Raw genomic sequence first — 530,458 nt, forward strand, 5'->3', positions numbered from 1 at the left:
GGTGAAGCTCAGGACAATTACTGAGTTGCTATCGCAGCAGCTGTCCCTGTTGCATGGTGCTGATTTTCTGCATGCAAAAATGTAGACTCCAGGGAGATAGGACAGAGTGAGTTAACATTATGTCTGATTCAGGTCTTCTGGGAAGTGACATAGGTTTATTGTGTTAAAGAAAAAACAAAATATAATCTCTTTTGATTTGCCATTGTTCTTTTGGTTTTCTTTAACCACTAATACTCTGAAATGAATTATTTTTATAGAATTAGTGAAGTGTACAAGGAACTTAAGGAATTTTTCAAACCGTGTCTTCTGATGCCTGTATATAATTTAATAAACAAACAGAAAAAGATGAGAATGTCTAAAGGCTTTGCATTTTAAATGAGTGCATTGTTTTCTTAACCTAAATAGATAACATTTTTTTTTACAAATTTTATATCCTGTCTCAGGCTATAGTGGGCTAACTATTAAGATGACTTTTTCTTTTAAAGTTCCCTTTTGGTCACTTTCTTACATTGTCTGAACCACATAAACAACCGTTTTGACATTTCTGAACTTGACTGTTCACTGCCCTCAAGAGAGGATTCTACACAATTGTTTCAAAAACTCAAAATGTATGTTATCAGGGAATTAGGTACTCATTATGACTACATCCAAAGCTTGGTATCACTGGATAAATTGTTTTTTTTTTTATTTTGAAATGTCAATACTGCAATTTAGATGACCTGGCACTATTAGAAGCAGCTTGCCCTATGCCTTTGATTTCACTGTTACCCACCCTGTGAAGTACACGAGCTGCCCTGGATACTTGTTCAGATTACCTCTAGTCATGAAGTCAAAGCCAGACAGGATCAACTAAATTCTCCTTTTACTATGGGTGAAACACAGAGTACAGTGTGGTCTACTCAGCATGATTATTGATATAGGTTTAGAAAGAAGTCTTTGATATGAAAGTAAAAATCAAAGACCCTAAAGCAATATATATTTTAAAGGAGTTTGGGCCCAGGGACTGGGATTAAAACTGGGAAAGGTTTCTTATGCATAGTTAATTTATTTGTAAAAATTCAATATCTTCATGGAGGCTGTGGAGAAAGAAGAAAACAGCAAGAATCAGAGACTTTTAGGGTGACATTTTTATACTGAGTGAGGAAAATATCTAAATCTGGTGTGGTACTGTATTTTATCAAGTGCTAGATCATACAAGTGTGAATATTAACTTGACATAATAAAATTACTGTGATAAATCCCTTAAGATAATTCCCAAAGAGCAGAGGTTATTTTTATTAAAAATAGAAATCTCTCTCAAACACATCCAGATGGTGACCTCACAGTCAGTATTTTGTCACAGGAAAAAAAAAAGGGAACAAAATAAAAAATAAATTTTAAGGAAAAATTTTACAAGTAGCTGTGTGTTGGTTTGGTTTGCTTTACTTGAATGAGGGAAAGATTGAAACCCTATGGGCCAAATTTTGGCTGGGAGAATGCCTAATGAATACAGCTGGATTTTGACCACATTTATCCTTGTAAAAAAAAAAAAATGTTATAGCTATAAACTGGTTTTAAAAATGAAATGTGATCCTGTTCCAGAATCCAGCCAGTATCACAAGATGTGTTGTAACTAGTTTGTGAGATTTATTTGAAATGTTTCCAGATATCCAATGGAAAAATGGTTTCCTAATACTTGAATTTCTAGTGCTTTTCTAAGACATAAAATGTAATCAAAATATACGCGGCTCCACAAAAGTGTCTAATTATAATAAGCAACTATATTTGAACTGCTCTAGAAACTTCATGTCACTATTTATTTAAAAGAATTTAATGGATACCCAGAAAGGCATTATTTGAAAATTTAAAAGAATACATGGCATTTTACCCACTTTATCAATGAAATATGGTTTCCTATTTCATAGATAAGAAAACTTGGATTCAGAGGGATTAAGTCACCTACTGCTGTAAAGTCAAATCACTAATAAGTGTTGGAATTGGATGTGAACCTGGTCTTATTATGTCATGTCAGGGAGCTTTCTACTCCACCACCATGCCTCTCAGCCAATGACACTGGTGTTTCAACTTTCAGGGTTTGATTTGCAATTCCATACAGTTACACTCACGTTTTCAGTCTTCTTTGAGTGAAAGTTTTTTGTGGAAGCAGTTACATTTTAAGCTGTTTTCAGCAACATACACCTCGGTATAAATTAAGGATTTAAGAATTTTCCACGGAAAGTGAGGAGAAATGTTACATCACAGTTTGGCCTCTGGAGGAGCTTGCCACAAGCTAGTTGTGAGACAAGTTGTAACTGCATGAAATCAATACTATAGTAAACAAGATGCTTGACTGATAGTATCATACATTGATATAGTACAGTGACAATTTGATCAGTACAATTAGAGAATCACATTTTATATAACAGGGCTCAAAGAGAACATATCCAACAACTTGCTTACCCGGGTCACTTTTGTGCATACAGTTTCTTAAACCTGTTGACAGAGCATAGTGGTGTTAGAGAATCTTGAATATCAAAAAGAGTAATATATCTGCCAATCATTTGATAACTTATTTGTGGAGAAGGCCTAATTTCAGAAACTCTTTCATTGCTGTGAAGAACAGAACTTGATGAGATGTAGAGGACATTTCAAGCAAAGGGAATCTCCCAAAGACACCCCAGGGCAGTATTAGTGGGATAAGGCAATAAAAATTTAAAGTATGCTGAATTTCTCAAAGAAAAGAAAAATAAATCCTTGTGTATTAGTTGGGGTTCCCTAGGGAAACAGAATCAATGAGAGGTGTCTCTGACTATGAACTTCGTAAAAGTGACTCATGCAACTGTGGGTATGCATGAGTCCAAATTCTGTAGAGCAGTCAGCAGACTGTCAACTCCAAGGAAGATGTCCATTGAACTCCTCAGGAAACGAACCGGCAACTTCCACGAACTCCTCAGGAAACCTTCACCGGGCAGCCGAAGAAGTGAAAGTCCTCTATCTGTCTCGCTTATAAGTCTTCAACTGATTAATTGGATTAAATCCAGCCAATTGCATTCTCTCATTGTGGAAGACACGCCCTTTGGTGAGTCATCAGTCACAGCTGCAGTCAATTGACTGATGATTTAATAAACCATCCTGTTGATTTATTAAACAGCCACAAATGTCCTCAAAGCAATTGTTAAGTCAGTGTTTGCTTGACCAGGCAGCTGGGTACTATCACCTGGCCAAGTTGACACATGAACCTAACCACCACACCTTGAATAACAATTTTCTGAACAATATCATGTCAAAAATTGTAGAAATTAAAGTTATTAATAGAAAAAAAGAAAAGAAGTACCTGAAACTGAGAAAAAGCAAAGACAGTAAAGCAGATAACGAAACAAAAGTCTTCTCAGTGCAGCTGTGGAGTATAAAGCTGAGTGAAAATACCCCAGGGATGGGAGATTGTGATTCTGTCAGGGGAGAAGAACACTGGCACGTGGATGGAGGGACTGATATAGCCAGGACAAAGACCCTCGACTCATTCCTCGTTTATACTCTGAAATAAGCCCAGCAGAGTGCTGCAAAGAGTACCTCATTCCCACAGGAGTGTTCCTACTCTTAGCCAAGCTAAGTGTGTCAATAAAACACTACCCAGAGCTCTTCCTATAAAAAGCACATGCGGGATGAAAAGGTAGAATGAGATCATCTCCAAGGTCTCTTCAGCTTTAACATTAGAATCTGATAAGTGAAAAGCCTAATTTATCTTTAATAAATAAAAAATCGGAAATTTTCATTAAAAATCCACAGTTCAGAGAGGTGCATTTGGGGGAGAATGGGTTACTCACTATACAACCAATTTTCTATCAAGTTTGGAATGTAGTTTTTGTACTTAGATTATGGATGGGATTCCCTTAATTGATACATGTCTCGATCCATTTCTTTTTTCCATTTGCTGATTGCTCTTTTTTTCACTTGCTAGTCTAGGAATTTGCTTGGCTCTTTCCCTCTATTTAATGACTATATTTAAAAAAGGATTTGGCTAGGTGCCTGGAGGCTCTTGGGTGTTGTGTGCCATATAAACAAAATTAATTACTAATATCTGTGCCAATATCAGAACATTAGCAATGAGAGCATACTTAATAATTTTTAAAAATCAGACAGTAGTAAAAATTTCAATAGTAGGATGCTTTGTTGCATAAAATAAATGAGGAATACGACAAAATTGATTGAAATAAACCTTCATTTGTATAACACTTTATGGTTTATTCAAATTTTTTCATATGCCTTATGTCATTTGATTGTCAGACCAACCTCAGGTCTGGCTACTACACACATTACTAACGCCATTTTACAAAATTAAGGAGCCAAGTCTCAGAGATGTTGAGCTGCCATATACGTTTTTTTTTTTTCATTCATTCAACAAATATTTCCTGAAAACCTATTAAATGCCAACTGTTGCACTAGGAAATGTAGGGTAACTGACCATCCTGCTTTGCTCAGGACTGATGGGTTCCCTGGGATATAGGACTTTCAGTGCTCAAAAGGGACAGTCCCAAGCAAACTGGAATTGTTGATCATTCTGACATAATTCTGGTCACCCTAACATTACATCGCTGTTAAAGTCACAAGATAAGCTGTATGCCAGATGGGGTTCTCTCTCTCTCTCTTCCATTACCCTTTCCTCATGCAGGACTGTGTTCCCCACTCCCAGTACTGTGCTGAAATCTCTTTAATGTTTTCAGAGACCACCTCAGCACCAAAAATCGCCTTGCTACTCTCCCACCTCTCTGTGCTATTTAACATTTTGACCCCCTATTACTGATACTCCCATTGACCTTCTACTTTTCCCTTGCTTATCTCTTTCCCTTAATAATGCCCTATGTTCTCCCATCTAAACTTCCGTCATTAAGCACAGGACATCCACATTTGTGTGCATAGTTGTAATATGACTGCTTTGATCCATGGATGCGTATGGTAAAAAGATATCTCATCTCCTCTTGGCTATCCCACCAAGTATTCAAATGAGCAAGAATTCAAAACAAAACCATGCTTTCTCCACAGCTGATTCCTCCTCTTGACACTCTGGTTTCTGTTTATGGCAAAACCATTCTCATTGTCCCTAAATGAAATTTCAGTCCTCATTTTTTCTCTTTTATCTACTACATCTAATGTATCACTGATTTTTTAGCAAGTAGTCACTTAGAAAGTCTTTCACAGCTGTCTCTTCTTTTCTTTCCCTGCTGTTACCACCTGCCATAGTTTGCCAGGGCTGCTATGACACGTGCCACACAGTGGTGGGCTTCAGCACAAGAGGAATGTATTTTCTCAAGATTTTGGAGACTGGAAGTCCAAAGTCAAGTTCTTAACAAGCCAAGCTTTCTCCCAGAGTCTGTAGCCTTCTGGGTATGGCTTTCCATAAACCTTGGGGTCCCTTGGCTTGCATCTCTGCCTCTGTCACATGGTGATCTGCTTCATTCTCTGGTTTCTTCTTGTGACTTCTGGCCTCTGTTGACCTCTGGCTTCTCTGACTGTCTGCATCCAAATTTCCTCTGTCTAATAAGGACTCAGTCATATGGATTAAGGCCCACCCTGATTCAGTTTGTCCTTAACTAAATAAGTTCTTCAAAATCTTATTCACAAATGAGTCCATACCTTAATTGATAATAATAGCTCTAAAGGTCCTATTTACAAATGTGTTCACACTGATAGGAATGTTAGGAATGTGGATTAAGACTTGAATATATCTTTTATGGGGAATATGATTCAATCTCCAACACCACCTTAGCTAAATTCCTCTTTACTTCTCTCTTTTGGTCTAATCTCCTTACTGAACTGACTTCACTCTCACACCTCAACATTTATTTCTTCATTCCAATTTAGTCTACACTGCTTCCAGGTTAAAGCATATCCTGGTCTTAATTCCTGATTTTTTTTTTAATGTACCCCATTCTCCAGCCAAATTAAACCACTTCCTATACAGCCTGTTCCTTTGCTTATGTTATTCTTTATATGTGGAATATATTTGCCTGTCAAAATCTCACTCATTCTTCAAGCCAATCTTAATTTCCAACTTTCCCCTGAAATACTTTACAGTTCCAAAAAGATATGAGCACTCACACCTTTGAGCTCATTTTACTTTGTACTCTTGAAATAACTCATTTCACCTGCTTTAGTTTATAATTATTTGTATTCTTTTCTCAGTCCTCCAACTACATTGTATACTTCTAGGGACCAAGACTGTTTCTGACTCATTCTAGTATCCCCGTAGGGTCTACCAAAGTAGCTTAAACCAAGGGGCATTCATTAAATCTGTATTAAAAGTTGCATTGCTCTAACTTCTCTCCCAGTACTGGCTTTAAAACTGTATTTTGTGGATTAGCCATTTCATATCTTAAAATTTTAGTATATTAGTTAAATATATAATAAATAGATGAACATTGTAATTCTTAAAAAAAAAAAAAAAAAAAAAAAAACCAGAAAACACCTGTTTTAGTTTGCTAATGCTGCCAGAATGCAAAACACCAGAAATGGATTGGCTTTTATAAAAGGGGGGTTATTTGGTTACACAGTTACAGTCTTAAGGCCATAAAGTGTTCAAGGTAACACATCAGCAATCGGGTACCTTCACTGGAAGATGGCCAATGGCGTTCGGAGAACCTCTGTTAGCTGGGAAGGCACGTGGCTGGCGTTTGCTCCAAAGTTCTGGTTTCAAAATGGCTTTCTCCCAGGATGTTCCTCTCTAGGCTGCAGTTCCTCAAAAATGTCACTCTCAGCTGCTCTTGTGGTGTTTTTTTGTCTCTTGGCTTCTCTGGGGCAAAAGTCTGCTTTCAGTGGCCGTCTTCAAACTGTCTCTCAGCTACAGCTACTCTCTCTCAGCTCCTGGGTGTTCTTCAAAGTGTCCCTCTTGGCTGTAGCTCCTCTTCAAAATGTTGCTCTCAGCTGCACTCAGTTCCCTCTGCCCATCAGCTCATTTATATGGCTCCACTGATCAAGGCCCACCCAATGGGCGGGCCAACACTCCATGGAAATTATCCTATTAGAGTCATCACCCACAGGTGGGTGGGGCACATCTCCAAAGAAACACTCAAAGAAATCTAATCAAAACTGATAATGTCTGCCCACACAAGATTACATCAAAGATAATGGCATTTGGGGGACACAATACATTCAAACTGGCAAAACACCCAAGGATTATCCAATATCAACCTGAAGTTTCTGAGGACGGAATCATACACCAGGATCATCACTTTGGTGTGTCTGTACAAACATGTTGTCAGCCCAGCCAGCTCTTTATCAGCTCCCCTGCAGAAAAGGCTGCAGAAAAAGAGAGTTATTCCAATATAGGCAATCACTTGCATTCAGAAAATAGACTTTAATTGAGTAATTTTTCAGATGGTTGGGAGTGAATTGGTGTTGCACTGCAGGAAGAATACCTCATTTTGGCCTAAATTGTTCCCCTTTGAAGGGGGCTGCATATGAGCATGCAATTCAGACAGTTTGGGGATTATAAATATTTGGATTTTAGGACAATCTCAAAAGAAACCCATCAGTTTGGGCCCTAAAGTGTTTCACTTAATTAAGCTGGAATCAATTAAAACATTGAAACTAAACATTTTATCATAATATTTGTGTAGTCTTCTTGAGACAATTTTAAAAACAGCAAAGTTAAAGAGAAGTAGATTGTTTTCACAATGTTTTCAAAATGTTCTCCTAAAGGCATTGGGTCTGCATCTGGAGGGAAAAACGAGATGAATGGAAAGGATACATATTACAACCTCCCTTCCCTGCCACCCCTCAAGTCCCCTCAATTTCTCTCCCCATCATAAAGTATCTCCAGCCTGCCCAGACACTCCAGGGACTGCTACCTCAGGCACTGCTCTCAACTCCAGGAGAACTGCTGTCTTTGCATCTTAATTACAGCTGACTCTTTTTTCCTTGTTCTAAACTGAGTTATTTCAAGGAAAGGGGGAGATGAATGAGTGACCCATGCATCTGACATCTAATATCTACTACTTCAGATTTGGGGTTTGATTTACTGTCTCTAACAGAGAGTTTGAGGAAACAAAGTCTTTTATCTTCTTTAAATAAATTCATGCACTGATGTATGATTTACCTTCTCTGGCCGTTTTATTATTCAGAACAATGGGCTTTCTCAGTTGTGCAATATTTTGGCTTTCCCCTTTTCTCTCATGTTTATAAACAAAAACATTGAGTTTGATAATTTAAACAAGGATAAAACAGAAGTGATTCCAGCATTAAGACTACAAAACTACCATTTTGTCAATGTCATTTAATATGTATATGTAAAGGACATAGAATGGAAAGCAAAAATAGTTTTCAACTAGTATTTAAATAATCTGAATTCAGTATGTTAAAATGAACTTTACTCTGTGGATGCATCGTAGTGATTACCTCTTTACTCTTTGATGAGTGTAAAACTTGATATGAACTAGTTTATAAACCAATGGGGACTCCACTCTGCATAAAGGCCCCCAGGCAAAGCAGTGAATGGGGCCAAAGTCTCAGGTGTGCCCCACTAAGCATAGGTGCCTTGGTATGCAGGTGCCCCTGCCCCAGAGACAGACTTCCCCACACAATTGCACCATCTGCTCTTCCAAATTTTCCCAGAACTGCATTGGCCCACAAGGGTACATTTTCCTTAATTAGTCTACATAGAAGGGGCATCCTTTTCTAATTTGCTCAAAGGTAACATGTACACTTGCTGCAGCATGGCCTTGCAAATCAGATACATGCTTCTGAATGAATTGTGGAAACAGGTACAACCAGGATTTAGCAGATTTCACTAACAGAAAGAAAGAAGTCACACACAACACTTTCATTAAGCCAGGATGTATTTACGTTGAAAGTCAATTGACGGCAAGGAGGGAAGTTAAGAAGACACTTAGGCTCCTGGCAGAAGGAGCCCAGAGTGTTATGTCCCACTGGGAAAGGTGTTACCGGGTGAATATGGACTCAGGGGAAGGAGATACCAGAAACAGACTTGTGTCTTCCAGTGCAGTCATTCCCAGGAGGACAGGTCAAATGGAAGAAATCAGTGCCTGCAGTGAGGAGGAACACAACTTGGTGAGATGTGTCTCTGGGTGCAATACTCTTTCTGAGCTTGAGGCAGTACTGCAGGGTGAGGGCACATGCTGGCTGGGTGTAATAGGGAAATCCCCGAGGCCACAGACGAGAACCAAGTCCTGTCCTATCTGTAAGGTCTGTCCTTGGAAGGAGTCAACAAATCTGCTATTCTCTTCGCCCCACTGTGGGTGCTGATGGAGAAAAGCAACCACTGTCCAACAGATGCTACCAAGATTCCACAGTCTCTGCCTTCGTCACTGAAGTGCCTACCTTCAATCCTTGCATTTCCCTAAGGAGCTTTCTCTTTCTTTTCCCTACAACGATGTTTCGATGCTCCTCCACTCTGATCAATCTCTGACCCCACCACCTTTCCCTTTACTTGTAGTAGAAGGTAGCTAATATTTTACAGATAAATTAAGGGTGAGTTGCTGACAGCTTCCACCACCTTAATCACTCATCCATTTAGTGAGTATTGATTGAGGGTTTGCTGCATGCCAGGTATACTAATTGGCACTGTTTATAAAGGGATGAACAAAACAGACTTGCCCATGCTCTTCAAGCCTACTAGTTTAAACCACCTGTAGCCCACATTCATACATTCATTCTTTATTTATTTATTCCTGCCTGTTTCATTAGATCTTATTAAATCTTATTAGACTTACACTCAATTCTAGCTCCTTCTCTACCTCTCTCTCTCTCTCCCTCCCTCCCTCCATCCCTCCTTCCCTCCCTCCCTTACAGTCTTCATAAATGCAGTGTTGGCTTTTAGTCACATTTTAGGTGGGGAGTCGCTTCCTCACTTCCCATTCTAAAATTGCTGAATTTTCTCATTAAAGTTGTCAAATCCAGTGAATATATTCGTAGCCCTATATTACTGACCTCTCATGGTATACTGAATGTTAAGCAAATTTCCCTACATTAAAGATTCCCCTCTCTCCTATAGCTTCCAACACCACACAAACTCCTGGTGACCCTCTTAAATTTCTGGACACTGATTCTCCACCTCCTTGGTAAACTCTTCCCCTGGCTTTTGACCGTGTGGTGGTGTGGTGCTAGCCCCTGTGCTCTTTGTACTTTATGTACTTTCCTTGGGTGATCTCGCTGGTGAATCAGTTCCAGGTACATAAACCAGTGGATTTCAAATTTTAGTATGCATGAAAACCAACTGGAAAATCTGATTTAGTAGCTAGAGGGTGAGGCCAAGTTCAGAGTTTTAATAAACATTCCAGGCAATTCTGAAAAAAGTAGTCACTGCATTAAGATGACCTTTAAGTACTAAGCTAGACTATAAATCCTGTGAGGGCACAGATTGTGGCTGTCCTACTCATCATAGAACTTCCAGAGCCTAGCAGAGTGTCTAGCAAACAGAAGTATTTATTTCATATTTGTAGAATAAATGAATGCACATGAGGATGACTCCCACATCCATATCTCCTGCCCAGATTTCATTTTGTGTTTCTCAGTAACCCCCCCTCTCCAATCTCAGTGAAAGGCCCTTTCACCCACTGATAACAAAACAGAAACCTTTGTTCCTCCTTCACCTTGGCCCTTTCATCCAATCAATTGATAAATGTATTTATTTCAGTCTTCTGCTATCTTGCAGAACTCTCCACCACCCCACAGTCAATTGCAGAACACTGTCATAGTTGTCAGTCCTACTCAAGGCCACCATCATTTCTCAACTGGATTACTCCAATATGCTTCTAACTAGTCACATGGCTTCCATCCTTACTCCAAATTTCCCTTTTAAAAAAGTGACATTATTAAAGTCCAAACGTTAATATGGCATTCAAGGTCCATTATGAACTGACCTCTGTTAGCCTTTCCAAACCCATTTTTCAACATTGTCTGCTCCTAAATACCCCCACTTAAATGTTCTTCTTAGAATAAATTTTAGAGGGTGTTTTACTTGCTTTTCATTTTGATGGTGTTTCTTTTTAGATTTCTCAGAAGCTTTCAAACATATATTTATTTAAATGTCACTTTCAAGTAGGAAATGATATTTATGTGTTATCAATATAAGGTATTTAGTTTTTCACATTTTTGCTCCTTTATCACACTTCCCAATTCCCAGTTTTCAGCCTTTCTTAATTTAATTTGTTGTTTTGATATAGATTATTATTATCACATTAAATTATTATTGCATCATTAATTTTGTATTGCATATCTCTTTCAAGAATAACTTTTTAAAATTTAAACTGTTTCATAAATAGAAAATTAGTTCAACTTATTAGTTGAACTAATTAGTTGAAATACTTTCAACTAATTAATTTCAACTAATTAATTCAACTAAATAGTTGAAATTAGTTCAACTATTTAACTGGTCTTAGTGAAAATCATTGGGCACTTTTGTGATTCATCTCTTCTGTTGAACTGTATCACTAGAGTGTGGATAGCTGATATGTTTTCTTAGCCCTAACAAAATAAATTATCTTTCTGTTGCCTGAATGACAGGTTGACTAGACAAAATATTCTTTGGTTACAGAATTTTTTTCAGGGTTTAGGAGAGTTTAAAATATTGTTTTTATTGTGCTAACATACATATAGAACATAATTTGCCATTTTAACCAAGTGCTCAATTCAATGACATTAATCATTTTTTTTAAATATTGTCCTACCATTACTGCCTTCCACTACTAGAACTTTTTCATCACTTAAACATAAACCCTGTACCAATTAAGTAACAACTCCCCATTGCCCAACCCTCAACTTCCAGTAACCTCTAATAAACTTTTTGTCTCCACAAATTTAAGTGGAATCATAAAATATTTGTCCCTTTCTGTCTGGCTTATTTCACTTAATGTTATCAAGGTTCATCCATGTTGTAGCATGTATCAGAACTTCACTCCTTTATATGTCTGAATAATATTCCATTGTATGGATATACCACATTTTTGTTTATACATTCATCTGTTGATGCACACATGGATTATTTCTACCTTCTGTCTATTGTGAATAACACTACTGTGAACATTGGTGCACATGTATTTGTTTGAGTTCCTGTTTTCAATTCTTTGAAGTATATGCCTAAAATGGAATTGCCAATTCATATGGTAGCTCTATGTTTAACTTTTTGAGGAACTACCAAACTGTTTTTGATAGCAGCTGCACCATGTTGCATTCCCACCAGCAAAGTATGAGAGTTCAATTTCTCTACTTTATCACCAACTCTTGTTATGTAGGTCGCAAAATATATTTGTCCCTTCAGTATTGTTTTCTAACATTCATTTCCATCAAATAAACCAGAGGTCAGATTGAGTTTTCTTTCTTCAAGGTAAAATTACTTTCATCTGTTTATATACTTATAAGATGTGTCTGTCTATGCAGTTCAATATTTTAATTCTGTAACCAGGTGTGATATACTTTCATGGATTTTTCCTGGAATAGAGTGAGGCTTTTTAACCTACTATTGAATGTTGACTCCCCAAAATATCACCAAAGCAACTTGTTAATAAGACAAAGCTGAGTTTATTGTTTATTGTGGGAAGAGAGAGCGCCACCCCCATGGAGTGTTAGTAGTGTCTCCGAGGGAAAAGGGAAAAGTTAGGATATTTATGAGATTTAGAAATTCAGTTTAAGACAGGTCTTTCTGGGGTGGGGGGAGAGGGGGCTTGATTAGGATTGAATAAGTATCATTAAAGTATGGGATTGATAGACACAGAGAGGAAAGGATTTTGAGGGAAGGGGTTCAAAGTGTCTTGGAGTGAAAACTGTGGTTTGAGGCTTTCTATTAAAGGTAGATGGGTGTGCCAGTTTGGATGTGTTGTGTCCCCCCATACGCCATTATCTTTGATGTAATCTCATGTGGGCAGACTCCTATCAGTGTTAGATTGAAATTCTTTGAGTGTTTCCATGGAGATGTGCCCCACCCAGCTGTGGGTGATGACTCTGATGAGATAATTTCCAGGGAGGCGTGGCCCCACCCACTCAGGGTGGGCCTTGATTACTGGAGCAGTATATAAGCTGAGACAGAAGGAGCAAGCTTGCTACAGCCAAGAGTGACACTTTGAAGAAAGCACAGGAGCTAAAGATGAGAGACATTTTGAAGACGTCCATTGAAAGCAGACTCCTGCTTCAGAGAAGCTGAGAGAGGATAAATACCCCAAGTGCAACTACGAGTGACATTTTTAAGAGCAACTGCAGCCTAGAGAGGAATGTCCTGGGAGAAAGCCATTTTGAACCCAGAACTTTGGAGCAGATGCCAGCCACGTGCCTTACCAGCTAACAGAGGTTTTCGGAACACCATTGGCCATCCTCCAGTGAAGGTACCCGATTGCTGACACTTTATGGCCTTAAGACTGTAACTGTGTAACCAAATAAACCCCTTTTTGTAAAAGCCTATCCATCTCTGGTGTTTTGCATTCCGGCAGCATCAGCAAACTAGAACAATGGATCTTTCAGGCAGTTTCTGGAATGATGAATGAAGTTATTTGGCACTTTTATCTTCCTGCGCAATAATTTTCTATAATAATAAAGCCATGTTAATTTAGACAGTAGCTGGTTTGAGTTTTTACTGGATGCATGCCTTTCTTCAGCGTGGGAGACCATCACTTGACATTATTTTATTTTTCCCCATTTATTCTTTGGTATCATTCAGGATTAATAATTACCCACTTGTTGGCCTTCCATGCTGTGTGATGCATATCTACTATTTCTTGCTTATTATTTTGACTTCTTGGTCATTTTCACTGAATTTTGATTAACTTTTTATTCCATATGATCATCATCCTGCTTTAGCGTTAGTTCTATTCTTTAGGGTTTCCAATGTGAATGTTCTTCCTTTCCATTTTCCATTTTAAGATCCCTGCCTTATCACATTGATCTCTATTTTCATCTCCTTGTACATTGTGTTCCTGTTTCATAATGGATATAGTATTTGCACATTTTGAGATCTCTAAATAATTTTCTAAAGTTTATCCTGAATCCCATAGCAGATCATTTGCAGAGGCATGCTATTCATGTGATTCTTAATAGTCTTTTTCTTGTTCTGTAGCATTTGTCACAGCTCTGTGTTACTGTTGTTTCTCTTTCTTTCTCTTTTACTCACTATTTGTCTTGTTATTGTTTCTCTGTCACCCTCTTGTCCTTGAGTAAGGCAAGTCTGTTTATATTCAGTGTTTAACAAGAAATGAAAAGGACAGAATTTCCTGATTTCCATTTCCAACCAATGATGTGGTGGTTAAATCTTTCCTTCCAAAATCAACTCATCACAGATGAATATTTACCTTCTTTTGAAAGTTTTTCTTTCCCTGCTTTCCCCCCTACTTCGTACCTACTCTTTCACAGTCTCCTTTGCTGACTCCTCTTTAACTTCCAATTTCCAAAGTTGGAAGTTTCCTGGGCCCTGTCTTCGCATCTTTCTCTTCTTTGTCTTCTTTCTGTCCTGAAGTAGTCTTAATTATTTTCATATCTTTAAATATTTATCAGATGATCTTCAAATCTGTATCTGAACCATGACATGCATGTATTCTCCTTGGGACTCCATACTCATTTATCTAACTGCCTGTCCAATACCTCTTTTTGGTTGTCTAATAATTAATTTTTGCCTTACACATGATCCTTCCTGTATTCTCTATCTTGGTAAAGAATGCTATTTATCTATCTCTTTGCTATTTATCTATCTCTTTGTTAAGGCTCCGAATCCAGAGCAAACCTTGATTTTTGTCTTTCCTTCAACCCCACTTCCAACCCATTAACAAATTACATTTATCCTGCCACCAAAATATATTCCAAACTCTACATGATCTGGCCTCTCCACCATACACTATCTTGTCCAAGAAGTTCTGAGCACACTCCAGGATAATTTCTGTCTTTGGGTTTTTAAATAAGCTCTTTTCTGTGCTATTCATATTCAATCTTAAATTTTATCTCAGTGAGGTCTGACTAAAATACTTTTGTTCTTTGTATAGCTCCTATAACATCTGATTTTCTTTTACTTATCCATTTGATAATTCGGTTATTCCTAACTAGAATATTAGCTCTGTAAGAACAAGTACATTATATGTATTTCTAAATCCATGGTTCCTAGAATAATGGCTCACATAAATAGACACTCAATAAATATTTCTCAAATAAAATCTATGTCCTTAGGGCAGATATTAATGTGTTCAACTACCTAGGCAAATCTCAAGTTTTAGCAGACTTGAGCAAATAGGCAGGTGCTCAGAAAGAATATAATACATAAAAATATATACTCGGTTGCGTTATTTTCAAGAAACATCCTGTGACGTTCCCACCTCCTGCCTTTCATTGGTGAATGGGAGAAACCATGTCTTCCAGAAACCTCTGTTCCATGCCAATCTCCTCTCCCATTTTCTGCCCATTTGTTTTCTGAGACTTTTCATTATCTGCCTGGGTTGTGTTGGAGAAACCAACTACACTTGCTTCACAAGTATATTTCCATCACCTGAGAAAAAGAGAGGACCCTCCAGTTTATGTTTGGTTCAGACATTTGGTCTAAAGTTACCGAATGGGAATAGGAGAAGGCAGGTATAAAGTACCATAGTTCACTTTTGTTCAGTGATATTTTTGGTGACATGAAGTCAAAGCTTGAAAGGAGCAGTGGCTGTGAAGATTTCATCTCAATTCATTTCTGTTTGCCTAATAGTTATTGTGAATCCCTCCTAAATGGTTGGCACTTGTTTCTATACCAATGTTTTTTTCTTCCTTCTTTTAATATTGTTGGGGATGGAATCACATCCCCCACAAAAGGCATGGTCAGGTCCCAAACCCTGGTCATGTGGGTCCATTTGCAAATAGGACCTTCATAGATGTTATTAGTTGAGGAGTACTCAAACAGTGAGGTGGGCTTTAATCCAATATGGCTTATCAGCACAGGAAATTGAACACAGGAGAAGCCATGGGGAGCAGCCAGAAGCTGAAAGCCAGTGGAACCTGGAAGAGAAAGAAGACACTAACATGTGCATTGCTATGTGACAAAAAAGCCAGTGACCAAGGCACCGCTGGTAGCCAGCCCCAGAATGCTGCCATCTTCAAGAAGAAAGCATTGCCTTGCTAACACCTTGATTTTTGGACTTCTTCTAGCCTCAAAACTGTGAGCCAAAAAATTCTCATTGTTTAAGCCAACCCATCAAATTGTATTTGATTTAGCAGCTAAAAACCAAAACAAATACATATTTTTAAGTTTTATTTTGTAACAATTTTAGATTTGCAGAAATAGTACAAAGAGTTCCCATATACCCCTCATTTTTAACATTACATTATCATCATGCATGAAATACACAGCAGTGCATTCCAGAACACCACATTGCATTTAGAAGTCATGTCTTTTTAGCCTCTCACAGTTTCTGTCTTTCCTTATTTTCTCTCTTTCACAGTATTGAGGAGGTCCGAACAAGTATCCTGTAGAATGTCCCCAATCTGATTCGTCTATTTTCTTTGTAGCTTTTCTCATAATTGTACTGGGTGCAATGATCAGGTTTCTGCAAGAGAAACAGAACCAGTAGGAAAAAAAATATATATATGTGTGTGTGTGTGTGTGTGTGTGTGTGTGTGTGTGTGTGTGGAGAGAGAGAGAGAGAGAGAGAGAGAGAGAGAAAGAGAGAGAGAGAGAGAGAGAGAGAGAGAGAGAGAGAGAGAGGTGGAGCTTTAATTTATGGAAAGTGGTTTATGAAATTGTGGAGTGGCTAGGCAAGTCCAAAATCCATACTGCAAGCCATTAGGAAGGGGAGACTGGAAATTCTCTTGTAGGAGCTGACACTGCACTTCACAAGCAGAATTTTTTTCTTGCTCATAGAAACCTCAGTTCAGATCTTTAAGATTTTCAACTGATTGGATTAGGACTACCAAAATTATGGGGGATAAAATCCATTACTTAAAGTCAACTGATTTTAGATATTGCTCAAATCTGCAAAATATCTTCACAGCCACACTTACATTAGTGATTGATTGATATGATAGCATAGCCAAGTTCACACATAAAACTGACCATCACATTGTGGCATTGTGGTTATGTGCATCATATTGTATCATATCCAAATAACCTTCATCACTTGGTTAAGATGGCGTTTGCCACATTTTTCCAAGTAAATCTATTTTTCCTTTTCCTTTTCCTTTTCTGTTGTTTGAAAGTGAATTACAAAGTCTCCACCAACCTGGAGGGAAGAGGAAATTAAGTTCCACCTCCTGTATGGAGGAGTATCTACACATATTATTTGGAATTCTTCAGTAAGACACATTTGTCACTTCTCCCCATGTATTTATTTATTTAATCATCTATTCCTGTCAATATGGAATTAAGTACATATGTTAGATTTTAATTTAATACTATATTATTTATTTTGTTCCTCAAATTGTTCCACCTTTGGCCACTGGAAGCTCTTTAAAGTTGGTTCCCATATCCCTTTGACATGGCCCCATCCTTTTGTTTTTTGAGCACTTCCTTACTTTCTGGTACTACAGGATACGCTGAGCTCATTTTGTATTTGCCATACCCTGGTTCTAGAATCAGCCATTTATCCAAGGATCCCTGTTGCTATCATTGAAAAATGGTATTTAGAAACCAAGTTCTGGGTGTGCGATGTCCTCACTGCTACTGGAGAGCACTGTTTCTAGGTCCTCTCAGAGGACAGCACTAGGTAATGTATACACATATGCTAACACTGGTATACACACTTATCTATAATTATCTCTATATTTATCCAGCTGTATCTACATGAGTTCATACTGATGTCTCCAACTCTAATCCAGTGGTACAGGGTTCATTCTAGACTTACTTTCCTCTTTGTCTGAAACTTCTCTCTCCAATGGTGAGAAACTTGGCCCTCAGCATCCACCATGCATTTACTTACTTGTTCAACCAGAAGTGCCCTAATTGTTAAACCATGCCCCCCTCATGAGAAACAAATCTACCAACTAGATGGCAGTGTTTATATACAGTTCTTTTCCTGTAGGCTTGCAATTTTCCACAAATATATCATTTCCCAAAGTTACTTAAGTTAGTTCCTTTTTCTGTTAGGTTGTGTACATTAAACTTCATTCTCTGTAAAGTCCAGTTCAATGGATTTTGAAAAAGAGCCAGTTATTTATTATCTCAGTACCATACAGACCTGTTCCTTCCCCCTAAAATTTCCTTTGCATCCTCTTTGTGGTCTACAACTGCCACTACCCTAATTTACCTATGTTTTAAATATTATTTTTATTTTATAGTCTTTTCATATGTTTATGAAGATTTTGTTTGAAAATTGTAAGGGAAGCTCAACTAGAGTATGTTAACCACATATCTTTTCATTCATTCTATTTTGAGCTAATATTTAACAAGCTCTTCTTACCACTACGCATGGTGGTGGGTGTGAAGCATATACAGAAAAATATCTCCTTATTAAAGATTGCACTCATTCCAGATAATATATTTAAGCTTTTAAATTATTTTATTCCTTTTTAATTGACACTTTAAGATGTAGTTGGAAAAAAATGGCAAAAGCTCTATTTTTAAAAAATTAAACAATTTGACCAAAAATGCTTACTGTCATACTAATAAAGATAGAATCAAGAAGAAAGTAAGATCACCTTTATGAACAATGCTTGCTCTTAGTAATGATAATGGTATATTTAATTTAATGGTTTTAAACAATGCTATACCAAATTTAACTATTAAAAATGGATCAACCTGTAACTTTAGAATATTATAAATTTCATTAATGCCATATTCATTTTAGAGTTTAGAAATGTCAAATCAATAGGCCTGGCTTGTTAATAAGTTTTATTTCTCCTATACTTAAGAAAGCTTTGGAGACCATTTTGGCCTCTGACAAACTGATATCTCAGGCCAAGTGTGTGTGTGTGTGTGTGTGTGTGTGTGTGTGTGTGTGTGTGTTATTGGGGGAGGGAGATGAGATTAGTCCTTGAATGCTTCATAATCTTATCTGCTCTGCTATCTTCTCTCCTTCACTCTGTATAACTCAGTCTGCTTAGATGTCAAATAGTGTTGGAGAAAACACTCAGAACTCTTAACTAAAGTATAATGATCTTTAAATGAGACAGAATTCGATTATTCTTTCCATTATGATGATATTCTGTTGTTGTAAAATGGCAATTGGATGCAGTTAGAAAACTAATGGGTTAAGAAATACAATTTTTAATCTCATTTCACTATACAATTTTTAAGGGAAAGAATACCTGATTTAGCAAATCATCTGCCATAAGAATATCAGAGCCCATTTCATCAATTTGCATTCCAAATATCAACTACCAAAAGTATTGTGATTTTGCCTCATGTGCAATTTTGTGGGCAAAATGACACAGCTTCTTTAACTTGTGTGATCAGATGACACTGCTTTCAAAAATATTTTAGGAAAGACTGCTGCCTTGGCAAACATGTTCTCAACTGAATTTATATAATGTGATTTGAACAATTCCTGCAGTAGGGAAGCATTTGTTGTAACTTTGCTAAATAGAATTGAATGTCACAAAAGGTGAGAATGACAATAATTTTGTATAGACCTGGAAGAACCTTCCACTGAGTATAATCCTAGAATCTGAGACTCAGAAGGACCATAGAGGTCATGTAGATACCAGGTTTCATAATTCAATGTTGGGTTTACAGTTGAATGTCCCTTTCATTTTTGTTATCTCTTCACTAAAAATAAATGTGGCTGAAGATAATAGAATGTGATCTTTTTGGGAAACTATTCAATGGGCTGATTAATTAATTAAAAGAAAGCAAAGGTGAAATGAAAATAAGTGGTTTTTTTATTCAACCATCAAAAATGCATTTGACATTTTGTTTTAAACTATATGTTTCAAGCAGCGGTTAGGGTGATTGTCTTTCCAGTTTTTAATTGCAGATGTTAGCAGCTGGAAATTAGCTACAACTAATAGTTCCTATAGAGGATAGAATTAAATGTATGATACTATGAGATTTCATCATACTTTTCAGTCATCCTCAAAACTGCTATGAAGAGCAGAGTTTCAGAATCTCCACTAATTATTCTAAAGGTCTGATAACCTTAAACATTGAAAATATTTAAGCCTCTACTATTATAGAATGCATGTTACTTTTCATAAGTAAATTAGGTGATAAAGAAGTCTCCATGACCATAGCAAAGAAAGAAAAATAAGGATTTATTTGAATAATTAAATAAAAGAAGGCGCTTTATTGAATTATTCAGATAATTGCTTCAATTCTCCCACTTAGCCTTGCCTAGGCAGACCTAACAAAACACCCTTTTCTCCTACATTTAATCTCTAGAGCAACCTAAAAGGATGCTGACAAACTTTAATTTTGCATTACAAAATAGTAAGTTATAGCAATTTCAAGATTAGTGTTGTCCTCCTGAGAACAGATTTCAGAAAGGGAAAAGGTGCTCTTAAAACTTTACTTTGGGTCTTATGTTATCTTATTAGAGTTCTCAAGAGAAACAAAACTGATAGGATATATATATACACGCACACACACATATATATATACACACACACACATATATATATGTAAATATTATGGGATTGGTAAATCCAAATTCCATCAGGCAAGATGCAAATTGGGAACTCTGATGAAGGTTTCAGTGAATTCCCCAAGAGAAGCTGGCTGGTGAAGTACAGATAGAAATTCTTCTTTCTGACTGCTGAAATCACCAGTTCTCTTTAAGGTTCAACTGATTGGATAAAACTTCCCTCTTTGCTAAAGACAAGCTCCTTTGTTGATTGTAGATGTAATCATCCATAGATGCAATCAACTGACTGATGACTGAAATCCACAAAATACCCTCAGAGGAACAACCAGGGCAGTGCTTGCTTGACCAAACAACTGGACATCATATCCCAGCAAATTTGACACAGAACTTAACCATCACAGTCCACCCCTTGTCAGCTTGGACCCATACACATCTCCTTAAATCTCCTTAATTTCTAAATAAAAACAGTAACAGTCATATTTTCACCTAACATAAGTCAAATATCCTGTGTATGACCAAAAACACACTAACCCTTTCTGCAGAAGAGGATGAAAGCCCTTGTGTAATAGTCACTCAAAGACGATATCCTTTAACTTAAATACAATGACATAAAGTTAATACAACATATGTTATATGATAAAGGGGTGAGAGAAAAAAGATATTCACATTATTTATATATACAAACATAACAAAATGAGGAAGAAATACTCATAACCATTTTAGTCTTTGTTTCTGTAACTGGTTACATGGCTATAGCTCATATTATAGCTAATTTCTTCCACTACCAATTCCACATTCCCTTTCCCCTTGGCAAGCACCTAAGCTGATCATGGTCCTTAGCTTCGTGGGGTGACCCAAACCTTCATTCCTGAAGATTCTGAACCATTAGTAGTCCTGCCTGGATTGGGTTGCTGCAGTTTTCTATTGACTTTGATCATGTGGCATGGTAGTACTGAGAGATACCCTAAGGGATCTCCTCTATTCTAGGCAAACTCTGCTTTACCTCCATTATATAGTAGCAGTTCTATTTTCCCTTGATAATCAGGATCAAAAACCCCAGCCAGTACAGTAATTCTCTTCTTTACCTGTTGATTTAGAGACATGAAGAGTCCAAAGTAACCGGGTGGCAGTCTTAACTTCCAGTTCAATGGAATAATGATTCTGTTGTTGTATCCCCTGGTGTAAGCACTCTTCTTTTTGGAACCAAGACCTGTACTCCAGATTAGAAACCCCATTTATAGAGCTCTTGTCCCTCTAGCTCAGTCCCCAGATCTTGGGTATAGAGTCAGGGCAAAAAAAAAGCATGATTATACAGAACAAATGGCCACAGGTTATTCCAGGGAGACCAGCATAAAACTTAGAGAGGAGACACCTTGTTTTTAGGCTCTACCACTAATGAAAGTAGAGGCAAATAGTTCCTATTTTGAAATGCAAGGGTACTCTGGACTGATTTTCCCAGGAGATTTGGTACTCAGTGAATATTTGAAATCCTAATATTTTTCAATTTTTGTATTTCAACATATTTAGCTTTAAAGTGCTAAAGAGGTTTAAAGAGTTTCTAAATACTTTCCAGGAAACAGGTGAGATATTGGCCAACAGACAGACCCCTGATAAATTACCCTTCATGATTCTTAAGTCAAACAGAAGGGAAGAGATGAGTGATCTTAAACAAATCTGTGTACTTTCAGTTAACACAATCACACTTTAAAAATTTTCATTACTCCAAAAAATAAAATAAAAAAGAACACCCAAAACATCCTGTTCCCTTCCTCCCCCAATTGTTCATTTACTTTTTTTAATACAGTTTAATTGAGACATATTCACACACCCTACAGTCATCCGCAGTGTACAATCAAATACTCACAGCACCATCACACAGAATCAATTTTTGAAAATTTTCCTTGCTCCAAATTAAAAATAAAAGCAAAAAAGAATACTAGATCTTTCCATCCCCTCCATCCCACCCTATTCTTCATCTATTTCTTGCCCCCAGTTTTTCACTCATCTGTCCATACACTGGATAAAGGGAGTTCAAGCCACAAGGTTTTCACAGTCACACAGTTACACTATGCAAGCTACATAGTTATATAATCGTCTTCAAGAATCAAGGTCACTGGGTTGCAGTTTGACAGCTTCAGGTATTTCCCTCTAGCCATTCCAACACACTAAAGACTAAAAGGTGATATCTATATAGCACATAGGAATACCCTCCAGAGTGATCTCCCAACTCCATTTGAAATCTCTCAGCCACTGGAACTCTACTTTGCTTCATCTGTCTTCCCCCTTTTTTGGTCAAGAAGATCCTCTCAATCCCACAGTGCTGGGTCCACGCTCATCTCCAGGAGTCATTTCTCACGTTGCCAGGGGGATTCATACCTCTGGGTGTCACATCCCATGTAGGGAGGAGGATAGTGTGTTCCCTTTCCAAGTAGGCTTAGAGAGGGGGCCACATCTGAGCAACAAAGAGGCTCCCTGGGGGGTGGGGTGGGGCACTCCTAGGCACAATTATAAGTGGGCTTAGCCTCTCCCTTGCAGCAACTAGCCTCACAGGAGAAAGCCCCTGACCAAGGGCTCAGCCCACCAAATTGGCAGTCCTCAATGTTTGCAGGAAAAACAGCAATAGCCCAGGTAGGGAAGTCCAACACTTCCGCATTTCTCCCCAGCAACTCAGGGGGCCCCACAAATATGCTTATACTCTGCCAGTATCACTCTGGGATGTGTCAGGATTTCATCCCAGCCTGTACAATCTCACCAGATCCCACTTCCCATTCACCACTCCCTGAAACTATGGTGTTCAAACAAACTGATCGTACAAATTAGATTATCTAGTATGCTAAAGAAAATATAGACCCTGCATCAGATAAACATCTCCTCCCTTAGTCTCACACATAAGTTATAGCTTTAAAACCCAGTCAGTACCATTCCTTACCCTTGGGCCTGATTTGTTTTAGTCCCAACCATATCCTCTTCTTTCATATTGCTAATTAAAGTCTGATTTCTTTTTCAGCTATTTCAACAGTTGCCATATAGGGTAATACTGACATTCATAGTTGCCAAGTTCTAGCTCCAAGTCTCAGGTGTCACACAGATACCCAAAGTTCCAGAGACCGACCAGGTCATACACAAGGAGCTCGGCATCTCAGGATTTAGAGATAATCATTACAACTCAGGAATAGGTGTGACTGTTGTAAGAGCTTACAATCTAGAGACCATTACAATAAGCATTTCCCTGATAAGCTGTGCTCTAATATTCAGTTCTCAGAGCTTACACATTATAGTCAGTCCATGTTAATGAGGCATTACAATGTTAATCCTCTTGTTTCTGGTGTGCTTCACCAAAATGCTGTACTCAAGATCCATTCACCCAGCTCATGTCTCACAGCTTCATTTCTTCTTGTAGCCACTCAATTTTCTATTGTAAGCATACACCACAGTTCACCATTCTGTTCATCAATCAATGTACTCTTAGGCCACCTCCATCTATTGCAAACAGTAAATACTGCCACCATATATACAAGTGCAAAAATGTTCACTTGTGTCCCCACTGTCCAATCTACCAAGCATACACCCCATTCTGAGGTTGCAGGACCTTGAAACCCCCATACACCTAGCTTCCTGTGGGACCACCATACTGCCTCCAGATAGGCTATACCACTCTACTTCCCCACAAACAGTGAACACATATATCTCCCTCTCCAAGGTCTCTCTGTTTATTTTTCCCCCTGCAATTTTATAGGGATATATTCAAATAGCATACAATCATCCACAGTGTACAACCGTTTACAGTATCATCATATGGTTGTGCATTCGCCTCCACAATTAGCACTTACACATGTTCATTACTCAAAAAAACAAACAAACAAAAAATTGAAATGAAAGAATAATAAAAAGGATAAAAGGAAAAGTAAAAATAAAATAAAATACAGGAATAAGGTCGGTCAACAACACCACCACTGAGAATCCTGTACCTCTCCCCTACACCCCTCCCTCCAACATTCAGCTTTGGTACATTGCCCCCATCACATCCAATGGGAGCATACTACAATGTCACTGTTAATCCCAGACTCCAATCACATTGGCTATATTCTTTCCCCCAATACCCTCCTCTTTTCAACATCCCACAATATGTTCATTACCCAAAAAAAGAGAATTGAAACAAAGAATAATAAAAAGGATAAAAGGAGAAGTAAAAATAAAATAAAATACAGCAATAAGGTCAGTAAGAAAAAGGATAAAAGGAAAAGTAAAAATAAGATAAAATGCAGCCTCAAAGAAAGAGATGAAAAAAGTAAAAAGACAAAAGAAAAAGAAAGAAAAAAAATGGCAACTAAAAAGCCACAAAAGGTTAAAATAAAATACCATAAAAAAGTCAGACAACAACACTAATGCCAAGATCCCATACCCCTCCCTATGTCCCCATTTTATAGGCATTGAGCTTTGGTGTATTGTTCTTTTTTACAATTAAAGAAAGCTTATTGCAGTGCTACTGTTAACTATAGACTCTAGTTTGCATTGATTGTTTTCTTTCCCCCAATTCCACCCCCTTATTAACACCTTGCAAAGTTGGCATTTGTTTGTTCTTCCTCATGCAAAAACATATGTGTGCATTTTATCAAAATCATTGACTGCTCTAAGTTTCACTAAGCCACACAACCCCAGTCTTTATCTTCTATTTTTCCTTCTGGTGTTCTACATGCCCCTAACCTTTCTCTTTCATCCAAACTCACAGTCATCTTTTTTCAGTGTGCTTACATTGCTGTGCTACCATCTCCCAACACTGTGCACCAAACCTCTCACTCCTGTCTTTTCCTATCTGTCTGTAGAGCTTCCTTTAGTATTTCCTGTAGAGCAGGTATCTTGCTCACAAACTCTGTCATTGTCTGTCTGAGAATATTTTAAACTCTCCCTCATATTTAAAGGACATTTTTGCTGGATATAAAGTTCTTGACTGGTGATATTTCTCTTTCAGTATCTTAAATATATCATACCACTACCTTCTGGCCTCCATGGTTTCCACTGAGAAATCTGCACATAGTCTATTGATCTTCCCTTGTATGTGATGGATTGCTTTTCTCTTGCTGCTTCCAGAATTCTCTCTTTGTCTTTGACATTTGGTAACTTGATTATTAAGTGTGTTGGTGTGAGTCTTTTTGGATCTATTCTGTTTGGAGTTCACTGCACTTCTTAGATCTGTAATTTTATATCTTTCAAAAGGGATGGCAAATTTTCAGTGACTATTTCCTCCATTATTGCCTCTGACCCTTTTCCCTTCTCTTCACCTTCTGGGACACCCATAACATGTACATTCATGTGCTTCATGTTGTCACTCAGATCCCTGTGACGTCACTCATGTTTCTGTGAGGTCTCTAGACTCTGTGCTTTTCATACCCAGCCCAGCAGATGGCACTTGTCAGCCTGCAACTCCCCACCAGTGTAAAGAGGTGTGGCCTCTTTAATTCATAGTGGACCCTGACCTGGTGAAGGGCCAAGAGTGTCAGAACCCAAGCTTAAGTTGTTTTCAGTTTGTTTGCATGTTTTCCCTCAGGCCCTGGGGTCTGAATTCTCTGAGGGAGGGAGCCACTTGAGCTGGTCCCACCCCCCTTTTCTTAGGGAAGATATGCCCCCAAGGGAGTTATCTTCTCCATTTGAATTCCTCTTTGTCTTTCTGGCTCTGTTAACTCCACACTTGCCTGGGTCAGCATGGAATTGAAGATGCCTGAGGCTTTCTCTAATGGGCTGCTTAGAATGAGAGGGAAAAAAAGTGGAAAACAGCAAAAGCCCCTTTTCAGCGCTAGTCCCCAGCCCCTCAGTTTTCTTGGGACACAGCCGTTTCCAGTATTCTGAGTTCAGCCATATCCAAAAGTCTCTGTTTTTATTTATTTATGTATTTTTTTCCCATCAGCCCTGGATCCTCCCTGCTGGAAGGAATCTGCTTGCCTTCCTGCTCCATGCTTGTAGCTTGTATTCAGTAGTCCAAATGTGTTAATTAAAACTGCAACTGGAGCTTGGTTGAGTTACTTTCCCTGTAACTTGTTTTTTTTTTTCCCCCACACTGCAGTGTTTTAGCTCAGCCTGCCCTATCTGAGGGGGGAGGACCTTCAGCTCTGGGTTTGCAGAGCTTTATTTATGATTCTTTGCTACAATCTCAGCCACTCCACCCATTCCCGGCTGCTGTACAATGTGTTTGCATTCACGGATATCTCCCAACAGTTGTTCCATATTATTTACTAGTTGTTCCTGGTTATTTACTAGTTGCTATAGAGGACTAACTAAATTCCACACCTCTCTAAGCCACCATCTTACTCCACCTACAATATTAAATTTTAAATGGACATAATAATTCTTCTATCAAAAGCAGAACCATTGTCCTCATTGAATCTATGGAACACTAGTTTAAGTTGATGAGTGACAACTTAGGATAGGGAATTTGAGTGCTCCATGGGTTCTTTTGCTGCAACATCTGGTACATTTAAAGAAATATTGCAACCCTCTTCTATGTATTCAAAAGCTTCTTAAATGCTTCTACAAAACTCTGATTGATTGGCATCAGAATGAGTGGGATTTTTTAACCCAGTCTCTTCTTTGGATGTCCCTGTTTTCCAATGAAGAGAATAAGCCCTACTTTAAAAATTACTTCCAGATAAATTTCTCTTATTCCAGAACCTTTTGCTCCCAGACACAATACCACAACACTGGCCTCTTCTGACGTCAAGGCCATGCCATTCAGACTATCCTGCCTGCTTTCCCTTCTGTTCCATTAGGCTTTATTCTCACAACTCTACCAAACTCTTTGAATTGTTGTCACTTTGTAATGTGTTTTGATAACTAGTAATTAAAAATCACTTTATATATATACATTTTAAATAGCTTTAGCAATGTCCACTATTCGTTCTTACAGATATAATAGAATCATTTTCTCAGTCACTCCTTCCCTGCCTCCAAAAAGCTTATGAATTTGCTGGGAATTGTACTAATCTATAACTAACATAGTTACACTTTCTGTCTCCCTAGTGGGCAGTGACTATAACTTGCTTTTTCACCTAACACAGAGTTAGAACCATAGTCAACAGTAACACGTGATACATGTTTGCTAAATGAATGAATAACCATCTTCATATTTCCCTGCTGCTTCAAGAAGAAAAAATGAAACTTCCAATAAATCTCCTTTCTGTACCTGACTTTCACCTTTGGATTTGGAAATTTTCTCTTTCTCTGACTGCCTTTCATACCTTCCCAAGGACTCTCCTCCAATGCTGAGCTCTACTGTAGCTTTTGATCTTGCCTCTTTCTTCTGGGTTACTTGAATTCAAGTGCAGACAATTTCCAAACACTGATTCCAGAACCACTTGCTTCCTCTTGCAAATTCACCTTCTCTACCTCTACTAACCCAGACATCAGCCAAACATTTTAGTTTTATTTTTTAACAAATCTCTGTCAAATGATGAAAGCAATTCTTCTCTTATAGCAAAAAAAAATATAAAAGAAAATTAATTTCAAACACAAAGATGGTACAATTGTCTAATGAAATAATTAAGAAATAGAAAACTTACTTGCTTTATTCAATAAAAACTAAAAATGATCATTTATTGAGAGCTTGCTATGTGTCAGGCTTTGTACTAACCACTCTACTTAGAATATATAATTTATTCATGCAACACTATGAACTACTTCCGATTTGAATTCTCAACTTACAGGCAAGGTCACTGAGGCTTGGAGAAGTTGAGTCATTTTGCAAGGGAGAGGTAGAGTTGGCATCTTGGAACTCAGGTGAGTTTAACTGTAGAGATGGAGCTCTAAAGCACGGTGCTATACTATCCCCCCAAATTTACTTGCACTTTACATGAAGTACTTTTTACCAAGGCTGGAGATATCATTAATCAATTCTTCATACTGGGGCCACAGCCACAGCTACATTTCAACATGCTCCATCCAGGCTATTTCTTCCACAGATAATAGTTGTTATGAACAAACTCTTCAGACTCAGGGTAGAGTCAGCCCTCGATATTCTAGTGATGATATTTAAGCATATTTTAACCAAGCGAAAGGAGCAAAAGGAGAAAAAAAAAATAGTATGTAAAGCAGAGAAAGTAGATGTAATTCTAAGAGGTAATTCTTATACAGAGTATTCTGAGTTAAGGAACATTAAGGAAAAAAAATGCCAATTGTCACAAACCCAAACTGACTGGAAATCAGGGTGGTCTCTGCACAGGTGAGAGTGGTTTTAGCAGCCTGCATCTGCCATGTTTCTTCATCTACTCTGTGCATCCATAGGAGTTCCCCCTACATGCCTGTTTAATACTTAAATACTCAAAGTGCATTTTTAGTTCTTGTATCAGATTTGTCCTCTTGAAAAGCTATTAAGCTAGTTACCCTGCAGCCCAGAGGGCTCTTCTTCGGTAAAACTGATTATACAACACTATCACCATTAGAATAGCCCTGTACCACTGTCTGCATAATTCCTGAGAAAGGTCAACAGTGTTTCAACTCTGAAGGCATTTTTTTTTCTCTTACAAAAAAGGAAGAAAATGGTAAATCAGCTATTTTCAATTTTTCTGAACAAAATCTGACATAAAAGCCCAGCTGCATTTTTTTCTTCTCTTCAACATACTTATAATAACTGCATTCAATTGCAAAACCTTGGAACATGTTACCTCATTACATTATGATCTAAGCCAAAACCCATTTTAATTTCTACTCTGGTACCTAGATATTGATTCCATTCTTCAGATTTTCCATTTGTAAATATGGAATTTTCTAGTATTTGAGGACATCCAGCAGAATATGAGCATTATTTTAGGCTGATTTTTTAAATGAGAAGCCAGTCCACTCTGTAGTGGAGCAGTTAAGAAGCTCACTGCAAGGAGCCAACAGGGAAGCACGGTGAGAAATGGCTGACTGCCTGTGTGATATTAGCTGAAACATGTGTCCTCCAGCCAACCTTGAAATGGGTAAGACTGTTCTGTGATGGAGTCACACATGGTAGGCTGTAATAGGATTTCAAGTTGTATCAAAACAGTACATGAACAGATTATCAGATTATCAATTTTGTCTTCATAAATACCCTACCTTCTCACAACCAAATTATAAGTATCTTTTAAAAACTGTCCATCTTTCTCCTGTTTTCTTCAAATAGACTTACATTGAACACTATATTCAGAGGCTGAGAAAGGTCTCTTTTAATACAAGAAAAGCAAGAATGGATGGAATTGTCAGTGCAACATGGCCTTTATTATAAAAAGAAATAAGATTATTTTTAAAAAATCATTGGTGAAATACATCTCAAAGTAATTTGGGCAGAGAAAGAGGATATATTTGCAGGGACCCCTGGGGAACTGGGGAAGAATGCAGAAATGTTGGACTTCCCCACCTGGGTTGTTACTGGTGTTCTCACAAATGTTGAGGACTGACAGTTTGGTAAGATGAGCCCTCGATTTTGGGGCATGTCCTTGTGAAGCTTGTTGCTGCAAAAGAGAGGCTGAGCCTACTTATAATTGTGCCTAAGAGTCTCCCCCAGAGAACCTCTTTGTTGCTCAGATGTGGCCTCTCTCTCTCTCTAAGCCCACATGGCAGGTGAACTCACTGCCCTCCCCCCTACATGGGACTTGACTCCCAGGGGTATAAATCTCCCTAGCAATGTGGGACATGACTCTTGGGGATCAGCCTGTACATGGCATTGTGGGATTGAGAAAATCTTCTTGACCAAAAGGGGGATGTGAAATGAAACAAAGTTTCAGTGGCTGAGAGATTTCAAATGGAGTTGAGAGGTCACTCACTCTGGAGGGCATTCTTATGTACTATATAGACATCCCTTTTTAGTTTTTAGTGTATTAGAATAGCTAGAAGGAAATAACTGAAACTGTTCAGACTGCAATCCAGTAGCCTAGATTCTTGAAGACAATTGCATAACTATGTAACTTACAAAGTGTGATTATGATTGTGAAAACCTTGTGGCTCACACTCCCTTTGTCCAGTGTATGGACAGATGAGTAGAAAAATAGGGACAAAAACTAAATGAAAAATAGAGTGGGATGGGGGGGATGGAATGTTTTGGGTGTCCTTTTTTACTTTTATTTTTATTTTTATTTATTTATTTTTTGGAGTAAGAAAAATGTTCAAAAGTTCACTCTGGTCATGGTGCTATGGATAGTGGATTGTACACTGTCGATGATTGTAGGGTATGTGAATATACCTCAATAAAACTGTATTAAAAATCATTGATGAAATGTGATTTGATTAATATTATTTCTTCTGATTTCCTTTAAATGGACAACTCTTGCTATGGCTTTCCCTTGAATCATTTAAGGACAAATTTTCTATTGTTTTTGCATTAGAAATAGTTTTTTTAACAAGAGGAAACAAAGGACTAAAAAGATCCTTGTCCTGTTGTCAGGGCAATGACTTTGAAGGACAAGGCTCTAATTCTTCTCTCAATCTAAAAGAAATAGGATCAAAGAAAATTTATTTCAATGTTAGCATCTTGTCCCTAGTGGTTGAGATGAAACTGTTTCTATAAGTTACTTGGGGATGAAGTTTACCAGAATCGTACAAGATTTTACTCAGTTAATAAGAGAACAGACCCTTGGTCTGTGGGGTAAGCAGGCTATTTGGTGGTTGATGGAGGGATGAAAGAGGTAGACAGAAAAATGGAAAAGAATCACAGTAGTCAGGCAGACCTAAAATTTCAACAACATAGCTAAACATTGGTGAAATTTTCTAGCTGGATTCTTGAAATGAATAGGCCCTGTGATAGACACCATACTAATAAAGACGGCAAATTCAAGGCACAAAATGATTAAACAGTAGCATTAGATCTGGTTTAGATCCCCACAGCTCTTTTAGATCACTTTACTGACTTATTTTCTATACCATGCCACCCTCTGCTATTCTTGTTTAGAAAAAAATGAGATATTTCCTGAAATTTTAACACTTGGATAACTTCAACCTTCCTGCTCTCATCTGTATGGTTCAGTGTTTAATAGGTAAATCCTTCCATATCTTTAATTATCACTTGAAAGGATTTAGGCATTGGACTGAACAAGGGAGAGGAATGGAGAAATTGTGGCATCATCTTTCAAAATGCTGCTTTTGAGGAAGAAAGACAAAACTCACAAATATGAAAAAGCTGGACAATTATCTTAAGGCATATAGACAAGGGTATCATATCCCTATGATAACTAAAGGGCTGAAAGAATTAAATGGGAGAAAAAGTTCCTCTTGGAATAAAATTAATGAAGACTTCATTGAAGAAGTCATTGGAGTTCAATCTCAAAGTAATTATTGGACTTGATTAAGAGGAATAATAAAGTATTTTGTGAGGAGAAGGGAATATTGTGATCCAAGAAGCAGAGAAGTAATCAAGCAGGGCCTGTGTTATCTGAACAATGAAATACAGATTTTCTCCTAATCTACACCATCCTGCAAATGCTCAGAATCATCACTGAAGAAGAGAAACCTGAAATGCTGTGGGTTCTATAGGAGAATAAGGAGGGTGAACATGGTAGTCACACAATAAGTGTTTAAAAAATGAATGAATGAGGTGTTTATGAGTTTGAAATAGAAATAATATCTAAATGTGGTATGTTAACATTTAGCTGCTGTTTTACCAAAAAGGGAGGTTAGAAATGCCCTGAACTTGCTCTTTCCTCTTAGTGAGTATTCCAAACTCAGCCCTCCTGCTTCTTCACAGATCACAGTGAACAAGGAAAGGAATTGAAGAAAGCAATACAATATTTGCTTTGCGGACAACAGAGTGTGATTTGGAGGGCTTTACTCAGTCAGGGATGTCAGCTACCTGTCTTGTCTCCCAGTGCTGGCCTGAGGTTCTGTGACTTGCCCTTTCTTGCTTGCACCCGAAAGACATTCTCAGGGGTAGATTCAGATTTTGTGAAAGATGAAATTTATACAATTTGGGAAAGGGTGCTTTAAAAAAAAAATACATGCAAGCGGGGGCCACTGAAGTTTAAATGTCGGTTGCTTGAAATAAATCCCATGTGTTTTTTGTGACCGGGGGTGCATTTCTTCAACATTTTCACCTAGGCAACTGCTTTGCCTTCTCACGGATACTGAAATGTTGCCATCTTTATGCAGTATTCCCAGATACCTAATGCCCAAACAAGGAGGACAGTCCTTTTAAAGCTGGTGTGTTTTTCTATCATTTGTCACCACCTATTTAGTTGTTTTGTAATTGTTTATGTGCATCTTTGAGATCTCCTCTGGACTCTGGGCAAAAGAGTCTACACACTGAAGGCAGAGTCTATGCCTTATTAGTCCTTGTATCCACAGCAAGGGACTCTCATTAAGAGGGTAATTTCATGACTGGATGAATTATGCTTTTATTGTACAAATTGTCCACACTTAAAATGACAATTCATTACTATATTTATATAACCTTAGTAACTATTTTTTTTAACCTGATTGTTGTTGTGGATAAAAGAGCAGAGCCTAAGCAACAGATCATTTTCCCAGATTTCTACCTTATTCCAAGAAAAGAGCAATGTTAAGGAAGTGTGCAAAGCCACAAAATCTGAAATATGCAGGCAAACATGCTACACACCTCTGTAAGCAGCTGAGCAGAAGGACCTTATTCCTGGTCATTCTTATCATTTTCAAATGGAAAACGTGGATTGGAGTTTTGAAAGCAAAGCAATTAAAGGTTCAATTGGGAAATATAACCAGCAAAATCCTTGATTAACAAAATATATTGTGAAAATAACAATGAGATGTTAGAATACAGCATCTATTGAATGTACCATGATGAGGTTCAGAAAAAAAAAGAAAGAATTTTCTATTATTTGCTGGGTTGTGACTTGGTTTTGCACAGAGGGAGAATAAAAAGAAATTAGAACAATTCTGAAGTTTTGCTTCTTTAAAATTATTTGGTGTAGCAAAGCCTATAGGGGTGATTTAATTGGAAAGCAGAAAACCCACTAGCTATTTATTTTTCTATAAAATCACAAAGAGAAATATAAGCATAGAACTACAGTAAAGAAATAAGATATAAAAAAGCAAAATTTCAAAAGAAAATACCTCAGATCAATATTTTGTCCTCCCTTTTATCCTATGTTCTCCCCAAAAGTTATTTTCTGTTTCTGAGATTTGCTTGCTTTTACTTCAGTCATATGTAACTCATAAACATCACTTAAGAATTTAATTTTTTCAGTACCCAAATGTTATGAGCTATAGATATCATACCAATAAAATATATATACCTAATTTAGAGGACTAAAATATAAGCTCTTAATGACTAAAGAAGTATTGTGTTTAATCTATTAACATAGATAGTGATGATTCGAATAAACAGATGGTGCAATGGGGTTTTGGTTTCTGACTTGGTTGCAATCAGACTTTCATGTTAAAGGTCAAATGTACCATTCCTTTGAATTCATCAGCAAATATTTGCACATGGACAAGTTATAGGATTGGCAACCTTGTCATGTTACTTTTTTCTCCCCTCCTTTATGTACAATTCTCATATAACACAACTATGTGTAAGGCAAGTTCAAACAACTGTCTGGAGAATGTAGGTTTATGACTGTTTTCTCACACAAAGAACAGCCCTTTTCTAGGTTAAGAAGTAACCTATTAGGGAGCTATTAAAATTATGGTATGATCTCAAGTCCCCTTCATTAATTAATTTGATTTGTAAAGTGATATGGATTTCCAAAAAGTTATGTTTCTTCAACTGCAGCTTCCCAATCCACTTCTATTTCCCTATCAGCAAAACAAGATAAGAAGAAAAGATAAAGAGAATAGAAAACCTGAACTTTTCTTTCTCATAAAGTATATTCTCAGATTGGGCTTCTTTGTTCTTTGGCAGAAAGATCACTATTTCAAATTATGAAAAAAATACACAATGAAAAAGAAATAATTATTAGCATTACTTTGGTTTCATTAAATAAGAGAATTTGGCAATCATCGATGGAATTCGTTACCCACAACATAAACACCATTGTTGGAGGAATAACATTATTCAGGAAACGTTTTTTTTTCTGTATTTCTACTTTGAAAATGCTGTTTAAAATATGTTCTTCTTATCTACTGTGTGCACACAAAGATCCACTGTCCTATTTGCGTTTTTATTTCTCATAAAAATGAAATCGAATCTATGTTAACCAGAGGTTTTAGCATCTTTGGTTATCACTGTTATCAAATTATATTGGAATCAGCTGGAAATTTAACAGATATGCTTAAATTATTGGTCTTCAAAATATTTCAAGAAGTTGGGATAACTGAACCTTTATTTTCAAGCTGAAATCCCTTCAAAGTTTTCTTGGAAAAAAGATGAAACAAAATGTACAACTGCCAAATTATCCAATTGAAATGTAGTATGCATCATTCAGCTAAATATTTTCTTTTGAGGGAAAAAAATAGAAAGAATGGGAAGACATGGATAAAGGGATGAAGGAAGAGGGAAAAGGGAATGAGGAGAGGGAGAAGGAAGAAAGAAAGGGAGAAGAAAAACATGGAGCTTTTTTAGGTTATTTTCAAACTGAGTGGCTTGACTTGCTTCTAGCCAGAAAGTTATTCTGTATTTTCCTTTAAAATTTTGAAAATCAATTTTAATATTCAATTTTTATCAGTATTGGGTCTTGGAACTTTAAACAGATGGTAAAACTTGTAAAGAAGAAAAAATGACCCAAATGTTACCTAAATGAGTAAAGAAATAAGTGCTGCTTTAACATTGCTCAGCTGGATTGATTTTCCACTCTCTCTTAGCTTGCATCATTAGTAATGTCCTTAGAGCTCCAAAGCTTGTTTTCATTTGTGTCTACCTCCCAGGTGTGATGTTAATACAACCAGTAAGCTTAGCACATACTAATCACAAGACAAACCCAGCACACAGCCTTCTGAGGTCTATTACTGAGGTTTCCAATGGGCTAGCGATAGAACATAAATGGACTAGAGAGCCCAAGAGACTAGTGATTCGAATGTTGAGGGAAATGCAAGTGAATGGATTTGAGAATGTGTGGGCTCAGTTTCTAGATATGTAAGGAAGAGATATATAAGAGACACATATGAGAATTATACTACTTGGTAGGATGGTACTGCAATTATATTCAATGAAGAAACAAATTTTCTCTACGTAGAAAAATGAACCAAAATGTGCAATAACTGTGCAGGACAGGTTAAGCACATTAGATAGGTCATTGTCATATCATTTGCTCATTTCTAGAGTAGGCCTTGACCATTCAGTGGACTGAATATTAGAGGGGAAAAAAAGTAAGATCAAATAAAGAAAAAAGAAGTCAAGGAAGGAGGGAGGGAAAGAAGAAATATGAGGTCAAATCTTTTAAAATTACAAAGAGGTCAAAAGCTCTTACAAAGGTTTTTCAGGCAAAATTATATTTTAAATATCCTGTGATAAAGAGATTCTGTTTGAATTTCTGATACAATTGAATCAATTTGTTTTTCATCAGTGAAAAATCTACATACTTATGAGAATGTGTGTTGAATGAGCTTGCCCAAGGAACATACTACAAGTTCTTGAATATATATACTCTTTTTTTATAAACTGAAAATGACTTGTATTCTGGGTAGCCACTTACTACAGAAGAAATCCCAAATAAATTATTAGTTTCTGGAGATATTTTTAATCTCATAATATTTAAACTTTGGCTAAAGTGTTTGATTTAATTAGGGCACAAAATGAAAATTGTCCCTGGTAGTAGTGTATGGACTCTGTTCTGGATGTTTGCCTCAAACTTGAACATAAAATTGTTATATTGGAGCAGAAAAGGAGATTAAATAAATCATTTTACTAAAATATTACTTAAATTTGTACTAGTATTTAATTCAGTTTACATGACTAAGATGTATAGTCCAACTATAATTTTGAATAAAATTTGAGTTAAATACATAACAAAACTTCAATTAGTTCATTCAGTATTTATTGAGTGACTTCCATGTGCCAGTACTGATGTTCTAGGCACTTGGAGCACAGCAGAGAAAAAAACCTGACAAAACACTTGCTTCCTGGAACTTGTTTTCTCTTTAGGGGAGACAGAGTATAGATAATCAGTCTAATAAATGAAGGACCTATCTAGTAGGCTGGAGGTAGTAAGTGCTATGGAAAAATAAAAGAGCAGTGTAACTTATATTGGAATTGTGCGGGTAAGGGACTATTTAATTTACAACAGAGTAGTAGGGAGAAGTGGTTAAAGTATGGATAGATTTTGAAAGCCAAACAAACAGTCCTGATGAACTGGATATCTGTGTTATGAGACAGAATGATGAGTTAAGGATGCCCCAAGTTTTGGCTGAGCTGACAGGATGGAGATGCCATCAACTATGTGTAAGGCTGTGAACTACCTAGGTGTCAAATCCAATGAGTTTTCCCCAGTTATGATCCTTAATACTGTTCAATTCCCTAGGTTTTCTTGAAATCCCCTCCTCCTGCAGTATTTGTGACACCATACATTCCTGAATCTCTTGCTTCTCTCCCTAGGTATACCACTGATTCCACTTTCTCTACCAGTGCTTAGATATTGACGTAAGAGCTCCTTCCTCTGCCTTGTTCTCTAATCTTCCACTCTTTCTGGGAAAATTTTATCTACTCCCATCCTTCTACCATCATCCTTTGTTACTTATCTCAGATATTTGTTACTCTGTAAAGCTTTCTCTGACAAGGCCATCCCCCAATTGTTTAGCACTCCTATCAAAAAAATCTAATTCTAATTCCAGAAATTTAGCAACTTATCCTAACACACCTGTCTTCCTCCTTCATTCTTCCCATAAAAATATAGTAATTATAAAATATGCAAAAATATTTAAAATATTGTCAAACTTGAAATAAATAACAGAAGTCTTTATAAATGAAGGGGGAATCAAAGCCAGAGCATAGAACACATAAGCTAATGCTGTAGCAGGTAAAGGGTTATCAGATCTAGTTATTAGCACAAGGAGTTCTGCCACCAATATGGAAACAGGAAAATAACATTGGACTCATGCTATATTTTAGACCCTGCCTAAGCCAGGAACTGCTGGCTTTGAATGAAATGATATTGAAAATAACAGCCATGAGTCAAGGAACTCTATGAGGGAAGCTTATCTCCACAGAGTCAAGCAAGAGGGGTTGAGGGATGAGGGGTGGTATGTGGATAGAGTCTAATGGGAGAAATTCAAGCCCTAAGGCTGTACTATGCTAGGTGTGGAATTTGAGTTTATACTATCAGGGTTGTGTGGGAATTTCAAGTTGAAAATTAACATGAAAACTAGTATGAACTGAAGAAACATAGAGCTCCAAGAAACCTCTCTGTTCCAGTTTGCTAAAGCTGCTGTTATGCAAAATAGCAGAAATGGATTCACTTTTATAAAGGGGATTTATTTGGTTACAAATTTACAGTTCTAAGACCATAAAAGTGTCCAAACTAAGGCATCAACAAGAGTGTACCTTCACTGAAGGAAGGCCAATGGTGTCAAGGACACCTCTGTCAGCTGGGAAGGCATGTGTTTGGCATTTGCTGGTCCTTTGTACTGGGTTACATTCCAAAATGGCTTTCTCCAAAATGTCTGTCTAAAATCTGGAGTAGGCTGGGTCACTCCTCCATGGAAATGATCTAATCCAAAGGTCTCACCTACAGTTGTGTAGGTCACATCTCCATGGAAACATTCAATCAAAAGATTCCAACCTAATCAAAAGACTAATAAGTCTGCTCCCACAAGATTGCATTAAAGAGCATGGCTTTCATGGAGGACATAATAGATCAAACCAGCACACACTCTCTAAGGACATTACCACAACCTGGAGGTGTTGGGGAGGGGAAGACTCAAAATTAAAAAAAATTTAAAAATGGAGCATAAACACACAATTAAAAGATTGCATTGCATACCACGCCAGGAACTGACCTATAAGGAAGTGCCATAACAGAAAACAAATAGGAAGATAAGAACCTCAGTACAAGGCAGAAAAGAACTATAAAATTATTAAAGAAAAAATTTTAAATAGGCAAGAATCCTTGAAGAAAGAAGAGTACATATATTTAAAAAAGAAAAAAGGGAAAGGCAGATTTGAAAAAGAACCTCATACCATATATGCCCAAATATAAAGTAGTACAGATTATAGGGCATTTTAGACATAATTTTCTATGTAGGCATATATAATATTCAATATGAGAAAAATTCTTTCACCAAAAATGAAGCCAACTTAATTTACAAACTTTGGGGGCTGTAGAGGTAGATCAAATAATTACTTATTTTCCTTAATGTATTAATTTTATTACAACTACATTTTTAAAATAGTATTTTATAAAACAGTGTAATAATTTAGAAATACTGCTGTTTTCTACTTTCCTGTCTCATGACATTCTTGAAATTAAAAAAAAAAAAAAATAGAAAACAAAGTACCCTCCACTATGGCAGTAAATTTCATGGAGTTTCACTGCTCCCTGTTTAAGAAATGCTGCTCTTGGGCACAGCAAAGTCAAAATGCAAAGCCTCTAACAAAGAGATGTTTAAAAGGAATCTAAATATCTTTGATAATTACACAAAACTAAAATTTCTAGCATTTATTGGTTCATCCCAAAATCTAGGGAAGACATTCAGTTTTGTTTTTATATTAAAAACTGGGAAAAGTAAACCTCAAAAATTAATGAACTTTGCTTACCCTTTTCATTATAGTTTCAAAGAAATATTTTGCAATTGATAATATGCAGTAGCAGGAGTCTCTGGATCTAGAGATAATGTCTGTGATAATGAACAAGTCAACAAATCACCTTATTTGTTGACATTTTCTGTTAACTAGATAATCAATCAATAAGTATATGAAGTTAAATTTCCAATAACTTTCCAAAACCAATTCAATGTTGGCACAAGGATAATGACAATGATAGTTTATACTATATCTAGAGATAAAAAACTATTTAGGTATATTTTCTTGCACTAAAAAGTTCAATACAAGCCATACACTTTTGCCCATCTTTGACTTTGCAATTCCCGTCCTGAAACTCGCTCTTCAACATAAAACTTGTTCATAGGCCAAGAAAACCATCTTTTTCTCTCTAAATAGAGTTTATCACTTTCTTATCTGTTCTAGAAGATCCACTTTAAATTAACTTGGACTGCAGAATACATCATATTATAACCATTGGCCAACCCATCCTTTTCTTCTGGAGACCATGAAAGGCAGAGAAGACTTGAGCTCCAGTGCCTTCCAAAACACCTGACAGATCCTATTTACAAGCATTTTAGTGCTTAACCTCCTCATTTATAGCATATTGTAATTATTCAATACAGTGTATTAGAGTAAGCTGGCTATAAAATCAGTTAAAAAAAGATTTGTATACCTTCTACTAGCAGTAAATATACATGGAGACATTGAGAAGAATTTATATGTACAGATTGGGCAAATTTAATAAATGGATACATCTAGATAAATCCAGTGATTGAATAAAAATTAAAATATGTAGTATTTCTAAGACATATTCATAAATGTGACTCAACCAAGTTAATACATAAATAGATAAAATCCATTTTATTTATATTATACATTACAAATATTATTTAATCTCACAAAAATATTTTCCTGTGTGTAACAACTAAGTATGAGTATAAAAGAATTTACTTTTCCTTTAAATTACATACTTTATTAAAGTAGAATTATTGACATTACTTTTATTCTTGACCAGAAAATGTCTGAAAAATAAAGTTCACCCAAGATGTCCCCAGTAACAATGTGTTCATTGGTGAATCAGCTGAATTAATGTGCTTATTTAAAATATGATTTTACAGTGTTGGCTTCAATTTATATTTATTAGTTGTTAAGCAGAGCTTTAAAATGTATTTTCATTGGGTAGGTCCATCTAAATATATCCTAATTTAAAAATTTGCAGGACCAAAGTTAAACCATATTGTTTAACAAATGATTGCATATGATTACAAATGATTTGTTAGCTATAAAGAAAAGCTAACAAGTGATTATCAGGACAGTAGTTATCTCTGGGGAATGGAAGTAGACTATCAGAAGAAAGGGGCATGTGGAGCCTTCTAGAGATGCAGCAATATCTTATTTATTGACCTGCATGATGGATGCTTGTTTTATAATTACTTGTTAAACTATACATGCATTCTATAAATCATATGTGAGATTTACTTCATTTTCAAAAAAGAATAAGAAAGGATTTGCTTATAGCGTCTATCTCAGAAGACTTGCTAAGGAAAGTCGGAGCTATTCCTTCATTATTTAAATTATATAAAAGCTATTTTTACATCTCCATGTATTTATTCTTTCAGTAATTTGCTCAGTATTAATGGTAAACAATGTATAAGGTGTGTTAATGTGTGTCCAAGAAAAAGAGGAGGAGAAAAAAGTGAGCCATCAGAAATCAAGCGCTATCATGGTCAGACCTGAATTAAATTTGGCCATATCTGTTTATTCCATTAGTTAAATATGCAGTAAATGAGATTCACATTGTAAAACTGAGACAATGTGGGTTATGGTTGAAGACTGCCCTCCTTGTTCTTTGGGGTCTGCTTTTTCACTTCTCTGGATTTTTTATCATGTTCATCTTGCTTTTCCTTGCTTTTGCAATCATTGGTTCTCGGACTTGCAATTAAAAGTTAAGTGAAAGTTTTTGTTTATTTTGCAGCAGTGTTCTTAAATATTTATGAAGGACCTTAAGTCTGACTCGCTTTGAGGAAATACAGAAGAATTAATAATTGATGTGGCTGCTTTGCAGAAAATTAAAGGTTGGAGGCACGTTGTTCTAGTTTGCTAATGCTGCAGAATGCAAAACACCAGAGATGGATTGGCTTTTATAAAAAGGGGGTTTATTTGGCTATACAGTTACAGTCTTAAGGCCATAAAGTGTCCAAGGTAACACATCAGTAATCAGGTACCTTTACTGGAGGATGGCCAATGACGTCTGGAAAACCTGTTAGCTGGGAAGGCACATGGCTGGCGTCTGCTCCAAAGTTCTGGTTTCAAAATGGCTTTCTCCCAGGACATTCCTCTCTAGCAAGCTTGCTCCTCTTCAAAATGTCACTCACAGCCGCACTCTGTTCCATCTCTTAGTCAGCTCATTTATATGGCTCCACTGCTCAAGTCCCACCCTGAATGGGTGGGGCCACACCTCCATGGGAGTATCCCACCAGAGTCACCACCCACAGCTGGGTGGGGCACATCTCCATGCAAACAACCTAATCCAAAGTTCCAACTTAATCCCCACTATTATGTCTGCCCCACAAGATTGCATCAAAGAATATGGCTTTTTCTGGGGGAAATAATGCATTCAAACCAGCACACACATGTTAAAAAACGAAATCATCCATGGCTATGACAGAAGATGTTATCTAGTTAAAATCTTGCAAAAAAATGTAAAATTACATTCTAAGTCCAAGTCAACTGAAAACCTAATGATTCATTTCAACTTCTCAGATTCTGAGACCTGAGGCTAGTCAAAGACTAGACAGTAAAGGAGAAGGAGAAATTTCAATTCCTAGAATATTACTTATTTACACAGAAATGTAAATAAGTAAGAGGGAATAATCTATGGTGTGAAGGATGTGGGTCTCCAAGACAGGACCCACTTACTGTTTTAGTATTCACTTGTAGACATAATATTGCTTACTAGTCATTTTGACACAAAATAACTTTAAAAAGAAACTGTACTTCTTACACAAGGGCATTTATTTATGTATTTCAAGTAAAATTTAAAATGAAAAATGAAAATACTGAATGCATAGGGTTAAAAATGCTTGCCACCACTGGGTATTTCCAGCAGCTGATGAAGGAGCAATTCACAGTTTTGCACAGGATTTATGGAACTTGCAATCTTGGCCAGAAGTATCATCTAGAGGGCAACCTTTGTATAAAAGTTCAGCAATTTTATTTCTGCTGAAAGAATGAAAGAGAGTCTTACCTGAACACTCTCAGACTATTCTAGAAGCAAAAGAGTGGAAACCATAACCTCTACAAGTCCTTACCAAAACCTCATTTCTTAGCTCAGACTGAAAGAAAACATGTCATAGAGCAAGCTCAATGAGCAAAATCTGTTACTGCTGTGTCTTCCAATATCTTACTTGCTTTCTAGTCTTTCTGAAGGTGTGATTTTTAAAAAGGCATTAATTCATCTAACCAGATTTAAAGCCTCTTTTATTCCTTTGCAGTAAAATGCTCCATAACTCAATGGGACATCCTTTATAATTCCAGCCTACCCATCTCAGCTCCAGAAGGTCCCCTTAAAGCACCTATCTGCCCTGCTAAAGAATGGCTGGTGTCATCAACTTGGAAAACAAACTTTCCTGAGTTCCCACAAAAATGAAAATTTTAATATTTTTCATATGGGCAGATTTTGAAGGCCCTGCTTGTCCCTAGTATATCCAGAGATGGCTGAAATCTGAAACATTTTTCTCTAATTAAAAATTTTTCTGAAAACTTCATTTATCTTGAATTCTTATATTTCCCATTGGTCCTATCAAAGTGATCACAAAAAAAGAAAACTATGCCCTCACAGCAGAACTCACTGGAAACTCCCATGATGTGATTCCTCCCATGGTTCAAGGAAATATTCTGAGATTTGAAGTAGTGACTCCTCAATAGTTTCATGGAGGAAGGAGTCAAGAAAACACCCTTGCTTCATTTGGCTCCTATGAAGTGTCCCTCTGTCACTGGGCAGAAGTCATGGAGCTTGTGTGTCCCCTTAGAGAATGGATATACCTGCTCATGTCATTGCTTATTACACTGCCAAATAAGTTTTCTTATAATTCAAGTAAGATTAGTTATTGTATTCTCTCCTAAATATTGAGTATCTGTCTCTTCAAATTTAATATATAGCTTAAGATCTTAATATAAGTTCCCTATTCTAGTTTGCTAGGCTGCCAAAAGCAGATACCATAGAAATGTGTTGGCTTTAACTATGGGAATTTATTAGCTTACAAAAGTTATAGTTTTGAAGTTGCGAAAATGTCCAAATCAAGGCATCATCAAGATGATGCTTTCTACCTGAAGAACAGCTGCTGGTGATCCTGGAGCCCTCTGTCACATGGCAAGGCACATGGTGGGGTCTGCTGGTCTCTTTCTTCTCTTCTGGATTTCATTGCTTTCAGCTTCTTGCTTCTGCAGCTTTCCCTATATTTGTCTGAATTTCATTCTCTTATAAAGGATTCCAGTAAGAGGATTAAGAATGAGGTGGGTCACATCTTAAGATCCTACTCACCAAAAGATTCTACTCTTAATGGGTTCACACCCACAGGAATGGATTAACTTTAAGAATATACTTTTCTAGGGTACATACAGCTTCATATCACCACACTTCACCCTCTGTACTCTGAAAAAATATGTTTTTCCATATGCAAATACATTCATTTCAAAGTCTTAAGTCATTTCAGTAAGAAAACTAAGAACAAAGTCTCATCAAAATCTGTTACGGGTGGTCTGTCCTAGGGTACAATTCCCCTCAGTCTATGGGCCTGTGAAATTTAGAGAACAAGTTATCTGCTTCCAATATAGAAAGAAGGGACATAGGATAATCACTTCCATTGTCATAGGGAGAAATTGGAAGGAAAATAGAGGTCACAATTCCCAAACAATTCCTGCAGGGCATACGCCATTAGATTTCAAGATCTGCAAGTCATCTATAGAATGATGCTTTGTCCTTGGGGCCTGATGGAGTGACAGCCCCACCCTTTCCAAGTACGTGCAGAGACCATGCTCTCCCCAAACACTGGGGTGAAGGCTCCAACATCTTCAAGCATTGGGGTGATGGCCTAGCTGTTGGCTCCACCCTCATCAAACAGTGGGGTGGTGGGCAGCCTCCCCACAATCCCCCTGGTGTCTGAGTACACTGGGGTAGTAAAACTCTCCCTGAACAATAGGGTGGAAGGCACTTCCTCTGCCAGCACCCAGGCAGACTCACCCTTTCCACACACTTGGGTGGGACCAGTCTTTTTGCCTGAGAAGTTATCTTCAGTTCAGATCTCAGCTTCCAGGGTTCTGCCTTTGAATTCATTTTTCCTTCAATCTATCCCTTTTCTGTCCCTTTTAGTCCAGGCTGGCAGTGGATCTGTTCAAACAGATCTCACAAAAAATATTTCAGTTTCGCATGTAGTCCACAAGGGTCCAAACCATCAGATAGAAGAACTTTCCATAAAGCCTTTCTGGATAACTGCATTTCCAATCCTGACTTGCACTGATATGTTTGATTAGATCCATGTTCCATTAAATCATGCACATGGAGCACCATTCTTTGGAGACTCACTTTCTGGAGCTCAGAATTTTCCAAGCCATCAATTTCTGGTTTCTTTGTACCTAGGAGTTCAGTTCTCAGCTTATCCCTTTCCTCTCAGATTTTACTACAAGCTTTGAGGAGAAGCCAGGCTGCAGTTCCACTTTAGTTTGGAAATCTCAGCTAAATATCCAAGCTCATCACTTTCAAATTCTGCCTCAAGACTCAATTTTGCCAAATTCTCTGCCACATCAAAACAAGAATCACCTTTTTTCCAGTTTGCAATGACACATTCGCCATTTCTGTCTAAGGCCTTATCTTTAGCGTCCATATTTCTACCAATGTCTCTTCAGAGCAATCTAGACCTTTTCTTTCAAGGTCCTCACAATCCTTCCTGCCTTTACTTATTAACCAAGTATAAAGCCATTTTAGTGTTTTTTGGTATTTGCAATAGCAGCACCCCATTCTATTAGTACCAAAATCTGTTTTAATTTGCTAAGCTGCTCAAAGCAGATACCATAAAAAGTTTTGGCTTTAACTTTGGGAATTTATTAGCTTACAAGCCAGGAAAATGTCCAAATCAAGGCATCATCACAATGATGCTTTCTTCCTGAATGAAGACCAGCTGCCAGCAATCCTGGACTCCTCTGTCACATGGCAAAGCACACGGCAGCATCTGCTTGTCTCTTCCTTCCCTTCTGGGTTTCGTTGCTTTCAGCTTTTGCTTCTGTGGCTTTCCTGTGTTTGTCTGAATTTCATTCTCTTATAAAGGACTCCAGTAAGAGGATTCAGACCACCCTTAATGAAGTGAGTCACATCTCAATTTAAGATCCTGCTCACCAAAAGATCCTACTTACAGTGGATCCACACTTACAGGAATGGATTAACTTTAGGGACATACTTCTCTGGGGTACATACAGCTTCAAACTATCACACTCCCCAGATGTGCTTTCATGTCTCTTTGCCCACAGTTCACTATGAGATGAAAATATTGGACTACTGAATAACTGGCCTCCTCTAGGTAGCTAAAATCATAAGTGTCTGCCAACCATTGTTTTGCGGTGGGTCCTCTTCGCACAATCACTACAACACTGTTATATAAGATCAATAAATTTTATTCTAGATTTTACCAATGTATTCAAGGTAACACAAGAGAAATATTTTCAAAGCTTAGAAAAGAGTTCACTGGGATTGTTCACCTAGCTTTCAGTTACATTAGTAAAGCTGCTCTTCATTGTGATTGAAATATACAGTTTGTACGATGAAAAGCAACTGCTCAGTATTCCCAGTGAGTGTACAATGTTAAAATATCATCTTAATTCTAATAGAAGTAATTAAGGTTAGAACTTAAAATAGTCGTCCTCATTTTAATGTTCCAATGGATGCTTTGATGAGCCACCCATATCCCCTTTTGGGACTTTAGGGCTTATTCTCCCAGTTTCTAGAAGAGCTGCCGTTAGCTGTCTGCCTTCTCTAGAAATTGCCCTTGGGAAAGTGCCCTGTGGCTCCCCTCCTTCCTGGAGCAGTCATTTATGTACAAAGTATAGAATAGTATAATATATAGTGGTAACTATATATAACTACACAGTAAAACATATGTAGTGTGATATATAGTATATAGAATAAAGGATGTTAAGATGTAGCACCGCTGCTATTATTGAGACAGCATCACAGCTCACCTTCTCTCCAAATCCTGCTACATCCTCCTTTCCTCCCCATCCCACACCCTCTTCCCTGTCACTTTCCATTTGCTCTGTTCCCTTCTCTTCCATTCTCTTCCCTTCCCCGGTGATTCTGAGAGCAATCCCTAATAAGATTCTCAGTGTAATCTCAGTCTCAGAGTAATTTTCTCAGGGAATCCAAATATAACCAATGCATAAGAGAGATGGGAATTTGATCCAAATGAGTTTGTGGCTTTTTGGAAAAGACATTAAAAGTATAAAATAAGTGATTACATTTCTGGAATCATTTAGGTCTGAACCAACCTTGATTTTTTTAGATTAAAAGATGATGATTTGATTGCAAGATGTGTTGAAATAATTAAAAAATATTGGTTGTAAGTAAAATAATGATTCAACAAATCATTGCTTAATAGTTTAGAGTTATTGCTTAATAGGTGTAGAGTCTCTGGGATACTGGAAAATTTTATTAATGGATAGTGGTGATGTTACCCCAACATTGTGAATGTAATTAATACCGGTGAAGTGTATACTTAAAAATGATTAAAATGGGCAATTTTGCATTATAATTATTTTTACTAAAATTTAAAGAAAGACTCAACAGCATAGAATTAGCACAAATCCCAATTAAAATCGAAAAGTGGCTTTACCAGTGACCTGTCCTTGTATGGTTCCAACATTCTTTTACTTTTCCATTAACAGTTGTCTTTCCTTTTTAATTTTTCTCATCTTGAGATGATGCAAATACTCATCCTGACCAAAATACAAATCAATATATATGCTTTGCAACAACCTGTATTAGATTCCCTTTTGAGAAGCAAATTATAATTACTTTAATGAAGTTCTAGAAAGCCAACGACTGGCACTAATGCCAAAAGAACCACATACAATAATGAAAACATCAGCAACTCCAAAATGTGAGTTCTTACATTAACAAAGGGCCCTGGGCATCACAGCTGATAGAAAAGCACCAGGTACTGGGCCACCTGTACTGCTAACATATTTTCTTAGCTCTGTTTAAAAACTGTCACTTGGACACTTTTTTTTTTGGAAAAGTTTTCAAACTTTTTTTTTACTTTTGCATCATTCTGAATTACAAGGGGTTGGTTTGCATAAAGAAAATCTGCCATCATTTCAGAATGGATGTCTACAATGATGGCATGTATCTAAGCAGAAAAAAGTGTATTCCCTTTTACATTTTAGTATCCCAATCTCATTGCACAGGTAACATTCTCTTTCACCTTCTAATGTAGCATAATATGTCAAGTAGAATTCTAAGAAATAAATTATTTTTTCATCTTGGCAAGCTGTTTCTATTTGAAAATCTGATATCTATCTCCTTTCCCTGAGCACACCAAATAGTACCACAGCTTGAACCAACATCTGCTTGCAGGCCCTGGTTACTGAATTGATGGCTGACTTTTAAAGAATCTGAGTAGCTTGGCATAAAACATTGCACCAAAAAATTGTGACATATGATGTTTTAATTCTCCCAATTTGCTTGAAAAGAGTGTGTTTTTCTTGTGTATCATCTTTTCCTGTCTTGTTTATATATTTTACCACCTACATGGATTCACACAAAAATATCGAGTTCCTTTTCATTTCCTTAATTAATACAAACTACATCCTTCCATAAATGTCAGCGGAGAAAAATATTGCTAAGTTCTGTTCCTTGAAAGAAAAAAGCCTAGAAAAAAATGGGCTAAGACGGCTTTTGCTTACCATATGTTTTAATCTTGAAGAGAAAGCACTGCTTTGCCCCAGTTGGTGTAGTGCCCAAGAATTGTGGGATCCAAATAAATCACTCTCCCTCCAAGAGCACATATCTCAATATTTAGATCACATTTCCATGTAGTTTCACAACTTTAATGGTAAATGTTTATTATCTTTTCTGAAATTTAAAAAATTACATCAACTATTAGAGCATCAAATTTTAAAGTATTTATATTGAATCCAATTCTCTGGTCACCCACTGCTGACCTTACTATCATTGTTTACATTGCCACTATTATTAGCTCTGCTGTCATCTTTTGATTTGTACATTCAATTACTCTGAGTTAAAACAGTAGAAATTTACTATGGGGAAAGATTTTTGAAGTTTAAGACTGAGTAGCCTTTTCTAATTTAAAGATGGTACCTTTGATGGAAAGTGGGAATGGTGTTGAGGCAAAAAAAAGAATTTAAATATTTTAAAAGTCTGTCCTAACCTATTTAATTTTTATAAAGCATCAATTTTGTAACTGATAAAAGGATAGAAGTTTGAATTTCCAGCTCCTTAATAAAGGATTACTCTAGCCTTCTTTTTCTACAGCCCAAAAACTAATTTTTTTTTTACCTTTTCAGATGGTTAAATGGTTATATGAGTAACTATATAATATTCCTGTTTTGCCTCTTGAGACACACAATTTAAAATATTTACTATGTGGCCCTTTAAGCAAATGTTTTCTGGCCCCTAACTGGAGGAAAGGATCACTGTGCCCTTATTACCAGCATGTAGGTTTCTGTGTTGACTGTGGTCACTGGACTCAGAAACCACTACCCTCAAAAAACAATGAAGACTTGGAAGAGCATAGGAAGGGCATTATGGGGAAAAGCTTAGGTTTATTTCCCCACCTTTTTCTATTTTCTTTAGTTTGTTAACTTCTAGTTGTCAATACAAAACATTCTGCCTTTCTTCATTTCTTCAATATGTTTTTTCTTCCAGACAGAAGTATCATACTTCTTAGAGAATAAAAAAGCAACATATATTTTAGATTCTTGTGGACATATAGGGTCTATGACTCTACTCTACATCAGCAATATTTTTGCATCTAGATAAGCATATGACTTCCCGATGTGTCAGACTGGCTGTTTTCTGGCTTTCTAAATTATTACATAAAAATGAATTTAATAATAATGTTTCAACAGAGTTGAACACCACATTAGAACATTTCATTTGAAGATCCAGAACAAGCAAAACAGTCTGTTTCATACAGGTTTGGCTGTCCCAGCTGTCCAAAATGAAAAAATTAAATTATAAATTTTGATTCTTTGGGGACACCACTTTTAATGAAAACAAGATGCATGACATCTGAGAAATAACTTCAATCTTCTTGTTTCAGAGAAGAAAAGATCTGAGGCCCTGGGGAAGAAGTAGGTGGGCTCTATCAGTGCTTCTAGCACTCAGTTTCTGTGAATTTTATTTCTCAATGAGCAAACATAAGTTTCTAAACTTTTTCGTACTTAGAGCAGAATAAAATAGTATCTAATGCAATTCAAAACAGTTCTGGGAATTCTTCCTGCTAGAATCATAATAGTTCTTTTCTTTTTTTTCTGCTGTCTTTCTCCCAAAGGCATTTTTTTCCAGTTAGCACCAGGAAGAGTGCATTGAAGCACTCAGAAAAGAAATAAAGGGCTTATTTTTAAATAGTGTTAAGTCTACATGTGACTAAAGAATCTTTGGTATCCAAAATACCCTAGGTAAAGGAGCAAATGTTCAGTTTGAACAGTATGCAATCACAAATGTGGCAGACTTTCTATTTGCCTGAACTTTGGAAGGACAGTTGGTTAGGTTTCAGCTCTTTGCTAATGAGCACAATGCATATTCCAGAGAGTTATGGAATAAGGACTCTTCCTTCTCCCATTTGTACATACACACACTCATTCAGACACTCACACTCTTAGACACACACATACACACACACACAAATAAATATTCTCTTAAACACACTTCAGAAGTTATACCTGCCACTAATACTAGGCTCCACTCATCTAATATAGTTTTTTTTTTTTTTAAATATTGGATATTCCTCCAAAATCTTTTAGATTTGGGAAAATTAATGGCATTAGTTAAGTAATATTTGTATGTTTATCTCATATCCTACATAGAAAAAATCAGTGAACTATCCTTAATTATTATAAGCTATCAATTTTTGAGATCTTAGGTATAATCAGGTGATTTGATACTTTATTTAATTGCATACTCCCAGTAACACCACACAGTGGTTAAAATTACTATTTTCATTTAGCAGCTATAATACTAAAGCTAAGAGATGAGGTAACCTGTCCAGGGTCACATAGTCAGTGCATGGCAGATAGGAGATTGGAATCTAGTTCTGATAGCTTCTTAACCACTGCACAAGTCTAGCCTGAATGCTCATAAGCTTGTATGAGCAGACACTCTCCTGAAGTTGCTAAGTATTCAGTCAATTTGTGGATTCCATGCTAATCATAGAAAATGAAGAAAGCCTCTTTTCTTCTTCTATGTGGTGGTTCCTGATCATAGTTGCACATTAGAATCACTTGGAAGCTTTTATGAAAATGGTTGGACCCATTTGAAACCAACTAGCAGGAGATAAGACCAAGGCCTTGGCATTTTTCAAAACCTGCCCAGGAGATTTTTATATGGTGCCATAGGTTCTCAAAGTGTAGTTCTAGATCAATGGCAGCAGCATCACCTGGGAGCTTGCACATTCTCTGGCCAGATTCTGGACCCATTAAATGGAAATTTTGGAGATGAGGCCAAACAATTTATGTCTTAACAAGACTTCCAGATGATTCTCATGCACATGGAAGTTTGAAAACCAATGCTCTAGATCAAGGATTCTAGAGATGTTCATTTCAAACAAACAACATTTATAAAAATCACTAAGAGATCTTGCTAAAATACACATTCTAAATCAGGAGTTCTGGGGTGGTGCCCGAGATTTTACATTTCTAACAAGCATCCAGGTGATGCTGATGCTATCCCCAGATCTCACATTGAGTAGAGAGGGTCTCTGGTCTACATTTTTATTTGCATTGTCAATGTCAATTTTCCACTCAAGATAATATTCCAGTATTAGAAAGGGCACTCTTAGAAAATTCTCTCCCAATAGTAACAGATAAGAAAACATTAGTTTTCCTCTATAGTACATAAGATGGGGCAAATGAAAGAGAACAACTAAAGGGTTCCGAATCTAGGTCTGGACAACCTTGGACAAGTCCCATGACTTCTTCATGTCCTCTCGTCTTCCTTTTTAAAATAAAGAACTTTGAGTAGATCCTGTTGAGCTCAAAATACTTTGTGTATGTAATGAAATATGTATTACTCTCTACTTTATGTTCTCTATATTTCCATACTCTCCTTGGAATATGCTGTTGAGTACAGGGACTGGGACGTGTACATCTTTAAGCCTCTATAGCATTGGTACTGTGCTCAGCACATAGTAGGTGTTTCTAACTGCTTGCTGAAAGCACTAGAAGCAAATTATTAACTATCTTAACAGAAGACTCTTTAATTTTAAGAACAAAATGTAGATTTTCATTTTTTCCTTTGTAGAGATTATATTTCTTTGCACTAATGAGAAAGATACCTCCACTTAAAAATCTTGTTTTAAGTAACCACTAAAAGGCTTCCATGGAGCCTCTGACCTACTGGATCAATAATGGATGCACTCTTTATGCTTATTTTATCTACACATAATGGGCAGGAATTGCCACAGTATTTAAAAGTACCAAAAAGGACTATTCTATTGGAACAGCAGCATTTTGATTTTAAAGTACAATTTTCAGATATTAAAGATTGACATGTTTTGCTTTCCCTTGTTGTAATGAGAAAAAAGCAGGATAAGCAAAATTATTGACCAAAGAAGAAGAAATGGATTGTTTCAGAAGGTTCAGTATTCTTAGTAACAGTTGCCTCAAACACTAGTCCTTTATTCCTAAAATCATGAAGGTATGATAAATACCTCTTCTAAAAGACAGAAAACAAACACAAAGGATTTCCTTGAAACCTTGGGGTCAATAGACCGGGGAAATAATGAGAGCTGAGAGTCCGAGTTTACCAGCCAGGTGTGGTGGTCAGAATAAGTCCAGGGAAGACACAGAGGACAAAGTGATTGGGTTGACCATGGCCAAAGTACTCAAGAAGTTCTAACAGATGGAGCTGAGACTCATAGAGGACATGGAGACCTGTCTTGAGAGGCATTTGACTGATGACAAACTATAGCCTTGAGAACCAGATGCAAAATGAGTATAAGAAGGGAAAAAGATCAGTGTAAGCTATTCATTAGTGTTGCTCTGAAAAATTGATCTGGGTATGAAATGCAAAGTCTGAGTGAATTTAAAAAATGCATTTCCTGTCCATATAAACAAAGTACCCCTTATTCATCAGGATAACACACAGATGTATAAAAATGTAAAAGAGACAGAGATGGATGAAGGATGCTAAAGTAACAGAAGCAGAAAAACAGCATCACCAGTTAAGAATACAACATTGAAATTTAGTATAAACAAGCAGAATTCCAAATCATTTCTGCAGCCAGCTTATGTGCCAGTCTATGCTGAGTGTTGGAGGTACAACAATATTTGGTAATATCAGACATAGTGCTTATCCCTGTGAACTTATCCAGTATGCAAGATATCAATAAAATATTCACTCCAACAAACATAAAACTGCTTAGCTCTGAGAGTTTATGATGGAGGTTGACCTAAATAGGATACCACAAGGGAGCATCCTAGAGGAAATAATGATTTTACTGAGATTTGAGCAAAGATTAGGAGGTCACAGGATGTGTGTATGGTAGTGAGAAGGGGATGTTGACTAAGAAAGGATGGGATTTTCCAGGAAGTGGGAACAGCATGAGCTAAGTCCTGTATTCAGGTAACTGAAAGCAGAAAAGAAAAGTTAAGACAAAGAGGCATGTGGGATGGGGGAGCAAGATGGTGGCATAGAGAGATGTGGAATTTAGTTAGCCCTCTAGAGGAACTAGTAAAGAACCAGGAACAACTAGTAAATAATCTGGAACAACTGTTGGGAGACATCCATGAATGGACACAACATTGTACACCAGCCTGGAATGGGTGGAGAGGCTGAGATTCTAGCACAGAATCATAAGTAAAACTCTGCAAAACTGGAGCTGAAGCCCCTCCCACCTCGGGCAGAGCAGGTCAAGTTGAAACACTGCCCTATGAAAAAAAGTAACAGGTTACAGGGAAAGTAATTCAACCAAGCTAAAATTGTGGTTTTAATTAACAAATTTGGACTACTGAATACAAGCTACAAGCACAGATAATTCCATACAGAGCAGGAAGGGAAACAGGTTCCTTTCAGCAGGGAGGAGGTAGGGCTGATGGGAAAAAATACATAAATAAATAAAAACAGAGACTTTTGTAGATGCCTGTGTCCCAAGAAAACTGAGGGGCTAGGGACTGGCTCTGAAAAGGGGTTTTTGCTTTTTTCCATTTTTTTTTTCTCTCATTCTAAGCAGCCCATTAGAAGAAAGCCTCAGGCATCTTCAATTCCATGCTGATCCAGGCAAGGATGGAGTTAACAGGGCCAGAAAGACAAAGGAGGAATTCAAATGGAGAAGGTAACTCCCTGGGGGTCGTATCTTCCCTAAGAAAAGGAGGGGGTGGACCAGCTCAAGTGGCTACCTTCCTTCAGTGAACTCCATCCCCAGAGCCTGGGGGAAAACAAACAAACAAACCAGAAACAACTAAAGCTTGGTTTCTGACATTCTTGGCCCCTCACCAGGTCAGGGTCCACTGGGAATTAAAGGGACCACACCTCTTTACACTGGTGGGGAGCGGCAGGCTGACAAGCACCACCTGCTGGGCTGGATAGGGAAAGCACAGAGTCTAGAGGCCTCATAAGAAAGTCTGTCAATCTTCTAGGACCCACCCTCAAGGAAATGTAATTCTGAATACACAGTGTCCTCCTGAGACCTGAACCCTTCTGGTCTGAGAAAATCAGATCGGGGCAATCAAGAAAACCAGATGCTTAGACAACAGAAAATGAAAAATCACACTAGGGAAAATGAAGATATGGCCCATTCAAAGGAACAAACTTACACTTCAACTTAGATACAGGAATTGAAACAACTAATTATTAATCAAACAAATCTCCTAAATCAATTAAAAAATCAATCCATAAATCAATTCAATGAGTTGAGGGAAGGTATGGCAAAAGAGATGAAGGATATAAAGAAGACAATGGGTGAACACAAGGAAGAAATCAAAAGTTTGATAAAACAATTGGCGGAACTTAAGGGAATGAAAAGCACAACACAAGAGATGAAGGACAAAATGGTGACATACAGCAGCAGATTCCAAGAGGCAGAAGAAAAGATTCATGAACTGAAGAACAGGACATCTGAAACCCTACACACAAAAGAAAAGATGGGGAAAAGAATGGAGAGATATGAGCTATGTCTCAGGGAACTGAGTAACAACATGAATTACATGAATGTACATGTCATGCATGTCCTGGAAGGAGAAGAGAAGGGAAAAGGAGCAGGGGCTATAATGGAGGAAATAGTAACTAAAAATTTCCCATCCCTTATGAAAGACATAAAATTACAGATCCAAGAAGTGCAGCAAACTCCAAACAGAATAGATCTGAGTAGACTTTCGCCAAGACACTTAATCAGATTATCAAATGCCAAAGACAAAGAGAATTCTGGAAGCAGCAAGAGAAAAGCAATCCATCACATACAAGGGAAGATCAATAGACTATGTGCAGATATTTCAGTAGAAAACATGGAGGCGAGAAGGCAGTGTATGATATATTTAAGATCCTGAAAGAGAGAAATCATCAACCAAGAATTTTATATCTGGCAAAACTGTCCTTTAAATATGAGGGAGAGTTTAAAATATTCTCAGACAAACAGACAATGAGAGAGTTTGTGAACAAGATACCTGCTCTATGGGAAATACTAAAGGGAGCACTACAGACAGATAGGAAAAGACAGGAGTTTGGAACACAATGTTGGGAGATGGTAGCACAGTGTAAGTACACTGAACAAAGATGACCGTGTGTACGGTTGAAAGAGAAAGGTTAGGGGCATGTAGGATATCGGAAGGAAAGATAGAAGATAAAGACTGGTACTGTGTGGCTTAGTGAAACTTAGAGCAGTCAGTGATTGTGATAAAATGTAAAAATATGTTTTGCATGAGGGAGAATTAACAAATGTCAACTTTGCAAGGTGTTAAAAAGGGGGAGGTATTGGGGGAAAAACACAGTCAAGGCAAACTAGAGTCTATAGTTAACAATAACATTGCAATATGCTTTCTTCCATCGTAACGAAGGCAGTAAACTAAAGCTAAATGCCTATAAGAGGCAGACATAAGGGAGGGGTATGGGATTCTTGGCATTAGTGATGTTGTCTGACTTTTTTTATGGTATTTTATTTTATTTTAACTGTTCCTTTTGTGGCTTTTCAGTTGTCATTTTTTCTTTTGTTTTCTTTTTCTTTTGTCTTATTGCTTTTTTCCACCTCTTCCTCTTTCTTTGTGGCTGTATTTTATCTTATTTTTACTTTACCTTTTATCCTTTTTATTATTCTTTTGTTTCAATTCTTTCTCTGAGTAATGAATATATGTAAGTGCTAATTGTGGTGACGAATGCACAACTATGCGATGATACTATAAACGATTGTACACTGTGGATGATTGTATGTTATATGAATATATCCTTATAAAACTTCAAGGAAAAAAATAAACAGAGGAACACAAGTGCTAGAGAGAGCTTGGAGAGAGAGATGTATGTATTCTCTGTTGGTGGGGAAGTAGAATGGTGTAGCCTATCTGGAGGACAGTGTGGTATCTCCACAAGAAGCTAGGTATGTGGGTGTCACAACGTCCTGCAATCCCACTATGGGGTATATACTTGGAAGATCTGAGAGCATGGACAGGAAAGGACATTTGCACAGTGGTGTTTATTGTGGCAGTATTCACAGTTTGCAATGGAGGGAGGTCGTCTAAGGGTACATTGACTGAAGAACAGAATAGTGAACTGTGGTGTATGCATACAATAGAATATTGAGCAGCTACAAGAAGAAATGAAGCTGTGAGACACACAACTAGGTGAATGGATCTTGAGTACAGCATTTTGAGTGATGCACACCAGAAACAAGAGGACAATTTTTTATAATGCCTTACCAGTATGGACTAACGACAATGTGTAAACTCTGAGAACTGAATCTTAGGGCACAGCTTATCAGGGGACTGCTTATTGTAATGGTCCCTAGATTGTAAGCTCTTACAGTAGTCACAATTATTCCTGAGTTGTAATGGTTATCTCAAAATCCTGAGACGCTGAACTCCTCGTATATAACCTGGTCAATCTCTAGAACTTTGGGTATCTGTGTGACATCTGAGACTTGAAGCTAGAGCTTGGCAGCTATGAATGTCAATATTATCCCATAAGGCAACTGTTGAAAGAGCTGAAAAAGAGTTCAGACTTCAATTAGATATATGAACAAAGCAGATATGGTTAGGACCAAGGCAAATCAGGCCCAAGGGTAAAGGACAATACTGACTGGGTTTTGAAACCACAACTTTAGTGCGAGACCGCAGGAGGAGATGTTTATTTGGTGCAGAATCTGTATCTTCTGTAGCGTGCTAGATAATTTAACCTGTATGATCAGTTTGTTTGAACACCATAGGTGCATGGAGATGTGAAAGCAAAGTGGGACTTGATGAGCTTGTGTAGGCTGGGGTGAAATCCAGATACATACCAGAGTGATATATGGGCAGAGAATACAAAAGTGTATTTGCAGGGCCCACTGAGGAACTGGGGAGAAATGTGAAAATGTTGGACTTCCCATCCTGGGTTACTGCTGATTTTACAGAAAACATTGAGAACTGCCAATTTAGTGGGCCGAGCCCTTGATCTGGGGATGCTCCTTTGTGAGGCTAGTTGCTGCAAGGGAGAGGCTAAGCCTATTTATAACTGTACCTAGGAGTGCCCCCCCAACACACACACAGAGCCTCTGTGTTCTCAGATGTGCCCTGCCCCCCGCCTCTAAGCCCACTTGTCAGGTGAACTCACTACCCTCCCCCCTACATGGGACATGACACTAGTTGTGTAAATCCCCCTAACAACACAGGAAACAACTCCCGGGAACGAGCCTGGACCCAGCACTGTGGGACTGAGAGGCTCTTCTTGACCAAAAGGGGGAAGAGAGGTGAAACAAAATAAGGTTCCAGTGGCTGAGAGATTTCAAATGGAGTCGAGAGGTCACTCTGGAGGGTATTCTTATGTGTTATATAGATATCACCTTTTAGTTTTTGGTGTGTTGGAATGGCTAGAGGGAAATACCTGAAGCTGTCGAACTGCAACCCTTGATTCCTGAAACCCTTGATTCTTGAAAATGATTACATAACTTTGTAGTTTTCACAGTGTGACTGTGTGATTGTGAAAACCTTATGGCTCACACTCCCTTTATCTGGTGTATGGACAGATGAGTGAGAAAATGGGGACAAAAATTAGATGAAGAATAGGGTGGGATGGAGGGGATGGAAAGATTTAGGTGTTCTTTTTTGCTTTTATTTTTATTCTAGAGTAAGAAAAGTTTCAAAAATTGATTCTGGTGATGATTGCACACATGTATGATGGTGCTGTGAATAATCTATTGTACATTGTGGATGACTTAGGGTGTGTGAATGTACCTCAACAAAACTGTATTTTTTAAAAAAAGTAAACGAACAATGGGAGGGAGGAGGGGAAGGAGTTGTTTTGGATACTCTTTTTATTTTAATTTTTATTTTATTTTTTGGAATAATGAAAATGTTCAAAGACTGTGGCGATGAATGCACATCTATATGATAATACTATGAACAGTTGATTGTACAATTTGAATGACTGTATGTTATGTGACTATATCTCAATAAAATTGCAAACACACACACATGTGTGGTGGTAGGTGCCACTGGAAAGGGAAGTAGGGGGAAGACCAGGCAAAGCAGAAAGTCCAGGTTAAATGTTTTGTTGTTTATTCTAAGGTTATTGAGAAACGATTTAATTGTTTTAAATGGGGAACAAATGTGGGAAGTTATGTTTTCTATAAAGTATCTTTATAGAAGTGGCACAGTGGTATAGTGCAACCCCAATTTTAAAGCCATAAATTGGAAGGGTTTTGGAGGCTTTTTTATAGTTATCCAGGTAAAAGTTATAGCAGCTGGGATGAGGGTGGTAGCAATGAGAATAGGGAGATGCTTTTGGTTTGAGAGATGTTTAGAAAGTAAAATAAATAGGGCCTGATGTTGGATTAATTAACTACGGAATATGAATGAGAGCAAGCCTTCACAGATGACTCTTTGTTTTCTGAATTGTTTATCTGATGTCTACCTTTGAAACAGCAATGCTAGAAAAAGACCTTATTTATTTTTCTTTGTGGTGGAAAGGTGGTAATGATAACAAGTTCAGTTTGGGGCAGGTAGAATTTAAAATGGCTCTCAAATGTCCACATGGAGATACCAAATGGGCAACTGAACATACATTCTGGCATTTAGACAACAGCTCAAGACATGGAAAACATGTAGATGGTGATCAGAGCTGTGGGCCTAGGTGAGATTTACTAGAAAAAGTGTAGAAGGGGAGAAAAGAAGAGATTCTAGGACTGAGCCTAACGTGAGAGAGAATGATAAATCCACTGTGTCTCTGTCACTCTGACCAGACTTTACCCTAATCTGAAAAGGTGCTACGGGCAAAATGGAAAACAACAAACAAACAAAAACCAGAGCAGAATATACCAATTATGTTGATTTTAAAAATTCAGGGAAATGTATCAGAGAAAGACAGATTAGAGCAGTCCCTGACTTAAGTAAACTGTGTAAAAATTTCAAGTATCAAAAACATAGTTTGAGGTCTCATTTTCACCTTATTGAAGGATGTTTTCACTTGCAAAAGTATCTCATTGTGTCTATTAAAAACTTACCTCTCCCCAAGCATTTAAAATGAGATTTGCTTTGACCCTCAGGGATCCAAATGAGTTGTCCGCATCCTCACCATCATTAACAACAGTGCTGAATCTCCATGCACTTCAGACACAAAGCTCAGGCTTCTCACACACCAGGGGGAAAGACAGTAAAGCTCCAGACTCTAACAAGTATGTTTGGCTTCCAGAGATGAGAAAGGGCTCACAATTAAATAGAACAAGAGAACAGTATCTCCTCTCTGAGTACAACATATATATTCGAGTACATATCTCCAGCAAGTTCATTTCTCAGTGACAATCAGCAAATATTGATTCTGAGGGGAAAACCTGAATGTTGTTTGTGAATCACTAACCAAGAAGTTAAAGTATTAGACCAAGGTTAACCTGGAAAAATAAAGCTGACTTCAGTAAGGTATTCCTAGGAAGAAAATAACACATCTGCCTTCATTTCAACATTTCTTTTTTTTTTTTTCTTAATGGTTGATTCTATATTGTACAACCAGCCCCCTCCACACACACCAAAAATCACATGTACTAAAAGTCTATAAGCATGCTCAAAGATAAAATATCTGGAAACTCATTTTTTACATCTGAGTTTATGAAAGTGTTAAAATATTTTCAGTTTTGAAAACAATGGCTGTTAAGAGAGGCATAATGGTACACAGTGAGGCAGATGAACAAACTGGAGAATGAGTGAAATACTCTCAGTTGGTAACTTTGTCATGAGAAAGAAATATTCCCTCAGGGATCTTAAAGAGATTTTTAAATCTTGCGTTTGTATGATTTTTTTTTTCATTGTTCTGAGAAATGTTTTGGTACTCTGCAGAGTACTAATGAAAGCATAACTGATAATACATGCACCACAATTTTCAATATCTTTGTAATCTTTATTTTAAATTTTCTTTTTATGTTTCCTTTTGAAAATATGCTTTTCTTCCAGCATTATTATTCTATTATGAATTTTAATTTTCTTATTCTAGCTTTGTCTAACTTTACAGATTTAAATACTTTAAGAAACTTAAAGTGTATGGATGGAAAAAGAATCCCTGATGTGATGTCAGTGTGCCAACTGAATGGTATTTATACTTTGTAGTCAAATGTTACAATGAAATTGTCTCTGCTTATGTTCTCATATTATGGAAAGTTCTGAGGGTCTGACAACTCCTGACAATATGATATGCTCCTCTTACATGTCAAAGCAGGCAGCCAGAGCAGAGTTCTCAGCAGAACATAAGGAAAGATTTATAGACATGGCAAAAGAACACTTTGCCTGTTCCCCTCTTTAAATAATTATGATTTTCCATGAATCTCTTTCTAAATCAAATACAGAATGACAAATATCTGGGCAAAGAAAAGACCACGAAAAAATCACTTACAGTAAGCACCAGTGAGCGTTTTTGCAGCACAGTATTGAATTCTGTGTTGTACGTTCTGTCTATGATTCATTACATGGGATGCTCCCCATCTCTCCACACACTATATATTTTTCCCATTATCGTTCCAAAAGAACTTTTAAAACTCCTTTTCTGTCAAGTTCTTTCTTTTCTTAATACAAGGGGTCAAGAAGAACATATTTCAGTTTATCTTGCATTAAACGAGATCAGGGTGTAGGATTAAAAATATTTGCCTAATCAATTACATAGTAGGAGTACTCTGGAAAGATTTTCTAAGATTTTTGTTCAATGCACAAGTATATTTGGAATGTCTGTTCCATTGAACCATGAATATTTATATAAAGTAAAATTGTCAAACACTGAATTTTAAAAATGCCCAATTTGTTCTAAGAAGAGAAAGAGAACTAATATTTATGGAGTATCTATTCCACAAGGGCCTTTCTTTATACTAGATCTATCGGATCTTTAAAACAGCCCAAGGAGCAAAGGGTTATCAGCCCCATTTTACAATAAGCACATTGAATTTCAGACAGGTTAGGTGCCCAAGATCACACAGCTAATAGTAACAGATCCAGAATCAGAAGTTTTGTCCAGCTCCCAGATCCATGTGTTTTTTTTCCCCCAAGACCAGATATAACCTAGTCCTCAAGGGCATTACATACAAAAACAAATGAGCAAACAAAATGAAAACCAAAAATTCTAGTCCTCTTGCTTTGTTCCTACGATCTAGATGCACAGAGGGAAAGAGGTGAATCACTTCTTAATGTTATATTTTATATAATTTCACATATTTGAAAAACGCTAACAAGAAAGCACTTGGGGGATACAGCATTTGTAAATTTGTACATTTGTCAAGCAATAAGCTAAGTATATTGCCTGCATTATATCATTTAACTATTTTAACCCTCACAATAACAGCACAAGGTAGGCACTAGTACTATTCATTTTAAAGATGAGAAAACTGAAGCTAGGAGAGGTTAAATTATCCAGGATCACACAGCTTGTTAGTGGCAGAGCTAGACTTGAAACTATGAGTATATGATGCTAATGAGTACTCATCCACTCTGCTGACTTGCCTCCTTTAATTAGACAATTATCACATAGCCAAACTAAGGGATGCTACCAATAACTTTTATACTCCTCTATTTTTAAAGCAATGTTTATTGCATTATAAATGAAAATTTCATGGTTTTTATTTTTAATTATCCAAATAATGCATAAATACCATAAAAATCTGTAAAAATCAATACAGAAGTTAACTTTAAAGAGTAACTTGTGAAAGTAACCTGTTGCACATGCCACTAATACTAATTTCCTCCCCAAAGGTACACAGTTAACCTATATATATCCTTCAAGATTTTTCAACGTTTTATGTGCATAATTTATGTATCATACAAATATAATTTTGTCATATTATACTCTGACATCTTTCTTTGACCCAATTACATGTCTTGGAACTCTTTCCAGATTGGGACACTTAACTATTTAATGCTCTCATTCTTCACTCTCATAGTTTTCCATAATACAAATATATCACATTTTCATTTTTCATCCCATGATTGATGGACATCAGTTATTTCATGGGTTCTTTAACTTTTCTCTAAAACATTTGTCATGTGCTCTACCCAATAACTTATTGAATATATCTGTTTGGATGCTCCACAGAAGCTTCAAGCTCCCCATGTCCAAAATGAAATTTATCACCATCCTCCGCATTTCTATTCCTTATGTGTTATCTGGCTGAATGCTATTAAAAGTGTAAGGCATGGACTGTTGGTGGTTTGGGAAGTACTTGAACTGGTCGACTATGAAGTAATATGGAGACTGAGAATAAGCATTTAAAAATTTTTCACAGCAATGTGACAATGTTGCAACATCTGACTGCATGATCATGCTTCAAGCAATTCATTTTTATTCTATTTTACAAAGGCATGCAATAAATGGTGATAGGTGGCGGGCAGGGCACGACTGATCACAGATAGTCTAAGAACTGACTGTTGCAGACAGGTGAAAGGCACTACTAGTCAACCAGACACCCAGGCCAGAAATGTGAACAACATGCATTACATCTCTCTGACCAAGAATATGTGGACAGAGAGGTAAGAGGAAAATCAGGAGACTGTTTCTAGAACAAAGCAATTATTTCCAAGTGCTTGTCTTTACTGGCCCTTTTCCCATTGGTATTAAAATACTGATTTACTCTAATCTCTTAAATACCCTCCCTTAACCCCACATGAGCCTCCAACTACTGCCACACCTCTTTCCTTTCCTTCATAGCAAATCTCTATAAAAGGTTTCTCTACTCCATTTCTCCCTTCCATGATCTCCACTGGGTTTGTTAACCCCCTGCATCACGACTACCTCCAACTTCTCTGTTGAAAATCTTAACCAAGTAACTATTGATGACATTATTTCTAAATCCCCTGTTGATAACTAATGTTCTTTGACTTCTGTGCAACATTTAACAGCATTGCACAGCCACTCCTTCTTGATACTGTCTGTCTGATGGTTTCTACTTCAAATCTGTGTAGTCAGAAGTGAGACCAGCTGTCAGTTGGAGTAGGAGAAGATCTAATATTGTCCCTGCACAGATTAGAAGAGGGTAGTGTCTATAGAAATATAGGAAAATGATCCTGGATAAACATGGAGACCATCCACGTGCAGTAGTACCTTTTTCTCCTTTCTCTTATTTTCTCTAGTGAATGCAGCCTCAATGTAGACCCAGAGAAGGTGGGTGGTTGTACTGACTCAGCATTGGTCATTTAAATTTTGAATTGGTCATTTAAAATTGGCTGAATGCCAATAGAGTAGATAATCTCCCCTAAGGAAACAGAAAGAAGGAGACACAAGGAGACCAAGGATACAATTCCAAACAGTGTTAATATTTAAAGAGTTGGCATAAAACAGGTTTATTGAAGATGCTGAAGAAAAAAATAGTAGCCAGAAAAGAATAAACATGAAGAAGTAAGGACTAAAAATTAGACAAAGTTTTTAAATATAGATGTGATCAGTAGTAGTAACTATGAACAAGTCATGCAAGATGAGGCAAGAGAATATCTAATTAGATGTGGAAATTAAGATGTCATGACTGACTTTATCAAAGGCAGCTTCAGAAGCACCCAGGGAAGTTCGTGTAGTTACAGCTGTTTCTGAATCAGGAACAAACACTGCTTCTTGCAGCACTGGGAATCATGCTATTGGCCATGGTATTCCCAAAGCCATAAAATATATGACCACAATTAGTGGGCAGAAGCAAATCTCCCTGGAAAAATCCTTCTACGCACATTGCCTTCCCAAAGGCCTTGACCTAAGAGTGTTATCTGTCATCATCCACTTGCCTGCATAAATCACTCAGGCCCCTCTGTGGAAGCCATCCAAATAAGACAAAGTTTCCTTTACTTTGATAAAGAGAAAGAGTGAACTACAAACTGATAGCCCCTGCCTACTCCCACTTCAAAGTTCTATCTGAACCAACTATGCTCTCAAGCCTGATTTTCACATATTTTTTCTGTCTTCTTTCTCCAAGACTCATTCTTCCTGCCTAAAAATTGGCAGATGATACCAAAACCTTCTAAATCACCATGAAGGCAAATGGTAGAATAGACTAACATTTTCTCTTCCTCTCATTTTCCATTTATTTTTCTCATTCCAAAAGATGTTTTAAGAGCCCTCCATGTTTCATCACATGTATTGGGTAAGTCCTGGATGAGTTTTCCCACTAGGGAAGCACTGTAGGTGGGAGCACAAATTTCTCACCATCAAATTCGAGGAATAGGAATCTGGGAAATTGGGATTTTCTGATGTGTAAGTCCAAAAGAAGTTTACGAACCACTCTGAAACTTCAGGCGTCATTTAATAAAGAGGAAATATCTCCTGGACTATCAGAAAACACTGAGCAACATTTTCTATAGGCCATGATGTCAAAGATAGGATAGGAGAAATGATTCCAATGGATGCAGTGCCTGCTCTATCCTGGTTTATCAGTATTGCAAAGATAGTGCTTTCTGTCCACCAAACTCCATTTTATAACTGTCTTTCAAGAGAGTAAGGATGACTACATGCCCAGCTAGCTACCTTGAAGTTAGGTAAGGCCACGATTTTTGTTCTGGCCAATGAAATGTGAGCAGAAGCAATGTGATGTGGGATGGTGACCCTCTGCCATACTGAAGTGGGGGGGGGGTGCTTATGTAGAGATAGCAGACACACAGATACAAGCTGACACCATATGTAGGATGCTCATTGGTAAGTGTCTCCCAACTTATAATCAGACTTTTCATGAGTGACAAATCAAACCTTTGTTGTTTTAAGCCACAGAGATTTGGGGTTTAGTTTGTTACCACACAGCATAGTTTTTCCTATCGTATTTAATACAAGTATCATACAATTACAGAGCAAAAAGGCATTATTTTGTTGAATTTTTTCTTTTATAGATGAAAGTTTGGCCCAATGAGATGCATAACTTGTCCAAGATCACAAAACTATTGAGTGGCACAGTAAAGCCTCAAATCCAGGTCTCCTAACATTTGGTCCCCTACTGTCTGATAAACATGTATTTCATGTTTGATAAACATGCATTTCAGGACATTTGAGAAAAATAGGTACATTTATATACATGCGAATAATAAATATATATGCATATATATTATACATGTGTGTCTGTAAGTGAAGAAGTATATAGGTGACTAATGCAGACAGGAGAAGGCAAGCTCTTCATGAGTTTGCGGTGTCATTTGCATGGCATGTTGGAACTGGATGCCACACATTTGATAAAGACTTGTGGCATCATGTTGTTTTAACTAGAAAGTGTCTTAACTATTATGTATTATTTAGTTTGCCCTTTGTTGTTGGTAAATGAGGAAACTGAAGCTCAGGATTAAAATATAGGTCCAGGTTCATGCTACCAGTCAGTGACAGAAGCAGAACAAAGATTTTGCCCTCTCTCATCCTACCAGATTCCTTGGATTGTGTTGAAATTTTTTCACCCAGCATTTCAAATTGAGCAAATAATTGAACACTGAAGTAATATGGTTAAGCACAAAGTAGGAAAGAATGGTTTTCTTCCACAAAAGTAATAGGAAAAAGAAATTGTTCGCATTGGAAAGACGGAGTTTTAAGGAGTGAAATAAGGAGACTAGTCTGGAAAAAAAAATGAATAGATAACTACAGTGGTTAAGATCAATCAAGTAAACTGGGCCTTAAGTATTCATGAGTTCCTATGTTCTGTGGGAGGGTAATTTTTGAGAGAGGAGTAAGTTGGCTGTGTTCAGGAATGCTTTGTAATTACTATCTGCCGTGGGTTAAGATCAATGCAAAATAATGTAAAGAGAATTTCTGTCTATTACCTAAGATTCAGATAGCCTCTTGAATTCCTCCGGGGGAAAGTATGATGAAAATAAAGTAATTCTAACTCATGTTTACCTTGGGGTTGAATAAGCCATTGTAATAAATAATCTCCCACCTTTTGCACCCCCATGATGCCTCTAAACTTTCTTTACGGTGGTGTTTTAACCTCTCTCGATAAAATACTAGTGGTCTAGATTCAAATGACCCTCTGCTCTGAACTTAGACTCTATCCCATGAACAAAACCCTGAGGTCTAACCCTCTATGCTAGGGATCTATTTGATTTGTAATTGTCAAAGAGCAAGGCAATTCCTTTTGAAACATTTGCTTGAAAGATGACATTGCAAATGGCCTCATGTTTTGTGTAGTGGCTGAATGCCAATAGAATAGATAATATTCCCTAAGGAAATATAAAGCAGGAGACCTATACATATACATATACATATACATATACATATACATATACATGTTCAACAACAGTCTTCCAGAGTAAGGGGCTGAGCATGGATGAAAAACACATGACCCAACCCACAGTTCTCACAATTTCTTTCTGCTGAGCAGCTTTAACTGTAACTTCACCAGTCAACCAGTAAAGGCTTTTTAAAAAGAGTTATGCCCAATTGAAAGAAAATAAAGATACCAGTTTATTTGTCTACACCTCAATATTAACAAGTCACAATAAGATTGAAAAAAGAGGCAGTTCTGGTTACTTCTCTACTGACAAAATTATGCCTATAGTATTGCCTCCCACCAATTAGCAATAATCACTCCCTCCCTTGTTCCTCCATAGTCCTTTGTGTATTTATTCATCATAAAATATTTCTTTTTGATTTATTATGATTCATTTGTATAAATACTTCTTATTGAACTATAAACCTTTTAAGGCAAAAGATTGCTTCTTATTTGACTATACCACTAATGCTGATGCTGAAGTTAAAGTTTAAATTTTGTTTGTCTGTTCCAATAAATAAATGAAAGAATGGCTATGATGCAATGGTTTGATAGTAGGGGAAAGGATCCTACACAGATATGTACAGAAGGTAAGGAATTCTCTCAAGACTGACCCTGACTTTGCTGACCAAGAGTTTTATACCTATACGTCTATCTTTCAAGGGTGTCGGGCTCTCAAGCAGCTTGAAATACCCATTCTTGACTTTGGAGATAAGAAGTAAAAACCAGACCCTGTGTAGAAATAACAAACCAGGGAAGAGCTCTAACGCTGAAGCAGAAAATACTCTCTGACTAATGCAGCCAGTTTGGTCTCACCCATTTCCACAGGTAGAAACTTGCCAAACACGGAGAGAATGGGGCGGACCCTTCTGTGGTAAAACAGGTAGATATGTGTCTTAGTTTGCCAGGCTGCTGTAAGAAATCCTATACAAGAATTTATTGGCTCAGTTTCAGAGGCCAGCAGTACAAAATCAAGGCGTTGGCAAGATCACACTTTCTCCCTGAAGTCTGTAGCGTTCTGCTATTGGCTTGCCCAATCCTTGGTGTTCCTTGCTTGCATCTCTGCCTTCCTCATGTAGCGAAGTCTCTGACCTCCTCTTGTGTCTGCTTTTTTGGATTCTGCTGATTTCTGGCTCCTGGCCAGACTCTGAATCCAGTTGTAGGGATTAATGCCCACCCTCATTCAGTTTGGCCACATGTAAAGAGGCTCCTGGAGGATCCTGTTCACAAATGAGTCCACATCTTAACTGATGACACATCTTCAAAGGGTTCTATTTCCAAATGAAATCACACCCACAGTAATACGAATTAAGATTAAGAATATATCTTTTGAGAGGTACATAATTCAATCTACCACAGTGTGAGAAATAAAAATCAGGAAGCTAGGACAACCCTGACAACAACAATCAATGGGCTGATCTCCAGTTTAATTGCTCATGTTAAGTGTTAACGAGAAGATTGCAAGTCCTCCCAAGTACTATGGGCAAGACTTCCATGTCTACCAAGACTTTTCTGCTCTCCGTTTCCTCATCCTCAGATTGAGCAGCATCATGCCAGGCACTTCCTCACAGGGACAGTTAACAGGGTGTTTGTAATATGGTTTAAAAACCCTTAGATGAAAGCAACTTTCTAAAGACAAAGCTGTGGTGATATATCTAACTTCCTCCAACTTCCCGTAACTCGCAGGGTTTCTTAAAACTTAGTTCTCTGGGTTGACCTTGCTTAGCCTGTATTATATTTTAGATAAGCCCATCTATTAATGATTTACTCATTTCTCATTTACATTATCTTATTTTTTGTTTTCTTAAGGAAGTAAGAGTATTGATTTTAATTCCTATATCATGAAGCAAATTATTTCTGACCTCTGTATGTACAGAAGATATGCACTTAAGCTTCAACTCTTGCCAGCCATAAAATACTCTGCTGAATCATGAATATTAAAGCAAATAACTTTCCATCATGAAACCAAGAGTGTACACTTCCATGGAAAAATGTGAGGCTATTTAATTTTAAGTAATAAATAAATAAATAAATAACTGGATCATATAGGAGTTGGGGAAAGTTTCAAGAGGAAGAGAAGAGCTTAATATAAAAAAGAAAAAACTAAATATTATTGTCATAATTGTAATGCTGCAGGAGAAGACATATTCAGAGTTGTATCATTCTTCTGGAATTAAAAGAACTTTACTTTCCCTAGAAAGTGAGTTGCTTCCTTAGCAATCACCATCTAGTATCTTACCTCCCTGGGATATTAATTTTCCTTTGCATAACCTCAGAGAGCAGTTTATTACACTAGAAACCCTTTTTAAGGTATGTGAGTTACTGGTCTTGGAATGAAGCTTTACATATACCCACGAAAATAACAAATATCTATGATAAAATCAAAACTTCTTAAGGCTAATTTCTATAAAACTCTTTTATACATATATTTTACTACTATTTTCTTCCAAATCAAGTTTTTTCTCAATTTTGTAAAATTGATTCTGCCTAAAATGTTTGAGCTAGATGTGGAAGGAAGTATGGATGTGCCATTAGGAAAAGGCAAAGAAGGATGTCTTGGAGGGAGGGTTCTTGTTCCAAAGATCTCTGTGAAAGTAAAAGTTAAACAGGGACCCATTTTAAGGTTGATTTGCAGCAGAATTGAAGCCCCACAATTTCTTTGACTTGGTTCATATTGTGATGACATGTTCAAAGTTGTAGCTTTCAGGCATATATTGATTTCAGGGTGATGAAAATTCTGTTCCCTTTAGGACCATAAATCACCAACACCCTGACCACCGCTTCCCTGAATCCTGTCATTCACACTGACCTCAACCTTCTCTGGTCTCTTATTCTTTAATCCCAAGCAATTTACCATGTTGCTAATATACAATTATGTTTTCCAACTGTTTCCTTGTCTCCCCAACAATACTGTAAACTCTATGAGAACATGGTATCTATTTTAGTTTCCTTGGCTGCTCAAGCAAATACTATGCAATGGTTTGGCTTAAAGCACAGGAATTTATTGGTTCACGGTATCTAGGTTGGGAGAGGTCCAAATCAAGGCATCATGAAGGTGGTGCTTCCTTCCTGAAGACTGGCATCTTGGGGCTAGCTGCCAGTGATCCTTGGTCCTGGGCTTCTCTGTCACATGGCAATGCACATGGCCACCTCTTCTGGCCTCTCCCTTCTCTTCCAGGTTCCAATGACTTTCAGCTTCTAGCTGCTCCCACTGTGGCTTTCTCTCTCTCTGACTGGATTTCATTCTGCTTCTAAAGGTCTCCATTAATAGGATTAAGACCCATCCTGATTGAGTTGGGCCACACCTTAACTGAAGTAACTTGGTCCAAAGGTCCTATTTATAATGGGTTCACACCCACAGGAATGGAATTAAGTTTAAGAACATGTTTTTCAGGGGTACATAGCTCCAAACCACTAGTGTGTTTCTTCCTATACCAAAAAATCTAATACTAGGTCTGACCCTTTCTATGCCCAGCTGCCACAGGGTGCCTGGCACATAGCAAGTGTTCAATAAGTATTTAATAAATACCTTAAGAATGATTTATATTATTTATCTAGAACCTAAAAATAGAATTTACATTTCAATAAACAGATAGTAAAAATATAATTTTGCTCTCAGACTTCTTAAAATCTATTACAATGGCACTATGGACAGAAAAATATTTCTATTTAATGTTTTCCACAAAGGATAATCTGGACCTCTGGGATAGGTATGGGTTTACATTACTTCCTTCCTGCTCCAGTTAAAAAAACACTACTCAGCAATCGTAAAGTATACACAAACATTTTAATACTAGGATTGATGATTTCTTGGCATGATTTTCTTATGTGCAGTTTTACAAATTCATCTAGTTGGTTGTCAAGAGTTTTTATAATAGCTAATTGTTTTATCTTTATTTAGATCTTAGTTGTGCCATTTATTCTTTAAATTCTTATAGTCTTAAAAAATAGAGATAGGGCATCAGTCAATGTATTTCCAAATGCTATTGCAGTTACTATTTAAAAAAAAAAATTCATTTCATAGGTATGTGCCCTAGTTTGCTAATGCTGCAGAATGCAAAACACCAGAGATGGATAGGCTTTTATAAAATGGGGGTTTATTTCACTACACAGTTACAGTCTTAAGGCCACAAAACGTCCAAGGTAACACATCAGTAATCGGGTACCTTCACTGGAGATGGCCAATGGCGTCCGGAAAACCTCTCTTAGCTGGGAAGGCACATGGCTGGCGTCTGCTCCAAAGTTCTGGTTTCAAAATGGCTTTCTCCCGGGATGTTCCTCTCTAGCAAGCTTGCTCCTCTTAAAAACGTCACTCATAGCTGCACTCCGTCCAGTCTCTTTGAGTCAGCATGTTTTATATGGCTTCACTGATCAAGGCCCACCCTGAATGGGTGGGGTCACACCTCCATGGGAGTATCCCACCAAAGTCACCACCCACAGCTGGGTGGGGCACATTCCAAGCAAATCTAACCAGCACCAAAAGTCTGTCTCACAAGACTACATCAAAGATAATGGCATTTGGGGGACAAAATGCATTCAAACCGGCACAGTATGTAATGAAAAAACCAATCTGTACTTAAAATAAGCCATACCATTAATATCTAGATGCAACTTTTCTCAATATCAGCACTCCTGGCAGGATGGCTCATTCTACATTATCAGTATTAATTTTTTTATTTACTAGAGATAAAACTATACAAAGAATTATGTCATAATCAATCAAGTCTGAGAAGGAAAATATATTAAGTGTGGGCTGTGAAGAAAAATCTTTATGTGCTTGTGATGCACCTCCATTTAGAATTATTGATATATAATAGATATCAAGTAACTCTAAATGGTTGTCTAGTGATAATAATTACACATTGGGGCCACATTTTATCAATTTGATTCTATACATAAAGAGTTTACTACTGAACCAACAAAGTTATAAAGGACACTTATATTTTAACTGATGACATTCTATTAAATACCATGATCAAATCTTCAGCACTTTTAGAAATTAGGTTAAATACACTTCAAAATTAACATTTTACACGTAGTTAGAATTCCAGTGATACGGTTCACCCTTGAGACAAAAGGAAGTCAAGGGATACTATTTAGTAATTCTTTTTGTTTTCTATCTATCAAATTTTCTAGATAAATATAATGCAGACCTGAAGAAATAAATTTTCCCATGACTTCTATAATTTCTAATATCTCATTCTATCTGTGTATTTATTTAGGCTCTATCTCCCTATACAGGGTCAAAGTTGACAGCCAGCAGCCTCTCTCCTGTTCCCTATATTAAATTCACACCACATATATTAAATTCACCACAGGCTTCCACTAGCTTTGGTGTAATTAACTTACTAGTCTTCACACCCAAGCAGAAACCATTGAAAATGTAACAGTAACCATGGTGTGGATGAAAAAGGCCAATTTGTCACCATTCATTATGCCAATTCACCCATGATAAATTAACAGAAATGAAGCATTCTCCACATTTCTACTTCAACTCCCCCTTAAGCCACATGCTCTGAATGTTGAGAAAGGGTGGTCTGTAGGGAAATGACGTGTATAATTCCGGAATTCTTAACAGCACTTTGCAGTCTGAAGCCGAATGGCCCTGATCTGACTCATCTCCATTTCAAGCTTGCTTGGCATTTGGCTAATGTGTAATTTTGTTTTGACATGAATCACTGAAACTTAAACATGTTAAAATAAATATTTGAACTCTGCATAAAGCAATTTTTTTAATCTAAAGTGTATATAAGCAGCATTTGAAAAAGCACCTTAGCTAAATGGAAAATAATTACACATAGCAATCTCAAAGATTCAGGCTTTTCTCTTTTGGAAGGGTAGAGTTTTCTGGGCATATTGATGTTTTGCTTTCAATGAAAGGAAAATTATTTCAGCATGAACTTGTCTTAGGATGAAGTGATGTGAAAGCTCAGCATTTATCAGCTAAGCTAGAAATTTGGTTCATTGGTGAATTTAGGGGTCCATAATTACCAGAGGGCAAATATATGTGTTATCCGGGTAGAAACTATTGTCTTTGGGGGCTGTTTAAATAGAAAAATAGGTAACATAAAAGATAATGAAGTGAGATTTTTTAAAGGACTTAGTTTTCTCTTTTTTTAAAATAGTTAAACATAGTCTCCCAAGATGCTATCAACATCTTAAACGGATGAGCTGGAGAGGGAGAGAATAGTTGTTATTTTAAACTCCAGATTCTGCCTCTACAACTGTCCACTGGCAATTGAGAACAGAAACCAACTCTGAGTGGAGGCATTTGGGGTCTAGCTAAGGTACAGGTGACACCAGTGTCTCCCAATTCAGTCCAAAGTACTTCATTCAGAATTTATGCATTTTGAAGCTTCTAAGCATTATAAAAGACCACACCTTTCTTGCATTTTATGAAAGCACACTGTGGATATTAGTGAAATGAATCTCACAGTACTGAGATCAAAATGATACTCTTTATATTTGGACCCTGACTTGACTCTCCTCTAAATAGGTTTCCTGGAGATGTTTTTGGAGTCAAATTTGGGAACAGCCAAAAGATATTTTTTCATGACAAACATTGACCAAAATCTGAATAAAGCTCAAGTTACCAAATAGAACATTAAATATAAAAAGCAATATTAGAATAATTGTAAGAACAGTAGGACCCGGTCCTAAAATACTACTTTAAGTTGTAATGAAATAAAATGCTCCAAGTCTTTTCTTGGATAATGCACCACAAGCAAATATGGGAATAGTTGAATTTCTAATTTTTCACTAGTGACAATAGGAAATAATGTTACTACAAGCATAGCCACATCCCTCCTCACCACAGTTAAAGGAACCAGTTCAGCAAGTAGAATTGTGAGATGATAGCTTCCTCTGATGACTGCTCAATCCCCTCCTGCAGAGCTGATTAAAAAAAAAAAAAAAAAAAAAGCCTATTGCACTAAATTGACCTTTCTTTTCTACAAATAGGTCAGCCAGGTGCAGAGTTACCAGATGTGACTTTTAGTGGGTTCTAAGCCTCAGGAGACCATTTATCTCCTCTATTTGATAGGACTCAAGGCTAATAAGAAGTGTGGTGGAACAGTATTTTATTATTAGGGTATGTGGATTTGACAAAAGTTTATATTCTCCAATAGGAAAACACTTGAAGCATGTTGTTCCTTTTCATTATAACATGATAACATCATAAAACAGACTTCTTAGTATTTTGAAAATAGTACGGAGATGCTTATAAAGCCACTTCAGATAGTCTATCTCAAACATATTCCTATAAAATGCACTTTTCATCTACTTTGCTTTGCATAGATTTTTTAATGATTCAAAAATATGTTGAATGACTTATACAGAGACTTCAAGAAACTTGAAAGACAGTTGACAAAGTTCAAATATCTGGTTGGGTTTTAATGGATTATAGAATCTCAAAACATTGCAAAGATACTCTTCTACACTCCACTTTTCCCACGGGCTGCTTTCAGCACCCAGACTTGGGTCCTATGTGTGGCTCTTCTCCTAACAAATAACTCATGCCCCTCCTCTCTGACCAAGGGTTTGAGGATATCCCCTATAGAAAAAGTCTCCATCTTTCAGTGTCTTAGTCCCTAGGCTCACTGTGTCACTAACCTAAACTGATAAATTAATCACAACCGACATTTAAAGACCTTCCCTGAGATAACATGTATTCAGTATAACATCCTCCTAACAATTTTTCTTGTCTAGCTCAGAGGAACCTAAAACTGGCTGTCTATAGAATAATATGGGGAGCTCCTTAAAAATACAGTCTAATGAGCACTACTGAAGATTTTTATTCCTTTTTACTCTAAAGGGGCCCAGGAATCATCAAATGATTAAATATGGCAGCCAAGTTCAGGAACCATTTGGCTAAATCATTAATGACTCTTGTGGGAAAGCTGAGACCATGGTAGATGATGGGACACTATCTCAAGACTAGGAAAATCCATGATCTTTGATATCAGACAGACCTGGGTTCAAATCTCTAGTCCATCAATTAGGAGTTGGGTGACCTCTCTGAGCCTCACTTTTCTCCTTAAGAGAACAAGGAAGTGATAATACTTCCTGGGTTGTTATGTGAATTGTATGAAATAATTTTGTCAAAGATAATAATATGAGACAAGAAAAAGGAAATTGGGAGAAGGGAGGTCTTCTGGTTTGCTAATGCCAAACACCAGAAATTGATTGGCTTTTACAAAGGGGGTTTTTTCGTTACAAATTTATAGTCCTAAGGCCATTAAAGTGTTCAAACTAAGGTGTCAACAAGAGGATACCTTCACTGAAGAAAGGTCGATGGCATCCAGAACACCTCTATCTGCTGGGAAGGCATGTGGCTGGAGTCTGTGTGCCCTGGGTTGTGTTTCAGCTCCTCTCTCAGCCCCTGTGCATCCTTAGCCAAGCATCTCCAGGCATCCTTCTGTCCACAACTCCAAGTATATCTCCAAAAGTATCTCTCAGCTGCTCTTGCAGCATTTTGTCCTCTCTTAGCTTCTACAGAACAAACTCTGGGCTAGCATCTCAAAGCATCAGCCAGCATCTGGGTCTGGGCCAGCTCTTTTAAAGGACTCCAGTAAACTATTCAAGACCCACACTGAATGGGTGGGGCTACACCTCCATGGAAATAATCTAATCAAAAGTATCACCTACTGTTGGTGAGTCACATATCCATGGAAACAACCTAATCCAAATATCCCACAAGATTGGATTAAAACATGGCTTTTGGGGGCATAATACATCCAAACTGGCACAGGAGGTAAAACAAATGGCAATACAGAAATAATGGTCATAATATGCTGTCCTGAAAGAAAGTGGATGATACTACCTTTCTCATTAGGAATTCAAGTCATTACACTCTTCCTTTCTCTGGCATCAGCTTATCCTGGGTGGGAATTAAGAATTGAGGGGATTTAGAGTTGACCCCTGATCAGGACACAGAGAGCTTCCCTTGGACAACCTGATAATCCCTCCATCCACTCATTCAATGTATGTTTATTGAGTGCTTACTGTCTGCTCTTATACAAAGGATACCTCAGAGACATGTAAGCAAGATATTTCCTTGCCCTGTTGCAATATATATTCCAGTAGGAACAAGGCTGATAAGTGAACAAGAAAAATCAGATCATGATAAATACCATGGAAGACATTAAAAAGGTGATGTGATAGTAACTGGACAGATGTTTTAGATAGGGTGGAAGAGAAGGCATCTCCCAGGAGGTGACATCTAGGCTGAAATCCAAAGGACAAGAAGGAGCCAGCCATGAGAAGATTGGGGGTAAGGACATTCCAGGCAGAGGGGACAACTAGTACAAAGGTTCTAAGATGGCAAGTCAGCCAGTTCAAGAATCAAGAAGAAGGCCAGTGTGGCTAAGTCACTGTGGATGATGGCGAGAGATAGGCTGAAGGTCAAAGAGACAGGAAGGGGGTAGAATATAGGGAGCTTCGTATGCCAGAATTAGGAGATGGAATTTTTTTCTAAGTGCTATGAGAAGCCACTGGAAGATTTTAAATCAGAATAATATCATGGTATTACCAGGATCAATCTGGGCTCTAGAGGGGGGTGAGTTTGATGCGGAAAGGATAGGAAGCAAGTGGACCCTGTAGAAAGCTATTGCTGTAGTACAGTCAATAGGAAAGGTGGAGGTGGTTTGGAAGAGGATGATAATCATGAAGAAAGATAAACAGGAGGCATGACATGTATTAGAGGCGGCATCTACAGTTCTCGGTAATATAATGGATGTGGAATGTGGAGGAAAGAGAGGATCCAAGGAGGAACAAAGGCACTGGGGCTTGAACAAGTGGGTGATAACTGTAGCGTCTGGAAAAAGAAGGCAAATTCAAGAGCTCTCCTGAAGATATTTCAACTGCCATAAAAACTTTTTAAAAAAGGAGTTAGCAGCTAAACAAGTACATAAAAATATCCAGTGCTTGTTCCATTACCAGAAAACTCTGACCGGAAACACTAACAATACAGCAACTGAACTACAGTAGACATTTTATTTTAAGTAATTTTTTAAAAAGAATTTTACAATGTATTTATACAAAGAACTTGAAAGAAGTTGTTGAGATATTTTAGTTACATTTCAATACACAAAATTACTAAATGATGTAGCAGAGTGTCCGTACAGTTGAATTAAGAAGTGAAATATAATTTAAAGTAGGGCTTGATTAACTTGTTTCCATGAGGTTGAAGGTAGACAAATTAAAGCAGGACAACTAGAGTGATAGCAAAATTTATTGAGACTTAACTGTTTCTCAGGCATTCTTTTAAATGTTCATCTCTCAGTAACCTTGTAACAGAAAGTCCACAATCATCTCATCTCACAGAGAAGGGATATGAATAACTTTAACCATCACAGAGTTTGCCTGGGAGAAGCAGTTTGAATTTCTGCAGAATGACCCCAGAGTCTAGGGTCTTTAACCACCGTGGAAAACTACGACCCCCCCATGAGGGAAGTTTCTACAACCTTCAGCTTTGAAGCCTCTCTTCAGCATTGCCTCAGTGTAAGGAGTTAACAGCTCCATACTCCTAGCATTCCCTTGATAGAATTCTGTCCATATACAACTAAAGATAAACGAGACCAAAGCCCTAGGTATTTGAAATGTATGATATAAAAATAGATAACTGGATTGTTTATTTTATGAGTATATTGCTTTAACTTGCATTATACATAAAATCCCATTAATTCACACCTCACTAAATCTCATTTTATAGTTAACCAACTAAACTATATGTAATTAATATTAAGAAATATTATTTTTTCTACAAAGAATTCTTTGGAATCTTATTCATAGCTTGGGGGATTTCAGGGTTTTTTTGAAAAAGGAGTTATTTATTTCTGGCTCTAGTAATTAAATTTCTTATGTTACCAAAGTATCTTTTGCTTATGAGGCAGTATGAAACAATCAGGGCCTTTTGTGGAGTTTTTATGAACTTAGTTTTATTACTTGTTCATATCCATTTATATCTTAGTTTAAAATATTAACTTTCCTTAAGATTACTAAAACTCCATTTCTTCTCAAATATTTTCTCAGGCAGATTACTCTCTCCTTTCCTTCTGCTATTCCAAATGGATGAGGTTTTAAAGCATTTACATTTATGGGACCACATATAAAAATAATAATAAACACCAACTTTCAAAATTAAGTTCTTTTTAATTTTGTGGAGACTGTTAGAGAAATAAAAATGTAAATGATACAAATTTACAGTCCTTGATTCATGGAGCAATCCTTCCCAAGTTGACAGAAGACTGTAAATGCCAACAGCCATATAAAACTTGGTAATGCAGGAATTTCAAAGTCCACCAGATTAGGAGGGGAATTTCTGTAAATTCTGTAAATTCAGTAAAAATGAATAGCTGATTTTGAGACCTTTCTCTCTTTCCTTTTCTCTCTCTCTCTCTCGTTCCCCTTCTCTCTCTCCCTCCCTCCCTCCATTGCTCCCTCCCTTAGTTCCTTCCTTCCTTTTTTATTTTGTAATAATTGTACATCAAAGAACTCACTAATATTCATATGAGACAAATAGTGTTAATTTTTGAGAGGAAAAAGGACAGTTTTTTTAAAAGCTAGTATCTATTGAAAACTGTGAGGCAATGCCTATATTAAGTACTTTACATGAATTATCACCTCTGATATTTACAATAATTTGTGAGATGGGTCCTATGATTATGCCCAAGCAGAGGAGAAGCTGGTGCTCAGAGAGACTGAGTATCTACCAGGGGTAATAAGGGGTGACACTGGTGTTGGAACCTCCCCCAAGTTCATCTCTATGCTCTGCAGATTAGAGCTGAGAGTTTCCTGGGATGGGCCTGGGAGCGTGGTCAGCATTTGATCTTTTGTCACATCCCTGCAGCAGCATCAGGCTGTGTGGGTGGTTTTTACAGTGACTTGGTGAAGAAGAGCTGGAGTTGGCCAGTTGATGCCCGTGAGTGGTAGAGAAGAGTAGCCCACCCACCAGGGCTGAAGCCAGAGACATCTGCTCAGGGACCACGTGAAGAATTTCAGTCTGTCCCAAGCGGCCTATTCTTTTGCCAGTGGCAAAAACATCGTCTAAACTCCTGGCATATCTACTCCTTGCTAGACCTCAAAATTTTAAGAAGAAATTGGAGACAAATTTTCTACTATGTTCATATGCTAGTATGTTCTTATTTCCAAATTTTGTATCTACCAGACACATATTATATATTTTTGACTAAGATTTTCCTATTTATCTCCTACACTTTTATGCCTTCTCACTTCCCATCACCTTCTATTTTCTTCTTTTTCTTTCCTCTTTTCCCTTTTTTTCTTGTATTTCTCACTCCATCTACTTGGAGGAGGAAGAAGAAAAGGAAGGGAATAAAAAGGGAAGAGAAATTTTAGTGAAGTGATCATGGTTAGCAGTTATTTTATATGTAGAATATTTTTGTGTCCATATCATTTCCTGGGTATTTGCTTCCTGATTTTAAAATTTTATGTCATTAAATGAAATTTTTCATAACTACAAATTTATATGATGATGACTTTATTTTTTTACATTGTTGTGCCTCTAGCAGAGATCTTGTGTTCCAGTTTTTGGACTCATGACTTACTATACATATGACTTTGGACAAGAAACAGCCTCTCTGCATTTTCAACTTTGAACAGGGTGGTTGTAAATAATAAATGAAACAGCAAGGAGGACAGACTTGACCAAGGATGATTCTCATGAGGCAATTCTGGTAGCACCATAATATTTCTGCCCCTTGCTCAGACCCTTCTCCATTTTCTTTCTTCCTCTTTTTTGCCTTTCTCATCAGCCATTCTAACCATGCCTCATTCATTTGACTTATCAATGAATAAGGTGTTTTACTAGAATTTAAAGGATTTTCTACAAAACTAAACCATGGAAATTTATTTTTTAAGTTTAATCATTTTAAATATTTTTTTTAATTATACATATCCTGTTTTTTAACATAATTTATTAAACACAATTTTCTGTATCCTTGATGGTTCAGGATTATCATCACTATTAAATGGTAATGCTTCCCCAATAGTACGATGACAGCCACCCAATGCTGCCTCTAGTAATACCTCAGTTACTAGTACCTCATTCTATTGTTAAATTTTAACTCACCATCTAACTTAGGTTTTGCTTGTCTTTCTCCCCAGATAACTCTAAGGTCCTTAATTGTATGGACTGTTTTTATCTAACTCCATGTCCCAGAGTATAGCATGATGTCTATGTAGTATGAGTTCAATAAGCACTATCTGAAGTTATACAAATTTAGTGATAATCTGAGAACGTATTCATTTGTAGAGGGGAAGAAGGTAAAAGAAAACTAATTTTTAATGGGCACTTACCAGAAGCCTGCTGCTTTACATAAATTTAATCTCCACAACACTGGATAAGGAAGGTAATATTAGTATCTCCATTTTAGAAATGGAAAAACTGAGACTCTAATCACTCAAGTGCTTGCCCAAGGTCACAAAACCACCAGCAAAGAGCTGTAATTTGAACCTGGATCTGCCTTAAGCCAAAGTCCAGTCTCTTCCAACCACACCATGTACGCTCACTTCTGATAGTGAATGGGCCCACTTGCTTTTGGTTTGAGGTGAAATTCACAGGTGTTTATAACTTTTCTACCCCTCCCTCAAAGTCACTTGTCACCCCTCCTTGCTATCATTTATCACCTGTGTTCTCTCTCCTGGTATTTTGCTGCTTATGGTCTGCAATCAGCTCGGAAAGTACTAACCATGTTCATTAGATTTGTTTAAAAATATGAATAAAGCCTTCTCAGTAAATACTTAAGGAAAGGAGGAAAGCTTTCAAGCCGCTTGCTGACCCTGACAGATCAGTAGTAGCTGTCCAGAGTGGTTGGCTGCTTCTGAGGCAATATTCAGACTGCAGGAACAAGGGCCAAGAGGGAGTAGCCATGTCTGCCATGGTTAAGAGAAGGGAAACCTAGTGGCACTCTCCTGGGGCCTGGGGAGTTTTCAATGAGTAAATTGCATGAAGATTGCTATGTGGTTTTGACATCCTCTATCAAAATGTTCAGTTGTGTTTTTTGCTTATGCCTTTGTTCTTAGCTAGAGTACACACAGTTAAGGAGGCTAGATAAATGACTCCTGGATAACTAAAATATTTATTATGGACTTTTTCTTTATCTTCCCCTTTATTTTGCGTTTCTTGGCTCATGGTCTATGGTTTAGGTCTTAGGTTTGTCAGCATCAATCATAGCACCTACTGACTTTAACCTAAATCATTGAGAGCATACAAAGCCAAAAAAGTACAAACTGCTGATACGGATTAGACAACTACGAGTAAGTCAATTAGCAAACAAGCAAATGATTAGTTGGCATAAGAGATTTTTACCCATAAATATTAAGTGCATGAAGATTTAAGTGAATAGGGCACCCAAATACCCATAGATCTGGAGGTCACCCCCACTGTTCACAGTACCTGAAGATATTTCTTGGCCTCTTTGCTGCTGCTTCTGTCTTTGGTGCCACCGCTCCCATTCCACATACAATATCTTTTGCTTGCTTTCCCGTTTCCTCTGCTTTTCTTATTTCTTATCTCATTGGACTCCTGTCATGCTACCTGAGCTTCTTGGCTTCCACATGAAAAGACTGACCTTTAATATATATCACCATTAAGTCAGAGGATTTCTTCCTGCCTGTTGGAGAGGTAATCAATCACAGCTCATCTGCTGTAACCTTCATATCTTTGGCTCTTCTTAACTACTTTCATCAGTGCTCACAGTTCACAGTTTCTTTCTTTTTTTTTTTTTTTTTTACAAGGTATGCAATTTTTTTTTTCCTTTGTGTCTGACCCCATTCCTGGTGCTTGAACACTAGACTCCACAAATCTGAGGTTCTGCTGTGCTATAAAAGCCCACCTGCTGGAAGTACACTTTTCTGTCATTCCACACATGATGGTCAATATGCACGTGCATATCCCTTTCCAAGGGGATATCAGGTTTAGGTTCAGCTCCCAATTGACCAGCTCCAATAGTCCCTCCTCCTCTCTCACTCTTCAACATATATCTCAAAGTAGGCAAGATTGGTATCATCAGATGGGTGACTTTGATATTAGAAGTTGTTTTCTTAAGTCATTTGCTAAAATAATTATTTAAACAATTCCTTGTGGCAACTGATGACAAATCATAGTGGGTTTTGGTCCTGATACTAACAATTCCTGCTATCTGGGAGCACAACTTGCAAAAGGATTATTCTAAAAATATGATTGTTGATGGTTCAGCATCACCAAGAGAGCCCATATGTTATAAATTGAATCTTCTCCCCCCAAAAAGTCATATTCAAGTCCTGACCCCTGTGGCTGTGAACCCATTTGTAAATAGGATCTTTGAAGATGTTATTAGTTAGGTGAGGCCACACTGAATCAGGGTGGGCCTTAACCCAATATGACTGGAATCTTTATATGCAGAGGAAATTAGGACACAGGGAGGAGGAGACAGAAGGAAAGCAATAGCCATGTGACAGAGGCAGAGAATGAGTTATGGATTGACAGCAGCCCACCACCAGAATGCTACAGACTTCAGAGAAAGCACAGTTTTGCCAACACCTTGATTTTGGACCTTGAGCCTCCAAAACTATGAGACAATAAATCCCTGTTGTTTAAGCCCTGGCAAACTAAGATACTATGTGTCAAATTTATCATGAAGGATTCCAACCCCTCATTAGTCCAAGACTAGAGTTACCTGATACTGTAAATTCAATTAAGTAGGGTTGAGAAAAGATTTGTTAAAACAACAACAACAACAACAAAAACACCTCAGTAATGAGCCTACTCCTGACGTAGAACTGCTATACCATAAAGATCTCAAACTCAGAGCTCTCATGATGTATCCATAGCTTCAGTTACAAGGATTCAACCTCTTAGTATCCTAATAATACCCTCTAGACAACTGTTCAATTTTAATTTTGCTGATTCCTTGAAATTCTTTAAGATTTCACCCACCATGGAAGGATAGTTACTGAAACCCTTCCTCAATTTGCTTACCCTTTAGATGCTCTGCCACACCCACCACATAAGTCAGAACCCTGGAATACTCTCACTAAGTGGGTACTGTCAAAAGAATACTGAAACCAGGCTTCCCAGGCTGGCTCCAATTGATTCTGTCAACTTCATTTGACCCCTCACAGTTGGTTATCAATTCTTTTATTTCTCTGCACATAAGTGGGAATCAAACACATGGGTGTGGAAAAGGTGTCCCAATGAGAATACAAAAGTGAAAAAAGGACTGATGACATAAACCTGAATAAAACTCACATTTAAAGTGTGGATCCAAAAGAGCTCATCACAGGACTAAGAAAATCAAGAAGGATGATGCAGGGCTGGTGTGGAGTAGCATCAGAGACCAAGGAAAGTAAGAACGTAAAGAAGAAATGATCAGGCATATCTAATGCCACATACAGATCAGACAACACACTGTCAGCACAGTGTCCATCGGCTCTGGTAATTAGGGAGTCTTCAATGAGCTTAATATGAGAAGTTTCCCTTGAGAGAGGAGGGTGGGTAGAATGCTTGGACTGGAGATAATTGGGAGGGAGAAAGTAGAAAGAGCAAGCATAAACTAATGTTTAAGAAAGTTTGGCTATGAAGGAAAGAAAAGCAATAGAGTAAGACTTCAAAGGTATGAGGTGGGTAAAAATAAGAGAAAGTTTTGTTGTTACCTTGTCATTGTGTAAGACACAGAGTTTTAATTATGTTTACATATTGAAGAGAATCAGGGAGAGATAGAGAGACAGAAAATACATGGGTGAGAGGGGGGCTAGTCATGGTATAAAACTGTGCTGTCCAAATAATAGCCCCTAGCCACACGTGGCTATTGAGCACTTTAAGTGTGGCTCATGTGAATTGGGATGTGCTGTAAGGGAAAAATACACACGGGTTTTTGAAGTGTTGGTATGAAAAAAAATACGTAAACTATTGCATTACTATCTTTTCAAATTGATTACATGTTGAAAGAATAATATTGAGATATATTCATTTAAATAAAATACATTTTTAAATTTATTTCACCTGCTGCCTACCTTTTTAAAATATGGCTACTAGAAAATTAAAAATTACATATTACATATAAAATTACATATTACATATATATGATTTGACACATTACATACATGCCTCACAATTGTGGCTCATAGTACATTTAAACTTTTGGCATAAAATCTTATCTGCTGGGATTAGGTTCAACCACAAGAAACAGAAAACCCCTAAATAACACAGGATTACTGAAGGTAAATGTTTATTGATTACTTGCAGAATAGACCAAAGATAGACAGCGTCACCCATGATCATGATTTTGGGTGTCCTTTTAACCATGTATTTCACCACCCTAAACATGCTGCCTCATGGCCTAAGATGGCTGCTAAAGCTATAACCATAATATCCACATTCTAGTCAGAAGGAAAGAAAAAGAAACTCACTAAGCATTCATTCCATGTCCATCCTCCTAAAACTATCTTCTACCATCTTTCCTAATAGGTGAGAACCCATGTTGGTTAAGATATGAGCTGCTTCTGTAAAATTCGCAGGAGAAACTAACCACTGTAATCTGGTACCACTTTAGTCTAATAGTCACCCATATATACAAGGAGGCTGCACAATGCAGTCTTTATTTCCTGATAGTCAAGTGTATGGCCAAACATCAGGAAATAGTTTTAGAATGAACCATTCAGATTGCCCCAAAATCTGTTTTTGTATGTTGGCGTAATTATTAATAGTTCCCCTTTTCATTCTCTAAAGTGTCCTGGTTTAGATTATGTGGTCACCTTGTTATATTACCAAAATAAAAGAGAGATGCAGATGAGGGGCCAGGCAACTCAGTCTCTGCGAGAGGCCCTTGAGAACACCCTCTTTGACCATTGGTGGGTGGGAATCTCCTCCAGCCCACCTCACCATTATTCTAAAGCCACGCACTTGGAGTTTACTCGTGACCCCCATATTGACAATTTACAGGTCATTCCTCACTGTTCTCTTACGCATTTGCTTAACAAGTATATATGGTATGACTTTTTGTGCTAAGCACAGTGAATCTGGTATACATAAGAGTAGATAAACTATTCTTCAGGATGATTAATTCCTTCCTCCTATTACCATGAATCTCTTTCCTTGGATTCTGGGACTATTGTTTCTTCACCTAGACACTTCCCCTAAGCCTCTCTTTTCTTCTGGTTTCAGAAAATTCTAGCCCATTATTTCCTAAAATGTCTCCAATATATCAATAGTTCTTCAATAGAATTCCATAGATTAGAGATTATGTGAAGATAGCAGAAGTTCCAGGAATCATCCCTCCACCAGAACAACTATTAAACAGGTAGGAACTGTCTGAATCAACTGCTTCAAAACTCCAGAGTCTAGTACAACATTGTACAGCATCCAAGGAAGAAATTCAGGAAGGTACTGGTAAATTGTGGCAAATACCAGTAAATTACTCTCTCTGTGTAGTGGATACCATCACCCATGCTGCACTCTTGAAGCAAACGGCAGTGGGGTTTAGCCCCACACATAGCTTGCCACTAACAGAGAAGGTCATTAACATCTACTTCCCCAAGATCTGGGTTGGGTGAGGAGGGATCCAATCCACCCTGGACAAAAGGCAGCAGAGATTTAAAGACAGTATGCTCCCTCCAAGCTGCAGAGGACACTTGAAAAGCTGCATTTGCTGGGCAGGGGCAGAGTCAAGAAAGCACAGTTTTGGGGAGCCATGAAAAGAGCTATTGGCACCCTTCTTGGCCCTTCCCCATATGCTCTCTGGTGGCACTCCCTGTGTGCATTCCTGGCATTACTCCAGCTGGAGAAGACTGACTGGGGAAAAAAACCTCTCCAGAGTGCCTGGTCTCAGAATTGGCCAAGTCAGATGCAGGCTGGAACAGCAAAAGAAGAGTAAGAAATAACTGAGTCAGTGACTTGGGGCAAAGGCTTACCTGCTTTACCCCTGTATACATGAGTTTCAATGCCCCCTCTAGTTCCCAGGAAACAGAACTTCTCCTTCTCCCAGAATATACGAGGCAAATACTGACAGATTTGAAGGGAGAAATTGATGGCTGTACATTAATAGTGGGAGACTTCAATATACCACTTTCAGTAATAGATGAAAAATCTAGTCAGAAGATCAATAAGGATATACAATACTTGAACTATACTCTAAACCAACTAGACCTAACAGACATATAGAGAACACTTCACCCAACAACAACAGAATACACATTTTCTTGAGTGCACATGGACCATTTTCTAGGATAGACCATATATTAGTTCACAAAACTGATCTCAAAAATTCAAAAATATTGAATTCATACAATGTATCTTCTCCAACCACAACAAAATGAAGCTAGAAATCAATATCAGAGGGAGAAATGGAAAATTCACAAATATGTGGAAATTAAATAACATACTCTGAAACAACCAATGGGTTAAAGAGGAAATCACATGTGTATTAGTTAGGGCTCTCTAGGGAAACAGAGTCAATGTGAGATATCTATGAATATAAGATTTATAAAAGTGTCTCATGCAACTGTGGGTGTGCACAAGTCCAAATTCTGTAGGGCAGGCAGCAAACTGGCAATTCCAATGAAGATGTTTGATGAACTCCTCAGGAAACACTTTGCTGGTGAGCCGAAGAAGTGAAGGCCCTCTATCTGTATCGCTTAAAAGTCTTCAACTAATTGATTGGATTAAATCCAGCCAACTGCATTCTCTCATTGTGGAAGACACACCCTTCATTGACTCATCAGTCACAGCTGCAGCCAACTGACTGATGATTTAATAAACCGGCCTGTTGGTTTATTAACCAGCCACAAAAGTCCTCACAGCAATGGTTAGGCCAGTGCTTGCTTGACCAGACAACTGGGTACCATCAGCTGGCCAAGTTGACACATGAACCTAACCATCACATAACGGAAATGTGGAAATATCTTGAGGCAAATGACAATGAAAATACAGCATAGCAAAACTTATGGGGTACAGCAAAGGCAGTGCTAAGAGGGCAATTTATAGCTCTAAATGCTTACATTAAAAAAGAAGACAGATTAGATTTCAAATCAAACACCTAGCCTCACAACTAGAAGAACTAGTAGAAGAAGAGCAAATTGAACACAAAGCAAGCAGAAGGAAGGAAATAACAAATATTAATGGGGGAATAAATGAGATAGAGAATGTAAAAAATAGAGAAAATCAATAAAATCAAAAGGTTGATTCTTTGAAAATATTAATAAAATTGACAAACCTTTAGCTGGACAGACAAACAAAAATAGAGGGTACTCAAATAAGTAAAATCAGAAACAAAAAGGGAGACATTAGAACCAACTCCACTGAAATAAAAGGACTATAAGAGGATGCTATGGAAAACTGTATACCAATAAATTGGACAGCTTGGTTGAAATAGAAAAGTTATCAGAAACACAAACTACCTACAATGAATCAAGAAGAAATAGAAGATCTCAACAAATGAATAACTAGTAAAGAGATTGAATCAGTAATCAAAAACCTTCCCCAAAAAGAAAAACCCAAGACCAGATGGCTTCACAGGGTAATTTTATCAAACATTCCAAGAAGAATTAACATCAAACATGCTCAAACTCTTCCAAAAAATTGAAGAGGTGGGAACACTTCCTAATTATTCTATGAGGCCAATAACACCCTAATGCCAAAGCTATTAGATAAAGATACCACAAGAAAAGAAAATTAGAGATCAATATCCCTTACGAATATAGATGCAAAAACCCTCAACAACAAAATACTAGCAAATTGAAACCAATCACACATTAGAAGTATTATACACCATGATCAAGTAGAATTTACCTGGGTCTGAAAGGGTGGCTCAACATAAGAAAATCAACTAACGTAATTCACTACATTAATAGAGCAAAGAAAAAAGAAAACACACAATCATTTGGATTGATGCAGAAAAGGTATTTGACAAAAATCCAGCACCCCTTCTGATAAAAACACTTAGAAAACTATGAATAGAAGGAAACTTCCTCATCATGATAAACAGCCTCTATGAAAAACTCACTGCTAACATAATACTTAATGGTGAAAGATTGAAAGCTTTCCCTTTAAGATTGAGAACAAGAGAAGGATGCCCACTGTCACCACTGTTATTCAACATTGTACTGGAAGTTCTATCCAAAACAATTAGTCAAGGAAAATAAATAAATAAAAATCTTTCCAAATTGGAAAGATTGGAAAGGAGGAAGTAAGACCTTTCCTGTTTGCAGAAAACATGATCCTATCTATAGAAAATATAAAAGAAAGAGAAATCTACAACAAAGCTTCTAGAATTAATAAACAAATTCAGCAACATGGCCAAATAAAAGATCAACATGCAAAAATCAGTTGTGTTGCTATACACTAGTGATGAATGATATTAAGAAGAAACTATGAAAAAATTCCATTTACAAATGCAAATAAAAGAATCAAATATTTAGAAATAAATCTAACCAAGGATGTAAAGGACTTACATGCAGAAAACTACAAAACATTGCTAAAAGAAATCAAAGAAGACATAAATAAATGAAAGGACTTTCCATGCTCATGGATTGGAAGACTAAATTTTTTCAAGATGTCAGTTCTATCCAAGGCAATTTGCAGACTCAACCCAATCCCAATCAAAATTCCAACAGCCTTCTTTCCAGAAATGGAAAAGCCAATCATTAAGTTTATATTGGAGGGTAAGGGGCTTCAAATAGCAAAGCCATCTTGAGAAAATGAACAAAGTTGGAGGACTCACAATTCATGATCATAAAACTTATTATAAAACCACAGTAGTCAAAATAGCATGGCACTGGCACAAGGACAAACATACAGACAAATAGAATCAAGTTGAGAGTTTAGAAATCAACCCTTCCATTTAAGACCAACTAATTTTTGACAAGGAGGCAAAGACCACTCAATTGGGAAAGAATAGCTCCTTCAACAAATGCAAAAGAATGAAGGTGGACCCCTAGCACACACCTTATAAAAAATTAACTCAAAATCGATCAAAAACCTAAACATAAGAGTCGTAACTATAAAATTCTTAGAAGAAAACTAGGGAACGATCTACAGGACTTTGTGTTTGGCAATGGTTTCTTAGATTTTACATCCAAAGCAGAAGCAACAAGAGAAAAAATAGATAAATGGGATGTCATCAAATTTAAAAACTTTTGTGCATCGAAGAAATTTATCATGAAAGTAAAATGACAACCTACACAATGGGGGAAAATATTTGGAAACTACATATCCAATAAGGGTTTAATATACAGAATATATTAATAACAAAAAGACAAACAATCCAATTAAAAAATGGGCAAAAGATTTGAATAGATATCTCTTCAGAGACAATACACAAATTGCCAAAAGGCACATGAAAAGATGCTGAACATCATTAGCCATTAGGGAAATGCAATTCAAAATCATAATAAGATACTATTTCCCATCCACTAGAGTGACCACTATGAAAAATTTGGAAAATTAGAAGTGTTAGAGTGAATGTGGAGAAATTCATTCAAGTAAATGTAATGGAAATAGAAAATGGTGCAGCCTCTGTGGAAGACATTTTGGCAGTTCCTTAGAAAGCTAAGTATGAAATAACCATATGATCCAACAACCCCACTTCTAGGTATATATCCCCCCAAAATTGAAAGCCTTGAATTGAACAGATAATTGCACACCGATATTTCATAGTTGCATTATTTACAATGACCAAAAGAGGGAAGCAACCCAAGTGCCCACCAACCCATGAATGGATAATCAAAATGTGGTATATACACACAATGGAATATTATTCAGCCATAAAAATGAAATTCTGATCCATGTTTGTCATAGATAAAACTTGAAGACGTAATGTTGAATGAAATAAGACAGACAGACAAGGACAAATATTATATGACCTCACTGATAAGAAATAATTAAAATAAACAAACTTATAGAGTCAGAATCTAGACTATAGATTACCAGGGGATGGGAATTTCTATTTTGGACTATGGAAAATTTTTGATAATGGGTGGTGGTGATGGTGATGGTAGCACAATATTATTGTGAACTACATTATATAATTTATAGCAATGAACTGTGTATTTGAATATGGTTAAAAGGTGAAATGTTATGTTACATATATGTTACTAGAATGAAAATTAAAAAACAAAATCCAGGAAACTGCACAGCACAGACAGTGAACCCTAACATAAGCCATGAGCTGTAGTTAGTAGTACAATTATAGAAATGCTCCTTCTTCAGTTGTGGCAAGTATGTCACATTGGTGCAGGATGTTAACAATAGGGTAGTATATGGGAGTCTTGTATTTTATGCATGAATTTTCTGTAAACCCACAATTTCTCTAATAATTAAAAAAAGATGTTAAAAAGGTAGTTTCACAGTCAAATAAAATTTGGAAATGCAGCCTAATTAGAGCTTCATAATGCAAATTAACATATTAAAAGCTCTGGGAAGTCCTGCAACAGAAATTCCTATTAAACTCTTAATCTGAACTGATTTGGAGTTAATACCTGTTAATCTCTAATGCAAGACCCTTTGTCCTATACCTTTAGTTCCAGAAATCTGAAGATATTACGAGATTCTCAGTACATGTCTCCTCCCTTCACATTCTCCCTCCTGGTATTCCTATTTTTTCTCTGAGGATCTATCTTTATCTCTAAGGAGATGACACCTAAGCAACCATCTCTAACCTTTATCTCATTAACCAATCTAACTAAATGCACATTTCCACTTGAGTTAAGCATCATAATCTCAAACTTAACAATCTAAAATTGAACTGCCTTTTTGTCCAAAATCAAGTCTCTTGTAAAATCCTATTTTTGGTGTAGAAACACTTATTTATGGTGGTGCAAATATGGATATTTGTTCTTTCAGGGGGAGAAGGGGCAGGGGGTATTTTGGGGAAGGTTGAGCAGCATTGAAGCTTCTTTCGTATTTGTGAGAAATAGGCCTTTGTGTAGAAGTTGGGCATTGCGAAAAGCTACTAGTCAACCCAGGTTTGAGCATGTGGCCTGGACTCAACCTATCTGACTCCCATGAAGCATTTTGCATCTTGAGCTATTGAAACAGAGATATGGGGATGGGTATAATTAATTCATAATGTGGCAAGATAATATTAGCATTAACTCCCAATAAGTGTTCCCTTGTCACGGTCATCCCAAATGATTCTGACACAACCTAAAGTTTGGAAACCACTGTATTAGGTCTTTCTAACACATCACCTCTTCAAGGAAGATTTAGCAATTATCCCACCTGAAGTAACTCTTCCTTTACTGAAGTCCTATAACCCTTAATATCTATACCATTAACGTGTACACATCCCATCCTGCTTTGCAGTTATTTAAGTAGGTATCTTATCTCTACAACTGGTTTCTAAGCTTCCAGATGGCAGGGTGACATAAAATCAACATGACTTGCATACAGTAACAACTCATTTCTGATGGATAAATGAATACTCACCAGTCACAAATTAATTTCACCTGATATATAAACTTCCCCATTTTGTGTAAAATAAACTTTAAATTAGTTCACTTGACTTTGAGGACTTCTAGAACAGTGGTTCTCAAACTGGCTGTATGTTAGAATTACATAGAAAAACAGATAACCAAGCCAAAACTTCAGAGATTATTCCATTGATTTGGGTCGCAACGATGTGGTCATTGTGATTTTTATAATTTCCCCAGGGTTTCAATGAAGCAGGCAAGGTTGTGAATCATCATTCTGAAATTCAAGTGTGGTCCGAGGACCAGTGGCAACAGTTCACTTGGGAGCTTCTGAATCCCTGGTGTTTCCTATATACGTCAATCTGTGACACACTTGGTCTATGGTTGCACAATAGAAGCATTGAAAGTCACAAAAGTAAATCACATATGTAATTTTAAATTTTCTAGTAGCCATATTTTTTAAAGTGTGGTGGATTGAATTGCAAACCCCTTATCGGGGATGTTCTTCGTATTGGTCTGCATACTGGTAGGTAGGTGTGGACCCATTGTAAATAAGATCTCTTCAAGATGTTACTTCAGTTACGGTATGGCCCAAATGAATCATGTTGGGCTTAAATCTGGATTACTGGAATTCCTTATAAGCAGCACAAAAATCAGACACAGAGAGAGAAGGCCTAGGGAGCAGCCAGAAACTGGATATCAATTGGAAACCTGAAGAGAAAGAAAATGCCACCATGTGCATTTTCATGTGATGGAAAAGTCAAGGAACTGCCAAAATTGCTGACCAGCCAGAAGATACCAATCCTGGGAGAAAGCAAGCATTCCGGCCTCTGAAACCATGAGCTATAAATCTCTATTGTTAAGCCAACCCATTATATGGTATTTGTTTTAACAGTCAGGAAACTAACACACACAAAATGTGAAAATAATTTTAATAGTATATTTTATTTAATCCAAAGTATTCACATATGATTTTAACAATAGTTAATATAAAAATCAAGATATTTTACATTTTTCTGCACTGTCTTTTAAACAGTGTGTGTGTTATCCTTATAGCACATTTCAAATCAGACCAGCCACATTTCAAGTTCTTTATAGTCACGTGTAGCTAATGGCTACCATATTGGACAGTGTAGATCTATAGCTTCTGAACTCTCCTTCTCTAACACCAAGTACAGCTCTCCTTACAAACACTTTTAGCTATGGTCAAAAGGACCTTTGCATCAACCAATCAACTCACCATACGATTTTCTGTCTTAACATTGTTACTCCCCACTGTTCCTCAAAGCCTGAAAAGCCCTCTCTTCCTCTTCTCCCTCTAGTATAGGTTTGGTTTTCTCTTTAAACCCAGCCTGCAGCTTAGCATCTCATGAAGTCAAAATCAAGGTGTAGGCAGGGCTGCATTCTTTGTTGGAGGTTCTGGGAACAAATCTGCTTCCAGGCTCATTCAGGTTGTTGTGGTTGAGGACTGAGGTTGCCATTTCCTCCCCAGGTGTTGGCCAGGAGCCCCTCAACTCCCTAAGGCCTCCTGCTGTCCTCATCACATTCTCCCTCCGTCTTCAAACCAGCAATAACATGTTGAATCCTTCTCGTGCTTTGAATCTCACTGACTTCTGTCACATCTCTTTCACTTCTAGCCTGAGAACGTTCTCTGCTTTTAAGGACTCGTGATTAAATTGGACCTACTCAAATAATGCAGGATAATCTGCTTACTTTAAGATCTGTAACCTTAATCACATCAGTGAAGTCCCTTTTGCCATGTAATCTAAAATATTCACAGGTTCCAGGGATTAGTGTGTTGGATGTCTTTGGGGAATTATTGAACTAAAGTACAAAAAAAGTATATTTCATTAATAATTTTTATATTGATTACATGTTGAAATTTTAATATTTGAATATATTGGGTTAAATATAGTATATTAATACATTAATTTCACCTGTTACATTTAATGAGCTACTAAAATATTTAAAATTACATATACAGCTCACATTCGTGGCTTGCACTACACTTCTACTGGCTAGCACTGTCTAGACCAAGAAAGGATTAAATCCTCTTTACCATGCTCATAGTTCCTGATACCCAGTCTGTGCACCCATCTCTTCCAGGACAAGTGGTCTTGCCTTCAGGTGAGGCCATGCTTCCTTTAAAATTGGTTGTGGCCTCACATTTTTAGAACTCCACAAGTTAAATAGCGTAGCACAATACAAAAACCATTACTTTCAAACAAGAAACTCTTAAATGCAGTAATGGAACATGGAGGTGTGGGTGTGGGGCTCACTTCTTTATAAGAGAAGGACCGCTGGTCAACAAGATCTATTTGATAACCCTAGTGATTACTGACTTCCCCTAGGAGGGCAGAGGCTTGCTTCTTTTAATCACCTTTTGGTTTCCAGAGGTTGACACAAAGAGGAGTCCTTTCAAGAAATACTGGCTAAACCAATCGGTCAGAGATTGGCTGATTAAAGTAACAAAAGGATAGACTTTGTAAAATAAGTCAGCTTTCCACTATTTCCTAATAATGATGAGCATTATTGTAGCCCCAATTTGGAACTGTAAAGTGAACAATATTTAAGGATTGCATCTTTATAAGATAAGAGAGTGTAATGATATTCAGAAAAAAAAATACTCTTTACCAAATGAACACTCTCATTAGCCAAAGATTTTCATTACTGTAAAATTTATTTGGCTTTGATGACTAAACCAAGCCAATGAATCTGTAATCACATTTAAAAAAACTTTTTTGGATGTGCCGCTTTGCCTGGAGCTTAGTTTTATTTCCTTAATTTAGCACAGTTTCAACAAATTTCTATGAAAAAAATGTTAGTCTCCCAACCACCCACCTCTGCACTCTACCTAGCAGAAAGGTCATTTGTAGGAATTGAAGAGCTGCATTAAGAAGCTTGACTACCCTGATCTAATCCTTCAACCCCAGGCGAGGTAGAAACCCTTTGCAGAGCTGTACTTCAGTTTCTGGGTCTGTACCTATTCCCAGCCCCAGGTGTGATCCTGCACAAGCTAGGCAAAAAGCACTGTGACATTCTCACAGTCCATCAGCTACAGAGCTAAGGATCCTCCAAGGAGAAGTTAGGATTGCTGAGAAAGCATAGGCTGCTGAATGTTCCTCTCCTTCCAGACATAAACCTGATGCAAAACAGAATGATAAGAAACCAGACTCATCCCAAGCCCACCCTCCTTCCCATTAATCTTCCTGGTAGGAAAGAAAGAATGAATACCAATAAAAAGATAATATAAATAAACATTTTAAATAAAGTTTACTAATTGAGAGAACTGATTAATGGAGAGATGCATTCTTCACAATCTATTGCCACGCTTTTGTGGACTTTATTGCTTATCAGCATTTTTTCTCCCTCAAGAAAAACAAAACAGCAACATTTGTTCAGAAAAAAAAGCAAATTGTGTTACTTCCTTTCTTATTACTTTAATTGTTCAAGATTTCTTTTAGACGATAATGTGGCATTGTGATTTTCAGATGGGGAAAAAAAATCTCTTGTCTTTCAAACATAAGAATGTGATTGTATGCTATTGTTGCCAGCAATGAGCTAAAGAGGTTAATGGATCACATGTCTGGCAAACAGCCATCTTCCCTCCTTCTCCATATATTGCTCAATATACATTTTGTTGTCGCTGAGCTTATGATTTTGTCTGAGGTAGCTGGTAAATAAATTTACTTAGAATTGTTATCTCTTTCTAGAACTCAACAGCTTTGTCTTTCAGGCTGTACCTTAAAATTCAGAAATGCAGCTGGAGGTCTGAGTTCACGACCTTTTGAGGTGATGGTGGGAGTGGGTCTGGGGAAAGGGGTGGGGCTGGCTGGTGAATGAGAATCTAGAAATACCGTGCCTTGCAAATTGCACCCAATCTTTCATTTTCAGATTGCCTAAATTAACAGAGTGAAATTACCATAATAAAAAGGAATGGATACTGGAGGAAGCCCTGTAATTCTTTCTAGGGGTGTTGCCGGTGATTTTCTAACAGACCTCTAATTGAATGGATCAACCCTCTCCTTGGACCCCAGGTTGACTTAACTTTGTATTCTATGATTGCCTTTTAAAAGCAGACTAAGCAATAACTCTGTGATTTCCTGCCTAAAGGACTTTTCAGTGTGCTGCTTTTGTACTATGGAATGTAAGCAAGAGACTTAATAGCACCACAGTCTACAGGAGGAGGGGGGGCTATATTCCTTAGGAAACCCGAAAGGGAAAAACTTTATCGATGAGAAAGATATGAGTTTTCCGGGAAATTTTGGTTAGGTAGAGGTGAGTGTTAAGGAAAGGAACTAGGGCTGGGAAAGGCAAACAACACCATCAGTCTCCTTAGACTGGGTGAGACCCTTTCAATCAGGCAAAGGGCACAGTAAATAACACACAGATCCCCCTGGCCCGCTGGTTTGCTGCGGGCGAGAGGTAGGAGGGACAGAGACTGAATTCCCAAGGCTGGTGTGCCTCTCCGGTCTGGGATTTGAGACCTGGAGAAAGGCTGAGCCCTAAATTCCGCTTCCCAGCTAGGCGGTGATCGCCCCCTGTGACTACGGATGCACACAGCAGCCCAGAAAACCTTTGCCGTCCGACTATTCACAGCCTTCTGCTCTCCCGCCTGGCACGCTGGGGGCACATACCAGCTTCCTGGACACCTGTGTGCCCCAAGCTCAGGGTCTAGACGCCCCCCCCCCATCCCAAAGTCCAGCCTCAGCTTCTCAGAGATTGGGTCCCTCCGACATATATGTCCCCGGGTTCTGCCACCTTGGTCACCTCCGTGGGTTCCCTAAGCTCCGAACTTGGCCAGCCAGAGAGCCCTGCGCGCCTACCCCACCACCCCACCGCTGTGCTGGGCAGGACGCGCGGTGGCTCAGCCGCAAGACCTCCGCCTCCGGGTAAATCCTTCTCCTCTCCTCCGCCTCAGGCCCTGCCTTTCCCCTGCAGCAAGCTGCTCCGGCGCGTTGCGCCCATATCTCGGCTGAGGACACCTGCGCTTCCTTCCCCACCCTTCTCCTCCGCTCTTTTGCTGCGGTTTCTCCGCTGCCTTTGGGAGCTCGAGAACGGCAGCTGGAGGAGGAGCAGAGAGAGGAGGACGAGGAGGAGGAGGAGGGGCGGGGTGGGTGGGGAGAGAACCGGGAGGGTGTGGACTGGCAGCCACTCTGCAGCTGGTCGCCGGGGACCGGTCCCTCCCGCGCGCCGGAGTGATGGAGGGGAAGAGATTCGCTTAGACACACACACGCGCACACAGCTGGGCACGTCTTTGGGAGGCAGCTGCCGGCTGGGGCGCTCCGGGGGCCGGTGGCGGCCGTGACAGCGCCAGCCGCGGGGAGCAGGGCGCCGGCACAGCTTGGCACCATCGTTTTGAGGACAGAGGAAGGGAAAATCCTAGTCACACTGATTGTTGCTCTTTTGCGCGGACCGGGAGGTAACAGACTGCCTAAGGCGCCGTCGCCGCGGACGCCAGTCTCTTGCCCTCGGCGCGCAGGGTCCGGGGCCGCGCCGGGACCAGTGCTGGGCGAAGACGATGCGCACCTCCTCCCGCAGAGCGGCTGCGGGCCCAGACACTGCGCGGACTGGAGTTCCGGCGGTTGCTCGTGCCGTGCCCGCGCCGCGGGAGCGCGCCCTGCCGCACCTGGCTCCAGCCTCTCTGGGAAGTGCAAGTAGCGCGTCCTAAACTCCACCACTACTCGCCGCCTCCTCCCCTCCCTGCTCCCCGCCCGGGACCTCAACGCCGCCGCTTGCGTAGGGGGCCCACCCGCCTCTTACTCACACGCGCGCACGCACAGTCCCGCTCTCTCGCTCCTATTCACGCCGACTAGCTCTCCACCCAGCCCAAGCCCCGGCATCCGAAACAACTGGACCAGCTGCCGTCCGGACCGCAGGAGCCGCCCAGTAACCCGGCACTACCGGCCACGGGCCCCTGCGCCCTGAGCTCCTGCTGCGCCGCCGCCGCCCGGGATGATGGTGAGCAGGGCGCGCTGCCCGCCTCGCGTCGGGAGGGGCTCAGGCACACCGAGCCGAGACCTCGTAGATTTGGGGGAAAATGACAAGGGGCGGAAGGAGTAAATCACCGAGAGGAAGCATACGTGTGATGCCAGCCAAAGGCACTATGTGGGTTGCAGTTCACCCCGGCACTGCCTGGGGTCGACTTGTGGGTTTAAATAGTGCGAGATGAGAAACGGCGGGATGATTCAGTGGGAAATTTAGAGAGTCAGTCAGTCTGTCTTGTCTGTTTCTCTCGCTCTCTGCGTCCCCTAAGAGCTGGGTGCAGTTCTCCCTTGGAGAGAGGGAACACGCGTCCACTGCGCTCGGCAGTTCGGGGGCTTGCACTCGGCCGCTTCCCGGGGCTGTCGCTTTGAGCGCCGGTGGGCTCAGGGACAGTGGGGGCTCGAGGCCCAGCATAGAACTGAGTTAACAGGCGGGTGCGCTTTCCGCTGGAGCCAGTCCCCACCCTTCTCAGCCCCAATCCGCCTCCCAACAGACTGGCAGCCCTAGTTCACGCAACGCTCCACTCCCTCACCCAGACACACACACACGCACACACACACACACTCTCACACACTCGGGAGATGGATGCAATCCAGGGAGTTGTCATACTGTTACTACTAAGAGGTCTGTGAGTTCGCGATGGGTACTTACCGGAGCGCTGAGACTCCTGCTCCTGGGACTTAGGCGAACACCTTGGTTTAGACGCGCCAGGAAAGAGCGCCCAGCCTGATGTGGATACCTTTACCTGGCGCTTCCAGGTGCACAGCAAGTGCACCACCGCCACGAGTCCGGAGGCGCTTCATCGTGTTGGGCTCCGCACTACAGCTGCCCTTCTTGAGTGCTTCAGGGCACCCATCCAAGGGGGGCAGTTCCTTCGTCTCCCCAATCCTAACCCGGTGGGTCTCTCTCTCCTTTCCTCTCTCTCTCTGAATGCCAGCTTTTTCATGGAAAACATTGATCCCTCAGGGGAGGTTTAATATTTGCAAAGTGCTTTATATCATATTACTTCGTGGGCACATTTAATCGCATTGTAACTCTTCTCTGATTTATGTAAACTTAGCCAGATAAATAGCATGCAGGGTCGGGTTCGGGTGAGGAGAGAGGATGGGTGTCCTTTCTGTGATGGTGCTGATTTGCTAGAAGTAACATAAAGCTAGTGCTTCTGAAAGGTTTTGCTCAGCAGTTTCAACATGTTTGTGGGCTTTAGACCAATGTTTCCTCATTACACAGTCAAATATATTCGACTACTTTTCAAAGAAAAAGTTGAAGAGAAGGTAACAAAAGGCGGTGATAAATTTGAATATCAAAGTTATGGCTCATTTTTAAAATGTTTTATTGGTATCAGTTATACTGCAGCAGAATTTTTTTTAAAGTTACCTTCATGTTTCCTCCTAGTGGCGCTCCTTAAAGGAGAAATGAAAACAACACGGCTTACCTTCCTCCTGTATTTGTTTACAAATGTTCATTGCTCAAAGTGACCTGAATGAGCAGCAGGGCAGTCTCCTTTGCTTTAGCAATATGAGGTTATTCACCAGTGAACCCGTGAGACTCAAGAAAAGATTACAAGACACATAATGATGAAAAGGAAACTGTTGTTTAAATTTACTGCCTCCAGTTAACAGTGAAAAGAACTCCTCTGACCCCTTCCATATTTCTCTGGGCCATTTTAAAGGGTTTTCTTATGAATTGCAAAATATATAGAATCATCAGTAATCATGTAAAATAATATTTTCAAATAAATGCCTAAGCATTATTTGTGGGAAATGGGGAAATGATGAGCACAGTGGTCAATGGAGTTTCATCCCAAGTCCCGGGATCCTGATTTCTAGGTTAAGAGCTCATGCTTAAATTTTAATATTTAAAGTTACCCCCTTTTGATATCTTGTGAGGAGGTGTTGCTTGATTATGCTTGCATCACTGTCTTTACCATTCGCAGGCATACACAGATGTTTTTAATGAATAACCTTCTTACTCACTGAATTTTCACTCATTCAAAAAGTATTTATTGAGCACACACAATATGCAAAGCTGAGCTGGGGTGTTATTTTAAATAACAAGGAAGGATTTTTGGCAGAAGCTTACTCCTATAATGTGTAAAAGAACAGCAGAAGATTGACTGACTTGGGGAAACAACGTCTTGCCCAGAGTAGGTGGTCAACAAAGAGTTGTTGACTCAAAATCATTGATATGTCAACCAGCCAACTTTGCTTTCATCATACATTTCACCATTATTCTTTACCCACCATTTATTCAGATATAACTCTCTTCCTCTTTGAATGCTTTAGAGAAATGTAACTATCTGTGCACTGCCTTAGCTTTCTGTCTGTGATTTCTATGAAGTGCCAGATCTGAATATGTCATTGGTATTCATTTATAAGTAAATGCAAATATTCCTGTTGCATTGAAATAGCAAACTCGAATTCAAAGAGCACAGCAAATATTTTGCTCCTTAACTTTTCTCATCTTTTTATCTTTATCTGAGACACAGTAATATCTTTTAAAAATGCAATTATGTGTAAATGAGAAAGTTAATTCAAAAGGTGGTTTGGAATTAGTTAGGAAAGGGGGAAATGTCTTACAGGAATTTTAGTTGAGGGGAATTTTTTTTTAATTCCTGCATGTCTAGCAGGATGATGGTCTTTATTCTAGGGGTCTTTATTCTAGGGGCCTTCATTCATGAATGAAATAACTCTCAAAGAAACTTGGTAGTAAAGGGAGGTGGTGGAGGAAATGCCTGCAGAAAATGATGCTAAAACTTCTGGGAAGAGAGTGTGAGCAGCAACTCTAGTTTGTGTCTATTGGATTTATGTGACTACCTTCATATCTTACTGGTTTTCATGTGCATGATCTTTTATTTTTTTTTATTTAAAAAATACTTTATTCCAATATTTTGATATTCTGAGATTATTGCAGTTAAGTGATTAGTCACTGTTTGGTCATGGAATTATAGTTTGTGTTGTTTTAAGAAAAGGTGAATAATTTGAGAAGAGAGAACAAGCCAAGGGACTAATTATTCAGACCACAGATTTATCTCCTTTCAAGTCCTGTACTTTTGTTTTTCTCAAAACCAAAACCAAAATAACTAATTAAACTTTAATTATGAATTCAGTTCTTTCTATTTAGAAAAAGCCTGTATTTTAATTTTTCTATGAATCTATTATACATTCTTTAAAACCAACAATAATGTATCCTTAAAATTTTTTCTGGAATCTAGTTTAACTGTTGACAGATTTTGCTCACTCTAGAATCAATCTTTGTTTCTGAGAGGCATGATGTTATCTTATCCTTTGCAATTAAGGCCAGATATTAAGAACTAAATTTAAAAACCATTGATCTAAGTAAAAAACATTTCAGATTAGCAACATTTATCAAAAGCGTAAGTAAAAAGATACATGAACCTTTCTAAAGCTTGTATGCAAAGTCCATTATCCCACATTGCTATTAAATAACATTTGGTTCAATGTATTATTTTCTTTCTTCTTGAAAAGTTTTATGAGAGAAAGCTATTTCTGGATTAAGAAGTAGTTGACAACTTACTTTTAAGGGTCAGTTTGACTTTAGACCACAGACCACTTTACCTAGCTTGCATGTGTTTGGTGGGGTGGAGGGGAGGGTAAGTTTTAAATGTATACACATATATACACATACACACATATAATGTATGTATGTATTCATTTCTATTTACATATGTATGTATGTTTTATCTAATAACTTCAAACAATGGGACAAGAATCCTCTTTGTGGCAAATGATTAGTTGGTTTGTGAAGTCAACATTGTCTTGAGAATGGCACTTTTTATAACACTCAACTAGTCTGATGTTAAAAATTTGGAGTGTGCTGAACTTTTTTGAACAATTTATTTAAGAAACACTTATAGTAACCATTACTGCATGACACTGTCCCAAAAACTTAACTAATGATAGCTCATTTAACTCCAGTATCCTCCCCTTATCTCCATTTTACAGAGGGAAAATAAATAGTTGGTATTATTATTATCCTCAATTAGGGGATAGATAAGGAAAGTGAAGCTCATAAGCATTAATAAATGGTTCAAGCTAGTAACTGGCAGAGCTGGCATTTGAGCCCAGGCAGTGTACCTATGCAATGCCGTCTGTTTTTAATTGAATTTTTAAAGTTTAACTAAATGGAGGACCAAGTGGGGAGCAAGTTAAGCTGTAAAGCAAATACATTCTAGCAACTGAGATTTATGACCGTTTTCAACTTAGAGTAAATTCTTAAGGCTAAATCGTAAGGAAGGAGATTGTAATGAAGTAATGACATAACCTGAACCAAAGCAATGCTAGGACAGTACTATAACTTAATGTAGTTTTTAATGGACTCAATAATTTTCTAAGCTTCACCTATTTTTAAATTAGGCAACTTGAAGAACTGATGCCATATATAAGTAGTTTTAAAAGCTCAAAGGATCTGATACTGAATGTTTTATGCTTCCTGTAATATACTTAGAATGTGAACTTCTTGTACAGAGGCCATTGTTTCCGTGTTAATATATGATACTTGCCAAAGGGATCTGAATTTTGTATTAAGGTGTGAAATGAAGTGTATTCTGGTATCCTGACACACTGTAGGTATTCCATTAATGTTTACTTAATGAACTGAAGCAGAGTATTCTACAAGTTGCTAGGCTAGGGTAAAGAAACTTTAAATATCTTTATAATAGTATAGTTTTAAAATGTGATTAAATAGGCATTTTCCTTTGTCATGATGATCTCAGGACAGTAATATCTATGAAACCCAGTGAAATATAACCTTTATGAGACTGAGTAGCCTGAGACAGAAAGGAGGGGGCTGGATAAGTAGGGTGAAATAAAAACTGAGAAAAATGTTTAAATTTAGAAGTCAACGAAAGGAAAACTGCCTGTAATTTTACCTGTTATTTTTTAAAGGCAGATAAGATATAATTAACATTAAGTAACAGAAACTTTAAACTGCTAATGAGGTAGCACAACTGTCCTATCATAAATATTAACAATCTTACTATTTGAGTATAGTTTGGGGACCTATTTAGGAACATATTAAAATATCACTGTAATGCTCTTCGCCTTGGCTAACTAACTCAAGTCAATAAAAAAATCACAATAATTCTGAATAATTTCTGAAGTTAGCTGGGTACATTAGAATCTGTCCCTCATCACTTATTAGCTGTGGGATCTTGGGCAAATGCCGTAGCCTTTCTAATTCTTAGTAATCTTAGCTGTTATATGGTCATAAAAATAGCAGTTCATAGATTTCTTTATGATAATATATGTTAAGTGCCCAGCATAGAACATGATGCACAGTAAGGGTTGAGAAAATGGTCATGGACATTGCTGTTTCATCTTTAATGTCACCATCAAGTTCATTCTCATGAATGGTTAGACATAAAATGCACATTATATGCAAAATGTATATGTATTTGGGTTGGTGATTCTCCATTGTAAAGCATAGTTTTATGGATTCTCTTACTGGTGAGGGAGGTGTTTGAAGAAAAGAATATGTGCTGAAGACTTAAGCTTGATTAAAGTATTACTGGATTTAAAGACCTATGCCAAACAGAAAATGAGAAGATGCTGTTGGGACAACTACTTCACAATTTTTTTCTTGCAAGGCTCAGCCACACATATTCACACAAGTCTCTTTAAGATGTATTCCTCTTGTATAGAAATATTAAATGGGAAAGAACAAAAGGTTTTGCTGAAAGCACTGAAAATATTCATTTATATTTATATCTAATGTGAGTTGAAAGTTTTAGAAAACACAAAAAATTCTCATGTTTTTTCTTTACTTTGTTTTATTCGAGTAGTAGTAGGTTTACAAAAAAAGCTCATGAAGGTACAGAGTTCCCATATACCACCGCTCCACACATATGCACATAATTTCCCCTGCCATTAACATTTTGCATTTGTGTTGCAGTTGATAAACAATGTTATTATAATTCTGCCAACTACAATCCATAGTTCACATTAGGGTTCACTCTTTGTGTTGTATGGTTCTGTGGTGTTTTTTGTGACTCTTTTATTTTGATACCTGTTAGAATTCATTATATAAAGTAAAAAGGTATTTTCTAATTCTGTTTATTAAATTTGGATAAGCAATGGTAACTTGGTTGAAAAGGTTAAGTTTAATTTTCTTCTTAGATTTCTATAACTCATTCAATACTGTTAGCCACTCGGTGATTCCCATTTTACATAATTTTCAAGTTTAGAAACTGGTGTTTTTCCATGTTATTTTGCCAAATGTGTATATATATTTGTATACAAATACCTATTTGTAGACTTCTTTGTCTTTGAAAAAATGGTAAATGATAATAGCTAACTTTCAATAAACAGTTACTACATACCAAACTATTGTACAGGTCTTAACAGACTTCATCCTCTAAAACAATAAATGGGACATAATTTCGTTAGCATTTCATTTTTATAGGTGAAGAAACTGAGGCCTAGAGAGGTCCCATAAATAGAAGGGTAGAGCCAGGACCAAAACCCGGGCCGTCTAGCTCCAGAGTGTACCCTAACCCCCACACTAACCGGCTTTTCAGGAGCAATTAACCAACCACCATCTCTGGATTTCTGTGGCTGGACTTCCACGCATCTCTTTTCCCTCTGTCCTCCCTATAGCAAACAAAAGGAGACTTTTAAATAAATAAATGTTACTTTCCTTGGCTTTGTCATGCCACACTATTTTCATTTATATGTATATGCAAAGGCCACTAAAACAAATAAATCAACCCATTATTTTTTAGTAAACTGTTAGAGCTGTTTTTAAATAGACTTAACTAAGACTAAAAAGGTCCTGTAATGGTAGGGAGCTCTCTCCTGATGCTAATGGGATTTCCTCATTTGAGGAGCCAGGTCCCTGTGACCTGAAATTCCTAATTGGCTTACTTTTTCTGAGCTGAACTAAGCAGTGTAGACCAAACAACACTGTAAAGGAGCTCTTCTTCCAAGGACACAGCATGGAGAAGGGGAAAGGCTCACCACCATGGACCTCCAGCATTCCTGCAGAGCTGAAGGGTTCCTGCCTCCTACGAATACCCAGAAAAAGGCTGAGAACTGTTTCATTGCCCATCTGACCCAGAGCTTGTTAAGAGAATGGACTGTGTTCTTGTCACCCTTATTTCCGTGGTACCTGGCTCTTGAGGATTGAATCATGTCCTCCCAAAAGAGACACGTTCAAGTCTTAATCCATGTTCTTGTGGGTATAAATGCATTTGAAAATAGGACCTTTGAAGATGTTATTAATTAAGGTGTGGACTCATTGTAAACAGCATCTTGAAGATCCTATTTAGTTGATGCCAAATTGAATCAAGGTGGGCCTTAATCCATATGGCTAAATTCCTTGCAGGGAAGAGGAATCTAGACAGAGACAGAGACAGAGACAACTGAGCTGGAGAAATAGAAACCAGAAGGAGAAGGCATGTGAGGAGGCAGAGATGCAACCAAGGAACCCCAAGGATTGCAGCAAGCCAGCACCAGAATGCGATAGACTCCGGTAGAAGGCAAGGCCTGTTTAGAACTTGAGTTTGGACTTATAGCCTTCCAAATCAAGAGACAATATTCCTATTGTTTAAGTCAGCCTATTGTGTGGTATTTTTCATAGCAATCCTGGCAAACTAAGATACAGGCACGTGGTATAATGGACAGACACAGAACTTCTTCCTATGGGCATCCCAGAACCTGGCAAGTAGAAGGCTAGGCACCTCTGATACAGGAGCCAAAGGGGACAGAAGGAAGCAGAGAACAGGAAAGATAGATATGCAAGTCATGAGGGACTGATAGACCAGCAGATGATTAGTACTAGTGGGAATATTTGTTTCCACTTTATTTTTATCCAAGGATGGTTATAGTCCTCTGCTTCCAAATCTTGACTAAATGTGGGATGCTCACATAACCCTGATATCTGACTCTTTAATGTGGGGAACACTATTGCCAGTGTCCTGATGGCAGTGCCTGGTATACCATAAAATCTTAATAAATATTATCTAATATAATTATTATCTTCTAAGTTTTCTGCAGATGGAATTATTTTCTTAATCAGGAATTTATCTATTCTTGTACTCTGTTCACTCTAAAATGGACAATCTGATAGTCAAGCGTTATTACCGTAGCATTTAGATTTCGATTTTCTGAATTCCACAAATACTCTCATGCTTTAAATAAGAGACTCCTACCTCTGTCCTTTAGACAAAAAAGATCAAGGGCTTGAGACATTTTACACACCATTACTTTCTTAATGCTATCCCTTCCCAAGCACTTTCTGTTATTTTTTCCTTCTGTATTGACAATATCCTCTGTCCAGTCACCCACAAAAAGTGAGAAGCCAAGAAAAGTCGTTAGTTATAAGGATCTTAGGAACACAAGTAACTGGGGATTATCCTGTATTTCTCCTTCTTCACCTCCCATACCTAGTCTGTCACCACGACATGACAGTCCTACCTCCTGGGTGTCTTCCCTGTCATTCCAGCCTGATGCTTCTGCTTTAGTTCAGGACATCAGCACTTCTCATTAGCCTCAAGTCTCCAGCCTCTTCACTGCTTCCTGAAGATATTTTTCTGAAATGTAAACTTGATCTGGTAATTCCTCTGCTTAGTAACCTTCAATGATCCTTGCCTACAGGGTGAACTTCAAGTGAGCTCAACTTACAAAGCCCTACTGTTCGAGCGATCTGGTTTGGGATCCATCTCCTCTCACTCCTTCACCAGGGACTTGCAGTTGGGTGGTTCCAAGCAAGGAATGGACCATGGTCTTCCATGCTTCTGCGGCCTGGCACACACTGGTGCCTCTGCCTAGAGTGTTTTCTGCTTTTCCAATCTATCTTCCTCTTCCCTTCTGTCTTTCTGTGTTTTCTTATCCCTTCCGTCTTTGTAGCCCCCCACTCCAAGCCAGAATGGGCTAGCTTTCTGCTCTTCTATTATGTTACAGATCATAATTATTAATTATTGGTTTGTTTGTTAGTGCCTACCCTCTAATCACATACACTCTACCTCCAATGCTTATATCTTTAGTGTCTGGAATATAGGAAGCACTAAGTACATTTTTACTGGAGAAATATATAACCATCGTATCTCTCCTCTACACTACTAACTTTTTAAAAGCCTTTCTCTTAATTGCTGACTTAATTTAACTTAATTCAGTTCAGTTTTTGAGAAATTACTATATGCCAGGCACTGTGCTGGGCCCTGAGAGATGGTCCCTGTTCTCAAGGAATCAAATGTTAAAGATATGAGTAGTAATTAGTGAGCTAGATGATGGAGTGAGGAAGAGGGTTTAACTCTGCCTGGGAGAGGGAGATCCAAGAAAATTTGTTCTCCCCCCCCCATTTTCCCTCTTCTCCAGTTTTCCAAGGATACATAAATAAGGATATACCTATCAAATTTTTAAAAGTAGATTTAGGTCCTGTGCTGGTTTGAGGCTGTTATGTACCCCAGAAAGGCCATGTTCTTGTAATCCTTTCCTGTGGTTGCAGATCTGTTGTAGGTAGGACATTCTGTTTAGGTTATTTCAATTGAGACGTGTCCACCTCATTCAAGGTAGGTCTTAATCCTTTTACTGGAGTCCTTTATGAGATGATAAAAGACAGAAAAAGCCCAGAGAGCTCAGAGAAGCCCCACAGAAGCTCAGAGAGGACCCACAGAAGCTCAGAGAGGAGGCCACTGGAACCAGAAGCTGAAGGCCATGAAACCCAGGAGAGAAGGACTAGCAGATGCCGGCCATGTACCCTCCCATGTGCAGAGGTGTCCCAGAGGCTGGCAGCCTTTCTTCAGAGAAGGTATTGTCCTGTTGATACCTTAATTGGGACATCATCACTCTTTGACAAGGGCCTTGCAGTTGGGTGATTCCAAGCAAGGAATGGACCATGGTCTTTCACACTGTAAATTTGTAGGCTAATACATCCCCATTGTAAAAGCCAACCCATTTCTGGTATATTGCATTCTGCCAGCTTTAGCAAACCAGAACAGGTCCATATTTCACTAAAATGATATAAAGAGAACTAGATAAATTTTATCTTAATTTTTATTTCTACCTGCAAGATCAAGAAAGCTTCAGAAAGTTCCATAATATACCATGAGCTCATTTTGAGTTTTTCTTCTATTCAGATTCTTTAATTATATCTAATAATCATATTATTTATTTAAGTTCATATCACTCAATAAAGTAAGAAACTAACCTGTATTTTACCAATTATTAATACCTCCTGTTCTAGTTTGCTAATGCTGCAGAATGCAAAACACCAGAGACGGATAGGCTTTTATAAAACGGGGGTTTATTTCACTACACAGTTACAGTCTTAAGGCCACAAAGCGTCCAAGATAACACATCAGCAACCAGGCACCTTCACCGGAGGATGGCCAATGGCGTCCGGAAAACCTCTGTTAACTGGGAAGGCAGCTGGCATCTGCTCCAAAGCTCCGGCCTCAAAACGGCTTTCTCCCAGGACGTTCCTCTCTAGCAAGCTTGCTCCTCTTCAAAACATCACTCCCAGCTGCACTCCGTTCCCTCTCTTGAGTCAGCTCATTTATATAGCTCCATCGATCAAGGCCCACCCTGAATGGGCGGGGCCACACCTCCATGGGAACATCTCATCAGAATCATCTCCCACATCTGGGTGGGGCACATTCTAAGCAAATCTAACCAGCACCGACGTCTGCCCCACAAAACCACAAAGATAATGGCATTTGGGGGACACAATACACTCAAACTGGCACACCTACTTAATGTAATATAAAATTCTGATTTCTCTTTAAGATTTAATATAAATATGAAATGAAGTTGTTTTATCATAATTGAAATAAAGACCGAAAGATTTGCTAACACATATGATAATCACACTATAGATTCTTATCTCATACTAAAAAATAATATGACCTGTTGATTAATATATTTAATAGTGAACATTTGTAAGCTAGTCTCTTTTAGATGTATGTGACCATTACCTGGTAAGTAATGGGGTTTAGTCAGAAACATAACAGTAGGTCATTATCATGACATTAGCTCAAAATCATCACTCATACATTCGGCAGCTCTTCATTGAGCACCTACTGTATTCCAGTGACATCATCAGCTGATTCAGAAGACTGGGTTCAGCGGATGATAGGCTATTTAGGGATGCTGTGAAATTGTTGCAGGAACCCATAAGAGTCAAAAATTTTTAGATGTCCTACCACTATCTATGTTGATTTTCTTGGTCTTCCCTTTGAATAACCCTGCTTTATAAGGTGCTTGGTGGCTATTCAGTGTTCCCTATCTTTAGAAATATCTGGACAATTCAGATCTGTTTTTCAGTAAAGGAGTTAAGAATTTATGCCACACCCTCTCTCTCTGGCTAAGCCAACTTGAAAGGTGAAATCACTGCCCTCCCCCCTACGTGGGATCAGACACCCAGGGAAGTGAATCTCCCTGGCAACGTGGAATATGACTCCCGGGGAGGAATGTAGACCCGGCATCGTGGGATGGAGAACATCTTCTTGACCAAAAGGGGGATGTGAAAGGAAATGAAATAAGCTTCAGTGGCAGAGAGATTCCAAAATGAGCCGAGAGATCACTCTGGTGGGCACTCTTACGCACACTTTAGACAACCTTTTTTAGGTTCTAAAGAATTGGGGTAGCTGGTGGTGGATACCTGAAACTATTAAACTACAACCCAGAACCCATGAATCTCGAAGACAGTTGTATAAAAATGTAGCTTATGAGGGGTGACAGTGGGATTGGGAATGCCATAAGGACCAAACTCCACTTTGTCTAGTTTATGGATCGATGTGTAGAAAAGTAGGGGAAGCAAACAAACAGACAAAGGTACCTAGTGTTCTTTTTTACTTCAATTGCTCTTTTTCACTCTAATTATTATTCTTGTTATTTTTGTGTGTGTGCTAATGAAGGTGTCAGGGATTGATTTAGGTGATGAATGTACAACTATGTAATGGTACTGTAAACAATCGAAAGTACAATTTGTTTTGTATGACTGCGTGGTATGTGAATGTATCTCAATAAAATGATGATTAAAAAAAAAAAAAAAAAGAATACAAAAAAAAAATAAATAAATAAATTTAAAAAGAAAGGAGGGAGCTGAGTGTGGGGTGAAGGATGGCTTTCATTTTTTTTAAAAGTTTGGTTATAAGTTTGTAAAATAAAGGAGTGTTTTTAAACCTAAAAAAAAAAAAAAAAAAAAAAAGAATTTATGCCACAGAAAAAGGGAAATTGATATCATTCCCACTGGACTCGGCACCCCTCACCAAAGGAGGAGTATAAGGAAAGAGAATGCAGCTAGTATCTTTTGGCTACTGTATTTTCTTGAATTTCTTGCATTTAGATAGTTCTATGTTTCCCCATAACTTTGCATTTGAAAAACTTTACACCCCTCCTTGGAATAAACAACAAAATTATTAATTCTAATTAAATAATGTGCTATATTCAGAAGAATGGCTGTCAAATTTGTTGGATCCTGTAAGGATATAATTAATTATACAGTAATGTGAGGACTGTTGGGGTGTTGGATATAAAACAGATGGTGGGAGAGGAAGGATGAGGCACTCAGGATGCTGTGAGGGAGGTGATAAGTCTTTCGGCCCATGTGGGGTAAAGCCACTTGTGCAAGCCTCCCTCATACTCCACACTGGCTTGTTGTTTTTTCCTTTTTTTCTGTTAATCCTTCCACCACCCCATCACTTCACTCCCTGAGACTCCAGCTTCCCTTTCTCATTACCAGCACATCCATTTTAAATGTCTGAAGTCGGGGAGGTGAGGGCCAAAGGTCTGCTCTCCTTAGACCCTGGCAACAATGCCAGCATCTGTGGCCCCCCCAGTGCCTGTCCCATGGAGCGATGCAAGCTGCCATTACCCTTGTCCTGACATTGCTTTTAGCCACACAGATGTAGAACCATTATGGAGTTTTAGGTGCATTTCAGAATCTGTTAAGATAAGTTAAATATTATAAGCGAACACTGTAACTTTTTTTTTCATTTTCAGATTTCAAAGACTTAAACTGAAATCTGAACATTTTCCCAGAGAACACCTGCTTGAATGAATATCAGTTAAAAAATATATGCACAAGACAGTTTCTCTCTTTCTGTTCAAGGTGATCCTCTTCTGTGTCTAATCCAATGTGTGAGCAATTAGAACGGGCATCTGTACCAGATGAAATATTTGGTGGTACAGATGATCATGACTTCATCACTTATGTTTTCCTTAGAGATTTACTGTCTGTTACAAACTGTTACCATCATGAAGCATTTATAACACTCTGTGAAAGTCATAGTTCTTGGTATTACAAGGGGGATGACATTTATATTTCAGATGTATTTTTAAAAAACTATATGATTACAAACTTTATCACTCATGCACTAAAGAGACACAGAATAACCCCGTTAAATCTTGACAAAAAAGTTACTACTCATTCATCATAAAAAAAAAAAAAAAAAGAAGTGAGTTTCTGATCTGGGGAAATGAGCAGTCACCTTGCCTATCCCACCCTCTCAATATCAGCCCATCTTTTATCATTTAAAGTAGAGCTCCCTAAAATAGAATACACTGACAAGTAGTAATTACTGACAGCTGCATTTAATTAGCAAAGCAGATTCCTGCTCATGACAATAAAGTATTATTACATCTTTAGCATTAGCACTGGCAGTAAAAGAGGTGACTTTGCTAACACAGAACTAGAAAACCTGTTTTCTTTATTTAAAGATACACACACACACACACACACACACACACACACACACTTTGGCTGGAATTGAGCTTGTGCTACTACTGGAAGAATCTATGGTTTTACAAAAGGAAGGAAAAACAGTAGCTGCAAAAATATTGTTTTAGGAAAACAGGCAGATTGGTACAAGGAATAAGTAATCCAGTGCCAACCGTTGATTCCCATTCTGGAATTGTGTGTCAGTGTTTCTGTGTTTGTGGTCTGCGTGTGTGTGTGTGTGTGTTTGTGTATGTGTTTGGGTACCAGAGATAGAAACATATACTTAATCCATGTTAAAGTAGTAATCTCTGATTACATTAAAGACATTATTGCTATACTTATTTCTTTTCTTTTCTCTCTTTCTCTCTCTTTTTTTTTTTTGGTGGTGGGGGGAAATTGACCCTATACACAACTCTGGGTTATAGAATAATTTAAAGTATATGCAATCAATACAGTCCAAATTTTAAATCCCAATTTAACTTTACATCCTTCCACCCATTCTTTTTACAATAGTAGACTTGTCTTTTCTTACACTACCCCTGTTATTCCATTTTCACTGCCCTGTCTTGATCTTATCTGGCAGTTCTAGCTAAGCATGAACCTCTAATGGTGGATTTTGAGAACTGCAATAAGTGATCAGTATTTTGAGCAATTCCATCTTTCTGACATCTTCAGTCTCATAGTACATAGGTAGGTGCTTCTAACCTCCAGAATTGTGAAGATAGCTAAAACTAGCAATCTGTGGATTTAAATAATGTTTGCTACTTTCATTTCTTAAATGTATCACTAGAGATATATAAACAGGTCTGCTTATTGTGACATCATCAGTAGAAGCAGTCCTAGAACTTAATATATGTTCCACACTTGGAAGCCAGCTCTACAATATTTTCTGGAGATCTATAATCTAAAAAAAGAAAATACGATGTATACCTGGAACCTTTTTTTTTTATTGGGATAGCCCAGTGTGTCTGTTTTCACAGTGCTGCCTTGAATTATCTGGAAGGCATTTATTTTTCAAGTTGTAAAAATAGACTCAGTATAATATACTGCCATCTTTTAACTTGCCATTATAAATGCTGTCTTCATAAAAATCAACTTGTGTATCCATGGCAATGAGATAAAATGAATATGAATAAAGAAATCCTAAATCGATCTTCAAGTTAATTTCCATCATCAAACTGTTCAGCAGTCCTGCAAAACTTCTCCTTTTGCTTTTCTTCCTCTCGCCCACTCACCCTCTAGTGGACATAAGCTAAATAACAGTGGAGATGCTTGAAGAGCCTGCAGCGAGGGAAGCGTGGAGATTTCACAAAGGATGTGGCCAACCCACCAGCTTGATACTTTCCACAATCCATGAGTACATTATGCCTTCTCACAGTGTTCATAGCCCAAGAACACTGGGCACTAATTAAAGTAATGTATACTTTACTTTACAGTGGAGACTTTATCATTTTTGTCCTCAAATACGAATCATTCTAAAAAGAGTGTTGAGAGGGAAAAAGTCAGGAGCCTATCTGTATTCTAGGAGATTTTTACTGAAGTAAATTCTAAGAAACAGAGTTGTGTGAAGACTAAATATAAATCTCTAAATGGCCATTCATTTAAGAGCATTTTAAAGGTATTTTGAATATTAAATCATAAAGCTTCACTAACACCCTAAATTTAAAGCCCCACTGAGGCTTATATTGATGCTTAAATCCTATTAAGAATAGAGGCTTATTTTTATTTTGTGCTTTAGAAACCAACCAAAAATAGAAGATTCTTCACTGAAAACATTTAATAAGATTCAAGGACATTGAGTAAAAAGAGGTATTGTGATCATCGAAACTGGGTATGCTTGACAACTCAATGTTCAACTATAAAACTTGCTAAACTTAGATCCGTAAAATTAGAAACTCTACTACACAACTGCTCTAATTACTGTGCTGGTTCATAAATTAGTACTGAGGAATAAAGGCTCAAATAGTCCCTTTTAAGAATGTCTTTGACTTTTAAAATTGTCATTACTCAGAGTTCTGTATTCAGTCATGAGGCAAATTCTTACTGAGGGCCTACTGTGTGTTATAGAGATGAACAAATCACACCCTTTTGACTTCAAAGAGTCCAGTGAGAAAGTAACTGATATTAAATATAATTTGAGTTAATTTATTGCCTTTTCTCCCCTCTCTCCCCAAACTAGAATGTAAACGCCAAAGAGGGCAAGAATATTTGTTCACTGATATATGCTAAGTATGCTAAAATATTGTCTGACATATAGTAGGTGCTCAATAAATATTAACTGAATGAAATTATGGGAACACAGAAGATAATATGAGGAAAGGAGGTAAGAAAATGTTTCCAGGAGGAGATAGATCTTGAGTCTAGAAGCTCTAAAAAGAACACAATTTAAGCAAAGCATACTGGAGCGCACATGCCACATAACACGTAAAGCTGAGTGGTTTTGTTTTTACTTTTGGTTTTGAAAAATTTTTTTGCCTTTAAAACCTGTCTTAACATTGAGTCAAGGGAATGCTAGTTTGAACAGCCAAAAATAATTTTAAAAAGCAATTTGAATCTTATGATGCAGCAAAACTCCTTGAGACACCTTTCTCCATTGCTATGGATGTTTCACACGCACAACTGCTATCTCCAAACCCTATCTTTCTTCTCTCCAAATTCTTAATGAAACCATCCCCCATATCCAACCCACCTTAGTATATTTCTATACTACCATATTTTTAAACCAGTTACCTCATTTTAACCACAGTTAATCTAGAATACCTTTATTCCATGTTTAAACTGGGACATCCTTTGCCATGAAGCCTCAGCTACTTTTGTGATCTAAATTATTATTTTCACCCTTGATCAATTGTGCCTAGATAACCATATCCATTAAGCTGACTTACAGAAACTCCTGGTTGTCTGCCCCATGCCAAATCTACTGCATAGGGTACACTAATCTTCCCCAGATGCTAAACCCAGCAATGCATTCATTCAGAAACTGGGAGATTAGATTGATACATTCAATACTCACCTCCTACTTTAAGCCAATCCAACGGGTTTTTTATAATCTTTGTTTTAATTGTTCCATTTTCCTGATTATTAGCCTGGGGCCAACTATAAGCATCCCTACATGTTTAACCATCACTTCCTAGTTCAACAGTTCTTCACTGACAAGTCCTATGACTGAAGTTGTACTAATATCCCTTATGTTTGGTGAAAAACATTATCAGCAAATGGAATCACTAAAAATTATAGAAGTGGTGATCCCATAGACTGGCATCAGAAAGAGAAGACTACAATGGGGGTTTGTACATCCTAGTGCATCTGCTCCTAATTGGTTGGCTGAATGTTTTCTTTTTTGAATGTTACTATATGGAGAGGATACTGATAGACTTCCTGCATCAAGACTGGTTTTCTCAAAACTTGGAATAGGCTTTGCCTAGGAAGTCAGTAACTTAGAAGACACCTCAAGTGCACAAGGATGTAGTTTACCTTGAAATACAGATGGCCCCTGATTTTTTTAAGGGGATTTATTTTGACAAATAAATATCTGCAAGAAACTCTTAGAATAAATCCTAAACTACGTAATGATTAAATAATTTGGGGGAAAGGGTGTTCATATTTTAAAACATGGAGTCATAGCCATCAAACTAATGTTTCATCAGAATGCTTTAAGTTCCATGATTTTTTGTTCTATTGTACCATGATTGAATATCAAAAGCCATGTGCAAATAATGAATAAAAGTGATGAGCTGAAACCAGAAACCTGCCCATGTCAGAAAAACACTTACCTCTCCCAGGCTACGTTACAGATGAGAATTTTCATAAATGATATGAAAAGGAACACAGGAGTAACTCTCCTCCAGAATCTTAGAAGCTTTCCAGTTTTTCTTTCTCATGCATTAAATTGGATGCCTGTGAATTCTGACAGCCCTGTGGTCTGAAAAGGAACCAGAATGGGTAAGCATTTTCAAGTAGTTACCTTGTTTTATGTGTAACATGACTACAACAATGCATAACAACTCTTAAGATGTTAGGTTGAGTTTATCTCATACAAGTTCTTTTCTTTTCTTCTTCTCTTGAGTGTCACATTCTCAGGAACTAAGAAAGGACAAGAAGTCAGTGTCCCCAGCACCTTCTGATGGGCTCTTCTCAGGGTGTCTTTATTACCCAAAGGAAGCAACACTACTGCTGACCTCCTAGCTCAGCTCCATTCCAACACAGCTTTTCAGACCACTTTGAACCTAAAGTTAAAACTCTGTTCTCTTTTGAGGACCTTTGAATATGTCCTCTGTCCCAAATTAAGATGCAAAGCTTGAAACCAGAACTTCTTAACCAACCCTAGACCATGATAGTTTTATAACCTGGATAATTTTTCATATTTTGGCTTGTCATTTATTGAGGTGGAAGGAATAGATTGAATATACAGAAATAATAAGATTTGCATTTATTGAGCAGCCATTGTATGTCACATACTGTATTAGATCCTTTGCATGCCTTATCTGTTATCTTCAAAATAACCCTATGAGGTTGGTTCCATATTCAGTTTTTATAGATGAAGAAATTGCAGCTTAAATTAAATTGCCCAATGTCAGATAGTAAGTGGTAGAGACAGGAATGGAACAATGGAACTGTTGTCTTTTGATTCCACAAATTGTAACACCCCCCCCCCCACACACAATGATATTGTCCACTGTAGGTTACAATGAGAAATGCTTTGATTTCTGAGATTAAAATTTAAGTATTCTTGTACTATTGGTACTCACAAGCAGATTAACAATTTTACATGCTCCCCCATTAATAGCGATCCTAAAATGAATCATTAACCCCTTAATACTTTTACATAGCATATTACATATGTGTTGGCATTGTACATACATTATTTTTCTCTAAGCCCAATAATAATCTTGCTTTATGCTTTTTCTCCCCACAACTTCTAGGTAAAAAAGCTCTCACTCGTGTATGACTTGTCATGTATGTTAGATTCAGGAATAAGCTAGCTTATGCTGAGGTAACAAACAACCCCCAAGTCTCCATGGTTTAACATCTCAAAGGTTCGTTTCTCCCTCCTACCACGTGTCCTTTGCAAGCTGGAGGGCTCTGCTCCAGGATGTCCTCACTTAGGGACCCAGCTTGCTAGAGCAGCATTTAATGGAAACTTTGCTGATCTTGTGGCATAGGAAAAAGTATCATTGTCACACTGGATCTAAAAACTTCCCCCTTGAAGTGACACAAGTCACTCATGCTTATTTTATTAGCTAAACCAATTGCAACAGCCAACTCTGACATCAGTGGGGCAGGGAAATATAATTCTCCCTCAGAGAAAGTTTAATACTTTCTATGACATTAAGGATGAATGCTTGCCATAGCTCAGAACTGTAGTTTATCTGGTCTTGGTAGCAGGTAAGTCAAAGAATCCTGGAGAGAAATTGGGAATTAGAGATGGCAAGAAGAAGGAAAGTAAGCTTCAGGAATTTTCTCAATTCTATGTTAGCAGTTTCTATAGAAATGAACTCCAGGATTCCTGTCTGTTCCTGATCAGGTTTCTTCATGCTTATTATTTTTGCTGAAATGGGTTTTGGTCATTATCAAAAGGAAATTTATAGCCTGCACTGTTGCCATTTTGGATTTAGGGTATATATTTAGAATTTGGAATCACTTTCTCTGATGTCAGTTCTGCAGATGATTTTTTTTTAATGTGTTATGTGAGCAAATGTAGATTGTAACTATAAACACAGTATAAGGAAAAAGCAGACCCATCTGTCTCTTTCAAACTTGATTAGGGAAGGTTGTGCAGGCAATATTTTTAGTATGGTCTTAAAAGTTAAGCTTGAGATGTTTTGAAGCTAGTTGACTACTACAGATTTATTCATTTCAAGGGTTAGGATAAAACAAATCGAAAATATAAACACACTCCCAAAGAAACATTTTATCGCTACTTTAAAACCACATTTATTCTTTAGTTGCACTTGAAATATACTGAGAGCCAGGCATTAAGACCTTTTCTCCTCTGACTTTGGTGATAGGAACTCTGAAATGACTAACAGTTCTCTGATTTACAGTTAATGCTACTAACAGGAATTGAACAAGCAATCAGGAAATGTCTGTATATTATCAAGAACTATAATTATGAAAAAGTTATATTTCAGTAATCTAAATGGCATAGAGAAAAGTAAATTCAGTAGTGACTCTAAGATAAAAGTGTCTTTTCCATTTGTAGTAAGTCTGATCTTAATTATTAATCAGAAAGACTGTTCTGTCAAGTCACCAAGTTATTAAATTATTAAGTGACCAAAAGTGCAAGGCTAGCCTTATTTTACTCCACCTCCCATTACCATGGGAAACAGACAAATGCCAAATAATCAGATAAATAGTCAAATACCAGAAACAGATATACAAGTTTGTGTCTCAGTGTAAAAAGATGCATGGATATGAACATTTGGTAGGTCATTGTATATTATACCGAACCTAATGCTTTGAAGCAGGTCTTATATTATCTTACACTGGTGTTAATATGGTACTGATATTATACTGAACATTACACTGGATATATTTTGAAAGGTCTTTATAGTCACTGAAGTTGCACTATTGGCAACAACACTTGAGAGAAGGCATGGAATGGAGCCCCTAGTTTCCTCAGTTTACAGTCTTAAAGGGAATGTGAGAAACTTAGTGCAATAACCCAAGTCAGAAAGTGCTAAGCCCCAACAAAAGAATAAAGACCACCAATGAAGTTGAGAAGAACAGTTATCTCCAACTAGGAAACTCTGGGAAAAGCCTTCAATGGCAATGATGAAAAAAAAAAAGAGAAATCAAAAAGGGAAAGAGGACAGAAAATTCCAAGTGAAAGTAGCTCTAGGAAACAGTTAATAGTTTTTGATATAGAAGAAGCAATAAAGCCAAAGGTTAAAATGTTTCAGGTTCCATGCTAGCTGCTTTACATTTTTAATATCCATAGTACTTCCTGAGGTTGTTTCCACATGAGAAAAACAAGCAAGCAAACTTGTAGCCATTGAGTAACTTAACCAAAGTTTCATTCAGTACACTGATGGAGCCAAAATTAATTAAATCCATTCATGTATCTATTCTTTCAAGAAATAGCTATTTGGCACTTACTAGGCACCATTCTATGTGCTGGGGATACTAGAGGGAAGAAGAGAGAGAAATTCCCCTATCTTTATGGAACTGGTTAATGGTTCTCTGTTTTGTTTTTGGTTGTAGGAATCTTTATTCTCTCTCTCAAATAAAATATTATGCATATTCCTCACCCACACACAAAGCAGACAAAACTAGAGTTGCTCAGTTTGAGGTGAGGGTAAGGGGCTGGGAGCTCCCCCCTTTCAATACCTCCCTCGCTCTTCCTCACATCACATTTACCTGGTTAGAAAGCCCCTGCACTCTGATGTGCTGCCAATACAGGGGACGATACCACGGAGGGACAAGGAAAGTGGGTCCAGATGCTGAGGAAGGATGAGTACTGGATTGAGAGAGCGATCTAATGATGTAATTGACTCTATATTGGAGTGAGGTTATTTGGAGAGCAGTGAGCAGGAGGAATTGGAAGGGAGCCACAGAAGGCCAGAAGACCCTGTAGGAGGCCGTTTCAATACCCCACCTGAACTAGTGAGATAGTGATTCAGAAGCCATAGTGAATCGGCATATAAAGGCTGATAGCACGCAGTAGACATCAGAGATTTGAGAATAGAGTGTGGCCTTAGGAATTAGAGAAATCTCATCCACACCCTGGTCTGAGTATTTATTTTGTGACTTTGGTCAAATTCCTAATGTCTCTGTGCCTCAGTCTCCTCTTCCGAAAAATGGGCATAATCAAATCTGACTAATTGTGGCAATCAAAGATAATGCATTTAACAGACCAAGAACAGTGCAGTCACTTGTAAAGTATCCCACTACCACCACCACCACCAATTTTCATAAGATTTCCTAGGGAATGTCATGTGTGCACTCAAGAACAAATTCTACAGGCTACCTTATTATTTTTAATTAATTTTAACATTTATTCCTCCCCATTAAAAGGTTGGATATAAATAAAGAACTGACTGGACTTGATGTGCCCGTTATTAATATTCATCCATTGTAATAAAGAAAGGTGAAAGAGGTAATGAGGCTCTAAACCTGAATGAGATAATAGTGGAGCCATTAACAAAAAAATAAGAATGAGGTACCTACAGATATATTCCCACTTGTGAAAAGGAACTGAATTATATTCATTGCAATATTGTTTGTAATAGCAAAAGACTGGGGGAAACCTAAATGTCCATCAATAAAAACTAGTGAAATAAATTAAAGGTATATTTATATAATGGAATACTATTCAGCCATAAGAAAGAATGAGATGAAACTTTGAATAAAAATATTAAATGACTTCCAACATAATTAAGTGTAAAAGCAAGATGTACACTCTCTGGAAAAATAACAAAAAGCTATCTCATAAGACACTTATATTTAAGGTACCATAAAGAGTAAAAAATAGTCTAAAAAATGAGAAAGTGACATTCTTTTCTAACTAAGTCCTCTGAAGTGGCCTTCACGAGGTAGCAGCATGGTCATAACCATGAAAGGACTTTAAAAATAGCAGTGACAGCTGGAAACCAGAGGCAATACTATAGATGAGTCAAATTTACCAAAAACTTCAAGGTACAAGTCATTCTCTTAAACTATATTTGTCTGTGGAATCACTTCCAGAAGTAACATCTTTGAACCGAAGAAGAGGAGCTGATCTAAATCACAAGTGTTGCATAATGTGCATGCAAATTGGATATTCCAAAATAAATGTATTAGGCTTAAGAAAATTAAATACATTTTCTCACTTCCTCCATGAGTTTGGAATATATAACATCTTCATAAACATACAAGTAAACATGTATCACATTTACGAAAAGCCACCTCATTATATAATTAGATGCGTATTTTAAGCATATGTCTGTGGATATTTTAGGGTTTATTGCAAACAAATATAACAAAGCAAAGTAAAACAATTAAAAAAAAACCTGTCAAGATGAGAGGACTACCTCTATCTTGTTTCTGATTGGGCTGATATGAGCAGATAAAAGTCAGATTTTTAGTCCATTTTGAAGATTATGGAATTATAATAACTAATAGGTATTGAGCACTTGCTGTGTACAAGCATGGTGCTGAGGGATTTAAATATTAGTTCATCCTCATGACAACTTGATGTGGTAAAGTGCTTCCATTTCCCCCAAGGGGTTCATTTACTTGCCCAGGGTCCCACAGGTAGTAAGAGGTCAAGTGGACGTTTGAACTCAGGTTTGCTGACGCCGGAGCCCTCATTTGTAACCATGATGCTGGATGCTTTAAGCCGAGGGTGTTACCTAAAGAGGGAAATGGGGTAGGATTTGGTGAATTTTACAGAGCTAGAGGGAAAGCAACTCAAAATGGATTTGGATGTAGAAAAGAAAATAGTGGTGCACAGAGTGCCTCAGTGGGCAGAATCAAAGACCTATATTTTCTACTGTGATAATTTTGCCCAGAGCAATTTGTTTGTTGTCAGAGTTATTAAAAAAAAAAAAAAATCTTAAAGAATCTGAGATTTGATTCCTGAGAATAAGTGTGTGGAGGGCAGGGGGAGAAATAATAACAATTTGAGCAATCCAGTGATGAATAGGTAGATAAAATATAATCTGCATGATTTTGAAATCAAGTAAGAAGTTGAAGTTGGGTTAAAGCATTGTTACGAATTTTTGAAAATAATGTGCACAATGCTTTTGGCTACTGTAGACCTTTCAGTTTTTCCTAGTTGATAAACTTATATTATGGGCCAGACATGAAGTGTACAGAATATAGCTCGCTCCCCAGGATTGGGAGCCATGAAAAGTGAGGTGTTAAATGGTGGAGATTAATGAGCCCTGGCAGGTCGGGGTGGGGGAGCTTGGGTGACATCTGCTTGCCCGGTGGTGGGCTTAACCTTCGCCAGTTATATGGGTAAGCACTGATAGTTCAAACTTTCAAGTGGAGAAAAACTCACTTTCTCTAATCAGATATTCTGATTCAAACATTTAGATTAACAGAGAGGTTAATGAGGACAAGCCATTTTCTGAAAATGTCTTCTTGCTGCGTGTGTTTTAATATGTTTTGATGATATGGAAGTCAGATCAAGCACCCTACCTAAAGTAAGCCACCTTCCCCTGCCCCCCGCCTTCTCCCCAGCCCACCCACAGTCACCATCATTACGATGGCTCCTTCATAGCCCTTAGCACAGTTTGTGAATATTTTGGTTTCCCCAATGTTGGTGTGACTCTCCAGTTAAAACATAAGTCCTGCAAGGGCAGGCACCATGTCGCTTTTGTCCCCGGCTCTATAGAGCCTTACCTACCCCCATAGGTACTCAATGAATATCTGTTAAATGAACAGGTGTGGAGGCAGGAAATCCCTTTCTCTTTAAATCCGAAAAATAAAAAATATCACAATATACTACTCAAATATCATATCCATAGATATTGTCTCCAAAACCCTGAAGAAACAAGTCTTTTCTTATTGTGATTTTAAACTATTATAGAATTTTAGAATTAAATTCTAAGTTTTGGAATTTAAACTATTATGGAATTTACTTGCATTTCAGTTAACACATTCATTGTTAAGGGAGCTATATAACCAAAAAGACATGCTTCAGTTTACTCAAAATGTGTTAAAGATTACCCTTTATGGTTAATGCAAACGGTTTCTTGTGGGGAAGGGGGGCAGGGCTTTTCTACATAAAAACATGACAAATCCCAAGGGCATTTCCTCCAGGATTGACCTGTACATACCAAAAGTGAGAGTAAAATTATTTACATCTTTATGATGCCTTAACTTTTGCAGAGATGTTGGACATAAATTCTCCATTTGACATTTTTACATTTTAAAGAAACCAGGATTCAGGGAAATTAAATTACTTGCTCAAAGTCACCTCACTGAATAATTGGAAAATCTAAGATGCTAAACAGACGTTTGAATCAAAATTCAGTGATTTTTCCATTAAAACACACTGAAATCACTTCCTTGAAAAGAAAAATCTTGTTTTATTTCCAAGAGTAACTGTGAAACTGCTATTCAACAATTTCATTGCCCTAGATCTTTTCAAAAAAACAAAACAAAAAAACAAAAACAACCCACATGATTCACTGTCTTGTCTCTCTCAAATAAACTAATCTAAAACATCATTGCCATATTGGATAATCTAAAACTTTTTAAATCTAATCTAAAATATAGCAAAAATTGTTCTTGACTTCAAAGTCTTAGAAAAATTTGTGCTGCTGATTCAAAAGCAGCAAAGAAGTTGTTCATCCAGGAGAGCTCTATTTTTTTTTTTCAGTAGCATTAACTACAGAACACAAGTAAAATTTACAGTGAAATTTTGCTAACCCAATAATAGAGATATTTGGCAGGCATAATGTGAAGTATTCTTTTGAGATCATCTGCATGCATTTATTTATTTATTTTTGCCTTTCGAATCAAATTGTCACTTAAATACTTTTGGATATATCTGGAATCACCTCCCTCCTCTGCTGTCCATTTCTTGTCCCCCTGGAATTAAAAAATCATCAATTTGATTTCAGTGCTCATCTGATATGTGACAGAATAAACAATACTGGATGTGATCCAGGCACGCATTACATTTCATGCCATCCCTCCTCCAACAGATGGCCAATGTGGTGCTCGTTTATGAGTGTCCTTAGATCAGGGCTGCTTCTTGCATCGTTGGTTTATTGCAACCGGTAGTGATATGGTCGGAAGAGTTACTACCAAAGGCAGATGACATTATGGTATAATTTATACAAATGATTATCTGTACACAGGCAAACTACTAAAATTCAAACATAATTTCCATTGCCTTGAAGAAAGGTGGAGTTCTGGAGGATCCTCGTTTGCTGATGGCCTAATTCACTTTGTATTATAGTAAATTCAATAATCGTTGATAGAAAAAGTCACATGTGTGGTTCTGTTTCTCTTAATGGCACTGCAGGGGTAGATTGCAGCATGAATGAAAAGATGGTATGTTTTCGAAGCCTTGGCAGCCTGCGGTGACCTTCAGGAGAAATGAAATGCTCTGCTGGCTAGAGAAACAATTGAGCTGAAACCAGTGAGGCACGGTAAACTCAGAGATAGACTTCCCAAATTAAAAGCTGCTAGCAACAGCTCAGACAAGAAGAGAGAGAAAAGAACATCACTGTGCAAGGTGATCTTATGCAAAGATTTAAAAATGGGAGAGAAAACAAAGTTCAGATAAATCTGAGATGATTTATATTCTAGCTCCTAAAGAGCTTAGTGTACATACAGTATCTAGAGCAGAAACACACGTAAGTATATAACCTGTTGAAAAGCATGCAGAAATATAGAAGTCATAGACATTTTTTATACAGCAGAGCATGAAAGCAATAGTAGTGGCTGTAATATCTTACAAGCAGAATGTTTTCTACGTACCTCTAAGTCACAAAACTTGACTCAGTAGACCCTATTAAGGCCTCTTCCAGAAACCTTTTAACATTTTTGTTATGAAGTATGGATACTGAGTCTGTGTACTAAGTCTGCTGATGATGAATCTCTATGATTAGTTGCAAGTTTTTTTTCTGTTTAATGAAAATAATTTAATGTAACATATTTATAGTCGTTTGGTTGGAATCTAAAATGACCACCTAAATATTTGTCTAGTATATAGACCAGATAAGACAGAAGACTGAAAACACACTACTTTTATATTTGTAAGGAATAAAGAGAAATTGCATATTCTACACTGAAAATTTATATGCACATATAAAAGTGCTCTTATATCCACAAATACTCTATTGTTCATATGTTGTCCAAGCCACATAGTGTAGTTATTAATTTTACATTAATATTTGTTGTTTTAATTACATTGGAACCAGGAATAGTGGGAAAAGGTGGAAGTATTATAAAATAAAATTAAGTATATCTAACTTGAAAAAAAATTACTCTTCTAGAATATATTCCAACTCTCAGCAGCTCTTCCTTTACTTGTTACTCTTTCAATGGGGCACTTATACTCATTCCTCTTTAGTTAGTGACCTATATAATATATGTGCCAAATCTTAAATCTAAAACATCTGAGTGCTCAGCATAAACAAAATATGGAGTTTTAAGCTTTCATTTGCACCTACCGTTCAGCTATGAATAAAACACTTGTAAATGAAAATTGAAAACCTGAAGAGACATGCATAGAGTTACTTTAGTGCTTCTTAATCTTTTTTGGTCATATTCACTTGAAATTTTGATGAAAACTTGGCCTTCTCTCCAGGAAAAATAAAAGTCTGCACACACGAAAACATCGTATTCAATTTCAGAGGATTTGCCGACTCCCTCTGTGAATTTCCAGGGACTCCTTGAATCCATGAAAGCAAATAAAAAGCCCACTTTTATTTTTTCAGAAAATTACTCAAAACATTAAGCTTCATTCCCATTAAATTGATAAGCATATGTATGGATTTCAGCTTTTAAAAATTGCTTTTGTACGAAACTAGAGCAAGGCTATCTGCAGGACAATCTAATGTCTCAATTTAGGAAGCATTTCTGTCTGCCTCTAAGGCAGTGGTTTTCAAACTGAGGTACCTGGAGCAGGGACATCAGGATCTCCTGAGAACTTGTTAGACCAGCACCCAGAGTTATAAAATGGGAATCTTGGGGTGGGAGCCAGCAGTCATTTAAGCAAGCTTTCCAGGTGCTTTGGATGGAAAATTGAGAACCACTAGTCTTAAGGAATTCCCTTATTTCTAATCACCATAGCCAAGCATCTATTTTTTTAATCTTTTTAATTGTGGTAACATAGAGATAACATAAAATTTGCCATTTTAATTGTTTTTAAGTGTTCAATTTAGTAGCATTAATTACATTTCCAGTGTTGTGCTACCATCACCACCATCCATTACCAAAACTTTTTTTTATCACCCAAACAGAAACTCTGTACCAATTAAGCAATCACTACCCATCCCTCCCCCTCCAACTGTTGGTAGCCTCTAATATACTTTCTATCTCTATGAATGTGCTTCTTCTAGATATTTCATAGAAGTAGAACCATACAGTATTTGTCTTTTTATGTTTGGCTTATTTCACTTAGCATAATGTTTTTGTGGTTTGTCCATGTTATAGCGTGTAGTAGAATTTCATTCCTTTTTATGACTAATATACCATTATATGTATATACCACATTTTGTTTATCCACTCATCTGTTAATGGACATATGGATTATTTCCACCTTTTGGCTATTGTGAATAATGCTGCAGTGAACTTTGGTGTATATGTTTCTGTTTGAATTCCTGCATTCAGTTCTTTGGGGAATATATCTGAGTGGAATTGCAAGGTCAGATGGTAAGTCTATGTTTAACTTTTTGAGGACTGCCAAACTGTTTTCCATAACACTAAGCATCTATTTTTAATTATTTGATTGATGCATAATTTACGTACAACAAAACACATACATTTTCAATTGCACATTTTGGTGTGTTTTAATATACCACAATCAAGATATTGAACATTTTTTGCATCTCCCCATAAAGTTTCCCCATTAATTTTGCAGGCAATCTTCTCCACCTTATGCCAAAGTTAACTGCTGATCTGATCTTTATCACTATTGATTAGTTTTGCCTATTTTAGAACTTCATATAAATGAAATCATGCAGTATAAGCTCTACGTAATATTTCTGAAATACATCCAGATTCAGAGTGTGTCAGTAGTTCATTTGTTTTTGTTGTGGAGTAGTATTCTATTTTAAGGATATACACAATTGTTTATCCATTCACCATTGGGTGCTTTCCAGTTTAGGGTTGTTATGAATAAAGCTGCTATCAACATTCTTGTACAAATCTTTTTGTGGACATGTTTTTATTTATCTTGGGTGAATAGCTAGATCTGGAATTGCTGGATCCCATGGTCTATGGTACCTAACTTTATAAAAAACTGCCAAACTGTTTCCAACATGATTACAATCCTGCCAGAAATTTATCAGAGTTCCAGTTATTCCATATCCTCACCAACATTTGGTATTGCCAGTTTTGCTTGGGTATTATATGTGTGTGTGTGTTTTGGGGGAAGGGGGAGTTCCTTTTTTTTTTTTTTTTTTCTTTTCTTTTCTCTTCTATCTTATTTTAGTTCATCCTGCTAGTGACTGGAAAGTGGTCTCTCACTGTGAGTTTAAGTTTCATTTTCCAGATGCCAGATGTTTAGCATCTTTTCACATGTTTATTGGCCACGTGTGTATCTTCTTTGATGAAGTATCTGTTCAGTTCTTTTGGGCATTTTTATTGGGTTGATTTTCTTTTTATTATTCAGATTTTTTTCTTCTGGATACAGGTCTTTTGTCATTACATGAATTGGAAATATTTTCTCTGAGTCTATGACTTGCTTTTTGATATTCTTGATGGTATCTTTTGAAGACAAGAAATTATAATTTTGATAAAGTCTAATTTAACAGGCTTTTCTTTTAAATTCTATAGTTATTTTATCCTGGCTAAGAAATATTTGCCTACTTCAAGAATCTTCTCCTATGTTTTACTCTGGACATTTTATGATTTTAGCTTTGTATTTAGGTCTATGATCCATTTCAAAATATTTTGTGTATGGTGTGTAGTACTGGTCAAGGTTCATTTTATTGTTCAGTTTAATATCCAGTGATTCCAGCGCCATGTTTTGAAAAGACCAACATCTATTCTTAACTTCAAAAAGTTTGTACTGGTTTTCTTTCCTTTTTTTCTTTTTAATTTGAGACTATTCTCCATTGCTATTCTTAGATTTTGGCCGGAGATTCTATTAGATACTGTTAGTATGCAAATATATTCACTTCCTGGGGCTTTTAGTATTAGTCTAAATATTACTTTGGCCCAAATTCATCTAGAGGAAAGAGAAGGCAAGATTTCTCTAGGTGGAATTCTACTTCACTGAAGAGGTGGATATAAAGGTAGCAGACCATGGGCTAATGGAAGACATTACTCAGTCAGGTGGCAAAGTTGACATACTACTAAGTCTCAAAGCAGAATGCTAACCTGAAAGTAAAATGAGTTAAATCATGAAATACCTGCTAAATCATGGATTGATTCAGTTATAACCATAGAAAACAATTTTGCTTGGTTTCTTTTAAAGTGGTAGCCATTTTAAAAATAGCTTTATTTTTAAAGATTGTAATAGTAACATATGCTTGTTTACAAACAATTGAGAAATTGTAGAAAAATATAGAAAGTAATTTATATCAACCATAATCCTTCCACTCAGAAGTAACCACTCTTAACATATTGGCGTAGGTTCTTCTAGAGATATAATCACGAAGGTCATAATGGAAACATATTCTAGATATAATTTCTTTTTCTTAAAAGATCTCTTTCTTTCCTAGTAAATGAAGATCAGAATTTTATAGGCTTTTATAGTGTGAAAGTTATACATTTTGGTTAATCACTTCCCTAGTAATGACTATATAAGGGTTTTTGCTATTTTGTTTTAATTTTAATTTTTTTTCTTTATAAACTGTGCTGGGATAAACAGCCTGCTATGTAAAAATTTTGCATTCTGGTCTGATTGTTTTAAATGACAGTGTTTGTTTCAATGGATAAAATGAGTGGTTCTGTTTCATTGTTTAATGAACATATTTATTTTTGAGCCTGAACATTTAGTCTTGATGACTTTGAGTGTATCAGCATATTCAACCTAGTGGAATATTTACAGTCTGGAAGTAAACCAGGAGGTTGCCAAGCTGTATTTTTCGAGGGAATTTTGAGGCCTCAAATGGATTTATATATGCAGAAATAGACGGAAAATCTGGTTGAATTTTCCTATCATTGAAAATTGTGGGAGAATAATTACATCAATTCAACAATATATTCAACAAATACTTATTGTGCACAGGACCCTATCTAGATACAAGAAAACTGAGAAAAATAGATTTCCTGGGTGCCTTGGAACAGAACAAAATCTTCTGGTGAGTAAATAAAATTGTATCTTCCACAAAAGGCGTTTTTAAAGTTTCTGCCTTTTACAATACAAGTGAATTTGAAGGCTTAACATGTCATTTCAGGAAGAATTTCTTACTCCAAAGTCCTTCAGTATCTTAAAAATAAGCTTCATTATTTGATTTCTTATTTCACAGAAAAGAAAATCTAGGTCCCTACCTTTTCTTATAAACTACCTGTCCCTGACCATTAGTATATCTTAAAGGTGAATTTTTCATTCATTTATTGAGTAGCTCAAAAGCTGTACTGAGCACCTTCAAGGAGTTTGCCACCTACCTGGGAATTTAAAGCATCAAAGTTATTTTAGATATGAGACTTTTAGTTTTGATTTAAATCTAAGTCTTTTGTAGAGACTCTGACCTTAATTTTTTCCCGATCAGGGACTCATTATTTCCTTGACTAATGTATCACGTGAGTGGGAATAAGTTCACTGCCCTCTTCCAGTGACTCATAGTTCTGTTCTCTGCACATTACCCCTAAGACCTTGGTGAAAGACACATTCAAAAGTATAAATGAGTAGAGAGAGCTTTTTCTTTAAATATACTTTGTATTTAGGAAATAGAAATTGGAAAAGAGCCCTGGCAGGCAATATTTAATGCAAAGTTAATACCCTGCTCAAAATATGGAAACGATCTTGGACAAAAGAAAAATGTAGCCCTATATTTTTCAGTGTTTTATTTCTTGTATAAAAAAATGGAAATATTTAACACAAAAGAGTATTTTAATATTTTCAACCTGAGGTTACTACTACTTAATTCATTGCTCTGAATCATATTTTAGAAGAAGTTTATCACTGTGTTTTATTGACAAGTCACTCAAACAGTAAGGTTTTCACCTATTACTGCTTGAATCTATGTCCTGGACAGCTCTATTTGTGCTTTAAGTATATGACAATTCTCCATTATTTTAAGCATACCACTCTTTTAGGGACCTCTTCTCCCGTGGTAACTATATATACTTTGATGGAGGGTTTCTTAAAGTGTGGTCAAAGAAATCACCTTCAACACCTAGGTTACTTGTAAAATGACAACCTCTTTGACCCCTACCTCTTCTAAATCTGAATCTCTACAGGTAGGACCCTGCATCCTGTGTTACCACATCCCAGGTGAGTGGGACGTTCACTAGAGTTTGAGGGCCACTGTGTTGTAGGAGAGGCTCTCATTTGTGACTCCCAGGTGCCTGTTAACATGTTTCTAGGCTGAAAGAAAGATTGTCCATCTCTTGTCTCACACCTGCCTGACTAAGAGAACATCTGTTCGGGAAGAACAGCTGTGTCTCAGCTCCCTGGGAAAGAAGAACATTTCTATGTACATTTTAGAGTTTGTTGGCATGCAGGGAGCTGACAACAGAATCATTTAGACACCCTACTTTTTTACTTACCTGTCCTTACCTGGGCCTTGCCTCCTTCTGGGACCATGTGCTGGGCCATTTCAGAGGGTATGAGACATTGCACAGGGCTATAGCCCTAGCCAGCAGTGAGAGAGCCCTTATTCCTTGTACTTATATTTAAATGTGCAGCAAGCCATCTGGTTAGTGTTAAATTTAACTCTTTCCTGCTACGCAGGTGAATCAAACAAGGACAATAATATTAAGTTTCAGAGCCTCATGCTCCAAAGAGGATTTCAAAACATTCATTTTACTCTTAAAATATTCCTATACTAGTTAGTACCTAAATTCTCAATTTAAAAAAAATTTAATAGGCATTTACTTATGACCATTTTATCAATATCATTCTTAAAACAAAATTATTTTTCTATTGTTTCTGTTTATACTTATAATGTTTATAATATTGTAATGTAATATTTCTAATATTTCTGTAATTATAAATTCTAAAATTTTCTTTCCAAATTAGTTTTTCATCTGCTCCAAAGCAATCATTTCTAAGCATTCACTGAATGACTCAATCCATTAAAATGCTGACTATATCAATCTGCAAATTGAATAATAATTACCTTATAAATTTAAGTAAATTCAAGTAGTACTCAAGTAATAAAGTATTGTTGTATATACTGACCTAATCAAAACCAACCCTCAAATTATTTTCATCAAAACCAGTAAGAAAATGGCAAATAAGGATATCTTTTAGAATAAATTTGAATTCACCTCACATTAGTGTTAATTAAAATGGCAGTATTCCAAATTTTCTTGAATATGTTGCTATCAATATTTTATTATCTATTTAAAAGAAAGCAAATCACCTCTCACTAGTAAATGCCAATTCAACTGCTTTTTAAATTTAAATGCAAATTCTTTCCACCTTGTACTTTACATAGAGATAAATCAAAGTAGAAAATGCATATGTTCTGCATTCCTTTACACAGGCTTTTATACCAAAATTATTTTTTATCACTATTCCCTGAAAACTTTTTTTAGACCAACATCAACAAACCCAATTTTTATCCTAGTTTCTATATGAAATTTTCATACAAAAATAAGAGTCTTAGACATTTCTTATTTTTTAATTAATAGGATTATATCATAGTTCTTCAAAATCCCTATGTAATTTTCTATTGATTACTTATATCATAGTTCTTCAAAATCCCTATGTAATTTTCTATTGATTACTATGTGAAAAAAAATAAAGTTATTTATGATGTACGTATTTCCAATATGCCGTCCTGTGTTGTTCTCACAAAAGAAAGATATGTTTTTTATATTCTTCAACCACTAGAATAATGTGTTAGTGACCGAGAACAAACCTACCCTAGGTACTCTCACAGACTATAGTATTATAAGGGTTTAGGAATCAAAGTCTGGAGTTTCCTCTCAGTGCCCACAAAGTCTGGAAACTGCAATTTGACAGCATGAGGCTTTGGACCTTTTTATCAACAATATAGGAAGCCCAATCCACTTTTTGTCTAATTAGGCATCTTTGCTTGACAGAAGCATAATAAGATATTTTTGTTGCTCTTGCTACTGTAATCGTCATGCGTATTTCCCGTGAGCCTTCACCTGTTGCTGTTACCACCTGTACTATGGTGGTTAGGACAGTTTCAGGAGGAATAAGGAGGCATTGAAATGGACCCAAGAAGCAATGTTATATCTATCCTAATGTGTGTTCCTTAACTAGGGAGTAGGTATTTAGCATTTGGGGCTTCTCTTGCTGATTGAGATTTCTAGCTAAATCAGGAAAAGATAGGGTTAACCAGATTTCTCACTCAGCCTCTTAAATATATTGTATTCCTTTCATTTAACTTGGATACTCGAATGGAATCTCTGCAAAAGAACTATTTTTATCACAAGTACACCTGTAGCTGGCAGAGCATTCCATACGTGTCTCCTTTTTTTTCCCGTAACCTGTGAAATGTTGTGAATGTTTTTACTCTATTATTACATTGATAGACAACAATTCACAGCTAGAATGTAGAAACACATCGCTCATCTGAATTATTGTAAACATAAACATCAGGCACTAAAAAACTTCTGTGTTTCAGTAATGTGATAATACGAAATTGGCCCCAGATGTATTCTGGGTAGAAATTATTCACTATTTATAATGTCTTGAGAAAAGTCTGTGCTTCTGCATCATCCCCATCGTATCCTTGACAGAAGTTTTGCCTTTAAAAATCCTTGAATGAGTCAAAAGGGAAAAATGCAAAAATGCAACTTGGGTCCTTAAAGAGAACAGAGGGGTCGTTAAACATTTTCTAATAGACATAATTGTGGGAAAATGTATTCTGTTGAAGAACTCAGAATCTGAAGCACTTTCTTAGAAGCAGAATGCAGTGGGAATTGCCCAAGAACTGTGTTGTGTGGCCTTGAGCAAGTCAGTTGACCTAAGCCTAAGTGTTTATAAATTAATCCAACAAGCCAACCAGCAGTTCTCTCAGTTCCAGTATCATATAAAGCCCTAGTTTTCAAAGGGTGGTCTGTGAACCCCAGGATCCTCCAGGCACTGTCAGGGGGTGTATGAGGTCAAAACTATTTTCCTAACAATTCCAAGATGTTATTTGGTCTTTTCACTAAACTGACATTTGCACTGATGGTGCAGAAACCAGTGGTGAATAAAAGCCTTAGCTCAAATCAAGCAGTGGCACCAAAGCAATTATATTCTTCACTGCCATGTGTGCACGTTAAGAGAACAAGGGCATAGGAGACGGGGTTGAGGCAGTTTTACTAGGGAATATCCTTGATGAAGCAGTAAAAATTATTGCTTATAGTAAATTTTAGCCCTGGAGTCCAGTTTTTAAATATTCTGTGTGATGAAATGGGAAGTGCACATAAAGCACTCTGCTGCAGATCAAAGCACAAGTATTGTCTTGAGAAAAGCACAAGTGGATTCTTTGAATTGTGAACTAAATTAGCTGCTTTTTTCAAGGAACCCATTATTTACTTGAAAAAGTGATTGACAAACTACGATTATGCATACCTAGATATTTCATAAACATTTTCTCAAAAACGAACTTGTCACTTCAAGAAAAACAACTGACAATATTTGTTGCCAATGATAAAATTTGAGCTTTCAAGCAAAAGCATTGGAAAATTTGGGTCTGCAACTGGTAGTTTGACAACTTCCCAATATGTAAAGGCTTTTCTGATGAACTATGTGGTAATATTAACGATTGTAATTTTTTGATAATGAAATCTGTCAATTTTTGGATGGTCTGCATAACTCAGTGCAATATTTTCCAAATGACTAATGCATGATATTAAAAATTACACTTGGCAGAAGATCCATTCCAAAGGCAAGAGAAATCAGTGAATTTTAATGTCAGAATCCAAAAGTTCATTAATATGGTTTCAGATTGCATGTTGTAACTAACTGTTAGAAACCATTAACTTGTCAAGTTTTGGTGTAATATCAAAGTAAAAGACCCACAAATATCTGAAAAAACTATAATAATACCCCCTTCCTTTTCCAGTTTCATATCTGTGTGAGGCACAGTTTTCTTTATATACACCAACAAAGACAACGTATCACAACGGATTGAATGCAGAAGCATTTATGAAAATCCAGCCATCTTGTATAAAGTGAGACATTATAGAGATTTACAAAAATGTAAAACAATGCATATCTTCTTGCAATTTTTTTTTCATTTTGAAAAATATATTTCTTATAAAAATGTTATTTATGTTAATGTGTAATGGGCTTATTTTTGCTGTTTTTAAATGAATTAATAAAATATTTTAAAATTCTCAGCTTCAATCTCTAATATGGAAAATACTGATGGAGATAACCTACATAAACAAAAGGTTCTGAGACCAAAATTTTGAAAATTGCTGATAACAGACCGTTAGGTTTGTGTGGGAGAACCTATTCAAATATAAAATAAAGCTAAAAATGCTAGTTCTCTAGCCACTAGAGGGAGCTTTTATTTTATATAAATGTATATGTTATGGAGGCATTAAGAATTTACATGAAAAATAAAGGCAAGAGTTCTAGAATCACAGGACTTAAAATAAACATAAGCCTTCTTGAGAACCCCCAGTTTTTTGTGCTCTATTTCTGCAGTAGCCCTTTAAACATAATGGAGGATTTTTTTTTTCTTCAGCCATAATTTTGTCTGTGCCTAGTATGCTTAAGAAAATTATACTTACATTAAGTATAATTTTAAGAAAACATCACAAAGTCTTAATATGTGATACCAGATGGAAAGATGATATGATTCTTTCCCTTTTTCTAACTGTTTCCTTATAAATTGCAGGGATTGGTGTGGTTCTTTCCTCTGGCTGACCTTTGCATAATTGCTAGTAGAGTATAGGTCAGTCACAAGTATTTCTGACACCTTGTATTTCTCCCAGAGACATTTGTATCGGTTACAGGGAAATAACTGTGTGTGAAAGCAATGACGAGGTCCTGAGTGATTTATTTCTTCTCTTCTGTGAGGTTCTCATGGAATCACAGTGCTACTGCAGCCAGTCATTCCTGTGGTTTTATGAACTCTCTCTGAATGACATCCTTTTTTTAATAATAAAATTTATTATCTTTCCTTGTCTTCCTGAACTCTTCATATGGAGAACCATGACCTAATTCTTAAGAGATGGGCACAGGGTCAGTAGTTAGAGATTTGTAGAAATTTTTAAAATATCTACAGGGCACAGGGTCAATAGCTACTGTTGTAGATAATTTATATATAATTATATGCATTATTTCTATTTCATGAATAATCTTAAGCAATCATTGTTATGGTAAACCTAAAGCTAAGTACTTACAAATATGCAGCTGCTGTGCTGGTCCAAATTCTTTAGGGTGTTTGTCCCTTTGGTGAGATACAGTGCACCCTAATAAGGAACAAGGTAAGGAAGTCTCCTGCCAAAAAAAAAAAAAAAAAAAAAAAAAAAAAACTTCTTTAAGCACTTTCTTCTTCCTGCAGAGTTTCTTCTTGTATTCTTTTCTCAAATCAGTGGTTCTTATATTGAAGAAAAAAAAAAAAAAAGCCTCTTTAATGAAATGAAAGCCATGATCCCTCTGAAGATACACTTTTCTAAATTTTGCATATAATTTTGAAGGTTCCCAGCCTCTATGACATCCACATGGATCCCAGATTAAGAAACCTTGCTCTAAGTCAATAGAAAAGCCAGTTAAAAAAGAACTGTGTGTGTGTGTATTTTTTTAAGTATCTGGGATTAACATGCATTAATCATCTTATTTATATTGGAATCACTAAAAATATCCTTAGGTGTCCTGAAATGTTCCAAAATCCATTTCTGTTAAAAATGTGTAAACACTAGAGCTGAATGTTTTGGAGGAATTGAGACCAGACCTTGTAAAACCTGGTAACTTCCCAATGCAGGAAGTCAGTTCAACCTACCAGTTTTGTTTTTTTCCCCCCATGGATTTAAGAAGGGTGATGTATTTAGAGAAGTGGAATTGAATCAATTTTAGTTTAAACAAATTAAACTTTCTTGAATGATTTACAACCCTCAATTTCCAGGAGCCAAATTGGTCTCATGAATTCATCAGGAATAACCACAAGAGTTTAAATTATATAGAACAAGCTAAAAACACTTTAAATGTAGGCAAACCCAACTCACAATGTTAATATTAAGGTTGTAAACCCATATTGAGTTTCTAATATTTTCCATCTTAATTGAGAAAGGATGGCATAATATATTTAAACTATGGGTAATGAAGACACAAAATGATTTCACTAAGAGAGAAAGAATTGGAGGACTGAAGACGTCCCCTAAGAATCCTATAGGAATGAGGAAGATGAAAGAGGACAGTATAAAGACAATCTTTTATTCAGTTATCGCTGGCAGGTGTTGTTGGTTGAAGCTTACCCAATAAACGGAATATATTTTTTTCTTTAAAGATAAATATTGTGCCTTAAATCTCTGCTCCCAGAAATTTTATGGGGAATTTCCATAACCCCAAATTGCTTTCCAGATGCCTTAACTTCTTTTAACCTTACATCTATATATCTGAATTATTGTCATGGGTTTTGCTTAAGTAGTAGGTGATTGATAGTTTAATTTTGCTTATGTGCTTGGATATGTCCATGGTGAAGAAATAAAACTAGGTAAACTTTATCATTAATAAATTTAAGCATAGCCTTCCCTTAGGATTTCACACATGCTGCCATATTCCGGCAATCATGAAATATTAATTTTCTCTGGCTTTCAGCAAGCCTAGATTGGGGTTACCTTGATTCTACTTTTTGAGGGTTATGCTGATTGAAATGAGGGACTTTTATGTCTCACTCATGACCAGGCTGAGCCTAAAAAATATATTTAGGGGTATCCAGAGTCATTACACACAAAATGAATGCATACCTCCTTCAAAACTAAAGGATAGTTTGTAGGCTGCAACTTTGGCAAGAATAATTCAACACCTTCTTGAGGAACTTCAAATATTTGCAAATCTTGGAGAGAAGAACAGCAGAGCAAATAGTGAATCATCAATGATGTTGAAAGCCAACAAAGATCTGATGAATACATGTTTTAGTTTTGACCCTGGAAATGAATGTTCCATTACCCGAGAGGCTAGGTTTTAAAATGCCTTGTCCAGGCCCTTGAATGCCCTTAGTATTCTTCTAAATTTGGCAGGCATATTTAAATGGTAGTAACAAGCAGATAGTGGCTGGGCTCTGTCATGGTCCTGGGAGATCTCTTTCATTCTAAAAAGAAGCCTTTAAAGCTGAGGGTTCAGCTTTCTGTCCAGTCCCTTCGGGAGATGGATGATGAGAGCTAAGGAGGGTGTCAGTATCTCTTAAATTGAGTTTAGGTCAAAGATCCAGCCCCAGGTGGGTAAATCAGGAATCAGAGGTTTACCATATCTAGGAAAGAGTGTGGGATGGGCATTCTAGGTCTAAATAGGTGGAATAGAGAGAATATTATGGCTTTACTTGGGAGATAGGTTCCCTAAATGTACACCAGTATGTAGAATACCAAGGGTGAAACTAGACCTTACTAACTGCTGGGAGAGGGGCTTCTCAAATTGTATATGCTTTGTTTAGGATTGACTCAGGGGATCTAAGACTGCAATTTTTTGACAGTGACTCCAAAACTGAGAAATTATGGGCATCTTTACCTTAGGACAATGCTTTAATTTCCCGAGGGATGCTAGCGTGTCTTCATTTCAGTCCCATGAGGTACTGGTTGTTATTTCAAAGGTTTAGGGCATAGGAAGATCAAGAATTGTCCCAATAGTTACCATAGGTTAGATATAGATTTTCTGTTTCCATGTTCTTCTCATTTACACGAATAGCACTAAGTTCCCTGTGCATGACATTTAAAAATAAGTTATGTTTTCATGGAAAAATAACAAAGATGTCAAGTTGGTTCACATTTATGTATACCAGGCTCAGAATGAATTTACCAACATAGAGATATTTTTGCAGAAGCAACTTTTAAAGAATCTTGGTTAATATTTTTTAATAGTTTTATTGAGATAGAATTCTCATACCATAAAATTCACACATTTAGAGGGTATAGTACAATGATGTTTAGTATATTCAGAGTTGTGTGACCATCACCATGATCTAATATTAGAACATTTTCACCACTTCAAAAAGAAGAGTCACTCTTCATCCCTCTCCTCTTCTCACCTCCAGCCCTGGACAACTACTCATCTACTTTTTGTCTTTGTAGATTTGCCTATTCTGGCATTTCACATAAATGGAATCATAATAATATATGGTCTTTTGTGACTGTCTTCTTTCATTATAATGTTTCCAAGATTCATTCATGTTGTGGCATGCATCAGCACTTCATTCCTTTTCAGGGATAAATGTATTTCATTATATGGATATACCGTATTTTGTTTATCCATTTATCAGTTGATGGGTATTTGGGTTGGTTCTACTTTCTGGGTATTCTGAATGAAACTGCTATGAGCATTCTTGTATAGGTTTTTGTGTGAATATATGTTTTCACTTCTCTTTTGTATGTACCTAGAAGTGGATTTGCTGGGTCATATGAAAACTCTGTGTTCAGTATTTTGAGCAATTGCCAAACTGTTTACCAAAGTAGCTGCACCATTTTACAATCCCATCAGCAGTGTTTGAGGGTTCCAGTTTCTCCATTTCCTCACCCAACATTTATTATTGTCTGCTAGTTTTTGTTTTAGCCACGTTAGTGAGAGTAAAGCTGTATCTTGTGATTTGATTTGCAGTTCCTTAGTTACTAATGATATTGTGCATCTTTTCATATGCTTATTGGCCATTTGTATGTCTATGCAAACCCTTTGCTCATTTTAAATTTTTTTCTTTTTTTTTTACACTGTTGAATCTTAAAGTACTTGATATATTCTGGATACAAGTCCCCTATCAATATTTTCACCCATTCTGTAGGGAGATTCTTTTCACTTTCTTGATAGTGTCCTTTGAAACACAGTAGTTTTTAATTGTAATGAAGTCCAATTTATATATATTTTTTTTCTTTTGCCACGTGTGTTTTTGCTGCCATATCTAAGAAACCATTGCATGATTAACTTTTGCATTTTACATCTTAACCATCATTCTTTTAGACTTGCATTCTTTTCTTCTTTGCTGCATGATTAGTCCACCTTCACTAGCAGTAAGGATCATTTCTCTGGTGTCAGGCCATGGAGAAAGGGAACAAAATTCAAAAAAATGTGTTTTTCAGTCATCAGTTACCTCTTAACAGCCACCATCGCTGAATTTGGAGCAAGTAAGAACACAAGACTTGTGTTTCCTTCCTTGACCTCATTTAGAAATTTCACTATAATAGCATGCCTTTATAGTTATTCTCAATAGATTTTAACGAATACCAATGCTTCAAATGCCCGCAAAGGGGATTTTCCCCAGAAAATTCTGCCCTATCTCTATCACAAATCAAATTGTTGGACAGTGTTATTCAGTAGAGGACAAGAGTGTACACACCGGCATCAAACAACTGGATTGAATCCTGACACTACCACTTATTGGCTGTGTGTCTTTATGCAAGTTGCATCCTGTCTTTGTGTTCAAATTCTCATCTTTAAAATGGGAATGACAACAGCATCTACCTCCTAGAGTTGTTGTGAGGACTAAATGAGATTTAATATATAAACTAATTAGAACAGTATCGTGCAGAGTAAATGCTCTTAAGTGTTAGATGGTGATATTGTTTGTTGTTGTTAAATTACAGAACCAGTGTGTTTGTGAAAAATTGGCCAAAACAAATTCTGATGAATCTTCTTTCCTAAGTATTTCAGGCAAAATGAAATGTAACCTACAATATGAGTAGCACTGGATATGTGTATCATTCACATATTTTCTATTTTTTGAGATGTTTTCTGTTACAAGAATAAATCATACTTCTGAGTATAATTTAAATTCTTAGGAAATTGCTTCCTGTCAATCTTTGTTGTTTAATTTGTTTCAATTCCAAGCATTGAAACAACACACTAATTAATCAAAGGTTTTTCAATTACTTTCAAATGCTGCAAATATACTAATATTTTATATATGGGGAGAGGATGGGAGACACCATCAGCACAAAGAGGGAGGACAAAAAAAAAACTTTTATTAAGTCCTTTTAGAGGAAAGATAATAATTCTTGAAAACTTAATGTTGAGGGTCATAATGGCATGTTCCAATTACTGTTCCCAAATAATGTGTCACCTTCTATTGTATTTCTTATCTCTATGACTCATTCTGGCAGTTTAGCTTGTGCTGTCACTAACTGTTTAATGGACTGACATACTATCCTCTGATATAAATACTGCTGTAAACACTTTGTCTCCCCTATTAGACAGTTACTACCAGAAGGAAGACACTAGCCACCCTCATGCTCTGGTCCACACATCTAACAGAGCAATTTGCCCATGTGAAGAACTCAGATTCCTCCTTAACCATACAATTTTAAAGCTTCCGGGAGGGGCTTTCTTTAGAAATAGATGAATTCATAGAGTTTTAATATAATGTGGGGAGGAGGAATGTCCTACCTTGGCAATAAAATGTCCACAGGATAAAAGCCCTGAAAGATATGTTTCCCCATGAGCCATGCTCCTTCCCTTCTCTGCAGTTTTCATCTAGTTCCCACTCTTCTCACCCATGCTATGAACATACAGATGCCTAAAGACACATCCTCTTTGTTGCCGCAGGACCTTGAACTTCCTCATCATAGCACAAGCACTTGGCCGGTTTTGTAAATGCTTGTTTACTTGCCTTTCTCCCCCTCTAGACTGAAGCTGCGTGAGGACAAGCCATTTTTATCCAGCGCTGATCATGGAATTCTTTTTGCCCAGCACATAATGGTACCTGGTGCATAGCAATTATTCAAATATTTGCTGAATGACTGAAGTAATGTCTAGTGCTGCCTCTTTCGGCCTCTGTGCTTCTGTCTGCAAAACAAAGTGGTTGGACTTAATCAGGATTGCAAATCAGGTGATCCACTTGTTGATTCTGGCCCAGAGCACTGTTTTCATTTGGGGTTCTGTGTGCTGGAGCAGCATGCACTTCCAGTTTGCCACGGACCCCATCACTGCATTTTATCACTTCACCCTGGTGTTCATGTTATCTGACCAGCTGCTGAAGGCATTTGAAGGTGCCTCTCCTGCTATCCCTAGAAGTGATCTCTATGGTCCCTTTCAATTCTAAAATTTGTAGTGTTCAAAAAGAAAGACACAATTTCACGCTTCAGCTTCCATTTCCTTGTAACTGGGAGCTCTTATTTACATTGGTTTGTCCTCCTGAATGTCTTGTTTAGGCTCTTCTACCAGGTGACACTTAACGGATTCCAAAGCTTATGAATTCTTGCTGTTGGTTGTGTCATTTACTTTTAGCATAGGTTAAACATACAAATTTGTGGGTTAAACATACAAATTCATATATCAATGATAATGCATTTGTATCTTCTCTCTAGACACTTTTATTAGCTTCATGCCAGGGGACTATCATTATGATAAAGGTAAAATGTTATTTTATCTTTAAGAGCATATTTGAATCTTTGAGATTCCCTTCTTCATGTGACATTTGTTTATTATTTTTTCCTCTTTGTATGGGTTATACTCAGGTCTTCAGGCTGGATATAAAGATGTATAGCTCAGTTTTGATTCTGAACTTACCAGCAGTATTTATGCATGCATATATTTATATAGACATTTAAATAACTTTATGTAATTAGAGTCATACTGCAGAATATTTTTTTTCTTCAAGGTAAAAACAAATATAAAAACTGAATATAGTCCTCAATGAATCGTAAAGTCCTCAGTGAATTATTTGTGAAAAAAGAAAAACTCTTCATGTAATTTAGGATCTCATGACTTAGTTGAGTGACTCATGAATCAGCAGTATTCCATTCAGAAAGTAGAAGGGAGCTCCACTGGGGGTGTGAAAAGGAGAAGCTCATATAGTGCAAATGCAGAAGCAAGTGAGAAAATGTTCTGATTGGTTGACAAAGTGGGGAACAGGTGGTTGCTTGGGAATGAGGAAATTAGCTGGCACAGGAACTAGGATGTTAGTGGATGTTAACTGATAGACTGTATTTAAATTTGGTTTACTGGGCAACCCAGGTATTTACAGGAAATACGAACTACTTAGGTTTTCAGTTTTGCTTACATGGGGCTTAGCATGGGTGCCTCCATGTTAGGCCTACTATATTTTATTTATCAGTTGCATGATGTCTGATTACCTCCGTGAGGCCTCTGTTCTGCAGTATTGCTACTTAGTGGATTGAAGTGTGATGGACATGGACCCATATTTAGTAAAAGTTGAGTGGAGAATAGCAGGTCCCTGTTGAGTACAAATATTTATGTAGCAGAGTAGTTTATGAATAGTGAGATGAACTGTTGATAATTTTGCCCTCAAAAAAAATACAGGAAATCCAAATTTCATGAGTGTGTTTTCTGTACTGAGCACAGTGGCAGCTGTTAGGTTGAGAAGTATGTTTCTGTTGGTCCACTATTGCTGCCTATTTTAGGACATTCTGCATGGTTAGCTGCTTGGAGCATAAATTCACAATAGAACAACTTTCAAACCTAATAGAAACCCATGGGACATACACATGGGGCAGTTCAAATAATTGAACTCTTTTCCACTTATGACTATCTTATTTGCCACTTGGTGCAGCCTTGAAGATTGTACAAGTTGTGAAGGAGCCACTTGGATATGGTCTGGCAGTCCCTAAGCAATCATTTTCGCTTCTGTCACAGTAGACCTAGTTTATGAGCACTGAGGGGCACTGTCCTTAAGAATATTAGCGAAGTAATTGCTCGCAATGGGTTCTGAGTATTTCCTTCCCTTCTATATATTTTCCAAGCTCTTACATTGTTATTCTCAACATGGTTATCTCAGGTGTTAGGAAATTTGTGGTCACAGATGAAGATGATTTTATTATATAATAATTTCATGTTAGAGTGTTAGATGTTATATAATAATTTGATGTTAGAAGCTGGACATGTCAGTTTTCTGTATACAGCCTTGAATAAATGTTTCTACTTTGGTGGAAATGCTGCCTTCCTGATATGTCTATAAAGGTAGCAGAGTTAAAGATCAAAACAGTTATTCTCTGCATTTGCCCTTACTCCTCTTTTTCCAAATCAAACATTTAATCTCTTATCAGAGAAGGGAAATGGAGTTTATCAAGGATTTACTCTGTGCTTGTCACTGTGCTTGATACCTCATGTAAGAACCATTTGTTGTCATTTTATAGCGAAAATTGTTCCAACTAATAAAAATATTATTTGATTTGAATAAGGGGCATTAGAAAAGATAGTTATGATTCAGATCTGTCTTTCCATTTTCTCTTGTGTTGATACATTTTACCTTATTTTATTGAATTTGTGTGTGCATGTGTGTGTGAGAAAGAGTGAGTGAGAGAAAGAATGAAAGAATGAGAAAATGTGAGTAAGGACACACTCAAAGTAAAATCTTGTTGTTAGGTGTAACTTAGTTCTGACTATAGGCACATGAATTTGAGAAAAGAGCTTCTAGTGCCATATTAATTATGTGTCTACCCTCAGTAAGTAAATAATGATCTGTGAGAATAAGCTTATCTGTTAAATAAGAGAACTGTAATCCTCCAGTACATAGACATACTCACCTTTGGTTATTAGTTTGAAATTGAGAGAAAAAGAAAGAAAATAGAAGAATTAGACATTTGATCTTTGTAAGGATTTCCAAAAGGCTTTTTCACATATTTTAGCCAATGTTAATGCAACCTAATCAGGGACATAATATTGTTTAGTATAAAATTTTCTTAGGGTCATGAAGAAAGTGCTATCTGAATCAGAAATGTAACACTTTTAATAGATAAGACATGGTGAAAAATTTTATAATGTAGAAGATTAATTTTAGGAGTTCAACGGGACACATCTAAAACCATCTAATCCAACTTTTTGTCAAAAGCTGGTTTGTCTCCTGCATACCCTAGTCAAACACAAAGCCAAGCTCTGCTTCAATACTTCAGAGACAAGAAGTTCACAAAATACAACAATGGGTTGTTGGCAAACTCTAATTCTCTCTGTATATTTTTTCTGTATTGAGTTGCAGTTTACTTCCGTGTATAAGTTCTCTTTTTCCTGGTGCTGTCTCCTGTAGATAGACAAAACTTGTCACATTTCCAAATATCTGAAACATACCAAATTTCCTGCAGCTGCCTCTCCTTCAAGCTGTTTCTTCTTGGTGTGCTACCAAGATCTAACACCATCCTACTCCCCTTTCTGGATGAAGACTCACAGCCACCTTTTTCTGTGGTTGAAACATCTCTCCATGATTTTGTGTCAAACTTCTTAAAAGAGATATTTATCCTCACTGTTACTGTTTCCTCACTTTTAATTCACTCCAGAGAGCATCAATTCTGGCTTCTCCCTTGGCCTAAATTCCACTGAAATGTGACTTCCCAGGTTATTGATGATCTGGGTCCCAAATCCAGGATGTATTAGTCTGTCTGCTATGTTTAACTCTGTTGACTCCTTGGGGCTGTTTCCTCTTTTGGGGTTGTGAAGCCACCTTCTCCCGCATTTCTACCTGACTCTGACTGCTTTCTTCAGGCTCTGTTGTGAGCTCTTCTTAATGAGTTCACCATTTAAAGGCTGTAGTTGATGTTTTCCCAGGTAGCATCCTTCATCTTTTCATAGATTACACCCACTTATCAAGCAGTTTCACATGTTATGTGCTATTTTCTATAATCTGAAAATTCATGAATACATATCCCCAACTCAGACCTCTCTCCCAACTTTTATATTAATTTGTCCAATGAACCGCCTTAATTTAGGACCTCATTGTTCCCTTCTTGTTTTACTGCAATTGTCTCCTGAATGACTGGTCTTTATATCAATCAGTGTCTTCACTGGGGTCAGGCTAAGCTTTCTGGAATAAAAATCAATCTTTATCCTGAGTAGAAGATGTCAGTGACTCCCCTTTGCCTACAGAATACTTTCAAGTTCCTTAGTTTAGCTTATGAGGCTCTCCGTGATTTGACCCAGGTTACTTCTCAAGGCTCACCATGCTTGGGCCCAGACCAAGTTTGTGCAAAGCACAGGCTGGTGCTGCTGCAAGACCAAAAAACATGCCAGGCACAGAAGTTGACATAGATTTATTGGGACTTACGAACAGGAGAGATTTTCCGGTGGTGGCTGGTTTGGAGGGCTAGCGCTCTGCAAGGGACAGGGTGGGTGCAAAGACATTCCAGATAGTATGAAGACATCAGGTCTCTAGTATAATCTTTAATGGGGTCTAAAACCTGATGTTTTACTAAGATTAGTATTTAAGATGAAGATATAGTCAATGCCGGTTTCACATTCTTCCCCCTCTGGGGTGATTGTTTACTTTCTTGACCTTTGTCCTTGGCTGCAGCAGGTTTGTTATGGGCCATTTAGGAGGGTGCCCAGGCCCTGGGCAGCCACACACCAAAAGTCACCCTTTCCATCCTAAACTCTCAGCTGTAGTCATAGAGAACTAGCTTCTCTTTCCTAAGCACTTGTGCTCATCCTCATTGATCCCTTGCAGGGCCAGCTCTCTTACATGAAAGTCTCTTCCTTCCCTCACTGCCCTGACACAGTCCCCATGGTTCCTTCTCCCCCAGAACTCAGTTAAGTGACTCTCTCAAGTGCTCTTGGAGGACCCCTGCCCCTCTGTGTCTCAGCGCTTATCAGTCTGTACTGTGATTGTTCATTTTCTTATCTCTCCCCATCAAATGGGGCAGCTTGAGGGAAGGACTGTGTCTTCTCCTGGGTGTAAACACAGAATTTATGAAAATGACTTTTGCACCACAATTTAGATCTTAGCATCCATTCATTCATTCATTCATTGAATATTTTGAATATCTACTATATACCAGGCTCTATAATAGATTCCAGGAATTTGCTGATATGCAAGATAAAAAGGGACAAACAACAAAACAACCACTTTATCTCTGTTACTGTTGTTTATCTTATACATCCTTCCAATCCATCGGAATCTTTTAAAATCTTAATCTTGTTATAAACCATATTACTCTACAGATTTGTTTCTTAGACCATAACTAGGAGTATTAGGCCCTGTGCTTAATGCTAGCATTCATTTTCTCTGTTCATCCTCAAAGTTAACCCTTTAATTCAGTACTGCTATTCTCTTTTTACATGAGAGAAAACAGAAGCTTCAGGAATTTAAATGTTGGGCTTGTAAGTGGCAAAACAGAATTTGAAACCCAAAGCCCAAGAGCTTTACACTAAACTGATCAAGAGGCTCTTTGTGTCTTCATTTAAGTCACTGATAACAAATGTTGAATAAGAAAGAGCTGAACTCAGGGCCCTGAGGGCTGGCATTATGGATCTCCTTCCTGGTGAAACCATCCGTTAATCAGATGTTCCAATCAATCTCCAAGCAGGCAGCTCACCTTTCTTCATCCTGTCCACAAGGACATTACAAAGGGCTCACTAAATGCCTTGCAGAAATCAGTATCTACCACATCCTCAGCACTGCCTAAATCTACAAATCTGGTACTCCATTGAATGGGGAAATGGGACTCCATGACCTGAGGTTCAGTGACTGCTCAACACCAGGACTCATAAATATCTGTTGAATGAATGATTTACTTGATTTTCTTCCCCATCTGTCCATTACATCCACTGATAACTTGCAGCTGTATAAATGCTTAGTGCAATGACTTCCTTGCATGAAATGCATACAGTTCTGTATCTACTTTAATTACCCTGCTATATGTTTCCAAAGAAATGATCTCTGAAATTATGCATTCCCCAGCTAGTCGTTGGGCTGAGGGGAGCAGGTGGGACTGAACTCAACTGTGCTGGGACTTCTTTAATCTCTAGAGAAAAGGGATATGGGTCAGCCCTACCCTTGCACAGCAATAATTTTACCTAGAAAGAGGCTGAGAGGGGCCAAGCCCTCACAATAAGGCACTAAGTCCTGGGCGCCATGTTTCTGGTTGCTGTTTGACAGTACAATCAGGAGGAAAAGTGCGAAGGGTTTTGAAAACAAGGATTATTTACAACCAGTTTTTACAGATTCCCCCCATAGGGGTTAATGGCTTGTTGTCACAAAAGAATGAGTCATGCAATTCTGGTATATAAGACAATCTGTTGGGTTTTGGTTTTTTTTTTCCCCTGTGGCGGATGTGACAGTACCAACAAAAGTGGCACCTAGTAATTATTGTCATGATTTTAGAAATAAAAAATGCATTCCCAATGAGCCCATGTTTCAAAAGGAAGATTTGGCGTCTACTCTGATATACCATCTGGTATTCAGATCACTTTGGAAAAAAACTTGTTCGTAGTAGTGTGAATTCTCCTAGGACAAGACAGGTGAGGAACAGGGGACTGAATTGAACAAGCTTGAAGAAAATAAAATCCCTTTTGGTGTTACTTCTTTCAGCATGATCTCTGTGATCCTAATCAGAAGGGCATAATTTATAAAAGAAGAAATTTTAGAATGGGACTTTATCCAGTTAATATTTTTACCATGATACCTTTAAAGAAACTGTGACTCCTCCCTTTAAACCTAATTCACTACTGATTATTCTGAAGCTCCAAACAAACAAACAAACAAAACAAAACAAAACAAAACAAGCAACAACAAAGGAACAATAAATTGAATCCTTTGTCTTCAGCCTGCACTGCTGAGAGCAGTAGCCATTGCACTTGGTACAATGCACTCTTTAAAAAGCTGATTCATACTGTGTTTAGTTATGTTTTTCAAAACACTGCTTTTGGCATGTTAATGACATTCTAAAAATAAAACTACAATAAATACCCCCCAAAATCCTTGTAATTTAATCTTTCTATATGTATTTAATCATTTTGAAATAGCACACAAGCATGAAACTTATAGAAAAATGCCGTCTATAATTGTGCTGCATTTCAGTAATGAGGACAAAGATTTCTTACATAATAAGTTGATGTAAGCCTGTTTTGCTTCCCAGATCTTATATAATCATTATTATAGAAGAAATTTATCACTTTTGTTTTGCACTTGAGGTACAGTACTCAGACTCTGTTGTCCATTGGACATGTTGTGCTTCATTAAGAACTGTGGTCAAGAGAGGTACCTGAATGTAAAATATTTGACTTTGATTTCAAATTTCATATGAAAAAGTTTAGAAAATTCAAAATATATCTCGTTTAACCTCTCTGGTTTCACTTTTGTTGATCACTTAGGTAATGCTCACAAAGTACAAAATACATACTTGTAGAGCAGGTTTCTACCAGAGGCTTAGTGGGTTCTGAAAACTAGGGCTCTTCACCGTCCTCCTGAGGAGATACATAGTAAGTATTAATGTCCCCAGCTGATAAGATGAAATGGAAACACAGGTTATGATTGACTCAAGGTTTCATCATCTGCAGATTTATAAGGAAACCAGCTTCTTGGAATGGTTTCTCTGCAACCTGCCTAAGGTGGGAACGAGTGAGAGAAGTAGGGGACAATGTTAGATGAATTAACTCTGTAAGTGCTTGCTTACTGTCTGGGTCCACTTAAAAATAATGAGGCTGATAACGGATGGATGTTTTTAAATGTTATATATTCTTCAATTTTAAAAATCATTATCCAGAGTTATTTGTTCTTGTAGAGCATAAAATATTTTCCTGTTTCTTGGGCTTATTGGCTGATTTGGAAGCCGTTACAGCAACTTTTTTTTCTTAGCCAAAGAACTTATAAATAGTACTGATCAGTATCCAATGTGTGCTATTTTTTTAACTGGTGACTGAATTATCTTTAGGGAGTACATTTTTAGTGTAAAAATTACAATGCTGTGTTACAATACTGCCCACAAAATAGATTTTTAAATGTGTATTCCAGACTGAAACTTACAGGATAACATTAAGTAGAGAAAATTGGTGTGGTTAAATTTATTAATTCACCCATTCAAATACTCTGTTCATAATGTTTTGTCAAGGGCCTACCACATGTCAAACACTGTAACAGTAAGGGGTATTGAGCATATTCTCTGCCCCAGTAACTCTGTGAGGCATTTGGAATAGAAAGCTCATAAAGTACAGTCTGTGTTCTTAAGGAGCCAAGGATCTGTGCTTCTATGGGGAATAGTGATGGTTGGTTAGGGAAGTAGTTGGTTAGATAAGGAAAAAGTCTCAAAGTTGGACTGAATTAATTTTATTCAAATCCTTAGGTACAGACAACATCTCACATTCCGGTCATTTTTGGGAGTGCCATCAAGGGGCAGTAGGTGAGAGATTCCAGAAAAGAGGCTGGGTGGGGATAGCGTGCATGCTTTCTTCTCCATGAAAACTTTTCCAGTCTGTCCAAACATTCACTTTTGAACTCACAAAGCTCTTGGGCCTTGTGTCATATCTATGTATCTATATCCATATATCTCTATCTATATACACATGCATGTATGTCTCTGCTTTTTATTATAACTATTTAGATACATATGGTATTACCCATATGATATTGCATACACCTTGAGAGAAGGAATCATGATTTGTGCTTCATGACCTGGTAAAACAGCACATCACCTTTACCTAGAAATTATACCTGCATGAATTTATGCTAGAAATATAATCATGCATGTGTGCAAATACACATATAGTTTGATAACTAGAATATTTTTTAAATTTAAATAAATGTACTTCATTTTAGATTAGTTATATATTATCAGAAAAGTTGCAAATCTAGTAGAGAGAGTTCCCATGTATCCACTTTCAGTTTCCTGTATTATTAACATCTTGCCTTAAAGTATGGTACTTTATCACAGTTATTGAAGCAATACTGATCCATTATTATTGACTGAAGTCCATACTTTATTCAGATTTCCATAGTTTTTACTTGATTCTCTTTCTTGGTTGCAGGATCCCATCCAGTATACCATGCTGACATTTCATGTCTCTTTAGGCACCTCGTGACTGTGACAATTTCTCAGACTTTCCTTGTTTTTGATGACCGTGACAGTTTTGAGAAGTGCTGGTCAGGGACAGTGTATGATGCCTCTCAATTTGGGTTTGGCTGATGTTTTTCTCATAGTTAGCCTGGGGTATGGGGTTTTGGGCAGAAGACTACAGAGGTAAAGAGCCATTCTCAATGTATCATGTCAAGAGTGCATGCTATTAATATGATTATCACTAATGAGGTTAACCTTGATTACTTGTATAAGATAGTATTTTCCAAGTTTCTCAACTGTAAAGTTCCTTTTTCCCTCCTTTCTATACTGTACCCTTTGGAAGCAAATCACTAAGAGTAGCCCACATTTAAGTGATGGAGATTTGGCTCCTTCTCCTTGAAGGGGGTCATATACATAAATTACTTGGAATTCTGCTGTACAAGGGATTTGTATCTTTTCCTTCATTTATTTGTTTATTCCGTCATTTATTTAGATCAGTATGGACTCATGGATATTTGTTTTACTATTGTTACTATTTACTTTGAATTATAATTCAGTACTATATGTATTTTTTCTTTTGCTCAAATTGTTCCAGCTTTGGCCTTGGGATGTAGTAGTTTAATAGAAAAACTTGTGAATAATCTTAAATATACATCAATAGAATTCTAATGCACTGAGTTATGGTATTTCCCTAATGTGGAATAATATGGAGCCATTAATAGGATGAGGTAGATCTTCATAGGCTGACAGGAAATGACCTCCAATATATATTTCATAAAAATTTATGGGTAAAAATACTATGTAGAGTATATTCCCATTTATGTTAAAGAATAAACACATACCCCCATGGGAGGAAAGAGACTGGGAATTACCTATCACTCTGCATAAATATATGCTTCTGTATGCTTAGAAAATCTTTATAGGTTTTCAAAAATTCAAAAAGTTACCGAATTTTTATATATCTATAATATTTAATTAATAAAATCATTGTAATAAAAAGTAGATCTCTACTTCTATTCTCCTCCTCCATCTACCGGAGCCAGTGGGTAACTCTTCTCTCCTTCCTCATGCCACTCTTTCTCTGCTTTTGTCATGATCCTACATATCGTACTGAGTCTTCATATACTTATATTTTATTCCCCAAACTCTATTGGAAATACCTTGATGGCAAAATCTAACTTATGGTCTATGTTGCCTCCCATAGCTTCTGGTATAGTTTCTTAAACACAATTGTAGTCCAAGAAACCTTCAGTAACATAAAGAAATTAGATGTCTCCTGATTCAGGGTAGATTTATACTTCAAGAGACATATATGTCAAGGATAACCTTGTAGATAGGACTGGCTACATTGGAATGCAATCTGTGCTGTCCCGCAGGGCCCCATGCTGAGAAGGGGCCCAGCTCCTAGTTTAATGCTCTGCTGTCACCATATTTAAATTCTTAATAATTTTTGAACAAGGGACCCTGAAATTTCATTTCACTCTGGACCCTGCAGATTAGCCGGTCCTGCTTATAATAATAGTGTTTAAAACCTCTGTTACAACTGTTCCAGTTATCACTTGCTAAATAACAAATTACTCCAAAACAAAGTGGCTAAAAAACAACCACTTCATTCTATCTCATGATTTTAGGGATCATGAATTCCAGCAGAATTTGACTAGCCAGTCCTTTTGCTCCACTTGGTATTTACGAGGACGGCTCAGCGATATTCAGCTGATGGCACAGCTAGTCAGGAAGATGGCTTCACTCACATGCCTAGGGCCTTGGTGGAATCATCTGGAATCATCAGCTGGGCTCTTCTTCCTCTCCATGTGGTTTCAGGGTCTCTGCTTGTGGTCTCAACGGCAAGGCAGTTGGACTTACAGGACAGCTCAGGGCTCCAAGTCCAAGTGTTTCAAGAGGCAGAAAGTGAAGTGAAAACTGCCATCTACATCCTTTTTCATTAGGGAAAGGCAAGATTTCAGAAAAAAAGTCCTTCTTGTAAATGTTGGTGTCTCCCGCTACCATAGTAATATACTTAGTGATATTTTTAGAACCACATTAAATTCCAAATGTAATATAGTATCAGTGGTTGATGGGACTTTCAGTATATATGAAACAGTAAAACGCAGCAAAGCATTGATTTTCTGATTTGCAATGTGAAGAAGCGCACCCAGTGAATTTTGCCATTCTGTAGTTTCCCTTTGGTTGCCTCTCCTAGAGAGTGTATTTGACAGTATATCGTTAATGGAGGAAAGGATTATTTTATAAATGTTATTGACCTGTTGATTTCACTGCTGCTGAACATTACTTAGCAAATATTTTCTTATAATTCTAATAGGTTATTTATGTATGTGTATTCTACATCTTACGTACTTACAGTGTTATCTATAAAAAGTTCCTTTCTTAAGCTACCCAGGAACAAACCTCATTTCTTCACATTCATAGTGCATATGTGAGTGTGTATATGTGTGTTAAAATAACAGCTTCAGATGTTGCTAGTTTCAGTAGGATAAAATTTCAAGGACTATTCCCTATAAAGCTTTTAGGTGGGAGAAGATGAGAAAACTGAGCAAAGGGGAAATTTTCATCTTACTGTAGTGTATCACACAATTAGGTACTTTATGGGGGATTTTGTATCTTCTGCTAAAATAGTCAGCATTGGGCATTTTCAGAAATAGGATATTGGACTGATCAGATCATTGGTCAGTTCTGCTATGGTAATTTCTGTTTGCCTAAAGAGGGTGATGCTTATTTGATACATCTCAGAAAATAGAGAGCCTTCTTTGTTCAGGCTTCTTGAATCACGCCAGGCTGGAAACAGCCATACTACAAGATTTTGTACTTGCCAAAATGTTTTGTTTTTTTTTTTCCCAGTAGGGTAGTAGAAGAATATTGACCGATTTGAGAAGTATCATTATTGGTATGATATGAGTAGTTCATAGTACATTACATGGGGAAAAACAGGTAATAAAACAATATATAGATTAGAACTCCCTTTTTATGTTATACAAACAGGGGAATGCCTTAGGTAGTCATAGTTGTGATCAGTCTCTGGCATAGTTCAGAGGGCCCAATTTCAAACCCCAGCTTTCTGCTTACTAAAGAGGTGACCTTTGAGCTTCAGCAAGTTACTAAACATCTCTTTGCCTTAATTTTCTCATGTGTAAAATAGAGATAATAACAGTACCTCTAGGGTTTTGTACATCAACTATATATATATAATTTCAAACAGAGACTGGTACAAAGTGCTCAATGTTAAAATTTTATTATTATTAATGTATAATTTCAGTAGTACTTATTTCTGGGAAGTGGGCTTAAAATTGATTTTTACTTTTTAAAATTTTTTGTATTTTCCAACTTGTCCAAAAAACACATGAATAAAGTATAAACATGCTATTCTAAATATGGAAAAAAAAATGGCTAATACTCTAATTTATACTGAAAACCTATAAGCACAACTCCAGTCATCTTTAACGTCATCTAAACAGAAACTGTTCTATAACACTCTAGTTTTCATTTTATTTTAATCTTTCTTCTTAATTCATTACAACTGGAATGATACTAAATTAGTGAGATCTTCATAAAAGTGAGGCTAGCATACAAAAGAATGCAAGTAGTTTTTTTCTTCTCTAAACATTATTTATAATAAATATTGAGACAGACTTGTATCCTTTGTTGTAACATTTTAGGTTTCTTTCTTAAGTTAATTACTTAAACTTTCTAATTTAAAGTAAACTGCAAGAAAATGTGAAAATCAAAATCATATGCTTGAGGGGAAAGAGTTTAAAATGTCACTGTTAATTCAAGGTTAGTTCATAGAATGGAAAAATGGAAATTAACAATTATGTTATTAATTTAATTGGAAAGAAAACCCAGATTTTTCCTGGTAGAATAAAAACATGCCTATTTTCTTTCCATTTTGTTAAAAAAAACTAACAAATATGATATAATATACTTGGCTAATAATCATCATTCAAATCTTTACCAGCTGATCTATTTTACTTTGTATGAGTAGCAATTATATGAAAATGGTGTGCAAGTAGAATATTCTAACACTCTAAAGAGTGGGTCATATAATAGTTTGTATAGATTTGGAGCTGCAGAACAATTCAGAGTTTAGCTTACAGATTTCACACACACATATGTAATTATGCATGTATGTATCAGGAATCCCCTTAGGTATTTACTTTTACCTCAACAAAAAATAATTTTATTCTAGTTGTAAACTCTCATGTTGTAACTTTACTTTCCACAACTTATGGAAAGCATTACTTGTTACACTGATATTAGAGGAGCCTTTAAACTCTCCTTTCCTCTGGGTTCTGTGGTCAAATACTAGGCTTTTAGGAATCGGAAGATTCGTTGCCTGTTGGGTTTTGGTTGAAGAGATACAGCAGGGATTGGTTAAAGAGTTTTCTGGTGCCAAATTGTGACTAAGACTAGACATTCTGGCTCACACACCAGCTTCTCAGCTTTCAGAACAATTATTTGGGAATGAAGAATTTCACAGCTGGTTTCTCACCATAAAAATGACATGCTTAAAAAAAATCTTTAAAAATAGATGATTGTAACAACTCTTAAATTAGCACCAAAAATACCTACTTTGTAAAACAATGGCTCCAAATGGTTTAAAGCCTTCAGATCTGTACATTGTGAATGAGTTGTTCAATGAAGAAAACATTTTTAATGTGAAAAGTAAATGAACCCAATATAGATTTGTTATTAAACTTTAAAATACTTTAATGAGTTTAAAACATTTCTCCTACTAGGTAGGGCAAACATTTTCTAAGCAATGGACTGTGTGCACAAATTCATTTTATTATCTTCATAAAAGAAGGTTTTAGGATTGATGTTATTGTTTTCTTTTCTCCTTGATGTTAAATGTTTAAGATGAGATTCGTGATCAGTAATGAAGTACATATAAGGAACATCCAATGAGTAGATGAGAGCAGAGTTGGAAGAATCCTCCAACTGGTAGGTTTGGGTGAGTCCTCCATCAGCTTTTTCAACCCAGAGATGTATGCAATGTTATTTTCAATAAGTTCCTTCTATCTGAACTTTCTATCTGAATAGTCTACCTGCCTCTAAAAAAGATTTAGAGTTCTTTTTGTAGATACATCTTTTTTTAAATTTTACTATCCTGAAACAGTTTCTAACAGCATTTCCCAGAGCACAGGTAATAACTTTTGCAAATGCTCTTGTGCATTAATTAAAGGACTTGCACATCTCTTCAGGAATTTTCAGTGAATATGTTTTTCTTCTTTGCCTCCCTGCCCCACCAAAAAACCCCAACAGGTTCAATGTATGAGAAAGGAAGAAAATAACACTGTCTTCATTGTAAATTCATTACTACTTTTTGTAAGCAAAGAGGCAGGAGAGAGGCTTCCAAAGCATTTTTCATTTAACTGAGTGAATTGGAGTACAAAATCAAAGAGCTTTACGACAAAAAATAATAATAGTAAAAATGTCCTAATTTGTACATCACTGTAATGTCTTAAAAACTTTGCTGCATATAATCCTATCTGATTTTTATAATCTTTCTATTGTGTGTTTATTATTATTCCTATTTTATGGAGTAGCGTAGGAGGCCATGCAGTTGGTGAATGACAAACCAAGCCTAGAAACCGTTACCCTGAATCCCATAATATGACATATTATCTTGAAACTGATTTTGTTTATTAAGAAGTCACAATGAGAACTCAAAGCTAGCCTGAAAATTAGAATAAAGGAAAACTAGGACTGATATTGTAAGCAAATGCCTAAAAGTTAATTAGGTCAGAAGTAGATGGCAGCATAGAGAGGAGTGGAAGCTAGTTAGTCCCCCTGGAGCAACTAATAAACAACTAGGAACAACTAGTAAATAATCTGGAATAACTGCTGGGGTACAGACATTACTGTCCACACATCATACACCAACCTGGATTGGGAGGAATGCCTGAGATCACAGCATAAAATCTGTAAGTCAAAACTGCGGACCCAAGCAGGGAGCCCCTCCCCCATGGCAGCCCAAATGCAAAGGCTCGCTGTGCTAGAGAGCAGCACTTTCTGAACAAGTGAATATACCTGAGCCCAGCTCCAACTGAGGTTTTAATTTACAAATGTGGAGTGCTCAATTCAAGCTGTGAATCTCCAACAAGCAAACAGAGGCTTTTGGTGATGACTGATCTTGGAGAGCCAGAGGACCTCTCCAGGAGGGAGGGGGAGCCCAGAAGACCAGGTCCTATCTCTGGTCAACAGGTGAAACTGAGGGTGGCCATGGACTGGTCCTGAAGCGGGGCTTTCTGTCCCTTTTTCTGCTCAGGGAGAAAGCCTCAGCCATTTTCAGTTACCAGCAATCTGACCCAGACAAGGGTGCAGATAGCAGAGTCAGAGACTATTTGAATGCAAATGATAGATCTATCCCCAGGGGGTGTATCTTCCCTAAGAAGAAAGAGGTGGTGCCAAGCTCTACTACTCACCTTCCATTCAGAACCAGACCCCAGAGCCTGGAGGAAAATAGCCACGGGCCACACCTCCTTACACCAGTCTGGAGTGACAGGCTGACAGGCACCATCTGCTGGGCAGAAAAGCACAGTGGCTTGAGACCTCACAGGGTGTATCAATCTTCTAAGACACACCTCAAGAAGACCTGATACTATTGCCTCCTTCTGAAGCCTGAGCTTGTTCTGGTCTGGGAAAACCTAATTGAGGTAACCAAGGAAACCAGATGCCTAGACAGCAGAAAACTACAACTTACACTAAGAAAAACAAAGTTATGGCCCAGTCAAAGAAACAAACTTACATGTCAACTGAGATACAGGAATTGAACAACTAATGCTAAATCAATTAAAAAAGTTTAGGGAAAATATGGCAAAAGAGATGAAGTGTATAATGAAAACACTGGTTTTACATAAGGTAGAAATTGAAAGTTCAAGAAAACAGCTAGCAGAATCTATGGAAATGAAAGGCACAACACAAGAGATGAAAGATACACTGGAGACATAAAACTGCAGATTTCAAGAGGCAGGAGAAAACACTCAGGAGCTGGAGAGCAAGACACCTGAAAGCCTACACACAAAAGAACAGATAGAGAAAAAAATGGAAAAATATGAGCGATGTCTCTGGGAATTGAAAGACAACATGAAATGCGGGAAGGTGCATGTCATGGGTGTCCCAGAAGAAGAGAAGGGAAAAGTGGCAGAAGCAATAATAGAGGAAATAATCAATGAAAATTTCCCATCTCTTATGAAAGACATAAAATTACAGATCCAAGAAGTGCAACATATCCCAAACAGAATAGATCTGAATAGGGCTAAGCCAAGACACTTAATAATCAGATTATCAAACATCAAAGGTAAAGAAAGAATCCTGAAAGCAGCAAGAGAAAAGTAATCCATCACATACAAAGGAAGCTTGATAAGATTATGCAGATTTCTAAACAGAAACCATGGAAGCAAGAAGGAAGTGGGGTGATATATTTAAGATACTGAAGGAAAAAACCACCAATCAAGAATCCCATATCCAGCAAAACTGTCCTTCAAATATGAGGGAGAGCTTAAAATATTTTCAGACAAACAATGACAGTTTGTGAACAAGATACTTGCTCTGTAGGAAACACTAAAGGAGGCACTATAGACAGAAAGGAAAAGACAGGAGTGAGAAGTTTGGAACACAGTTTTGGGTGATAGTAGCACAGCAATGTAAATAGACTGAACAAAGATGACTGTGAGTATGGTTGAAAGAGGGAGGTTAGGGAGCATGTGGGGCACCAGAAGGAAAGAGGAAAGATAAAGGCTGGGACTGTATAACTCAGTGAAACATAGGGTGCTCAACAATTGTGATAAAAGGTACAAATATGTTTTTACATGAGGGAGAACAAATGAATGTCAGCATTGCAAGGTGTTAAAAATAGGGTGGGATTGGGGAAAAATACAATCAATACAAACTGGAGACTATAATTAACAGAAACATTGTATTATGCTTCCTTTAATGTAACAAAAGCAATATAGCAAAGCTAAATGCATATGGGGGGGCATAGAGGAGGGGTATGGGACTCTTGGCATTGGTAATGTCTGACTCTATTCTATTTTGGTTTAATGCTATCTATCCCTTTGTCGTTTCCTAGATGTCATTTTGTTGTTGTTGTAGTTCTTGTTTTCTCTTTCTTTTTTTTTCTTTTTTCTCTCTACCTTCTTTAACTCTTCCTCCTTCTTTGTGGAAGAAATGGAGATGTCCTTATATAGATAGTGGTGATGCTGGTGAGTACATAAATACATGACTATACAGGGAACCACTGATTGTTTACTTAGGATGGAATGTATGATGTGTGAAAAAAACTGTCTTAAAAAAATGGGTTGTTGAAGAAAACCTGAGGGCACTATATTGAGTAAAATAAGACAGACATATGAGGACAAATACTGCAGGGTCTCACTGATATGAACTAGTTATAATATGTAAACTCATAGACATGAAATATGTTACCAGAATATAGAACAGGGCTAAGGAATGGGGAGTGGTTGCTTATTATGAGCAGAATGTTCAACTAAGGTGAACTTAAATGTTTGGAAGTGGACAGAGGTGATGGTAGCATGTTGTGAGAATGACTAACAGTGCTGTATGGTCTGTGAATGTGATGGAAAGGGTAAAGCTCAGAGTCACATATGTCACCAAAAGGAAAGTTGGAGGTTAAAAGATAAGAATGTATAAAACAGTGAATCTTGTGGTGGGCAATGTCCGTGATTAACTGTACAGATATTAGAAATCTCTTTCATGAACTAGAAGAAATGTATGACACTAGAAGTAGAAGTTAATAAGAGAGGGGCATATAGAAAAAATATACCTATTGTAAACTATATACTACAGTTAGTAGTATTTTAATGTTCTTTCATCAACAGTAACAAATGTACTATACCAGTACTATGAATCAATAATGGAGGAGGGGTAGTTAGGGACATGGGAGTATGTGGTTTTCCTTTTTTTGTCTTTATTTCTTTTCTGAAGTAATGAACATGTTCTAAAAATTGAAAAAAAAATTAATTGTGGTGATGGATGCACAGCTCTATGATAGTACCATGGGCGACTGATTGTACACTTTGGATTTTCGTATAATTGTATGGTTTGTGAACAATCTCAATAAATAAAATAAATAAATAAATAAGACTGAAATCTAGCATTTGGTATTGGAACAGCATTCATATATATTTTTTAACTGTTTGTAGATTTAACAGGAAAGATTGATAATTCTCCTATTGATTCCAATTTAGAAGTAGAGCCAAATTTATAGCTTTGGGAGAAGTATATTTAAAAGCTCTCTGTCCTGGAACTCTGGCTACCAAAGTATATAAATCACATTATTCATGGCAAAAAGGTTTTAGAAATGAAGCTTTAAAATTGAGAAACTTTTAGTTGAAAGATTATTTTATATATGATTTGACATGAATAGTCTATAAGAAATTAGCTATACCAAATTCTGTGAGTCTCTCTGTGCTAAGTGTTGGTTCTTGCCTTTAATAATGGAAGAAAAGGGAAAGAGAAAAGATGGGAAACCAGGAAGGGAAGGAGATAGACGGGGGAAGGAAGGGAAAGTGGGAGAGAGAGGGAAAGATTGAGACAGAGAGAGAATTGGAGAGAGAGAGAAATCAAGTCTATGGAAAGAGCACAGTTCCAGTTTTACCTAGGAAGGCCAGAGCATTCAGTTCAGTGTATTTACATGAACTTGAATTATTCAAACTTTCAAACCACAGGAAGAGGCTTTCCAGTGGGAGGAAAAGTCACCATAATTAAAGCACAGGGAGGCAGCTTTATCCTCTGACAGACCAAGAAAATTGGACATGGCCTAATAGCCTAGGAGAACGGGCATGCTGTGGTGTAGCATTGTTTGAGAAGTGTTAGGTTTATTTTGGCGTTCTCCAATTATAAAGTCAATTCTCCAGATACCAGCTTCTTTTACATATTAATGGCCTAAACCTTGGCATATGGCAAGAATTCAGGATTCAGCTCTGAGACTGCTTGAAGAAGGAATAGTGAGTTCAAAGATGAGAGTGGCTGCGTATTACATTTTTGAAAGGTAGCCTTCAAAATAAACAAGAAGATGAGTTTTTTTTACATCAATATGCAATTCATTTTAGACAGAATATTTCTTCTTCTAATATCTCTGCACAAAATGCTTAGAGGTTTCAAAATACCATATGTGTGTGTATGTGCATATATCTATAAGTGTGTGTGTGTATATATATACACTCACACATACACATACTGTTACTTAAGTTTTTAAGTAGAGATTATACAGTCCTTTCCTTAGCAAATCTAAATTCCTATCTCAACTCACTCCTTTAAAGTATTCAAAACTCCCGTTTTACTTTAATTTATCCAAATGCCAAAACTCATCAGCACCTTGGTTGTTGGCTTTTTGTTGTTTGCTGTTTTGTTTTTTGTAAAAGGTGCTTATTTTTCCACTCGAAGGTACTTCTCACTTGTAATTTCCTGCCCTCTCCCAGTGTCTTCAGCGAGAATACTAATTGTCATGCCTGTTTTCTGAGGATCGAATGCAGCAGAGGGCATATCTGAAATAAACAATTCAGTGTATTCCTGGGGGCCTTGCCAGACTGAGAAAAGCTAAGACATATTGTAGTGTTCCCTTGGGGACTTCACACCAGGCCTGGGCTAAGGAAGGTGGGAAAAAAAAGAGGGTAGCAGCAATATTTTCTACTTCCTCTTTCTCTTGCTGACAGAATGAACAGCTTACCTCTTTCCTCAAGGTTTGATTTGCCAACTCCCACCCTATTCCTAAGATCAGTGCCATGGTGAATTGTTTTCCAAGTGGCCACAGAGGATTGGGAAATGGAAACGGAAAGCAAGGAATCTGAAGTCTACTGCTTAGGGAGAAAAGAAGTCCATTGTGTCAGGCTTTTTAGAAGCTGGCAAGAAAGCTTCTGTGGCCTTCAAAGGAACTCATCTCTACTTTCAGGACAACTTTTAAAACATTCTTGATAAAACTGCACTATACAGGACTATCATTAAAATAATTAAATCAAGCATTTTAGGGCTACATTGGCATACACTGTAAACTATAACTCAATTTAAATCAGATATTATACTGAAGGGATTATATTGCCGGCTTTGGTACTCCCGTAAATTTTACTCCTGATGAAAGATGCAGGTAAGGTAAAGTAAGTGAGATGCTGAGATCTATCGGGATGAAACTAGGATATGTTATTTGAGGAAATGGCCACCCATATCCTAGAATACATTTTCTTATTCCGAATTCCAATATTAAGTGATATCTAAACTCTCATTTTCATGCTAAAAATCTTCCAATGAGAACTGTGCCAAACTTATATGACTATTATCTTTTTTAAAAGGAACAGAAATGTGTGACCTCAATGAGTACCATAAGCCCTTTGTCTTAAAACTCTCACACAGGTTGCTTTGTTAATATGAAGATGATTAGACTTCTCATGATGTGGTTACTTACCAGTTTTTATGATTCCTAAAGGTTTTGTCTACACTGAAGGTGCTCTACTTTAGTTTTAATGCTGAATTGTGAATAAGCAGGTCAGATTATCTCCAAAGACATTCAAATTAAAATCAGATCTCTGAAGGCTCATCCAAAAAGGAAGAGATGGAGTGTAATATTTACTGCCTTAAAAAATATCATACTTTTGAACTTTCTGAAAATAATTGCAACAGAATAAACTTTAAATACCGCATTTGCCACAGGAAGACAGGAATATTCTATCTAATGTAGAATCTTGTAAATTTTCTTGTTTTTGTGGCATTGTGTATAGGATGGTATAACTAAGAATCCATGTGCATATACTATTTTAGTAATAAAGATTCAGCTTCCTTGACCCAAGACCTTTCCTCCTGGTCTAAAAGAGAAGACTAGATTCCAAACATGCTTTGGTTCCTGCCCCCCAATTTTTCCTCTCCCCACCCCTGAATCAAGGATTATTACCACCACACTCCCACCCCAATGAGCTTAGGCACACCCTAGCTCAGAGACCAGTCGTGTCCTCAGTAGAATTTAATAATTCAGCATTCGGGAGACTCAATAGCAATCAACTATTCCACTAGAGAGAGAGTCTGGTTTTGAGCCCAGTTTTCCTAGCGGGATCTGGATAACATCCCCTGGCCTTGGTTTCCCCTCCCTAGTAATGTCACCGAGGTCCCCTTCCCTCTGCCCAGTAGCAGGGAGACCACCTCTTGAATCCCAGACTGTGGCCAGAGCTCTCTCTAACCTTTTTTGTTAATAGACTCTAAATGCTGTCCAGAATGTCCATTTCAGGATTAGCTCACCATGCTCCTGTTAAATCTTGCTTTTTCCTCCTGGCTGCCAGCTATTGACCCAGATCATCACCTATATCCTGGAGTGTAGCATCCCATTGCCCGTAGGAACAAGTGAAGAATTCTTCGCCTGGCCTAAATAGGCCCTTCTGAAGCTGACCTCTGCTGGTGTTGCTTCATCTTTCCACACTCCGTGCACCATTTACCCTCAACAACTTTCCTTTTCCCATATTCTTCATGTTTTCTCTCCTTCCATCTGGAATACTTTTTCCCAGCATCCTCCTCCTCACTTTTTCTCTCGCTTTCTCTTTTTTTTCCCCCTCTCTCTCCCTCTGGCACATGTGCACACACACAAACACATAAACATACAAACACATGCACATATTTATCCCGGAAATCTCATGTTTTCCTTCAGGTCTCAACTAGGATGTCACTTCTCTGGGAAGTCCTCTCAGGCTGGTTTGGATGCCCGTTCTATACTCTTTTCTAGTACCGTGTACGTCTGCTTTGGTCCCATTTATCTTTCCAAATTGTAATTGCCTGTCCTTTCCTGCTCTGTTTTGGGTATACTTTTCTAGCCATTCCCCAAGCTATTGAGACTAGAGATCACGTCTTATTCACCTTGGTGCTCTTACCACCTGCCCTGGTGTCTGGCACATAGTATTTTCACACTAAATATTTGTTGAATGAATAGACAGTCTGGAGCCAGGTTATCCAAACTCTCTCCCAAATTCTGGAAGGTGGCTTGCCCACCCCCTCCCACCAGGCCACTTGCCCCACTGCAGGAGAGATACCTTATTTCTGGTTCTCCTACTGTGCTCCATCCCTCCAAGGTAAACCCTGCCAAACTGGGCCATGTTCTGACCATAATTAGGAGGTGCTCAGAAAACAGTAAATCAAAGTCAGTGTTCAGGAGCTAATAAAAATGTGGAAGCTGTCCAGAATGGAGAACACTCCTGTTTGGTGTTTTCATCATATAAATCTCACTGCAATTGCAGCAAAAATCTAGGACAGTTTTTTTGTACTTCATCACGGTATAGTCTACATTTAGAACCTTGTATAACACACAAAGCAGAGTCCGCCTATTTTTCCCTAAATAGAAAGGACAAGTTATAAAGTTGAAAATATGCTTCCATTGCAAAACCCCATAGTGTAATTTGCTGCTCCTTATTTCTCGTGTTTAGTACTAGCATGATGTATGGAGCATTTCCTGAAGCAGTACTTCCACATTTTAATATCATTGCATATACATTCTTGCTTTCAATTGTGCCAAATAGAAAAGGAATATTAATAACTTCAATACCGATAAATACAGAAGTTCCCACATATAAATATGATATAGATACTGATTTTTCTTGTAAAAGAATATAAATTTGGAATCATCTTGAAGTTTTAGTACTTAAGCAGCTGCAGATTCCTTTGTCTAACTATTAACGGAAGAGATAGACTATTTCTTGCCATTAAAATTTGACTGGTGTTGATTAGCAATCCTGTAGTGCACTGCCTAGTTATCTGAATTAAATCGATGCAGTAAAGTAGAAACAGAATGAAAATATAAGCTATTCTCCTTGCCGGGCTTGATTCCTTACTAAGCTTTGGGGTTTTTCCTGAATGTTGAATTACTTATAAACTGATCTTGTTAGTTGCATTCTGTCATTTGCTGTGGAGAACATATTTCCATCTGATTTCAAAAGGAATCTTTTGAGATCTTCCTGTATGCATGAAATTTTATGCAGAGAAGTGTGTTCTCTAGTCTTCATCTTTTGTAATGTAAATTTACCAAGAGGTTCATATCACTTCCTCTCCATTTACTCTACCTCCACAGTGTGCTTTCTCTCACCCTCTCTGCCATCAGCCTTCATTCAACCTTCTAGTTGGAATTGGAATACAGGAATCTGAATACAGCTGACCAACAGTTAAAACCATGGAGATTTATTATAAGTGCTTATGGTCCCACACTTTACTGGTTTTTAAAGAGTGTTGAAATAGCATTTTAAAAATGAATATAAAAAGGCTTCACATTCCTCTCAAATTGCTAAAGGCACCCCAACATTCATTTCATTCATCTTATTTTACTCTTTATTGGGGAGAAAATTTTCTTTTCTTTTTGACTTGAGTCTTGGAAGACTGTTGAATTTGCAAGAAAAATTATACAGAAAATCCAACCCTCATGGCAGAGAAACTAGCAATAATGACAAGAAAAAGAATAATGCTTTAAAATGCCTACATTCAAATTCAAGAAGTAGAAGAATTGAACAGCAAGGATTTCTATTGATTTTGACATATTTTTTATTACAGCATGGTGTTCATTTATGGAGCTATATAAATCTCATAAGAATTATTGAAGAGCACATGTAAACCTTCTCTCTTGCCCCTTCTGGGTCTCCTCCTTCATAACTTAACCCTAATGTCAGAAAGCAGCTGTCAGTCATGGGTGGCTGTGTTTAATCATCTTATTATTTCTTACTCCGACCTACCCACCTAGAAGCCCATCCCCAGGTGGCATTCACCAAAGGTGACAAATGAGAGCCACAGTGCTTTCTAATTAACGATAAGACTGTGTCATGTTTGCAGAATTTTTTAATATATTTTAAAACATTGGAGTAAAAAAAAATAGTCTCTCTTTTTTTTTTTTTTAATTACAACTATAACCTAGACGAGGAAACCTTTAATGAGAGCATTTTTGCTCAAGAAGGGATCTAAGAATAAACCTCTGGAACTATACATTTCAAAACATACTTTAATAATATCTGCATATGGCTTTTCCTGAAGTCAATGAGATTTCTACATGTGAACTCAAGCATGGTGCAGTTTCAAATGCATTCCCTTATCAGGAACTGGTCCCACTTCCTTATACCTATGAAATGTTTTGTGCACAAATATCATAACCCAGGAATGCATCTGTTTATTCAGCAGACAGAAATGATAAAATTACAACACCAAAAAGGAGAGGAAACCTATCATTTGTGTTAATGCGAACACAGTTTTGTTATTGTTATAATTACTACTGTTTGTGTAACTGCTATTGTAAACAGCAGTAGTATTGCCTATCATAAAGAAGTAAAAGGAGCATAATTCATTTTTCCTTCTTTCTTGTCCCATTTGCTACTCCACCACTGGCGGTCAATAGACAATGCCCTATTGATGGTGTAAACCAGGAGAGCCACCCCATTTTTTGGAAGAATTTAAAAAACAAAAACAAAAACCCTCCAATGTATTGTTCTTACTAAGGGTAGAAATGATTCTGCAAATATTTGAATCTTCAAATTGAAAAACTATGAATCTTGTGGAGCTCTTATATCTTTTCTGCTTGGTCTTATAAACAAAATAAACAAAAATACTCTGCTGTGAATTTTCCCTTGATATACAGGCAAATCAAACTGGTAAAAGGGTAAAGCTAAAAGGTCACATTGATGTTCATTCTTTTCCAAATGCACCATTCCCTTTATCTTGTAGCTTTTTTAACTGGAGATTTGTCCTAATGCAGTCAAGGGATCATAATACCTTCCAACAATACCTAAACTAACCCCATGCTGAACCCATCATTCCATTTCATTATTTCCTTCCTAGGTAAATAGAGGGATATAGAAAAGAGCAAGTACTTTATCAAAGGTGAGCTAAGTGGCTCAAGTAGGAAAAAATGAGCAAATGCATGTGCTTGGAACAGAGGTCTTTTATGTCCACTAGTTTCTATTCTTAGCTGTAGAAATTGTCCTATATTTTATGAAATTTGGACTATAGAAGAAACTTGAAAATGCAGTGCTAAGGTCATTTAAGGTATTTCATCTGGAAATTTTCACGGAAATCTGAGTTTTTTTTTCCCCTCTCTACTCTCACATCTTTTGGAGATTTAGCTGTGGCAGATTATGGGCTAATTCACCCAAATGGAATTTGTGCTAGTTCAAAAAGAGTGCTGTTTGCTCTTTAATAGCTGGTTAGAAGAGTATCCTTGTCTTGCATAAAAGTATGCATTAAAAGTGTTGATTACGATAATTCTGACTACTTAGGCTTTCACCATGCCAATACTTAAATATTAATTAATTCACTTAACCATTAAATACATACAGAACATTCTATGTGCACAGCATATGAACTATTGTAAGCACGTTAAAAGCAAAGCATTAATTATTAGTGTGTTGTGTACAACATAGTACTGATGGCCAAGGAAATGAGGACCCAGTTAGATTAAGGTTCTAATCTCTTTTGGGCTTGAGAAAGTCAATTTTTCTAATGTTTGGTTTTGTAAAAAGACTAAGATTCTGGAGTCTCCAGTTTCATCCCTTGCCTTCTGTCTTTTCTGTCTTTTCTTTTTTTTTGGTTACCTCCCTGGCCCTGTGAAATTTGGCTAGCCAATACACATGTTTAGAAAACATTTTTCTGATCCCAAGTAAGGAGCACAAAGGCAGGTTGATGACTGTTCTAGTTTGCTAATGCTGCCAGAATGCCAGAGATGGATCGGCTTTTATAAAAGGGGATTTATTTGGTTACACAGTTACAGTCTTAAGGCCATAAAGTGCCCATCAGCAATCAGGTACCTTCACTGGAGGATGGCCAATGGTGTGCGGAAAACCTCTGTTAGCTGGAAGGCATGTGGCTGGCGTCTGCTCCAAAGTTCTGGTTTCAAAATGGCTTTCTCCCAGGACGTTCCTCTCTAGGCTGCAGTTCCTCAAAAATGTCACTCTTAGTTGCACTTGGGATATTGTTCCTCTCTCAGCTTCCCTGGAGCAAGAGTCTGCTTTCAACAGCCATCTTCAAACTGTCTCTCATCTGCAGCTCCTGTGCTTTCTTCAAAGTGTCCCTCTTGGCTGTAGCTCCTCTTCAAAATGTCACTCACAGCTGCACCGAGTTCCCTCTGTCAGCTCATTTGTATGGCCCCAGTGACTCAACTTAGACCCACCCCAAATGGGTGAAGCAACACCTCCATGGAAATTATCCAATCAGAGTCATCACCCACAGCTGGGTGGGGCACATTCCCAAGAAATACTCAAGGAAGTACAATCTAATCAACACTGATAACGTCTGCCCACACAAGATTACATCAAAGGTGATGACGTTTGGGGGGACATAATACATTCAAACTGGCACAATGACCAACCTGAGTTTCCATTAATGTCGAAAATGATGCCTAAACCAAAACTGTGCTCAACTTTTCCTGTTCCAGAATTTGACAAGCTGCAGCCTATGGGCCAAAGGCTTGCCATCACTTTCTGTACACCCTGTGACTATGAACAGTTTTTATATTTCTAACTGTTTCTTAAAAAAATCAAAAGAATAGTTTTCAACGATACGTGAAAATTCTATGCAATTCAAATTGCATTGTCCATAAATAAAGTTTTTTGGAACACTGCCATGCCCATTCATTTACATATTGTCTGCAGCTGCTTTCGCACTGCAGTAGCAGTGCTGAGTCATTTCATCAGTGAACATATGGCCACAAAACTTAAAATATGTACTATCTGGCCCTTTGCAGAAAAAGTTTGCCAACTCCTACCCTACTCCGTAAAAACCCTAACCCTGCTTCTGCCAGGAGCCGCTGGTCTTCATGTACTCCCTGATCAGTTGTGGAAATCATTTTCCTTTCAGTTTCTACACCTATATTATAAGCATAAAATGTATACAGGAGGATGTTAATTTAAAGTTTATTAACATTATATAAAGCAGTTAGTAAAGTGGTAAAAAGAGACAATCAATGGTAGCTACTACTGGCATAATTATTTATATGCTTATTGACTCAATAAACATTTTATGCTTTTTTTAAGTGTATTCAGGGAATTATTTGGTGCTAAAGGACATGAAGATGACTCAGACACATTCCCAGATCTCAAGGTACTCATACTCCAAAGCATACACAAATGACAGCAACATAGAATACTGCATCATAAGAGAGTTGCAATGATAATCATGAGACTTAGGAGGCAAGAGGGGAGGAGAGGTGAAATCAGATGTTGGAGATGACCTGAGACCTGGAACCTCTTGGCTAAAACTGGGAAGTTTGGTTAAAGGAAGAAAAGTTGATGTGTTCATTAGGATACAGTGATGTTTTGTTGCTAAGAGGAAAGTCAGGGGAAATGCTGAAAAGGCAAAAATACCCAGGCCTCCGATTTGGGAGAAAAGTGATGGCTATGTGTTTCTTTTGGGGAATCATTCTCAGAGAGGGATTGTAGAATTCTTACTTCTGATTAAGATTGCCCAGACATAGATTGTGAAGGACAGGAAGTGAGCTCTCTGAGTTAGGATGCTGATAAACTGGTTGTTTAAATATGTGGAAAGAAGTGTAGAGAGTCTTCTGCTCTGGTCTATGACAGAACAGCTAGTACTGAACTAGCCTTCCAGGCATAAGCAACCATAAAATTGGGCAAAATAAATGTTTTCAGACTTTGGACAAGCATTGGCAGGCACAAGATTGCAATCCCTGAGAGAAGGGAAATTCATGAGGTAAGCCCCTAAATCACCCCTCTTTCCCAACCACCGAGGAGTGAGCTGGAGACCAAGCAGTGCTTCTGAGAATAGGCTGGAGAGATGAGAGTTAGCACAGCTGAGCAGCTGAATTTTCCCAGAGAGGAAGGAGTCTGCAGAAGGCAGCCCAGTCATCCATGTGGGGTTTGTGTGCAGATCGTTTGGCTGAGGGCTGGGCTGCACATGCTTAGGAAGAGTGACTGCTGTGAGCTTGAGAGTGGAACAGCAGTGCTGAAAGGCTTTGGTGTTTCATCCTAGCCATGTTAACAGCTTCTCCACATCTTGTTATCACTTCCAACATCCAGTGCAACACCAGAAATGCATGCCTTGGGAGAAAGGACCATGTCCTGCTCTACAGAGCTTAAAACTAGGTGTAATAAGACACACAAGGGAGAAAATGTGTCAAGGTTAAGTCTTGCTGAGTTAGCGGGGCATGGGAAACCCCTTGGGCTTTCCACAGGTGTGTCCTAACAAAGCATAAAACCAATGTGAAGGTGATTAGCTGGTAATTTAACTGTCTTCTAGAAAAAAATCAACACTCATCAGAAGGAGAAAACAGTCCAGAATTTCTACGACACGTGTACAAAATCCAGTATTCAATTCAGAATTACTGTGCCCTAATGAAACAGGAAAATGTGGCCATAGGAAAGAAAAAAAGAATCAGTAGAAATTGACCACTGGACAACCCCGATATAGGATGTAGCAGACAAAGACTTTAAAGGAGCTATGATAAATATGTTCAAAAAATTAAAGGAAAATATGCTCAAAGAAGTGTAGCATTCGTGTGTGCTTCAGATATGATTGATTCAGTGGCTCATCAATATCATCCATTATCCATCTAACACTCTGCCATTTTACTGCCTTTTTAATGGAGATGTTGAGACCATATATATGGGCTGCCAGGAAAGATGGAATATTTGAGAGAAAGAGTAAGGACTAATGGGGTGAGGTCCTTCTGCAGGCAGGTGGGAATCAGATTGAGAGCAGAAGGTATAGGACTTGTTTTGGAAAGGAGATGACAGAATTCTTCCTCCGAGTTGGGAGAGAATTAAAAAATGAATAAAGATTTATCTTAAAGATTACCCTTAAGGCAGAAAGAAGTCTAAATGGGGCCTCATGTTAAATGGATTCATTCAGCCCAGTTACATAGGATGCAAGGTTAACTGCAGAGAATGAGGTGGCAAAATTTAGCAAAATTGGAAAAGATTTAGAATTAACTGTACAGCAAGAAATAATAAGTCAGTAATAAATAAACTAGATTTTTGCCTTCATTTAGAGACCTAACTGGATTTTTCTGAGTATAAAATGAATATGTATTAAAGGTAAGCACCAACATTCATAGGACTAAATTATGTATTTTAAAAAAAGAAAAGGTGGGCTTCCTCAAACTGGATTAATTATATTTATGATTTAGATTATCTCTTCATCCAGGGCTGGGAGATAGATTATATATTTCTTAAGAGGTATTTGATTTCAGCCCTATAGCTCTTTATCATTTTTCCTATCTAATCTGTTCTCTACATACATAATCTCATTTATTTGTCTCAGGAGACTCAAAAATTGTAGGGGAAGAGGATCAAGAAATGGCTGGCAGCAGTAAGAAGAGGGAAAGAATGGAGGAAGCAGACATGAGATGGAAAAATTAGGCCTCCATGGTCAATTGAGAAATGCTGTTCTATACACCAAAACAGAGTGGGACAAATAAGTGGAAGCAACCAGGAGCCAGATTTTAATTACCATGTGTAAGTGCTTCCTAACAATTAGACCTGTCTAAGTGGACTTTCTCTTATCATGATAAATTATTAAAAATATCCAAGCAAAGGGTAGACTATCATGTCCTTGTGACATTTTGTACAAAAATATTTCTAGAAATAGTACAGTGATTTTTACTGGGTGATGGCTTCTAAACTCCCCTTCTGATTCTAAGATTCTGTAATAAACTGTTATAATAAGGTTCCTTGGAGCTTTTTTCCTTTAACTATAGATCTCAACCAAAATATAAATCTATTGATTTATTTTTTTCCAATCCCTATTTTTTTGTGATCATTGTTAATCTTTGTAACCCATTCTTGGTATTCTACCTTCAATGTGATTTATATGGCTAAAACTTTTTTTATCTTGCTGTGATGAGCTTCTTGACTTTCTATCTAGTAATAAATAGAATCATAGGCTTAAAATTTTAGAGCTGGAGTAAGTCTTTAAAAATCACACAGACTTCAGTGTTTTGCAGAAAGAAAAGCTAAGGCCCAGAGAGGTGAGGTGAGCTGCCCAAGCATACACTGTGGAGAACTTCTGTAGATCCCATTCCAGGCTTCTCCCCACTGTACGTGCTGCCTACTGTCCATTTATGTTGATTTACATGAAGCTTTCTGAAATGTTATTTTAAATACCTAATTTATTTCAGTGCTTTAGGACCATGTTGGATGACCAGCAGCAAGCATAAAATTGTACCAAAATGAAATTTTATAGTGCAAATCTAAAAATGCTGATGATTTTAGCAATTTCCTCTTATGCAGAGTCTAAAGATTAAAAAAAGTTTTGTTTTTTTTTTAAAGTTTTTTCTTACATTTTCACTGTGATGGAAATCAATAGAATCATTAGGCTTTCAAATAATGGTGTGGATAGAATGTTTTTATTTGCAATGGACTAAATTACGATCTTATTGTTGTATCTTGGCTTATATTAGCAAAATTGGAAAACTCTGCCTCATTAAGTTTCATATTAGAAGGGAATCTTTTCTTTTCTGGTTTACTAATTCTGAATACAAGAATCCTCAGCATCATATACTTTTCCTGACATTGTCCTCAGACCACTCTGGTGCCAGACGGCTGTGGTGCCACCACAGATAATCTGATTAGAGCTCAAAAGCTAAATAGCATCTAGTCATGCTCGATCAATACTAGAACTGGAAGGGTCAATTTGAGCATGAGCCCAGTGTTTTCTCCTTCCCTTGACTGACCATCGAGGCACAGATGATGGCCAAAAGTAACTGATTGCTGGTTAAATATTAAATCCATTATCAAGCCAGAGAAAGGTTGTGTGACATTGAATGAGTCACTACAGCCTTCTGGGTTTTGGTTTTGTTAGCTATAAATTGAGGGGATTGGGCTCTATGGTCCCCAAGGATCTTCCAGTCTAAAATTATATTAATGAACCTGCCATAGCCCCTGGGGTATGCTGATAACCAGAAATATATGGGCAGCAGCCAAACAGCACACATAGCTAAATGGGTTCTTGCATATTTCATTGTTATTTAATCTTTTTCTTTCTAAGGTTTCTATCCCTTGTTCCTATCATTGAAGAAGATTGAGTATGTTGGGAATAAGCTTGAGATGCCATATGGTGGGTTTGAAGAAGAATATGGCTGTTAATTTCTAAATATACTGAGGGCAGTTTTCTTTGTTTTGTCTTTATGATCTATGATTTTTTTAAAAGCACTTTTATTGAGATATATTCACATATCGTACAATCCATCTGAAGTGTGCAGTCAATGGCTTTTAGTATAATTACAGTGCTGTATACTCATCACTGCAATCAATTTTAGAATATTTTTGTTACTCCCAAAAAGAAAAACCCCATACCTCTCAGCAGTCACCACTCAATCCCTCTATGTTTCCCCATCACTGCATAACCACTAATCTAATTCTATAAATTTATTTACATTTACATTTTATATAAATGGAATCATACCAAATGCAGTACTTTGTGTCTGGTTTTTTTCACTTAGCAAAATGTTTTTTGTAAATATATATTTTTTAATTAGAGAGGTTGTAGGTTTACAGAAAAGTCATATAAAAAAATACAGCATTAGTAAAATATAACATTCCCATATACCCCCCCATTGTTGACACTTTGCATTAATGTGGTACCTTTGCTACAACTGATGAAATAATATTAATATATTACCATTAACTATAGTCCATAGTTTACATTAGGTGTATTTTCCCATATACCACCCTATTAGTAAAACCTTGTAATATAATAATGTCAGACATTCGTTATAATTCATGTAAGAACATTCTTATATTTGTACTATTAACCACAGTGCATCATCCACAACAGGGTTCACTGTGTATACAGTCCCATGCTTTATCTTCTTTCTTTCTAGTAATATACCCAACCCAAAACTTCCCCTTTCAACCACATTCACCAACACAATTCAGCACTGTTAATTACTCTCACAATAGTGTACTACTATCACCACCATCCATTTCCAAACATTTACAATCAATCTAAAAGGAATTCTGCACAAATTAAGCATCACCTCCCCTTTTCCTACCTCCATTCTACCCATGGTAACTATTCTAGTTTCTAACTCTATGAGTTTGCTCATTATAATTAGTTGACATCAGTGAGCTCATACACTATTGTCCTTTTGCGTCTGGCTTATTTCACTCAACATAACATCCTCAAGGTTGGTTCATCCATGTTGTCACATGCATCAGGACTTCATTCCTTCTTACAGCTGAATGATATTCCATCACATGTATATGCCACATTTTGTTTATCCATTCACCTGTTTAGGACACTTAGGTTGCTTCCGTCTTTTGGCAATTGTGAATAATGCCACTATGAACCTCAGTGTGCAAATTGAATGCAGTTGTTCTTCAAATGTTATGAACTGACCTTTTGAAAATTTGATGAAAATTGTGAACTGTCTCTTCCCAGAAAGTCAAACAGGCATCCAAGTTTTAAAATTGATTTTGGGGAGCTCATGGACCACCCAAGATCCATCTGTGCCCCTCCTTTAAATACCCCTGCTTGGATATAGTTGGTGTATAAAAAGTGAGCTCTTCATAGCAGCATCATAATGTGATTGAAAGAGCATGAGCTTTGGAGTCAGATCCCCAGGCTTTGCCATTTATAGTTGTGAGATATTAGTCATCATGGTTAATCACTGTGAACCTATTTCCTCAACTGTAAAATGGGAAGACAATTCATTCTTCACAGGAGTGTGGGGTTATATAAAATAACATATATAAATTGCCTAATACATGCTTGTTTCATAGTAGCTGTTTCAGTTTGCTAAAGCTGCCAAAATTCAATATACCAGAAATGGGCTGGTTTTTAACAATGGAGATTTATCAGTTTGCAAATTTACAGTTCTAAGGCCATGAAAATGTCCAAATTGAGGCATCAAGACAAAGATACCTTCTCTGAAGAAAGGCTGCTGGCATTCAGAGTTCCTGCCAGCAAGGAAAATGGCTGGCATCTGCTGGTCCTTCACTCCTGGGTTTCCTTGCTTTCAGCTCCTGGCTTCAGTGGCTCTCTCAGCGACTCCAGGGGCTTTTCTCTAAGCTTCTCTGGGTGTTTCTGTCTCTGAGCTCTCTGGCTTTTATCTGTTCCTTATCCTCTCATAAAGGACTCCAGTAAAGGATTCAGATTCAACTTGAATTGGGTGGTTCACATCTCAATTGTAACAACCTAATCAAAAGGTCTCACCCACAATAGGTCTGCACCCACAAGAATTGATTAAAAGAACATGGTCTTTTCTGGGGTACATAATAGCTTCAAACCAGCACAGTAGGCATTCAACAAATCTGTTTTTTGTTCTCCTTCAAAAATGTGATGAGTTTTTTGTTCAGGTGAAAGTGTTAGAAAGAAACCAAATTGTAGACTCATAAAGGCTTAAGTATTGTAAGATACCATAAAATTCTTAATCCTTAGACCATAACATCTGCAGCCAGACTTATAGGACAGCTGGAATGAGGCCTGGGCCTTGTCTGCAGCACTCACCACCTCCTCGTTGGTATACTCAGTGACCTTCTGTGGTCAGATCTGCCTCTAATATGGCGTGCCATCCAGAACAGGAACTGCCTCTAGCAGCAGCCTCCTCTTTCTTACTCATGAAAACCCATCTATCCTGTGTTCTGTATTCAATGCCTCATTCCTCCTCAACCCATTTGAGTTAAATTATTAAACATGGATAATAAAATATTCCTTACTATACCTCCAACTTTTTAACTGCTGCCTTCAGTACTTGTTACCTAAAGAAATGATTAATTGTAGGAAGTGGCCCAATCCCTCATTTCTGATTTGTCATTTGATAAGCAATAAGCTGTGGGCATCCCTTGATTTATACTTTGGGAAAAGGAAACTGGAAATTGGTCAGAACAACACTTGTATCAGAATGTCTCATTTTGTTGTTAGATTACAATGAGATTTAAACTGAAAACACTTTTAAAAGGCTACATATAAAAATATTAGGCTAGTGCTTAAGGACTGTAGACTGTTTTCATCCTTCCTGTTTATTTTCTCTTCCCCTAAGTCATGAGGGAGAATGGCAACAGGAGAGAGAAACTGAGGCAGATCTGAACGGGCTTCTTGCCGATCCTTTTCTCTATTTGTATTTCTTACTCTGCGAATAAGAATGCATCCATGACCAATCCAACCTTAGAGAGTCAAGGGAGTCCACACCACACGCACACAGCCTGGGTTGTCGAGGAGGTAGAAGTGGCTGAAAGAGACACTGAAGGCTGACTGAGAATTGGGTGTGGTGTGAGTGCCTGAACCACAGATGGCACACACAGTCAAGGAACCAAGAGAGGGGGGCCATGATTGCGGAAAGTGGACATTGTTGATTGATGGTCCAGCAGAGTCCTCAGGACTGATATGGAGTGCTACACTCTTTATTGATATGTCTATACACAGGGAAGGATGATGATGTTTTGTAAAGAGATATTTTTTGTCAGATTCATTGAGTGTGTCTTAGAGCTGGTGTCATGAGAACTACAGGAGATGTGGGCTGGTAACACAAGATTTCCCAGGAAAAATGCCTAAGAAAGCAACATTTTCTGGAACTAGTGACCTGGAACTCTTGAAAAAGGATTCTCACATGTATAGTGCACAAAAATAAATTGCTTGTTCTGCTTTACTTCTGGCTCCCATGGTCCTCTCTCCCAGGCTTTTATTCCTCTGGAATTCCAAGGACTGATGGTGGTTCAGCCTAATTGACTATTTAGTCCTGCTTGTTCCTTGGATCCAGCAAGTTGTTCCTTTAATCAAACTTCTGCCCTATAAAAATAAATATCCCAGCTCTAGAAGCTAGGATTGTATCTGCTACCTTAATTCTAGGAACAGAGCCCCTGACTTGTACTCTAGGTACCTGAATTTCTGCTTGGTTCCCAAGTTCCTCTGGGATCTGGTGTCTGAGTCACCCTCCTTTGCACAGTGCCCAGAGCCCCACTATGAAACCAGTGCACTTGAAACACTGCCATCTCAATATCCTGCATTATGATGGATAAGGGTAGGTGGTAGATACATCTTAACTTCTAGCTGTCCATTAGCCTCTGTTCTTTGGTGCTTATTACCGTGGAAAAGTACAAGCAACCCTGCCTAAAGATTTTAAACTTCCTAACAAAGATTCCAACTTAAATGCAAATGAGCCCCTTTGAAAAGCAGTGCCCTTTCTTACTGAAGTAGTAATAATTTCATCACACTGAATCATTTTTCTCACTTCCATTGGATAGTTATTTGATTTTTTTTTTTTTTTCTTAATAGACCAATTCATTCTTTGACACATTTGCCATTTCTGAGATTCTGTGTAAAGACACATGTGACTGTTTTGGGAGCACAGGCTGGAATATTCTGTGTCCAGGCAAGAAAATGAAAATGCAGTAAAATGTAAGAGCCACTGTCTGTGTAGACCTGAAACCAATAGTAGTCTCTGTTAGCAATTAGATGTACATTTTGCAATTGAAATTGAATTTTCCCCCAGTGTATTTGAACTTTGAATTAACATCTGAATACAGAGTATGAGGAAGAAGCTTAGCTTGGCCAACTACTTTGGTAATTTCAAATGTAGATATTTTGTATACCCATTTGTTATCATTTGAGCAATAAAAGGTGGATCAAAAATTCAGCATGAAAACAGAATGTACTTGTCACCTAACTATCAAAAAGGTTCTTGCTGATATGTCTGTGATGCAGAAAAATACTAATATAAATACTGGTAAATTATTGCTCTCAAACCTGCATAATAGGTATTAATTTTGTCATCTGTTCCTCATAATTCAATGCACTTTTGAGAGTTTGGGGGAAAAAAACCTGCACATTGCATTTTAAAATGAAAAATGATGATCAGTAATTGTTTTTCTTGCTTCCCTCATGAATAGCTTAACCCATATATAGTTAGCTAATGCCTCTTCATTTAAAGTTAATTTTAACAAATTGAAAGTGAAAAAAGATAAATTTTGACTTCACTTATTTTGTAAGTTCAAATTTTTGCTAAATGCTCCCTAATTTTTAAACCTTAACTCTGAATTCAAGAATTTGTCCTTTAGGCAAATTTAGGGCATCAAAAAGCATGAAAGGAGAGAGATTTTGGTCATGTGAGCTCCCTGATAACTGAAAAATTAATAGAGCTGACCCCACCTCTGGGCTTTCTTTTTGCCTTTGAGACTAACATCCTGAGAACAAAGCAGAGCAAGAGGCCCAGTAAATTGTTTTCACCTATAACCCATCCTCAGGGTAAATACCTGAGTTTCCAGTAAACCTTAGAAACTACTAGATGATAGTACTCATCTTTAGTTTTTTTATTACTATCAGAATCATTTCAATAAGTGCTGTTTCTGCTCATCTGTCTCAATGTGGCCTCACTGTTGCCAGTCCTCTTATGTTTTCTTACATAACCCTCTTTTCAGTTATAAGCGACAATATTCACCTCCATTCACCTCCAGCCATCATATCCCGAACGTATTTCTCAACTCTGCTTAGATGGATATCCTTGCTTCTTTTTTCTTTATCTTCATCCCTCTCCTCCATAATGAGTTCTTCAAATCAGCAATTAAGTACGGCGAAATTTTGCACGTGCGTGACAAGAGAAAAAGGAGTAGGGTATGACCTAGGTTTCTGGATGTGGTTACTGGCAGTTGGTGATGTCATTAGTTGAAAGAATACAAGATAAGAAGCAAAATATTAAAGCAGGTAAGAGTGATGATTTCAGTTTGAAATCCTTAAGTTTGTGGTACCTTTGGGTTACTTGGATGGAGATGCATATCAAGCAATTGGATATTTGAAGTCGGTTGTAATGTGGGTGCCATTGATGTATCCATGAGACTAAAAGAAGTCCCCATGGAGAGCATGTAGAATGAGAAGAACCATGGACCAGAGATGGAATCCTGAAACACACCAAGAATGGGTGGGTAGGGGAAGAGATGCACCCAAAAGAGGTTATAAGATATACTCAGGAAAGAAGCACCAAGAGAGAGAGACAGTATGGAAGTCAAGGAGTAGAGGGAATAAATGTGTTAACTCTATCAGAGAAGTCTAGGAAGATGAGAAATGGAAAATGTTCATTAGATTTGGTATGAAGGATGTTGGTGAACTTGTTCAGAGATTTCCACCAAAGTCAGTCCTTTTGCTAGAGCCCCATTACCTCTTGTTTTCTTAAAGACTTGCCTCCTTAAGTTTTCCCATCATTCTCCTGCACCTCAGTTTCTCCTCCCTGACACATACTCTCCCTCAGCAGCTTCCGGATCCCTCTGCTCCACTTTCACAGCCAAGCTACTGGATAAAAGAGTTTATGCATGCTGTCGCTGCCATTTAGAATCCAATCCACTCCTACTCCAGGTTGGCTTCTTCACTCCCACCTCAACTTGTTGCCAGAACTGCTTTGTTATTAAGGTCCCCAGTGACTTCCAGGCCGCCAAACCCACAGACATTCTTTAGGTCTCTCAGCAGAATTACACAACCATTTTCTCCTTCTTTAAACATCCTTTTCTTATTGTGACACCATATTCTTTTAGCATTCTTTCTACTGTTGAATCCTTTGCTGGTTTCTTCTGCTCTGTTTCAACTTCTCAATGTTACAGTTTTCCTGGATTTTGTCCTGTATGCTCTTCTTGCTCTCTAAACTCTCTTCGTAGGTGATTGCATCTGTTACTGGGCTTTAAATGCCACCTATAGGCTATAGCTTTCAGGATTACATTGCCGACCTAAGCTCTTCACTGAACATGTGCTACTCACATGCCTCTTGAATGTGTTGAACTCTTTTTATAGCTGTTCTCAAAGAACTCTTGCAAACCTGTAATAAAAAAGAAGAAAAAGAAATACCACATTAGAAATCAAGAGGACAGGAAATGGTGAAAATGGCTAATAAGCCTGAGAAAATATGTTCAGTCTCACTAGTAATCAGTCATCAAATGAAAAATAAATTCCACCAGGGAAGATGAAGATGATCTATAATATTATGATGAGTAAGGTTGAAGAAATGGACATTTTCACATGATGTCAGTAGGGGAATAATTTGGTACATTGAGAAGTATGGTTTGTCTATATGTATTAAAATGCAGATTATGCATATCCTTTGACACATTTCCACTTCCAGACATGCATCTTGAAATAATTTGATAAATGTATGATAGGACAATATTTTTCATCATGGAGCACAAGTCTGGAAGCAATCTAAATGTCAATCAATAAGGAATAAGTTAAATAAGTTATGTATTATCTATATAATAGAATATCATGCATATAATGATGTGGCTCTATATTTATTTTTAGAAACAAGAGCAATACTATATTATTAAGTGAAAAAAGACTGCTTTTCAAAATAATATTCCTATTGTGATTCTTTTTTTAAAAAGTATTTGTTTAGACAAGCCTAGAAAAGAGTCTGGAAAGAGACATAATAGTGAGTCTTGTAGGGTAGTGTTATGATGAGAATTCTTTAAATTCTTCTTTTTACTTTACGTATTTCTGATTTTGTCACCGTAACTATGTTGTTAGCTTTCTATCACTTAATTATAAAAAGCTATCTCCCTGCAAATGAATGTGGGTGTTACTTTTTAGTTTTTAATTACTGTGATTGGCACTTGACAGCTATGGGGTGGTGGGGAGAATCTCTTATGAACAGTTTTGAAAGAAGACTAGCCACACTGTGTCATACATACACGGCTTTTGTCCTTCCCCAGACTGGTTAGCATGTATACTGTACCCCATAAACACTTTTACAGAACACCTCAACACTGCTTCATATTGAGACTTCGATTATCAGCCAGCTTTTTTGTTTTGTTCCAATTAGAAAACAGTAGTGGAAACTTTAAAAGAAATGAGCTTCCATCTAAAACAAGGTTGGTGGAAAGCTACTGAAAATAACAGATTTCCAGGCTTTCGAGATTAGGAGATAGGTTAGAAGTTCAAATAGCTTTTGTCTTATCTGGAGAATTGGATAATCACTGCTTAACTAGCTAAGAAGAGAGTTTTTGTTTCTTTGTTTTACACAGGATTTAATGAGGAAAACAGAATATAAAATAAGAGTTTAAAGTGTAAGTGAAGATGTTTTATCTTTTCCAAGTCTTTTTATCTGTTTGTTTTTTTTTTAATATTAAGATGGAGGTTGTAATAGTCTGAATGAAAGTGGCTAATAAAGATCTTGGACTGTTACTAAAAAGTATGTGTGACAGACTCTGAGTCCTGAAAGAAAATTCTAATTTAGATAATTATTAAGTGCTTATCTAGTTTTTAAAATATTCTGTTGTTTGAATATTTTGTAAAATTCTCAGATACCTAGAGTTCAACTGTGATATCTTTCCCCTATCCCTTATTTCCAAACCTACATTGAAGATAATTAAAAGAAAGTAAACTGAAATAAGGGATTTATGAGACTCAGAGTTAGAGTTCTACAGCTCTGTAAGTCAGCATCATTCCATATAGCAGCTGTTAAAGAAGCTAAAAAAGGGATCAGACTACAATTAGAGATATGGATGAATCAGACTTGGTCAGGACTAAGGTAAATTAGAATACAGGGTAAACAATGATATTGACTGTATTTTAAGACTTCAACTTCTGTGTGAGATAAAAGGAAATGAGGTTTATTTGGTACAAAATTTATATATCCTGTAGCACACTACTTTAACCTATCTGGTTAGTTTATTTAAACAATATGATTACATGGAACCTAGAACAGGAAATGGGTTCTTGTTATTCTGTACAGGCTAATGTAATACAACAATACATCCCAGAATATTTTGGGCAGAAAATAAAAAACTATTTACAAAGTCCCCTTGAGGGACTGAGGAAAAATGTGGAATACCTGGGGAATTCCTGCTATTCTCTTAAGAAATAGGGGCTCCCAATTTAATAAGTCAAGCTCTCCATCTAGAGGCTTGCCCTTATGAAACTTATCTCTCCAATGGCAAAGCTAAGCCTACTTAAAAGTATGCCTAAGAGTCACCCCCAGAGAACCTCTTTTGTTGTTCAGATGTGGCCTATAACTCGAAGCCAAGTCTGCAGGTAAAGTCACTGCCCTCCTCACTATGTGGGATGTGACTCCCAGGGATGAGCCTGGCCCTGGCATCATGGGATTAAGAATGCTTTCTTGACCAAAAGGAGGAAAAGAAATGTAACAAAATAAAGTTCCAGTGGCTAAGAGATTTCAAATAGAGTCAAGAGGTCATTCTGGAGGTTATTCTTATACATTATATAGATATTCCTTTTTTGTTTCTGGTTATTAGAATATCTAGCAGGAAATACTTGAAAGTGTTGAACTGTAGTGCAGTAGCCTTGATTCTTGATGGTGATTAAATAACTATATACCTTTAATTGTGTGACCATGTGATTGTGAAAACCTTGTGACTGACACTCCATGGATCCAGTGTACTGGAAGATGAGTAATAAAATGAAGACAAAAAATATATAAATAATAATAGAGGGGAATAAAGTGTATGGGGTATTTTGGGTATTCTTTTTTATTTTTATTTTTTATTGTTTTTAATTATTTTGGTGGGGAGTAATGAAAATGTTCTAAGAATTGATTATGGTGATGAATACGCAACCACATGATGATACTGTGAGTCATTGATTATATACTTCGGATGAATTATCTGCTGTGTGAATATATCTCATTAAAAAAAAATAAGGGATTTATTGGAAAACACCAGCTTGATGCTATTATATGTTCCTTCCAAATCTCCTGCCCTGTCTGCATTTCCAAACATACTATTAATAATATTCTGGGTATATTCATAGCCATAGCAAAATCTTCAGTTATGTAAAATAAATTCACTTATATTCAGTATACCTCCAAGGGAGAAAGATACTTTCTGATAGCATTTCTCCAACAAAAACTTACAACACAAAAAAGTTCCTTCTGAATCACTGTCAACCTAAAAATATAATAATTCACAGTCTCCCACTCATTCCATATGAGTTTTTACATTCATTTGACTTTATCTTAATTGTTAGATAATATTGCTGTAATGCTATTTCAGCTTTTTGATTTTTTAAGGTAGATATATGGGTAAAAGTATGAAAACTGTTATATATGTTTGCAGTATTCTAAAAGTTTTCCATTTCATTTTTAAAGTGAGAGGAGGTATGTTAGTACAACTTAATCAAACGTTTATTATAAAATATTTTTAAATGACATAAGAGCAGTGTTATCAAGAGATGAGACAGACTTGTCAAGTCTTCAGTGTCTTCAGAGTCCTCTCAGTTTGGTCCATAAATCACTTCTCATGGAAAGATCCTTAAGGTGATCTGTGGCTTAATTATTCACAGAAATAATGTGCAAAGTAGGACAATACAAAACAAGGCAATTTCAAGGCTTTGGTTTATTACATGAATCAGTAATGTATAATATCCACTTAATGGAATTTCATTGTAAGCAATACTCTTTTTCCATAGTAAATAGCAAAGAAATTGTGTGAGGAGAGGACCAATTGAGAAGAGAGGGTCCAGTAGACAGTTCCCTGAGAAAGTGTCTTTCTTATTCTGGCATCATGCCTATACTAAGGTCTTCCATAACTACACATCAGATGAATAAATCAGAGGGCAGAAACCCTCTGCTCCAGGGTTTTCACAAGGACAGGCATATTGGGGAGGGGCAGGGTGGGCTTTGTCTACTTAATGTTCCAAAATGCAGAAATATTGGAAGACAAATGTAAGAGTCAGTGTAAGTACATTGATCTATAGTTAAGGATTTTCATTCACAATTTCACAGTGCTATATACTGTAAATGGATCTGGGGAAAATGTCTGTTGTTAACTAAGGCATATATGTATTTCCACTATGCTGTGTTTATAATCTATGCTCTACTCTCTCTCTCTCTCCCCCTGCAAAATATACAAAAGTCAAATTCAATCCTGTTCATATTGACTGATTCATTGTCACTCTCCTTATTACAAAGGAAACAGAAACTGTAAAGCATATACCCAGCATCTAAAATTGCCTTCCTACCTGCCCCTTAAAACAGGAAGAGATGCTCCATCTCTTGCCCATGGTTAACTTCTCTATTTGTGTGATTGCATCCAATCCCTCAACTTCCTATAGCACTATCCCAATAGTTAATTCTCCTCTTCTTTATCCAAAGGTATTCTTTCTCAACAACTTCCCTTCATTTACTCAATAACCCAGATTTCCCATGTTAAAAACAATAGTCCTCCCTCAGCTCTTTCACTAACTGCTGAACTATCTCCCTCAGTCCCTTTATTACCCAAATTCATGGTGCGAGTCTACACTGTTGCACTCTTTTCTTCCCAGGCATTATTCTAGCCATCAAGCCCTAGCTTCTGCCCCTACCACTCAGTTGGAACTGCTCAGCAGCTGCCATCATTATTGTTATTCTCATCGTCCTTGTCATCATAGCAATGTCTCTGCAACCTCTGTTGGCCCCTTCACATCCATCTCACACACTACATCCAGAGCAGGCATTCTAAAATACTAGGGCAATCATGTCCCTCTGCTTTCAGAATAAACTCCAAACTCTTTAATATGGCCCTGCTCTCCTCTCCATCCTCGTCTTTTGCCATTCCATTCCACACATTCTGTATTCCAGCCCAAAGGACCTGCTTTTTCTTCAACAGTTTATGTTCTTTCAACTCTGTCCCTTTGAGTGTGCTCGTTCTGTTGGCTGGAACACCTGCCTTTCCCAGGCCAACTCAGCATTTAGCAGAGAGCATGGCTCATAGTAGATTTTATGTTTTAGGTTAAAAAATCTAGAGTCTTGTCACTTAGATTACTCCAAACTATGGAAATGACAGTGATGTCTATAGCTGCGAGGATCCTGTGATCTTTTCTTTATATCTGCCAAAAAGCCCTGCGTATTCTATTCGTAACACCCTGACTTTTTTGTTAACCAACTTGTTAGTACCTTTTTATTTCTTGCTATAGATAATAAACTACTATCTTGCTATTAAAAGAACAACCAAAGAAAAAAATCTTAAAATTATAACCATAATTATTTTAGGCGTATCTTACAGGTAAACACAAGAGAAGAATTTTAGTGATCCTTATCGTTTTTACACAAAAATCTATTTAGTATTAATGTCTAGGAAAAAAGTCCATGTTAAAGATTCATTTCAACAGATCTAAAACATTCCTGGGGTTTTAATTATAGTTATTTTAATTGAATAGTCTAATATTAGAATAGAATTCATAAGGTATATGGCCAAATAATACTTTATTTTGCAATTTTCTCTTTCTTTAAAGAGGCAAACATTAGGATGTTGAAGCATTGAGTTTCTCAGTATAAAAATATAACTGAACAAATGCTGGTTATTTTTGTTACACGTACTGTCATAATTTACCTATATGTGGCATTTTGGATTATTAATTAGGTTATGTTCTTAAAGGTGTAATAAACAGTTCTCAACTATTTTTTTTTTTGCATTTTTATCATGGCATATCACTAGCATAAGTGAAATTTAAGTAAGAAATTCCATTTTTGTAAAAATAAAACAATTTATTAATAGAGTTTTATTGCCATTAGTTACTTTTTGTTATAGTTATGAGTTTTAGCTTGCCTTGTTGAAATGTTTAGAGAAGCCTGTGTATTGCAGACTGATGCTCTAAATTATTCCTTAAATATATTTTTATGTCTTTATTTGTATCTATTTTGTATCTGTATTTGTGTCTATTATTTAGGGATTCCATCACAAGTCTCTAAAAATCATGGTTATATACTTCCCAATAAATAAAGATGGTCTACAGCTTATCACATTTAGTTTTTAACCTGTGTGCTTAACAGCTTAACCACTAAAGCATTATCTCTATAAAATAATTACTTAGTTTTTAAAGGGCAGTCATTTCACTGTGTGTGTGGTACACATGTCCTGTCACTTACTTAAAATGATCAATCACCAGATTTGAATTGAATTCCCCCCATGTGAAAATGTGATGATCCATGGAGACACAAAACAGTGAAACACAGTCCTGGCTTTTGTATTTACAGTCTAGGAAGGAAAACATGCTGTGTATTCCTAAAAAGCCAACATTACAATGATGCTGTATAGTGAATATTAAAAGTATTATATAAAAAGTAAAGAAATTTCATATATAGAAATAGAGATTGCTGGAAAGGCTGCAATGTCATTAATTATGGACACAAAAACTCCTTCCCAAAAGTCCTGTGAAATGATTACTTTCCCATGTTTTTACTGGCTACAGGAAATGTGTGTATCTAAAGTAGAGCTGATTGCTGATTGCTGATAGGTCAATAACATGTAGAATTTGATCTATGGAGGATATTGAAGGGTGTCTGGGAAAACACCGTAATCTGAAGATTCTCATCAATAATAACAACAACAATAGCTATATTCATAGCCAACATTAACCCTGATTATTTGTCAGATGTGGCACATACACAGATGATGTCATTTAATCTCCTCAGTAACACAATGAGGAAATGCTTTTATTCTCTACAGATGAGAATTGATCCATAGAAGAGTAAAGTTCCTTTCCCAAAGCCTCCCTATAAATATTTGTTTCCCACATCATTTCCACTTCAGACCCCATGTTCTTATTTGCTTTGTTATCTCTGTGAGTCCAAATAACCTGTACCTGACAATTCATTTGGAAACAAAGAGCCTTTTCAAATAAAGACCCACATGGATTGAGCAGATCAGAGCTAAGAAGATCAAAAACAGGGGCTCTGGCAGTTGTAGGAAGACAGCAAGAGGTCAGACAGCCAAGAGTTTTAAATTGGGGGAAATTGTCTGCCAGCAAGGATCAGGGGCCAGGACAAGGATTGTGCAAAAAGGACACTAATTACAGGTCCGGGGCACTGTTGAGGGGTGCCCTGCCCAAGGTGGCCTGCTCAGGTCCTCACCCGGTGAAGACACCGCAGACCCTGTGGCTATGGCCATGGCTGCAAAAGCCTCCGGTGTATTCCCTCCCTGCCTTGGATGACCCTCCTCCACCTGAGACCCTGCACGGCCCTGGGCTGGCCCTGCTGGTGTTTGTGACCACACCGTCGCTGCTGCTGCTGCTGTGGAATAGGGACCTTGAACTGAATCTTTGTGTTTTCAATCTAAATTCCAGTTTCTGGGAGAACTGGTAGAGATACAGGATCCCAGCAGGAAAGTCTGCAGTCTTCAAGATCTGGAACAGGAGAGGAAGCTTCATGCTCTCCAAAGGAGGGCACATGTGGATGAAAACAGTCACCCCAGACACCATCTTTATTTGTGAGTAATAAAAGGCAATTGGGAGCTTCTGCATTTAATGACTCAATTTTTAAATTTACTAGAAGAGTATTTATATTTGTTTTTAAGACCATAATAACTTATTCAAAAGAGAATTCCATGTAAAACATATACAAATAAAAAGAATTAAATATAGGCATGGAGTATGGACAAAAGCTACCAAGTCTCCAGGACCTTGATAATAAAAATAAAGGGTTGCTCCAACCAAGATATTCATTCAAGTTCCTTATTAGTTTTAACCTAATCCCCACATTTTGTTTAGCCTGTTACCTGATAGGAGTAGAGATATAAGAGTTGGACTGTGAAGCCAGAGTGCCTGGGTTCAAATCCTGGCTCTGCCCCTTATGAACCATGACCTTGGGGGCATTACTTAACCTCTCTGAGCCTCTGAGTCTTCATATGTAAAATAGGGGTGATGATAATAGTACTTACATCATAGGGTTATTATAAGGATTAAGTGAGTTGTTTGTAAAGTGCTTGAAACAGTACCTAGCATTTGGTAAGTGCCTCAGAAGTGTAGATTTCTTTTTAATCTCTCTATCTGCTTAGAACAAAAACCCAGGAGACACCCATGACACCTGTCTTTCCTAGCCCCCTTGACTCCATTCAACAGACACTGTCAATTCTGCCTCCTAAGCGGCACTTGAAGACACCTACTTCTCTCTCTGGATTGCCACTACCCCACATCTCTTACTGGATTTAAGACAGCCTCTTGGCAATAACCTTCTAACTGGGCTCTGAAACCTCATGCCTATATCCCTGCAGGTTTGAATCTCAATCCACAAACTCAAGCATGCAGTTGTCGGAAATAAAGCGGTACCTGTAAGGGAATAAACGCTCTCTCGGTTCTGGAGGAGAAAAGAATTTATTTACGATCTTGCAAGATGGGGCGTCCAGCCAAACACGTGGAAGGCTGGCGCGCCAGAGGAAGAGAATGGCGATCTTTAAATCTCCTACTCCTAATTCGCAAGTCCCTCCCCTGTTTCCCCATTGACTGGGTACTACAGAGGTTACAGCCTATCCGAGAACACTAACTAATTCATCTTTTGAGATTTTAATTTGTACAGCCAATCCCAGAGAGCCAACTAGCTCATTATTGAGATTTTGAACTGATTAGCCAATCCCCCCCAAATTTTTATTTTATTTTATTTTATTTTTTTTGCTGTGAGTTCCCGCCTCTGATACTACCTCATGTCTCTTTACATCAGGCAGATTCTCTCTTCTCTTTGTCTGGGGCTTGTTTAAACTGGTTTTGCCTCCATTTCCCTTATTCCATGCTGTCTCTATGTGAAAACGAAACTTATTCCTTTCTTACACAGTGAAGATCACACTCTTAATAGTTCAGCTGAATTTCTGTTTTGAAATCATGTTGATACTGTCTGGATGGCAAGAAATTTAAGCACATTCATTTAGGAGGTTCGCGGATTTTCACAGTGCCGGATCCTGTGATGGGGGCAGAGGCAAATGAGGATCTGGTCCCTGGCTACACTGGCAGCCAGGAGATATCACTCCTGCAGCGTGCATGGCTCTGCAAGCCCTGTTACGTCCTTGTCACACTTGGGCACCAGAATCTTTCCCGTGCTGCCTGCAGTGTCCTCCACCTCTTTGCAGCGTGCAGGCATTACCTTCTTGAGGTGTTGCCTCTTATCCAGGTCAAAGGGAGCTGTTTACGAAAAAGCAGAACCCAGAGAGCCTCTCTGCATCAGAACTCAAAACCCTCTCTTCTCTCTGATTTTTCTCTTCTTGCTTTTTTCCTCTCCTCTCTTCTCCTCTTCTGTCTTGCTTCTCTCCTCCCAGCCCAGAGGACTGCCCTTGTTGCTTTTGCATTTCTGGGAGAAATCCTTGCTTTGCATTTCTATCCAAAATATTTCTCTACACATCCACATTCTCCTCCTGTTACCAACTTCGCACAATCTCTAAATTACCCTACGACAATTTTGGATCACAAAGCTAGAGAGGACATTTCTATTTTTCACCTTGCCATATTCCTTCCCTGAGGCAATGAGCAGAGGGTCTGCTGCCTGTTTAAATGAAGAAAAGGAAAAGGAAGAATGACAGGGGAAAAAAAAGAGATTACTATCTCAGATATCACCTCACCACATATTCAATAGACAGAAGCCAAGTAGACTGGCTATGAGGCCTAAAACACAAATTGCATCGTGTCATACCCCTGTGTAGACATTTCCAGTGACTTCTAATTGTGTTTTGCATCATGTCAAAATTTCCAGACCTGGTGTACAAGTTGAGACAAATTAGTGCAGACCCCCTGCATCCTTCACTCTCTTTTACTGTCACTTCCACCCTCTTCCTCAATGTTGAGCATATTAAACTTCTATCAGTTCTTGTAAGAAGAGATATTCTGGCTCCTCAGGATTAACTTCAGTGTTTGATGATATTTTCACTTAAGATCCTCCCATCACATGCAATTCAAAACAAACAAAACAAAACAGAGTCTAGGAGGAAGCAGCTATTCTCTAGGTCTTCATTGGACCACATCAGAGTAAAGAATAGTCACTGAGCACTTGAAATTTGATTAGTCTGAATTGATATGTGCTATAATTTGGGATTTCAATGATTTAGTAAAAAAAAAAAATCTAAATTACTTCATCAATAACTTTTTCTATCAAGTACATGTCAAAATGATAATATTTTTGACATACTGGATCACTAGAAGAGATTGTTAAAAAATTTTTCACCTATTTCTTTTACTTTTTTATTAATGTGGCTACTGGAAAATTTTAAATTGCATACGTGGTTCACTTGCATTATATTTCTATTGAACAGTGCTGTTACATCATGATCTGTGATGGAGAACAAACAAAACTATAGAGAAGGGACAGAGGATCTGCTCCCATACAGTCCTTCTGAAGCTCTCGGAACACTTATCCTTTGATGCACTCCTCAAACAGGGTCAGCCTTAGATCACGGTGGCTTTATAGGCAGGTTATATTTTTTTCAAAGAGAAAGCATTCCTTTCCATTTTTAAACACATTCTGCTCAGAGGCCTATAAGCATCCTGAAATTTTGATTACGAATTCTAAGTACCCCTGAGATTATCCTGAAACAACATAATTTTTTCTTGTAACCATGTAGCACTTACACTCATCCCCCTCTGAGATGTTCAAGAAGCTCTTAAGCATTCTGCATTCCCAGTCCTCTGATGTACAACTTCTTTTCTGTGGGTAACCATAATTTCACACCCAGGCAGTCAGCTGAGGGAGGAACAGGGCTATCTTAACCCATGGCTTATGAAAAATTCTCAATGGGCTATCCTCATACAGAATTGAATCCATGCATTAGCTCTCCATCATCAACAGGTTGGACATGAAGCAAACATATAAACTATAATCTGCACAGAGGCATAGAGGAACTTGTGCTATTTGAGCAGGAGTGGATTTTTCGAGAGGAATCTTAGCAACTCTCTTGTTTTACAAATAAAATATTCAATCTTGAGTAGTAAAATGAACTGGCATTTAGGGGCAAAACTGAACCTAGAACTCATGGCTCCTAACTCATTCCATCAACAAATATTTGCTGAGCTTCCCGCTATATGCTTGGTACTCTCCTGGGTGCTGGTATACAATGGATATCAGTTAAGGTACTTTCCTGGTATAACAGAAAGCCCAATTAAAGTTGGCTTAAACAGTAAAGATAATTTATTGTCATGTAACCTGAGACGTCCTGCTGGCTTCAGGCAACTCTTGATCCAGCGGCTCAGATGACTTCATTAGGATGAGTTTTTCCAAGTCTCAGTGCCACTTCCTGAGCATTTATCTCATTCTTCTGAGTTTCCTCCATTACTATCACAATATAGCAATAAGCAGCAATCACTTGCAGGAACAAATACAGCACAAAGAGAGGCCACTTTGCTCTTAGGTCAGAAATGAAACCAAATGAATAAAAAACTTGGAATTGAGTCTTCTCAGTTCTGAGTGCCTGAGTCAGTCAATTAATGTGGCCTGGAGATGGGATATGCTAACTGTCTTAAGCCAATCAGGATCTGCTCCCAGACACAAGAGCTGAGTCAGTTCCACTGAAACCACATGCTGGGTATTTTGAGGGAAGAGGGAAAATAAATGTGGGGGAAGCAACAAAACAATTAAACGTAATCCTTTCCCTCCAGAGCCCTCAGTGTACAGTCTGTTCCATGTAACCCTGGAAATTCTCTGGAGACATCTTAGAGTTTGAGGGTGTACAAGCCTCCAGAAACCTCCACTCCTTGAAACAAAGCCACTTCTTCTCTTTCATCTGTTTTTTTTGTTGTTGTTGTTTGTTTGTTTTGTTTTGTTTGGTGTGGGGGGGTATTTTTTAATTTCATTGAGATTGTTCACATACCATACAATCATCCAAAGACCTAAGGTGCACAATCAGTTGCCCACAGTACCATTATACAGATGTGCATCCACCACAAATAATTTTTTTCAATTTTTAGAACATTGTCATTACTCCAGAAAAGATATAAAGACAAAAAAGAAAACTCAAATTTTCCCATACCCCTAACCACCCCCCTCTGTTGTTGACTCATAGTATTGGTATAGTACGTTTGTTACTGTTGATGAAAGAATGTTCAAATACTACTAACTGTATGTAGTACACAGTTTGCGATAGGTGTATTTTTTCCCTATATACCCCTCTATTATTTACTTCTAGTTATAGTGTCATACATTTGTTCTAGTTCATGAAACAGACTTCTAATATTTGTACAGTTAATCATGGACATTGTCCACTGCAAGATTCACTGTTTTATGCATTCCCATATTTTAACCTCCAACTTTCCTTCTGTTGACATACGTGGCTCTAAGCTTCCCCTTTTCACCACATTCACATACCATTCAGCACTGTTAGTTATTCTCACAATAACCTGCTACTGTCACCTCTGTCCATTTCTAAACACTTAAGATCAACCTAGTTAAACATTCTGCTCATGATAAGTGACCGCTCCACATTCTTTAGCTTCATTCTGTATCCTGGTAACTTATATTACATGTCTATGAGTTTACATATTATAATTAGCTCATATCAGTGAGACCATGCAATATTTGTCCTATATGTCTGACTTATTTCACTCAATATAGTGCTGCCCTCAAGATTTCATCAACCTGTTTTTTTTTTTTAGATGGTTTTGTTCACCCACCATACATTCCATCCTAAGTAAACAATCAGTGGTTCCCTGTTTAATCACATATTTATGCATTCACTACCATCACCACTATCTATATAAGGGCATCTCCATTTCTTCCACAAAAAAGGAGGGAGAGTCAAAGAAGGTAGAGAGACAAAAGAAAAAGAAAAAGAAAAAGAAAAGAAAAAAAAAACAGCTAAAAAGCAACAAAAGGAAAGATAGAAACAAACTAAACTACAATAACAGTCAGATGACATCACCATACCCCTCCCTTATTCCCCCTCTTATAGACATTTAGCTTTGGTATATTGCCTTTGTTACATTAAAGGAAGCATAATACCATGTTTCTGTTGACTATAGTTTCTAGTGTGCATTGAGTATATTTTTTCCCCAATACCACTCCATTTTTAACACCTTTCAAGGTTGACATTCATTTGTTCTCCCTCATGTAAAAACATATTTGTACATTTTACCACAATTGTTGAGCACTCTAGGTTTCACTGAATTATACAGTCCAAGTCTTTATCTTTCCTCTCTCCTGCTGATGTCCCACATGCTCCTAACCTTCCTCTTTCAACCATGTTCATGGTCATCTTTGCTCAGTGTACTTACATTGTTGTGCTACCATTATCCAAAATTGTGTTCCAAGCCCCTCTCTCCTGTCTTTGCCTTTCTGTCTGTAGTGCTCCCTTTAGTATTTCCTGTACAGCAGGTATCTTGTTCACAAACTCTCTTTCATTGTCTATTTGTCAGAGAATATTTTAAGCTCTCCCTCATATTTGAAGGACAGTTTTGCCAGATATAAGATTCTTGGTTGGTGGTTTTTCTCTTTCAGTATCTTAAATATATCACACCACTTCCTTCTTGCCTCCATAGATTCTGCTGAGAAATCCACATATAGTCTTATTAAGTTTCCTTTGGCTGTGTTGAATCACTTTTCTCTTGCTGCTTTCATGGTTCTCTTTATCTTTGACATTTAATAATCTGGTTATTAAGTGTCTTGGCATAAGTCTATTCAGATCTATTCTGTTTGGGGTATGCTGCACTTCTTATGTCTTTCATAAGAGATGGGAAATTTTCATTGATTATTTCCTCTATTATTGCTTCTGCCCCTTTTCCCTTCTCTTCTCCTTCTGGGACACCCGTGACACATATATTCATGAATTTCATGTTGTCATTCAATTCCCTGAGCCATTGCTCATATTTTCCCATTCTTTTCCCTGTTCTTTTGTGTGTAGGCTTTCAGGTGTCTTGTTCTCTAGTTCCTGGGTGCTTTCTTTTGCCTCTGAGATCTGCTGTTGTATTTTTCCATTGTGTTTTTCATCTCTTGTGTTGTGCCTTTTATTTCCATAGATTCTGCCAGTTTTTTCAAAAATTTCTACCTTATGTTCACTCAGTGTTTACTTTATATCCTTCATCTCTTTTGTCATATCTTCCCTGAACTTATTGATTTGGTTTTTGATTTGATTTAGCATATTTCTTTGAAAATCTTTAATTGATTGTTTCATTAAAGTAAACTGTATCTTAACTGAGGTGTAAGTTTGTTCCTTTGACTGAGCCATATCTTTGTTTTTCCTGTTGTAATTTGTAGTTTTCTGTTGTCTAGGCATCTGGTTTCCTTGGTTACCCCAATTAGATTTTCCTGGACCAGAATAGGTTCAGGTCTCAGAATGGGGTTATTATCAGGGTATATCTTAGAATAATGACAGGCTTACCTGGAGACCTCTAGCCACTGTGCTTTTCCTAACCTGCTCAGCAGGTGGTGCCTGTCAGCCTGTCACTCCTGACTGGTGTAAGGAGGTGTGGCCCCTTTATTTTGTTTTGGTTGTTTTCCCCCCAGGGTCTGGGGTCTGAGTTCTGAAGGGAAGGCCGACCCTAGGGCTGGGCTCCACCTCCTTTCTCTTAGAGAAGATACACCCCCTAGGTAGTTATCTTCATTTGAATTGGTGCTTCTGTTATCTCCACTCATGTCTGATTCAGAGTGCTGCAAACTGGAAATGGCTGAGGCTCTCTCTACTGAACCACACAGGTTGAGAAAGAAAGAAAGGGAAAGAAAGCCCCTTTTCAGAGCCTGTTCACAACCCCCCAGGTTCGTCATTGGTCAGAGAGAGTCCCTGATCTTTCTGGCTCTTTAAGGTCCGTCATCTCCAAAAGCCTCTGTGGCTTGTTATGGGTTTTGTCTGTTTGTAGCTTGTATTCAGCAGTCCACATTTATTAATTAAAACCCCAGTTGGAGCTGAGCTGAGCTATATTCATTGGCTCTGGGAATGCTGGTTTCTGCTACAGCGAGGGCTTGCAGCTCATGCCTGCCATGGGGGGAGGGGACTCCTGGCATGGTTCCACAGTTTTTATGCCGTGATCTTACCCATTCCACCCAATCCAAGTTGGTGTACGATGTGTGGATAGTCATGGCTGTCCCCCAGCAATTGTTCCAGACTATTTACTAGTTGTTCCTGTTGTTTATTAGTTCTTCCAGGCGACTAACTAAATTCCACTCCTCTCTATGCCACCATCTTGCCCCTCCTCCTCTTTTATCTGTTTTATATATTGCACATCTGTATAAGATTTCACTTGAAGAAAGTGCTTCACTGCTAAAATACACTTTTAATACCACTTACAATATAATGCTGCCTGCAGTGGAAATTTTATCTACATGGCTTTTATACTTTTTATACAGAATTTATATGAGAATTTATCTCTGTTGCCATAGTGATTCTTCCAGTGCTAATCAAACAGAATCAGAAATGAAGGCATTTCTCATGCTTCTGGTGTTTTGTTGACATTCATTGCATTTTTCCTATTCCTTGCTCCATTTGCTCATTCAAAACACTTCAGCAAGTTTTCCATCTCTGTAAGAATTCTGAACATTCAACTCACTGGTCATGGGTGAGCAAGTGAAATTTCTAACAAACCATAAGTTTTGTTGAATCAGTACACAATCTAGACACTGAGCAAGTAAAATATGGTTTTCTTTCCAATAATACACCCATTTACCTGTGTTGGAACTATATCTTATTTGAAAACTAACACCTAAATTAATAATAGCCAGATTTTGAACCCAAAGGCAGACAAAATGTCCCTTGCTTCCTGCTGAGGTTGCCAGTATGCTGCTCATTATGATCACACATTTAGAGAATTCTTCTCTTTCTCTGCTATATTTTTATCTCCTTCATATTCTAATCAGTGAGACATAAAATTTGAAAACAAATAACATTCATTGTTAGTTTTCAAAAGATGCAATCTTAACATTGTATTCATTTGTGTTCAATTTACTTTGATCCCATTTTATCATAATGACGTATTTGCTCTATAATGATTTCTTTGTGCCTCAAAATATTTGTGGAGAAAAATGCAGGAAATTCAAAATATTCCCTAAGATTCAGTTTTAGAAAATGAGTAATATTCATCCTTCAACTTTAAGTGGAGGGTTTTATTATATAAATAAAGATATTACTTCTCCACTCCAAAAATAATTTATGAAAATATGTAAGGATATACAAATATTTCAGATTCCTTTGATTTATTTTCATATTAGTTACCTTGGCTTTTTATTTTGTGTGATATTCTCCTTTGGATTTCCTGGAAAGAAACTCAGGGGAGAATTTTGAGCGTAGAGTTTATTGTAAAATGTTTTGGGGGAACAACAGCTGTAAGGAAGTGAGGGAAGAAAGACTGGAGAGAGGGGGAAGTCCGCTCACCTGTGATGTGCTTCCCACATTGGCCCCAGAGAATCACCAAAGCTTCAACCTGTATAGCTCCTCAGAGTTGTCCAAAATGGAAACAGGGGTACCAAGCACTGGGGAGATTGCCCCAGGGAGGGGGCATACTGTGGGCAACTCAGCTCCCTACATCTGGTCAATTCCTAGAGAGGGGCTTGTCTGAGCCGTCTGCAGTCCACCCTTGAAAGTTGAGGGAATGAGTTGCTTACTCTTGAAGGGGGTATCTGGGTGATGCACCACAGCATCCAATACTTTACTGTGTCCCCACCTCCATCCCCGGAGAGGAGCTCTGGAGATAGAATAACAGGTGCATAGCTGAAGAGTGCAAATGAGTGTCTCATACCTCATTTACCATTCAAACTAATTACTCCTAGTAACCTTGAATGCATGATTTAGTAAAGTAAATACATTTGTTGATACAATGAAAATACAAGAAATAGATGGCTGCTAGAATAAGAAAAAACATGTAAAGATTCCCTAAACCTAAAACTTTAACTATTGATTAGCATGTATGTACTAAGAGAATATTAATAAAAGAAGTATAGAAACAAGATAATGAATTTTTAGAAGTTGAATTTTTAAGTATGTGATACTATTCTTAAGTAGGGAGGAAAAAAAGGGAAAAATCACAAGGAAGTTATTTCACGTGTTTCATTGGTTAAATGGCAATTCTTGACAAGACTTTTTGTCCCGGAGAAGAGACAACTAAAGAGATGTCAACTCACTGCAATACAGGTGTCAGGGTCACCAGCAAAAGCACAACTCCCAGGCTCTGATGGAAAGACATGTTACTCATATGGAGAAGACACAAAGCGAAGTCAGTTTCACTAGTTGGGTGTCGGGTCCCTATAGCTAGCAGCTCTCATTCCATGACTGATACAGGGAGATGTTCCATGTGCAGCACCCCTGTCTTGTGTTCATGTGCTGCTGCAGTGGAGGAACCCTTCTCCCTCTTCACCACGGACAGATATATGTCAGGTGAGAGCTTGATGTCATAAAACCTGCCCACCAGAGTCAGAGACTGTCTCCCATGAATGTTACATGTGCTCAAGGCAATAGGGGAGTCCCCTTATCAACTAGGATTTTGTGTTTTATCCTGCCACGCTGACATCCCTGGTCCTGAGCACAGGATGCATTTGTGGGTTCCAGGGAAAGATGGCAGGCTGTGTGTGCTAACACTGCCCCACCACAACTCTGCAAAGCTGGGCAGCTATCTTGTTTTCAGCAGGGACCACCAAATGTATCACACATATAGTCCCGTGGCGTATATGAGAGAAACATTAAAAAACCAATCAGGGTAGACACAAAATTGAGTAAGTAATGCTTTCAGTGTAAAGATTCTGCTGTTAGGCTGAAACAACTGATAATACTACAGGGAGTCTTTGCTTAGCACAGTACTATATTAACTGAAACTCGTGCACATAAGAACTGTGAAACATGAGTACTGTCTCTTTTATTACTTTCCTAAAAAATCTACCTTTTTCTTTAAAATTTTTAAAATTATTAAATTGTCTGAATCATTAGACTGTAAACCATATGGAAGAAGAGACCCTGTCTGGTTTTGCTTGTTATTGTATCGCTATTGCCTAACACAGTGCCTGACCCTATAGGGGGCATTCAATAAAAATTTGATGGATGAATGAATGAATGAATGAATGAACCATCAACCAAATGAAGTAAAACACAGCAGTCTGGTGTCCATGCACTCATTCCTCAGATTATCTATAAATATCTACATTATTTGCAGGATGAATCTTGAAAATCAAACAGAACTTTCTATAGTATATGATTACGCTTTAGCTTCTTTTTTGAAGATGCATAATTTTTATAGCAATCCTTCATAATATTATATTCTAAGAAAATATTAGTTGCCCTTCCATTTTCAGCTATCCCTGGATGCCTGTTTCCAAAAGGAGCACCATCTATATAGTTATATATCTGGTAGAGTCCACAGTGAATATTTCATATATTATTATTTTAAATTTAGCTAGAAAAATAATATTTTTCTGTTGATTACAAAAACAAATAATAAAAATTAGAGTTTGTAACTCTGTTCAGTGTTATTCAAGTTCTCGTAGACAAGCTAACCAGTAGCAGAAGAGGAAAAAAAAAAAATATGGATATTAAAGAATTGAAATGCAAATATGAGCTATAATAGCATTCAGGGGTACTGGAAAAAATGAATAGTGACTAGTAAACAGAGTGCTTAACACCAAGAAGTGTTCTAAATTTATTTTTAACCACCAAACTTTTAAATACAAAACTGTAGCTTCTTTACATTTATAGGAAATATGCCCTGACACTTTAGAATCCTCAAATTTGTGCACTGAGAACTGTAGAAGCTAATACTTTCTTCCCAATCACATTTCTGGCAGTCACCCCTGTTTCTGAGAGTAGACAAAGAGCCCAGTTTTGCTCATCTTCTATTTTTCTGAAGTTTATCACTCATTCTTAGCCATTTCTCAGGAAGATATGCAATTTTCTGGTCTTTATCACTAAGGAACAAATAGAAAACTGCCTAGTATGCTGGTGGCCAGTGGGTTAACTCTGTAATTGCCTGAGAGGCTGGTACCCCAAGTCAAATTGCCGCCTCAGCAAAATTACAGAGCACTCTACATTGAGGACATTTGAAATCTCTTGGGTTAAATTTGCAAAAACAGACAAACTTCACTGTTTTGCAACAAGAGTAACAACAGCAAAAGGTTAACCACAGAAGGTTACTGTTAGATAAGAAACAGTAATCCATAGTTGAAGGAATTGCCAATTCCACAAAGATTGCAAAGAAAGCAAAATTAAGGAAAAGTCTACAAAAATATCTTCATTTTGATTAGAAACTGATTAAGAAGAAAAGAACATTAGACAAGGAGAGATTTTTATTTCATTTATTCTTACTATTCTGTTCTTATTAGCACAATAAATGAAACCAGTCTAAGGTGGATGAATGAAGCAGATTTTGCATTTTAATTCAAAGCTGTTATGTTTGTTTTTATTCTGTATAACTAAAGTAACAGTCTGGCTTAAAGAGAGATCTTTTCTCTTTGAGGGTGCTCCTGTTTTGTGGGTAGGGCAAACCACAACCCCTGTTCTTGTCAGTGCAGCAAATGATGCCCCGCCCAACCTTCAGAAGTTGTGGAAGGTCTAAACAAACTTGCCAATGTAAAACTTGATTTCAAATGGGAGGATGGCTTTCCTGGGACTATTAAGAGAATGATAAAAGAAGGAGGAGATTTTGTTCCTTTTTTCTCTCAATAGGAACATTGCTTTTTAAATGCTGCCTAAGCTATCATTAAAGCCATTTCTCATTTGCTTTAGCCTAAGTGTGTCTGGCAGGCAAGCTACATTATTGTCTATTAGGGCTGAGATGAGTAGAAGAGCAAATTGTAGAAGGTCTGCTTTGAACATTGCTGTTGAAGCCCTCTTGACTACAATTTAACTTTCAGTCTTGCCATATGTGTATATCGTGCTCAATGGATTACGAATCCATCTATATCCATTATCACTTTCAATTCTCAAGAAAACAGACTTAAGCAGAGATAATATCTGGCAATTTACAAAACTCATGTGGCTCAACCATACTGGCAAATTTTTAGTAATCCCCCCTGGAAATTTAGTTCATGGAATATTGCCATGTGCCATATTTCCCTTTGCAAGTAATCAAGGAAATACTTGAATGCTGGACAATCACTCTTCCTATGAACTTTTTGTTCCATCCCAGCTCTTGAAGGGCTTAGGCAGCACAGACCAAAGAACATGCCAGGCACAGAATTAGATGTGGGTTTATTAGGACTTACGAACAGGAGAAGATTTTTCTCCATGGCGGCTGGCCCAGAAAATGGAATTAGCGCTCTGCAAAGGGTGGGGAGTGAAAGGGCAGCTTATGAGAGTTTAGGACAAAGATATTCCATAGGGCATGAGAATAGAGTTTCAGCAGAGTCTTGAGACATAGGGGTCTGGAGGTTTGTTATCAACAGTGATCAGGGGAGGGGAGTTTCAGTGTTTTGTTTATGATACCATCTGTACATACTTTCTTCCTTGAGGAGATCTGGAGAACCTTCAACTTCTGTCCTGGTCACACAGGCTGCTATGTGCTGTGGGGCCTCATTTCCCATTAGGGAGGGGGACCCCAGGCTGGGTTCCCACAGTTATAATAAGATATTTTATTAACAGAGAATATAACACATATATCAAGCATATGTATGTAGATTGCTGTACATTGGGTGATAGACACTGAGAATTCCCAGGCAAGGTCAATTATTAAAAAAAATAGCCTTATTTAGTTTGGCTGCATATAAAGTGTGAAGATGCATGTTGCCCCATCATTTCAGTCCTATAGACATGAGACTTGACTGACATATCTTCCCTGGGCCCTTTCCATGAAATTTCTACTTTTCTATCAGTACCAAGCACAAAGTGTTTTCCCAGTAGTTTGGGTCCTAGAGTAACTACCTACTTTGGCCACCCCGTAAATATAGCTTTCTCTTGCCACCTATGTGGGCACAACCGTCTTGTTTGTCTGTGGCTCTGCTGCTTTGAGCAGAGCTGAAGACTCTGTGAGCCTGCTCTTTGTACCAGGTTTGCTTGATATTTTCCTTGAAAACAAGTCTGCTGCTCTCTGACTGCTATGTGACAGAGCTATCTATCAGGTGCTCTCGCTTCCCAGCAATCTTCTGCTCTTCACAGTGTCCACTGAAATTGTGCTTCAGTATCCTTGCAGGACTAAATTTGTCATCACAGCTTGTGGCCGTTCCCACAGGAGCTTCCCAGACCACATCTGCTCAGTTATCTTGTTTTCATCTGTTCTTCTTACCTGTCGAGCTCCAGTGTGGCAAGCCATGCTAACAGCTTGGCTGAATATGAAGGCATCATTGTTGATGATGATCCTGATTTGCCATTTGGTGTTAAGCATTATTGACAAATGCATGGGAAGAAGTGTGTGTGTGGGGTGGGGGGAGGGTGTTCTTTTCTATTCCTATCTCATAGCTGTGGGTTAGGCAACTCTTACTGCCCCATCTCTCTAAACCAACACTTTATGTCAGCAGCATAATGCTTGTTGGTGTCTTCCAATTTCAAGAACAGCATATTTATCTTCTTAATCTAATTTTTTTCTTGTATTAATTCTGTGCAACCTTTGGAAAGATGCTGCCTTCATAGCATCTATTATCAATTTTGTATTGTAGTTGCAAACTATAGATATGGAATTTTTTTTTTTTTTTGCCAGTTCCATTTCTATACAGTTTTCCTATGTGGAGTGGTATCTGTTTTAGTTTCCTAGGCTGCTTAAAGCAGATACCATAAAATGGATTGGCTTAAACCGTGGGGATTTATTAGCTTACAAGTTTATAGTTTTGAGACTGTGAAAAAGTCTAAATCAAGGCATCATCAAGGCGATGCTTTCTTCCTGATGACTGGCTGCCAGCAATCCTCGGTTTCTCTGCCATATGGCAAGGCACATTGTGGCGACTGCTGCTCTCTCTCTTCTCTTCCAGGTTTTGTTGATTTCAGTTTCTTGCATCTGTGGCTTTCTCTTTTTCTCTATCTGTACTCATTCCGTTTATGAAGGACTCCAGTAAGAGGATTAAGTCCCATCCTGAATGAGGTGGATCACACCTTAACTGAAGTAACCTCATCGAAACATCCTACTTACAAAGGGTTTACATCCAAGGAATGGATTAGATTTAAGAACATGCTTTTCTAGGGTACATAGTGCTTCAAACCACCATAGTATCTAAAACCTATCTGCTGCCTTGTCATTCATTGGTTGTATTGCTAATGAAAACTAGAATTCTATCAGGCCATACTGATATTGCATTATTCCCATGCAATAACCTCATTTGTTTACAGATTTCACTACTGAAAATAATATGTGACATATACCTCGTCTCTCTTCCCATTGAGGTGAACTTAAGATAGTAATGGAAAAGCATATAAGGCAACCTTTCAAAGGTTTCAATTAAAAAAAAAAAAACAACACACCCATAATTGGTCACTTTATGTGTTGACTTTCCCAGCATTTGAGTCCTCTCTACCTTAGGAAGGGCCTCATCAGTTATGGCTGATAAGTAGCAGAATTCCCTTGGCCTTCCGCAATAGTAACTGTAAAGGGAACAGGGATGTCTTTGTGAATTAGTAACAGTATAAGCAGTCAGCCTCAGCTACTGACCCTGGAGCACAGCTCAGGAGAATAGGTGAAGCTTTACAGTGACTGCAGGCCAAAAGTTGAATTTCATAAAGAGAGTATTGTACTCCAACATTTCTGCTCACGTTCATAGCTTAAGCAATGTGCTGGACATTTTAATATTCACTTTCTTATTTAATATCCATAACAATCTATGAAATTATTATTTTCTCTCTGATATAAATCAAGAAAATGAGTCTTGGAATGGCTTAGTTAATTGTCCAGTTATGCTGCTAGTAAGTGATATGGGAAGTGAATATGACTCTGGGTTCTGTGTTCTCTCCACCATGTTAGACTGTTCCATATGAAACTTATACGAAATCCTCAATCGCAGAAAGCTATGATCTACAGAGGCCAGTCCAAGTTTTCTACCTACATTCAAATCTTATAAAGGGAATTCAAGCTGCACGCTTTGTTTTGTATGACTGCATGGTATGTGAATATATCTCAATAAAATGAATAAAAAAAAAATACTATGCTGAGTGAAAGAAGCCAGACATGAAGGAGTACATAAGAATACATACTATTATTCCACTTATGTGAAATTTTCTGGAAAAGATAAAAACTAATCTACAGTGATGGAAATCAGATCAGTGGTTGCCTGAGGTGGAGTAGAGCAGATAGAAATGGGCTGGGAATAACTGCAAAAAGGCAAGAGGGAACTTTCTGAGATGATGGAAATGTTCTAAATCTTGGCTGGAGTGGTGGTGACACAGTTGTATACAGTTGTCAAAACTCATCAAACTATATATTTAAAATGTGAGCATTTTATTGTATGTCAATTATATGTAAATAAAGTTTATTTTTAAAATAGTTTAAAAAAAAAAAAGGGAATTCAAGCAACAAAACCTGTGGGTACACTTGTTAAAATCCCTTTGTCTTTTCTATTCATGGTCCATTACAACTTTCAGTTTCTCTTGGTTCTCTCAACATCCCTTCAAAAACTCATCCTCCATCCATGGCCTTCTACAGCTTTTCTGTCTTATACAAAAGAATGCACTTCTAATCTTACCTTGCTCCTTTTTTACCCATACTTCCAGTTCCATCTCATTCTCACCATTTTTCTGATTCAACAGCACAAAGCCTAAAGAACCCGTCAGGCAGTAGAGGGTTCTTTTCTAGAAATGTGTAGGGCAGAGTAGGGGAAATGCATGAGGCAGAGCCAGCAACCTCTTTAGCTGACAGCGTAATAAGGGAAAACTGATAGCACTCATATATTAACTGCTTCTTCCCAACAACAACAAAAATCTGGGAACATGAATACAGAGGACCTTATTAACAAATCCAGCACTTGCTTAAAAATAAGCATTATGCCTGTGCTATCCCATTGTATTTGAGGTTTAGCATCCATGCTGATACTTGCCTGAAAACCCTGTAATGATGAACAGATTATACTTCTCAGATGAATTTATCCAGCTCCTGCTAGAATACCTTTCCTAGTCCGCATACTAGTCATGGTGGCTGAAAGCATTTTATTGATGAGGTCAAAGAGGGGAATTTTTAAGACAATGGGCTGTATGACTATAAAGTCTCCAAGGCAAAGTGTCACACTGAAGAAATAGAGCTCTGTTCTGAAGATTGCATTTCTGAATCCATTACATGTTTCACAGTCATACTACATAACAAACAACCACAAAATCTTAGTGGCATAAAATAATAGGCATTTATCTAGCTCACCATTCAGCTGGGGCCTGCTGTTCTAGGGTCAGCTGGTTTGCTCACGTGTATGGGGATCAGTTGGGGATTAGGCTGGACTCCACCGGAGCCATTCATTATGCCCTACATGTCTCGCACACTCGTCCTTGCACAAGCAGGTTAGCCTGTGCATGTTCTCACGATTAATAGCAGAACTACTAAAGAGCAAACTCAGTAGTGCAAGCATTGTTCAAGACTTTGGTCATAGCGTGCCCAATACAAATTTCATTGACCAAAACAAGTCACATGGTCAAATCCAAAGAAAAGGACTGGGAAATACTCTCCATCTCCTGATGGTGAAGCTACAAAAGCACATAGCTGGTATAGATACAGGAAGAGATAAAGAATTGACCCAATTAATAAAATCTAACACAATTGTTGACCTATTTTTCTTGAGTATAATCCTATCAAAAGCTAGCTATTGTTCATTTTGGTAGCATCAGGTCTAGATCTGGGCAACATTCATTCATTGTTCCTTTAACACCTAATATTGAGTTCTTTAGACAAGTGCTGTCCAATAGAAATATATTGTATCACATGTAATTTTTAATTTTCTAGTAGCCACATTTTGAAAGGGTAAAAAGAAATAGGTAAAATTTATTTTATGAATGCATTTCATTTAATCCAGTATACCCCCAAATTTTATCTTTTCAACATGTCATCAATATAAAAATTACTAATGGGTATTTTACATTCTTTTTCTTTTTTACTGAAGTCTTTAAAATCCGGTGTGTGCTTTATACTTACAGAACATCTAAGTTTGGGTGACTCACATTTCCAGGGCTCAGTAGGCACGGTGGCTGGTGGCTGGCCCCATAGTCAGCATAGTTGTAGATTCTACATTAAACTTGGTACTGAGGGCACAAGACAACTACCCTCATGAATCTTTTAGCCTAGTGAGAGAAGCAGAAAAAAATCAAAACAGGTAAGTAACTGTGATCATTGATATGATGGAACCAAATAGATGGTGAAAGAGAGAAAGACAGAAAAAGAATTAATTTAAATAGAACAGTCAGCACTTACCTTTCTGTGGAGTTCACATTTTACCTGTTGTGTTGTTTTTTGTTTGTTTGTTTTTTTGTTTTTTTTTTGCTGTTTGTACCACTTTATTCAAACCTGAGCACCTCAATAGAAAACTAATAAACACTGGTGAACTGTTTTCCTTACTAATTTTGAATTACTGTAAATGTACAAATTCTACTAGCAGTTCAATACTTAAATAGATTCAATCATCTCTGACACGTGGTAGATTTCATATAATGAAAATAACTAAAAGAATTAGTGCAATATACTGAACTGATTAAAATAAAATGAATTTTGGAAAACAAGGCTGCAATAGTTATGTTACAAATTACAGATACATTGTTTATGATGGTTTTAGCCATGAAGGAACAACTGAAGCCTTTTAAAGGGGAGAGAAGGAAATAATTAAGCTGTTTTAGTAACTGTACATTTTGTTTACTTTTAAGCAATTCTTAAATATTACAGAAAAGTATTAAACATATGTGGAGACTACAATGTGGTACCCTATTTACAGTGCATTTGAAGATCCAATTTAAAATAATCAAGTTTGCATGTACGTAATTGTTAGTGCATTGACTATATTGTGTCCAAAGGGAACAAGCCCCCTCCCTGTCCCCAAACAAAACCACCCTGTGTAAATGGCCAGCAGCAATTAAACAGAAATCACAGACACCTGGTTTGTTTCATTTTTGTCGAAGAGCTCGCATGTTGCAGGGAACACTATCTGTTATGATGAGTTTTCATATTCCTAAAACAAGATGGGGTTGCATTTGGTTTTTACCACCACTTAAAAAATAACAGGATTGGCTGTAATTCAGATACAGTATGCCATTAATGTTCATTTTTTCCCCTGAAGATGTGGAGTCTTCTTGTGGCCTTTTTATTAAACTGTGGAATGTACACTTTAAATATAGACACTAGGAGAAATGACTGTTTTCCTGAATACTGTAGCTAAGCATAAATATCTTTAAGAACCTCCTTCTAAAAAAAGAATATTTCTGAAAAACCCAAATTAATAAATTCCAAATCTTTTTCATAGATTACCACTCTACCAGTTTGGAGGAACTGGTGGGTTAACTGTGGGTCCAGATAACCATTTGTCTATCCCTAGTGATGAGAAACAATTTCCCCTAACCTTCCAACAAAACTAATGCACACATAACAGCTCTCAATTTCCCCTTCTGCTGAAACATTAGTCAAAGGGATACATGCATGTTATTAAAAATTAAGTTTGAAACACTTAAAATAATTCTGTATTAGAAACTTGACTCTATCGTAAGTCTCTTCTTTTTGGAAGTCATACTGGGCTTGGTAAATGCCCAGTCCCACTGTTATGAACATTTAGGGAGCAGAAGAACATTCCAGCTAGTTCAAACTGAAGGTTTAGTTACTACAACACTGACTCCTGGTTGGTTGTGTAGGTTCAGTAAGGTCTACTCCTCTTCTTCTGGCAGAATTGGCTCCTGGATTCTGTGGTTCATTCTTTGGCAACTTTTTAGCTATTGCCATGAATATTTCATTTACATTCATTGATGTTTTAGCTGATGTCTCTATGAATAATAAACTGTTGTCATCTACATAGGACTGTGCTTCCTGGAAATCTATAGCTCTTTTATTTGCCAGGTCAGCCTTGTTTCCTGATAAAATTATTACCATGTTAAGACTTGCTTGCCTGTGAAGTTCTTTTACCCAGTTTTTTGCTCTTGCAAAGGACTCCTCATTTGTGATATCACACACAACTATGGCTGCTTGTGCTCCTCTGTAGTACGTAGGTGCTAGGCTATGGTATCGTTCTTGACCAGCTGTATCCCATATTTCAGACTTTACTGTTGGGTCATCAAGACACAGTCTGGGTTAGAAAAGCAGCCCCAATGGTATGCTCTTAAAATTCATGAAACTGGCCCTTCACAAAACGAAACCCTAGGCTTGATTTGCCAACAGCAGACTCTCCCAGAAGTACTAGTTTGAACTGGTTTATTTTATTACCAGTATTTGGCCCATTGGGTCTTGTTGTTCCTCGACTAGCCATGTCCAAATTTGAAAGAAGTTCCTAATCTCAGATGCTTAACTGCACTTCCAGTTGGAAGTGTCAATTCTTTTTTCTTTCTGGAGGTCGTAACCTGGACCACAGCGCGCGGGGCTGCAGGGACGGAGTTTCCTGGCAGTAGGCCCCAGGCGCAGCCTGAAGGACGAGACCGAGGTGAGGTTGTGGATGTGGCTTTGGCAACGGGGGTGTCTCCTTCTTGTGCTGCGCCCCTCAAACTGGATGGTGTGGGGCTCGCGCTGCTGGTCTACCTGTTGCTTTTTATTTTTTCTTAGAAGACTGTTGTGTTTACATCCCCTTGGATCTTGTCATCCACTGTGCAGCAACTCCTCTCCTTATTCTAATATTTCTCTGTTACATATTCCCACACAAACCTCATCAAATTTCTTAATCTCCTTAGCCTGGCTTAGTTGGAGACATTTCAATATGCCTTTCAAAAATCTTTTATGGAGAGCCGCTGCCGCAATCCTCTGTCTGGCAGCCAAAGTGCTGTTTGTTACAAAACCAATAGAGTAAAAGGATATTACCTGAAATCTTATTACCAGGTGGATAAATTTCCCCATTATGACTTTACCTGATGAGAGCCCAGGATTCTTCATGAAAGAAAAGTTGAATGGAAAAGTTGATTTTCTCAGTGCTTATCTGCTTTTAAAAATAAGAAGGAAAAAAATACTGTGAGTGGTTAAGAGTGAATGCATAACGAAAGTTGACGAGAGGGGGAATATTACTTCAGACCTACTGCAAGGAACAACAGGCAGAGAATGGAGAAGTTGGGGAAAAAAGAAAAGAAAATAGTCACAATGTTTATCTATTCTCAGCCTGTTTAAGCTTGTGACTGCACAAGACAGTTTTGGCCTTTGCACACTACATTATCCATACAAGGTTTCTCAAAGAGGGGATTTTTAAAAAAGCAATCATTGTCTATGGAAGTTGAGAATAAAGGGTCTTGTCAAGAATAGGGAGGTAAGTATTTTCTATGTAGTCTGAAAATAATCTGTTTCTTATATATATAGCCATAGCTTAAAGAATTGAAAGAGCTTTCTTTTAAAAGCTATGAATCACCTCAAAATTTCATTCTCTTTTTTAATCCTGTTCTGGTTTGCAGGCCTTTTTCAGTGGTGAGTCATCGTTTTGATTGTGTAGCCCATTGATATCAAAACTACTTTGGGTAAATGCTCCCATGCTTTACTGTTCCTCTGGCAATGTGGCAGGCCCCAGTGGCAGCCATTGGAATAACGAGCTCCGAGAGCCCAGAGCATCTTTAGCTTTCATCCCTGGTGTGAGCATTACTCACCTCCAAACATGAAACAGTTTAGATAGTTTGGGAGGGATTCAGTGCAGAGAGTAGCATCTTGGATTTTAAGCTCTGCGATGCTGTTTTCACAAGATATTACTAGAAACTGCAGTTACGGTTCTGTGTTTTCATACTAGACGCTTTAGAAAATGACTATAATTACATACAGAAAAGAGTCCAGATTACATGGTGGGCTTTTTTGCACATTAAATTACAAAAATATATTCGTGCATTTACTCCAGTTTGCCTTGAAGGATTTAAAACAGATCAGCATCACTGCTCTTTTGTTTGGCTAACAAGGGATCATTTAAAGTTAATCATTCCTAATATTTTTCACCACTGGTGGACATATGCCAGATATCTCCTCTCCCCTTTACCTTCCACGTGCCATTCTTGATTTTAATCTTGAAATATTTCGGTCATTTCATTTCACTGAGATATTTTCAGATGGGGATGAGAATAAACTGCAAAGAACCAAGCAGTAGTAAAACTGATAGCTAAGGAGATTGGTGCTTTATGAATGAAAGAAAGACAGTTGTAATAGGGCAGGTACCTTGAAGTCAAGGAGGGAGCCATGGGGCAGAAGTATGCAGGAAGCTTTGATTAAAAGTGATAGAATTCAAAACTTGGTATCAGAAACTATCATCATTAACTCAAGGACAGAATGGCCCTATGAAAAAGGAGGGGCTCCTCTAAACTCCCCTTAAAGTCACTTAATAAAGAATAAGAAGGCTTCCTAGAAGGATGGAGAGTAAAGTGTGTGTTTGTGTGTATGTGAAAGTTTGAGAATTGACTTAAAACAGTTTAAGCTGAAGTCAAGGAATAAGTTGTATGCTTGCAAATTATTTAAGAATTTTTTATTTCCCTTTGGCTTAGTACAAAGAAGGCACACCACAAATATTGGATGAACAAATGAAAGAATGCAACCTAATTAAACAAATTTTTCTGTATGGTAAGCCCCCTTCAAACAGAAAGGAGGATCTAAGAATTAGGCAACCTTCCAGATACAACTATCAGCCACCCTGTGTGTGGTGGGGGAGGTTACTCCCATGTATCATAGACCAGGAGGTGTCCCACCAACTGCAGAACCAGAGGCTAGAGTTAAATACAGGTGGGAAAACAGGGCCACTGTTCTCATCTCCTAGTCTCAAACCACATCCCCAGCCCCTTAATTGTGGCCTGAATAGGGAAGAACAAAAGAGAGGGGATTAGGGTCTCATCCCATAACCTTCCCTCTTTAGGGAAAACTTATGCTAGTTTTCAGATTGGGGAAGAGCCACTACTAGTCCATTTGACTGTGCACATTGTTAAAATGCACCCTGTCCTCCTGGTAGACACAACTTCATGTCACCATGCACAGTCTGGCAATCAAAACACAAACTTGATTTGAGCTGCTGAATTCATCCTCTCAACTCAGTTCCCTAGTGCTGTGAACAAACTGTGCAATAGTGGTCCTATTTCAATGCATATTTAAAAATGAAAGTTAATGATATAATCCAAATCAAAGAGGACTTTATCATATTGCAATGAGGTTAAATAAAATGACTTTTCAAATAGAAGTCATATAAGAAAAGAAAGAAGCTTACAAATTTGAAGTTTATAATTGAAAGCTGGCCCATGATTCTTTTTTTTCATAATTTTAATTTAATCTCTGATTACCTTCAACATTTCTTATTTTCCTGTGTGTAGAGTGCTTAAAATAGGTAAGGTAGGATCTTCTATCTCTTTGAGGAGCTCTCAAGTCTATATCAGTGCCTTGAAAGTACAGTGGAGAAAGTAAGAAGTGTTTTTAAACACAAATGCACAAATGACAGTTACATGTGTGAAACTGATATCACACTTAGATTACATTTATTGTTCAGTGAAGCAGTGGTACAGAGAGGGACTGGTATAGCTGATTGAAGAAGGACATTATGTAGAATAATCCATGAACTAATACACAGAGAGAGAGAGAGAGAGACAGAGACAGAGATAGAGACAGAGAGAGAACTTGGTCCTCTGTCTTTTTCAGGGTACTGGTCTATAATATTCAACCATGTCTATCAACATGTTACACATTTTCAGTAGCTACTAAAATCTCAGGAGATCTAGCCAGAATATGCAAATTACTGCTTTTTTAATGGCTCCTTGAAGCATTTTCTTAAAATTTCTTTTTCTTCTGATTTTTTTCTTCCTTTTTCTCTTGCATAGGAGTAGGATGGTCCTTTAGCAAAATGAGCAACTGTGCCAAGTCCCAACTCTTCTACACTGATAGTCTTCTCATTGGCCAAATCACAAGAAGCTCTGCTGAACTGAGATTGCATAGTTTATAAAGACACTGTTCACTATCTATGGATTTTCCTCTTGCAAAGCAAAAACCATCAACATTTTCCTAGGAAACTTCCTTTCTGATAAGCAGATAAATGTAAGATCTACATTTAGGACATGGGAGAGTTTTACTTGTTCTGTAAATAATCATGAAGCCTCTTCTTTACTGCAGATTTGTCTCCTTTAGTTAGATCAACCCTCCACATTCCGTAGCAGTGAAATTTGTGTCCACTATCACAATTGTCTTTTTGTATTTACTATGATATGTCGAAAGTAGAGGGATTTAAAAATGCTTAGAATTCTAAAATGCTATACTTAAATAAGCATATAGTAACATTTTTATTAAATGTTGATGAGTAGGTACAATCCTGTTTTCAGAAAACTTACATTCTGGCAGTGCTTGTGTTTTGTTTCTCTGCTTCTCTTCCCACTACTTGCCTTCCCTCTTAATTAAGGCTTAATCTGCTTTGCATGCAGGGTGTCGTGGTTTTCATTTGTTGGTTGAAAATTTATACTTCCCTTATGTAGAAAGCTACTATCAGATTAAAAATAGGAGTCTAGATTAATTAACAAACTATGGCCATTTGTGTGTGTGAGAGAAGGGAAGGACTTTTATCATAAACCCTAGAATCATAGCTGTTTGGTGGTGTTTTAGTTTCCTGGCTGCTAAAACAAGTATGAAACAGTGGGTTGGCTTAACAAATTTATTGATTGACTGTTTCGGAGGCTAGAAGGCTTGCTTCCTTCCAGGGTGGGTATCTTCTGGCTGACCGGCAGTCTTGGGGGTTCTTTGGCTTTTCCATGCACATGTCCATGTCTGCTCCTTTCTCTTCTGGGTTTCATTGACTTCCAGTTTCTGCTTGCTCCCATGGCTTCTCTTTTCATCTTTCACTCAGTTTATAAAATACTCTAATATGGATTAAAATCCAACCTAATTCAACTGGGCCACACCTTAACTAAGTAGCATCTTGAAGTGATCTTATTTACAGTGGGTCCACGCCACAAAAATATGGACCAAGACAAATAACATGTCTTGTCTCGGGTACACAATTCAATCCACCACAGGTGGTAAAGGTGCTTAAAGATCATATACTCAGTGCTTCTCAACTCAGACTTCATATTATAATTAATTGGGGGAACTTTTTGAGTCTTAATTTCCCCACCACAAACCAATTGACAAAGAATCTTTGGGGATAGGGCCTCAGCATGGATAGATTTTAAAATCCAGGTATTTTAAGTTGCAACAAAGGCTTAAAAAGCACTGCTTTAATCCAAATCCTTTTTTATATGGATGGACAAAATAAAACCCTTCAGGAAGGAATGATTTATATCAGGCCATAATAGAGCCTTTATTAGAAGCCTCATCATTCACCTCATTTCAGAGCTATTTCACAACAATCCAGTACTGATATCTTTTTTTAGTTTTAACTCATTTGAATTTTCCCTTGATAATAAAGTTAACAGAAGAAATCATGCTTCTTACATCTTTCTGTCAAATGGATTTGAGGGAAAAAATGATGCTGTGCAGAAATATAAAGTAATCCTTGAATTTCCTATGTTTCCCAACATAGTCAACTTCCATGCCTTTCAACAAAAATAGGTAGTCTTTTTTTGTTGTGAAGAGTTTTTGAAGCATATTTAGATTGTTCATTTGATATAAGTCAAGAAAATATCTTAAGTCATTTTAGCATATATAGACCCATCTTTAAAGTCATCATACAATATACGTGTAACTGACTTTCTGAGAAATGTTCTGAGAAAGCAGCACTGATAAAATGGGCTTCGAGTCAGCAGTTTTGAAAATATAGTTAAACATTTTCTTGTTCTTTGAAATCTGTCTTTTTTGTATTTATATATATATATTGAGCCCATCAAATTCTAAAATATTTCAATTCAGCGTAAAATTGCAGTACCAATTGTTATGTGGCATATGTTTTATCCTGTGGAGAGATGGAAAAGCGTATCTAAATGCATCATGCCTGTGCTCAGAAGTAATGCAAATCTTGTCTTGCTAGTGCCAGAAATAAATGAAAATGATAGCAGATAAAGGCTAGAAGCATTTATCTCTTTTGTACCCATGCATAATTGTGTGTGTAGTGATCATCATCATGCAGTAAGTCTCCACTGTAAGTCAGACATTGTACTGTCACCAGCAGAGGGATATGGAAAGCATCGTCTCTACCTACCCGCAATAGACTCCTCCCTGAAGAAAAGACACAGAAAAAATTCAACTGTTGTTAATCAAATACAAATAAACATACACACTTTAAAATAGTAGGGAGTAAAGAATAAACATTTAAATATGAAAGAACCCATTCAATGTAAACATTTTCTATGAGTTTTAAATAGAGCTATATACAGTCATATATACATATACTATGAAAAATTATGCATGTTTCCATTTATTACAACTCTTCAATGAGGACTTGTTTACCTATTGGATAAGTGAATTGAGTGTCTGCATCCTTGAGTGCATCTTACCTTATGTGACTAGTGTATGATTTGTAATAATTATCACTATGGTGCAAAGAAAAGAGAAATTCAGGAATAACAGATATTTGATCATTTTTTTTAAAGGGTGGGAAAAATGCCCATGGCAGAATGACAGAGTAAAGATCATTGTGTTGGAAGGGGTAAACCAGATGGCTGTCCATAATGAACCCCATAATGGATCTGCTGTTGTGGAATTTACCCCCAATTCAGAGTACAAATTTCTACATTATCAGACTGAAGATGGTAATCTCATCCTGCTAGACTCAGGAGGGCCTGAACTTCCTGTATCAGATGGCCTTCTCCTGAACGGGGGCTACTCCTCTACCAGGTCCAAAACCTTGGTACCCTTTGTATCCTCTTCCCAGAGTGCTCCCACTGGTCTGGCAGTCACTGGGGAAGCTGACCTAGTAAACGTGGAAGGCTGCGAAGGCTGCATCCTCCAGATTTAAGGAAGGTTTGAAGAATCATCTGAGTTAGTGACTTCCACTCATCAGGAATATGTACAGCCTCCTGACAATACTGGCAACTTCTGACTCCTGGATTTCCCCTTTATTCTCAAAGCTAGTAGAGTTCAAACCATGCTCCACAGAATCAAGGTTCTGTGTAAGAATTGTTTTGGGGGTGGATGGATACTGTTAAAAAAAGTTTTTTAACTACTGCTCTCATCTAATCACCTCTGCATAGTATTATTTTTCTTTGAGACCAGTAGTAATATAATTTTAGCTTTTGTAATCTCATTCCAGTCCTGTTTCTTTTTGTGGCATTCTTTCCAGATTTCCCTAATGCAGTACAGGGAGTTCCCACATTCTTCAGTCACTCATTTATTGAGAAAAATTATAAAAGACTAATCATAAAGGGGTAATCAAGGATATATTTTGTATATTTTTTACATGTTTTGTTCTTATCAGACAGTATTATTCCTCTTTTTCTCTTGGGTTATTTTCAAAATTATGGCAGGATTTTACTTTTTTAATAGGAGATACTACAGGATGTTGTAAATCTTTGAGCTAGAAGAAGATAAAACTTCCTACATTCTTATGCCGGTATTCAGAGAAAAACATATAAAGTATGCATAAATAGGCAATCTCATACTCTTAGCAAAATAATTTTTAAAGAAAGACAAAATTTGGTACTGTAATTATAGAATATATATCAATTTTCATGCAAAAGAACAAAACCAATCCAGTCAATAGATTCAGAAGTTAATAAATAAAGCTAAAAAGGTTAGCAAGTAAAAAGTCATATTTGAAAATCAGTTTTTGTCCTCATTCAGGAAAGAAGCATGCATAAAGAGACAGGGCATAAGAATCTGTTCTTCCATCATTCAGTTAAGCTCATTTTTTATTTATACAAAGAAGAGCAAAATAAACAGTGAAGCTTCAACCTGCCCCTTGAAGTTGACGTTACAGGAAAAATGAAATCATAACTGACACCCAGGTGGAATTCCTTATTTTGCTTGAAAAGCAGTTGAATATTAAATGGTGGAATACTTGTTTTTTAAAATATCTTTTAATACCCATGGAAAAAGTGTAATATAGGCTACTTTCTGATTGTTAGGACAACTATTTGTACCCATTTTCAAAATGCATTTCATGCAAGAGAGTTACTTTTTTCTTTCTTTCTTTACTTTCTTTCATTTTTTGTTTTTAGTTTTACAAACTCCCTAACAGGTTAAATACCCTGAGAAAATTAGAAGATACTTATAATAGAAAAACAGGACTATGGAAACCCAAAGGCAATTACCTTTTCTATAAATATGCCATAGGCAAACTTCAACTGGTGTTTAAGAAACCGAAGTTTAAGCCTGCTCAAGAATTTAATTCAGGTGCAAAATTTGTATTGTTTATTCTTATATATCCTGGCCTCTCTTCCAACTGGGTCTCCTCAATCCTTATTCTACCTACCATTCTTTGTTGGAAAACATTATCTGGCCAAATTGAACAGTCAGAAGCCTCCAAGCAACATGTGTGCCTGTGTCCTTCCTGTTCATCAAAATATACTCATGGCCTTACTGGTTAATTGCTTGTAGGTCTCCAGTGCATGTTCTTAATTTTAGGGTGCTCTGGCAAATCTGTTAGTTTGTGTGATATCAATATATAGTGTGGGCTAATATTTCATACCTGCCTTTGAATTTCTGAAATTCCTTCTGCTCTTTTCAGGTAAGTGCCCAATAACTAGTAATTAATTCACATTAGGGGTAACCATTTCCCAAGATAATCAATCTCTATTCAAAAAAACTTCAGCCATTAGTTATTAAAATTATTGACTCTGCTTATAATCATCAAAGATGAAATATTTCTAAAGAGAAATATAAAATATTTGAAAGTATGACAGTGAAAGTAGCAAACATCATGTTCAAGTGTTTTTCTGTATACCTCATGGCTCATCCTTGGGTTTTCCATGCCATGCAGTGGAATAGCTCCTTTATATTTAATCTGTGCAAATTCTGTAGAATTGTGATCAAAAAGGCTTCCTATTTTTGCTTCTGTTTTTTTTTGGCAGAATCATATTTCCCCCTTGTTCATTTTTGGTCTTATAGAAAAGCAATTACCTGCCCATTGTGAGAGAACAAACATCAACCTTTTCAAAAGGAATCAAAATAGAATCACCAATATCAATATAACCAAATACCTTTTGAACCCTTACCACTTGCATGACATTCTGCTATAGGATAGAGTACAAAGGAATATAAGACACAGGTTTGCCTTCAATATACTTATAATAATTCAGAAAATAAAATATAAAGAAAAATTACTAATACAAGGCAATTCATAGTTCAAGTGTCACGGCAAGGTAATTGTTCATTCATTCAACAAATATTTATTGAATATCTACTATGTGCAAAGCCCTCTGCTGAATTCTGGGCATCAAAACCTGAGCCAAATGGAAATGATCACTGCTCTCTAGGGATAGGAGGCTGAAGAGATAGACAGAGATTGGAAAATGTGAGGCATTGTATGCCACGATAAGATTTTAGCCTTTATTCCAAGAACAGTGAGAAAGCATTGAAGGCATTTAAACAATGAATTGACATGGTTAGTTACGTATTTTTAAATGATCACTCTAGATGCCATGAGGAGACCATATTGGAGGGGAACAAAATGTATGGAGACAGAAAGAAACCATGCAGTATCCCCAGGAACAGACAAGGGTAATAGGGTAGTGGTGGTGGCTGTGATGGTGATGGAAGAGGAGGAGGAGGAGGAGGAAGAGGAGGAGGAAGAGAAGGAAGAGGAGGAGGAGGAGGAGGAGACTGAGGTGGATATAGAAAGAAGAGCAGAGTAGATTTATGAAGTAAAATCAAATGAACTAGATGACTAAATATTGGGGCTGAGGGAGAAGAGAAGAATCAAAGATGAGACCTTGGTTTTTGTCTTATCCAACTGATAGCTGATAGCGCTATTTAATAAGGGGAAGGTTGTTTCTGAGGGAAGGCTTTTATGAATTCAGCTATAAACAAGTTCAGTTTGAGGAGCCTTCAAAATATACAAGTTGAGATGACAGCTATTCAGTTAGTAACAACATCTGAAAATAAGAGTAAAAAAATTTAAGCTAGAGATGAGATATGAGGGTCGTCATCAAAAGATAACAGCATAGACTTGATGAATTCTTTTATTGGTATATACAATGGATAATAAAGTAGTTTAGAATAGGATTCCCATATTATGAAGTAGAAGAGTCTGGAAGGTTTCATGGGGAAAGAGGGTTGGGTCATAAAAAGAAGACTGAATATGGATAAGACAAGAAATGAGAGTAAATGAATGAAGTAGTGGGCACCTGACAAAAATATAAATAAATAGGTTGAAAGGATCTTTTTGGTTGCAAACAAAGGTAATACAACACAAACTGGCTTAATCATAAACAGGAATCTATAGACTCACATATAATTGAAAAGTTCAGGATAGTCTACTTTCAAACAAGGTTCTGTCCAGGAGTAGACAACATGCTCAGAAACAAGTTCTTTTTTATTTTTCAGCTTCGTTTCCTTGGTGTTGACTTAATTTCCGGCAAATTCTCCTTTTGTGATCCCAAGATGGCTGTCAGTGGTCCCAGAGGCTACATGTTTACATGCTCATGTCTAGCAAAAAAAAAAAAAAAAAAGTTTTCTGGGATAATAAGGCAACCAGAGACCCAGAAGGGAAACTGATTGACCTACTAAAGTCATATGTTCATTCCTATCATTATAGGTAGGGATTGAGAGATGCTGGTTATCTAAACCAATCATGGTGAATCTCTAGAGTGAGGAAAAATCCTCCCACCAAACCACATGGAGAGTTAGGAAGGGGTATAGGATATCTAGAAGGGTCCATATTATGAGGAAACTTAAATGTCAGGTTAAGGACCTTGAACTGAATCTGAAAAATGAAATGGTAGTTCTTGAGTTTTGACAGAAGAGGGATCCAATGAAAGTAGCATTTTAAGAAGTGAAGTCTTGAGACCATTGTAGGACATACTGCAATGTTTATGAGAAAAGGAAAAGAGAAATCTGTTAATGAGTCTATGGCAATAATGTGGGAAAGAGATAGTGAAAGCCTGGACTGTGGTTGAGTAAGAAATGTTGAAAAAGGAAGACAATGAAGTTATGGATCTGAAAAATATTTCAAAGAAAGAATCCACAGAACTTATTAAGATAATGAGAATGTATTTTGAGGTTGTTCTAGTTTGCTAATGCTGCGGAATGCAAAACACCAGAGATGGACTGGCTTTTATAAAATGGGGGTTTATTTGGCTACACAGTTACAGTCTTAAGGCCATAAAGTGTCCAAGGTAGCACACCAGCAATCGCTGGTGCACTGAGCACCTTCTCTTTGAGTCAGCTCATTTATATGGCTCCACTGATCAAGGCGCACCCTGAATGGGTGGGGCCATGCCTCCATGGGAATGTCTCATCAGAGTCATCACCCACAGCTGGGTGGGGCACATTCCAAGCAAATCTAATCAGCACCAAAATGTCTGCCCCACAAGACTACATCAAAGATAATGGCGTTTGGGGAACACAATACATTCAAACTGGCACATTCCACCCCCTGGACCCCAAAATGACATTATCTTTCCAAATACAAAATACATTCATTCCATCACAATATCACAAAAACTTAAATCATTTCAGTAACAAAAGTTAAGTACAAGATCCTATCAAAATCAATTACAGGCGTGGTGGGTCCTAAGGCATAATTCTCCTTTAGCTTTGGATTTGTGGACTTAGAACAAGTTATATGCTTCCAATATACAAAGGAGGGACATTCATAGGATAAACATTCCCATTGCCATAAGGAGAAAGAGTAAGGAAAACAGGGTTAACAGGACCAAAACAGTTCCTAAAACCCGCAGGACAAACTCCATTAGATTTCAAAGTCTGAGAGTCATTTACAGAACAATGTTGCATCCTTGGGGCTTGAGAGAGCGGGAGTCTAACCCTTCCTAAGGGCCTTTGTGGCAGCCTTTTCCTCTCCAAATGCTTGGGTGAGTGCTCCAACATATCCACACATTGGGGAGACCACCTTCTCGGCCCCACACTCCTCAAACATTGGGGCAGCTCCTGGATTCCCTTCCATCTCCGGGGCACATGCTCAACCCCTTCAGAACAGTGGGGTGGCAGCCAGGCTTTCCCCAATTCCTTGGGAATGTGCTCCACCCTCTTTGGGGCTCGGGGTGGCAAAACTCTTCCAGAGCATCGAGGTGGAATGCCCACCCTCGACCTCCGGGGCAAACTCACCCTTTCCATGCGTGTGGGCTGCTCCATTCTCCCAGCCCAAGGCCTCTTGACTCCAGACCTCAACCTCCATGGCTCTGTCTTTGAAGAAATTTTTCCTTCAATTTGTTCCTTGTCTTTCTCCTCCAGTCCTCACTGACAATGGCTCTGTCTATAAAGATCTCGCAAAAATTCTGTTGGCTTTGCATGAAGCACACAGGGGTCAAAGCCTTCAGACAATAGGACTTTCCACAAATCCTTTCTGGATAATTCCATCTCCAATCTTGGCTTGTACTGAAATGGCGGCTGGGTTCTATGTTTGGTTACATCCTCACATTGGGCTGTAGCTTCTGGGATTCCACCCCCTGGAAGCCCATAATTCTCCACGTCATCAGCTTCTCATTTCTTTGAACCCAAGAGTTCAGTTCTAAGTTTATCTCTCTCTGCTCGCATTTTACTGTAAGCTGCAAGGAGAATCCAGGGTATATCCTCCACATGTAGTCTGGAGATCTCCTCAGCTAAGTACTCCAGGTTGTCACTTTCAAATTCTTCCTTCCATCTGACACCAGGACTCAATTTTGCCAAATTCTCTGCCACTTTAAAACAAGGATCATCTTTCTTCCAGTTTGCAACAGCACATTCATCATTTCTGCTCAAGTCCTCATCAGAAGTATCTTTAGAGTCCATATTTCCATAAACAGTCTCTTTAAAGCAGTTTTGGCCTTTTCTATCAAGCTCCTCCCAATTCTTCCAGAATCTTCCCCTTATCCATTTAAAAAGCCGTTCCAACATGTTTGGTATTTGCAAACTCAGCAGCAAAAGCACCCCACTTCTCTGGTACCAAAATCTGTTTTAGTTTGCTAATGCTGCAGAATGCAAAACACCAGAGATGGATTGGCTTTTATAAAAAGGGGGTTTATTTGGCTACACAGTTACAGTCTTAAGGCCGTAAAGTGTCCAAGGTAGCACATCAGCAATCGGGTACCTTCACTGGAGGATGGCCAGTGGTGTCCAGAAAACCTCTGTTAGCTGGAAAGGCACGTGGCTGGCGTCTGCTCCAAAGTTCTGGTTTCAAAATGGCTTTCTCCCAGGACGTTCCTCTCTAGCAAGCTTGCTCCTCTTCAAAACATCACTCACAGCTGCACTGAGCCCCTTCTCTTTGAGTCAGCTCATTTACATGGCTCCACTGATCAAGGCCCACCCTGAATGGGTGGGGCCATGCCTCCATAGGAATATCTCATCAGAGTCATCACCCACAGCTGGGTGGGGCACATTCCAAGGAAATCTAATCAGCACCAAAATATCTGCCACACAAGACTACATCAAAGATAATGGTGTTTGGGGGACACAATACATTCAAACTGGCACAGAGGTGAACCTTCAAACTGTTTCACTGAGTTTTTTTATTGTATTTTTTATTGTAGAACATAACATATATACTGAGATATTGAATACTGTGATGGCTTTAGCACAGAGAAGATGAGATCCTACTTTTTACCTGCCATTCGCTGGACCCTCTTCTTCCAAAACTATCCCTGAACAAGGCTTTCCATTTTTTTTTTTTTAAATGTTAGTTGCCGAGGCGGGGCAAGATGGCAGACTGGTGAGCTGTAGGTTTTAGTTACTCCTCCAGGAAAGTGGGTAAAAAGCCAGGAACTGCGTGGACTGGACACCACAGAGCAATCTGTCTTTGGGCATACTTCATACAACACTCATGAAAATGTCGAACTGCTGAGATCAGCGAAATCTGTAAGTTTTTGCGGCCAGGGGACCCGCGCCCCTCCCTGCCAGGCTTGGTCCCGTGGGAGGAGGGGCTGTCAGCTCCGGGAAGGAGAAGGGAGAACTGCAGTGGCTGCTCTTATCGGAAACTCATTCTACTGATCCAGATTCCAACCATAGATAGACTGAGACCAGACACCGGAGAATCTGAGAGCTGCCAGCCCAGCAGAGAGGAGACAGGCATAGAAAAAAAAAAATAAAAATAACACGAAAAACTCCAAAATAAAAGCAGAGGATTTTTGGAGTTCTGGTGAACACAGAAAGGGGAAGGGCGGAGCTCAGGCCTTGAGGCGCATATGCAAATCCCGAAGAAAAGCTGATCTCTCTGCCCTGTGGACCTTTCCTTAATGGCCCTGGTTGCTGTGTCTATTAGCATTTCAATAACCCATTAGATCTCTGAGGAGGGCCCTTTTTTTTTTTTTTTTTTTTAATCCTTTTTACTTTTTCTAAAACAATTACTCTAAGAAGCCCAATACAGAAAGATTCAAAGAATTGCAATTTGGGCACGTCAAGTCAAGAGCAGAACTGAGAGAGCTCTGAGACAAAAGGCAATAATCCAGTGGCTGGGAAAATTCACTAAACACCACAACTTCCCAAGAAAAGGGGCGTGTCCGCTAACAGCCACCATCCTGGTGGACAGGAAACACTCCTGCCCATCGCCAGCCCCATAGCCCAGAGCTGCCCCAGACAACCCAGTGTGATGGAAGTGCTTCAAATAACAGGCACACACCACAATACTGGGCGTGGACATTAGCCTTCCCTGCAACCTCAGCTGATTGTCCCAGAGCTGGGAAGGTGGAGCAGTGTGAATTAACAAAGCCCCATTCAGCCATCATTTGAGCAGACTGGGAGCCTCCCTACACAGCCCAGCAGCCCAGAACTGCCCTGGGGGGACGGCACTCACCTGTGACAAAGCACAGTCATCCCTCAACAGAGGACCCGGGGTGCACGGCCTGGAAGAGGGGCCCACTTGCAAGTCTCAGGAGCCATACGCCAATACCAAAGACTTGTGGGTCAGTGGCAGAGACAAACTGTGGCAGGACTGAACTGAAGGATTAGACTATTGCAGCAGCGTTAAAACTCTAGGATCATCAGGGAGATTTGATTGTTAGGGCCACCCCCCCTCCCCGACTGCCCAGAAACACGCCCCACATACAGGGCAGGCAACACCAACTACACACGCAAGCTTGGTACACCAATTGCGCCCCACAAGACTCACTCCCCCACTCACCAAAAAGGCTAAGCAGGGGAGAACTGGCTTGTGGAGAACAGGTGGCTCGTGGACGCCACCTGCTGGTTAGTTAGAGAAAGTGTACTCCACGAAGCTGTAGATCTGATAAATTAGAGATAAGGACTTCAATAGGTCTACAAACCCTAAAAGAACCCTATCAAGTTCAGCAAATGCCACGAGGCCAAAAACAACAGAAAATTATAAAGCATATGAAAAAACCAGACGATATGGATAACCCAAGCCCAAGCACCCAAATCAAAAGACCAGAAGAGACACAGCACATAGAGCAGCTACTCAAAGAACTAAAGATGAACAATGAGACCATAGTACAGGATATGAAGGAAATCAAGAAGACTCTAGAAGAGCATAAAGAAGACAATGCAAGACTAAATAAAAAAATGGATGATCTTATGGAAATTAAAGAAACTGTTGACCAAATTAAAAAGATTCTGGACACTCATAGTACAAGACTAGAGGAAGTTGAACAACGAATCAGTGACCTGGAAGATGACAGAATGGAAAATGAAAGCATAAAAGAAAGAATGGGGAAAAAAATTGAAAAAATCGAAATGGACCTCAGGGATATGATAGATAATATGAAACGTCCAAATATAAGACTCATTGGTGTCCCAGAAGGGGAAGAAAAGGGTAAAGGTCTAGGAAGAGTATTCAAAGAAATTGTTGGGGAAAACTTCCCAAATCTTCTAAACAACATAAATACACAAATCATAAATGCTCAGCGAACTCCAAATAGAATAAATCCAAATAAACCCACTCCGAGACATATACTGACCACACTGTCAAACACAGAAGAGAAGGAGCAAGTTCTGAAAGCAGCAAGAGAAAAGCAATTCACCACATACAAAGGAAACAGCATAAGACTAAGTAGTGACTACTCAGCAGCCACCATGGAGGCGAGAAGGCAGTGGCACGATATATTTAAAATTCTGAGTGAGAAAAATTTCCAGCCAAGAATACTTTATCCAGCAAAGCTCTCCTTCAAATTTGAGGGAGAGCTTAAATTTTTCACAGACAAACAAATGCTGAGAGAATTTGCTAACAAGAGACCTGCCCTACTGGAGATACTAAAGGGAGCCCTACAGACAGAGAAACAAAGACAGGACAGAGAGACTTGGAGAAAGGTTCAGTACTAAAGAGATTCTGTATGGGTACAATAAAGGATATTAATAGAGAGAGGGGAAAAATATGGCAAACATAAACCAAAGGATAAGATGGCCGATTCAAGAAATGCCTTCACGGTTTTAACGTTGAATGTAAATGGATTAAACTCCCCAATTAAAAGATATAGATTCGCAGAATGGATCAAAAAAAATGAACCATCAATATGTTGCATACAAGAGACTCATCTTAGACACAGGGACACAAAGAAACTGAAAGTGAAAGGATGGAAAAAAATATTTCATGCAAGCTACAGCCAAAAGAAAGCAGGTGTAGCAATATTAATCTCAGATAAAATAGACTTCAAATGCAGGGATGTTTTGAGAGACAAAGAAGGCCACTACATACTAATAAAAGGGGCAATTCAGCAAGAAGAAATAACAATCGTAAATGTCTATGCACCCAATCAAGGTGCCACAAAATACATGAGAGGAACACTGGCAAAACTAAAGGAAGCAATTGATGTTTCCACAATAATTGTGGGAGACTTCAACACATCACTCTCTCCTATAGATAGATCAACCAGACAGAAGACCAATAAGGAAATTGAAAACCTAAACAATCTGATAAATGAATTAGATTTAACAGACATATACAGGACATTACATCCCAAATCACCAGGATACACATACTTTTCTAGTGCTCATGGAACTTTCTCCAGAATAGATCATATGCTGGGACATAAAACAAGCCTCAATAAATTTAAAAAGATTGAAATTATTCAAAGCATATTCTCTGACCACAATGGAATACAATTAGAAGTCAATAACCATCAGAGACTTAGAAAATTCACAAATACCTGGAGGTTAAACAACACACTCCTAAACAAACAGTGGGTTAAAGAAGAAATAGCAAGAGAAATTGCTAAATATATAGAGACGAATGAAAATGAGAACACAACATACCAAAACCTATGGGATGCAGCAAAAGCAGTGCTAAGGGGGAAATTTATAGCACTAAACGCATATATTAAAAAGGAAGAAAGAGCCAAAATCAAAGAACTAATGGATCAACTGAAGAAGCTAGAAAATGAACAGCAAACCAATCCTAAACCAAGTACAAGAAAAGAAATAACAAGGATTAAAGCAGAAATAAATGACATAGAGAACAAAAAAACAATAGAAAGGATAAATATCACCAAAAGTTGGTTCTTTGAGAAGATCAACAAGATTGACAAGCCCCTAGCTAGACTGACAAAATCAAAAAGAGAGAAGACCCATATAAACAAAATAATGAATGAAAAAGGTGACATAACTGCAGATCCTGAAGAAATTAAAAAAATTATAAGAGGATATTTTGAACAACTGTATGGCAACAAACTGGATAATGTAGAAGAAATGGACAATTTCCTGGAAACATATGAACAACCTAGACTGACCAGAGAAGAAATAGAAGACCTCAAGCAACCCATCACAAGCAAAGAGATCCAATCAGTCATCAAAAATCTTCCCACAAATAAATGCCCAGGGCCAGATGGCTTCACAGGGGAATTCTACCAAACTTTCCAGAAAGAACTGACGCCAATCTTACTCAAACTCTTTCAAAACATTGAAAAAAATGGAACACTACCTAACTCATTTTATGAAGCTAACATCAATCTAATACCAAAACCAGGCAAAGATGCTACAAAAAAGGAAAACTACTGGCCAATCTCCCTAATGAATATAGATGCAAAAATCCTCAACAAAATACTTGCAATTCGAATCCAAAGACACATTAAAAAAATCATACACCATGACCAAGTGGGGTTCATTCCAGGCATGCCAGGATGGTTCAACATAAGAAAAACAATCAATGTATTACAACACATTAAAAACTCGAAAGGGAAAAATCAATTGATCATCTCAATAGATGCTGAAAAAGCATTTGACAAAATCCAACATCCCTTTTTGATAAAAACACTTCAAAAGGTAGGAATTGAAGGAAACTTCCTCAACATGATAAAGAGCATATATGAAAAACCCACAGCCAGCATAGTACTCAATGGTGAGAGACTGAAAGCCTTCCCTCTAAGATCAGGAACAAGACAAAGATGCCCGCTGTCACCACTGTTATTCAACATTGTGCTGGAAGTGCTAGCCAGGGCAATCCGGCAAGACAAAGAAATAAAAGGCATCCAAATTGGAAAAGAACAAGTAAAACTGTCATTGTTTGCAGATGATATGATCTTATATCTAGAAAACCCTGAGAAATCGACGATACAGCTACTAGAGCTAATAAACAAATTTAGCAAAGTAGCGGGATACAAGGTTAATGCACATAAGTCAGTAATGTTTCTATATGCTAGAAATGAACAAACTGAAGAGACACTCAAGAAAAAGATACCATTTTCAATAGCAACTAAAAAAATCAAGTACCTAGGAATAAACTTAACCAAAGATGTAAAAGACCTATACAAAGAAAACTACATAACTCTACTAAAAGAAATAGAAGGGGACCTTAAAATATGGAAAAATATTCCATGTTCATGGATAGGAAGGCTAAATGTCATTAAGATGTCAATTCTACCCAAACTCATCTACAGATTCAATGCAATGCCAATCAAAATTCCAACAACCTACTTTGCAGACTTGGAAAAGCTAGTTATCAAATTTATTTGGAAAGGGAAGATGCCTCGACTTGCTAAAGACACCCTAAAAAAGAAAAACGAAGTGGGAGGACTTACACTCCCTGACTTTGAAGCTTATTATAAAGCCACAGTTGCCAAAACAGCATGGTACTGGCACAAAGACAGACATATAGATCAATGGAATCGAATTGAGAATTCAGAGATAGACCCTCAGATCTATGGCCGACTGATCTTTGATAAGGCCCCCAAAGTCACTGAACTGAGTCATAATGGTCTTTTCAACAAATGGGGCTGGGAGAGTTGGATATCCATATCCAAAAGAATGAAAGAGGACCCCTACCTCACCCCCTACACAAAAATTAACTCAAAATGGACCAAAGATCTCAATATAAAAGAAAGTACCATAAAACTCCTAGAAGATAATGTAGGAAAACATCTTCAAGACCTTGTATTAGGCGGCCACTTCCTAGACTTTACACCAAAAGCACAAGCAACAAAAGAGAAACTAGATAAATGGGAACTCCTCAAGCTTAGAAGTTTCTGCACCTCAAAGGAATTTCTCAAAAAGGTAAAGAGGCAGCCAACTCAATGGGAAAAAAATTTTTGGAAACCATGTATCTGACAAAAGACTGATATCTTGCATATACAAAGAAATCCTACAACTCAATGACAATAGTACAGACAGCCCAATTATAAAATGGGCAAAAGATATGAAAAGACAGTTCTCTGAAGAGGAAATACAAATGGCCAAGAAACACATGAAAAAATGTTCAGCTTCACTAGCTATTAGAGAGATGCAAATTAAGACCACAATGAGATACCATCTAACACCGGTTAGAATGGCTGCCATTAAACAAACAGGAAACTACAAATGCTGGAGGGGATGTGGAGAAATTGGAACTCTTATTCATTGTTGGTGGGACTGTATAATGGTTCAGCCACTCTGGAAGTCAGTCTGGCAGTTCCTTAGAAAACTAGATATAGAGCTACCATTCGATCCAGCGATTGCACTTCTCGGTATATACCCGGAAGATCGGAAAGCAGTGACACGAACAGATATCTGCACGCCAATGTTCATAGCAGCATTATTCACAATTGCCAAGAGATGGAAACAACCCAATTGTCCTTCAACAGATGAGTGGATAAATAAAATGTGGTATATACACACGATGGAATACTACGCGGCAGTAAGAAGGAACGATCTGGTGAAACATATGACAACATGGATGAACCTTGAAGACATAATGCTGAGCGAAATAAGCCAGGCACAAAAAGAGAAATATTATATGCTACCACTAATGTGAACTTTGAAAAATGTAAAACAAATGGTTTATAATGTAGAATGTAGGGGAACTAGCAGTAGAGAGCAATTAAGGAAGGGGGAACAATAATCCAAGAAGAAGAGATAAACTATTTAACGTTCTGGGGATGCACAGAAATGACTATGGTCTGTTAATTTCTGATGGATATAGTAGGAACAAGTTCACAGAAATGTTGCTATATTATGTAACTTTCTTGGGGTAAAGTAGGAACATGTTGGAAGTTAAGCAGTTATCTTAGGTTAGTTGTCTTTTTCTTACTCCCTTGTTATGGTCTCTTTGAAATGTTCTTTTATTGTATGTTTGTTTTCTTTTTAACTTTTTTTTTCATACAGTTGATTTAAAAAAAGAAGGGAAAGTTAAAAAAAAAAAAAAAAAGAAAAACAAGGAAAAAAAAAAAAGATGTAGTGCCCCCTTGAGGAGCCTGTGGAGAATGCAGGGGTATTCGCCTACCCCACCTCCATGGTTGCTAACATGACCACAGACATAGGGGACTGGTGGTTTGATGGGTTGAGCCCTCTACCGTAAGTTTTACCCTTGGGAAGACGGTTGCTGCAAAGGAGAGGCTAGGCCTCCCTATATTTGTGCCTAAGAGTCTCCTCCTGAATGCCTCTTTGTTGCTCAGATGTGGCCCTCTCTCTCTGGCTAAGCCAACTTGAAAGGTGACATCACTGTCCTCCCCCCTACGTGGGATCAGACACCCAGGGGAGTGAATCTCCCTGGCAACGTAGAATATGACTCCCGGGGAGGAATGTAGACCCGGCATCGTGGGACGGAGAACATCTTCTTGACCAAAAGGGGGATGTGAAAGGAAATGAAATAAGCTTCAGTGGCAGAGAGATTCCAAAACGAGCCGAGAGATCACTCTGGTGGGCACTCTTACGCACACTTTAGACAACCCTTTTTAGGTTCTAAAGAATTGGGGTGGCTGGTGGTGGATACCTGAAACTATCAAACTACAACCCAGAACCCATGAATCTCGAAGACAGTTGTATAAAAATGTAGCTTATGAGGGGTGACAATGGGATTGGGAAAGCCAAAAGGACCAAACTCCACTTTGTCTAGTTTATGGATGGATGTGTAGAAAAGTAGGGGAAGGAAACAAACAGACAAAGGTACCCAGTGTTCTTTTTTACTTCAATTGCTCTTTTTCACTCTAATTATTATTCTTGTTATTTTTGTGTGTGTGCTAATGAAGGTGTCAGGGATTGATTTAGGTGATGAATGTACAACTATGTAATGGTACTGTAAACAATCGAAAGTACAATTTGTTTTGTATGACCGCGTGGTATGTGAATATATCTCAATAAAATGATGATTAAAAAAAAAAAAAAAAATGTTAGTTGCCATCATCTCATGTTCCATTATTTCCCCCATGAACAGCTTTCCTCGAAGTGGAAAAAAGGCAAATTCTAAGCTCTGTCAGAATGAGAACTTCCTTTCTGTCGTAGATTACGACAGAAATTGTAATGGAGGTAAAAGCTGGGTACCACTGCAGTCATTGCAGCAGCGCCTAATTTTTAAAAAATCTTTCAGAACACTTATCAGCCAGCAATGCTTTTGTTAGCAGGCAACAAAAAACCAACTCTGAATGAGTTAAACAAATAGAATTCCAGAGCAAGCAGTTAGTGGTATTGGGTCAGCTGCTCATCAATAACAGGGCCTCTGCCTTCATCTTTCTCTGGGCTTGTCATGTGTTTTACATCATGGTGACAAAATGCCTGCTCTACCTCCAAGTGTCACATCCTTATTCAAAGCAGACAAATGTGAGGAAGAGAGAAGAGGAACAGGGATCTTTCTGTTTTTCTGCAAAGCAAAATTCTGCCTGGATTTCTTACCCAGCAAACTTTTTAGAGCTAATGGGTCGGAATGGGGTCACGTGACCACTCTTAGCAGCAAGAGAGGCTAGGGAAATGAAATTTTGATTTTCTCTCCTCTATTTATGAGACGTACCAAGGAAGAAGAAAGTGAGAAATTGTTTTTGGGTGGTCAGGAACTGGGATCTTTTAGGAGAACCATTGTTAGTGTATGCTCTGTGTTTACATGTGTATTATACTCTTGTCATTGTATCTATGACCTTGTATTTATGTAGATTTTGCTTTCTCTACTCTTTAAGAGAATTCTTGTATGATTGATTGCCAATTTAAAAATAGATGTTTTTATCTCCTTTTTCGATTAGCCACTACCAACATCTGCTTAACGCATTCAGCAAAGATACTAGAAGTTTGGTTTCCCTGAGTAGGCAACACATATTGACTAGAAAGGGTATTATTCCTGTTTATGTCTAATTATCTTGGCAAGCATTACCAAAGTGAAAGAAAATATAGCAAAAGTACCAGATGATTCCATGGGGATTTAGTAAAAGTATCACATTTTATCTTATATTCAGGGTATGATAGAGTTTCATGTAAAGATATATTTCCAAGAGACCTCATCAACCCTGACTTAGAAAGAAATTCAGCACCAAAATGTAGCACCTGCATATCAAAAATAACATTAGTAATTATACCACTTGATGCAATGTTTAGAAAAAATAGCCAATTACAGCAATATGAATTCAACCAGAATCCTCTGCAGGCAACATCATCATGCAATTCTGACTTCACAATGACATGAAATTTTAAATGACAACTGTGCTAAATCAGGGAACAACAAACCCAGGCCAAGTTTAAATTTAGCAACACTGCTAGTTTACTGAAAATAACCTTCTCCACAGCAGATTCTCTATGAATTTCAGGTGACCAACAGCTTGTTTTTCTGTTCTGTTTAGAGATAATCAAGCAGTCAGTGGCTTCAGCCTTGATGTCGTCCATTCTGGTGTCCATCTCAGGAGTACCCTTAGCAAGCCTTGAAACCCTTGGAAATTAAGGAGAGCATCTACTAAATATATTCTTCTTGAAAATTACCATCATATGTGTTCAGAACTTTCTGAATGAGCATAAGGATTTCAAGGTAAGTAAATTTTCAAAGTAACTCACGTTCTTGTGTTACTGTAAATGCATCAAAAGTGAATATTGAACATATTTTAATCGACTACACAAAAGTAAGAACATTTATTAAATACAAGGAAAATATGTGCAATTCTAAAGCAAAAAAAAAAAGAGAGAGAGAGAAATAAATCAAACAAAATGTTTAGAAGTTGTTATATGTCTTATAAATGTATATACAAGAAAGGTGTAGTGGTAATCTTGATATTTGGTCATCAGTTTTACACCAAACAGTAAATCGTGTACGCCATACAGCAGTTCTCAAGTTTTAAAATGCATAAAAGTCACCTTTGGGGGTGTGGGGAAGGAGAGTCCTTAAAATGCTGATGTCTGGGCCTATTTCTCAGAGACTTAGATTCAATAGTTCTGGGATGTGGCCCAGGAATTTGCAAGTTACTCTCCTCAAGATCCTGATACAGGTGGGTCTTGAGCCTCTAAGAAACACTGAAATTGGCATTCAAAATAATACACTTGTAATTTTCAAACTTTACATTAAACTTGATGTTTTATGCTGTTTTCTGCAATCACAAAAATACATAAAGAAGGGGTGATTTTTAGCACAGAGGAGTTGAAATAGTGCTCCCTATTTGGCCTTCGTATTTAGCCTTTAATCCTGTTTGATAATCCTTTTCAGAGCTCAATATAATGAGCTAATCACAGACGTACCTCTCTCTCTTTCAGGGCGGGAATCCTCCATAGCTCTCATTAGCTGTTATTTTGTTCCATATGTTTTAATTTATTCAAATGTTTAGGGTTTTTGGATCTAATTCTGAGAAATGTCTAGAAGATGAGAATGATGTGTTATCATGGGGGTGGCTAAACATTTCTACATTTCTAAGGGCTGTATCTTTTTTTCTTTATTTTGAAAACTCAGCCTTAGACTTCAAAAGAACAGATCTGCATCATACATCTTTAATTACCCTTTTTCCTCTGCAGATATTTATGACAAGTTACATGTGCATTTAATGAATATCTGCTCTACATATTTTTGTTTCCTATATTTCATTTTGCGACTTCATTTTATTATTTGCAATTTTAAGTTTATGAAAGTTTCCTTCTTTATTTCAGGAAAAAAAAAAAAAAACATGATCAGTAGGTACATATGTCTTAAATTGTGATGATTCCTTAAAGTTCAGTACAATTTTATTTTTATAATGAGGAATGAAGGTTTTAATCCAAATGCTTTGATTGAATTTCAGGCTTATGGATATTGTCTCCTCCCTGTATCCATCTATGTATGTCCTTGTTTACATTGTGTAGAATTTCTAGTCCATACAGTCTCCAAAGCAAAAATAAACCATTAATCAAAAGGAAGTATATTCCCATAGTAACTATTAGCCACATGTATTAATTATTAGTACTACATATAGAAAATTGAATATAGTCAAATACATAAAATAAGGCAGAATTTTTTTCAAATAATCAAAATTAAAGATTTACAGAATTGGGTTATCTATAATAATAATAAACTCTCACATGTATCTGTTGTCAGATTTGTTCTCAATAGTAAAATTGACCAGTCAAACTGATCCTTAGATATAAAGGCTGGAGGCAAATATTCTGAACATACACTTTATCATATAATACTAAAACTTGTGAGATTTAGCCAACTTATGGTTGGCTAAAAGTCCCCAAATGAGGCTTAACAAAGCTTTTAATGCAAATCTTCTGTAATAGTTGAACTTCAAAAAAAAAACAACATGAAAATTACTCTTTCCCTCCTCCCTTTTTCTTTTTTCCCCCTTTTACCTGAAGAGGAGCAGGTGGAGAGAGAATGGAATTGTGAGTCATGTTCATTATCATTTGTGTATTTATCAGACTGTGTTCTTGAATTGTGGTTCCCTAAAGAAAACCTACAATGTAGTTTCAGGGAACCTGAGCGAGACAAGGAAGTAAAATATGCAACAAAGGAATAAATTACAGAAACTTTATGAAATTGTAGAACCATAACGTTTTAGAGCAGAAATGGATCATTGAGAACTTCTAGTCTGGTTCCCTGATGTATAATAGTATTCTTTTCTCTTCCAAACATATCCTACAAGTCTGTCTAAAATAAACAGCATAAATGATAATGTGGTCAGGGATGACTTTTAACAATAACAAACAAACAAAAAAAAAACTAAACAAGTGTTTTTCAGTGATTCCTTGGGTAAGGGAGGTAAGAGGAAAGTCTTCAAGAAGACAATTGAAGTGGAGGAAATACCTGAGTACTTTTTGGAGGAAATACCTGAGTACTTTTAAGTATAATTGAATTTAAAATTATTACCTTAGTTGTCAATAGATAAATCTTTCATGTCATTAATCTAGATATGAAAACAGGAAAGTGCGGTTTATTTCAGGCTTTGTCAGCTTCATCTGGAAATCTGATATTGAGGAGGAAGGGAGCTAAAAGTAAAATATAGCATTAGAACAGCAGAGCCATCTGGGACCATTCAGTATAGCAGAAAGGAGATTTAAATATGTAAGAAGCTCTTGGGAGCATTAGTGTTATTATGAAACAGTATAATAATGATAGTTGTGGGTTATCCAAAAAGATTGATATGTGTTTATTATTCTCAATTTAAGAAATTGGGGAGTCATTAAAATTTATGCATTAATAACATAATAATTGACCTGAAAAAAATGCTCATAATATACTGTAAATGAAAATAAGTTACAAAACCATATTATGATGTGCTTGCATTTTTATTTTAAAAAGCTGCAGATAAAGATGCAAAGGAAAAAAGTTGAAAGGATATCAATTAAAATATTATCAGTGGTTATCTTTAACTGGTGAAATTATGGCTGATTTCTATTGCCTCTTGGGATTTAAAAATAATGTTTCTAAATTATGTATCATTAATGTAACTTTAAAATATTTTTAAAGTGCCAGGAAAATATTCGGTTATCTGAAAATTTCATTTTTATACAGCTATGAGAGTCCTGCTAAAGGTTGTTTAAAATAATATTAAAGCAAGGCTCTTTTGTCTTGTGCCATTATAATGATTTGAATTTGAGAACAGCACTTGCAATTAAATCAAAATGATTTTTAGATAAAGTTCTTCATTTGTGAAATATTACAGCTGAACAAAATTCTCAAAGTTTTCCTCTTCATTAAACAAAGATAATTTCAAATTATGACAATTAATTCCTTGCAATGATTCTTTATTTCTTGTATCAGATAATTCCAATGTGCTCTGAAGAATTACATGCCTTTAATTGTTTGTTCCATTTAGAGGATAATTTTATATGTTTGGTTACATTAGTGATAAGTCTTTGTTCTTTAAATCTCCAGTGTAGCATACGGTTAGTCTATCATTATTACTACCAGCTGCAGTTGGTCTGTGATTCTGTTCATTCTGTCTGGATCCACAGTAATTAGCTCTTTAGTTTAATGACAATATTTGTTAATGGGTTTTTATGGCCAAATTCGGCTGTTAGGGAGTGGGTGGTGTATTTGAAGAAAGAATCTGGCCTTATGTTTTAAGCATAAGCTGTGTAATTTGATTTCAAAATGCTGGTTTAGAGAGATAGGAGAAGTATATCTGCATTTATCTGAAGTTTCTCATTTTAAGAAACTGAAAATGAAAGTGACAATTTACGTAGATGAGCAGTAGACTCTCAGAAAGTTCTCTGGTACAACTATCCTGATGTGTTGTTCTACAGCTGGAATATAGAATGAAATGATAGTTGTCAAGCAGACATTAGGTTAATTCTTTTATGTGACAGGGCATACATGGAGTCCTTTAATTGGAATTAAACCCTTTTGATCATCTTATTTTGAAAGACTCAGTGAAATGGAAGGAACCCTTGCATGGGTTCATTAGGGTTCAAGGTCTGACTGCACTTCTTGGGAGTGGAGTAACTGGGGAAATCTCTTCACCTCTCTTGAGCATCACTTTCTTGATCCTAAAATGAGGCATCTTAGGATCCCAGTGGTCCCTTCCAGCTCTAAAATGATAACTAAATTGCTTTAAGATTGCAATGAGGAATGCACAAGAAAGTCACAGAATATGCAATGGCTTGAGCTGAATGAATACATAAAACACTGAGTCTACTAAAAGGTTCTTTGGAGACATTTTGGCATTATGTCTTCTTTCAGTGACTTACTATTGTTATCCTGGAGAAGAGAAATAGTTGAGGGGTTTTATGTATAAGAGATGATAGATATGTTTATTACTTCTCCATTGGAAGTTTCAAGTAGATCAATTTTTGGCAATACTTTTAAAAAAAATCAACTGAAAACTACTAACAGTTGAAAAATTCAACAATGAAATAGCATCCTTGGGAGATCATACATTCACCACCATTATAGGAAAGAAAGTAAGTACCAAGGGTTTTATGACCATGCAAATTGCCCTTCAGATGTGAAGGCTAGACACAAATATTCTGAACATATAAGAATTCAGAAATATTGTGTTCATAAGCCTTTCTTGAGGACACTACCAGAAGACAACCTCTATCCAAACAAGAGGGAACTATAGAAACTACTGCAAGAAAACTGATTGTGAGCATTGACTACAGTGAACTCTAGAAAAAAAATCTGAAATAAATATGGAGATTAGGGTGGCAGAATAGAACATAAACACATAATGACCTCACAATGAAGAACTAAAATAACTAACAAAAATTAAGTACACCTCAGAAAGAAGTTGGTGCATATTGCTCTATTTTCAATGTCTAGAAATCAGTGAAGATCATTTAAACACAACAAATCAAGTAATAGAAATGTAATCATATACATAATAGTACAGAAAAGACACCAACAAAGATCACACTATTGTCCACCATTAGGTAGTAAAGAATGGGGAGAGAAAGGAAAACAATATACTACTTTTCCTGTCACTCATAATAGAGAAATGGTAAATATTCTAAAGATACAGCAGACCAAGTTTACTCTGTGAAGTTATCATTGTTATAAATTAGAACAAAATGTGTACCATACTGAATATTTTTAAAAACTACTCAGAAGAGGAGCTAAGATGGTGGCATAGAGAGAAGTGAAAGACTGTTAGTCCCCCCCTGGAACAATTCATAAATGACCAAAAAACTAGTAAATAACCTGGAATAACTGCGGGGAGACAGATGTGACTGTCCACTCATCATCCACCAACCTGAATTGGGAGGAATGCCCGAGATCGCAGCATAAAATCTGTAAGTAAAACTGCGGACCCACGCTGAGAGCCGAGAGCTGAGAGCCCCTCCCTCACGGAAGCCTCATGGTGCTAGAGAGCAGCCCTCTCTCAGTCCAGCTCCAGCTGGGGTTTTAATGTTAACTGCTCAATACAGACAGCGAATCCTCAACAAGCAGAGGCTTTTGGTGACAACTGACCTTGGGAGAGTCAGGGGACATATCTGTCTCAGAACAGGGAGCCCAGAGGATCGGGTGCTATCTCTGGCTGACGGGTGAACCTGGGAGCTTTTCTGTCCCTTTCTCTCTCTGTGGAGAAAACCTCAGTTGTTTTCAGCCCACAGCACTTTGCAGTAAAGACAGCCTCAGCCATTTTAAAATCAAAACACTTTGATCAGCAGAGTCAGAGAAACAAAGAACTTATTGATATGCAGCTGACCTCTCTGGAGGGGGCGTAGCTTAACAAGAGGAAAGGGAGGGGCCAAGCTCTACTGCCCACCTTTCCAGAACCAGACTCCAAAGCCTGGGGGAGGAGAGCCACAGGCCACACCCTCTTACACCAGCTGGTGACAGGCAGAAAAGCACAGGTGTATCAATCCTCCAAGAAAAACTATCAGGGAAACCAGATACTGAATATTTCCTCCTTCTGTAGACCTGAGCCTGTTCTCGTCTGGGAAAACCTGATTGGGGTGGCCTGGGAGGTCAGATGCCTAGACAACAGAAAACTACAACCTACACCAAGAAGAACGAAGCTATGGCCCAGTCAAAGGAACAAATGTACACTTCAGCTGAGATACAGGAATTTAAGCAAATAATGCTAAATCAATTCAAAAAGTTTAGAGAATATTTTGCAAAAGAGATAGAGGCTGTAAAGAAAACACTGGGCATACATAAGGCAGAAATCGAAAGTTCAAGAAAACAACTAGTAGAACCTACAGAAATGAAAGGCACGACAAAAGATGAAAGACACAATGGAAACATACAACAGCAGATCTCAAGAGGCAGAAGAAAACATTCAAGAACTGGAGAACAAAACACCTGAAAGCCTACATGCAAAGGAGAAGATGGAGAAAAGAATGAAAAAATATGAGCAACGTCTCCAGGAACTTAAGGATGAAACAAAGTACAAGAATGTACATATCATTGGTGTCCCAGAAGGAGAAGAGAAGGGAAAAGGGGCAGAGGCAATAATAGAGGAAATAATCAATGAAAATTTCCCATCTCTTATGAAAGACATAAAATTACAGATCCAAGAAGCGCAGCGTACTCCAAACAGAATAGATCTGAATAGGCCTACGCCAAGACACTTAATAATCAGATTATCAAATGTCAAAGACAAAGAGAGAATCCTAAAGGCAGCAAGAGAAAAACAATCCATCACATACAAAGGAAGCTTAATAACGCTATGTGCGGATCTCTCAGCAGAAACCATGGAGGCAAGAAGGAAGTGGTGTGATATATTTAAGATATTGAAAGAGAAAAACCACCAACCAAGAATCCTATATCCAGCAAAACTGTCCTTCAAATATGAGGGAGAGCTCAAAATATTTTCCAACAAACAGACAATGAAAGACTTTGTGAACAAGACACCCACCCTACAGGAAATACTAAAGGGAGCACTACAAAGTGATAGGAGAAGACAGGAGTGCATGGTTTGGAACACAATTTTGGGAGATGGTAGCACAGCAATGTAAGTACACTGAACAAAGATAACTATGAATGTGGTTGAGAGATGAAGGTTGGGAGCATGTGAGACACCAGAAGAAAGGAGGAAAGATGAAGAATGGGACTGTGTAACTTGGTGGAATCTAGAGTGTTTAACAATTGTGATAGAATGTACAAATATGTTCTTTTACGAGGGAGAACAAGCAAATGTCCACCTTGCAAGGTGTTAAAAATGGGGAGGCATTGGGGGAGGGATGCAATCAACGTAAACTAGAGACTGTAACTAACAGAATCATTGTATTATGCTTCCTTTAATGTAACAAAGGCGATATACCAAGGTAAATGCAGATAAGAGGAGGGTATAGGGGAGGCATGTTAGACACTTGACATTGGTGGTGTTGTCTGACTCTTTACTCTACTTTGATTTAAGGTTACTCTTCCTTTTGTTACTTCCTAGCTGTCATTTTTTTTCCTCTTTTGTTTGCCTCTCTACTTCTTTGACTCTCCCTCCTGCCTTGTGGAAGAAATGTAGATGCCCTTATATAGATGGTGGTGAAGGTGGTGAACACATAAATATGTGACCATACAGAGAACCATCGATTGTTTACTTAGGATGGAATGTATGTGTAACAAAACATCTTAAAAAAAAAAAAAAATGGGTTGATGACAAAACCTCAAGGGCAATATACTGAGTGAAATAAGCCAGACACATAAGTACAAATATTGCAGGGTCTCACTGATAACAACTAATTATAATATGTAAATTCATAGACATGAAATATAAGGTACCAAGATATAGGACGAGGCTTAAGAATGGGGAGCAGTTGCTTAGTATGCACAGAATGTTCAACTAGGATGAACTTAAATGTTTGGAAATAAACAAAGATGTCGGTAGCAAGATGTGAGAATAACTAACAGTGCCAAATGGCGCATGAATGAGGTGGAAAGGGGACGCTCAGAGAAGGAAAGTTGGAGATCAAAAGATGGGAATGTATAAAACTGAATCCTGTGGTGGGCAATATCCATGATTAACTGTACAAATATTAGAAAACTCTTCCATGAACCAGAACAAATGTATGACAATACAACTAGAAGTTAATAATAGAGGGGCATATAAGGAAGAAATATATACCGATTGCAAACTATATACTACAGTTAGTAGTATTTCAACATTCTTTCATAAACAGTAACAAATGTACTATACCAACACTACGAGTCAACAATTGAGGGGGGTTGGTTAGGGATATGGGAGGATTTGAGTTTCCTTTTCTTTTATTTATTTTTTTTTTCTTTTTTTCATCTTTCACTTTATTCTTGTCTGGAGTAATGAAACGTTTCTAAAAAATATTAAGCAAGGAAAATAGACCATATAATAAAATCCTTTTTCAAAAATTTTAATACGAAGCTTAAAATATTATGACAGCATATCTCTATCAAATTTCCCATCAATAAATGGAAAGAAATTTATTTATTTCTTTAAAGGAAAATATTTTCAGATTGAATCACAGTGGAAACCCCAATTCCAAGCTAAATACAAGGATAAAACCAAAAAAAAAAAAGTTATTAAAAAATCTGGAAATGAAAGGATAGGTAGCTTTTTACTAGGCAAATGCAACCTAAAGAAATAAGAAGTTAAGAGCTTAGTATCAGAAAAGGTGAAAGTTAGGGCCAAAAGTATTATCTAAGACAAAAGATGGACCTTATAATGACTGCCTACATAATAAAGGTACAATCATTAATAAATAGTAGTAGTAACTTTCATAAAATAGAGAGTATATGAAGATACAAGAAGAAATGAATATACTAGTATGAGAAGTCTTGAATTCACTTTTCTCAGTCCAAGGCAAATTGAGAGGACAAAAAATAAGTGATAGAGAAATGAAAACAACATAATAAGTTAGAGCTGATGGATACCTATTGAACTCTACACTTCAAAAATTGATAATATACCACCTTTTCAATTGCCACAGGAACATCAATAAAAATTGATCATCCCTGACATGTTGCATTTCCCCATTTGGATGAATAAAAATAAAAGCTTCTGTCTTAAACAACAACAACAACAACAACAAATCATGTATTAAGCATAAAGAATACATCAATAAATCCAGAAAAAATACAGTGTTCTCATATAGAATGCAATAAAACTTGAAATTAATAATAAAATTGGAAAAAGATAGGGGACCTTCCATCTGGAAATTTAAGGAATGTTCTCTCAGTTCACTTTTGTTGAAATACAAACCAAAATTTTAAAAATTCCTAAAAAAGAAATAATGAAAGTAATGGCAAAGAAAATATATATTACATATACAAAACAGTTCTCAGAGGAAAATTAATAGTGTTAAAAACAAATCATTAAATTAAAAAATAATAAAACCTAGTAAGTTAGCATATGACTCAAAAAAATGAAATATAAAAAGAAACCCAATTTGCAAAAGCACCCAAGAAAGATAAACTTAATTAGAAATGAGGTTAAGACTAAACTTAACCAAAAAGAAATCTGTTGAAAACAACTTTAAGAACACTACTTAACGGCACAAAAAAAGGGCTTAAATGAATTTTTAAAACGTATGTATTATATACAGGTGTGTATCTATATATCTAACTATTTGTTCCTAAGATAGGAAGACTCAATGAGATAGATGTTGCTTTCCTGTTTATTTATAAATTTAACATGATCCAACTACCAGATTTGCTTAATTTAGTTTGTTTTTTTGTTTGGAAGTAGAACTTCACATGTAATCTACTTTGGTATATAAATATTCAATAAGAGTGAGATATTTTAAATGAGGATTACTCTGTGAACCTTTTGTGAGTCTGCCTATTGAATTCCCAAGAATCTGGAAGTTATTTAGGACATGGAACAATTAAAGCTCTCTTGCCTTTAATAATCTGCGCTTCTTGTAGACTCTACATGTTCATATCCCAAGTCTTGTGTAGAATTATTTTATTTTATTCCACCTAAGCTTACTCTTCCAGGATTATATTCATACTTAAAAAAAAAAAAAAAAAAGAATTAGATGATGACATGTAACCCCTGTAAAATATTCTATACCAATGTTTCCTCTCCTGTCAACTGCAAGATGAAATAAAGTTTATGTAAAGACATAAAAAATACATTGCATGTTTTAGATGTTGCTTGCATTTTTCCCCAACCAGTAGAGAAAATATATGTTCATTAGGATGCCAGTAAGAGTAATACTGACATCACTTAGTATCTGAAGTGATTCCTGCTTTCCTAATCTTCTAAGTGATTCAATAGCCTCATGTGGGCCATTGGTTAAACTGACTGCAAGACCCTGAAGCATCTCAGGCTCAGCTTAGCACCATGTCTGGAGGTGCCTGAACAGACATAATTGGCAGGTCTAACCATTCAGCAATCAGTCATTTAAACCTTTAATGCTGCCCTTTAAAGGTTCAGGAGCTGCTCCTGAAGCCTTTACCTCACTAGATGTGTTGAATACATAACTGATGAATTCTCTAGCTCACCAGGGACCAGGACTGGCTTCATGGGCTTGTGATCTATGTGGTTGTGCAGGGCCCTGTGCTTAGTGTAATGCTCTGTTGTCACTACCTGGAAACTCTTAATAACTTTTTTTTTACAAGGGGCACTGTTTTTGCACTGGGACCCTCAGATCATGTAGCTAGTCCTGCTAGGGACAGACTGTGGGCTCTGAGTTTGCCAATTCCATAAGTATCAAAGATCATTTCTTCATGCTTGTCAATCTCTTGGCATGACCAGGCACTATTATTGTTTCTATGGATATGTAAAAAATATTGCAGACTTTATTTTTGCTCTTTGAATATTATTCATGGCAATCCCATTGGCACTGATGTTGAGATTATAGCGTATCTCCATATGGGTAGGTTAAAGATCCATCAGCCAGCTTGCCTCTATTCTTGTGAATTTAAAGGCAAACATCTGAATTTGAGTTGTAGCTTTCACAACTGTGCCTTGACATAATGAACCCTTTTAGCATGCAGCTTAGTGAAATAGACTTTGAAGTCAAGCAGACTTGGATTATAGGCCTACTATATCTGTTTAACACTTGGTACCGGACCTGGCACAGCCCATGCATCCAAGAGTACCTAAGGAGTTCTTACTATGTGCAAAGCAAGCATGCCTTGGCTCCTGGAGTCAAGGAACTTTCAGTCTAGGAAGCATACAGGCAAGTAGGCAGACAATTATAACAGTGCATTTTAAGGGCTACCATAGGAGTTTGTTCAGCAACTAAACCTAACACTGCAAAACATCCCAAGATAGCCAATAGTCCATTTTTTGGGTGCTGGACTAAATCTAAAAAGCCGTCTTCTGTATTATAAAGCAAAACATTTATATTTAGTTTTATTTTCAAAAGAAAGTATTTCTATATTAAAGACAATTAAAATTATATATCCAGTAACCAAAAATTGACTAATCACACTATATTTTTCATTATCATCCAAAGGGGGTTACAAGTTGCTTCTCTTTTTTGAAAAGAAAGCAAGCAGGCTTTCACTAAAGCTGTAAATGTATGTAGTAAACTTATTTGATTTGAAGAAAAATGGAAAGTTTGGACTCCCCCCACCCCAACAGGTATTTTTAACAGCAGGATATAATTTCAGAGTTTTTGCAGTCAAGAGATTTCTGCTGAGCAAAAATTCTCATTCAACTTAGGAATGCAGATTATAGTAATTTTCTTATCCTCCTCACAGCAGGTTTCCTGCCTTCATTTTGCAAACACCTAAGTTTAGTAAGAAACAACTAGGTAACTTCAGTTCCAGGTAACACATCCTTCAAGCATGGTCCCATTAACTCAACTTGGTTATAATGCAGAGTTGCTTAGCTTCACAAGTGAAATGGAATACAGTTGAATTGCTTTTCTGTTGTAATACATATTTGAATAAATGCAATGTGGTTTATGATGGCAAACTTTGTAGCGCATGAAAACTGACCTAAAATTATGAAGAAATGCCATGAATGCTGGCATGTAACATTCGTATTAAAATAAAAGGGGGGAATAGTATTCAAAAATGAAAATATAGTACATTGGCCTTTATGATACATTACATCAGCAAAAACACTTAAGGAAGCTATTATATTTTATAGTGGCATATTTTATATAGATATCAGTTTTTCTAATTTACATAAATTTTCTTCAGTTTAATTTTTTTCTCTCTACTAGATCCCAACCATGTAGACCAAACTTTCCTTACATTGTTTGAGAAACCAAAGTTTCCTCAGGTATCATCTTTTGTCTGCTGATAGTGGAATAATCATATCTCTATCCATGCAACCTACCTTATATAAACACCACATTGCTATAATATAGATGATGAAGTTATTGGTCTTATCCTTTGAGTAAGAAAATTCTGGGTGGCAGTTGCAGGTTGGTTAGAATCAAATATAGATGAAAAGGGTGCCTGAGCCAACATCTACAACCACCAACTGTCCTATCTCCATCTTCATGCACAGGTAATTCACTTTGCTTTTCCATTAGTTCAGTGTGTACATGCTGTGCCATGACAATGACATTTTCATTATGATCAACCCTGCCAAATTTAATGATTGATTTTCATAGCAGAGAACCCAATGTGGACTTTATAAGCTGTACAGCTTGATGACTGTCTTGGTGCAGTACAGATGTACATTTGTTATGCATAGTACAGTGATTTTAGCTGAGAATCCAGACTCACACCCAGCTAGATAATGATCCAACACAATCTTCTTCCCTCCGCACATTCAATAAGTGTTTTAATAACTATGTCCTGGGCTGTTGTAGGACTTGAGATAAATTGGTAAACAAAATAGACAAAAATTCCTGTTCTTTAGGCATTCTATTGGGGCTTGGCAGACAATAAAAAATAATCATAACAAGCAAGTGCATTAATATAGTATCACAGATTATCATAGACTATGATAAGGTATAAAAGGGAGAAAACATATACTGAAGGTAAGAGGGATAGGGAATGATTTGATGGTGGGGAAACTGGGATCAGATTCTTACATTTGTACCAGCTCTTCTAGCAGATATTTTTCTATGTTCAGTCTTGTCTTAAAATCAGAGTGTGTGGTTTGGACTTGAAAAGTGGAATCATTACTAAATGACTCACACAGATTATTTTTTTTAATGATGGGTTTCCCATGTATTGACGTTCATACTTATGATCCTTACCTTAGGGTTTCCCCAAATTAAAGCAATCAGTTGCATGTATTTTCTAACTTTTAGCTTTAGAGTTCTTTGCTTGTTTCCCCTCCCCCCCCCCTTTTTTTTTTTGGTTTTGCAGGTAAGCTAATTGAGTGCAAAAGTCTCAAAGGAGTCAAACAATAAAAAATAAAAAATATTATAATTTAAATTCCTTCCTTATTTTTCCTAATCACTTATGATCCATAGGGTGATTTTAACTATTAAATTATAGGATCACTATGACCATAATTCTTCTCAATGATGTTAAGTCACACCTAATTAATTGAAAGCAACCCAAATGTCAGTGTAAGAGTATGTTAAGTTTTACAATTAACCTGGACCCTTTAGATAAAATTCTTACTTAATTCTCAAAAAAAAAAAGAGGAATGAATTCTAAATTTGGATACAAATCTTTTTTAAAAAGACAACCTGTGATAAACTCTAATTTGGTTCATTTGGTGATGCCAATCTAATTATTCTCACATTGATAACCATGTACAAACATTCCTCACTACCAATGCTGTAGAATCACAGAAAGCTTGCAGTGATCCCAGAAATCCTAGTCCAACTACATTTATTTTGCAGGGGAGAAAACTGATTCCAGAGAGGGGAAGTGATTTGTGCAGATTAGGTGGTGTGTACAGGTCCTGGAAGCCAGTTGATAGCAGAACTGAAACAAGAAACCAGTCTTTTAAATCCCAAACCAGGATGTTTTCCAGTACATCACTCCACCTGAAATTTTCCATTGCCTATTATCAAAATGTTTCTTTCAAAATTAAGAAGGGTTGAACATAACTTTAATTTTCACAAAGTAATGAAAATAGTAGGCATGCTTAAGCTCCCAGAGATGGCCTCGCTTGTTTGATAACCTCTTTAGCACTACTGGGAATGTTACTCATTTTTGTTAATGTGAATGACCTTTTGAGAAATTTTTGCTTTGAAAAATAAATGAATCTATTTATGAAGCCATGAAATGACTTACCTCTTAATCAGCATTTATGGCACAAGTGAAATACAACTATATTATTTTTTCAGAGGATTATGGAAGGGGAGAATTATAAATAATAAAGTGCTGAGTTTCCAAAACAGTGTAATTAACATGTTGCCCTGGATTCCTTGGAGTCCTTAGGAAATGATACAGAGTTAGGTGAGAACTCTCTAAATCCTCATAAGGGAAAATTTTATAACTCACTGGAAAATAATTTCAGTAGATTTAATAGGACAGAGAGGCAATATATTCAAAACACAAAGAAAAAAATTAAAAGACTATCTGCTGAGCCTAGGGAATTTTGTATGGAAAAAAAAAATAAACAAATCAATATCAGTTAATTTTGTAGGGAAGTTTTTAGTTTAAGCATTATAATATATCTTAAAATACTGTACAATTGGTTTGTTTAAATGGATCCTATATTTCCTTGAAATGAAGGTTACAACCATGGCTTTATATAATAATAAAACTGGGGTTTCTCATCACATAGAATAGTCTTCTCACATGTATTTCCAAGCATACCATTTATTAAGCCAATATGTTTTAAATTTTAAGTAAATGAAAAAGTATGTGTAACATTAGGTACAAAGCTCTAAATGACTGATGAGGATGATTATGGAAAACAACTGTTAATACCCAGGATCCAGAAGATTTAATGAGTACTTTGTGAACTTTATCAAGGTTTTGATGGTTTTGTCTGATAGGGATTGAAGTGAGACAATGAATACTTCACCCAGTTTTACTTGCATCACTCAAAACTTGTAAATACTACATGATTAAGAAGCTAAAAAATGGATCTTATATATCTATTCCAATATCCACAATACAGTTCAATTAAAGTCGCCTATTAATAACTAAAGTTAATTGAAAATTATAATTTAATACTACATCTGGTTCTTATTAATGTGGTAGCTAATTATTAGCATTCTAGCATTAGGCATTTTAGACTAATTATTTTATTATTTTCAATAATAACCTGAAATATCTTTAAGATAGCAGAAAAGTAATATCTTCAAATTACCAGTGAAAGTAAAACTGAAAATATCTTGTTCTATGCTTATTTTTGATTGACTGAATTCATTTTGTCTAAAGTCCTATGTTCTTGGAGATTTCTACGCCCCTTCCTTTGACAGATGGAATATATATATATATGGTTTAGAAGGCAGCACATTTTTTGCATGTTCTTTTCTCAGAAGAGCTTTTTTCTTCATTTTAATCACTTAATAGATGAATTATCCTGCCATAACCAAGGGGATTATTGGGCCAGATTTCCCTTCTATGTAAACCTGTGGCCCAAGAGTATCTTTGCTTCTTGGCTGAGTAAAATTGAGCATACCTTTGCCTTTCAGTCTTTTCATACATTATGTAAATTGGTAAAAATAAAAGTAATGTGATTGGAAGTATGGCTTGACAGACAATATCATGGAATATCATATCCAAATACTTATGAGATAGAAATAGTGCCTTGGGGCACCATATTTATTGTGAAAGAGTATTTGAATTACACATTTTTTGTCTAGAGTTAAACTTGCATAATAAATTATTCATTGGAAAGTAGAACTGGTTTTGAGGATTCTGCTTACCCATCTAAGAATAACAAAGAAATACCAAATGCAGTTTCCTTCCACAAAAAGCTTTAAATCTAGTTGGTAAAATAAAGCATAGAGGCATAAGAAGTCAGATAGCACAAGAGCTAACAATAAATAGACACTTCTATATGGATTAGCATGGCTATTATAAATATGACTTCTCTATTGCATATGTAGATAAGTTAAGTACAAGCAAAAGCTTAGCAAGAAAACATGCAAAAAACATTGTGTACATATTTTGACAGTAGAGCATATTTCTTAATGATTTAGACTATGGACATAGGAAAGCTAGGTTTTTGACACTTCACCTGGTTCAAATAATACTATCTAATACTATGCCTAATCAATGCACGGTGATTCCGTTTCTTGAGTCAGATTTCTAAATCCCAGTTCACTCACGACTCGTCAGGAAATGAAATGCTCATCTTTCCTTCAAATCTTCTTCAATATTTCCCTCCTTTCCAAAAAATAAAAATAAAAAATTTATCACTGAGGTTTTGAGTATCATTTTGTTTCTAAAGAAAATTATTTATACCAATACATGTTTGGGAAAATGTCCAGGACATTTGCCACTGAGTCTAGAAGTGAGTGCTTAATTTGTCAGGTAATGAAATGAAAATATTATTTTTTAATTTGTTTTGCAATTTGGCACTGAAAACCATCACTCATGGCAAGTGAAATATTTAAATATGTATGTAGCTTAATATTAGTTCATTAGAATCATACAGGATGAAACTTACCTATTTAAATATTTAGGCTAGCCTCCTCATTTTAATGCAGGAAAATATAAAAGTCCCATTTTTTTTCCAGGTTAGTGGTAAAGCCACAAATGACTGGATTTCATGATAACATACATGGTGGTACAGAACAGTGATTAAGAATGTGAGCTCTGGAATCAGATTGTCCGAATTCGAACCCCCAGTTCAGCTATTTACTGACTGTGTGACCTTGAGCACCTTAAACTCACTAAGTCACAATTTCCTCATATGTAAAATGCAGATGATAATGTGCTAACATCATAGTGCTATTGGATTTAAAGATGATTCCTGTAAAGTATTTTGTGAGGCTCAACAGATACCAACTGATCTCATTTCTATTATTCCATATGGCATTTTGTGCTTTCTCAAAAGTGACATCTTTCCATGCAACACTTTGAGCCCTGACTAATCCTTTATTTTCCTTGTTTCTATTATCCTGAAAATGAACTATAAATATATAATATAATCATACAAACTTTATATAATCTTATATGTGTATAGTATATACATATATATAAGCACCTAGAGGATGTAAAAATATCCAAGTAAGATTGTCTATCAGAATACTTACATTCTCAGGATAATAGTTGCTTTAAACATGCAGCTTTGGAACAGGATTTAAATGGCAACTTAATGGCTTTGTCATCATAACCACATAAAAGGTCTGGCAAGATGTGTACATTTGTGCATATGGGAATGGTTGGCAAAGCCTTCAAGTTGAAATTGAAACCACCCAACCAGTTGTTGCATCAAAACATTGCCTGAAAATGTTGGTGTTTCGTTGCACAATAGTTGGCTTTCCAGCTAAACCAGTAGGTGAATAGTGACCGTGGGCAGTCAGGATAGTGTGTCACAGAAGTTTTTGTCCCTCCCAATTGTTGAGCAGCTGGAGTCATACTTAACTGATGCTTGACAGCTGTCTATCAGCTTAGACTCATGAGAAGAGCTTCGTGAAGCAGCAGCTGGTTTCAGCCCCACAGCACCAAACAAGAAAACTGCCTGAAGTACCTCAGCTCCTCTCCCACCTCCACTGCTCTGAGAGCTTTCACCCACTCCAGGCAGTCATGAAATCTCTCTCCAGCCAAAACCATGCAAACTTCCAATTCCAGGAAAATATTCCTTAGGAATACAGCACTTTTTCTTGAAGGGAAGATGATTCTTTTTCTGTTTCTGAATGTCTCGAAGGTTTTTTGGTAAACCTTTTTCATTCATGAAAAAGTTTATCAATCACCATTTTGGCTGAATGGACCAGCCTGCCTGCACCCATTAGTTCATTTTCTAGTTCACGTTTGTCTGCTACCTGTAGATAATGAGACAAAGGAGATGAGATAGTTAAGTGTGACTACTGTTGTGTAGACATGATAATGAGTGGATTCCTCCCTGTAGCAAAGATTAAAAGTTATCATTGCATGCCTCCAGATAAACATCAGTGAAGGTCTGTTTATTATTTGGGGCCCATAGAGAGAGAAAAAAAAATCAGCTGTATCACAAAGGAAGGTGAATGCATGTATGATATGCTGGTTTTATGTGTGCGTTATTGCAGCAGGCTTTGCCAGACGCTGTGAAGAGAATGCTGCAAGTTAACAAGTAGCATGTCTGCATGCATGATTTGATTTACTCCAGGGGCTAGCCAGGGCATTCAGCTTTATTTGCTAACGTAGCAGAACATTATTTATTAATGAGTTCTTCATGCTTTATTAAGCCTAATGTCATAACACCTCTGTGGGACCCTTCTAGACATGTTTTCTCTTTGTGTTAAGGCCTTCCAAAGAAAATGAAAAATTATGCAGCAATGCTCCAGTTAAAACCCAACAGATACAAGTTCAATTCCTCTTGATCCTATCAGATGGTATATCTGAATCCTCTGGAGAGCTGAATCTGATGCTGTGTGGGACTGAATTCTAAGAATCTCCTCTCTCAGTTGTCTATGGCCTGACAAGAAGAGTGGCTACATGGTGGGCCAAAGCCAACAAGTTCAGCAGGAGGGGAAGAGCGGATTTAGTGTCCACAACAGTAGTGAGGAAATGTAGACTTAGGCAGCTGTCGTACTAGTTTGAGATTGGTAACAAAGCAAAATAACTAAGGGTTTCTGAGTCATAAGGGGAGTGAGTGAGCACTATTCTGAAATATGCTGGGGCTTAGCAGTAGGGAGTCATGGGAAGAGGAGAGAAGCCTCTGTGGCCAAGGAGGACAGCCAGTGAGTATGACAACATACAGAAGGCATGGAACTGTCAGGTGAGAATTCTCCTGGTGAGAGTACTGAACAGAGGAGCAGTGGGACTCGATAAAGCAGAGGCTGCACAGCAATGGGGGAATCCAGGTAACAGGAGCTATCAAAGGGTAGGTGAGTGCTGGCTCCATGGTTTGAGACAAGCTGTCATGACACAGACCTCAGTCACTGGGAGGGAGAACCAGAATGGAACCAGCTTTGCAGCGTCCCAGGTGAGAAGACTGGGAGAAAAAGGCAGAAACCTACAGGACTAGCAGCAGAAACCAAGGAAGAGGAGAAGCAGGGAGTAATTACTATAGCTCAGTGGTCTGCACAAGTATCCAGGACCCATCCCTGCCACAGGAGAGATGAGTTCTATTGGCATATCCAAGGCTTGCTGGATGCTGAGACTGAGGGGCTGTGGCTGCCCTACCTGCTGGCCACCAGGGATCCATGGCCCATGATTAGCTCAAGGGCTGGGTCGTCAATGACTCCTTCTCTGGGCACCGAGGGAAAATGGGCTCAGATACAGTATCTGCGAACGGAGTTTTCTGTCTTAGAATTTCACTCTTGTTCTCTAACTTTTGGTAAAAACTTAAAGTCTCTATAACATGTGGGTCAGTATTTAATTATGTAGATTGTTACTATCCTTTCTAATTGTTTCTGACATGTGGTTAAGTAGTAATTAGTGAGTTCCTATCCCATGCTAGACACTATTGGGAATAAAAACATGTCTCAGTCACAAATCTTTCAGGAAGCCTACAGCAGTATGGTAAAAAATACACATGCACAAATGTAATGATATAAGGTGAAAAGTTGTTAAGGTCATGAAAGGCAAGGAAAGGCTGAGGAACTGTCACAGTTTAGAGGAGACTAAAGAGACATAACAACTAAATGCCATGTGGAATCCTGATCCTGGGACTGAATCCTGGGACTGAAAAAGGATATTACTGGAAATCTGATAAAATCTGAATAAAGTCTGGAATTAGCTTGCTGTACCACACCAGTGTTAATTTCTTCGTTTTGATCATTGTGCTATGGTGATGCAAGATCCTAACATTAGGAGAAGCTGATTAAAAGGTCTAATGGAACTCTAACTTTTCCGTAAGTCTAAATTTATTTCAAAGTAAAAAATTTTTAAAATGAGAAATGCTACAGCAAAGTGAAGATGAATATCTGTAGATGTTCTGGGAAGGACAACATTACTTCCAGCTGATGAATAAAGTAAAGCTTCAAAAAGGGGCAGCTGGACTTGGAATTCAAGGATAAGTGCATTCCCAGCCAGAGAAAACAGGGTGAGTAAAGGCATGAAAACAGAAAAAGGGAGAACTCCTCTGGAAAAGAAAAACAAAGTAAGTAAAAGGAAGAGCATTATAGTCCAGAAGAAAGGATTTGGGATATAGTTCATAGGCAAAGAGAGGCAGGAAGGTGTTTGGAACAAGAAGGAAAATTATCAAGCAATTGGTTTTGCTAGAGTTCACCATGTGTGAACCGAGACTGTGAATGGTGGGAAGAGCTGAATTGCTGAGGGTGGGAGGGGCATAGAGATAAAATTGTGAAAGATTTCGAATACCAGGGTAGGGGGTTTGACCTGCTTCTCCTGTGGAACATGATACCCCTGAATGTATTTCAGCTTGTCTAATGGAACGCCAACTTTTGGAAAAATTGGAGTTCCATTAGGTTTTTTCAAGAGACTGAAGTTTTAAAACTGAGATTGTAATTTATGTTGAACTAGGGGAAGGTATGAAGGAGCAAATAATTCAAGTTGGAATGTTAATAGTCCAAGAAAAGGAAAGAAGCTACCGAGAAAGCTTTACCTGAAGGCCAAAAGACAAATACCTGGGAGAAAGGCTAAAAGGACACATTAATTGGAATGAAGACTACTCTACTGACCCACTGCAATGGGCAAATTAAAGGTTCTGCAAACACAAGGCAAGATATTTAGAGTTAACTGCTTTATTTTAAAATGTTTTGGATAGAGATAAAATGGAGAGCGATTTCTCTGATGGAATTGCAAATGTAAACATGTCTTAAGTTAATTAGAAGACTATTAAAATGTTAACTATTACTGGAAATTCTCTAAGTGTAATAAGCATTTATGCTCCAATTAATGCACTTGCTGGTAGGAAATAATAAACTGCCACTGACGGTTTTTCCCACCAACACATACAGACTATGAATACTAATGTTATAGTTTTAGGGTTCAAAAGGAGGAGTGACAAATTAAGAGAGGGTGCTCATTGCTCTGGAGCAGCAAGTGAGAAAAGAGCAATCAAGTATCAACATCACCATGTATCCCAGCATATTTTAACCCAGTGGCAGGAGCTCCCATAGGGAAAGCACTCAGGAGTTTGGAATCTCCACCATCACTGTGACTACGCTTTGCAGAAAGCCAGGCCATACTCTCATTGGAAGAAGCTCTGTGTGTCCTGGAGGGGTGGCTTCTTAGGATGGTACTACTACAGTTGCCCAGTGGCTATCCACCAATGATCCTGGTTATAAGAGAGCAGCTTACCTGTTACAGGGAGGGACTTTATTAACACAAACCCCTTAGACCTGGGATCAGTGAGAGGCAGTTACAGACCATATATTTTGGTTGTCCATTCTCATAAAAGCACTCTGAAGTGTGACAATGTATCTTTCTGTCACATTCTCCTTAAAGATGCAAAACAGTGTGGACCACATAACACATGTGCCTGATACTTGTGGGTAATTTTTTTTTTTTTTTGCCCATTCATTCTTTTTAGCCATTGATAATCACCCTACATGATCTTTCAACAATTTTGAAGCCTCCAAGCATTCAGAGCATATTTCTAATTCTATTTGATTCTTCTAGCTTAGTCTAGTATATGCACTAAGAATTTTCTGCACCACTAATTGCAGCATAAAAGGAAACAATTTTGGGGCCCTTCTGTATAATGGAGAAATCAACTAATGAAAGCTGGTTTTAACACATTTTTTTCCCTGACATATATGAGGTTATTCACTTGTCTTAGTAAATGAAATCTTTATTTTAATGCAATGCTGCATAATTTTAGGAGCTATATTCATGAGACTCATAAAAAAATTCCTAAAGTTAATAGAAAGGAAAAGCATTTGCATAGGCATTATACAAAATGTTTGTAAAATTTTATCTTAAATGCTAATCTCATGAAAGGGCTTCTAAAATGAGTCTTAAGAATCAATGACTCCCTGGAAATCAAATTTACAGATGTCATGAAACAGGCATAATTCAAACAATAGAAACTAGAATCAAGACTCAGAAAGATCTAGACCAACTGCAATACTGAGCCAAATCTGGGGGAAATAAAATTAAATAGGAATAAATGTAAAGTTCCATCCCCTAGTCAAAGCAATAAAAGTGAATTGGCTAATGAAGGTGTCAGGGATTGATTTGGGTGATGAATGTACCACTATGTAATGGTACTGTAAACAATCGAAAGTACGATTTGTTTTGTATGACTGCGTGGTATGTGAATATATCTCAATAAAATGAAGATTAAAAAAAAAAAAAAGTACATGACTTACATGGCAAACAGAATTTTAAAACTCAGAATTAAAGTTTCTTCTGCACCTTTCCCCTCCTAAAAAAAAAAAAAAAGTGAATTGGAAGGAACTTGAAAGAAACACACATGAAAGATTCTGGACATTAATTATTAACTCAGTATAAGTTAGACAGTAATGTGATGTAATAGCCAAAAAGCTGAGTGACCTTATTTCAAATAAAGTTACTAGATGATATTTGTAATAAGAACGTGTCCAGAGCAAGGGTGAGGATGGTGTTTCTTGTCTAGGTTTATCACTCCTGTAGTCATGCCTCAGACAGCTCATTCTGTTTTGAAAGCTGCATTCTAAATGGGGCAGAGACAAAGTGTGGTCAGAGAAGCACATCTAGGATTATAAAAGGGCCAAGGAGCACCCCGAAGGAAATGAGGTTTAGCCTGAAAGAGATAAGAGACAGTAAAGCAGAGGATTGAAAACTATCTCCAGTGTTCGAAGGCTGCCACAGGGAGTGCGGAGATTGGATAGAGGACACAACAATAAGAAAAGTGTAGAAGATAAAGGGATGTAAATCTTGCCTTAATTCCAGTAGGAACTTTATAATAGTTATAACTGAGATCCTGGCAGGTAGAAAGTTGCCCTTGAATTGGGCAAATTCCAACCACCACTCACCACAAATGCTGAAATACCTATATCTAGAGTTGGTCTGGAAGGCCTATATCTAATTAGGGGTGGTCTGGGTGATCAGAGGACCCACATCTCCAAAAGGTCACAGTTCTTGGTACCTCCTAAACCTAGGTCTGAAGTACACAGAAGAGGCCCAAACCTTAACTGAGCACAGTTCATTTCCTTAGGAATACATCAAAAGGTCCATTCTGGGAATATAATGAAGCCTCAGTAATTGTAAAAAAAAAAAAAAAAAAAAATTAGGAATTTCACAATAAGCTATTTAATTCAACCCCTAATAATTCAACCCTTAATAATCGGGTTCTTGACACATTAGTTTGTCTTCACATTGCCACTGCTTAAGTTGAGGAAGTGCTAAGAGTTTTCTTGTCCATCATTTTCTTGAAACCAGAGCAGCTGTTAAAACAGCTAAAATAAGCTAAAATCCCTTAAGACATGGATTGTGATCACAGATTTTTTAAAATGCATTTTTTCTCCTATAATTAAGGTCCAAAACTACAACAAACTTTTGCTTTCAAATTGTGTAATGAAAATGTAGAATATACCTAGAGGGGCACACAGATGAATGGAGTTACAAAATCATTTCTGCTCATATGGAATTTTTATTTACTAATTTCAGTTTGTAATTAATACTAGTGATGAATATTTTATCTGAGCGTTTTAGCAGCTTTTCTCTTTTATTCCATCTGGCCATGCACAATACAGTATTTATGTTTTGTAACCGAGAATTTAGGGTTTAAGGGCTGATAATGATTACTGAATCGTTATATAGATATTCCTGTTTAATTTCTTGTATATTAGAGTAGACAAACGGAAATACCTGAAATCTCTGAACTGTTATCCAGCTTCCTTAATCTTTGATAATGATTGTATAGCCTTTATCTTGTGCCCTTGTGATTGTACAAACCTTGTGACTAAACTTCACTTGTACCATTTATCCAGTTTTTCGACTTTAAAGTCTTATCATCACTAAAGACAGCCCTTAGCGTTTTATTAATGAAGGGCCTTGGATCAGCCCAGAACTAACTCACCCCAAGTCCAGAGTTATCATCATAACTGAAGCTGGATCTAACCAAAATGGACCCGCCTGATATGTGCAGTAGCTTAGACTTTAACCTACAAGTCACCTATACCTAATTATAATACAAAAATCATGCCCATCGTCATATTAAGGCCACCATTTTCTTACATACATTCTGTAAGCATGTAATCAATCTGCACGTGCTCAATAATTAAATAACCTTTAATTACATCATCTGGGACCACTGTGCTCATTATCCTAAAACCTGCCCATCTTTTGGTAATATAAAACTATTAAAATTACTACAGTTCAGAGAGACAGATTTTGGGCCAATAGGCCATCTGCTCTCCTGCTTTGTGCCTAGCAACAAAACTCTCTCTCTGAAACCCCAGTGTCTCAGGAATTGGTCATTTGAGCACATCAGGTAAAGAATCCACCACCTTGGTCCGGTAACAGTTTTTGCCTTGGATAAGATTTTGCCACCTTGGCTTTGACAGGAAAAATCAGGACATAAAAAAACTGGGAATGATGTCTAAATTCCATTAGAATGATAGGGATCATGGATTTAAATAAAAGGACAAGATACATTGAAAGTTCACATTAAGCTATTGCTTGAGAGTTTCCTTTCTCTACATTACCTTGAAAGGAATAAAACTTGAACTTCAGGTCACTACTTCCCCAACACACACAATAATTCATCTTTTTTCTTATTTTCTCCCTACCCTGTCCCTGTCTCCCTTCTCTACTTTTCTTCTCATTTCTCCTTTTGACTTCCAATCATTCACCCAGGATATATGAAGTTATATTCTTCAACTGATATGGATGATTTATCTTTCTAACCAACTTAAATTCATGCTTGCACGCCAATTCCAACTATAAGGGATTTCAGAATAAAAACTGGAACAGGAACAAGTAATTTTCATCTTCTGCTTAACAACTTTCTTTTTTATTGTAATAAGTATCCAGAATTTGAATATTAAATTGTTTATTCTAGGACCACTTAGTGAGTTGGTGAAAATGAAAGACAATACTCCACAGAAAAGCTGAGAGAATACAGGGAGGAAAAACACTGGAAGAGGAAACAAAAATTGGAGAAAATTGAGTCAGAGAAAAATCTTGAAAGTTGCACGTAGGGAAGTTGCTTAAAAAAAATAAGGTTTAAAAGAGAAGATAAACATGTTTCTTTTTGTTTTTTTCACTAATGAAAAATGAAACTAGGAATGTATATTTTTTTAAAAGTTTGAAATGTATAATTCCCAATGCAAAAACTGTTCCAAATTTTAATATGTACTTAATGAAACATCATTTAATTGAATTGAATTGACTGCAGAGAATGTGTAGTCTCACTAAGAATCAGAATGTAGGAAGGGACATAATACACATTTCATTTCAGCAATAATGAAGTGATTCTGAAAATCTGAACAGCTCACATGACCCTCCCTTACCATAATTCCAACTTATATAACTAGGCTGCTGCCAGGCTTTATTTTTCAGTAATTGCTGTGATCCCATATGGATTTTAACCCACATCCTCCCTGTTTGCTTTAGCTAATTCATTGCATTCATTGCTCATGAATATTGATTGAATTTATATAGTATTGCTATAACCATCATCATATTTGAGAACTGAAGAATTTTTTTTTTTCATCAGAGAGTGGAAAAAGGTGACAGATGAGTGGTGGGTTCTTTTCTCTAACCAAAGGGCTGCCTGCGAAAGTCAGTTCAAAAAAATTGAGAGCCACTGATTTATAGTGCAGCATAAGCTGAGTGGACCTCAAGAGTTGGTACTTCTTCCTCAGAACGCTGGGTAGAGCAGGGGGCAGTCGTCTTCTCCCACACAGTACTCGGTGGAGTCCACTGGGCTGCTCTAATGCAACTCTTTATGCTCCTCTGTTTCTAATGAAGTGCTTTGAGACCCTGTAGCAGAGATGGCATTATTTTTGTTTCAAGACCAACTGTATCATTTGTCTACAAGGAAAAATGTTTCATCCATAATAAGTATTATGCTGTCTCTGATTTCATTGTTGGAAACTATCAGATTCATGCTCTTTTTTTTTTCAGCATTCTTTATTAATAAATATTAGGAAGGAAACGATAATATTAAATTGTAAAAATTATAAAAGGGAAGCTTGTAGGGCTAAATTTTAATATACTCTGAGGGATAAAGAAATAAAGCCACAGACATTGGATGAGAAAAATGTGTGACAATGGAGATATACATTGCAATTTACTTGGCTGGCTACTATGTAAGGGAATAAATTCTATAATCTTGCCAAAACCTGAAAAAAATGTGAATTGACTAGCAATAAATAACCTTACTGGAAAGAGTAGAATGTGATATACTTTATCCTCCAGACTTAATACAAGAAAATTTCCCATTGATTACAGCAGTATACCCAAAGAAGACTAATGGTCAGGTAATTTTAATATACTTTACCGTGGCCTTTCTGCTTCTATGCCACAACTTCTCAAACCTGATGAGATGGAATGTCAGATTAAGCTAAATATAAAATTCCAACCTTTTCACTCTCTTTCAGGATGAAATAAAACTTTATAGCTAATGCTTTCTTCTATGCATTTTCTTTAATATTTTTTTGTAGTTCCAAAGTGTTTCTTCTGCTTCTATGTGTATTAATGTTGTATGTTTAGTAATATTTTAATTATTCCTATTTGACTAATGCTTTGCAGTTAGTTACAAACACTTTTAGTACATTATCTTCTTTAACCCTCACAATATTTCTGTGTGGTAAAAAGAGGTATTACAGTTGAGAACATTAAGACTCAAAGTGATTGTTTGACTTACCCAATTGTACATAGCAAGCAAGTGGCCCACCTGGGGCTAGAAATCAGGATTTCTGAATTCCAGTATTTAGTTAACAGAAATGTTGTCATGCGAATTATCACAATTTGCCATGATACTTTCACTTCTTCTGAAATTTCTAGTCCTTTCATATTTTTTTATTACTAACAACATTATAAACTATTACTATGAAATTTGCTTGCTTCATTCAGGCAGTCACTCACTTGTCTATTAATTTATTTTTTTAGTATCTGCTTTGTGTATTAGAAGGAAAAAGGAAAACAGGTATAAGAATCTGCCCTCAAGGAGCTCACAGCCCAGAAGGGGAGACAGATTAACATAGATGTCCACTATAATACAGGGAGTATAGATAAAGTCTTGAACAAAGTGAGCAAGTGTCATGCCATTTACAGAAGTTCTGTGACCAACTCCCATTTTGGCTACTGGCTAGATTAACCAGAGCTCACCATTCCCTCTGCAAAACACCCAGAACACAGCTCAGGGCATGCGGGGCCCACGTGGCCAGCAACATCAGCTGTAGCTCACTTTGAGTTTCTCTTCCCACTGGTTGTGTTATGCACTTACAAACACTGGCAGTTTTTGTCCCCAAACTGTGCCAATAACATTTTAGAGTAGTTACACATTTTGATTAGATATTTAATAAGCCTTAGAAATATAAGTGTGCAATGAAAGAGTACTTTCTATGAAAACCAAGTTGAATTCTTTGGAAAGATTGAATAAAGACAAGTTGCAAAGAAAGTCTATCAAAGTGGAAATGGACAAAAGACCACACTTAAAAGACTGGAGGGAAAATTTAAATCTAGGAAGATTAAATCTTCTTCTTAGAGAAAACACCAAATGGCAGCTCCAGAGCTCCCGGGGGCCCTGGGATGCTGTGGTCAGTGCCGAGGCTGAGGCTGTGGAGCTCGCGGAGGCAAAGACAAGGACGAGGAGTAGCTCCCTGTCACCAGGCTGGGCCGCCCGGCCCAGGACATGAAGATCAGGTCCCTGAAGGAGGTCTGTCTCTTTGCCCATCAAGGAGTCTGAGATCACTGACTTTTCCTTGGGGATGTCCCTCAAGAGCGAGGTTTTGAAAGCTATGTGTGTACAAAAGCAGAACCTGTGCTGGCCAGCGGAGCAGGTTCAAGGTCTTTGTTGCCACCAGGGACTGGGTGTGAAGTGCTCCGAGGAGGTAGCCACCGCCATGCATGTGGCAGTATCCCAGCCACGCTCTCCTTTGTCCCTGTGTGGCAGGGCTACTGGGGTCCCAGACCAGCGAGCCCCATGCTGTCCCTTGCAAGGTGACCAGATGCTGTGGCTCTGGGCTGAGCGCCTCATCCCCACAGCCAATGGCACTGACAGTGTCTTGGCCCCGGTGCCCAAGAAGCTGCTGCTGACGGCCAGTGTTGACCATGGCTGCACCTGGGCCAGGGGCTGCATGACCACCCAGGCAACTTCTCCAAGTCCACCTTCGAAGTCATCTCCAAGAACTATAGCTATCTCACTCCCCACCTCTAGAAAGAGACCGAGTTTACCAAGTCTCCCTCTCAAGGATTCACCTGCCATCTTGTCAAGGCCCACATCAGAGTCTTCGTGCAGAGATCCTAGACCCCACTGTGGGTACCAGGTAGGACAAGAAAAATAAAGCAAATTAAGCTTGGAAGAAAAAATAAAATGTGTCTTCCCTGAAGTAAGAAATTACTTAAAATGTTTTTTAAAAACAAAACAAATTGTATACATGAAAATTCTGGTATAAATACTCTAAATTAAAAAAAAATAAATCTAGGAGTCATCTCCATTCAAAATACTTTACAAGGTCTCTAATGTCTTGACTTTAAAGAAATGAAGCTGAAATTTGAGATGAAATATGGGTTGTGATTTATCAAGAAAAAAATTGATACCAGACCCAAACTCAAAGAATAGGCCTTGATTCTTCTTCAGAAAATGCTTTTGGTTAAAACAAAATATATAAAGTGTGTAGTGTGTACTAATTTTAAATTTCTCACCTTAATCAACTTTGCCAATTAGTCAACCAACCATCAGTTCTGAGTACAAAATGATAGGATTGACCATACCTCAGCTCTTCCTTCTGCCTTTGGTTAAGGTATTGAAATGATCACCCATCAGCCTTGAAGGTAATGCCAAAATTTCAATTATTTGTGACTCAGTTATGTCAGCAGGAATTTATAACCCTTGTTTTCACTTAGGAAGAAGAGTAAATGCAGCTCCTAGTCAGTAGATTACTCTCAGCTTTGTAAACAAAAGCATAGCCATCAAGGTTTTTTTCTGCCCTTCCCTAAAATAATTTATAGAGCAATACGGTTGGCTGAAGCCACAAATGTCTGCCTTATTGCCCTGTCTCCAGGCAGTCTTCCCTTAATTGTCCTAGACTGTTTAGAAATGTACTTTAGGCGTATAATTTCCTAGGAGAGGATTTTGTGACCTTGCTCACTAACCTTAAAATGAGTTTGACAACCAGTCTATTGGGATACTTTTTTTCCATGCATCAAACTTCATCTCACAGCTACTGTTTTCAAATTCTGTATAATTCATTCATTCAGTGAATTTTCATTGACCATCTCCTGTGCCAAGAACTTCCTAAGCGTGTGAGATAAAAGATCCCTACCTTCATGGTACTTATATTTTAGTGGGGAGAGAGAGTCAGAAAATAGCAGGAAACATAATAGATAAGTAAATCATTTTAGAAGGATTTAAGTACCATAGTGGGGGGAGTACAGAGTAAGGGGGCTCAGGAGCAACAAGGATAGGGGAGTGGGTTCCAATTTTAAATGGGGGGGAGGGGTCAGGATAGCCTCCTTGAGAAGCTAATTGGGCAAAGACTTGAAGATGAGCAACGTGGCCATGTGGAAGAATATTCCAGAGAACAGGTGATGCTAGGAATCTAAGGTGGGAGGTGCCTAGCATATTTGAAGGACAGCAAGGAGGACAGGTATGTCTGAATGAGGTCAGAGAGAGAACAGTTTAAAGGACCAGTGCACGTGCCATGCTAAGAATTACTGGACAGGGGCAGCCCCAAGGGGAGACCAGTAAAAGGCTATTGGCAATGGATGATGGTATCTTACCCTGCATGACAGCAGTGGAGGCAGTGAGGAGCGGTCAGTTTGGTACATATTGAAGGTTTTGTAGAGCCAACAACATTTATTTGTTGTGGGTGAGAGCAAGAGAGGGGTCAAGGATGACTCCAGGACTTACACTGGGGAATGGAGTTGCCGTCAAGTGAAAGAGGAGAAATTTGGTGGAGCAGGTTTGTAAAGAAACATCAGCAATTTAGTACTGGGCATATTGAGTTTGAGATTTCTATTAAACATCTAAGTGGAAATGTCGAGTCACAATTGCATTTCTGAGTCTGAAGTTTGGAAGAAGAGCCATTAGCATATAGATTGCTCTTTTTTTGGAGGGGGTGAAGATCAGCCAGCCTTTCTCAACTGGATTCCACAAGTGACTTAAGCCCTACTGCCCTAAAGCAGCTCTTATACGTAATAAAATAATTTCTCTCGTATGTGTCTAGAATGGTACTGGTTATGTAGCATCCTTGAGAGAATTGAGATCATTTCTGTGTTCTGTGGATCCTATGAGGAAGCCTGTGGAGGTAGGATCCTCAGGTGCCTAAAGAAACTTAAGTTCTTGGTCTCTTAGGCAAACTTTCTGAATTCTCATCAAATTCTTCAGGTATTTGCAGTTTTGAGATATTTGTAGTCATTTTATAAAACTTTAAATGGAGGAAAACTAAGATGGCAGCTAGAAAACTAAGATGGCAGGGGGAAAAAAACGCCTCCGTGAAAAACACTAGCTAAAAACCAGAAAGTGACCTAGAATACCGGTTATAGCGATGCACCAACTGGATGAGGGCTCCTAGCTCCAGAGGGGCTGTATACTTGGTGAAACTGGGAGTTGGCATTCTGAAACGAGTGAGTAAGCTGGCTGGAAGACCCGCAGCTGCGTGGCGGGCTGGGGAAGCCAGGGTTCAGCATATGGAGACCAGCTGGCTGTTTTAAAAAAAAAAAGAAAAAAGGAGCAGCTCCAGTAGCAATTGTGGGAACCACACAGTAAAACACAGCAAGAGGGGGCTGGGCTGGCCTCTTGCTGTCTGGCTGGGAAGATAGCCCGCAGCAGATACCCTTGGGTTCGGGGGAATGGAGGGGAGAGCTGGAAGCAGAAAGAAACCCCGCACCTAGCAGCTAGCCCCCGGAGGGCTGTATAAACTCCTGCCCGGGGCCGTGCCCACAGCCCAAAGCCCCACCAGTTGTCCCGGAGCTGGGAAGGAGGAACTGTGCAAGGAGAAGGGGGCTGAGACGCCCCGCTCGGCCATTTTTGCTTCGGGCTGGGAGTGCACCGCCACACGGCCTGGCAGCCCGGGGCTTCCCTTGTGGGACGGCATGCACTGATGACGTAGCACAGCCTTCCCTTGGCTGAGCTACTGGAGGAGCGCGGCTGGGAGGGGGGATCCTCTCAGAGAACCCAGGTTCACTACACCAAGTCTGGTGGTTTATGGATCAGCGAGAGAGAGAGGCTGGGGCTGAACTGAAATGAAGGCTTAGACTTTTGCGGCGGCCTTGAATCTCCAGGATCCTGGGGGATTTGAACATTAGAACTGCCCTTCCTCCCTGACTACCCGTACACACGCCCCACATTCAGGGCAGACAGCTCCAGCAACACACCCAAAAACTGAATTCTCCAACTGAACCCACAAGAATCATTTCCCCACACAAAGCGGAAAAAAGGTTGAGGACTGACTCGAGGGATATAGGTGACTCACAGACGCCGTCTGCTGGTTAGTTAGAGAAAGTGTACATCACCAAACTGTGTTCCTGAAAAATTAGATCGATATCCCTTTTTCTTTACAACGTGAAAGAGCCCTATCAAGCAAAACAAATGCCAAGAGGCCAAAAACAACAGAAAATCTTAATGCATATGATAAAACCAGAAGATATGGAGAATCCAACTCCAAACACACAAACCAAAATATCGGAAGATACAGTATACCTTGCAAAATTAATCAAAGATCTACAATCGAGGAACGAAAACATGGCAAAGGATTTAAAGGACATCAGGAAGACCATGGCCCAGGATATAAGCTACATAAAGAAGACCCTAGAAGAGCATAAAGAAGACATAGCAAGAGTAAATAAAAAAATAGAAGATCTTATGGAAATAAAAGAAACTGTTGGCCAAATTAAAAAGACTCTGGATGTTCACAATACAAGACTAGAGAAAGCCGAACAACATCTCAGTGTCCTAGAAGCCCACAGAACAGAAAATGAAAGAACAAAAGAAAGAATGGAGAAAAAAATCGAAATGGATCTCAGGGATACGATAGATAAAATAAAACATCCAAACTTAAGACTCATTGGTGTCCCAGAAGGGGAAGAGAAGGATAAAGGTCTAGAAAGATTATTCAAAGAAATTGTTGATGAAAACTTCCCCAACAGTCTACACAATATAAATACACAAAGCATAAATGCCCAGCGAACTCCAAATAGAATAAATCCAAATAAAGCCGCTCCGAGACATATTCTGATCAGACTGTCAAATACTGAAGAGAAGGAGCAAGTTCTGAAAGCAGCAAGAGAAAAACAATTCACCACATACAAAGGAAACAACATAAGATTAAGTAGTGACTACTCAGTGGCCACCATGGAGGCGAGAAGGCACTGGCATGACATATTTAAAATACTGAGAGAGAAAAATTTCCAACCAAGAATACTTTATCCAGCAGAACTCTCCTTCAAATTTGAGGGAGAGCTAAAATTTTTCACAAACAAATGCTGAGAGACTTTGCCAATGAAAGACCTGCCCTACTTCAGATTCTGAGGGGAGCCCTGCTGGCGGAGAGACAAGGAAAGGAGAAAGAGGTATAGAGAATTTTAACAGACATTTATAGTACCTTACATCCCAAATCACCAGGACACTCACCTTTCTCTAGTGATCACAGATCTTTCTCGAGAAGGGACCAGCTTATGGTCATAAAACAAGCCTCAAGAAATTTAAAAAAAAACATTGAATATACTCAAAGCACATTCTCCAACCACAATGGAATACAAATAGAAGTCAATAATTTTTGAACTGTAATTCCACTAGTTACTTCCTACATGATATAAAATACACAAACTCTAAGGACAAATCAGTGGTTTTGAACTCAATGTAAAATATGTAATTTTAGACAACTATATAAAGGTGGGGGAATGAAGGAGTATAGGAACATAGTTTATGTGTCCCATTGAAGTGAAGGTGGTATCAAAGAAAAACAAGATTGATATGGATTTAAGAGGTTAATTTTAAGCCCCACAGTAAACACAAAGAAATTATCAGAGAATATAACCATAGAGATGAAAAGTAGAGTTTGGGTTAAGAGAAATGGGGGAAGGGGCAATGGGGAGTTAAGAAATGAGTGTAGGGTTGCTGTTTGAGGTGAAGGGAAATTTCTAGTAATGAATGGTGGGAAAGAGCATTACAACATTCTAAACGTGATTAATCCCACTAAAGAAAGGCCAGGGAGGGAGTGGAATGGGAATATTTAGGCTGTGTATATGTTTCCACAACTGAAAAAAAAAAGACAGTCTAACTAGATGGCAATTAATACTAAGGATGAACTTGGATGGGACAGGAGGCTAGAGGACAGGTGGCTCAAAGGGACACAGTTGAGACATAAGGAAAAGGAAATATAGAATGTAAGCTTTGTATCATTGTTGAATCTCTTGTACTTCTTAGCTGCGCTTAATGGGATTGCATAAAAGAATGTTCTTGTTCATGGGAAGTGTATACGTGAATTATAGTGTATGTTCAAGGATGTGTGCAGCTAGCTCTCATATGTTCAGAAGACAGAGCAATAGATGATAGATAGGAAGGGAGAGAGGGAAAGAAATAGCAATTTGACAGCATGTTAAGGTTGATGGATTGAGCTATCAGGGGAGGGGGGTCAGGGTATGATGGAATTCTGTGTATGGGGTTAGTATTGTTTTTGCAACTGTTCCTATAACTTTGAATCTATTTCAAAATAAAATTAAAAAAAAAACACCATTAAACAAAACAGTGACTTAAATATAATTGTATGGTAGTTTATTATGGTCATACTGTTAAATTCCATATACTCTACTGAATTATGGGCCCCTTTTTATGGAACCCCAGCTGGCTAAAAGGTGCCCAGTATGATGCTTATGGTTGAAGTTTAGGCCTGGAGGGGAGGAGATTTCAAAACACAGGAGATCCTAAGAACAAACTGGCCAAACTAAGAATATATGCCATAATACTGATTCCTGTAATCTAATATGGATCTTACCAACCAAGCTTCACCCTTATTCTGCCCTGAGGGCATACAGTGGGAAACTCTGCCTTTCAGTTTTCCTACCTAATTGCCTATTTATTAACAAATGATATAACTGGTTCTGCCCCAGTGTGCTTTCTCTCCTCTCAGCAAAGACCAGACTCCAGGAACCCACAGAATCTTAAGCAAACAGAATGCAGCTGTGTTTAGTTTGGCCTGTACAAAGCTTCACCTTTCAAAAATTTTTCATGCCTTGATTGGCAGCCTCCAAGCTCGACCCCACTGCTCCCTGTTGGTTTACAACAGCTGAATTCACACGTTGACCTGCTTCGAAACAGTCTGTCAGTCTGCTCTGTCCTAGCCCCTCAGTCTGGCTCCTACTCACATTCAATCCCATTTTCCCAAGTACACAGGATTTCTCTGCTGTTGGCTGCTTCCTCTCTCCATCAGGGTGAGCTTTTCCCCTTCTCAGATGGTCTGATCTAGGAAACTCGAGAAAAGCTAACTTTGTGACTGATCGGCTCTGCTGAATTTCAGCTCTGGAGAACCAGGATTCTGTAATCCTGATGATGTAATCCAAACAGCAGCTGTTGAGTGGCTCTCTGGATTTACAATTGCCTTAAAAACTCCCACATGGAAAATGGTAGGATACAGATTACTCTAAATGTGAAGGTTGTATCCTGCCAACTTACCTTGTATCTTCCAGTGGTGTCTATGGAAGTCGTTGAAGAAATATAATTAAAAACAAAACTGTTGCACAGCACAGAAAACCTCTCCACAAAAGTGAAAGAGAAAGAAAAACAATTTTAGTATTGAATAAAGCATTAAAGCAGAATGTGCTGCGTCATAGGCAAGCCACAAAGAGACTGCTAAGACAGAAAAAAAGCTCACCCTTTTCATGTGGTTAAGCAGATACAACCCATTACATACACATGCTCAAGATATTTCAGAGGTAGATTTACAATTTGAGGTCAGGAGCCCCCAAGAAGTTACGCTAATCTCTTCCTAAGAAACTGGGGGAAGGGGTCGTATCTTCCTTAATTATATTTACAATTACAGGGTTTCTAAAGTAAATACTAAGAGATAAGAGGGAAGAGGGAAGCTCTTCCCTTAAATTCAACAGGGAGAATTAAGCCCTTTGTTATTATCATTATCGTTTTGATTTGTATTTGCCCTTACAAAGTGATCATAGTTCTTTAATATTATTTGGCTAAAGAGAGACAATTTTTAGAAAATGAATTTCTTCAGGTTTAAGTCTCGAGGTCTTTCTTACATTCAAATGCCCAAATTTTTTCAAGGTAAGGTAAGATGTCAATTTCAGTTCAAATCTGAGGGTTGATTTCTGAGTTAACCAGCTCAAATGAGAACTTGTTTCTCTCAACATATATATGATTCATCTCCCCCAAGAAAATCAACCTTATATATATTAACAGATACATTTCTCCTTCCAAGGTATGTGTATGTAAGGTATCAAGTGACACTATGAGTCTCTTGCATTTTACTTATTCTTTGTGCACATTCATCAACTGACTTCATAACTCAGGAGATAGAATGCTTAGATAAATCACAAATTAGCTACTCAGACCCCATGCAAGATGTTTGAGTTGGGAAACTGCCCTCCAGGAACAGCTTTCTGATTTATAGAGGAGGGTGACTGTCCAAAGGAATCTATCAGCATAATCTAATATTGCCTAATGTTAGTGTGAAGAAGTACGTGGAGGTAATGTCACTCTTACTGGTAATATTGATTACTTAAGGATTAGCTGTCTCTTTAGTGTAAAATGATAGTTAGCATTTACTGAGTGCTCCTTGTTTGCCAGGCATATTAAGGACTTTACAACACCATCTCATTTGATTCTCAACAACCTTAGAGTTTGGGTACTGTTATTTTGCCTATTTTATAGGTAAGGAAACTAAGGCACAAAGAACTTAATAAATAACTTGCCCAGGGATAGTGCCAGGGTTCAACCCAGGTAGAATGTTGCCAGAGTCTACCTTCTTGCCCCTGCTTCCCATACATGCTTATTCCACAACCACGGCAACCTCCCAAATATGCCACGTTCTGTGCTTTCCAGATAATACCTTTGCTCACTGGGTTCATCTTGTGACTTGCTTTTCATCTTTCAAAATATGATTCAGATGTCCCCTCATCAATGAGAACTTCCCTGGCTTTTCCAAGAAATTATATTTGTCATTACTCTAAGCTCCCATTGTACTTTTTTATTTGTACTTCTCTTTCAGCCTTTCCTATATTAATAATATTTGTTTATATGTGTATTCCTCCACCAGAGCTACTTGGATCAGAAAGTAGGTAACTTTGATCTCTAGTGTCCCACGTATCAGTGATTAATAGGAGCTTGTTGATTTAATGAGTTCCATGAACAGGCAAACAGGGTATTGACCACTTAGCTCTGGTTCAATAAAGACTGCTGTGATACACAACAGATCTGGGGAAGGAACACAGATTTGTCCATGCTGATATCAAGTAAAATTAAAAATTAAAAGGGAGAAGAAGAAAATAAAAAAAATGGCATATAATAACCTTCTATGAAAACCAGGGATCTATCAGTTGGAGTAAAATAATAAAATTATTAGATGACATTAGAAGCTAATGATATGACTTCTTCAAGAGAAATGGTGGTAGCCTATATTTTTTATTGGCATCTGAGTAATTTATTTCTCTTCACTTTATAACCCTAGGGTAAAAGCTATGACCCTAGCACCAATTTTCCTCAAATTGTATGGCTCTGAGGTCTCTAGATGAAAAATCTGTAGCCCTCTACCACAGGCAGTCTCCTAAATTTTCAAAAATGGAATGTCACCCTTTCTCCTGGGTGTTGCTCTTTTAATTGACACTTAGAATTACTGGGCAATAGGTTCTTGCCTTGGAGTTTAGTTTCGAATCTGTCACTATTCCACTCCTTCAATAAATCCTAGCTAACAGAAGTGATATTCAAAACAAATCAAAACAAAAAAGGGCCAAAAAAGGTGGAACACACTTAGGCTTTAGCCTTGTGTTCTTGCCACTCACCAGTGATATGATGTTGGATAAGTTATTAAGATCTCTGTGAGACAGCTTCCTCATCTGTAAAATGGGGATAATAATAGTATCTCTATCTCTTAGGATTATTAGGAAGATTAAGTATGCAAATTGCATAGAAAGAGTGACTGGCACATAATAAGCACTTTAGGAGTATTGGCAATCATCATCAAGTTATTTAGAAATTCATGTGCATAAGTTAGACCTCAAGAAAAATGCCTTCACAAATTGTTAAAATGCTGTGCCTTCCATTTTCCTGAGTGTTATATAAAAAATAATCCTGTTAAAAACTTTTCTACAAGTTTTAAAACGCTTTTCCAAAATAGTATTCATTATGCTATTTAGTATATTCATTTTGTAATTTCTTATACAAGGGCTACATGACAAATTCAGTTTTGGATTTAATACCAGAAAAACATTTTCTCTCTTGAAGAACACATAACTGTTTCTATAAGATAATGAGAATTATATACTACTCTTTGCTTTGGGGAAGAATTTGCCAACAGAGAGTTCAAGATTATAACTTTTGGAAGAACCTGAAATCTAAGTGTCTGTATTGCCATGATATCTGTGCTTTGGTGGTCAATCAAATAAAAATACAGCTAAAATTTGTTTACAAAAGTTAAGGAGTCTAGTAAAAAAAGAAAAAGAAGTTTAGCACATAAGCAGAAACAACAATAAAAACAAAAACAAAGTTAAGGGATCTAATTGGGAAGCATGCCTCAAGGTTGGTCACTGGAGCCTGGAGTGGAGATGAGCCAAAGTGATCCCACATGGGCAGAAAACAGGCCCCTCCACCCACATTCCAGAGTAATGGGCAACCCCAGCCTATGATGCTGCAAAGCACTGAGTGAGTAGGTATTTGATGGTGTAGAGCTATGTGCTGAGTATACTCCCCACCCAACCCAGTGGTCATATTAAAATGGAATGAAAGTTCTCTGTCATCCAGCATCTATTTTATTTTAGAAATTACCTGCCTCAGCTGATACTCATAGAATTTGATTCTCATGTCATCTTTCCCTGCCCCCAACTTGACATTTATTTCAGCACCAATAACTACACTTTGGAACTACCTGTTCAAATATTTCTCTAAAAAAAAGCAAGGGGTCTATTTTCATAAGTTCTTTTTTCATGCAGAGTCAAAGCCTAATTGTATAGCATTGTGTGTTAATAACCAAGAAAACAGGCTTGGGTGAGAATAATTATCCCTTTTAAGTATGTTTTCATTTTTAATAATTATTTCTTTGTGATTGAAAATAACATAATGAGATAGAGTAGAAGAGAGAACACAGAAGTATGTGGATAAATACATTTTGAAGAACTTCCTTTAAGAGAAAAAAATGTCAGAATATATGCATGGGATCCTTTGTGAGACCCTGTTTTCCTTTGTTTGGTATTTTCTCTAATGTTATTAGACCACCATTAAATCTGGACCAAGAACATTTGTCAACAGTTGAAGTCATTTTCTCTTTGGCCACAGCTGCAGTTTGAAGTTATTTCCAATGACCCTGTACTCAAAGGTCAGCAATAAAGTGACCTTCACCATCCAAGGATCTATTCAAACAACTAATATACATGTTAAGTAGAAACAAGGACAGATGGCAATATCAGTCACAGAGAAGCTGTCTATCATTGTTGGAAACTGGTGCATTAGCTCCAAGAAGCTCTCTTCACAATATTAAAGTTCTAAAAATCCAAAGACCTCCATACACCATTTTACATTAAGATGGCAAGGAATATTTAATATCTTATCATATGTGGAGGTGTCTTCATAGGACCAATTCAGAGATTTGCTCAACTGGTGGAGCCTTATTCACACAAGGAGAATGAAAAAAAATTCCATATGGTGATGATACCTTCACTCAGTTAACAAATATTTATCAGGGACCTTCTCTTCTATGTACTGGGCACTGCACGCTCTGCAGAGGGTGCCACTGAGAGTAAGGTAGTCATGGTGTGTTGACACGTTCCCAAACCTCACTAATATTACCAAGAAGAGATTTTTTTTTTAAGGCGCAAGCTTACAAAGGCAAAAATCATGGGATAGGATACAATGGAAACACTTCTCTTAAAGCTGGAAAGTAGATGAGCAGGTGGAGATCAATTCAGCAAACCCCAATGTGCTGAATCATAAACCCAGCAGTGGGCAAAGTCTAGAAGCAATCCAGTTTCCATCAAAACATTCCCCAAATGCTCAGGAAATGGCCTCATTGTGTATCTCTGGAACTAAGAGAGAAAACATAGGTTAATAATAGGAAGATTAAGAGCAATCAGACCATCCCTCAGATCCCCTCACTCACCCAGAAGTTTTGTTCCATGATTGTGGCAAAACCAAGAGTCAGTGCACTTAAGAACACTAGGTGAAGAGAGAACAGCATTGCCACAATGAAAATAAGAGATGTAAAGTGAGAGTTTACATGCCGAATGTTGAAAGCCACAGCCTCCTTCCTCACAGTTCTCACAGAACCCTGCCAATCAGATCTCTCCAGGATATGAATTCAAATCTTCTTCCTTGGGGAAAGTAATCAGTCCAAAAATAAAAATAACTTAGGGTAATAAGACTAGGGGTTCTCATAAATAAGAGTAGACAGCAAAGGATCAATGCATTTTTAAGGAAGGCATCAAATTTGAAAGAATCAAAATGGGCAGTAACACCTTGTGGGAAACAAAGGGTATTTGAAAAGATAAGAGAAGATATCACCTCAGTGGAATAAGAAGAATGTGCTATGAAAGATGTACATCAATAAACAAAAGAAAAATGTTTTTGGAAATTAAAATTATAATAGCACAAATGAAAAACCAAATAAAAGGGCTACAAGGTAAGATTGAGGGATTCTGTCAGCTAAGATAACAAAAAGAAAATGAGAAGATTAAAAAAAATAATAATAATTAGTCCAAGGATCCTACATCTGCATAAGAAAAAGAGAAGAAAAAATCATCAAGGGAATATTCTCAGAATTGAAGAGCATGAGTTTCCAAACTGAGGGGCCATGTAGTACCCAGCACAATGACTAAACATAGATCAAAATATTAAAAATATTAGTTGGAAGTTTTAGTATCCTGGGAATACTAGTAGACAAAGAAAAATCCTATGAAATTAAAGAGCAAAAACTCACATTTTATAGAATAGATGAAATAGCAGAATGGCATCACGCTTCTCAAATGCGATACTGGGTAGCTAGAAGATAATGAATAAATATCTTCAAATTTCAGAAGGATATTTTTTTCTAAACTATTGTCTATGCTCAGGGGTATTATTTTTTCTGTGAGTAGACATACCTCACAACATCATATTTTCAAACATACAAAATTCAGAAAATTCAGCCTCACATTTACCCTTTCTCCAGAAGCCCTTAGAGGATGGGCTTCACCAAATATGAGAGACACATGGAAAATAGAACACAAAGGATCTAAGGAATCAAGAAACATGGGGTTTAATGCAAGAGAAAGCAGTGGGTCCCAGGATGATATCTGTGCAGCCATCTGTTTACAATTGAACCAGGCAGAAGGCTCTAAGAGATTCCTCCAAAAAGAGAGAAATTGATAGAAAACCTAATATATTTAAATATATTGAGAGATGACAATTAGAGAAGGGCTGGAATTGAAATAGTGATGAATATATTGAAAACAAAGAAGGCTAAACAAGGTAATTATTAACTTGTAGGTGGGGATTTGTGCAAAAAGGGACATAATCATAGTGTACTATATGACTCAGCTGAGAATAGAATATAATAGTAGTAATAATGCATTGATAATAGTCATAATAATCATTATTGATCAGGAGAATGGGGTGACAGAAAGTATATGATTGTGTGATAAGTATGGTTAGGAGAGTGTGAAAAAGAACTCAAGCCTTCTCTTCTACAGAGGTAAGTCAGTATTCACTGCCTAAAATCAAACACTTAAGAAAAAGTAATATAAACATGGTATTTACAAAGATAGTCCAAAATGCCAAAAGAGTCAGCTAGACAAATTGAAAGTGCTTGCTTCTGGGGTGCAAGAAATGATGTTGAAGTGGGCAGGATGCTCCTGTATCTCCTGATAAGCCCTGTGGAATTGTCTACTTAAGATACATACATTTGTTACTTTGAAAAATAAAGACCAATTGTTTTTTTCTAAATACAGGACTGGTTTTAGTTGTTGTGGGTTTGTACCCAGAGAGGAAGACAGCTATGAAATAATCACATAGATGTGTAAACTAGCTACCAATTGTGTTAAGTGCTACAAAGGAACTCACTTGTTTAATCTCCTGTAAAACCATAGGAGAGATGTGGGTTAGCCTAGCAGAGGGTCAAGACATTTGCCCTGAGGGAGCAGCATGTTGGCACTTTATGGGGTAGGTGCCAACCCCAATAATTGGTGGAACATCATTGTGATCAGTGAACCACAGAGAAGAGTAAAGAACCATCAAGTATGGCTTTTATGAGGCCAGAGTAACTGCAGGAAGTGCTGTTTAATCATGACAAGGTTAGTTGCTGTGACCACATGAAGGATAATATTCACCTGGAAAAACCTCTAGTGTCTTAATGGATATTAAGTCCATTGACTCTGGTAATAGGAGGAGCCACCTGGATCATGGAATCTGAGAATCTTTAAGGACCTCAAGGATAATCTAATCTTATGCTCTTCTGCAGACAGGGATAGTAGGCTAACAGAGGTTTAACAGTCTGCCCAAGGTCTCAGAGCTATTTATTGCCAAAGTAAGAACTTGGATCTCCAAGTTCTTTATCCAGGACTCTTGTCTACACTTTTCCCATACATTTGGCCTTCTAAAGAAACTGAAATAAGATTAAACAAATTAAATTAACTATCACCAGGTTTCCTATAGCAACAGAAAACTTTACTTCCTTTGTTCAGTGATGAAAGAAAACATTGGCAAAATAATTACTTTTCTACTTGAATCTTGCATTCTTATTATTGTCTAAATTTAGTACCCAATAGCAGCTTAGAGATGCTCAATCTCTTCTTTATAAAAGAGGTAATATATATTTTATAGTCATAAGTAGTTATATGAAAATCGAGTGGTGATAGTCTTTTCACAGTCCTTCCAAGAAATGTCTGTAAACACCGCAATATATATGACTTGTGCACACATTCTCATTCTGTTTTAAATCAAGGCTTTACATTTACTATGGATACTTATATTTTAATTGTTTTGATCATATTTTTTAAAAAAAGACCTACTATATATCTTAAATTGTAAACAGTGTTGTAAATAAATGCCAATGAACCATGTAAAGAAGTATCTCTCTTTCAGAGGAACTTTGCAACTCAGGAAGGAGACAAACAAACAAACAAACATCAGAGTTCCAACCTGAGTTCCCTGAAGAAAGAGCATTCACAAGTCAGGAGGTCTATTTTTTCCAAAAAAGAAAGCTCTTTTTTAAAATGTTCACACTTCTGTACTAGGACTCCCTGAAATTTTAGTAATGTCTACAATGGCCAAATCGACAACAGTATTTTGAAATCTTGGGGTGTGTCATGATGCCATGTACCCAGCTCTTTTACGAGATTCACTGCTACCCCAATGGTAGCTTAATACAAGTTCAGAGGAAAAGACCACTGTTACTAAAGAGATTCTGTTGTAGGCTTTTTTTCCCTTGTGTCAAGGAAGCTTTCTAATAACTAGGTCAAATATGAAACCTGATTCTAAAATCCAATTGGAAAATTCCAAGAAATCCTGTGATAGCCCAAGGAATGATTTAGAGCTGGACTGATCCTGTGGTCCACTGTCCACTCAGGACAGGGATTCTCAAAGTAAGTTCTAAGAAAATAGCATATCAATGTGATGATGACCTTTGGAAACTCTATGAGACCTTGTGATATCGATGAAATTTTCCTTTGGGGATCAGGAGGCATCTTTGATTTGGTAGTCTTAAAAAAACAGTAATTTAAAAATATGTATTTTATGAATTTCACCATGTTCTCCAGGTCACACAGCTGGAAGGAGTAATAGGACTCAGGTCTTGACCCCTGGGTGTGTGTTCTCCACTGCAGCGCTAACTCTGATCATGGGACGGCAAAGATGATGTCCCCAGAAAGACTGAGAAACCTTCAGTGGGATCATTGTTGGAGGAAGGCAATGACTTGGTACAGAGGGGGGGTTTGAATAGTTCTTCAAATCCATTATACATTTGACTCTAAATGCATATTTATCCTTAAATACATATTTACCTCTAAATTATGAGGCCAAAACATTGTAAGTACACAAAAAGTGGCAAAAGAGTTATTCCAGGTGTGTGGCAGTGAATCCCATGATTACAAGCAAGGAAATGGAATGCGCTTGGCTGTTACTGTCCCAGACATCGTGTTAACTCAGAAGGGCATGAGAAAGATGTACTGGGGAGAATCAAGTGTTGCAGAAAAGCCTGCATCAGGTACACTACAGGATCCCTAAGGGTTTAGAGCAGGGTTTGGATGAGACTGAGGTTCAGAAAACAAAACAAGATTGTGATTGTGGGTGGAGCAAGATCATCAACTAAGCAGAATCAATCCAGAATTTAGCATTAGTAAGAACGAGCTTAGGTTTCAGAATTAAAATAACTAGGTTCAGTTCTCTACCTTCTAAAAGTTGCAAGACTTTAAGTAAGTTACTTAACTATCTCGTTATAAATAAAATGGAGATAATGATACCTTTATCACATAGCCATTGTGAGGATTAAATGATTAGATGTGAAATGATTAGTACTTTGCACAGTGTCTGGCACAGCTCAGTGGATGGTAATGACGTATTTTAGCCAAAATCAGAGAACTGGCAGCCTGAACTGGTCTACATTCATTTATTCCTACCCCAAATATTTGCTGCATACTTAATATTTGGCAGGCACTATTTTAGATGCTACAAGTAAAACAGTGAACACAACAGAAAACAGAAACGAAACTACTTTCATGGAGCTTCCAATCTAGAGATTTAGGAGACTAATGGCAAGGACCTGGAGTTGGCAGGGTCTTGAGTTCCTAACCGTGTTCCCCTTCCAAAAAGTTCTTGTTTTGAACAGCCACTACAGTGCCTGGAAGGGCTAAATATGTGAAAAATGAGTTAGGCAAAGAAAATGTATGCTGTCAAAGAGCTTCTCATATCTATGGTAAATGTTACTCATTTCTTTTTCAAAAATGCATGAAGGATTCTTGTTTGACATGGCATTTTGTAAAAAGCTGCTTATCACCTTTATCCTCTGAAAGCCTTCCTTTTCCCAATATGTCCCCTTTACAATAACAAGCTTTATATGACAACTTTTTCTGCCTAAAAAGAAGTACACCTTGATCTGTCCATTGTCCTGTAATGTTTTATTTGCTTTCCTGGAAAATTGTCTCTGAAAAACTTCAACCTGACAAAAAGGAAAGCAGATTTTAGAACAGGTTGTATAAGCATAGCTTCACAATGACGTGTTTCTGAAAGGGGGTCCTTCCCATTACATACTCCCTTTCTTAACATTTGTGGACATCTGTACAAGACAGGTCTGGTAACATCCAAGTGTTGGTGTATATGTGTATGTTCTTGCTCTCCCTCTCATCATTCATCCTTCCCTCTTGATTCAGAAGGCAACTTAAAATATGTGGACTCTTGCTGAATGAGAAATTGGAGAGTGGGTTTGGTTTGGTTTTGTGGCTGTTTACCATGTTCTTTGTCATTCTTCCATCAACCATATGCAGAGGTGATTGGTAAATGGATCTGGTTACTATACATAAACCATTTTTCACATCTAAAAATCCATTCACCAGGACACACCTTTGAAGGAACAGTGTGGCAAACCAGGCTGTTCCTTTGTTACTTTTTTAAGTATGCCTTATTTTCCTTTACCTCTTTAGAGTAACCTCTGTTTGCAGATATGTAATCCAAAATCAAGACAGGTAAGGGCAGCACTGTTATCAGCTATAATTTATGCCTAAATAAAAGAAAGAAAAGTTTGAAAGTAAGTATTTTGGAAAAATTTCAATGAATGAGCATGCATGGTAAATAAATAAACACTAGAAACAATGCCAAAAACAAATGATTTATTCCATATTTTTTTTAATAAAAACAAAATTTTAGATTTCTTGTCTTCCTATAGAAATGTATAAATGCATGAGTTTTGCACAGCTACAGAAAAGTATTCTCATTTCAATAAATTTCCTTCATTTAGGTTTACCATATGGATCATGGAAACTTATGATTTTACATAGTTTGCTGCTTTTAATGCACATTTATATATTTGGAGTGCAAATAAATATAGCAAATAAACTCTTATTAAAAGAAATTCTTCTTTTATGACTAGAACACCTCTCACAGGACCAAATCCTTTGTTAGTAAGACAGATTCCAGAAATGGGTTTCAGAATAAAGACCTCAGAGTTTGTTTTTATTCCTATAAAACCAATAAAGTACTGACAGAATGCTTTAGTATACTACTGTAGTTTAGAAATTAGGTACATTTAAGAGTGTTCTTTATTGCCTTTTGAAAGTTGGACATTGCTAAGCTTAGCCACATAGAACCTGCTATATTACCTTAGTAGCAGCAAGATAATTAGATCCATTTGTGCCCCACCTGAATGTTACACAAACTCTAAAAATATCAAGCCTTTGGGAATAATGAAATGATTATAATACTGTCATTAAGTTCCTGTAGGTTTAAGTCTGAAATATATGTAATTTAAAAGAATAAAGAGATATGTTTTCCCATTGCCCTTCATATCCTACCATTTCATATGAAATTGTAACCACATGTCAAATGCCTAGCTATTTCAAGTGTTATTCCTTTAGATAAGGAATGTAAACATTACTTGGATGCATAGTTGCTTCCTTGAATCGGGATGGTAAAATGTGTAATACCTAACATTCAAAATATAGTAGATTTCCCTTACAGTTCTGAAGAGAGGAGGGTTGATAGGAAAATACAACATAGCTTTGAAGCCCTGGTGAAAGGCCTGTGGTTGTGAGGTAAAAACAAATGTGCACAGAAGATTGTGGTGGGGAGCTTGTCGCTAAATCCCAGAGCAAAAGAAGACTTTGAAGCTGTATTCTCAACTGTCTGCGCAATAGAATCACCCGGAGAGCATATCAATTCTTGGAAGTGACTGGCATGTGGGTTAAGATCAAAGGAAAGAATTGATATATAGGACATAAAAATAGATTTATAACCCAGAGACTTTTTCTACAGCTTTTAAAAAGCCTATACATGTTCAGCAATTAGAACTTTCATTGTTTTGAGGGGGAAACCTGGGATACAGGAGTAAATTGTTGTTGTTTACTCTGAGTAGGTATTCAGTAAATGCCTTGTTGCCCATCCGGACTCCATTTGCAGCTGGGGCCCTGTGAAGTTTGGTTGAATAATGTCTATACCTCATTCAATATAGCCACTTCCTATCAGTAGGCGGTCATGCATATATAACACTCTGGGTGAAAGAAAAACAAGACTAGTTCTTTCAAAAAATGCTCTCATGTTCTGATTAAAGATAAAAATAAAAGCTGTAAATTTTTGCAAATGATACAAGTGGCTTTTTCTTACAATGTACTAATTTATATTTTCAACAGCATTTGTCTTTCTTGAAAAAGTCCTTCCTTCAAGGACCACATTGCAACCATAGATCATTTATGTATAATTTGGTAGATGATAGACATTTAAAATTACTGTGACAGGTGTTTTCACATTGTTTCTGCTGATCTGATAAAAAGTGTATTGCCAGAAAAGAGTGTGGAGAACTTGAACTCCTCAGAATCAACTTGAAGCACCCATTTGAAATGAGAATTGCTATATAAAGGCATTTTGGAAAGGAATAGGGACAGGAAGAACATTTTTTGAGATGAAAATACAGTTCAATAGTACAAATTTATTTCTTTGATAGGTACTATATACACCGTTCTTTAATTTATTCATCATTGTTATTATCCCTGAAATTGTTTTCTGCTATTATCTGCATAGGAGAACCCAGAAAACCCAGAAGAGTTCATGAAAATAACTCCATGTGTGTTCCTGGTGAAATATTTCAATATAATTCCAAATAAGAAATAAGAGTTTACCAAAGAGGCAAGGAAATACTGAAGGCTGAAGACTGAAAAGTAAAGAGAAAGAAACTCTTTTATATATAATCACCCATCAGTGCCAGCACTAATGTGTAAATCCAGTAGCAGCTGTGTTAAATAATTTATGTGGGAATAAAAATTGTTTTTATACTACTTTTGTCATTGAGGATAGCATGCTGTAAGCTCATCATATTTTTAATCTTGACTTAAGAAAAGCACCTGCTGCAGCAGTATTTTTAAAAGAGTTCTACTTATCTCTTCCTTCTGTGGTGTCATTTCCCTCACACTCACCCACCTATACTCAACTCCATCCACCCTCCCCCTTGGCCAAAGACAGTTGTGAAATATGGAAGCAGTTATGTCATGCTGTTATTTTGGGTATTCTTAATAAATGCCTTTAATAAATGCCTTCTGTATTTCAGAGGTGGTCTGAGGAGGTCGGCTAATGCAATTTCACTTTGATTACTTATTCAAATTTTGGATGCAAAGAATCCTGAACCAATTCCCTGAATTTGTCATAATCGTAATTTAGTTATCCACAGCTGCTTCATTAGATTTAAGGTCCTTTCAAGAGTACATTGATAATTAAAGCTTATCTAATAGCAGTATTCCTAAGACTCCATATTCTCCAGCTCCATTTCCCTGTCTCATTAATGGTTACTGGTTTCAAATTTTCTCCTTGTCACAGCATCTCCCTAAAAGTTATCAAATTATAATGACACAGCAAAATTAAGCAATACCTTTGTTTAATAAATTAAAAATATCTCATTTATTAGTCTCCATAACTCCTTCCTGCTCTCTTTCAATCCATCTTTCTTGTTACCATGAAAGAAAGATCTACCTCTTAAACTCAAATCTAAGCACAGCATTCCAGGACTTAACATCCTGCAAAGGCTCCTATCACCTACCTTGCCCTTTCTTTATAGAAAGAGGTAGTATAGGAAAGCTCTTGAACTGAAATGTGAAACTTGTTATTTCAGCTGAGTCAAATAATCAGATGGGAACATTGATATTAATACATATCAACTCAAATACGTTAGTATTAAAGAGTGTGATTATATTCAATAGTTTGTGTTATCCTCAAAAAAAGGGAAAAAAACTGTTCACCATATTTGAACTTCTCACTCAAATGATTCATTAATCTTTTTAAAGCAAAGTGTTTGGAAGCACCTAGAATATTCCAAGCACTAGGCAGTAGAGATTTAACAGTAAACAAGATAAGAGAGGGTCTTAGCCTACATGCAGCTTATGTTCTATTGGGGCTACAGGCAAGTAAAAAGGCAATGATATCACTACATGCCAGGGCCTTTGATTAGAGAGACCAGGGTTCTACAGGAGCTACAGAAAGGATACCTAGAAAAAGAGCTGTCAGGAAAATCTTCCAGAGGAAAGTGGCATCCAAGCGGAGACTGAAAAGAAGAGCAGAAAATAGCCAGTCTGAGTGGGATAGTTGATCTAAGTAGGGAGGCAAAGGAGCAAGAACCAGGCAAGAAGCTCTGGGTGACATCTGAATAAGCAGGGAGGAGTGGGGACAGGTGAGGCTGGGGAGCAGACAGGACTCCAGTCATGCAGGGTCACAACCTGGTGACACAGGAGGAGGGGCAGGTTGGTGGAGTTTGAGTGCTCTCAGACATGTTGGCTAGAGATGCCTTTGGGTATGTGGACAAGGCTTCCAGTAGGCAGTGCCTGCACTGCAAATCAACAAAGGATGATTTGATTTGGAAATTTATGATTTCATAGTTAACATGTAAGTCTAATTAAGAAATAGCTGAATTTCTTGAGATTTTATTAGAAATTCCTTTAATTTCCCTCCTGTTACTCATTTATAATTTGCCAGATGCTATACCGATGGCTCACTGTCTCAACAAATTGCAGAATTATATGCTTAAAAATATTTTATTGATGAGTTGTAGTTTTCCTACCCTAATTACTCATCTTTAATTTCTCTGTACTTTTTTCCAACAAGAAATTGATACAATTTAAAATTCCATGGCCTGCCATAAAGAAATACAGAATAGAAAATAGAACATAGACTATAGCATTACATTAAAAGAGTCGGTTCTGTGAAAGTTTAATTCCCCATGCTTGTCAAAAGTTGTTAAAACATTGCTTGCCTTTTTTTTTTTAATATAAGCTGTGGGCAGACATGTACTAATATATCAAAAAATGACACTTTGTCAAAGAGTGCTTTCATGGGAGAATGTTCTGAATAAAATGTTTTCTTTTAAAAAGAACCCAACCTGTTTAACATTCCAAAGCAAACACAAAAGAATACAGAATGCCTGAACTTACTGCCAGTCATAACAGTCTGCTTCATTTACCCTTTAATACTGTTTTTATATTCCAAAAATTGTTCCCCCAAAAGAATAATCAGTTTTGTTCTATGATAACCTTGGTTTGAAGTAAAATAAAAGTGGTTTTTGACCCCCTCCTCAAAATGGATTCTTTTCAGACTTCCTAACACTTCTAATGGTATGATGATGATATGGTTGACTATGTCTATGGTTAGACTCAATGTAATTATATGTGAAGCAACAATTCCCTTATCTATTAGGAACACTTGCTGTGGGTAACTGCATTTCACTGTCTGGCAGATGAAATATAGAATTAAAATCTCGAACTAGTTTCTCAAGAAATGCTTTCCCCCTCAACAGTTATTTTTTTAATCTTTTAGCCTAGGGGAAGACGGTAGCCAGAAAGGAACGGGAAACAGATGGTATATAAAGGCCTTAGCAAGATTAACAAAACAGATGTGCTTATACTTCTACCTCTTCTTGTTCCTCCAGTAGTCCCTCTTCATTTTGATTACTTTGGGGTGGTTCCAAATCTTTGGTATTCTGAGAATGTCCAGAGTTAAGATAACGGTTGGTGGTTGAAATGTTAAACATAAAATCAATAGATAATTGGCTTTGATCACAATCTATAGAGTATTATCTAAATAGGAGGAATATATGTATTTGCTACCCATCTTCTTTGCAGAAAATGCACCTAAATCTAGCTCTACAGCGGGAATACCATTCATTGTTTAGGGAACCAGGGAGAAAGACTGAAAGAAACAGAAACAGATGGCAGTTGAGGTAATTGAGATACAGTATAGCTTAAAGGCATCCTGGAATGTCACATAATAATACTACTGTGAAAGGAAGAGAAACATTCTGCAGAACTTCACTTAATGTGTAAGCTGAGACTGATTTTATAGCTTGCAGAATGAAAATGCCTAAAGGAGGGAAAGAAGATGGGGGTAAAAATGTTTTGAGCTAATATCGAAGAATGGTGGAAATGGACTCTCCCAAATCTAAAGGTTCATTGGAAAGTTGAAAGATCAGGTTTTAATAAATTATTAGAAAATTCTGCAGAGTAGTGTGGGAGGATACTAATATTAGGGGCAATAGATTTTAATTACTAACAGTCAAGGTAAATGTGCTACCTTCACTTTTTAATTAATCCACACTGCTGCTACAAGGGAGAACTAATTGTTGTGGTGGTGGTGGTGGTTGTCAGCACCTCACTATCGGGAATGCCTCCCTTATAACTCTGAGAAGGAAAAGCTGGACACGGTGAGATGCAGAGCTGTGGAGTGAAGCTTTGAATCCTGCCACAGTTACTTTGGACATCTGTAAAATGAGCCCAATAATACGACTTCGTTAGGCATTTCATTCTAGTGGATACTCCATATTCAATGTCTAATAAATGGTAGGAATCGTTATTTAATAGAAAAAGTGCCCAGTTTAGCAGTTGCCCACCAGCTACACTGAAGACTGTAGGACATTCATGGATGTAGTTTCTCACTGTACCAGGAAACCCAGTCCACATGGCCATTGTGTTTTCAAATATCCTCGGATTCTCTCTGTAGACCAAGAGTAATGGTTGTGCATTATGACCTACTCTTTGTTGATTCCTGTGTATATAGACTGCAATATTTTCGGAATCGAAGTTAAAATCAGAACAGTTCCTTGCAAACACATCCTGGTTAAATTTATTGGACTGAGCCACAAGAAAGTTTTATTACACTGATTCTTATATTTATGAATCATCTACTAAAAACCATGGTTCCAACTAAGTGTATTAAAGCTAAAATTAATTTATAAAACTTCAATCCATTTAGAATTTAAGCAATCATATCCTTGACTGTGGATTATATTGCCTGGGAGGGTGGTGAAAATATGTATCATACTTGTAAAGGAAATATCAAGGACATATCAATAATTGATTCTGTTACATATCACCTGCAGTTGTAACTAAAGTAAGCAGCTTACTTTGAGTCCACAAGTGAAACCAACCAAAGATGCAAACTGATCCTGATATATTTGAATATAAAATTTTAGAGTTCTTTTTGAGCTATTTTATGAATTAATTAATTTCAAAATGGATGAGGTAGTAACATTGAGCTTAGCTAATTATTATGTTTAAATTAAATATAAGCATTTAAAATAACCATTTAATTAAATACAAGGCTCAGGCAACTAATCATAGAAAGTGTAATTGGTAACTTGAGATTCATCATTCTGAAACCACTTGTACCACATTTCTAATAAGTTCTTTCCTCTACTTAAATGAAAACTAAATGTATCTCCCCAAAGTGGCAGCTAGTAAAAGATAACCCTTCTTGGATCAGGGCTGTCAATTTGATATTGAATCAGAGCAAAGAAATCTGCTTTACAATAGTGTCTTCAATCCAAAACTCTGTTACTATTTGCTAATCCAATTCCAACTTAACCTGGATTTTAGTTCTAAGCACCTAAGAAAAACCCCAGTAATTTTAACAGCATTTACTACTGTTCTTTGTAATAGATAGTTCTAAGCTTTTTATAGAGGAGGCTCTGAGAAAGAAAAATCTAAATAATTTTGTGATTTAGTTTTTTAAAAATGAAATAATTTATTACAACTTCAGAAATATGAAGAATAGCACTCCAAATAACTTCATTTTATAAATTGTAGATGTATATACACCAAAATTAACATTTGTAAGAATTTACAAATATATATTTGCATGTATAAATTTGTATACGATTAAATGAAATTAACTGTAAACAATTCTTACAGTGCAATATAGCTATCATTTAGCCTGAACCCTGACCCAAGGAGGTGCTTAATAAATGCTTATAAGTAAATAAATATATTGATAAAATTTTATAAAATATGATTAAAAGGCTCTCATTTAAAACCATTTATTATTATAACTTATCTTCTACTTTAACCTAGTAAATTAGGGTAGCTGATAAAGCCGAAGTGTAGCTAGTCATAGCTTTGAAGGCAATATGTTTTTTTCTGCTATTTGTTGCCTTCCTGAATTCTAGAATTAGTACAGATGTTAAGAATCTAAAAGAGAGTGGCGCCTCTGCTGGCTGAGAGATGGTGATTTAATGGTAAGTTAGCTTGTTTTGTTCCTTGTACTAAACACCTGCAATTAACTGATTGTCACATTTGTCTTCGGTTGTGAAAACTGAACTAATTGAAGGTATACCCTTAGGGGAGAAGTTCTACAGTGTAATGAATGTGGAGTGCCCTCTTGAGTTTAGAGTTTTAATTATTCATAATTATAATGATTTCTGTTTATTTGGGAACTGAAGAAATAATTCTAATTCATCAAATAAACTGAGAAGCAGAGTAGTTGAGGTTTTGTTTTGTTCTGTTTTGTTTTGTTTTGTTTTGTTTTATGTGGAGGTCAGCAGGCCTGGGAGCAGGGCAAGAAGTCCTCACAAACAAAGAAGGCAGTTCCCTGGCTACTATGTGGGCACTACTGATATGTATCGTGTCCTGAAATAACTGGATGCACTTTTTTCCTAGTCATTCTCTGATTTCTCTATAGCTATGCTGGCAGTATTGTAGATGGGAAGTGAAGGGTTGACAGGAGTCAAGTGGAAGAGCTGGAAATAATGTATGAAAGTGTGTCAATCAGAGCAGAGATATGATAGATTCCGTAGCTGGCTATTAGCCAGGTGTATGCATTTTTAAGGCCTTTCTTGAAAAAGGTTATGTGTATGTGTGTGTGTGTGTGTGTGTGTTTGCTTGGCATTCTAAATATATTCACCTACAATGAGCCCAAGTAAAAAGATGGATTTAGCGGCCACTTCAGACTAGAGTAGTCTTTGTGTCTACTATTATTGACTGTATATTAGTAATAATGATGCATTGAGATTGGGCTTTTACAATCTATTTAGATGTCATAGAAATTTTTAATAATAGCCTGACATAATGATGAAATATTATCAGAGATAAAGTTTGACGTTGCAATCTATTTCATTTTTCCCATGTCCTTTTCTTTTTCTACAACTCTAATATAGCCCTTTAGTTTTAGAGCCAAGCATGTACTCTGCAGATAAAGAGCTATCAGGTCTCTGGGTAATCTATATACAACTTAGGAAGGAGCAGCAACTGCTTAATATATTCAAGTAGTAGCAAAAGTAAGAATGATTGATATGAATAATCATCATATGGCTTACAAAACGGTCAGTCTGAATACATACAATATGCAACATTTTTAAGAAGAGTAAATTTAACCACCCTCACCTAAAAACTTCAGCAGCCAGATCAGAAACAAAGTTCTGCTACAAGAACATTAGATGAAAGTACATGTGAGTAGCTCCCAATTTACAAGGTCATATTTGATCAAAGGGAATTAACAATTACATATTTCAGGGTTAACGTTCAAATGTGCTCTCTGCTCTTCATCAACAAATTGTTTAATAGAGGGACTGAAGTACCATGAAAAAAACAAAGAAATGTTCTAATTGTCTGCATTATACTTCACCTTTAACCACAACTACTAAGGAGCAGCAAAAAAATAAAAATAAAAATGATTACTGGTAAAATCATCACTCTGCCTCCATGTCCATCCGCAGGTGTTAACAAGCTGTGAACAAACGAAAAGGACAGCCAGTAGGTGGAGAGGACCATGGAAAATCCACCAACCAGATAATCATCGCTGGAATAGTCGGGAGGTGTCTGAATGTAGGTATGTGTGCTGAAGAACTCTGCGTGGTCTTGCAGGCTGGTTTCTAACGTTCCCTACTCCTCTCCATGTTAGACACCTGCCACCTGATCAGACTTTTGAAAGAGCTACCTGGCCTGACTCGGCCTGAGCACACACATGCGCCCAGCCACTTAGAAACCCCTGGTAGCTCTCCAGCAGGTATAAACTGAAGTCTTCATTCTTCTCATGGTTTCTTTTTTTTTTTTAACAGTCTACAAAATGACTTTTCTCTGCCCCCTGCTTTCTTGTCTCAGTGTTCCTGTATAGGAACCTTCCTCCCCTTCTCACTGAAACTGGTCCTCATTTCCTGAATGCAGAAAGCCTTTGTGCTTGCTGTCCAACTGCCTGAAATAACCTTCCCAATTCCTCTTTGCTGGCATTAGTTTTGTCCTCTATCCAAAGCCCAATTTGAATTCCATCTGTATTACTAAATATTGCTGATTTCCCATCCCCATTATTTCCTTTCCTCCAAACCTCTGTATGACTTGTGGTTTATACCCTTCCTCTGGCATTTGACAGATTATATGATGCTTTCTATCACTTTATGTCCTTTGTCCTCAGAGTCCTGTGTTTATTTCTGGAAAGCCAGTATCCAGGGGGGGAGGGAAAACAGGCATATAATGAGCAGTTCTGATGGAGTGAGGCAATATAGGGAAGTGGTTAAGAGCACAGACTCTGGAGCCAGGATGGCTGAGTTTGAGTTGCTGCTCAGCCTCTTACTCTCTGGGTGACCTTGGCAAAATTTTTTTAAACTCTCTGTGCTTTAATTTATTCATCTGTAAAATAGTGATAATAGCAGCATCCATCTCATTGAGTTGTTGTGAAGGTTAAATGATTTCACAAATGAAAAGGGCTTAGAATAGTGCCTGGTACATAATAAATACTTGAAAATTGTTACCTATTTGTTATTGTATGTACAGTAATGTTCCATCTCAATTCCCTCAATAATGCTAGAAAATAGATGGCATGTTCCCCATTCTAAAAATAGGAACACTGTGGACCTGAGAAGTCAGGTCACTGCCTAAAATCATAAGAGAAGGAAGGATCGGAACCCAAGTGTCTGATCCTAAAGTCTGGACTCATTTCACTCCACACGTTGCCTCATGTACAGGTGCCCAGGAATTGTTTTTGATAGTGATTAAATTTATTCTCCTTTTATTCTTGTAATCTTAACCTAATTAAGTTGAGATTTATCCATGTAAAAGATTCTGTCTCCGTAGGTTTGACCTTTCAAAAAATATTTTCACTTTGAAAAATTTTTTGTTGATTGTAGATACTTTTGTTATGAGTTAATCCAAATGGAGTGAAGTTATAATTACCTTTTTTGGGGGTGAGGGGTGGGGGGCAGGATATGGCTCAGAGGCTCAAATTCAACTCAACAAGTATTTGGCTATTTCTACCCCAGGGTATCATACAATCTAGGTGACTTAAGTAATGGAAACACAAGAGAAACACCTAGCACGTTTTTTAACCCTTTATTCCCAGGTACACTATGAGGCAGACTCTTGCATCCCCTGCATCCACCCCATGTCATAATGTAGATTGGATGTGTGCTAGTGTCTACAAAGATAACACTGTGAGATTTGGTACAATATGTTATTTAAGAGAAATTAAACTATAAAATTCATATGAGGTAGTTTTAACGTTTTATTCATATCTGAAGTTATTTTTGGAGAATTTACAATGAGCTCTGTTAAGCTTGGCAGACTAGCTGCTCTTGGAATCTCTTTGTTTTCCAAGAAATCATCAGCAAGACTTGTTCTTGCCTCTGCCATGATCCCTTGGCTGCTGCTACTTAAATCTGTGCATCTGCAGTCCTTAGGACTATGCTGGGAATGTAGTCGATGACTGATAAATCACTGGTTAAATTGAATTTGGTCACACTACTGTTATATTACATGTACTCTGCTCTCCTACCCCCTTCTAAAATCCAGAGTAACTTCAGAGACCTTGGGAACTACTTTTAGGTGAAATGTTGCCAAAAAGGAGGCTTGGAGGGACTAATATTTTTGAACACTTAACCTTATTCTAGTTTTGTTTTGTTTTGTTTAACTTTACATACATCATTTCATTTAATCCTTGGAGTAACCCCATGAAGAACCAATAAGGAAATTAAAATTCATAGAGTTTCACTAACATATTTAGAATCACACAGCCAATGAGAAAAAATTTCCAATGCAAGTCTACTCCAAAGGCCAAGAAAATGATGACTATAATGGAGAGAAGCAAGTCCCAGATTCAGAGCCAAAAGCAGGCATTCTCTTTTGACACTAACTTCAAGTGACCTAGGACTCATCATGTAATCATCCTGTACCTCAGTTTCCTCATCTCACATGACATTATGGGGATCAAAATATTTTATTATTTGTTAAATTGCTTTGAAAATGATCAGAGACTCTATACACATGAATTAGAGTTATGGGTCTGGTAAATGTAAACAATGAAACAGTTAAAAAGTCCCCAAATGATTTGACATCCCCAGCAGGAAACAGAAGGGAGGTAGAAGCAATGAAAGGAAGCAAAGACATAGAAATTGTCTCCCCTTGTTCTGACATCCGACGTATAAAAGATTGCTCCAATGCTCTGGTGTTGATGTTGATCCAATACGATCTTGTTATCAGTTATGAAGAGGCAGGTAACCTTAGAACATGTTATAACATGTTTTTAAATGTAGGTATAATGGCCAAGCTTCTGGGCATAGGACAAGATATAAGAAATGTGGACTGTTGCATATGGAGCCATATGGAGGCCTTGAATAAGGAAAGATTTTATGTCAAGCTACATGTTTAAAGCATTAAGAGTAATACTGGCCTTTAGTACATGGTTCTAAAAGTATCTATGCGTCTCTGAGTGCCTGAAACCCCAGAGGAGCCTCCAGTGGGATCCAGCCTACTGCTTCTTAAAACCATCTGTTTAACAGTTTTTCGGAGGAATTAGTGGCACTTCAACTTGTGTCTGATGTCTGTTTTTGACCTCGTAGGTGTTGAAGGGAAATAAATGTATTTGATGAGTTAGTAAGCACATGCTTCAGTTATTGTGATAGTGAAAACAGCTCAATCTTATAAAACTGGGAGATGCTTTCAGTTTCTTAGCACTTAATTGCATTCCTACCGAGTCTGAATAATAAGTCATTAATCTGAACAGCCTATGAATTAATGCATTCATTTAGACTTAAGAAAGGTACCCACATTTCTTTCTTTCTTTTGTTTGCATGAGATAAATTCCAGAAACCACCCACCAATTTTTTTACAATTATATTTTAACCTGAATGAATGCAGTTAACTTGCTGATATTAAACAGTACTCTAGGGGTCAAAGAGTAAAGAAGCCACTTTCATAAGTGTCTTTTGCCACAGCCTGCCTAGAGGAGACCTCTGCTTCCAAGATCTACTGCTGAGATGGAGAATCTATGATCTATCGTTCAAATTCATCTGGCCAATTTCAACTGCCAAGTATTTTTGAAAATACAGGTCTATAACACATTCGACTTTTTTTTAAAAGAGCCTCCTTAGTATTTGCAGCTTATCATTATTGTTAATTCTTAAGCATTTTAATGGTGGAATGGGTTGCAAGATAATGATTGCAATAGTACAGCAACAAATGTCCAATTTGGGACTATTTGGGGAGGGTATGCCTCAGTTTTTATAAAGTTGTTTTAAACTGTAAGTCACTATACAAATATTATTTGTAAGAATAATTTTTACAATGCCGACTTCTTTTTTTCCACAAGGTAGTGAAACAGAAAAGAGAAAAATTTCCCTACCTCTATTACTTCGAAATTATTCATGAACATAGATTTTTCAAAGTACAGCAGGATTGTACCTGTCTGAGAGAAGACTCATAAGAATGACAATAATATCTGCTATTCAGAGAGTGCCTGCTCTATTCTAGGCACTTTAAAATAGATCATTCTTCATGCTCAGAACATTCCTGTAAGATGATTTTTTCATCCTCTTTTATGGCTGAGGAAATTGAGGATCGCATAGATTAGTAAAATAGTAAATAGTAGTGCCATAATTCAAACCCAGGTCTTTTAAACTCTTATGCCTTTGTCTATTATGGAGGCAATGGGTGAAAAAGAAAAACTCCCCCTCCCAAACAAACAATAATAATAGCTACCATTTATTAATGTGCCAAGTACTAGGCTAGGTACCTTAGGGGCATTAAGTCATTATCCTAATAAACAGCTCAAAATGGTTCCTTCATCTTGGGTTTTTTGAATGAATTGGATATTATTATCTCCATTTGCCTTATGAAAAATTTCAAGTTCAAAGGAATTACATTACCAACCCAAGATAGTACACTTGGTAGGTAGCAGACAGAACTGGCTTGTTAACTCAGGTTTTGTTGAGTTCCAAGTCCATATTATTTCTACAACAGGATATTAAAGCCTGAATATATGTCTACTTTATAAAATAAAGACTCTGAATTGCTACATACATATCTTTTTATCTCTGAAATTCTACTTAGAATGATTTCAGTTCTGTTTGGAAATTACTGAACTATGCATTAGTAAAGAACTTTCAGAAAGTTTGTATTCAATGAGTACACTCTTGTTTATGTTTATTTTAATGGTGCCCATGTTTGCGTTAGAGGCAGATTTAACATTATAAATCCTACATGCTCACTTTATAGTTCATAGTCTATAGTTCCACTAAGACCTTCAAAATTAAAACAGATTTGTTAAATTCAGGGAAATTGCCTTACATGCATAAATTGCTCTTCTGGGATACCACAAATTAGAAACACAACTGAATAGTGTTCATCCTAATCTTACAAGAAGCCTAGAGCAGAACTTTGCACTTATTCGTTAAGCAAATGTGTACTGATTGCCAACTATTTTCATAACTTTGTGCTAGGGACATTGATAGATAATAAGAACTCAAAAACCTCTGCCCTCCAAGACCTTTACAAATTAAATTTGGGAGAAAAGACATGGTAACCATTAACCAAAAAAAAAAAAAAAAGAAAGAAAGAAAAAAAATCAAAGTTAAGTGCTACTGTTAAAACAGTGAAGGATGTCATTTTTAAAACAAGCAAACAAAAACTATTGAATGCTCCAACTTCAACTTCATGAGTAGGGATGCCAAATGTGGTTGGAATGGTCAAAAAAGATCTCACTGAAGGAAAGCATCCAGATAGGCTGAGAAGACGGAAATGGAGGGTACTTGCCAAGCAGGCACTGGTGGTGGAGGTAGCCAAACATTTACTAGCCTAAAGCGTTTGTGCAGGAGACCTGGGGAAGACAAGAACGGATGACGAGATAGGGCCAAATAGCCAAAGGCTTTCATTCTCGCTAAGGTCTCAGGCCTATATCCTCCAGGTGATGGGGAGTCATTTGAAAATTTTTGAGCAGGGGAATGTACAATTAAAATAGTGCTTTAAAAAAGTTTAATTTGGCAGGAGTAGGCAGGATGGATTGGTAGAAAAAGACCAGGAGCAGAGAATCTACTGCAATAATTCAGGTATAAGGTGATGAGGTTCTGTACAGAAGTGACAATGCAAATAGAAGGAAAGAAATAAATACAAGAGATAGAACAATGGAAGACACAAAAGAAGGTAATGACTGGTTGTGGGAGGGAAAGACACAAAAATGTTAATTTCAAATTCTGTTTGTAAGCGTTTATAATTTTTAAAGCATATGGACTTCATTGGACATTAATGTGACTGAGAAACCACTGGATTCAAGGAAGATCTTGCTTTTACTCAATGCAGAACTTTGTTTAGCAAAACTCTACAATGAAGTCCTGCATTGCAAGAGATAATAAATACTAATTATAAAAATGCCCAAGAGAATAATTTTAGCCCTTTGTCACCACAATAATAATAATAATATTAAACTGCAGTTACAGGATGGCAACACAATTAGATGAGTAAAAAACAAATCAACTAAACAACAGTGTTTCATTGCCATCACGAATTCAATTAAATAGTTTAGCTGTTGTTATATTTGCTACCAAATTAGCTTTTTAAAAACTGTGAATTGATTAAACCTAGAATAGATTATTTTCACAAAAATAGATACGATTCTTTAGTTATCCAAGGTTTATTTGTTGCCTTCCTTCCAGAATTAATTCCATTGTCTTCAAAATGTCTTTGTATAGTAATTACATATGGAAAAACCAAGCCAAGGAGAAAGTGAATTAATGATTTATCCAAAGTAGTAGAGAGCTCAAGAATCCATCTGCCTTTCCTGTGTGCCTGATGGACTATATGCATAAAATAAGGTTTAAAAGAATGTACTATTCCTTTCAGTTGTTTATGTTTAGTAAAAATATTGAGTGTCAGGCAAAAGTAACCTCCCTCCCTTAAAAAATAAAAAAAATAAATAAAAATAAAAATAAAAAAACTCCATTGCATTACTATGATGTATGTATCCGTTACTTCAGAAAGAATGTGTCTCTTTAATATTACTTAGATGCCATTTTTAATGCAGCAAGTAAAACATATTGTGGCTTCTAATATTAATTCATTCCCCACTTAGCATTGTTAAAAATATTTATGATCCAGTATAGAGCAAAACATATTGTTATCCATTTTCCCCAGCTTTGATATAAAAGCATTCTTCAGCTGTTCTCTAGGTAGGAATGTTGTCGAAGTTTGATGGTAATTTATGTTGTCAGTCCATTAAGTTGATTTTATGGCAGCCAACACAACTATTGTCCATTTATGAGAAACCCAAGGAGCACTCTGGGTCTCCATGAAGGCCGTTTGATACCTGCCCTCTTGTATGGCTGACCTTGAGGGGAATGGAGTTTGGTAATTTATGGCAAACACCATCTAGGAAGACCCATTTGCAAGATTCACTGTCATTTAGTGCTAAATGATCATTGCTGAGTCCAGGGACAATCCGAGCTCCTGACAGAGCAATCCCATAAAAAATATTGCCTACCCACCCAGGTGTCCTTTCCAATTATCTGGAATAGAAATTAATACTTTTAAAAGCTGCTAGTTTTTGAAAGGTTATTACAATTTATTCCAGTGGTTTCTTTTGCACATTATGATGAATTGGTTTATTACGCCATTATTTTCCATGTCAGCTTTTTAGAAGATTGAACCGTAATGTTGAAACATTAGTGTGAATGGCAAACATACTATTTTACAACTGAGTAATATATTTCTTTGAGAAAAATGTGCTCAGTTTTTAATAACAGGTAATTTTATGTTTATGTTCTCTAATGCTGTTGTCAGGTATTATTTATTTCAGTTTGGTAAGAACTGAAGGACTTTCTTTGAAAATATTAATGGTGGTTTAGACAGATTTTAGAGTCACAGTAAGAATATATTACTTAAAAGTAGAAAGTAGAAAGTAGAAATTGTAAGTGTTTTTCTCTGAAAGCTAATATTTTGTAATGTTTTCTTGACACCAACTTAATATATGGTTACTTCCGGGGAGAATAATACTTCTGTCTCAATATTTCCTCTAAATGTAGTGTGAGAAAGGGAGACTTTTTCATTCATTTTTCTAAAATCTTAATGACTTTCAAGTTTTCAAAATAAAATTTCTTATTTTAAATGATTTGTACCTTCATAATTGCTTATTGTTATTCTATCCTTTACAGGTATTTTGTAAAATAATAGGAATTAGCATTTTGATGGAGAATTATTTTATCAGTCATTCTTCTCTATTATATGTCTGCTGCTCTAGTAAGAAAGTATAGGGAATTACCGATTTAACTGGGTATTAAAAATATCATTGTACCTGCTTCTGACAAAAATTGATTAGAAGTATTCTAAATAGTGCCCAAAGTACTATATTCATATGGCAATTTTTGTGAATGCATGTTACATGCTAGACGTTAGACAACTTTGTGAAGCTGGGACATACCCATAGCAACATTTTAGAAATTCAACCTTTTTATTTATGTTAAATTATTTTTATCCCTACAGTTTTTAAAAAGTAATACAATTCCACAGAATTCTGAATCTTGAGTAAAATGAGCATGTAAGCAAATTTAGTAACACTTTAGAAGCTTGAAATTTACTTTCAATCCAACAAACACTTGCCAAAGGAAATAGTGTTTTGTTTTCTCATCAAAAACAGGTTTCTTTTGCAAACGTTTTCAATAATAAATTATAATGATATTTCTGAAGCAAACGTTAGTTTTAGCAGAATTAAGATTCAAAGCATTCTATAAAATTTTCCCGTTGTGCCAAAAAATGTATTAATGCAATGTTAGGCTGATAATGTGAGTGCCCAACTGTGTCTCTCTTTTTTTTGTAAAATTTTTGTCAAGATATAACACACGTGCAGAAAAATGCATGCATTCATAAGTATACAACTCAATGGATTTTCACTAAGTGAGCACATCTGTGTAACTAGCACCCAGCATTCTAACAAATCAACAGCCTTCTAACAAATGCCGGTGTACCCGTCCAATTATTACTCACCTTCATACTTCAGTAACTACTGTCCTGACTTAGAACATCATAGATTAGGTTAGGATATTTTTGTAACTTTATATAAATGAAATCATGGCTTCTTTCACTCAGAGTAATGTTTTTGAGATTCTCCCACATAGTTGTATGTAGCTGTGTTTTGTTCATTCTCATTACTGCATGATATTCCAGTGTTGGACTCTACCACATTTTATTTACCCAGTCTATTGTTGATGGGCACTGGACTGACTCCAGATAGAGTTATTGAGAAAAATGCTGTTATGAGCATTATTATGTATGTCTCTTGGTAAAATATGAAAGTGTTTCTGTTGAATATATTCTTAGAAGTGGAATAGCTGAGTCACAGGCTAGATGTAAGTTCAAAGTTAGTAAATAGTGCCAACCAGATTTCCTGAATCTGGTAATCTCTTAAATTTACTAGTTATTCCTCTGTACATCAATTTTATCTGTGCATTTAAGAAAATGGGGGAGAATTAGAGTAAATAATCTCTGGGTTCCCTTCAGGCCTAGAATTCTGTCACTCAATACTTGTTTATAGTGGAGAACTTTGGCACAGATTTTAATAATTAAAGCTAGGTAATGAGAATCTGTTATTTGCTTTTCCATTCTATTTCTCTATTTGCATTTGCATCTGGATTTGACTCTTAATGAAACTGAGCATTCGTATTTTATAGTAAGTAATAAAATAACAGGATCTGATGCAGAAGAGCTGGAATATTTTCTGGTTTGCCCAATCATAATTTTTCACGTAATACAGAATAATTTTTGCCAGGCTGGTGGTAATAACTTTCTCTTCTGTGTTCCTGGTTATTTTCACTGGAGTAGTGCATACATCCTTCATGGTATTTGGCATAGAACGAGTCCTCAATACATTTTTTAAGCAGTTTTATTGAGATGTATTCACATAACATACAATCCATCCAAAAAGTACAATCAATGGCTTTTAATATATCCACAGAGTTGTACAGTCATCACCACAGTCAATTTCAGAACATTCTCATTACTCCAAAAAGAAAAACCCCCTACCTCTTAGCAGTCACTTCCCAATCCCTCTATCCTTCCCCATCCCTACATAACCACTAATCTATTTCTATCTCAATAGATTTACTTATATTTGCATTTTATATAAATGGAACCATGCAATATGTAACACTTTGTGTCTGGTTTCTTTCATTTACCATAATGTTTTGTTTTTTAATTTTTTTTTTTTTTAATTAGAGAAGTTGTAAGTTTACAGAAAAGTCATGTACAAAATGCAACATTCCCATATCCTCCCCACCCCTCTTAGTTGACAGCTTCCATTAGTGTGGTACTTTTGTTACAATTGATGAAAGAATATTAAAATAGTGCTAATAATTGTAGTCCATAGTTTACATTAGGTGTATTTTTCCTATATAGTGCCCTATTATTAACATCTTGTATTAGTTTTGTACATTTGTTATAATTCATGAAAGAACATTCTTATACTTGTACTATGAACCCCAGTCCTTGCCTATAACAGGATGCACTGTTATACAGTCCTGTGCTTTATCTTCTAACTTTCATTCTAGTAACATACTTGACCCAAAACTTCCCCTTTCAACTACATTCACATACATAATTTAGCATTGTTAATTACACTCACAATAATGTTCTCTCATCACCACCATCTATTTCCAAACCTTTTCAATCAACCTAAATAGACATTCTGTACAAATTAAGCATCACTCCCCATTCTCTACCCCGTTTTATCCCCTGATAACCTATATTCTAGATTCAAACTCCATGAGTTTGCTTATTATAATTAGTTCATATAAGTGAGATGATACACTCAGTATAATGTCCTCAAGGTTCATCCATGTTGTCACATGCATCAGGACTCCATTACTTTTTACAGCTGAATGGTATTCCATCATATGTATATACCACATTTTGTTTATTCACTCATCTGTTGATGGATGTTTGGGTTGTTTCCACCTTTTGGAAATTTTGAATAATATCACTATGGACAACAGTGTGCAAATATCAGTTCAAGTCCCTGCTTTCAAACCTTTTGGGTATATACCTAGTAGCAGGATTGCTGGGTCATATGGTAATTCTTTATTTAGCTTCCTGAGGAACTGCCAAACTGTCTCCCACACAATAGCTACACCACTTTATATTGCCACCAGCAGCAATGAGTGAGTGTTCCTTCACATCCTGTAATTGCTCCATATCCTCTTCAACACTGGTAACTTACTTTTTTTTTTTTAATAGTTGCCATTCTAGTGTGTATGAAATAAAATCTCATTGTGGGTTTGATTTGCATTTCCCTAATAACTAGTGATGTTGAGCATCTTTTCATGTGCTTTTTAGACATTTGTGTATCCTCTTTGGAAAAATGTCTATTCAAGTCTTTTGCCCATTTTTTTTGTTTTGTTCATATAATACAGTTTTATTGAGTTGTATTTACATACCATATCATTCCACAGTATACAATCAGTTGTTTACAGTACCATCATATAGTTGTGCATTCATCACCACAATGAATTTTTGAACATTTTCCTTACTCCAAAAAAAAATTTAAAAAAAAGTAAAAGAAAACAGCTAAAACATTCCATACCCCCCCATCCCACCCTATTTTTCATTTAATTTTTGTCCCCATTTTTCTACTCATCTGTTCATACACTGGATAAAGGGAGTGTGAGCCACAAGGTTTTCACAGTCACACAGTCATACTGGGCAAGCTATATAGTTATACAATCATCTTCAAGAATCAAGGTCACTGGGTTGCATTTCGACAGCTTCAGGTATTTCCCTCTAGCCATTCCAACACACTAAAAACTAAAAAGGGATATCTATGTAGCACATAAAAATAACCTCCAGAATGACCTCTTGACTCCATTTGAAATCTCTCAGCCACTGAAATTTTATTTTTTTTTCATTTCTTTTCCCCCTTTTGTACAAGAAGATTTTCTCAATCTCATGATGCTGGGTCCAGGCTCATCCCCGGGAGTCATGTCCCACATTGCCATGGGGATTTACATCCCTGGAAGTCAGGTCCCACATTAGAGGGAGTTTTGCCCATTTTTTTAATTGTTTTTTTTGTTGTTGTTGTTGAGTTGTGGGATTTCTCTATATGTTCTGGATACTAAACTCTTATTGGATACATGGTTTCCAAATATTTTCTCCCATTGAATCAGTTTTTTACTGTCATAGCAAAGTCCTTTGATGCACAAAAGTTTTTAATTTTGAGGAGGTCCCATTTAACTATTTTTTTCTTCTGTTGTTTGTGCTTTGGGTGTAACGTCTAAGAAACCATTGCCAAACACAAGATCCTGAAGAGGTTTCCTTATATTTCCTTCTCAGAGTTTTATAGTCCTGTCTCTCATATTTAGGTCTTTGATCCATTTTCAGTTAATTTTTGTATATATTATGAGACAGGGGTTCTCTTTCATTCTTTTGCATATGGATATCCAGTTCTCCCGGCACCATTTGTTGAAAAGGCTGTTCTTTCCCAGTTGAGTGGACTTGGCAGACTTGTCAAAAATTAATTGGCCATAGGTATGAGAGTCTGTTTCTGAGCTTTCAGTTCTCAATACATTTTTGTTGAATGCATTTACCCATATTGTTGAGTGATTTTTAAAGGGTGTTGGGAATTGTATTGAATCCTCACTCTGCTGACTTACTTTGGCCAAATTATTACAGTGTTAAGAAGAAAGAGGTGAGGCTGAATAGGCAAGCAAGGACAGGTCCATAAAGGCCTTATAGACTGGATTTTGGACTTTATCCTGAGAGTAATGAGAAGCTATTACATGGATTTAAATTTGGTATCTTGATCTGATTTGCATATTAGAAAGATCATTATTGATGCAGAGTAAAGAATGGATTGGAAGGGAACAAGACAAGAGATAGGAAGACCAGTTAGAGGCCAGGACATGAAACAGAGTAGAAGGTAACAGTCTGAATTCAGATCTCAATAGGGGGGTGGACAGAGGTATCACACTTAGAGTTTGATTGTGAAGGAGGAGAAGGGCAGTGATCTAGGATGGAACCCATAATCCTAGCTTTGACAATGGGAGAAATAGTCATGGAAAAGACTGAAGCAAAAGAATGCAGAGGGAGGAGAAGGTCAGCAGTGGAAGTCAATGCATTCCACTGGGGTGTGCTAAGATTGAAGTGCCCAAATTATCTAAGTGAAGAAGACCTGTTAGTGTTGAATAAATATCAGATGAAGATGTAAGTAACAATGTAATTGCAGCAGCCATGGACATATACAGGTTGCTTAAGCAGAATTCAGGTTAAGAAAAGAAGGGGTCTAGAATGGTGCATGGAGGAAAAGCCACATTTAAGATATAGGTGGAAGTAGAGGAACCTAACAGGACACTTAGAAGGAACAGCCACAAAGGTGATAGGAAAATGTGGAGAGTGTGAATATCATGATGACCAATGGAATAAAATGTTCCAAGAAGAGAATGAACAGTCAATGGTGTCAGATGCTGCCAACATGTGAAATAAACTGGGGATTGAGAAGTGTAACCACTAGATTTGGCATCAAGGAGATCTGTGGAAACTTTGCTAAGAAGAGTCTGGCTTTGAGAAAGTCAGGGTACAAATAAAAAAAGGAAACACAACTAAGAATTGATGGAATTCCAAGTAAACGTGCCAACTATATGGGACGTTACATAATGATATTATTAAGATAGTTACATTAGAGTCTATTAAATACATATTTTAAAACATAGCCAACAACTACCCCAAAAAATACCATTTTTGATCAGGTTTTCTTTCTCTTTAATAGGTTTCCCATCACTGTTTTGGCATTTACTTTTCACTCATCAAAATATTGTTTAAAAGAATATGAATTTTATGCCCTAATATAATTGTCACAACTTACCTATTGATGGACTTCAGCTGAGAATTCTGGAGAGAAACAAGAATGGGAAGGGGAGGAAATTCCCTCTGGAGAAATCCCTTTTCCAGACTTTTTTATATTTTACTATTGAAAAGAATAGGATGTGAGAGCAGAGCATGGAGGAATGGAAAAAAAAAGTTCCTGTCCTTGGATGTACGTATATGTAGAGTCAAACTCAAAGAGAATAAACTCCTTGGAGGAAAAGTGGGTGATTCATTATTGTGAGTTAAGAGGGAACGTGTTATAAATCACAAGCTGGAAGAGGCCAGCTCTGTTTTCCTTGCTCTGTTCCACGGTTGAAAGTTAATTTTCCTCAGGACTTTTTTTTTTCCTGGTGGCTGTTATTTACAGTTTCGTCCACCCAAACTAGCATATTCATTTCCACAGGCAGTTCCTGTTAGCACACCAGGATAAAAGCATAGCAAATTAGTTTAGGGGGTTGTAGAAACTCTCTGAAATCACTACTTCCATCTCACCCTGTAAATGCAGGGTGTGTTTATCATTGCATTTCATACCAAGCCCAACCCCAAGAATAGTGTTTGGGGAACTTTCCTTTTAAAAATGTGTAAGGGTGCTTCAGCGTGATACACTGGGTCCTTTCACGGAGCCTGCATCCTCACCCGGTGCTTGTGTTGCTTTGAGGGTGGAGCTACGGAGACCTGCTCTTCTGAGGAGCGGTTGGCTTGGTCTGAGCGGAGCCCCTCAAGGTGCCCCTCACCTCTGCCTCCCGCCTCCCACGTGAGTGTCCCTGCTCTCAGGATTGACTCCCATACCAGGCATTGGGCTGAGGGCTTAATTGTGTTTCATCCTCATTTAATCCATCAGAGCCATGAGTTCAATACTATAATTAAATCTTTTTTTTTTTTTTTAACAGAAAGGGAGAGTCAGATTCTGAGAAATTAAGTAACTTGCCCGAGTCATGCATGTAATAGGAAGCAAGACCTGGATTCAAGCCAGATTTTTCCACAATGGCCTAGAGAAACCAAAGAGTAGTGTGCTTGTATTTTATTCTCCTCTTTTTTCCCCCCAAGTTTTGAAGAGTCCACTTGCTTGATTAAACTGAAGACTAACATTTTTGTCTTCTGATTTTACCATAGGCTTCATTTTACTATCTTGTCCTTTTTCTCCTTTCTTCTTTATATTTATTTATATCCTATTATTTAAATCTCTGCAGGTCACTTAAGGTTGGAGGAAGGGAAGGAGAAAGAAGGGGATACTCTATTAAGTCATTAAGTCACAAGATAAAGTAGGCATTATCAAAATTTAGTACCATAATAAGATATATAATGTGCAGAGTCGAATACATTAGGGTTAAGCCTGAGAGATATATTATTCCACAAAATATTTAGCATAAATTCATTCAACAAAAATTTCTCAAGCACCTCCTCCTTGCCAGGGGCTCCTCTAAGTGCTGGGTTCACAGTAGTAAACAAAGTAGATGGCCTGCCCTGGTGGAGCTGATGTCGTTAGGGGGTGACGGAGGCAGACGGTTACATATATATACAGTATAATAAGTGCAATGGAGAAAATTTAGGCAAAGTGGGGTGTATAGGAGGTGTCAAGGGGATGAGAAGTGAGGGGTGTCACTTTCTTATGTACCTCAGTCAGGGAAGACTTTTCAGGTGAGATGACCTTTGACAGAGGCCTGAAGAAACAGAGCCAAACCCATGGCCTGAAGAAACAGGGAACAAACCCACGGCCTGAGGTAACAGGGAGCAGACCCATCACCTGAGGAAACAGGGAGCAAATCCAGGGCCTGAGGAAACAGGGAGCAAACCCAAGGCCCGAGGAAACATTGAGCAAACGCACGGCCTGAGGTAACAGGGAGCAGACCCATCGCCTGAGGAAACAGGGAGAAAATCCAGGGCCTGAGGAAACAGGGAGCAAACCCTGACCACATCTTGGTGAAAAGCATCTCAGGAAGAGGAAACAGAGCCAGCAAATGCCTGAAGCAAGAACTTGCTACTCATTTGTGTGCCCCACTCTTGCCTTCCCCTAAGCAAGGAGACCAATGAGGGAGGCTTCCTCTCCTTGGAGGTGAATTCAGATTGGGGTCTGGGACTACAATGAAGAAAACAAAAGGGTCTGAAAATTATTGGGCAGATTCATTTACCAAAACTGGGATCCAGCAGACCAAGAACCAGGGAGAAGCTCAAAATCACAACTCAGAGCACAAGACCGAGGCCCCTAGCAGCAGCAACTCGGTAAATTATGTGATGCTGTGCTCCTACATCCCTCCCTGCTTAGAGGAGGCCTGACCAGCTGAGGGGCAGGCCACTGGGGGTTGAACCTGCGTTTGGAAGTCTGGGTCACAGGAGGAGAAGGTGCCTGAACAGGAGCTGACCCCTCTAATGTGACGAACTCTCAGAAAAATCCATTTTAGCCTCTGGATTTTCCCAGACTGCAAGATGAAATTCTGAGAGGAAAGATGAGAAAAGTAAATCCATAAGATTCCCTGGGGGTTTCAAATTCTTCCTTCCTTATAAAAGCTAGTCACTGTTTAGCTCATGTTGTTAAGGGATTATTCTTAGTTACCTTAAGTTTCATTTCTAACTGGATTTCAGTGGAGAAGGATGTCCTCCAAAGTTTAAAGTTCTTGAGTCAAAAGTAAAGAAGTTAAGAATGTAGGTGTGTAAATAATAATGAATTCTTAGAGTGGAGTATGCTGTGTGGGTGTGTACACTGAGAAAAACAGTTGTGCATCTGCAAGGATTAATTCTTTTTTCTTAAAAATAGAAAATTGAATGCTAACGTTGAGAATTGAAGTTGAAGTTTTATTTTAAGTAAGTTAAGGAACATAAATTTGAAACTGTCAGTGTACAATTAACCCAGCCACAGAGAACAAAGTGTAAGGGTATAGCCAAATGTCTTGAATTGGGAAAGTATGACCTTATAAATACTGGCACAAGAACTTATGTTTTTCTGTTGTAATTTCCAGTTTGCAGAGTGTTGATATAATTTTCTACATTTTACATAATTTGATTGTGATTGTCTTCTTTCCAAGGGGCTTTGAATATATTGGAATTTTTTTGAGCAAATGCTTATTCAGAAGCAAATGGTTATTCATCTATTTATTGGTTTACAGAGAGAGGCTGTGTTGGGTCATTTAGGCAACCGGAATCCTGTCCACCAGAAAGCTAATCAACAAGATGGCTAGTTACATTTATGAGTATTTCTTTTAGAGGCATTTAGTTTCAATCCCACAGATGGTAGCTGCAGTCCATTAGTTTCCGAGCCAAGCTTTGCGGTGTCCTATTGTATTTAGTAAGATTGCTATTGCAGCAACACAATTACTCCAAGTTCTGTGAGACTCAGCAGGGCTAAAACAAAGCTATGCCATAACAATTTAATCCCAGCTCACCTTCCCCTTTACTGGATAAACAATCAAACACCTGCCGAATTCTGTTCCACATAATGAGAACATCTGAGCAACAAAGATCAAAGAACACTGACATTTGATCTTTAATGCAATATAGCATTATAGAAGAGATGTTTATTGCATGGTTTCAGATGGCTATTCTGTGGGTCAAATCATGCTGCTCAAAATAAACAATACCAAAAAAGCCTCACAGGACAGGGTTAATTTGTAGGGCAAATGTCAGCCCTATTTGTCATTATCAACATTTTTAGGGACTTCATTCTGTCAGAATTAGCTTTCTTTTTTAAAATGGTCATTTAAAATTTACAGGGGTAAGGGAATATGTGCTTTCCATTGTTTTATTTATGCTTTAAACAAACAGTAGAAATGCAAATTGAAAGGATATTAAGGATGCACATCTCCCTAGTTACACTAGAATTCCCACTTTCAAGAGCAAGCAAAATACTTTGAGCTTTGAAAATGTCCAAAGCATAACTTTTCCAGTATAATTTACATAAGACACCTTGATTGTCCCTCCTGAGTCTTTTTCTCCAATCTTAGAATGAATAAACGTATGTGACTAAAATCGGCAATGCTTTCTTTTAGGAGTTTATTGTCATTACTGAATAAACCTCCTTCTCTCAGGCATTACCTCCTTCTCCAAGCCTTTTTTCCCATATTTTACACTATAGAATGCAAATTCCCTTTTCCTTCTCCCACTACATTCAAACAATGCATGAATCCCATATTCTTTACAGAACTTCTCCTGAATGAGAGTGTAGTAGGGTGTTCTCCTGTCCTCCCAATTAAGGTCTAATTGCAAAATCTTTTTCCAGGTTCTCTATTCTGTAAAGGGCACTTGTGCAATTTCTTATGTGAAGTAAATACTTATTTTGGTGTATTTGGTCAAAAGAGTAGCTGGGTCTCTATGTTTGCTTATGAGGGCACCTGTCTTAGAAAACTTTAAGAAAGCAAACACTGAGCCAGTCACTTTGTTCTGGGTACAGCTGGAGCCTGATGAAGCTTAATGGTGTTTTCTGAAGTTCATGTTTGTGTGGACACAGGCTCTGGGAATCTAGATCCACATGAGTACCACAGTGTGCCCGAGTAAGAGGACACGATACAACAAAATCCAGAGGCTAGCCAAAGCAGTTAGTTTTATTAGAAGTGTTGTTAAATGAACTCTGTTTAGGTGAAAATAATGAGCATGGACTGATTTTCAACCCAAGTACTTGATGACAGTCAAGAAAAACATCATTAGCCATTCCCTCTTCTCTACAGAATACAAATTCTCAAATCCCTAAGTAACACTAGACCAGAAGAACCAGAGCATCCACCTAACACAAATAGCCTCATTTCTTGTTTAGCTAACGTGTTGATCTAATCAGCAAAGGCAAACTCTACTTTAAGTCTGTCTCTTCTTTCTAGTGGAGGGTATAGAATGACTACAATTTCAGACAGTGTTTAATTCATCTGGGACTAGCTTTGAGAAGTTGATAAAGAGCCGCTGTACAGAAAGTGCAATACACACGTAAAAAAGTTTACATATAATTTCAAGAGGGTTATATCCTCCAGATTTAAAACCTAAGAATTTGCAATGTCTGGAAAAATCACTTTGTGCTACCTAGAACTGAAATTTCAACTTCAAATACTCTACAGGTGATACATTTGTTCTTTCATGAAATCACTCAAAATGATTTCATTCATTGGGAGGAAGGGAGATATATACACTGTAACAAAGAGATCCCAAAGTACAGGGGCTTAAATATAATAGAAGGTTATTTCTTGCAGATCTCACAATTTGGAAGTGAATAGTCCAGTTAGTAGCGTGGCTCTACTCCATTAGGTATTCCAAGACCTAGATACGTACGTGTGCCTTCTCTTTGTTTTCAGTCATCTTCATTTTCATAGTTGAAGGAAGGTCACTGCCCTGCCAGTGCTCCTGCTCATGGAGGAGCAGAAATGAAGGGCAAGCAACTTTAAGTGAAGTGGACATTGCACACATCACTTCCACTTGCATCCTATTAGTGAAAATTCAGTCCATGGCCATATCTAGTTGCAGGGGAAGCTGGAAAATGTAATCTGTTGCAGTCTCCATCCATCTCACTGTCACTTTGGCTTGTGACAGTCAGATAGAGTCGAATATCCATGTGCTCTCAAAGTCCCTACAAGTCTTTTCCAGCACAAAGTGATGCACCATCCTCTTCAAAGGTGTAGAGAATAGCACCTTGTGTTCTGGTGATGTATAAACGAATAGTCAAGTTGCCTGGCCCTATTCATGTACCCCCAATATATAGTGTTGGAGTAAGAATAGTATAACTAAGTTAAAATCTCCCATTTGTAATATAAAGAAGGGAAATACACAGCAGTCCCTGATCCATCCATACCAATGATGACATCCTGCAACTCGGGAACTTCAGAGACTCCCTGCCCTGACACTGAACTAGTCTGCTTGGTTGGACCTTGTTGGATCTTCTTGACCATCATCCTCCATGACCTCTAACTTTCCCCTCTTGAAGGTTCCTCCTTGTCCATTTTTCTCCTTAGCCACATCTGAGGTGAAATTGGAGAGTGTTCCGGTTTGCTAATGCTGCTGTCTTGCAAAATACCAGAAATGGATTGGCTTTTTAAAAAGGGGGCTATTTGGTTACAAATTTATAGTCTGAAGGCCATGAAAACATCCAAGTTAAGGCATGAACACAAGTATACCTTCACCAAAGAAAGGCCAATGGCATCCTGAAAACCTCTGTTAGCTGGGAAGGCATGTGGCGGTGCCTGCTGATCCCAGGTTGTGTTCCAGCTCCTCTCTCAGCTCCTGTGCATTCTTCAAAGTGTTGTTCTTGGGGCATTTCTCCTCTCTTAGCTTCTCCAGAGCAAACTCTGGGCTAGCATCTCTGAAGTTTCTGCAAGTCTGCTTTCAATGACTGTCTCAAAAATGTCCTTCAGCTGCAGCTGCTCTGAGGTCCTTCTGTTTGTGAACTCTTTTATAGGGCTCCACTAATTAAATTAAGACCCACCCTGAATGGGCGGGGTCCATATCTCCATGAAAACAGCCTAATCCAAAGATTCCAACCTAATCAACACTAATATGTTGGTCCCCATAAGATTGCATTAAAGAACATGGCATTTTGGGGGACATAATACATCCAAACCATAGAGTAAGCCCAATGGGGGGCCTAATTAGGGATTGAACAATCACAAGCTTTTATAGGCCAGACTTCTGGTCTCTTTGACAATACATATTTCCTCAAAATTTAGTCAGCTTATGGGGAAGGGGGCTGCATCTGAATGTTGTTCTTAAAGAGGCTGTTGCCTCTGGGTTTTAGGACTTGTCTGGCACAGAAATACTCTGGTGGATTTAGGTTTCTGAGAGGTAAAACTTAGTGACTCTTTTATAGAATCTCAGGTAGGGACCTAGGTATTTAGGGACTACTTTTGGGTGAGGGCATGGCGTACTGTGGCCATTTGGGATGTCTAGCTGGAGCTAGCATAAGAGAAACCTCCAGGAAAGCCTCTCATCTCCATTTGTGATCTCTCAGCCACTGTGACCTCAACTTGTTACCTTTCTTTTTTCCCCCTTTTGGTCAAGTATAGATTTTCAATCCCTCACTTCCAGGGCCAGGCTCATTCCTGGGAATCAAGTCCCATGTCATCAGGAAGATTAAATATGAACAAGTTAGAATGCCCACTGCCTAGAAACCCCTGAGGATGGAGAAAAAGATTAAGTGAGAGGAAGGGGTAGTAACAAACAAGATAAGATTTAACAAAGGCCTATGAATACTGAAACTTTATGTATAAATATATATAGTTTTTTAGATGTTGGGGTGTTGGAATAGCTGGAAGGAGGTAAATGACATGGTAGAACTGTACCAATAACATCCTTTGAAATTTGCTCTACATCTACTCATTGAATTCTGCTTTGAAAGTCTTCACCTTTCTGTATATACTCTATATTGCATAATAAGGAAAGAATTGAAACTGTGGAACTGTAACCTATAACAATTTTTTAGATTACCTATATAACTGCTTATTGAGCTGTACATCAAAAGTTAACACCTTTCTGTAGGAATGTTGTATTTTATGATAATGGAAATAGCTGAAGTTATGGAACTGTGACCCATGACATTCTTTGGAGTTTGTTCTCTAGCTACTTGTTAAATGGTACCTTGAAAGTTACCACTGTTAGGTACATATGTTAAATTTCACAATAAAAAATGCATAAAAAATTAAAAAAAAAATTTAGTCAGCTTAGACCAGTTAGCATTCTCTGTCATAAAGGACAGGACAATGTTGATGTCCTTTTCTGTTTCATTCTTGAGTATCACTCACAAATTTCTATCTCAAATATACAATTTAACTGCCTTTGTGATTAGTCATTAGGATAAGGCATCTCCTATCAAGACTGTTTCTTGTAGAACTTCAGTTTGAAAAGAAGGGGCATATGTAAAACGAGCTGGGCTAGGTGATTTTTGTCTTATAAATACCCCATTTCAGTAGTAATGCTTGAAGGCAATCTTATTTCCAAATTGGACAGCTAATTCCTTCAATTGAAAATGAACCCATTTTATTCACTAGTCTCCAATAACAATCTATTTCAATGCAGCCTTGGAAAGATGTATCTTCCTTTCAGCTGTCCATTTTTTTAAAGGTGATGAGGTATATTGGTAGCAATTCAATTAAAGTTACTTCCCACAGATTCTTTAAATTCAGCTACGGCAGCTACAACACCATGGTCAGAGATGATAAGCTCAGAGAAGAGAGCTCTGGTTCGGCAGACTCTGTAGGTACAGTGGAGCCTTCACCTTCAAGGCCCTGATTGACAGCAGAGCGATGAGCCAGGGAGACAGAAAAAATTTACTAACTCCTGTTAAATGTCAGGCACCATCATAGGACCTATATATATGTGTGTGTGTGTGTGTTATTCATTTAATTCTAGCAATACCACTTTGAAGTAGGTATCAACTCTTAGCATTTTATAGATGAAGAAACTGAAATGTAGTTCAGATCAATAGCTAGTAACTGTCAGAGCTATAAATAATACCCAGATTTACCTGATGCCAAAGGTTTTGCCTTTTCAAGGCAGCAGGGGCTAGAATGTGTTTAAAAGGATCCTTGGGTTTTCTGGGCCTGCTAACTCCAGTTCTTACTTCTCTGCTCATGTGCTGGAGATGCACTAATGTTCAAGGCATCTTCTGGATAGGGATTTCTCCTTTTATTAAATAGTCAGGCTTTTCACACTGGGTACTTTCAGAGAGTTTAATTTTAGAGCCTTGCACCAGACCATTCTGCCCTTTGTCAAGGCAGCCTTAAGGATGAATCATATTTTTTACTCTGTGATATAAGCAAAAAAGGCCTTTATTGGCCTTTGATTTTATTTGTGAAATTTAAATCTAATTAAATGATGAGAAATCCAATTAATAACATGAATTAAATTAAACATTAAATTAAATTTAAATGATGAGAAATCCAATTAATAACATGAATAACATGGTCACTTTGTTAAACATATCAGTCATAGAGAATCCAAAGGTGATGGGAATTCTGCAGTCCTGCCCTGCTAACGTCTGGAAGCACTGCATACTTCTCCTTGATTCATTTTGTTTGCATCATAACAAAATGAAAATCTTTCAGCTTAAAAATACTCAAAAGCCATTTTCCTGACACTAAAATCTTTAATATTGTCAGTTAAATGCCAGTATTCTCAAGTCACGGAGTGGAGGCTAGACTCAGCTGCCACCGGGAATTCTTGGGATGTGCTCACACTGTCTGCTGTTTTTCCACTTGCTTTTCTGTTAAGGACTTCAGACCCCAAACTCTAATGTTGGAGAAGTAACAACACTACATACCTAATAACTTCCTTTTCTGCAATGGACATGGAAAAGTTCCTAAGAAAAACATAAATCCAAAATGGAAACGAGGCAATGATTATATACAGTGGACTCTGACTGAACACAACATGTGTTAATGATAATAATTATTATTAAATCACACATTTTTGTGGTGCTTATTATGCAGCTGGCATTTTTCTACACATTTATTCATTTTACCTTCACAACAGTCTTATGAACCAGGTACTGTTATAATCCCAATGTTACAGAGGAAGAAACTAAGTGTAGACCAGGTAAGTAACTTTTCCAAAGCCATATGTCTAGTAAAAAGCAACTATTAAAATTATGCTCCATATCTAAAGGAACTGATGGTGAGACAAATTTAATGAATGGCAAGTATTTTGAAGTCAGTAAAGGGAGAAGAAAGTTATCAGTAAACCTTCACTTATGTCTTACTTTAAGTCCTTCAGGCTTCTCTTTAGCCAGCATCCACCACTTGTATGTCCCCCTCCAAAAACCTGAATACTTTTCTCTGTGAATGTGTTTAGGTAGGGAGTCTGTGATACTGAAACATGGATTGGTGAAAGGGGGGTGGGGATGTTACCTAATAGCAGCCCAAAGGAAATGACACCATTCTAGGCAGCATTCTTTCCCTATCCTTCTTTTCACACCATAAAAGGGAGACTTGTAGGAAAGCCTTGTTAGAGGATGATTCCCTGCATCGAGTTCTTAAAGACTAGATCGTTAAATGCTGTTATGTTAGTCCCTCTTTTGAGACCTTGAAATAGTTTTATTATCTAGAACACTTTTATGAGCTGACATTTTCAATGCAATTTTACTTATAAGTGGAAAAAGATTATCATACTTATTGGTGATATAATTATTCATCTTTACAAATATTTTATAATAATTACCACATTTAAATTCTATTTTGCTTACACTGTTTGCATTACCTTCACCCTCCCTGGCAGTTACTTCACCCTTCTTTCCACCAGCCATCCTCATCTTCCATAACACCACTGCCTGCCACATGACCACATTCAGCATTCCACAGGAAGTGGATTTTTTTGTGAAAAAGACAAAGAAATGTGATGACATTCTTTTGATGTTATTCTATTTTTACTAGTTTCTTTAACTGGTTTGTCTAGCCTAAACTTTAGATCTTATTTGAACCAGAACTTTTTCAGTTTTATAAAGTCTAAATGCAGCTGCATAACTCCTATAAGCGGCCTGTCCATCATATCCTCACTGGGAATTCTACACAAAGATGGGAGCTTGGCGCCCTTGAAATCACCAGACATTGATTTATGGTCCAAAGAGGAAAGCTTAAGAAACAAGCGTGGTAGAGAAAGGGAGGCAGCACCAGACTGGAAACACTAAGGAGCAGGGCATTATTTTGTGAGAGGGAAAAAGAGGAAGCAATGGAAACCAGGAACTATCATGACTATTACAAACAACTGCCTGTAGGCTATGAAAAAAAAACCATAAGATAAAAAATGAATCAGGGGACTATTCATTTTATTCGGGTAATGTAAGGACCTGAGAGCCACTAAAATATTCTGGCAGTCATTAACATGGCAAGCCTGGGTGCCAAGAAACACTTGAACTATCATCTCAGATGGAGCATGAAGATGGCCAAGAGGCAAGGTGCTGAGAACCCCAGGGGTCCCTTAGCAATATCCACAGGACAGGAGCTAATGGGCAGAAAGGACGGGCTCACCTTCTCAGTCTCACCCTCCAAATATCCTCTGCTGCCTTGTCACATTCCAACCGAGTTTCCTGCATTTGGTATCATACATATTGTTAAAATGAAAATTAAAACTGTCATACTTGGGTGGCTCGGGCACATCTATAATTTATCACTTTCCTTAATAGTTAAAAAGAACAACCAGGGGAATGTGGCTTAGCTTTCACTCACAGACTCTCAGCACTGCATAAAGGATGCTTGAGCCTCCTAGGACAGATATACTGCACACATTTAGCATATTTATTTCTCCCCTTATGGAACTTTCTCTTATCCTGGGTCTGCTTAGTTTTAAATATATTCAGAGGCTATAAATATTACATGGAATTTTGAGATCTGAAAAATAACTTGTTCATCACTGATTTACTGATATACTGAAGAACAAGTTTAGCATCTATATTTACATGATAAAAATTTTCAGTTTATGCACTGGACTGTTTTTAGCCATCCATGGCAGGGCTGGGATTGCTTTCTGATACTTGAGTGAAAAGGGAGAAAAAGGAACCCATTTAAAATGACCCCAGGTTTCTGTCCTTAACTGCTGCATAAAAGGAGATTCATTGAGATGGTGGAGGCAGGGAGAGATGCAGGTTTCCTGTGGTAAAGTTGATGAGTACATTTTAATAAGGTAGTGAAGCCATAAGTCCAACTCCTTGTCCTTTCGCTATGTGTATAATACATCCATTTTCAAGATCCCATTTCGGTCATCGTATGAACAAAAAGAATTAGCTACCATTTTTTGAGTACTTGCTTTGTTCTAAGCCTTGTTGTATCAGTTTCTGTAGATTGAAGGTTACCATAAAAACTGTAAAGGAAACAAAATAATGTTATTAAAGTCTAAGCTAATATTGTCAAAATCTTTGATATTGATAGCCAGGTCTTTCTTAAGATGGAAATTAGTAATTGTTTGAGAGATGTCATAGATATTGTAGAACCAAACTGAGACTTTTCTCCTTGAAAAATTAAGAGGATTAAAAGTAGAAGGAACTAGCTCTTTCCCAGGTAGCTCAATGTTATTTAATGCCATATCTGTGCACTAGGACTACTTAGTCATTTCCAGCCTGACCAGAGGTTTGTATCCCACACTTGAGAAACTTGGGTCTTTTCTAGTCCCCATATTTTATAAATGAAGGAATTGAAATCCAGAAAAGTGAAGTAGTTTTCCATGTTCCTATGTCTGGGACCTGGCAGCAGAATTTAGTAGATGTTTGGTGAATGAATGAATGAATAAATGAGCTATTTGAAAGTATCATGGACTTTGCCACAAGTCAAAACCTAGTACAGTTGGGAGTCCAAGATGCATTAAATAAGCAATAGTCTGTGAATATTTAAATGGATATTAATCTTGTTGCCTTCATTCTGAATTCAACAATTAAGTTTGAATTCTGTCTATTGTCTGCTATCCATATAGAGTAGAATTAAAGATAAATGAGTCTCTTTACAGAAATATAAAAGCCAGTCATCAGATATATATGGAAGGGTTACAGGCCCTCAACAACCAAAGCTATCTTTTAAAAGAAGAATGCAGTTGGAGAACTCACAGTTCCTGATCTTAAAACCTATTACAAAGCCACAGTAATCAAAATATCATGGTACTGGCACAAGAACAGACATATAGATCACTGGAATCAAACTGAGAGTTCAGAAATCAACCCTCACATTTATGGTCACTTGATTTTTTAATCAGAAGCCAAGTCAACTCAATTGGGAAAGAATAGTTTCTTCAACTAATGGTGCTGGGGAAAATTGGATATCCATATACAAATACGAATACGAATATGTCCTGTCGCCTCACACCATATACAAAAATCAACTCAGAATAGATCAAAGACCTAAATACAAGAACCACAAGTATAAAACTCCTAAAAGAGGTCTCACTTTTTCTTATCCCCCCCTTCCCCTTTTTTTTTTTTTTTTTTTTTTTTTTTTTTTGCCTTTTTTCCTCTTTCCCCTTTTCACCATTTCCTCTCGGAGGCTGTTTCTCTGGGCAGGTGCAGAGCCGATCTCCCCTCCCGCCTCTCCCCGACCCCCGCCGCCCTATGGCGAGAGGGAGCCCCCTCCCCACCCGGACACAAGCGGCGGCGGTTGGAGGAGTGGGACCGGCGGTGGCGGCCTCAGGTCCAGGATCATCATGGAACTAATTCGCTGATCGACCCACCGGCCGCAGCCGTTCGTTCCGTTCCAGCCCCAGAGCTCTTGTCCCCCAGCCCGGTTCTCCCTCTTCTCCCTCCTCAGTCGGCCGGGTCCTCGCCCCGCGCGCCCCGCTGCCCGCGCTCAGGAAGATGAAGTCGTAAGGGCCTGCGGATGACCCCGCGTCACCACGGTGAGGCCTACAGCTCTGCCGGGGAGGAGGCGGAGGAAGAGGAGGAGAGGATACCTGCATCAAGCTGGCTGGCAGGCAGTTTCAAAGGATATCATAAAGTTTCCAGGATCTTCGGAAAACCAGAGATTGTCTTTTCTGTTGGAAAAGGCAGTCTCTAAGGAAGCCCAGATGTGGAAGGTGAATGCGCCCAAAACGCCTACAAATCAGGTGTTGTATCTATTGGTGAGAGTGGTGTAGTGAAGTCTCCAGCTATTATCGTAGATACATCTATTTCTCCCTTCAGTTTTGGTAGTGTTTGCCTCGTGTATTTGGGGGCAGCATGTTAGGTGCATAAATATTTATGATTGTTATTTCTTCTTGGTGGAGTGCCCCTTTTGTTAATATACAGCTTCCTTCTTTGTCTCTTGTAACGGTTTTTGCCAATATTAGTATAGCAACCCCAGCTCTTTTTTTGGTTACTGCTTGCCTTTGTCCAGGGCAGATTGGAACAGTGGCCTTAGAACCACCCAGCCAACCCAAAGTTGCTAATCCAAAGCCACAATCAGTGATCAAGTCAGCTGTTACCACCCCTGTTCTTGGGGAAGAGGATTTTATGTCCCTGTGCCGGTTTGAATATATTAGGTCCCCCAACATGCCATTATCTTTGATGTAATCTGTGTGGGCAGATGTATCAGTGTTGATTAGATTGTAATTCTTTGAGTGTTTCTATGGAGATGTGCCCCATCCAACTGTGGGTGATGACTCTGATTGGATAGTTTCTGTGGAGGTGTGGTCCTGCCCATTCAGTATGGGCCTTGATGAGTTTACTGGAGCACTGTATAAGCTCAGACAGAAGGAGCGAGCTTGGTATAGGCAAGAGGGACACTTTGAAGAATGCACAGAAGCTGAGAGAGTAGCTGCAGATGAGAGACAGTTTGAAGACGACCATTGAAAGCAGACTCTTGCTCTGGAGAAGCTAAGAGAGGACAAACACCCAAAGAGCAACTAAGAGTGACATTTTTGAGGAACTGTAGCCTAGAGAAGAACATCTTGGGAGAAAGCCATTTTGTAACCAGAACTTTGGAGCAGACACTAGCCACATGCCTTCCCAGCTAACAGAGGTTTTCCGGATATCATTGGCTATTCTCCAGTGAAGAATATTTCCCCATCCCAGAGAGATGAAGTGATTCAGTGGCTGGCCAAATTCAAGTACCAATTAACCTTTACCCAGAAATGTTTGCCCTGGCTAGCAGTCTTTTGGACAGGTTTTTAGCTACTGTAAAGGCTCACCCAAAATACTTGAGTTGTATTGCAATCAGCTGTTTTTTCCTAGCTGCCAAGACTGTTGGGGGGGATGAGAGAATTCCAGTACTGAAGGTATTGGAGAGAGACAGTTTCTGTGGATGTTCCTCTGAAATTCTGAGAATGGAGAGAATTATTCTGGATAAGCTGAATTGGGGTCTTCACACAGCTACACCATTGGATTTTCTTCGCATTTTCCATGCCATTGCAGTGTCAACTAGGCCTCAGTTACTCTTCAGTTTGTCCAAACTGAGCCCATCCCAACATTTGGCAGTCCTTAGCAAGCAACTACGTAAGTGTATGGCCTGCAATCAACTTTTGCAATTCAAAAGTTCCATGCTTGCTGTGGCCATGGTTAGTTTGGAAATGGAGAAACTCATTCCTGATTGGCTCTCTCTTACAATTGCACTGCTTCAGAAAGCACAGATGAGTAGCTCCCAGTTGATCCACTGCCGGGAGTTTGTGGCATGTCACCTTTGTACTGTGCAGTCTTCTCTGCCTCTAAATTCCATTTATGTCAACCGTCCCCTCAAGCACACCCTGGTGACCTGTGACAAAGGAGTGTTCAGATTACATCCCTCCTCTGTCCCAGGCCCAGACTTCTCCAAGGACAACAGCAAACCAGAAGTGCCAGTCAGAAGTACAGCAGCCTTCTACCATCATCTCCCAGCTGCCAGTAGGTGCAAACATACCTCTGCTAAACGCAAGGTAGAAGAAATGGAAGTGGATGATTTCTATGATGGAATCAAGCGGCTCTATAATGAAGATAGTGGTTCAGAAAATGTGGGTTCTTTGTGTGGTACTGATTTATCAAGGCAAGAGGGACATGGTTCCCCTTGCCCACCTCTGCAACCTGTTTCTGTCCTGTAGTTTCAACAAGTGTTACGTTCAAGTGCAAACTAAGGTAGTCTACTCTGGGAGTGGGACCGTGTAAAACCAGGAAAGAGGCTATAAAAGGATATAAACCTTAACAGGCTAAATTGAAGTGAGCCAGAAAAAAAAAACTCTTGTTTACTTGTGTGGCTAATTATAATTCAACATTATTTAAGCACTTAAAAGACCAAAAAAAGCATAAAATTTTCAAAAGACCCAAAAACAAAAAAAAAAAAAAAAGAAAAGGCAAAAAATTTATTTTTAGTGTTTGTCAGTTACACTGTTTTCTCCACTAAAATGTTACTTACCCCCGTAAATTCACATTTAATGTTAAAAAAGTTTCCAAAATTTATAGCTAGCAAATCTTGTCCCCAGCATCCTGATTTAATTTTCCTCTTGCTTTTGCTTGTTCCTTCATTGAATACTTAATGAATTTTATGCATGTTGATCTATACCCTGACCTCCACTGAATAGGAGACCCCCAAAATGATTTTTTAGCAATTTAGTGAACAAATTATTTCAGCATGACAGCTATGTTTAATCCATTCAAATTCAAATTGGTCTGAAAAGGGTACTTCGAAATTGCCCCATGTGAATCAGAGGTGGTAAAATAGACAAAGGACCCATGTTACATTGATTTTTCATGTTTGTCTCATTTTGATCTCTAGAGTTTAGAGACAAAATTACTGTTGTCATTTTTGTTTATCTTAAGCTGAAACTTAGTGGTATGTAATTAGAAATCTCTTATATTTGTTGAAAGCATTTTTGACATTTGTATAAAAGAATTTGTGATAAAGTTAATATATATCCAGGTGCTCCCCAAAGAACCATGTAACAACTAAAATTAAATTTTGTAACTGATAAGAATTTTCACTCATTTATAATCATAAGGAGACTGTCTAGATGTTGGGGCAGTTCTATGATTTGAGTCTGTAACATGTAATAACTGAATCCAGTACCCAAGTTTTATGTTAAGCTAAGCTATTAGGATTTTCTTGATAAAAGCCTCTCGTCCCCCACCCCCACCCCCAAATTTCTCTTGATGGCTTCTGAATCCTGAGGTCCCTGTGCAATCCAAAGAAGGTATTGTAGTCAGAACCATGTACTGATGATAAAAGCCTCTGGTAAGCAATAAAAAGTTGTCCTTAAAAAAAAAAAAAAAAAACAACTCCTAGAAGAAAACATAGGGAAGCATCACCAGGACCTTGTATTAGGCAATAGTTTCTTCCTCTTTACACCCAACGCACAAGCAACAAAAGAAAAAATATGTAAATGGTACTTCATCAAAACTTAAAAATTTTTGTGCATCAAAGGACATTATCATGAAAGTAAAATGACAACCTACACAATGGGAGAAAATATTTTGGAACTGCATATCCAATAGGGATTAATATCCAAAATATGAGAAGAAATCCTACAACATGACAAGAAAAAAGACAAGCAGCCCAATTTAAAAATATGCAAATATTTGAATAGGCGTTTCTACAGAGAAGATATACAAATGGCCAAATACACATGAAGTGATGTTCAGCACCACTTGTCATTAGGGAAATACAAATAAAAACCACAAAGAGATACCAGTTCACTCCTGCTAGAATGGCTATTAAATTAAAAAACAGAAAATTACAAATGTTGGAGAGGATATGGAGAAATAGGAACACTCGTTCATTGTGGGTGGGAATATAAAATGGTGCTCCCTCTGAGGAAGAAAATTTGGCAGTTGCTCAGAAAGTTAAGTATAGAATTATATGACCAGGCAATCCCACCTCTGTGCATATACCCAAAAGAATTGAAAACAGGGACTCAAATAGATATTTGCACACTGATGTTCACAGTGGCATCATTTGCAATTGCCAAAAGATGGAAGCAACCCATATGTCTATCAATTGATGAGTGGAAAAATAAAATGTGATATATACATACAATGGAATATTATTCAGCCATAAAAAGGAATGGATTTCTGATTCATGCAACATGGATGTCCCTTGAAGACAGCATGTTTAGTGAAATAAGCCAGAGACAAAAGGACAAATATTGTATGATCTCATTGACATGAACTAATTAGAATAAACAAATTCAGAGAATTAAAAAGTAGAATATAGGTTACCAGGGCCCGGATGGAGGTAGGGAATGGGGAGTAAATGCTTCATTGTATAGAGTTCCTATTTGGGATGATGGGGAAATTTTGGTAATAGATGGTGGTGATGGTAGCACAACACTGTGAATGTAATTAACGGCACTAAAATGTATATTTGAATATGGTTAAAAGGAGGAAATCATAGGTTCTACATATGTTAATAGAATAAAAATTTTAAAAATATGCAGAACTGCACAGCACAGTGAACCCTAATATAAACCGTGGACTATAGTTAATAGTGCAATTATAAAAATGTTCTGAGTCAATTGTATCAAACTGTAACAAATATACTACACAAATGCAAGGTGTTAATAAAAAGAAAAAAAGATAAATGTGTCTACTCATGTTGAATTAGCCAGAGTATAAAGTGGTCCAGAAGGGCATGCTCTGCCCTCTTTACCCCTTGTTTTCCCCCTTTATCCTGTGCCTTTGGGAAGTTCATGGTCTTTTCCAACTGCTTTTCCCAGTCCTTTCAATCTCCTTACCACATTTGCCCTAAAGCAGTCACCTTTAAATCTGTTATGTTAATGCTTCCCAAATGGCCTAGCTGTTCAACATCAAAGCTCCAGGACAGACAGAGACCAAAACCTGTGTCAGTCATTGCACCAAAGACAAAATAAGTGTTTCTGAAGGAAAGTGGGGAGAAGAGCCAGGCAACAGGACAAAGACGTGCCTGCGGGATCAGGTGTTCTGCTCCTGGCACAGGACACTTCCCATTGCCATCTTTGATGGCGACCATGGCCTTGCTTTCCATTCCAAGAGTTGGAGACTGAAGAAATACTTGCCTTAAATTCCTATTCTTGATGTTTACCACAAGAGCCACATAGGTCAAATCCAAAGGACTGTGAAGTGTGGTATTTTCATCCATTTTGACCTAATAATAAGAGGGAGAGAAATGCTAAGAAAGAGTTTGAAGTATATATAAGATGTTCCTGAATGATTACCTGCTATTGGGGATTGGATCATAACCCCGCTTTAACCCATGTTCCTGTGGATGTGAATCTGTTTGTAAATAGGACCTTTGAAGATATTATTAGTTAAGGTGTGGAATCAATTGTGAACAGGATCTTGAAAGATCCTATTTAGTTAAGGATATGTTGAATCAGGGTGGGCCTTAATCCATATGGCTGAAGTCCTTATAAGGGGAGGAAACTAGACAGAGACACAGATGACTGAGCAGGAAAAGTGGAAGCCAGAAGTCAGCAGAAATAAGAGAACAGACACAGAGAGAGAGAGATCACCATGTGACAGAGGACTGCCGGAACGCATCAGACTCTGGATGAAAGCTAGTCTTGCACAGACCTTGAGGGTTGACTTCTAGCCTCCAAAACTGAGGGACAATAAGTTCCTATTCTCTAAGCTAACCTGTTGTGTGGTATTTGTCAGAGACGCTCTGGCCAACTAAGATACCTGTCCATTCCAACCCAGCTTCTCCTAACTCTGGCTTCTACTTTTAATTTTTACCTGGCCTCTCCCAATGTCAGGATCTTCTTTCCGCTTGAACACCACCCCCACCCCACACCCCAGCATTCCCTCACTGAAAGTAGCAGTTACTCTAACAGCAATAGCAGACATCACATTAACCCAAATACCTTTTACTTCTAACATTAACCCAAATACCTTTTGCTTCTAACTATGCTAGTACTGTACAAGTCCGAATAAATCCTTCAATTCATTTCAGTTCAATAGGTGCAGGCAATATGACCCTCACTTTATAAGGTTAGTGACTATCCTGTCCCCAGCACCTGGAATCTATCCTGGCAGATAGTAGATGCTCAATAAGTATCTGTTGAATGAATGAATGTGCATGTGGATGTATAATGGGCTTTGGAATCTAGTTCTGTCACTGCCAGTTACTACCAGTATGACTTTAGTCAACGTACCTAACTCTCTGAGCCTCCATTTCCCCATCTACATAATGCCCAGGCTATTTTTAAGATTAGGACACATTAATTGGTTCATCAGAGAAGTTTAATAAATGATTTCTCTTATTTTTATAATTATTAAGTAATCTGTGATATTATTTGGGGGTATTGAGAAGTCTAAAATTGCCTTTCCCTTCAAAGATATACAAATCTTTATTCGTCAGTGCCACCAATAGGGAAAGCAGAGGGAAATGGGAAAAGTGGGAGAGTTGAAGTAGGAATAAAAGAATGAAATAAAAAAGGCAGGTAAAGAAGGGGAGCTAAGTGGAGGAGCAGTGTGGCATGTCACCAAAACCTGACTCCTTGGCACTTGGGACAGAGGGACTTACATTGCTCCCTTCCTTTCCTTAGAGTGTCCACTCAGACTAAAGGAGAGCAGGAACTTGGGGAATTTGAATGGCCACCTAGAAAAGTCTTATTTCCAGCCACTATTTTGTATTTCACTCTTTTATACAACCAACTTAGTATCTGTTTACCTATATAAATTTAGCAAATATTTATGGAGCAACACCAAGTCTAAAACCCATACTTGGCACTCCAAAAAGATACTAGACATTTTTAATCTAGGACTAGAGAAGATTGTATCCCTGTGAAGTCCATAAGTGTGCATTTCTTTTGTCACTTTAACAAAAGCAAACAAGTGGCTTTCTCATTTGCAATTGTTATTTCCTAGTATCCAAGAATTGAAGCCAGCATACTGTTACTTTGGTACTTTGAAACTGTCAATGGGATGTGTGCTGGTTTGAATGTATTATGTCCTCCCAAACACCATTATCTTTGATGTAATCTTGTGTGGGCAGACCTACCAGTGTTAAGTAGATTGTAATTCTTTTGAGTGTTTCTGTGGAGATGTGCCCCACCCAACTGTGGGTGATGACTCTGATTGGATAATTTCCATGAAGGTTACCCCACCCATTCAGGGTGGCTCTAAATTAAATCACTGGAGCCATATAAATGAGCTGACAGACAGAAGGAACTCAGTGCAGCTGAGAGTGACATTTTGAAGAGGAGCTACAGCCAAGAGGGACACTTTGAAGAAAGCATAGGAGCTGCAGATGAGAGACATTTTGAAGACGGCTGTTGAAAGCAGATTCTTGCTCCGGAGAAGCTAAGAGAGGACAAATACCCCAAGTGCAACTACGAATGACATTTTGAGGAACTGCAGCCTGGAGAGGAACGTCCTGGGAGAAAGCCATTTTGAAACCAGAACTTTGGAGCAGACACCAGCCATGTGCCTTCCCAGCTAACAGAGGTTTTCCAGACACCACTGGCCACCCTCCAGTGAAGGTACCCGATTGCTGATGTGTTACCTTGGACACTTTATGGCCTTAAGACTGTAACTGTGTAACCAAATAAACCCCCTTTTACAACAGCCAATCCATCTCTGGTGTTTTGCATTCCAGCAGCATAGCAAACTGGAACAGGATGTGTGAGAAGAAAGGGAAAAATGGGACTTGGTTTTCAATAAAGGAGAAAATATATTTTCCAGATAATCTAGTCAAGAAGAGATCATTCTCAGCTTTTTACTTTGGATACTGTCATTATAAGAAAGTCATTGAAATAAGATTGTTATGAAGCATTTATATTGTCATATCCACATATCCATTTAGGAAAAAAAAATATTTTGGTGAGAGTTTCTTGCCATAATACATTATGCTCTCTGAATGAGTAAGATTGAAAAGGCAAAATATTGAAGAATGATATTCTCTCCCAAAGTAATTCTTCATAAAAACACCGCGACTGTTGGCACAACATAAATATCATTTTTTTTCTAACCATTATAATTAAAAACACCCAAAGGCTGCCAGAAAGATGTAAAACTCAAAATGGAAAATGCCCCATGCCTCACTCCATGAAAATGCCCAGAATGATTTTAAGTACTTAGATTATGCAAATAAGAGGAAGAATTTTCTACAGTGACCTCCTCTTGAACTAAGCAAGGCTTTTAAGTTGCTGTAAATTCCTTGAATTGTATTCTGAAGTGAGTTAGTGCCAGAATCATAAAATAAGGGCAGGATATCACAGCAGCCTACAACCAAACAAACAAACTGGCCCCTCCAGGACAAGCTGAAGATTTCAAGTTAATGCCCAATTCAGTTCATACAGCAAATATATGCTAACTTTTATGTACAGGGTATTTTGAGAGATACAAGAGGGACACAGTGCAGTCCTGTTCCTTGGAGGTTTGAAATCTGATGTACTAGACAGACTCCTTCTCTAGTAAAATCATAATGTAAGGCAGTGTTCATTCATTTGTCCAACCAGCCTACACTGAACACCTACTGTAACAGTCCCTGTTCTAGGTGCTAGAATAAAGCAAAGAAAAAAAAATCATGGCATGGAATTCTAATAATATGGCATGTTAAAATGATAATGAGTGATACAGAGAGAAACAAAGCCAGGCAGGAGGATAGGGTGTTGGCTCTGGTGATAAATAAGGCTCAGAGAGGCCTCACTGAGAAAGTGACTTTTGAGTAACAACATGAAGGAGGTAAAGGAATTAGTCATTGGGATGTCTAGGAAAGAACATACCAGGCAAACGGAAGGCAAGGACAAAGCACAGGAGGTGAGAGTATGCCTGACATGTTCAAGAAAAAAATCAAATGAATGAAAGAGGTTTTCTCTTAGGTATCTCCAGTTATCACTGGAGTCACCGTCTAATCTAGATGCTCTTGTGCTATGAATGACACAAAGGATTGGTAGGGGATGTAGGAAATGTTGGCAGCCACTCACCCTATAGGAAGATCACCTGTAGCTGTTGGTCACTTTGACCTAAACGTTCTGGAGAAGGAGCCCATGGCCTTCCCTCCACCTTCGTCTCTTTGCCAGTTCAGGCCTTCTTCTTTCTCATGTCCCTGCCACTCTCATTTCCACAAACCATCAATCATTTATACAGAAGTTCACACCACCCACCCCAGGGTTTCTGAGTTTTCTCACCCTGGGGAGCCACTTTACTTCGACACCTGGATGGTTTGTCAGTGGAATAAGCAGAAAAGACAATATTGTGGGTTTAATGGGGACCCAAATATGCCCTAAAATTCAGTATGCTGGAGAAAAAGAAACAGATCAACAGAGGTCAGGGAAAAGAGGGAATGAACACAGAGCATATAGTGAGAAGAATCCCTCCCCCTCCAGACAGGCTCTGCGTAGAAGCAGCAAGAAACAGTAAGAAGCCTTGGTTTCCAACAACCCTGGCTGTGCAGCAAAATCGCCTGAGGAGCTTTTTTTAAAAAACTGACACTAGGACCCCAATTAAATGAGAATCTCCAGGGATTAGGCCCAGGCAGGCATATCCTTGGGCCAAGAACTACTGGAGCCGGAGCTGCCTCAGAGGCCTTCTCCTGGAGATCTCTCCTTCCGCATGGCCGCATGCAGAGGATTCTGTCCACCTCCCTAAGGACTCATTTCTTGGCTTCCTAAGGCTCCTGGTCCCAAACGGGGCTCCAACCCAACAGCCTTTCCGTGAGCGGGAAAGAGATGGCTAAGTGACCCGGCGTGAGTGGGAGAATCTTGCCCAGACCTATAATCAAGGCCAGCACAGCATCCTCTTGAGGCCTCATTTCCTTCCCCTGTAACACAGATGGTAATAACAGTGTCCACCTCGTGGGTCCTGATGGTCCCATGGGATTGTGAATGTAAAGCTCCTCAGGTAGTGTCTGGCGCCACAGTGAGCCGCTGCTGTTTGCTGTCAGTGTTACATGTTCCAACCTGGCATAAGCAAGTCTCTACCCAGCCTTCCAGCTTCAAGGGCAGCCAGTTTCTTGACTCAATGCATTCTCAAATTTGATTATTTTTAATTTCCTCCTCTTTTTCTCTCTCTCTTCTCTTTCTCTCTCTTCCTCCTTTCCTCTCTCCCTATCCCTATTTCTCCCTCTCCCTTCTGCTCCCTCTCCCTCTCTCTGTCTCCACTATGTCTCTCTCCTCCCAGTCCCATTCCCTCCCCCAGAACTGGTGTCCCCCTGTCCTTCTCCAGCCTTCATGGACCCCTGTGCATCCTCAAGATTCAAAAACTTTCCCTGAACAGCTCCCTCCCAAGCAGTCTTCTTGCTACTGAAGCATCCTGTACATAACTCTAACTCTAACTCACTGGAATTGAGCTCCTTAGAGTGCTTTATTTTCCTCATATCATTGGTCCTTAAAACCATAAGCACTCAATAGGTGCTAACTGACCAGATGGACCCTCTAAACTATCTTCCCCAATGGCCTATTAGGAAACCCACTCTCCTCCTCCCTGCCAGAAATTTCTACCACTGGAATCATCACCTGGGGTTAAACAAGAAAAACAATAACACATGTCCAGATTCTCCAAAAATCTAGTTAAAATGCAATTGTGTCTACACACCCTCACACACAGACCCATGGAGACATAACACCACAGGAGAACAAGGACCATTCTCTACAGCCAACTCCTTTCCTTCCCTTTGCCTCAGTGTCCTCAGATGAGCAGTGGGGTCATGGGCTAGAGAAGCTCTTGGGTTCCTTCCAGCTCTAGAACCTCACGATTCTGTTGTAGGCCCAGATCTTTAGGAGGTTCAGACTGAGGGAAAAAGTTGGAGATCTAGTCAGATCAGGTGGAAAGCAGGCCCATTGTTTACCCCAGATGGGCAGAAGACAGGATGAGCAATGATGGATGGGATTTGTGTCAGAAGAAGAATCCAGGAAGGGTGGTCCTGGCTGCAGGACCTGGAGGAGGGAACGGGGAGTGGGGTGAGTAGGAGAATGTTGACACCTCCAGAGAGCAAAAGATCCTTGCCCTCCCTCTCCCTTCTCTCCATCTCCTTCCTCTCTCTCTCATTTTTTCTCTCTTTCTTTGTCTCTGTCTCTATTTCTCATAAACCACATGGGAGCCTCAATGAAAAGGTTTGGGAGAGAGAGATGAATTTGGAGGGTTGGTCATTAGAAAGACAAAGGTATAATGTAGATAAGAGAACAAGGAGAACAAAATAGGGAAAAAGACATATAAGGCAAAGTCTTCCTAGCCTTGAGCATCACCTGCAAGAAGGTCAAAACTTAGGTCCTCAGAATTGAGACTGGCCTGGAAGGGGGCCTGGGTTCCTGGTGGGATAGGACAGGAACCCCAAGGTCCAGCTGTTCGCTTGCTTTCAGGTAGGTTTCAGCACTACCAAGCCTAGCCCCTGTTCACCCTAGGTGCACAAGCATAGTTTGGTGCAGACCTTATTTAATGGTTATAGAGCTTGCAACTATTTACAAGTCTGCCTTTTCCCCTTGAACCTAGCCTAGAGCCCAGCTAAAAGCAGGCCAGCCGGTCTCCATTGCTTCACCACAACACTGCTCTGTTTGCTATTGCTCTTATGTCATAGCTGGACAGCACAGAAAATGTATGTGACCACTAGCACAATCTTAGAAAATGCCCAGCCTGCTGCTATTTGGCTGGACTTTAAATAGCTGTCTAACTACCTTGGCTGTTCAGCTGCTATGTGAACAAAAGGGTGATCTTTATTCATTTGAAATATTTATTACATCCTTACTGTGTCTCAGACCCTTGGGCTACTGAGATCAATAAGAAATATTTCTTGGCTTCAAGCCCCTGCAGACCTTGGGGGGAAAACAGCAGTGAAAATGTTATACACAGCAGTGAAGTATTGATGTGGACTTATGTGGCGTGTAACAGTAACACAAAGTAGACCTTGCTAACAGCCGTGGGATGCCAGGTTGTCCCAAGATTTTCCTGGAAGAGGAGTCACATTATCTAAACTGGCATTATACTGTGATGAGAAAGGAGAAGCAGCACGAAGAACCTACAAAAAGACAATGGGCTGGACTTGGATACTGATGGAAGCTCAAACAGCCAGCTCTTCTTGAAGACAAGTTATAACCAGGGATGAGGCTAAAGAGGCCATTGTAGGAGTCAGCTCTACCCTGTGATCACTGAAGAACCTTTGAAGGTTTGAGCAAGGGCATTTCATGGTCCAGTTTGCATTTTGGAAAGATTACTTTAGCTGTGGAATGAATTTGAAGGAGACAAATTAGGAGGTTGCTGCAGGGATACAGATGCTGAGGGAATGAACTTGGACAGGATGGAGAAGAGGAGATGAACCACCTGTGATCAGTCTTATTCTGCCAGTTTTAGAGAAGATGGTAACAGTCTTTATTATTGTTGTTCTAGACTTTGATCCTAAGCAAATGTTGTGTCTGAAATGGATTTGAAGTTGTTTTTATAACATCATTCCCAGTGCTTAAACACCTTAAGAAGATATGACAAACTTAACAGTAAAAGCTATGCATAAGTTGGTATCAATAATTTATGTATTGAGTGTCTGAAAACAGAATCACATTTGTCAGTAAGTTTTAATTCATTGTGGGAGCAAATGATAAAATGAAGTTGTTTTTGCAGAATTTTTCTGGGAATCTATATAATCATGAGAGTGTACTGGTTACAAATCCACAGTCTATACCATACTTTATATATACATGGTCATGCATGATCCTTTTTTTTCTCATTTTGTCACTTATAGCACCAGTTAGTGGACTGATGTTTGGGAGGCTCTAAACTGGGTTATAAGCTATGAGAATATTGAAAAAATAAATGATTAACATGAAAAAGGAAACATAAAGGTAGATGCAAATAAGATAAAGAACCAAAAGACTTATAAAGTAGAAGATAGCAAAATAAAACTGAAGGAGAAAATCTGCTGAATGATAATGGGAGAGAAATTTCCAAATGGAAGCCACACTGCGGTCACTCCCTTGACATTGGCGAAAGAGTCGTTTGGTATATTGAATGGACACATGGCTAAGGCCAAGGCTCCTGGTGGCCACTGATAATGAATTTCACTAGTCAGAAAAAAAATGATGGGGGGGAAAACAGCAAAGAATAATTTTGAAGAAGTGAAATTCATGGATTTTTATGCATGAAAAAAAGCAGAGGAAGATACTCAATAATATAGTATAGAATAATAATATTATAGTAAATATGTGACATAATAAAAATAACATCAATGCCAGCAATAATAATACAATAAAGGTAATGATGACTTCTCAGGTCTAAGAGAAGAGCAAGCTCTAAAATAGAATATTCAAGATTTTCAAAAGTGTTTTTTTTTAAATCCCCTACAGTGCTTAAAAGAGTGTTGAGCACGAAATATTTTTTCATAAAAAGATATCATTTACAAGAGTAGTTTGTAATAATCCCTGCTATTCTGAAACATCTACTGCAAATGTTAAGACACCTTTTTTTTAACTAATCTTTGAGCATATCATAAAATACAGACCTTAGAAATCATCTGATCCCAGTCAGAGATTTTACAAATGAGAGAACTCTTCATTGAATACTTCCATAAACCATTAAGATCTGTAAATAATTGTACCTAATTATTAATAATGTATAAATATATTTTTATCCCTTTATATTCATTAAGTCAAGGGCAAACTACTAAAACTTGTCTAAGATTTGGGTTTAGATTGTACTTTTTCCTTTTTTGTATTTTTTTGTAATTTTTTTTTCATTAGAGAAGTTGTGGGTTCACAGAACAATCTTTTTTTTCTTTTTTTCATTTTTTCTTTTTTTTGTAATTGTTGTTAGAGAAGTTGTGGGTTTACAAAACAATCATTTTTTTCTTTTTTTCCTTTTTTTCTTTTTTTTCTTTTTTCTTTTTCTCCTTTTTTTTTTTTTTTTGGTAATTTTTTGTTGTTGTTAGAGAAGTTGTGGGTTTACAGAACAATCATGCATGAAATACAGGATTCCCACCCTATTATTAACTTGTACTGGGGTGTTGTTTCAATAAATTGTACATGTATTACAACTGATGAAAACACATTCTTATACTATTAACTATAGTCCATGGTTTAACTTAGGGTTCACTGTTTGTGTCATGCAGCTCCACAGATTTTTAAAGAAATTTTTATTCAATTTATTCTAGTAATATATAGACAACCTAAAATTTCCCCATTTAACCACACTCAAATATATAATTCAGTGCTGTTATGTTCACAATGTTGTGCTACTATCACCATCAGTTACCGAAACTTTTCCATTGTCCCAAATAGAAACTCTGTACATTTTAAGCCTTAACTCGTTTCAAATCATCCCTCCAGTTTCTAATTATCATAAAGAAGTTGTGTCTGCCTCGAAGTTTAAGAATATTTTTTTCTCCATACAACATATTCTTTTTTTAAACATATCTTCTAAGACCTGATAATTTATGTATTATTGTACTATGAAAAATTATTGTCAAATCAGGAAAAGTTCTTTATCCTTTGTACTTCTTAAATTTATAGGAAAAGTCACTTTTTAAAAGTTTTATTTTGCAGCATTTTAAGAACAATAAAACCTATGTTCACTATTTTGTTTTCTATTGTATAAACTCTCTCCTTAAATCATTGTCTATTTAAATTTCATTTACATCCTTTTTCTTGTTTTTGAACATACATGTAATAGATATTTGCATTAGATTGCTCCTGAGGTGTATGACAGTTGCAGCATTAAAATGGCTTCTATCCCATTTCTGAAATTACGCATGCAAGTTTGATGCATCCAAAAGCTATGCATTCTATGATAATGCCTGCCCAAATTTTACTGCAAAATATTTGCCTGCCGAATTAGATTCTTCCATAGGCTACAATTATGTTAAGTAATTTTAGAAGCACATTTTACAAATTTGGTCATAATGTTAAATAAGCTCTTTTCTTTATTCATTGTGAAATGTCTCTAATAGTGACAGAAAGTTACTTTTCTCTCTCGCTGCATAAAACTAACATAGTGCTGTCCAATGGAATATCTAGGATGATGGCGATGTTCTGTATCTGTGCTGTCCAACATGGTAGCTACTAGTTACATGTGGTTATTAAGCACTTGGAATGTAGCTCGTTCAGCTGAGGAATTGAATTTTTAATTTATTTAATTTGAATTACTTTAAATTTAAATGGCCACATGTGTCTAGTGGCTACCCTAGTGGAGAGCACAAAATGATCAGTTAGGGATTGTTGCCTAAGTACTTTGTTCCATTGAGACCAAATCTGTGTTTGTGTTTTCACTTACCCTACCTGCATCCCAGCTTTCTCTTCTGAAGAATTCTGTGATTTCTAACATTCTTTTCAATTCAAATTTGCCTGACTCTGCTCTCTATCATAACATATCACCCTCTTTACAACCAGCTTTAATTTTATCACAGACCTAAACCTTAACTCCAATAATATGGGTTTTAATGGTATTAATGAGAACGTCCCTATACATTTGGATTTCATACAAAACCTTTGATAACCAGGTCTATCACAACCACTTTTCACACAGATGGCAGAATTTTTTTTTTCCTTGAAACTGACTGCCTAATTGCAGTTACATCAAAAGCCAATAAGCAAAATCTCCTGGAAGGCTCACCTTAATCTTCCTCCCCGCTTCCTTCCACTCCAGAGAACTCCTTTTTTAGGGATGCCACTGAGCTGTACAATAGCAATTATGCTTCATGTTTTGTGTCCCTCCCCCTGCGAGATGGTAAGATGCTTGTTGGCTGAGGCATGTCTTCTTTGTCTTCTGCATGCCCAGCTCCTGGAGGGGTGCCTGGCCAGTCATGCGACCACTATACCAATGATGCTAGTTAACATATACTGAGATCTTATTATGTAGCAGGCATTGTGTTAAGGACCTTATGTTCTCATTTGTCCCTCACAAAGTCTATGAGGTAGGTATTATACAATCTCTGTTTAATACGTTACTAAGCGATAATGTTTAGTGCATTATTAAACAATCTGTTATTAAACAATCAGTTTAAAAATGTGTGATAAGGGGACAAAGAAACAATAGAGACTTGGCTTTTCATTTTAATGGAGTTTTCTTTGCCCATTACAGACAAAAAAGAACTCATCAGCAGTCTTTTCCACAAAGACAAGGCCTCTGCAGCAATTTTTCTTCACTGCGAAACATGTGTGACTATCTAATATTTGTAGCAACTAAGGCTTGGAAAAACAATGTTGAGGAGCTATAAAGAGCCCGGATTCACTTGTTGACATTCACACTGGACTGGAGTTAATTGCTTCCTCTGTTTTCCTGGACTTTTACTCTCAGTAGTTGTCTTCATCACCCCAGGGTGCTACTTAACTCCTGGTTCAGTGCTTTCAGCTAAATTGTATGATAAACAACATAAGTTTTAAGATATATAGGATTGTTTCAGGTTTTTGTTTTGTTTTGTTTTCTTAATCTATTGGCAGAGTCCAATATGTTGCCTATTGAGCAGTCTTTATTTTTTAATGAAAACCATGTTTATGGCTTAGTCCTAATTTGCTTCTCTCTAAAGACTCCTCTACTAGTCTATAAGCTCCATGAGGGCAGGGATTTTTTTTGACTTGTTCATCTCTACATATATCCCTAGTCCTTAGAATGGTGCTTTACATATTACAGGCACTCAGTCAACATTTGTTAAATGAATGATGAGCAGAATTCCAAGAATTCACATGGTTGTACTATGTTCCTTTGTCCAACATTTTTTGGTTCCAATTTGTCTCCTTTTTAAAATGTTTTATTATTTATATAAAATACTGAGAAACATGGAAGAAAAAAGCATACATACAAAATTTGAAATGTTTAAGAAATCTGAAAATGCTAATTACTTAACTAGATTAAGATGTGATTGCAGAACACTTCTAATTCTTAACCAGGAACGTGTATCAGAAGTACCTGGAGGAGCTTGGTAAAACTACATAGGCCCAGGTCTTACCCCAAAGATTCTGATTTAATAAGTCTAGGGTGCAGTCGTAGCATCTATTTTCATAGAGAATGCCTAGAAATTTTCTTTTCTTTTCCTTTTAAATCAACTTTATGAGATTTAATTTGTGTACAATAAAATGCACCCATTTTAAGTGTGCAGTTAAATGAGTTTTGAAAAATGTACATTCCCTATACCTATCACCCTTTTCAAAATATAGGACATTCCCTTCCTCCCAGAAAGTTCTCTCCTGACCCTTTACAACCATTGATTTGCTTTGTGTTACTATAAATTGTTTGTCTGTTCTAGAACTTCCTTAAATTGAGTCATACAGTATGTACTCTTTGTGTCTGGTTTCTTCGCTGAGCATGCTTTAAGCTTCACCCAGGTTGTTACTTATATCTGTAGTTGCCCCAGGTAGTTTGATGGTTCTCAAACTCTACTAGCCAAATGAACTCTGTACCCAAATTTGGATTCAGTATTATAGTGTTTTGTGTTGTATTGTGTTGTGTTTTTGTTTTCCTTTCTCTGGCTGATAGTTGGCAGTTAGATTATTATTTGACCCTCAATGGGAATAAATTTTGATCACTCTTGGGGTGGATTCCATGACAAGGGCAAGGAATGGATTGTGGTAATAGTGGTAATAGTTTATAGCTGCGCGTGGTACTCAACCATTGATAGCACTCATTTTCAAGCCTTGTCTCATGTAATCCCCTTAATAACCCTGTGATACATCATTATCCCCAAATTTCCAATGAGAAAGCTTAGACCAAGAAGGATTATGTAATGATGTGCCCAAGTTTGCACAGTTGGCAAGTAACAGAAATGTGGTTTGAACCCAATTCATCTGATGTAGATTCAGCTCTCACAATTTCCTGTGCATTTATTTGAAGGCCCACAAGGAAAGCTCAGCTACCATGACAAAAGTTAACTCAACCCCCAGCCTATCAGAAAGCCTGAAATTGTGAAAGTAAATTGAATTATTTGAGTTGTGAGAGCTCTGCAATCCTCTAAAAACCTCTTTTAAAACAGAAATATCCTAGCGATGGGGTGCAGTTACATCAAGTTCACCCAGTAGCAATCAGTTTATAATAAAAATGACTGCCATTTACTGAACCTGCACCAAACCCACTGTGCTAGGCTCCTACATGCTTTAGGTACCTCACTTGATTCTCAGAAAAATCCTATGAGGTAGATATTATCATCCCCATATTATAGATGAATAAACTGGAGCCAGAATGGTTAAGTGACTTCCCCAGAGTTACACAGCAAATAACTGGAGGAATCTGTTTCCTAATCCCAGATCTGCCTGGCTCTGTAGCCGGTGTGTTTAATCACTATGTCATACTACCTCTTGACAGGCTGTCTTCCCTTGAACCAGGGAGATGAGAGGTGAGGCAAGTAGCTGAAAAAAAGGGAGTCAGGTTGTACTTTCTGCTTAAGTTTGTCTGGAGCTGGCTTGAATTACTCTTTATGAATGATTTGCTATGAAAAACTTATAATGGCCTCTCTGTTTTATTTAACTTTTATTCTTTAAAAAAAAAAAAAAAAAAGCATGCCTCCCTCTACGCTAAATTTTTTATTTATACAGAATGTGTATTTGACACTTTTTTCTTGATGTATCCACAGAGTGTCTTTGAAATGTTGTTTCTTACTGAGTGCCCTAAGGAACTGATGATATTAATTGGAGTGAAGAAAGGACAAGAATATGAGATTCATGCTGCTCTTTGATTAAAGAGTCTTAGATAGAATTTTACCTCAAGAGCTTTGTTTGTTTTAATGGCCTCCTATAGGTATTTTTCTGAGAGGTCACTGAGGGTTTTGTTTCCTAGCTCCTTGAAATAGCGCCTGTCAGCTTCCATGCTGCAGGTATTTTACTTCAAAAGAGAACTGGGGTAATTTGCCTATGTCTGTACTTTAAGGCAGAGTCAAACAATGCCAAATAGGCTATCTAGTGTTGACCAGGAGCCAGCAGGAAAGGCTAGTCAGGTAGTCATCGGCTTGACATACTGGAGACTCTGCAGTCATGTCGGCTTCCCATCAACTAATTACTCTCCCTGCACTGTGGGAATTGATTAATCAGGGGGAGTTCAATTAAGGGTCCTAGTTTTGCCATTCATTGTATTAGTGCCTTAAATAGGAATATGCGATACAAGGGTCCATTACTGGAATAAAATTCTACCTAATTAGCAATTTCTTAAGAATTGCCTTTGATGTCAGTGATGCCAGAAATAGAATGCCTTTTGATCTTGGTGAATATTTAACAACCTTCAGGAAAAAGTGTAAGTTTAGAAAACTGGTTTTCCAGAATTCAGTGGTTCTTTTACTGAATTAAAATCAGGTTTTTGTACACTTAAAACTAGTTTTGATATATTATCCTAGAATTTTACAGCAATTTTTCTCAGCACACTCAAACATTTTTAAATGACCTTTATTGGTATTGTATGCTTTGGTAAAGGAATTATTACTGAAAAATATAACAATTCCAAATTGTATCTGCTTTTTCACTTGAAAGGGATATATTAGATCGATCTTGATAAGTGATGCAAGATAAACTAAAATAGTAATTCTTTCTAAAGTCATTTCAATTTCAGAAGTGTTTTTTTTAGAAGGACAATAAAATCCATTAATTTATTGAATACATTCCATTTTACATTATTTCAGTGGAACATCACACCTTCCAAAGAAAAATCAATTACATTTTATTTATTTTTCCCCTGACCGAGTTCAAGGCCAATCTGAGATGTATAAACTATCTTGGCTGCCTGTCTTAAGAAATCTCCAGCAAAATTTGCCACCCCAGCCAATTGCCTATGCCACACAGCTACAATTACCCCATGGGCCAAAATTTGAAATACTGCATCCTACTTGCTCATTTTATAGAACTACCTCTCCCATTAAGCAATTGCTGGAGAGAAATATGTCAAATGACCCGAAAAGTGTAAATCTGAACATCAATAGCTGATTGTTAATAATATGGTTCCTTTATCTTCTGAAAAAGGAGACACATTTCAATTACATTGCCCAAATGTACCAAGAAATAAGGATAATGTAATTAAGTCCCATGTGTTGTTCTTTTCCCCATTTGGTTTGTTTTTCACCAGCTGGTACCAGTTTGATAAATAAAGACCTGTCCTCGGACAGATTTGCTCACCAACAAATTGAACCACAGCAGTGGAAATGATAAACTAAAATATTTCCCAAACTCTTTTACCTAAATTATTGGTCTGATATGGGCAGAAAACCCACATAATTCTTTTAGTCTCCTAAGTGGTTGCCACTGGCAGCAAGGGGTATGGCTAGGTGAAATACTTGCAGGATAAGGAGCTATGGACTGAGCGAAATGAAGAGATTAGTAACCCAGCCCCAGGAGTTTCAATCTGGCTCAAAGTGCATCCTTGGAGCAACCTGTATTCCTGGGTTTCTTACTCCCTCCAGTTCTAACTGGGCTTGGTCTCAGGAGCTGGGATTGTAAAGGGTAGTCAACCCCAGCAGTGCTGGGATGGGGTCCAAAGTATTGGGGCCACAGTGGCAAAGTCAGTAAGAGCACGAGCTAGACAAAAGGGAAGGGACAGCAATGGGAAAATTGAAGCTGAAGAAGCCGAAGCGTTGGAGGACTGGGAGGGGAAGCTCACTGTGGGAGGGAGCTGTTAATTACACTCCTGGCTTTGATCTCAACCACAGAGGGTGTAAGTGATGTGACCACGGTGAAGATAAGAAAGGAAGCAGCTGGCATCCTTATATAATGTTCACTTCTCCCTGGTGCATGCTAGCTAGCAAACTCACCTGATTGTAAACTCTTGAAAGGAAAGAAACAGTTTGGGAGATACCAAATACCAACATATGCAAAGAGTTATTAAATTTTCAAAGTAATGTTTTGTTCTTGCAAGTGAATATGTTTTCCTTACTGAGTACATATAAGCCAAGGATCCATAGCCAAGGACATACCATTTGTCAGGCAATATCCAGGACTGGGTTTCTGAGCAAGGTGTAAAGGTCAAGGTCGGGGTTAGAATGCCTAGATGGTATAATATATCTATATACTTGTGACAAAATATTGTGTTCAAAAATTGTCTTGGCTGAAGAGGAGAACCTGTGTTGGTGAGGAACAAGAGATGGACCTTAATGTCAAGCTAAAGAGTTTGGACAACAATTATTCATTAGTTTTTATTTTAATTTTCCTGCTACCACTTAAAGAATTTATTTATTATTTATTTATTTATTTATTTATTTATTTATTTATTTATTAATTTTGCATAGACTTTGCTCTCTTCACTTTTTTGCCACATAAACTCATAATTGCTTTTGGATAGTCAGACTCTGAAGTGAAGGAACCTCGAGCCATTTAAACTTGTCTCAGTGTTCTCATAAAAATCGTGGGCTAGAAGGTTTCTGAGGTCTCTTCCCATTTACTATTGGGAGTATGTATAGTATAAGAAAGTGTTGTACATACACGCCAGACACTGAAATAAAGAAGAGAAAACTTTTCACCTGCTCAGTGACTCAATTTCTAAAAATAGACGTCACTGCAGATTGGGAGTTAGGTGTGTCCTGTGTGTAAGTCTCTGTAAATGATGACAATGTTATGACCCATGAGTCATCCTGCTCTCTTTGCTTCTGTATCCACACCTCACTATTTAACTCACACCCCTCCAGAGGTGGGTCATGTATACATGGTGGAGACCCAGTTGGTTGCATGTATTATCATGTATCTGTAACATATGTCAACAAAATTGTAGTTTAAACATCCTAGTGATTTATTTTCTTCCAAGATTGTGTTAACAAGGATTGTCATACATTTAAAAGGGAAAATCATGGAAATAAAACACACAGGGCTAAAGACATCAGAAATATCTAATGCTGTAGTCTCTCCAAACTAAACATAGTCTGGAGAATTCATAAAATGAGTTCCAGAGATTTCTCAGCTGGCTGTAATAAATGCCTTCTCTTTTGGCTCTGAATTCCCCAGGAGTTCTGAAACATAGACCCATTTGGGAAAGACAGAGATTGTGTCTTATTCCCAGTTGTATCCTCAGGCCCAGACTGGGTCTACCAAAAAAGTGGTACCAATTTAGGTGCTCACTAAACTGTGAGATGGGTGAAGGAATGAATGTTGATGTGAATGGTGAAATGCTTAAGCACAGCTATAAAGGTCAACTTCAGACGGTGGCAGGGATCCTACCGAGGCCGCCCCGGGGGCTGCAGGCAGTCAAGGCATGACTCTAAGGGCTCATCAGACATTCTAGAAAGCGTGAGCAACACGGCTGGTTAAGCAGAGTGGCAGAGGATCCAGGCTGGACCTGTCCTTCAGCATTCCGAGTGCTAGGTCCATCCGCGGGCCAGGGGCAAGTGTCTGGGCAGGGCCCGGGGAAGAGCTCCAGTCTCAGAAAGGAGACAAGCAAGGGCAGTGGAGGCAGCAGGACCAGGATTCAAGCCCCTGGGCTGGGACCGGGGTGGGAAGTCCAGGGGGAAGGATAAACTGTCAGAACTAAGATCTAATACTATGTCCTTATTCATCATGCATAATATGCATTCCTACCTCCACAGTGTTTTTTACCATTTGCTAAAAATGAACAAATACACAAATAAATGACAGAAACTTTTTAAAATATAAACATTTAATTTCCTTCCAAAGACCATGACAAATACCTTTAAAGAATGATATAATAACCAAATATTGGAGATGACTAGAATATTCAAATATAATGGTTGGTTTTTAACAAAATGGAATTACTAGGCACTTTTTGTATACAGCTTTATAAAATTATTTGTAAATATTCTTTGACTATGTCATTAAGTGAAAAAAGTTAACAAATCACTAGTATTATATTATTTTACAAAAAGAAAATTTCATTTATCTGCAGAGAAAAGGGTTTTAAAAGATAAGAACCACAATATTGCCAGTGTTTTTTTGTTAGGTCATTGGATTACATACTTTTTATTCTTCTTTTGGCTTATCTGGAATTCTTCATTTTCCTATAATGAACATGTATTACTCTTATAATGAAAATAAAACAACAGAAAATATAAAGGAACTAACAGACCGTTGGTTCACTGGGTCACAGAAAGGAGTCCCAGTGGAATGTCCCGTGTCTTTAGAGGTCCTAAGAATGGGTTCATCTTCTGGTTGCCATGTGCCTGTGTTAGTGGGAGCTAGCGTTTCTGCAGAAACCTGCAGTGTGGAGGTTTCATTTCTGTTATATCTGAAGAGTTTAAAACACTGTTATGTGGTATATAAACTGTGGGTCAGAACAGTAATACAAAAATCATAAGAGTAGTTTTGCTTCAAGAAATCCAACTTAATTTAAAGTGACTGAATTCCAGTTTATAAGCCTGAGGTACATTAGAGTTTGAACGCTTTTTGCTTCCTTTCAAATCAACATTAATATTTGGCTTACCGCTCATAGGGAAGCAATTCAGCACCAGAGGCGCAGTTTTTCTTCCAGAATGCCGAAATCAGTTTAGCTGTTTGACTTGTAATAAATGGTGAGTTGTATTTTAGGATGCCAGATTTCCCTTCACGTATAGGTGTATGTTACTGGGACTTCTGACAAAGAAATATGTAAGTCCTCCCTTTTTTAATTCCTGGAATTCAAGTCCTGAAGAAAAAGAACTAAATGCTCCTAAGAGAAGAAAACATCTATTCTGCACTATAAATTTGTAAAACCAATTTGATCACAGCTCGTATTTATAGAGGATTTTGTTATTTTCTGAGTACCCTTTTTCCTGTATTAAATATGATTTCTAGATTCTTTGCTGAAAAGCAGCTTTGTATTTTGCATGTGACTTTATAGCAGATTCTCAAAACATGGCTTATAAATCTTTAATGTCCCATGATTTTCTAAAACTATCTTCTAAGTAAACTAAAAAATTACATAAAAGGGTATTCTTTTTCTATGGGATAAATCTATTGTCCATTTATGGCATACACACCCACACACCCACACAAAACTAACATTTCAAAAAATGTAAAAAAGATCACATAATCTTAGAATTAGATTTGAAAGGCACCAATGTGTGGTTGAAAGAATACGGATGTTGAAATCTACACACAAAAAAATTGTTAGCACACCCCAATTGGTCAACTACTGTATGAACTTGGGCCAAATCACTTCATCTATTGAGCCTGGGTTTCTCCTCTTTAAAATGAGGGCCATAAATTCTACCTAGCAGGTTTGTAAGAATTAGGGGGAAAAATACATAAGGATCCTATCATAATCATGGACAAATACTAAGTATTTAACAAATGCTAGCTGAGGGTTGGTTGGTTATCTGTTTGTTTCAATATAATATAAATTTCTTGAAGAGAGGAACTATGTCTTCTTTGGGTGTCCAACATTTTAGCACAATTCCTAACTCCTAGTAGTTGCTCAATAAACATTTGTTGAATGAATAAACAATATAGCCTCCAGCAAGGATTGAAGTTTCTAATCATGATGATCTGTAACTTTATTGTAATGTCATATACTAAATCTTCCCATCCTGCCAGATTTTCGGTCCCTTTTAAACTTTATGTTTATGGTATCAGGCAAATATCTTCTTTCTAAATCTTTTGTATCTACTTCTCTAAGACACAGAGTACATTCTTATGTCCAGTGTTCCCTATTTTGATTGCTATTTATTCTCCAACATTTTCCATTACTTCCTTGACAATAAGCAGTTCTTCCTTTTTGAATTAAATTAATTCCAATTTGCATTTCCCCTCACTGCATTTCCAGCTTTTGAAAGACCACATTGACATTATTTTCTGGGTAAGTCAAGAATTTATCAGATGCTGCCATTTTATCAGAACAAATTTTGAACATATATCAAATGGACAAAGTCTCCCAACAGTAGTGTAACCACCACACCAGTTTTACCATCTGCGTTAGGAGAGCTTTTGGCTGATACACCACAATAGTCCCTTCCTATTCCTTTTATTTTTTCTCAGACACTCTGCATCCTACTTTTCCTTTAGGCTTGTGGATTGCCATTTGGTGTGTCCCTTTTTACATGCTTTGCTACTCTTACTCCTTTTATTAGATCTATTCCTTTTGAATAAGGTGAATTGTATCAGGACAGTGGACATTCTGCTTGGATTACAAAAAATCCTTAAATTGAAGTGGTTTAAAATACATTTTTTTCTTTCTCAAGCTAATATTCACCATGGATTGGCTGCTGCTCTGCTCTACTTGGCCTCAGTCCAGGACCAGGCACAGGAGTCGTGATCTGGAACATTGCCTGACACCAGACATGGTGGCAGAGGGAATGAGCCTGTGGCACGTTGCACACTGGACCGTAAAGCTCTCTCCTAGAAGTGACACATGTCACTTTTGCTCCTGTTTATTAGCCAGAGCAAGCCCTATGCTATACCTGTCTCCAAAAGGAATAGGGAAGTACAATCCTACCATGTGTTTGAAAGAAGAACTGGAAATACATGGTGAAGAGATTAATTCCTAAGACATACCTTTCTACCAATTCATTCTGGTCAAAAGCCCTGTCCCACCCATGGGGGCTCATATTTATTTCCACGTTGGAAATTTTCAAGTTCACTGAATTTATTAACCCTACACTCTTTAATAGACAAACGAGAACCAGTAGTCAAGATAATGGTAAATATTGGTATTGATCCTACACAATCGCTTTATTAGATACAGATTGTTTTTAGTGCAGGTAACCCATCCTTAAGAAGTGCATACACTATTTGATAATCACTGGTCTATTAGAAAGAACATCATTTTAAGACAAAACACTGACTTGCCCTCTGTCTCTGCTTTGTATGTCCTGCCTGGCTATCTATAGGTAAACTTCTTTCTGTATGTCAGTTTTTCCACTGAAAATTGTGCTTGCCGATGACTTACATGGGAATGACTAAGCTGACGAGAATTGTAGGGGTCTCTATACCTGCCCCCTTGGACCCCTCAACAGTACCTCAAGATCACCTGCCTTGAAGGTTGGTAAATATGGTCATAATACAGATAACCATAACTAGAGAAATGAAGGAGTTGACCTTGCCCTGGAGAGAGGGCCTTCCAAATGTTAATATCAGCATTAATTCCCTGTATGACCTGAGGCAAATCACTTAATTGCTAACTGTCTTCTTTTTCTGATCCAAGGATAATATTAAATACTTCACTAGGTCCTTGTGAGGCATAATATGTAGAATTGATTGCAAAGGCACTTTCATAATATGAGACATTGTAGAGACATTTGATGTACCCTGAATTCCCTGTGGTGTCTGTAGTGCCACTGTTAGAGGTGAGAGTTTGGGCAGAGAGAAATGTTTGAAGCAAGGGAGAGTAACACAGAGAGCAGAGGTATCCCTTCCTCAACTCCCAGTTAGCCAGTGTCAGCTTTCTATGTTTGAACTATATCTGGGCTCCTTGATGCCCTGATCTTCCTCCTTTCTGTAGGTTTTTGCTGTTTTCTATCCTATCCACTTGGGAGAGGTGATGAATGCAAATTAATCTTCTTTTTCTTTCCCTTGATATAGTAGTTCCAGAAAAAAGTTAGATTTGAGAACTGGTTTTAAACAATACTGACACTTTGGGCTTAGTGGTTAGAGAAATAACATATTTGGTTGGTGTTTAACTGCAAAATGCTTTCACATCACATCTCTTATTTAAACCTCACTGTAACTCTGTAAGGTGGCTATCATCCTAATTTACAGAAGAGAAAACTGAGGTCCAAGAAAGTTGTGTATATTGTCCAAGGTCGCCACACTAAGAAATGACAAACTCAAACCCAGATTTTCTATTTCCACATGTAGTGATCCTTCCTTCCATTGCCCAAGACTGCCTCTGTTTCCTGGCAGAGATAGGTGACACCCAACTATAAACCATGATCAGATGGAGCCAAAATAGAGTAGGAAAGGGGGGCACTTGCTTGAAGAAGCAAGCACAAAGGAACTTAGTTGAACCCAGATTAGGTTAGGAAATGGAAGGAACTAACTGTTCCTTCAAGATTAATTTCAGTATTCTAATGAATTAAAATTAATTCAGTTACTTAATTAGTAATTTTCCACTAGAGCATTCAGCTAGGATTGGGGGTGGGGGGTGGGGAAAGCAGGGTATTTTAAATTCCCAGTAAAAATGATGACTTGATTTCTTGATGATGGTATTAGCCAATGACTCAAGCTCCCTCACCCCCAAGAAAATAAAAGAAATGAGGCAAGTTGATTTTCATTCATTCCTTATGCATTTTGCTACCATCTGCCAAGAAGCTTTAGTCTAGTGGGTGGAGGGAGAGGAATAACAGAATAAACAGATAATTATACTACAGTAGGTACTATAATACAACAAAGGATGACACCAAACCCAGAAGGAAGGATCAGGAAAATTTCTTAGAAGAAAGAGATGAATCTTGAAATCTGAGTTAGGTCAGTGGGGGGGGGGGATGGGGAGGGGAGGGGGGCTGTGTTCTGACTATGAGTAGTTCTGAATAGTGAGAGGATGGAGGAAGGAGACTGGAGGTGGGAGAGATAGGCTAGAAAAGTAAGCAAGACTTGTATCTCTGTGCCAGTTTAGGTGTATTATGTACCCCAAAACACCATTATCTTTGATGCAGTCTTGTGGGGGCAGACATATTAGTGTTGATTAAATTGGAATCCTTTGATAGAGTGTTTTCATGGAAATGAGACTCAGTCAATTGTGAATGAAATGTTTGGTTGAATAATTTCCACGGAGGTGTTACCCCACCCATTGAGAATGGGTGTTAATTGGATCACTGGAGTCCTGTAAAGGAGTTCACAGACAGAAGGACTTCAGAGCAACAGAGAGTGACATTTTGGAGAAAGCTGCAGCCAAGAGAGACATTTTGAAGAATGCACAAGAGCAGAGAGCTGCAGCTGAGAGACACATTTTGAAGACAGCCATTGGAAGCTGACACTGACGCTTTGGAGAAAGCCATTTTGAAACCAGAACTCCAGAGCAGATGCCAGCCACGTGCCTTCCCAGCTAACAGAGGTTTTCCAGATGCCTTTGGCCATCTCCAGGGAAGGTACCAGATTGTTGATGACTCACCTTGGACACTTTATGGCCTTAAGACTGTAACTGTGTAACCAAAAAAACAAAACCAATCCATTTCTGGTATTTTGCGTAACGGGCAGCATTAGCAAACCAGAACAATCTCAAAAGACTTTTTGTGGCCTGCCAAGTAATTATAATATTATTCTTAATACCATTGGAACCACTGATTAATCTGTACAAATTAGAAAGATCTGTGGGGGCAAGTAGATTTAGGCATATGGTACATCTGCCCACTGACTCAGAAACATTCAAGCAAGAAATCCAAGCAAGAAATGACAGAGTAAGGAGAGGTTATGGCTTCATTGCAAATCATTTAGCTCATTCCTGGGAAAATCAAAAACTAGAATTCAGATCTCCTAATTCTTAGGTTGGCATATTTTTCTCCCATCCCACAATACCTTCCTGTCTCTTTGGCATTTTCTTATTTTGAAGAATGTCATCCCTTTTAAAATGCATGCTGAGAAGCTAGAACATTTTTTAAGAATCTCATTCTTACTGGAACCAACCATTTATCATAATGATGTTAACTATTAGACAGTTCTCACCTGCAGTCCCATACAGGTGATCTTATTTGGTTTTCTTTGGAGATTTCTAAAGCTATTTTTACCTCTACAGGTAAAAATGAAGTTGCCTTAAACTTCTCTAGCTTGATACTTTAAACTTCAAGCTTTCACTTTTCTTTATATTATAGTTTGGAGAAAAAGGCAAAGCAGTTATTTTATTTTATTCTTTCGTATCCATTGTTAATGAGAATTGTTAATTATAATTGTAGGACCAGTTCAACTTCAGTGATAAGTTCAGAGCGTAAAAGATCATATATCAACATGACCTTACTAACCTCCTCTGTACTAAATGACAAACTCCTAGAAATAGCCTTTGGATCAGGTCATGAAGACACTAAAATACCCTTTGCCACAGAACTCTATTGAACCTTGTCTGTCATTTATCACCTTCAATCACAGAAGCCTGCTTCAATGCTAAATAGAATTTCAAATAAAAAAATGAGAGGAGAAATGACTTCCTCCAAATAGTTCAACTCACAATTTTATTTAGCCTCTCTTTGGGCTTTTGAAATAATGTGGAGAAAGATCACAGCAAGATGCAGTATGCTTTTTGCATTTGTAGAGAGAGTGTAGTGAAAGGGAAAGAGGAGGGCTTTAGAGCCAGCAGCTTTCTCTCTGGAGTCTGTGCCTCACTGACACTCTTGGCACTGCAATGATTTAAAGAACTATAAACAGTTCCCACCATCAAAAGGATTCCATTCTTGTCTTGAGAAGCCAAAACAAGGCATGTGTAAGAATTGTAGAGAAAGCTCAAACCCATTACTGCAATGGCAGAAAAAAAATTAAGGTACAGGCATTCTCAGTTAGGTATAAGCTGTTCATTGGAGATGCTTATTGCCGTCCTTAGTCCTGCCACAGAATCAGCCATAGAGGGAAAAAAAAAAAAAAAAAAAAAAAAGATGAGTGCTATAGCCAATCACCCAGATTTCTAAGGATGTCAACTCTGGCCATAACTGGCAGGAGTTACCAGAATCTTGTTTTCATGCAAGGGACAAGTAAATGGCCACATGGACAAGACTGGCAGCTACCTTGTCAAAATCTTGCTTGAAGTTAAGAATATAAAAATCGTAAAAATTCATTGAGAGAGGATATGCAAGGCCAACTTCTGGTAGTGACAAGCAGACAATGAATGAATAAGATTTGGATACTGATATATGCTAGGAAGAAGATGTTTTACAAGTAATGTAACAGAGAAACTTCAGGTTTGATCAACGAGGGTCAAAGAAGCCTTCTTGGATGAGGTGACATTTGAGTTGAGATATGAATGAGAAGAAAGAGGCAGTCATTCAATGAAGTCGAATTAAGATCTTTCCAAAGCAGAAGGTTTAAAAAGTGTGAAGGCCCTGAGTTTGGAACAAGCTTGTTGAATTTGAGGGAAAGTAGGCCAGCATGACTGGAGTATAGTAAATGTAGGGTAGAGTTGTAGAAGATAAGGCTGGAGAAGCAGAAAGCTTTCCAATTATATAGATTCTTATAACCCATAGGAGAGTATGGATTGTTCACTGGTTGCAGCAGAGAGACTTGAGGATTATAGATGGAAAAAATAGTAAAATATAATCTGCACTTTAGAAATACCACTACAGAATGATGGAGAAGGAAGACAGAGGCTACTGCATCTGTCCAGGTTAGAGATGAAGGGGAATTAGACTAAGCTATAGCAGTAGAGATAAGAGAAGTTATTGGTCTTAGGGCATATTTTGTGTGTGTGTGTGTGTGTAATTTTTATTTTAGTAACATACACACCTAAAATTTACCGCTTTAACCACACTGAGATATATAATTCAGTGGTGTTAATCACATTTACATTGTTGTGCAACTATTACCATCATCCATTATCACAATTTTTCCATCACCCCCAACAGAAATTCTTTACCAATTAAGCTTTAGATCCCACTTTCCTACCCCTCCCCAACCCCTGATAACTGATATTCTAGTTTCTGACACTGAATTGGCATCTTCTAAGTTTCATATCAGTGAAATATTTGTCCTTTTGTGTCTGGATTATTCCACTCAACATGAGGTATTCAAGGTCATCCATGTTGTCACATGCATCAGAACCTTGTCCCTTTTCACAGCTGCATAATGTTCCATTATATCTACCTACCACATTTTGTTTATTCATTCATCTCTTGATGGATGCTTGCATTGCTTCCATTTTTTGGAAATTGTAAATAATGCTGCTATAAATGGATGTGTAAATATCTGTCCCAGTCCCTGCTTACAATTCTTTTATGTATACACCCAGAAATGAGATTAACAGATCATATGTTAATTCTATATTTAACTTTCTGAGGAATTGCCAAACTGTTTGCCATGACAGCTGCACCATTTTACATTTCCATCAAAAACGAATGAGATGATCATTTTATTTTTCTCTTTTGATTTGTTAATGTGTTGTAATACATTGATTTTCTTATGTTGAGCCATCCTTGCATGCCTGGAATGAACCCCACTTGGTCATGGTGTAAGATTTTTTTAATGTGTCTTTGGAATCGATTTGCAAGTATTTTGTTGAGAATTTTTGCATCTTATATTCATTAGGGAGATAGGCCTGTAGTTTTCCTTTTTTGTAGCATCTTTGCCTGGTTTTGGTATTAGATTGACGTTAACTTCATAAAATGAGTTAGGTAGTGTCCCATTTTCTTCGATGTTTTGAAAGAGTTTAAGTAAGATTGGTGTCAGTTCTTTTTGGACAGTTTGGTAGAATTCCCCTGTGAAGCCATCAGGCCCTGGGCATTTATTTGTGGGAAGCTTTTTGATGACTGATTGGATCTCTTTGCTTGTGATTGGTTGGTTGAGGTCTTCTGTTTCTTCTCTGGTCAGTCTAGGTTGTTCATATGTTTCCAGGAAATTGTCCATTTCCTCTACATTATCCAGTTTGTTGGCATACAGTTGTTCATAGTATCCTCTTATAATTTTTTTAATATCTTCGGAATCCACAGTAATGTCACTGTTCTCATTCATGATTTTGTTTATATGGGTCTTCTCTCTTTTTGATTTTGTCAGTCTAGCTAGGGGCTTGTCAATCTTGTTGATCTTCTCAAAGAACCAACTTTTGGTATTATTTATCCTCTCTATTGTTTTTTTGTTCTCTATGTCTTTTATTTCTGCTTTAATCCTTGTTATTTCTTTTCTTCTACTTGATTTAGGATTGGTTTGCTGTTCATTTTCTAGCTTCTTCAGTTGATCCATTAGTTCTTTGATTTTGGCTCTTTCTTCCTTTTTAATGTATGCATTTAGTGCGATAAATTTCCCCCTCAGTACCGCTTTTGCTGCATCCCATGGGTTTTGGTATGTTGTATTCTTGTTTTCAGTCGTCTCTATATATTTAGCAATTTCTCTTGCTATTTCTTCTTTAACCCACTGATTATTTAGGAGCATGTTGTTTAACCTCCAGGTATTTGTGAATTTTCTAAGTCTCTGATGGTTACTGGCTTCTAATTGTTTTCCATTGTGGTCAGAGAATGTGCTTTGAATAATTTCAATTTTTTTAAATTTATTGAGGCTTGTTTTATGTCCCAGCATATGATCTATTCTGGAGAAAATTCCATGAGCACTAGAGAAGAATGTGTATCCAGGTGATTTGGGATGTAATGTTCTATGTAAGTCTGTTAAATCCAATTCATTTATCAGGTTGTTTAGGTTTTCAATTTCCTCATTGGTCTTCTGTCTGGTTAATCTATCTATAGGTGAGAGTGATGTGTTGAAGTCTCCCACAATTATTGTGGAAACATCCATTGCTTCCTTTAGTTTTGCCAGTGTTTGTCTCATGTATTTTGTGGCACCATGATTGGGTGCATAAACATTTATGATTGTTATTTCTTTGTGTTGAATTGCCCCTTTTATTAGTATGTAGTGGCCTTCTTTGTAAGGCATTTCTTGAATCAGCCATCCTATCCTTGTCTTTTTCTTACTCCCTTGTTATGGTTCATTTGAAATGTTTTTTTATTGTATGTTTTTTTAAAAATTTTTTTAATATAGTTGATTTTTAAAAAAAGAGTTAATTAAAAAAAAACAATGAAAAAAATATGCAGAGCCCCCTTGAGGAGCTGGTGGAGAATGCAGGGGTATTGGGCTTCCCTACCTCGATGACTCTGATGTGCTCACAGACACAGGGGATGGGTGGTTTGATGGGCTGAGCCCTCCACCACAGGACTTGCCCTTGGCAAGACTGCTGCTGCAAAGGAGAGACTAGGGCTCCCCATAATTATGCCTAAGAGCCTCCTCCTGAATGCCTCTTTGTTGCTCAGATGTGGCCCTCCCTCTCCAGCCAAGCCAACCTGGCAGGTGAAATCACTCACCTCCCCGCTACATGGGATCCAACACCCAGGATAGTGAATCTCCCCGGCAACATGGAATATGACTCCCAGGGAGGAATGTAGACCCGGCATCATGGGATGGAGAACATCTTCTTGACCAAAAGGGGGATGTGAATGGAAATGAAATAAGCTTCAGTGGCAAAGAGATTCCAAAAGGAGCTGAGAGGTCACTCTGGTGGGCACTCTCACGCACAATACAAACAACCCTTTTTAGGTTCCAATGAATAGGAATAGCTAGCAATGAATACCTGAACCATCACTCTACAACCCAGAACCCATGAATCTCGAAGACAACCGCATAAAAATGTAGCTTATGCGGGGTGACAACACGACTGGGAAAGCCACATGGACCACACTCCCCTCTGTCTAGTCCATGGATGGATGAGTAGAAAAATGGGGGAAGGAAAAACAAAACAAAACAAAACAAAACAAACAAAAGGCACCCAGTGTTCTCCTTCACTTTAATTTCTCTTTTTCACTTTGATTTTTATTCTTATTATTTTTGTGTGTGTGGCAACAAAAATGTCAAAAATTAATTTGGGTGATGAATGCACAACTATATAATGGTACTGTAAACAACTGAATGCACACTTTGTTTTGCACGACTGCATGGTGTGTGAACATATCTCAATCAAATCAATAAAAAAAATGAGAGTTCCTGTTTCTCCACATCATCTCCAACACTTGATATTTTTCACTTTTTTAAATAGTAGCTATTCTACTTGGTATAAAGTGGTATCTCATTGTGGCTTTGATTTGCATTTCCCTGATGGCTAATGATGTTGAGCATTTTTACTTGCCCTTTTTGGCCATTTCAAAAGCTTCTTAGAAGAAATGCCTATTCAAGTCTTTTGTACATTTTTTGACCGGGTTGTTTGTCTTTTTGTTGTTGTCCTCCAGTCTCTATCATCCTCCAGAGTTCTAATAACATGGGATTTGTTCTTTTATTTTTTTACTCTGAGGGGACACTGTTCCATGGGAGTCTTACATAGCCATGGTGATGATGTCACTCAGGATTTTTTATCTATAGGATCATGTTTTCTGTGAATAAGGATAGTTTTACTTCTGCCTTTCAAACTCAGATGTCTTTCATTTCTTTTTTTGCCCAATTACTCTAACTAGAGTTCCAATAAAATATTGAATAGCAATGGTAAAACCAGGCATATTGTCTTGTTCCTGATTTTAGGGAGAAACTTTTCAGTCTTTCACCATTGAGTATGATGTTAGCTGTGCATTTTTCATATATACCCTTTATCATATTGATGAAATTCACTTCTATTCTTAGTTGTCTGAGTGTTTCCATCATGAAAGATTTTCGGTTTCATCATATGCCCCCAGCATACTTGAAATAGCAAAATAGCATGGACAGGGAGTGAGTGGGTCCAGTGTGTATTTCCAGGCCACCTTTGGTTCCTTTGTGGGGTGGCAGTCATTTGGCAAAAGACTTTTCATCAGTAACATCTGAGCTCTTTTGTGCCTGTATGGATTGGAAGCAAGTGTACAGAGTACCTGGCCAGTCTTTGTGTTTTTATCTTCTATGAAACAGGAAAAAATAAGTCCTACAAAGCCTTGATCCATCATCTGGTACATGGCTTGTGTGCGAACATCGACATGTGAAGGCCAAACAGTTATATGAGGATGGGAATGATACCAGCCCACAGCTCTCATGGGGTGGCCTGTTAGTTCAGCCAACCTCTCCACCTCTGTTGAAGCTGCAGACAGCTGCTCTGGAGAAGTTTCCACATGGTCCTTCCTCTTATCAGAACATCACAAGATGATGATGGAATGAATATGAACAATTTTCACAGTGTCAATCTTTTCAGCAACTGTGCACATTTCAGTTCCAGTATATGCAAATTTTGAGTCATTCCTTGGGTCATCATTCAACTCCCCTATACACAGCCCCATCATCTCCTCCTTTTCTGTGCTCAGGGCATGGTTGAGACAAACCAGGAAAGCGTCAGACTCGAGATGAAACACCTGCACTGCCTGCACCACCTGCCTTAGGGCATATTTTGGTGTAGAGATGACTAAGATTGTTTTAGTAATACATTTGGATGTGGAATGTGGGGAGATTTTAAACATTTACATGTGTTGCCTGAACAACTGAATAAATATTAGTACTATTAGGGAGACCCCTGCGAAGTCAAAAGAGATGACATACAGGGACCAAATGAAGGGATTGGCTTTAGATTGGCTCGTGGACAGTTCATCCATTAAAACATTTAGGAAGGCAGAGTTCATATAAGCAATGAAGTAGATTAGGGAACTGGAGGAAAGATGCCCAATCAGTTACAATAATTATTCCATGCAGTAACAGATATAAGCTGATAGTAAATTGAGGAAAGGCAATGTTTGAAATGTGAGGCAAGAGAAAGGGTAAAATCATCACCATGGAAAGGAGAAAGCAAATTTATAGAGGAGTTAATAAGAATTGTCTGGAAATCTCAAAAGGCCAATTGTGATATCATAAATTTGAAGTGAGTTCAAGTTGCATTGTTGTGTGATTTTTCCAGCAATCTGCACGGTGAGTACAGGCAGAGAACAGATTTAAAATAGTAGGATTTAACCATCTGTATTAGTTTCCTCCAGCTGCTGTAGCACATTGCCACAAACCTAGTGGCTTAAAACAACACACATTTATGATGTACATTTCTGAAGGCCAGAAGTCTAAAATGGGTCTCACTGTACTAAAATGAAGGTGTCACCAGGACTGCCTTCCTCCTGTAGGCTCTTGGGGGTAATCTGTTTGCTTGTCTTTTCCAGCTTGAAGAGCACATTTCTTGGCTTGTGGATCCCTTTGAACTTCAAGGCTAGCAATGGCAGGTCAAGTCCTTCTTATGCTGTCATCCTTCTGGTTCTCCCTCTTCTGCCTCCCTTTTCTACTTATAAGAAGCTGCATAGTTACCCTGGACCTCCTTCAATAATCCAGGATAATCTCCCCAACTGATTAGCCACCTTAATTCCATCTGCAGCCTTAATTCCCCTTTGCCATATAATTGAACATATTCACACCTCTCAGGATTAGGAGGGGAAGGTAGAAGGGGCATGATTCTTCATATCATATCAAGGTCGGGGTTTTCTCAGGTGAAGGTATGATGAAAAGAAGGGAGAGGTGGAAGGAAGTTCAGAGTTATTTTCAAGAAATGGTTATAGAGTTGAACAATGGAATCCAAGTTGTAAGGAGAGCATCAGAGTGGGTGGGAAAAATAGACGGGGGCAAACTAGTAACGTCAAGGAGAGATAGGTCAATGAGGTCAATAATTTCTGAGTGAGAGAACTGGAATCAGTAAGCCAGAAAAATAGGAGATGAATGTCAGTGGACAGAGGTTTAAAAATGGGATTTCAGAGATGGTGGAGTTATTGGTAATAGCAAGGTATATGAGTTTTGAAATTGAAGGACACAAAGAAACCAATAACTAGTCATTTTCCTCTAGAATAAGTCAGGTACGTAGCAGTGACCCCGATGTTACTGTAAGTTTTCAGGGTGCTTATTCTTGAAGAGAATAAGTGCAGTTTGTGCAGTTTGAAACATAAACTCAGTTTCATATTCTGTCCCTGGCATTTCTGCCTCTCACAAGGAGGAAGCCCTTGTCTCAGCCTCAGGTGGGTGGGGGTATGGAGAGGGTGCCCAGAGAAGTGGTGGTCAAAAGACAATGCAGGAGGCTGACTCTATGTGCAAGGTGGGTGGGCCACTCTATTTGGGGACTAGTAAATGGCTTAGAAAATTATTTGCAAGAGCTTCCACTATAGTGTGGCAGAGTTATTTGGGATGCCTTCTGTGGTACCTAGGGAACAGTTTGTATGGAATCATCTAAAGATGTTTCCATTTTGGACTTAAAACTGTTTCATGCTTTATTTTGTAATAAAAATATTGATCATCTCACTGCAGTTTTCATCGAAAGATTTCTTTCTAGGGTACTATGCCCCAAAAGCATTGAATTAGTTCTACTCTATTGGAAGCGGTACAAAATGGGCTAAGAAGTACATATTTTCCATGCCACATTATTAGAATATTGTTATTTTTCTAGGTCTCTGCATATACTTTTTTCACAAACAGTATAAAATGATAACCTCCTGAAAACAGGTTAACATGTTCTCCATAATTTGTGAATATGAATTGGATAAAAATTATGCTGGATAAAATTAGAGAATAAATGAAATGGTGCGTTATGCATTCCGAGGTCAATAATTAATTTACTGTAATTATTGCAATGATATTATTAAAAAATAAGCATTTGTCTTGTGCCATTAGAAGAGAGTTTAAAAACAAATGTTCAGAGACTTCAGGGAAGATGGTGGAGTAGAGAGCTCCAAGACCAGCCCTCCCACCAAAACAACTATTAAATAGGCAGGAACTGTCTGAAACAACTATTTTGAAACTCCAGAGGCCAGAAGAACACTGCACAGCATCCAGGGAAGAGCAGGAGGAAGAGGTGGACACATTACAGTAAAGTACTCTGAAGTGCTTTCTCTGCACAGTAGCTACTAGTGCCCATCTCCCACTCTCACAGCAGGCCACCAAGGGGTCCAGTCCCTGGCTAGCCCACTGGTGACAGAAAGGGACATAAAAATCTTCTTCCCCAAGAACTAGGGTGGGCACGGATGATTACTAATCAAGGATTTTGATTAGCAAATTCGAATGGCTGTTTCCTGGCTCTGAGGGTGGCTGTTGTTTCAACCCAACCCAGACAAAGGCAGTGGCAGCCATTGTTTCACCCCTCCCGAGACAGGGGTGGAAGCAGTGGCGATTTAAGATACTGGCCTCCCCAGGGCTGCAGGGGACAGTTAGCTGAAGGGCTGCATTTGTCAGGCAGGAAAGGAAAGCTCAGCATTAGAGAAGCTTTTGAAGCCCTTTCTGATCCCCTCCCCAGGGCACTTGGAGCCAATCTATGCTCCCTTCTTGGGTCCCTGGCCCTGTCTTGGCTGGGAAAGATTGATTTGGGAAAGTCCTCTCTGGGGTGACCCTCCTCTCAGAATTTGCCCTCAAGACAAAAGCAGCACAGAGGCAATGAAGGCAGTGTTAAAAACTGTAGAGGCAGATAGTCTAGGACAAAGGCCTGCCAGCATCAAATACCCAGGAGAGGGAGGTCTGTCTCCAGGAAAACAGAGGGGACAACCAAACTGCTGTAAACAGGGGAACTCCACAACAATTAATAAGCAAAAACCCAGGACAAGACAGAGGTTCAGAAAAAAACAGGGAAAACCCTGCACACTGCATTTGTTTGGGGCAGACCTTTGTGATAGGAGGGCTGAAGCTCAAGAAAATCTCTGTTTTATCACCAGCTGCTTACAAAACCAGGAAACAGATATCTCAGGGAATAAATCATAGAGTTAACATTTTAAAATACCAAAATGTACAGTGTGCAATAAAAGAGTACAAGAGAAACAAAGAAGCAGGATACAATGGTTCATCCAAAGGAAGGGGATAAAAATACAGAAGACACCAACAAAGAGGAGAATGCAGATATACCAAAAACAAACAAACAAACAAAAAAAGCCTTTTAAAAAATGACTTTAAAAATACTCAAGGAGATGAAGAAAAGTACAGAGAAAGAACTAAAGGATATCAGGAAAACAATGGAGCTGGCAGAAGAAAGAATGAGTGTATTTGAAGATGACACAATTGAAATGAGTCAGGTTGAGGAGCAGAAAGTGAAAACAGCCTAAGAAGTTCTGGGACCCCATCAAGTGCACCAAGATATTCATTTTTCAAGTCCCAGAAGGAAAAGAAATAGAGAAAGGGGCAGAAGGAATAGTCAAAGAAATAATGACAGAGAACTTCCCAAACTTAGCAAAAAAACATGAATATGCACATCCAGTAAGCTCAGAGAACATCAAATAGGATAAACATGAAGAAAAATGCACCCTGTCATATATTGATTATACTATCAAATGCAAAGGACAAGGAGAGAGTTCTGAAGGCTGCAAGAGAAAAGCAATGTGTTATTTACAAGGGAGTCCCAGTTAGATGGAGTGCTGATTTCTCATCAGAAACAATGGAGTCAAGAAGACAGTGGGTTGATATACTTAATGTGCTGAAGGAAAAGAACTTCAGGCAAGAATTTTGTATCTGGTGAGACTCTCTTTGAAAAATGAAGGAGAGAGTAAGACATTCTCAGTTAAACAAAAGCTAGGGGAGTTCATCACCACCAGACTGGCTATACAAGCAATGCTAAAGGGAGTTCTTCAGACTGAAAGGAAAAGACAGAGGTTCAAAACAGCATAAAGAAATAAAAACCTGTGGTAAAGGTAACCATTTGGGTAATTATACATGCCAGTATTATTGTATTGTATTGTTTGGTATATAACTCCACTTTTTACTTGCTACAGGTGCTACAATGCAAATGCATAAAAAGTAATGATAAATCTAGGTTTGTAGACATAAAATGTTCAAAGATATAGGTGGCAACAAGCACAAAAAAATGGAGAGGGGTGAACAGAGGGGTATAAGAAAAGTGTATGTACATGTCATTGAAGTTAAGTTGATAGCAAACCAAATGTGATTGTTGTTATTAGGATGTTAAATTTTAACCCCATAGTAACCACAAGGAAAAATAGATGAAAAATATATCCAGATAGAAATAAAAAGGCATTCAATATGATACAGCACAAAAAAGCAAATAAATATAAAAGTACACTTTAATGGAAAGGACAAAAAAGGTATAAAACTTACAAAGGTTAAATAGCAAAATGGCAGAAGAAAGTCCTGTATTATCAGTAGTGACTTTAAATGTAAATGGATTAAACTCTCCAGTCAAAAGACAGAGATTGGAAGAATGGATAAAAAAGCATGACCCAACTATATGCTATCTTCAAGAGACTCACCTTACAGTCAAAGATACAAGTAGGTTGAATGTGAAAGGATGGAAAAAGTATACAATGTACATAGTAACAAAGAGAAAGCTGAGGTGGCTATACTAATATGAGATAAAATAGACTTTAAGTCAAAAACAGTTATGAGGGACAAAGATGGTCATTATATACTGATAAAGGGGATAATTCAAAAGGAAGATGTAACAATTTTAAATATATATGCACCTAACCACAGAGTCCCAAAATATATGAAGCAAATACTGACAGATTTGAAGGGAGAAATTGATGGTTCTGCATTAATAGTAGAAGACTTTAACACACCACTCTCAATAATGAATAGAACATTTAGTCAGTAGATCAATAAGGAAGTACAGGATTTGAATGATGCACTAAACCAACTAGACCTAACAGACATATATAGAACACTGCACCCAACAAAAACAGAGTACATATTCTTCTTGAGTGCACATGGATCATTCTCCAAGATAGACCATATGTTGGGTCACAAAACAAGTCTCAATATATTCAAAACTATTGAAATCATACAATATATCTTCTCCAATCACAACAGAATGAAGCTAGAAATCAATAACAGAGGGAGAAATGGAAAATTTACAAATATATGGAAATTAAACAACATACTCTTAAGCAACCAATGAGTTGAGGAAATCAGAAGCAAAATTAGGAAATATCTTGAAGTGAATGAAAATCAAAATACAACATACCAAAACTTATAGGATGCATCAAAGCAGTGCTGAGAGGGAAATTTAGAGCTCTAAATGCTTACATAAAAAAAGAAGCAAGTCTTCAAATCAGAGACCTAACCTCAAAACTGGATGAACTAGAAAAAGAAGAGCAAACTAAACCCAAAGTGATCCGAAGGAAGGAAATAACAAAGATTAGAGAAGAGATAAATGAAATAGAAAAAAGAAACAATAGAAAGACTCAACAAAACCAGAAGTTGATTTTTTGAAAAGGTCAATGAAATAAAATTGACTAACCTTTAACTAGATTAACAAAGAAAGAAAGAGAGAGGACATGTGCCAGTTTCAATGTATCATGTCCCCCAAAACGCCATTAACTTTGATGTAATCTTGTGTGGGCAGAAGTATCAGTGTTGATTAGATTGTAATTCTTTGAGTGTTTCCATGAAGGTACACCCCACCCAACTGTGGGTGATGACTCTGATTGGATAATTTCCATGGAGGTGTTACCCGACCCATTCAGGGTGGGTCTAAATTACATCACTGGAGCCATATAAATGAGCTGACAAACAGAAGGAACTCAGTGCAGCTGAGAGTGACAGTTTGAAGAGGAACTACAGCCAAAAAGGACACTTTGAAGAACACACTGGAACTGAGAGAGGAGCTGCAACTTACAGAGACATTTTGGAGATAGCCTTTGAAAGCAGACTTTTGCTCCGGAGAAGCTAAGAGAGAACAAATGCCCCAAGAGCAACTAAGAGTGACATTTTTGAGGAGCTGAAGCCTAGAGAGGAATATCCTGGGAGAAAGCCACTTTGAAACCAGAACTTGGAGCAGACACCGGCCACGTGCCTTCCCAGCTAACAGAGGTTTTCTGGATGCATCAGCCATCTTCCAGTGAAGGTACCCAATTGTTGATGCATTACCTTGGACACTTTATGGCCTTAAGACTGTAACTGTGTAACCAATAAACCCCCTTTTATAAAAGCCAATCCATTTCTGGTGTTTTGCATTCTGGCAGCATTAGCAAACTAGAACAGGACACAAATAACAAAAATCAGAAATGAAAAGGGAGCATTACTATTGACCCAACTGAAAAAAAAAGGACTATAAGAGGATACTATGAACAACTATATGCTAATAAATTAGGTAGCCTGGATGAAATGGACACAGTCTTAGAAACACACAAACTACCTACGTTGACTCAACAAACCAATTACTAGTAAAGAGATAAAATCACTAATCAAAACCTCCTAACAAAGAAAAGCCCAGAACCAGATGGCTGCACAGGTGAATTCTACCAAACATTCCAAGACTTAACTCCAATTCTGCTCAAACCCTTTCAAAAAATTGAAGAGGAAGGAACACCCCCTAATTCATTCTACGAAGCCAACATCCCTGTCATACCAAAGCTGGATAAAGATACCACAAGAAAACTACAGACCAATACTCTTATGAATATAGATGCAAAAATCGTCAATGAAATGCTAGCAAACCAAATCCAACAGCATATTAAATGAATTATACACCACGATCAAGTGGGATTTATCCCTGGTATGCAAGGTTGATTCAAAATAAGAAAATCTGTTAATGTAATATAGCACATTAACAGAATGAAGGGGGAAAAAGCACATGATCATCTCAATTAATGCAGGAAAGGCATTTGACAAGATACAACACCCTTGCTTGATAAAAACACTTAGAACACTAGGAATAGAAGGAAACTTCCTCAACATGATCACAGGCATATAGAAGTAGCCCACAGTTAGCATCATACTTAACAGTGAAAGATTGAAAGCTTTCCTTCTATGATCAGTAACAAGAGAAGGATACCCACTGCCACCACTGTTATTCAACATTGTACTGGAAGTTCTTATCAGAGCAATTAGGCAAGAAAAAGAAATGGCATTCAAATTGGAAAGGAAGAAGTAAAACTATTTGCAGATGACATGATCCTATATACATAAAACCCTGAGAAATTCACAACAGAGCTCCTAGAGCTAATAAATGAATTCAGCAAAGTAGCAGGGTCAAAGATCAACACACAAAAGTCAGTAGGATTTCTATACACAAGCAAGGAACAATCAGAAGAAGAAACCAAGAAAAAAATTCCATTCACAATAGCAAATGAATCAAATACCTAGGAGTAAATCTAACCAAAAATGTAAAGAATTTGTACAAAGAAAACAACAAAACATTGCTAAAAGAAATTAAAGAAGACCTAAATAAATGGAAATATATACTGTGTTCATGGATTGGAAAACTAAATATTATTAAGATGTCAATTCTACCCAAAACAATTTGTAGACTCAATCGAAATCTCAGCCATCTTCTTTGCAAAAATGGAAAAGCCAATCATCAAATTTATATGGAAGGGTATGGGACCCCGAATAGCTAAAGCCATCTTGAAAAAGAAGAATGAAATTTGAGGACTCAGACTTCCCAATCCTCAAACTTATTGCAAAACCACAGTAATCAAACATCACAGTACTGGAACAAGGACAGGCATATAGAGCAATGGAACAGAATTGAGAGCTCAGAAATCAACCTTCACATTTATGGCCAACTGATTTCTGACAAGGTACCAAAGACCACTCAATTGTGAAAGAATAGTCTCTTCATCAAAAGGTGCTGGGAAAACTGGATCTCCATATACCAAAAAGAAGGGGGGGGGGGGGGAATTGTCCCTTACCTCACAACATATACAAAAATCAACTCAAAATTGATCAAAGACCTTAATAGAAAAGTTAGAACTATCAAATTCCTGGAAGAAAATGTAGGGAAATATTTTCAGGACCTTGTGTTAGATAATAGTTTCTTAGACTTTGCACCTAAAGCACAAGCAACAAAAGAAAAAAATAAATAAGTGGGACCTCATCAAAATTAGAGACTTTTGTTCCTCAAAGGATGTTATTATGCAAGTAAAACCACAACCTATTCAATCCAATAGAGGATTACTATCCAGTATTTATAAAGAAATCTTTCAATTTAACAATAAAAAGACAAACAACCCAATTTAACAATAGGCAAAAGACTTGAACAGACATCTCTCCAAAGAAGATATAAAATGACCAAAAAGCACATGAAAAGATATTCATCATTAGCCATCAGGGAATTAAAAATCAAAACTTCAATGAGATACCATTTCACAATCATTAAAATGACTGTCATTTTTTTTAAAAAATGGAAAAGAAAAAGTATTGGAGAGGATACAGAGAAATAGGAACACTCACTCATTGCTGGTGACAATGTAAAATCGTGCAGCCACTGTGGAAGACAGTTTGGCAGTTCCTCAGAAAGCTAAATACAGAATTACCATATGACTTAGCAATCCCACCACTAGGTATAAACCCAAAAGAATTGAAAGCACGGACTTGAACACGTATTTGCACATTGATGGTCATAGCAACATCATTCATGATTACCAAAATATGGAAACAACCCAGTTGCTTTCATCAACCAATGAATGGATAAACAAAATATGGTATATACATTCAATGGAATATTATTCAGCTGTAAAAAGGAATGAAGTTCTGATCCGAGTGACAACATGGATGAAACTTGATGACATCATGCTGAGTGAAATAAGCCAGACACAAAAGGACAAATACTGTATGATCTCACTGTTTTGAAACAGTTAGAATAAACAAACTCATAGAGTCAGAATCTAGAATATAGGATACCAGAGGATGGGGAGGGGATAGGGAATGGAAGGTTAAGGCTTAAAATATACAAGGTTCCTATTTGGAACGATGGGAAAGTTTTGGTAATGGATGATGGGTGATGATAGCACAACATTGTGAATGCAAATAATAGCACTGATATAAATATATATACCTGAATATGATTAATAAGGAAATACCAGATTATATATATGGTAGCATAAGAATTTTTAAATAAATCCATGGAACTACACTACATAAACAGTGAATCCTACGTTAAACCATGGACTTTAATTAATAGTACAATTATAAAAATGTGCTACCATCAACTGTAACAAATGTTCCACACCAATGCAAGGTGGTGGTGGTGGGGTGATATATGGGAATAGTGTATTTTATTTGTGATTGTTTTGTGGACGCACAACTTCTCTAACCAAAAAAAAAATGTTCAGTTGATGTTTTATTATTTAGAAACTAGTGCACTATAGGTCTTTTAAAAGATTTTACTAAAATAATAGAAGCTTCTATATTATGTAATATGCTAATATAAGTTGCATTTTAAAAAGGTGTGAAGATTATTTCCATAAAACTTGTATTAGCCTTACATATCTCTTTCCAACTAATGGTCTTCATTCATGCTCTTATCTCTACCCTCTCAAAACACTTCCTTCTTTCCTTCAACCTTTCAACTTCCTAAACATCTTGGGAATCCCAGCTCTTCCACTGACACTTCTTTGACCATGAGACCCACATACTGCCCACCGATGACCTCTGTTTTGTTGGTCACGAGAGACTCCTGAAGGGATATCAGCCAACTCCAATACAGGTGTCAGGTTCACCAGCAAAAGTACAATTCACATAGACTCTGCTGTAAAGATCTTTTGCTTACACAGAGAAGAGAAAGAGCAAGGTCAGCTTTACTAGTGGGCATCAGTTCCCCATCATCAGTGTGTCTCAATCTGTGGCCAACGTGACGCAGGGAGATGTTCTTCTCTGTTGAGTTTGTGCACCAGAATGGAGGAACCCTGCCCCTCCATGCAAGGAACAGATATACCTCTGGGACATGAGCTGGATATCATAAAAAGTGCCCACCAGAACTGGTCAGTTTCCAGTGCATATTTACACATGCTCAGGAAAATAGGGAAAGGTACAGCAGTCCCTGTGTCTACTAGGGGATTGTGTTTTGTCCCGCCAGGCCAACACAGCTGGCCCTGACCATAGAATATAGTTGTGGGTCCCAGGGAAAGGTGGCAGGCCACACCAGGACTGTCCACTACCACAATTCTGGCCTAGTCAAATTACCTCTGATGGCTAGTTTTAACTTTTAACATTTTAAGGTCTTTACGAGCAAGTTCAGTTGTTTCATGACTCTTCCACATCCCACCAGGCCCTGGCACAAAATCATAATCAAAAAACTTTTATTGATCGATTTAATGAATAATTGATTGCCTGCCTCATCTACCCAGTCCCCCCCCCAGCCACTGTTTATAAAACATCTCGTTTCAGTTTCATTTAGTGCTGGCAGTGGTAACTGTGGCAGAGAAATGAAAATACAGACAGACTCTAAGCCACATGTTTTATGAACAATTTTAATTACTTGTAGACAGATTGATCTAAAGAAAGCTAAGGGAAAAACAAACCAATTTTCAAATAAACAACCAGCAAGATGCCATGCAAAAGGGTGAACACTTTATAGGTATGTGAGTGCACACTTAAATGGTATTATAGCACCCCATTTCTGAGTCCCTGCCCTCAAGGAGCTTACATTAATTCTGGTTTGCAGAATGAAATGACATGTTGAGAGAGAAATGACCACATCATGTCCATGTGATCATGATACAAGACCAGCTACAGTGGGATTTTTTTTAATGCTTTCTACAGTTTCTGTTAAAATGTGCATCTCCCAAGGGCAAAGCCCATGTCTGTGCTGTTCGTTGTTGTATCCTTAATAACTAGCACAATGCCTGTAGATGCCAGGCACTAAATAAATTTTAAATAAAGGCAGAATTACCCCTTTAACATACAGCTGAGGACAGTCAGTACTTTTTAAGACTGCAAAGTAGGAGACACTGCTATACTCCCAAATATTGTCTAAATCTTTTCATAAACAGCAGTCCTGGACCATGTCCTCCAAAAGAGTTTGGAGATATGAAGACCCAGAGATATTCAGTCAGATCAAGTAGCATAACATGGCTGAGGACAGAGATACAGTCAGACACCCAGAGCTCACCAAGTCCCAGTGAAGGCTAGCTCAGGGTGGTTGGGGGGAAGTGGGAGGCAGCATCAGTGCCTCCAGTTCCTGAGCCACTGGATTTCCATAAGGGAGGCTTGTTTTATACCTGACTCCACTGGGAGGCAGGTGGAGGTAAGCTTCCTCAGTCAGAATTGGCTCCTGAACTAGAATTAGAGTGGACTGCAGGTGGCTCCCTTAGGGAGTTTCTCACAGAGTTAAGCAAGTTGTCCCTAATGGTCAGCAAATTTCTCTTTTGGTGAGAAAAAGAATGAATGAATGAATGAATGAATGAATACACCTTTCACTTAAGCCTCTAACAGATGCAAGAGTCAATTATATTAGAAGAGTAGTAAAGGAATGCTATAAACATTTTAAACCAAGTTTTTGAGGAATAATTGACATACAATAAACTGTACATATTTTAAGTGTGCAATTTTGATGAGTTTTGACCTATGTATACACTTGTAAAGGTATCACCACAATCAAGATCATGAACATATCCATCATCAGTTGGCATCCATCCCTTTGTGCCAATTATTGCTTTATTGCCTCTCAGCTCCAAGTACATCTTTTGTTGTTTGTTCTGGGAAAATGGACCAGAGCTCTGCATTTTTCCTTTCCAGCCGGCACAGGGTTAAGCGGTGCCAGTAGAGGGCGCCGGAGAGACATTGCAGAAGGAAGGGGTTTAGCTTCCAGGTACTGGTGCGCTCTCTGGGCTGGCCCCTGCAGCCTGTGAGGCTTTTCCAGGGCTGGGTTCCAGCCAAGTCCAACAGCCAGCAGCACTGGGTGGACAGCAGCTTCCCCCAGCACTGCTGGAGAGTTTCATAGCTGAGTGTCTCTGGTGACACGCTTCCCTGTGAACATCTCCCCCAGGCACTCTAAAGAACAGATTTCCATCAAGTTCCACTGGTTGCTGCACCACAGCAAGTTCCTATCCAGTGAGACAAGTCTGCCCTCTTCAACAAAAAAGAATCTCAACCTTGAGAGGGCAGGGGTGGTGGGACTTTTCCTTGGGTGCTCTATCTCAGCCCTAGTGGGGGTTCATATCTGCTTTTCTTAGATTTCTCTTTACCTCTTCCTGGCCGATCCCTTGTTAAGCCAGTTCCCTCTTATAGGTAATAATTCTTTATGTTAAACTTTCCCTGTTTGAATTACTGTATCATTTCCCTCTCCTAATTGGGCCCGACTATAAATGCACACTACCATCCAACCCTTTCTGTTACCCCTTCCCCCATCCTCTTGAGACCACTGATCTGCTTTAAGCCGCTATAGATTAGAATGTATTCTATAATTTTATATAAATGGAATTCAAATGTTTTCTCCTTTGTTTATTTCTATATAAGTTTTATAGTTTTCAATGGTCTATAGTCCATTTTGAGTTAATTTTTTTATTTGGTGCAAGATATGAATCCAAGTTCTTTTTTCTTTTTTTTTTCCTCTTCTTTTTGCATACGGACATCGAATTGTTACAGCAACATTTGTTGAAAAGACAATCATTTATCCACTGAGTTGCACTGATATCAAAAAGCGGTTGCTCTTACAGATGTAAGTTTATTTCTGGAGTCTCTCTTCTGTTCCATTGATCTAAATGTCCATCCTTATGACAATGCCCCACTGTATTAGTTAATGTAACTTTTTAATAAATCTTGAAATCAGGAAATATTAGTCTTCCAACTTTGTTCTTTTTCAAATTTGATTTGGCTATTGTAGGTCCTTTTCCTATTTCCATGTAAATTTTAGAATCCCTTTGTCAATTTCTGCACAAAAATAAAGCCTGCTGGGATTTTCTTTGGGATTACGTTGACTCTATAAATGAATTTAGGGAGAATTTGTCATCTTCACAATATTGACTCTTCCAACTCATGGCAAGGTATAACTATTTATTTAGGTCATCTTCGGTTTCTCTCAGCCATGTTTTATCATTTTTTGATGTACAGGGTTTGCACATCTTTTGTCAAATTTATTACTGAAGTATTTCATATTTTGTGCTATTGTAATGATATTGATTTTTCAATCTCAATTTCATATTTATCATTGCTAACATAAAAATATAACTGATTTTTATATATTGATCTTGTACTCTGCAACCTTGCTTAATTCACTTAGTTCTAGCAGCATTTTTATAGATTCCATCTGATTTTCCACAATTGATCATGTCTTCAGTGAAAAAAGACCTTTTTACCTCTACCTTTCCATTCTGCATGTCTTTTATTTCTTTTTCTTGCCTTAGTACTTTGGCTGAAACTTCTAACACAATGATAAGCAGTAGTGACAGCAGACACTCTTGTCTTATTCTTGATTGTAGGGGGAAAGCATTAAGTCTTTCATTGTTAAATCTGATATTGATTGTAGGTTTTTCATGAATGAACTTTATCAGGTTGAAGAAATACTCTTTCATTTCTCATTTGCTGAGAGATTTTATCAGGAATGGATATTGGATTTTGACAAATGCTTTTTCAACATTTATTGTGGTGATCATATGGTTTTTCTTTTTTGCTCTGTAAATATGGTGAGTTTCATTGATGTTTTTAATGTTAAATCAACCTTTCATTCTTGGGATAAGCCTGATTTGGTCATGATGTATTATTTTAAAGATGTTTTTCTGCTTTTTATCTCAAATGGTAAGAACAGCAGGAAATTGATGATGCTGTCTTAATTCCTTACCCAATATTAATAAGTAAATTGGGCAGTGGGGAAGACTAGAATTTATATTTGGCTTCCCATCACCTCTTAAAATTATTTCTAACACAAGTTATTTTGTCCAATTTCTGAGATGTGCTTATTGAAACATTTTTAGAAATATGCCATCCGGTGGTCTTCTAATTTTACTACCAGGAACAGAGGCTAAGATTTGTTTTGGTAAAATGCATAACAACCTTATAGAATTTATGTCTTGTGACTTTTTCTCCAACGGAAATACTGTTCAAGAAGGTTTTCCTTTTAATTGTTTTCTAGGAATAAATGTTAGTATGCTGTATCAGAACCTTCTCCTGGTTTTCAATTTTTAATTGTACCTGATGTTTCAGAATGGCTGTGTACAAATAATTTCAGTAATGATATCAACTTCAACAGCAATAATTTTTTCTCAAAAGTAAAGTTTCAACTCTATCCTAAATGTTCTACCATACTCTTAGGACACCACCTTCTGGACAGTCATTTCACCTGTTGTTGTCACAAATCAGTACATCATTTTTATATACTGCATAAAAGAGGTAGCTATAGATAAGATGTAAAATAGAATAAATATCCACCCATTACATGCAGTTTGTACCCTATAGTGTTATTTACAGAAGAGTACAAATAGAATATATTGTGAGTAGGGAATGGAGAGTCTCTTTTACGTAAGTCTTTATTGTTTATTCAATTCAGGAAACATTTATGGAATGCCAATCTATACAGGGCTGTTTTGTTAACAGTATTTTTTAATTGGTAATCACTCTCCTAAATAATGGTATTTAATCATTTCATTTGATAGGCCTATTTTAACAGAGAGATGACTACTCTTGGATTAGTCATATGATGGATGATAATGTAATTTATTTCATTCAAGTAGGGGCAGTTCTTACATTTCTGGTAATGCCATTATCATTATAACTTTGCCCTATTTTCTCTTTTTTTTTTTAATGAAATTACCTCCTAGCTTAATTACAAGTGCAGTGTTTTCCCACAGGCAATATAATATCTACTTACCCTAAACACTCCAAAGTCAAGAAAACTTAGAGTGTTAAGAAAAATTGATTTGTTCAGTACAGATCGAAAAACAACATTACAGCTTACTGGTTAATCAATGTTAAATTTTGTGAATGCCTTAAGGAATCAGATCCATTTGTAAAAGAGTAAGTGTGCAACCTACTTCGTACATCTGCGTCTTTTATGCAGTGCTAATTTGATCTTGCTAAGGTAATTTTGTGAGGAAAAAATATCAAAATCCTCTATTTAATTGTATAACATGAGATGTATCTAGATAGGGCAAGGGTGTGCACGGAATTGTATAGAATCATTAACATAGAAAACTACTTGCTGTTTATGAATTGAAAACCTGATTAATTAGCTATTGCAGCAAATGTATAGAGTATTCATCCTAAGGAAAATCTATTCAATAGTGACCAAAGAACAGGAAGTCCCAAATTTTCACCAAATTCAACTCTTAAAAATTGTTTCAAAGCTGACAAGAGTATTTCTTCATAGGGGAAAAATGTTATTGTGGCTACATTTCCTGATCAAGTGAATATTCAATATCAAATAAATAAAAAATATAATCAAATATTAGAATAGCAAAGATGCAACAAATACAAACTTCTGTGATCAGCTAAAAGAAAAATTATGCTACAAGGCTCAAAGAGGCTGAAAACCATACCTCTTGTATGCATAATACCTAACAGTTCCACCCCACTATGTAGTAACCTAAAGTAGTATACTAGCTAAAACATTCATTAGAATTTTCCTGACATTTCTTTGGCTTAGAGTTTAGGAGCGCTTTTGAAAGATTGTATGGCTGTTTCATCTCTCCTGAAGTTATCCAAAGGCACTTGAGCAGCCGCCTCCTTTTCCCTAATGTATTTTTCTCTCTAGCAAGCAAAAGCTTTCATTCATAATTATTCCATTGACCTTAAAAGTCACCTCAAAATAATGTAGCCACTGGTTACTCAGTACTTCTGTCGACAACTCTCAGAGTAGTTCACACTTCACTGGGAGGCTATCAAAACATTTTTTTCTTTTTTTATGGAACTTTAGAAGTTTCTTGGGAATTAAAAGGATAAGGGGTATCCCAGAGCACCAGGTCTTGTTCCAAAACCTGACAATGTTTCAAGTAAATGGATAAAGGACAATGAAAACCAAGGTTTGGATATTAAGCCTGAATTGAGGAAGGTGATAGTCAAAGCCACAAAAAAATGAGTCTTATGACATAATCCTTAATCTGTGGATAACTTTTAATAAAAGTATTCTCCTAAGAGCATCAGGTCAGCCTTTAGGGAAGCAACATTAACTTTTCATTGCTAGTGCCTGCATATTTCATGCCTAACATGTAGCTGAACAAAATCAAGGAAAGCACCAGAATAAAATCAGCTCTGTCCACATGGCCTCCGGAGTGCCTGTTGAGATGAGACTGGGATCAGTCCTGGGAAGCCCCAAAGTTCAGCAGATTTGGAGAAAATACCAGGAGTAAAGTGACAGTGTGGGGCCTGGGCTCAAAGTACCAAGCACCTCTGACTTAAACACTGATTCTCAGAAAAGAAGAATGTGGATTTGTATTTCTCAAGACTTTAATCTATAACTAGTCAATAGAGGTGAAAGGCAGGGTGAGTCTGTTTCCCTGGCATCAGTATGAGCACACAGTACCTTAGTTGTCCGTATTTTTTCCAATATACCACATAGATTAGGGGTCAGAGGAACTAAGTTCATTTTCAAGCACTGTCACTGGCTTGTCATATGATTTTTGTAACTTACAAAAATCTCCACTCTTTAATAATTTTTAAAACAAAAGTCAAATATTTGCCCCCTTTGGATCTCAGAATTGTTATAAATATCAAAAAGGATAAAGTATATAGGAATGCTTTGGAAGTGAGAGCACTAGATAAGATGGTATGAAGACAGTCAGTCAGCAAGTAATGAATTGCTGGCTGTGTTCTCTGTGGTCAGCTAGGAACTGTGGAGCTGTGCTTCCCCAAGCTGAGCCATTCGCAATCAGTCTTCATGAGCTTTTCCATATCCTCTAATATCTATACTATTATTTAGTTAATATTTCTGCCTTAAATCAACTCACCTTTTTTTCTTTATGCCTACTTTAGTCTCATCCTAAAAATAATAGCCATAAATGAAAAGTTGATATGCTTATTATATAATTTCAGTACACATTAAAATAAATTCATATACTAATTAAAATTATTTAGAGTTCTCTATTCCATGCTTCATTAAACATTTCTGGAGGAGAGATGGAGAGATAGATAGATAGATAGATAAGTGATAGATAGATAGATAAAGGAAAAGTGACAGTGCAGACAAAAGAAGACCTTAAAATACAGACAAGTAGTTGAGACTGAACATGGTAGGATATAGAAGCCATCATAGGTTTTGCAATTCTTATTTGATCCTTTTTCAGGTACACTCACTGTGCGATGTTGATTTTTAACTTAAGGGGAGTTAGAATTTTATTTTGGAGATTCTTTGCAATGCATAAGGTCACCTGGGAAGTGTGGAATCACAAGAATAATTTTCATTTGAGGTTTTAAAAATACATTCTGGCTTAGCAGCTTCTGTTCACCAAAGGAAGGTCACATTCCCACATCAGGCAGTTCAGAAGGGTAGGCTTTTCTGAAATGCATGTTTAAGAAGCCAGATTTTAAACTTCTTATACTGCCCTACCTATGACTCAACAGGTTGGCATAATAATGTGATCTGAGTGATAAAATTGGAAGTCAGGTTACATTGTGTGAGTTTTTGGCACAAGCATTCAACCCAATAAACTGATCATTCTAGAAGGGAAATGGAAATCATGTAAATCCGTTCAGGCCAGAAAACCTAACTCTTGCTTCCTGGGGTATGGTTGCCATGATCAAGGTTTACTGCCTTTCAAGTTACCCCTGTCTGCACCCTCCTCCGTCACCCCAAGATTCTTCATAGGCGTCTGAAGCATTGGGATCTGGAGGGTGTTGGGGGTGGAGTAAGATGCATCATCGGGCCTCTCCAGAATGCCAGAGTCCTCTACTTCTAAGCCAGAGTTCAGTAACTTACACTAGAATGGTTAAGCAGCAGTGGAAACTAACTACAAAGTTTTCTTTACCAAAGATATATTTGGAGCCTTTGTATACCCATAAGTACTGTAAATCAACAAGAGGGAGACTCCATATGCACCATTCCTCAAACTGATTTTACCATATAATCCTATTTTAAGGGAGCATTTGAGGAGACTAATGTCCCAGGAGAGCACTGCTCTAAAAAAGATATATATCATTGCTGTTTGGAAATAATATAAAAATAATGCAATATAATATAGAAGGTTATCTTTCCAAATATTTTCAAAATAAGTTACTTTTGTGCTTTGGCATTGTACTGAATATGTTGTACACCTTTGTAAATCTCCACTTATTCGGCTTAATAACGCTCTGTGGCTTCTGAATAATGTAAGAATTTGATTCATTATTTAGGAATTGTAATAGATGCAGTAATGAACTAGCTATTGCATTTACTTGAGACTGTCAGTATTGCAGAGGTTGCCAGTCTTACACTGGCATCAGACCTAACTGAATCTGCATTCTCACATCAAAAAAAAAAAAAAAAAAAGAAAGAAGGAAAGAAAAGAAAAGAAATTCACTTCCAAAAGTTAGAGAAAATACTTTGCCAATTGCTTGTGACTCTTGATGGGACTTTTAGTTTATGACAAGGCACAGATTGCTTTCAATCTGTGACTCTTAGCTAGCACTTGCATTTTACACAAACCTTATTCTCCATCTTATCTGTGAGATCCTACCTGCAAAACGATAAGGCTGGTAATAACTGTCTGGCATGGTGTCAACAGTAGGAGCCGTATACTATATATGTTTGGGAACTAAATATTTCTTCTTCCCGTTGACTCTTGACCCCCTTGGAACAACTGTTGCCTCCTTCAGAGGCTTTCACTAAGTAAAAAGACAATTGGCTATAAGTGGTGATGAAGCAAATGTCATGTGATTAATGCTACAGTTCAGGCTGTTGTGATTAGTCACAGGAGAAACAGTTACACTTCCTCCCCAAGCAACGTGGTACGCTAACGGCAAATGGCCTGCCTGAAGCCCAACAGGAGAAATTGTTGGGCAGTGTTAAAAGCTGCCTATTGATTTGTGCCCCGACTGAAAGCCATGTGCTGATGTAAATGAAAATGTGTCAAGAGTTGATATCGATTTTTTTTTAAATCGGACCATCTCTGGGGAAATACTGCTAGCCATACTGCTGCATTTGTCTATGAGTGAAATAAGGTTTCTTTCCACAAGACTACACATGTCCAGACATCAAAATTTCCTCTTTAACTGAGGTATGGGAGGAGGCCAGTCAATCGTATGCAATCTCTGCTGGGAGAAGATGACTCAGAGTCTGATATGCAGGAATAAAATGAGAAAGAGAATATACAGTTTGTGTTTATGAGGGATGTGTATAGGGGAGAAGGTGTGGACCCACACCCACTCACCTACAAATTGGTCTGTGTGTACATAGCTCATAACACACATATGTAGGCTTAAGCATAGGAATTTTCATCCCATGTACCCCAAATAAATCTTTCCAGAAGGATAAATTTATTTCTAGAAAGTTCTATTCAAAGATAGCAACAATAAATAATAAGATAGAAAGTGAAATATAGTAAGATAGAACTATGAAGTTAGGGCCTTGCTACTTCAGCCTGTAGGAAAACTAGCCTCTTTTATTTTCTCTTAGGAATAATTTCCCGAGCTGTGCTTTGTTCATAGACCCAGGTGCTTATAAATATTGACAACCAATATAAGAAAAGGCCAGGAGTGATAATAATCATACAGCTTTGGGTCAAATCTGTGGGTGCTTCAGCTGCCTAGAAAGGTTGCACTTCGTGTCTCAACTGGGGTAAGGCATGGACTCTAATATTAGGCAATTAGAATGGAAAATTGGTATGGAAGAGGAACGAGGTCATCACCAGCCAATATCTGAGGATTATTTGGAGTCAGCTACTGAGATTAGAGAAAACCCTGATAAACTGATGAGGGAAAGGGTCATTCCCTCCATGGTAGCTTAGAGAGCTAAATCCACTTAGTTTGATTCACCAGCCTTAGCCACAAACACATGATGAAAACTCCACATTGCAAATTGATTCACTTTTTGTTGATTATTCACTGACCTTTGAGATACTATATATTTTATGATCCGTATACATTACTCTCAAGATTAAAGGAAAAACAATGAACTGAATTAGACCATAAGACAATGAGAATGTATTATGATGAGGTAATTCTATACTGAATGCCGGCATTAAAATTTAGGAATGTATAGCAAAAACTTTCAGGAGACTATTAATTGCTTTGCTAGTAACTAGGAGGACAAATGAGGTTAATGAATGATCTAAGTAGATAGAACTTCTCAATTTTGGGTCCCTGTCTTATAAAAATTACAGTTAATCTGTAGGTCATAAAACAGGTGTAGCTTGCTGGACTTGTAGCTTGATTGGCAAGCTGAGGCTTGGAGCCAATTCTCCAGGGTATCCCTGAGGCAGCTACAAGAGCAACTCTTTCTGCAGCCTGCAAAATCAGTGCAGGCCTGAAGATCTTTGAATATGATGAGTTCAAGACCAGCTCTTAACTGATCCACCTCCTGTCATTTCTTGTATTGTTGTCTTATATTGTTACTGAACTTTGGATATATATTTATTAAGTATTTCCAACAGGAGAATAAGCTCAGTAAAGATGGAAGCCATGCATTATTGGTCATTATGTTGCTGTCAACACATAATTTCATAATTGCTCAATGGAAAAATATACAAACATACATATATATACATACACATACATATCTATATATATATTTAAATGTGGGAAGAGCTAGCCATTCCTATGATATTACATTACCCAGCCACTTCTTACACTGAAATCAAAGTTAAATAAATCAGTGGCCTTCACAGTTATTCATCCTAGGATAAGTTCAAGTCAACTCAGAAAACATTATTCAGAATAAAAATAAATGCTTTTCCTTTCTTTCTTTTCCTGGTATATTCAGCTGCTTAATGTATTGCGTCCATCAAGTAGTTCCTAGTTGCCTTTCTTTCTCTTATGTACAAGAATATAAAAATCATTTTCAAATGCACACCCTTGAGGCAATGAGATAAAATGATTTGAAGATGGCCATAAAGATGATATTTATCATCTGTATATAATATATTATTGATAAATCATTCTTTTTATATTTGCCTACGTTTCCAGACTTAGAGACCACCCAGTATTTTCAAATATATCATCTAAACATGTTCATTTAAGAAACCAATTAACCCTCTAACTTGGACTTGGTCTAGTGAGTTGAAGATTTTTGTTGTTGTTGCATTTTAAATAAAAAGAAGCAAAATATTTTAGCAAGAGAATCGTCATAGACTAAAACTTGCAAGTTAAGCAAAAGATCATAATAACTATACCATACTAACTGCCTTGAATTGGTTTAGTATGTTCTTCACTTGTTTGGTAAAAGTCTGAGTTAGAAAGCACATGTTTGTATTTAATTCCCATCCTTTCCTTTGAGAGGCACCTTTACTTTTTCAAGTACTAGAGAAATGGGTAGATAACTAAATGTCTATACTTGAGTTATACATTTGTCTTTTGTACATAGGGAAGAAACACAGAGAAAATATATACACATATTTAAACCTAAAGATAAGAGTGAATTATTGCCAGCTTGCAAAATTTTATTACTAGTTTTTTTCTCCATTAGTTGTACAGTTGGCTTATCATTTTAATATGAGATTAAAAGGCTGAGATGGGAAAGAAAGATAGAAAGAGAGGGAGACAGGAAGAGAAGAAGGAAGGAAAAGAGGGAGGGAGGGAGAGAGAGAAGGAGGGAGGGAGGAAGGGAGGGAGGGAGAAAGGACAGAAGGAAGGAAGTAAATGAGGATGTATATTATGCACTGATACAAAGAAAAATAATATAGAAGGAAAGCTATTTGCGTTTCCTTTCTCATCCCCCAAAATTCCCTCTCCCAAAATAATACTGATTACTTGAATTCAAAGGATACATATTTTCCAGAGAAAAACAAAACAGGCTCCAAATAGTTTTACGTGAAATTTTCATATATCCATGCCACAACCTTTGACAAGAATAGAAACAAATAAGAAATATGTAATACAATACTCATAATTTGAATATATCTGAAAGTCTGTGGAAACAAGCATAAAATGGAATGTACCAAATAAATGATGTTAAATACCCAGTATTTTCCTTACCTAGTAATAATGCTTTAGTGTAAATATGATTAATGTTACTGGGCAACAATTTCCAAACCAGTTTTACATTTCTTGTGCCTTAGAACAATAAGTGAAATATATGCTAATAACTAAAGTTAACTTTCCTTGAGTACGTCTACACAGGACGGAGCTTTTCAGGGATTCTTTTAACTGGTGATAGATTAGTATTCACAATTTAAAATTTTGGTTCTGTATACTCTGTTGAATAGAGTTAACCAAGCTATTATCAAATTATATGTGTGAGAGAGTTCATATCAATAAATCAGTATTTATTGATGTGATAGAATTTAGGTGGTGAAAATGTTAATCTTTCTGCTTTGTATTACTCAGGAAGCAAAGTAATCTGGAAGCTAGATGAAGTTCTTTTTTTTTTTTTTCCTTTTATTACACAAAAGAAATTGAGTTCACTGAAGCACATTATGCCTTTCCCTATCAGGTGCATATTTACATTTGCATTGCTAAATTATTTACCATAAATACATTTTTAACTCTAACAAACCTTAAAATAATAAAGTTCCATTTTCAAGCTCTATGCAAACATGCAAATGTTAATGTGACTAAAGAATATACTTTCAATTACAGAGCATTTTTATTCATTATTCTATTACCCCTTGCTGTGATCTCAGGCTTCCCAACAATTGTGGAATATCAGGGAGCCCCCTTGTGGCACATGCATTCCTAGTAAATTTCCGAATTAAAGAATAAAGTAGGTCCTTTCTTTTCCTTACTGACTAGTTGGACCGGTTTTGGTGCCTAAACATATTTCACTGATTTTCTTTCCCAGTTTTTAAACCCAAGTGGACCTCCTTTCATGTTTCACGTATGCTATGCAAGTTTCCAGCATCAAAACTATAATAACTGTCTCTAGTTATTTGAATGCCCAATTGCTAAAATCTCTTTTCATTCTTTCTCACCTTGCCACCATCCCAGTCATCTCAGAAACCATTTACAGAATCTCTGTGAAAAGCATTTTCATGGGAAATAAAATGCCTACATTAAATTGTGAAATTACACAGCTACCCAAATAGATGTTAGTTTAATATTATTGCAGTGAAGAGGCATATCTTTATTATACTTTCATCCAGCCAAAGGAAATGATAAAAGAAATGAGACATAAAGTGCATTATCATTGAGGTAGCCATAGAACATGTTTAGAAGTTTCTAACGTTACTATTAATTATGGTCAAGACTTGATGATGTGCTGAAGATGATGCTCCCTTTGATCAAGTGAGCAATGTGCAGTAGTTCTAATGTTTTCTCGACTGGATACCCACAGGCTTCTGCCCTGCCCTAGAATGAGCTTCCTTAATTGGTCAGTGAAGGCTTCCTAGGGGTTACAAAACCTCCATGTAATCTTAAAGGTTATGTAAGAAATGGTAGAGAACAGCATTCCTTTCAGCAAGAACAACTTCAACAGGAGCATGGAGGTGAGCCCTGGAAATTATACTACAAACTCTCAGTATTATTGAAACACAGAATGTGGGATGGAAGCATAGAAAATGAGTCCAGAGAGTTATCAGGGGCCAGCCAGACTATAGGAGGCTTTAGGGGTTACGCTGATGAGTTTTAATTTATCCTGAACATCAATGGAAAACATTTTGAGATGTTCAGATTTGTGTTTTAGGAAATCAGTCTGGGAACAGGATAGAGGATAAATTTGGGAGTGAATAGGATCCAAGTAAGAGCAACCATTTGGCCCAGGCAGAAGATGGTGAGAGCCCGCAGAGGAAATTGTAAAGTGCCTCTGCAGTAAAGTGAGGTCACTCCTGAGCCATCAGTACCTTGGGCAACAATGGAATTAACGGATCTGAGCAAAGACCCTGACCCCACCCTGCCTGGGCTCAGGACCCCATCAATTTTGCCTTCTTCAGTTATTTGCCCATTGCCCTTGGTGATACCACTGCCTCCCCACCTCTCCTAGAGGGTGAGCTCATATGGTCATCTCAGAGCTTTGAAACCTGAAGAAAAACATGGGTTGTATAGTCTGAATTTCACCACTTTAAAGGATGTAATAAAGGTCTTAGGTACAAAGTGTGAAAAAGAACTGGATGGGAGGTAGGATCACAGAGCTTGGAGAGTGGTTAGATGTTGGAGGTAAAGGGAGGAGAGAAGCCCAGAATAACAGCTAGGTCTCTGGTGTGGTAATTGGGAAGATGGCAACACTAATCAGGGATTTCTAGGACCAATAGAAAGGAGGTACAAAAGTGAACTGTATTGGTTTTCTATGCTGCATACTAAATTCCCACAAATTAACTTAAAACCACACACATTTATTACCTCATCATTCCTGTGGGTCAGAAGCCTAGCATGACTTAGCTGGGTTCTCTGGTTCAGTATCTCATGTGGCTACAATCAGGGTATCAGCCAGGGCTGGGTTCCCATCTGGAAGCTCAGCTACAGAAGGATCTGCTTCCCCACTCATGTGGTTGTTGAGAGCATTCAGTTTCTTGCAGTTGTAGGTTTCATGGCAACTTCTTTCTTCAAAGCCAGCAACTGAGAGAGACAAAAAGAGGCTAGAGCAAGCCTGCTAGCAAGACAGTCTTATATAATGTAACAAAATCCTAAAAGTGGTATCACTTCACTTTTGTCCCATATTCTATGGATTAGAAGCAAGTCACAGGTCCCACCTACACTCATGGGGAGGGGATTATAGAAGGGTGTGAATACCCCTTCTCTAATCAGAAATTGTAGAAGGCCACCCTAACTGTCCATCATGGAGTTGGTGATTATGGGGCTACCCTAACTGTCCACTACATGAGTCTTTTTATAGCATTTAGAAAATGTGAAATTTCAGGATGCCCCTACTTCTGTCAATTAATGAAAATTCCATTGTACTGTAATTTGGATCACTTTTACACTGGTTTAGGTATATTAGAATAAGAATATATGTCTTGACAATATCTATTATATGGGAATTAAAAAAAAGGAATAACTCCATTCATTCTGATTTCAACACCCATCCAGGAAGGATTGTATTGCACATTTTTAACAAAAATATGTTCTTCAAAGCCCCATATGCCTATGAGTAACCTCAGTTCATGGTTTTCAAACTATAAAAGAGCAAATCCAAGAATACTAAATACTAAATGACATTATAATAGCATTGGGCTGTTGTTGCTTGCTTTCCTGTCCATCAAGGTTTGACTTGACATGAATTTTTAGAGAAATATTGAAACTGACTTTAACTCCTTTCTTTGGACACCTTTTCTTGATCTCCTCCAAAAAAGAAATCAAGGTTTTTTTTTGAAAACTAGAGACACTCATAAGAAAAGCATATATTATATCCAATCTTCTTCCAAATGCTATTGACTCTTCAAAATTCCTGCTCTACTCACCCTTTTTTCTCCCTTCATATAACCTCTCTACTCTAGTTCCAGCTGTTACTACCTCATGTCTGGTTAAAACAGAATCAACCCCTACCTGGTGCCTTTATTCTTATCTTCCCTTCCTTCTTCTGTCAGTGACATTTGGAATGGGATTTCGTCCCTTATAAACAGCCTTTAACAAGAAGTTTCTCTTTTCACTCATTTACGCTGGGGCTCTGTTTCCTATACTGCCATATACACACCTGTGTTTGGCTTTTGGGGAGCCCTAATGTCTCATGTACCTGGCTATTCAATTTTATTTCCATTCTTCAGTACAAACCATCATTTCCCTTCCAAATGATCCCCTCCTGGCCCCTAAACAAGGCCAGCTTAGCCCTTTTTCCATATCTCTGCTCTTATACCCCAGCTTGGGTTGCCCATGCCCCTGTCATCATGCATGCCCTAAATCACAGTGAATAGCAAGTGGAAGAATGGGGAACCCAGGTAGAGATTGAGGTGAAATTAGATCTATATAATAGAAAAGAAGGAAGGTGAGGTGAACCTGTGACTAAACTCAGAAACCAGTGGTCAAGGCTGAGCCAGAAGGTAGGAACAAGGTCAGAAAAATGAGCAGGAATGTTACCAAATCCTGGAAATTGAAACGAATCCCCAAAGCCAGACCAAGTAGATCATCCCAGACAAACATAAATGTCAAGGGTTGAGACAAGCAGAGAGGGGCAGGCAGAAAGCATCCAAGAAAACAAAATTCCAGTGACATCATCAACATGGTGACATAAACACATGAAAACCTCTCCCCAGAGATTTAGTTAAAAAAAAAAGGACAATTCTCACTTGTTCAGAACTCTAGAAGAAAGTATAGATAGAAGAAGGACCCCACAAACACGGAATCAAAGAAAGAAAAAAATATCATGTAATAAACTTCTGTCCCAGATCAGCCAGTCCTCTCCCCTCCCCATCACTTGATCCCATCCTGCTTGGGAAATGCCCAGAGGCAGCAGTCAGGATCCCTCCCATCTCCCACTGGGGACACAGACTATAAAATCTCTCACAGTAGTGAGACATATCCCCACCTATATCCAGACACAGAGACCCAAGCCCTCAGGGACACACAGCAGGACTTAAGCTGTGGGGGAGAGTGGAATACAAAAGGGCAGCAAGGAAGAGTTTCCAAATGGAGGATCAGGGAGGGGACTGCAAAATCTTCCCTAAAAGTGGCAAGTAGCCAGGCAGAAACAACCCAAATCAACTCTTTGGGTACTTGAGGGAAAGGGGAGGACAGTTTATGGCCCAAGTCAGTGAGGGATGAAAAATCTGAGAAAATATGAACAGAGACTGTGTTTCCAGTCCTATGCCCATCCCCCACCCTTGAGGAAAACAGTACCAGGAGGCCTGATCCTTGCCTGGGGATGGCTGCAGACTGGGGCAGCTGGTGAAACCTCTACCACAAGTAAAGTATATGGGGAGGGGGCACAGCCCTACATTGAGACAGATTTTGGCCAGTGAAGTGAGGGCACAGGAACTCTGCAATTTCAGCCCTGTGCAGTCAGACACTGCCAGACTCCTGGAGATAAACAGCTTCTGAGGAGGATTAAGTCACCAAACAGCACCATCCGCTGAGCAGACCAGAAAGTGCAGGGGAACTGTGGGGCTTCTCAACGCCTCTCCAGACCCTATCCCAGGCCCATTGAAGCTGGTCTACAGCCTCTGCACCTGTACAAGGTCCTGTTTTGGCTGAGAAATATAGATGATCCAACTGTCAAAGCAGTCCCCTAATACAAACCCAGGCAACAACTAAACCCTAGACAAGGGAGAGAAACTGACCTTCAGAATAGACTCATCAAGATAATCAGATGAGCAGATATCAGCAAAAAATCACAAGGCATACCAAAACTCAAGAAGAAATGTCCCAGTTGAAGGAACAGATCAAAAAGTCAAAGGAGATATACAATCTGTAACAACTAATTAAAGATGTACAAACAAGTCTCCTGAATCAATTCAAAGAAATGAAGAAAAATGTGTATAAATAGATAAAGATATTAAGAAGACACTAGAAGTGTGTAAAGAAGAATTTGAAAGAAAAAATAGAAAAATAACAGATATTATGGAAATGAAAGACACTGTAGATGAAATTAAAAATACACTGGAGACACACAATAGCAGATTTGAAGAGGCAGAAGAAAGAATCAGTGAACTAGAAAACAGATCATCTGAATTTAAACCAACAAAAGAAAAAATGGAGGAAAAAAATGGAAAAATTTGAGCAGGGTCTCAGGGAAATGATTGACAACACAAAATGCACAATGATACACATCATGGGTGTCCCAAAAGAAGAGACAGGAAAAAGTTCAGGAAGAATATTCAAAGAAATAATGGCTAAAAATTTCCAAACCTTTATAAAAGACATAAATATGCAAATCTAAGAAGCCCAATGTACTCCAAACAGAATGAATATGAATAGATCCTCTCCAAGACACATTGTAATAAGCCTGTCAAATGTGATAGAGGAGGAAATTCTGAAAGCAGAGAAAGTAGAGTAAAGTGATTCACCATGTACAGAGGAAGCCAAATAAGACAAAGTGCTGATTTCTCATCAGACACCATGGAGGCAAAAGGGCATGATAAATTTAAGATACTGAAAGAGAAAAACTGCCAGCCAAGAATTCTCTATCCAACAAATCTGTCCTTCAAAAATGAGGAAGAGTTTAAAATATTCACAGATAATCAGAGGCTGAGACTTCATTAACAAGAGATTGGCCCTGCAAGATCTACCAAAGGGGATCCTGCTGGATGAAAAGAAAAGACAGGAGAGAGAGGTCTGAAGGAGGGTCCAGAATGGAAGAATATTAGTAAGGGTAGCTTAAAGGATAAAAAAAAAAAAGAGGGAGAAAAAAAATAGATTTGATGAATAAAAACCAAAGGATAAGATGGTTGAATCAAGAACTGCCTTTAAAGTAATAACTTTGAATGTTAATGTATTAAACTCCTCAATCAAAAGACACAGATTGGCAGAATGGATTAAGAAAACAAAATCCCAGAAAACAAAAGAGGCATAATGTCGTATAGGAAGATGTTCTCAGGCTCTATAGGGATGAGCAAGCAAAGAGGGTAGGCAAGTGTATAGTCACCAAGAACAGCTTGATAAGAGAGGCAGCATTCTGCATGAGACCCAGGTTCTTCAAAAGCCTGGTGTTCTTCCCAGACAGCATAGTGCAGGTGGATTATTGTGGTCTTGATTACCAATCAGAACTAGTTTCAAATTCCTCTTCCACCCTTTGTTAGCTGTATGAGCTCCCCAAGCCCCAATTCCCTTATCAGGAAAATGCAGATAATCATACCAATCTAATGGGATCATAAAGTTTACATGTAATACATGAAATGCCTGACACCTAGCATATTGGTTTGAAACTGTTATGTCCCCCAGAAAAGCCATGCTCTTTTAATCCAATCTTGTGGATGCAGACTTATTGTGGGTGGGATCTTTTGATTAAGTTGTTTCCATGGAGATGTGACCACAGCCATTCAAGGTGGGTCTTAATTAGTTTACTGGAGTCCTTAAGAGAGCTCAGGGAGAGAGAGAGAGCTCGGAGCCAACACAGACCCAGAATCTTGTAGAGGAAGACAGAAAGACACTTGGAGATGCTAAGCTACGAGATGAAGCCCAGAGTTTGCCCTGGGGAAGCTAAGTGTGAACCCACAGATGCTTAAAGAGAAAACCACTGGAATCAGAAGCTAAAAGCAATGCAACCCAGGAGAAAAGGACCAGCAAACACCAGCCACATGCCCTCCCAGCTGACAGAGGTGTTCTTGATGCCATCAACCTTTCTTCAATGAAGGTATCCTCTGGTTGATGCCTTAGTTTGGACACTTTTATGTCATTAGAACTGTAAATTTGCAACCTAATAAATCCCCCTTATGAAACCTAATCTATTTCTGGTATATTGCATTCCAGCAGCTTTAGCAAACCAAAATAGATTTTGGTACCTGAGAAGTGGGGTGCTGCTGAATTTGCAAATATCAAAAATGTTGTTGTGGCTTTGTAAATGAGTAGGTGGAAGATTCTGGAAGAATTGTGAGGCATTTGATAGAAAAGGCCTAGATTGCTTTGAAGAGACTTTTGGTAGAAATATGGATGCTAAAGATACTTCCAACGAGGACTTAAACAGAAATAGTGAATGTGTCATTGCAAACTGGAAGGAAGGTGATCCTTGTTGTAAAGTGGCAGAGAGTTTGGCAAAATTAAGTCTTGATATCAGATGGAAGGCAGAATTTGGCAAAATTAAGTCCTGATATCGGATAGAAAGCAATGAGTTTGGATACTTACCTGAAGAGATTTTAAAACTAAATGTGGAAAATGCAGCCTGGCTTCTCCTTGCAGCTTATAGCAAAATATGAGAGGAAAGAAATAAACTGAGAACTGAAACCTTGGGTACAAAAAAACTAGGAATTGATGTTCTGGAAAATTCTGGGCTTCCAGAAAGTGAGACCCCAGAGGATAGTGCCACATGTGAGGATTTAATGAAACCTGGAACCAGCCAGCCAAGCTAGGATTGGAGACGGAGTTATGCATGAGGATTTGTGGAAAGTCCTATTGTCTTTTGGTTTTGACCCCTGTATGCTGCATGCCAAGCCAACAATTTTTTTTGTAAGTTCTGTGTAAATGGAAATACTGCCAGTCTGGACTAAAAGGAACAGAAAAGGGATGGATTGAAAGGAAAATTACTTCAAAGGCAGAACAATGGAAACTGAGGTCTGAAGTCAAGAAACTTTGGGCCAGGAGAGCAGATCCATCCATGTATGTATAGAGGGTAAGTTTGCCCCAAAGTTCAAAGAGGATGGAGCACATTCCCCAGGATTGGGGAGAGCTTGGCCACCAGTCCACTGTTATGAAAGGGCTGAGCCTGTGCCCTGGAGATGGCAAAGAGTCTGGTACCACCCAGATGTTTGAGGAGGATGCAGCTGAGAACAAGGTGGTCCCCCCACCTTGGATATGTTGGAGCAAACACCTCAGCATTTGGAGAGAGCAAGCCACTGTGAAAACCTTTGGAAAGGGTGGGACTGCTGCTGTCTCAAGCACCAAGGATAAACATCATTCTTTAAATGCCTCTCAGACTTTGAAATCTAATGGAACTTGCCCTGCAGGTTTTGGGAAATGTTTGGTACCTTTGACCCTTGTTTTCCTTCCCATTTCTTCCTATGGAAATGGGATTGTTTATTCTGACTGTCCCTCCTTTGTATATTGGCAGCAGATAACTTGTTCTGAGTTTCACAGGTCCACAGCCAGAGAATTTTGCCTTAGGACAGACCATGCCTGTAGCTGATTTTGATGAGATTTTGTAGTGTTTTTGACTTGGTATTGTATCTGTTTTGTTACTGAAATGATTTAAGGCCTTTGTGATGTTGTGATGGAATGAATGTATTTTGCGTTTTGAAAGAACTTGTCTTTCTGGGGTCCAGTGGGTCGAATGTGCCAGTTTGAAACTGTTATGTACACTTGTTGATGCCTTAGTTTGGACACTTTTATGGCCTTAGAACTATACATTTATAACCTAATAAATCCCCTTTATAAAAGTCAATTCATTTCTGGTATATGCAGCTTTAGCAAACCGAAACACCTAGCAAGTATACTACATAAGTATTGATTATTTCATTTAATATTATTTTCATTTTTCCAAAAACTAAATGACCACCAAATTGTATCTATACCTCACACCTTCATGAAGCCTGCATGACCTTTTCTAAGCTCTTGTGATCCATACAGTCTTTCTCATACATTTTACCACTTACCACAGAAGCTTCTGGGGGTTTGCCAATCTTCAGGTTATTTAAGCTAATATCCCCAATGATATTAGAAGTCCTTGAGGAGAGGTTTCCCAGTGCTGAGCCCATCGTAAAGACTCAGCCAGCACTTTCTATTACAGTGCATTTCAAGGTCCCCACTTCATTCACTCATTCATTCATTCATTCATTCAACAAATATTGAGCACCCCCTGTGTGAGGCACTTGGGATATAACAATGAAGAGTAAAAGCTTGGCTTCCTGGAGCAAGGCATGGAATCCCTGAAGTAAAAGCAGTGTGAATCTTGAAAATGGAAGGACCCACAGAGATTATCTAGCCCAGCCCTTTAATTCTTCAAAGGTATAATGGAAGATCAAAGAGGTGACACTGGCTGTCTTAGGGCTGACATAACAAAGTGCCACAAATGGGTGGATTAAAACAACAGAATTGATTGTCTCTGAATCAAGGTGTCAGCAGGTTCATGCTTCCTCTGAATTCTGTAGGGCTCTAGCTGTGACTTGAAGCAATCCATGGCATTCTTTGGTTTGTGGCATTACTCAATGCCTGCCTTCATCACATGGCCGTCTTTTCTCTCTGTTTCTATGTCCAAATTTCCTCACCTTATGAGAATACCAGTCATATTGGATTAGGGCCCCACCCTAATCCAGTTTGGTCTCATTTTAACTAAATAACATCTTCAAAGATACTATTTCCAAATAGGGTCACATTCATAAAACTGGGAGTTAGGGCTTGAGCATATCTTTTTTGGGGGCACACAATTCAACCCATAGTCTTGGCTTTTGATTTCTTCTTCATTTACCACTTTATTTTTTTGCCTTTTGAGTCACTATAGTTTTGAAAAACAAAGAGAGAAATGTCTGGAATGTTTTCAATTGAAAATGAGTTTTGACATGCCTTCTGCCATATCACTGTGAAACTCAGCCCATCCCTCTTGGAGACCAGCATGGCCTCATAGCCTCCTGCCAGTCTTTCCCAGAAAACTGAGGCAAGTTCTCTGTGGCTGCTGTGCTCTGGCCAATTTGCTTCTTCACCAGCATGAATAAAAAATCCACCACAAAAAGAATTGTGTGGCAATTCAGGATAAATGTAAAGATTCTTTTGTTTTCTTTTCTGGAAAAGGCCCAGGTGGTGTAGCTTCTCCAGTCATTCCAGACCACTGCTTAGTACATCTGAAAGGACCCATTTAAGCATTTTCATATTGAGATGCATTGGGATCAATAATATGAGACTGGCATCTGAAAACTCAGTGGCCTTAACCAAACTGTTTGATCAACATCCTTCCATATTTGACCCACAAACTTATTCCAAGATTAGAACCCCAAGGTGAAGATTAACACCTCTAGCTCAGTGAAGCTAATGAAACGTGACTTATTAATCCTACAAGAAAATCTTAATTAGACACTGGAGCACTGCTTTTTTCATTGTTAAAAACTACCCAATCCCCGGAGAACTGGAAAATAAGTAGGTACTAAAATAAAAAGTGGTATTATAATTAGGCCCAGAGAAAAATGAAATGCATTACTTTTCTCCCCCGACATGAAAAGTGTTTGTCACTTTTTCCCTAAATAACACAGTATTAGCATTTGTAATAAAAGTTTGATACAAACATCCTTGAAATAGCTAGACATGTGGACACCAGGGAAATAGGGGATTATGATTCACCAGAACTCTGCTAAGAAGGCAATTTTATTGCTGAGTTTCAGCTGTATCAATATTCCAGTTCAATTAGCAAGATGGCTTCATTACTTTTTATCCATTTAACAATTTCTTATTAAGATACACTCATTTTTAAAAATTCATTTTTATTGAGATATATTCACGTACCATACAGTCATCCACAATGTACAATCAACCATTCACAGCACCATCATATAGCCGTGCACTCATCACCCCAATCAATTTTTGAACATTTTCCTTACTCCAAAAAGAATAAAAATAAGAATAAAAATGAAAGTAAAGAACACCTGAAGCATCCCCCATCCCACCCTATTTTTCATCTAGTTTTTGTCCCCATTTTTCTATTCATCTGTCCATACACTGGATAAAGGGAGTGAGCCTCGTGGTTTTCATAATCACAGTCACACCGTGTAAACTGCATAGTTATGCAAAGTCATCTTCAAGAATCAAGGCTACCGGGTTGCAGTTTGACAGTTTCAGGTATTTCCTTCTAGCTATTCCAATACACTAAAAACTAAAAAGGGTTATCTGCTTAGCACATAAGAATGCCCTCCAGAGTGACCTCTTGACTCCGCTTGAGATTTCTCAGCCACTGAAAGTTTATTTTGTTTCATTTCACTCCCCCCTTTTGGTCAAGAAGATTGTCTCAATCCCATGATACTGGGCCCAGGCTCATCCCTGGGAGTCATGTCCCACATTGCCAGGGAGATTTACATCCCTGGGAGTCATGGCCCATGTGGGGGTGTGGGGCAGTGAGTTCATCTGCCAAGTGGGCCCAGAAACAGAGAGAGGGCCACATCTGAGCAACTAAGAGATTCTCTGGGGGAGACTCTTAGGCACAATTATAAGTAGGCTTAGCTGCTTCTTTGCAGTAACAAGCTTCATAAGGACAAGTCCCAAGATCAAGGGCTCAGCCTGCTAAGTTGTTAGTCCTTAAAGTTTGGATATACTCATTTTTAACACTAAGGATTTCATAATGCAAATGCAATATTTGAGAACTGCTTCATTTTATTTCATTGGCTTTTTTTTTTCAACCTACTTATCACACCCAAAAGGGAAGTGAGAAGCAGGGTGGGGTAGGGCTGCAACATTATGGAATAGTAGACATTTATTCAAATGTCCTAAAACTAAAAAGGTAGAGCATAGCATACCCGTGGTAATATGCATGATCAACAAGCTTTCCCATACTGTTTGATGTTCTAAATTTTGTTTTCATTAGTGGGTTCAAGAGGGAAGGAGGCTAGGGAGGGAGGGAAGGAAGGAGTGAAGGAGAAAACCTTTGTGACATTCATTTACTACTACAGAATGTGTCCCCTTGCTAAGAAAAAGCTGGAAAAAAAATTGTCATTTTTCATGCAATTAGTTACAAGTGTGCTAGTAAACCAGATTGTCAAATTATATCAATAGTATCTAAATAACAACAAGCAAATTGCTTTACACAGATGGAAAATGCCTAAGATGAATAGAGCTCCTGCGTAAACAACCTCAACTAAGACTTATTGATTATTTGCCCTGCTTATCTATTCTCTTTCTTTGTTTTAATGCTGAAAATCATAGCCTTCATACTTTTCACCTTCTCTTTTATAAAAAGGTCGTTAAAGCCTGAGCTTCACATTTCAAAATCTCGAGCTTTCAGAAGGTTCCTAATGTTGGGCAGAGGGGGAATTATACCATAAAGGGCTCCCAAAGAAATGTCAGTGAAAACTTCCCCACCACTGGAGTTTGGGAAATGCAGCAAGGGTATCACTAATATAAAGTTTTGGGGAGCCAACTTAGCAATTATTTTGGTTATTTATGGTTATATTGGATAAAAAATAAAAATTATTTTTTCTTTCCACACATACAAAACCTCAAAAGTTTTGTGTTTTTGAAGGAAATATTATGAAGAATAAGAAATTAGCCAGATGAGTCTAAGATCATGAGGTTGACCAATGACTTCTGTGTGTTCAGTGGACACAAATTATATCCCTGCCTAAGCTATGATGATTGTGTGTTCTTATTCACAAGTGGAAATGGAAAACAATGGGGAAAATAATTATAATACTTGGAAATAATATTGGAGATGCATACAACTCCCATGCTTTTAAGCTGTGCAATATTGAATCAAAGATAACTTCTCCAAGTCTTCGGTTCCACCTTCCAAAGTGTAGTACTAATAACATCTAATAAGGTTGATTTGAGAATATGATGATATATGTGGGAGAAGTGCTTTATACAATATCAAGCAACAAATAAATGTATGAAAGGGACCAGGAAAATTAAGAATGGCAGGGATCAATTAAAACTGACCTGTGCTATTGGGAAAATTATCCAAAGCCATGCCTTTTTCGGTAGATAAAGGGCAGCATGGTCCTCGGAACAGGGGAAAGGTGTAAGTCCCTCTTGTAAACCTACATATGTCTGGATGCCACTGCCAGGAAAAACTGTATGTGGTTGATAGGAATGTTTTATATAGAGCTCCCAATTGCATGTCATCTTTCCTTCCCCTCTCACAAGGTAGAGTGAAAATCTCACTACTCTGCAAATCAGGAGTTTGTAGTCTGGTTTCAGTTCACCAGGTTTGCCTACTTTGGTTTGTTCATTCATTCATTCATTCATTCATTGAACCAGTGTTTATTGTCCTCCTAAGTGTCAGGTTTACCATCTAGCAAGGGTCACTTAACTTCTCCAGCCCCAGCTTCTTCACATATAAGATGCTAGGAATGGATGTAATTCACTCTACAGTCTCTTCCAGCTCTAATGTTCTTAGTCTTCTCCTCTCTGCAGATTTTCAGTCTTTATTCTTCTACACATAATTGTAGAATCTTCATGCTGATCATCTATGTGGGCATGTATACATACACATGTGTGTATATAGATATATACCCCATAGCCTATTTACTAAATAGAATTTCTCCATTCATTTTTTGCACTGCACATTATTGAGAGCCATTGAGGCACATAACTATGCTATTTGTGGATGAGATACAGATATGTGTATTAAACAGCCCTTATTTGCTAAGTACTTATAATGTAGTAGAAGAGGCAATATAATTACAAATAATTGCAAAATCAAAATCTTTCTTGTCAATCAGAAGGAGGGAGGCACCTAAAAAGATGTCAACCCACTTCAGCATAGGTGTCGGGGTTGCCGTCAGAAGAACGACCCACACAGCACTGGATGGAACAACATTTTACTCACATCGAGAAGATGTGACAGAGTGAGGTCAGCTTCACTAGTAGGTGCTGGTTCCCAAGGCCATGGCTAGTGTAGGGAGATGTTCTAAGTGCTGTACCCCTCTCTTGTGTTCACGTGCTGCTGCAGTGGAGGAAGCCCACTCCTTCCCCGCCAGCGACAGATATGCCACCAGGGTGGGAGCTGGATGTCCTAAAACCTTCCCACCAGAGTCAGACTGTTTCCAGTGAATGTTACATCTGCTTGGGACAAGAGGGAAGGCATGCACTGCAGTCCAGTTATCCACAGGAGATTGTGTTTTATCTAGCAAGGCTGACTCAGCGGGCCTGAGCACAGAGTATATTTGTGGGTCCCAGGGAAAGGTGGCAGGCCATACCAGGATTGTACCCTACCACACTTCTTTTGGAAAAAAGGAATCCCTTTCAGTGGGGTTAGGGGAGGTTTCTTGTAGGCAGTAGAGCTAACATGAGCCTTGAAGAAGGGATAAGACTTTGATAAGCAAAAATAAAAGAAGAGAAGGCCTTCCAGGGAAAGCTATGGACATAGGAAAAGAAAAAGAAAGCAAAAGGTTTCTTAAAAACTTCTGACTACGATGGACATTTCATATGTGAGACATAAGAGATGAGGCTGGTAGAGAAGATTGAACCACATGTGAATCACGATGCCTCCTGCAGGTGCTAGGACTTTATGGTCTCGGCCAGCGCTGTCCAATGGAATATAATGCAAGCCACAAGCGTGAGTCACATATGCAATTTTTCTAATTTTTGTGGCTTCATTAAAAAAGGTAAAAAAAAATCAGGTGAAATTAATTTTAGAAATATATTTTATTTTACTTAATGGATACAGAATATCATTTCAGCCTATAAGCAGTATAAACATTTTTGATATTTTACAATCCTTTTCATACTATGTCTCTGAACTCTAGTGGGTAATTTCAACTCAGCACATCTCAAGTTGTGCTAGCCACCTTAATAGACAGTGCAACACTAGGCCATGGAGAGACACTGTTGGGTTTTGAGGTGGAGAGTGGTTCAGTAAAGGCAATATTTTAAGCACCTGAATGAGACTTTTGTATGTAGGCATGTATCAGATAGTGCAAATGATATGGACACAAGTCAGGGAGATGATACTTCTGAAATAATCTGGATGTGAGGTGATTGAGGATGGACTATGGTGGTGGACTGGTGAATTATAAGAATTTGGGAGAGAGTTTCAGGTCTACACAATCCTGTTGAAGGGAAAGTAATGAGCAATAGGCCAACTCATAGAGGTATAAAGGAAAAGTAGAACTATTCTTTTGTGTCACCTGATTATCTTGCTTATCTCACTGGGCCTGCACCTGATGTGGTTCACTCAATTCCACAAATGTGTATCCAACATCCTCTAGTGAACTGTGCCAGGCTCTGGGGGCCCATTTATATGTGGATGGTTCTCCTTAACATCAGTTATTTAGCAATGGCATGGAGAAAATGGGCATTTACACAACAGAGGACAAACACTGTTTCTGAATGTTTTGGGACTGCAAAAGAGGGAATATCCAATTCTGCCTGGAAGAACCTAGAGAGGATTTTTCTGGGAAATGACATGGGCTGAATCTTGAAGGATAAGTAAAGTTTCTAGAGGTGTAAACAGAAGAAAGGCCATTATAAGCAGAAGTAAGCGCAAGAGGGAAAATAGGAGAGTATCCGGCATGTCTGGGAAAAAAATGAGTAGTTGCCAAGTTTAGGATCTGTGTAGACATATCATAAGAAATGAAGCTAAAAAGAGGTTAAGGACAGATTGGGCGGGGGAAGCAGGCTCCAACACCCAGCTACACACATTTCTCCACGTAGTTGAGACCTGGAGTATCATTAGGGAGAGAAGCCACTTTCGGGAGCCCACAGGTGAGCATTGGGGGTGCATGGCTTTGGCTTGAGAAAAAGGGACAGAGGAGCCAGCCTCTGGAAGACTAATATGAAGACAATGGCTTGCACATTATAACTCATAGCACTGACATGGTGTCAGATATAATGATCTGCCTTTTCACTGAAAAGTATTCGACATTTCACTAAATTGACCTTTTCTTGTCGATAGCAAACTCAATCGCATTATCTTCTCTGTTCAAAGTTTGAGCATAAGAGCTAGTATTGTTACAGGTACAATGTATCTCTTGAAGATGAGCTTTTGCTGTGTGACACTCAGTATTCTATGCTAAGAAATGTCTTGGAGGGGTCACTACTTTTTTTTTTCTTAAAGCAACAGATGAGATAGATATAGATATAGATACAGATATAGATACACACACACACACACACACCAGTTTGCAGATCTCTGTTTGTATTAGTTTTCTGTTGCTGTGAAACAAATTATCACAAACTTAGTGACTGAAAACAACACCCATTTATTAGTCCATGGTTCTGTGGGTTATAAGTCCAGGAAGGCTTAACTGGGTATTCAGGTTAGGGCCTCACAAGGCTGAAATCAAGCTGCCAGCAGGATGGGGCTCTTATCTGGAGACTTGTGGGGAAAAATCCACTTCCAAATTCAGTCTTATACTTGGCAGAATCCAGTTCACTGGGCTTGTAGGAAGGAGGTACCTGTTTTCTTGCTGGCTGTTGGCTGGGGGTCATTCTCAACTCCTAGAGACTGCTCTTTAGTCCTTAACATGTGGCCACTTCCATCTTCAAGCTAGCAACAGCATGGCACATGGAATCCTTTCAGTGCTTCAAATCTCTCTGACCACCCTTTTTGCTACCAGCCAAAGAAAAGTATATGCTTTTTACAAGCCCATGTGATTAGATTAGGCCCACCCAGCTAATCTCCCTTCCTTAAATCAACTGATTAGTAACCTCAATTACAATTGGCAAATTCTTTTGCCTTATAACACCAAGAAGCAAAGCTCATGGGGGCTTTCTGGAATTCTGCCTAACACAGTGCCCTTTAGTTTTATGACAGAGTACATTTCAAATGGAACTATTCCATTGTTCCTTGTAAATTAAAAGAAACTGTTACCACTCTACAAGGTGAAACAAGGACATTTCTTTGAATATTTATAGAAAGAGAGATTTCTCCTGGCTAAATGGCTGATTGAATAGGTAGACAAAAACTTTATTTGAGTTGAAGGGAAAAGGAATAAAATAAAATAGACTTTCATTTCTGTAAAGTATGGAAGAATAGGTACCCTGAATCACCTTCCCTATTGAGATTATGAAGAGGTATAGTGATACAACTAAAATAGATGTCTGCATCTATAACTATATATTTACATATATGGGCTCACTTCAAAGTCAGGAATCAACAGAGCTTCAAAATGAAATAAAATCAGGAACCCTGATTGCTAAGCAAATTCCAAAGTAGCCATTGCTTTGAGAATTTCAGTCAACCTCTAGAATCCTTTAGCTTCCACTTTGATGGCTATGTGGGCCCAGTTGTGAGGTAAAGCCTAGGACCTAGCCATTGCAGGGAATCTAAAAGGAGAAACCTCATAAACTAGATTCCAGACGTCTATTCTGTCAATGTAAGGATGCATTAGAAGTAAACCCTGATATTCCACAAGGAAACTTCCTGGCTCAGTTTTGGAACAGAGTGAAGGGACCAAATTCCCTGATGATTCGTAGTCACAAATTGGTCCTCACTTGAGGTCATGGTCCTAATTCATGCTATGTGTGGTCCAAAAAAATCTCAAGCCTGATCCCAGCCCAGGCAAGTCCTTGGGCAGATAGCAGAAGCAAGTTTACATCTCCTCTGGAGGAACTCAACTATTCAGCCTTCAAAGAATCCCAAGAGGCAAAGTTCTTAGAAAATGAATACCATACCCTACAGTAAAGAATCACAAAATAAACAGGAAAATAAGGCAATGTGCGTGAGAACCAGTAAAATCATAAATACACAACGGCCTCAGATAATGGAATTTTTGACATAGAGTATAAAATAGCTCTGTTTAAGGAACTTTTGTAAATCTTAAAAATATGAGCAAAGAACATGAAACCATAAAAAGTGACCAAGCAGATTTGACTAGTAATAGAATCTGGAAATTAAAATATACTGATTGAAATTTAAAATGCAATGAAGTACTGGCCCAAAGATTTGATATAGTGAAGAGTGGGAACTTGCGATGATCAAGTCTAAGAAGCAATCTAGAATGCAGTGCAGAGAGGCAAAGAAGTGGAAAATTTAAAACCTAGATTATTGGGGATCAACTCACATCTCCCATAAGACACGTGTAAGTCCTAAGCTCCAGTCCCAAGGATATAAACACATTTGTATTTAGGATCTTCAAAGATACTATTAAGATGAGGTCAAATTGAATCAGGCTGGGCCTTAATCCAATATAACCGAAGTTCTTATAAGCAGAGGAAATTTGGATGCCATTAGTCAGTAGAAGTTGCCATGTGTCAGAGGATTGCCAGAAAGCTACCACCAGGATATTAAATACACTTTAGAGAAAGTACGCTCTGAAAATAACCTTGATTTTAAACTTCTAACCTCCGAAACTATGAGGCAATAAATTCCTGTTGTTAAAGCCAACCGTTTGGTATTTATCATAGCATCCCTGGCTAAATGAGACACAGGTTAAGATACATAGAGGATAGAGTTAGAAGACTCAACATACATCTAATCAGAGTTTCAGAATAAAGATAATGGAAAAGGTGCAACACTCAATGAGATGCTGAGAATTTTCCAAAATTGTCGAAAGATGTCAACCCTGAGAACCAGAAAACCCAGTGAATTACAAACAAGATAAATGAAAAGATTTCTACCAAGACATATTATTGTAAAAGTCAAGAACACCAAAATGAACAAAATGATCTTAAAAGCATAAAGAGTGAAAAGGGACATTTATTTCATAGGACCAACATTTAGCTTGATTGTCAGTTTTTAATTAGCAACAATGGAAGTCAGAAGATGATGGTATAATATATTTAATAGAACATGCTGAAAGAAAATAACTTCTTTGCTTGAATTCAGTACCCGGACTACTATATAAAAATGACTGTGAGAAAAGGCATCATATTTAAACAAAAATTGTGTTCACAGACAAAAGACTTTTACTAAAGAAAATTCTACTTTAAATAAAAGGTAAATGATGCAAATATTTATTTTGTTAAACAAAGACAATAATGTCAAAGTAGTAGAAGAAAAAAATCAGGCTTAAATGAAAATCAGGCCAGAACAAAAATAACTTAATTGTTAAAAACCCAGGCTTTGTTGTTTTACAACCTTGGGCAAGGAATCCTAGCTCTTCTGTGACCCTAGTTTCTTCATGTGACAAATATGTATAACAATAATCTCACAGTCATTAAATGGGATAAAGTATGTTAAGCACTTACTACAATAACTGCTTCTATTAAGTGGTCAGTAAATGATAGCTGTTACTATTATGACTATTATTATAATCTGAGATAATTTTCCAAATTTTGTTTTGATTTTCCAGTCAAATAAAGGAGCATGTAGTTCACAAATGCTAAGAGCTAGACCCATTAGCTGTCACATGGTAGCTACTCAATAAAGGAGCTTTGTTATGACATCTCAACATATCTCTTCTTCCCAGTTCCCAGTAAACTCATTTTGCCTCCTAGGTGGTGACTTTACTTTCCTGGTTCCTATTTTCTTTATGTTTTCAAGGTAGTCACTATTAAATCTTTTTTTTTAAAAATTAAATAACGCATAATGATAAAAATACCACCATATTTTTAATCTATTTATTTCACTAAAAGTCATTTTTATATACATTATCTCTTTAAACCTCACTAAAAAAGGACAAAACTTGCAAGATAGGATATAATATTTTAAAAGTGATTTACTCTGGTAGTAAGTGATACAATTGAATTGAAAATAAATGCATTCAGCCATTACTGAATATGACAAGTAGGACTAATTTACTAGAAAATTGAGTTTACACAGGACAGAGAGAAGAATTATCCATTTAATTTGACCTCTTAATTGCATGAACCAGATCACTGGAATAATCTGTTTGGACCATGTATATTAATTAATCACCTTTATAATTTTCACCTCTCCAACTCACCTTTTCTATATCAACACAAGATTAGAAAAGGAAAGATTCTGCTTCTGAACTCAGCAGCATGGCAAATTTACTAAACTTCAACAACTATTTAACAAAGTGAAAAGAAACTTTAGAGGGAAAAAACCACCTTTCTTGTATAAACATTAGTTATATATTCCAATGAGATACTGAGATCAAGAGTAATTAGGATTCCAGGGCCAAACAAAATTCAGTTCCCATCTCTTTTCTTAAGATATAATTCTGCTAAATGAGCCCCCTGAGCAGAAGCAGAATTAACTGGCTCCTTTTAAGTTTGGTGATTACAAATGCAAAATGAGTCTCCTCCTGCAGACAGAGAGCCAGAGGACAGTAATGGTAGCTGTGATAAGTAATGTATGCATGCTATCAAAAGCTGAATGAAGGGAAGAAATGGTAAAACCATTTGAAAATTTGGAATTCACTCTTAAGCTGCTCCTGCAAATAACTCCCAGGAGGATAAGCACAGAGCAGCAATAAACTCTGCATTTCTGAATAATTTATCAACTTTCATCCTTTCATTGCCAACAGTGACCCTTCATGGTTAACTGAAGAAACAAAGAGCTCAATGACTTCCTTAGCCATTCGGTAGAGCAATTACAAGCATACTGACTGATACGTTTTCTGCTTAATCTACTAACAAATGGTGTCCATTTTCTTCTTAATCTATACCCCTATCTCCACATTTGACTTGACCATGGTGAACACAGCTTTCCGTGCCCTTGTTCCTGTGTCCCTCTTTTGTTTCTTTCTCATTACAGCTCTCTTATGTGATCACTGTAATAGAAGGAAGGCAAATTCTTCATGACAATTTTCCTCAGTTGCCCTTGGTTAATTTTTTCAAAATGTGATTCCTGTGGGCTCTCTGACAGCAGGGCAAACTGAAAGCTAATCAGAAGAGTCTTCCTCAAGTGTCAGTATCTTTTCAAAGAAATTTCATGTTTTAGAATGAGAGAGTTGTTTTTCACAGCAGTAAGCAGTATAACGTGGTACAACCATCTTTAAAGAGGCCAGGCCTTTTTAAAACTGGGTGAAAAAAAGAAATTAAAAAGGAAATTTACCTCAGGCACTAATTTCCACCCCCCACTACAGTTGTCTTTACTTCCCTACACATTAATTTCTCATTATAAGAACAGTCATTTAGTGCTACTCTGGCAGAATCACTTAGAATGACAGAAATTTAAACCCAGAAGGGATCACTGAATGAACTCATCCCTTTCAAGCCCTTTGTTTCTTAGGTGGAGAAATAGAAGTTCAGGGAGGTTAAATGATTTATCCAAGATCATATAGCAATTGAGTAACATAGTTTGAGCTCCCTGTTTCATTTTACATTGAAGGGAGGAGGGGTGGGGAGGTAGTTTTCTGCCCTACGGTAGGAGCAGGTGCCTATTGTACTTGGGCTTTCTCATCTGTAGGGTGGGGATAATGATATCACCTTCCTAACTTCAAAGAATTTCTTCCACTCCTCCCCTCTGGAGTCATGTGTGTGTGTCTTGCAATGCTAACTGTGTGACATACTCTCTCCATTGGTTATTGTATTTAAGACTTTAAGGTCTTGTGGTCGCTACTACCATGTTTCTAAAGACAGACACCATTCCCAATACAGGGAAGACCATGAATCTGTGAAGGAGAAATAAAGGAGAGTGGAATTCCCAGCTCTGTAAGAAGATAGATGTGGAGGGTTGTGTTCCTACATGTGGTAGGTTGAATAATGTATCCACATGAAAGACATGACCTTAATCTTAATCCACATTTCTGTGGGTATGAACTCATAAATAGAACCTTTTGAAGATGTTATTTTTAGTTAAGATGTGGTCCCATTGAATCAAGGTGGGCTTTTAACCATAATACAGGAGGGTCATAAAGGGAAGTCAGAGAAAGCCAGGGAAGAGGCAGAAGCTACAAGTCAGTGGAAGCCAGAAAAGCAGAGACAAGGAGAGAGACAGAGATCACTATGTGATACAAGGCAGAGATACACACCACAGAAACCCAAAGATTATGGCAAGTCAGTACCAGAATTCTAGACTTGGGGGGAAAAGCATTGTCTTGCTGACACCTTGATTTTGGACTGCCAATCAAAAATGCGAGCCAGTACATTCTTGTTGTTTAATCCAACCCATTGTGTGATGTGTCATAGCAGCCTGGCAAACGAAGACATGCCGTGATGGAATTAGGATGAAGATAGTGTCTGTCTCTTTAAGCCAAGGGGGTGGAGAAGGAAGGACACTGTGCAGAGCCAGAGCCTATACATGAGTAATCCATGCTTTGAAGTCTGGAAGATCTGGCTGTGAGACACAGTATAAAATGAAAATGCAGGGCTCATTGTTAAAAAAAAAAAACAGTATTATGAATTTCAAGGCAGTGACAGCAGAGCCTTAAACGGAGTGGAGGACATCCAAGCACAGAGCCCCATGTGACTGCACAGGTCACATGTGCACGAAGCTGGCCCTGCCTGACACACTCTGGTCACTTTGAAAGTCTGGTCTAAACACACCCAATGAAGTCATCACTCTGCAGATAGTTTTTAAACAATATTCTCATGAAAGGAGAGTAGAGCTGTTAGAGAGTGGTCTGATTGGAACTGGTTTGGTAGGAGGCGACGACTCTCCAGTGGGGAGGTAGATCTTAGGACCAGGAGTCGAGACTCTGAAGCCGAGTAGACCTTGCCCTTGTGCAAATTTTTCCTTCACTGCTAGTGTAGAAGTATCTAGGCACTGTTTTTATTTTTGTTTGTGAGAGGGGATATATCTACATTCCTTTTAAAATATCATTTTGGTAATATAGATATAACATACACCCATTTTAACCATTTTTAAGTTTACATATTAGTAGTATTAATTACATTCATGATGTTGTTCTTTCATCACTGTCATTCATTACTAAGCCTTTTTCATCACCCCAAAGAAGTTATTACCCATAGAGTAATAACTCCACGGTTCCTCCTCCTCCCAGCCCCTAGTAACCTCTAGTCTACTTTCTGTCTCTATGAATTTGCTTATTCTAGATATTTCAATTAAGTGGGACCATACAATATTTGACCTTCTGTTTGGTGTATTTCATGCAACATAATGTTCTCAAGTTTTATGCATGTTATAGCATGCTTCAGGACTTCATTCCTTTGCTGAGTAGTATTCCATTCATCTGTTGATGAACATTTGGGTTGTTTTGCCTTTTGCCTATTGTGAATAATGTAGCTATGAAACATCAGTGTACAAGTATCCATTTGAGTCCCTGCTTTCAATTCTTTGGGGTATATACCTAGAAGTGGGATTGTCAGGTCATAAGGTAGTTCTGTATTTAACTTTTTGAGCAACAGCCAAACTGTTTTCCACAGCAGCTGTACTATTTTTCATTCCCACCAAAATGTAAGAGCGTTCCTATTTCTCCACATCCTCACCAACACTTGTTTTCTGTTGTTTTTTTTTTTAATAGTAGCCAGCCTAGTGGGTTTGAATTTCTTTGTGATTTTGGTATGCAATTCTCTAATGACTAATGTTTTGAGCATATTTTCATATGCTTATTGGCCAGGAGAAATTACCTATTCTAATCTGTTGCCCATTTTTAAATTGGGTTATCTCTCTTTATGTTGTTTACTTGTAGAGATTCTTTATATTCTAGATATTAAACCCTTATGAGATATATGATTTGCAACTATTTTCTCCCATACAGTAGTTTGTCTTCACTTTCGATAATACCTTTGATGCACAAAAGTCCAATTTCTCTAATTTTTCTTTTATTGCTCATGCTATTGGTGTCATATCTAAGAAATCATTGCCAAATCCAAAGTCATAAAGATTTCCTCCTATGTTTTCTTCAAAGAGTTTATGGTTTTAGCTCTTATATTTAGGTCTTTTATCCATTTAGAGTTAATTTTTGTATATGGTATGAATTAAGGATTTTTTTTCTTTGCTAAGGATTCATATTTTTTTTTCTTTGCATGTGGACAGTTTTCCTAGAACTATTTGTTGAAGACCCTATCTAATGTATTAGGTACCCTTGTTGAAAAGCAGTTGGCCTTAAATGTATTGATTTATTTCTGACTCTTAATTCTAGTCTCTTGGTCTATATATCTTGCCTTATGCCAGTACCACACTGTTTGGTTACTGTAGCTTTGTAGTAAGTTTTGAAATTGGAAATTATGAGACCTCCAACTTTGTTCTTCTTTTTAAAAATTGTTTTGGCTATTTGGGACCACTTATCATTCCATACGAATTTAAGATTGCATTTTCCATTTTTACCAAAAGGATCCTAGAATTTTGATAGGGATTACATTGAATCTGTAGATCACTTTGAGTAGTGCTGACATCTTCAGAATATTAAGTCTTCCAATCCATGAACATGGGGTGTCTTTCCATTTATTTAAGTCTTCTTTAATTTCTTTTGACAGTGTTTTGTAGTTTTCAGTGTACAGGTATATTAGTCAGGGTTCTCTAGGGAAACAAAACAACAGGAGATAGCTGTAAATATCATGAGATTTTGTGTCTCATGCAACTGTGGGGATGCACAAGTCCAAATTCTGTAGGGCAGGCTGCAAGCTGGCAACTACAATGAAGGTTTTTGATGAATTCTCTAAGAAAGGCTGGCTGGCTGTTGTAGAGGTGAAAATTCTCTCTTCTGACTGCTGAAGTCATCACCTATCCCTTAAAAGCCTTCAACTGATTAGATTCTTATTGCAGAAGGCACTCCTCATAGTTGATTTTAGATGTAATCAGACATAGATGCAATCAACTTACTGATTACTTAAGTCCACAAAATGTCCTCACAGTAATGGTTAGGCCAGTGCTTGCTTGACCAGACAACTGGGCACCATTACCTGGCCAAATTGACACATGAGCCTAACCATCACAGTGCACCCCTTGTCAACTTGGCAGCAGTACACATCACCTTAAACTATACTTAATCTCTAAATAAAAAACAATAATGGCTATATTTTTCACCTAACAACACTCAACTGGAAATACGCTAAATAGTCCTGAGGTAATATTTGCTCTTAAACTTGATGTCCTATAACTTAAATACTATGACACGAACAGTACAACTTATGCTATATGATAAGGGGATAAGATAGAGAAGAAAACAAAGATATTTGCTTTACGTACAAATGCAAACATACTTATAATGAAACAAGAAAGGAATATTCATACAATTACAGTCCTTGTTTCTGTAACTGGTCATGTGGTCATAGTTCATATTTACCACTACCTTCTTCCACTATTCCATGTTTCCTTTACCCTCAGCAAGCACCTCAGCTGGCTGTGGTTCTTTGCTTGGTAGGGTGACCCATACCTTCCTTCCTGCAGTTTCTGGGCCGCTGGTAGTTCTGCCTGGATTCGGTTGTTGCAGTTTTCCATTGACTTTAATCACAGGGCATGGTAATCCTAAGAGTGCCGTAGGAGATCTCTTGTATTCCAGGCAAACTCTTCTTCACTGCCATTGTATAGATGCAGTCCTATTTCCCCTTGATAGGCAACCCAGCCAGGGGTGATAGTCACCTTCTTCACCTGTTGATATAGAGGCATGAGAAGCCCGAAGTGGCCAGGTGGCAGTCTTAACTTCTAGTTCAGTGGAATCAGTGTTGTGTCTCCTGGTGGAAGCAGTCTTTCTTTTGGAACTAAGACATGTAGACCATCTGAGCTTAAGGTTGCAGGGACAAGAAGCAAAAATTTTTCTAGTGGATCACTAGGGGTAATAGTGAGTGGTGACACTCCCATTTCCACCCCTTGATTCCTGGACCCATGAATCCTGGCTATGGAAGAAACAGCACCATAGAGTGGACACTGATTCAGAGCATATACAGCTTCCTGGAAAACATTGCCTCAGCCCTGCAAGATATTGCTACCAAATTGGTGCCATAATTGAGTCTTCGTAAGGCCATTCCACCATTCCATCAACCCAGCTGCTTCAGCATGATGGGGAACATGGTAAGAACAGAGAATTCTTTGAGCATATGCTCATTTCCACACTTCATTTGCTGTGAAGTGAGTTCCTTGATCAGAAGCAATGCTGTGTGGAATACTATGATAGTGGATAAGGAACTGTGTAAGTTCATGGATGGTAGTTTTGGCAGAAGCATTGCATGCAGGGAAAGCAAACCCATATCGAGAGTATGTGTCTATACCAGTTAAAACAAATCACCACTCCTTCCATGACGGAAGTGGTCCACTGTAATCAACCTGCCACCAGGTAGCAGGCTGATCACCTTGAGGAATGGTGCCATATTGGGGGCTGAGTGTAGTGTAGGTCTCTGCTGCTGGCATGATATCATCAATATAATGGACCAGTTTGATGCCTTGTGGGAGGGAGAAACAATCAAGGTTCCTGCAAACAAGATTATGACACAGGTCTGGAGAGTAGATATACTCCTGAGGTGAGACAGTGAAGGTATACTGCTGATCTTGCCAGCTGAAAGCAAGCTGTTTCTTGTGGTCCTTACTAATAGCAATTGAGAAAAAGTGTTTTCCAGACTGATAGCTGCATACCAGGTATCAGGGGATGTGTTGATTTGCTTAAGCAATGATACCACATCTAGAACAGCAGCTGCAATTGAAGTCATCACCCGGTTAAGTTTATGATAATCCACTGTTATCCTCCAAGACACATCTGTTTTCTGCACAGACCAAATAGAAGAGTTGAATGAGGATGTGGTGGGAGTCACCACTCCTGCATCTGTCAAGTCCTTGATGGTGGCACTAATCTCTGAAGTTTCTCCAGGAATCTGATATTGCTTCTGATATGCTCTTTTGCTAGGTAGGAGCAGTTCTAGTAGCTTCCACTAGATAATAGCCCTCACTCCATGAGTCAGGGAACCAATGTGGGTATTCTGCCAGTTGTTGAGTATGTCTACTACAATTACATATTCCAGCACTGGGTAAATAACCAAGAATGCATCTGGGACACACTGGACCCACTGTGAGAGGGACTTGAACTAAAATTCCATCAATCACCTGACCTCCATAAGCCCCTACTCTGATGGGTAGACCAGAGTGATGTTTTGGGTCTCCTGGAATTGTCACTTCTGAGCCAGTGTCTAATAACCCCCAAAGTGTCTGATCATTTCCTTTTCCCCAATGCACAGTTACCATGGCAGAATGCTTTAGGTCTCCCTGGGGAAGGCTGGGAGGAAGACCAACTGTAAATTTTTGGCAGTGTAACAGGGTCCTTCCCCAAGGGGACCTGGCCTTCTCCTCATTCAAGGGGCTTTGGGTCTGTAAACTGTCTCAAGTCTGGGAATTGATTAAGGGGCCATGACTCGGTGTTTTTGTAATTCAAGTTAGGTTTTGTTCACTTGACCGAGAACTCTTCTGCTTGTACAGATCAAGTAGGAATTTAGTAGACTGCCCTTCTACTTTACTTCTAGGTAGTAGCCAATGTTACAGGTCTCTGTGAGTCAGATTATTCTGACAGCTGCTTTGAGTCTGCTGTCCATTATGGTAGCCACGCCCACCTTGTCTTTGGTGATTAAATGCTGCCACATGGCTTCTGCCAACTCAGGATCCTGTCATCCCCATTGTGTTTAAGAATTCCAGCTCAATGACAGCAGTTCCTGCAGTAATTTCTGAACTATAGTGAAGGGTGATGACAGAGCTTTTCAGAGATGATAATGTTAATCTCACAAATTTATTCATCACAGTCCTAGTAAAAGATGTGTCCTCTAGACATTCCTGGGGTATGTGAGCAGGTCTTCCATGATAAATCCACTCTGACATTCCAATCTCTCTAAGCCTTTGAATCCCCTCCTCTACATTATACCAGGGCAGTTCTGGCTTTTCAGCCTCAGGTAATATCAGCCACCTATTGATCCATGTTTCAGTCAACCACCCAAACAAACTGTTAATGCCCTTTCTAACCCTTCAAGCTACAACATTGAATGCAGAATCTCTGCTTAGTGGGCCCATACCAATAAATTCAGCCTGATCCAACTTTATATTCCTTCCACCATTATCCCACACCCTTAATATCTGTTCCCATACATATTACCCTGATTTCTGTCTATATATATTGGAAAACTCATGCAGTTCTTTTGGAGTATAATGTACCTCCTCATGGTCACACTTTTTACCTCACCTTTCAGGGCCTGTTGGAACATTAGTCTAATTATAGGTCTGGGAGAAAAGAGAAGTCATGGGGGTTGGTTCATGAAAAGAATTGGAAGTGTCTTCCAAGCCAATTACCTCAGGGCATTCCACTGCAATTTCATCTGGTGGAACAGGATTAATCTCTCCAAACAGAGGAGTGAGGGCTGTTTCCTCAGGGGAGGTGGTTACAGATTTCGCAGGCACTGAAGGTTTAATCTCCTCAGGTGGATGTTTGATGGCCAACTCCTCAGGGCAGAGTGGAGGTTGGGAAGCTATTTCCTCAAGGCAGGCTGGAGGTTGGGTAGCTGTCTCCTCGGGGCAAGCTAGAGATTGGGTGGCTGTTCTCTCAGGGAAGTCTGGAGGTAGTTTCCTCAAGGCAGATCATTACAGATTTATCTAGCAAAGAGTCAGCAGAATCTAAAGTTTCAGTGTCCCCATTGTCATCATTATCAACCCATATGTCCCCTTCCCAATTTTCAGGATCCCATTCCTTTCCAATCAATGCCCTCACTTTAGCAGCAGACACCCTTCAAGGTTGAGAATTTAGTTTACATTTTAAATCTGCTACTCACACAATGAGATTCTTGTCTGGTTTTCAGAGATCTCAAGTCTGTAGCCATAAGAAATAAGATTTTCTTTCAGGGCACACATAGGAACGTTTACATCTTCATACAGTGTTTAAGCTGCAAATCTGAAGCTTTCAGCTCATCCCTTTGTTATGTAATTGTATCCAGTGTATCTAGGAACAACCAGCCGACATCATTATACCTTTATCTCCACAAGACTCTCTGTTAAGGTGTCAAAAACACTGTCACCCCAAACCTTGCCACATATAAGTGTATGATTAGCAGAACCAAATGGTGATATTTTGTGTATCTCTACTGCCAACTCATGGCATGGACTGTCAGTGCCATCCTGATAAATGGAAATAGAGTCATCCATGCCCTTGAATCTAATCATAGTAGAAAAGCAATTGCAAAAACCCATTTTTAAGATTCTGTTTCTCAAGAACCACACCTGGTACCAAAGCTGTATTAGTCAGGGTTCTCTAAGGAAACAGAACCAACAGAGATAGCTGTAAACATTATGAGATTTTATAAAAGTGTCTCATTCAACTGTGGGGATGCACAAGTCCAGATTCTGCAGGGCAGGCTGCAAGCTGGGAACTCTGATGAAGACTTTTCACCTGCTTGGTTAAATTTTTGCCCATGTATTTTACTCTTTTAGATGCTATTCTAAAATGGAATTGTTTCCTTAGTTTTGAATTGTTCGTTGCGGATGTATAGAAATGCAATTGATTTTTGCATGTTAATCTTGTACCTTGCAACTTCACTGAATTTGTTTATCATCTCTAATAGTTTTCTTATGGATTCTTTGGGATTTTCTGTATCTTATTGTTTTAGTTTCCTATGATGCTTAAGCAAATACCATGCAAAGGGATGGCTTAAACAATGGGAATTTATTAGCTCACAGTTTTGAAGCCAGGAAAAAAAAAGTCCAAATCAAGGCATCATCATGGCTATGCTTTCTCCCCAGAGACTGTGGTGTTCTGGGGCTGACTGCTGGCAATCTGTGGTCCTTGGTTCCCCTGTCACATGGCAATGCATATGGCGGCCTCTCTGGCTTTCCTCTTCTCTTTCAGATTCTGCTGACTTTCAGCTTCTTGCTTCCTATGGCTTTCTCCCTATATCTGTCTGAGTTTCATTCTGCTTATAAAAGACTCCAGTAATAAGAATAAGGCACATCCTGATTGGTTTGGCCTACACCTTAACTGAAACAACCTCATAAAATAACCTCACAATGGGCTCATAATCACAGGAATGGATTCAAGAACATGTTTTTTTCTGGGGTACATACAACTCCAAACCACCACAGTCATCTATGAACAAAGAAAGCTTTACTTCTTCCTTTCTAATTCAGATGTCTTTTCTTTCTTTTTCTTACCTAATTGCTCTGGCTAGAATGTACAGTACAGTGTTGAATAGCATTGGTGAAAATGGTCACACTTGTCTTTTCCCCCATCTTGCTGGGGGGTGGGGCGGAGGCTTTTGCCATTGGGCATGTTAGCTGTGGGTTTTTCATAAACATGGGCTCTGTATTTATGGGAAGATACAGTTTTCTTACACTTTTATCAAGAGTTGACCTTGAACATTAGAAGACTGTGAAAGTAATGAGGCAGGGTAAGTGTCTGTTGTTCTCCACATTATTCCTGGTGTCTGGCATGGTGCCTGGTACATGTTAGGTGCTCAGTAAATATTTGTTGATGCCTATGTTTTTGAGGAAACATATAGGCAGTTATTTTAGTGACAGAATTTGCTGGTGCCCTTCCAGCCCTGAAAGAAAGATCTGAGATTGAGAGAAGAGAGGGCTCTCTGGTAATAAAAAGAAGAAGCTTTTGAAGTATGCTAATAATACTGCAAATTAAGAAAATGTTAGCCTGCTTAAGAACGGAGGCTTTTAGCATTTGTTTTGGCATGCACACTAATTATAAATTATTTTATAGATTTATTAAATACTCATAAGGTTTTCTGAGACACTTAGCTGCACTTTTTTTCCCTTATTGCTGTTACTTAAAAATAATTGCTCTGCATTCTTTTCTTTTTAAGTTCTGTTTTTTAGAGGACATAATCAGTCATTGGCAGGGTGCAGGGAGAAACTGAAAGAAGGTACAGAAAGCTGAGAAAAACAGGGACCAAGAGAAGTAGAAATAGGAAGAAAGAGTAAAGGATTACAGGGGCTTCAGATGAAAATAGGCCTCTGTAGAAAGACAGAATAGAGGAGAGGGAAGGGAAGATAAGCATTAAGCCCTCTCTTACCATCTTTTCTTACCCTCTATTCCCCAGCAGCATCACACTGGAAATTAAGAAAGATCTGATTAATAAATGCACAAAAGAGAAATTAATAGGGCATAGTCAGTGGTGAGCTGGTAAGTATTTGACAATAGGCCCTTGTGGAGGAGGACATTTATCCATTTCTGTTGCATAAATACCCCCTCTGTGGCCGATTTCAAATTACCAATGTGTGTTGCTGGATGTAGAACAATGTAAAAATCCCAAAACTAGTATTTAAAAACTCCAGATTTAATAGCTTAAGGCTTTGAGCTGGTCATTTCACTTTCCTAGCCCTTTGGGACAATGATGCCTTATATTACAGGCCTGTGTGGGGATTAGATAGGATCCTCTAACATGCTGAAGGGTTGATATATACCACTTATTCTCAAATGATTTAGTCAAATGTATTTATATAGAGATAAAGAGAAAGATAAAGCAAATGTGGCAAAACATTAATTGGTGAATCTAAGTGAAGGATATATGAGCCTTCAAATTTTTCCAAATATAAAGGTGGGGAAAATAAGGTCAGTTATATACAAATAGCACTCTGTAAGCCTGAAAAGTTTTCCGAAGATGAAGTACTATTATCTAGTTAAAGAGATGTAGTGTCCAGATGCTATAGCTATTGGGATATTGAAAGTTCATTCCATCTGACTGATTCAAATATTCAGCAAATATTTACTGAACATCTGTGATACCCTAAAAGCTGGTGATACAATAATAAACAAGACACAGCCTCTAATCTCATGGAGTTTACAATCCAGTTGGAGGGACACACAAGTAAATAGACAATTACAATTTGGTGGGATAAATTACAATAGAATTAAATAGAGGATGCTGAGTAGGAGAGGCCCCTGCTGAGTGCCGAGCCAGCCATGCCCCAAGGCCCTGCCCTGGGGGTGGGGAGCCGCACCGTGGCTGGAAACTTTACTGACAGACTGGCAGCCTGACAAGTGAGAGAACTAGATTTCCAGAGTGACCACAAAATAATACACAGAGCATCCAGATCTCAGCAAACATTATAAAACATTCAAAGAGACAGGAAAATATGACCCAGTCGTAGGAAAGAAAGGATTCAACAGAAGATATTCTGGAGGGAGCACAGTCTCTAGACTTACTGATCAAAGATCATAGAACAAGTCTCATAAATAGTATCAATGAACTAAAAAAAAAACATGGGCAAAGAACTAAAGGAACATCGAAAACAATATGAACAAAATGAGAATTTCAGTAATGAGATAGAAATTATAACGAGAAACCAAGTGGAAATCCTGAAACACAAAAGCACCATAACTAAGTGAAAAAATTCAATAGAGAGATTTAAGGCAGAGAAAAGACTAGTGAACTTGAAGGCAAATAGTGGAAAGTGTCCAAGTTAAGGAGCAGGAATAAAAAAGAATGAAGAAAGAACAAAGAGCAGTGCCTGAGGAACCTGTGGGACATCTTCAAGCATAATGATATATACATCATAGGAGTACCAGAAAGAGAAGAGAATGATAAAGGGTCAGAAAAAATATTTGAAGAAATGATGGCAGAAAACTTCCCAAATCTAATAAAAATCCAGGATGCTCAATGAATGCCAAGCAGGATGAACCCAAACAGATCTGCACTAAGACGTTATGATCCAACTGTTCAATACCAAGGACAAAGATGGAATCTTAAGAACAGCAAGAGGGAAGCCATGTGTCACATAGAAGAGATTCTTAACAAGATTAACATCCGATTTCTCAGTAGAAACCATGGAAGCCAGAAGGCAGTCAGAGGGCATATTTAAAGTGCTGAAAGAAAAAAACTGTTACTCAAGAACAATATATCTGAGGGAGAAATTAAGACATTTCCAGACAAATGAAATTTAAGGGAGTTTATTACCAAATAAACTTACAGGAAATACTAAAGGGAGTCCTCCATGTTGAAACAAAAGGACACTGGACAGTATCTCAATGCTGAATGAGGAAATAAAGACCTCTGGTGAAAGCAATATGTGTAAATATATATGTAAGTATTACTTCATTTTTTTCATTTGTAATGCTCTCTTTTAGTTCTTAAAAGACTGAAAATTCCAATGCATAAAAAACAAGTGTAAATCTTTATCAGTGGGTACACAGTACATAAAGATGTAATTTGTGATCTGAACAACATAAAAGAGAGGAATGGAAGGGTTACAGAAACTGTGTAGTATAGGCTATTGAAGTCGAGTTGGAATCAATGTAAACTGAATCGTAATAGATTTAGTTTGATAAATGTAGTCCCCATAGTAACCATAAAGAAAATATCTTTAAAAATCTACACAAAGGGACAGGATATGTGTTTCAAAATAGTTTATTATTAAAGATCCTGTAAACAAAAAGGAGGTCGGTAATGGAAGCAAGGAGGGACCAAAAAGGTATAAGACTTACAAAGAAGAATTACAAAATGGAAGAAGCAAATTTTGCCTAATCTGTAATTTTCTTAAATGTGAATGGATTAAACTCTCCAATCAAAAGGCAGAGATTGGAAGAATGGATAAAGAAACATGAGCCAACTATGTGCTGTTTATGAGAGACACATCTTATATCCATAGATCCAAATAGGTTAAAAATGAAAGGATGGGAAAAAAACATTCCATGCAAATTGTAATCAAAAGAGAGTAGGGGTAGCTATATGACTATCAGTCAAAATAGATTTTAGGTGAAAAACTATTACAAGAGACAAAGAAGGACATTATATATTGATGCAGTGGTAAATTCAACAAGAAGATTTCACATTTACAAACATATGTAAATATACCTAAATGCAGAGCACCAAAATAGATGAAGCAAACATTGATAGAATTGAAGGGAGAAATAGACAGTTCTACACCATATGAACTATAAAAACATTGCTGAAAGAAATAAAACATAAATATATAATGACCTAAATAAATGTCAAGACATCCCATGTTCATGGTTTGGAAGAGTTAACATTTTAATATGTCAATATTTCCCAAAACAATATATAAATTCAGTACAATCCCTTTTCAAATTCTAGTAGTCTTTTTTTTGCAGAAATGGAAAAACCAATCCTCAAATGTATATGGAACTGCAAGGGACCCAATTTAAAAAATGGAAAAAGGACTTGAATAGACATTTCTCCACAGAAGATACACAAATGGCTAAAAAACACATGAAAAGGTCCTCAATATCATTAGCCATTAGGGAAATACAAATTAAAACCACAAGGAGATACCACTTCGCACCACAAGGATGGTTATTATTAAAAGAATGGAAAATAAGAAGATTGGAGAAGATATGGAGAAATTGAAACTCTAGTGCATTTTTTTGATGGAAATGTAAAATGATGCAGCCATTGTGGAACACAATATGGCCATTCATCAAAAAGAATTAAATACAGGATTACTGTTTGACCCAGCAATCCCACATCTACATATATACCCAAAGAGAGTGAAAGCAGGGCCCCAACAAGTGTTTGGACACCAGTATTTGTAGCAGCATTATGCATAATAGCCAAACTGGAAACAACCAAAGTGTCTGTGCCGGTTTGAGTGTGTTGTGTCCCCCAAATGCCATTATCTTTGTGGTCTTGTGTGGGGCAGGCGTTTTGGTGATGGTTGGATTTGCTTGGAATGTGCCCCACCCAGCTGTGGGCAATGATTCTGATGAGATGTTCCCATGGAGGCATGGCCCCACCCATTCAGGGTGGGCCTTTATCGGTGGAGCTATATAAATGAGCTGACTCGGGGGGAGGAAAGAGAGTGCAGCTGGGAGTGATGTTTTGAAGAGAAGCAAGCTTGCTAGAAAGGAACGTCCTGGGAGAAAGCCGTTTTGAGGCCGGAGCTTTGGAGCAGATGCCAGCTGCTTTCCTAGCTAACAGAGGTTTTCCGGAGGCCATTGGCCATCCTCCGGTGAGGGTACCCGATTGCTGATGTGTTACCTTGGATGCTTTGTGGCCTTAAGACTGTAATTGTGTAGTGAAATAAATCCCCATTTTATAAAAGCCTATCCATCTCTGGTGTTTTGCATTCTGCAGCATTAGCAAACTAGGACAGTGTCCATCAACAGGTATACGGATAAATAAAATGTGATACCTACACATAGTGGAATCTTACTCAGCCATAAGAAAAAAAATGAAATTATGAGACATGTTGCAATAAGGAAGAACCTTGAAAACATTATGCTCAGTGAAATAAGCAAGACATACAAAGAAAAAAAATTGCATGATATTACTTATAAGAGATAGAAAGTAGATTAGAGGTTACCTTGGGACGTGGGGATGCAGGAGGGTGGATAGTGCAGCATTTGTGTTTGAAAGAAAAAAAGTAAACACAATGTTTCTGACCAAATATATAAACTGAGGAGTAATATCAGCAAAATGAAATATGTGGATCTTGTTGGGATCCTGATTTAAAAAAAAAAAAAAACTGAAACTGTGGGGAAAATATGAATATAGACTGAATATTAGAATGGCAAATGGAAGTGATAATAGTACTAATTGTTGTTTGGTAGTTTTAAAATTCTTTATGAGGTGGATGTTGTGCCAGTTTGGAGGTATTGTTTCCCCCAAAATTCCATGCATGTTCTTTGATGCAGTCTTATGTGGGCAGACATGTTAGTGTTGATTAAGTTGAAACCTTTGGATTAGGTTATTTCCATGGAGATGTGACCCACCCAACTATAGGTGATGACTCTGATTAGATAATTTCCATGGAGGCATGGCCCCGCCCATTCAGCATCAGCCTTGTTTAGTTTACTGAAGCCTTATAAAAGCTCTGACAGAAGGAGCTCAGCAGAGCAACTAAGAGTGACATTTTGGAAGAGCTACAGCTGAGAGACACATTTTGAAGACGGCCATTGGAAGCTGACACTGACATTTTGGAGAAAGCTATTTTTGAAACCAGAACTCTGGAGCAGATGCCAGCCACATGTCTTCTCGGCTAACAGAGGTTTTCCGGACACCATTGGCCATCCTCCAGTGAAGGTACCCGATTGTTGATGCCTTACCTTGGAACTTTATGGCCTTCGGACTGTGGCTGTGTGGCCAGGTGAACCCCCTTTATAAAAGCCAAAAAAAATAAATAAATAGAGAATGCTGTGGTGACACACAAGAGGAACATCTAAGCCAGGCTTACATGATCAAGAGAGACTTTCCCAAGGAACCTAAGATCTAAATGATAGGAATTACGCTGACTGAGAGGTGGAGGGGTAAACCACTAATAAAGGTGGCTTACATTTATTATTACTATGTACCAGACGGTGTCCTAATTACTCTACATACTCATTGAATCTTCACAGCAGGGTTATGGAACCAGCTACTTTTACCTCCATTCTGAGCCCGAGAGTTAGTGTTTCAGGCTATGGAAACCTTACATGGAATGGCCCTAAAGCAAAGCTGACTATAGTCTGTTACCTATTCAGAAGAACTTCCAAGTTGTGAGCTAAAGTTTCTATGAGTGAGTGTTGGGGTGTATGTGGAGTTGCAATAAAAAGGAATGAAGGGTCTTTATAAACCACGTGCATGATAAGGGGCCATTTAAAGGGTTTTAAGCCTAAAGGCAACTTGATCAAATTTCCGTTTGGAAAGACAACTCTGGTAGCAGTCTGGAATATAAATTGAGGCAGGAACAAGACTAATAGTGGGAAGACATGTTAGGAACCTATTACAGTTAATATAAGAGAAAAGATGGTGGCATGAACTAAGGCAGTCACAAATGACAGAGAAGAGAACTAGGTGGATTCTAATAGTACTTTGGCTGTAGACTCTGGGGAACTTACTGGCTGATTGGACATGGAGGGGCATGGGAGAACCAAGGATGATGGATCCCAAGGTTTCTGACATGGGCTTCTGAGTGGGTAGATAGGGAGCAGTTCACTGAGACACAGAGAGGAAAAGCCAATGAGAGGGGTTGGGGATGGGGTGATGATGAGAAGGTGATAAACAGATTTAACCAAGATCTTATGGCAATCAACACATAAGAATCTGAGTTAGTGATGAGTAGCACTCAAAACCAATGTTATTTTCATCACCTACTATAAAAATCTTTCAAAAGGGAAAGTCAGTTCTTGAATTATGGGGAAAAGAAGTGGGGTTTCCATAATTCTAGTCAGTTTTAATTAAAATGGTATGGTTAATATGAAAAATACTTTGGAAACTATAAAACACACCTTTCTATGACATTATTACCTTTCATTACTATTATTATCATTGTTTATTAATATTTCCCCTCTTATCAGGTTCAAACCACCCAAATGATCCCTTTTACCTGCCCTTCCATGGAAACATTTTTCCTCTTTTACTCTCCTTTTTCACCTCCCCATCTTCAAGTTTCAGAGGCAGGTTTAATTTGACTGGAGTTAAGTGGTTTTTGTCTGCTCTTATTAACCAACAAACAATTATTTATTGTCTCCCAGAAGCATCCAAAACCCTATGAATAGCCTTGCCATCATGAGGTCATGTTCTTTAGAGTCAGATAATTCTGGATTTAAATCCCCATTCTACATTCACCAGCTATATGTCCTTTGGCAAATAATTTGCTCATCTCTCTGCTCTTCCATCTCCATCAGAAAAAATAAAATGGATAATATTTCTCAGGGCTGTTGTATTGCAAGAGACAATAAATGCAAAAGAAGGTAGCAGAGTCTAGTGCTCAATAAATGTAGTTCCCGTCCACCTTGTAAGGTTGTTGCCCAAGACAAATAACCTAATATTCATGTAGAGTTATGATTTCCTTCGAATAATTCTACTATATAAATTCAGTCATTTTTAACAAACTTTTCTGCTCTTGTTCCTTTTATTGTTTTTACTGGCACCAGGGCCTGCAGTAACCAATCTACAAGCCCTTGAGTGGTACTTGAACACATCTTTATTACCATTATTTTTGAATCCCTTCATTTCTTTGTTTCACCTTGGGGAACATTTCTTTCTCTGCTTAGAGCTGCTTTAGAAAAACAGTCAGATATCTCTACAATTTGTCACTTCTGGCCATGTACTCTGTTATTTAGATACTCTGCTTTTCTGCTTTGTTCAGCTAAGATGCAGTGTCTATTAAAGCTTTCATAGTTTGGAGAAACTATAATTGTGCTGTTCTTAGCATGCAAAATGAAAGACACTGAGAGATTGAGGGCTTAAATGTCATTGTTGGTCTTTTACCTTTTTTAATAAAAAGAAATAATATGCTTAAAAGAACATTAATTTTATATAAATTGCCTATTAGCAATATGACTGCTCTGCTGAAATATTATTATACTATTCATTCAAGCTGTCATAGCACAAAGAAAGGGATTTTGGGGTTGGAGAAGCAGTTAAACTTCTACTCAATTTAACAGCACTGTCCATAAGGATTAAGAGTTGGGTGACTTCTCTTCGGCTTGTATTCCTGGACCAAGAGCAACAACTCCCAGTTTTTAAGACTTCATCCTGGCACACTCTCAAGCATTTCATGACGTTGTTGACAATCAAAGAGGCATCTTAACCAGGCACCTTTGATCTTTCCTGAGTAAGGTTTATTCAGGGTCTGTCATGATATTGTTTCCTTGCACCTCGTCTGAGACTGGTTACAAGACAGAAGGAGATTTTACTTCCTGTCTTCACTAGAAACTGTATGTTTGGCCTCCTCACTTCCCAAAAATTCCCAAAGAGATTTCAACCCCACAAGATCAGTATTGACTTTTTTTCTTTTTTTAATTTTGCCATCTTGCTTTAAGCAGAAATATAGTCTTAGCATTCTAATATTTAATATGAATTTCCATTAAAAATTATTAATACTTAAAAATAGGCTTATGTTTTTCACAATTCAATTATACTATTAATGAGAACTGCATTTATTTTATTCTTTTCCTCTTTAAAGTGAATTGCAAGAGTAATTTTCCCAGCCTCCTGAAGATATTAATAATGCCTCATTTTTGTTAAGTGCTGAACTGTTCACCAAGTTCTATCCTATAGTGTCTTCTTCAGTGCTCACGTCATAACAATCCTGTGAGACAGATGTTAATATTTCCATTTTACATATGAGGACACCAAAATTCAGAAAGCTTCAATCACAGATCTGAACCAAAACGTAAATCAAGGTCTCTTGACTCAAAATCCAGGAGTCTTCATGCTTTACCACGGACAACTCACTCCTATTAGTTGAAGTCTTAAATCAAAATTCTGTTTCTCCTCCTAGACACGGAGATGCTTCAGGGGGTACAATGCAGCCATCCCTATCTAGAGGAGGCAGGGTAAGGAGCTGGGTGAGCCCTGCCAACAAAAGGCTGGGGAAATTAGGTCTTTTAGACACAGACAAGCTGGCCTGGCAGTACCAGTTTATCCCACAGAGCAAAACCTCCACAGCAGTAACTGCATATATCATAAAGGATGAGTCTGTAGGTAGAGTACTAGGGCCTCTGAGACTGGAAAAGGCCTCAGTGGCGATAGAAAAAATAATGAATTCATTTTCTGTAAGGTTCAATAACTTAATGAACATGCCAGGTTACATGTGTTTTGTAGTAGGACTCCTGAGAGCCTTGTGATATTCTTCTAAGTCTTGGATTACTTTCACGTTCTCAGTCACTTGTTTCTTCTTTTTACTGCCTGCTAATCTTGAGCCGAGTTCAACCATGAGGTCACTTCATAACTTCACTCACCACCTGAATGTAGCAAATGTCTCCCAAGTTTTATCTCCAAGTGTAGCCATCACCCATTGGTCATGTAGTTGTCTACACATGGACCTGATACATTCCTGCCCCACCAATGGGAAGTGTATTAGAATTACCTGGGGTGATTTTCTCCCCAAATTCCACATCCACCAGGACTCACCCTCCCGGGAGATATCATAGGATCTTGAAGGAAAAAACTAGGGAAGACATTCCAGCCAGTGAGGAAATTGATAAAATCATAGGGATGAGAGTGAAGGAGCATGGAGAGCAGTAAGGACATGGATCCGAGACATGGAGGACAGTGCTGGTGGGTAGTAAGAAGGCATCTCAGAAGGAAGGGCTGGGGCTTTCAAGAGGGAAGAGATTAGATTTGATCTGGTGAACCATCGAAAACAGAAGAGGGACAAACTAATTTATATTAGGAAGATTAATCAGGCAGTACAGGGTCACTGGCAATGAACAGGGAGAATGTTCCAGTTTGCTAATGCTGCCATTAAGCAAAATACCAGAAATGGATTGGCTTTTATAAAAGGGGTCTATTTGGTTACACAGTTATGGTCTTAAAGCCATAAAGTGTCCAAGGTAAGACATCAATAATCAGGTACCTTCATCAAAGGAAGGCCAGTGACATCCAGGAAAACCTCTCTAAGCTGGGAAGGCACGTGGCTGGCATCTGCTGATCCCAGGTTGTGTTCCAGCTCGTCTCTCAGTTCCTGTGGGTTCTTCAAAATGTTGCTTTTGGGGCGTTTGTCCTCTCTTAGCTTCTCTGGAGAAAAAGTCTGCTTTTAACAGCCATCTTCAAACTGTTTCTCTCAGTTGCTCTCCAAAATGTCACTCAAAGCTGCTCTGAGGTCCTTGTGTCTGCAAATTCCTTCATACAACTCCAGTGATCCAATTAACACCCACCCTGAATGGGTGGGGTAACAACTCCATGGAAATTATCAATCAAACATTTCACTCAGTTGATTGAGTCACATCTCCATGGAAACACTCAATAAAAGGATTCCAATCGAATCAACACCAATACATCTGCCCCCACAAGATTGCATCAAAGATAATGGCGTTTGGGGGGACATAATACATACAAATTGGCACATTCCACCCCCTGGGCCCCAAATGACATGATCTTTCCATATGCAAAATACATTCATCCCACTACAATATCACAGAAACTTAAATCATTTCAGTAACAATAGTTAAATACAAGCTCCCGTCAAACTCAGTCACAGGCATGGTCTGTCCAAAAGCAAAATTCTCCTCCAGCTATGAACCTGTGAAACTTAGAACAAATTCTCTGCTTCCAATATACAAAGAAGGGACAGTCATAGGGTAAACATTCCCATTGCCATAGGGAGAAACTGAAAGGAAAACAGGGTTTACAGCACAGAGAACATAGCAAATGATTAAGGAATAAAGAGGGCACTAAGTGCCTGGACAGGACAAGGCAAGAAGAAATCGAGGAAAACTAGTTTACTGACCTTGGTGACCAAAGAGAAAAAAAAAAAAGCAGGGAATGAATTTAAGTTTTGTGACTTTCTTCTGGTATTATTCACCCCACTGTAAAAATGCAAGTTCAAGAATAATGCAGATCAATTGAATTGGAATCTCTGAGGGCAGTGACAGGCTCACCATAGAGAGCCACTAGCCTATATAGAAAATCAGGCCACTTCTGGGCTCAGGGCCTCTCAGTTCGATTTCTAGTCCTTGTCAGCTAGTAGGATTAGCTCACTGCTAGGAGACAGTGGTAACATACACAGCAGAAGAGAACAGCAAACACTCATCAAATGCTTATGGAACAATGAAATGCCTGAATAAGAGGAGTTCAGTAGAGGTTGGGGGAATGACTGTGGATGGGGACATCAGCTGGAGAAGACTTCATGGAGGTACTAGGATGTCATCCAGAACTGGAAGAATGGGTGGGCTGTAGCTGAACACAGACAGGCAGCCCCCTGGGCTGGTGGGAGGAATTGAAGTGTTGTGCAGTAGTATTACATGTAGGAGGGTGTGGAGAGCCGTCTCCCGGGATGGGCATAGCGCATGCGCTGTAAACCTGCTCCAAAGTCCCCCCGCCCATTGAGTGGTGTCAAGATGGCGCCCACATCCTGCTTCCGCCTTTCGATGTATGTAACCACCCGCTGTATTCACCAATCATGCTTGTGTGCGTGGCGTTAGCCCATTGGATACACGCAAGGTTTATAAGAAAGTTCCCGGGCGGAGCTCGGAGAGACAGCCCACAAGGAGCCGTACCTGACGGCCGCATCGAGGTTGTTCTCCCCCGAGGTGTCTCGCCCCGGGTGGAACCTGTAAAGATGATGATTGCCTAGTCCCATTAAAAGTTTATCTGCTTTACCACCGCGAGTCCTGAGTGATCACAAGTGCTCCGGGTAAGACGTTGTCCGCACCCTCTCTCCCCTTATCTCTCTGGTCCCCATCGCCGGCCGACCGAGGACTCGAGGCGGGGCGGAGAAGCGCCGGACAGGAGGGAGATAGGAACTACCTTTGGATGGCACAGAGGCCACCTTCCCCAGCCTCCCTCTGAGTTCCACCTCAGCAGGAGGCTAGCGGCCCTAGATAAGGCCATGGGCAAGCACATTTTTCCTTTTCCTTTCCCATTCCTCCCATTTGGGCCTGGCCCTCCTCAGCCATTAGTACCTTATTCTCTCACACTAATCTGTAAATTCACCTTAAATTAATTAACACTAAGATATAAATGACACAGAATCTCTTACATTAGTCTGGCAAGTTAATGAACCTTTGTATAATGATTTAACTTGCAGAAACCTTGTTTCATTCTGAGTACAGCAGAGTGGAATGAGGAAGTCAGGTATTGCCCCCATTTTACAGATAAGGAAAAAAAAGGTCCCCAATATTACATAGCTACTAAGGAGAAGACTCGATTGGGGAATTTGAACACAATTGTCTTTCTGCCACTCTCTCCTTCATCTTGCTGCAACATTTGCACTTTAGTCCTATGCTAAAGGCACGTGGCTCTGAGGAGACAGGAGACTGATTACTTCAGGCCTGGAAGCCCTGAATCACCCCCTATAGATCATTGCTTTTGCCTCACATTACCTGCCAGTTGTGTAGTCTCAGACAGGTTAGAGAAAATTCTGTGAGCTTCAGTTTAGCCATCTGTAAAATGGAAATAACAATTATCTACTTCCTAGGGTTTTTCTGAGAATTTCCAGAAATACTACCTAGCACAATGTTCTTGCCACATAGGAGATTCTCAATAAACCTCATTTTCTTTTCAATTTCTCTTCCCCATTTTACACAAGGCAAGCCATGCTAAGTCAGAAACTCTAGGCTCACCCCAGTCCCTGCAATTACCCTTCTTATTCCCTGTCTTTATATTTGTTTTGTTTTGTTTTTTTCTCACCTTTTCTCTCTCCCCCTCCATCCCTGCATCCAGCCACACCAGTTTCTTTCACTTCCCGAACTAGCCAAGCATTTTCCCTTCTCAGTCGTGTTGCACACTATGGGTCCTCTATCTGAAACCCACTATATCCTACTCCTGCCCTCCTTCCTCCTTTACCTCCAGAATTGGGTCCCTCCTATTGTGCTTTCTCCCTGCATCCTGTGCTTTTCCTTTGTAACATTATTATAGTTTGTAAGTAGATACAGTAATGTTTAATCATTTAATGTCGACCTTCTCCACCACATACAGGCACCATGGGCAGGAACCATCCCTGTTTAGTTTACCATTCTCTCTGTAGCACCCAGCACAGAACCCAGCACATAAAGGAGGCTCCGTAAGTATTTGTCAGCTCTGTGTTGGATGAATGCTGCTATTATCTCTCTTGAGCTGTTCTTTTGCAGCCTCCTGACCAAGCCATGTACCATATTCTACAAGAAGGCATTTCCCATGGACCCACATTCTTGTCCTTTTCCTTAATTTTCTTTCCCCAGCATTTATTCATACATTATCAAGAATTTCATGAATTGGATTGTGTTCTCTGGTTGTTTCATGATTCTCCAGTCACATTATTAGTTTTTCAATGGCTAAAACTCTCAGAATCTTTTTAACAGAATCCTCCATAAGCCTAGTACTATAGCTGGAAAGCTATCAATACTCAATAAATTCTTGATCAATGAATAAATCATCAACCAATTCTAATATATCCCTTTTTTTTTTTTTTAATTCAGTTTTATTGAAATATATTCACAAACCATACAGTCATCCATGGTATACAATCAACTGTTCACAGTATGATCATATAGTTATGCGTTCATCACCACAATCTATTTCTGAACATTTTCCTTACATCAGAAAGAATCAGAATAAGAATAAAAAATAAAAGTGAAAAGAGAATACCCAAACCATCCCCCCATCCCACCCTACTTGTCATTTAGTTTTTACTCCCATTTTTCTACTGATTTTTTTTCAATTTTTTAACTTTGTTTATCAAAAAATTAAAAACAAACAGGCAAACAACAACCAAAAAAACCCCACAACATTTCAAACAAAGCAATGGATTAAGGAAAACAAATAACCTAAAATAACTACTTTGCTTCCAATATGTTCCTACCATAACCCAAGAAAATTAATAAACCATGTCCAAACAGAGGAGTAAGAAAAACAAATAATCTAAAATAACTACATTGCTTCCAACATGTTCCTACCATACCCCAAGAAAATTAACAACCCCTAAGAAAACAAAGGAAGAAGAGAAAATAAAAAACCTAAAATAACTCTATTGCTTCCAACATGATCTTACTTCTAATATATCCCTTTTTGCACAGAGAAAGCCTTCACATAGCAAGTACCGAGTTACATTGAAGCGTAACAATTCTTAACCATGACTCATTGCTGTAGTTTCCCTTTTCTTGGTTACTATTTTGAATTTCAATAAGAAGCAACCTATCTTATCTTGAAAGGAGAATTGGATTTATTTTTAATAAGAAAGGCTGAATTGGGAGCTTGCATTTTTTTCCCAAAATTTAATGAGAGCACTAGGTAAATCTCTACCCACCTCAGCTGGCCTTATTTCAGGTATAAAAGTGCAAAGCTTCAAGGTAATGTCCTTTCGTGATGTTAGAGGAACCGGATATCGCCAAACATGTTTAAATTCATTGAGAGCCAGGAGGGGTCACACAGCAAGGGCATCTAGTCTGAGCACGTTTTCAGAATCCAGGACTGGGCAGAGGAGATGAAGGGAAACGTCAGGTTCCTTTAGAGCTACTGTCCTCAATCAGACAACCTCAGTAAGTGGAAAAATAGCTTTTGATCTTGCCCCCTTCCTCCATGCACAATTAAAAGAAAACACAACTGTCTAAGTTAGATATGTCATTGCTGTGCCCAAAATGATAAGTCACTGAACTGGGATTTCAGTTCCTACATTTGCTCTCTTGTTCTGAGACAGAGCTTTCAGTTCACTGGGGCCCTGCTGGGAAATCTCAAGTTGCTCGTTTCATTTCACCAGTACTTTTTAACTCTGATTGATTTAATAACAGCGGCAGCAGCAGCAAAAAAAAAAAAAAAAAAAGAATATATATATGTATATATATACACACACATATGTATGTATGCATATATACACATATATAAATACATCATGACCCTGTATAACTTATATATATGCATTTTAATTTACTTTGACAGTTGGTAGATTCTGCTACTGCTGGTTGATTCTACCTAGTAGATTCTGTCTAGTTAGTGTCTTCCCCTTAGATTTTGTATTTGCTCTTGTAACATGGGCCAGGAAAACGAAGGTAAGTTTTGTTAAATATCTGTTACATCATGGAGCTGTCAAGAATGGGGTCTGTTCTTGGTGTAACATCATTTAATCCCCTCTATTCCCTCTGCTGGTTTCTTTGTGAGAACCAACAGAGTCTACAAGAGATAACTGCTGATGAGTTACCTTTGTGCCCCTCTCCCCAGGCTGCAGAAGCCCTGAAGGTTGATGGAGGGCCATGCTATTCAAACAGCAGGTGTGGCTGAGACAGAAACTCCTGGTGCTGGGAAGCCTTGCCATTGGGAGTCTCCTGTATCTAGTCGCCAGAGTTGGGAGCTTGGATAGGTAGGTGATTAAACACAGGCTTATGCCCGTGTGACTTTAAGTGTCTTTTGATTTCAACCTCCATAGGACAAAATTTTAGATCTATCTATTTGTTTTCCTCCCTCAAAGTTCCCAAGAGACATGCTTTCTGCAGTATTGATTTTGATTTATTGAGCTTTTAAAAGAAAGAGATCCAACTTGCTCACACCAAGGTGTTTGTCAAGATCCATTCATATTCTGTGTGCACTGACACTTGTTTTCAGGAAGGGATAAAGCTGTGTATAGTGAAAATGTCATTTACAAGAACTCATTGTGGTCTGTGTGAATCTGGTGTTGACCTCTAGCCATAGCAAAACAGTGATGATAAATTATGTAACTTCATTTTGAAATTTATGAGTAGCCAATTAATGTGCTACCAGGAGAGTTAAAATTACAGATGATCCTGTAAAGGAGCTCATCAAGTTTGGAATCCATTACCCTGGAAATACGGCTGTAGGCTTGGGGAGTTTTAACTATGTTAATTAGCTCTGGTTTCCAGGAGCTGAATGCACCAGACCAGGAGGCTGTCGCTCAGAGTAATTGCCCATGGAAAATCCATGGAGAGGAAATTACATAGCTAGAGTTTGGCTTGCAGAAGTCCCATCAATATCAGCTGGCTCACATTGAATGCCTCTGGACTGTACAAGATCCAGTGTGATTGCAAAATTCAAAGAAGTTAATTCCTGAAATGTGAAGTTTCTTTCTTTGCCCTTTGAATTTAATTTCTTGCACTGGAAAGACTCAAGCATGTTCTTCATGAATCAATTCCCATTTTCCCTGAAAATACAGTTACACTTTAAAATGAAAATATTCCCCTTCCAATTTTTCTTTTCCTTCCAAAACTTAAATTAATCTTCAGATCTCATGACTCAGATATTTCACAAAGAATATAGCAGTGGTCCTTGCTTGTTTTGACTGGTAAAGTGAACCTCTTTAATGCTCTTCAAATCAAATTCCTGAGTAATCTTCCCACTTATTAGTTGTTACCAATAGGAAATGGTGTAATTGAGAGCCCATGACTGACTTCAAGTAGTTTCCTAAAGTAGCATGTAGGTATTAATGAAAAGCCTCGAGGTTGTACAACTTCCTATGTCTATCATAGACCTTTTATGTCAGGTCTTCTTACCAGTACCTTTAATTAGCTTCCAATCATCTGCTTTTTATTGAGCTACTGATCTAATGATCATTAAAGCAGTATTATTTAGTTATTGTTTTGTTGATTACTCTTCTTATTTGTATCCCTGTCCCTGGTGTCTGATCTGAAGCTTATATAAGGAATTGGATTGCCTGGTTGGCTTTCTTAATGCCTCTTACTTGAGTGTGCAAGCAGATTATGTCTGAAATTGACATATGCTTATGTGGGACCACCCTTTCTTAACCAAACACCACCTCTTTGGGAGGCAAGCCAAGCTCAGTTACTTCTAATGTCCTTTGCAATGGAAGAATTTTATTCATTTTAGTCTTGGTACTATGCCCATAATCATCTACTCTATGGGATGTGGGAAATAATGTAATATTTACTCCTAACTTGCATTAGGGAGTCTCATTTATGATGCAGGGTATGAGCTCCTGGGATAGAAGGTGGAAAGAGGAAGGGAGTTAAAAAAAGGGGGAAGGGATTGTCCTTTCTAGAGATAAGGAGATTTATTCCACCTTAAACAGGACAGAGACCTTCTATGTTAGCCTCTCTCAACCAAAGTTCTGCAAGAGAATTAAGTCCTACAGAAAAGGATTTGAGTGACTATTTCCCAGTTCTCCCAAGGACAGTAATAGCTTCATTCATGAGAGAAGTCTGTTCATTACATTCACTGGAGGCCTGAGAGAACTAGGGCTTAATTCTCAACCAGAACCCAAAAAGAGCTGAAAGATGAGTTTTTTGTATCCCAGTATCGCAACTAAAAACATCTTTGATCAAGTGTTGGTAATTTTATGTCTCCTATTTATAGCCCCAGAATACTAATCCTGTGACAAATTTATAAAAACAAAATGTATATTTTTCTAAAATTTTAACCATCTATTTACCCTGTTATTATTTTATAGTTTTCTATATTTCTACAATGAGCATTTTTTTAAATCTTAAATCATGAAAACCAAACACCACAAAAAAGTAAATATATGTTTATATTTTATCTTAAACATTATGATTGATAATTGTTTAAATACTCCAAGCCTTCTCCCCCTAGGTCCACAGAACAGCTTTGGTAAGATCTTGAGGTTGTTTTCTCTTCTGCCTTTAACCACAAACAGTACAGAAGACAAGAAAGGTCCAGAAGGACCTTCTCTTGAAAAAAGTAAGCAAAAGGTTCATTACCACAGAGAAGGAGACACAGACTCCAAATTATTAGGCTAGTTGAAAGCTTCAGTTAGAGGAATTGCTTTAACAGCCATTTTGTACTAATGTTACCCCCTTTTACCAAGAAAACTAAAATGCCTTCCCTGATCAACTGAGGGAAATTAGAATGAGCTTTAGTTCAGTTTCATACTGTACCCAAAAGGAAAATCAATTTGCTAGCCTTAGTTTATAATGGTGATGCCAAATTCAAGTCACTCCCATCTAGCATCTTCGTGACTATTAACACATTTTTCTTTCTCAGAGAAAAGTATAGGTGGTTGTTCATTATTAAGAGGAACATCAAAGTGGAAATTCTCCTTCCTGGTTCCACCCATTGGACTCCTTTCTTTGGGCATGAGCCCTGATTTCTATGGGCTTGGCAATGAAGACCTGAGGTTTCTGGCCCCATTAAGTCTTGTTGATTTCTGGTCCCTGGTGCGGTAGGTGATATACAGCACTTGCTGATAGCAAGTGAGCTTGTTACTACATTCAGCAAAGTGAAAACATTATCCAGATCTCTTTAGCTAGAAAGAAGAGAGGCAGAAGAAATATCATACCCTCCAGCTGTCCTTAAGCCAAGGGCAGAAATTCTCATAAAGAAAACCTCAGCAAATGCCAAGATTGGAACTTTGCAAGTTGTTAATGCAAGTAGCCAAGGACCAGAAACTGGAGCCTCTTTTCAGATTGTATCACAAAGATTTTTAAGAGCATTATGAATGCTCCTGAGCTACAAGAATATAATAGCACAGAAAACCCAAAAGCCATGGCCTCCATGCTGCCCTTCAGCCTCCCAGCAGAAGATTATAATCTTTTGCCTTTCATGTTTTCTAAATGATGTTAACTGTTAAACTGTTAAAAAGCTATTAGTATGGCTGGTGTCACTTGTCTATCCTCTACTGGGAACATAAGTACATGACGTAGTCAATTAAGTGCTTGGTGAATAAAAATTTGAAGGAGCACTAAATAAAAAATCCCATCCATTATGTTGCTCCATTTAATACTGGGTTGCTTAAAATAAAATTTCTCAAACATATGTGCATTATGGATTATAGCAGGCTGGGAAGCCAGTGGTTTTATTTACAGGTTTAAAATCTTAGTCTGACTAGGGAGCTAGAAACAGGAGAAGTTAGTTGGAACAAGCTTCTTAAAGTATCTCTCTATTCTTGCAGGCTGCAACCCATTTGCCCCATTGAAAGCCGTTTCGGAGCCCGCAGTCAGGCTGAATTCCCACTGCACGCCCTGCAGTTTAAGCGTGGCCTGCTACACGAGTTCCGGAAGGGTAACGCATCCAAGGAGCAGGTCCGTCTTCATGACCTGGTCCAGCAGCTCCCCAAGGCCATTATCATTGGGGTGAGGAAAGGAGGCACAAGGGCCCTGCTTGAGATGCTGAATCTTCATCCCGCAGTGGTCAAAGCCTCTCAAGAAATCCACTTTTTTGACAATGATGAGAATTATGCCAAGGGCATTGAGTGGTATAGGAAAAAGATGCCTTTTTCCTACCCTCAGCAAATCACAATTGAGAAGAGCCCAGCATATTTTATCACAGAGGAAGTTCCTGAAAGGATTTACAAAATGAACTCATCCATCAAGTTGTTGATCATTGTCAGGGAGCCAACCACAAGAGCTATTTCTGATTACACTCAGGTGCTAGAGGGGAAAGAGAGGAAGAACAAAACTTATTACAAATTTGAGAAGCTGGCAATAGACCCTAATACCTGCGAAGTAAACACCAAGTACAAGGCCGTAAGAACCAGCATCTACACCAAACATCTGGAAAGGTGGTTGAAATACTTTCCAATCGAGCAGTTTCACATCGTTGATGGAGATCGCCTCATCATGGAACCTCTTCCGGAACTGCAGCTCGTGGAGAAGTTCCTAAATCTCCCTCCAAGGATAAGTCAATACAATTTATATTTCAATGCTACCAGAGGGTTTTACTGCTTGCGATTTAATATTATCTTTAATAAGTGCCTGGCGGGCAGCAAGGGGCGCATTCATCCAGAGGTGGACCCCTCTGTCATTACCAAATTGCGCAAATTCTTTCATCCTTTTAATCAAAAATTTTACCAGATCACTGGAAGGACATTGAACTGGCCATAAAATAATATGTCATGCAACACTATGTGTTGTGCCTGGAGACACACAACGTCTCCTCCTAGATTAAAATATGCACTCTTCCTAGACACAGCTATCCAAGTCATTTTTCCATGTATACTTGTACATATGCAGTGTGTGACCAAATATAAGATTAGTTCTTTTTCTACTGAAAATTTACAGAAAAATTTCCCGCTACATAATTGCATCTTTTAAGCTATTTACAAAAGAAGAGGTGGTGGTATTGGGGAAAAGTGACTTCAGCTATTCTCAAAGAGTTAGTCTTCCTTTGACTCAGAATTTGTTACCCGCCATTTTCATAGATTTAAGCCAAAAGATTAATGTGTGAAAATGTACCAATGGCTGTGAAGCTTCAGGAAGTAAAGGATTCAGTTATGCATTTTTTCTAAGGGAAAGTGGGCGCTTTAATTCAGATGCTGAATTGGTGCCATGAAAACAGAAAATACTATTTTCTTATTATTTAAAAGAATGTCTTGTCTCATAAAATTGACATTGTTCCAAAGTTCCTGTGGTGAGTTTGCACTATTGTTTTCTTGTATGGACCATGGTGTCACTTATAGCATGTCAATCACAGATTGAAAAGTCAAGTCCTTTTACTTCCATGTTGTATGTCAACAAAGAGAAATGTCATGTACATAGTGTATAATGTTGTAAATACTGGTTTCACACTAAGTAATTCTATTTTGTAAACTGAATAAGGCTATTTAATTTATTGTGAAAATTAAATTTATTGTGGTATTTAAAAATGGAATGGATTAAAATTACTTTATGTGCAACTTCTCTTTTTTTTTTTTTTTACTCATTTTGTTTTTCCGGGCCCCCACTGGCTACCAAAATCGAAGCTGTTTATGTGAATATGAGTGCACTTGGAAATAGCTGCTTCTCCACTGGATTTCCGTACCCTTGAGAAAAAGTATTTATGAAGTGAGGCTGAATATATTAAAAAGAAAATCTCAGCCATCTGGAAATCTAGTAGAATAGCCACCTCGAAGAACACTAGGGCTGCTCTGCTACAACTTTGTGACAGTTAATTTACTTGCAGTTACTGCTCTGTCAAGAGAGGGACTAGGAATACTTGAACAAAATCAAGGCATAAAAGAATCACAGTTTTATTTGAACTCTAATCAGAGTCAGACCAGTAGGAAGATTAAATAAAATAAGATTAGAAAACTTGTGTGGCCTCTGTGCTGCTGATACTTCAAAAAATAAATATGAGCTTTCAGAACTCCCTCTTTTAGGAGATAATATATCAGTTCTGCTCAGAAATGATCCAACTGCATACAGAGTTGTTATTACTAACATAAACATATGGCTCATATTTCCGTCTAGAGAAATTAATTCTAAATTGGATGCCTTGCTGACATCAGTCACTCTGCTAGAGTTAAATATAATTCAGAAAAACATGGCAAGAGGCATAAACAAAGACAAGGTGGATTTTTCACAGTTTCTTGTCCAATAGAAGATACTGGAGGGAGTTCTGTTCAACATCACACTGAGAGTTCCTAAAGAATTCAGCAAATTACAATGAATTCCCCATTGATTGTAATAAGTGTTGATTTTCTCCATGAGCTGTTTATTCTGTCCAGTGATTTGATGGTGAGCTTTTCTAAATAAATAGCCCTTTCCCCACCGGTGTCAGTATTTACGGCTTCTCAAGCCATGGCCTTGGTAATCATCTATTGCTGTTTCAATTAGCAGTGACTGTTCTCTCAGCGTGAAACAGGCACAACACTGACACACGCTGGCATCCCAGCTTCTCCCACACTCTGATGATTCTGGATTGAGCATCTCAGGTCTAAATGTGAGTCCCTTCTCCCCTGAGCCAGGAAGGAATTCAAAGATAAGAAACCTGGTGTCGGATTTCCCTGTGCCTTGACTCCCAGCTAACCATCAGAATACACTCTCCGAATATGACATTCAAGGACATAATCACAAAGTTGTCCTCAATTTTATTATAACTATAACTAGAGCACTAAACAGCCAATAGAGTTTTAGACCAGTGACTGTCAGAGAATGCCCCATTGGAACACTGATGTTTCAAAAAAACTTGGTCTAAGTATTCCACAAGTAAAGTTGAAAAATGGCAATCATTTCTCAGACTCATAGAGGAATCAAAAAATAAGTTAATGAGCAGAAATTTGTCAATGATATTCTTTTATATTACAATCTTTTCTTAAGCTTTTACTACCACTACCAATTGTATGTATCAGAGTTTATTCTAAGACTCTGTTTGGTTTAGCCTGACTTTTATTTTAAGCTCAATAGTCAGTAATTCTTCATAATAGTCATAAAAAAGCACTATGACTTCCAGTTACCCCACTTCCTAAACAAAACCTTGTTTTCAACCTTGGAGCCACCCCCACAGAGAACCAGTGCGGGAGGCCTGGCCTGGGAGGATGTTTTGGGGTGACAGGTTTCATTTCCCTGAAAAGACAGCCACAGCCACTGCTGACTGAGCTAGGCAGAGAAATGAAAATGCTATGTCTTAATAGCAAGCATACCTCCACTGGAAATTTTAAACCTTCTTGTTTAGAAAAATGTTTCCTGTTGTTATCAAACAGGCAAAAGGACCATCTAGAGAAATCTTCAGCTCATTACAAACAACTCCACTAAGGCTCTCTTTAATAAGTTACTCCATTTACACCATGAAAACTTTGCATTCCTTCCGGAGGCTTGGCCACACCATATGGCCTTGTGAAGCAGTTCTAAGCTGCAAAGAGAAAAACTGTGTATGCAGTGGTGAAATTGCTGCTGGACCATAAAGCTGAGACTAAACTATTTTGGAGGCCAGGGAATTCTAATTCTAATCATACAAAAAGGAACTAGATTCTCAAAGGGAGGAGAGAAAGACTGGGGAACAGTGAAAGAAAGAAAGAAAAAGAGACATACAAATCCATAGAATGACATTTCCAAATTCCAAGTCCATCACCTATCCACCTGGCACCATATCATATAAACACTCAGTTTATTAAGATGCTAATTCTCTTCCTCATTGCAAAGTAGTATAGGAAAAGTCTAAAGCTTTTGGGTCCTTAGCTAATGCATAAAGCATTGTATAGCAAAAGCTTATAAACCCTTCATAATCACATCTGATTTTAGACCTGAAGACTTTTATGTTGATGGACTAGAGAGAAAGTTCATTAACTGCTGGTCCGATTTCCACTCATCAGGCTGCTGGAGCCCTGTGGCAGGGCTGTCTGAGGGGCTGCATGTAGCGGGAAGACCCTCCTTAAGGACAAGCTCCAGGACCCCGGGGAGCGTTACCTGGGACACTCTGAAGATGCATTGCTGCTAAGGAAACTGGAAACCAAGGAGAAGTGCAGTTCGGATTCCAGGCCTGCTGCTAAGCATTGGCTTTGTCCAATTAGCTAAATCGGGTTGTCTTCATAAGCCTAATTTGAGAATTTTCCAGGGATGGAGAATTTCACATGAACATAAATAGCACCTTCCTGCTGAAGTCCTTTGTACTCTTTTTTGCACACTCAGCAGCCATTTTCCACTTGGAATAAACTACACTCTAATCAAAAAAGAAAACTTTGCTTAAAACATTCCTCCTAAAAAAATGGCTAAATACACAAATTCTTAGCAATACAGGCTAACAAGGTGAAAATATAGACTATTTTAAAGCAAACTCATTGCAATTATTTCCAAGTATAGTACCAAACTATACTGACAACGTATTGAAAAATAAATATCCAATTGTGTCTGCTTTACTAAATAAAAGCCTCTCAATCGCCTTATTGGTTTTTTGTCCAAACTAGCATTATTCAAATATTTCAAAACAGTCTTCTAAAATAAATTATTCAGGCCCCCTAACATCTGTTTATAAGTTTTTATAGCAAAGCCTCTTCTATAGTCAGTGTAAGGATAAAATTTAGGCCAAAATATGATTTGGTAAGATTCTAATTAATGATGCCTTCCTACACACCTTACAAAAACAATTCTTTTACATTTTCAGCTTTCAAAGATTTCTTTTCAATGACATTTTATTATACCTTTTAGGAAGGAGGTTGCTATTTTGTAATGATTAGAAATGGATTGGTGAGTTGAAAAGGCAGAACTGAATGGATAGCAATATGCATTCCCGATAAAAAGTACTTGATTGGTATTCCAAGAACAAGTGTCTGTTATTTAAAGGCACCTTGGTTGAAAAGCAATGCCCTTTCGGTCATATCAAGTAGGTAGCAGCATGCTTGGTTGTCAGGCTGATTCCAACGCTGCTGAATTTGTGAATCATATCACTCTACCAGTTCTGGGGGAGCTGTTGGTGAAAGGGTTTTATTGTTTCTGAACATATGTGTTATCCCCCTTTAAAAACAGTCCACCAAGGAGGTGAGTCACTCCCCGTATTAGTTAGGGTTTTTGAGGGAAACAGATTCAATGAGTGATATCTATAAATACAAGATTTATAAAAGTGCCTCATGCAACTGTGGGTATGCACAAGTCCAAATTCTGTAGAGCAGGCACCAAACTGGCAACTCCACTGAAGATGTACGATGGACTCCTCAGGCAGCAAACTAGCAACTTTGACGAATGTGCTCGATGGACTCCTCAGGAAATGAACTGACAACTTTGACAAACTCCTTAGGAAACGCTTCGCTGGTTAGCCAAAGAAGAAGTGAAGGTCCTCTATCTGTCTGGCTTAAAAGTCTTCAACTGATTGGATTAAATCCAGCTGATAGAATTCTCTCATTGTGGAAGACATGCCGTTCATTGACGTCATCAGTCACAGCTGCAGCCAATTGATTGATGATTTAACAAACCAGCCTTCTGGTTTATTAAGCAGCCCCAAGCATCCTTGTAGTAACGGTTAGGCCAGTGCTTGCTTGACCAGATACTTGGGTACCATCACCTGGCCAAGTTCACACATGAACCTAACCATCACACTCCCTATAGAAATGTAACATCATTTCAAACAGCCAGCTCATCTCAAACATTTCTAAAGGCTCACACCTCTTCTTTGCCTTTCCTCCTTCGTTAATAGCACCAGAGAACAATCTTTAAGGCCAACTGCAAAACTGCCTGTTTCTTTAGTGAGGCCACACTGAAACTCAACTAAAGTTTTGGACGTAGAGTACAAAAGAACTTCAAACTGCTGTGTGTCAGGTCATCTAACACTAGGTCCTGGAAGTAAATTTAATGCAAACTCTTCAAAGGTGAGACTTGCCATTAACACTGGATGACAGACTTAGGGATGGGAGAGGTGTGAATTCAGAGGCCAGAGGAGGGAACAACTAAGTCAACCTAGAGGAGTCAAGGAGGCTTTAAGGAGCTGATGCTCACACTAAGCAAAAGACAATCATTGCATTTCACCAGGTAGACCAGCAGGTTAAGACAATCAGCAGTGCAAAATCATGAAGTATGAGATTAGCAAGTCCAGCAAACATGGAGAGCAGACCATATGCAGGAAAGGGTAGAAGTAAGATTGGAGCTGTTAGAGCTTCTTAGGCTCTGAGTGAGGTCCTACCTGTTTGGCATACCCGCCTCCAAGGATGAGGGACTCCCTGCTTGTACCCAGGCCAGGACCACCTCCTTGGGTCTGCACCCTGCTGATCCTTAGAAGCTAAGGGCTCGAGAATGGAAAGGAGATGACGAAATTAATATCTCAAAGGTTTTCTTCCAAGGAGAACAATATCAAACAATCAGTGCCCTTAGAATCAGGGTTTTCCTTCACACTGTTCTTTCCTCTTCTCTTTGGTTCTCTCATTTCTTTCTCTCTCCATGGTCAGTAACTTTGCTGCAGCTGTTGGTCTCCTCCAATTTGGTTCATTTTTTTTCCCCAGGATTGATTAAGGCAAGGACATCTTTTCAAGCCAAATTTTCTGGGGATGCCTGCCATCTGAGAGTCATGTTGTCCCTTTGCCACTGAGCTTCTCATTATGGCTCCACCCATCTGGGACTATATCAGGGAAGAAAAAAATTGAACACAGCCTTCACTTTCAGGTGAGATATAACAGCATCCTCTGAAATGTGTAGGGAATATATTTGTTTCACTGAAAACAAAGCAGATATAAGCTAAACTTTCTGGGTGAAACGGAGCAAGTCGAATTGTCTCTGTAGGATTGAGCTTCCTATTCAAGAAAATAGGGGAATTAGAATAGAAGATGCTTAGGATCTTTCAGTCTGGCATTATATCGTTCCATGGAAGTGATTATTGGAGCATTCCTTGTGACAATGAATTTCCAGAGGATTGGGGGCATGAAGGGGGAGGAAGGAGGAGTCACACTTAGTGTCCTTTCCTGTTCTTGTGCGTAGGGTCTCCCCGTAAAGCTTTGTGTCTATGATTTAACCCTCGAAAGGATATTCTTCATCACATTTCCTTTACAATTGAACTTTCCTTCAAATCAACCTAATTTGCAACTTTGGTTTCTGTTTCACTTTTCCCTTCCTGTATCACTGAACTTTTTCTGAATAACACACCACTCCCAAAACATTTTATTTAGCTCATGACTCTATTGGTCAGCTGGGCGGTTCTTCTAGGTCTAGCCCAGTTTGGTTCCTCTCTACTGGCATCTCTCATGCACCTATGTCACTGGAAAGTCAGTTGGTGACTGGGTGATCTAAGGTGGTCTCGGATCTGGTGGCAGGTGCCACCTGTCAGTGCTGTTAGCTGGGGTGACAGAGGTGACTGTGTCTCATCACTTAGTAGGCTCACCTAGGCTTCTTCACAGGGTACTCAGCAGGGTCTATAGAGCAGCAGGAGAGGATTTCCCCCAGTGTGCAAGCACCTGTCAGTATCTGCTTGTTTCATGTCTGCTATTATCCCATTGACCAAAGCATGTCACACCAACAAGCTCAGAGTCAATGCAGGGGGCAACTACCTAAGGGCAGGGGTACAGAAAAGGAAATTATTGTGACCGTTTTTTTCAAATAATCTACCACACCACTCAACCTTGATTTTATCATGATGAACACTATAAGTATAGTAATAATTCAGTAAACAACTCTATCATCCTTAATTCCTAAAGAAACAAATAATGCTAATAAAAAGTGTGGTCCCCAAAGATGTCCACACCCCAATCCCTGGAACCTGTGCATTGTTACTTTATATGGAAAAGATACTTTTTAGATAGGATTAAATTGAGGACCTTGAGATAGAGAGATTATCCTGGATTATCAGGGTGGGCCCAGTGTAGTCACAAGAGTTTTAAAAGTGGAAAAAGGAGAAAGAAGAGAAAAATCAGAGGGAGATGTGATTATGGAAGAATGGGTTAAGACTTTGGGGACTTTCAGAAGATGCAATGTTGCTGACTTTGAAGATGAAGGAAGGGGGCCATCAGCCAAGAATGTGAGTGACCTCTAGAAGGTGGAAAAGTCAAGGAATGAATTCCCTCCTAGACCCTCCAGCAGGGCACATAGCCCTGCCAACACCTTGTTTTAGCCCATTGAGTCCTAGCTCAGACTTCTAACCTAATAAATGTAAGATAAATGTATGTTGTTTTAATCTGCTAAGTTTGTGGTAATTGATTATGGCAGCCATGGAAAATCAACAAAAGAAGTAAGGGGATATGGAATGCACACAAAATGTTGTCATGTTTAATCAGTTCATGCTCCTTCACCATGAATGAGGGATTGGGCAACAGCCATCAATCACAAAGGGCATTTCCAACCAAAGCCAGCAGAAGACACAAAGATAGTGGCACTCCTACAAGTTCCCAAAGGTTGACCAGGCCTAGCAAATGCCAGTAGAGTTTCCCCTAGTGATAGAAACATAGAGGGAATCTCATTTCTCCTGGACATTTCACTGAAGCTCGAAGGCTACAAAACAGTTTTAATGGCAAATTGCCTATGAGTTTTTGGCAAGGTATAGACTGCATGACTTTTTCATGTCTTTAACTTCATGGTGTTTATGCTAAAAAGAGGAAGTATTTCCTGTCTTCTTACAAGTGCACAGAATCTGGCCTTGATCCAGAAAATTTGAACTCCCCAAATTGGAGCCAGGAGCTTTATTCTTGTCCTAAATTGGGCACAGGATCTCCTCCAAATGCCCTCAAAAATTGTCCTATGGGGAAGACAAAGACCTGAGATTTTTTTCTTCTTGGCCTAATGAAATTCAAAGGCATATATTGACCACCAAATATGTTCCTAACTCCTGAAGGATCTATCAGGCAATTACTAAAGGTCACTAAGAAAGACAGAGTTAGAGGTATGACCAGAATGCAGCCCTCCAGAATTCCATCACAAGGCCACTTATCAAGAAAAGTCTTGAAATGGTTCTATTTATTATTTATGCCTGCCTATTTCCTAAAAGGATTTGCAGTAGCAATTCTCTAATTAAAATTTGTTTCTAATCTCTTTCTAATCTTGTTTTACTGGCTGCGTTTCAATCCTTTGTACTTAATCAACCCTGAATTCTAACATGTATTGAGTCTGTATAAAAATATGAATTAGCACTAAAATTAAAATGTACACACATTTAATATACATGTAATATGTGTGGACATATTTACATTTGTAAGCCTGTTGAGAAAGGCTAATGATAATGATTCATTATGGGACTTATCAAAACCGTTCTTCTGGTAGCAATTATCTGTCAAATTTGCACAGCTGCCTTTTGAAAATTACATTCTATAGGTGCACAGTCCAGTCAAACAAAGCAAGTCTACATGAAGGAAAGAAAATTTCAATACATTAATATTTCAAAAGCACATCAACTGATTTAGAAACAAATACTTTGATAAAAGAACACAACTTCCCTAAAAAAAGTGACACTGCATATAGTATAAGCCTCCATGGTAAACAGACATATGTCTTGATAATTAAGGATAGCGAAGGCTCCTGCATAGGAAGTACTGCACATGCCACCACTGTGTGTGCATGCATGTGTGCATGTTGCATACACGCATCCCTGTATGTGACTCACAACAATTCCATGATAGTGTCTCATCCCTGTGCAATTAGCACACTGCCTTCCTTCCTGACCATCAGCACCACAGGTTTTCCACCTTGGAATCATATCTGGTTTCTCTGAAAGCACAATTAAATTTGAAGATAAATTTAGGAACCAAGTGTATACTTGGCATTATTAACTGCATCTATCATGTTTAAGGCCTGCTTCATTAATGTAAAAGTAGTGTGAGAACAGTAAATGCACAAACCCAAGCCTAAAACTCTGGGAGCATGGAATTGATGACTCTCTCTGGGATCCTGAAATGCCCTTGGAAACTCTATACTAAAGGTCCAAACACAACTGGAAACAAGAGGTGTTTGAAGTGAGGGGTCAGAATCAAAGAGTGACTGAACACCTCCACCACTCAGCTTTCCACCTGCAACCTGGTGGGAAGGACTGTGAAGGGAGCAGATACCTGCTGAGCCTCAGCTGGGTGGGTATCCACAGACCCACCAGCTGAGTTCAGCCACACAAACCCTTATTTCAGATGTAGTGAGTTGTGAGCTGACATTGGTCAAATTACAAAATACCTTCACAACAACATCTAGATTAGTGTTTAACAAACAACTGGATTCCATAACCTAGCCAAGTTGTCACCTAAAATTGATCACCACAGGGGGATCCTTTCTCCCCTTCTTAAGTTGTACTTTAAAAATTACCAAAACCACTCAGAGATCTAAGATGGTGGCATAGAGAAGAGTGGAAGCTAGGTAGTCCCCTGGAACAGCTAATAAACAACAAGGACCAACTAGTAAATAATCCAGAATAACTGCGGGTGGACAAATGTGACTGTCCACTCATCATACACCAACCTGAATTGGGAGGAATGCCCAAGATCGCAGTATAAAATCTGTAAGTAAAAACTGCAGATCCAAGCCAGGAGACCCCTCCCCCCATGGCCCAAGCTGCAAAGCCTCCTGGAGCTAGAGAGCAGCTTTCTCTGAGCAAGCAAATATAGCTCAGCTGAGCTCCAACTGGGGTTTTGATTAAAAAGTGTGGGCTGCTCGATACAAGCTACGAATCCCCAACAAGCAGACAGAGGCTTTGGGTGAAGACTGACCTTGGAGAGCTGGAGGGTGGCCACAGACTGGCCCTGAAGGGGGCTTTCTGTCCCTGTTTCAGCTCAGTGGAGAAAGCCCCAGCCATTTTCAGTTCCCAGTGCTCTGACCCAGACAAGGGTGGAGATAGCACAGGTAGAGAGAGACCATTGAAATGCTAATAACCTCTCCCTAGGGGGTCTATCTTCCCTAAGAGGAAAGGGGCGGGACACAGCTCTACTACCTGCCTTCCATTCAGAACCAGACCCCAGAGGCTGGGGGAAAACACCCACAGGCCACACCTCCTTACACCAGTCGGGAGTGACAGGCTGACAGGCGCCACCTGTTGGGCAGAAAAGCACAGTGGCTTGAGGCGTCAGGGTGAACCAATTTCCTAAGACACACCCTCAGGGAAACCAGATACTGAATAGTTCTTCCTTCTGGGACCAGATTCCATTTTGGTCTGGGAAAACCTGATGGGAGTAACCAAGGAAACCATGCCTAGAAAACAGAAAAGAACCTAAACTAAGAAAAACAAAGTTATGGCCCAGTCAAAGGAACAAACTTACACTTCAACTGGGATAAGGAATTTAAACAACTAATAATAAGTCAATTCAAAAAGTTTAGGGAACATAAGGTAAAAGAGATGAAGCACATAATGAAAACACTGGGCATATGTAACGTAGAAATTGAAAGTTCGAAAAAACAACTGACAGAATCTATGGAATTGAAAGGCACAACACAAGAGATGAAAGACACAATGGAGACATACAACAGCATACCTCAAGAGGGAGAAGAAAACATTCAGGGATTCCATAACAAGGCACCTGAAAGCACACACAAAAAAGAACAGACAGAGAAAAGAATGGAAAAGTATGAGCAACATCTCCGGGAACATAAGGACAAAATGAAAATCAGGAATGTACGTGTCATGGGTGTCCCAGAAGGAGAAGAAAAGGGAAAAGGGGCAGAAGCAATAATAGAGGAAATAATCAATGAAAATTTCCCATCTGTTATGAAAGACATAAGATTACAGATCCAAGAAGTGCAGCATATCCCAAACAGAATAAATCTGAATAGGCCTATGCCAAGACACTTAATAAGCAGATTATCAAACATCAAAGATAAAAAGAGAATCCTGAAAGCAGCAAGAGAAAAGCAATCTATCACATACAAAGGAAGCTTGATAAGACTATGTGTGGATTTCTCCATAGAAACCATGGAGGCAAGAAGGAAGTGGGGTGATATATTTAATATACTGAAAGAGAAAAACCACCAACCAAGAATCCTATATCTGGCAAAACTATCCTTCAGATATGAGGGAAAGCTTAAAATATTCTCTGACAGACAACGACAGAGTTTGTGAATAAGATACCTGCTCTATAGGAAACACTGAAGGAAGCACTGTAGACAGAAAGGAAAAGACAGGAGTGAGAGATTTGTAACACAATTTTGGAAGATAGTAGCACAGCAATGTAAGTACACTGAACAAAGATGACTGTGAGTATGGTTGAAAGAGGAAGACTGAGATCATGTGGGACTAGAACAAAAGATGAAGGATAAAGACTGAGACTTTGTAACTCAGGGAAACCTAGGGTGTTCAACAATTGTAATGAAAGATACTAATATGTTTTTACATGAGGTAGAACAAATGAATGTCAACATTGCAAGGTATTGAAAATAGGGTGGGATTGGGGGTAAAATACAATCAATGTAAACTAGAGACTATAATTAACAGAAACATTGTATTATGCTTCCTTTAATATAACAAAGGCAATATACCATAGCTAAATGCACCTGGCATTGGTGATGTTGTCTGACTCTTTATGCTACTTTAGGTCAATGCTATCTTTCCTTTTGTTGCTTCCTAGCTGTCATATTTTTTGTTGTTATTGCTGTTGTTGCTTTTCTCTCTCTTTCTCTTTTCTTTTTCTTTTGTCTCTCTGCCTTCTTTGACTCTTCCTCCTTCTTTGTGGAAGAAATGGAGATGTCCTTGTATAGATAATGGCGATGGTGCTGAATACATAAATATATGACTATACAGGGAATCAGTGATTGTTTACTTAGAACAGAATGTATGGTGTGTGACCAAAACTGTCTTAAAAGAAAGGAGTTGATGAAGAAACCTTGAGGACACTATATTGAGTGAAATAAGACAGACACATAAAGGCAAATATTGCAGGGTCTCACTGATGTGAGCTAATTATAATATGTAAACTCGTAGACATAAAATATAAGTTACCAGGATATAGAATGAGGCTAAAGAATGGGGAGAGGTTGCTTATTATGAGCAGAATGTTCAACTAGGGTGAACTTAAACATTTGGAAATGGACAGGGGTGATGGTAGCATGTTGTGAGAATAATTAACAGTGCTGAAAGGTGTGTGAAGGTGGTGGAAAGAGTAAGCTCAGAGTCACACATGTCACCAGACGGAAAGTTGGAGGTTAAAACATGGGAATGTATAAAACAGCAAACCTTGTGGTGAACAATGTCCATGATTAACTATGCAAATATTAGAAATCTCTCTCATGAACTAGAACAAATGTATGACACTATAACTAGAAGTTAATAATAGAAAGGCATATAGGAAAAAAATATATACCTATTGCAAACTATATACTACAGTTAGTACTTTAACATTCTTTCATCAACAGTAACAAAACTATGAATCAGTATTGGAGGGGAGGTGGTTAGGTGTATGGGAGGATTTATGTTTCCTTTTTTTGTCTTTATTTTTTTTCTGGAGTAACGAAAATGTTCTAAAAATTGAAAAAAAATTAATTTTGGTGATGGATGCACAGCTGTATGATGGTATCATGGGCAATTGATTGTACACTTTGGATCTTTGGATAGTTGTATGGTATGTGAACAATCTTAATTATATATATATATAGATATAGATATATAGATATATAGAAATATAGATATATATTTAAATGCACCAAATCCATCTGTGCCAGTTTGAATGTATTATGTTTCCCAAAACACCATTATCTTTGATGCAGTCTTGTGTAGGCAGATGTATTAGTGTCGATTAGACTGCAATTGTTTGATTGTTTCCATGGAGATGCGATCCACCCAACTGTAGGTGATAACTCTGATTAGACAAATTCCATGGAGGTGGGGCCCTGCCCATTCAGCGTGGGCCTTGATTAGTTTATTAGAGCACTATATAAACTCAGACAGAAGGCGCGAGCTTGCTACAGCCAAGAGGGGCACTTTGAAGAATGCACAGGAGCCAAGAGAGGAACTGCAGCTTACAGAGACATTTTGGAGATGACCTTTGAAAGCAGTCTTTTGCTCCTGAGAAGCTAAGAGAGGACAAAGCCCCCCAAGAGCAACTAAGAGTGACATTTTTGAGGAGCTGCAGCCTAAAGAGGAACATCCTGGGAGAAAGCCATTTTGAAACCAGAACTCTGGAGCAGATGCCGGCCACGTGCCTTCCCAGTGAACAGAGGTTTTCTGGATGCCATTGGCCATCCTCCAGTGAAGGTACCCAATTATTGATGACTTACCTTGGACACTTTATGGCCTTAAGACTGTTAACTTTGTAATCAAATAAAGCCCCTTTATAAAAGCCTATCCATTTCTGGCATTTTGTGAAAAGGCAGCATTAGCAAACCGGAACACCATCCTATGGAGATATCCACGAAGCAGCTCTTTCAGTTTCTGTGTTCAGAATCTTCTACCCTCTCCATACTGCCAGACTGGAACAGAAAACAAATCTGGGAAACAGGTGCCATGTTAAACTCATGAGAGGCAGCCAGTAAACATCCATAGAGTGAATGAATCACTCTTTCCCTATAAGGATGAAGACTTTACTGCTGGATTAAGCTTGTCTGCTTTTTTCTTCCCTTAAAATGAATTCATTGCTGGGAGATCCTATAGTCAAATAGTATATATAAATAGGCATCTAGTGATAAACTCAGCAGACAGCCAGACATAGCCCCCACCAGTGTATACCCTGCAAGCTCTTGCAGTGTCCCCAAATGCCCCATTATACTATTAATGTGTATAAGATATAAATACTAAGAACCAAGGACTATTTTCAAGCTATGCTCTTCAAAGCTTTCTTGTGCCACTTTGCTCCTCTCTGACTTGTAATAATATAATATACAGCTGTTGACTTCTCTGTATTAAAAGAGTCCTTGCCCTTCACTAACATGAATCCCTAAATTTGGTTTATTAAGTTGCTAAATTTTACTCATAATTAAACGTGAATTAAAATTAAAATTTTTAGGGTTTTATGTTATTAAAGGTGAAAAGCTTAGTTCACTGATTTTTTTAATTGCTCTTGAATTCTCTCTCTCTTGTATTTTTTTAATTTTTATTTTTATTGAGATTATTCACATATCTTACAATTATCCAAAGATCCAAAGTGTACAATCAGTTGCTCCCAGTGCCTTATACAACTGTGCATCCATCACCACACTTAATTTTTGTCCAATTTTTAGAAACTTTTCATTACTCCAGACAAGAAATAAAGCCCTATTATACTTTTAATGTATATAAGATATAAATACTAAGAACTTTAATGTGTATAAGATATAAGTACTGAGAAAGTTTTCATTACTTCAGACAAGAAATAAAGAAAAAAAAAAAGGAAACTCAAATCCTCCCATATCCCTAAGAAACCCCCCTCCAATGTTGACTCGTAGTATTGGTATAGTACATTTGTTACTATTTATGAAAGAACATTGAAATACTACTCACTGTATTATACAGTAGTATACAGTTTGCAATAGGTATATATTTCTTCCCTATATGCCCGTCTATTATTAACTTCTAGTTGTATTGTCACACATTTGTTCTTGTTCATGGAAGAGATTTCTAATATTTGTACAGTTAATCATGGACATTGCCCACCATAGGATTCAATTTTATACATTCCCATCTTTTGACCTCCAACTTTCCTTCTGGTGACATATATGACTCTGAGCTTCCCCTTTCCACCTCATTCATGCACCATTCAGCACTGTTAGTTATTTTCACAATGTGCTACCGACACCTCTGTTCATTTCCAAACTTTTAAATTCATCCTAGTTGAACATTCTGCTCATAATAAGCAACCACTCCCCATTCTTTAGCCTTGTTCTGTATCTTGGTACTTTATATTTCATGTCTATGAGTTTACATATTATAATTATTTCCTATCAGTGAGACCCTGCAATATTTGTCCTTATGTGTCTGACTTAGTTCACTTAGTATAGTGCCTTCAAGGTTTCGTCATCAATCCATTTTTTTTTAAGATTGTTTGGTTCACATGCCATAAATTCCATCCTAAGTAAACAATCAATGGTTCCCTGTATAGCCACATATTTATGTGTTCACCACCCTCACCACTACCTATATAAGGGCATCTACATTTCTTCCACAAAGCAGGAGGAAGAGTCAAAGAAGGTAGAGAGGCAAAAGAAAAAGAAAAAAGAAAAAGGAAAAAAAAAATGACAGCTAGGAAGCAGCAAAAAGGAAAGATAACCTTAAATCAAAATAGAATAAAGAGTCAGACAACAACACCAAAGTCAAGTGTCTCACACCCCTCTCCTATCCTCACCTCTTACCTGCATTTACCTTGGTATATCGCCTTTGTTACATGAAAGGAAGCATAATACAAGGATTCTGTTAATTATAGTCTCTAGTTTACATTGATTGCATCCCTCTCCCAATGCCTCCCCATTTTTAACACCATGCAAAGTTGACATTCACTTGTTCTCCCTCATGAAAGAACATATTTGTACATTTTATCACAATTGTTGAACACTCTAGATTTCACTGATTTACACAGTCCTAGTCTTTATCTTTTCTCCTTTCTTCTGGTGTCTCACATGCTCCCAACCTTCCTCTCTCAACCATATTCATAGTTATCTTTGTTTAGTGTACTTACATTGCTGTGCTACCATCTCCCAAAATGGTGTTTGAAACCTCTCACTCCTGTCTTCTCCTATCACTCTGTAGTGCTCCCTCTAGTATTTCCTGTAGGCGGGTGTCTTGTTCACAGAGTCTCTCATTGTCCATTTGCCAGAGAATATTTTAAACTCTCCCTCATATTTGAAGGACAGTTTTGCTGGATATAGGATTCTTGGTTGGCAGTTTTTCTCTTTCAGTATCTCAAATATGTCACCCCACTTCCTTCTTGCCTCCATGGTTTCTATTGAGAAATCTGCACATAGTCTTATCAAGCTTCCTTTGTATGTGATGGATTGCTTTTCTCTTGCTGCTTTCAGGAGTCTCTCTTTGTCTTTGACATTTGATAATATGATTATTAAGTGTCTTGGCATAGGCCTATTCAGATCTATTCTGTGTGGGGTATGTTGTGCTTCTTGGATCTGTAATTTTATGTCTTTCATAAGAGGTGGGAAATTTTCATTGATTATTTCCTCTATAATTGCTTCTGACCCTTTTCCCTTCTCTTCTCCTTCTGGGACACCAGTGATACACATATTCTTGTATTTCATTTCATCTTTAAGTTCCTGGAGATGTTGCTCATACTTTTCCATTCTTTTCTCCATCTGCTCCTTTGCATGTAGGCTTTCAGGTGTTTTGTTCTCCAGTTCCTGAGTGTTTTCTTCTGCCTCTTGAGATCTGCTATTGTATGTTTCCATTGGTGTCTTTCATCTCTTGTGTTGTGCCTTTCATTTCCATAGATTCTGCTAGTTGTTTTTTGAACTTTCGACTTCTGCCTTATGTATGCCTAGTGTTTCTTTATAGCCTTTATCTCTTTTGCCGTATCTTCTCTAAACTTTTTGAATTGATTTAGCATTTGTTGTTTAAATTCCTGTGTCTCAGTTGAAGTGTAAGTTTGTTCCTTTGACTGGGCCATAACTTCATTTTTCTTAGTGTGGTTGTAGTTTGCTGTTATCTAGGCATCTGACCTCCTTGGCCACCCCAATCAGGTTTTCCCAGAGGAGAACAAGCTCAGGTCACAAAAGGAGGAAATATTCAGTATCTGGTTTCCCTGATGGTGTGTCTTAGAGGGCTTTGCTTTGCTACCCAGTGGGTGGCACCTGTCAGCCTGTCACAGGCTGGCATACGGGGGTATGGCCCACAGCTTTCCTCCCCCAGGCTCCAGGATCTGGTTCTGAATTTAAGGCAGGTAGTAGAGCTGGGCTCCTCCTCTTTCCTCTTGGGAAGGTATACCCCTTAGAAAGAGGTCATTTGCATATAAATAGATTCTTTGTTTCTCTGACTCTGCTATCTCCACCCTTGTCTGGGTCAGAGTGCTGCAATTTTAAAATGTCTGAGGCTTTCTCTACTGCAAAGCACTGTGAGCTGAAAATGGCTGAGGCTTCTCCACTGAGCCACCCAGGTTGACAGAGAGAGAAAGGAACAGAAAGCCCCCAGATTCAACCATCAGCCAGAGATAGCACCTGATCCTCTGGGCTCCCCGTCCTAGACAGATATGTCCCCTGACTCTCCCAAGGTCAATCATCATCAAAAGCCTCTGTCTGCTTATTGGGGATTTGCTGTTTGTATTGAGCAGTTAACATTAAAACCCCAGTTGGAGCTCGGCTGAGGTACACTCGCTTGTTCAGAGAGTGCTGCTCTCTAGCACCATGAAGTTTCCATGAGGGGGATGCTCTCAGTTCTTGGCATGGGTCTGCAGTTTTTACTTACAGATTTTATGCTGTGATCTCGGGCATTCCTCCCAATTCAGGTTGGTCTATGATGAGTGGACAGTCACATTTGTCTCCCTGCAGTTATTCCAGGTTATTTACTAATTTTTCTGTCATTTTTGAATTGTTCCAGGGGGACTAACTATCTTCCACTCCTCTCTATGCTGCCATCTTAGCTCTCTCTCTCTCTTGTATTTTAATGCATCTTAGTCTAGAAAAATGCCAGAAGCAATATAGTGGATTCAAAGACATGCAGGCAGTTCATAGGAGACAAGGACTCTGGAGAAAAGGAATCTACATATAAACAATAACTTCCCAATCATAGATTACGAGAAACACTCACTTTTATTTGTTTTGACACATTTAAGAAGTCATTATTAGATATTAATTAAAGAGTGATTGAAGCTAATTATGTGAATAAGGCTTCATATGTACAAATGAAATAATCAGACCATGGATGATCCACTTATTTCTACCCTATCATGGTGGAAATACCTGCAAGTTCAAATTGCCATTCTATGAATCTAATTGATTATTGCATCTCACTTGATTTAGTTATATCATATAGACACAGAAACACACTTTAATGCATGAATGCTTAGAAAATTCACAAATGAAGATGCAGCTATGAAAGATGAAAAATCTTGGCCTGAATATCCACCTCCATCAATATAGCTGCATCAGTCCAAGACATGGTGGATAATATGGTTAATATCTACCCACTGACCTGCTATTTCAGTAGCTCACAGGTAATTTACAGAGACTCAAAAGAAATGTTACTCCTTGTATTACAGATGAGAAAACTGAGATATACAATGGTTCAGAGACCATTCCAAATTTGCACAACGGGTGATGGCAAAGCTGGGACCAGATCCCAGTATTCCAATCCCCATCATGGAGCCCAGCTGTTCTTACTATGTTTAGGAGATAAGAATCATTGCCTTTGTGACAATTCATGATGAAGAAAGGTAGAAAGCAGAAAGGAGGACCATAATTACTTCCTAAAAGTACCAGGGAGAACCCATCAAAATCTGTTTGACAACACAGGGTCAGGGTGCAGGGTTACCCATGCTTTCCCATGACACAGCAAACATAACATGATAATACGCATTTGGCAATCTGGGGCAAACACCATAGCTGTTATTACTGACCCTGGGGATTCCCTGGCTATCCAGACCCTGCCCAGCCTCTATGAGGGCATCAAATTACCCTCTGAATGGACTAATTTATCTTGGCACACCTCTAATCCATTCACAGCTCACCCAGGCACCTTGGCACAGAGTTGGGACATTCTTGCATATTGTAGACATCCTCTTAGTTAATAGAATTAAATGTGAAAACTGGAAGTACCATAGCTTCTTGGCTTTCACTTAAGGAGGTGTCAAGTAAAGAGAAAAAGATTAGAGATGCTGAAAATACAACAGTGCACCTGATTTAGAAAAAATGAGGACATAAAAACTGTAAGTTACCTGACTAAGGGTGATTCCTTTTTTATTTCAACCCTTGATATAATTAAAAAAATATTTCTAAAACATTAGTCTTCAACTCTGGCTGCACATTATAATCACCACTAGAATGTTGAAAAATACTGATTCTGCAATCACATCTCCAGAGATCCTGATTTAATTAGTCTGGGGTGCAACCTGGCCATTGGGATTTTAATTTTTTTATAGCAGTCAAAGTGATTCTGATGTACAGCCCAAGTTAAGAGCCAGTATTCTAAAACATAGGTGTTAATCTTTTGCTTTAGGGAATACAGCACAAATTAATGATATCTGTCTTTGACATTTCTTCTGTATTCTTCTGTATTATAAGCAACTTACAAGTATTATGTCATCTACATCTCCATATCCCCTGCAGAGCCTAGACCCAAACTTAATACCATAGTATGTGCTAAGAAAAAATATGAATAAAAAAATTGAACTCATTATTTATCTATTTAAATAATATCAAGAATCTCAAAAGTTCAGTATCTGCTGAAAAATAGCTTTTAATATACAATAATGTTCAGATACTACCAATACCAGATGCTCTTAGGTGTATGCATTTAATGCAGGGCCCATTATGGAAGGTTGGGGAGAGGGGCAAGGAGGGCCATTGGCTCCAAGCCTCCCATTGAACAGATTGCCCAAACTTAAACTAGTGACGTTACCTCCAAATGACCCTAGACTGCAGTCCTGAAAAACTCTGCTGCATGCTACACATCTTGACATGCCTCATTTTTAAATACACCTGAAATCTCAGAAAATAGTGGTGAGCCTCTTGACCTCTGAGGCAAAATCTCCTACCACTGGCCTCAACTTGTTCACAGCAGGATGGCTGGGGTGCAGGGGATACCCCTTTAGCACATTCACTCTGCTCAGCCTTATCAGTTCAGCTGAGAAACAACAGTGTAGGATGCACACGTCTGTGTTTTTGAACAGAGCAAGTGCTAAAGGGAGAAAAGGCGCAGGAACGCTAATCCCTATTCCCATGGAAATGCTCTGGCTTCAACATTCCTTTTGAAAACAATGTAGCCTCTCTGGAAAGTTGGTCACACTCCAAGAGGAATTAAGCTTGAAAGATAACAGAACTTCAAAAGCCAAATCAAAAAGCCCAGACTTGAGGCTGTGAAGGGCATTCAGAAGAGAGAAGGGTTTTTACTTTGGCTTTCAATGCATGTTCTCCCTCCCCTTTGAAAGTTTCCGACACTTTTGGAGTTGCTGAAGATTTTCCCACCCATGACATCTTTCATCAGAAAACCATGAAATAACAAAAATCTCTCCAGCTAGAACAGGGGAAAAAATGCAAAAGTAAGTTAAAGTAAGTTGCTTCTTGTTTTGCTTATTCTTGAGCCTAACAAGTTACTTCCAAGGAACTTGCTTGAGCCTATCTCACTGCAAATCAGCAGGGCACACATTCTGCAGTGAGTGGAAATGAAGCCTCTAGCCCATGGCCCCTGTGCCAGTTTGAATGTATTATGTCCCCAAACACCATTATCTTTGATGTAATCTTGTGTGTGCAGACCTATCAGTGTTAATTAGATTGTAATTCTTTGCGCTCCACCCAATTGTGGGTGATGACTCTGACTGGATAATTTCCATGGAGACGTTGGCCCACCCATTCAGGGTGGGTCTGAATTAAATTACTGGAGCACTATATAAGATCAGACAGAAGGAGCAAGCTGCTACAGCCAAGAGGGACACTTTGAAGAAAGCACAGGAGCTGCAGATGAGAAACAGTTTGAGGACAGCCATTGAAAGTGGACTCTTGCTTCAGAGAAGCTAAGAGAGGACAAATACCCCAAGAGCAACCAAGAGTGACATTTTTGAGGAACTGCTGCCTGGAGAGGAATGTCCTAGGAGAGAGCCATTTTGAAACCAGAACTTTGGAGCAGACACCGGCCATGTGCCTTCCCAGCTAATAGAGGTTTTCCAGACACCATTGACCATCCTCCAGTGAAGGTACCCAGTTGCTGATGTGTTACCTTGGACACTTTATGGCCTTAAGACTGTAACTGTGTAACCGAATAAACCCCCTTTTATAAAAGCCAATCCATCTCTGGTGTTTTGCATTCTGGCAGCATTAGCAAACTAGAACAGTCCCCAAAGGGAAGCACAGGCCTCTGCAGGCTGCCAGAACAAAAGGTATAAATACAAGATTCAACAATTATATCCATTCCTTTTTCACGCTATATCCTCTATCCAGAATTCCTTGTTGTCCTGCATTTTCCTGAGTAACCCCTACTGACTCTTCTTGGCTCAGCTGAGAATCATTCCAAATAACATTCAAAAGTATGTACTGAGTGCCCACTGGGTGCCCACTTGGTACACCATACAAGATGCCCGCCCTCAAGGAACTGTTTGCCAGTCTTGCAACTGGGCACAATTAATGGACAGTAATTAATTCCATACCAAGTTCATCAAGAGCACAAAGAAAGTGACAGTGCACAATATAAGGTGCCTTTACACAAGGAGCTGAGTGCCCAAATCTGCATTGGGCCCAAGCAACTCAACAACACACAATGCCAGCTGCCTTCCTTAAGGAACTGAGTGCCAGACTCAGCCAGTGCCTGAGGAACAAACACAGCAAAGTGAAAGATACCTACCCTTCAGGAGTGGAGTACCTGCTCAATTCAGGGCACAAAGAAAGTGACAGCACACAATGCAAGGCCTGTACACAGGGAGCTGAGTGCAAGCTCAGAGCTGGGTAAAAAGAACCAGACAATGCACAATGCAAAGCACCTACTCTCAAAGGATGGAATATCAGGTTTGAAAGAGGGCACATGTAATATGAACACCCAAAATGCAAGGTGCCTATCACCAAAGGGCTTCATGCCAGACTTGGTAATGGGCACAAGGAAAGCAACAGTGCATAACTCAAGGTGTCTACCCACCAGTAGCTGTGCTCCAGGCTCAGGACTGGGCACAAGGAACATGACAATGCATAATGCAAAGGGGTCAAACCACAACAGCCATGTGCCAGGCTCTGGACATAAGTGCGTGATAGTGCACAATGCAAGGTGTTTACTCTCAAGGAGCTGTCTTCTAGCCTCCATGATGGGCACAAGGATCACATTAGTGCAAAATGCAAGGTGCCCACTCATAAGTAGATGGGCACCAGGATCAATATGAACAAAGTGAGGCTAGCAGTGCATAATGCAAGTGTCCACCCTCGAGGAGCTGAGCATCAGCCTCCGTGATGGGCAAAATGAACCTGACAGTTCACGGTGCAAGGTGCCTACTTTCAAGGAGCTGCCTCCTCTGAAATCCCTGGCCTGGTAATTGCTTCCAGAACCCCCATTTATACCCTTATAAATGCCACAAATTTTGAGTGAAATATTTTCAGTGTCCATTTCCCCCACTGACTGTAAGCACATTGAGGGTATCGATTTGCAACCTGTTTGTATATTCCCAGAACTAAGCAGAGTGACCCCCAAAAAACAAAACCACCACCACCAATGGCAACACTGGTGTGTGTGGCACTGAATCAAATTACTAAATTTCTGCTCAAAAAATGAACGTCAGCAAGATTTTAGGGAAGCATTGTCTTACTGATCTGTAGTTTTCTTTCTTTGTATTGTCTTTATCTGGCTTAAGTATCACTGCTATGCTTGTTTCATAAAAGGAGTTTAGGAAGTGTGCCAGTTTGACCATTATCTTTGATGTAATCTTGTGTAGGCAGATGTAATCAGTGTTGATTAGATTGTAATTCTTTGAGTGTTTCTTTGGAATGCGCCCCACCCAGCTGTGGGTGACAACTCTAACTGGATAATTTCCATGGAGTGTTGGCCCACCCATTGGGTGGGCCTTGATCAGTGGAGCCATATAAATGAGCTGACAGGCAGAGGGAACTCAGTGCAGCTGCGAGTGATGTTTTGAAGAGGAGCTACAGCCAAGAGGGACACTTTGAAGAAAGCACAGGAGCTGCAGATGAGACACAGTTTGAAGACGGCCGTTGAAAGCAGACTCTTGCTCCAGAGAAGCTAAGAGAGGACAAATACCCCAAGTGCAACTAAGAGTGACATTTTTGAGGAACTGCAGCCTAGAGAGGAACGTCCTGGGAGAAAACCATTTTGAAACCAGAACTTTGGAGCAGACGCCAGCCCATGCCTTCCCAGCTAACAGAGGCTTTCCGGATGCCATTGGCCATCCTCCAGTGAAAGGACCCGATTGTTGATGTGTTACCTTGGACACTTTATGGCCTTAAGACTGTAACTGTGTAACCAAATAGACCCCCTTTTATAAAAGCCAATCCATCTCTGGTGTTTTGCATTTCGGCAGCATTAGCAAACTAGAACAGGAAGTTTTCCTTCTTTTTCAGTCCTCAGGAACAGGTGCTAGCACACTTCATCCGCAATGGACCAGATAGTAAACATTCTAGGCTTTGCTGTCCACATAGTCTCTGTCACAACTACCCAACTCTGCCCAAAAGCAGCCAGGGACAATACATAAACAAATGGGCATGGCTGTGTTCCAGTTAACTTTATTTTTAAAAACAGGTGGCAGCAAGCAGATTGGTCTGTGGGCCTTGGTTTGCTGATGCTGACTCTGGAATAATTGGTAAAATATTTGGACTGTGAATTTGAAAGTTTAGGAGACCTTCCCTGGGCCTGATCTTAGTGGGAAAGCCTCTAGTGTTGCCCCATGAAATAAGACCACAAAATCTTCCATGTCTGTCTTCTATTTTCCTGGGTCCTGGCTCCACTTCTCCAAGAAGCCAGTACCACATTGTTTTCATTATAGAGGCTTTAAAGTACATTTTAATGTCTAGTAGGCTAGTTCCCCTTTATAGTTTTGCTTCTGTCATATTTTGTGGCAAGGACTTCCCAGTCTCAGCAAACCACAGAAGGGCAGAGAAGACTAGGAGGGTACCTGCTCACAGGGACAGAGGAGGGGCTGGGAGGAAGAAGCCCAGTCCAGCAGGCCTGTGGGAGCTAATAGGCTGTGTGTGGCAATCTGTGACCAGAAGGCATGGCCTTGGTCTGGTGCAGGAGGCTGAGTCTTCACAGTGACATGAAGCTCTGCCAGCAGTGTGTCCAGGTGCAAGGGACATCCTGAGACCAACTCTGTGGGCAGCAACAGGTAGCAAGGAACTGCCTCAGGCAGGTTTGCCATCCCTGGGGAGGAAGTTTGGCCTGGGAGGGACAAGGCAGGTTGCAGGGTACCAAGACAGGGACTCCAGCAGATAGAGCAAGGGAAATCTGAGGAGACTAAGACCCCAGAATAAGACCCAAGATGAATTTCCAAAACAGGAGCACAAAATGGGACCAAGTGGCATTTATGCTGAATTCCCAATGTCAAGTTGGAGCTCCTAAATCCCTCCTCACCAATGCCCTATCAGTTCCATAGCCTCCAGATGGAGTTAATTACTCTAGCTTTGAAGAAAGGAAGGAGAGACCCTGGAAAACATCAAGGTTAGACACTAGTAAATGAGTCTCAGAGGACGTCCCTAAATAGCCAAATGAACTTGGACAGGCCACTTCACATCTCTGGGTCATAGAGGGAACTGAATGAGGTTATATCTAAGGCTCCTGTCACTTCTAAGAGTCTAATTAATTAATCCAATTAAGAGCAAAGGGGAATAATATTTCCCAGCCCATTCTGTGTGCCATGTACACCACCAGATGCTTTGCATGTGTTAAAGGGAAGGAAACTAATGTTGATAAATGTCTAACAACTGGCTCTCTTAGGGGGAAAAAAAGCCCTGATTTAGCATTTGTCAATATCTGTGTTGTATACTCTCACCATGGTTTCAAGCTACCACCATGATGTCACTGAACACAGAGTTCAGAAGAAATGTACAGTGTAATACCATTATATAGTATTTTCTTCATAGTGATACAATGGACATAAATTGCAGCAAAGCATAGATAATGGCAAAAGATAATAAAATGATTAGGAAGGGATAAGTTGGGGTAGCTATTAATTTTTTTAATATAAGTTATTTAATTATAAGTAAATGTAATGTATTTCAAAATAATGCCTGTATTTAATGACTGTCTCTCAAAATTCCTGATAAATTATCAACCAGTTCTTGAGAGCTGGTATGAACCCATTGTTTACTGGGTGCCATGATTGACATTATAGATACATTATTTCATTAATCTTCACTGTGAACTTTTTTTTTAATTTTAAAATGTTTTTTTAATTGAGATTATTCACATACCATACGATTATCCAAAGACCCAAAGTGCACAATCAATTGCCCATGGTACCATTATATAGCTGTGCATCCCTCACCACAATTAATTTTTTTCAATTTTTACAACATTTTCATATACTCCAGAAAAAAAATAAAGACAAAAAAAGAAAACTCAAATCCTCCCATTCCCCTAACCATCCCCCCTCTGTTATGATTTATAGTTTTGGTATAGTACATTTGTTTACTGTTGGTGAATGAATGTTAAAATACTACTAATTAACTATATAGTTTGCAATACGTATATATTTTCCTATATACCCCTCTATTATTAACTTCTAGTTATAGTGTCATACGTTTGTTCTAGTTCATGAGAGAGATTTCTAATATTTATAGTTAATCACAGAAATTGTCCATCTTTTAACTTCCAACTTTCCTTCTGGTGACATATATGACTCTGAGCATACCCTTTCCACCACCTTCACACACCTTTCAGCACTGTTAGTTATTCTCACAACATGCTACATCACCCCTGTCCATTTCCAAATGTTTAAGTTCCCCCTAGCTGAACATTCCGCTCATAATAAGCAACCTCTCCCCATTCTTTAGCCTCATTCTATATCCTGGTAACTTATATTTCATGTCTATGAGTTTACATAATATAATTAGTTCATATCAGTGAGACCCTGCAATATTTGTCCATATGTGTCTGTCTTATTTCACTCAACATAATGCCCTCAAGATTTCTTCATCAGCCCATTTTTTAAGATGGTTTTGTTCACACACCATGCATTCTGTCCTAAATAAACAATCATTCATTCCCTGTATAGTCACGTATTTATGTATTCAGCACCATCACCACTATCTATATAAGGAAATCTCCATTTCTTTCACAAAGAAGGAGGAAGAGTCAAAGGAGGTAGAGGGACAAAAGGAAAAGAGAAAAGAAAGAGAGAGAAAAGGAAAAAAACATGACAGCTATAAGGCAACAAAAAAGAAAGATAGCATTAACCTAAAGTAGAATAAAGAGTCAGACAACATCACCAATGCCAGGAGTCCCATACCCTTCCTCTATTTCCCGACCCCCCCCCCCCACCATATGCATTTAGCTTTGGTATATTGCCTTTGTTATATTAGAGGAAACATAATACAATGTTTCTGTTAATTATAGTCTCTAGTTTGCATTGATTATATTTTCCCACCCTATTTTTAACACCTTGCAATGTTGACATTCATTTGTTCTACCTCATGTAAAAACATATTTGTACCTTTTATTACAATCGTTGAGAACCCTAGGTTTCACCGAGTTACACGGTCCCGTACTTTATCTTTCCTCTTTCCTTCTGGTGTGCCACATGGTCCTAACCTTCCTCTTTCAACCACGCTCACAGTCATCTTTGTTCAGTGTACTTACATTGCTGTGCTACTATCTCCCAAAATTGTGTTCCAAACCTCTCACTCCTGTCTTTTCCTTTCTGTCTACAGTGCTTCCTGTAGTGTTTCCTGTACAGCAGGTATCTTGTTCACAAACTCTGTCATTGTCTGTTTGTCTGAGAATATTTTAAGCTCTCCCTTATATTTGAAGGACAGGTTTGCCGGGTATAGGATTCTTGGTTGGTGGTTTTTTTCTTTCAGTATCTTAAATATATCACCCCTCTTCCTTCTTGCCTCCATGGTTTCTATTGAGAAATCTGAACATAGTCTTATCAAGCTTCCTTTGTATGTGATGGATTGCTTTTCTCTTGCTGCTTTCAGGATTCTCTTTTTATCTTTGATGTTTGATAACCTGATTATTAAGTATCTTGGTGTAGGCCTATTCAGATCTAGTCTGTTTGGGGTATGCTGTGCTTCTTGGATCTGTAATTTTATGTCTTTCATAAGAGGTGGGAAATTTTCATTGATTATTTCCTCTATTATTGCTTCTGCCCCCTTTCCCTTCTCTTCTCCTTCTGGGACACCAATGACACATAATTCCTGCATTTCATTTTGTTCTTAAGTTCCCAGAGACATTACTCATATTTTTCCATTCTTTTTTCTATCTGTTCTTTTGTGTGTAGGCTTTCAGGTGCATTGTTCTCCATTTCCTGAGTGTTTTCTTCTGCCTCTTGAGATCTGCTGTTGTATGTTTCCATTGTGTCTTTCATCTCTTGTGTAGTGCCTTTCATTTCCATAGATTCTGCCAGTTGTTTTTCTTGAACTTTCAATTTCTACCTTACTTATGCCCAGTGTTTTCATTATATGTTTCATCTTTTTTGCCATATCTTCCCTAAACTTTTTGAATTGATATAGTATTGGTTATTTAAATTTCTGTATCTCAGTTGAAGTGTACAACTGGGTCATAACAACTGGGCCATAACTTTGTTTTTCTTAGTGTAGATTGCAGTTTTCTGTTGTCTAGGCATCTGGTTTCCTTGGTTACCCTAATCAGGTTTTCCCAGACCAGAATGGGCTCTGGTCTTGGAAGGAGGCAATAGTATCACATTTCCCTGAAGGTGTGTCTTAGAATGTTGGTATACCCTGTAAGGCCTCAAGTCACTGTGCTTTCCACCCAGCAGGTGGCGCCTGTCAGTCTGTAGCTCCAGACTGGTGTAAGGAGGTGTGGTCCATGGCTGTTTTCCCCCAGACTCTGGGGTCTGGTTCTGAGTGGAAGGCAGGTAGTAGAGCTTGGCACCACCCCTTTCCTTTTAGGGAATATATGCCCTCTAGGGAGAGGTCATTTACATTTGAATAGTCTCTCTGCCTGTGCTATCTCCACCCTTGTCTGGTCAGAGTTCTGGGAACTGAAAATGACTGAGGCTTTCTCCACTGAGCTGAAAAAGGGATAGCAAGCCCCCTTCAGGACCAGTCCGCAGCCACCCTCCGGCTTTCCAAGGTCAGTCGTCACCCAAAGCCTCTGTCTGCTTGTTGGGGATTTGTATCTTGTATTGAGCAGTCCACATTTGTTAATTAAAACCCCAGTTGGAGCTCAGCTGAGCTATATTTGCTTGCTGGGAGAAAGCTTCTTTCTGGCACCACAAGGCTTTGCAGCTTGGGCTGTTGGGGGAGGGGTCTCCCAGCTTGGATCTGTGGTTTTTACTTACAGATTATGCTGTGATCTCGAGCATTCCTCCCAATTCAGGCTAGTGTATGATGAATGGACAGACACGTTTGTCCCCCCACAGTTATTCCAGATTATTTACTAGTTGTTCCTGGTTGTTTATTAGTTGTTCCAGGGGGACTAACTAGCTTCCACTCCTCTCTATGCCACCATCTTCTTCCATCTCCTCACTGTGAACTTTTGAAATTCTTATTATGTTATTCACAAATAAAAGGATCTCAGATTTAAAATAACTTGCCTGGAATCACACAGCCAGTCTATGACTGTGATCTCTACCCCACAAGTCCCCATATTCTATCATACTACACTGTCATTCATATAACAGAAATTTGATTTTAAACTGTTTTATTCTTTAGCTAAGAGTAGATTGTGTTCCATCTAAGCAGGATTTTCTGTATCCAGCGAGTTTGTGAACATTGATGTGTGTTGCCATCATTTACATTGAGTGGGTTTGGTTACAGACGGTGCCATTAAGCTGCATAAGATGCTGGCATTAGGTGGGACTTACCTGCATGGTCTTCCAGAGGGGGATTCTGCAGCACCAGTTACTCCGTAAGAAGTTATGATGGTTAATTTCATGTGTCACCTCGGCTAGGGTACGGTGTCCAGTTGTTTAGTCAAGCACTGGCCTGCTTGTTTATGTGAAGATATTTGGAGGTGGGATTTGCTTCTATAATCAGTTGATTGCATCAATGGTGAACACAGAAGATGGCCCTCAGCTAGGTAGGGAATCTCCTCATCCTATCAACTGGAGGTTTTAAAAGCCAAAACTCATGATTCCAGAGGTGAGAAGAGGAATTTGGACTCAACTTCAGCATTAGTTCTTGCTGACATTTCTAATTCTAAGGACTTCAGACTCAACTTTATCAGTTTCCGGTTTGCAGCCTTTCCTATGGAGTTCAGACTTGCCATTCCCCATAGTTGTGTGAGTCAATTCCTATAGTAAATATACACACACACAAACACACACACACACATGCAGGTATACACATATACACATATATATGCATACACATCCTGTTGGTTCTGTTTCTCTGAGGAACCCTGACTAATAGATGTCTTCCATGCAGAAAAGCTTGGAATCACCACAATTCTTCTCTTATTTTCCTTTCTTTTCATTAAATTAATTCCAATTCAACAAAATGAATTCCTTTTTAATCCAGTCAACTTTTTGCACAATGGACCTAAAGGTAAATACCTAATAACATTTCAACTACTATTTTCAACTAATTCACAATATTTTTTGTTTGTGTTATAATCTTAGTGATTCAAAGTTATTGTTATTTCTTAAAAGTAACATAAAGGTTTTTCTTTCCAATAAGCAGCTTCATTTTAAAGTCACAATAGAAACCCTTTGGAAGAAATGACAAAAAAATTAATAATGTATTTCCCCCAAATAGGAAGAAGTTATAAAACACACATATCTTATAATTCAAAAATGTTAGTGAATACCTACTAGGCAATATTCAAACATTTATATAATCTACCTAAAACTTTCACAGTTGTGAGTGGAAAGGTACCATGGGCAATGTATTAAAATTGACTACTGTCATCTATATTGAGCAACAGTACATCTTTTTGAAAAACTCTGGCCCTGCTATGAAAACTCATTTTCTCTATCACCATTTCATTCAGTTATTCTCATTTGCCTTTACTGTAAAATCATTTTAGGAATTTGAAGGTATATAACATATTACTTTTAATCATGGCATCAGTTCAGAATGTGATTTTTTCCTTCGTGTTTGCTTCAGGGACCACACAGGAAGCTCTAAAGAACAGTAAGCATCTTAGAAGCCTGATCTGATATTGAATGTGCTTCTCTTATCTTCACCAGTCCTGCTTCTCTGTCCCCTACCTCCAGTTATGCCCTTTCTTTGTTCTCTCTCTGACTCTCTCATTTCCTCCCTTTTCTTCTCCATTTACCTCCTGGCATTCAGTAGGGAGGAGATGAAAGAAGAGAAAGGAAATGGAAGGGATAAAGGAAATGGAAATGGAAAGAGAAAGGAAATGGAAATGGAAGGGAGGAGATGGAAGAAGAGAAAGGAAAATGGGTATGTGGGATCTTGATGTGTCCAGAGCCTGTCACAGTGCCAAACACCTCCTAGGAGATGATAGGAGTCCAGGGGATGAGTGAACAAAGAGAGAGGAGACGTGTGCAAGATCCAGGACATCTGTACCCATCTCATTCGTAAGGTACTTTAATATACAGGGTTTTCTATTTTATTTTATTTTATATTTTGTTTTATTTTATTTTGCTTTGAAATTGAGGGCATAAAGCAGAGATGGAATAAGGAAAAGATATAAAATAGAGTAACTGAGCAATTCAGAGCAAGTGCATCTGAACAAACTTTGTCCTGCCTCCCTTTTGGCCTAACAGCCACCCTGTGAGTACAATCTGCAGTGTTTTCAGTGTTAAACTAAAGGTTCCAATAGTTCGGAGGTGATTAGACAAAACTATTCCATGTTGGTGTGATTGGTGCTATTGGGAAAAGGGCAAAGATTTACTGAATCAAGGCATAACCCAAGCAAAGGAGACTGATGATGGATGATGAAAGGGATCTTTCATTTTACTTAATGTACTTGCTTTTTGCTTTATTTATTTAAAAAATGACATTTTTATTTTTAAAAAAAAGTTTAAAAGAAAGAAAAGTGGGGAGGAAGAGAAGGAATTCACTGAAAATAAATGTACCAGGTGTGAATCTCAGTCCACACACTAGATGTGCCAAAAAGATAACTTTATTTTTCTAGAAGTCATCTTAATTTCTGTTTTCAGCAGAATTCTGCCATGGTCTCAGGAACTCAACCTCAGTCCATTGAGGGATCTCCTCCTTTCTTTGGGGTAGGCCTAAGTTCTGGGAGGCAGACATAGCGATAAGTTATTTTGGGGTCCCCCTACACAGTTGTCTCCTGAGACTCCCAACTTTCTGGCTGGTCCTTGGGCACTAGTCCACTCAGGTTCTAACCACTGTCCGGTGACCAGGTTCCACCATGAGTCCATCAGTTTCCTGAAAGTATTTTTCAGTCATTTCCTGCCATGGAACTTCTCTCTGAAGGGGACTTGGGACACCCAAGGTGAACCACTCCCCTTAACTACCCACTGCAGGATAACACTTGACCAGTGAGAGACAGAGCTGATGGGTGGATGCTTTCCCCTTGCTTCCCCTAGGACAGGTAGGCAGGTCTGAGACGCATTTCATGACGCTTCCAAGAAGGTCCGGCAGGGTTGAGCAGCCATACCCCTGAGGCAATGGCCAGCTCACCATCCTTGTGAGGCCTTTCCCTCTCTCTCAGTTTCACTCTTGCTCACATCCCCTCAAAACTACCTGTGCTTCAGCCTTTGTCTCAACCTCTGCTTTTAGGGGAGCCCAAGCTAAAACAACAGGGACACTCCTCATATCTCACCTCTTCTGAACATTTTGTCTATACACTAGTCCCCCATTAAGAGTTTGGCTTTTGGAACGCAAATCTGGAAGAGACTGGCAGGCTATTTTCTGCATTCTACAATATCACATCCTTCCTCAAGGAAATGAGCACAGAGAGAACTACCTCCTTGATGAGGGCTGGAAAAGAAGGAATGAGGACAATTAGGAAAAAGAGAGCTATAATTAATATTGTGACACATTTCCTAAGCACGGGCAGATCCAGATTTGTAGGATGTGAAACCTATACTATTTTGATGGTCCTCTTCTTTAAGGAAAAGGATATAAAAATTTTGAATGCAAAATTAGGTCCAAGAGTAAATATTTGTTTATTATGAGAAAAGAAATCACAGAAATTTTAAAAATTAAAAAGCCAACAAATAACAGAAATATCACAAATCCCCCAAAATAACATAATATTTTTGCTAATTAACTGCTTACTATTATCTCTATATTATTTTTCCCATACATACTTTAGTTACATACTTTTTGATTGCCTTCATGAAAACAATTTTGTAATATAATTTTCATAGAAAGAATAGAAAGATAATTCTGTCTTTCCTCTAGCATGGTTGATGGAAATTTGTTTTTACTGAGAGTTCAGAAAAGTTTCCTTCAACATTGCAAGTCATTATTGTTAATGGTATGAAGTTTTTAGGAGAGTTGTCATATTCGAGAAAATTCTATTGTTTCTTTGCATATAAGCTGGTAAAGACATAATTCCTTTTGAAGTTCTGCTACAGTCCTGCCACAAATACATGAGTTTGGATCAATTCTATATTACACATTTCCCATTAAAAAAGAAAACAGCGTGGTGTGTTTATAGTTAAGTATCCTGCCTTATTGATCATATTCCTGACAGGAGAGACCTTGGCACCAATGAAAGCTGAATCCTCCACTTACAATATTACTTTCCTGGTGAACCACAGGTGCCATTCAGACTCTGGACATTTCAAACATTGTTTCTACCCCTCTGCCCACATACTCCTGGTGCTGGGCATCCCAGGAAAAGTTCGTGTTGTGAACTGGTCCTGCACTTCATTCCCTGATGCCAGATGAATAGGCACAGGGGGTCACAGGAGTATTTACGAAATCCATCCGTAGAGCAGAAAGGGACAGAAGTGATACAAACTACATAAATATACCCTGTGAAACCCAAACTAAATCATCTCCACTCTTTCCCTTTGCTGGGTTCCAAAAATGCTCACAGCTACTATGGCACCACCAAACAGAAGGGCAAGAATGATTAAAGGTAAGTTGGAGTGGAAAAGGACAGCTGTCTTAATGGATGATAGTTAAAATTTCTCACTTTTGCTCATTTTACAAAAATAAACGGCCATGGAACATGGTGCTGGGGCCCTGGCCAGTGCTTGGAAGGTGCCTGTGGAATTGAGAGCTCTGAAGCATCATGTTCAAGTAGCTTCTGCTTACTTGAAGCAGTGACCCTACAAAGGAAATGGATGCTATAACCAACTTCCAACCCCAAGCATTTTGTCACTAATCCCTTCTATTGCTCTCTGCACAGAGCTTAAGGTGCTTGCTCTTCAAATCATAAAGACCCCAACAGTATGGGAGAAGGTGGCATTAAAAATTGTGAAAGCCTTTATCAGATGCCAGGCCAGACAAAAGCAATGGTGTCTGTGGATGGACCACTGGGCCCCCGCCCCTCCGGAAGTGCTACAGATGTCCACTGCTGCTTTTATCCCTGCCTTCCCATGATCTGAGCCTCCTTTCTCCAAGACTCCCTCCCCTGAACCTCCACTCTGGCTCTCAGCCACAACCATAGACTGCTCCCCAGCTGAAGCTGGTATTCTGTTGGCCAGTGAGCCCTGGTGACAGGAGAAACTGGGCAAGAGTACGATGAGTCAGCACACAGCCATCACGAACCTAGAAAATCCTTCTCAGAACCTGACCTTTCAGTGGTGGATTAAACAGCAGATTCGTTCTGCTCAAAGAACTCGTGATTTTCCACAGTGGTCAGAGAGAACAAGTGAAGGGCTTTGCTAAAGGTAAAGGCAGTATTTTGGCGCCTGTATTGTAACATCCATTCGATCTGTCAGTGGTTCTGTTCAAGCATGCTTGTGTTCATGAAAGTGCTGCTTCATCAAACAATCTTCCTCATGGGAGATCCACCCTCTGGATTATTTTTCTCCTGTGTGGAAAGAAAAATACCTGAAAAACACCTCCCTGCTCTCCCCACCCCCTCTTTATCCAGATAGCCTCACTTTCAACTTTAAACGCTTTTTGTTCTGACTTCTATGATGCTCCCCTGCCAGTGTGAATTATTTATTTAGATGTCCATGAGACATGACATTTTCTTTCTTAAAATTTAGCAATTTGAAGATCAATTTGTGAATGGTTACCCAAGGAAGCTCTTCTGTACACCTCTGAGGGGATTGTTTGCCTTTAGGTATCTTCATAATGCTCCTTTCTGCTCATTAATGAGAATAATCATTAACACAGATTGAGTGCCAAGCACGGTTCTAAATACTTTATATGCATTAATTCAATTATTTCTCACAACTATCCTATAAAATAGGAACTCTTATTATCCTAACTTTACAGAAAACTGAAGCACAAAGAGGTTATATTAGATCCCTTTATTCTAAAACATTAACTCCAGATTCCTTAGACTACCAATCAAGGCCCTCCATGATTTGGCCCCAAATGCCTTTTCAAAATTAAGTCTCATCACTAGCTGACAACAACACTACTCACTAGGACATGAATACACTTCTGCTCCCAGCGCTCATCCCAACTAAGATTTCCTCTTCCTTTACCCAATTACATCCTTCCCATCATTCAAAACTCTTACCCAGCCTCAACTCTCTTGTGAAGACGTCCCCAACCATTCTCACTCAATGACCTTACCTTCCTCTGAATCCACAACCCACTTTTGCCAACATGACTTGTAACATTTCTTATATTGTCATTTAACTTTCCATGTCAAAGTGTTGTTCCTCCAGCTAAATGCTAACTTGATATAAATCATGTCTCCACAACAGCTCCACATGCTTAGCATAGTTCCAAGCACACAGTTACTCTCAAGACCTTTTTGACAAATAATGCATTCTGTAGCTTATGCTGAGGTTTCTCATGCTCAGAAATGCACTCTGCTCTTCTTGGGCCCATGCCTTACACACCTGGTGCACACACCTTGGAGCATGAAAAAATGTTCATATGCCCTAAGACTGCATGCATTCTGGTAAGAGGAATTGGCAAGATTTATCTAGTAATCAGGATATTTGCTATCTCAAACTCACATTTTCATTTTGTTTTCATATTCTATAAAAAATACAATACCTGAAAAATCACCCACTTTAAGCAACCTGGTTAAAACAATTTTGGGAAAACTAACAGCTTAGGCAAGAAATAAGACTTTTCTTTTAATAATGATTTTTCTTTTAATAATGTACAAGATCAAAGGTAAGGCAGGTACAAGAGAGGTAGAGTGCCACATATTTTAATAACTTCAAAGATCCTTGAAGAAAGAAAAGGTACAAAATTTAAATGAGAAAAAATATATATTTTTTTTAAATGGAAGGCAGATTTGGAAGTTTGGAAAACTTTCAGGATAGTACTTCACAGCTTACTGAATGTATATAAATGATGTGGAAATTGAATTGTTTTGGAAAACTAATGGAGAATAGAAAAGGAGCAGATGGGAGGATTATGCCTGTGAACACATTGCAAGCTACTTAACTCCAGTTTGGGGATTGACCATTAGGCTAAAAATAAGAAAGAAAAAGAAGAACACATTTAACTCGAAATGAAAGACGTAAACAAGCTAGCAACTTTCAAAGTACTCTGCCTAATTTTATTTCAAACTTCTCTTTAGGGCATCCAAAGTACATCACTCTCTGCAAGCAGGCAGTGGAACCTGGCTTCGTGTTCCCATACGAGGCTCATTTTCTGATAAAACAAAAGAAGGAACGAGTCTGCAGTGTCAACATTTACTGATCACATTGTCAAAATTAGTGTTAAGTCATTTTGAGAAATCCTAATTGGCAAAATTCTTGGCACAACATTTCGACACCAAGGTGATATAAATGGAGTAACATTGACCAAGAAGTCAGGAGAAATTCTTGAGAAATTGAAACTAGGTAATGCCATAAAGGCCCAGGGATGCTCTAGATTCAGAAAATTGTAGACTTGTTGTTTTAACTTCTGTCTTAAAGAAAGTGTTAAGCCTTATTTTTAGAAACCAATTGGGATACTAATAGACAGAGTTTCCCCTCATTAAGGGGAACTAGCCTGTTTGCAGGAAAATATGATCACTCTCACTAACAGAGGAAATCAAAGATGTCATTTGAAGATATTAAAGCCAAGGTGTACAAAATGGAAAAGCCAACATCATAATTAGATTGCTACAAAGAGTATGAGAGCCTGTCACACTCTGAATAACAGGTGTAAAGGACAAAGTCAGGGAAATGTTAGTAACAACCCTCTAAGCAGCCAAGGCAACCCTCAGAGGCAGGATAAAACAGATGCTAACCCTTGGATTCTTAGAGGTTTGGGATGGCAAATAAGTGTGAAATTGTAATGTACTGAGGAGCAGTTTGTGTTAAGTATGAATAATAAATTGCAACTTGTCTAAAAACATGTTCCAATTTGATAGGCAATATGATACTAAGAACCATGACTAAGTAAATAAAAATTCAGTCTAGCATAAAACTTGGTAAGTCAGAGCTATTTCTCATCTGTACTGCCTTCTGAGAAAGTTGTAAGCAGGAAAAAGTACACATCTAGAAGCTTCTGAGAAAAAAATAAATGCCCTGATTTCTTGTCATAGACCTTCATTCTAAAAATATACATCTGGCTTTGAACAGAACAGCTGGCCAATTCAGTCCAAAGTTCCATCAATCATTGGAATCTAACCAGCAAGCTGGATTAACGACCTTTTTAATGTATTGACTTTCCATTTGGGTGTTGTGATGGTTAGGTTCATGTGTCAACTTGGCCAGGTGATGATACCCAGCTGTCTGGTCAAGCAAGCACAGGCCTAACAATTGCTGTGAGGACGTTTTGTGGCTGGTTAATAAACCAACAGGCTGGTTTATTAAATCATCAGTCAATTGGATGTAGCTGTGACTGATGACTCAGTGAAGGGCATGTCTTCCACAATGAGAGAATGCAGTTGGCTGGATTTAATCCAATCAATCAGTTGAAGACTTTTAAGCAAGACAGATAAAGGATCTTCACTTTTTCTTCAGCTGCCCAGCGAAGCGTTTCCAGAGGAGTTCGTCGAAGATTCCAGTTCATTTCCTGAGGAGTTCGTCAAAGTTGCCAGTTTGTTTCCTGAGTTCATCGAACATCTTTGTTGAACTTGCCAGTTTTCTGACTGCCCTATGGAATTTGGACTCATGCATACCCACAGTTGTGTGAGTCACTTTTATTCCTAGATATCTTGCATTGTTTCTGTTTCCCCAGAGAACCCTAACTAATACAGGTGTCATGTAAGACATAAGTGACTTCTTAAGAAAGTAGGTTCTTGGTGGGCATGTTAACTCTTTTATTTCCTAGACTTTGAAGCAGCATATACTATTCTAAATTTCTCACCATCACCAAGCATATATTAAGGAGACAAAACCAACACTCAAAAGAATACGTAGCACAATAACAACATGGTATATACAGAGCAAATGAATGCTAAGGACAACAAATACTACAAAAAGAGGTAACAATGGTCTGGAAAGGTCAAGAAAAAAATTCACACACACAAAAAAATGTAGACATGAAGTGAATTTGAAAGTATAGTAAGAATTGAATAAATGAAGAAGAGGTTGTCCCAGGGTAGGGATAACATGTCAGCAAAGATCCAGAGGTTGGAATTTACATAGCCTGTCTAATTTGAATATGGTGCAGGTTCTGAATAGTAGATGTAATGGAATATAAGGTTGGAAAGGTAATTAAGAGCATAATGATGTAGTTTCTTGAATGTCACTTTTAGCACTTTATATTTTTTGGTTAGATAAATGGACTGATGACTTAGAAAGATTGAGGATGTCTAGGAACAGGATGGGTCCAAAGGAGTAAAGCATGAAGGTAGAGAAATCAGCAAGAAAACTATTTCAATGATCCAAGTTGATCGGAATAACTTTACACAGCAGTGGCTGATAGGCCTGATCGGACCCACAGCAGATTTTATTTGGCCTTCAAACTTTTTTAAAAACTCAAAATTAGTTGCTAACATTTATAATGGGAATGTTTGATACCAAAACCCAAATTTCCAACTTTTCCTGCAAGGCTATTTCAAGACCTTCATAGACCCTGGGGCCTAGACCTTGACTTTCTAAGCCCCACCCTACCTTCTACCAAATATAACCAACTGAACCCAAATACCACATTAAGCATAATTTATGCATACATGTATAGAAGTTGAATTGCATTTGATTAGTTGACAAACTTTAGGTTTTGCACACATTTATTTAAAATGTTCAATAATTTTAATTTGTAGTTTTGTTTTTAAAGCCAAACTTTTTTTATTCTAGGTAATATAACATTTCATCAGTTTTGGAAAGCTCTAGACTTGCAGGCACCAGGTCTTTGTGCCTAATACATAAAACAATGCTATTCTTCTGAAAATTCAAAGAGGACAGCACTGGGTCTGTACTCATACATAGTTAATGTCTTTGTTACATGGAACTTGTGACTTGCAGTTTGCTACAGTTGCCACCAGACTACTTCATTCATTTCCATTAGCTGCCTGGCTCCTGTGAGCATTTAAGGTGGGGACTACTGCCTTAGATCCTGCTACTTGGAGTGTCGTCTGCAGCTGCTCCACATTGGCATTGGTGGGAGAGAGAAAGGCAGAATCTTAGGTCTAACTGTGGGCCTGCATTTTAATATGTCTTAGAACATTTAAATATCATCTGAACATTAAAGTTTGAAAAGAACTCTTTTGATCAATGTGTGGTCCCTGGGCCAAAATCTTCAGCAGCAGCCTATGGGAAATGAAAATTCTCAAGTCCCACTCCAGATTTTCTATATTAGAACTCTGAGATTGGGATCAACAATCTTTGTATTAGAAAGTCCTACAGGTGATTCTGATAAACATTAAGGTTTGAGAACCACTCTTTCAGATGATATAATAGTAGTAGTGGGAAAGGAGATAGGGAGTTGAATATATAAGTTACTGAAAACAGAACTTAGTGAATATTTGAAGCTGAGAAATGGAAAAAGAGAAGATTCAAATGTGGCCAAAAAAGGAACCGTGTATTTTGGATTGTGTTAAAGATGTAAATTTTCCAGAATATCACCATAAGGATTTCTCACTAGTAAAGAAATCAGAGGGAGAGAAGATATTTCTCAGGAAGGGTCCTTGGCTTCAGTAAAATGGTGGTGGAGAGGGGAGGATAGGGAGGTGGGGGAAAAGCAGAGAACTGCCAGGAGCACCCACTTTCTAGGAGCTGTGGGACATGGCTGGGAGAAAAATCCCCTCACCTCTGGGGACGAGGTGGACAGTGCTGGCATTAAAGAGCACCATGTGTGGGCATCAGTGAGAGAGCAGAAAGTGAGAGAGTAGAGGAGGAAGAAGCAATAGAAATATGGGGGAACACTAAAAGGAAAATTATTAAAATGTTAGCTCTGCATTAAGCACTCAGTCACCAACTTCACCCCCTTTTGTAGTTTCCTCAAAAGACTTAAGTTTAGAAATTAATTAAAATTCATTTCATGCTTACCTCATGGACCACACCACATGGAACTGGGAACTACTTTGACTTAGAAAAGAAAAATAATGCATTTCACTAAAGTAGGAAAATCAGGAAAAGAAAGGGATTAGAAGGAATCATTTTGGACATGTTGAATTTGGGTGTCAGCAGAAAAATCTAAGTAACATATCCAACAGGCCATTGTGGATACTGGGACTTGAAATAGATAGGCTCTGGAGATTAGATTTTATAGTTATCCCCACAAAAGTAACCACTGAGGTTATAAAAAATAAGCCTTGGAGAACATGAAGATTCACAGACTGGAGGAAGTAGAGTCAAGGAAAGAGAGAGAAAAGAAAATGAAACAACATACTCTAGGGTTTGGAGGCCTAGAGAATACTGACATTTAAGTCAAGCCCAATTCTGAGCCCAAATCAGCTAGGCACTCTTAACATAAATTAGCTCATTTAACTCATGCAACAGCCCTTCAAGATGGCATATTATACCCATTTGATAGATGATAATACCAAGGTACAGAGAGAGTTCCTGATTTTTCCAGTGTCACACAGCTTATAAGTGATGAATAGTGATTCCCAACTAGGGGTGATTTTCACCCCTGAGGATATTTGACAATATCTGGAGACATTGTTGATTGTCATAGTCAAGGAGAAGAAGGGTGGATTGTTATCAACATGTAGTGGGTAGAGGCCAGGGATGCTGCTAAACCTCCTCAGATGTACAAGACAACCCCCCACAACACAGATTTGTCTGGCCCAAAATGTGAATAGTCATCCAGCCTATAGTCTTTCAAATGTGGTGCATAGTTTTTCCATGACATCACTCTATCCATTCCTGTCCAACTAGGTGGCTGTACTGTCAATGTTAGACTGAGGGAGTCTTGGTAGAAAGTTCTGCAATCTGTTTTTGGGTAGTGCACAAAACTGAATTAGGAACTCTGGGGGTAAGGCCCAACAATCTGTGATGATTCTGATGCACTTTAACATTTGAAAACCAGTAAAGTTTTATTTTTTTAAGTCTGATGAATTTGATAATAGAAGGCCATTGTTGCCTACTGAGAGTGCATCTTTTGAGAAGGTGTCAGAATACTGGAGGCAAAGGAATGAATGTTTGATAAGAAAGCAGGAGTGACTCAACCTGATTTGGCTACAGTAAATAAAATGCTGTCTTGTGTTTTCAGAATAGTGACCCCTGTAAATCATCACATGTTTCTAGAGCTGATTCCTCAATGGTAAGAGCCATGTCTTCCTCATTTATAATTTTCCCTTGTTACTGAGCACAAGAACATCATGTAGCAAGTTGAATGAAAATAATCACACTTACAAAGGCCCTACTTTGCATTTTGGGCAAGCCAATGTTCACTGTTACCTTTACAACTCAAGGTCTTACAAGGAACCTAGAAAGTTCATTCTCCTAGCCTAATTCTCTGACATAATGGTCAGAAGTAAATTAATCAAGGAAATTCCTAAATAAGTTTATTAGGAAGGGAGAATTAGTAGATAATGGGGAAAGAATTTTCTTTCTGAGTTCCCATTGGGTCAATTGTTAGCCCATATATAACTGTGTGAGATAATTTGGTTATTTCAGTATTATAGACCATTCATTCATTCATTCTAAACATATTGCAAGTTTGCCTTGTTCCAAGCACTGTGCTAAGTTCTAGGACCCAGGCCTCAAATAATTCATGGTTAATTGGAACAAAGATGAAAACACATTGTTAAGTGTGTGCAGGTGTTTAAAGATGTCTAAAAGAGGTTCAGTGGGGGATCAAGGATAAAGTGATGTATAATATGGGGTTTGGGGGATTCCTAGTACTCTAGGTTAAGAGAAACAAAAATCCAGTGAAGCTAGCTTTTTGAAAAGTTAAGAATTTGGGAATGTCAGATGAATTCCAAACTCAGTGAACTTCAAAGCCAGGAACCAGACACTGGAGCAGGGGTTGGGAGCAGTGTCCCGGATGCTAAATCCCACCACTGAAAGTAAAAACTCCATAGGAAAGATGATTCTTAAGATGAGTTACAAAGATGAGAAAGCCTTTGCCCTGAGGGGAAGTTGCGAGAGGTCTTTTAAGCAAGGAAGCTGAATGAACGAAAATAAGGAGGCCTGTATCAGCAACGTTTACGTTAACTACAAGCAGTTTAGCATGACCAAAGGGTAGCTGGGAAATATTAGCAGAAGAGGAGTCAGTTTGAGAGGCAGGAGTGAAGAGTTTGGTGATATAGACAGGAGGCAGATCTTAGAGCTAATGAAGGAGGTGGAAAGGTGGCAAAGAGTTTCAAGCATGGAAAGACTGTAATTATATATGCATTTTAAAAGGAGACTCTAGCAGCTGTTTGGAGGGTAATCTCAAATGGGACAAGAGGCTAGCAAAGAGTTGGAGGACCTATTATATTCATTTCACCAGTGGTCTCCAAAGTACAAGCAATGTACTCAAATTGGGTATAAGCTTATTTATTATAGGATGGACAGGAAATATCAGAACTTCTGTTTCCATGTATTTATTATATTTATTTTCATTTCAAAAATTACATTTTACTAGACTATATGGATTAATACTGAGGCTTTCACTTTGTCCATGTGCCAGAAGTTCACGTGCTACTTATCCTGATGGAACAGAGAAGAGAGCTCTACAATGCAGAAAGGTTGGTAGCGTACCTCCTCATCTCATACATTTTCAGAGTATGTTTCAGCAACAATGTGCCAGTTAAGTGAATTTATGGATTATATTATCTAATTTAAACCAAATTAGTTCTCATAAAATGAGCAAATGATTTTTAAAAGATTCCTATAAAGAGATATTAGATAGTAGATACTGTTAATAATTCAAGCACAAGAAAATGCAAAGCTGTAGCTTCCCCTTCTCCTAGCTCAAACCCTTCCTCAACTACAACTATGAGTTAAAAGCAATAGCCCTATATTCAGATCTGACAAGAAGTTGACCAAAACAGTCTAAATTATCTGTAAGTCCATTTGAAATATGGCTTTGCATCTATAAAGATAAACCTTATCTAAATTATACATTATGCCTTGAGATGTTAGCTACTGGTAGTATGAAGTCATCAAAATCGGTAAGATATTTAAGCAATAAGGATGAAAAATATATATATATATTGCTACTCACAACAATATGAATAAATCTCAGAAGCCTCATTTTGAACAAAAGATGTCAGACACAAGGAGGACATGCTATTCATTGCATTTATATAAAGAACAAAGCAAGCAAATCTCCTCTGTGGTGTCAGAGGTCAGGCTGGTGGTTACCCTTGGCAATGGTGGAAGGGGAGAGGATGTAGTGACTGGGCAGGGGCACAAGGGGGGCTTTTTGGACCTGGCAGTGTTCTAATTTCTTGATCCAAGTGCTGGTTACAAGTGTCTTGGTTTGCCAAAGTTGCTATGACAAATACCACACAGTGCACTGGCTTAAACAACAAGCATTTATTATCTCACAGTTATGAAGGCTAGATGTCCATAATCAAATGTCAGCAAGGCCATGCTTTCTCCTGGAGTTGGTAGTATTCTGGTGAAGGCGGTCCTCTTTCATATGGCAATCTGTCTTCTCTTCTCTTCTGATTTCTGGTTTCTTCTGGTTTCTGGTTTCTATCAACTAACTGCATCCAAATTTCCACTCTTTATAAGGCCTCCAGTCACATAGATCAAGACCCAACCTGACTCAGTTGGGTTACAACTTAACTATTATTTTCAAAATGTCCTATTTACAAGCTGAAAGAGGTGGGATAGGAGAATGTATGACACCAGAGGTAAACATAGATGATAAAGACTGGGACTGTATAACCTGGCAAAAACTGGAGTGGTCAATGACTGTTGCTAAATATACAAATATAAAAATATTTTTGCATGTGGGAAAGCAAATGAATGTCAACCATGTAGAGAGTTGAAAAGGGGATGGTAGTCAGGAAAAAACATAATCAAAGCAAACTGGAGTCTATGGTCAACAGTAACATTGTAATATACCTCCATTAAATGTAACAAAGGCAATATGCCAATGCTAAATGTATATGAGAGGGGGATATAGGGGGGGAATATGGGATTCTTGGTAGTGGTGTTATTTGCTGTCCTTACTAGTATATTGTATTGTATGACGTTATTTTTCTTTTTATCATTTTTTTCTTATTGCTAAAAAAAAAACAATTTTTCTTGTAGTAATCAATATGTTCAAGTGCTGATTGTGGTGATAAATGTACAACTTTATGATTATACCATGAACAACTGATTGTACACTGTGGATAAATACATGGTATGTGAATATAACTCTATAAAATTGTAGGAAAATACATATATAGAAGTAAAAGTGTTGGAGAAAACATGGTGAGAGGGATGATGCCTCACCAATATGGACTAACTACAATGTGTAAACTCAGAATTGAATCTTAGAACATAGCCTAATGTGGACATAATAATTGTAATAGTCCCTAGATTGTAAGCTCTTACAGCAGTTAACTCTATCCTGAATTGTAATGCCTATCTCTAAACTTTGAGATGCTGATCCCCTATCGTATAACCTGATTGGTCTCTGGAACAATGCATATCTCTGAGACACCTGAAACTCAGAGCTAGAGCTCGGCAGATATGAATGTCAGTATTAGTGCATACAGCCACTGTCAAAAAAAAAAAAAAAAAATGCTGGAAAAGAGCCCAGACTTCAATTAGTGATATGAATGAAGCAGGTCTGGTTAAGACCAGGACAAGCCGGACCAAAGGGTAAAGGTCGAAACTGACTGTGTTTTAAAACTTCAACTTCCATATGAGACCAAGGGAAGAGATATCTATTTGGTACAGGATCTAAATTTTCTAAACGGTACAACTCTACAGTTGATTTGTTCAAACACCACAATTGCATGGAACTTTGAATAGGAAGTGAGATATGGTAGGTTAGTATAGGCTGGAGTGAAATAGTGACACATCCCAGAGTAATTTGGGCAGATAATAAAAAACATATTTACAGCCTCCCCCTCCCCAGCCCTGAGGATCTGGGAGAAGGTGCAGATGTGTTGGACATCCTCACCTGAACTGGTGTTGATGTTGTCACAAACATTGGGACTGGTGGTTTGATGTGCTGAGCCCTCGAGCATGGGACTTGCCCTTATGAAGCTCGTTACCGCAAAGGAGAGTCTAAACTTGCATGTAATTGTGCCTAAGAGTCTCCCCCTGAGTACCTCTTTGTTGCTCAGATGTGGCCCTCTCTCTCTCTAACTGAGCCATCTCAACAGGTGAACTCGCTGCCCTCCCCGCTACGTGGGACCCAACTCCCAGGGTTGTAAATCTCCCTGGCAATGCAGAATATGACTCCTGGGGATGAATGTGGACCTGGCATTGTGGGACTGAGAGTATCTTCTTGACCAAAAGGGGGATGCAAAATGAGACGAAATGGTTTCAGTGGCTGAGAGATTTCAAATAGAGTCGAGAGGTCACTCTGGTGGACATTCTTATGCACTATATAGATAACACCTCTTAGGCTTTAATGTATTGGAATAGCTAGAAGTAAATATCTGAAACTACCAAACTCCAATCCAGCAGTCTGGACTCCTGAAGACAATTATATAATAATGTAGATTACAAGAGGTGACAGTGTGATTGTGAAGACCTTGTGGATCACACCCCCTTTATCTAGTGTATGGATGAGTAGAAAAATGGGGATAAAAACTAAAGGACAAATGGGGTGGGATGGGGGATGATTTGGGTGTTCTTTTTTCACTTTTATTTTTTATTCTTGTTCTGGTTCTTTCTAATGCAAGGAAAATGTTCAGAGATAGATTGTGGTGATGAACGTGTAACTATGTTATCATACTGTGGACAGTGGATTGTATACCATGGATGATTGTATGGTGTGTGAATGTATTTCAATAAAATTGAATTTAATTAAAAAAAAAAGTCCTGTTTACAAATGGGTTCACACCCAGAGGAACATGGATTATCATTTGAACATATCTTTTGTGGGGTATATGATTCAATCCGCAGCACACTGCTATGTTGCAAAACAGCTAGACACTTACAATTTGTCCTCCTTTCTTTATATACATTGTTCTTGAATAAAAAGTTGACTTAAAATTAATTTTAAAAAGCAAAATATTTAACAAGGCATATCAAGTACACACACAAAACTCTATAATTTGTGAGAAAATTGCTTTTTGTCCTCTTAATAAAACACAATACTGTTTAATAAATGATTGTTCTGTTGGTCTTTATTTCATCTCCTAAAATTTACATTTAATGTGTATCAGTCAAATAGTGCATTTATTTAATTTCATAAATAGTAATATATTGGACTGTTTGAGCTCATTGTTTTACTGATGGAGATGTGCCATAAAAAACCACCGATCTATGTCAAGAGTTGATGAGAGTCTGAAGTGCACCAGCAGCCTTGAGGATAAAAGGAGGGGATGGAGAGGAAAGAGGACAAGAAGAACCATTTTCATTTTGAGCCACAACAATAGCCCATGTCATGCAGTCAGCACCTAAACAATGATTAATTTATTATTTTCTAAAGCCACACAAAGAAATGTCACTCCTAAGAAGAAATCTTAACTAATTAATGTTAACTTTCTGTATAACTAGAAATGAAGTACTTGCTTTTCAAAGAAGCCCTAGGAAAAATTATTATAAAATCAAATACTGTAATTATTTTCTTATGTGTGCAAAAAAAAAGTGCACGATGTTTTATTATCAGGTCTATGAGAAAGGACAGTGTAATTAATCACCAATTATATTCTTAAAATTAGACTTCCTTTAAAACACAAAAGTCAGAGAACTGCATTCATTTTTAATTGGGGTTTTAAAACTACATTTTAAATTAGCATCATGAAAATATTATTAAGACACAAGCCATTTGCATCACCCACAAAAGACCCCATCCTCAGTAATGTGCATCTAGTGTATCATCTGTAATAAGACTTTGCCCTTGCTTGGCATTTTTTAATCAAAAAAAAAAAAGCTTTAATTTCTTTACAAATATTTATCCAGCTCTCATGAGCCTCCTGAGGATGATTCTCTGAGAAATTAAACCCCCCAAAAAATGTCTGACTTTCCATCAGGTCACCTGGGGATCAACTGAGTAGCTGAGACAGAAAGAGCAACCCAGTCAAGATTTCTGGGTAGTCCAGGTTGCTCCCTTTGCAATAAAATACTGTTCTGCAAAGCTATGAAATTCAGGAGAGAACCCATACAATGTGCTGAAAGACTGTGAAAACACTCCCAACTTTTGAAAAGAAAAAAGGAACGTATTAGAGGATGAAAGATAAGAACTGGCCTCAGCATTTAGAGGGTCACTCCCCACCAGCATCTCACTCTTGCTTAGAGTGTTTCCATCCTATTACACTAATTTTCTACAATTGACGGAAGTTTCCCTTCCTTACTTCCCCTTTTCCTTTTCTTCATTAGTTTTTCTTCTTTTCCCCTATAATCATTTGTTCATTCACTACTACGGGCATGTGCTATGCCAAATATTAGGGATGCCAACACGAATAGAACATGTTTTCCACCCTCCAGGAGCTCACAGTTCAGTAAGTAACCAAAGGTTTGATAAAGGGTAAGTCATGACCTTTATAAATTTTTTGACCTACAGAGCATTTGAATTTTTTAATTTGACCAGGAAACTACCAATATTTTCACTCTGAAATCTTAAATAGATTGATATCTTAAAGATTCCTACTTTAAACTGGTCTTATAGAAATGAATCTCTTTCACAAAGGACTGAAAAGTAAAGAAATGTTATTTTACCTGCAGATGGTGGTTTTCCATGACTGGAAGTTACTGTTAAAAATATGATTATTTTTAATGACACCTTTGTATACTGTAAACATTTGAGTGTCATCCTAAAACCCTGGGCCCAGAGGTTTATTGCTTTAAAAATCCTCGCTATTTTTCTCCACTTTTTTTTTTTTTGATCACTCTAAGAATATTTCAGACAATGAATCACAAGCACAAGCAAACATTCTTTCCTTCTAATGGACACTGCAGCCCCTTGCCCTTCAGCAATCCGTTAAAGTTGAAAGATCTTGGTTTTCCCGTGTGGGTCAGAGACCTCTTAGAGACTCACACAGAGGTCTGGAGTCTGTGATTGCTGCTTTCTTAATGCAGCAACAAGCCAAACAGGTGGACCCAAGATTGATGCTGTATGTAATGAAATGGATTTGTGAACATCAGCCACTTCTCCTGAGTGTCCTCCCTCCAGGCTCTGTGGTATAAAAAGTCCTCTGATGTGCTTGGGAGAGCAGGGTACTACACGGGATGCTTCTGATCCCCAGAACAGGGTAAGTGTCTTCTCATGACATAGTCCAGTGAAAAAGAACCCACAGTCATTGTGCAGATGAAGCAGATTTTTGCCTAGTGGCTTACTGTAAAATGTAATCGGAGCCTTCCTTTAATGGACTGAAAATCCAAACCAATCAGAAAAAAACAGTCTGACCTAAATTGTAGTTCAGCTCAGACTCTGAGAGAGGGTATTGTCTTTAATGTACTTCACCTCTCCTCTGAAACAAGTCCTGCTACTTTAGAAAAGGTTAAAATTATGTCCATGAAGCAAAACTATAAATGGTCTGCCTTAGAAAGGAGCAGACATCAAAATGATATCCTGAATCCTTACTCTTTGCAAGATGAAACAGCAGGCATTGAAGAAGCATGTCTGCTGTATTTTCAGGTAAAAGATCTGGGTAAGTAGGGAAAGAGGAAATTTAATCTATATTTATTAAAATCACAATGAGAAGAGTTGCAGGTGCTTTTCATTGCCTTGTTCAGGAGAACAGCACCAATCCCTATGTGTCCATGCACAGAGGAAAGGGATCTCTACTTCCCAACAAGAGATTCATGGATAAAACGGGACTGTCCATGAATTCTAAGGCTCAGAAAATAAAATTACAGGTGCAGTGTATGTGACAAGCAGGGTAGCTTCTTTCAGCAGTTACTTACTTCTGTACCCCTTGGAGCCCTCTTGTATCCCTTTTCATAGTTAATCAACTTTTGTTAGTTAAATTCTTCATATGAACTTTCCCCTGTTCAAATTGCTGATGTGGTTTCTATCTCCATTGAACCTGTTTCCAAGGGTCCCCATGATCCAGGGTCTGATCTTGGGCTTGCAGATACAGAAACTTAAAGAATATGGAGAATTTAGGGTATACATTATCATCAGAAAGACTTGAGTTAAAATCCAGTTTCCACCATTTAATAGTTTCAAGAGCATCAAGGACATCTAACATAAATAGCAGTTCTATTTATAGGAGATGGTTTATTGAGTTCCTTCTATGGGCTGGTACTGTTCTAGACATTAGGAATACCAACAAATTCCCTGCCCTTGTGGAGCTTATAATCTGCTAGGGGAAGACAGACAATTAACAAAAACAACTATGAAACACATAGTAGGTTATATAGTGATAAATGTTTTGGGGGAAAATTTTAGGGAGGGAAAGACAATAAGTAATGTTGGGAGGTTGAAAGTTTAAATACCATGAGTAATGAGGAAAAGCCTTTCTGAGAATATGACATCTGAGTCTAGTCTTGGAGAAAATGAGAGAATTAGCTGGGAGGATACCTGGAACAGGGGAGGGAATGTGCCCCAAAGCACAAGGTTTCATGGGCCAGTATGGCTGAAGCAATGTGAGTGAGGGGAAGAATTCTAGGATATGATGTCAAAAAGGTAATGGGGGGCAAGACTAGGAAGCATGGAGAGCACTTAACCAAGAATGGTAACTCTAAAAACTAAAAACTCTAAAAACTCTAAAAACCACTGGGATTGTGAACTTCTCATACAGAAAGAAGCCCTCAGAGCAGAACTCATATCCTCTTCATGTTGGTATTTCTAGCACCTACAGAAGTTCCCAGCACAAAAAAAAAAGTGCTGAATGAATGATGAACAAATTATTTACTCTAATTATACTCATGAGACTGTTACGTGAGGTCAGAACATGCAGTTAGTAATTTATGATATGGATACACCTCTCTAATGTGCTAATTATGTCAGTCTGCTATCCAGGGCACTTCCTACCAGATATCCAGGTTGTTAGGGAGTCTAATTAATCAAGAGAAAACTGCTTAATAAGCATGGAATAAAGTCAAAGAGAACAGAGAATCTAAAGGGATGTTACTTGCAATCCTGCCTTCTTTGCCCTGGCAATTTTGCACATCAGATTATGTTCCAGGCTAACAAATTGGGTCAAAGCAGGAAACGGAACAAACATTCAAAGGGGATCTCTCCTCCTCTCTGGTTTTTCCTGGCTAACATACACCAAGGGCTACCTACTTGAGGGAAAGCTGGTCTCTACCTCATTCTGTAGGTCTAAACCAATCACCCAAACCCCCAATCCCTTTACAGGAACTATTTAAGCAAAAGCATGTGATTAGTAAGACTTGAAAAGAGGGGCACTGTTAGACTTCTGGGAAAGTTTCTTCACTTTTAAACAGATTTGCATGAAAATAAGCCTGCTTTTCTACTTTTAATACAGCTATATGAGGAAGTAATGCTTGGAGCTGATACAGTTATCTTGCATTCATGCACAGACATGCCTAAAGTATGCTGAGATGGCAGAGGAGAAGATGGAAAAAGTCTGGGTCCTTTTTGACATTATTGAGCTATGAATTAATCACCTTTGGAAATGTCCTGCGTAACCTCTCAATGTTATGTGAGATGATAAATTGCCTCATTGTACAGTAATTCTGCTTGTATATCCTATTATAACTGATATACCATTTCTTTGGTCTTTGAAACCATAACTTCAGGGTGTCAGTGCAAAGCTACAATCATTACATCTTATAATACTGATTGTCAGTTGCTCTTCAAAATTTCTGTTTGCAAAATATTATCAATTTGGACAAGATAAGTTTAAAGATCCCTTCCAACTCTGAGATTCCATGATTCCCTTTGTTTATTACTAATATTCTAAGTATTATTATTATCTCTATGATACTGTATCTGTTAGGATAATTTCAGCTACAAGGAAGAGAAATATCTTTAAAAAAAAAAAACATTGCTAAACATGACTTATGTCACATTATATAAAAAGAAGTCCAGACATTGAGAGGTTACAGGATTAGTTAATAAAGTTGCTTAAGAAATCATCAGGATCAAGGTTCTTCCCATCTTTCCAGCCTAGAAGTCCTCAAATGTCAACAGTTCTCCACGGTCACAAGACGACTGCAGCTGCTCCATTTATCACACAGCACCTCCACAGGCAGGATGAAAGGAAAGGGAAATGTCTTTGCTTCATTCCGTTTTTTTTTTAAGAGTGAGGAAAACTTTCTGTAAAGAAACTCTGTCAGGCTTCTTATTGGTCATAATTTTTCACACACCATGATCAGTTTAGATCCACAGACTTTCCCTCATTTCTCGTTGGTAGAAGGAGGAAATATACATACGAAATCAACCAAAGGCAAAGGTGGAAAAGGCCTAAAACAATTATGAAGAACTTATTAAATCACGGGCCTGTTAGCAAGGAAGAAGGACAGGAAGATGAGTTGGTTACAGATTTAACAATCACATTATCAAAACCCCAGATTGGAGCTGACAATGGAAATGAGTACTTGATATCAAGCTGGCCCTAGAAAGTCTGAAATACCATGGAGGTGATGAGTATAGTGTTTCCCACCTAAGTGCTCCCTAGAAATAGAAGGTATTGATGGGATTTCTGAGCAATTCCAATACTTCGAAAACCCTAACAGAAAAGTTTGCACAAACTAACAAAAATGTCAATTTTTTTTATTTTGACTGAAATTCTATGAATTCAGTATAATAAAGATAGTTATTTCATATTGGCTTATTATATAAAATTAATAAAAATGTTTTGATGAATTAGTAACTAAATATATTAGAAGGTTAAAAAGATAGACTCCTACAACAAGAAATCTATGGGAAAAATAAATTTTAAATGGTCATTGGTGGAGGAAAACATGAGAAACCATTAATGTTCAAATCAATCCTTTCCTCAAGGAAATGTGAAGGACTTTAGCACCTCATGATTCAGGAGTACTGTCTTCTCTAAAGAGACAAGCAATAACCGTTCACAGACATTAAACCATTCTATCTTAGTCTATTCTGTATCTAGGCAATTAACTTTCACACTGACCATATGCTCAAAAAATTACTATCTTTCCATGTCATTAACTCATGGCACCACCAGGATTTCTTGAATAAATGCATTAATTAATTGAAGTGGGGTGTAATATACACCCCTGTTATCTTTTTTCTATGGGTAAAGGACCAATCAACAAGGAGCATTTAAATTAAATTCCATCAGCAAAATATGATACACAGACATTTATGTTTTATACCCTGCAATTACCATCTGCTAATAGTAATTGTTTAATAAATATTACCAAGGAGAGTAAATATTAATGAAAATGGAGAAGATTTTAATTTGAACTCTTCTAGTTTTATTTTTCAATAGCAACAACTATATTTAGTAATTAGAAAAAGAACATTAATCAAAACCCAGAGAATGATCATGCAAGATGGTTGCATTGATCTTGAATGTTAGGGGGCCAAAGGAGATAGCTAATTCTAGAAGTAGCATTTGGGGAGGAGAATAAAGTGTACCAGAAATTGTCAGGATTTTTTAGTATATGATCTGAACACCACCATCCCCGTGCCTTTTTATACTTATTTTATAACACTGCCAGGGTATCTCCTAATGCTGCTTGGCAGCTAAAAGATGTAATTAGTCTGCTGAACAGTAAAGCATCTGCAGAGCAGACATGGATGGCAAACGTTGTTGGAAAATATCCTGGGAAGTTTTCTTTCTTTTCTTTTTTCTTTTTTTTAATTGAATGACTATGGCTTTTGTCCACATATGGTGAAATTGACACTGAGCAAAGAATATATGTGATAACCCGTGTCAGACTGGACGACCACTGTCTTAAGGAACTTTTTTGGTTTCTAGGAGCAAAGACCCAAGTAACTCAAGTAAATCAGGATTATTGGGATTATACAAGCAGAGTAAAGATAAAGGAATCGCCAGAAAAGAAGATAGAGTAGGGTCAAGCCTTGGGAAGAGCTACTCTGGATCCAAGACTTCCCTGGGGAATTCAGAAGAAAAGCACCTTGCTGCAGTGCCCCACAATTCACATGCCTTCTCCGCAGCTCTGCTTTTCTCCACATGCCTGCTCTCTTTTCCTTTCTTCTGAACTGGCTTCTTCAGCCTCTAATCTGTGATTCTTTTCTCAGTCTTGAAGCACTCGCTCATTCATTACTGGCTGTGTAGACTTTTACTTCACTCATGTCCTATCCAGCCCATCTCTACCTCACTACCTTTCATTCTCTCCCCACTGCTTTCTGCTTTATTCTCTTGGACCGTCCATTCGAAATGCCCAAGAGACCAGATCGTCTTTCATGCACAGGTCACTCGCTAACCAACTTGAGTCAGGTGCCCATCCTAGTCCAATTAGTTGCATCCAAGAGAGGTAGGGACACATGGTAGCAAACAAGACCCTTCCTTCAATAGGGCCTGTGCATGAGGCCACTTCCTTCAGGAGACGCTGTAGGTCTGCCAGACAGTGTGATTGACACCTCTAATACAGCAAGTAAATTAGAAATTCAGTCAGAAGGAAACCCTTATGTGGCTGTCTTATCTACTTTGGAGATCATCAGTGAGTCAGCAAATTGGATAATTGCTTCATATTTACTTCATGTAATGTGGTCATAGTTGAAACTTTTTAAATTTATAACTAAATGTTAGTAGTTATGAGAGACCCTTTTCAAGTGCACTGGAGCTGTTCTGATGAATTAGCTTCCTGAGTCAAATGTGATGCTGCATCAAAACAACTCCAATAGATAGAAACACATAGCAATCCACCGTCTTCTCTGACTCCCATGATATAAACTCCCATTAGAATCCATGAATCATGGCTCTCCACTCCATTGTTAATAAGTTCTTTAGGAGACATTTCAAAGTAAAGGGCAGTCATTGTTTATTGTTTGTAATTGTTCCGATTTACTGATGCTGCCTTATGCAAAATACCAGAAATGGATTGGCTTTTATAAAGGAGGTTTATTTGGCTACAAAGTTACAGTCTTAAGGCCATAAAATGCCCAAGGTAAGTCATCAGCAATTGGGTATCTTCACTGGAGGATGGCCAATGGCATCCGGAAAACCTCTGTTAGCTGGGAAGGCACATGGCTGGTGTCTGCTTTCAATGGCCACCTTCAAAATGTCTCTCTAAGTTGCAGCTCCCTTCTTAGCTCCTGTGTATTCTTCAAAGTGTCCCTCTTGGCTGTAGCTCCTCTTCAAAATGTCACTCTCAGTTGCTCTTCAAAATGTCACTCACAGCTGCACTAAGTTCCTTCTGTTTGTCAGCTCATTTATATGGCTCCAGTGATTTAATTTAGACCCACCCTGAATGGGTGGGGTAACACCTCCATGGAAATTATCCAATAAAAATGATAACCCACAGTTGGGTGGGTCATATCTCCATGGACACATACAATCAGAAGGTCACACCCTAATTAAAAATATTAACCAATCTGCCCCACAAGATTGCATCAAAGATAATGGTGTTTTAGGGGCCACAATACATCCAAATCAGCACAGTAATGAAGCTTACCCATCAGGACATTGTGAAAATCACTGTCAGAATTTGTAAAATGGTTTTGGATTTTCAAAAGGTACTATATATCATAATAAAAGAAATAGCAATTATATTCTTGACTTCATCTTTGCCTTAAAAAATAAGATAGTTCATCTTTAGGCGTAATGGGGATTAGCGAACTCAGTTTGTTCTGAGAATGCTGAGGCTGATGAAAAAAAGATGATCATTATAAATGCACTTTCTCTGTTTCCTGCTCTGTTCAATATGTGTTGCTCTTAGCATTTGTTTACATTGAAAAGTTGATTATCACTTGCATATGCACAATGGTACTCATTGGAACCCAAATGCTGTCAAAATTTCAAATTTTTTCTCAAATAAGGAACCAGTAGCTAGTGGTACTTTACCCAAATGCACATGTGTAGACACACATGCTTTTGCAGTTATACGTCCATGCATGAGAGAGAGGGAGGCAAAAACAAGTGAAGGGCATGTGGAAAAAGAGAGGTTTTTGAACATAATAGTAGAGTAGTATCTATTTATGAATTGTGCTTATATAGCTTTAGAAAATCCTTTTGTATACATTATTTCATTACAGTCTCACTAGACCCTTGGAATTAGGTGGAAAGATGAGGCTTGTCTAGTTTGCTTGCCCTGGGCACCATAAGACTCAAAGGCAATCAGATTTTCCAGAGGACAACAGGTCAGGAGAAGCAAATGCACTGACATGTTTTGGCTGGAGACAAAGAGAAAGACCTCATGGAACCCCATCATTCCTTTCTAAGTGATTTTCAGGATCCAGCAGAGACGGAGACAGTGGCAAGCCACAGAGTTAAAAGTAAGGCAACCTGAGGAGCCCAAGAGGGAGGGTCCTTTGAAAACCAAGAGTCAGGCAAAGGTTCCTGCGATCATTTCTCTATGCCTTTAAATCTGCCTCACATATTTAATGTGAAATTAATTCTCTATAAACAAACAAGCTGTTTTTACCAAATTACAACACAGAATCAAGTAAATGTCTCCAGAAAAAACTGCCTTAGTCTTACCTTTGCAGAAACCCTTTTCAATCCCTGTCTCTTGTAGAATGATCACCCTTATCTGGTTTTCTTGAATTCTTACTTTTTAAAAATTGCATCCTGTCTCAAATGTGCACCTTAGCAACTTTCTCCCTATAGAAAACTTCACCTCGTCATTCTGCCATTTCTAAATCTAATTTAGAATTGCTTTTCTGGTTTTTACAACTCTTCATCAGTTTGCTCCTCCCTCTCTTTCCAAATTCATTTCTCCTTATTTTCATCAATCTGTCACCCTCCCTTCCCCTTCTCACTCCACTTCTTGCCTTTTCAGGCAGCTTCTGGTTGAATGAGGAGATTGAAAATCTCATTTATCACTTTTGAGAAGTCTCACAGGAACATATTGCAAAGCCTCCCTCACACCCAAGAAAGAGAAAGAGAGTGTGGCACCAAAAAAATGAATTTCTAAAGAAGGAGTACTCCTAAAATAGAGCAAAATAATAAACTGCTGCTGCTGTGCTTTCTTAAAACAGCAACAACAAAGCTCACAATGGAAATTTCCCTTTGTAGATAAGCTATTATCAAAGTCTCTGAATCTGGAGAAAGTTCACAAATTGCTAAATTTCCTTTAAAAAATAAAATCCACACTGCTCAAACCATCACAACAAGCCATAACTCAAAAGGCTGCAGAAACAAAGTCCCACTCCAACTTGGCATCAATGCTGCCTTGGCATGTTACCCCACCAAGAAGACCCGGCCATTCAAACGTGTTCTAAGCCACACGTCATCATCAAACTGGTCCCCTCCATTCCACAGGCTTGACAGATGGAGGAATGCCTTATGGTCCCAGGTTACATTCAAATGGTTGCAACAACCATATCCTCCATGGCCAACACTGCTTTCCTCCGTAGGCATTGGGGTGTATGATCATATATATTGTGTATCTAGGCTCAAAACCCAGCATTTTCCCTGCTGGCAGGAACATCAGGTGTCCTGATCCTGCCGTGAATGACAACAGGCAATGAGATGCAAAGTAAAAGAGAAAGATGGGCCCACGGGTCCCTCCCAAATGACAGCCCCTCCCAAATGGCATCAAGCCTTCTTTTGAACTACCTTGTGGCTTATTGGAGGTAGAACTCCAAGTTCAGTAGAAGGCTGTCTGCCATCATGTTAGGCCCTTTACTGGGTCACCAAGGGTCTTGTGTCTTCTGAATGGGAATAAAAGTAACTCCCATAAAAGAAGATGATATAAGCTGAGAAACACAGGCTACTATGTCTGAGTCACATGGATGGATATGTTCTGCCAGTAGGCTTCCAATTTATAACAAAAAGGGAAAGAAATGAGACTTCTCACAAAAGAAATGAAAGCTGGTGCCAATGAAAAGTATTTCTACCACCAAATCCATATGCTGGTGTCTCCACTTCCTGATGATGATGAACTTAGACTATGGATTAAATTGTGTCTTCATATACACTGTCTTCTCTCCTCATCATCTTTTCTTATACTGTATTTTTCCAATTTTGCTTTTTGCCATAAATTCTCTTAGATTCAGGGCATCATATTGTGAGTGAAGAAGCAAATTTACATTCTAGTTCGTTTATGTATATGAATTTAATGTTGAATAAGGTATGTACATGTTATCTTTGAAAGAAGCTATGAAGAATACCTTCTAGTGAAAAACCTTCTTCCTGTGGTCTTTTGGTATCTTGTGTGATAATAGAAATAGAATCCATTTCTATTTTCATTAAAATTTGTCCATAGTCTTGGCATGTGTCTTTTTGTAATGAGCCAATATTTTTAATGTGTCCACTATCAAAATGGACTTTAAACATTCATTTCTTAGAAGACTACATGCTATATAGTTTACATGTTTTCCAGTATTGTATGTTTCCTCTACACCATCTCTTGTAAACTGCTATTTCCATTCCCATTTGGCTTTTCTTTACATTTTCCTCAATTCTAACATTTCCATTTCCTTTTTTTCCTTCTCTCATTTCTTTGTTAATTCTTTGGAGGAGATTGGGGTTTTTTTGCTATTTTATTTTATTCTATTTTTCTTTAAAGGTCTAGATAGTGGAGCTGAACTATTCAGGAAATGACTAGTTCCATAAACATCAAGAAGCTCACAGTAAGTGGAAGTTGAACCAGGAATTCTAACTCCTAGGGTATGGACTATTTTTTAGTGGACCACACAAGATATAGGTAGAGATCCAAAATCCAAGTGCCCTTAATTTATTTTGAGGCTGTTCTCCATGGTGAATTTATAGTGAAGTAATTTCATCCATGATGATAACCCAGTTTGGAGAATACATTAATTCATTTTTAAAACTGAGAAAGAAGTTCTTAATAAATTTCTGTAAATGCTATAAAAACAAAACCTCAGGAACAAAAGTAGTTTAATTTGGTTACCTTCCTATATAGCTCTTATTTTTTTAATTATGAAAAGAACTGGCATCTTAGCTAATTGATATTTCTCTTTAAAAAGGCATGAAAGGACAAAGAAATCTCATTGGAACAGTATGAGTTGTTGTTGACCTTGTTCTCTTGAATTAGTGGGTAAAAAGACTGCTTAAAATCTGCTCTGGTATAGTTAAGTGGTGACGATTTTTTGTTTTGTTTGGCTTTGTTTTGTTTTGTTTGCTTAATTCTGAGATTTAAAATACTTTTTTTTAAGAAAAAGAGAGTGTGCTTCTAAAATGTAGTCTCGGGACTAAAGCTTGGACCTTGAGGGAAAGAGCTGTGAGCACACACGAGCTGACAGCCACTCTCCAATATGTTACAGGAGAGAGCAGAGCCCCAGACAGGGCTGGCTGGAGCCCAGCAGTTAGAAGTTGCAGGCTAAGGGTGACCTCGGCTGGGGGAAATGAGAAGTCTTCATGGTAGTGTTCATAGAACTATTGTTTTTCCCAAAAGAGCAGAGAGCAGGGGTTCTAAGCATTAGCAGGCAGAAAAATCAGGTGGAGAACTGCTTAAAAATTCAGATCCCCAGTCCCACCTCCAGTCTTGGTGACGGGCCAGGGAATCTTTATTTTAAACAATCAGCACAGGTGATTCTGATGCAGACTTTCCAGAACCAGACTACAGTCCCTGGCCAGGAGTACAGCATCTACGACTAAAAAAACACAAAGATCTCTGATAATTATGCAGATGATAGAACTACATCTTCCTACTTAGGGATCTGGCTTCCAAACCCTATTTTAAAAATCTTGCTTAACCATGGTATTAAATTATTTAGGGGCTATTTAATTAAGACAGTTTCAACTTTCTGATATTCTGACCTCTCATCAGATAATGTGTCCCAGTTTGGGTTGTTCTAAATAGGATCCTCATTTTAGAAGAAGCTAGGCTCTCTGTAGACACAATAGTTTCTTGTTGGTTGCTGTTTCATTCTTAAAAAGTAAAACTCACATGGAGGGTGATACTCAATCCCTGCTTCTCTCAGCTACTCAGAAATAAAATATTCCTAGCTATAATTGAGCCTAAGCTATAATGAACCTGTCCAGTAGCCACTGTATGAAATCCCTGCAGAGTCTTGAAGAAATCAGTTGTTCTTCAAAGGGCCAGCTGTATACACTGACATCTCCTTCACAGTGGCTGCCATTCTGGTATGCTGCTTGCCAGCAATTTTTTAGTGGCACCCATTCTCTCCGTCACTTCTTACTTCTTTGTAGACTCCAGAGTATCTGTCTAAAGACAAATTTCACGGCAGCTCAAGAGCACCATCTTGGGATACACATTTTTTGTGATCAGACAGAGAATTTGAGTAGCACAGGATTCAATAACAGCTAGAGGCAAGTGCAACCACCTAGAGAAACAAATTAAAAGAAAGGGGGAAAAGGGTGGCAAAGGAGTTATTTCAACCATATGCATTAGACTGGCAACACTTCTTAGAGTTTTTATTGGTAGGAGATGCAGACTTTATCCAGGAAAGATGCTGCTACCACCTTCCAAAAAATTCATATCCTGCTATTGGAGTCTATGGGTCAGAGTGAAAGTCATCTTTGAAAGAATCTGCTATAAATCTAATAAGTGTCAAAGAAACTTAGAAGGATTTATGGAAGAGTAAGTTCTTTTTAGATAACCTGCAAACATGTGCTGATCCTAAATCACCAATTATATGGTAATATTTGAGCTATGCAAGAAGACCATTGAATTTTAGGACTGCTTTCAGAAATGCAAATAAAATACATTTTCTTTTGCAAAGCTCTAGTGTGAATCAATGCAAATCATTGCATAATTTAGGGGTTTAACACACTAGAGCATTGCACCTTGGATACATGTGTGCATTAGAAATTCTGCTAGGGGATCTCATTCAGCCTGGGTTTTTCAGTGCTGATGTCTGGTACTGCATTTCCCTCAGCTGCCCACATATTCCATGGGAATGTACAGGCAAGGCAGTTGGCGGCTGGGAGATGAGTGGTGAGACTGATAGCAGGGACCACAAGGGGAAGGGATTAGTTTTGTTCTTTGTGGGTATCAGAGTTGGCATGTACACAACTTCATATGCTTCTTATGGTTGCCATAGATACCAAGTCATTGACCATATTCCCTTTCATCCTCAAAGTGTCTTCTCTCCCTGAGTTCAGGAAGGCTGTATAACAATGCCAGTGTCAATGCCAATGCCAACTCTCTGTTCTGAGGACTGACTAACAGAAGTTGGATGGCATTAATTTCAAAGGTGAAATGATCTCAAAGATGCAACGAGGAGTTAAGAATACGCCAATCCCAGCCCATGGTCCCTAGGCTGCAAGAGAATGAGCAGCCTCTGTTCCAGAGGCTCTAGGGGAATTGGATCCTTGGAGGGGGTAGCAGGAGACAGAATTTAAGGCAAGAAGGTTGAAGAGGTAAGGAAGTCAATCAGGTATTAGTTAGGGAAAAGCTTGACAAAAACAATAACAAAAAAAAATTTTCATTGGCTAGTTTTCTAACACTCAGGTTACCAGTTAGTTGTGAGTAATCTTGGCTGCAGCTTTTGTCCATGGAGTAGTTTAGGGGGCCAAGATCCTTCCACCTTGTGGTCCAGACATGGGTGAAAGAGCAGGAAAGGTGCAAAGGCTTTTTAAAACCCCATCTCAGAAATGACATAAATCTCTTCCATATTCCATTGGTGACAAATAGTCACATGGCCACATAGGGATGCAGGAAGGGCTGGAGAATGCAGTTCCCGACAGGGCAGCCACCACCCAGAGACTACTCTACACTGTGAAAAGGACTGAATTTGGAGGTGCTGCAGGCCATCTCTACAGAGTTGAGGGGACACAATGGATAGGACTGAGAAGGGAACCAGCAGCAACAGAAGCAGACAGTGTCAAGGGAACTGGGCAAGACGGTTGAACAAAAGGAACTGCATTTGCCTGGCAACCATGCACAACAAAGAGGAGATGCAAACTGAGATTTCAGGCCTGATGAGGTTAGGAGGCTTTGCCCAGTGTTCAAATGAAATGTAATCAAAGAACTAGTTCCAGGGCCTCCAAAGAAATTCTTTCCACTTTATTAGAGGAAAGGATTAACTGCTTTCCAGTTGTTCACACCCCAAAGAAATTCGGTGCTTACAGTAGCTAGGATGCTTAAGGCTTTTGCTGGTGAGAGCCGAAATATCTAAACTCTAGATGAGAGCTGTCCAATAGAAATTTCTACAATGATAGAAATGTTCTACATCTACACTGTCAAATGCAGCAGCCATAGCCATGTGAGGCTACTAAACACTGGAAATGAGGGTAGTGTGACTGAGGAACTGAATTTTTTATTTAATTCCAGTAAATTTAAATTTACAGTGTAGTAGCCACGTGTGTCTGGGGATTACCACATTAAATAATGCAGCTCTAAAAGAATGTCCTTTGTTGTCTGCCTAGGCCTCCCCTTTCTGTAAACTGCTCCCTGTACAAGTTTACTCTGGCAGCTCTGCACAGTCAAATTCATACAATTCTCCCTCTTTACCAGACACAGCCAAGTAGACAAGGTGTGAACACCACACCAAAGCTAGCCCTGTAGAGCTCTGTACCAGATGCTGGCATAATGACAGAGAAGTCAGTCTCTCTCTAAGTGGATTCAGGAGCTGCTGGTGGCCACATTTTCTGCAAGAGGATTTAGAGAAGCAGGGGAGGCCAGTGCACACAGGAAGATGCATGAAGCAGACATGCAGAGAACAATGAGATGATAGAGAAAGCCAGAATCCCAGCTCCAGTTCCAACCCCTGATTCCGATGTACTCCTAAAACAGGGCTGAACCTGGCTCTAGGTTCTGTAACACACTCGTGAATTCTTTTAATAAATTCCTCTTTTGTATGACCTTCCATCACTTGCATAAAGAAGCACTAACTGTTAAATGGGGCTCTGGGGAAGAACTCCTTGAGCACAGCCGACCATCAGGTGGGCAAGGAGGGAACTGGCTGGCTAGCTGGATGCTGGACATGATGGGTTCACAGCAGACCCCAGTGAGAGGAGACTTGAGGCAGATTGACAGCTGATCCCTGTGAGCACCACAAATCCCGGATCTAACCTGGTCTCACAGGTGAGAATATTCCTCTGTATCAGCTCATCCAAAGGTGAGCAGGCTATAGGGATTGAGACGCATTGCACAAACTCACAAATGAATGACTGATGAACAAGAATGCCAATTTATTATTTGTCTGCCTAGTAAAGACAGTGGTATTCAAAGACTATGTTGAATTGGCCCTAATTTTTTGAAAAGCCTTGATTTCCTGTACTTTCTCCCATGCATCCCTCTCTCTGTTGCACAAATATGACAGGTATTTTTTTTTTTTTTCTCTTCTATGTCTTTGTTCCTCCCATTAACTCAGTCTGGAAAGCATCACACCATTTCCGCCCATCAAAAGTATACAAATACTTCAAGGCTCACTTCAAAGTTCGCTCCTGCCACACTTTTGGAGTAAGCATTCTCTCTCCTCTTTCTTCTCCCATTTACTTTGTAACTCTCTTTGAGCACATAGTCTGTGCTGTATTATGATTATTTATGAACTTTCATATGTGCTAGACTCCAAAACCTTCATCATACACAATTTTTTTATTAATGCAGTCTAACATTGCTTTAACTTTTCAGGAAGCCATTTCATATTTTCATCTCAGATTGAGTTCTCTGGTCAGTTTAGACCACTAATGTCATCATCCTTGAGGATTTAGCCCCAGAGCATGCTGGGACCAGCGGCAAGCTGGAAAGGAAGTGGAGGGAGGAAGTAGGGAGTAGGCAGGACTAGGTTAAGGGATATAATCCTACTGTAGGGGGTTATCTCAGTGAGAAAAGTTGGCCAGCAATCAAGTAGAAGGGGGCAGAAGAGCATGGCATAGGCAACTGGCATTATTCTGGCAGTTTTTACACTAGAGAGATCTGGTCAGAGGAAAATGGCAACAGGTAATTCTGTCCCACTTATGAACAACCAAAGAAGGTGTGGGATCACTCTGTGATTCGAGAACCCATTAGAGCCAAAGAAGAGCTAGCCAGCAGCCAACAGGGATTGGAGAACTAGTCACAGACATGGAACCTGGGAAGGGTAGTTAAAGGATGAGGCCCATTAGGGCTCAGCAGGCAGAGAATTCATGTAAGAGAAGCACCAGCTTCTGAATCAGACAGACATTCTGTCTTGGTTCTGCCATTCGCCAACTGTGGGATTTGGAACAAGTGACTTTACTTCTCAAAGTCTGGATTTTCTTATCTGTAAAGTGAGGGAAAGGATCCTTGCCTTTTGCAGGACTGTTGTGAGATTAGCTGAAGTGAGTAAGATTACCTAGTAATCTAAAGGAACGAATATACACCTGTCCCATAGTAGGTACTGTGTGTGTATTTATATGTGTGTGTATATATATGTGTGTGTGTATATATATTGAGATCACAGGCAAGGGTTGGGTGGGGCATATGTGTCTGAACCTAGGCAGGGTTCCAGGCAGAACCTTGCCCAGTGGAGGAACTGGAGATCAACACTGACAGTGAGGTATATAGACTAAAGCAGAAGGGATTAGAAATTGAAATAGAAAACTTAGGGTTATAAGATCAGTGGTGGTTCCCATCCAACGCTGAATCATAAATACAGAGCCAGGGGATAATTTTCAGTACCTTTGAGATGGGATCATTCTGCTGCATCTGACCGTGTCAGCTTCTCCTGACTGCTCTCAGCTTCGTCAGCAAATCTGGTACCACCTGTCTTGTGTCCTACCTTCCTTGCTGCTCCTGGATAGTCTCCTCTGCAGGTGCTTCTTCACCTCTTCCTATAAATATTGGGGCTTCTCACAGTGCTGTCCCAGGACTCTTCTCATTTAATACATTCTTCCCCACTAACCTCATCTACATGGCCTTCATGAGTTTTCAACTATTTGCTGCCAACTCCCAGATTTTCATCACCAGGTAATCATTTGAAATTCAAAATCCTTCAAGGTTCTCATGGGACCTTGAGGTTAATTTGTGTTGGAACTGTATCTGTCTCTTCACCCATATGCATTCTGTCTCCTTACTTTTCCTTAAAAAAATGGGGTTCTATGTACTATGGATACTGAGCTTGCAAAGTCCATTACTTTTAAACTGTGGGCTTTTAAACTGTGGATCATGATCCATTATTAAGACATGAATTAATTTTATGCACAACCAACTTTTTAAAGAACAGAACAGGAAAAAATAGAGTGGAATGGAGTAGAGTAGAGTGGATGGAATCGGAGTAGAATACCTACCTTCTTGGTAAGGGTAAATATTGTTTAAAAAATTTTTGTTTGTTTTCAGTGTATGACTACTTTAGGTCATAATAAAAAAATTGTTTTTTACTGTGAGTCACAGACAAAATGTTTTATATCTACTGCATTAGGCAACCATCTCTTCTAGAATGTCTTAAATCAAGCAGTAAGAGGAAGGGTTGCATAATAATTATAAGCATAGTTTTAGGAACTAAATTGCCTGGTGTGCCAGCTTGAAAGTATTATATCTCCCAAACGCCATTATCTTTGATGCAATCTTGTGGGGCAGACATTTTAGTGCTGATCAGATTGGAATTCTTTGAGTGTTTCCATGGAGATGTGCCCCACCCAAGTGTAGGTGATAACTCTGATTAGATATTTCCATGGAGTCGTGGCCTCACCCAGTCAGGGTGGGCCTTGATCAGTGGAGCCATATAAATGAGCTGACAGGCAGAGGGAACTCAGTGCAGCTGAGAGTGAACATTTGAAGACAAGCTACAGCCAAGAGGGACACTTTGAAGAAAGCACAGGAGCTACAGATGAGACACAGTTTAAAGACAGCTATTGAGCAGACTCTTGCTCCGGAGAAGCTAAGAGAGGACAAATACCCCAAGTGCAACTAAGAGTGACATTTTTGAGGAACTGCAGCCTAGAGAGGAACGTCCTGGGAGAAAGCCATTTTGAAACCAGAACTTTGGAGCAGACGCCAGCCACGTGCCTTCCCAGCTAACAAAGGTTTTCCGGACACCATTGGCCATCCTCCAGTGAAGGTACCCAGTTGCTGATGTGTTACCTTGGACACTTTATGGCCTTAAGACTGCAACTCTGTAACCAAATAAACCCCCTTTTATAAAAGCCAATCCATCTCTGGTGTTTTGCATTCCGGCAGCATTAGCAAACTAGAACACCTGGGTTCAATCATAGGTTCTAGTGCTTACTAGTTGTGTTTTTGTTGTTTTGTTTTGTTTTGTTCAGGTAAACTACTTAACCTCTCTATTACTCAATTTCCTTATCTGTAAAATGGATATAAAAATAGTACCTACTAGTTGGCCTCCCTCAATTGGTGGAGAATAAATGAATTAATGTAATTATTGAATGACATAGAGTGAGTGCTATGTAAATATTAGCTATTATTAAAAAATAAAATATCTGAATACTCCATTAGAGATGTTAAAATTATGGAAGTACATATATAGGCATATTATATGTAAAATGGGGATAAACAAATTCATCAGATTGCTTTGATGAGAGGCTTTGCATCCATTCCGTGTCTTGTTTTCTGCTTTGCCATCTTTTTTGGCACTTGTATTAGTTTGTCAGCTCCTGAAACAAAAATCATACAATGGCTTGGCTTAAACAACAGGAATTTATTGGCTCACAGTTTTGAGGCTAAGAGAAGTCCAAAATCAAGGTATAAAAAGTGTGATGATTTCTCCCCAAAACCGTGGCATTCTGTGGCTGGCTGCTGGTGATCCTTGCTCCTTGGCTTTTTCATCACATGGCAATGCACATGGTGGTATCTTCTCCTTTCTCATTTGGGTTCTGTTGACTTCCAGCTTCTGGCTTCCATGGCTTCTCCCTTGTGTCCTTTGCTTATAAGGACTTTAGTCATATTGGACTAAGGCGCACTTCAGTTTGGGCACATCTTAACTAATAACATCTTCAAAGGTCCTATTTACAAATAGGTTCACACCCACAGGGCCAGGAGCTGAAACCTGAACATGCCTTTTGCGGAAGACAGGATTCAATCCTCAACAGTATTTTAAAAATTTTTCAACTAATTCTTTTAAGGAGGCTTTGACTTTATTTTTATATGTCTAATAAACAGTTATGAGATTTGCATCATTTATTAGTCATACAATTGATGTATATCCTGAGGGTCTGTAGTAGATACTGAGGTTGCCCAACCTTCACCCATTCCCCCTTCTTCCTTCCTATCTGAACACTGATATTAGTGAGAGACCTCCCCTGTTCCACATAGTCTCATGCTTCTGAGAAGGGACCCCATTCTTCACCTAGGGGTAGTTGTAGGTCTTGATTAATCTAAGCTAGTGTTTCCCTACCTTTTTCATGATGTGGCAAAATACAGATCAATCATGACAGTGTTTACGTGACACTGTGGGTTAAAGGGAAGAAGCTGCTCTGGCTAGAAATGCTGGTCAGAATGTGAGAGTGGCTTCTGAACAGGAATAGACAGCAGCCCCAAGAGCTAAAGGGATAAATATTTCTGCACTTGTGTATCAGTTAGGTCCTCCAGAGAAGCAGAACCAGCAGGCTGTGTGTGTGTGTGTGTGCATGTATGTGTATACAAAGAGATTCATTATAAGAAAGAGGTTCATGTGACTGTGAGAATTCAGAAGTCTGAATTCTGTAGGGCAAGCCAGAGGCTAGAAATTCCAGTAAGAGTAATCATTAAGTCTTGGGTTGAAATTCTTTATGATGGAAATTCAGGAAGGAGTGGAGGGTGTAGTCTTGAGGCAGAATTCCTTTTTATTCCTGGAATCCTCAGCTCTTTGCATTTAAGTTCTCCAGTTGATTGAATTAGACCCACCTACAATATGGAGGATAATCTTCTTTACTCAAAATCAACAGATAGTAGATACTCATCCCATCTACAAAATACCTACACAGCAACATCTAGGCCAGTGTTTGACGAAACAACTTGACACACTTACATAGCCAATTGACACATAAAATTATTCATCATGACTTTTAACCTATTCTCAGCACAAGGTGGAAACTTCTGGACTCTAATCAAGGAATGTATGTCTTTCCCACAGTTACATTATTTGTTCAGGGTAAGCCTGTGACCAAAGTGGGCCAAGGAACCTGACAAAGACATACCACAATGTTGTAAGAAAAGTTTATTTCTATCTCCTGCCGAATGAGGAAATGCTAGCTCACTGGCCATGTTGATGACAGCCTTAAGGTGGGCTGACTCTGGATGGGCAGAGAAAGTGATCTAAGGGATCTAGTCTCTCTGAGAACTTTGCCGAGCTGATGAACCAATCTACCCTGAAGCCTGCCTTATATCCCTGTTAGGGGGATAATAAACGACCTTAGTATTTTTAATGGCTTGGAACTGCATGTACCCCAGAAACACATGTTGTTAAAGTTAATCCATTCCTGTGGGTATGAACCTACTGTAAGCAAGACCTTTTCATGAGGCTATTTTGGTTAAAGAGTGATCCATCTCAATCAGGATAGGTCTTAATCCTGTTATTGGAGTCCTTTATAAACAGAATGAACTCAGACATGAGAGAAAGAAATCCATGGAAGCAAGAAACTGAAATCAACAAAACCTGGAAGAGAAAGGAGAGACCAGCAGACGCCGTTATGTACTTTGCCGTGTGAAAGAGGAACCAAGGATCATTGGTAGCTGGTCTTCAGGAAGAAAGCATTGCCTTGATGGTGCCTTGATTCTGACATTTTCCCAGCCTCAAAACTGTGAGCAAATAAATTTTCATTGTTTAAGCTGAACCACTTCATGGTATTTCCTAAGCAGCCTAGAAAACTAAAACAGTGTTTAGGGCTTTTTGAGTTATGATTTCAGTTACTTTAGTAACCAAAAATAGGGTGCTACTATTGCAAATACCTAAAATGAGGAAATGGCATTGGAATTATGTAATGGGTAGAAGCTGGAAGAATAGTGAGGTACTTGATAGAAAGGGCCTTGACTGTTTTGAAGAGACTGTTGATAGAAATATGGATGCTAAAGGCACTTCCAATAAGGCCTAATATGAAAATGATGACTCTGTTATTGGAAACTAGAAGAAATGTGATCCTCGTTTTAAAGTGGAAGAGAACTTGGTGAAATTGAGTTCTGATATCAGATGGAAGGCAAAACCTGAGAGTGATGAACTTGGCTATTTAGCTGAGATTTCCAAGCCAAGTGTGGAAAGTGCAGCTTGGTTTTTCCTTGCAGCTCACAGTAAAATGTGACAAGAAAGGGATAAGCTGAGAACTGAACTCTCAGGTGCAAAGAAACCAAACATTGATGGTTTGGAAAATTCTGAGTTTCTGGAAAGCAAGTGGTCAGAAAATAGTGCTCCATGTGAGAGTTTAACTGGCCGTGGAATCAGTCAGGAATGTCTGTGCAATCAGGATTGGAGGTGCAGTTAGTTATGCAGGAAGAATCTATTGAAAGTTCTTCTGTCTGACAGTTTGGACACCTGTGTACTACCTGCAAAACAAGCAAGTTTTTTTGTGAGATCTGTATGAACAGAACTACTGCCAGCCTGGACTAAAAGGGACAGAAAAGGGAGAGATTGAAGGAAAAATCACTTCAAGGACAGAACCATGGAAGCTGTGGTATGGACCAAAGACATCTTCTTGGGCCAAGAGAGTGGGCCCACCCACGTGTGTGGAAAGCTTGGAGAGGGTATGCCTTTCACCCCACTGTTCAGGAGGAGAAGTGCTGCCACCCCAATGCTCAGAGAGGGGGGAGCCTATGACCCTATGATTACAGAGAGTCTGACTGCCACCCCAGTGCTCTGAGAGGGTGGAGCCTGTGTCCCAGCATTTGAGGAGAGTTTGGCCACCATCCCAATGCTTGGAGAGGGTAGAGTCTTCACCGTATAGTTTGAGGAGCACATGGTTGCTGTTAAAGCACTTGAAATGGTTGGGACTGCAGCTTCCTCAGGCCCAGAGGACAAAACATTGTTCCATAGATAACTCAGACACTGAAATCTAATGGTGTATCCCCTGCTGGGTTTCAGAATTGCTTGGGACCCATGATCCTGTTTTTCTTCCAATTTCTCCCTATGGAAATGGAAATGTTTATGCTATGCCTGTCCCTCCATTGTATACAGGATGCAGGTTTCACAGGTCCACTAATGGAGGGAAATTATGCCCCAGGACAGACCACACCCATAACCAATTTTGATGAGACTTTGCACTTAGTTTTGTTACTGAAATTACTTAAGGTTTTGAGGGATGTTGTGATGGAATGAATCTATTTTGCAGGTGAAAAGAACAGGTCCTTTTGGGGTCCAGAGGGTGTAGTGTGATTCTTTGAAACTGTATGTACCCCAGAAAAATATGTTCTTAAAGTTAATCCATTCCTCTGGGTGAATATCCATTGTAAGTAGGACCTTATAATGAAGTTATTTTCGTTAAGGTGTATTCCACCTCAATCAGGATGGGTCTTAATCCTATTATTGGAGTCATTTATAAGAGAATGAAATTCAGACAGACAGAGAGAAAGCCACAAGAAGCAAGAAGCTGAAATGGAACCTGGAAGAGAAAGGAGAGACCAGGAGATATCGCCATGTGCCTTGCCACGTGACAGAGGATCCTAGAAAGGCAAGCAGCCAGCCCCAGAATGCCAGTCTTCAGGAAGAAAGCATCACCTTGATGACACCATGGTTTGGACTTTTTCCCAGCCTCAAATCATGAGTGAATAAATTCCCATTGTTTTATCCAACCCATTTCATTGATATTTGCTTAAGCAGCCTAGGAAGCTAAAACATGGCCCAGGGCTGATTGTGCTTCTTCTGATGATGTCAACATCATCCTGAAGATGTCAAACTGTACAGCTGCTGCAGTTAGGAAAAGTCAGGGCAGGCACCAAGGGAGCATCTAAGCAAGCTGATCATTGTTTTCTCTTCTTCATCAGGGCTCTGCCTGGAATTATTCTCCAAATGTATTGGCAAAAATGGAAGAAGAATCCATGGAGAGGCAGCCTGTGAACTCATGAAAAATACCTTATCCCCACCATTTCAAAGCTACTTATGACTGACAGAGGATGCTGATGGGTTCCAAGTCCTGCACCTGCCTCAGCAGGTGAATGTAGACCAAAGGAGAGGAATAGACTTATTTTACCCTAGGCCCTGAACAGTGGTTAGAACAGTTAAGAAGCAGTTTTGAAGATCCTAACCATAGACAGCTGTGGATGGCCATGCAGCATAGTGGCAGCAAACATTATGCAAGGTGATTGAGCCCACAACAAATCCACTGGAGTTTAAGGCCGGGGTTTCCCTGAGAATTCCAATCTTAAGAGGGTTCACAAAGTCCTAAAATTAAACAGACTGGACCCACAGAATGTGAAGGCTGTCTTGCTGGGAGAAAAGGGCTATGATTCAGTAGGCATGGTATTGCCCAGTATGACTGAAAGCACTGGCCAAAGATGGCTGCAATAATACTGTCAGTCCAATATGGCTTCTTAAACGTGACACTGACATTCTACCCACTGAGTAGTTGGCTGTATGACTCCTTGCCTTGAACTGGGGTGGCTCTATGACTCTTTCCCTTGAATTGGGGTGAATTTCAGTGCCTGCCTCATCCAATAAATTGCTCTGTAAGTGAAGTTATAATGCTTCTGAGGCTAGATCATTAAAATGCAATGTCCTTCTATTGTAATGCCTATCTCTAAACTTTGAGATGATGATCCCTTAGTGTATAACCTGATTGGTCTCTGGAACAATATGTATCTCTGAGACACCTGAAACTCAGAGATAGAGCTTGGCAGATATGAATGTCAGTGTTAGTGCATACAGCAACTGTTAAAAAAAAGCTGAAAAAGAGCCCAGACTTCAATTAGTGATATGAATGAAGCAGATCTGGTTAAGACTAGGGCAAACCGGGCCAAAGCGTAAAGGTCGAAACTGACTGTGTTTTAAAACTTCAACTTCCATGTGAGACCAAGGGAAGAGATGTCTATTTGGTGCAGGATCTATATTTTCTAAACAGTATAACTCTATAGTCAGTTTGTTCACACACCACAATTACCTGGAACTTTGAATAGGAAGTGAGATACAGTAGGTTAGTATAGGTTAGAGTGAAATAGTGACACATCCCAAAGTAATTTGGGCAGAGAATTAAAAATATGTTTACAGCCTCCCCCCCCCCCCCACCCTGAGGAGCTGGGGGAAGGTGCAGAAGTGTTGGACTTCCTCACCTGGACTGGTGTTGATGTTGTCACAAACATTGGGATTGGCGGTTAGATGTGCTGAGCCCTTGATCGTGGGACTTGCCCTTATGAAGCTCGTTACTGTAAAGGAGAAGCTAAACTTGCATATAATTGTGCCTAAGAGTCTCCCCAAGTACCTCTTTGTTGCTCAGATGTGGCCCTCCCTCTCTCTAACTGAGCCACCTCAGCAGGTGAACTCACTGCCCTCCACCCTACGTGGGACCCCACTCCCAGGGGTGTAAATCTCCCTGGCAACGCAGGATATGACTCCTGGGGATGAATCTGGACCTGGCATTGTGGGATTGAGAATATCTTCTTGACCAAAAGGGGGATGCAAAATGAGATGAAATAGTTTCAGTGGCTGAGAGATTTCAAATAGAGTCAAGAGGTCACTCTGGTGGACATTCTTATGCACTATATAGATAACACCTCTTAGGTTTTAATGTATTGGAATAGCTAGAAGTAAATACCTGAAACTACCAAACTCCAACCCAGTAGTCTGGACTCCTGAAGACTATTATATAATAATGTAGATTACAAGGGGTGACAGTGTAATTGTGAAAACCTTGTGGATCACACTCCTTTTATCTAGTGTATGGATGGATGAGTAGAAAAATGGGGATAAAAGCTAAATTACAAATAGGGTGGGATGGGGGGATGGTTTGGGTGTTCTTTTTTTACTTTTATTTTTTATTCTTATTCTGATTCTTTCTGATGTAAGGAAAATGTTCAGAAATAGACTGTGGTTATGAATGCATAACTATATGATCGTACTGTGAACAGTTGTTTGTACCATAGATGATTGTGTGGTATGTGAATATATTTCAATAAAACTGAATTAAAAAAAAAAAATGCAATGTCCTTTGACTTTGCTTTCTTGGTACATTCACTCTTAAAAACCAGACATGAAACAGTAAGAAAGGCTAAGCAACCACATAATTAACTTATTATTGGTAAAGGGAAAAATATAAACTTTACAGTGGAGAAACCTGGTGGACACAAGCTTAGCTAAGAGATCAAAGTTAATATGACTAATATTGGGGCAAACAGATATTATGTGCCTTCTGATATGATGCAATTAGAACAAAACATCACTTCCGTGATATTTCTGCTCAAAAATGCAGTCTAATAGTAAGGAATATCAGAAAAACACTAAGAGAGAGAGAGCCTACAAAATAAGTGTCCTATACTCTCCAAAAATTGTAAGGTCAAGAAAATGTTCCAGATTGAAGGAGACTTGGATGACTTGACAACTAAATGTAATGCATGAACCTGGATTGGATCTTAAACTAGGGGAAGTTAGCTATAAAGGCTTTTGGAACATTTGTGGAAATCTGAATATGGATTTTGGATTGGATAATATTATATCTCCTAATTTTGGTAATTCTACTCTGGTTATGTTCTGGTCTAGTTCTTAGGAAATGCAAACTGGCATGTTTCCAACCTATTTTCAAATGGTTCGGAAAGAAATGTGTATGAATATTTGGTGAACCTAGAAAATGGTACATCAGAGTTTCTCATATTATCTTTGCAACTATTCTCAAAGTTTAAAATTATATCAAAATAAAATGTTTTCCCCATCCCTCAACCTCCTATAAAAAAACATATAAATAAGGCTTAAGTGTTTATAGGATAGGGCTGATTTGTGCCCCAGGTAATACTTACCGCTAGATGCTTCTCCAGAGCACACATCCCTTGCAGGCTATTGTGCTTTAGGAAATAATGGATGATCGCAGAGGAATAAACTACAGAGCTATGTCATGGATATCTGGGCAGGAGTTAGGACCAGTAAGGATCTTTCTGAAGTAGAGGGTGGTCAGTCTGTACAAGCCCTTCCTTCTGTGACCTGGTGGCAATAAAGAGCTATTACAGACCTGACTGCCATCTCTGCTTGCCAGGACTCACCTCCTCTGAGCTCAGCAATCTCCTAGGCTCTTGGACAATTTGAGAAGAAAGATGTCAAGGAAGAGACGCTATGCTTCCTATTAATATGCATGTGAGTTTTCAAACTAGAAAGTGGAAAAATAAGAGATATAACAGTATGTGTACCCTGAGTAAGTGATACCAATCACAATTCCTTAGCTTGATCTGTTCCTATACAATTGGGCCAAAGCATGTGCAGGTGCTAAGAGAGGATGTTGAAAATGTAACTGGATAAGTTCTCATGGACAGGAAATGTGCAACTGCAAAACGAAGTTTTACAATAGTCTCTGCATAATATGTTCTTGAAAACCTATGAATAAATTGAACTTTTATTATTGAAACCATATTTTCAATGTACCATGAGAACAATTAAAAGAACATTACAGAATAACATCTTGAAACATGAAAACATGCAAACTTTTTAGTATTTTAATTCAAATTGTTCTGTCTCTGAAAAAATCATGTTTGCTTAACTTGCAATTCCTGCAGAGTTAGATGTTTACACAGGTAGAGACTACTCATCAATCATGCAAGCTTGAGAGTGAGGAATTCAATGTTTCAAAAAGCAGACCACATGATTAGAAATAAATGTGCATGTAGCCATTAAAATCATTTATTTTATAAGGCTGGTGAATTTTGTTAGTTTTATTAGATTCAAATGATGTTTTATCTATCTATCTATCTATCTATCTATCTATGATGGTTAAGTTCATATGTTAACTTGGCTAGGTTATGGCATCCAGTTGTTTGGTCAAGCAAGCAGTGGCCTGATTGTTAGTGAGAGTATTTTGTGGATTTAAATCATTAGTCACTATAAAAGTTTCACTCACTAAGTTTACTTTTCAGAAACTTAAATCCTCCAGTGTTCCTATGCCAGATAAGTCCCAAAACCCAGAGGCAACAGCTTCTCCAAGAACATCAATCAAGTGCATCCCCCTTCCCCATAATGTTGACACCCCTTTTCAATATGAAAAAGTTAGAGTAGTCATGGCCCAGATATCCCTGAAGATTGAGACAATGATCACACAAGAGGAAGGGGTAGCAACAGACAAGATAGGATTCAACAAAGGATTATGAATACTGCATCTTTATCTTTATATATATATATGTTTTTTGTTTGTTTGTTTCTAGGGTACTAGAATAGCTAGAAGGAAATAACTGATGTGGTGGAACAGTAACATATAACATACTTTGAAATTTGCTCTATAGCCACTTGCTAAACTATACTTTGAAAGTTATCACATTTCTGGATATATGTTATATTTCATAATAATGTTCTATTTCATAATAAGGAAATAACTGATATTGTGGAACTGTAACCCATAACATTCTTTGAAATTTGCTCTCTAACTACTTGTTAAATTGTACTTTGAAAGTTATCACTTTCTGTATAAATGTTATATTTCACATTAAAAAATGTAGTAAATAAATAAATAAATAAATAAATCATTAGTCAGTTGATTGTATCTGTGGCTGATTACATCCACAATAAACAGAGGAGTTTCCTTCAACAGAAAGAGAAGTCTCATCCAATCAGATGAAAGCCTTAAAGGAAAAACTGATGGCTTCAGCAGTCAGAAAGAATTTCTATCTCTATTTAGGCCTATCAGCTTCTCTTGGGGAATTCACTGTTGTTCCCAACATGCAGCTTACCCTACAGAATGTAGACTTGTCAATTCTTACAGTCATGTAAGTTAATTCTTAAAATAAATCTCATAGTATTTACATACATATGTATCCTGTTGGTTTTGTTTCTCTGGAGAACCCTGCCCAATACATTATCTATCTATCTATCTATCTATCTTTCTATCAATCTATCTTCATCATCATCACCATCTATCTATAACTATCATTTCTCAACTTCCCTCTATATTTATCTCAGTCGCCCTTTGCGCAACAGCTTTCTTCTTGCCAGGGAAGACAGCCAAGGGCAGATAGAACAGGTCTTCCCAATTTGCTCTATCAGCAATATCTGGGTGAATACTGAGGTCCAATTTGTATCACAGGCATATGCTTGGAGGGGAGAAAGGAAGCCATGTGATTTACAACCCTACCAGGATCATAGCCCATGGTAGGGACAGAGTAGGGTATCAGTTGCAGTTCATCTTAAAGACCAGAAGAAGAGAAAAGGAAAAAAAGGTAGACAAAAACTATAGCTACAATAATCCATGATTAATAAAAGCATGGTTTCATAATTTTAATGAACATAAACATAGATAACTGTATAGAAAAAGCTTTTTAAGGTAAATATTGAATAAGTGCTTAAAGAAGTATGAATAATAGAATTAAAGAAAACTGCTTATAATAACCAAAGCACCTAAAGCAATCTATTAGGGGCTTGGTTAAACAAATCTTACTTGATTCATGATTTTGCATTTATTTTATATAGAAAGCCCTTACTGAGAGGAGAAAGGCAAATTTAAAACAGTATATATGAAAGTCTCTATTTTTGTTTTAAAATGTATTTTCTTACTTTTTAGATATATGGATCCATATAGATATATGGATAACAAAAGTAGGGAAGATATGCAACAAAATGTTATTAGGAGTTAATAGGGCTGGGAAGACATGAATGATAAATGTTTTTTTTTTTCCCTTTTCCCTACTTTTTTATCCTACCAAACTATGTATAAAACAAAACTGAAATCCTATACAAATCAAAGTTATATGCATTTATCTTTAGTTACAAATACTAATCCATGTCAAACTAGCGTGGTGCCTGGTGGCAGTCGGTTTCACAATGGTGGATAGCAACAGGCAGGGGTCTTGCTCCACTGGTTTACCTAGTTAAATGAGCTAACAGACTTGGTTAATAAGGAAACTTTTGCCAAAAGGTCTTAGCATGCTGCATTTGACCTGCAGGAAATGGTTCGGATGCCAAGCTGTTTCTCAACGTGTGGATCCTGGGCCTCATGTTTCACAGTCGCTTGCCAAGCTTGTTAAAATGCAGACTCCCTGGTCTCAATCCAGACTTTCTGATTCAGAAATTTAGGGAGTGGGCCTAGGAATCAGCATTTTCATAAGCTCCCCAGGGCATTTGTATGCACAACGAAGCTTGAGAACCACTGTTCCAGAGATGGTACGGTGGGAAGAGCGTGAGAGGGCAGTGAGCACAGTGCTGAAGGGACTGCTGTACAACCCAGGGCCTTTGTTTCACAGCTGTGATGAATAACACAGGCCTTTTGCTGAGCATTTTGACTATGAACATTAATCAGAAAATTATAAATTTGTCACGAAACATTCTTTGATTTGAAAAAATAGAATAATTATATTAAATATAGGACTCAACATTTTTCCCCCAGTGGATGCATCCCAAATTCTTAGGGATCAAAATTCATAAAATTCACAAAATTTCATAACATAGAATCCATTCTAGGATCACATCTATGTTGTTAGAAGAAACAGGCTTGGAAATATAGGTAGTTCTGAAAGAAATAGAAAAGGAAGGGAAGAAGAAAGGAGAAAGTAAGGAAAAATTCCTGAGTTTTGCTGGGCACTTATTTAGTAGGTTAAGTACTACCTAGGGCATGCACTTTCACACTCAGAAAATTCCATCAAGGTTATTTTCTAAATGTTTTAAAATATAATTTATATACCAAAGTTTAATTTGTTAACTTTTGGAGGATCTACCATTTTAGGTGTTTCTCATTATCCTAAAATGTTAGAAGAATAATAATTAAATGAAGAAATAAAAGTAAGGTGAATAGTTAACACTGCTTCAACTTTCCCCCTAGCCAGTAAGTGTCTGCAAGTAAGTTCATGGAAAGCAGTGAATAATAAAGGAGATATTTTAATGGAAAGTTTTGTTTAATAGAGTAAAATGAGTTAAGCTAAATTCTGGATGTTTATTATAAAGATACTGAATAATTTTCTATCAGGAGTAGCAAAAAGCTTTATTTCCTGCTGTAAGTAGTTTTAAAGAACTTGGAAATACAGCCTAAAGGGAAACAGCAAAAATAAATTAAATTACCTATTCAGTTATTTTATTTCCTTCTTTAGTTTCTATTGTATCCTAATAATTGAAAGAAAGCCTTACTGGAGAGCTTTAGTGCACCAGATTTGTTATGCAGCCCACAGCTTACCCTTTTTTTTTTTCGTTGTCTTTGTTACATTTAATGGAAGCATATCACAATGTGACTGTTAACTATAGATTCTACTTTGCCTTGATTACATTTTTCCCCAATACCATCCCTTTTTCAGCACCTTGCAAGGTTCACATTCATTTGTTCTCCCACATGTAAAAACAATTTTATGTCTACACATTTAGTTGCCATCACTGACAACTCTAGTTTTCACTAAGTTGTACAGTCTCTGTATTATTGTCTGTCTTTCCTCTGGATGTCTTACATGCCCCTAGCCTTCCTCTTTCAAATTTACTCACAGACATCTTTGTTCATTGTACTTATACTATTGTGCTACATCACACAATACTGCGCTATCTATTTCTGGATCTAGTCATTTGGTCCTGCTGAACACTCTATACTCCTTCAGTATCATATGTCTGATCTCTACCCTCTTTCTATCTCCTGCTAACCCGTGTTCTCAGTTTTAACTTTCAAAGTTTGCTCATTAATGTTAGTTCATAGTAGTGAGACCATACAGTATTTGTCCTTTTGTTTCTGGCTAACTTTGCTCAATGTAATATCCTCAAGTTTCAATCCACTTTGTTATACATTCTGTGACTTTGTTCTGTCTTACAGCTACTTAATACTCCATATATGTATATACCACAGTTTATTTATCCACTCCACTGATGATGGACATTTGGGCTGTTCCCATCTCTTGGCAATTGTGAATAATGCTGCTACAAACATCAGTTTACAAATGTCTGTATCTTAGCTTTCAGTTCCTCTGAGTATAAACCTTGTAATGGAATTGCTGGATCATACAGCAAATCTATACTTTGCTTCCTGAGGAACCACCACACTGCCTTCCAGAGTGGCTTCAACATTCTACATTCCGACCAACAGTGAATAAGTGTGCCTCTTTCTCCACATCCTCTCCAGCACTTGTAATTTTCTGTTTTTTGATAATGGCCATTCTAGTAGGTGTGAGATAATATTTCATTGTAGTTTTGATTTGCATTTCCCTAATAGCCAGTGAAGTTCAGCATCTTTTCATATGTTTTTGAGCCTTTTGTAATTCTTTTCAGAAAAGTGTCTGTCCATGTCTTTTGCCCATTTTTTAATTGGGTTGTTTGTCTTTCTGTTGCTGAGTTGTAGGATGTCTTTATATAATCTGAATATTAAACCCTTATCTGATTTGTGATTTCCAAATATTATCTCTCATTGCATAGGCTGCCTTTATACTTTTCTGACAAAGTCCTTTGATGTACAAAAGTGTTTAATTTTGAGGAGACTCCATTTATGCATTTCTTCTTTTATTGCTTACAGTTAGGTCTAGGAAACCACCTCCTATCACAAGACCTTTAAGATATTTCCTTACATTTTCTTCTGAAAGTCGTATGGTCTTAGCATTAATTTTTAGGTCTTTGATCCATTTCAAGTTAATTTTTGTATAAGGTGTGAGGTAGGAGTTCTCTTTCATTCTTTTGATTATGGATATCCAGTTCTCCAAACACCATTTATTGAAGAGGCTGCTCTGTCCCAATTGCTTTGGCTTGACTGCATTATCAAAGATCAATATATCATAAGGTCAGTGTATCTATCCTTATGCTAGTACCATGCTGTTTTGACCACTGTAGTTTTGTAGTATAATTTAATGTCAGGTAGTTTGAGACCTCCCATTTTATTCCTGTTTCTCAAGATATTTTGGCTATTCATGGCACCCTGCCCTTCCAAATAAATTTGGTTATTGGCTTTTCTATTTCTACAAAGTAAGTTGTTAAGATTTTAATTGGTATTGCATTGAATCTAGGAATCAGTTTAGGTAGAATTGACATCTTAAATATATTTAGTCTTCCAATCCATGAACATGGTATGTTCTCCCAGTTTTTTCGGGTCCTGTTTGATTTCTTTTAGCAGTTTCTTGTGGTTTTCTTTGTATAGGTCTTTTGTGGCCTTGGTTAAGTTTATTTCTAAATACTTGATTCTTTCGGTTGCTATTGTGAATGGAATTTTCTTCTTGATTTCCTCCTCCTGTTGCTCACTATTTGTGTATAGGAACACTACTGATTTTTGCATGTTGATCTTGTACCCTGCCACATTGCTATATTCATTTACCAGCTCTAGTAGCTTTGCTGTAGATTTTTGTGGATTTTCTATATATAGTAATCTGGTTTGCGAATACTGCCAGGATGCAAAACGCCAGAAATGGGTTGGCTTTTATAAAAGGGGATTTATTTGGTTACACAGTTACAGCCTTAAGGCCATAAAGTGTCCAAGGTAATGCATCAACCATTGGGTACCTTCACTGGAGGATGGCCAGTGATGTCCAGAAAACCTCTTTTAGCAGGGAAGGCATGTGACTGGCATCTGTTTCAGAGTTCTGGTTTCAAAATGGCTTTCTCCCAGGATGTCCCCCTCTCAGCTCCTGTGCATTCTTCAAAGTGTCCATCATAGCTGTAGTAAGCTCACTCCTTCTGTCTGAGGTTTTATAGGGCTCCAGTGAACTAATCAAGGTCCACTCTGTATAGGTGGAGCCACGCCTTCATGGAAATTATCTAATCAGAGTTATCACCTACAATTGAGTGGATCACATCTCCATGGAAACACTCAAAGAATTACAATCTAATCAACACTAATACCTCTGCCCACACAAGACTGCATCAAAGATAATGGGGTTTTCTGGTACATAATATATTCAAACTGGCACATATAGGATCATGTCACCTGCAAACAGTGAAGGTTTTACTTCTTCCTCTCCAATTTGGATGTTTTTGCTGTTCTTGTTATTTTATAATTTTATTTGATAATCAGTGGTTAGTTTTCATCCACATTGACTGTCTGCAGATTTCTGAAAGTGGTGACAGGTACATAGGTAACCATTGTATAGAGCTTGTTTGGGGAATCTTCATCCTCATTATGTTTTCTGGACAACCATACATGAATATGATATAAGATATACCTTATCCCTTTGGCCCAGACAGCCTTGTTGAGTCTTGTGTCAATGTGCACATCTGGTGTTCCCATCTCCTTCATGGCAAATGTCCAGATCTCTTTGAGTGCCCAAGGGACACATTTCTTGAAGCCCACTCCATGGATGCACTTGTGAATGTTGATGGTGTACTCTCTGGTCACACATTGTTGATGGCAGAACAGCCCTTCTTCTTCTCACCACCCTTCTTTGTGGGAGCCATTCTGCCTAGACCAGATCAGAAAGCTGGATGCTTTTTATTTCTTTTTCTTGCCTAACTGCTCTAGTTAGAACTTCCACCACAATGTTGAATGACAATGGTGACAGTGGCCATCCCTGTCTTATTCCTGATCAAAGAAGGAAAGCTTGCAGTATTTATTATTTATTTAATATTGCAGTATTATTGAGTATGATGTTAACTGTGGGTTTCATATATTGCCTTTATCATATTGAGAAAGTTCCCTTCTATTCCTAAGCTTTTGAGTGTTTTCATCAAGAAAGGATGCTGAATTTTGTCAAATGCCTTTTCTGCATCAATCGAGATGATAATGTGATTCTTCCTCTTTGATTTATTGATGTGGTGTGTTGTATTAATTGATTTTCATATGTTGACCCAGACTTGCATACCTGGAATAAATCCCACTTGATTATGGGGCATAATTCTTTAAATGTGCTGCTGAACTCAATTTGTGAGTGTTTTGTTGAGGATTTTTGCATCTATATTCATTAAAGAGATGGGTCTATAATTTTCTTTCTTTGTAGTATCTTTGTCTGACTTTGTATTAGGGTGATGTTGGCTTCATAGAATGAGTTAGGTAGCTTTCCCTCCTCTTCAATTTTTTTGAAGAGTTTGAGCAGGACTGGTACTAATTCTTTCTTGAATGCTTGGTAGGATTCACATGTGAAGCCATCTGGTCCTAAGTTTTTCTTTTGGGGGAGCTTTGATGCCTGATTCAGTCTCTTTACTTGTGACTGGTTTGTTGAGGTTGTCTCTTTCTTCTCAAGTCAATGTTGGTTGTTCATACTTTTCTAGGAAGTTGTCCATTTGTTGTCTAGTTTATTAGCATATAGTTGCTCATAGTATCCTCTCATTGTCTCCTTTATTTTAGCAGGCTCAGTATTTATGCCCCCTTTCCCATCTATGATTGTATTTATTTGCATCTGCTATTTTGTTGTTGTTGTTGTTAGCCTAGCTAAGGAGCATTGATTTCATTTGTTTTCACAAAGAACCAGTCTGTTTGTTGTTTGTTTGTTTGTTTGTTTTAATTCTCTCCATTGTTTTCCTGTTCTCAATTTCATTTATTTCTGTGCTAATCTTTACTTCTTTCCCTATATTTGTTTTGAGGGATAGTTTGCTGTTCTTTTTCTGGTTCCTCCAAGTGAACAGTTAATTCCTCAATTTTTGCTCTTCTTCTTAACATAGGTATTTTGTGCAATAAATTTCCCTCTCAGCACTGCCTTTGTTGCATCCCATCAGTTTTGATATGTTCTGTTTTCATTTTCATTTGCCTCGAGATATTTACTAATTTCTCTTGTAATTTCTTCCTTTACCCACTTGTTTTCTAAGAGTGTGTTGTTTAGCTTCCATATATTTATGAATTTTTTACCTTCTGCCTGTTATTGATTTCTAACTTCATTCTGTTATGATCTGAGGAAGTGTTTTGTATAATATCAATATTTTTTAATTTGATGAAACTTGCTTTGTGACCAAAATGTGGTCTATCCTAGAGAATGATCCATGAGCACTTGAGAAAAATTTGTATCCTGCTGTTGTGGGGTGTAGTGTTCTACAAATGTCTGTCAAGCCTAGTTCATTTAACATACAATTCAGTATCTCTGTTCCCTTGTTGATCCTCTCTAGATGTTCTATCCATTGATGAGAGTGGTGTATTGAAGTCTCCAACTATTATTGTAGAGGGTATCTACTTCTCCCTTCAGTTTTGTCAGTGTTTGCCTCATGAATTTTGGGGCACTCTGGCTTGATACATAAATATTTATGATTGTTATGTCTTCTTGATGAATTTTCCCTTCAATTAATATAGTGTCTTTCTTTAATTATTTTACATTTGAAGTCTAATTTGTCTGATATTAATATAGCTACCCTCGCTCTTTTCTAGTTGTTGTTTGTGTGACGTGTCATTTTCTAACCTTTCACTTTCAATCTAATTTTGTCCTTGTGTCTAGAGTGAGTTTCTTGTAGAAAGCATATAGGTGGATCCTGTTTTTTAATTCATTCTGCCAGTCTACATCTTTTTATTGGGGAGTTTAATCCATTAACATTTAGTGTTATTACTGTAAGGGCAGTACTTTCTTCTACCATTTTATCTCTTGAATTTTATATGTCATATCTTATTTTTTCTCTCTCTCCTTTTACTCTCTCTGATAGTCTTCATTTCTATGCTCTTCTCCAAACCTCTCTCTCCTGTCTTTTCCTATCAGCCTGCAGTGCTCCCTTTAGTATTTCTTGTAGCGCAGGTCTCTTATTCACAAACTCTCTCAGTGTCTGTTTGTCTGAAAATATTTTAATCTTTCTATCATTTTTGAAGGGCAGTTTTGCGGGATATAGAACTCTTGGTTGGCAGTTTTTCTTTCAGCATCTTAAATATATCATACCACTGCCTTCTCACTTCTATGGTTTCTGTGGAGAAATCTGTACATAGTCTTATTGAGCTTCCCTTATATGTTATAGATATAGAGTGTAATCCATATGAAGTTTCCCTGAGAATGAGACCTCACAGGTTGTCAGACCCCCCTGTGAAGACTCTAGACTCTGTGCTTTTCCTGTCCTGTCCAGCAGGTGGTGCTTTTCAACCCACAGCTCCCCACCAGTGTAAAGAGGTGCACTGTCTTTAATTCTCAGCTGACTCTATCCCTTCCAGGGGAGTGGCTGACACAAGCTGTTTCTGTTATCCAGCCCCTGGGGTCTGAGTTCTCTAAAAGCCACCACTTGAGCTGGGCCCCACCTACCCTTGTCTTTGGGAAATTATGTCCTTTAGGGGATTATCTCCCCCACTAGACTTATTGCTTTGTCTCTCAGACCTATCTTAGCTCTGCTCTTGCCTGGGTCTAGCTGCCAATTGCAAATATTTGAGGCTTTTGTAATGAGCTACTTAGAATAGTCTAAAAAAGAAAGAAAGAAATCCCTTTTCAAGGCCTTTCCCCATCCTCCAAGTTTTGTCAGTCCCAGTGTAGACTATTTAAAAACACATGCTTTAGGGAAATATCTCTTCCACCAGACTTGTTACTCTCAGACAACTTTAATTCCTCCCTTGCCTGGGGCTGTGCTGAAGCCTGAGATTTCCAGCAGCTCTGATGGGCTATTGAAAAGTTAAAAAATGAAATGTCAAAGAGAAAGAAAACAGAAACAAAAACAAAAACCCTATTCAGAGCCAGGCCTCAGCTCTCTGGGTTTGCAAATGTCAGCCGGAGTTGGTACCCATTTCTATGTGTCCCTTTTTCTTGGAGCCCAGCCCTTTCACAGTATTATGAACACCTCCAACTCCGAAAGTCCCTGTTTATTTTGTTGTTGTTGTTGTCAGCCACGCCTCCTCTCTGCCGAGCCAAATCCTCATATTCCCTTTAGTGCCTATTCTTGGTTTACCTGTTCTCAGTTCTTTTATTTGGCAGTCCATATTTGTTAATTAATTCTGCAATTGGGGCCTGGATGAGGCCTCCCTCCTTGTTCCCAGCACAGATTGTTTCATTTTCCCTTGGGGAACCAGCTCCAAGACAGTTTGCTGTGCCTATGGGGGAGGGGCACCAGCCTCCTGGTTGGGGAAACTTACAGTTCTTCACTGCAATCTCAGTCATTCCACCCGTTCCAGACTGGTGTACAATGTGTGTCCAGTCACAGAAGTACCTGAATTGGCTGTTCCAGATAGTTCCTAACTGTTTACCAGCTGCCCTAAAAGAATAACTAAATTCCACATCTCACCACTCTGCCATCTTGATTGATTGATTTTTAACCAGTGACTTTTTCTATTTTTTTCATCAAGGCCTGTGCACTTAATGAGTATTTTTATGCTGATGACTCATGATCCATCCAAGTGGGTAGGTGATATGGATTGGAATTGTGTCCCCCAGAAACGTATGTTCGAGTTCTAAACCCTGGTCCTGTGAATGTATCCCACAGCTTATTGTTACATTACATAGTATTCATCCTATTAATATTACCTAACATATTTTTCTTACAATGATTTTTTCTAACAGTAATTTTTCTTTATATTTATCCAAAAATGGTTCATTTTCCAGTTGAAAAAATTATAATAGGAATTAAAGCTTTCAAGTTGTTTTATGAAAGGACAGAGGACAGTCTTTCAGTTTAAGAGGAAACTATCAGAGTGAATCAGATCATGTCAAGACCTGAGTTGAACATTTATTGGCTACCCAACATCTGGGTCCTCTTCTTATGTTTGGTAGTCTACCATTGGTGGGCTTTGATGGGAGTCAGGTCTTATCTTCCACCAAAAAGGCCATGCACTTGCTTCTGTTGATTCCTGGCAATGGAGCATATGGGCTAAGAAGTGCCTATATTGGATGCTCCTGCCCATGACTTTTATCCTGAAATGAACAGAGGAAGGGAGTTTAGAAACTATCCTGGTGATGAAGATGGTGGCAGATTCCAGGTTCGGCGGCTGTGGGAGGTAGTGCTGACAACTGCAGTTTCCAGTGCCCTGCATTGTGGAAGCAACCATGTAACCAGGCTCCTCACATGAAGATATTCAGCTGCAGTTTCATCTGCCTTGCATTGGTTGCTTCCTGTCAATTTTCCAAGCCTGTTCCTCTGGCTTTCCCATCAATTTTGTAAGCTATACTCTTGTAATACATTCTTTTTATGCTCATGGTCACAAGAATTGGCAACCAGGAAACCTGACTACTGCAATACTCTAGAAAGCTTCAAGGGAAATTGTGATATATTTTATAAAGTAGTTGTAACACAAGTCGGGTTATTTTGATCTATAGCAAAGCCTGCATTAATCTCAGAACATAATGACTCCTATACATTTACACCAGTTATCCAAAACCCAAATACTACAGTGGTCGGGCAGATCAGATAATTGAGTGAACAAACAGATTGTATACTTTAGCTTCATGTTCAACATATACAAATACTTCACTTCAACAAAGAAGTGTGCTACTTTCCAATATTCTTTTCATCCACAGCCCTTGCAGTTTACCTATAATTTACCCGCTTCTGATAGAGATACGAGTCCAAGAAATATTTCACTTTCCTCTTAACCTTACTATAAGAAATACAACTTTTCAAGTATGATGCTAAATGGCAGCTGCTTCTCAGCCCAAGAATCAGGGATACAATACAGAATCATGGGGACCGTGGCAAATTAGAGTTTGCTCCATCAGCCCCTATTCCACTCTGGCAGATCATTCCCATACATGTGGCAATTAAAGTCCCAGTGTGGCCAGATCTTCCAGCTTTTCCAAAACAAGCTGAAAATCTGGATTTTTGTAGGAAATTTTCAATTTTTAAATGTAGGCCTCTAATAAAAAAAATTTAATGCAATTTTTTAAGAAAGCATTATCTAAAATGTAGATATGGATTGTGAGTTGCCTCTCTGTTATCTCTGATACTTGCAACACAGATACAGAGTGAGATTACAATTCATAGCAATTTTTGTATTTCTTAGAAACAGGGCATTTACAGCAGCGTGACATTGTGGAAAGAGTGGAAGGGCAGAGTCCTATGAGCTGAGTTCAGGTCTCATTTAGTTGTATCATTTAGTAGAGCAAATATCTTCCTGTATCCTGAGACTTATGCTGTCAAAATTCACCTGCTAATAATAGCGGTCATATAGTGAGCATTTACTCTTTGCCAGGCACTATGCTGGGCAGTTTATATACATTGTCTCATATAATCCTCCAGCAACTTAATGAGGTACATACCTGATTTAGTTATGATTGCATTTGTTTACCAATAACAGAAAACGTGACACATATTGTCTTAAACTACCAAGGAGTTTATTTCACTCACATAATAGGACAATGGAGGCGGGTAATACTGGATTGCTCTAGCTGCTCCAGCAAACCCTCCAAGACTTAGGCTCTTTCTAGTTTCTCTTCTGTCCTTATTGGCATGTCATTTCTACATAGTCATAATATGGCTGCTGCACCTCCAGGCATTACATCCACTTTCAAAGCAGGAAAAAGAAGGTGTTATGTGTTGAACAGTGTCCCTCCAAAACAACATGTTCATGTCCCAACCCCTGCTCCTATGAATGTCACCTTACTTGAAAAGAGGGTCTCTGAAGATGTTATTAGTTAAGATGAGGCCAAACTGGATTAGGTTGGTCCCTAGTCCAATATGACTGGTGTCCTTATAAGAAGGGGAGAAACTGGACTCAGAGAGAGAGACACACACGCAGGTGAAAATGCTTTGTGATAATGGAAGCCCCAAAGATTGCTGACAAACCACCAGAAGTTAGACAGCCTTCAGATTTCAGACTTCCAGCCTCCAGAACAGTAAGACAATAAATTTCTGTTCCAAGCCATACTTTTGTAGAACTTCGTTACACCAGCCCAAGCAAACTAAGACAGAAGGAAAGACAAAGAAGGAAAGGGCAATGAAGTGTCACAGTGAGTCTGTCGCTTGTTACCAGGAAAGCAATAGCTTTCCAGAAGACTGCCCCAATAGACATTTGCTTACATCTCATTGGCCAGAACCATGCTATCATCCTCAGCTACAAAGGAAGCTGGATAGGTGGCTATTTTTGAAAGGTCACAATGCTGCCCTAAACAAAAATAAGGTTCTCTTAGCAAGGAAGAAACTCAAAGTGGATGACAGGCAGGAACAGTGTCTGCCACAGTATCATTATGATCAAAATAATTGTGTAGATGAGGAAATGGAGATGAAACATAGGAAGTTGAGGGACTTGACAAAGATTCCTCAACTGAAAGATGACAAACCTGGGATATGAACCGAGAATAATGTAAGTCCAGCATTCAAAGTGCTAACCATTAAACTGTAGCTATCCAACCTACTGCCAGTCCTGACAGTGAAAACCAGAGAAAAGTCACATTTATTTGAGAGCTTATTTTGAACAAGGCATTGAACTTAGTCTTCACATTCATCTTGTCATTGGATTCTAACAGCAAACCTATGACTCTGGAATTATTTTTGACATTATAAAGTGAGCAACTTGAAACCCAGAGAGGCTAAGTAACTCAAACTCACTAGGTTGGTAAGTGAGGATACTGATTCAGATCTCTGATCACAAAACCTGTGCTTTGCCTATGATGCCAGCCTAAGCTCAGTAAAGTAATGAAGTTTTGCACATAGAATGTGACAGTATAAATGAATAAAGATTGAAATTTTGTCCACTAATTATTAAATTAACTAATCAAATGTTTGACACCAAATACAGTGCCAGTTAGTCTGCCAGGAGTGGCAATACAAAGACAAATACAATAAGATTCCTGCCTTTAAGAATCTTACAACCTGGCCCTCTCTCTCTAACTAAGCTAACTTGGCAGGTGAAATCACTGCCCTCCCCCCATACGTGGGATCTGACACCCAAGGGAGTGAATCTCCCTGGCAACGTGGAATATGACTCCAGCTGAAGAATCTAGACCTGGCATCGTGGGATGGAGAATGTCTTCTTGACCAAAAGGGGGATATGAAAGGAAATGAAATAAGTTTCAGTGGCTGAGAGATTCCAAAAGGAGCCAAGAGGTCACTCTGGTGGGCACTCTCATGCACAATACAGACAACCCTTTTTAGGTTCTAATGAATTGGAATAGCTAGCAGTAAATACCTGAAACTATCAAACTACAACCCAGAACCCATGAATCTTGAAGACGATTGTATAACAATGTAGCTTATGAGGGGTGACAGTGTGACTGGGAAAGCCATATGGACCACACTCTCCTTTGTCCAGTGTATGGACGGATGAGTACAAAAATGGGGGCAAAAAAAAAAAAAAAGGCACCCAGTGTTCTTTTCTGCTGTAATTCTTCTTTTTCACTTTAATTTTTATTCTTATTATTTTTGTGTGTGTGGTAATGAAAATATTCAAAAATTAATTTTGGTGATGAACACACAACTATATAATCGTACTGTGAACAACTGAATGTATGCTTTGTATGACTGCATGGAATGTGAATATATCCCAATAAAAATGAATTAAAAAGAAAGAATCTTACAACCTTATAAAGGGAGATAAACACATGAATGAATAAATATGAGGAAAAAAGGTAGGTGTTAGTCTTAAACCTTATATAAATACTGGTTGTTTAAGTATAAGAAGAAATGGAAATGTATTTAATTAATTACCATCATGGTGAAATATACATCTTTATACAGAAAAATATCCAACTTTAAAGCAACAGATGGAAATACAAAAACAAGCCTCAATATCCTATTTAAAGTTTTTCCTGAAAGATGCTTTCTAACATACTGATATCCTAACATTTTCTATATGTCAACAGATAGAATATAAAACTAGTATCAAACTATCCCCCCAAAGCAGGGTGGCCAAATTATGATGATAGACTACTGTTATCACAACTAAGGCCCCAGTCCACAATGAAAAGTTTAATACCTTAAAAAATGTAAAACTTTATTTTTGAAGAAAGAGTTTCATCAAAGAACAGTCTCTATGATTATGCACACACAGGTATGAGTTACTGTTACATTAAGAAAGGAGTGGTAACTGGTAATCTCTTGGGACAGAGCAATGAAAATTTTCAATGGAAAAGAAAACAAGGTCAATTAGAAAAGAGAAAGGGAAGTCAAAGTAAAGGTCATTTGTCAGCATCTAAGTTCCACAGCTGCTCAGTAATATCTATCCTGGATTATCAGAATTCTCTGGCCATGTTCATATGAAAAATATACTGAATCTTCAACAATTTGTGATCTTATGTAATATAAGTGCTTTTGACTAATACCTCAATATTTTTGTACTAATGTTAGAAAAAAGGCATAAGAACATATCAGCTTTTCTGTTAACTACCAATCTGATGGAGTTTCCCAATTTAATCTATCCATAGCTAATATGCAATTTTCTAGGAATTCTCTTATTCCTTGCCCCTCCCCTCCATGATCAGAAAGAATTTAGGATTTACCTTCATATCCTGAGTTGGATATAAAAGTACTTAGTACTTCACATTCATCTTCTCACTTAATTCTAACAGCAACCATATGAAGTAGTAAGTTGGCATAAGAATACAATCTCACTGTTGATGTTTTGGCATTATATTGTCATAAGCTATGAAGCATTTGAGATTTTATACTTCTTGCAAGCTAATAAATTAGCTTTTAACAGTTTCGTGGGCACTGGTAGAAGTCACGAGATCCCTGAATCAGAGACACAGCTCTTACTACTCACAGCACACCAAGCAGCATGGGCATGAGCATATTTTTGTCAGTTCCTTTTGCCCCCAAGTTTCACAGGGAATATTTGATGGACCCAGATGACACCTGCACATCCAGTGGGTTGTTCTGCAAAACAGAAATCCAGGACCAATGGCCTAGACTTCTTGAACAAGTACCAAACATTGTAGAAAGCAGCAATAAGGCAGTCCCCCCATTCTGGTTTGCTAATGCTGCCCATTATGCAAAATACCAGAAATAGATTGGCTTTTATAAAGGAGTTTATTTGGTTAAAAAGTTACAGCCTTAAGGCCATAAAGTGTCCAAGGTAAGACATTGACAATAGGGTACCTTCACTGGAGAAAGGCCATTGGCATCCAGAATACCTCTGTTAGCTGGGAAGGCACATAGCTGGCGTCTGCTTGCTCCTAGGATGCATTTCAAAATGGCGTTCTCCAAAATGTATGCATCAGCTTCCAATGGCCGTCTTCAAAATGTCTATCTCAGCTGCAGTTCCTTTCCAAAATGTCACTCTCAGTTGCTCTGTGTCTGGGCCTGTGTGGCTCTTTTTAAAGTATTCCAGTAACGAATCAAGATCCACACTGAATGGGTGGAGCCCCACCTCCATGGAAACATTCAATCAAGAGGTCATATCCTAATCAAAGGTGTCACTCACAGTTGGGGGGGGGGGGTCACATCTCTATGGAAACACTCAGTCACAAGGTTCCAACCTAATAACACTAATACATCTTCCCCCACAAGACTGCATCAAAGACAATGGCATTTTGGAGGACATAATACATCCAAAGTGGCATACCCCCTTTCCCAGATAGTGAGCAGTTACACTGCAGCCCTGATATGGTCAGTTTGACCTGCTTAGTCTTCTATGTGATTAGCTATAGAAATGGCTCAGTATCAGGAGACAGATAAGTTTTGCAAGCTGGCACACTTAGCAAGAATGTGCAGGGATCCTTGGGGCCCATGACAACTTGCTTTTCTAACAATCCACCCCTCGATGCTGCACATTCTTAAAGAACTCAAATTTTCCCATGAATATATGACTCTGTTGGCCACTCTAATTAATCTAACAGAGGTTTCATTCAATTTGTCTCATACAGCATTTAATTAAGGCACCATCCATATGACTACAAGCTGCAGGATGAACTCACTCATGTCTGCCAGACTCTGGAAATCCCATAAACCTTCAGGATCTACCTTAGAAGCTAGCGGCTTTCTTCTTAAGTCTCTGTATTGAACTTTGTACTTGGCCTAAGGCATTAATCCAGGTGCAGCAGAATGTAATAGTGATTGTATGGAATATGCCTTGGCTCTTGTGTGAAGTTGAGGGCAATTCTATCATCAATAACAACTCTGGCCAATGAATTGAGCTGACCTGAATGCCCTCTAAGGCTGAAGTGGTATCACTGATCACTTCAGCTAAAGTCAGGCACAAACCTTTTCAATTGAATGACTCTGCCATCATAGGGATAACCAACCACAGAGTACACATAAATGAGTGAATTATCACTCTGGGACTATCCCCTAAAGAACTAAGGGTGGACCCATTTCAGAAGATCTCTGCAGTCATTTGAAAGCTATGTGATCTGTTGGTGTGTCTCCTTCAACACCTGAAGGTCTCTTATGACCACACTGAGGGTGCAAATTACTGTGATCTTGGAAGTAGAGAAGTTAACGCCTGGCTTCCACCCAAGAAGTATAGCCCTTGTTGATTAAAATTGTTGGGGCCTCCTGTTTTAGTTTCCTGGGCTGCTCAAGTGAACACCCTGTAGTGGGTTAAAACAATGGGACTATATTAGCTCATGGTTTGGAGACTAGGAAAAAATCGAAATCAAGGTGTCATCAAGGTGATACTTTCTTCCCAAAATCTGGCATTCTGGGGCTGGCTGAAGGTGATCCTTGGTCCTGGGCTTCTCTGTAATATGGCAGTGCACATGGTGGCCACTCCCTTCTGTTCAGGGTTCTTTCGATTTCAGCTTCTGGTTGGTCGTTCTGTGGCTTTCTCTCTGTCTGAATATCATTCTGCTTATAAGGGACTCTGGTAGAAGGATTAAGACCCATCCTGATTGGATTGGGCTGCACCTTAACTGAAGTAACCTAATCAAAAAGTCCTACTTAAAATAGGTTCACACCCACAGAAATGGATTAAGTGTAACAACATGTTTTTCTGGGGTACATATAGCTCCAAACCATCTCCCTCCCCAACTGAGACCGACATCATTCTGTAGGCCCAGGTTGACAGTGCCTCCAACATGGCAAAGAAGTCCCCCCACCTGAAGGAAAGTTACAACAACCAGGACATTGTTCAGGCATCTGTCTTTGAATCTACTTCCCAGTACTTGGCTTGCAACCACTTTCCCATTTCTTCCTCATTAACAGGCAATAAAGTGGAGGGCCATTCATTTACCAGTTGACCATACAATCTTGCCAATACGTATTCTACAAATTCTTATGGACTTACCTCAAATATTGTTAATTGGCCAAGAAGGCCCTTGCTTTCTTATTTAAGATAGTCACGTTTGTCAGCATCCTATCTTCATCACCAAAAACTGTCAAGAAATGTTAAGGGGCTGAGATTTGAGCCTCTTTGAAAGCTGTAAGTTAGCCAACCACAATTTCCTGATCCTGGAAAAAGAACAAGACTCCTGTATCAAAGACAAAGGATAATTTATTACTAACAGCAATTCCAATGGCCAGAGTACCAGCCTTACTTTTTGTGCTGGTGCCCTAAAGGCCAACATGAAAAAGGTGAGATAATGCCTCCCCTCGGAGTGAACTACATGACAGGAGAGGAACCCTGAGCTAAGGGAACCAGAATCTTTTATTAAGGGTAGTAAGCATACCTGCTTTTGCTCCTGAGGATGTCATTAGCTCTGTTTGCTATACAAAAATCCTTGAATAGATAGTCAGAACAAAGGGCAATCAGTACCTATGCACTCAAGATGATCAGAAACCCATGGACAGTTGTCTCCCAATAAAAACCTGTAGTTTCTCATAGAAATTACCAGAAGCCACTACTAATTCATATTTCGTGACTTTAGGATTGTATTCAGCTTCATATAAAATTCCAACAACAGTGGTTTAACCAAATGTAGTACTTTTGTTTCATTTTTTTTTTTCTTGCATGTAATCAGATATCTAGAGGTGGACAGCCCAGGTCTAGCATAGCTATAAATGAAGTCATCAAGGACCCAGGTTCCTATCTTTCGATTCCACCTACCTTACCATGTAACTTTCCACCCCACGGTCACAACATGTGCCTTCCACCTCTAGGCAGCTTCCACAGCACAGAAAGGAAAAAAAAAAATAGAGAAAGGGCAAAGCACAGACACTATATTCATCAGAAAAACAAAGGCTTCTTCTAAAGTCTCACTTCACAGATTTTTCCTTATATCTCATTGGCCAGAATTGCCTTTTTTATGTGACAGGGTACATTGCCACTCTTCAAATCAAATTGTTTGAAGGAGACAATGGTTAGTGGTTAAGCAACTAGCACTGATTGTCATATGGGTTGTTAATTGATGAAAGTTAAGGTCATTTTATAGCCAAAGTTGATTATTTGGGTGGCATGATAAAATTCAGTCTGCCATGGTTCCATCACTGTTGAGGACTGAATCATGTGCCCCATAAAGACATGTTCAGGTCTTAATCTGCATCACTGTGGATATGAACCCATTTGTAAATAGAAACTTTGAAGATGCTATTATTAATTAAGGTGTCCACTCATTTGTGAATAGGATCTTTGAAGATCTATGTAGATGAGGCCAAAATTGAATTAGAATATGGCCTTAATCCATATGACTGGTGTCCTTTTAAGCAGAGAAAATTAGGGCACAGTCAGCCAGAGGGGCCAGAAGTCAGAAAAAGCCAGAGAATGAGGCAGATCACCAAGTGACAGAGGCAGAGATGCAAGCCAAGGAATCCCAAGGATTGTGGCAAGCCAGCACCAGAATGCTACAGACTCTGAGAGAAAGTATGCCCTGTGAAAACCTTGATTTTGGACTTCTAGCCTTCAACACTCTGAGATAATAAATTCCCTTTGTTTAAGTCAACCAGTGTCTGGTGTTCATTATAGCAGCCATAGCAAATGAAGACAATCGCCTTACCTTAAAATTACCTCTTTTGATGTCATAATCAGGGCTCAGAAAAACAAGTCCATAATAGAGAACCCCCATTCTCCCAGGCACCAATATTTGTTTGGGATGGGACACAGAGCTGAGTAAAAAAAATCTTCTTCCAGGGAAGTATTCACAGATTTAAGTCAGTTACGAACCCCAAAATGTTGACAAGTTATTAACACATAGTGTGACAAGGCCAAAAGATAAATGCAAACAAAGTTGTCAGAGAATAGAATCAAGGAAGGCAGGTTTTTTAGTTTCCTTGGTTGCTCAAGAAAATACCATGAAGTGGGTTGCCTTAGACAATGGGAAATTATTAGATCCTAGTTTCGAGGGTGGGAAAGAGTCCAAATCAAGGCATCATCTAGGTGATGCTTTCTCCCCAGAGACTAGTGTTGTGGGGCTGTCTGCTGGAGATTCTTGGGACTTAGCTTGTCACATGGCAAGGCGCATGGTGGTGTTTCCTGGTTTCTCCTTTCTCTTCCGGGTTCCATTTTTGCTCAGCTTCGGGCTGCTCCTTCTGTGGATTTCTATGTCTGAATTCCATTCTGCTTATATAGGACTCAAAAATAGGATTAAGATCCATATTGGGGAGGCGGGGCAAGATGGCAGACTGGTGAGCTCTAAGTTTTAGTTACTCCTCCAGGAAAGTAGGTAAAAAGCCAGGAACTGCATGGACTGGACACCACAGAGCAATCTGTCTTTGGGCATACTTCATACAACACTCATGAAAACGTGGAACTGCTGAGATCAGCGAAATCTGTAAGTTTTTGCGGCCAGGGGACCCACGCCCCTCCCTGCCAGGCTCAGTCCCGGGGGAGGAGGGGCTGTCAGCTCCGGGAAGGAGAAGGGAGAACTGCAGTGGCTGCTCTTATCGGAAACTCATTCTACTGATTCAAACTCCAACCATAGATAGACTGAGACCAGACACCAGAGACTCTGAGAGCAGCCAGCCCAGCAGAGAGGAGACAGGCATAGAAAAAAAACAACACGAAAAACTCCAAAATAAAAGCAGAGGATTTTTGGAGTTCTGGTGAACACAGAAAGGGGAAGGGCGGAGCTCAGGCCTTGAGGCGCATATGCAAATCCCGAAGAAAAGCTGATCTCTCTGCCCTGTGGACCTTTCCTTAATGGCCCTGGTTGCTTTGTCTATTAGCATTTCAATAACCCATTAGATCTCTGAGGAGGGCCGTTTTTTAGTTTTGTTTTGTTTTGTTTTTTAAATCCTTTTTTCTTTTTCTAAAACAATTACTCTAAGAAGCCCAATACAGAAAGCTTCAAAGAATTGCAATTTGGGCACGTCAAGTCAAGAGCAGAACTAAGAGAGCTCTGAGACAAAAGGCAATAATCCAGTGGCTGAGAAAATTCACTAAACAACACAACTTCCCAAGAAAAGGGGGGTGTCCGCTCACAGCCACCATCCTGGTGGACAGGAAACACTCCTGCCCATCGCCAGCCCCATAGCCCAGAGCTGCCCCAGACAACCCAGTGTGACGGAAGTGCTTCAAATAACAGGCACACACCACAAAACTGGGCGTGGACATTAGCCTTCCCTGCAACCTCAGCTGAATGTCCCAGAGCTGGGAAGGTGGAGCAGTGTGAATTAACAAAGCCCCATTCAGCCATCATTTGAGCAGACTGGGAGCCTCCCTACACAGCCCAGCAGCCCAGAACTGCCCTGGGGGGAGGGCACTCACCTGTGACATAGCACAGTCATCCCTCAACAGAGGACCCGGGGTGCACAGCCTGGAAGAGGGGCCCACTTGCAAGTCTCAGGAGCCATACGCCAATACCAAAGACTTGTGGGTCAGTGGCAGAGACAAACTGTGGCAGGACTGAACTGAAGGATTAGACTATTGCAGCAGCTTTAAAACTCTAGGATCATCAGAGAGATTTGATTGTTAGGGCCACCCCCCCTCCCCGACTGCCCAGAAACACGCCCCACATACAGGGCAGGCAACACCAACTACACACGCAAGCTTGGTACACCAATTGGACCCCACAAGACTCACTCCCCCACTCACCAAAAAGGCTAAGCAGGGGAGAACTGGCTTGTGGCTCGTGGACGCCACCTACTGGTTAGTTAGAGAAAGTGTACTCCACGAAGCTGTACATCTGATAAATTAGAGATAAGGACTTCAATAGGTCTACAAACCCTAAAAGAACCCTATCAAGTTCAGCAAATGCCACGAGGCCAAAAACAACAGAAAATTATAAAGCATATGAAAAAACCAGACGATATGGATAACCCAAGCCCAAGCACCCAAATCAAAAGACCAGAAGAGACACAGCACCTAGAGCAGCTACTCAAAGAACTAAAGATGAACAATGAGACAATAGTACGGGATATGAAGGAAATCAAGAAGACCCTAGAAGAGCATAAAGAAGACATTGCAAGACTAAATAAAAAAATGGATGATCTTATGGAAATTAAAGAAACTGTTGACCAAATTAAAAACATTCTGGACACTCATAGTACAAGACTAGAGGAAGTTGAACAACGAATCAGTGACCTGGAAGATGACAGAATGGAAAATGAAAGCATAAAAGAAAGAATGGGGAAAAAAATTGAAAACATCGAAATGGACCTCAGGGATATGATAGATAATATGAAACGTCCGAATATAAGACTCATTGGTGTCCCAGAAGGGGAAGAAAAGGGTAAAGGTCTAGGAAAGTATTCAAAGAAATTGTTGGGGAAAACTTCCCAAATCTTCTAAACAACATAAATACACAAATCATAAATGCTCAGTGAACTCCAAATAGAATAAATCCAAAAAAACCCACTCCGAGACATATACTGATCACACTGTCAAACATAGAAGAGAAGGAGCAAGTTCTGAAAGCAGCAAGAGAAAAGCAATTCACCACATACAAAGGAAACAGCATAAGACTAAGTAGTGACTACTCAGCAGCCACCATGGAGGCAAGAAGGCAGTGGCACGATATATTTAAAATTCTGAGTGAGAGGAATTTCCAGCCAAGAATACTTTATCCAGCAAAGCTCTCCTTCAAATTTGAGGGAGAGCTTAAATTTTTCACAGGCAAAGAAATGCTGAGAGAATTTGCTAACAAGAGACCTGCCCTACTGGAGATACTAAAGGGAGCCCTACAGACAGAGAAACAAAGACAGGACAGAGAGACTTGGAGAAAGGTTCAGTACTAAAGAGATTCGGTATGGGTACAATAAAGGATATTAATAGAGAGAGGGAAAAATATGGCAAACATAAACCAAAGGATAAGATGACCGATTCAAGAAATGCCTTCACGGTTTTAACGTTGAATGTAAATGGATTAAACTCCCCAATTAAAAGATATAGATTCGCAGAATGGATCAAAAAAAATGAACCATCAATATGTTGCATACAAGAGACTCATCTTAGACACAGGGACACAAAGAAACTGAAAGTGAAAGGATGGAAAAAAATATTTCATGCAAGCTACAGCCAAAAGAAAGCAGGTGTAGCAATATTAATCTCAGATAAAATAGACTTCAAATGCAGGGATGTTTTGAGAGACAAAGAAGGCCACTACATACTAATAAAAGGGGCAATTCAGCAAGAAGAAATAACAATCGTAAATGTCTATGCACCCAATCAAGGTGCCACAAAATACATGAGAGAAACACTGGCAAAACTAAAGGAAGCAATTGATGTTTCCACAATAATTGTGGGAGACTTCAACACATCACTCTCTCCTATAGATAGATCAACCAGACAGAAGACCAATAAGGAAATTGAAAACCTAAACAATCTGATAAATGAATTAGATTTAACAGACATCTACAGGACATTACATCCCAAATCACCAGGATACACATACTTTTCTAGTGCTCACGGAACTTTCTCCAGAATAGATCATATGCTGGGACATAAAACAAGCCTCAATAAATTTAAAAAGATTGAAATTATTCAAAGGACATTCTCTGACCACAATGGAATACAATTAGAAGTCAATAACCATCAGAGACTTAGAAAATTCACAAATACCTGGAGGTTAAACAACACACTCCTAAACAATCAGTGGGTTAAAGAAGAAATAGCAAGAGAAATTGCTAAATATATAGAGACGAATGAAAATGAGAACACAACATACCAAAACCTATGGGATGCAGCAAAAGCAGTGCTAAGGGGGAAATTTATAGCACTAAACGCATATATTAAAAAGGAAGAAAGAGCCAAAATCAAAGAACTAATGGATCAACTGAAGAAGCTAGAAAATGAACAGCAAACCAATCCTAAACCAAGTACAAGAAAAGAAATAACAAGGATTAAAGCAGAAATAAATGACATAGAGAACAAAAAAACAATAGAGAGGATAAATATCACCAAAAGTTGGTTCTTTGAGAAGATCAACAAGATTGACAAGCCCCTAGCTAGACTGACAAAATCAAAAAGAGCGAAGACCCATATAAACAAAATAATGAATGAAAAAGGTGACATAACTGCAGATCCTGAAGAAATTAAAAAAATTATAAGAGGATATTATGAACAACTGTATGGCAACAAACTGGATAATGTAGAAGAAATGGACAATTTCCTGGAAACATATGAACAACCTAGACTGACCAGAGAAGAAATAGAAGACCTCAACCAACCCATCACAAGCAAAGAGATCCAATCAGTCATCAAAAATCTTCCCACAAATAAATGCCCAGGGCCAGATGGCTTCAAAGGGGAATTCTACCAAACTTTCCAGAAAGAACTGACACCAATCTTACTCAAACTCTTTCAAAACATTGAAGAAAATGGAACACTACCTAACTCATTTTATGAAGCTAACATCAATCTAATACCAAAACCAGGCAAAGATGCTACAAAAAAGGAAAACTACCGGCCAATCTCCCTAATGAATATAGATGCAAAAATCCTCAACAAAATACTTGCAAATCGAATCCAAAGACACATTAAAAAAATCATACACCATGACCAAGTGGGGTTCATTCCAGGCATGCAAGGATGGTTCAACATAAGAAAAACAATCAATGTATTACAACACATTAAAAACTCGAAAGGGAAAAATCAATTGATCATCTCAATAGATGCTGAAAAAGCATTTGACAAAATCCAACATCCCTTTTTGATAAAAACACTTCAAAAGGTAGGAATTGAAGGAAACTTCCTCAACATGATAAAGAGTATATATGAAAAACCCACAGCCAGCATAGTACTCAATGGTGAGAGACTGAAAGCCTTCCCTCTAAGATCAGGAACAAGACAAGGATGCCCGCTGTCACCACTGTTATTCAACATTGTGCTGGAAGTGCTAGCCAGGGCAATCCGGCAAGACAAAGAAATAAAAGGCATCCAAATTTGTAAAGAAGAAGTAAAACTGTCATTGTTTGCAGATGATATGATCTTATATCTAGAAAACCCTGAGAAATCAACGATACACCTACTAGAGCTAATAAACAAATTTAGCAAAGTAGCGGGACACAAGATTAATGAACATAAGTCAGTAATGTTTCTATATGCTAGAAATGAACAAACGGAAGTGACACTCAAGAAAAAGATACCATTTTCAATAGCAACTAAAAAAATCAAGTACCTAGGAATAAACTTAACCAAAGATGTAAAAGACCTATACAAAGAAAACTACATAACTCTACTAAAAGAAATAGAAGGGGACCTTAAAAGATGGAAAAATATTCCATGTTCATGGATAGGAAGGCTAAATGTCATTAAGATGTCAATTCTACCCAAACTCATCTACAGATTCAATGCAATCCCAATCAAAATTCCAACAACCTACTTTGCAGACTTGGAAAAGCTAGTTATCAAATTTATTTGGAAAGGGAAGATGCCTCGAATTGCTAAAGACACTCTAAAAAAGAAAAACGAAGTGGGAGGACTTACACTCCCTGACTTTGAAGCTTATTATAAAGCCACAGTTGCCAAAACAGCATGGTACTGGCACAAAGATAGACATATAGATCAATGGAATCGAATTGAGAATTCAGAGATAGACCCTCAGATCTATGGCTGACTGATCTTTGATAAGGCCCCCAAAGTCACCAAACTGAGCCATAATGGTCTTTTCAACAAATGGGGCTGGGAGAGTTGGATATCCATATCCAAAAGAATGAAAGAGGACACCTACCTCACCCCCTACACAAAAATTAACTCAAAATGGACCAAAGATCTCAATATAAAAGAAAGTACCATAAAACTCCTAGAAGATAATGTAGGAAAACATCTTCAAGACCTTGTATTAGGAGGCCACTTCCTAGACTTTACACCCAAAGCACAAGCAACAAAAGAGAAAATAGATAAATGGGAACTCCTCAAGCTTAGAAGTTTCTGCACCTCAAAGGAATTTCTCAAAAAGGTAAAGAGGCAGCCAACTCAATGGGAAAAAATTTTTGGAAACCATGTATCTGACAAAAGACTGATATCTTGCATATACAAAGAAATCCTACAACTCAATGACAATAGTACAGACAGCCCAATTATAAAATGGGCAAAAGATATGAAAAGACAGTTCTCTGAAGAGGAAATACAAATGGCCAAGAAACACATGAAAAAATGTTCAGTTTCACTAGCTATTAGAGAGATGCAAATTAAGACCACAATGAGATACCATCTAACACCGGTTAGAATGGCTGCCATTAAACAAACAGGAAACTACAAATGCTGGAGGGGATGTGGAGAAATTGGAACACTTATTCATTGTTGGTGGGACTGTATAATGGTTCAGCCACTCTGGAAGTCAGTCTGGCAGTTCCTTAGTAAACTAGATATAGAGCTACCATTCAATCCAGCGATTGCACTTCTCGGTATATACCCGGAAGATCGGAAAGCAGTGACACGAACAGATATCTGCACACCGATGTTCATAGCAGCATTATTCACAATTGCCAAGAGATGGAAACAACCCAAATGTCCTTCAACAGATGAGTGGATAAATAAAATGTGGTATATACACACGATGGAATACTACGCGGCAGTAAGAAGGAACGATCTGGTGAAACATATGAGAACATGGATGAACCTTGAAGACATAATGCTGAGCGAAATAAGCCAGGCACAAAAAGAGAAATATTATATGCTACCACTAATGTGAACTTTGAAAAATGTAAAACAAATGGTTTATAATGTAGAATGTAGGGGAACTAGCAGTAGAGAGCAATTAAGGAAGGGGGAACAATAATCCAAGAAGAACAGATAAGCTATTTAACGTTCTGGGGATGCCCAGAAATGACTATGGTCTGTTAATTTCTGATGGATGTAGTAGGAACAAGTTCACTGAAATGTTGCTATATTATGTAACTTTCTTGGGGTAAAGTAGGAACATGTTGGAAGTTAAGCAGTTATCTTAGGTTAGTTGTCTTTTTCTTACTCCCTTGTTATGGTCTCTTTGAAATGTTCTTTTATTGTATGTTTGTTTTCTTTTTAACTTTTTTTTCATACAGTTGATTTAAAAAAGAAGGGAAAGTTAAAAAAAAAAAAAGAAAAGAAAAAAGACAAACAAGGAAAAAAAAAAAAAGATGTAGTGCCCCCTTGAGGAGCCTGTGGAGAATGCAGAGGTATTCGCCTACCCCACCTCCATGGTTGCTAACATGACCACAGACATAGGGGACTGGTGGTTTGATGGGTTGAGCCCTCTACCATAAGTTTTACCCTTGGGAAGACGGTTGCTGCAAAGGAGAGGCTAGTCCCCCCTATATTTGTGCCTAAGAGTCTCCTCCTGAATGCCTCTTTGTTGCTCAGATGTGGCCCTCTCTCTCTGGCTAAGCCAACTTGAAAGGTGAAATCACTGCCCTCCCCGCTACGTGGGACCAGACACCCAGGGGAGTGAATCTCCCTGGCAACGTGGAATATGACTCCCAGAGAGGAATGTAGACCCGGCATCGTGGGATGGAGAACATCTTCTTGACCAAAAGGGGGATGTGAAAGGAAATGAAATAAGCTTCAGTGGCAGAGAGATTCCAAAACGAGCCGAGAGATCACTCTGGTGGGCACTCTTACGCACACTTTAGACAACCTTTTTTAGGTTCTAAAGAATTGGGGTAGCTGGTGGTGGATACATGAAACTATTAAACTACAACCCAGAACCCATGAATCTTGAAGACAGTTGTATAAAAATGTAGCTTATGAGGGGTGACAATGGGATTGGGAATGCCATAAGGACCAAACTCCACTTTGTCTAGTTTATGGATGGATGTGTAGAAAAGTAGGGGAAGGAAACAAACAGACAAAGGTACCCAGTGTTCTTTTTTACTTCAATTGCTCTTTTCACTCTAATTATTATTGTTGTTATTTTTGTGTGTGTGCTAATGAAGGTGTCAGGGATTGATTTAGGTGATGAATGTACAACTATGTAATGGTACTGTAAACAATCGAAAGTACAATTTGTTTTGTATGACTGCGTGGTATGTGAATATATCTCAATAAAATGATGATTAAAAAAAAAATAAAAGACAATATAAAAGAAAAGGAATTTAAAAAAAAAAAAAAAAAAAAAAAGATCCATATTGGGCCAACACCTTAACTTAGATAATCTTATCAAAAGGTCCCACTTACAATGGGTTCATGTCCACAGAAACGGATTAAGTTTAAGAACATGTTTTTCCAGGGTACATATAGCTCCTAACGACCACAGTCGATATCCAAAGTATTTTTTGAGATAGGTCTACATGCCAAAGGAGGTTTAGAGACAGAAAAAGGGTCAACAGGGGAGAGGAAATTCTAGGTAGAGGGAATGGCATGTACTAAGGCATAAAAAAGTATGTATTGTTTGGGGAGTGCCCTTAGTTTGTGTGTCTGGAGTTTTTCATGAGTGGTTGCAGGTATTAAACATGCATTTGGTAGGGTAGAGGGTTGAACCCTCTACCACAGGTTTTACCCTTGGGAAGACTGTTGCTGCAAAGGAGAGGCTAGGCCTTTCTATAATTGTGCCTAAGAGCCTCCTCCCGAATGCCTCTTTGTTGCTCAGATGTGGCCCTCTCTCTCTAGCTAAGCCAACTTGAAAGGTGAAATCACTGCCCTCCCCTCTACGTGGGATCAGACACCCAGGGGAGTGAATCTCCCTGGCAACGTGGAATATGACTCCCGGGGAGGAATGTAGACCTGGCGTCGTGGGATGGAGAACATCTTCTTGACCAAAAGGGGGATGTGAAAGGAAATGAAATAAGCTTCAGTGGCAGAGAGATTCCAAAACGAGCCGAGAGGTCACTCTGGTGGGCACTCTTATGCACACTTTAGACAACCCTTTTTAGGTTCTAAAGAACTGGGGTAGCTGGTGGTGGATACCTGAAACTATCAAACTACAACCCAGAACCCATGAATCTCAAAGACAATTGTATAAAAATGTAGCTTATGAGGGGTGACAATGGGATTGGGAAAGCCATAAGGACCACATTCCACTTTGTCTAGTTCATGGATGGATGAGTAGAAAAATAGGGGAAGGAAACAAACAAACAAACAGACAAAGGTACCCAGTGTTCTTTTTTACTTCAATTGCTCTTTTTCACTTTAATTATTATTCTTGTTATTTTTGTGTGTGTGCTAATGAAGGTGTCAGGGATTGATTTAGGTGATGAATGTACAACTATGTAATGGTCCTGTGAACAATCGAATGTACGATTTGTTTTGTATGACTGCGTGGTATGTGAATATATCTCAATAAAATGAAGATAAAAAATAAATAAATAAAAACAAAAAAAAACAAAACAAAACATGCATTTGGTAAGATTTCCTAAGCATGGGTGTGTTGATTAGATTTAGAAAGTTATTCAGGTGACAGTGGGGAAGGTGAATCAGAGGTCAGATATGAAGTCACCAATATTATCCAGAAGAAGATACTGAAGGCTAGAACAAAGGCCTTGTTGTTAAAGAGTTAAAGATGGAGACAAGACAAATCATAGACAGATTCAGGAGAATGAACAGGATTCGGTAACTATTCAGACTAGGAAAGGATAGGTTTGGTGTGGGAAAAAAAGGACCATGAGGAATGTATTTTAGGCATATGGGTGGATGGTGTTACCATTAACTGAAAAATGAATCCAAGGAGAAGATGTTTGAGAGACGATAATATATTTATTTGTGTTTTGGTCATGTTGACTTTGAGATGACTACAAGCCATCCACCTTGAGATAAGCAGTGGGCCAAGCATGAGAGAGAGGTGAGTGCTGGAGATGATGATTGACAGTCACCAGTGAACATGGTCGTTGAGTGGATAAGACAGCGCAGAGAGAGTGAGCTCCAGTGGAAGAAAAGGGCCCAGGACTCTGGGGAGCAACATTTAAGAAAGGGACTGAGAAGAAACACTCAGAGACCAAGAAGGGATGCTGGAGAGATGGAAAGTAGAAGACTATATCCCCAATTTGCCAGGCTTTAGAAAAGCTTCCCATTTAAAGAACTCACCTGTAGACTTCTGGTGCTGGTGGAGTGGAATGATGACCAGATTAGAAGGAAAGTTAAATTTGGGATAGGAATGAGGAAAAAATAAGATATGCACATGTAGGGAGACACTAGCAAGTAGATTTTCTCAAATACTGTGGGTGTAGAATTTTATCAAAAAATTTGTGCAGTTAGGTGGATTGGGTCAAAGTGATACTATGTTTAGAAACTCATGGACAAACCACTCATCAACAATAAGCTAACAGAATCACTTGAAAGGTTTAATAGAACTGAGTAATACAGTAGGCAACTTAGAATTCTATTCTGGTTTGCTAATGCTGCCATTTTGCAAAACACCAGAAATGGATTGGCTTTTATAAAGGGGGTTTATTTGGTTACAAAGTTATAGCCTCAAGGCCAGAAAAGTGTGCAAGCTAAGGCATCAACAATAGGGTACCTTCACAGAAGAATGGCCAATGGCATCTGGAATACCTCCGTTGTCTGGGAAGGAATGTGGCTGGCTTCTTCTTCCTTTACTCCCGGGTTGTATTTCAAAATGGCTTTCTCTAGGACATTTTTCTCTAGGCATCTGGGGGTATTCCCTTAATTTCTCCCAGGCAAACTCTGGGAGTTTACTTTCATTGGCTGTCTTCAAAAATGTGCCTCTACCAAGGGAAGGAATGTTTATTTGGTGTAGGATCTATATTTTCTAAACAGTATAACTTCTACAGTCAGTTTGTTCAAACACCACAATTACATGGAACTTTCAATAGGAAGTGAGACCTGGTAGGTTTGCATAGGTAAATGTGAAACAGCAACACATCCCAAAGTAATTTGGGCAGAGAATAAAAATATATATGCAGGGCCCCCCTGAGGAGCTGGGGGAAAATGCAGAGGTGTTGGGCTTCCTCACCTGTATTGTTGCTGATGTTCTCACAAACACTGAAGACTGGCGGTTTGGTGTGCTGAGCCCTCTATATTGGACTTGCCCTTTTGAAGCTCGTTATTGCAAAGGAGAGGCTAAACCTGCTTATAATTGTGCCTAAGAGTCTCCCCCTTAGGGCCTCTTTGTTGCTCAGATGTGGCCCTCTCTAACTAAGCCACCTCAGCAGATGATCTCACTGCCCTCCCCACTATGTGAACCTGTTTCCCAGGGGTGTAAATCTTCCTGGCAACGCAGGATATGACTGCCGGTGATGAATCTGGACCTGGCATCGTGGGATTGAGATCATCTTCTTGACCAAAAAGGTGATGCAAAATGAAACAAAATAAACTTCAGTGGCTAAGAGGTTTCAAATGGAGTCGAGAGGTCACTCTGGTGGACATTCTTATGCACTATATAGATAACACTTTTTGAGTTTTAATGTATTGGAATAGCTAGAAGTAAATACTTGAAACTACCAAACTCCAACCCAGTAGCCTTGACTCTTGAAGACGATTGTATAACAACGTAGATTACAAGGGGTAACAGAGTTATTGTGAAAACCTTGTAGATCACACTCCCTTTATCCAGTGTATGGATGGATGAGTGGAACAACGGGGACAAAAACTAAATGAAAATTGGTGGGATGGGGGGGATGATTTGGGTGTTCTTTTTTATTTTTATTTTTTATTCTTATTCTGATTCTTTCTGGTGTAAGGAAAATGTTCAAAAATAGATTGGGGGTTCAGGTGGGGCAAGATGGCGGACTGGTGAGCTGTATGTTTTAGTTACTCCTCCAGGAAAGTAGGTAGAAAGCCAGGAACTGCGTGGACTGGACACCACAGAGCAATCTGACTTTGGGCATACTTCATACAACACTCATGAAAACGTGGAACTGCTGAGATCAGCAAAATCTGTAAGTTTTTGTGGCCAGGGGACCCGCACCCCTCCCTGCCAGGCTCAGTCCCGTGGGAGGAGGGGCTGTCAGCTCTGGGAAGGAGAAGGGAGAACTGCAGTGGCAGCCCTTATCAGAAACTCATTCTACTGATCCAAACTCCAACCATAGATAGACTGAGATCAGACACCAGAGAATCTGAGAGCAGCCAGCCCAGCAGAGAGGAGACAGGCATAGAAAAAAACAACACAAAAAACTCCAAAATAAAAGCAGAGGATTTTTGGAGTTCTGGTGAACATAGAAAGGGGAAGGGCAGAGCTCAGGCCCTGAGGCTCATATGCAAATCCCGAAGAAAAGCTGATCTCTCTGCCCTGTGGACCTTTCCTTAATGGCCCTAATTGCTTTGTCTCTTAGCATTTCAATAACCCATTAGATCTCTGAGGAGGGTCCTTTTTTTTAATCCTTTTTTCTTTTTCTAGAACAATTACTCTAAGAAGCCCAATACAGAAAGCTTCAAAGACTTGCAATTTGGGCAGGTCAAGACAAGAGCAGAACTAAGAGAGCTCTGAGACAAAAGGCAATAATCCAGTGACTGAGAAAATTCACTAAACACCACAACTTCCCAAGAAAAGGGGGGCGTCTGCTCACAGCCATCATCCTGGTGGACAGGAAACACTCCTGCCCATCGCCAGCCCCATAGCCCAGAGCTGCCCCAGACAACCCAGTGTGACGGAAGCGCTTCAAATAACAGGCACACATCACAAAACTGGGTGTGGACATTAGCCTTCCCTGCAACCTCAGCTGATTGTCCCAGAGTTGGGAAGGTGGAGCAGTGTGAATTAACAAAGCCCCATTCAGCCATCATTTGAGCAGACTGGGAGCCTCCCTACACAGCCCAGCAGCCCAGAACTGCCCTGGGTGGACAGGCACTCACCTGTGACATAGCACAGTCATCCCTCAACAGAGGACCCAGGGTGCCCAGCCTGGAAGAGGTGCCCACTTGCAAGTCTCAGGAGCCATACGCCAATACCAAGGACTTGTGGGTCAGTGGCAGAGACAAACTGTGGCAGGACTGAACTGAAGGATTAGACTATTGCAGCACCTTTAAAACTCCAGGCTCACCAGGGAGATTTGATTGTTAGAGCCACCGCCCCTCCATGACCGCCCAGAAACATGCCCCATATACAGGGCAGGCAACACCAACTACACACGCAAGCTTGGTACACCAATTGGACCCCACAAGACTCACTCCCCCACTCACCAAAAAGGCTAAGCAGGGGATAACTGGCTTGTGGAGAACAGGTGGCTCGTGGACGCCACCTGCTGGTTAGTTAGAGAAAGTGTACTCCACGAAGCTGTAGATCTGATAAATTAGAGATAAGGACTTCAATTGGTCTACAAATCCTAAAAGAACCCTATCAAGTTCAGCAAATGCCACAAGGTCAAAAACAACAGAAAATTATAAAGCATATGAAAAAACCAGACGATATGGATAACCCAAGCCCAAGCACCCAAATCAAAAGATCAGAGGAGACACAGCACCTAGAGCAGCTACTCAAAGAACTAAAGATGAACAATGAGACCATAGTACGGGATACAAAGGAGATCAAGAAGACCCTAGAAGAGCATAAAGAAGACATTGCAAGACTAAATAAAAAAATGGATGATCTTATGGAAATTAAAGAAACTGTTGACCAAATTAAAAAGATTCTGGACACTCATAGTACAAGACTAGAGGAAGTTGAACAACAAATCAGTGACCTGGAAGATGACAGAATAGAAAATGAAAGCATAAAAGAAAGAATGGGGAAAAAATTAAAAAAAAATCGAAATGGACCTCAGGGATATGATAGATAATATGAAACGTCCGAATATAAGACTCATTGGTGTTCCAGAAGGGGAAGACAAGGGTAAAGGTCTAGGAAGAGTATTCAAAGAAATTGTTGGGGAAAACTTCCCAAATCTTCTAAACAACATAAATACACAAATCATAAATGCTCAGTGAACTCCAAATAGAATAAATCCAAATAAACCCACTCCGAGACATATTCTGATCACACTGTCAAACACAGAAGAGAAGGAGCAAGTTCTGAAAGCAGCAAGAGAAAAGCAATTCACCACATACAAAGGAAACAGCATAAGACTAAGTAGTGACTACTCAGCAGCCACCCTGGAGGTGAGAAGGCAGTGGCACGATATATTTAAAATTCTGAGTGAGAAAAATTTCCAACCAAGAATACTTTATCCAGCAAAGCTCTCCTTCAAATTTGAGGGAGAGCTTAAATTTTTCACAGACAAACAAATGCTGAGAGAATTTGCTAACAAGAGACCTGCCCTACAGGAGATACTAAAGAGAGCCCTACAGACAGAGAAACTCTTAAAGAAAGGACAGAGAGACTTGGAGAAAGGTTCAGTACTAAAGAGATTTGGTATGGGTACAATAAAGGATATTAATAGAGAGAGGGGAAAAATATGACAAACATAAACCAAAGGATAAGATGGCTGATTCAAGAAATGCCTTCACGGTTATAACGTTGAATGTAAATGGATTAAACTCCCCAATTAAAAGATATAGATTCGCAGAATGGATCAAAAAAAATGAACCATCAATATGTTGCATACAAGAGACTCATCTTAGACACAGGGACACAAAGAAACTGAAAGTGAAAGGATGGAAAAAAATATTTCATGCAAGCTACAGCCAAAAGAAAGGAGGGGTAGCAATATTAATATCAGATAAAATAGACTTTAAATGCACGGATGTTTTGAGAGACAAAGAAGGCCACTACATACTAAAAAAAGGGGCAATTCAACAAGAAGAAATAACAATCGTAAATGTCTATGCACCCAATCAAGGTGCCACAAAATACATGAGAGAAACACTGGCAAAACTAAAGGAAGCAATTGATGTTTCCACAATAATTGTGGGAGACTTCAACACATCACTCTCTCCTATAGATAGATCAACCAGACAGAAGACCAATAAGGAAACTGAAAACCTAAACAATCTGATAAATGAATTAGATTTAACAGACATATACAGAACATTCATCCCAAATCACCAGGATACACATACTTTTCTAGTGCTCACGGAACTTTCTCCAGAATAGATCATATGCTGGGACATAAAACAAGCCTCAATAAATTTAAAAAGATTGAAATTATTCAAAGCACATTCTCTGACCACAATGGAATACAATTAGAAGTCAATAACCATCAGAGACTTAGAAAATTCACAAATACCTGGAGGTTAAACAACACACTCCTAAACAATCAGTGGGTTAACGAAGAAATAGCAAGAGAAATTGCTAAATATATAGTGACGAATGAAAATGAGAACACAACATACCAAAACCTATGGGATGCAGCAAAAGCAGTGCTAAGGCGGAAATTTATAGCGCTAAACGCGTATATTAAAAAGGAAGAAAGAGCCCAAATCAAAGAACTAATGTATCAACTGAAGAAGCTAGGAAATGAACAGCAAACCAATCCTAAACCAAGTAGAAGAAAAGAAATAACAAGGATTAAAGCAGAAACAAATGACATAGAGAACAAAAAAACAATAGAGAGGATAAATATCACCAAAAGTTGGTTCTTTGAGAAGATCAACAAGATTGACAAGCCCCTAGCTAGACTGACAAAATCAAAAAGAGAGAAGACCCATATAAACAAAATAATGAATGAAAAAGGTGACATAACTGCAGATTCTGAAGAAATTAAAAAAATTATAAGAGGATACTATGAACAACTGTATGGCAACAAACTGGATAATGTAGAGGAAATGGACAATTTCCTGGAAACATATGAACAACCTAGACTGACCAGAGAAGAAACAGAAGACCTCAACCAACCCATCACAAGCAAAGAGATCCAATCAGTCATCAAAAATCTTCCCACAAATAAATGCCCGGGGCCAGATGGCTTCACAGGGGAATTCTACGAAACTTTCCAGGAAGAACTGACACCAATCCTACTCAAACTCTTTCAAAACATTGAAGAAAATGGAACACTACCTAACTCATTTTATGAAGCTAACATCAATCTAATACCAAAACCAGGCAAAGATGCTACAAAAAAGGAAAACTACCGGCCAATCTCCCTAATGAATATAGATGCAAAAATCCTTAACAAAATACTTGCAAATCGAATCCAAAGACACATTAAAAAAATCATACACCATGACCAAGTGGGGTTCATTCCAGGCATGCAAGGATGGTTCAAAATAAGAAAATCAATCAGTGTATTACAACACATTAACAAGTCAAAAGGGAAAAATCAATTGATCATCTCAATAGATGCTGAAAAAGCATTTGACAAAATCCAACATCCCTTTTTGATTAAAACACTTCAAAAGGCAGGAATTGAAGGAAACTTCCTCAACATGATAAAGAGCATATATGAAAAACCCACAGCCAGCATAGTACTCAATGGTGAGAGACTGAAAGCCTTCCCTCTAAGATCAGGAACAAGACAAGGATGCCCGCTGTCACCACTGTTATTCAACATTGTGCTGGAAGTGCTAGCCAGGGCAATCCGGCAAGACAAAGAAATAAAAGGCATCGAAATTGGAAAAGAAGAAGTAAAACTGTCATTGTTTGCAGATGATATGATCTTACATCTAGAAAATCCTGAGAAATCGACGATACAGCTACTAGAGCTAATAAACAAATTTAGCAAAGTAGCGGGATACAAGATTAATGCACATAAGTCAGTAATGTTTCTATACGCTAGAAATGAACAAACTGAAGAGACGCTCAAGAAAAAGATACCATTTTCAATAGCAACTAAAAAAATCAAGTACCTAGGAATAAACTTAACCAAAGATGTAAAAGACCTATACAAAGAAAACTACATAACTCTACTAAAAGAAATAGATGGGGACCTTAAAAGATGGAAAAATATTCCATGTTCATGGATAGGAAGACTAAATGTCATTAAGATGTCAATTTTACCCAAACTCATCTACAGATTCAATGCAATCCCAATCAAAATTCCAGCAACCTACTTTGCAGACTTGGAAAAGCTAGTTATCAAATTTATTTGGAAAGGGAAGATGCCTCGAATTGCTAAAGACACTCTAAAAAAGAAAAACGAAGTGGGAGGACTTACACTCCCTGACTTTGAAGCTTATTATAAAGCCACAGTTGCCAAAACAGCATGGTACTGGCACAAAGATAGACATATAGATCAATGGAATCGAATTGAGAATTCAGAGATAGACCCTCAGATCTATGGCTGACTGATCTTTGATAAGGCCCCCAAAGTCACTGAACTGAGTCATAATGGTCTTTTCAACAAATGGGGCTGGGAGAGTTGGATATCCATATCCAAAAGAATGAAAGAGGACCCCTACCTCACACCCTACACAAAAATTAACTCAAAATGGACCAAAGATCTCAATATAAAAGAAAGTACCATAAAACTCCTAGAAGATAATGTAGGAAAACATCTTCAAGACCTTGTATTAGGCGGCCACTTCCTAGACTTTACACCCAAAGCACAAGCAACAAAAGAGAAATTAGATAAATGGGAACTCCTTAAGCTTAGAAGTTTCTGCACCTCAAAGGAATTTCTCAAAAAGATAAAGAGGCAGCCAACTCCAAGGGAAAAAATTTTTGGAAACCATGTATCTGACAAAAGACTGATATCTTGCATATATAAAGAAATCCTACAACTCAATGACAATAGTACAGTCGGCCCAATTATAAAATGGGCAAAAGATATGAAAAGACAGTTCTCTGAAGAGGAAATACAAATGGCCAAGAAACACATGAAAAGATGTTCAGCTTCACTAGCTATTAGAGAGATGTAAATTAAGACCACAATGAGGTACCATCTAACACCGATTAGAATGGCTGCCATTAAACAAACAGGAAACTACAAATGCTGGAGTGGATGTGGAGAAATTGGAACTCTTATTCATTGTTGGTGGGACTGTATAATGGTTCAGCCACTCTGGAAGTCAGTCTGGCAGTTCCTTAGAAAACTAGATATAGAGTTACCATTCGATCCAGCGATTGGACTTCTCGGTATATACCCGGAAGGTCGGAAAGCAGTGACACGAACAGATATCTGCACGCCAATGTTTATAGCAGCATTATTCACAATTGCCAAGAGATGGAAACAACCCAAATGTCCTTCAACAGATGAGTGGATAAATAAAATGTGGTATATATACACGATGGAATACTACACGGCAGTAAGAAGGAATGATCTCGTGAAACGTATGACAACATGGATGAACCTTGAAGACATAATGCTGAGCGAAATAAGCCAGGCACAAAAAGAGAAATATTATATGCTACCACTAATGTGAACTTTGAAAAATGTAAAACAAATGGTTTATAATGTAGAATGTAGGGGAATTAGCAATAGAGAGCAATTAAGGAAGGGGGAACAATAATCCAAGAAGAACAGATAAGCTATTTAACGTTCTGGGGATGCCCAGAAATGACTATGGTCTGTTAATTTCTGATGGATGTAGTAGGAACAAGTTCACTGAAATGTTGCTATAGTATGTAACTTTCTTGGGGTAAAGTAGGAACATGTTGGAAGTTAAGCAGTTATCTTAGGTTAGTTGTCTTTTTCTTACTCCCTTGCTATGGTCTCTTTGAAATGTTCTTTTATGGTATGTTTGTTTTCTTTTTAACTTTTTTTTTCATACAGTTGATTTGAAAAAAGAAGGGAAAGTTAAAAAAAAAAAAAAAAAAAGAAAAAAGACAAACAAGGAAAAAAAAAAAAAAAAAAGATGTAGTGCCCCCTTGAGGAGCCTGTGGAGAATGCAGGGGTATTCGCCTACCCCACCTCCATGGTTGCTAACATGACCACAGACATAGGGGACTGGTGGTTTGATGGGTTGAGCCCTCTACCATAAGTTTTACCCTTGGGAAGACGGTTGCTGCAAAAGAGAGGCTAGGCCTCCCTGTATTTGTGCCTAAGAGTCTCCTCCTGAATGCCTCTTTGTTGCTCAGATGTGGCCCTCTCTCTCTGGCTAAGCCAACTTGAAAGGTGAAATCACTGCCCTCCCCCCTACGTGGGATCAGACACCCAGGGAAGTGAATCTCCCTGGCAACGTGGAATATGACTCCCGGGGAGGAATGTAGACCCGGCATCGTGGGATGGAGAACATCTTCTTGACCAAAAGGGGGATGTGAAAGGAAATGAAATAAGCTTCAGTGGCAGAGAGATTCCAAAACGAGCCGAGAGATCACTCTGGTGGGCACTCTTACGCACACTTTAGACAACCTTTTTTAGGTTCTAAAGAATTGGGGTAGCTGGTGGTGGATACCTGAAACTATTAAACTACAACCCAGAACCCATGAATCTCGAAGACAGTTGTATAAAAATGTAGCTTATGAGGGGTGACAGTGGGATTGGGAATGCCATAAGGACCAAACTCCACTTTGTCTAGTTTATGGATCGATGTGTAGAAAAGTAGGGGAAGCAAACAAACAGACAAAGGTACCTAGTGTTCTTTTTTACTTCAATTGCTCTTTTTCACTCTAATTATTATTCTTGTTATTTTTGTGTGTGTGCTAATGAAGGTGTCAGGGATTGATTTAGGTGATGAATGTACAACTATGTAATGATACTGTAAACAATCGAAAGTACAATTTGTTTTGTATGAAAAAAAAAATAAATAAAAAGGCTCAGTTGGACTCAAAAAAAAAAAAAAAAAAAAAAAAAAAGAAGGGAAAGTTAAAAAAAAAAAAAAAAGGAAAACAAGGAAAAAAATGTTTAGTGCCCCCTTGAGGAGCCTGTGGAGAATGCAGGGGTATTTGCCTACCCCACCTCGATGGTTGCTAACATGACCACAGATATAGGGGACTGGTGGTTTGATGGGTTGAGCCCTCTACCAGAGGTTTTACCCTTGGGAAGACGGTTGCTGCAAAGGAGAGGCTAGGCCTCCCTATAATTGTGCCTAAGAGCCTCCTCCTGAATGCCTCTTTGTTGCTCAGATGTGGCCCTCTCTCTCTACCTAAGCAAACTTGAAAGGTGAAATCACTGCCCTCCCCCCTACGTGGGATCAGACACCCAGGGGAGTGAATCTCCCTGGCAACGTGGAATATGACTCCCGGGGAGGAATGTAGACCTGGCATCGTGGGACGGAGAACATCTTCTTGACCAAAAGGGGGATGTGAAAGGAAATGAAATAAGCTTCAGTAGCAGAGAGATTCCAAAAGGAGCCGAGAGGTCACTCTGGTGGGCACTCTTATGCACACTTTAGACAACCCTTTTTAGGTTCTAAAGAATTGGGGTAGCTGGTGGTGGATACCTGAAACTATCAAACTACAACCCAGAACCCATGAATCTTGAAGACAGTTGTATAAAAATGTAGCTTATGAGGGGTGACAATGGGATTGGGAAAGCCATAAGGACCACACTCCACTTTGTCTAGTTTATGGATGGATGAGTAGAAAAATAGGGGAAGGAAACAAACAAACAAACAGACAAAGGTACCCAGTGTTCTTTTTTACTTCAATTGCTCTTTTTCACTCTAATTATTATTCTTGTTATTTTTGTGTGTGTGCTAATGAAGGTGTCAGGGATTGATTTAGGTGATGAATGTACAACTATATAATGGTACTGTGAACAATCAAAAGTGTGATTTGTTTTGTATGACTGCGTGGTATGTGAATATATCTCAATAAAATGAAGATAAAAAAAAATGTGTCTCTGAGCTACAGCTAGCAGTGAGCTCCTCCTGTTTGAACTTTTATAGGGCTCAGGTAAACTAATCAAGACTCATGCTGAATGGGCGGGACAACACTTTCATGGAAATAATCTAATCTGAGTTATCACCTACAGTTGGGTGGGTAATATCTCCATGGAAACATCCAATGAAAAGGTCACACCCTAATCAAAATGATTAATCAATCTGCCATCACAAGAGTTCATGAAAGAACATGGCTTTTTCTGGGGGACATAATATATAACAAACCAGCAGAAGTTCAAAACTACATTTTTTTCCATTAATGGGCAATTTTTTATGTTGTTAAATAAATGAACAGGTCAAATAGCACTATAATTTTTCATTGTTCGTTACTGTTCAGATTTATGAGTTATAGCTTGTAGTACTACATAAACATAGGCACTATGCTGCCAAGGAGAGCAGAATTCAGCTTGAGGTTGTTTTAGTTTGTGACAACACCCTTATTAGTCACTCTACTCCTCTACCTTTTGTATTACTTTATGGAATTGCTACATAGAATTTAACACAAAGAAATCTAAATTTCTATAGAATAGAAACAAGTTTGTATGAATAATTCTTTTATATCACCTAAAAATTAAACTAACTAGCAGTTGGTAGCAGGGTTCAATTTTTAGCATTAATTAAAGCAACTGGTTTCTAAACAGTCCTATTTCTAAATCATATACTTATGTTTAACAGATCATTTTATTGAATAATCTCAAAGCATTAAGCATCTTCAAGATCTAATGTTTCAGTTAAAGCATGAACTAAAATAAAATAGTTTAAGGATAAAGATAATATTCAAGTAATATTCATCTTAAGGTAAAATCATTTACTTCTACTGGTGTAAAATTATTAAATAAATAACATAGCAAGTTCCTCAACCAATCAAAAGATATATGCAGGTTCTTCTCACAAGGTCAAGGCTAGGTGTTTTGGATGCAAACAATGACAACAACAACAATACCAACAGTAATGACAGTAATTCCTCATAACCACATAGTTCTTTACTGTTTCAAAAGTTTCTATTAAATTTTCTTATTTGAGCCTCTCAATATTCTCATGAGGAATTACTCTCCAAGTAATACTGTGCCATTTTACAGATAAAGCAATTCATGGGGATAAAAGAATTTAAGTGACTTGCCCAAAGTCACACTGGCACTAGAGATACAATTATGACAAGGCAGACATGGTCCCTCTTCTCATGGATCTCTATTCTAATGGGCCACTCAGCCAAGTTGTGGGCAACATGGATACTGCCAGTGGGCCAGAGGGGCTACGGGGCAGTCAGGGAGTATGTGACAGACACAGAGAACAGACTAGAAAGGAGGGACTCAAGGAAGTCTTCTTGAAGGAAATAGTCTCATTTTTAGACTTCACTAGGTTTGCTCTGGGGAAGAACATTAGTTTCTACTAAATTAACCTATTCTGTACTCAGAAACTACCAGTTGATTTTGGATTTGATAGAGCAAAACATAGAAAGTCAACACCATGTAATTAACTTGACCTCTAAACCCAAGTTTCTTACACTGTGGTTTCCGTATTAACTGCATCAGTTACCTGGGGTGCTTGGTAAAAATACAAGATGGGGGGTGGACTACTTTGGACTGACTTTTTCTCAGTCTCTTGGGGATAGAGGTGGAGTGTGAGGCCCAGGAAAATTGCTGCTTTCAGTATGAACTTTGGGAACTTTAAAGTCTAACAAGCAAATAAAAGGGAAGTTTTTCATAGTGGCTCCAAATGGTTCCTGCTTCATATAAGGCCTCCTTTTTTGATGGGGGTGTTCAAGAGTGAGAACTGTGGGGGGAATCATGAATCATGTGGTTAGGATGAGTGTTACTTTGAAAGATGGTTAATCCTCCCTCCTATTTGACTGTCCATCTATATGCAATGCAGCTTGCTCAGAATAGGTGCTAGATAAGTGTTTGTTGACTCAATGAACATGGAGACACAGGAGTTTTGAAACTTCCAGGAGTTTTGAAAGTCCTTTCTCTTAGTTCTCACTCCAGTCTTCCAGTAACCAGCCAGCAGCAGAAGTAGTCTAATGTGGATAGGTGCATCTGGAGTTTGGAGAAAGACTGAGTTCAAATGCCCAGACTACCAGTTAGGACTTGAGAGGCCCAAGTTTCTTAACCTGCTCTCATTTAAAAATAAAAAATAGAAATAGTACTTACATTCAGTATTCTTGGGAGTCTTAAATGAGACAATAGGCATCTATTATAAATAGATACAATTGAAATATATTTTAAACGCAAATGCTTAGAATCATGCCTTACACATAAATGTGTTCTATAAGTGAAATGCTTATTCAAATCCAGTCAGTATACTCTTTTCCTTAACGACTGTAATAGATCCCTTCGACAGGTCAGTACTTCAGAGCAATCCTCAGCTAAAAACGGAAGAATAAATGAACTAATGAGAAAACCGAGGCGAACAGGTATTGTGGTCGTGGGCTGCAACCACGCCCGGAGGTGGGGACCGGGAAGGCGCAGGAAGGTGGTCTCTCCCGCCGGCACTCGGCACGTGGTCGAATCCGGCGGGAGCTTCGCGACAGTGGGGGAGGGGAGAGGAGCGGCGCGGGACGACGCGGACCGGGTCTAGACCGCCAAGGCTACGGTTGGGAAGAAGCCGACTGCGCAGGCTCGGGACAGGAGCAACCACTGTGCAAATTCCTGAGGGGGGGCATCGTCAATCAGACTGCCCGCTCATT

The 530,458-nt window shown here is 38.1% G+C and overlaps 2 protein-coding genes and 4 pseudogenes across 5 annotated transcripts; 3 read left to right on the plus strand and 3 right to left on the minus strand.

Annotated features, from left to right (window-relative positions):
- The first annotated feature begins 95,742 nt into the window (after positions 1–95,742).
- HS3ST5 (heparan sulfate-glucosamine 3-sulfotransferase 5) lies at positions 95,743–414,782 on the plus strand. Of its 4 annotated transcripts, none has more exons than XM_037842995.1 (5): positions 95,743–96,521; positions 226,367–226,548; positions 280,242–280,354; positions 409,411–409,549; positions 413,069–414,782. In XM_037842995.1, the coding sequence occupies exons 4-5, from the start codon at positions 409,443–409,445 to the stop codon at positions 413,997–413,999; spliced, it is 1,038 nt and encodes a 345-aa protein (XP_037698923.1). In that variant the 5' UTR covers positions 95,743–96,521; positions 226,367–226,548; positions 280,242–280,354; positions 409,411–409,442; the 3' UTR covers positions 414,000–414,782. The 4 variants fall into 4 exon arrangements, with proteins under 4 accessions (XP_037698923.1, XP_037698925.1, XP_037698926.1 ...); XM_037842997.1 differs by having other exon boundaries at positions 280,242–280,350; XM_037842996.1 differs by lacking the exon at positions 95,743–96,521 and adding an exon at positions 183,875–183,937.
- LOC119539430 lies at positions 202,946–203,718 on the minus strand (annotated as a pseudogene).
- LOC119540524 lies at positions 253,937–254,686 on the plus strand (annotated as a pseudogene).
- LOC119539428 (cyclin-I-like) lies at positions 306,879–309,234 on the plus strand. The gene is given in 3 exon segments (XM_037842993.1): positions 306,879–306,946; positions 308,029–308,090; positions 308,093–309,234. Coding segments are annotated over 3 exon segments (1,086 nt in total). The 3' UTR covers positions 309,049–309,234.
- LOC119540525 lies at positions 341,089–341,744 on the minus strand (annotated as a pseudogene).
- Positions 414,783–493,284: 78,502 nt separating the features above from the next.
- On the minus strand, positions 493,285–493,661 carry LOC119539431 (annotated as a pseudogene).
- Between the last annotated feature and the right edge of the window lie 36,797 nt (positions 493,662–530,458).

The sequence above is a fragment of the Choloepus didactylus genome, chromosome 7, assembly GCF_015220235.1.
Source record: "Choloepus didactylus isolate mChoDid1 chromosome 7, mChoDid1.pri, whole genome shotgun sequence".
In the NCBI taxonomy this organism is placed as follows: Eukaryota; Metazoa; Chordata; class Mammalia; order Pilosa; family Megalonychidae; genus Choloepus; species Choloepus didactylus.

Coding starts and splice junctions, on each gene's coding strand:
- HS3ST5 (XM_037842995.1), top strand. CDS start 409,443: ATGCTATTCAAACAGCAGGTGTGGCTGAGACAGAAACTCCTGGTGCTG. Junction 409,550..413,068: donor AGAGTTGGGAGCTTGGATAG/GTAGGTGATTAA, acceptor CTATTCTTGCAG/GCTGCAACCCATTTGCCCCA.